General features: G+C 47.4%; 11 protein-coding genes, 1 long non-coding RNA gene, 1 other non-coding gene and 1 pseudogene across 112 annotated transcripts in view; 5 read left to right on the top strand and 9 right to left on the bottom strand.

The window, feature by feature from the left end:
• CKAP5 (cytoskeleton associated protein 5) overlaps positions 1–110,643 on the bottom strand; it is a 113,019-nt gene extending 2,376 nt beyond the window's left edge. The window contains exons 1-43 of one of the 3 annotated variants that reach the window (XM_089327065.1): positions 110,457–110,643; positions 85,769–85,882; positions 75,843–75,936; positions 70,605–70,798; positions 67,984–68,190; positions 62,647–62,818; positions 61,397–61,529; positions 60,712–60,812; positions 58,908–59,021; positions 54,786–54,890; positions 50,704–50,793; positions 50,424–50,588; positions 49,652–49,780; positions 47,791–47,973; positions 43,359–43,472; positions 42,958–43,068; positions 41,862–41,954; positions 38,164–38,349; positions 36,949–37,043; positions 32,887–32,944; positions 32,672–32,797; positions 31,589–31,728; positions 31,273–31,447; positions 30,209–30,322; positions 29,719–29,847; positions 26,243–26,437; positions 25,767–25,902; positions 24,112–24,200; positions 22,088–22,213; positions 20,843–20,992; positions 20,348–20,551; positions 20,060–20,195; positions 19,428–19,621; positions 16,943–17,115; positions 15,598–15,774; positions 15,255–15,375; positions 5,733–5,912; positions 4,347–4,534; positions 3,792–3,867; positions 2,657–2,845; positions 2,428–2,565; positions 1,482–1,565; positions 1,228–1,387 (exon numbers count right to left, since the gene is read on the bottom strand). In XM_089327065.1, the coding sequence (XP_089183191.1) occupies positions 1,228–1,387; positions 1,482–1,565; positions 2,428–2,565; positions 2,657–2,845; positions 3,792–3,867; positions 4,347–4,534; positions 5,733–5,912; positions 15,255–15,375; positions 15,598–15,774; positions 16,943–17,115; positions 19,428–19,621; positions 20,060–20,195; positions 20,348–20,551; positions 20,843–20,992; positions 22,088–22,213; positions 24,112–24,200; positions 25,767–25,902; positions 26,243–26,437; positions 29,719–29,847; positions 30,209–30,322; positions 31,273–31,447; positions 31,589–31,728; positions 32,672–32,797; positions 32,887–32,944; positions 36,949–37,043; positions 38,164–38,349; positions 41,862–41,954; positions 42,958–43,068; positions 43,359–43,472; positions 47,791–47,973; positions 49,652–49,780; positions 50,424–50,588; positions 50,704–50,793; positions 54,786–54,890; positions 58,908–59,021; positions 60,712–60,812; positions 61,397–61,529; positions 62,647–62,818; positions 67,984–68,190; positions 70,605–70,798; positions 75,843–75,899 (5,707 nt within the window). In that variant the 5' untranslated portion in view covers positions 75,900–75,936; positions 85,769–85,882; positions 110,457–110,643. Of the gene's footprint in view, positions 1–1,227; positions 1,388–1,481; positions 1,566–2,427; positions 2,566–2,656; positions 2,846–3,791; positions 3,868–4,346; positions 4,535–5,732; positions 5,913–15,254; positions 15,376–15,597; positions 15,775–16,942; positions 17,116–19,427; positions 19,622–20,059; positions 20,196–20,347; positions 20,552–20,842; positions 20,993–22,087; positions 22,214–24,111; positions 24,201–25,766; positions 25,903–26,242; positions 26,438–29,718; positions 29,848–30,208; positions 30,323–31,272; positions 31,448–31,588; positions 31,729–32,671; positions 32,798–32,886; positions 32,945–36,948; positions 37,044–38,163; positions 38,350–41,861; positions 41,955–42,957; positions 43,069–43,358; positions 43,473–47,790; positions 47,974–49,651; positions 49,781–50,423; positions 50,589–50,703; positions 50,794–54,785; positions 54,891–58,907; positions 59,022–60,711; positions 60,813–61,396; positions 61,530–62,646; positions 62,819–67,983; positions 68,191–70,604; positions 70,799–75,842; positions 75,937–85,768; positions 85,883–92,580; positions 92,720–110,456 lie in introns of those variants that run through there. The other 2 variants (XM_008270443.5, XM_002709083.5) reach the window with 2 other exon arrangements.
• On the bottom strand, positions 19,823–19,933 carry LOC127485272 (small nucleolar RNA SNORD67). Its single transcript, XR_007912392.1, has one exon. It is a non-coding gene; the product is annotated as a small nucleolar RNA SNORD67 (small nucleolar RNA).
• Positions 34,795–34,905, bottom strand: LOC127485369 (U2 spliceosomal RNA; annotated as a pseudogene).
• Positions 57,338–57,878, top strand: LOC100339454 (small ribosomal subunit protein eS27-like). Its single transcript, XM_002709484.6, has one exon. It carries the CDS (start codon positions 57,427–57,429, stop codon positions 57,679–57,681), a length of 255 nt encoding a protein of 84 aa, XP_002709530.1. The 5' UTR covers positions 57,338–57,426; the 3' UTR covers positions 57,682–57,878.
• A 7,489-nt stretch (positions 110,644–118,132) lies between the features above and the next one.
• On the bottom strand, positions 118,133–172,922 carry LRP4 (LDL receptor related protein 4). 6 transcript variants are annotated; one of them, XM_089327053.1, is made up of 39 exons: positions 172,596–172,922; positions 157,520–157,666; positions 156,178–156,294; positions 155,803–155,916; positions 155,388–155,504; positions 154,941–155,069; positions 154,607–154,726; positions 154,148–154,273; positions 153,449–153,574; positions 153,121–153,255; positions 152,614–152,739; positions 152,062–152,292; positions 149,913–150,069; positions 148,802–149,019; positions 148,482–148,658; positions 147,980–148,102; positions 143,819–144,027; positions 143,598–143,679; positions 142,452–142,557; positions 141,796–141,997; positions 140,337–140,526; positions 140,119–140,250; positions 138,199–138,339; positions 137,754–137,840; positions 137,476–137,647; positions 136,748–136,910; positions 136,408–136,633; positions 135,756–136,059; positions 134,607–134,825; positions 134,297–134,431; positions 133,084–133,192; positions 130,835–130,979; positions 130,493–130,606; positions 129,915–130,050; positions 126,389–126,456; positions 125,457–125,544; positions 122,980–123,121; positions 121,883–121,944; positions 118,133–120,663 (listed from the first exon to the last, which is right to left on the bottom strand). In XM_089327053.1, the coding sequence occupies exons 1-38, from the start codon at positions 172,645–172,647 to the stop codon at positions 121,900–121,902; spliced, it is 5,430 nt and encodes a 1,809-aa protein (XP_089183179.1). In that variant the 5' UTR covers positions 172,648–172,922; the 3' UTR covers positions 118,133–120,663; positions 121,883–121,899. The 6 variants fall into 6 exon arrangements, 5 of the variants coding, with proteins under 5 accessions (XP_089183179.1, XP_089183183.1, XP_069927104.1 ...); XM_089327057.1 differs by having other exon boundaries at positions 121,883–121,941; XM_070071003.2 differs by lacking the exon at positions 121,883–121,944.
• Positions 172,923–186,407: 13,485 nt separating this feature from the next.
• Positions 186,408–425,770, top strand: CSTPP1 (centriolar satellite-associated tubulin polyglutamylase complex regulator 1). 4 transcript variants are annotated; one of them, XM_089327042.1, is made up of 10 exons: positions 186,432–186,577; positions 228,060–228,162; positions 243,275–243,471; positions 288,679–288,809; positions 406,883–406,967; positions 419,705–419,790; positions 421,803–421,998; positions 423,014–423,123; positions 424,783–424,846; positions 425,099–425,770. In XM_089327042.1, exons 5-10 carry the CDS (start codon positions 406,894–406,896, stop codon positions 425,271–425,273), a joined length of 705 nt encoding a protein of 234 aa, XP_089183168.1. In that variant the 5' UTR covers positions 186,432–186,577; positions 228,060–228,162; positions 243,275–243,471; positions 288,679–288,809; positions 406,883–406,893; the 3' UTR covers positions 425,274–425,770. The 4 variants fall into 4 exon arrangements, with proteins under 4 accessions (XP_002708909.3, XP_089183164.1, XP_089183168.1 ...); XM_002708863.5 differs by lacking the exon at positions 243,275–243,471 and having other exon boundaries at positions 186,408–186,577; XM_089327038.1 differs by lacking the exons at positions 243,275–243,471; positions 288,679–288,809 and having other exon boundaries at positions 186,423–186,577.
• On the bottom strand, positions 406,917–416,912 carry LOC149128315 (uncharacterized). The gene is made up of 2 exons (XR_016229844.1): positions 416,783–416,912; positions 406,917–407,025 (listed from the first exon to the last, which is right to left on the bottom strand). It is a non-coding gene; the product is annotated as an uncharacterized LOC149128315 (long non-coding RNA).
• A 1,185-nt stretch (positions 425,771–426,955) lies between the features above and the next one.
• ARFGAP2 (ARF GTPase activating protein 2) lies at positions 426,956–438,144 on the bottom strand. 4 transcript variants are annotated; one of them, XM_017346373.4, is made up of 17 exons: positions 438,047–438,144; positions 437,768–437,886; positions 437,171–437,243; positions 436,538–436,691; positions 436,380–436,460; positions 435,573–435,654; positions 435,251–435,307; positions 434,691–434,732; positions 434,309–434,361; positions 433,713–433,849; positions 433,504–433,635; positions 430,090–430,218; positions 429,878–430,012; positions 428,909–429,035; positions 428,697–428,790; positions 428,477–428,595; positions 426,956–428,072 (listed from the first exon to the last, which is right to left on the bottom strand). In XM_017346373.4, exons 3-17 carry the CDS (start codon positions 437,179–437,181, stop codon positions 428,052–428,054), a joined length of 1,374 nt encoding a protein of 457 aa, XP_017201862.2. In that variant the 5' UTR covers positions 437,182–437,243; positions 437,768–437,886; positions 438,047–438,144; the 3' UTR covers positions 426,956–428,051. The 4 variants fall into 4 exon arrangements, with proteins under 4 accessions (XP_017201862.2, XP_002709132.2, XP_069926950.2 ...); XM_002709086.6 differs by having other exon boundaries at positions 436,538–436,669; XM_070070849.2 differs by lacking the exon at positions 434,691–434,732.
• A 743-nt stretch (positions 438,145–438,887) lies between these two features.
• On the bottom strand, positions 438,888–447,823 carry PACSIN3 (protein kinase C and casein kinase substrate in neurons 3). Of its 26 annotated transcripts, none has more exons than XM_070070890.2 (12): positions 447,579–447,823; positions 444,288–444,425; positions 443,835–443,898; positions 443,565–443,655; positions 443,287–443,443; positions 441,630–441,865; positions 441,369–441,524; positions 440,717–440,892; positions 440,449–440,569; positions 440,183–440,319; positions 439,668–439,789; positions 438,888–439,341 (listed from the first exon to the last, which is right to left on the bottom strand). In XM_070070890.2, the coding sequence occupies exons 4-12, from the start codon at positions 443,616–443,618 to the stop codon at positions 439,226–439,228; spliced, it is 1,275 nt and encodes a 424-aa protein (XP_069926991.1). In that variant the 5' UTR covers positions 443,619–443,655; positions 443,835–443,898; positions 444,288–444,425; positions 447,579–447,823; the 3' UTR covers positions 438,888–439,225. The 26 variants fall into 26 exon arrangements, with proteins under 26 accessions (XP_069926991.1, XP_089183116.1, XP_089183142.1 ...); XM_089326990.1 differs by having other exon boundaries at positions 443,835–444,118; positions 447,579–447,816; XM_089327016.1 differs by having other exon boundaries at positions 439,668–439,786; positions 447,579–447,816.
• A 16,352-nt stretch (positions 447,824–464,175) lies between these two features.
• On the top strand, positions 464,176–483,883 carry DDB2 (damage specific DNA binding protein 2). Its single transcript, XM_002709089.5, has 10 exons — positions 464,176–464,464; positions 465,593–465,729; positions 466,499–466,690; positions 479,607–479,752; positions 480,928–481,027; positions 481,116–481,293; positions 481,550–481,692; positions 482,874–483,038; positions 483,191–483,236; positions 483,525–483,883. The coding sequence occupies exons 1-10, from the start codon at positions 464,338–464,340 to the stop codon at positions 483,572–483,574; spliced, it is 1,284 nt and encodes a 427-aa protein (XP_002709135.3). The 5' UTR covers positions 464,176–464,337; the 3' UTR covers positions 483,575–483,883.
• Positions 483,884–483,965: 82 nt separating this feature from the next.
• On the bottom strand, positions 483,966–490,828 carry ACP2 (acid phosphatase 2, lysosomal). The gene is made up of 11 exons (XM_002709090.6): positions 490,701–490,828; positions 490,056–490,151; positions 489,652–489,738; positions 488,299–488,451; positions 488,093–488,191; positions 487,924–488,013; positions 487,363–487,495; positions 486,626–486,708; positions 486,421–486,527; positions 486,148–486,323; positions 483,966–484,792 (listed from the first exon to the last, which is right to left on the bottom strand). Exons 1-11 carry the CDS (start codon positions 490,812–490,814, stop codon positions 484,659–484,661), a joined length of 1,272 nt encoding a protein of 423 aa, XP_002709136.1. The 5' UTR covers positions 490,815–490,828; the 3' UTR covers positions 483,966–484,658.
• A 6,334-nt stretch (positions 490,829–497,162) lies between these two features.
• Positions 497,163–505,785, top strand: NR1H3 (nuclear receptor subfamily 1 group H member 3). 13 transcript variants are annotated; one of them, XM_089299117.1, is made up of 11 exons: positions 497,200–497,312; positions 497,846–497,974; positions 498,428–498,507; positions 498,994–499,182; positions 499,554–499,820; positions 500,020–500,228; positions 500,334–500,513; positions 500,681–500,780; positions 504,918–505,031; positions 505,227–505,321; positions 505,486–505,785. In XM_089299117.1, exons 3-11 carry the CDS (start codon positions 498,465–498,467, stop codon positions 505,630–505,632), a joined length of 1,344 nt encoding a protein of 447 aa, XP_089155243.1. In that variant the 5' UTR covers positions 497,200–497,312; positions 497,846–497,974; positions 498,428–498,464; the 3' UTR covers positions 505,633–505,785.
• Positions 505,786–506,768: 983 nt separating this feature from the next.
• MADD (MAP kinase activating death domain) lies at positions 506,769–551,166 on the top strand. 50 transcript variants are annotated; one of them, XM_089326842.1, is made up of 36 exons: positions 506,769–506,909; positions 510,255–510,400; positions 510,995–511,591; positions 512,000–512,303; positions 512,793–512,924; positions 513,611–513,724; positions 514,848–514,928; positions 517,073–517,251; positions 517,571–517,806; positions 517,975–518,131; positions 518,369–518,472; positions 518,566–518,756; positions 519,149–519,273; positions 519,653–519,792; positions 520,633–520,734; positions 522,012–522,071; positions 522,420–522,522; positions 522,868–523,054; positions 523,150–523,300; positions 523,593–523,799; positions 525,504–525,557; positions 526,529–526,629; positions 527,895–527,978; positions 528,288–528,446; positions 533,275–533,383; positions 533,654–533,716; positions 533,940–534,060; positions 534,154–534,259; positions 535,711–535,821; positions 538,237–538,344; positions 545,334–545,498; positions 545,739–545,811; positions 545,910–546,016; positions 548,094–548,163; positions 549,845–549,891; positions 550,176–551,166. In XM_089326842.1, exons 2-36 carry the CDS (start codon positions 510,339–510,341, stop codon positions 550,278–550,280), a joined length of 4,815 nt encoding a protein of 1,604 aa, XP_089182968.1. In that variant the 5' UTR covers positions 506,769–506,909; positions 510,255–510,338; the 3' UTR covers positions 550,281–551,166. The 50 variants fall into 50 exon arrangements, with proteins under 50 accessions (XP_089182968.1, XP_089182964.1, XP_089182972.1 ...); XM_089326838.1 differs by having other exon boundaries at positions 519,149–519,402; XM_051852906.3 differs by having other exon boundaries at positions 506,786–507,086; positions 527,895–527,966.
• Positions 551,167–552,073: 907 nt separating this feature from the next.
• On the bottom strand, positions 552,074–568,090 carry MYBPC3 (myosin binding protein C3). Its single transcript, XM_051853121.3, has 34 exons — positions 567,956–568,090; positions 566,643–566,909; positions 565,954–566,061; positions 565,770–565,877; positions 565,534–565,682; positions 565,158–565,275; positions 564,696–564,744; positions 564,488–564,517; positions 564,258–564,311; positions 563,521–563,541; positions 563,093–563,256; positions 562,068–562,200; positions 561,733–561,735; positions 561,498–561,622; positions 561,300–561,405; positions 561,029–561,195; positions 560,524–560,689; positions 559,784–559,890; positions 559,650–559,679; positions 558,976–559,115; positions 558,662–558,742; positions 557,979–558,138; positions 557,383–557,487; positions 557,081–557,269; positions 556,133–556,267; positions 555,873–556,040; positions 554,190–554,278; positions 553,813–554,005; positions 553,563–553,702; positions 553,273–553,432; positions 553,048–553,184; positions 552,615–552,801; positions 552,488–552,524; positions 552,074–552,370 (listed from the first exon to the last, which is right to left on the bottom strand). The coding sequence occupies exons 1-33, from the start codon at positions 567,978–567,980 to the stop codon at positions 552,514–552,516; spliced, it is 3,825 nt and encodes a 1,274-aa protein (XP_051709081.2). The 5' UTR covers positions 567,981–568,090; the 3' UTR covers positions 552,074–552,370; positions 552,488–552,513.
• Positions 568,091–568,713: the final 623 nt, after the last annotated feature.

The following is a 568,713-nucleotide window of genomic DNA, read 5'->3' as shown; positions in this document are numbered from 1 at the left end:
ACTGGAGTCTGGGACTCACAAAGGAACACGGTTCCATAGGCAGACACACACTTCAAGGCAAGAGTAGGTGTGCGTCCCTCAACTTGGACATAACCCCACGTGGGACAGTGCTGAGAGCTCTATTCTGTCCTGACGAGGGAACTGAGGAAGCTGGGTGTATCTTCTTGGCTTCAGGCTCACAACAGCTTTCTTCTATGACTGAAACCTCCTAAATCTTTCTTAGGATTCCAGATCCTGTGGGTAGTAAATCTCAGACAGTAGCTAGTTCACTGTGAGGACAGCAACATTTCAACTTCAACTTGGAGTAAGCATTCATTCATGTCATTTACAAATACTGAATACCTGTTATGTTCCAGGCAACAAACCAGACAAAAATCCTTTTGCTTTGTGCACGTGCAGACACACACCCACATACACATACACATACACATACACAGGCAGGGAGAGACACACTGAATAATTAACCTGGCCAGTGCCACATTGGATGGTATGTCAGAGGTGGCACATATTGCAGCAGGGTGAGGAGTATATCAGAGGTTTTAAATAAGATCTCATTGGAATGGTAAAGGAACAAGGATCTGAAAAGGAAAGGGGGCTGACTAACATGAGTGTTTTAGGAGAGTATTCTACATGTAAGAAACGGCCAGGACTGGAACCCAAGGAGCCTGTGTGTTCCAGAAACAGCAAGGGGGCTGGTGGCTGGCTTGGATGGAAGACCAGCTGGGGAGGGCATTAGGAGAGAGCTCCCAGAGTGTCAGGGCCATGCAATGCAGGACCTTTGTAAGGGCTTTTGCTGGGCACAAGTGAGTGTCTCTGGGGAATGGTGAAGTGTCATTCTGATACTAGGCATGGAGAAGAAATAGAGGTAAGGGCGAAGGCAGAGAGATCAGAGAGGAGAGGTGCTGTCATCCAGGTAAGAGATAACGATGCCCTGGAGCAAGGAGGTAGCAGGGAAAAGTGAGGACAGGGTACAGGGTAGTGGAGGTGGTGGTGATGTGGATCTGCATACAATCTGCAGGTATAGCCTAAAGGATTTCCTGAAGGAGAGGAAAAGAAGACTCAAAAGCTTTGGATCTGAGCAACTAGAAGGACAAACTGCCTTCCACCAAACAGGAAAAGAACACAAATGCACAGGCTTAGGGGATATCAGGAGCCTAGTTTTCAACATGCTGAGTTCAGGAATGAAGCTGATGAGCCCATTCCTGGAGCTGCTAAGGGAACCCATACCTGTTGAAGTGGGAATTCGGCCTTTGCCCTCCCTTTCCATCTCAATCACCCTGAGGCCTCTTTCAACATAGCTCTGGAAGAACTGTGAGGAGTTTTTCAGAAATGGTTCGATGTCGGCGTCTGAGTATTTCTTCTTATATTCATATAACTCTGCTAGGCCCTGGTGAACAAGAAAAAGGAAAAGGTGTGGGTAGATGCCAGTGCCCCCTTTTCATAAAGGAGACCCTCACTGAGGTTAGCCTTTTTATTCTCACCTCTTTAGTATTCTCTTTAGAGCCAATCTTCTTAAAAATCTCAGCTAAGAAATCATTCACTTTGGCCTTCGATGATTTTTCATCCTGAAAAATTAGAAGACACAAGGAAGAACTGGTTAGAGTTGTTAATAGGAACCAATGGCTAGATGGGAACAGGAAAAAATCTCTCAAGGTCTGGACCTTCCCGGTGTGTCTCTGTGGACAGCAGAAGCATCAACACTCTAGCACCTAAAGCAAAAAGTACAACACTGGCGCTCTGGTTACTGAATGCTTCCGCCTCAGGTTTTCTTTTTTTTTTTTTTTTTTTTTGACAGGCAGAGTGGACAGTGAGAGAGAGACAGAGAGAGAAAGGTCTTCCTTTGCCGCTGGTTCACCCTCCAATGGCCGCCGCTGCAGCCGGCGCACCGCGCTGATCCTGGCAGGAGCCAGGAGCCAGGTGCTTTTCCTGGTCTCCCATGGGGTGCAGGGCCCAAGCACCTGGGCCATCCTCCACTGCACTCCCTGGCCATAGCAGAGAGCTGGCCTGGAAGAGGGGCAACTGGGACAGAATCCGGCGCCCCAACCGGGACTAGAACCCGGTGTGCCGGCGCCGCAAGGTGGAGGATTAGCCTATTGAGCCACGGCGCCGGCTCCGCCTCAGGTTTTCACCTCAACTTGATGAAGGAGGAATTGGCCCATTCTCCTGAATTAAGCAAAGTTCACAGTGGATTTATCTGCTCACCAATGCCTTAGGCACAGACACAGAGATCTTTCTTGGAGGTCAAAATGCGCACAGATGTAACTCACATTGCAAAACTTCAAGATGGAAACGGTTACAGCACCACAGCATTAACCACTTCCTGGACCCTCCCCACAGGCCCTCAGAAGCCTCCAGGTGACCCGCACTTAGGCAAGATCACTTCCAGCACAGCCTCATTCCCTCCATCTTTCAAGTGAGGCCACTCACTATTCGAGATGCTCCCTTTTCTGTTTCCTTATCAGACTTGCTCCCAGTCTGGTCCATACTGTGCTTCATCATCCGGCAAAGGTGGGCCTCTAGCTCTGACTCATTCTTGTTGTCAATCATCGTTAGGTGGTCTAGGATCTGAGGCAGACACAAACACATTCAAATGGGAGCACTGCCATTTCCACGAAGTTCTCTAAGCCCCTGGAGAGCAGCTGAGCTTCACACTCACCTTGGGCCCTTTTAATTTGCATAAGGTATGCAGCAGGGTCTTTAGAGTCCTTATGGGAAATTCACTTTTGCATTGCTTTAGTTTCTCTTTGGGGAAGACTTTCATGAAAATGTGGATATCCAGAAGAATTCTGTCCAGATTAATGCTGTTGATGGTATCAGGCAATAATCGTACCATTCTCCAGAGACACTATTGAAAGAAAAAAGAAATCAAACTTAGAAAGAGTGACTGAAAATGAAGACAATATGCCACCATTCATCTCCCCCAAACTACAGGCTCACTTCTAAAGGGTGGTCAGGGATAATTCAAGTTCAGTGGCTAAAACTTGAAAAATTCTGATCATGCATCTCCATCCTCTTCCCACTCCCCAGAGTGTGGAGCAATGAGAATGCCGTGCCAAGATGGCACTGGCAAGCGAGTGTCAGTTACTCAGGAAATGGTGGCGGAACCCACCTAGCAAAGGAACCTGCCTGGCAACAGGCAGTGATTGGTTACAGCATAAACCGCCCCTTGACCAGATTGGCTGCCTCAGCTATATAAGCTGTTGTACCAACTGAAATAAACCAGTCTGCGAGCTGCTCGCCTCTAGCCCGCCTTCACCCGACTCCCGGTGTCTGCGTCATGACTCCACGCCTATTGTCCCCACTGCGCTTCTCCTCTCAGAATAAATCTACCTCAACAACCCAGCATCACTCAATAAGTTCTGGAAATTCTGTCTTGGGTTTCCTTGAGAGAAGAGTAGTTCATATTTGTTTTGCCAAATCTAATCCAAGGAAATTAAATATCTTACTACACTATAGATATGTTCATGTGGAGTCTTTGAAAGAGACCAAAATATTACAGAACTGTATGTATATTTTTTCCGAAAAAGAAATGATATCTGTCTCATCAGACTTCTTGGCTTTTGATTCCAGAATTGGTAAAATATTTATAAAACAGCTGTTTTTACTGTTTGAGGCCAAGAATTGTTCAGGCCTGATCTTGGGCTTCAAACTGGAGGAAGGGAAAATGAAGACCACAATTTTAATTTTTCAGATGAGTCTGTGTCTTAGCTCCAATCTCTCCCCACCCCTCCATATTTTAAAACAGTGATGGCATTTTTAAAAGAAAAGAGATCAAATTATGTCAACTTCACCTTCATAACAAGCTCTGAGAATTTTGGAGAACTGGCTGTTGCTAGTAGGCTGTCCTGGAGCAAAACAAGTAGGGCACTGGAAAAACAAAACCCAACATCACAGCATTATTAAATTTTAAACCTCCATGCCAACGTAATTGGAAAGGCAAATGTGAATATCCTCTTTCCATTTAAGATGTCGTGGGCTCAGGAATCATCTTTGTTTACTTGACATTCAGTTATTAAAATAAACATCACTTTAAGTTTTGTAAGATACCACTCTAGTTTTCACTGTCATTGGCAGGTGAGAAATAAATGTACCTGAAAATGCACAGGAAAGATGTAACTAAAGAACCTTAAGGTTTTATTCTGGAAAATTTGTGATATTGGCTTACTGACTTATTATCAGCTGTAGCTTCTGTCTTAGGCTGGACTACCTTTGGTCCACAAAGAAGTAAAGAGTAATAAATCAACATATGAGGCAAACCTAAAGTTACAAGTCATCTAGTGACTTTCTGGTTGTTACGTGTAGAGAAAAGGGAGGCTCTTCCAGTGTCTTCTGCAGAGTAGATATACCTCAGGATGTTGGTCTGGTCTGACTTCTCCAGAACCTTCACCACCAAGAGGTTCACAGAGCGGATCACCTGTTGTCCTTCCTCTAGATCTTCAATCCGGGAGTCTAGCATTAAGGTGATGAGGCCATGCATCAGGTCTTTCAGTACTCCCGTGGAGGCCTCGCGGGCCAGGCTCTCTATCTGAAACAGCTATCCAGTCATAGTTGTGTTAGGGAGGTATAAAACTTGACACATAGAACAAAGAAGACAAACATGGGTGGTATATTCCAGTAAACACTCAATTTATATTTTGTATTTTAAAATTCAGGGGCAGGTTAAAAAAAACGTGGCAGTGGATCAGACATTATTTGAGACACCCTCATCTGACACTGGAATGCCTGAGTTCAAGTCCCAGCTCTGCTTCTAATTCTAGCTTCTAGTTGATGCGTACTGTGGGAGGTTAGGTGATGGCTCAAGTCGTTGGGTCCCTGCCACCCATATGCGAGACCTGGATTGAGTTGCTGGCTCCCAGCTTTGGCCTGGACAAGACTCAGCTGTTGGAGGCATTTAGAGAGTGACCAGTGGATGGAATATCTTTCTGTGTCTGTCTCTCTGACTTTCAAATAAAAAACAAACCCACAAAACAAATTTTTGTCAGGACAAAAATCCAAATATTAAAAAAAAAATCAGAGAATTAAAAAAAAATCACTATCCCCCCAAAACTTCAATAATATCCCAAATTAATTCATATGCTTCCTTTTTATCATAAAAGTATTTTTAATGTGAACACACTTATCTTTGAAAAGCCAAACAAGGGACATCATGCCTGGTAAAGAAACTGATGGAATGGGGGCCACTGTGGTGGTGTAGCAGGTAAAGCCACTGCCTGCAGTGCTGGTATCACATATGGTGCCAGTTCAAGTCCTGGCTGCTCCATTTCCCATTCCCTGCTAATGTGCCTCGGAAAGCAGTGGAAGATGGCTCAAGTTCTTGGGCCCCTGTACCCATGTGGGAGACCCAGAAGAAACTCCTAGCTCTGGATCTGCCCAGCTCTGAACGTTGTGGTCATTTGGACAGAAGCACTCTCTCTCTCTCTCCCCCTTTCTCTCTGTGACTCTACCTTCAAATAGATAAATAAATCTTAAAAAAGAAAGAAAGAAAGAAAGAAACAAACAAACTGATGGGAAGCAGAATTCCAAGTAGTCTTTAAGCTCCTACTTTATATCCTAACAATAAGGTTAGATAGAGTGACGGCCAATATCCAATCTTAGTAGTCAGTGACTTGCTTTATGATATGTAAAATTCTACCAACACTGGACTCACTGGAACATCTGCATTCGACTCTGGCTTTAGAACTCAGCTGGGGTAAGAGTGAAGGGGAGCTCCAGCTTTGCAGAGGTGTCCTTACCGAAATCATGTTGCCAATGATACAGCTGTACAACTTGATGATCTCATCCTTCTCCAGCTTCTCATCTGCCATATGTGTGTTGTAGATGAGTCTTAGCTGCATGAATGTGGCTATCAGAAATTGATCAATATGGCCAGACATAGCTTCAGCTTTATCTTCCTGTCTCAGGACTTCATCAATCTGATAACACAAATTTCAAGATGTGATTTTCCAAGCTTCATACTTAGCAGCATTCTTTCTCCGTAGGAATACTTATTTACAAAGCATTTCCAATATCTCACTTTGAAAAACCTAGTCCCTTTTTATCCGAGAGCCTCTATCCTAGAGGCTCATTGTTCAGTTTATAACAGTTCAACGTATTGAAAAGGGTGCTTTTTAGATTCTTTTAGACAGGGCTAATATTAACTTACTAGATCAGAAAAGTAGGCTCAGTCTGAACTCAAAATTTAGGTTTCCTACATCTTGGTCCAGAGAAAGGTTCAGAACATTGGTTATCATTCATGGTAAAAATAGGTATCTCCTACTCACCAGTGTTAAAAATAGCTTAATTTTTGTAATCAAATTAACGCCTTGAGAAAACATGATTAATCTTCAGTGATCCTCCTTTTTAACAGGGCTGCCACACTGACCAACTCCAAGGGCACCATTTACATCAGGGGTGGGGAACATTTTTACTGCCAAAGGTTCTTTGAATATTTATAACATCATGTGCAGGCCACACAAACATATCAAGTTAAGAATTAGCCTGCTATAGATTTATTAAGTCTTGAGTCCCAACTGTGGTTGCTTTGGCAGGGCCAAACCAAATGATTTTGTAGGCTGAATGTTCCCCACCCCTGACTTAGATACATGACAAAGTGAATGATGCCCTCTGGTGTTGCTGCAGCCAGTGGTTCCAATTCATATATCTCCTTATACATGTATACCACCACATAAGCACACAGACCTTTATATAACTGGGACCATTTAACAATGGTGTTCTAACATGGATATCATTAAAACAAAAATAAAATACATACTTTTTGGGAGAGCTTACTTACTTCCCCTCTTTTTCCCAAGGTATTAATACTAACAACCTGGTATACTCCTTCATGTCCATAGAATCATAATGGGTACTTCAAAAAACTCAGGGAAACGCAATTAAATTTAATTTTGATGCAAAAACCCCTTTGAAATCCACATATAGAAGGGTTCTTCAAAAAGTTCATGGAAGAGATGGGCATCTGATGCATGGTTAAGCTGTGACTTAGGATGCTAGTATCCTATACTGGAATTCCTAGGTTCAAGTCCTAGTTCCACTTCTAGTTCCAGCTTCCTGCTAATGCACACCCTGAAAAGCAGTAGGTAATGGCCCAAGTCCTTAGGTTCCAGTCACTCACATGAAAAACCTAGATGGAGTACCAGGCTCTTGGCTTCAAGCTGGCACTGTTCCAGTTCTTGAGGAGATTTGGGAGTGAACCAGCAGACAGATCTGTCTTTCAAATAAATTAAAACACTTTTTTTTTTTTTTTAAAGATTCATGTATTTATTTGAAAGTCAGAGTTAGAGAGAGAGAAAAGGAGAGGCAAAGAGAGAGGCCTTCCGTTCACTGGTTCACTCTCCAATTAGCTGCAACGGCTGGAGCTGCACAGATCCAAAGCCAGGAGCCAGGAGCTTCTTCCAGGACTTCCCATGTGGGTGCAGGGGTCCAAGGACTTGGCCCATCTTCCACTGCCTTCCCAGGCCATAGCAGAGAGCTGGATTGGAAGTGGAGCAGCTGGGACTTGAACCAGTGCTCATATGGGATGCCAGCACTTCAGGTGGTGGCTTTACCTACTACGCCATAGTGCTGGCTCCTAAAACACTTTAATAATTAGAAAAAAATCACAAAAATGAATATTATACAAAAACTATGCTTGGATTTAATTTTTTGCACTGGGGTGGGTGTTTGGCATAGTGGTTAAGACACCACTTAGGAACTTGGTATCCCATAAATGAGTGCCTGGGTTTGAGTCATGACTCTTCCTATTCCAGCTTTTTGTTATTGTGCACCATGGGAGGCAGAGGTGATGACTCAAGTAGTACCTTGGCACCTGTGTGGAAAGACCCAGGCTGAGTCCACAGATCCTGGCTTCAACCTGGCCCACCACTGGCTATTGCGGGCATATAGGGAGTCAATCAGTGGATGACAGCCGTTGCAGCCAACTGGAGAGTGAACCAACGAACGGAAGGCCTCTCTCTCTCTTTGCCTCTCCTTTTCTCTCTCTCTAACTCTGACTTTCAAATAAATACATGAATCTTTTTTAAAAAAAAAAGTGTTTTAATTTATTTGAAAGTCAGAGATCTGTCTGCTGATTTACTCCCAAATCTCCTCAAGAACTGGAACAGCTATCTCTCTTTCAAACAAATTAGTTAAAAATTTTTTTCGCACCAAAATAAATTTATCTTTCAATCCTATTTTCCCATGACCTTTGTAAAATACCCTCATATGCAACTCCAACACTTCTATTAGGTCAAGGTTTGTGGCTTTATTTATTACACAAGAAGATTACATTATTTATACTTTTCTGTACCTTGCTTCTTAATTCAGAAAATTATGAAAATCCCTAAATTCAAAAGGAATAATTCTATTTTTAAAGGCTCCCTAAGTGACTTTGTTATGTTGTAAACAAACAAAACAAAGTCACTTAAGGTACAAAATATACTTAACCACTCCTCTACTGAATGAACATTCAGGGTTTCTAGTTTGGTTATTCTGTCCATTATAAATAATGTTACAGTAGATATCTTTTGTGTATATACCCTTAATGTGCTTGTGTCTTTATTTCTGCTAAAAGGAAGAGTCCTAAGAATATAATTCTTTAGCTTGTAAGATACAGTACTTTAAATTATGGTAGGATAGAGACTATCATATTGTTTTCCTTAAAAAGGCACCAGTGGGGCCAGCACTGTGGAATAGTAGGCTAAGCTTCCGCCTGCAGCACTAGCATCCCACATGGGTGCTGTCAGTTTGAGTCCCAGCTGCTCCTCTTCTGATCCAGCTCTCTGCCATGGCCTGGGAAAGCAGAAGATGGCCCACGTACTTGGGTCCCTGCATGTGCATGGGGAGACTTGGAAGAAGCTCCTGGGCTCCTGGCTTTGGATAGGCACAGCTACAGCTGTTGTGGTCATTTGGAGAGAGACCAGAAGATGGAAGATCTTTCTGTCTCTCCCTCTGTAACTCTACCTCTCAAATAAATAAATAAATTATTTTTATTTTTATAAATCTGATCTGGCTGGTCAGATTGACTTGACTTTTTTTTTTTTAAGGTTTTGATTTATTTATTTGAAAGGCAGAGTTTTATAGAGAGGCGGAGGAAGAGAGAGAGAGAGAGAAAATGATCTTCCATCCGCTGGTTAACTCTCCAAATGGCCGCAACAGCCAGAGCCGTGCCAATCCAAAACCAGGAGCGTGGAGCTACTTCTGGGTCTCCCACATGGGTACAGGGACCCAAGGACTTGAGCCATCTTCACTGCTTTCTCAGGCAACAGCAGGGAGCTGGATTGGAAATGGAGCAGCTGGGATTCGAACTGGCGCTCATATGGGATGCCAGCCCTGCTATACCACAGCTCCAGCCCCAATAAATAAAATCTTTTTTTAAAAAAAGTACCAGTAATTCACATTTATCTTTTTTGCTATTTAAAGGTTTTTATTTATTTATTTGACAGGTAGAGTTACAGAGAGAGAGAGAGAGAGAGAGAGAGAGAGAGAAGTCTTCCTTCCGTTGGTTCACTCTCCAAATGGCCGCAACGGCTGGAGCTGCGCTGATCCAAAGCCAGGAGCCAGGTGTTTCTTCCTGATCTCCCATGTGGGTGCAGGGGCCTAAGCACTTGGGCCATCATCTACTGTTTTCCCAGGCCACAGCAGAGAGCTGGACTGGAAGAGGAGCAGCTGGGACTAGAACCGGTGCCCATATGGGATGCCAGCGCTGCAAGCAGAGGATTAACCTAATGTGCCACTGCACTGGCTCCAGTAATTCACATTTCTGAATTTAATTAATGAATAATGTTTTTCTTTTTTTTTTTGAAGATTTATTTATTTATTTGAAAGAGTTACACAAAGAGAGGAGAGAGGTCTTCTTTTTAAATTTTTATTTATTTATTTTTGACAGGCAGAGTTAGACAGTGAGAGAGAGAGAGAGACAGAGAAAAGGGTCTTCCTTCCATTGGTTCACCCCCAAAATGGTTGCTATGGCTGGCGCGCTGCACCGATCTGAAGCCAGGAGCCAGGTGCTTCCTCCTGGTCTCCCATGCGGTTGCAGGGCCCAAGCACCTGGGCCATCCTCCACTGCCTTCCCGGGCCACAGCAAAGAGCTGGACTGGAAGAGGAGCAACCAGGACAGAATCTGGCACCCCAACCGGGACTAGAACCTGGGATGCCGGCACCGCAGGCAGAGGATTAGCCAAGAGAGCTGTGGTGCCGGCCTGAATAATGTTTTTCTAGCATTTTTATTAACAATGTCATAACCTTTTACTTTTTGAAACTCTGATGGTTTAAAGGTGATTCCTTGGGACTGGCACTGTGGTGCAGTGAGTTAAGCTGCCACCTGTGACACGGGCATCTCATGAGTGCCTGTCTGAGTCCTAGCTGCTTCATTTGCAAGCCAGCTCTCTGCTAATGTACCTGGGAAAGCAATTGGAGCTGTCCCAATTACTTGGGACCCTGCCACCCATGCAGGAGACCTGGATGTAGTTCCAGGTTCCTGGCTTCAGCCAGGCCCAGCCCCAGACGTTGTGGCCATTTGGGGAGTGAACCAGTGGATAGGAGATTGTTTTCTCTTTCTCTCTCTCAAACTCTGTTTATTATACCTATGAATCCTTTATTGGTCATATAGATTACAAATATCTCACACAATATATCATTTGTTTATTGACTCTGGTCTCTGACAGTAAGCCAGAGGCTTCCAAGTCTTAGAAGTGTATCCAGGGGCTGGCATTGTGGTGCAGCGGATTAAAGCCTCAGCCTGCAGTGCCGGCATCTCAAATAGGCGCTGGTTCTATTCCTGGCTGCTCCTCTTCCAATCCAGCTCTCTGCTATGGTCTGGGAAAGCAGCAGAAGATGGCCCAAGTCCTTGGGCCCCTGCACCCATGTGGGAGACCTGGAAGAAGCTCCTGGTTCCTGGCTTCAGACAGTCCCAACTTCAGCCGTTGCAGCCACTTGGGGAGTGAACCAGCAGATAGAAGGACCCTCCTCCACCCACTCTACCTCAGTCTCTGTAATTCTGCCTTTCAAATAAATAAATAATTATTTTTAAGATATAGCTTGAGATTCGCTACACACGTCAGACACTACCTGCCTGATTCAGCAGCTCCTCTGCTTAGAAAAAGCAGGTTGTGGGACTAAAGTTGAGAAAGAGAATAGGGACGCTGGACTCAAGTCTCTGTCTTCCAGAATCCCCTGAAGTTTTCTTCTAGTACCACAACTACTGGAGGGTATCAACCAACAGCAAAACATTGATCCGAATTACTGGTTCAGCCCTTCCAGTCTTGACCATGTAGCTGTTTAACAGCTTGCTCAAATTTAACAGACAGCAAAGACATTGTCTTAATGTCTAACTTCTCAAGACTGTTCTTTACCTCTACGTTTCTCCATCCACACACAAGCATCATGATTATTTAATTGCTCAAACAAAAAACCGAAGAGTTATTCTTGATTCCTTTCTTCCCTTACATTTCATGTCCAATCTCTTACCAAGTTCTCTAGACTATACATCTCCGAAAGATATCTTGAAACCATGCATTTTTCTTCCTTTCTACTATTATCATCATATGGCTACATGCTATTATCTTTTTTTTTAATTTTTTTTTTTTTTTTTTTTTGACAGCCAAAGTGGACAGTGCGAGAGAAAGGTCTTCCTTTTCCGTTGGTTCACCCTCCAATGGCTGCCGCGGCTGGCGCACCGCGTCTATCCAAAGCCAGGAGCCAGGTGCTTCTCCTGGTCTCCCATGGGGTGCAGGGCCCAAGCACTTGGGCCATCCTCCACTGCACTCCTGGGCCATAGCAGAGAGCTGGCCTGGAAGAGGGGCAACCGGGACAGAATCCGGCGCCCCGACCGGGACTAGAACCCGGTGTGCCGGTGCCGCAAGGCGGAGGATTAGCCTAGTGAGCCACGGCACCGGCCAATGCTATTATATTTCATTATGAATTTCTTTAGGTCTCCTCAAATTGATTCTTGCCCTGTCTTTAATCTGGTTTCTATGAAGTGTCCCGAGTATCTCTGCACCCATCCCTGCCATTGCAAAACCTATAGAAAAGTTCAAAGTTAAGGAACTTCTAAATCCTGAAACATTTAAGTTGTTAAGCCAATGCTCCATGACACTCAGATACTCTGGTGTGTTTTTCTTAATAACAAGGATAGTCCCCTTCCTAATCACAACACAGCCATCAAAATCAGGAAATTAACAGTGATGTTATTGCCATCTAATGCTCAAATCACTTTCCATTTTCTCCAGTTATCTCAACTACATGCATTATAGCAAAAGGCCAGTCCAGAATCACACACTGCTAGTTGTCATGTCTCATGTCTCTCCAGTCTAGAAGAGTGCCTGAATCTTTTCTTGACTTTGAAAGTTTATAAGATATCCCTCAATTTGCATGTATCTAATGTTTCTTTATTATTAGATTCAGGTTATGCATCACCAGACATCTCAGCCAAGTGATGCAGAATTGGATCCTATCACTCTGTCTTACTGTTAATGCTCACTTTCATCACCTGATTAGGGTGGTGAGCATCAGGCTTTTTCTGTGAAATTACTCTTGGTATTTTGTACTTTTTGCATATTTATACTTTGTATTGTATAGGGAGGTGCTATGAAACCATTTAAGGGGGCCAGCACTGTGGTGCAGTGGATAAACTCACCACCTACAGTGTTGGCATCCCATATGGGCGCCAGTTCGAGTCCTGGCTGCTCCACTTCCGCTCCAGCTCTCTGGAACTCTGGCTATTGGAGCCATCTGGGGAGTGAATCAGATCTCTCTCTCTGCCTCTCTGTAATGTTGCATTTCAGATAAATAAATAAATCCATTAAAAAAACATTTAAGGATATAATTTCTCTTCAAATTTTATAATTTATATATGCACATATATGCATATTTATATATGCATATATAATTTATATATGCATGGTTTATTAATTTTAAAAAAAATTTGGAAGTTACAGAGAGACGTATAGAGAGAGCTTCCATCAGCCAACGGGCTTAAATAGCCAGAGCCAGGAGCTTCTTTTGAATCTCCCATGTGGGTGCAGGGGCCCAAAGATTTAGGCCATCCTCTGTTGCTTTCCCAGGCACATTAGAACGGAGCTGGATCAGAAGTGGAGCCGCCAAGACTTGAACCGGCACCCATATGGGATGCCAGGGCTGGAGGCTGGGGCTTTAACCTGCTGCGCCACAGCGCCAGCCCCAAATTTTCTTGAATTCACCAATAAATTTACTGAATTTTCTTCAGTTTATTCGGTATTAACCCACTACTACCATTATTCATTCATATGCTCAAACTGTTGCCCATCTGAACACTGGAAATCTATTCCAGTTGGCCTGTGTTCCTCTGCTACACTTCCATCATGCTTTTGCTGTCTGGTTTCAGGATCATCTTGTACCTTCCCTGATTCAGCACTGCAATCAGCCACTTTTCCAAGGAACCCTCGTACCCTTTTATGGAAAACAGCAGGCAAGACCTGGCTGTGCTCATTGCTGTTATCAGGTCCTCTCAGTAAAGAGAGCTAGGGAATAATGTGAAGACACATCAGAAAGTTTGTCAAGGGGCTGGTGTTGTAGCATCCCATATCAGCAACAGTTCAAGTCCTGGCTGCTCCACTTCCAATCCAGCTTCTTGTTAATGCACCCGGGAAAGCAGTGGAAGATGGCCCAAGTCCCTGGGCCCCTGCACCCATGTGGAAGACCTGGCTGAAGCTCCTGGCTTTAGAGAAGCCCAGCCCCAGCTGTTGCAATCATTTGGGGGAGTAAACCAGCAGATGGAAGATCTCTTTCTCTATCTCTCCCTCTCTCTGTAACTGACTTTCAAACAAAATAAACAAATCTTAAAAAAAAAAATGTTCGTGGAAAAATGGAATGTAAAGGTGAATTTGTCAGGTACAAAAAACTTTTTAAAATTCATGCATGGTTTTTACATAATGACCCTTATATACATGGATTTCATTTTTTTTTGCACTGTTAATTCCATTTTCCATAAACTTTCTGAAGTACCTTTGTAACATACATTGTATACCTATATATGCATACTATGTACAAAATCTACACTTATACCCCATTTATATGTGTATATACACACATACATTTACATTGTTATTTATTTCTACATGAAAATCTGAGTTCTTATCAATTATCTTATCAAACGAATACAATTCTGTTACAAGAGTTCATTCTATTTTGCTTTCTTTTTTAACTTTCTTCCTCTAACAATGAGAAACTTTGTTCCCATTTTCCTTACTATATGCATTTATTTGTCCAATCTCTGTGTTTAACCAATGTCCCATCTCTGCTGCCAGCGTTTCCCTATGCCAATGTCCACTTTTCCTGTTTCAACTCTGACTCCTCATTTGGAGTCACCTTGCATGTCCCCATACTCTTAATACTTGGGGACACCTTCCTCATGTTGCTACGAATCCTCCCTCCATGGAAGGTAGGCTCACTGCACGGACATCCTCTTCATCCTGCTTGGGCTCTGACTCCCGACTCCATGTCGCATGTCGCGTTTTCTGTTTGAAGACTGTGACGTCCGGGGTCTGAGATCCGCACACGGGGCCACTGTGACTCCCCATTCCCAACCCCTTGCCATAGCTGTGGATGCCTACCTTACTCTGTCCCACCCAATGGTTTTAGGACTAGAGTGTTACAGAAGGGAAATAGAGGAAGTAAAGAATATATATGTATTTTTTAAATATGCAATTTCTCTGTTCAAAATTTTTTCATGGTTTCCAAACAACTTTACCCGGGGGTGTGATCCTGATACTGTCTGCCTCACAAACCTCATTGTGTACCACTATGCTCAAGACCCACGGGCCTTCCACTGTTCTCTTGAATGCAGCAAGCTCATTCCTTACCTAGGGCCTTTGTGTACCAGCTGTTCCCTGCTGGGAAAGTTTTTACTCCTTATCAGCACATTCTTGCTATTAAAATTTTTCCTAATTACTCAAAGTAAGTAACTACCTGGTTCTTTTCTTCTGTCACCCGTTTATACCGTATTTACAACTATCTCATTTTTTCTTATTTACTTAGGCCTCTGTCTGCTAAAACCCAAATCAGTTCCAAGAGAGTTGGTTCCTACTTATTAAATGCTAAATCTCTAGCCTCTGGTTACTGAGTGCTGTTATGGAATAGCAAAGGTCTATGATGACTGAGTGGCCTTTGCACTTCTTTCATCAGGGCAATACTGACTGTGAACTGCAACTCCTAATACATGACGTTGCCAGAGCGCAACTCATCACCCTCACAGGCTCTCTATCCCTCAGTGAAATTACTATCATGAGGAATGCTCCCATTACCTGTGTCAGAGCTTGGATACTTGTGTTGATGTCACCACTGGCTACTTGGGAAATAATGAAATTGATTGTGGATGCTGTATTACTGTGCATATCATCGAAGTGTGGAGAAACAGCCCGGATCCTAGACAGCACAGAAAAGAGAAAAATTCAATCTCTATTACAAGACACCCCAGTAAGCAGAATTATGCAATCCCCTACTAGACCCAGGTACAACACTGCTCTTCAGTCACATAATAATCAGTTCTAAAAAGTTGTAAATGTACACTACCACAGAGGGCTCTTTTCACATACGCATTCTGATGATCATGAATTACTTATACTTAAATAAAAAAGTATAACTTACTTGGGCTCAGGAATAAGGACTGGTTCAAAAATGTCATCCAGTTTGTGCTGGACAAGTTCTGGCATTTCACATCGGACTGTACCATTGTCATTCTCAATCTCATCTAGGTCCAGTTGGAATTCTCGGCGAACCATCTGATGAGCTGCGTCAGGATGCCCACTCATGCTTCGGGCTTGGCTATGGGAAGCAAAAAGAGGCTCCTGAACTAAAAGAGACTTTTTAACCAAAGGGCAGAGTAGCATTGCCAGTGGCCCCAAAGCTTCAAGACAGATGTTCAACTTCTGGTTTCAGCCCCCCTGAATGATTTAAGCCCTTGAGTCTAAGAAGTGCTTTTAATGGACAATGTCACTGGCTCATGAATATCTTACGAGAGCAGATAGTTCTAGCTTCTACTGATATTACCTGCCAAGTTATAGGTATTCTTTCTAGTTCATGAAAGACAATAAATCTTAACTTTCTATTCCAGGCAGGGCAAAAAATAAAAAAAAAATACTTAGATTGACTCAAATTTTTACTAATTATAAGGCAACAATATAAGATAAACTTAGAATTGTGGTATCTTTCCACCAAATTAACCAGGGTTTATGTCTTTGTAATCATTAGCATCACACCATGCAGTGTTCAGTATATTTGATACTTTGAGAAACAGGCACCACTTTTTTGATAAATTCACTACTGACCAATTAGGGTCAGCATACTTTTAAGAAATAGTGATACAAAGTTTCCAAATTTAAATAGGCTAAAATTACACTCATGTCACAACTCAAAATAGAGTTGCCTTGCTTAGAAGACAGTGTTTTGGGACCCCAAGCCAATTCCGGATTGCATGCATTTTATTTAGCCTTATCTCAAGACTATGAACCTGAGCACAACCAAATATAACACAAAGAAGAGAATGAATCAGTATTTTAGCCACATGACATTGTGTTACCATTTTTTGCTAAGAGGCCTGATTCATGGGATTCTTATGGACACCTGCTATTATTATAAACTCCAAGCCAGTCACCCTCCAGAGGGGATGAATCCAAGTCAGAAGTTAGAAAGATATAAGGGCCCTGCTAATGAGAAATTAGCAGGCAGTACTTACATCCTATAAGTGCGATACATAATTCTGTCCACGGAAAAGCAGTGAAAGAAGGCACAAGACCATTTAGAAGTGGTTTTGAGACAAAGACAGACAATGAAGACTGAAGAATTAAACATCTGGTTACAAGACATTAACTCAGACACTCTGTCATGCATGACGATGGCTACAAAAACTCAAGACTATGTTCCAAGACAAGCTCTGAGCACACAAGGCAGGGTCCACACAGAAGCTTTCAGACAACTTTCACCAGCTACATACTTGAGTTTGGAAGACATGTCCTCAGCTGGTCCCTTGCGTAGCATGTTGGCATTGGAGCTTACGCTCTGTGTGCGCTGCGGCTTCTCTTCCACCTGTTTTATCGGAGCAGCAGAAGGCCTCTTTGCTGACCGCTTAATCCTCTCCTCAAGCATGCTCATGTCCTTTTCAGAAAGCTGTAAGCAAGGGGCCAAATTTAACTTATCAGCATATCCATCTATCAAAACATGAGAATTAAAAAGCTAACTGGGGGGGGGGGGGCGTTCAAGATTTAGTATCTACTTTCAAATGGAAGCAAACAGAATCTACTGTTAGGTATCTTAAGTGATGACACTTAAAAATAACTACTATGGTGGACATTTGGCACAGCAGTTGAGATCCCTCTTGGAGCACCCACATTCCATATGGGAGTGCTTGAGTTTGAGTCCTGGCTCTGCTGCAGAGTGCAGCTTCCTGCTAATGTGCACCCTGGGCAGCAGCAGATGGTGACTCAAGTACTGGTGTCCCTTCTACCCATGTGGAAGACCTGGATTGGGTTCTGGGCCTCTGGCTTTGGACTAGCCCAGCCCCATTTGTTGCAAGTATGTGGGGTGTTAAACAGATGTCTCTCTGCCTTTTAATAAACAGTTTCAAATGAAAATAAATTAAAATTTAAAAATAAACTACTGTTAACACCTATTTAGCCAAATTAACAAGAGAACATATGAAAGGATATAAAAGGAAAAGCTATTAATAGCTACAAATCAAGCGTCAAAAATTAAGAGGCTTCCCCATTTTTGTTTTGTCATTAATAACTAGCTGAATGATTACACTTCATTTTGGGTCACCTGTAAAGTTTCCATTTGCTTTATCTTCTTCACTGTGCTACTAGTAGCATGGATTCAATTAGATAACAGAAACAAAAATATTTAAGCACAGTGTAAATATGTGGTGATATTTCGAGGTAAGTGGAGTGAAGGATAGAGGTACAACTACAATATTGACTGGTTCAAAGGAAGCCAGAGAGGCAGAGACTAACGTTCCAGGAAAAGTAGCTTACGGCTGCAGTTCAAATAAAAAAAAATTTTTTTAATTTATTGATTTAAAGGACAGAGAAACAAGGGGAGGGAGGACAGAGAGAGACAGCCCTCAGTTCACCGATTCACTCCCTTCAGGTCCTCAAAAGGGTCAAGCAGGAGAGCTGGGAGCTCTAACAAAGCTGGAAGCTGTTAACTCAATCCAGGTCTCCTACGTGGGAGGAATCCAATTACTTGGGCCAACTTTGCTTCCTCCCAGAGTCTCCATAAGCAGGAAGGAACTGGAGCTAGAGCCAGGTTTTGAATATGAGTACTATGGTTCGGAATTCAGATGTCTTTTTTTTTTCTTTTTAAGATTTATTTATTTGAAAGTCAGAGTCACAGAGAGAGAGGGAGAGACAGAGAGAAAGAGATCTTCTACCTACTGGTTCACTCCCTCAAGTAGCTGCAAAAGCCAGGGTTGAGCCAGGTGGAAGCCAGGAGCAGGAGCTTCATTTGGGTTTCCCATGTGGATGGCAGGGGTCCAAACATTTGGGCCATCTTCTCCTGCTTTTCCCAGGCCATTAACAGGGAGCTGGATCAGAAGTGGAGCATGGGGTGTGAAACAGCACCCAGACGGATGTTGGCATCAGAGGTAGCTGCTATATATCCATGCCACAATGCTGGCCCCCGAAATTCAGGTGTCTTAACCAGAATCTTAACCGCTAGGGCAAATGTCTGCTGTGCTCCAGATCGTCTTGCTCTAATAGGCACCAGTATTCATAGTGCACAAAAGAGTACTTGCTAACTGAAAATTAAACACATTAAAAATTACAGAGCTGGGGCCGGTGCTATGGCATAGCGGGGAAGGCCATCACCTGCAGTGCCAGCATCCCATATGGGTGCCGGTTTGAGTTCCGGCTACTCCACTTGCAGTCCAGCTCTCTGTTATGGCCTGGGAAGGCAACGGAGGATGGCCCAGGTCCTTGGGCCCCTGAGCCCACGTGGGAGATTCCAAGGAGGATCCTGGCTCCTGGCTTCAGATCGGCACAGCTCCGGCCATTGTGGCCATCTGGGGAGTGAACCAGCGGGTGGAAGATCTCTCTCTCTGCCTCTGCTTTTCTGTAACTCTGCCTTTCAAATAAATAATATATAAATCTTTAAAAAAATTTACAGAGCAGATTGCCAGGCAGAATTTAAACCCTAAACTAGCTCAGATTTCTTGATTCAAAAATAGCATTCATATCTAAAGCAAACTGCTATGAATAGAATGCCCGGAAAAGAAAATGTCATGTCCAGTAAACACAGCCTCCACGTCCAACAACAGGCAAAGACGCCCCAGAGTTCTGTCTGGACTTTACAATGCACTGCTGGGCTGAGTGTGCTATCAGAGGTTAAAATCTTAGTTGCAGTTGAGATGGCAGGAAAGCTGACACCTAAGAGATCTTGCAGTTCTTTTCACAACATGCTAAATGCTAAGAAAAATCACTCACATTTCCAATCAGTTTGAACACCTGATCCCCATGTACATTGTACACAGTTACAATGGTGTTGAGGGCAGCATTGCGTACAGCATTGTCACGGTCTCCTATGTGAATAGCTATCTCCTTTAAGGCTTTTCCTGGGGTTGGCTGGCAAACATTCATGCCATAGGACTCGACCAGACACCCCAGCTCTTCCAGGCACTCTGTTGGTGGAGAAAGGCTAGATTAATGAGACTCAACACACATTTGGCATAGAGGTTTATCCTTGCTAGATAGATTTCCTTTGGCCTGTATGAAGGACTAAAATCTTATTCTGGTTCAGTCTAAAATTTTCTCGTGTTTAATGCCAAAGCAACAAAACAATGGTGTTACAGTAAGTGCTGTCCCTGAAAGAAAGGAATGCCTGTGAGTCAGATGGCCCCTGTGCACTTGATTTTGTCACCAGGGTGGTACTGAGTGGTGCCTGTATCACCTGATACTATGGCTCCACCAGTGTGCAACTCATCACTCTCACAGTCTAAATCAGAAAGTTGGAATCCATTAAACAGACACCAAGGAGATGTCCCTGTTCATCTACAAACTATTTCTTCAGGGGTCACAGTGGCAAGGATTTGTGTCTCAATTTAAATTGTTTACTTTACCTGCTCTTTGCTTAGAGTTTTTGGATTTGGTTCCTTCCATGATGAAGGGGAACATCTTGCTGGCTGGGTAGACAAGGCACATCCGGTTCAGGATGGCACGAACATCTTTACGAATGACATCCTTTGGTTCTCCAACCTAACCAACAAGAAAAACAATGATTAAGTGAAGCCTTTTCTGAGTAGCAATGGTCTCTCCTAGGCATTACGACATCTTGAAAGGTGAGTATTAGGACAAGTAAGGTCAGCTGAAAGTTTAAGCAGTTCCCTGGAGTGAGAACAACAAATTACCTTGAGAATGAGATAGGGAATGAAGGAAGCGGCTTCATTCTCAGTCAGATGATATTCCTCCTCACTTAGCAGAGTGAAGAGCAATTTTAAATATTCTAGTGCTTTCATCAGGACGCTTGTATTGGTGTCAAAAAACCGTAGGGTAAGCCATTTCAAGATGAGATCCAGGCAACCAATGACACCTTCTTTTTCACTCTCCAAGTGCTTCAAAACAAAACAAAACTCCCACAAATAAGAGTGTATAAAAACATACGTTCCATCAGGCAAAGTACCTTTAAATTTTAATGCAGTGCAAAAAGAAAAGATTTTTTTAAGTCTCCAATTAAGAACTAAAAGATATAAACACAGTCTATCAAATAATTTAAGACAGCTGTAAAAACAGAGAACATGGTGTATTCTACAGCCTTTTCAAGTCATGCAAACTTCTTGTTATTTCATAGGCTCAGTATTTTCAGTTTTGCCTGAGATGTGTATATTTATCTAACACAGACTTACATCAACCATGACGGCCAGGGCTTTGTTATGATGCTGGAAGTCTGAGTGAAACATCTCATCTTGTAACCATTTAGCCACACAACTAGACATCTGAGTCTTTAGCTGCTCGATGTATTCGTCCCGAGGGGCAGTAAAATTCCACTTCAGCACCTGAAAAACAAAACAGCACACACAAAGTAAAAAGAGGTTATAATGTGTTCAATTGAAATGAGGTAAAGAATCTTATTTAGGGGCCGGCGCTGTGGTGTAGCGGGTAAGGCCGCTGCCTGCGGTGCCGGCATTCCATATGGGTGCCAGATCAAGTCCCGACTGCTCTACTTCTGATCCAGCTCTCTTCTACGGCCTGGGAGAGCAGTAGAAGATGGTCCAAGTCCTTGGGCCCCTGCACCCACGTGAGAGACCTGGAAGAAGCTCCTGGCTCCTGGCTTCGGATTGGCAAAGCTCCAGCTGTTGCGGTCATCTAGGGAGTGAACCAGCAGATGGAAGACCTCTCTCTCTCTAACTCTTTCAAATAAATAAATAAATCTTAAAAAAAAAAAAAAAAAAAGACACCATGTACCAAATGATTAGGGATCAGTGTCATGGTGAAGTGGGTAAGAGCTGCTGCCTACAACACTGGGATCCCATATGAACACCAGTTTGAGTCTTGGCTGCTCCATTTCCAATCCAGCTCCCTGCTAATGTGCCTGGGAAATCAGCAGAAGATGACCAAGCTCTTAGGCCCCTGTCACTCTTGTGGGAGACCCAGAAGAAACTGCTGGCTTTGAAACAGGCCAGCTCCAGCCACTGTGGCTATTTGGGGAGTGTACTGGTGGACAGAAGATAGATCTTTCTCTCCCTCTCTCTCTGACTCTTTCAAATAAATAAAAGCCTTTATTAAAAAAAAAAAATTAAAGAAGCCAGCCCATTACTTATGTTCAGTTGATTTAAAAAAAAAAAAATCAATGGATATCTTCATTCTTTGATTTAAAAAAATACAAAAATAAAACACCAAAAACTACTAAATACTTTTTTTTATTTAGATAAAAATTAAGCAAATAGTTCCATTCTGTAGTTTCTATAATAGGAAATTAATGCTTCCATAAAATAATCTTTTTATAAGCAAAAGATTCAGATAATTACTAGATATTTCACAATAATAAATATGAAATATTTCACAATTAAGATTTTCAAAAAGCAAAATTAACTTTGCTTAACAAAATGAAAACATGCAAAAACTCTTGAAAACCTGTATCCCTTCCTTACCTTCAATCCTTTTTCATCCTTCATCCTTTGCTCCTTTCCATTTGGAACAACAATAAAAATAGGCCCAGATTTGTCTTCATCTTCCTTTAGGCTGGTTTTGCTCGGTACTTTCTTTCCTTGTGCACTCTACAATCCCATTCAGAGAATACTGATTAGCTATATCATTTCTCCTGGGGAATATGCTACTGTTGCCACTGAAAGGGCACATTAGAAATTACCACCCTCTACATCATAGGCCACATGAAATAGCAGTCACAGAATTTGCATCTAATCATGTTTTTATACAGCTTTTCTAGAAATGTTTCTAATGTCATTCTTAAATAATTGTTGGATAGTTCTTGGACTGGCATGCAATATAGCTGGAAAAGCTGCTATTTTATAGCATTAGTCTGGATCACAGACTACTTTCTTTTCCTTGTTAAAGATTTATTCAGGGGGTTGGCATTGTGGCACAGCAGCTTAAACTGCAGCCTATGGTGCTGGCATCTCATTGGGCACCGGTTCGAGGCCTGACTGCTCCATTTCCAGTCCAGCTTTTTTCAACACTGTAACTTTCCATATTAGTGACATTTCAAATACCATTTACATATTAGCATTACTTAGCTGAGAAAGCTTTTCTGCTTCTCTCCAAATTTAAGTGTACCTCACAGCAGTACAATGGGATACCTTTTGAACCTGTTTCTTGAGAAAGGTGCTAGAAACAAAAATACTTAAGTAACTAAGTTTTAAAAAATAGCTGAAGACTTAGAATCTCTATCAGAAGGAAAGGAAATGTGAACAACAGCACCCTTGAAATAAAATTTGAATTTCATTATTGAATCACGGTTATTACAAATGCTGCAAGAGTTCACCATTTCTAGTTAGCTAGAATTTCTTTCTGGTTGGAACATTGAAGTCATTCAGTCAAAACAAATATGAGATCAGTTATGTGAAACTGCATTGTATATTGCAAAAGACTGGAAAATTTTTTGTAGCCAAAAATACTTCAGAGCACTTGTGATCAAAACACTAAAATAAGCACTTGTTAGAATTTGGAATGAGGACAGGGAAGATAGGAAAAGAGCAATGTATTGGATAGTTTAGAAGATAATTATCCACCAAAATGAATGCAATGAGGTAAAGGGAGCCCACCCTTTGATGGGGGTGCAATAACACATGCACTGGCTAACAAAAGTCCCTACTCCTCTATGTTTTCCTGAATTACATAGAATTAATCAAATAGTTTCCTCTATTTAGAGTTACTATTAATCATATAGTTATACAATTTTCCACTGAATATAGCAACCAACTCAGAATCTTGATTTCAGAACTTATGACAATCTGCTGTGCTTCCCCAAATTAAATTAAAAAATCACTCAGGGGGTTTTTAAAGTTGAGCATTTGAACACAATTCTTTAAATTATCCAGAAAATAAGTTGTGGACACCTTAGAAAGAGGATGGAACACTTTGAGGAAGGGATATTTCAATGAGTTACACCAAAATGCCTATTTGGACTTAAGAGATCAAGTTAGTCTTCATACTTGCAGCACAGTTCTGGTATACAACACTGGGATCCCATATGAACACCAGTCTGAGACATTGACAGGATTGGTAACGCATCAAAATAAATCCCACTGGTTTAGGGACAAAAGTTATTTCCTTGCAGACTAATCAGAACACCTTCTAGTAGGATGACTTAACTGTCAAATTTGAAGGAAGCTGATAACCTTCCTTTGCTCAAATCCAAGTCAGCATTAAGCATTTATTCTGCCATCCCTATATGCTTTCCTTCCCTTTTCACTACTGCAAATATTCCCCAGAGATAAGCGTGACAGGAACTAAAACAGTATTTCTTGAGAGCAGGATGTTTCTTTTGGGAATTTTTATAAATAAGCTGCAGAAACTTGATGAAACCTGATAATCTGACACTATCCAGAATGGTGATATTCTTTCATATATAATAGGATCTTTCCTAGTAGGAAGACTCAGCGTACAAAACACACCTACAAGCAAATGTACATCTATGTGTGCAGAGCTAACATACCTTTACTTTAGAGGAAACTCCTGGAGCTTTGGCCTTTTTGGGATCAGGCTTGGGTTCTACAGTGTTGGAAACAGCATCTTCAACAGGCGCTTCAAGAAAAAAAGGACGTGTTATAAATGTGAACTCTTACCTAACATCACTCTATTCTCTGGGTGGTTAAATATACAGATGATGAGAAAGCCTTTAGCCATATATGTATCAATTTCCAAAGTGTTTTCAGTCATATTTTTATTCCTTAATCTTTCTCTTCCAACCGGGTCTCAAACAGGTGCCCATATGGGATGCCGGCACTTCATGCCAGGGCGTTAACCTGCTGCACCACAGCACGACCCCTAAGTAAGTTTTAAAAAAAGCCTTTTTGCCAGGCTGATACTTCAAGGGTAGGGACTGTGACTTTTGATATTAAATATCTTCTATAAAATAGGATTCTGATAAAATTTTTAATTGAATATGTACTTTGATACCATGGACTTTTACACATGCAAAATTTCCAACTTTGTAATATCAATAGTTTCTATTCCACTAAAGAAGAATATTGTTTAAGAAAGAAGTCTGGAAATGAAGTGGTTATATGTTATACATTATGGACTTTTTTTTTTTTTTGACAGGCAGAGTTAGACAGTGAGAGAGAGAGAGACAGAGAGAAAGGTCTTCCTTCTGTTGGTTCACCCCCCAAAATGGCCGCTACAACTGGCACTGCACCGATCCTGAAGCCAGGAGCCAGGTGATTCCTCCTGGTCTCCCATGCGGGTGCAGGGCCCAAGCACTTGGACCATCCTTGGGGTGCCGGCGCAGCAGGCGGAGGATTAGCCTAGTGAGCCGTGGCACCGGCTTACATTATGGACTTTTAAGATTTATTTATTTATTTGAAAAGCAGAATTACAGAAAGAGGAAAGACAGAGAGAAATCATCCATTGACTGATTCACTCCCCAAATGGACAGCTAGGTCGACACTAGGAGCCTGGAACTCCATCCAGGTTTCTGCATGGGCAGCAAGGGTCCAAGTATTTGGCTCATCTTCCACAGAGCTCCCAGGGACATTAGCAGAGCACAGAATTGGAAGTGGAGCAGCCAGAACTTGAATGGGAGCTCAAGAGATGCTGGCATTGTGGTAGGCAGCTTACAACACTGCATTACAACACTGGCCCCATTATGGATGTTTAACATCAGAATGAAGAAATCAAGAATCTCTCCTAAAAGAAGATTAGTAAATTTTAGAAGGGATTAGCAGATGGCTGACTGCTATGGAAGGGAAACACACTCGCAACTAAGTGGAATTCTATGCTGGTTCAGGCACTGGCTATCTGACCTAATCTCTTTGGGTTTCCACAACCATTAACAAAGTGTATTAAGCTACATGTTCCCAGTTCCTCTAACTTCAATATACAGTGGCAGAATATAAGTTACGACACCTTAAAAAGAGGATGGAACACTTTGAGGAAGGGATATTTCAATGAGTTACACCAAAATGCCTGTTTGGACTTAAGAGATCAAGTTAGTCTTCATACTTGCAGCACAGATCTGATATAATTGCGTGAGAGAGGTGGTGGTGGGAGTGGGAGAGGCTTGGGCTGTGAGGAAATGTGATGAAAAAAGAAACACTGAATGCTGTGTCAGAGCTAACCTCAGGCTGTTTCTTCTTTAACCCTAGTTACCTGATGCAGGCTGGAATTTGGCTGGAGCTGACCCTCCCATTGGTTTGGATGTTGCTTTACCAGGTGCGGCAGGTTTGGCTGGCATGTTAGCTTTGGCTTTCTCTAGCATGGCCAATACCTGATCTTTAGAAGTTGGCTAGGGAGACAATATAACATAAATGAAAGGTCACATAAACGATGTTCTTAGTTATGATATACCAATGCAGACAGGCAGCAAATGGTACAAGTAAAGTAACACACATTATGATGTCACACTAAAATAGTTACAGTTCTAGAAGGTCAGTTTTCACTCCTGTGGAATCAGTAGATTCTTATAAGTTCTACACTGCTAGGTATTTAATTTTTGCTCTCATTAGGATTTCAAACTGATACTCATAGCAGTATCAATAGGAGGTAATATGATCTTCTGCTTACATAAATTCCTGTTCAATATTTTTCTAATGGCTTGGAATAGCAGCAGCAACAAGAAGTAATACCTTTAGTTTCCCAGTAGCCTTGGCCATTTTTTCATATCCTAAATGCATCATGAAGAATGGCAAAGCATCCTGGGCCTTCTTTCGCACATCTCCATTTCGATCTTCTAGGCAGGAGTAGAGTTGAGGAACACAAAGGATAAGGTCTGTGGGGGTGGAACGAAGAGTAGGCAGTTTCTCAGCCAGCCAGCCCAGAAGCTGCCAAAAGAAATAAAGTTACACACTTCAATTGGAAAACTGTTATTATTTATGGTTTGACTCAATGGTCTCATTAGTCCTGAACACTGTGAATTAGCTCTTATTTTATGATTTCCAATATGAAATAAGTACTTTTCATCGCTCAAGAACTATGCTACATATAAATAATATATGCAATGATGACAATTATCCTTAAGAACATGTTCTTTGAGCCATATGTAGGTGTTAATTACAAAGCACAAATACTTGGGAGTTCTTAAGGCTTTTTAAAGATGAATAACTGTTACTTAACTGCTTTTCATATTCTAAGAAATATTTAGTTGTAGAAGACTGAAAACAATCATTTGATCAGAAGGTGCCAAATTCCATCAGGATTTCTATTTTCTGTCTTACACTGAGTTTTTTCCTACAATTCTAAAATATTTCATATTTGATTTAACTGAAATTTTATTAATAATTGAGATTCATTGCAGTTATAAGAATATAGGGGCCGGTGCTCTGGCATAGTAGGCTAAGGCTCCGCCTTATGGTGCCAGCATCCCATATAGTCACCGGTTAGTGTCCTAGCTGCTCCTCTTCTGATCCAGCTCTCCGCCTATGGCCTGGAAAAGCAGTAGAAGATGACCCAAGGGCTTGGACCCCTGCACCCCTGCACCCCTGCACATGGGAGACCTAGAAGAAGCTCCTGGTTCCTGGCTTCAGATCAGCCCAGCTCCAGCCGTTGTGGCCATCTGGGGAATGAACCAGTGGGTGGAAGACCTCTCTCTCTGTCTCTTCCTTTCTCTCTGTAACTCTCAAATAAATAACACTTTGAAAAAAAAAAAAAAAAAAAAAAAGATGCCATGCATCTTTTACCCAGTTTCTTCTATCACTGGCACTCTACAAAACTATACTACAATATAACAGCCAGGATCCTGACATTGATAGAAACCACTGATTTTACTTCTGTTTCTTCAGTTTTACTTGCATTCATTTATATATATGCATTTAGTTTACCTTATCATGTGTATCTTAGTACACTTTCCCCCACAGTCAAGATTTTGAACAGTTCCATCATAAGGATTCCTCGTGTTGCTCTTTTATAATCACTTTTATAATGCTCTTCCTTTTCCAATTCCTTAAAACCTGGCAATTTCTAATCTGTACTTCATTTCATCTTAAATACTGATATAAATGGAATCACACAATATGTAACCATATGAAACTTTTATCATGCAGCATGATTCCAAATTGTTGCAAATATCAACAACTTGTTCCTTACTATTAAATAGTATTTCCATGTAAGGATGTATAAATTTGTTTAATTACTTGTTGAAGTTTATCTGAGCTGTTTCTGGTTTTTGGCCAATACGCAGTCAAATTCTCTACCCCTGAGCTATATCCCCATTTTTAGCTATTATAAATTAAGCTGTTATGAACATTTTTGTATAGATTTATTTGTGGACATTAATTTTCATCTTTTCTGGAATATATGCTCAACACAAAATTGACAGATCATATGTTAACTGCATGTATAGTTTGTACGTATGTGTGTATGTTTTAATTTGAAAGGCAGAACAATAGAGAGGGCCACAGAGATTTCCAATCTGTAGTTTTATTCCCAAATTCCCACAATAGCCAAGGCTGGGCCAGGCTGAAGCCAGGAGCTAGGAACTCCATCCAGGTCTCCCAATGTGTGTGGCAGGGACCCAGGTACTTGAGCTATCATATTCTGCCTCCTATGGTATGAGTTAACAGGAAGCTGCATCAGAAGTGGAGGTGGGACTTAAACTCTGTACTATCAATTTTTCTTTTTGGCTTGCGGTTTCAGTCTAAAAATTCCTTGCCAATCTTAAGGATTTTCTATATTATCTTTTAAAAGTTTTCATACTTTTATGTTTAAGTACATTGTTGTTTTCAGTTAATTTTTGTGTAAGATATAATGTTTACCTTAACTTTTTTGGTCATTTTTTTGTCTAGGGATGTCCAATCACTCAGAGTCATTTTATGAAACGTTACTCCTTCCTCCATGGAATTAATGCAATTTTGTCAAGAAGTTAGTTGATTTTATTAGTGTGGGCCTATATCTGTGTTTTCTCTTCTGTCCCACTGATCTTTATGTCTATCTCTACTCTTGTCTTCTTGTCCCCATTATCACAGTATCTTGGTTTTATTGGCATTTGGTTACAGTGCCTTTGTATATGGTGGAGTGAGTCCTCTCAGTTTTTACTTCTTTATCAAGACTATTTTAGCTATTCTAGGGGATACTTTCCCATATAAATTTTAGAATAAACTTGTGTTTATTTGTAAAAAACCTTGCTGAAATTTATAGGAATTTTATCTATAGATCAATATGGTGAGAACTGATATCTCTACTATATCGAGTCATCCAATCGGCAAGCACAGCATGTCCCTGCACTTACTTAGGGTCTTCTTTTAATTCTTCCATCAGCATACTCCAATTTTCAGAACTACATTCTGTCTTGGTTTTGTCAAGTATATATAAATGCCTAAGGATTTCATTTCATCTACAGCAACTATAAGTACTATTGTGTTTCAAATTTTGGTTTTTTCACATTCACTGTAATATAATATGAATGCTTTTTGTGTGATTGTATCTTCCTGAACTCACTGATTAGTTTTAGGAGTCTACCTGTAGATTTCTTAGGACTTTCTGTATAGGTAGTCTTGTTATCTACAATTAGAGACAACCCTGTTTATTCTTTTTCCAATCAATATGACTTATATTTTTCTTGTCTTATTGTGTAGAATTAAAACTATAGTGAGAATCTATATCATTGCCTTGTTCCAGATCTAAGAGGAAATTTCGGCAATCAGTCTTTAATCATTAAGTAGAGGTTTCTTGCAGATTATTAAGGTGAGCTGCTTTCATTCTATTATCAACTTTCTGATATGGGTGTTAAATTTTTGTTAAATGCTTTCTTTGCATCAATTGCTTTGATCATATGGCTTTTTTCCTTTATCCTTTTGCTACGATGGATTGTTGGATTTTTGATGTTGAATTCTATTTTTATATTCTGAATCAATCAGATCATCCTCCAATTTTGCCACTTAAGTTCAAGAAGGGACAATTTAAAGGCTAGTCCTTTAAAAAGTTTTATTATTAAAGAATCATGTGAAAGGGAAAAAAAGACACATGAATACAAAAGCTCCAGGAATATGCTTTCATTTTGTTAACTGTTTTATAATGAAACTCAGTATAAACATAAATGTTTATTATGCAGGTCCAAGTCCATATGGAAGTGAAATACATGAGTAAATGATCAACTTATGGCACTAACCTCTTGCCTCAAGAAAGGATTCTCCTTTTTGAGCTCTTCAGAAAGATCTTCTCCCTCCAACCATTCCTTCATGCCTGTCTGTTCTGCCCAAGCATTCACAGTCGCTAGGGCAGCAGCTCGAACATTGTTCTGAATGGAGAAGAGAAACAGACAAATAACAACTATAGCTTGGAGGTAGCAGGTGAAAAGCTGGTCAATTTATGAACAACAACAATGGAGGTCCATATGAACATTCTTGAAGCCACCTTTTCTAAAACAGAAACTAGTTCTAGAGATGTACTAAAACACTAGTAAAATAAAACTATAAAACTCTAAATTACAATGTTCATGAATATCTGCTAAAGAATAGAATTCTTTGTTTTAAGACCCCAGAAGATCCTTATCAAGTTTATAAAGGCTTCACATGTACTCTAAGAAAGAGGGTTATCCTTAGCCCCAGAATATGGTTGGCCTATTCCAGAAGGGAGCTGTGTTGAAGAGTTAGGTTTACCTTGCTGTCCCCAAGGACTGTGATGATAGGAATGCCTAAGTTCTTTACATGCTGCTTGATGTTTGGGCCCATGGCCACTGCCAACTGCTGGAGGATATTCAATGTCTGTTGCACCTGAGTGGAAAGAGCCAACATGTTATGTTCAAACCACAAGCAAGATGTACTCAAAGTTTTCTTTTTTAAGATTTATTTATTTTTTACTTGAGAGTCAGAGTTACACAGAGAGAGGAGAGGCAGAGAGAGAGAGAGAGAGAGAGGTCTTCCATCTGCTGGTCCACTCCCCAATTGGTCGCAACAGCCGGGACTGTGCCGATCAGAAGCCAGGAGCCAGGAGCCTCTTCCGGCTCTCCCATGTAGGTGCAGGGGCCCAAGGACTCGGGCCATCCGCTACTGCTATCCCAGGCCACAGTAGGGAGCTGGATCAGAAGTGGAGCAGCCGGGACTAGAACCGGTGCCCATATGGGATGTTGGCGCCTCAGGCCAGGGCGTTAACCCACTGCGCCACAGCACCGGCCCCAGTGCTCAAAGTTTTCTAAGTATATTGCTATATGGTCAATACAGTAGGAGATTTCTAGCCTACCTAAAGAGACTGGCAAGTTAGCTTGTTGTGACAGTGACACTATTTTAATTAGCTTATGAATAATTTTTAGGCAGTGGTCGCACCTTTTATCGTCACTTCATAAAACTGGATTATTAGAATTTTAGATAAAAGATTACGTTTCTCTATAATTTTAAAGTAAGGCAAATCCTATTTTAAGAAAATCCCGATATAAAAATCCAAATCTAAAAGTCAGAAATCAAGCAATTTATATATATTGCAAATAGTTTTATAAAAAACATTTAATACTGGATTCGTATAAAAAGCAAATTTTGAGATCCATGAAAATTAACAAATCTGCTCTCTACCAATATATTGAGACACACAAGAAATAAAGGAGCTATTTCTAGTTCACAACAAATTACAGTGATCACTTTTTTTTTGCTAGAGAAGGCTGCATTGAAAATGAAATTTCTGCAGCAGGGGGTGGGGAGGAAAAAGAAGAACAAACATCTGCTCTACTTACCAAGATTTTATTAGAATCATTGAGTCGACCCTTCAAGGCAGTTGGAAGTTCACCTATATTTGGTTGGATAAATTTTGCTTCATTGATAATACCTGCCACTTCATCTAGGCCTTCTTTCCTGATCTTCCAATTCTTGTCACCAATTTTAGACACCAACTCTGAAGTGATTTTATCACTGAAAAACAGAAGACAAAACCTTTAATTACAGACTCATAAAGGAATACTGATACATCTTCCCTTTATGGAATTAAAAAAGAAGGTACCATTAAGAAGTTAGTACAATGAATCAAATAAACCACATTAGACTGAAACCCACCTGATCTCCGTCCTTGGCAAAAGATCAACAACATCATTGGTTCCATCATCTGGTTCATCTGCATCTTCTCCTTCCTCTGCACCACTTGTGCTATGTTTGGATAGCCCTCTAGTCGGAGCTGGCAAGCTTTGTCCCTGCATCTGTGCACATGAATGAGCAAGGCAAATGAACTTGGAGGACATGAGAGCAAACAAATTAGAGAAGGTATCTATCTGTGCTAAACTTTCTCATTCCTTCACAAACACTTATTAACATAGTAGGTATTTTAATTCCTTTCTGGATTCTAATTTTGAGACTAGATGGCAAATGTTATTATTATTATTATTATTATTATTATTATTATTATTTTGACAGGCAGAGTGGACAGTGAGAGAGAGAGAGACAGAGAGAAAGGCCTTCCTTTTGCCGTTGGTTCACCCTCCAATGGCCGCCACGGCCGGCGTGCTGCGGCCAGCGCACTGCGCTGATCTGAAGCCAGGAGCCAGGTGCTTCTCCTGGTCTCCCATGCAGGTGCAGGGCCCAAGCACTTGGGCCATCCTCCACTGGATTCCCGGGCCATAGCAGAGAGCTGGACTGGAAGAGGAGCACTGGGACTAGAACCTATTGAGCCGTGGCGCAGGACCGGCAAATGTTATTTTTATACAAACCTATTGCTCTGACTCCTCAATCATAAAGCTGTCTTTTGACTTGTATGTCCAGGATAATACAGAGTAAGTCTGCTAACACTGAGCAATTTCAGGCAAGAAGTAAATTCAAGGAGGGTAAAAGTTACTTTTTTATTGTAAATATTTTTTGACTTGCATTTAATGTGCCTTTTGAACAGGCAATTCACATGGTTTGAAATTCCACAGATACACTTTTGTATCCTTTGATAAAAAGAGTAAAGTCTCACATGCCATACCATAGCTAACCAGTTTTCTTCCTCACAAAGTCATCAATTTCTTATGAATTCTTTCAGGAATATTTCATGCATACAAAAGCAAGTACATATCTATTCTTTAGTCCAAAGATTTTAAGGTTTAATTTTAACTAATACTAGATTTTGAAGTCCATCAATGATTCTATCATTTGTAGAATCTTTACCTTCTCAAATTCTGCATCTATCTGGGATAGGAGGGCAGGCTTCTCATCTTCAAAAAACATTCTCAAAGAAGGCCCAACATACAGATACATCACACCAAGTAGGGTGATGGCAGAAGTCCTCACAGCCTGTCAGACAGAACAAAAAGAACTTTCCAAATCAGAACAGAATCACAAATATGGCTATAGAGTTCCTATATATGCTGGTATGTACTCACTGGATTTGTTGCTGCAAGAGCTGTCTTCACATTGCTAATGAAAGCTTTCACATTCAACCTAGAATAAAAAACAGCATTTAGAATTAAAAACAAAGGAAACCCTCAAAATATAAAATATTCTATACAGAATCTTATCAATTCAAACTCTAGAAGTGGCTCCCTTTCAAAGAGTTGTTTTTTTTTTTTTAAAGATTTATTTATTTGAAAGACAGAGTTACACAGAAAGAGAAGGAGAGGCAGAGGCAGAGGCAGAGGTGGAGAGATTGGTCGTACAACAGTTGGAGCTGTGCCGATCTGAAGTCAGGAGCCAGGAGCTTCTTCTGGGTCTCCCACACGGGTGCAGGGGCCCAAGGACTTGGGCCATCTTCTACAGATTTCCCAGGCCATAGCAGAGAGTTGGATAGGAAGTAGAGCAGCTAGGACTTGAACTGGCGCTCATTTGGGATGCTGGCACTGCAGGCAAGTGGCTTTACCTGCTATGCCACAGAGATGGCCCCTTCAAAGAGTTCTCACCTATTCTCTTTCTACAGGTATGTTAAAGGGAGCTTAAGATATTATTTATATGCGGATTACCCCTATTATGCTTAATTAAGATTCCCAAACTCAGGTATGAATTCCAGATTCATATCCACAACTGCCTTGGTGACATTTTTATTTTGTATGTCTGGCAGACATCCTACTAACTCCTGGGGCCAGTGTTGTGGTATAATGAATTAAGTCACTGCTTGCAAAGCTGGCATCCCAAATGAGGGTGCCAGTTCCAGTTCCAGTTGCTCTGCTCCTGATCTAGCTCCCTAATACACTTAGGAAGGCAGTGGAAGACGGCCTAAGTGCTTGGGTCCCTGCCACCAAGACCCAGATAGAGTTCTGGGCTCCTGGCTTTGGCCTAGACCAGTCCCAGCTGTTGCAGCCATTTGGGGAATAAAGCAGTGTGTGGAAGATCTTTCTCTCTTTCTAACTTTAAAATAAATAGAAATCTTAAAAAAAAGACCCACAAATTCCTGAGTGTTCACACCTTCACCTCCAAACTTTGTCTTTTCTACCTCAGTTAATAGCAGTTATTCATCCAGTTGAACAGTCCATCCTTGACTCCTCAAAGTCATCCTTGATTTGTTTCTCTCATACCCAATATGCTGTTCATTCCCACTTTCAAAATATAGTTATGATTCGTAACACTTCCAATTCTAAAATCTATGTCCATGCCACTTTAATTTCTTGGCAGGATTATTCCAACAACCTACTAATTAGTTTCCCTGTCTTAAATTCTCACTGTTACCTCTGACTATAGTCGGAATGATCCTGCTATTCTGCTTAAAAATCCTTTAATGCTTTCCCAACTTACTCAAAATGTTGAAGTTGTACAAGACCCAGCCCTGTCATTTCTCTGATCTTATCTCACCTCTTACCACTTTGTACCCGCTCACATTTCAAATGGCTACCTCCTGAAGAGCAAGTACTCTTTGCCATTTAAAAATACAGCACACATGCTCTTGTCATAGGGCTTTTGTAGTTGCTGTTCACTTGGTCTACAATGCTCTTCTTCCAGATTATCCCAGTATATTCATGTCCTAGCCTCTGCTGAAAAGCCAGTTTTTCAGGACTGGGCAGGGAATTAGTGTGGGACAATGGGCCTGAGAGGTTTGCAGCAGTTTCCTTGGCACAGCCTTGCGATTCTAATTTCACACCCTTATAAGCCAACTCAGCACACCCACATTCCCATGATGCACCTGGACTCCTCCGTGAAGACGCCAGGATGAACGTGTATGTGGAGTCCCATGTGAATGCTGAGGTCCATGAAAATTTTCCCAGAGATCACCACATGCACTGAGTCCTGCCCAAATTCTACTCCATTTGTGTATTCAGGTAGGATACCACGCCCTACCCAAGAAAGCAGACAACCAAACTGGTGTTTGGTGCAATTCTCCTCATGAGGCTGCCCAGATTCACGTCTGAATGTGTGAATTAAACTGGTAAGAACAGATACTATACTTGATCTTAGCCAAAAGGCCAAGAAGCGATTATCTATCTTTTTAAATAAATCCTTCTTCCATTCTTGAATTTAATCTTTCTCTCTTATTTGAATTTTTCTCTCATTTGGAGAAACGAACTTGGATAAAACCAGCTGGGGGTCCCAGAGTTGTTGAATAAGTGAATAAAAAAAGAAAATACACAGAGTTCATGTGACATGTCAAGAGATTAAATTTCATAAAAAATTATGCAATTAAGAAGAAATTATGACAATACCTTCAACTAAGGAAGGACACCACAGATATTGACATAACACATCTTTGCTTTAATGATAACTTCTAGAGTAGTTTCTTCTTTAATCAGTAGAATCAGAACACTGTTTTGAACGCTATTAAGATGTCTGTTGTAAAAAGTAGTATGGCAGGGCCAACATGGTGGCGCAGATTAACGCCCTAGCCTGAAGCGCTGGCATCCCATATGAGCGCCGGATTGAGACCTGGCTGCTCCACTTCCCATCCAGCTGTCTGCTATGGCCTGGGAAAGCAGTAGAAGATGGCCCAAGTCCTTGGGCCCCTGCACCCGCGTGGCAGACCTGGAAGAAGCTCCTGGCTCCTGGCTTTGGATCAGCATAGCTCCGGCCGTTGCAGCCAATTGGGGAGTGAACCAGCTGATGGGAGACCCCCAAACCCCCACCTCTCCTCTCGCTGTGTAACTCTCAAAAAAAAAAAAAAAAAAAAAAAAAAAAAGCATGTCACAGAGAACAGCAAGATACTCAGCAAGTTAGTATTTTCTCTTGAAATCAGAAGTGATGGATTTAAATCTGGGCTCTGCCATTTTCCTACCTATGATATTGGCAGATTACTTCAGCTTTCTGTGCATTAGTTTGCTCATCTATAAAAGTGGGATAGGGCTGGCACCGTGGCTCACTTGGCTAATCCTCTACCTGTGGCGCCAGCAACCCATATGGGCGCCGGGTTCTAGTCCCGGTTGCTCCTCTTCCAGTCCAGCTCTCTGCTGTGGCCCGGAAGGGCAGCGGAGGATGGCCCAAGTGCTTGGGCTCCTGCACCCATGTGGGAGACCAGGAGATAGCACCTGGCTCCTGGCTACGGATAGGCGCAGCTCCAGTCGTGGCGGCCATTTGGGTGGTGAACCAACGGAAGGAAGACCTTTCTCTCTGTCTCTCTCTCTCTCTCTCACTGTCTATAACTCTACCTGTCAAAAAAATAAAATAAATGGGAATAAAATAATACTTCATATGGTTTTTATAAGGTTTAAATCAAAAGAATTAGTATTTGAAAAGTGCTTTGAATAATGAAAGCTCGGGGCCAGTGCTGTGGCATAGTGGGTAAAGCAGCTGCCTGCAGTGCCAGCATCCCATATGGGTGCTGGTTTCAGTTCCTGCTGCTCCACTTCCGATCCAGCTGCCTGCTAATGTGCCTGGGAAAGCGGGGGAGGATGGCCAAAGTCCCTGGGCCCCTACACCCAAGTGGGAGACCCAGAAGAAGCTCCTGGCTTCAGACTGGCCCAGCTCTGGCTGTTTCAGTCATTTGGGGAGTGAACCATTAGATGGCAAGATCTCTGTCTCTTCACTTCTCTGTAACTCTGCCTTTCCAATAAATTGTTTGAAAAGAGAGAGAGACTAACATAAGCTAAGCTCTGTAAAATTTTAATGCATAAAATAAGCAATTGTCTTCTATGTGCAAATTTGTTCGAGAAATAGTAGTACAACAAAGTTAGGTAAGCTCCTGTATTGCTTCTGAGAGCATTTAATTCCCCAAAATGTACTGTGGGTCTCTACAAATGTGATTATTTATAGTAATTCCCAAATGTATCTGACTAGAAATCTTTGGAACTGGCTTTTCTGTGGGACAACTATTAATAATTGAGGAAAGTTAATGCAGAGCACTTGCTTAGCAGATATTAAAATGCAGAAACACATGCCGGCACAGACTTTTGAGAGCAAAGGCTGCTTCCTTTTATACAGGTTAGACAACACAGTTCTAGCTCTTCAGACATAAGCAGAAGAGAGCATGACAAATACAATCACAATTAGAAACATCTGATTATTTTCCACTTGGTTTCATCCTGACTTACCCAGAAAAACCAAATTCTTTTATTGCATTTGACAGCCAATTCAGAGTTTCTGACTGATTCTTGGGATTCTTCTGTGAAAAAGCCATTGACATAACCTGGCATGGGGAAAAAAACAACTTATCAGTGTTTTCTCTCATATTTCTTACAGAAAAACAGCATGCCATTAAGGAAGATATGAGTTGAACATGATTTTCCAACGCTAAAACAACTCTAAGAATGTCTTGAAAGATTTAACATACATAAAGTGAAATAATAATAATAAAAGCATACTGGACTGTTAAAACTTATCATTAGTGATCAATTTGGATTATAATGTCTTAGGAAGGGGCCTGCGCCATGGCACAGTAGGTTAATCCTCTGCCTGTGGTGCCAGCATCCCATATGGTTCTAGTCCCGGATGCTCCATTTCCAATCCAGCTCTCTGCTATGGCCTGGGATAGCAGTAGAAGATGGTCCTAGTCCTTGGGCCCCTACACTCGTGTGGGAGACCCGCAGGAAGCTCCTGGCTCCTGTCTTCAGATCGGCGCAGCTCCGGCTGTTGCGGCCATTTGGGGAGCGAACCAACAGAAGGAAGACTTTTCTTTCTGTCACTCCCTCTCACTGTCTGTAACTCTCTCAAATAAATAAATAAAATCTTTAAAAAAATATTGTCTTAGAAAGAAATTGCTGTCATTTTCTACAGAATATTCTTGACTAAGATAAATTTTCATTATCAGGAAATAGTATATTATTAAAGGTAAAAAATGCAATATAAAAAATGGTCTTGGGGCAGGTGTTCGGCACAGTGGTTAAGATGCTGCTTGGGACACCTGCATCCCATGTTGGAGTGCCTGGTCTGGGCCCTGGCTCCTTCACTTCTGTTTCAGCTACCTACTAATGTATACCCTGGGAGGAGGAGATGAAAGCTTAGGACTATTTGGGACCTTACCACCAACATGGGAGATCTGGGTTGAGTTCCAGGCTCCTGGTTTTAGCCTGGCTCAGGCCTGGCTACTGTAGGCATTTGGAGAGTGAACCACAGTGGGAGAGCACTCTCCATCTGCCTCTGCCTTTCAAATAAAATTGGGGAAAAAACAAACACAAACCAAAAATACCACCAAAGAAATCAGTTTTACTCGAGAATGGTTTTATTCACAAACTAATCTACCAAGTTTAAATAAAAAATTTGTAGAAAAATTGGAAAAGCTTAGGGAAAGAGAGCTCTGTGTCACTAACCTGTTCAGCTGTCCATGGCAACATACAAGCCTCAGCTATTGCTGTCATAGCTTCTTTTGCATTGTTCCCACATTTCACATCTCCAATCTTGTCTACAAGGCCATCTAATACAATCTGAGCTGAAGTTTTAGAAAAATTTCCCTTCTGGGCAATCAAAGCAACTATGTGAAGCTTCATTTGCATCACCTGAACAAGGACAAATATTATAAACTGGTGAGTAAATAAAGACATTTATTTATTTACTTATATTAACAGCAGCCCAAAGATATAATACAGTAAGAAAGAGCTGATAACACATGCAAACTAGAATCAGAATGTTAAATAAAAAAGCAAAATAATTATCATCCTGTTTTCTATTAATGAAGCCAACTGATAGTGAAGAGAGGGGAAAACACCATACCACTTAATGTTTAAAAACATAAATAAGCAGGGCTCGTGTGTGGCAGCAGAGGTTAATCTGCTGTTTGACACTGGCATCCTATATCAGAGGGTTTGAGTCCTGGCTGCTCAGATTCTGATCCAGCTTCTCACTCATGCACTTGGGAAGGGAGCAGATGAATGCCCAGTTGCTTGGGCCCCTAACACCCGTACAGGAGACCAGGATGAAGTTCTAGGCTCCTGGCTTCAGCTTGGCCCAACCCTGGCCATTGCCAACCATTCAGTTGAACCAGTGAACAGAAGATCTCTCTTTCTGTCACTCTGCCTTTAAAATAAAAAATAATAAATCTGTTTTTTTTTAAAGTTCCAATCCAAAGCATTATCATTATTTGACTTGTCTTACACCTTCCTGAGAAAGCTTGATTTGAAGGATTTGCTTGTTATTTGACCTGATTCTGGCTAGCTCAGAGGAAAAGCACTATTACTAAGGAGTTTGTTGCAGACAATCACTGACATCTGTTTAACAACAGACAAAAGAGCTTGGTAACAAACTTTAAAGGAAGATCTAGGGAATAAAATATCCACAGATGACTTTGAAAGGCTCCCATATATTCCCAAGCATCTAGAAGGATGTGTGCATATTCAAGGCTGTGTGTAGGCCTAGGAAAGAACTGGAATGGTCCTGACCTCTTACTCTGGCTTACCATCACATCCTGTGTAAGCAAGAAGTGAAGACCAAGGTAAAGTTGTAAAGTGCTAGAGCATTGAAAACAAGCTTAACAGACATACACAGATAGCTCTGGCAAAGGGCGGAAGACATATTGGTTACAGTCATTGAAGAACATCTCTGCCCATTCACTAGCTAACTACTAAGCTACTGACCAGAGGCTCTGATGACTGCATCACAACTATAATGAGAGTATAGCTGATACTATCTAAGATGATTAGAAAAAAGATGAAAACTAAATATTGGCAAGGATGTAGAAAAACTTTCAGGGCTGTGAGACTAACTGCTGTGGCACAATAGGTTAAGCCACTGCCTGCAGTGCCAGCATCCCATATGGGCATCAGTTTGAGTCCCAGCTGCTCCATTTCCAATCCAGCTCCTTTCTAATGTGCCTGGGAAAACAGTGGAGGATGGCCCAAGTTCTTGGGCCCCTGCACCCACGAAGGATACACAGAAGAAGCTCCTGGCTTATAGTTTTGGCTTGGCCCATTTGGAGAGTGAACCAGCAGATAGAAGATATCTCTCGCTGTATCTCTGCCATACAATAAATACAAAAATCTTTAAAACTTTTTTTTTTCAAAAATCTTTACTCTCATACAAATATATTGCTAGTATGAATGTAAAATGCTGATGTCACTTCAAAAAACAGTTTGTCAGATCCTCAAAAAATTATCCCATGCAATTCTGTATATTCCCAAGAGAAATGAAAACACATGTTTACATAAAAACTTGTTCACAAATACTTACAGCAGCATTATTTACAATAACTAAAAAGTGGAAACAACCCAAATGCACAACTAATGAACAGAAAAATAAAGTGTGGTCTGTCAATACAGTGGAATATATTACTTGGCACAATAAATACTAAGAACTGATACATGGTACAATATGGTAGGTGAGCTTTGAAAACATGCTCAGTGGAAACCACACACAAAAACCCACATATTGTATGAATCCATTGTATAAAATGTCTAGGAGAGAGGAATCCATAAAGACAGAAAACACCGGTTTTAAGTCCTGGCTGTTTCACTTCCGATCCAGCTCTCTGCTATGGCCTGGGGTGGGCAGCAGAAGACGGCCCAACTCCTTGAGACCCTGCGCCTGTGTGGGAGATCTGGGGGAGGCTATTGGCTTCAGATTCACAGCTCTGGCTGCTGCGGTCAACTGGGGAGTGCACCAGCAGATGGAGGACCTCTTCCTTTCTCTCTCTCTGCCTCTCCTTCTCTGTGTAACTCTTTCAAAGGAATGAATAAATCTTTGAAAAAAAAATCACTATTTAGGCTAATAATGTAATAATGTTCAATTTCAGCTCTATTATCAATTACTGAGACTATAAAACTGACTAGGTGGCAATCTGTTGAAATCTTTACTTAGTAATACTAAGTTGATCTTCTGTATATAAAGATAATTAAAAATGAATTTTAATGAAGAATGGGATGGGAGAGAGAGCAGGAGATGGGATGGTTTGCAGGTGGGAGGGAGGTTATGGGGGGAAAAACCGCTATAATCCAAAAGTTGTACTTTCAAAATTTATATTTATTAAATAAAAGTTTTCTAAAAAAAAAACTGACTAGGTGGTAAATTTTCATTGGCAATTTAAAGACTACTCTTACTTTCCACTCAAATAAATAAGAAAGTTATCTCACTGTTTCCTATCTCACCCTTGATTATATAAATTCAGAATAGAGGGCTTTTAGGCCTAAATACTGAGGAAAAATGCATATAAATTATACAAGCTGCACATATATTTATAGGTAAACTCCTAATTACATAAAATTGTATTTTCTGTTTAATCAAAAGTGAACAAATTCCACTGTTCTTTCAAAATTGTATCTTTGTATTACTACACAGGATGATGTAGTAGAAATTATTTCAATAAAAGACATTGTATCTCCAACTGAGAAACACCTAGAGTGGTGGATATTTGGTTGAGCAGTTAGGCCACTAGGTAGGATGTCTACATTCCACACTGGCACTGAATGCCTAGGTTTAAAATGAGCTCTGGCTCCTGATTTCAGTTTCCTGCTAAAGTGAACCCTGGGAGGCAAGAGTGATGGCTCAAATAGTTATATTCCTGCCATCCGGTGAGGGACCTGGATTAAATTCCTGGCTCTTGGCTTTGTCCTATATGCCCACCCACCCCCACCCCTGCCTCAGACATTGTAGGTATTTGAGAGTGAATCAATAGATATGAACTTCCTGTCTCTCAAATAAATAAATTTTTAAAAAACAAAAACTCTGAAAATTGGGGCAAGCATTTAGCCTAGTGGTTATTTGCAGGTTAGGATGCCAGTGTCCTACAACAGTGTACTGGGAGATACCCAGCTTCCTAACGTGGATCCTGGGAGGCAGCAATGACGGGTCAAGTAGCTGGATTCCAACTATCCACATGAGAGATCTGGACTGAGTTTCCAGCTTCTGGCTTCAGCACAGGCCCAGTAAAAGTCCCTGTAGATTTTGAGGAATAAACTTACAAGTAAGAGCTCTGTTTCTGTTTACAGACATCTAGAGAGTGAATCAGTGAACAGAAGCTCTCTCTGTGCCTATCTGCCTCTCTTTCTTTCAAATAAACAAAAAAAAATTTTAAATGTACCTGAAAATTAGTTTCTTTCCATCCAGGTTTCTTGGCCAGCATCCTCACTAATGCCTGACATGGCATTTCAGTTCGGTCCATTAGTTCAACAGCCTTGAAGTGAAATAAGAGAATAAGAATTAAAATGTTAAAAATTAATTCCAAAGGAACAGTCAATACCCAAACCAAGTAAGTTGCTACTTTTTTTTTAAAAGGTAAGTAGTTACTTTTAAAGGAGGCGGACCAATAGAATTAAAGAAGGTTATAGAGAGAGTATATACAGTTTTTGTTATAATGATTTCTTAATCTAGATGCTTTGATAAAGGGCTGTTATATTAAAATCATTGAAAACTCTTATTTCACATTTCAGGAGTTCACAAATAATTTGCTCCAAGGAAAATAACAGTAACCACTTTCATTTGCATAGTATGTGGCAGGCAGAAACTGCTTATCCATAGGTGTATTCTTACTTGATTTTCCTAAAAACATAGTGAAGTACAGTAGGTTAGAAGTAGTGAAGTGTTACATTTCAAAGATGCACAAACTCAGGTCTAAAGCAAATGAGCAGCAGATATAGGACTGGAAGCCGCTGTCCTCAAGTCCCAGTGCTCTTTCATGTTCTCCACACGACTTTCTTATTAGAATCACATGGTCTATGCCAAAAGTAGCTACCACACACGCCATTTCAACAGATTTTCAAGTGTTTCTCAAACCAACAGGTAATGTTTGTTTTAACAAGGAATCACAACAAAGGGGGAAACACAGAAATAGATGAGGAGAGGTTTAAGTGGAAAGATTTGCTTGCTTAGTAAGTCTATGAGCAAGTATCATAATTTAAAAATTCATCTAAACTTTATAATTCAGAATAATAACCTAATTTTCTTGAATAACTACTAAGTTATGAGCTTATAAAAGCCACAGAATGTAGATGTTGAAAGACAACACCACGATACAGCTATACATGAAGAGAAAAACCCCTATGTCCTCTTCAGTTATCACTATGAAACAAGTTCACTGGTTACAAAACAGCAATTAGGACAAATCCTTCAACTGTCAACTACACTGCTTCCATATAATTGGGTTTTCTTTGCCATTCCACTCATCCCTGCACCCCTACCTTCTGGAACTCTTCCATACAGGCCAGCCTTTCCTTCCAGTTGCTGCTGTCTAGCAGCTGTATACAGGTAGGGGGAAGGACAGCTGAAGCTTTTTCTTCACATACTTCTACCTGTAAGATACAACAATACCCTAAAATTAGGAACTGCTCAAGAAAACAGATGGCAAGAATGTACAAATACCCCAACCAAAACCAAAGGAACACTCCCATAGGTATGTTATTGTGTATGAGACTTCTATGCATTTCCTACTGACCTAAAGGGGAAGCTTGTCTAAGGCAGTGTCACTAAGCCAAAAGAAACTGACTGCATGATACAGAACCCAGCAAAGACAGACCTGAAATCTCAAAGGTCTCAATTTCCCACCATTTCCCAAGTTTCAGACATAGCACGTAACACTGACCGAGAGCTCGGGCTCCACTATTTCTTTGGTCTCCAGTGCTTTCTTGTTCTTGGTTCCGGTGCTCCCTGTGCCTCCTGGTGCAGCTGGTTTCCCCTTCTTAGGTGGCCCACCAGCCTAAAAACAATTTTTAAAAACTTAAACAGCTTAAGGATTTAAAAAATTCTTAAACCTTTTTGGGTCTCTGATCCCCTTTGAACATTTGATTAAACTGAAGAACTAACCCAAAATAAACAGTTTTTCACGTCCATAGAATTTAGGTTTTAAGAGTGGACAGACCATTTGGAGATCATCCAGGGGTAATCTATAGAACCCATATTAAGAATCTCTAATCCAGAATAAGCTACAAGATCAAAGAAACAAAAATGATAGACTAGAATCACAGTGAAGGTACAGACTAAACTGAGAATGACATCCTAATGCCTTCAAATGTCTCAACCTTTCCTACATCAGTACAGAATCATAATACTTACTCAGTACCTAACCCTAAGTTATCCTGTTTTCAGGAGAATATTCAAGGGTACTTCAAAAGTTTGTTAAAAAAAAAAAAAAAAAACAACTGGAATTAAATGTTTATTTCAGTGCAAAAAATTTTGAAATCTATGTATGTGAGTAGAATTTGCAAGGAAAAGAGGGGCTGTTATAGCAACAGCAGTTACTTGTCCAGTTACGTTGAAAATAATCATCTAATTGAATCTTTCCTTTTCTCTTCTTTTTTCTTTTTTTTTTTTTTCCTGACAGGCAGAGTGGACAGTGAGAGAGAAAGGTCTTCCTTTTCCGTTGGGTCACCCTCCAATGGCTGCCGCGGCCGGCACACCACGCTGATCTGAAGCCAGGAGCCAGGTGCTTCTCCTGGTCTCCCATGCAGTGCAGGGCCCAAGCACTTGGGCCATCCTCCACTGCACTCCTGGGCCACAGCAGAGAGCTGGCCTGGAAGAGGGGCAACCGGGACAGAATCTGGCGCCCCGACTAGGACTAGAACCCGGTGTGCCGGCAGCACAGGCGGAGGATTAGCCTAGTGAGCTGCGGCGCCGGCCTCCTTTCATTTTCTAAAGATTTTATTTATTTATTTGAGAGGTAGAGTTACAGAGAGAGGGCTGGTCCACTCCGCAAATGGCTGCAATGGCCGGAGATGGGCTGATCCAAAGCCAGGATCCAGGAGCTTCTTCCAGGTCTCCCACGCAGGTACAGAGAGAGTATACAGAACTTAGGACATCTTCCACTGCTTTCCCAGGCTATAAGCAGAGAGCTGGATCTGGAGAGGAGCAGCCAGGACATGAACCGGCCCCTATACGGGACTCTGGCACCACAGGCCGAGGATCAGCCCACTATACCACAGTGCCGGCCATGAATCTTTCTTTTGTTTTAGTTTTTCAGGTGACTTCTGTTTTAAGTATATGGTCATATAACCTACAAAAATGACACTTTTGCCTCTCCTAAGTATTAATACCTCTCACTATATTCTTCTACCTAAGCACAGATCATTATAAAACAATTACAGTACCAGCAGCATTCTTTTTTTTTTTTTTAAAGATTCATTTATTTATTTTGAAAGTCAGAGTTACAGAGACAAAGGGAGAGACAGGTATCTTCTATCTGCTGGTTCATTCTCCAAATGGCCACCAATGGCCAGTGCTGGGCCAGGTTGAAGCCTCTGTCCCTCTCTAACTTTGCCTTTCAAAGAAATAAAATAAATCTGGGGAAAAAAAAAAAGGAATATTTTAGTACTTTCATTAAGTATGATGTGTGCTGGCTTTTGGTTTGCCAGACTATAGCAATCAAGGGAATACCTGTCTGAGACAATTTTTTCTTTTTCTTTTTTTTTTTTTTTAAGATTTATTTTATTTATTTGGAAGACAGAGTTACAGAGGAAGGTAGAGACTGAGAGAAAGGTCTTCCATCCACTGGCCCACTCCCCAGATGGCAGCAATAGCTGGAGCTGCACGAATCCGAATCCGAAGCCAGAAGCCAGGAGCCGGGAGCCAGGAGCTCCCTCTGGGTCTCCCACATTGATGCAGGTGCCCAAGGACTTGGGCAGTCCTCCACTGCTATCCCAGGCCATAGCAGAGAGCTGGATTGGAACAGGAGCAGCCAGGACTAGAACTGGCACCCACATGGGATGCCGGTGTTTCAGGCCAGGGCTATAACCCACTGTGCCACAGTGCTGGTCCCTATTTATTTTCAGTAAGCTAAATAATATTAATTGTATGTTATAGAACCCAGCAAAAAAAGAAATCAAATCTTGTAGGTCTCAACTTTCTATGGTTTAATGAGTTTGAGGCACAATATATAATGACCTGAGAACTATATGGTTAAAAATTTTTATCAAGAAGATATGTTGATGGGGCCTGCACTGTGGTACAGGGGGTTAAGCCATTGCCTGCAATAAGCTACTGCCTGCACCAATTGGACACCAGTTCAAGTCCTGGCTGCTCCACTTCCAATCCAGCTCTCTGCTAATGCACCTGGGAAAGCAGTGGAAGGTGGCACAAGTATTTGGGCCCCTGACATCCATGTCGGAGAACCAGATGTGTTCCAGGCTCCTGGCTTTGGCCTGACTCAGCCCTGGTTGTTGCTGTCATTTGGGGGGGTGAACCAGCAGATGAAAGATCTCTTTTTTTTCTCTCTCTGTCTCTCCCACTCTCTGTAACTTTATCTTTCAAATAAATAAATATTTTAAAAAAGAAGATATGTCAAGGGGCTGGCACTGTGGGGGCAGCATATTCAAGCTATTGCCTGCAATACCAGCATCCTATATGAGTGCCAATTTGAGTCCCAGCTGCTCCACTTCTTATCTAGTTCCCTGCTAATGTGTCTGGGAAGGCAGCAGAAGATGGCCCAGGTACATAGGCCCCTGCCACCCATATGGTAGATCCAGATGGAGTTCCAGCCTCCTAGTTTCAGCCCATTCCTGGCCATTGCAGCCATCTGGGAAGTGAATCAACAGATGGGACATTGATTTCTCTCTCTTTCTCTCTCACTCTCTATAACTCTGCCTTTCAAATATATAATCTCTTAAAAAAAAAAAAAAGACATGTTGAAATTCATTATATTCCCTTTCAATATCTGAAGTTAGATTTCTTTTTATCTATAAACTTAGAAATTATAATATTAATCTTGAACCATCCTGGCAACTCTGAAATAAAACTTTAGTTGGTCATACTTTTTATTGTACCAGTGCTAACATTGTATTAAAGTCTTCATTTAAGTTAATTTCATCCCAATTTTAAAAATTAACAAAGTACACAACATTATGGCAATGTACATCACTGCTTACATTGTTCCTTCTACCTATTTTGGGTATTTGTTAAGAAATGCCCAAAACCTAAAAAGAAAAGATGGGATGGGATGATAAAGGATCAAGTTATTCTTCAACATCCAGATCTGTTCTGAAACAAATGTTCCCTTGAATAAATTCCAAGATATTAAGGTGCCATTAGCAAAATTAATGGTTTTTAAATAAATGGAAATGTTTAATACCTGCCGCTTCATATCAGCAATATGGTTTTTGTTGGTTCATAGAAACAAGCCCACTAAGAGATCTGAATATTTTCTAACCCTAAAAATGGAAAATCCTGTACTCTTTGATTAACTAGAATACCTTTCTGGATCCTTCCCTGTGCAGACATTTTCTTATAGAGAGTAACTTCAATTAACATACTTCCTATTTATCTTTTTTAGCAGATGTATATTTTAATTGACTGATTTTTCATTCCATTCCTAGCTGGGTCACTGGGTTAGATGCTGATGCTTTCCCACTTACCTTTTCAAAACAGGAATAGAGAGCAATTGCCTGCTTACCTCCCCCACCCCCACCCCCACCCTTTTTTTTTTTTTAAAAAAAGAATTCCTCTTAATAAGAGAAGACCAGCTAGCTTGGACATGGAAGGGTTTAGAGAAACAAAAGGAAAATACATTGTAGTAAGAAAAATGGATAAGCCTTAAGGATCTAATACTAAGTGAAACAGGCCAGTCCCCAAAAGACAAATACCAATGATTCTACTTATATGTGGCACTTAAAGTAGTCAAATTCATAGAAACAGAAAGAAAAACAATGGTTACCAAGGGCTAGGGTAAGGAAAGAATAAGGGGCTACTGTTTAATGGGTACAGACTTTCAGCTATAGAACTAGATGGTAGTAATGGTTGTACATTATGAACATATTTAATAATACTCAACTATACACTTGAAAAAGGTTAAGACAGTAAATTTTATGTTTATGGGGGAAAAAAGCACTCCCATATCTTTATTTCTATTTTTGTATCTATTAAAGTTCACCAAATGTATTATTGGAATACTATGATGTCTTCATTAACAAAAGTTCTTCTGTATTTTCAATGTGATCAATTAATTCATTTCTCAAAGTCATAAATGGAAGCACCACCATGAGAGCCTGAGAACTTTACTAAATTCTAATTTCAAAATATCTATTAACCTTAGTAGCAGGTGCCTTTTTTAAGGGTCCTGGTTTGGGTGCTGAAATGTCCTTCATGTCCTTATCTCCTGCAGCCCCTGAAGCAGCAGCCCTTCCAGGTACAGGTTTGAATTCCTTCTTATCAGCTCCTGGTCCAGCTTTCTTACCATGTACCAGTTCTACTTTCTCTGAACATTCTTTGATCTACAGAATGAAAGAGAAGCAAACATTATTTAGCACAATTCTCAAACATAACCACTATATTACTACTTATTAAGTCATTTCAAAATCACAACTATACATGAGAATTCAGAGAGAAAAGTTTTCAATGAAGATAGATTATACACTTTCTTGGCAGTGGGTATATACTAATGTAATATTTTATTTCTTCAGAAATTAGGATTTTAATAACTTACAATAACATTTTTGATGGAAGACATTCTTAGACAGATAATTTCTAAGATATTAGAAACACTTTTCTTACAACACTGTTTTCACCTTTATAGATAGATTACTCAGTAACTTTCTGGTTATACTCTGAAAGACATTTCTAATAATATCACCACTATAGCCTAGGATGAAATTTAAATCTTCAGAAGCTATGTTTCCTAACTGTAGGACTGAATGACCAGTAGAGAATGAAATAAATCAAAACTGAAAAGAGAAAGTACTCAAAACTGATTCCAATTGTGTATGTGTATAAAATTTCTTTCTTTCTTTTTTTTTTTAAAGATTTATTTTATTTATTTGAAAGAGAGAGAGGTAGAGATTATTTGAAAGACAGAGTTACAGAGAAAGGCAAAGACAGAGAGAGAGGTCTTCTATCTGATGGTTCACTCCCTAGATGGCCACAACGGCCAGAGCTGTGGTGATCGGAAGCCAGGAGCCAGGAGCTTCCTCCGGGTCTCCCACACGGGTATAGGGGCACAAGGACTAGGGCCATCTTCTACTGCTATCCCAGGCTATAGCAGAGAGCTGGATTGGAAGTGGAGCAGCCAGGACTAGAACCGGTGCCCATATGGAATGTCAGCACTTTAGGCCAGGGCTTTAACCCATTGCACCACAACGCTGGCTCTCCTTTTTTTTTTAAGAGTTATCTTATGGGCCGGCGCCGTGGCTCAGCAGGGTAATCCTCCGCCTAGCGGCGCCGGCACACCGGGTTCTAGTCCCGGTTGCCCCTCTTCCAGGCCAGCTCTCTGCTATGGCCAGGGAGTGCAGTGGAGGATGGCCCAAGTGCTTGGACCCTGCACCCCATGGGAGACCAGGAGAAGCACCTGGCTCCTGCCTTCGGATAGGCGCAGTGCGCCGGCCGCAGCGGCCATTGGAGGGTGAACCAACGACAAAGGGAGACCTCTCTCTCTCTCTCTCACTGTCCACTCTGCCTGTCAAAAAAAAAAAAAAAAAAAAAGAGTTATTTATTTGAAAGACAAAGTTACAGAGAGATGTCTTCCATCCACTGGCTCAGTCCCCAGATGGCTGCAATGGCCAGAGCTGAGCTGATCTGAAGCAAGGAGCCAGGAGCTGCTTCTTGTCTCCTACGTGGGTGCAGGGGTTCAAGGATCTGGGTCATCTTTTACTGCTTTCATAGGCCATAGCAGAGAGGTGGACCAGAAGTAAAGCAGCCAGGACTCAAACCGGTGCTCACATGAGATGCTGGTGCTGCAGGCCAGGGCTTTAACCCGCTGCACCACAGCATAGGCCCCTAAAATTTCTTTTCTAATGTGAATGGCGATAAAAAACAACAACAAACAAACAAACAAAAAAAAAAAACACCTGAGAAATTCTGATCAAAAGGATACCAGTACTTTAATTACCCAGAGATGAAACCAGGCAAACAGACAGGACTGTTGTCCAGTTTTATCACAACCCATTACTAACCTACCTTATCCAGCTTGAGTTTGTCCACATCAGCTAAGAATGGGTTTACTGCTTTCTCACCAACCACCTTCAAAGCAGTTCCCAATGCTTCAAATGCAGCATCTCTGACTTCAGGAGCAGAATCGTTGATGTGCTATAGTCCAGAAATAAGCAAAAGGATCTGAACCTAAGGCATTTTAAGTATTCCTGATATTAATTGAGGTTCATCATTGTTGGATAAAGAATCTGCGGTTTACAATTTGCTGTAGCTAATTGTAGCTTTCCTTTGCCAGTTAACCGTCTTTCACAAATTCTTTTGGAGTTAAGGAAAGCTCTGGTTACCCATTTAACAAGTTAATATTTTCTTAAATAAAGTCAGGAACCACTGAATGCATTTCAGGTAATGACAGACCAAACATATAATAGCAGTCCTATAAAATTGTGTTTCCTAGTGATATTGTAGCCATTTTAATTTGTGTTAAGTACACTCTATGTTAAGCAACTTATGACTATACTACAAATCTGATGCTTATGCATGGCCAGATCCAGCTGAACACCAATATGTGGGCCATGTAAGAAACAACAGTTGGTGGAATCATGGAGCTAATTTGTGGTTCCGTCAGGAATAGGAACACAGACAATGATAAGAATTTGGATTCAATTTCCAAAGTCGCAGAGGTTCTGCTCCTCACCAGATCATAATCTAAATCTGAAGTAAAATAATCACCATACATCATTAGAAGAAAAAATAACTTGTTTCAGTATAAGATGTTTCCCCAATTTCACAGAGTCTATACCTTAAGAAGAGCAGCACAAAAGGGCTTCAGCAAGCTCTTTGGCAGTGTAGAAGCAGTGCAGTGACGGAAGCTTCTTGCAATAAAAAGAGATGTCTGCTGCTTGATAGTTGGATTTTTATTATCCATCACTGCTAAAACATCTTCACTGATGTTCTGTAGTGTGGTCTTCAGAAAGAAAATGTGGTCATTGAGATGAGTTTTTAATTCTGAAGAACAATCAAAATACCACACTGACAAAAGGTACATTAAATAAAACCACATGCTCACACCGTCAACTTACAGTAAGGAAGATTGCATCGATTGCCTCCTGCAAGGCTTGTACCACTTGAGGCTTCTTCTCCTTGAATTTCTCCAAAATGGTTGGCACAACCTATGAAAGAGAACAGTTGGACTAGTATTTGGCAATGGAAAGGAATGACCTTTAAAAACCATATGCTAAATGAAAGAAGTCAATCACAAATTTTATATGAAATGCCAAATCTATAGACATAGAAAGTACATTAGTGGTTACCAAAGCCTAGGGGTAGAAAAGAACGGGAGTGACTCCTAATAGGTGTGGGGTTTGAGATACAAAAAATGTTCTGGAATTAGCGGTGATAGTTACACAACCACTAAATAAATCACTCAATTATCTACTTAACAAAGACAAAATTTACTATATGGGTTATATCTTGGTAAAGCTATTATTTTAAAAATTATCTTGATTCTATCAAAGAAACAAACATCAAAAAAAAAAAAAAAAAAAGAACATTCAAGTTAAGTCTTCCATAAATAAATCTTTAATAAAAAAAAAAAATAGGCAGGGGGTGCTGGTGCTGTGGTTAGAGTCCCAGCTGCTCCCCTTCTGACTCAGCTCTCTATTATGGCCTAGGAAAGCACTGGGAGATGGCCCAAGTCCTTGGGCCCCTGCACCCACATGGGAGATTTGGAAGAAGCTTCTGGCTTCGGATCAGCCCAGCTTTGGCTGCTGCAGCCATTTGAGGAGTGAACCAGCAGATGGAAGACTTCTTTCTCTCTGCCTTCATTTCTCTCTGTAACTCTGCCTTTCAAATAATAAATTGACCTTACAAAAAAAAAAAAAAAAAAAAGAGTCTTTCACTGGGAGCAGGTATTTATTATAGTGGTTAAGGGCACCTGTATCCCACATCAGAATGCCTGGGTTTGATTCCTAGTTCTGGTTCCTGACTCCAACTTCTTGCGAATGCACAATGGGAAGCACTGAGGTGGTGGCTCAAGTAATTGGGTTCCTGTCATTCTCCTGGGGACATAGATTACATTCCCAACTCCTGGAACCAGCTCCAGCCTTTACAGGCATTTGGGGAGTGAATTAGTAGACAGGAGCTCTCTTTTTATCCACCTCCCACCCTAGGAAAAAAAAAAAAAGCTATTTCCTTTCTTGAAGGGCACAAAAATCTTATGTAGAGATAATCAAGAGCTCTCATTTTGTACCTCTGTGGCAGAGTTTCTGAATCTATTTTCTGCCTCTACCTAAAATACAACCATGTAACAATTTCTATCAGTAAAATCTCTCAGTAGACAAAATGATTCTTAATGAGGTGGACTCAGGCTAGGGAAACTGGTATAGCATATATTTCTTCCTACCACCCAAGATTCTGATAAACCTCACTGTACTGGGATGTCTCTTATTCTTTTACCACACCAATAAAAAAAGAAATTATAGCAATTTGGTTCAGAATTTACCTTCTTAGTGAAGTCCTGTTTATCAGTGAGGATAAAATTTTTAAAAACTTGTATTTTATCTTTTAAGCTATTACTAGTTCATTAAATGTTAATATAAATTATATATAGTGACTTCCTTTTTTTTTAAGATTTATTTATTTATTTGAAAGTCAGAGTTATCCAGAGAGAGAGAGAGAGAGAGAGAGAGAGAAAGAGAGAGAAAGAGGGAGGTCTTCCATCCGATGGTTTACTCCCCAACTGACTGCAACGGTTGGGGCGGTGCCGATCCAAAGCCAGGAGCCAGGAGCTATCCCCGGGTCTCCCATGTGGGTGCAGGGGTCCAAGGACTTGGGCCATCCTCCATTGCTTTCCCAGGCCACAGCAGAGAGCCGGATCAGAAGAGGAGCAGCCGGGTCTTGAACCGGTGCCCTCATGGGTTACCAGCGCTTTCAGGCCAGGGCGTTAACCCACTGTGTCACAGCACCAGCCCCTAAACTGATTTTCAAATACTGTGTGTCAGCAAAAATTGAAGACTCACTTTATAATACTAGGAGTTAGTCCTTTGAAAATCAGGATATTTTAATGGGTAGAAAGCTAAGATTCAGTTTCGTAAGTATTACCCAAAAGTTTATAAATAAAGAAAATAAAACCAAACATGCCAGCCACTAACATATTTGAACCACAGCACATGTTTTAAAGTTTTAAAGAAAGAAAAAAAGCCTCCAAACTACAGAGCACAACAAAGTGAAACAAAGCCAGAATCAGCACTCAAACTAGAGGACCAGATAATTATCCAACGATGAGTTAGTAAAACAAAATGGATTTTAAAAATTGCTTTCTACCTCGAAAAGCTATTTTTAAAAAATATTTCTTGGCCGGTACCGTGGCTCAATAGGCTAATCCTCTGCCTGCGGCGCCAGCACCCCAGGTTCTAGTCCCGGTCGGGGCGCCAGATTCTGTCCTGGTCACTCTTCTTCCAGTCCAGTTCTCTCTCTGCTGTGGCCTGGGAGTACAGTGGAGGATGGCTCAAGTCCTTGGGCCCTGCACCTGCATGGGAGACCAGGAGAAGCACCTGGCTCCTGGCTTCGGATCAGCGCAGTGCGCCGGTCGCACCACGCTGGCCGCAGTGGCCTTTGGGGGGTGAACCAACGGAAAAGGAAGACCTTTCTCTCTGTGTCTCTCACTGTCCACTCTGTCAAAAATAAAATTTTTTTTTCTTTATTTTTTCAAAGAGTTACAGAGAGAGGAAGAGACAGAGAGATAAAGAGCTTCCATGTGCTGTTTCATTCCCTTGATGGCAGCATCAGCCAGTGCTGGACCAGGCTGAAGCTGGGAGCCAGTAGCTCCATTCAGGTCTCCCATGTGGGTGGCAGGCATCCAAGCATTTGGGCCTTCTCTGGTCCCTTTCACAGGTCACGAACAGGGAGCTTTATTTGACATGGGGCAGCCAGGACTCAAACAGGCACCATTTAGGGGTACCAGTATTAAAGGCAGCAGCTTAACCGGTTTCGCTAGAACACTGGCCCCATGAAAAGCTATTTTTAATACAGTAGTATAAAATATCCTAATAAGTATCAAAAAATGAACCAAAAGCTAGTTAATACATTCATAGCATATACAATATGGATTTCATATTACTATTAAAAACCTGTAATTTTGTTCTAATTTATTATTTACTTGTCTAAATATTTTACAAGCCCATCTTTTTATTTCCCTTACAATAAGCCAATCATGATTTACTTATTTTTGATCATGTCTTTTTTTCATCTAAGTTCTCTAAAAGTATTTTTAATGCTGTAAGTAAGCAATTTCCAAATACCACAGCTCCAGTGAGGCTAGATATTAATTTCACAATATACACTGACACATGATTATGGATTATTAGAAACTCTTGAGTCATTCTAGGAAATCAAATGGCACAGTGTGTTAACGCCCTGGCTTGAAGCGCCGGCACCCCATATGGGCATCGGTTCTAGTGCTGGCTGCTCCTTTTCCGATCCAGCTCTCTGCTATGGCCTGGGAAAGCAGTGGAAGAAGGCCGAAGTCCTTGGGCTCCTGCACCCACGTGGGAGACCTGGAAGAAGCACCTGGCTCCTGGCTTTGGATTGGCACAGCTCTGGCCATTGCAGCCATTTTGGGGGGAGTGAACCAACAGATGGAAGACCCTCTCTCTCTGCCTTTCTATAAGTCTACCTTTAAAATACATAAATAAATCTTTAAAAAAAAACTTAACAAGAAATTCGCTTTACTTAAAATATAAAAATTTATTCCAAGGGGCTGGTACTGTGGTGTAGGTGGTTAAGCTGCCACCTGTGATACTGGCACCCCATATGAGTGCCAGCTAGAGACCCTGCTGCTCTACTTCCAATCTAGCTCTCTGCTAATGCACCTGGGAAAGCAGACATGATGGCACAAATACTTGGGCCCTTGCCTCCCAAATGAAGCTGCTGGTCCCTGGCTTCAGCCTGGACCAGTCCTGGCTATTGTGGTCATTTGGGGAGTGAATCAGTGGACAGAGGAGCTCTTTCTCTGTGTTTCTCTTTGTAACTCTGATTTCAAATACATACATCTTAAAAAAAAAAAAAAAAAAAAAAGCCAGAGAGTTTCTTTAAAGCATAAAGCAAACTAGTTTGCCATTTTTTATAATTTATTGATTTGCATACAAAAAGGAATGTTACTTACATGTCCTGCATATTGTCCAAATTTCTTCCTTAGCCCAACAGCCAGGCCTGTAAGACATTTTGCTGCCAAAGCTACCAACATGACATTGGTGTCCTTTCCTACAACCTACAAAAGGAGAGAAAAAAGAAAAACTGCCATGACTCTGTAGAAGAATGTTGAAAAATATGTTCTGTGTGGGTGCAAACTGATGAAATCTTTACTTAATATATATCAAATCGATCTTCTATATATAAAGATAATTGAAAATGAATCTTGATGTGAATGGAATGGGAGAGGGAGCAGGAGATGGGAGGGGTACAGGTGGGAAGGAAGTTATGGGGGGGAAAAAGCCACTGTAATCCATAAACTGTACTTTGGAAAATTATATTTACTAAATATAAGTTTAAAAATAGTAAAAAAAAAAAAGGATTTTGAACATAAAAAAAAATGTATTCTCGAACTCTTATGTTAATGGATGACCAATTCTGCTTCCGACAAAAGAGGAAAGATTTCTCTTCGATAATGGCAAATTTAGGAGCCTCCTTTCATTATGTTTAAATTCCTAATTTAAAGTTTTACCAATAAAACATACATAAAACCACAGCTTAAAATTGTTAGTTCTCCAGTAGTGGCAGTCTGGGCTGTCAGCATTGCACAACTGTAGAAGATTCTAACAACAGTAGAGAAGCTGGAGGTCTCATGATTTTGTTTTGGGGCAGGGAAACCAAAAGAGTATACTCTGAGATACCACAGAACAGCAGCTAGTATTAACACCCAAGGAGCACCAGTAGAAACTGCTGTAATTTGGATGGACAATCTATCTCTCATTCCCTCTCTCTAATTCAGACCTTCAAATAAATAAATTTTCAAAAGAAAGAAAACAAACTGCTGTAGGTGCTTTCGGGAAATCCATGGGGATTCTAAATTGCACATACAACTCCTCTGAGGGAGCTTGTGACCTCAGACATTTTAGTCATCGAGTGATGCATTCAGATCTGATTGCATTGAGAGTCTCTTAGCAGATTCTCTTCCACCACAGTTTACACTATGTCGTCCTATGATACAATCCATAAAGCCCAGCACTTCGCTACACTCATGGGTAGTAGAGGCATCTGTATCAATTAAGCAAGAAAGTAACTATTACTGGGCTCCTTCCTGGGGTAAGATGGTCTTGGAAAGTTGCACTGCTTATAAATTCCCCTAAACTGCTGTTTTTTCATTCTTTCCCCAGAAGTAACATCTACATTCTACTTTAAAATTTATCCAGTCCCTTAGTTCCATAAGCAGAAGCACCTTACACAACTCCTAATATGTAGCCCACAAGTAAGGTCTAGCTGGCACCTATTTACATTCCTTAAGTGCTGAGGAATAAGGATTAAGAGACTAACATTTATTAAAGACAAACTAAGCAACACTATTTTGCAGGTGCTTCATAACCATTTTTACATCTAGTTTTCACCCAAACCCTGTGAGATAGATACAATTATCATCTCAGTTTTAGTTTTGCAATTTCAAAAATTAGAGGTTAATATGGCCAAGGTCATGTAGCTAGCATATAGCAGGGCGTGATTCAAGTCCAGGATAGTTCTGACTCCAAAGCTTTTGCCCGCTGTACTAAAGGATATTCATCCTCTGAACCCATGGTATGATAAGCCCATTTTCCTGATGAGATCAGATACTTCATGAATATTTTGTTAAATCTGTAATTACTATAAGTCTATGGAGAAAACCAATTCCATTAAGTTGTACTGAACTTGTTAATAGCATTTGTAAACATTCTGGTTATTTTTACTTACCAGAATACTTGGATATAATTTAGATGCTAGACTTCATATTTGGCATCTAAAACTATACGGTATATTCTAGCAATGGTTATTAAAAACATGCCAGACTCTTTTCCAAGAAATTCTAGTTCAATGAATCTGGAATGGGATTTGGACATCAGTGTTTTTTTAAATACAGCTCAAAATGTGGTTTTTGTTATATGGCCCTAATTATAAGCTATCATTCCATCTCTTTCTTAGGAAGTTTCCTCTTCCTACTCACTCAGCAGTAACCAGTGGGAGCTAAATCTATAGACACTCATGATACTAAGGTAATGTTAATGAAGATTTTGTGAATCTATTATATCTAAAATGGCAAAGGCTGAATGAACTTATAGATGAGCAACAAATGAAATACCCTAACATAGTACCTGTGATCACATGCATTATCATATATCCTAGTTTGACTTAACAAGTTATATTAAACTGGGAAATCAGAACGGGAAAACAGAAAAATGCTATTTTTCAGAAAATAATGTATGTAAGGTACTTTATTCCAGATAAGAAAAAATTAATGACTTCTGTTTTCTCAGTGACTTCTATCTTAGACTGGGAAATAAAGTTTTAGATTATAACCTCAATTTATTCTAAACATTTGGAAATTTTCAATAATGAAAAGTACTATCTCTTCTCTCATAAATCAGGACCATAGCATTAAAATGCTATGTACTTTGAAGTAATTATCAGTTAGTATTTATCTTTAACTAGTATTAACAGTTAAAACACAAACACATTGTTGACAGGCAATAATCAGTTAAACCCACTGTGAATTATTATGTTCAGAAAACTAGGGGAGTAGCCAGAACCAGCGAGAGGCGCCGGGCTCGCGGACCGCCGACATGCCCTTGGCTAGAGATTTACTCCATCCCTCTTTGGAGGAGGAAAAGAAGAAACATAAGAAGAAACGGCTAGTTCAAAGTCCGAATTCTTATTTTATGGACGTAAAATGCCCAGGTTGCTACAAGATCACCACGGTTTTCAGCCATGCCCAAACAGTGGTTCTTTGTGTAGGCTGCTCCACAGTTTTGTGCCAGCCTACAGGAGGGAAGGCCCGACTCACAGAAGGCTGTTCCTTTAGAAGAAAGCAACACTAGTGACCCACACAAACTCCTGGATTTGTGTTCTCACAGAAAGCCTTATCATAAGTTCAGTGATTCTAGTGAATCTACTAAGATAATGTAATTTTGTTTGATTTTATAAGGTATACAAGCTTTCCCCTATTTTGATGTCAGTTTTTCAATAAAGTTTTGATTATGGGCAAAAAAAAAAAAAAAAAAAAAAAAAAAGAAAACTATGTTGACTGCAGGTAGTAATTAAAGAGGAAAAAGGCACAAAGACTAAAAGTGAAAAATGACTAACGCCATATAAGAAGTCTTAAGAATATGTAATAAAACATTCTGAAGCCCAAATCTTAATCTCAAGATAAAAAAAATAGTTATCAACCACTACCTATAAGGAATTAAAGTCAAACAAGTTACGGGTAAGAGGCATCTTACAAATAACCTATGAAAACAAGAAAACCCAAGACTATGTTAAGTGAGGTGCTAACTCAAAGACAGCTTTGGGATGGGCATTTAGCCTAGCAGTTAAGATGCCTGAGTCCAATATAAAGGTGACTGGGTTCTATTCCTGGCTCCTGGCCCAACTCCAGCTTCTGGGAGACAGCAGTCATGGCTCAAGTCATTACGTTCTTGACATCGAGGTGGGAGACCTGGTGTAGGGTCCTAGCTTCTGTGGGCCCAGAGGGCAATGAGTCAGCAATTCAGTCTCTTTCACACACACACACATAAACACACACTCCACCACCACCACTGCCACCAAGAAGATAGCTCAAGAAATAACTTCAGGAATATCCTAAGGAATTTCAAAATGAATAGTTTTTCATGACATTCATTAAGGAAGAAAATGGGAAATTAAAGGGAATTACTTGACTTAGACAACAGAAAGAAGAGATTATGATGGAGGGAGAAGGGATCTGCCTGTATCTTATTCTTCAACAGCATTCTTTTTCCATTTCCACATTTTTGATTTACTTCTGTGAAGTCAACCTAATACGGATATGAAGTTGGTTTATTTGTGTATAAACATAGATAGTATCAAATTTTAAAAACACATTTCAGGTTAATTTATACAACTGAAGTTAACTTCTCACTTTAACCACTAAATTAAATTTCTTTTTACTTTATTATGGCTTTTGATTGACTTCTCCCATTGCACTATGTGTAGGGAAAAGAAATTTCTACTGCTACCCAAACTGATAAAGAAAAATTCAATGGCCTGGACGGTTGTTAGCAATCAATGCTGAAAGTTTTCATTTTACCTTCTTTAATGCTTTTACTAGATCCGCATAATCGCCTGCTTCCAGTTTGGGGTTTTTCACTAGTACCTCTACAGCCTCCAGGGCTTCTTTTCTCTCTTGCCATTTTTTTGCCTCCTGTAAGACACAATCTGAGTTACTTGTAGAAGAGAACATAAGAGGACAGAGTAAAAATCTGTTTCTTGCACTCTACTAATTCAAAGATATAACATTTTTGTTTTCAGAAACTTTTTCTATTTCTAAAGCTAGTTTTAAAAATTGCAAAACTATGCAATTAGAATATTTTATTCACTAACACATGCAATTTTTTAAATATATAACATATTTTCATAAGATTTCCTAATCCTAATAGACTTTTCCACCTCATTTTCAAGGCAAATGTTTATTATGTAAGTGTCAAATGGAAAATAAGGATATAATGACACATTTTTAGTCCATTTCATAGTGGCACAATTACAGCAGATAAATTTCCCTACTAACAACATTGAAAAGACCAGAAAAGGACAATCACATAACCAGCAACCAAAATTCTAATCCTGGAGATTCGTTTTCTAGATTGTGAGTATAATATCCTTTTATTTGATGCTATAAAATACACTTCACTAGAGATCAAACAATCATTCAACAATTTGAACACCCACTATTTGAAAAAAAAGTGAGGATTACAAAAATGATGACAAACACCATTCTGGAGGAGATTAGAGTTCAATTCATCAAATATTTATTTGCTAATCAGAAATTAACAGGATACTCGAGTTGCTGATAGCAGAGCTGGATGATCTCTAATAAGTACCAGCTGTGACCACCATGAACACTACACAAGCTGCTCTGGTAAAGGGTAAGAAGCCTAACCTAGCTTAGACAGTCCCATGGAATTTCCCCTAAAAAGCTATCTTTAGGGAGACCTAGAGGATGAAGAGGTATCACTGAAGTAAATGAAGAGACAAGACTGTCATAGGCAGAAAGAACAGAACATGTTAAGGTACAGAATTTTTTTTAAAAGAATGTGGTACTTTTGCTACTGGGAGAAGTTCAGTATGGTTGGAGCATGGAGAGTGGGAGCAAATGAGATATGGCTAAAAGGTAACTGGGGGCTTCAAAGGTGCTATAGGTGGCCTCTGTGGCCACAGGATGATTTCAGACATCATATCAAAACCCATGGAAGCCAGGAAACAGTTAAGAGTTTTAATATGGGAAAGTTTACATTATCAAAAATGTTAATGACACTGTGAAACAGGATGGGAAGGAGGTAAGAGCAGACACAGAAGTCGTGTGAGAAGACTACTTACTGCAATACTGAGGCAAGGCATGATGGTGCTAGTAGGGATAAGAGCCTGTTTCTCAACTAGGGATGATTTTGACTTCTAGGGGATATTTAACAAAGATTAGAGACATGACTTAAGGGATGCCATTACTGATAGCCCGTGAGTGAAAGCCAGAAGAGATGCAGAATATTCTACCATATACAAGACAGTCAGAACAAAGAATTTTGGGGCAAAAAATGTCAATAGTGCCAAGGTCACGAAATCCTAGGGTAAAGTAGTGGCAATGGGGATGGAGAACAGGGGATGAATTTAAGAAATATTTAAAAGCAAACTAGAGAGAAAAGAAAAAGAAGTCAGAAATAGTGTTCTGGTTTTTGGTAAGACAAGTAAAAGGATACCATTAATAGGTATATATACAAAGTAGTATAGGAACAAAGAAGAAGCCACAAACTCTACTAGGAGGAGAGAGGGCATGCATTTTCTAGGATATTCAAATACTTATTTAGAATTAAACAAATAAAAGACATTTAACCATTACTCACTATTTTGTCATAAAAGTCTTTGGGAAGTTTGGAAAGAATTTCTACTGCTTCCAAAAGCTCATAAGCATCTATCTGTGGCACTTCATCACCATCATCACCACCTTCAAGGAGAAAAACAAAACGAAGCTAAGAATGAGTAGACTTTTTTTTTTTTTTAAAGATTTGTTTATTTGAAAGACAGAATTACAGAGAGAGGTAGAGACAGAGAGAGATCTTCTATCCGCCAGTCCACTCCCCAGATGGCCGTAATGGCTGGAGCTGCGCCAATCTGAAGCCAGAAGCTTCCTCCAGGTCTCCCATGAGGATACGGGGGGAAAGGACCTTTGCCATCTTCTACTGCTTTCCCAGGACATAACAGAGAGCTGGATCAGAAGTGGAGCAGCTGGGACTTGACCTGGCACCCATATGAGATGCCAGCACTGCAGGCGGCAGCTTTACCCACTATGCCACAGCACCAGCCCCATCCCCAGGTAGAATGGTTTTTACTTATTAAACAGTCATCAGTCCTTTCTGTATTAAAATTTTATAAAGGCTGTGAATGGACTGGATCAGAGTTATTAACCCTGTATCCAACCTATGTTTTATGAAAGGCAATCCTCCAAAATATGTTCAGTGAACATGTATACTTAAGGCAGTGCCGGTTCTTGCTAATTTTTATTGGAATCAAGGTCTAATGTTGGCTTACCTCCCTCAGCATCTCCACCAGCAGACTGCTGCTGTTCCAGTTTAGCTTCTAGTTCTTGCTGGGAACGCAAAAATCGACTGGGTTTGGGAGCACCTGTTGGCAGTTTGACCCATTCCTCTTCTAGTTCCTTCAACTGTAAATATCATAAAATATGTTTAAGATATATCTACATTCTGCCATTAGAGGACATATTTAATATTTATATTGACTGATACGTTAGGACACAATTTCTTATTTATGTGGCTTGAACAGAGCAGACAAGAAAAGATAAATTTAAATTGTATATATTTTGTAGCATAAGTGAAACTGACTTATTTTTACTATGCTAAAGATATATGTTTAAGTACTAAGAAAGAATAAAATCAACTTTTTAGGACATTCTCATTAGTTCACTAATTCAGATATATTTGCTTCATTGGGTAAGTTCAATTGGGTAAAACCAATTTTAATGAAAAGCCAGATAAAACGCATTTCATCCTGAACCCTAGAAGGTAGCAGTGATGGCTCAAGTGGTTGGGTCCCCTGCCATCCAAGTGGAAAAACTGGATTGACTTTCTGGCTCCTGTCTTTTGCCCCAGTTAGGGAACACTGAGGGTATTTGGGAAGTGAACCATGTAAATAAATGAATAAATTTAAAAAAAAAAAAACAAAATTCATTTCATTCAACAGATGTTAAGTCCTGCCATCCAAAAAAAATTATAAAGTGATTATTTATTTATTTATTTATTTGGATGTCAGCGTTGCAGAGAGGGAGAGAGATTTTCCATCCAATAGTTCACTCCCTAGATGGCCACAATGACCAGGGCTGAATCAGGGTGAAGCCAGGAGCTTCATTCAGGTCTCCCTGTGGGTGGCAGGGGCCAACACACTGGAGCCATCTTCCACTGCTTTTCCCAGGCTGTTAGCAAGGAGCTGGATCAGAAGTGGAGCAGCAGGGACATGAATCAGCAGCACCTGTATGGGATGTCAGTGATGCAAGCAGTGGCTTTACCTGCTACACTGGCCCTGACAAAGGGATCTTTTAAATTGCTATAGATTTAACACTAGTATGTTAGAATCATTGAATGCATAGTATTAATCTGAGAGGACGATGTGACAGCAGAGAAAGTTAGCTATGTTCAGAAAAATCAACTGATTTCAAAATTTCAAAGGAAAAAGTAACATGGAAGGACAGAATATCAATAACAATAGGAAAGAAGTATCTTCATATTAAACTTATGCAAAGCCAACCAGAAAACACTGTGCCTCACCTGGACAGAGTTTATGTTTTGTAATGGGGGCCTCAGAGCATCCCGAATCCATCTATAAATCTCCACAGCAATTAATTTGGCTTCATCTCGAACAGCCTTCTCTCGAGATTCAAAGAGTTTTGGCAACACTTTGATAACTGGCTTCAGCAAGATGATTTTGGAACCAAATTCACTACAAGCAAAATATTGGGGGGAAAATGGTCAACATGCAATGTGCTTGGGTAGAGGTAATTTTCATTCATTCAAACACATCTTCATACCCGTATATTAACAGAGTAATACAGGTTGTTTTCTTAAGGTAGCAAAAGAAAGTGAACTGGAACTCATAACCATGTATACATTTAGGTGTCATTCTCTTCAGAATATTCTTTAATGTCTGGGACCCAAAATAACACCATCACTTTAAAACAAACTTTCCAGGTAAAAGTTGAGGAGCAGCTCAGACCTATTAAGGATCAACACATGTAATATATTAAATATTTATGTGAATACATATGAAAGCTTAAAAATATGAGCAAATAAATTGGCTTATAAAAATTTAGATGAGAACTTTTAATAGCTCCTATAAATAAGGTGATTCAATGTATGAATCCTGGAAGTTAGGTGTTTCATTCCTGATTTTGCAGTTATCATACTATAACTCTGGGAAATTTAAATCTCTCCTTGCTTCAGTTCAACATGGGGAAAACATTTACATTCTTTTTTTTTTTTTTAAAGATTTTTTTTTTAATTTATTTGAAAGAGTTACATAGAGTGGCAAAGACAGAGAGAGAGAGACAGAGAAAGAAAGAAAGAGAGAGAGAGAGAGGTGTCTTCTACCGGCTGGTTCACTCCCCAAGTGGCTGCAATGGCCAGACCTGAGCTGATCCAAAGCCAGGATCCAAGAGCCTCTTCCGGGTCTCCTACGTGGGTGCAGGGGCCCAAGGACTTGGGCCATCCTATACTGCTTTCCCAGGCCACAGCAGAAAGCTGGATTGGAAGTGGAGCAGCTGGGACTAGAACTGGTGCCCATATGGAATGCTGGTGTTGCAATCTGGGGCTTTAACCCACTGTGCCACAGCGCTGGCCCCAACAGTTGCATTCTAACTTCATTTAAAGAGATAACTTTTTTATTCTTATATTTCTGTCACATATTGTATTTTCAAGTTCCCAACTGGCTAATTTTATCTTTCTGATACCACTGCTAATGTATCTGAACAACAAATTCTGGAGCAGGAAGGATTTGGTTATGAAAGAACAATGAAAATCTATGTTAGTAGTAGGACTTCAAATATGTCATTTACCTATTATCTAATGTGTACATTTGTCTACATTCACACAAATGCACAAAACGATTCAAAAATAAGCTCTACTTCAAGAGATTAAAGAAGACTGCTTATAGACTTTCCTAGAAAGTGATTTTTATAACACACCTGGCTTTGTGCTGTTAAAGTATAGATATCATAAAGTGAAAAACAGATCACTTCTAAGATTTCCTTTAAAATGCACTGTATTTTGGCCGGTGCCGCGGCTTACTAGGCTAATCCTCCGCCTAGCGGCACCAGCACACCGGGTTCTAGTCCCGGTCGGGGCGCCGGATTCTGTCCCGGTTGCCCCTCTTCCAGGCCAGCTCTCTGCTGTGGCCAGGGAGTGCAGTGGAGGATGGCCCAAGTACTTGGGCCCTGCACCCCATGGGAGACCAGGAGAAGTACCTGGCTCCTGCCATTGGATCAGCGCGGTGTGCCGGCTGCAGCGCGCCGACTGCAGCGGCCATTGGAGGGTGAACCAACGGCAAGGGAAGACCTTTCTCTCTCTCTCTCTCTCTCACTGTCCACTCTGCCTGTCAAAAAAATAATAATAAAAGAAAAAAATGCACTGTATTTTATTAGAAAGGGACATTTTAACTTGGCTCAGCTAACCTTTAAGACTGAAGGAAGGGGCTAGCACTGTGACTCCACAGGTTAACACTCTGGCCTGAAGTGCCGGCATCCCATATGGACACCGGTTCTGGTCCCAGCTGCTCCTCTTCCAATCCAGTTCTCTGCTATGGCTTGGGAAGGCAGTGGAGGATGGCCCAACTCCTTGGGCCCCTGTACCCACATGGGAGCCCCAGAGGACGCTCCTGGCTCCTAGCTTCAGATCGGTACAGCTCTGGCTGTTGCAGCCAATTGGGGAGTGAACCATCAGATGGAAGACCTCTCTCTTTGCCTCTCCTCTCTCTGTGTAACTCTGACTTTCAAAGAATAAATAAATCTTAAAAAAAAAAAAAAAAAAAACAAAAAAGACTAAAGGAAAAGGATGGCTCTGTGGTACAGTGGGTAAAGCCTCCACCTGTGACACTGGCATCGCATATGGGCATTAATTTGTGTCCCAGCTGCTCTACTTCCAATCCAGTTCTCAGCTAATGGCCTGAGAAAAGCAACAAAAGATGGCCCAAGTGTTTGGGGGCCCTGATACCCACGTGGTAGTCCCAGAAGAAGCTCCTGGCTCCTGGCTTTGGCCTGGCCCAGTCCTGGCTGTTGCGGCCATCTGGAGATTACAGGTAAAAAAAAAAAAAAAAAAAAAAAAACACAAAACAAAACAAAAAAAAAACTTGTGTGTATATGTGTGTTTGCATGTGTGTATATTAAAGATTTATTTATTTCTCTGAAAGGCAAAGTTACAGAGAGGCAGAGCCGAAAGAGAGAAGTCTTCGATCTGCTGGTTCACTCTCCAAAAGGCCTCAATGGCTGGACCTGCACCAATCCAAAACCAGGATCCAGTAGCTTCTTCCAGGTCTCCCGAGTGGGTACAGGACTTGGGCCATCTTCCACTGCTTTCCCAGGCCATAGCAGAGAAGTGGATTGGAAGTAGAGCAGCCGGGACTCGAATTGGTGCCCATATGGGATGCCAGCACTGCAGGCAGTGGCTTCACCCACTACACCACAGCAACGGCCCCTATATATATATTATATATATATATATATAATATATATATATATATATATATAAGATTTAATTATTTATTTGAAAGTCAGAGTTATACAGGGAAAAAGAGTCAGGGGGAGAAAAGGGGAGAGAGAGAGAGATTTTCTATCCACTGGTCGCTCGCCAAATGGCCACAATGGCTGGGGCTGGGCCAGGCTGAAGCCAGGAGTCAGGAGCTTCTTCATTTCCCAGGGCCCAAGCACTTGGGCCTTTATTCTCTATCCTCACAGCACATCAGCAGGGAGCTGGATCAGAAGCGGAACAGCCAGGTCTCAAATCGGCACCCATATGGGATGCCGGCATCACAAGCGGCAGCTTTAACTGCTACACCACAATGTCGGCCACAATATAACACATATCTTTATTAAAACATTACTAAAGGTGCCAGTATTGTGGTACAGATCAAGCCACTGCCTGTGATGTCAGCATTCCATATGAGCACCAGTTCGAGTCTTGGTTGCTCCATTTCTGATCCAACTCTCCACTTATATACCTGTGAAGGTTGAAGATAGCCCAAGTACTTGGACTCCTGCCACCCATAGAGGAAGACTCAGATGGAGTTCCAGACTCCTGGTTTCAGCCCAGCCCTGGTTGTTGTGGCCATCTAGGGACTGAACCAGCAGATGAAAAGACCTTTTTCTGTTTCTTTTTCTCTCTAACTCTGCCTTTCAAATAAATAAATACACAAATATTTTTTAAAAAGAGCTATTACTAAGGATAGAACAAGACTATTGATAACTATGTGAATTCACTAAATTTCTTTTCTTTTGTTAAAGATTTTACTTATTTATTCGAGAGACTGATTTACAGAGAGAGAGGTAGAGAGAAAGGTTTTCCATCTGCTGGTTCATTCCCCAAATGGCTACAACGTCCGGAGCTGGGTAGATCTGCACTTGATCTTAGCCAAAGGGCTGAGAAGCGATAGGGTAGATCTGAAGTTAGGAGCCAGGTGTTTCTTCTGAATGTCCCACATGGGTGCAGGGGCCCAAGGACTTGAACCATCACCTACTCCTTTCCCAGGCCATAGAAGAGGGCTGGATCATAAGAGCAGCCGGGACTTGAAATGGCACCCTTATGGGATGCAGGTGCCAAAGGTGGGGGAATAGCGTACTATGCCACAGTGCTGGCCCCCAATTCACTAAATTTCTAAGATGATGCAATGAGTGCACTACACATTGCTCATAGAAACACATGCCTGTAACGCCGTAATACACAGAAATAAGGAAAATTTTTATCACAAGAATCTAAATGAAAGTCAAATTTTATAAAAGAATATAATGAACCACATGAGAGACAAACTTCAAGAATTACCAAATTTTCACATAAAATAAACAAAAGAAACCAGCTTTCCCAAGATGTAGGTCACAGAGCAAATTACAGAGTTGAGCTGGGATGCTCTTCACTGTTGGGATTTCACTGGAGCTGCTTTCTGAAGTATCTCATGTGGATAGCAATGAGAACAGGATATCAGATTAGAGGGTCTGCCAAATCAGAACAAACTACTGATTTGTTTAATTCAGAGTTCCATAGCAAATTACAGGCACTTGTTCCTGAAAGAGATTCCATTCATGAAAAACTTCAACCCCTAACAACTCTTACATAAGAATAAGTTATTTTCTATTTGCTGTTGCTCTGCTGTTTAAAAGCATGTAGCATGTGCTTCTACTTTACTAAGAAGGCATCTAAAATAAAGGTTTTCTTAGGCAATAAACAATGCCTTTAGCCAACATTTTAAAGTATATAAATCTATGCTTGAGCATATCAAGAGAAAACTGCTTAAATACTCTGAGGAGTGTTTTTCTACCTACCAGCCAACACTTAATCTGAAAACACATTAGTAACATTCCTTGCTCATCTTAATTAGAAATGGATTTACATATATATATATATATATATATATATATATATATATATATATAAAGCAACATGGTGGAGCTAGTAAAGCCAGCGCTTGCAATGCCAACAGCTGGTATGGGTGCCAGCTTGAGTCCTGGCTGCTTCACTCAATCCAGCTTTCTGCTAATGGGCTGGGAAAGGCAACAGAGGATGGCCCAAGTGTTTGGGACCCTGCATCTACGTGAGAGACCTCAAAGAAGCTCCTGGCTCCCAACTTCGGATTGGTCCAGCTCCGGCTGTTGCAGTCATTTGGGGAGAGAACTAGCAGATAGAAGATATCTCTCTCTCTCTCTCTCTCTGTAACTCTTTCAAATAAATAAATTCTCATGACACACTTAAGGCTAAAATTACTCAAAACAAAGACCTTCTCTAGGTCACTGTCCTGGTTGTTGTGGCATGCCAAGTCATGTTCAACAGTTTTCATTCCTGTTAAAACCAGGAACCCAAACTCAATCAAAACACTCTAGTTAACTAAAACTAACAAAAGAGTCTTACCTTAAGGCTTTCCTCAGTGTCTCTATACAGGCCACTACAATCTTGGGGTTCTTATTGTCCAGGCCTTTTAAGAGCTCTTCTTGCACAGCCTCTGCTTTCTCAATTTCTATGTACATGAGACAAATCTCTATGCCGAGCTCCTTGGCTTTCGCCTTGGGCTGGTTGAACACTTTACTCACAACACCTGACACAACTTCTCCTGTGGTTCTGTAATATAAACAACCACCATCATACACAAAAACTATAGAAAGGGTTGGAGACAGGTCATGGAATGGAGTGTAGTAGTAATTTTATAATTGCTAACATATAAAGCAAATGAGTTTCTAATTTTAAAATCCATTTAAAAAATTTTTAAAAATTTGTGTATAGTATAAAAGTTTAAGACATGTCACACCTGACAAGGTTTGAGTTTATAAATGCGGAATTCAAATCAGCAAAAATCTTTTAAAATCTCATAATCCAAAAAAAGTTATTGTAAATTTTTTGATATCCATCCTTCTAGATGTTAAATAAGCATGCACCATGCACCACACACACACACACACAAACACACACACAGATAAATGTGTATAAATTACCAAAACAGAATTACAGAGTGCTTGCTTTTTGGAAAAAAAATTAAAGTCATTTTAAAAATTTCTTACGACAATTTCTTCAGAGAGAAAGGATATTTTTAATAACAAAAGATGGCTCTTGACTCCTTTACAAGTAAGTTAAGTACTTCAAATCACTTCTAAATTAAAGTCTGGATTACTGGGAATTACTATATTACTAAGGATTGAGTGGGTTACGATTACACATTACATTTGTCAAAAAAACATGTGCTGGCACTGTGGCTCACTAGGCTAATCCTCCGCCTGCAGCACTGGCACACCGGGTTGTAGTCCTGGTCGGGGCACCGGATTCTGTCCCAGGTGCCCCTCTTCCAGGCCAGCTCTCTGCTGTGCCCCGGGAGTGCAGTGGAAGATGGCCCAGGTCCTTGGGCCCTGCACTGCATGGGAAACCAGGAGAAGCACCTGGCTCCTGGCTTCGAATCAACGCGGTGCGCCGGCTGCAGCAGCCATTGGAGGGTGAACCATTGGTAAAGGAAGACCTTTCTCTCTGTCTCTCTCTCTCACTGTCCACTCTACCTGTCAGGAAAAAAAAAAAAAATTTCTGGTATCAGAAGAAAAATGAAATTAAAGAGTAATGGTTTCATTAATGGTGATTATGGTTAATCAAACTGTCAAATGATTAACTTTACTAGAATAATCTTAAGTAAGTTAAAGCACATATTTTTTATGCAATTAAGTCAATAATTTAACATTTCTGGTTGTTGTTTAGAAGGTTCCTTTCAATACAAAGACTAGAGTTAGAAAAACGAGGTTTATGAAGTTTAGGAGAGTGGGGTGGCTGATCCAAAGCTCAAGTCAAACAGGTCAGGAGTCACAGGATTTACTTAGGTAGCATTACCTCTTTCAAGATAAAAATGTCTAATAACTGAAAAATAATCTAATAACAGAAAACTGATCTCAAGATCATCTATCTAGGAACCTTTTTCCAAAAAAAAAAAAGTTTTGTAATGCTCAATGTCTTTATGAGATTCTTTGTATGTCTTTCTACTTTTTAAAAATAATTGTTAAAAATTTTAATTGACTGGGCTGGCGCCCTGGCTTACTTGGCTAATCCTCCACCTGTGGCGCCGGCACCCCGGGGTTCTAGTGTCCCAGTTGCTCCTCTTCCAGTCCAGCTCTCTGCTATAGCCTGGGAGGGCAGCAGAGGATGGCCCAAATACTTGGGTCCCTGCACCCGCACAGGAGATCAGGAGGAAGTACCCGGCTCCTGGCTTCGGATCGACGCAGCGCCGGCCATAGCGGGCATTGGGGGACTGAACCAACAGAAGGAAGACCTTTCTCTCTGTCTCTCACTGTCTATAACTCTCTCTCTGTCTCTCTCTCTCTGTAACTCTGCCTGGAAAAAAAAAATTTTTTTCAATTGACATAAAATTGTATATGTTTATGGGGTACCATGTAATGTTTCACATATATACATACATACATATATTGGATAATGTCCAATCAGGGTAAAACAACATCTATCTCCTCCAACATTTAACATTTCTGTATAATGAAAACACTGAAAATCCTTTTAATTTTTTAAAAAGAAATATACAGTACATCATTATCTATAATCACTCTACTGTGCAAAAGAACACCAGAACTTCTTACTCCTATCTAACTATATCAGTACCCATTAAACATTTCCCCATCTTTCCTGCCCTTGGTCAAATTCTGATAATTCCTTTGTCAACAACCTGATTTTCTTCTAAGAGTTATTAAAGGCTTTTCTTTTTGGTTTAGAATAATTCCCATACAAAAAGCTCAAAAGGAAAATCACTTGTTCATCAAACCTCAAGGTAAAAATTTAAGGTTTAATTTAATTTACCTATCTGTAGCAATCTCATGCACCACTTAGATTAGATTAGTAGAGACTCAATGAAGAATAAGTATCTATAAAAGCAAGAAGATTAATACATGTTGAAACTGCTAATAACAAAGGACAGCAAACTATAGGTATACATAATTTAGTATCTTTAGCATTAGATGGGTTTTTACCAGAATAGTTGGAAAAAAGTTACTTACTTTCCTGCTACATGGGCATTTTCAACATAAACAAGTGCAGCTTCTAATCCTTTCAATTGAACCACTGCATTGGAATCAGTGACAAATTTTTTAATCAGTCCTAAATATTTGGACCATTCTGGGCTTTTTTCATCTTTTATTTTCTGGAAGATCTTCAGGGCCTCTTCATATCCACTTAACCTTGCTTTCCATAGCTAAAAGAAAAGTAATATTTTGAAACAAAACAAAATTTAATGATATTATAATCTACTGTGATTTTGGGGTAGGTCAGTAAAATTAATATCCTATACCAACAAATATGAACAAAGAACTCCATGACTGAAATAAGAAAGTTTAAATAAACTTAGTTTTCTTTTTTTTTTTTTTTTTTTTTTTTTTTTTTTCTCTTTTTTTTTTTTTTTTTTTTTTTTGACAGGCAGAGTGGACAGTGAGAGAGAGAGACAGAGAGAAAGGTCTTCCTTTTTGCCGTTGGTTCACCCTCCAATGGCCGCCGCGGCCGGCGCGCTGCGGCCGGCGCACCGCGCTGATCCGATGGCAGGAGCCAGGAGCCAGGTGCTTATCCTGGTCTCCCATGGGGTGCAGGGCCCAAGCACCTGGGCCATCCTCCACTGCACTCCCTGGCCACAGCAGAGGGCTGGCCTGGAAGAGGGGCAACCGGGACAGAATCCGGCGCCCCGACCGGGACTAGAACCCGGTGTGCCGGCGCCGCTAGGCGGAGGATTAGCCTAGTGAGCCGCGGCGCCGGCCCTAAACTTAGTTTTCAAAAAAGATTATCCACTAAACTTCTTACAAACGTTTAATATTGATGACACTCTGGCAAGGTCATGTAAAATTTATAACAGGCCAGGACTGGCTGGCATTGTGGTAGAGTGAGTTAAACCATCACTTGTGACACCAGCAATCCAATTTGGAGTCCCAATTGGAGTAGTTATTGCTTTATGATACAGCATTAAAGATGTGACAACCTGGGGCTGACGCTGTGGCGCAGCGGGTTAACGCCCTGGCCTGAAATGCCGGCATCCCACATGGGCACCGGTTTAGTCCTGGCTGCTCCTCTTCCTATCTATCTCTCTGCTATGGGATAGCAGTAGAGGACGGCACCCACATAGGAGACCCAGAGGAAGCTCCTGGCTCTTGGCTTCGGATTGGCGCAGCTCTGGTGGTTGCGGCCATCTAGGGAGTGAACCATTGGATGGAAGACCTCTCTCTCTCTCTGTCTTTACCTCTCTATAACTCTTTCAAATAAATAAAATAAATCTTAAAAAAGGAAAAGAAAAGAAAATGCTTCTGTTATTTTTAAAAGATTTATTAATTTATTTGAAAGTTACACAGAGAGAGGAGAGGCAGAGAGAGAGAGAGGTCTTCCATCTGATGGTTCACTCCCCAGTTGGCCTCAACAGCCAGAGCTTCGCCAATCCGAAGCCAGGAGCTAGGAGCTTCCTCTGGGTCTTCCACGTGGGTGCAGGGGCCCAAGGACTTGGGCCATCTTCTACTGCTTTCCCAGGCCACAGCACAGAGCTGGATTGGAAGAGGAGTAGCTGGGTCTCGAACCAGCGCCCACATGGGTTGCCAGCGCTTCAGGCCAGAGCATTAACACATTGCTTCATAGTGCCGGCCCCACGCTTTTGTTTCTAAGAAAAGAAAGCTGTCTACCCCACTACATGATGCTTTTAGGCACTCATAAAGAAGGCATTACACATTCTGCAGAACTGGAGTAATTAGATCAAAAGAGTAGAATAAATTATAATCATAAATTGTTCATTTTTAATCATTTAATCCAGATTTGACGTGTCCATTTTCTAAGTTTCAAAAACAAATAAATGCTCAACAGACACAAATAGAAAAAAAAAAATCCGCCAGTGCCGCGGCTCACTAGGCTAATCCTCCGCCTTGCGGTGCCGGCACACTGGGTTCTAGTCCCGGTCGGGGCGCCGGATTCTGTCCCGGTTGCCCCTCTTCCAAGCCAGCTCTCTGCTGTGGCCAGGGAGTACAGTGGAGGGTGGCCCAGGTACTTGGGCCCTGCACCCCATGGGAGACCAGGAGAAGTACCTGGCTCCTGCCATCGGATCAGCACGGTGCGCGGGCCGCAGCGCGCCGGCCGCGGCGGCCATTGGAGGGTGAACCAACGGCAAAGGAAGACCTTTCTCTCTGTCTCTCTCTCTCACTGTCCACTCTGTCTGTCAAAAAGAAAATCCACCAAATCACACTAGATTAAAAATCTCTTAGCACATGGCAACCAAAAATTAGGAACTCTTCAAGCGATCCATCTATTCTGTCTTCCCCCTTCAGTGAAAAAGAAAGTTCTAAAAATCTCTCCCACATTTGTTTTGCTGCAGTTTAATATACACCAATAATTTCTATGCTAATTAAAAAAATCTAACTTGCTCACGGTTAATCTGATTTTATCTGAAGAGATAACATACTGATTATTGATATTCAGCTAATTTATTAATTAGGTTAAAAGAATGGTCCTGGGGAAGATACAGGACCTAGCCTCCAAATTTCTATCCTTCATAGGTACAAAGTAGAAAACCAAATCTGGGGGGCCAGGCCTGCGGCGTAGCAGGTAAGGCTGCCACCTACACTGCTGGCATCCCATATAGGCACTAGTTCGACTCCCAGCTGCTCCACTTCCTACCTGGCTCTCTGCCGTGGCCTGGGAAATCAGTAAAAGATGGCCCAAGTCCTGAGACCCCTGCACCCCTGTGGGAGACCCAGAAGAAGCTCCTGGCTCCTGGCTTTGGATCAGCACACCTCTGGCCGTTGCGGCCAATTGGGGAGTGAACCCGCGGATGGAAGACCTCTCTCTCTCTCTCTCTATCTCTCCATCTCTCTCTGTAACTGACTTTCAAATAAATAAATAATCTGAAAAAAAAATCAATCTGGAAAATACCATACTCAGTGAAATAAGCCAGTCACAAAGGGACAAATACTGAATGTTATCCCTGATCTGTGATAACTAATAGAGTACCTAAAAGGAAATCTGTAGAAGTGAAATTGACACTTTGAAAGCAGTAACTTGAATAGCCCTTGTCTTGATTGTCAAGGAACCTTTTTTTTCCCTTAATGGAGAATGGGACTGGGAATGGGAGAGGCAGGAGGAGGGTAGGAATATGAATGGGAGGGTGGGTATGATAGGAAGAATCACTCTAGTCCTAAAGTTGTACTCATGAAATTTGTACTCATTAAATGAACAGTTTCTTTTGGGGGAAAAAAAGGTATAAAACCATGTCAGTTAACCTAGCTTGCATTTTTAGCAATCAACAACCATTAACTTTGAATAGTGAAGATTCACAACAATCTTTTTTTTTTTTTTAAAGATTTATTTATTTATTTGAAAGACAGAGTTACAGAAAGAGGGAAAGAGAGAGATCTTCCACTAGCTGGTTCACTCCCTAAATGGCCGCAACAGCTGGCGCTGGGCTGATCCAAAGCCAGGAGCCAAGAGCTTCTTCCGGGTCTCCCATGTGGATGCAGGGGAACGAGCACTTGGGCCATACTTCACTGCTTTCCCAGGTGCATTAGCAGGGAGCTGGATCAGAAGTGGAGCAGCCAGAACATGAATCAGAGCCCACATGGGATGCTAGCACTGCAGGCTGGCATTATGGCATAGCGGGCATCTGCTGGCATCTCATATGGACGCCAGTTTGAGTCCCAGCTGCTCCACTTCCAATCCAGCTCCCTGCTGGGAACTCAGTGGAGGATGACCTAAGTGCTTAGGCACCCATGTGAAAGATCCGGATGAAGCTCCTGGCACCTGGTTTCGCCTGGCCCAGCCCCGTCCATTGTGGCCATCTGGGGTGTGATGCAGTGGATAGACGACCTATTTATCTCTGTGTAACTCAGACTTTTAAAATAAATAAATAAATCTTTAAAAATAAATACATAGGGAGGCTGGCGTCGTGGCTCAATAGGCTAATCCTCCACCTACGGTGACGGCACACCGGGTTCTAGTCCCGGTCGGGGCGCCAGATTCTGTCCAGGTCGCTCCTCTTCCAGGCCAGCTCTCTGCTGTGGCCAGGGAGTGCAGTGGAGGATGGCCCGAGTCCTTGGGCCCTGCACTCGCATGGGAGACCAGGAGAAGCACCTGGCTCCTAGCTTCGGATCAGCGCGGTGTGCTGGCCACAGCGGCCACTGGGTGGTGAACCAATGGAAAAGGAAGATCTTTCTCTCTGTCTCTCTCTCTCTCACTGTCCACTCTGCCTGTCAAAAAAATAAATAAATAAATAAAAAGCAAATAAATAAATACATAGGGGCTGGCACCATGGCAGAGCACGTAAAGCAACCGCCTGCAGAGCCAGCATCCCATATGGACACTGGTTTGAATCCCAGCTGCTCCATTTCTGATCCAGTACTCTGCTAAGGCCTGGGGAAGCGGCAGAAAATGGCCCAAGTCCTTGGACCCCTGTACCCGCATGGGAAGCCCTGAAGAAAGCTCCTAGCTCCTGGCTTCGGATCAGCGCAGCTCCGGCCGTTGTGGCCAATTAAGGAAGACCCCTCTCCCTCTCTCTGCCTCTCCTGCCTCTGTGTAACTCTGACTTCCAAATAAACAAACAGATCTTTAAAAAAAATAAATAAATGAATAAATAAAAGAACTGTGAAGAACACAAAATAGTTAATATGAGAACTTAAAGTGTAGAATAAATTTTACAAAAAAAAAAAGAGACTGAAATTGTAAAATCTCCTAACTGGTAGATATTTGTTTTAAAAATAATTAAAAATGCAAGAAATTTTTAAATAATTGGGGAAAAAAAGATAATTTTAAAAGACACCCAGTAAGTAAATAATGATATACTGGTAATTCTGGTGACTAGCTAGACTACAGACTACATAGATAAGTGAACTCAAAAAATACAGGGATTCTAAGTACAAGTTCAGAATATACCTCCAAATAAGAGTTTCTTTACAATGAAGTACTACTAAGCAATTAGCTAAGTATACTGACCTGTAGCAGGAGGTGATGGAATTAGGTAGGTAGTCACTTTTTATAGCTACAAATGGTTTTTCACATTACTAATACTCATTTATCTTCCTTCCCTGAATTCTTTTGAGATTCAGAATAACATTTAATTGAGCTAGAGCAACCCACCAATTTTCAATGACAAAAAACAACATTTAACAAAGCTTCAAAATCTGTTTTTGAAACTGCCAATATTTTCAATGCTCCTAAGTAAGAAGTATTAACTGATGATGAAACAAGCCAATGACATTGAAATTGGAGTTCCAGACAAGTCTCACCTTGTGTTCACATTTCTGATCAACTGGCAGTTTCAACCATTCACTGTCATCTCCCATTGTGCTTCCAGCTTCTCCTCAGAATTAAGAGTATTTCCTGGAGAGATAAAAGTAGACACTTATTAACTGTAGTAATCAAGCAGTTTTTTTTTTTCTAAGACGAAATGACTTTTTGAGATCATTTCATCAAGCACACGCCATTAAGAAATAAGCTTGTGGGTCACTGATCAGATGCTCATTTGACTCCATTAACAGAAGATTTTTAAAATATCTACAAATGAGGAGCTGGCGCCGTGGCACTAGCAACCCATATGGGCACTGGTTCTAGCCCCGGCTGCTCCTCTTCCAATCCAGCTCTCTGCTGTGGCCTGGGAAGGCAGTAGAAGATGGCCCAAGTCCTTGGGCCCCTGCACCCGCGTGGGAGACCCGGAGGAAGCTCCTGGCTCCTGGCTTTGGATTGGTGCAGCTCCAGCCGTTGCAGCCAACTGGGGAGTGAACCAACAGAAGGAAGACCTTTCTCTCGTCTCTCCCTCCCACTATCTGTAACTCTACCTCTCAAATAAATAAACAAAATCTTTAAAAAATTTTTTAAAATAAATATCTACAAATTAAATCTACAAGATAGATACAAGCAAAGGTTTTTTCAAAAGTTTCCAAGAAAGCCTGATTTTTAACTATTTACCTAAAATTCCTTATAGAGAGGCTGGCACTGTGGCATAGCAAGTAAAGCCATTGCCTGCAGTGCTAGTATCGCCTGTGGGTGCCAGTTTGAGTCCTGGATGCTCTACTCTGGATTGAGCTCCCTGCTAATGTGCCTGAAAAAGCAGAGGAAGATGTTCCAAGTCCTTGGGCTCCTGTACCCATGTGGGAGACCAGGAAGAAGATTCTGCTCCCGGCTTCAGATTGGCCCAGCTTGTGCTACTGCAGCCATTTGGGGAGTGAATCAGCAGATGGAAGATTTCTCCCTCCCTCCTTCCCTTCCTCCTTTCCTCTCTCTCACTCTCTGCCTCTTCATAACTCTGCCTTTCAAATAAAAAATAAGTCTTTTTTTTTAATTTATTTTATTTTTGACAGGCAGAGTGGACAGTGAGAGAGAGAGAGAGACAGAGAGAATTGTCTTCCTTTACCGTTGGTTCACCCTCCAAAGGCCGCCACGGCCGGCGCACTGTGCCAATCCGAAGCCAGGAGCCAAGTGCTTTTCCTGGTCTCCCATACGGGTGCAGGGCCCAAACGCTTGGGCCATCCTCCACTGCACTCCTGGGCCACAGCAGAGAGCTGGCCTGGAAGAAGGGCAATCGGGACAGAATCCGGCGGCCCCACAGGGACTAGAACCCGGTGTGCCAGCGCCGCAAGGCGGAGGATTAGCCCATTGAGCCACGGCGCCGGCCGAAAAATAAGTCTTAAAAAATTTCAACATCACCTAGCTTTCTACCTAATTCTAATAAATATGACCCTATATATGAAGTAGTGTTACAGCTGGAGGACAATGTCAGTTCTGGACAAAGAGGAATTTCCACACAGACAACAAGAGTGAGCAGAAGAGAAGGCTTTATTTAGAGCAGGGGCCCTTGAGGCCAGCGCTGTGGTGCAGTAGGTTAACACTCTGGTCTGAAGCATCCCATATGGGCACCGGTTCTAGTCCCGACTATTCCTCTTCTGATCTAGCTCTCTGCTATGGTCTGGGAATGCAGTAGAAGATGGCCCAAGTCTTTAGGCCAGTGCACCTGCATGGGAGACCCAGAGGAAGCTCCTGGCTCCTGGCTTTGCATCAGCGCAGCTCTGCCCGTTGCAACCCATTCCATTGCGGCCAATTGGGGAATGAACCATCGGATGGAAGACCTCTCTCTCACTCTCTCTCTGCCTCTCCTTTCTCTGTGTAACTCTTTCAAATAAATAAATAAGTGTTAAAAAAAAAAAAAAAGCAAGCAAGCAAGCAAGCAAGCAGGGGCCCTCAAGGGAGGAGTTGCCTGCACGGTTGGCAAAGCATAGCCTTTTTTTTTTTTTTTTTTTAAGATTTTTGTTTATTTATTTGAAAGAGTTACAGAGGCAGAGAGAGATCTTTCATGCTGGCCTACTCCCTAAATGGCGCCAATGGCCAGGGCTGGACCAAGCAGAAGCTGGGCGCCAGGAGCTTTGTCATGTCCCCCTTGTGAGTGGCAGGGACCCAAGCCTGGGCCATCTTATATGCTGCCTTCCCAGGCACACTAGAAGGGAGCTGGATATGAAGTGGAGCAGCAGGGACTAGAATCAGCGCCCACATGGGATGCTGGCACGGCAGGCAGCAGCCTAACCTGGTACACCACTTAGTGCAGGCTCTTTTATCACATAAAATGGTACCAAAAAAGATTGTGTTGTTTTTGATTGATTAAAGTATTCAAGCTATGTCTAAATACACACTTTTGATTGGTCTTCATAGGCAGGAATTATCAGTCACTCAGGAAGATAGGGATAGAAATTATTGTCTAATCAGCAAACAGTGGGTTTCATTGCTTATCATGGGGGTCTGGGAGCACTATATGTTCTATCTCTGATAGACATCTATGTGTTCCTGAAGCCAAGTGCATTTGAAGGCAGTTCTCAGGAATAAGCGTCTTAAAAGTGCCTTTCACCTTTTTTTTTACTGCAACAGGGAACTTACCTAACTGCCCATTAGCAAAACTAACTCTCAGAGTAATAAAAAACTCTAAATAAACGATTCCTTTATAAGTATTCTTTATATTTAAATCCTTTAATGAGTTTTACAGTTAACATTCCTTCAACAAATTTATGCTATACTCCTTTAGATAACATTATTTTCTGATTACAAAATAATCTGTTAATTGCAGAAAATCTAGTAACTTGAAAATAGATAAGGATGGGGTAGGAGTTTGGCCTAGTGGTTAAGATATCTCTGTTCCAGGTCTGGTGCTGTGGAGTAGTGGGTTAAGCCTCTGTCTGCAGTGCCAGCATCCCATATGGGCACAAGTTTGTGTCCCAGCTGCTCCTCTTCCAATCCAGCTCTCTGCTATGGCCTGGGAAAGCAGTAGAAGATGGCTCAAATCCTCAGGCTCCTGCACTCATGTGGGAAACCCAGAAGAAGCTCCTGCCTTCTGATGGGCTCAGCTCCATTTGGGGAGTGAACCAGCAGATGGAAGACATTTTTCTCTGTCTCTCCCTCTCTCTGTAACTCTGTCAAATAAATAAAATCTTCCAAAAAAAAAAAAAAAAAAAAAAAAAAAAAAAGGCTCTGTTCCATGTCTGAGTACCTGAGTTCAATTTGCTGTTCTGCTCCTGATTTCAGGTTCTTGATAATGAAGACCCAGGGAGGCAGTACATACGGCTCAATTAACTGGGCTCCTGGGGTTACTGTCACCCAATGTAGGAGACCTGGATTGAACTCCCAGCTTCCTACTTCAGCCTGACCCAGCTCTGGCCACTGTAAGCCTTGAGAGAATTAATCAGCGGATGGAAGCATGTTCTCTCTCTCAAAATACATACATACACATATACATAAAGTCCTCTTGTAGCTTTTTTATTACATTTTCCCAGATTTGAGAATGATGTTTAAAGACTACATAACACTCCATTTTATAAATGTATCATAATTATCAATCTTATTGACATTTTAATTGTTTCCAATTTTCAATATTATAAATAACAGAAGAGGTCTGCTTATCTCTCCATTCCTAGTCCTGGCATAACATAAATTATATTTTCAACAAGTATTTAATAGATGACTTTGATAGTGTCTATTATGAATCAGGCATTGTGCAAAGAACTTTTTTTAAAGATTTTTATTTATTTGAATGGCAGAGTTACAGACAGAGAAGGAGAGACAGAGATCTTCCATCTGCTGGTTCACTCCCCAAATGACTACAACAGCTGGGGCTGGGCCAGGCTGAAGCCAGGAGTCAGGAGTATCTTTCAGGTCTCCCACATGGGTGCAGGGGCCCAAGCACTTGAGCCATCTTCCATTGCCTTCCCTGGTGCATTAGCAGAGAGCTGCATTGAAGTGGGGCAGCTGGGTTCCGAACTGACACCCATATTGCTTAACCTACTACACCACAACACTGGCTGTGCAATGTACTTTGTAAACATGTTAACTCACTGTGTACTCATATCAAATATATAGGCTCCCTATTTTATATGCAAAGATTAAGTAATTTGCCAAAGAAGTAAAACTGGTAGGAAGTGAGATTACACTAAAATTCTAAGTCTATGCCTCTTCCTTTACACTTTATTGTCTCCCATCAAAATGAAGGAACTGTTCCATGGAATGTTTTATGTATGTATATTCAAAGACTAATGAATTATAAAATTAGAATTCAATGGTATTTTTCAGGATCCGCATGAAACAACAATCTATTTTGGAGTAGGGGTTAATCCTTAACAATCTGCAGAAACTCAAATAATCACATAGCAATAGTGAGAGCTAAAAAGTACAACAGTTTGGAAAACAGTATGGTATCTACACTGAGGATGCACATAACATGATACTCAGCAACTTCATTTCCAGAAATACATCCTAGAAACTGATGCCAATTGTGCCAGAAGACTACATAAAGATGTTCACAGTAATATTGCTCATGAGTTAAAACACTTCACACATTCATCAATAAGACAATGAATAAATAGTGATATGCTCACAGAATGTATTATTATTATTATTTTTTTTTTGATAGGCAGAGTGGACAGTGAGAGAGAGAGACAGAGAGAAAGGTCTTCCTTTGCCGTTGGTTCACCCTCCAATGGCCGCCGCTGCAGCCGGCGCACCGCGCTGATCCGATGGCAGGAGCCAGGATCCAGGTGCTTTTCCTGGTCTCCCATGGGGTGCAGGGCCCAAGCACTTGGGCCATCCTCCACTGCACTCCCTGGCCATAGCAGAGAGCTGGCCTGGAAGAGGGGCAACCAGGACAGAATCCGGCGCCCCGACCGGGACTAGAACCCGGTGTGCCGGCGCTGCAAGGTGGAGGATTAGCCTATTGAGCCACGGCGCCGGCTCAGAATGTATTATTAAACAGCAAAGAAAATGAATGACCTATGCCAAACTTTTAAACTCTGTAGTGAAAAGACCAGTCTTTTTTTTCTTATCAATTGCTCACTGGCATGTTTATTAAAATATAAAAAATTATTAAATCAATATATATTTAAAGTTCTGCAGATGAATGCAAAATGGTCCAGCTGCTGTAGAAGAAAAATTGGCAGTTCCATAAGAAGTTAAACATGGAATTATAATATGACCCCATAATTCTATTCCTAAGTATGTATCCACGAGAACAGAAAATAGGTACTCAAATGAGTACTTGTGCACATGTGTTTATAACAGCACTATTCACAATAGCCCCAAAAGAAACCAACTGTCTATCAGTAGATAAATAAATTGATATATATATACACACACACACACACACACACACGATGGGATACTCCCCTGCAATAAAAGGGAATTCTGATACATACTTCTATGTGGATGAACCTCAAAAACATCCTGGGGCCGGTGCTGTGGCACAATGGGTTAACGCCCTGGCCTGAAGCGCCAGCATCCCATATGGGCACCAGTTCTAGTCTTGGCTGCTCCACTTCCAATCCAGCTCTCTGCTATGACCTGGAAATGCAGTAGAAGATGGCCCAAGTCCTTATGCCCCTGAACCCACATGGGAGACCCAGAAGAAGCTCCTGGCTCCTGGCTTTGGATCAGCGCACAGCTTTGGCCATTGCAGTCAATTGGGGAGTGAATCATCAGATGGAAGACGTCTCTTTCTGCCTCTCTCTGTAACTCAGACTTTCAAATAAATAAATACATCTTAAAAAAAATTATGCTGAGTGAAAAAAGCCAAACACCAAAGGTCCCATATTGTATGACTCTATCTATAAGGGCTATCCAGAACGAGTAAGTCCATAGGAAAAAAAAAATGCATATAGGTAGCTGTCACGGGATACAGGGAGCAAAGAGTAGAGAAAAAAAAAATACTTAAAGGATAACAGAGTACTGGGTACCCTGCAATGATAGGAATGCTTTGGAACTAGATAGAGGAGGTACACAACACCATTCACTTTAAAATAATTAATTCCAGGGAGGGCACAAAATGGTTAAAAGACTTGCAATGGTTCATAAACTGTTTTCAGAGAAGCTCAGAAATGGAAATAAGTGTTCAGAAACTTTCATAGCATGGAGTAAGGTATAAAAATGCAGCAAGAAGAATAAAAGTATAGAATGAGGCTGGAAAATAGTAAAGGTCAGACCCTGTAAAGCCTTGTAAGCAATGTTAGGTAATTTGAATTTAAACCCAAAATCAAAAAGAGCCTTTGAAGGACTATAAATAGGAAAATAACATACGTTATCAACTTTGTGATTTTTCAAAGACCACATAATGTAAATGTAGAGAACAGCTGAGGTAAAAGCTGCTGCCTGGGATCTGGTATTCTGTATGGGGGCTGGTGCAGGTCCCAGCTGCTCCATTTCTGATCCAGCTCCCTACTAATGGCCTGGGAAAGGCAGTGGAAGATGGCCCAACTGCTTGGACTCCCACACCCCCGTGGGAGTCCTGGTTTTGGCCTTGTCCAGCCCTGGCCATTGGGGCCATCTAAGGAAGTGGACCAGCAGATGGAAGATGTCTCTGTCTGTCTCTCCTTCTTTGTAACTCTTTCAAATAAAAAGTAAACCTTAAAAAAAAAAAAAAAAATCCGCTTGAAAGGCAGTGTAAGGAAGAAAATCAGTTAGAAGGCAGTGAGGTTGGGCCGGTGCTGCGGCTCACTAGGCTAATTCTCTGCCTGCGGCGCCAGCATCCCAGGTTCTAGTCCCGGTTGGGGCGCTGGGTACTAGTCCCGGTTGCTCCTCTTCCAGTCCAGCTCTCTGCTGTGGCCCGGGAGGGCAGTGGAGGATGGCCCAAGTGCTTGGGTCCCTGCACCTGCATGGCAGACCAGGAGGAAGTACCCAGCTCCTGGCTCCGGATCGCCGCAGCGCCCATTAGGGGAGTGAACCAATGGAAGGAAGACCTTTCTCTCTTTCTCTCACTTCTGTCTCTCTCTCTCACTGACTATAACTCTCTCTCTGTCACTGTCTAACTCTGCCTGGCAAAAAAAAAAGGGGGGGGGGGCAGTGAAGTCTAAATAAAAGATGACAGTAACCTAGACCAAAGGGTAATAGCATTCTAATTGTCAAATAATGCCCTTATTGAGCAAATGTAAAGGGATGTAAGAGGAGGAAAGAGATGAAGTTTTGGACAAGCTAAGTGAGATGCATGCTCATCAAGTGTAGATGTGGGCACAGCAGTTACAGATTCAAATCTGGAGGGACCAGGGCCAGTGCTGTGGTGTAGTAGGCTTAGCCTCTGCCTGTGGTGCCAACGTCCCATATGAGCACTGTTTCAAGTCCTGGCTGCTCTTCTTCTGACCCTACTCTCTGCTACGGCCTGGGAAAGCAGTGAAAGATGGCCCAAGTACTTGGGTCCCTGTACCCATGTGTGAGACCCAGAGGAAGCTCCAGACTCCTGGCTTCAAATCAGCCCAGCTCCAGCCGTTGCAGCCATTTAGGGAGTGAACCAGTGGACAAAGACCTCTCTATAACTCTACTTCTCAAATAAATAAATAAAATCTTTAAAAAAAAAATCTGGAGGGACACAGGAGTAGGGTAGGAGGGGGAGAGAGAGACATCCAACTTGGAGATAAAAATTTTGAAGTTATCAGTAGATGGATGAAATCAAAACTAAAGGAGTGCATGACAGTACCGACAAAAAGTACATATTGAGAATGAAAGAATAGAGTTCAGATGAAAAAAGGATTTATATAGGACAGAAGATGAGCCATTCAGTTCAACATGCATATTGCCTTGTTCATACAAAATGATAAATAATGGTGTGCTAGGGAAGAAAAAATATACAATAATCCAAAAAGCAGTACTAGTCTTAACAAATTTGGGCTTTTATTTTTTTGTGTGTATGTTTAAAGATTTACTTATTTGTTTATTTATTTAAAAGGCAGAGTGATAGAGAGGGAGCCAGAGCTCCTCCATTCATTGGTTGGTTCACTCCCCAAATAGCTGCAAACAGCTGAGGCTGGTCCAAACAGAGGCCAGGAACCCAGAGCTCCGTCCAGCTGTCCCACAAAGACGGCAATGGCCCAAATCCTTGGGCCATCTTCCACTGCTTTCCCAGGCACATTATGTATGCATATTATAAAAAAATATATATATACATGGATTCCAATTTTTTTTTTTGCACAAAAATAAACTCATATTGAAAGAGTTACAGAGAAAAGAGAGAGAGAGAGAGAATCTTCTATCTGCTTTCACTCCCCAAATGACTGCCAAGGGCCAGGGCTGGGCCAGGCTAAAGCCAGGAGCCAGGAGTTTCTTCCAGGTCTCCCATGTGAGTTCAGGGACCCAAGTACTTGGGCCATATTCCGCTGCTTTCCCAAGCACATTAGCAGGGAGCTGGACTGGAAGTGGAGCAGTTGAGACTCAAACCAGCACCCACTTGGGATGCAGGTCCAGGCAGCGGCCTAACATATTATGCTATAACACCAGCCCCTGACCCTCAGTTCTTTAAGGGTAGAATAAATGGCTGGTATCACTGCTTACGGAAGTGTCTTGAGGTTGATGGAACTTATGTTGAGAAATAATACCTATATTTCTTATCTTTTAATCCTAGCTTTCCACACTCTTTTACAACAACAACAGTCTTTCACCTGGCTACTTCACTCCCCAAACACCCACAACAGCCTGGGCTGAGCCAAGGCACCCAGGATTCTATGTGGGTATCTCATGTTGGTGGCTGGGGCCCATGTACTTGAGTTACTATCTGCTGCCTTCCCAGGTACATCATCAGGAAGCTGGATCAGAAGCTGAGTAGCCAGGATTCAAACTGGCTCTCTGATATAGGATGTAGGCATCCCAAATAGAAGCTTACTTGCTGCACCAACACACCTACCTCTCCAGAAACATTCTGAAATTCCCTCTTAAAAATATAAAACTCAGGCTGGCGCCGCGGCTCAATAGGCTAATCCTCTACCTAGCGGCGCCGGCACACCGGGTTCTAGTCCCAGTCGGGGCGCCGGATTCTGTCCCGGTTGCCCCTCTTCCAGGCCAGCTCTCTGCTGTGGCCCGGGAAGGCAGTGGAGGATGGCCCAAGTGCTTGGGCCCTGCACCCCATGGGAGACCAGAAGCACCTGGCTCCTGCCTTCAGATCAGCGCAGTGCGCCAGCCGTGGCGGCCATTGGAGGGTGAACCAACGGCAAAAGGAAGACCTTTCTCTCTGTCTCTCTCTCTCTCTCACTATCCACTCTGCCTGTCAAAAAAAAAAAAAAAAAAAAAAAAAAAAAATATATATATATATATATATATATATATAAAAACTCAAAGACCAGGTACTTGGCATCTAGCAAGAGTTCAATTAATGTTGTCAATTTATTATCACTGTCAATATTCGGCATTCTCAATTGGAAAATATTTCATTTCTAAATTATAGTTGACTTGATTTTAACATTTTATAAAAGAGTAAACACAGGGGCTGGCGCTGTGGCACAGTGGGTTAACGCCCTGGCCTGAAGCACCGGCATCCCATACGGACGCTGGTTCAAGACCCAGCTGCTTCACTTCTGATCCAGCTCTCTGCTGTGGCCTGGGAAAGCAGTAGAAGATGGCCCAAGTCCTTGGGCTCCTGCACCCACATGGGAGATCCGGAAGAAGTTCCTGGCTCCTGGCTTCAGATCTGCACAGCTCCAGCAGTTGTGGCCATCTGGGGAGGGAACCATCGAATGGAAGACCTCACTCTCTTTCTCTCTGCCTCTCCTCTCTCTGTGTAACTCTGACTTTCAAATAATAAATAAAATAAATCATTTAAAAAAAGAGTAAATACAAATACCCAAAACTGAATTTAGTAGGAAAACATTTTACTTACAATAATTACTTGAAAACGATACACTCACAAAACAATTCAAAATTAAATACCTACCCTGGATCTCCAATGTTTGGGGATGCTCTGACTCTCAAAAATGATAACCAAAAAATATTTTGTTGTTTCTTTAATGTGCCCCTGTTCTGGTTTTAATTAAACTCCAGATCCACTCTACCAAAAAAAGAAAAAAAAGAAATCCCTGAAAGATAACAGGACACACAATTTACAGACATGATAATTTTATTATGGTCCTTTATTTTCTTTCCTTTAATTTATGCATTGGTCAAACAAAGAAATGGAACTATGGGGCCAGCGCTGTGGCACGGCAGGTAAAACTATCTGCAGTGCCAGCATCCCATATGGACACCAATTCAAGCCCGGTTGCTCCACTTCCAATCTCTGCTATGGCCTGGGAAAGCAGTAGAGGACAGCCCTGGTTCTTGGGCCCCTGCACCCACATAGACCAGAAGGAAGCTCCTGGCTCCTGGCTTCAGATCAGCACAGCTCCAGCACTTGTAGCCATGTGGGGAGTGAACCAGCGGATGAAGACCTCTCTCTCTCTGCCTCTCTGCCTTTCAAATGAATAAATACATCTTTAGAAAAAAAGAAGAAATGAACTATATCCCCCTCATTGGGAACCTCTTTGATCTAGTTAATACTTAAGAGAAAGGCTAAGTATATGGCTCTGACTTGTTTAAATAAAAATTAAAATAATTTATCCCTTATTCTGTACGAAGGATCTACAAAAAGTTTCTTTATTTTGTGCCACAGACTCCTGGTAAAGCTTATAGACACTTTCACAGAACATTTTAATGTATAAAATAAGTAACATCATAGGAAATTATTTTGAAATATACTTATGTAAATATTTTGAAATGTGAATAATATATCAATAGTATATGAATATTCTTCATTAATATACTAAATAAAATCCAACAGCAGGCTTAGTAACTAATGTAATTCTGAAGTTATATACACAAAAATATTTTGAGACATTATTTCTCATTTTCAGTTACATTTTATAATATAATATGAGTACTTTCAAAGAGTTTAAGGTACCAGTAACCTAAGGTCCCTCCTAATAGTAACAGTTAATACTGACTTTTTTTTTTTTTTTTTAAGATTTATTTGAGGCCAGCACCGCGGCTCACTAGGCTAATCCTCCACCTTGCGGCGCCGGCACACTGGGTTCTAGTCCTGGTCGGGGCGCCGGATTCTGTCCCGGTTGCCCCTCTTCCAGGCCAGCTCTCTGTTGTGGCCAGGGAGTGCAGTGGAGGATGGCCCAAGCACTTGGGCCCTGCACCCCATGGGAGACCAGGAGAAGTACCTGGCTTCTGCCATCGGATCAGCGCGGTGCGCCGGCCACGGCGTGCCGGCCGCGGCAGCCATTGGAGGGTGAACCAACGGCAAAGGAAGACCTTTCTCTCTGTCTCTCTCTCTCACTGTCCACTCTGCCTGTCAAAGAAAAAAAAAAAAAAAAGATTTATTTGAAAGGTAGAGTGACCTGGAGAAGGAGAGGTAGAAAGAGAAAGAAGAGAACTCTCAATGTGGTAACATTGTTAGCTTTAAAAAAAATATTTATTTACTTGAAAGGCAGAGTAACAGTCCATCCATCCACTGGTTCAATTCCCAAATGCCCGCAACAGAGAGGTCTGGGTCAGACCAAAGCCAAGAGCCACGGACTTCATTCTGGTCTCCCATAAGGGTAGTAGGAGCCTAAATATTTAGGCCATCATCCACTGCCTTCCCAGGTGAATGAGCAGGAAACTGGATCAGAAGTGGAGTAGTAGGACTCAGATACAGAATGCTGTCATCACCAAACCAGAGCTTTACCCACTGTGCCACAACACTGGCCCCTAACCCTTTATTTAAAGCACTTTGTATTTACAGGTATTTATGATAATCATTTTATTTGAGAATCTAGTAGGAAGACATTTAATCACTTACATGTATTTCTGACTATATATATGTACACACAGTTATATTATTTCAATCTAGTTTTTTTTCGGGGGGGGGGGCAAGGTGGTATTATTCTCAGCTATGGGGTTATTCTCTGCAAACCTAAGATTTTCTTGTGCAAGAACTTTGTCTTATTTATCTCAATCCTCACACAGTTTCAATTTTAAAAACTGGGATAAAGCAAGTATCATCATCCTCTTCTCACATAAGAATAAAAAAAAATTGCTTGCCCAAGGTCATTTAAGTAGGAGAAACTGGCCTAAATGAGGGTTCTTAGTTCCAAGTTTAGTTAGATTACTACACTATCTACATGTAGTTTCTAGATAAATATACACCAAAGAGTATTCATACTTTATAAATAGTAAGACATATTTTGGTGATTATCTAACTCAATGAAAATCTGAAGAGCAAATGAGAATATATGTGAAAGACAAATTTATTTGCACCAAAGGACTGAGGTAATTTAGAGAAGTTTAAAATAAATTTTAAAACTTAGTTGGCAATAGAGAAGCATCCTTAATCATCAGCTGCAAATAATCCAGCCCAACAACCCACTGGGACTTAAAATGATCACTGTTTAATTGTGACTTAGGGTTAGCCAGGCAGTCCAATTCCTCCCCTAGCCCCTAGCAACCCTTATTCCATGGAGAGTTGACTCTACCAGTTGAAAAGCGAAGTCTTTCTCTGAGTTAAGGAAAAACTAAAGAGTGGTAGATTATAATCTGTATGATTCATAGTAGTTTTAAATCTAAATGTAATTCTTTAAGTTTTTCCTTTGTCATGTAAGTGACCACTTGTGCTAAACTTTGCCTCTAAACGCAAATTTTAACTAACAAATATCACAAAAGAAGGTGAAGTCCTTGGAACTTTCAGAATACACTCAGGAAGTAATGAAGGACCTCAGAGGAAGTATAAAAGGGAATACATGTAGACTAGAACTTCAATTTCATAAAATGTAACAATAAAAAAGCCAAACATTCAAAATAGCCAAAAAGTGTAGGCAATCCAAATATTGGTGACAAATAAATAATACATAGTAAATCCATACAGTGCATTATTTAGCAATTTAAAGAGGGCAATGACATGGGTAAAGCCTGAAAACACTATGCTAAGTCAATGAAGCCATTAAAGGATATTTACATGATGACATTTTATGAACTGTCCAGAATAAATAAAGTACATCTGCCAGTTGCCCAGGAATGGGGAAGGGGGTGGCCAAGGGCTTCTTTTGGAAGCAATGGAAATGTTCTAAAATTGTAGTGATGGTTACAAAGCTCCATGAATATATTAAGGCCACTGAACTGCACACACTTTAACTGGGTAAACTGTATAGCAAGTAAACTATATATCTCACTAAAGTATTTTTAAAAAAACTAGGGGCCAGCACCGTGGCACAACAGATAGAGCCACCACCTACAGCACTAGCATATGGGCTCTGGTTCGAGTCTGGGCTGCTCCACTTCTGATCCAGCTCTCTGCTATCGTGCCTGGGAAAGCAAGAGAAGATGGCCCAAATGTTTGGGCCCCTGCATCCATGTGGGAGAACCAGAAAAAGATTCTGGCTCCTGGCTTAGGCCTGGTCCAGCCCTGGCTGTTGTCCCCATTTGGGGAATGAACCAGCAGATAGAAGACCTCTCTGTCTCTGCTTCTCTCTCTGTAACTCTAGCTCTCAAATATAAATAAATAAATCTTAACAAACAAAAACAAAGACGGGATTAACCACAAGACAGTGGGATGATAGTGAAAGCCTCATAGAAAAGGTGGCAGCTGAATTTATGAATAACAGGTGGGATTTTAAAAAAATAAAGATGAAAGAAGAGATATTCCAGACTGAGGAAATAAGACAACCTTAGAGGTAGGAAAGTACTGACCTTGCTTAGAGAACACTGAATGGCTCCCTTTATTGCAGAGTAAGACCAGAAATGTAGACTAAGGTCAGATCATTAAGATAATTTTTACTATTAAGCTAAACAGCAGTGGAAGCCAATGAATTGAAACAAGAAAATGAATGATCCTATCTGCCTTAGAAAGATAAAGCTATACAGAATGAATTGGAAAGGAGACATACAGAGAGTCATGATAGGAAATTATTGTAGTATTCCAGGAGTAAGATGAATAGGAGTGAAACTAGGAGTCTTCTTGAAGTAGGAATGGAAAGGATGAGTAAGTGAGACTCAGGGGAGTTATATTAAAGAGGTAGGAATGGGGCTGGTGCTGTGGTGCAGAGGGTTAATGCCTGGCCTGAAGCGCTGGCATCCCATATGGACGCTGGTTCCCCTCCTAGCTGCTCCACTTCTGATCTAGTTCTCTGCTGTGGCCTGGGAAAGCAGTAGAAGATGGCCCAAGTCCTTGGGCCCCTGCACCCATGTGGGAGACCTGGAAGAAGCTCCTCCTGGTTCCTGGCTTTGGATCGGCGCAGCTCCGGCCATTGCGGTCATCTGGGGAGTGAACCAACGGATGGAAGACCTCTCTCACCTCTACCTCTCTCTCCAACTCTTTCAAGTAAATAAAATAAATCTTTAAAAAATAAATAGATAAATAAATAAAGAGGTAGGATTAATAAATAAGCATTTGGAACTAAGAATGTAGGACTGTGGAAGAGTCTACTAGGAAGCAAGAGGCTTGATCCAAGAGACAGGAAAAATAAAGGTACCAATGACAAAAAAAAATGCTAGAAGTTCTGGGTTGTTTTGGGGGAGTAGAATAAAGGTTAGGAACATGATGAATCTGGTTTCAGACTCAAGAAATAGTATCTTCAAGTAGTTGGAAATGTAGCATTAGGGATGAACAAAGGAACTGCATTTTATAAACTTAAAGAAAATCAAGGTTTCATTAAATAACAGAGTTTGATGCCTTAAGGGGGACTAAGATTTCCAACAAGGCCAAGCATTAACAAAATTACTTTGAACTACATAATGGTTACTATATATATATATATATATGTATATGTATATGTATATTATATGTGTGTGTATATATATACACTATATAATGTTACTATGATTCATTTTATTTAGTTGCTACTACAAATATTTAGAAATTTCAAATTATTCATAGTTCTCAGGTTTTATCCCAATCTACAACAGAAACAAAGGCAAGAAGGTCAGGTAAAATAAAACTGTTCTACATAAGCATTATAATCTCACACTACCAATCTATCTAAAAATACCTTCCAACGAGCTCAAATATCATATAGTCCATATTGTTGCTGAAAATTATTTAGTTAAAATTGTTTATTTTTAGACCATGGTTAAGAAATGTTTTCAAGGTTATACTTAAAAGCAGAACGTTGAATAAATTTCTAAACTATCTAATTTTCCAGTCTGGCATCCAAATAAATAACAAATTTCTTACTAAAATGATTATGTACTATAATAAAATACAGACTTCAGAAATCTATGCATTTTTTCATTCAACAACCAATAAGAAGTTAGACACAGAGAGACTAAGTCATGAGTAACATTAGAATTAAGCCTAAAACTTATCTACTACTTCTCAGTCTACTACTCTTCTACCACCTAAGAGCCAAGTATAGTGTCCTTTCATTTTAAACTTACGCTGTAATTTGACAGTCTATAAGAATGAATACAAAGCTACTAAACAGATTGTTTTAGTCTCCTACTTGGAAGGAAGCATTGGCAGTACAACTAATTGTATGGCAAATTCCCAAGCTCCTGACCCAAAAAAGCTCTTCAATATCACAATACAAGAGATCTGGACTAGATTACCATTCCTGAACTCTGACTTCAGGCTAGAGAGATGCTACTGCAGGAGCTCAGTGAGTCTGAGAGGAGTTTATGGAAATTGCTGCCTACTCAAAAGGCAATCCCCTTTGAATGACCAACAAGGCCTGACAGGATTTTTTTTTTTTACAAAAGGCAATAATTACAAAACAAAGGTAAAATAAAATGCTTATACATGCCCAGAGATCTTCATTCAAACCATGCCCAGGAAGGACAACTGGATTAATGCATAACAATTATGTAATTGTTACAGATAATTTAAGATTTTTATTAACTTGACCACAGCCAGACAAAATCTCATCTCTAAGTAGCAGATAACAAAAATAAAAAACCTTTCCCTCTAATTACACACACACACACACACACACACACACACACACTGCCCTCAGGTATTCCCCATTAACAAGGATAAGTGTGATCCTTTTGCTGGTGTATGCATCATCGGGGGCCAGAAATTTGAACTGCTTGTTTTTCTAGCAGGGTATCTCAACAAACTCTAGTGTATTTGCTTTTCTAGTCCAGTAACAGTGGCCTCCCACAAATTCCTCCCGAGACAGAGGACTAAAGGGCTGTCTCTTTCCTATCTTGCTATTCTTATCAGCGGGAAAGAAGGTTAACTAGATTGTTCCCAACAGATGAGCATAGTCAATGTCTCCAAAGAGGAACTGAAGACAAACGTAGGCCTTTGGGAAGATGGAAAGCTAAATCCTTCTGTGAATGAGGTCAACTTTCAAAGTTATTGTTCAACTGTAGCAAGGTAGCTGAAAAACTAACGCTTACTCATCCCAAAGCTACCCAGGTCTCTAAATCCCAGGCTAAGGCACCAAGGCCCAGTGCACAGGATTCAGCTCCACCCATCCAGCTCAACTGGGTTATACTCTGGTAAAGGCAATCCTCTGCTCACCCCAAGTAGGTACCAGGCTGGGGCAAACCCTGGTTGTGAGCACTGCTCATTCGCTGCTTATCCAAACAAACACCCTAGGGCCGCTGGGCTGTCACCACCCCGAGGTAGAGCAGATGCCGGGGCTTTAGCTCACTGCAGCCGGCATTGTTTACGCTCTTTCACCGCCTTAGCCTCTGATAGGCCAAGAAAGTCCCCCATACTGTCCTCCAGACTTCCGGCACGGACTTGGGATCCTGGCCCCTCGCCCGCAGTTTGACACTTACGCTCCCCGAGCAGGGAGAGGTCGGGGCCCTAAGGTCCGAGCAGGATCGGCAGGAATACCGGGCAGGCGGGGGTGGTGGCATTGGTGCGGCCGAGCCGCTGGGAAACGCCTCCTCCGGGGGCGGAGTCCAGAACACCGCTGTTAGAGCGCCCGCCCCACCCCGAACCCCTCCCCGCACACACTGAAGACTTAAAGGGGCCGCAGCCTACTGTCACCCAGGGGTTTGCAGGCCTTAGGGAAATGCTTCCAGCCCACAAATTTTTTAAGCAAGAGGCAAATGAAGGACGACTAGAGAGAGATTCTACTTCAGCTGATGGGACCTCTTTTTTGGTGCTACCACGGTAATGTTTCAGAGACAAAGATGACCAGTTCCCACTATCACAACCTAATTCCTCCTCCAAGGTTGTAAAAAATTACTGCAGGAAACAGCCAAAGCACACACAGCCCCCATAATACAAACTGCTTATTTCATTCACTTCCCCTGACTTCGGCACTTCTTCACATGTCAACTCAAAAGCCCAGAAAAGAATTCCAGCAGCCTGCGATGCTTCACCTCACTCGTTCACAGATGTCCTTTACTGTACAACCCAAGGAATTCTTAGACAATGACACAAGATGAGTAGGAAGGCAATAGGAGGTGAAATAGAAAAATAACCACCCCCTGCTTCTAAGTAAAATGGGATCTTCAATATTGCATGCAAATACAATTGTGATATGTGGTCATTTAATTTCATATGAAGAGTTCTTGAGAAAACAGTAGTAGAAACTGCATTTATAAATCTCAGGGATTGGGGCCCGCGCCGCGGCTCAATAGGCTAATCCTCCACCTTGCGGTGCCGGCACACCGGGTTCTAGTCCTGGTCGGGGCACCGGATTCTGTCCCAGTTGCCCCTCTTCCAGGCCAGCTCTCTGCTGTGGCCAGGGAGTGCAGTGGAGGATGGCCCAAGTGCTTGGGCCCTGCACCCCATGGGCGAATGGGAGACCAGGATAAGTACCTGGCTCCTGCCATCAGATCAGCGCGGTGCGCCGACCACGGCAGCCATTGGAGGGTGAACCAACGGCAAAGGAAGACCTTTCTCTCTGTCTCTCTCTCACTGTCCACTCTGCCTGTCAAAAATAAATAAACAAACAAACAAACAAACAAACCTACCTCAGGGACTGGTCTCTAAGATTGGGAAAGGTTATCTATAAATTTTAATTTTTTTTCCACAGAGGGAGTAATCTCTGCATGATATCAACAGGAAAGATTGAGGTGCTTTAAAGCCAGCACACCTGTGTCTAATTTAGAGAAATAACTCACCTTCCTAAAGCCTTGGACCATCACCAGACCAAAACAGGAGTCAGCTTAGTGAGGGTAAAGACCATTTATGAGTAATCTAACACCTCCAATCCAAACAAGTGTTCAAGCAGAAACCTGGATTCCAAAGGACAGGCTTGAAAACTCTTACTAAGGGACAGACCTAAGGTTACCCATATTCTTGCTAGGCTGCTAAAGTAACAAAGACAAACTGATTAGGATTACAATATTCTGATTTTGAACTGTTAAAATAATTTCATTCGACAGAGAATTTAGCTGTGAAATGACACTTCTGAATTAGATAATTAAACTACTACAGCAAATACCCACCCCCACCTAACCCACTTTAAATGAAAAATTAAGTGTATAGTAATCTTCCCTTATTCATGGGAGATATGGTTACAAGACCCTCAGGGGATACTGAATTATATATTTATATACACATAAACTGTTTTTTCCTATACATACCAATGATAAAGTTCAATATATAAATTAGGTATAGTAAGAGATTAACAATAATAATGAAATTAGAAAAATCAGCAATACACTAAAATAAAAGTTATGTAAAATTTATGAATTATTTCTACAATTTTTTTAAGATTTATATATTTATTTGAAAGTCAGAGTTACAGATAGAGAGACGCAGCAGAGAGAGAGAGAGAGAGGTCTTCCATCTGCTGGTTCACTCTCCAATTGGCAACAACAGCCAGAGCTGTGCTGATCCAAAGCCAGGAGCTTCTTCTAGGTCTCCCACGCAGGTACAGGGGTCTACGGACTAGGGCCATCTTCTACTGCTTTCCCATGCCTTAGCAGAGAGCTGGATCAGAAGTGGAGCTGCCAGGACTCTAACCGGCACCCATATGGGATGCCGGCACTGCAGGCGGTGGCTTTTACCCACTATGCCACAGCACCAGCCCTACTACAATTCTCCATGTAATATTTTCAGACTATGGTCCCTCATGGGTAACTGAAACCTTGGCAATTAAAACTATGAATGGGTGGGGAGGAGGAACTATTGTATTAACATTGTTGAGAAACAGCTTGCCAGTACTTTCTCAACTTCCAAGTGGAGCAGCCGGGACTTGAACTAGCACCCATATGTGATGCCATTATTGTAGGTGGTGGCTTAACCCACTATGCCATGATGCTGGCCCTAGAAGCTACACTTTGTCTTAGACTATACACAAAAATTAACTCAACAGATTAAAAAAAAAACCTAATATAAGATCCAAAGGATAAAACTCCCAGAAGAAAACAGCTAGAAAAGCTTTATGATATCAAATTTGGCAATGAGTTTTTGGATATGACAACAAAAGCTAGGTAGTAAATGTAAAAAGACAAATGGGACTATATCAAACTTAAAAAATTTTGTCCAGGGAAATTTTTTGTCCAGGGGAGGGTATTATGGCACAATGGGTTAAAATGTCACTTGGGGGGACCCAGCGCCATGGCACAGTATGTTAATCCTCTGCCTGCATCGCCCGCATCCCATAGGGGCGCCGGTTCTAGTCCCAGCTGCTCCTTTTCCAATCCAGCTCTCTGTTGTAGTCTGGGAAAGCAGTAGAAGATGGCCCAAGTCTTTGGGCCCCTGCACCCACGTGGGAGACCAGGAAGAACCACCTGGCTACTGGCTTCAGATTGGCACAGCTCCAGTTGTTGCAGCCATTTGGGGAGTGAACCGACAGAAGAAAGACCTTTCTCTCTGTCTCCTCCTCTTACTGTCTGTAACTCTACCTCTAAAAAAAAAAAAAAAGTCACTTGGAGGCATCCACTCAGTACTGGTTCCTCCACTTCACACACCTGGGAGGGAGTCCCTGCCACCCACATAGGAGACCTGGATGGATGCCCATAACAGCTGGCATTTAGAAGTAAACCAGTAGATGGAAGATCTCTCTCTCTTACTCTGTCTCTCCCTCTCTGTCACTTTGTCTTTCAAATAAACAAAACTTGAGAAAAATTAATGGGCTGGGGCCAGCATTGTGGCATGGCAGGTTAACCACTGCCTGTGATGCAGGCATCCCATGTGGGTGCTAGTTCTAGTCCCAGCTGTTCCACTTCTGACCCAGGTCCCTGCTGGTGGCCTGGGAAACAATGGAATATGGCCTAAGTACCTGGGCTCCTGCCACCCATGTGGGAGACCGGAAAGGCTACTGGCTTCAGCCTGGCCCACCACTGGCCAATGCGGCCATCTGGGGAGTGAGCCAATGAAGATAAGATCTATTTCTGCGTCTCTCCCTCTTTCTAACTCTTTCAAAATAAATAAATATTTAAAATAAAATAATGGGCAAAGGATTTAAATAGATAATTTTCAAAAAAAAGATAAACAAATGATCAATAAGCATAAAAAAAAATCATCTATTATTTTTCACTTTATGTTTCTGTGTGGGAACAAACTGTTGAAATCCTTACTTAAGGTATACTAAGCTGATCTTCTGTATACTAAGATAATCGAAAATGAATCTTGATGTGAATGGAAGGGGAGAGGGAGTGGGAAAGGGGAGGGTGGTGGGTGGGAGGGACGGTATGGGGGGGAAAGCCATTGTAACCCATGAGACGTACTTTGGAAATTTATAAAAAAAAAAAAAAAAAAAAAATGATCAATAAGCATATAGAAAGACACTCAACATCACTAACAAGAGAACTACAGATCAAAATCACAATAAAACATCACCTCACAACCATTAGGATGGTTACTATAAACAGCAGCATATAACAAGCCTTGGTGAGGATGTAGAGAAATCGGAAACTTGGGGTCTGCTGATAAGATTGCAAAATGGTGTAACCATTAAAGAAAATAGTATAGAGGTTTCTCAGAAAATTAAAAATAGAACCACTATGATCCAACAATTCCACTTTCGGGTTTATTATAGTCAAGAGAATTGAGAACAGGGTTTCACAGGGTTACGTGCACACCCATGTTCATAGCAGCATCGTGATAGCCAAGAGATGAAAACAATCAAAATGTCCATTAATAAATGAATGGATAAGCAAAATGTAGTTTATTCATACAATGGAATACTATTCATGCTTAAGAGAAAAGGAAGTACTGTAACATGACAGAACATAGATGAACCTTGAGGACACTGAAAGTAATTCATATTTTCACTTGCTAAGGTTTCAGTTACCTATGAGGATCCATAATCTGAAACGTGTAAAATTGTAGAAATAGTTCATAATTTTTATTTTTTAAAGATTTATTTATTTATTTGAAAGTCAGAGTTACACAGAAAGAGAAGGAGAGGCAGAGAGAGAAGTCTTCCATCCGCTGGTTCACCCCCCAATAGGTTACAACAGCTGGAGCTGTGCCAATCTGAAGCCAGGAGCTTCTTCCAGATCTCCCACATGGGTGCAGGGGCCCAAGGACTTGGGCCATCTTCTGCTACTTTCCCAGGCCATAGCAGAGAGCTGGATCAGAAGTGGAGCAACTAAGACTCCAACCAGCACCCATATGGGATGCCATTACTGCAGGCGGCAGCTTTACCTGCTACTACACCACAGCACCGGCCCCCGTAAGTTTTAAATAGCTTTTATTATAGTATATTGCTAATTTTTCTGATTTTATTATTATTGTTAATCTTTTACTACATCTAACTTATAATCATTGGTATGTATAGGAAAAAACAGCGTGTGCACATATATATAATTCAGCATCCCCAGAAGGTCTTTGTACCATATTTCCCATGAATAAGGGAAGACTACTGTACACTTAACTCTGTTTTATTTTATTTATTTATTTGAAAGTCATAGTTACACAGAGAAGCAGCAGAGACAGAGAGAGAGAGAGAGGTGTCTTCCATTCACTGGTTCACTCCCCAGTTGGCCGCAATGGCAGGAGCTGCGCCGATCCAAAGCCAAGAGCCAGAAGCTTCTTCCGGGTCTCTCATGTGGGTGCATGGTCCCAAGGACTTGGGCCATCTTCTACTGCTTTCCCAGGCCATAGCAGAGAGCTGGATCAGAAGTGGAGCAACTGAGACTCCAACCAGCACCCATATGGGATGCTGGCACTGCAGGTGGTAGCTTTACCTGCTACTACACCACAGCACTGGCCCCTTAACTCTACATTTAAAGTGGTTAATATGGGAGTGGGCATTTGGTGTAACGCTTAAGATGTCACTTGGCACATCTGCATTCTAAACCAGAGTGCCTGGTTTCAAGTCCTGGTTCTGCTCCCTGATTCCAGCTTCCTGCTAATATGAATCCTGGGAGACAGTGGTGATGGATCAAGTAATTGGCTTCCTGCCACCCATGTGGGAAACTTGGATTGAGTTCCTGGTTCTGGGCTTGCCTGTCCCAGGCATTGTGGGCATTTGGGAGTGAACTAGTGGTTGGGAGCTTACTCCTACTCTACCTCTCAAATAAATTTCAAAAATTAAATTAAAAAACCCACATATATATATATGCATATATCTATAGATGCCTCTCAAATAAAATATCTATCTATGTATCTGTATCTATATAAAGAGATGCACTTGTTGGCTGTTAATCACTACCAAAAATATCAATTATTCTTATGGGCCCTAAATGCAATCACATAGTATATCCATTTAAGAGGGAGTCAGATGAGATACAACATGCAATGGAGAAGCCATATGAAGACAGATCAGAGAAAAATTAGAAGAATCTAGAGCAATGTGGCCACAAAGGATCACCAGCAACCACCAGAAGCTGGAAGAGGCAAGGGAAAGATTGTGGCCATGTTGATACTTCAATGTTAGCTCTATAAAAGTCATTTCAGATTTCTGACTTCCAGAACTGTGAGAAAATAAATTCTGTTCTTTTAAACCACCCAAATCTGGTGAGTTGAAACAACAGCCATCGAAAACTAATACCACACTGTACCTATTTGAATGCACATAAAAATCCTGTGGAAGAAATCAATCCATGGCTATTTCTGAGAAGTGTGTCTTAAGAGCTAGACAAAGAGTTTCTGCTTTTTACCTTATTAATACTCATCCATACCATCTGATTTTTTAAACGACTTTTTAAATAAAATATTTATTTATTTGAGAGGCAGAGTTTCAGAGAGAGAGAGAGAACAGGGAGAGGTCTTCCATCTGCTGGTTCACTCCCCAAATGGTCACAATGGCCAGAGCTGGACCAATCTGAAGCCAGGAGCTTCTTCTGGGTCTCCCACGTGGGTACAGGGGCCTAAGCATTTGGGCCATCTTTCTCTGCTTTTCCAGGCACATTAGCAAGGAGCTGGACGAGAAATGGAGCAGCTGGGACTCAAACCGGTGTCTATATGGGATGCTGGTGGCAGAAGCCACAGTGCCAGCCCCAAGAAAGATTTTTTTTTTTAAAGATTTATTTTATTTGAAAGGCAGAATTATAGAGAGAGAAGGAAAGACAGAGTGAGATCAATCTTTCACCCACTGGTTCACACCCCAAATGGCCCCAACAGCCAGGGCTGAGCCAGGCTGTAGCCAGAAGCTTCTTCCAGGTCTCCCATGTGGGTGCAGGGGCCCAAGGACTTGGGCCATCTTCCTCTGCCTTCTCAGGTTCATCAGCAGGGAGCTGGATCAGAAGTGGAGCAGCCTGTATAGGATGCCAGCATTGTAGGCAGTGGCTTTACTCACTATACCACAATGACAGCCTGATTTGATTTTTTTTTTTAAGCAAGCAGCCTCTATGTCTTACACATAAATGTTTTTAAAAGAGATGGAGAAAGAAATATCTTTCATCACCTGAATCACTCCCCAAATGGCTTCAACAGCTAGGACTGAACTCAACAGCCAAAACCAGGAGCCTGAAACTCCATCCAGTGGCAGGGGTCCAAATACTTTAGCCACTTTCTCCTGGTTTCCCAGGCACATTAGTAGGGGGCTGGATTGGAAGCAGAGCAGCCAGGACTCAAACCAGTGCTCATATGGGATACCAACATAGCAGGTGCCGGCTTAACCTGCTGTGCCACAATGCAGGCCCCTTAAAAATTTTAAAACTTTAAATTCCTGCCTGGATGGAGCCGGCACCATGGTGTAGATGGTAAAGCCACTGCCTGAGGCACCAGTATCCCATAGGGACACTGATTCAAGTCCCGGCTACTCCATTCTTGATCCAGCTCCCTGCTAATAGCCCGGGAAAGCAGCAGAGGATGGCCCAGGTGTTTGGGCCCCTGCACTCATGTGGGAGACCAGTAAGAAGTTCTTAGCTCCTGGCTTCAGATTGGCCCAATTCCGGCTACTGTGGCCATTTGGGAAGCGGACCAGAGAATAGAAGATATCTCTCTCGATATCTCTCTTTCTTTCTAACTCTGCCCTTCAAATAAATAAATATTAAAAAAAAAAAAATTCCAGCTTGGAGTCTTGAAGCTGGATCTGCCCATACTCTTCCCATAAACTATACTTCACTTTTCCCTATTAACATTTTTTCGAGCAGCATTATCTCCTTTAAAAGAAAGAACAAATTCATAGTCAGTACCCAGAATATAGCACAGTGCTTTATTATATATATATATTTTTAATTTGAGAGGTAGAGTTACAGAGAGAGAGAGAGAGAAACAGAGAGAAAGCCTTCCATCCACTGGTTCATTCTCCAAATGGGTCACAATGGTCGGAGAAGGGCTAGTCCAAAGCCAGGGGCTTCTTTTGGGTCTCTCATGCAAGTGCAAGGGCCCAAGCACTTAGGCCATCTTCTACTGCTTTTCCAGACCATAGCAGAGAGCTGGATGGAAGAGGAGCAGCTGGGACACATCCATATGTGCCACTGTGCCAACCCCAGTGCTTTGTATTCTAATACAAGCCTAAACAGGGGCTGACAAAAACCAGACCATACAAATCCAAATGCATATTTCAGTTTTCTGGTTCAAAAAAGGCCTAGGCCAGGTTAGAGTTCTTAGGATCAAGTAAGGTGAGTGTTTTCAGGCTGGAAAACAAATGCCTTCTTTGGGTGTACAAGCAATCTATTCCTTTTTCTGCTACAGAAAGCAGATTATTAGCTAAACAAGTAAGATGCCATTTGGTAATACTCAAGAAAACGGTTGACATTCTGTTTGGAGGAACCACTCACATCAAACACTGTTCAAAAATGGGGAAAGTGTTGTGGTGCAATAGGTTAAGCAATTAATTGGGGTGCCTGCATCCTATATCAGAGTGCCTGGGTTCAAGCCCTGCCTCCTCTTTTGATCCAGCTTCCAGCTAATGCACACCCTGGGAGGCAACAGAGGCTCAAGTAGTTGGGTCCCCTGCCACCCACATGGGAGACCAGATAGACTCCCTGGCTCCTAGCTTCAGTCAGTTCTTGGTTGTTGCAGGCATTTGGGGAGTGAACCAGAGAATGGCATATCTCTCTCCACCTCTGTTGTTCTTTCAGATAAAAAACAGAAGGCAATCCTCTAAAGCACAGAAGTATTTTTACTTGGTACTCACAGATTTCTTTTTTAAAACTATCTATTTATTTATTTAAAGATTTATTTATTTACTTGAAGGCAGAGTTACAGAGATGGGAGCTAGAAAAGAGAGAGGTCTTCTATCCAATGGTTCACTTCCCAAATGGTCACAATAGACCAGGCTGGGCCAAGCCAAAGCCAGGAGCTAGGGGCCAGGAGCCCCTTCTGGGCCTCCCACATGGGCACAGAGGCCCAAGCACTTGGACTATCCTCTGCTGCTTTCCCAGGAACATTAGCAGAGAGTGAACCAGAAGTGGGGCAGCCAGGGCTCAAGTCAGCACCCATATAGGATGTGGGTGCCATAGGCTGCAGTTTTGCCTACTACACCATATAGCCAGTTCCCCAAAAATATTTTTAAAAGATTTATTTGAAAGTCAGAGTTACAAAGATAGAGGGAGAAACAAAGAAAGAGCTTCCAATCACTGGTTTACTCTCTGTGTGGCCATGATGGCCAGAGCTGAGCCAGGCCAAAGCCAGGAGCCAGGGGCTTCTTCCTGGTCTCTCATGTGCATGCAGCGGCCCAAATACTAGGGCCATCTTTCATTACTTTTCCCAGACCATTAGCAAGGAGCAGCATTGAAAGTGGAACAGCAGCTGTACCCACTTCTCCATGGTGCCAGCCCCATCTAAGCCAGAATATAAAGTTTTAAAATTTTTAAGGAGCCAATATTGTGGCGCAGCAAGTTAAGCCACCACCTGCACGCATATGGGATGCTGGCACAGTGCCAGTCCCCTCAGAAATTTCTGATACAGGATTTGGTCTTTCCTCTCAAATGAAGCACACAAGCTGGTTTTAGATTAGAAGGTTTTCCAGAGATTCTTTTAAAAAAGGAATGTATCACATAAAAAAAGAGTCAAAAGTATACTATGGAATTATAATACTAATTAAATTCCTGTATAAAAATATATAACATGGAAACTTGACGCAATGACAGAAATAAGTGCTATAGAGGCTGGCACTGTGGCGCAATGGGTTAAGCTTCTGCCTGCAATGCTGCTAACCCATATGGGCACTGGTTTGAGCCTCCACTGCTCCACTTCTGATCCAGCTTCTTGTTAATGTGACTGGGAAAGCAGTGGAGGATAACCCAAGTCCCTAGGCCCCTATACCCACGTGGGAGACCTGGAAGAAGTTCCTCGCTCCCAGCTTTGGCTTTGCCCAGTCCTGGCCACTGCAGCCATTTGGGGAGTAAATCAGTGGATGGGAGATCTCTCTCTGTTTCTCCTTTTTTTTCTGTAACTCTGCTTTTCAAATAAATAAATATTTAAAGAAAGAAATAAGTGCTGCAAATAAAAAAAATTGCAGCAAAACTGATGAGGAAATGAATTGTTCTAGACAACCAAGTATGCCAGATCAGAGGTCTATCTCTGAAACATCAATTGTTTTAGGTAACTTTTTTTTTCATATAAATCTAAGAAAATATAGAATCCTCAAAGTCTTATTGAGCAAAGCATATGAAGAGTCATTTAAACTTCTCAGGATAATCCATCAGAACAATCAAACGCAGCAACATCTTCAAGACCTACTGCCACAAACGACGCACTCCTTGTGGGGAAACTAAATGGTGCCAATGTGACTTTTTTTGAGTTATAAAGCTTCATATTTTGCAGCTTCGCTTTCTTCATCTTTGTGATCAAGCTAAAAAAAAAAAAATTTTATTTTGACAGGCGGAGTTAGACAGTGAGAGAGAGAGACAGAAGAGAGAAAGGTCTTCCTTCCGTTGGTTCATCCCCCAAATGGACGCCACGGTCAACACACTGCACCAATCCGAAGCCAGGAGCCAGGTGCTTCTCCTGGTCTCCCATGGGGTGCAGGGCCCAAGCACTTGGGCCATCCTCCGGGCTGTGGTGTAGCTGGTAAAGCTACCGCCTGCAGTGCTGGCATCCTATATGGGTGCCGGTTTGAGTCCTGGCTGCTCCTCTTCTGAGCCAGCTCTCTGCTGTGGCCTGGAAAAGCAGTAGAAAATGGCCCTAGTCCTTGGGCCCCTGCACCCACGTGAGAGACCCAGAAGAAGCTCCAGGCTCCTGGCTTCGGATTGGCACGGCTCTGGCTGTTGCAGCCATCTGGGGAGTGAAGATGGAAGACCTCTCTCTCTGTCTCTACCTCTCTCTGTAACTCTGTCTTTCAAATAAATAAAATAAATCTTCAAAAAGAAAAAAGAATAAGAAGATGACCCAAGTTCTTGGGCCCCTGCACCCTCATGGGAGACCCAGAAGTAGCTCCTGGCTTCGGACTAACGCAGCTCCTGCTGTTGCAGCCATATGAGGAATGACCAGAGGATGGAAGACCTCCCTCCCTCCCTCTCTCTCTCTCTCTACATCTGCCTCTCTCTAACCCTGCCTTTCAAATAAATTTTTTAAAAAGAGAAAGAGGGTACTACATCATAGTAACCAGAAGTGTTAGCTTGGCCGGCGCCGCAGCTCAATAGGCTAATCCTCTGCCTGCGGCGCCGGCACACCGGGTTCTAGTCCCGGTAGGGGCAACGGATTCTGTCCCGGTTGCCCCTCTTCCAGACCAGCTCTCTGCTGTGGCCCGGGAGTGCAGTGGAGGATGGCCCAAGTGCTTGGGTCCTGTACCCCATGGGAGATCGGGAGAAGCATCTGGCTCCTGCCTTTGGATCAGAGCGGTGCGCCGGCCGCAGCGCACCAGCCGTGGCGGCCATTGGAGGGTGAACCAACGGCAAAGGAAGACCTTTCTGTCTCACTGTCTACTCTGTCAAAAAAAAAAAAAAAAAAAAAAGTGAACAGAATCTGCTTGACGGAAGTCAGTAAAATTGTGACTGTCTACTTGGGCTGCTGAAAAAAGACTCTTTTGGCTTATCTCCTGGCAGTAGTTGACTTTCAGATAAGTAAAATGCAGAAAAAAATCCACATTAAACAAATGAATTTGATCTCAAGCAATGCTTGAAATGACCCAGCTTTTTTTCTCATCTTTATAATAAGGGTCTAAAATTTTAATAGTATGTCACTCCTTTTCTGTCATTTTGCTTTTCAAATAAATAAGTAAAAAGAAAAAAGTGTTATAAAGGGGAAAATAGATCTCAGTGAAAAGCAAATTACAAAGAGGGCATTTGTTTATGATCTAAACTTCCTCTGAAAGTCTCAGCCCCTGTCTTACTCTGTCTCTTAGCCTCTCAAGTAAGGTTTAAAAAAAATTTTTTTTTTTAATTAATAAGAGGGTACACGTTTGGTGTGGTGGTTAAAATGTTACTTGAAGCACTTGAATTCCATATTTAAGTGTCTGGTTCAAGTCATGGTTCCTCCCCTTCTGATCCAGCTTCTTGCTAATGCACACTGTGGAAGGCAGCAGATGATGGCCCAAATACTTGGGTCCCTGTCACCTACTGGGAAACCTGGATTGAGTTCTGGACCCCTGGCTTCAGCCTGTCCCAGCACTGGCTGTTGCAGGGATTTGGGGAGTGAACCAGCTGAGGGAAGATCTTTCTGTGTGTTCTGTTTCTTTCTTTCTTTTTTTTTTTTTTTTTTTTTTGTCTCTCTCTCTTTAAATACAAATAAAAATTTTTAAATTAATAAAATAGAATTGGATTATAATCCAAAGTACAAAGCAAACACACAGAGGCTGGCGTGGTGGTACAGTGGATTAAGCCACCACCTGCAGTGCTGCCATCCCATATGGATGCCAGTTTGAGTCCCGGCTGCTCCACTTCCGATCTCGTTCCTTGCTAACACGCCTGGGGAAGTTGCAGAAGTGCTTGGACCCCTGCACCCATGTGCAAGACCCTGGATGAAGCTCCTGGCTCCTGGCTTCAGTCTGACCCAGCTCTGGCCATTATGGCCAGTTAGGGAATGAACCAACACATGGGAGATGGAAAACTTTCTCTGCCTCTGTGGTAATGCCACCTTTTTTTTTTTCTTTAAGATTTATTTTATTTTATTTGAAAGTCAGGACTCACACATTTTCTTTCTTTCTTTTTTTTTTTTTTTTTTTTTTTACAGGCAGAGTGGACAGTGAGAGAGACAGCGAGAAAGGTCTTCCTTTGCCGTTGGTTCACCCTCCAATGGCCGCCGAGGCCGGCGCGCTGTGGCCGGCACACCACGCTGATCCGATGGCAGGAGCCAGGTACTTATCCTGGTCTCCCATTCGCCCATGGGGTGCAGGGCCCAAGTGCTTGGGCCATCCTCCACTGCACTCCCTGGCCACAACAGAGAGCTGGCCTGGAAGAGGGGCAACCGGGACAGAATCCGGTGCTCGGACCAGGACTAGAACCCGGTGTGCCGGCGCCGCAAGGCGGAGGATTAGCCTAGCGAGCCGTGGCGCTGGCCAGGACTCACACATTTTCTACCCTCCTCCCTGCCCCAGGTATATTAAAGGGATAAAGGATTCAACTCAGCGCATTCCCCAATGACACAGGAGAACAATTTGTGCTACAAAATAAAGAAGCACTGGACTATAACCCAGACTATAATGTAAATATTGAATCCACAATGATATGAATACTTGACTAAACTAATAAATGGAGGAGAAACCAATCTCTCATGTACACAGATACACCACTCTAAAAAGATTCCCTTCTCCTTAAATGCAGACTGCTCATAGTGACTTCCATTCAAAGAGTACACTAGGCTGGCGCCGCGGCTCACTAGGCTAATCCTCCACCTAGCAGCGCCGGCACACCGGGTTCTAGTCCTGGTCGGGGCACCGGATTCTGTCCCGGTTGCCCCTCTTCCAGGCCAGCCCTCTGCTGTGGCCAGGGAGTGCAGTGGAGGATGGCCCAAGTACTTGGGCCCTGCACCCCATGGGAGACCAGGATAAGTACCTGGCTCCTGCCATCGGATCAGCGCGGTGCACCGGCCGCAGCGCGCCAGCCTCGGCGGCCATTGGAGGGTGAACCAACGGCAAAGGAAGACCTTTCTCTCTGTCTCTCTCTCACTGTCCACTCTGCCTGTCAAAAAAAAAAAAAAAAGAGTACACTAAGGGTACACTAAGGGAAGGGAAAAAAGTAACTTCACAGTGCAGAAAGCCCACAAACACTAGGAGGTATGTAATTAAGGTCAATATTAACTGGTATAATCATGGTGATAGTATGTACGCTTGAAATAATGATGAAAATGGCAATCTATTTCTACAGCCTTCCTAACAAAAACCATAACCCCAGTCTATCATGAAAAAAGTCAGACAAATTCCAACAGAAGGACATCTTGCAATGTACTTGACCTCAAAACTTCTCTAGGGGCCAGCGTTGTGGCACAACAGGTTGAGCCGTCGCCTGCATCCCTTATGAGCAGCCAACATGAGCCCCAGTTTGAGTCCAGGCTGCTCTGCTTCCAATCCAGCTAGGAAAGCATCAGAGGACAGCCTGAGGGCTTGGACCCCTGCCACCTATGTGGGAGACCCGGATGGACTGCCAGGCTCCTGGCTTCTGCTTGGCCTGGCCCTGGCTGCAGCAGACATTCCAGCAGGATGGAAGATCTCTGTCTTTCCCTCTCGCTAATTCTGCCTTTAAATGAATAAATCTTAAAAAAAAAAAAAAAAAACTTCTCTACATTTGAAGATTTTTTTAAAAACTGAGAAATAAAAGTAGGAGGAGAGACAGATCTACCTTCCTACCCAGGTGATACAAACATAAATCTGTAACTTTTGTAATTATTTTAATTGAAGACTTCTCAAAGTAGTCTGTTGAAATACTACTCACATACAAAGATCCAGAAAGACAGTCAAATGGCTGGCTTTATACTGATTTTATCACTTTATCTTACAGAGAAGACTATGCCAGTTTCGGCCAATTTTGTTCAACAACTATTGTTGTTTTGATTTTTTTTTGTGCCACCTACTTTGTTCCAAAGGTCTTTTTGAGATACCTCACAGGAAGAAAAAAAATGCTCTTCTATCATCTCTGTGAGGAAATCAGAAAATAAAGAGCAAACAATAATAAACAACCAAAATATAACAATAAATACTACGCAGTAACTAAAGGAAAGTGAAGTAAAAGTGACTAACAGAGCTACTCTAACTGGGAGCTTAGAAAAAGATGACATTTGAATTGAGACCTGAAAGGAGCCCATCAGACAGGCCTAAAGTAGGGGTAGTACAGGATGGGAAGTTTCAGAGAACAGCAAGTGCCAAGGAAACAAGGAGCAAGTTTATTGTGCTGGAGGTGTAGGAAGCAGACAGGGTAACTGCCCCGAGGAATGAACTAATATACTCTGAACTCCAGAGGTAATGAGACTCATTTAAAAACCTTAAACCTCTCCAACACTGGAAGAATTCAGCATCACAATCAGATTAAGATCTCAATTTTGGGCAGGCAGGCTAATCATCTGCCTTGCGGCACCGGCACACGGGGTTCTAGTCCCGGTCGGAGTACCAGATTCTGTCCCGGTTGCCCCTCTTCCAGGCCAGCTCTCTGCTGTGGCCCGGGAGTGCAGTGGAGGATGACCCAGGTCCTTGGGCCAATGCACCCGCATGGGAGACCAGGAGAAGCACCTGGCTCCTGGCCTCAGGTCAGCGCAGTGCGCCGGCCGCAGCGCGCCGGCCTCGGCGGCCATTGGAGGGTGAAGCAACGGCAAAAGGAAGACCTTTCTCTCTGTCTCTCTCTCTCACTGTCCACTCTGCCTGTCAAAAAAAAAAAAAAATCTCAATTTTATGCTTGTCCTTAACCCCTCCCCCACTATTACAACTGTCTATCTCCCATATGGTAAACATTGTATTTTGAACCATCCCATCTTCCCTCTGAACACGATTGTCATTCATATTTCATCAAATCTATGGTAGAACTATTAAAAAAAAAAGGTGTGTGGGAGGTAATTCTATCCTGAGATTACAACTGATTTCTTAACGTATTCCATTATTTCATATAGCCCATCATATTCAAAGGTTAAAAGCAAAGGTCCTGGAGACAGAGTAACTTGAGTTCAAATTCAGGTTCTGTCACTTATATGACTGAGCAATTTGCATAACCTTTCTAAGTCTCAATTTCCTCATCTATAAAACACTGTGAAGGGCCAGCGCCACGGCTCACTAGGCTAATCCTCCGCCTTGCGGCACCAGCACACCGGGTTCTAGTCCCGGTCGGGGCACTGGATTCTGTCCCGGTTGCCCCTCTTCCAGGCCAGCTCTCTGCTGTGGCCCGGGAGTGCAGTGGAGGATGGCCCAAGTGCTTGGGCCCTGCACCCCATGGGAGACCAGGAGAAGTACCTGGCTTCTGCCTTTGGATCAGCGCGGTGCGCCGGCCACAGCGCACCAGCCGCGGTGGCCATTGGAGGGTGAACCAACGGCAAAGGAAGACCCTTCTCTCTGTCTCTCTCTCTCACTGTCCACTTTGCCTATCAAAAAAAACACAAAAAACAAAAAAAAAAAAACCACCACTGTGAGGATTAAAAATGATAAAAATGATAAAATGTGGCATCTAGTGAGTATTCAATAAATGTCAGCAAACATATTTGAACACTTATTTTGTTGAAGGACCAGAGCTGGGCCAGAGGGATTATAAAAACAACAATTTGCTTCAGTAAACTGTTTGAGAGATAAAAGTGTCAAACTACCTTAGGTCAGGAGTTTGTCTTTTTCTGGTTCAGCAGTGTATTCTCTGAATGTAAAACAATGCTTAACACATAATACAGTAAGTAAGTTTACTTATTGTTTGCAGTAAACAGTAAGTTTAATACAGTAAGCATCAACCTGAATATCTGAGATCCATTAATTCAAAGCTCAAGAAAAATCTAGCTTTACTTCATTATAAAGTTTTCATTCTCCATCAAGATTTTTAACACTATCCTAAGACACTGTTAAAGATGTTTATTATTTTTAACTGCTTCCAAAAACTTAGAACAATGTTCATAATATTAAGGTACTCCAATTTATTGCAATTAAAACTCTGCTGTTAAAATTGAACTTGTCAAAAGCTGTATCTATCTGTGATGGAATTAGCACACACTACCATTCATAATTCAAAGCTGATGAGCACAACTCAGGGAGTAAAGTATAAGGCATACTGCTACGAAACATCGTTGCTTGCCATTGCCTTCGTGAAGTCTTTAAAAATCCATGTAAACCTTTTTCTCAAGTTTACCAAGGATTAATTTACACTGACAAAATAAATTTATTTCATTTCACCTTCATATCAAAAAAATTTAAAACATCACTATAATTTTTAAGATTAAGTTCATTTCAGTCACTTAAAAAAAAAAGTCCAAATCTTTTACGACTTCTTAAAGTTTCAAAAGATTGTTAGCTTAATTTGTTGGCTCTCCAGGTCAAAGAAGGACTTTTCACGGTGACGAAAATGGAGAAAGGAGGAGCTCACCTTACTAAAAATGAGTTTTCAATTACTATAATTACGCATAATATAAGACAGGCAGCATTTCTGGGCCAAGATTTGATGCCTTGGCTCCCACGAGAATTAAATCAGAGCCATGCACAAATGTGGGGCAAGTTCTGCAAAAAAAGAAAAAAAAAAACCACTTCACCCGCTATGGACTGTGAATGAAAAACTCATTGTTGAGATGCATCACCACGAACCCATTTTCTGACACACAGCCACACAGCAGCCAGTCTGGCAACACCGCTTCCAACATTTCCTACCCAACAACCCAAAGGGGACGCATGGAAATCCTGGCCCGACAATGACCACGGTTGTAGATGGATACAAGCTATCTGCACGGCCGGCTGAGTGCCGAGAGCGAAAAAGAAAGAAATCTAGTTTGCCGAGCCCCCGCCTTCAAGCAGCAGGGCGGCCTGCCTCACCTACCGGTCCCCAAAACCTTCCGAGCTCAAAGACACCCGCACTCGACCGACATCTTCCGAGACAGAAAGCCAGGCGGAGCGGTGATGGGCTGGAATCGCCTACACCGCAGCACGCCGGTAGGCACACAGGTGTGCAGGCAAGGCCCCTGGCACCGCTGGTCCCCGCCAGGCTCCGAGGCCGCCAGGCCCCTCACGGCCGCCGGCAGCCCCCACGGGGTCCTAGCCACTCATTCATTCATTCGTGTGACAATTACGAGAGCGGCGTTCTACAGGGCCCCCGCCCCAGCACACCTCAGCCGCCAGGCGCGGCCCTGCGCCGCCCGCGAACCCGGGACACGGTCGCCCGCGCCCAGCCGCGGCGCTCTGCGAGCACCCGGAACCCTGCCCCGGCCCTCGCTGCCACGCGCGAGCGCCCACGCCCCTCACCCCCACCCCGCCCCGCCATCCGCGGGGTCTCCTGGCCTCCGCCCCGCTTCGCCGCCTCACACCTACCGGGTTCGTGAGGCAGTGGAGGCGCGCGTCCAGAAGCCCCCAGCGAAGGAGTCAGAAACCCCACTTCGCGCGCGCGCGACGCCCGAATGCCGGGGCCTAAGCGAGCGGGTCAGACCCACGGCCCCCTCACTTCCGCCGGGTCAAAACCGAGCGGCCTGCTCTAAGCCGTTTGAAAACGCTTGGCCGCGCACACCCCGCAGTGTCCTGGCCGTTTATTGGTCCGCGGTGGGCCGCCCATCGCTCTCTTATTGGTCCATTTGAAAGAACTGTGGGCACGCGCCACCCGCAGCCTTAAGGGGGCCGCGCGCAGCCGGTTGTCCCTGAGGACCCTGCACCGGGGGGCTCCTGTTGGGATCTGGTAGCTCCCGCGAAAGCTGCGGTCGACCCCGGGAAGAGGAGCGGGAAGCGTGTATGCAGCTGTGCGTCCCCGGCCATCAGTCTGTTTGCTTTGTCTAACTGCAGATGTGTAAGCTGCTGTCAACGCCTGACAGTATCTTGAGCCCTTTCATTCACCCACATACTGATTGTGAGGGAAGCCAGAGGGCTGCTGGGATGCGAATGGAGAAGCCAGCACTCCGCATTCCAGCCGCGAGCCTGCTCGGAACACATCCCTCCCCTCAGTGCGTCTTCTGCAGTTTGGTTTCCTCATCTGTGCAACGGAATAACGCAGGTTCCTTTACCAGCGGAATGTGAGGATTTTCCGTAACACATTACATGTCTGGGAAAGGCTCTTAGGAACTGTAATTGGTTTCTGCAAATGCTTCATACTACTTTTATTTAAATGACAGGCTTATGACCCTCAAATTCTGGTTTAGCCCTTCCTGGTCTCCCATGCGGGTGCAGGGCCCAAGCACCTGGGCCATCCTCCACTGCACTCCCGGGCCACAGCAGAGAGCTGGCCTGGAAGAGGGGCAACCGGGACAGAATCCGGCGCCCCGACCAGGACTAGAACCCGGTGTGCCCGCGGCTCTGCAGGCGGAGGATTAGCCTAGTGAGCCCCGGCGCCGGCCCTCCTTGGACTTTTCTATGAATAAAATCAGGTCCTTATTTTCAAGGAATTTATGATCGGTAGTGGTCAGAGGAATAAAACATATAGACCAGTCACTATATGAAATGGGAACTATACGAATGGAAAGCTACAGATGAATAGTGAAGAGAAAACTGATAGGGGACAACCTGGGAGGGGGGGATTTTTAATGTGGAATTTAAAGGACAAGTAGATTACCCATAAAGGACAAGTAGATTACCCAAAGACTAAAAGATGGACGTAAATAAAATTTTTTTGAAGATTTACTTACTTATTTGAAAGTCAGAGTTACACAGAGGAGAGGCAGAGAGGGAGACAGAGGTCTTCTATCTGCTGGTTCACTCCCCAATTGGCCGCAAGGGCCAGAGCTGCGCCAATCAGGAGCCAGGAGCCAGGAGCTTCTTCCAGGTCTCCCACACAGATGCAGGGGCCCAAGGACTTGGGCCATCTTCTACTGCTTTCCCAGGCCATAGCAGAGAACTGGATTGGAAGTGGAGCAGCTGGGTCTTGCACCAGCGTCCATATGAGATGCTGGCGCTTCAGGCCAGGACGTTAACCTGCTGCGCCACACGCCGGCCCCAGTAAAATTATTTTTTAATCTATCAAGTTGGTAAAGATGAAAAAGATAGTCAAAATTTGGAGGAAAAAATGCCATCCTCGTTGCTAAGAATATAATTGGTGTAAACTTTTAGGACAGTTTGACAGTTCCTAGAATGTCAACATACGTAATCTCTGGCCCAGTGATGCCACTATTAGGAATTTATCCTACAGATATATAGAGTTACACAAAGAAAAATATACAAGGATGTTTACTGCAGCATCGCTTAAGACAGCAAATAAAACCAAGGAAATTACATGTCCATCAATAGGGAACCTTTTTTTTTCCATTTTTTATTTGAAGGGCAGAGAAATAGGGATCTACTACCCACTGGTTCACTCTCTATATACCCACAACAGCTGGGGCTGTGCCATGTGGAAGCCAGGAGACCAGAACTCAATCTTGATTGTGGGCGGCAGGGATTCAAGTACTTGAGCCATCATTTGCTGCCTCCCAGGGTGTGCATTAGCAGGAAGCTGGAATAGGAAGTGGAGCTGAGACTGAAACTCAGGCACTCAGATGTGGAATGCTGGTGTTCCAAGCATTTATGCCATTAACATTTTTCCCCCATTGGAGCAGGGAGAATGTCTTATAGTAGAAAAATACCAGCAAGGACACAGAGACAAGAAAGTACATTGTGTGGGGGGCCAGTGCCGTGGCTCACTTGGTTAATCCTCCACCTGCGGCGCCGGCATCCCATATGGGTACCAGGTTCTAGTGCCGGTTGCTCCTCTTCCAGTCCAGCTCTCTGCTGTGGCCCGGGAGGGCAGCGGAGGATGGCCCAAGTGGTTGGGCCCCTGCACCCGCATGGGAGACCAGGAAGAAGCACCTGGCTCCTCCCTTCGGATCGGCGTAGCTCCGGCCGTAGCGGCCATTTGGGGGAAGACCTTTCTCTCTGTCTCTTTCTCTCACTGTCTAACTCTGTCAAATAAATAAAAATAAAAAAAGAAAGTACATTGTGTGTAAGGGATTGAACATGTGCCTTTGATTTTAGGACAGGGTTCATTTTGGGAAATAGAACACAAGATTAACAGAGAAGGTTAGGAGCAATTCTTAGAAAGTCTCTCTCTTTTTTTAAAATATTGATTTATTTATTTGAAAAACAGAGTTAAGAGTGGGAGAGTCAGAGACAGAGAAGTCTTCCATCTGCTGGTTCACTCCCCAGATGGCCACTATGGCCAGGGCTGGACTGGGCCAGACTGAAGTCAGGAGTCTGGAGCTTCTTCCAGGTCTCCCATATAGGTTCAGGGGCCCAAGTACCATCTTCTGCTGCTTTCCCAGGTGCATTAGCAGGGAGCTGGATCAGAAGTGGGGCAGCCAGGACTTGAATGGGAGCCCATATGGGATGCCAGCACTGTGGGTAGGGGCTTAACCCACTTGAGGCCACAGCCCCGGCCCCTCTTGGAGTCTTGAATACCAGGGCAAGGAATTGGTAATCTATAAGTAGATAATGGGGAGCTATCAAATATTTCTGAGCCAGAGAGTAAGAAAATCAGAATTGCACTTTAGGAAAATCAATAAGCTTGGTTGTCGAACATGGGTTAGATTGGGAGACCAGTTTGGGGTCTGATATGAAGGAACTGCAATGGAAAGAATGAGAAGAGATTCCAGAAAGAGAGATGGATCCAAGAGAGACAGAAAGATTTGGCAACCAACTATGTTACATGTGGCAGCAAGGGTGGGTCCCCTTCAGGGAGATGAAGCAAAGATTTGAGACTAGGGACTCAGAGAGCAGTGATTGCCCAAATGGAAATACAACGTCGGGTGAAGTTTGCCTTAAGGGGAAGGTGAGCTTATTTTTGGACATGTTTACTCTAGGTACCAATGAAACACTCGAGTGGAATCATCTAAGTAGGCCTTGATACTAAAGGATGGAGGCTGGGAAAATAGATTTAGACTCCAGTGATGTAGGTATGGAAGTCAGTGCCCTAGAATGGCTGAGTCCACAGAGGCTCCCTTTCTGGGCAGGGGCTGAAGTGATAGGCGATGGGGACAGGTATGAAGGGAAAGGACAGGCATCAGTCAAAGCAAAATACTCACAGTAACCTTTGAGAAATGGGTGGGGGGTGTACAGCAATAGTCTTCTGTTATCTGTCAATGACAGCTTAAAATTACTGGAAATAAAGTAATGAAAATTATATTTAAGGAAAAGGTGATAGTAACCTGGAATTCGCTCAATAAAGGATCTGTACAGGGGAATGGTGGTTAAAATGGCTGTGTCCTATATCAGAGTACTTGGGTTCAATATTTCGCTTGGGCTCCTGACTCCATCTTCTTGCTACTTCAGTCCTAGGGAGCAACAGGGATGGCTCAGGTAACTGGGTTCCTGTCACTCATGGAGGAGACAGAGTTCTTGGTTCCCAGCTGCAGCCTGGTCTAGCCCAAGCCGTTGCTGGCATTTGGGGAGTGAACCAGCTGATGGGAGCTCTCTCTCAAATAAATAATACTTTCAAAATAAAAAAAGGAATGCGTGCAGTGTGGGACCTGGAATAGTTTCAGAACAAGATGGCAAAGCCCCTTTTTGTCTTTAATGATTTAAGTACAGTCCTACTAGAAGGTGGCTATTAGATATCAATTTCCAGCCATTCAACAAATATTTATTAAGCACCTAGCATGTGGAGCAACTGTTTTGAGCACAAAGTAGTCCCCTCCCCTCAAAAGTTCTCTTTCTTCATGGAGCTCACATTATAGTGAGGAAACACAGAAAATCCACATATAAATAAACTCTAAAGCATGCTATTGAGTAATGTGCATAGTGAGAAAAGAGAAAAAGAATAAAACAGGGTAAAAGGGAAGTAGAGTTGTAGGTTGGAAAAGGGAAGTAGAGTTGGAAAAATGATAATTTTTAAAAGGGTGGCCAGAGCAGGTTTCATTTAGATTACATTTGAGCCAAGACTTGAGGAAAGCAAAAAAGTTAGCTAGGAATATATTTAGGGGAAGAGAGGGCCAGGCTGAGAGAACAGCTACACAAAGCCCCAGTGTCAGGAACATGCCCGACAGGTTTGAGGAACAGGGAGGCCAGTGTACCTGGAGCAGAGGAGTAGGCAGAGTGGGACAGTAAGAGATGAAATCTGACAGATAATGAAGGACAGAAGGGCAGATCCTAAGGGACCAATTAGAAACCTGAAACAGTACCTCGCCCATGGTGGGTGCTCAATAAATGTTTGTCATCTTCTGCAACCCAAGACTATCATCGAATAGCACTTTACCTGTGCATTTATTAGCTTTATGTGTGCCTTGCTTATTGCAAGGGCCTCTCAAGGGTTCTTCTCCATAAGGAGTATATTCACAGGACAGTGCTACCCCGTGGACATCAGATATCGAGGTGAACACTGTATTCTTGCAACCAGAAGCAGGGAACAAATGTCAGACATTGTGGCTGCTAACTGTGCTAGGCATTTGTGAGAAGCCTGCTAATATTGGGACAGTACTCCTTCTACTGTAATCACAAGCTGCATTCTGCCTACCAAGGGCCATGGATCCATATTTCCAGCCTAAGATGAGCAGCTTCAATGATTAAGTCCTTGTAACTTTCAGTCCAGGTGCCCCTGCATTATTACCTGGAGAAAGCAGTGGTGCCATTAATACAAATCTCAAATAGTTATAGATTATAATGCCTTACTTAGCCCCCAAGATTACAAGGCCTATCCTAGCTTGCATTCGGTTGCATTTAATAGGTTCTGGTTGAACAAAGGAATAAGTAACCTTTTTCTTTTCTCATTGCCCATTTTTCCACTTGGCATAGCCCCCAAATGCAGGCTGTCCAAGGACGTTGACCACAGAAGCATCAGCCCCACCACGGAGGAAGGTGAATGGGAGAGATAGGGACCCCATTAACTGGCTATCAACATGCTTTTAAGAGCTGAAGAGAAAACCACAGGGAAGGGCAGGATATGTACAAGTTCCTTACTCTGTTTCTCGTAAAATGACATAAGCCAACTGTGCAGCCTGGGACTAACTTAGCCCTTGGGTTTAAACTCAGACCCTTAATTAGGCTGTCGGATCTGTTTTTTTGTTTTGTTTTTCAATAGAGTAGCTTGCTTGCCCACGTGCTCTCTCTCTAATGCTTATTTATTTTCAACTACTTGAAAAGCAGAGAGAAAATGTCTTCCATCTGCTGGTTCATTCTCCAAAATACCCACAACAGCCAAGGCTGGGCCAGGCAGAAGCCAGGAGACTGGAGTTCCATCCAGGTTTCCCAAATGTGTGGCAGGAGCCCAAGCACTTGTGCCAACACCCACTGTCTCCCAGGACACATTAGCAGGAAGCTGGGGCGGACACAGAGTGGCTGGGACTTGAACCATGGATGCAGGTGTCCAAGCAGAGGCCTAACCTGCTGTACCCCTTGATCTGTCTTAACGTCATGTCAAGGAGTCCAAATTTGTGAGTTGGATACTTGACAGGAAATATCTGTTTCCTGTGCTGAGCTCTGCTGGCTTCTGCCAGCTGGTTAATGTGAAAATGATCTGGAGAAAAAATAAATGGGTGAATGAGGGAATGTTTCAAAACAAAGACTGCCTAAAACACTCCAAACACACATATCCTATCAAGTGGATCAGTTGAGTCATCTTTACATATGAAGAAAAGACATAGGCCATTTCTTAAGTCATAAAAGGACTCAATCACATTTTTCATTATGCTCATCAATCAGGGCACCAAAGCTTGCTGGCTACCCTTGAATGTCAGCGCATTACACTTGGAGCTTTAAGCACCTTCCACTCGTGTAGATGTTTCCTCGACGTTGCTAGGCATCATTGCCTTTGTGTTCTTCATGTTTCAGTTTGGTGAAAGCTTCAATTCCTGTTTTTCTGGGGGTGCCAAAGGTCTTTTCTTCTTAGGTTCCAATTTCTTTGTACAATTGAAGGGCAGTGGCTATTTTGAATGCCATTAGTTTGACGGTATGTCTTGTTTGTTAGAATTTGACCCATTTTCTGCCTACTTATGAGTTTCAGGTTTTATATCCAGAGAGCCAGAAAGGGAAATTTCAACCCCTCGTTCATCCCCAAGATGACTTTTTTTCTTGGGTGGGGGTATGCATTTCCCCAAAAGAGAATAGTGGGCATGAGAGGGACGGTTGTCCTCGAGCTGTTCCATTGCTTTTGTCCTAGCACACCGACCCCCTCACCACAGTTGGGCAAATTATACACTGCGGTTGATACTCACATAGTTTATCACTTAAACACAAGATGCTTCAGGTTTTTGGCTTTTGTGTGTGTGGAGGGATAGTAGTGATGTTACCAGACTCCCAGAGCTGTGTCTTTCCTGTTTAGGCATGGGCAGATGGGTGGTGTCCATAGGAGGAGATGAATGAATGGGAACAGACAGTGATGGTTTACAAAAATCAACTATTGAGACTTGGCATCAACTTCTATATCACGTATTGAAACTAGCATGATTCCCTGTTTTCCTTGAGGAATAGCATGTCTATAGCACTGGAGAAGGGATCCCCCCGCCCCCAACTCCCATTCCAGTCTTGAGATGTAGTGGATGAGCTATGAGAGGACAGCTTTTTAAAATAAATGCAATCTTAGTGATCATTTGATCTACTCTCAGAGTAACTATGAAAGCTGACAAAGACCAAACAGAGCTGGTGACAGATTTGGGAGTGGAATCAGCCCTCCTTGTCACCATCTTTCAGCACATTGCTGCAAAGCAAACTCAATTTCTGTGACACGAAAGTCCTCAAAGACTGGAAGATACATGGTATAAGTGCCATGGCATTGCCATCCGGGCTCCAAAGGAGATGACACTTCCCCCAGTGAGGGTACACTGGACCTCAAGCAGACATTGCCAACCAGAGTCGGTCTTCAAGATGAAACCCGTCAACCCTCCTCCAGAGGATATGAGGGTTTTCCAAGTCAATGAACTCTGGTCTCGAGTTGTCCTCTCAGGATGAGCTGAAACTTCCACAGGAACCTCACAGCCTTCATGGCTCTTCAGAGTCCCCACACCCTTGGGGACTCAGAGGTGATAGCTGCAAGCAGGTTTTACACAGCATGGGTCTGCCATTCAGCAGGTGCAGGATTAGTTATGACTCCAAGCCAGGCGAGGTGATTAAGAAAAGCTAAATTTATATTAAATTATCATAAAGTCCTAAAATACTGAACATAGTGGTTAAATAACTCCAGAAAGTCCAATCTCTCCAGTGAGTAACGTTAAAACCATTACACATGAGCGCAGGAGAATCACTTCCATTAGTTTAGGATAGAGAGATTTTGCTTTTTACAGAGTAAATCAGTGCTCAAATAGATATTTCCTCAAATATGTCCTTTCTACATTCTGAACAGCCCAAGTGCAATAAGATCTTTCCCCCTCTCTCATTAAGAAAATGTCACTTTTCTACTTTCTCCTCCGTCCCAATGGCAAATCTGAGGACTCAAAGTGCTCCTTCTTTTACTGCCTCATCAAGTGTGAAATGTCCCCTTTCCCCTTGGAAGTGGCACCTTACCTTTCTCACTTTGTGCGCTGGAGAAATCTTCTTGGCCTAGCCTAGCTCTAAGGGTAGGCCCCAAGCTGGAGCCTTCTACTGAGCAGGGCTCAGGGCTTGGCATCTCTCTCGCCATTTTAGAACTGACTGGCAAACATCGGCTCTTGTCCCTTTTCACTCACATGGTTGGAGTTGATTTCTCAATACCAATAACCACAGGAGATCTTTCAACTTAAGAAACTTCCTTTAGAAGCCCTCCCCTCCATTCTCAGCCCCTGTCACTCTCCTGCTAATTAAAATTAAATCCTGGAGAGAATTAATTCCTGGAAAGAATTCCTGCCCTGGGCTGGAAAAGGTGGTTTCTTCCATGTTTCTTTTTAACCTTTCAACTCCTCGCCTACCCCTTTGCATCTTCATTTAGCCCTTCTCACCACGAGACTTTGGATATTGCTGGTGCCACAAGGCTAGGTCAAAAAAAGCCAACTAACCCCCCCACACCCCCTTTCCCAATATTAGAGAAAAAAAAAAAAAAGCTAGGGAGAACTTTTAGGGCAGAAAAAAAAATCTCAATTTCCCTGACACATGCCTTGGTGTGAATGGACACGAGCCAGGTAATTGCATCTCAGCGTGGGAAGTCGGTCACTTTGCTGAGAAGACAGCTGGAATAGGAGCTTCAGCCCAGAGCCACAGGCTGGCTGTCCACTGACTTAGATCCCTGAGCACTCAATAAGGAACAAAGGAGGTTCAACCTCATGGATACCTCTCTTTACACCCGGGTGTCCCAAGTCTTTAATTGCTCTTCCTGATCATTGATGAAAACCTCTGGTCCTTTTCTGAAAGATCGTTTTGGGGGCTCTTCTGTCAGAACCCCAGAGAATGGGGGAGAGAGTGGCAGAATATTAAAGCTCACGGGGGATGCTGTATGGCTGAGGCAGAGCTTTGCTTAGACATTTAAGACTCAGACCCCAAAGGCCAACATTCGCCCAAGCCACCGCCTCACAGCCTGCTTACTTAGAGGGAAAGACTCAGGAAGGTCCTGGCCAGTGGTGCCTCCAGGAGGGAATTCCTATCAGCCTGTAGCTGTGTATTAGGGGCCCCAGACCTCTGAGGATAGACAACAGCTCCAAGTATTCTCCAACAGTTTCTGCCACACTCACATCTCACCAGTATCTACAGCTGATGAAACACTGACTCCTAGGACAAGAATAGCATCCACTGCCAGCAATGGACAGGACACTGAGGCCCAACTGCCCCCAAAAGCTTTTCCCTGTCACCAATATACTTGAGGCTGTGGGTTTCCCAGATGCCCAGACCGGCTGGGTTGACTCTTCCTTCTTCTCTCAGCCTCTACCTTTCACCCTCCTCTTTACCCATGACCCCGTCCCAGCCCCTGGTGGGCGAGTTCTCCTGGAGAAGCTGTCATGCCAGCTGCGATGGGGGAGGGTGCAGTCTTGCGCCGTCATCTACATCAGTGCTGTGGGGCAGGCAGTGAGGGCACCAAGGGTAGGGGAGGTGGAGCTCTACACTGATGAGGAATCATTACTGAGCCGTTTCAGGGGGCCCAGGACCGAGTACAGCAGTGAGGTTCATGGTAAAATCCAGGTCTATCTCTTGACATGTGCCATCATTTCTTGTGCCCAGGTAGTTATGGACTCAGGTGCCAAACAGCTCCCAGGGAAGACTTGGGAGCAATTATGGGGTGGGAGGAGGAGGAGGAGGAGGATGAGCACATAGGAAGGGGGCCTGCTGTACAAATGAGCACAAGGACCATTAAGTTCATAAAGGAGAAGGAACAGGCAGGCAGGGGAGAGAGCATGGGCATTTAGACCTGGCTCTCTGAGGAGAGCTTGCGTTCATGTTTCCAGCCCGTGTCTGGCAGAGAGCCCCGTCTTTCTGGAGTGGCTGCAGTGTGGACACTGCTACACTCAGACTGCTCCTCCTGCAGCAGCTGCTCTGTTTCCGTGTCATCCAGAGAGCCAGAGCTGGCCTGGATGGACACCGTGTCTGTCTTCATGCACACGTGATCCCGGAGAAGGCCCCCCCGGGAGCTGCGCAGCTGCTTGAGGTCATCCCACTCAGCATCGTCCCCCGACAGGAGACAGATTCCCTCTACGATCTTGATCTTCTCCTTGGTGTAGTTATGGTCAGGCCCTCCCTAGGGTGAGAGTGGGGAGACATGGTCAGTCGGTCGGCTTTCTACAAAGGATCTCATGGTGAACTAAAAAAGGAAGTAGGTGAGGTAAGCATGGGTGTGAAGAGTACAAAGATCCCACAAACAGATGGGGAAACTTGGACAGAATAAATCTCAAATAGGAGGCCTAGCATAAAAGGAGAGGAGCAGCTATGGTGAATACTTTGATTATCATACAGGAAGGGGAGAAAACCATGGCTTCCAGTCCTGCATCAGCTACATATTGGCTATGTCATCTTGGGTTAATTACTTAATGTCTTTAAAACTCAGTCTGCGTATCTGCAGTGTGGGGAGAATCACAGTTTCCACACTTCCCAATCAACTGTGGTCAGGGTTTAACAAGGTGATACGTGGAATGCAATTGTTAGGATACCTGGCATAAAACGCACCAAAATTTGTTAGCTATTGTTACATTGTTATTGCGGCTTATTAATGGGACTTCAAGCTGACATAAATAACCAAAAGCAAATGACGAAAGTAATTAAATGCGCATCTGTTCAGGATTTTAAACTACTATTTGTGCTAGTTCTTAACTATTTTTTCTTTCTAATTCTGTTAAGGTGAGAACTTGGGAACTAAGAAGGGCTCTAGAAACATCTTCTTATTTGGGTTCTAAATGTCAATCTAGTGGGGTTCCATAACCCATAACCTTTTGGGGGAGGTCCTTCTGGCTCTGCTCTCTCGAGCCCTGAGACCGTTCCCAAACAACCTGGGATTGTTCCAAGCACAGCCTTGAGTTTTGCACAGGCCTCCCCTTTATGGGTTCCTCAATGGCAGCTAACATGCTGCCACTCTCAGAGGAAAGCGCATCCTAGCTTGGAATCTGTCCCTGGGCCAGCATTCCTGCCAAGAGCCCTGCAACTGCTGTTCTCTGTTATTAATTCCAATTCAACATTAAGCAGGATACCGTGCTTGGGGCTCTGATGATTACAAAATATAAAACATGATCCCTGCGCTCGGAAAGCAACATCTCCCTTGATCGTGCAGAGAGACGGAGCACACAAGCACACACAGAGATGCCCATTCGTCAAGCACACCCTCCAGGCTGAGATTAGGGTCAGGTAAGATGCAGGCCATGCAGTCTTTATCAGGGCCACGCTGGGTAAGTCAGGAGGAGGTGGGGGATGCAGCACTAGCAATCTGGGGGACACCACTCCGTCTACAAACACACAGCAACAGGTACCTGAAATCAAGAGGAAATCAGAAGAGAAAGGGTGAAAGACTATCAGGGGGGTGCAAGAGCTGCTGAGGAAGAAGCAGACAACAGGAGAGAGCGGTCACCCAGTTTTCCCTTCTCATCTATGGCCCTCATCGTGGTTCTTTTCTGGGGTCGCAGACACTCCAGGATCCCAGAATCTGCCAAGTCTTTCTCTTGAAGACACTGAGGTGGGGGTCTACCATTCCTAGAACTCCCAGCTATCCCTGCAGCTTCTGTTGGACTGTAGTGGAAGCTTTTTTAACAAGGGAATTCATGGATCCAGAGAGGACATCCTTAATTATGTAAAGTGTAATCATTATGCAGGAGAGCCCTGCAGTTCTGCAGCCAGGTTCTGACTGAACTCACAGGGCACAGAAACATACTGACTCTAGGGTCTTCAGAAGGAATAACTCACGATGAAAGATTTCAAGGTTTTTTAAAAAAAATACAAGGGTTCTATCAGACTAGGAAAATCTGAAACCTAAGGCTACTGATGGCTTATAGGAAATGAGACTATTTTTCATGCCTAAATACTCAGCAAATAATTTTCTACTGAAGTGACAAAGGAGTTCACACAAAAAAATACATAAACCTTCATAATTCTAGAGAATTCTCTTACATCTGTGCTAAGAGGAAGGACAGCAAAAATCTAGCCATTCCCAGAAATAAGTGCCACCAGCTTGGGTGAGAGGCTAGTAAAGGGGTGCCCGGAAGTTCTTGGATTTTGTGAGTGCTGTTTAGGAAAACCCCCTTGTTTCAAAGGGGCACAGCCTCACAGCCAGGGAAGGACAATTCCAGGAGGGAAAGAATCCATGAGCCTGGAAAAGTATCTCCTGGCAAGGAGACGCACACTCCCTGCTTTCAGATCTAACTCTTCTGCTGCTGATTTCTCACCTCACTCTACTAGGGCCCCTCAAAGACTCTAGATCTCTCCACATTCCGTTCTTCTGCTCACTCTAACTTCCAAAACGGCAGATGAGACTACTCCGTAGCCTCTACTGATCTCCCTAGGCAACCAAAGCATAATCCCTCCTTCTTCCCCCCACCAAAAGATAAACCCCCAAAAACATTTAAAATTTTACCTCTTTCTTATAGCACAGTTGATTGTACATGGCCGGCTTCGGGACCGCTTCAATTTTCACTTCTTGAGTAGAAGTTCGGTATGAGGGGTTGCTGTAGGTCAGGTTCCCCATTCCAGGATCAGTGAACTTGGATTTTTTGTGTCTTTAGAGGAAAAGTGATGAGAAATTAGTTTCAGTCTTTAAAGGGATAACACCTGTCCCAATGATCCTTGCTTCCTGGTACTCACATCTGTCTAAATCCCCTCCCCTTGAGTGTGGGCTGCACCTGATGATTCGCTTCTAATGAAAAGAGTACACAAAGACAGTGGCACTAGATTGACAAGGAAACTGGATTCTGCCTTTGCTTGCTCTTCCTTACCCCCCCTTAAATATTTATGGTTTTTTTTTTTTCATTTTATTCAAAAGGCAGTGAGAGAGAGACTGAGAGTTAGATTTTTCATCCTTTGGTTCACTCCCCAAATGCCCACAATAGCTAGGGCTAGACCAGGTTGAAACCAGGAGCCCATACCCAACCTAGGTCTCCCATATGAGCAGCAGAAACCCAGGTACTTGAGCCATCCCCCGAGGCCTCTCAAGAAGCTGGATTGGAATCAGGGCTGGGGCTTGAACCAAGCACTCTGAATGGGATGTGGGTATCCCAAGTGGTGTCTTTTTTTTTTTTATTTTTATTTTTTTATTTTTATTTTTATTTTTTTTTTTTTATTTTTTTGATAGGCAGAGTGGACAGTGAGAGAGAGAGACAGAGAGAGAAAGGTCTTCCTTTGCCGTTGGTTCACCCTCCAATGGCCGCCGCTGCAGCCGGCGCACCGCGCTGATCCGATGGCAGGAGCCAGGATCCAGGTGCTTTTCCTGGTCTCCCATGGGGTGCAGGGCCCAAGCACCTGGGCCATCCTCCACTGCACTCCCTGGCCATAGCAGAGAGCTGGCCTGGAAGAGGGGCAACCGGGACAGAATCCGGTGCCCCGACCGGGACTAGAACCCGGTGTGCCGGCGCCGCAAGGTGGAGGATTAGCCTATTGAGCCACGGCGCCGGCTTCCAAGTGGTGTCTTGACCACTACACCAAATGTTTCCCTTTTGCTCTTGCTCTGGGGCAAGCAAGCTGCCATGGTGTAAGGCGAGGAATCAGTGAGGGAGGCCTCGATACCACAGTCTAAATCCTGCCAACATTAGGTGAGTGTGCTAAGAAAGGACTCCTTCTCCAGTCAAGTCTTGATAGGAGAGCACACCCGAGCCTGTGAGAGACCTTAAGGGAGAAGGACTCAGCTATGCTGCATCCAAATTTGTGACCCACAAAAACTGAAATAATAAGTGACTGTCATTTAAGTTGCTAAGTGTTAGGGTAATTTGTGATGACAGCTGATACACTAAGTTTTAGGGACAAGACAGATCTGTTTCAACCCCACCTCTGTTACTTGGAATGTTTGTAGACATAATCTAAACTCTCTGAGCCCCAGCTCCTCACCTGTTAAGTGAGGAATAATAATGCCTATGTTACAAGTTGTAGTGACGTGGATATCCATTTAGTGGTACCTGTTACTATTATTATTATTTTATTAATTATGAGCAGCAGCAAAAATTCAGGCAGTTTTTCTATAAGCTGTGTTAAAGCATTTAGGGAAAACTATAAAGAAAGAAGGACTAAAAAGAAGATTTTAAGTTGAAAAGAACACATCTCTTTGCCAGAATGGTTGATATTAAGCAATGATACAACAACCAGTATTGCAGTAAGTGGCTATGCTTGTGTAAAAGGAAAATCGTTTCCAGTGTCAATGGTTGGAGATAGTGTGGGGCAGTGGAAAAAGCCAGGATGCTAGAGGAGGTCCCAGCTGTGTCTCTCACTGTGTGCCCTTGGGTAACATCCTCTGCACCCTTGGTATCCCAGTCTATAAAGAAAACCCTAAGGGTTGCTTAGGCTGTGACTGCAGAAGAAGAGAAGCACTTGAGTTTTCATTATCCTTTTGCTGCTCTGACCAGGGACCTAATCTTGAAACAAGGCTGGTCAGGGGCCGGTGCTGTGGTGCAACGGGTAAAGCCACTGCCTGCAGTGCCAGCACCCCATATGGGCACTGGTTTGAGTCTTGGCTGCTCCACTTCCAATCCAGCTCTCTGCTATGGCCTCAGAAAGCAATAGAAGATGGCCCAAGTGTTTGGGCTCCTGCACCTGCATGGGAGACCTGGAAGAAGCTCCTGGCTCCTCATTTCAGATCTGCTCAGCTCCAGCTTGTTGCAGCCATTTGGAGAGTGAACCAGCAGATGGAGGATCTCTCTCTCTCTCTCTCTCTCTCTCTCTGCATCTGCCTCTCTGTAACCCTGTCTTTCAAATAAATAAATCTTAAAAAAAAAAAAAAAAAAAAGAAGGAAAGAAAGAAACAAGGCTGGTAGAGGTCAATTCCTTGAGCCATGGAGCTTCAGGAGATCCCACGTGTGCTACTGAGGACCAACGAGCATGTGGCCTCTGCAGCAAGGCTGACGTTACCTGTACAGCATCAAAGCTGCGATCACCACCAAAATCAGCAGAATGCTGAGCAGTCCACCGATGGCGTAGCTGATATGAAGTCCTTCCCCTAGGAGGAACAGACAGAGGCTAGGCAGGGACCACGAGTAACCTCCTGGCTGGTCTGGTTTGTGAAGGGCAGGAAGAGGAGGGGTTCCTTTGGTGGATGGTGAGTCCCACACCATCGAGGCTGGCTAGGGACCTCCTATTCAGAGGAGAGGCCACAGGAAGTGGGGCAAGGAGGCTGAGAAGAAGCCCATCACTCTGCCAGTATCTCCAGCGCCGCGTTCACCACTTACTAGCCACGAGATTTAAGAAGAGATGCTTCACTTCTAAGCCTCCATTTTCTCATTAGTTACATGTAAAGACTAAATCATTCATAAGGCTGACAGAAGTCCCCATTATCTGCAGTTTCAGTTACCCATGGCCAACCTTGGCCTGAAAATATTACTATAGTGCAGTGAGGAATTAATTTATTTTGAGAGAGACCACATAACTTTTGATGTAGCTTATTGCTATAGTTGTTCCATTTTGTTATTAGTAATTGCTGTTGACATCTTACTCTGCCTAATTTATAAATTAAATTTATGTGTGCATAGCAAAAAATAGTATATAAGTATAGGGTTCAGTACAATCCATAGTTTCAGGTATCCCCTGGGGGGCTAGGAGTGGATAAGGGGAGGCACTGCTATACTTAAATACACACATCCATGGCGTCTACCATTGCTTATCAAATGCCAGGCATATGGAAAGCCCACCATAAGTGGCGAAGGCTATTATGATTATTTCTATGCATTTAATCTAAGAAAAGAGGTCATCCGTCCCAACACACGCTCATGCAGGTCATAAAACATACCAGTGGAGACTTAGATTCCTTACATCTTCCTTTCCACAGACAGACACTCGGGGCTTACCTGGAACAGCAGGTATGGCCTCATTGGAATGCGCACAGAGGCCCAGCTGGGCATCCCTTTCAGAGCATCTGCGGAGCATAAAGAACTGAATGTAAGGCCACCTGTATCCAGGAATGCTCTCGCCCTCCCCCAGGAGAGGAGGAAAGGCCTGGGGAGGACAAGGAGAAAAGTCTGTAAGTGGGGCTTTAAGATGGGGCCTATCAGGAGCATGGAGATGGTAAGAACAGGAAATAGAGAAATCATTGTGAATCTCTGTTTTCAAGCTTCTATCCCACATTTAAATGTGTTTTCAATGTGAATCTTTAAAAATGAGGGGCAGGCATTGTAGTGCAGTAGGTTAAGCCACTGCTTGGGATGCCTGTATCCCCTTTCAGACTGCTGGTTTAATTTAGCTGCTCTGCTTCCCACTTAGCTTCCTGCTAATGCACCCCAGGAGACAAATGAAGCCTCAACTGCTTAGGCCCCAGCCACCCACATGAGAGACCCAGATGGAGTTCTAGGATTCTGAACTTTGTCTGGCCCAGTCCTGGTCTTGTAGACATTTGGGGGAGTGAACCAACAGATTGAAGATCTCTCTCTCTCTGTCTCTGTCTCTGTCTCTCTGTTGTTCTGCCTTTCAAGTAGATGAAAAATAAACATTTTAAAAATAATAAGGTCTTTAGCCAAAATGAGAAGCAGGTTTGGGAGTGAGCTGGAAGTATACAGAAAGAACGCTAAATATATCAAAAATAGGCTTTCTTAAAATACCAGGCTGAGTCAGATGAAGCCACTAGTCACAAGGTCTAAATAACACAAGGTCAAAAATAAATAAATAAATAAAAACTCTTTTTCTTCCCTTTATTCTTTCACAAGGGAATATGTAAGGCATCCAGAGGCATTTCTCAAATGACTAACATGAAATGCTCAGAAGGTAACTTCTTTGTGGCACATTATGAGTAAGCAATTAAAGACATCTCCTAAAAGGCCGGAGGAAAGCTACTTGAAAGAGTATTTGAGGGACTGGTGCTGTGGCATAGCGGGTAGGGCTGCCGGCAGTGCCAGAATCCCATGTGGGCACCCGTTCAAGTCCTGGCTGCTTCACTTCCGATCCAGCTCTCTGCTATGGCCTGGGAAAGCAGTAGAAGATGGGCCAAGTCCTTGGGCCCCTTCACCCATGTGGGAGACCTGGAAGAAGCTCCTGGCTCCTGGCTTTGGATTGCCTCAGCTCCAGCCGTTGCAGCCAGTTGGGGAGTAAACCAGCGGATGGAAGACCTCTCTCTCTGCCTCTGCCTCTCTATAACTCTACCTTTCAACTAAATAAATAAATCTTAAAAAATCAGTACCTGACACCAAGATGCCCTGCACTGTCTAACAGAACTCTGACAGTAAGAAAAGTGCCAAGGATGAGCCAAAAGCTGTCTAAATAAGCCTTAAGAAAATCGGAGACTAGTCATGATTGGCAGTACTTAAACATTAGTGAGAAAGGTACATGTGTATACCTGGCTCTTTGCTTCTCTTTACAGACTGTACAGAAAGACAGAATGGGGCATGCAGCCCATGAATCTGATCCTCTGCAAATCTGATAGCTTAAGGAGCATGGAATCTAGAGCTCTTCCTTAGGATTATTGCTTCTGCTTTCAGAATCGAAATGAAGTACACCTTGCAGGCTACAGCTAATATTAAAAAATAGACTACTGCAGTGGAAAAAGCCTCTAATTAGAAAAGTATCTGAGAAGGCAGCCATAAAAATATGCAATAATTAGAGGTAAGTATATGAGTGACCATTTCTACCTTATTCCTATCTCTATTTCCAGGTTTGTTTGTTTTCTTTAAGATTCATTTATTTATTTGAAAGGCAGAGTTACAGAGAAAGAGAGAGTGAGAGACACCTTCCATCTACTCATTCACTCCCCAGTGGCTGCAATGGATGGGGCTGGGCCAGACCAGGCCTGGAACGTCACCTGGCTCTCTCTCATGGGTATCAGGGGCCCAAGCACTTGACCATTCTGTGCTGTTTTCCCACTCATATTAGCAGGGAACTGGATTGGAAGTGGAGCAGCTGCGACTTGAACTGGTGTTCATATGGGATGCCAGCACTGCTGGCTGTGGCTTAACCCACTGGACCAACATTGGTCTTTTTCTTTTCTTTTTTTTTTTTTTTTTAAGATTTATTCATTTATTTGAAAAGCATATTCTCTGAAATAAGAATGTGATTTAATGATTACTAGCATCTCAGAATTGATATTGGGCATGTTTTCAGTTTACCTCTTAAACCAGGATGCATTTTAAAATTAACAGTGTGTTTAATTTAATGAAATATAATATTTTATACTTGATTTGAGAATTGTTTGTAGTTATGCTCACTTATATAATAATGGTATATGTGTGTACCTGTGTGAGTTTGGGTCATCATAAGCTAAAGTCTCATACCTCACCCCTTACAGAAAGCTTTTTTTGTTGTTTAAAAAGAAGATTTATTCATCTATTTGAAAGGAAGAGTCACAGAGAGGCAGAAGCAAAGGCAGAGAGAGAGAGAGAAGTCTTCCATCCGCTGGCCCACTCCCCAAATGGCTGCAATGGCCGGAGCTGTGCTGATCCAAAACCAGGAGCCAGGAGCCAGGAGCCTCCTCTGAGTCTCCCACATGGGTGTGGGGGCCCAAGGACTTGGGCCATCTTCTACTGCTTTCCCAGGCCACAGCAGAGAGCTGGATCAGAAGTAGCTGGGACCTGAACCAGCACCCACATGATATGCTGGCACGATAGGCAGTGGTTTTACCCTCTAAGCCACAGCGCTGGCCCCCAGAAACCTTTGTTTTTCAAGTCATAAAGCTACAATCCAGTGACTACTATAAGACAAGACTATAGACTTGTCTATATAAGACTGTATAACACAAACTGTGACACAAGGGGCCGGTGCTGTGGTGTAGAGGGTAAAGCTGCTGCCTGTAGTGCTGGCATCCTATATGGGTGCATGTTTGAGTCCCAGATGCTCTACTTCCAATCCAGCTCTCTGCTATGGCCTGGGATAGCAGTAGAAGATGGCCCAAGTCCTTGGGCCCCCACACCCACATGGGAGACCCAGAGGAGGCTCCTGGCTCCTGGCTTCAGATTGGTGCAGCTCTGGTCGTTGCGGCCAACTGGGGAGTGAACCAGCGGATGGAAGACCTCTCTCTCTGTGTAACTCTGACTTTCAAATAAATAAATAAAACTTAAAAAAAAAAAAAAAAAAAAAAAAAAAAAAAAAACCTGTGACAGAAGAATGAGTGTCACAGAGAGAGGGGAAGAATGCCATGGAAGAGACTCTCCCTGGGTGATTTCTCTTTAAAGCTGTTCTTAAAGCTTCTTGCCTTTAGAGCTAAAAATAGAATCCCTTGTGATAATCTACAAATTTCAGTGTCACCTCCCTCCCTAAATAGCAGGTACTAGTGGCTAATGATGTCATCTCCCTCCCATCTGCCAGGATTATCAAGCTGTGACCATGGTCTTCTCCTGGTGGGGACGGTGATGTGAATCAAAAGGCACTTAACCCTGTACTGACCCTACCTACCTTCCTTCAGCCTCCTCCAGAGATGTGCGGGTCCGGGCAGTAGAAGAATGCAAGATGGAAGGCGTTGTGTTGGGTAGCACAGGGCTCTTTTCACTGAAGCTGGTGGCTCTAGGGGCTGGTGGCACCAGGCCAGGTACTGGAGAGAAAAGATGATTGGAGTGGGTCACTGGATCCCAAAACCTCTACATATGACCCCAGCATAGCAGCTTGAGAACTGGGCAAAACAATCTGTGGCTGCCCCAATTCCAAGTACCCTCATTACAGGCTCTTTTTAGTATGGCACATAAAAAGGATTTGGATTTAATAGTAACAGCTCTAGATGGGCTAGCTGGCCCACAGTGGTCAGGAAGACAGAGTTATGCGCAGGCCACTGATGATTCCCACAGCAGGGTTCTGAGAGCCAGGAGACTTGAATTCTGTCCCAGAAGTCAGAAAACCAAAACATTCCTCCCAGTCGCTCTGCCATAAAACCTCTGAAGCAGAACGTCACCCCTGAGGGCAAAATTGAGGCTACAGATCCCCACCCACCTAGCCTTCCAAGGGCTCTACTGTCCGAGGGGTCATTCAGTCCAACTCACCAAGGGAGCAGGGCCGCCCATCAGGCTCATCAGGACAGGCACACACGAAGTCTGAGGCTCTGGCAAAGCAGAGGTGGGTGCAGCCACCATTGTTCACCCCACAGGCATTGGTCCCTGGAAGAAAAGCAGATGAATGTCTGATCTGAGACAGAATCTGGTCCCCAGTGTAATACTTCTCAAAAAAAAGAGGAAGTCTAGGGCTACCCCATTCCCAGGGACCAGGGGGCAGGGAGGTCTAACCACAAAGAGATGAAAAGGCCTAACAGCATCATGTGAACCAAATGGCTCTCCTTGTGCCCTAACTGTCTTGGTCACTAACAGTCTCTGTACCCAGAAGCTCACCAGTCTGCCGTTGAGGGGAGACCACGATGATATCCATGAGTCCTTCCACATTTGCCAACACTGTCTCCTTGCTGCGGCCTGAGTACTTGTCAACACGCTGGATTGACTTGGTCTGCCAGTCTGTCCAGTAGATCCATCTGTCCTGCTGCTCAGTAGAGGAACCCAAAAAAGAGTAAACACCCAGCAGTCAGACCCTGTACAGTGTCTGTGCCTCGGTGTGGGCTGTTCTCTGCTGAAATGCCCTCTTCTTTTTCTTATCCATCATATCAACTTCTCTGCACCCCCTGATAGGACCTTGTCCAGAAACTCTCCCCAGATCCAGAGAGTTCACCATTCTCTCCTGATGCTTTCTGTACCTTGTAGCCATTTTACAGGAGAGTTTTGACATTCTACAGTAACTTGTTTACATGTTTGTCTGTCTTGCCAGATTAGGTTCAAGAATGAGGGCCAGTGTTGTGGTATAGGAGGTAAAGCCACTGCCTGGGATGCCAACATCCCTTATGGGTGCTGGTTTGTGTCCCAACTGCTGTACTTCCCATCCAGCTCCCTGCTAATGGCCTGAGAAAAGCAGCGGAAGATGGCCCAAGTGTTTGGGGCCCTGCCACCCAAGTGGGAGACCCAGATGAAGCTCCAGGATCCAGCCTGGCCCAGGGCTGGCTGTTGTGGCCATCTGGGGAGTGAACAAGTAGATGGAAGATCTCGCTGTTGTTTCTTGCTTTTCCTGTAATTCTGACTTTCAAAACAAATAATCTTTTTAAAAAATAATAAACTCAAAGACAAGAATGTGTTTCATTCATCTCTGAATTTGTAGCATCTCACACTCAGTAGGTTGACTGAGTGGTTCCAAACCTAGCAAATCTGAGGTTCTTCCAGGTCCCTGACCTTTCGGGTCCTCTATTCTGGGGCTTGGCCCAAATCATCCACTTACTTCTTTGGACAGTTTCCTTCCAATACAATGATCATGAAATTCTCAACTGGGGTGGGGAGGGACAGTGAAAGGGTTTCCCTCCCATCCTAGGGTATGATATCAGCAGCTCTGGAGGAAACTTGCAGACTGACCACTGTTCAGTCCTAGCCTGCAGTTTCACAGTTGGAATATGAAAAAGAAGAAGCCTGTCATTGAGTAAAGCCAGATGATATCTTTTTTGGCTGGTTGGGTACAAGTGAATGATGCTTGTCAAAAAAGGACAAAGATTTTTAAATGATTAATCATCCCTGTTTTGGGGCCCCAGCTTAGTAGAAGTTAGTAGAAGTGCTTTTTCCTCCCCTCAAATTATTTTAACAATGTCAGAACTCCCCAAAATGACAGCTGGCTATAATGTAAATGGTTTCTAATAACATGCCTTTAGTGTTTAGCATGTGTCAGGTACTATACTGATGCTTGCTCAGGTTCAGTTTCTTCTTCCAAGTTACACAGTTTCTTTCGTAATATAGACAGGTACCTGGCTCACTGCAGTACTCAGAACTCTGGCTCTCAGCCACTGCACCTACTGGCATGAAATGAGCCCCTTGAGCTCTGATGCAGGAACCGTGCACAGCATTAAAATCAACTGGGGTGCTTAGAAAAATGAATATTCTGGGGGCTGGTGCAATGGCTTAGCGGGTAAAGCTGCCGCCTGCAGTGCCAGCATCCCATATGGGCGCTGGTTCAAGTCCCAGCTGCTTCACTTCTGATCCAGCTCTCTGCTGTGGCCTGGGAAAGCACGGAAGATGGCGTAAGTCCTTGGGCTCCTGCACCCATGTTGGAGACCCGGAAGAAGCTCCTGGCTCCTGGCTTCTGATTGGCGCAGCTCCAGCCACTGTGGCCATCTGGGGAGTGAACCAGCAGATGGAAGACCTCTCTGTCTCTCTGCCTCTTCTTCTCTCTCTGTGTAACTCTGACTTTCAAATAAATAAATAAATCTTAAAAAAGGGAGAGTATTAAAAACTTAAAAAAAATTAAAAAAAGAAAAATGCATGTTCTGGGCTTTGCCCTCATGAAGTACGTTCTCTATCACCAGGACCCAGGAACCCACACTTGAACAAGCTCCACTGCTGACTGTGTACACTGTTATTCCGTGTTGGAGCACAGAAGTGGTGGGTCAAGAATAGCAGGGAGCTTGGTGGCGAGGCTTTAGGGAACAGGAAAAAACCCTAGAACGAGCTTTTACAGCATACCTCTTCCCTGACAACAACTACAGCAGAGGTTGAGAGCCCCAAGGAAGCACCCACGTCAAGGAGGTTTAGTTACCTCTCTCCTGAGCCAGTACCTGTGTGAGGGCAAAGGGGTGGGACACATGGCTGACCAGGACCTGCCGCAGCTTCCCATTAAGGTCAGCGCTCTCAATCCGGTCCAGATGTGCATCTACCCAGTAGATCCTGTCAAGAAATGGAGAGAAGGGAAGCTGCTCAAAACACCGGCCAGGGAACCCAGCTCTTGCCCTTAAGGAGCAATGTGTCCCCTCCTGAGCTTAACCGGCAGGTGCTCTGAGCAGTCAAGATGCACCTGTGATGAGAGGGCATTCTAAGCCCCAAAGCTCAGTTATGATCCTAAGCAAGGAAGCCAGGGTTGTTGTGGGAGGGGCAGAAAAGGACCCACCACCCAGTCTCATCTTCAACTTGATCACTCTCTGACTCCCACCCAAGAATTTCAGCCCCGATTTTTCCAAGTGGCCTTAAGAAGTGACCTCAGTCTACACGGACCTCACTGAGGTTGACAAAAGAGCACATTCTGCCACCATGCCATGTGACTTTGATTCCTTTATTTTCTTCTGTGGGCAGAAAGGGGAACAGACTGCTTCCACACCCCTTTTGCCCTCTTCTCCAATCCTCTAATTTTTTTTAGTCTAAGACTAGGAGCTGCAAATTCCAGTGTCTGAAGGGATAAGCCAAGTAACAAACATAAGCATCAGCTCTGAGTGGATGGGAGGGAGTGGAGCATGGTCCAGCCAGGAGACGTGTTCTGCAAAATGTCCTCCCATTAAAAACAGGGACACATGTAAGCCAAGCAGACAAAACCCAGGGAAGGGGGCATGCGCATGTGGCCTGGCAGTTAAACTGACAGGATCCCTGTGTCCCCCACAGAAATGCCTGGGTCTGATATGCAGCTCCTGTTCTTGCTTCCTACTAATCTGAGGCTCCAGGAATTACATTCCTGACACTGACACGGGAGACCTGGATTGCATTCCTGGCTCCTGGCTTTGGTCTGGCCCAACCCTAGCCATTGCAGGCATTTGGGGGGGGAGTGAACCAGTGTCTGGGGAAGCTCTCTCTCTCTTAAATTTAAATAAAATAAAAGCCCATCTAGTGTGGAAGGCTGGATTCCACAGCCACTGCTCTGACACGCTGCCTTCTCTTTCTCACTGTTTTTGCTTCCCACCTATCAGGGAGCTTTCTATCTTTTCCTTTCCCCTACTTCAATCTCCAACAGCCTCCCTTCTGCCCACCCAGTGTCTAGGGGGCTGTCTGGGCCAAGATTCCTACCTGCGGGTATCATAGTCCAGGGTAAGGCCATTAGGCCAACCCAGGTCTGTGTTGATGAGGACCTTCCGCTCAGAGCCATCCAGGTGTGCCCGTTCAATCTTGGCAATGTGGCCCCAGTCTGTCCAGAAGAGGTACCTGGGACATAACAGGGCCACCATCACCAAGGCATGGAGAAATGGCACTCAGAGGTTGAGAGAAGACAGGGGCACAGCATATGACAATACCATTATCATGCAAGCACCCCTGCCAAGGGCTTTTCTTCCACTGACCCTTCTTGCCTGTATCTTTTTTCTGCTGGCCATCAACTTACCCCTTCCGGGGGAAGACGGCAATGGCCCGGGGCTCATCCAGGCTGTTGTTGATCAGCACTTTGCGGCAGGAACCATCCAGCCTTGAGGCCTCAATGGTATTTCGACCGGTGTCTGTCCAATACAAGTTCCTGGCCACCCAGTCCACTGCCAGCCCATCAGTGGTCTTCAGCCCACGCCCAATCACTGTCTCCATGTTGCTGCCATTCAGGTCTGCTCGCCTTGGGGAGAACCCAGGGTTGGATGAGTGACCAGGTTGTAATCAGGAATACACTGAAACTCTTGTCATCCATGTTCCCCTTCTGGACCTTACGCTCCAGAGAGAAAGAAACCAAGTATCTAATAGTAGCTTCTCCAGCACCCAGCACAATAAGTGCTCAGTTAAACTTCTGTAGAATGAACGAATGAATGAATGAATGAACGAACTGTTAGGAGTGTTTCCAGCTAACTGGAAATAGCAAGGGGTTTGAGCCCATGTCTTGCCAGAAGACAGGTTAATCATTTCTCATATATTCAAAGGAGACAAGGAGTGGTGATTATAAGAAAGGCAGATTTTCAAAACCTAGATGTGCATTTTTACAGCAGACTTAGAACAGAGAACTCAGCCTTAGGTTGGGGAGCATGTTATCGTCACCTGGGGGGCTTCTCCAGATGGCACATGCCCACCTGCTCCCAGCCTGTGACTCTAACACACCCCTCAGGGAGAGCCAGGAGGAATGTCCCCTATTCTTCCACCTGAGGATCTCTGCCATGGGAAACCATACTCACCTGTGGCAGGATATCAAAACAGCTTTGTAAACCACCATAAGCCTTGGCATTTGCCTAGGGCTCCTGTACTAGCTATAGCCTACTAACCTGTGAGTCCTAGGGGATTCTTGGAGCTCCCTCATGGCCCCATGGCAGGTGTGCAAGGCTCTAGGTCCTGGCCTGACTCTGTTTTACATACTAGCCTGGCATATAATTTTTAAACAAACAAAACAAAAACCTGGAACTCAGCTCTAAGTGGTAATAGCACAAAATGAACAAGTCAGAATTAGAATCCACTATCCAAATGACCAAATCAGTCTGTTTGAGGAACACAGAACGGACCCCTGCCCAGGAAGGAGGAGAAGTGCGTCTGTGTCCTCTGGAGGACTGAGCCCTACTCATACCTGATGACATCCAGGAACACATCTGTGTAATAGACCTTTCCATCCACACTGTCATAGTCCAGGGAGATGACATTGTTGAGCTCAGGGACAGGGACATGCACGTCTGTGTGGTCGCTGGTGTCCAGTGAGATACGCCGGATGGAGCCACGGCTGGAGAAGAGCAGGTAAGTCTCAGGAGAGGGGTCACAGGACTTCCCATCTCCCTTCAGCTGGATGCCAGTGGGGCAGGCGCAGGAGAAGCCCGAAGGCCGAGGCAAGCAGAGGTGGGAGCAGCCGCCGTTTCTCGAGCCGCACTTGTTAAAACCTGGTGATGGAAGACAGAAGCACAAGCTTTCGCACCCAGCGTGGAATTCTGTCGGAACGTCACAAAGGTCCTACTTTCTCATGCTGGCTCCTTGCTGTTCTAAGTGACAGAATTCAGTGTTGGGCAGCAGTGAGGCAGAGGGAGTGCCTCCAGGAGTCCTTTGAAGGTGATGGCATCGGGCAGTGTTATCCAAGCCACACTGGGGGAGTGCAGCCCGATCCTGGAAGGGGGCCTAGGTGGGTGGCTGTCTCTCTGACTGCAAAGGAGTTCTGTGCACTAGATATCTCTATGTGCAGACAGCCCCAGGAAGCCAGAGGCTCTGACTCATGGCCCCAGAGGTCTTCTCACCCAGTGGCTGTGCCCGGTCCACAGCCTGGATGTCCATGAGGCCTGGCAGGTTGGACCTCACCAGGATGACATTGCTGCCAGTGCCCTTGTCAGCACGATGGATGCTACGGGTCTGCCAGTCAGTCCAGTAGATGTAGGAGTCAAGCAGGGTCAGGCCATACGGGTGCTGCACTGGTGACACCAGTGTGTGCCGATTGGCACCATTTAGGTCAGCAGCCTCAATTCGCTACAGAGAAGGAGAGGAGGAGGCGGTAGCTGACTGAGAGCCCTCAATGGAGCTCCTGGTCAGCCTCTCCCATTTTCCCAGGTTTCTAGGAGGTGGCAGGCACAGAGCTCTCACCTCAGTGTGAGCGTCTGCCCACAGCAGTTGGGAACTGGTCTTGTCCACTGTCAGTCCATTGGGCCATCCTAGGTTGTTGTTGATGAGCACGGTGCGGTCTGAGCCATCCATTCCAGACCGCTCTAACTTGGCATTCTCCCCCCAGTCTGTCCAGTACATGAACCTGAGCGAGGAAGAATATTAACTGATTATACCAGCAGCCACCATATACCAGGAGCACTTACACTATGCCACACACTTTGCAAAGTACTTCACGTGCATTCTATCACTTAATCCTCACAGGGACCACAAAGTATGCATTTTCTCTGTCACCTCCCTTTTACAGGTAAGGACACTGAAAGGTGGAATACAAGATCCAAAGTGATGCAGTCAATACAAAGAATTTGAATTCTGCTTTTCTGACTCCAAGGCTTATGCTTTTATTTATTTATTTATTTTTGACTATTTTCTTTCTTTTTTTTTTTTTTTTACTTTTTTTCTCCCCCTCCAAAGAAACCTTTTATTTAAGGAATACAGACTACATGCATTTCATAAGTATAACTTTAGGAATCTAGTGACAAAGGCTTATGCTTTTAATCTCCACACCATACACTAGGGAATGGAACAGCTCCAGGGAGGTGGGTTATAGTGACCTTCACGGTTCAGTGTTCCTGTGATGCATGCTCGCTCTCCATTCACCCCATCCACAGCCCCAGCCTGCTCCCCAGAGTGACAGAGCCACCTCTCACCCCATCTCGTGGTATAGTACAATGGCCCGGGGACTGTCAAGGTTCTGCCACACCAACACTTTCCGCATGGACCCATCCAGGTTGCCCACTTCAATCCGGTTTGTTCCCGTGTCTGTCCAATACACCTTCCGGCCAATGGCATCCACCGCGAGCCCATCTGTAGTCTGTAGCCCTGCAGGAGGTCAAAAGAGCACGTTGGCTCCTGATTTAACACAGATGGGCTATTTCCCTAGCTCTGCTCCCAGACAGGTGATCAGTGAGCTGGGAGGAAGGCCCACCTGTGGTGATGATGTCCTCGTGCTGTGAGCCATCCAGGCTGGCACGGCTGATCCTGTGCAGCGTGCTGTCAGACCAGTACACTTTTCCTGGAGAGGGAAGGCTTCACTCAGCTGGGCCCTCACTCCCACAGTGGACACACACAGCTGATTCATGCCCAGAGACATGAGCCTTACCCTGAGAGAGCCCATAATGCTTAGCAGAGAAAAGCAAGAAAGATGTAGAAATAACATAGCAGGGCAGCTCTTGAAAGGAATTGAGAGAGAAGGGCCCCAAGCCATACCCTTGTACTCAATGAAAGTGCTGTAGAGATAAAAACAGGGGCCAGGCCAGAGGAATGGGAGTCCCCAGACTCTTAGCAGGAGGCAAAAGGGATGGGAAGAGAAGGCCACAGCAGGTGACCTCAGGCAGACAGAGAGCCAGGTGGGAGGGGAGGACCACACAGACCTTCCTGGGGGTCCACTCCAATGGCAATGGTGTTCTTCATGGTCATGTTGATGGGTACCACCACATCAGCAAAATAAGGGATGTCCAGGGAGACCATGCGTATGTCTATCCTCCTGGCGAAGATGAGGAAACTGTTCATGCCTGCCCAGGTAGGGAGAAAAGGAGGGAGGACAATCACACTAGCACAGCCACCAGGAGGATTTGGAGTCAGGCAAACCGAGGCTCCTGTCCTGATCCTGCTAGTTTCCAGCAGCGTGAGCCTAGCCAAGTTATTCAAACTATTCAAGCCTCAGTTTCCTCACTTATAAAGTGGGGGTGGCCATAGGGATTAAAAGAAGTCATGTAGCTGGCGCTGCAGCTCACTAGGCTAATCCTCTGCCTGCAGCACTGGCACCCCGGGTTCTAGTCCCAGTTGGAGCACCGGATTCTGTCCCGGTTGCTCCTCTTCCAGTCCAGCTCTCTGTTGTGGCCCAGGAGTGCAGTGGAGGATGGCCCAAGTGTTTGGGCCCTGCACCCACATGGGAGACCAGGAGGAAGCACCTGGCTCCTGACTTCGGATTGGTGCAGCGTGCCGGCCGCAGTGCGCTGGCCATAGCGGCCATTTGGGGGGGTGAACCAATGGAAAAGGAAGAACTTTCTCTCTGTCTCTCTCTCTCTGTCTAACTCTGCCTGTGGGGGGGTGGGGGAGTCATGTACATAAAACACTTAGCCTTAGGTCACATTCATAAATTATACCTAATTAATTAATTATTAATTAATATTACAGAAGTGGCTCTCTCTTTAAAAAGAACTTATTTATTTATTTGAAAGGCAAAGCAATAGAGAAGGAAAGAGAGACAGAGAGAAAGACTAATCTTCCATCTGTTGGTTCATTCCCCAAAGGCTGTAATAGCCAGATCAGGGCCAGGCTGAAGCCAGGAGCCAGGAACTCCATCCTGGATTTCCACATGGTGGTAGGGGCCTAAGTACTTACAACATCTTCTGCTGCCTCTCAGGCACATTAGTAGGAAACTGGATTAGAAGTAGAGGCAGGGGGCTGGCACTGTGGCATAAGCGGGTAAAGCCGCTGCCTGCTGTGCCGGCATCTCATTTGGGTGCCGGTTCAAGTCTTGGCTGCTCTACTTCCAATCCAGCTCTCTGCTATGGCCTGGGAAAGCAGTAGAAGATGGCCCAAGTCTCTGGGCCCCTGCACCCATGTGGGAGACCCGGAAGAAGCTACTGCTTCCTGGCTTCAGATCAGCGCAGCTCGAGCCATCTGTGAAGTGAACCAGTGGAAGGAAGACCTCTCTCTCTCTCTCTCTCTCTCTCTCTCTCTCTCTCTGCCTCTCCTCTTTCTGTGTAACTTTGACTTTCAGGTAAATAAATAAATCTTAAAAAAAAAAAAAAAAAGAAGAAGAAGAGGCAGGAGTTGATTCCAGTATAGGGGGTGAGAGTCCCAAGCTTACCTCACTGTACCACAAAGCCCCATCCCAAGGGGAAACTTGATTTCCAACATCTGGGTAGCCAGGTCCTCCCTCTGGGACCCTCCAAGGTCATCACATAGGTTGTGCACTCACAAAAGTGGAACTTTTAAGGGGAGCAGGTACCATTACATTGTACATACATAGTTTTATACTTAGTAGACCAATTTTGAGCAGATGATAGAAAGTGTTTTGTTCTAACCAAATCAGTATATGATGATAATTTTCTAGTAATTGAAAGTAAAGTATCCTGAGAAAGGAGCATCTTTTTCTCATATGCATGAAGGCACCACAAAAGTCAGGTCCTGTCCAGCTCCCCTGGATCTCTTCCCCTTTCCTAAACACCTAGAAGCAGCAGGGCTCCTGGATTCTCAGACCATACTGGCACCCACCTGCAGAGAAGGAAGACAGCTCTGCCATCTACAGAGGCTTTACCCAGATCCGTGATGCTTCAACTAACCTGGTGAACAGGTCTTGCCATCAGGAAGCAGGTTGATGCCTGTGGGACAAGTACAGCTAAAGCCATTTGGATTTGGGGACCGAAGACACAGGTGGCTGCAGCCACCGTTCTCCACAGCGCACGGTGTAGACACTAGGAAGGAAGAGCTGGGGGTCAGTGGGAAGGGCCACCACATAGGAAGGCCAAGGAGGATCTGGTGCAGGCCGTGGGCTGCTCACCTGGAGGCCGCCGGCGATGGAAAACGTGGATGTCCATCAGGTTCTCCAAGTTCTCCTGCAGGGTCTCCCTGTCTAGTCCTGTCAGCCGGTCAGCACTTTGTATACTCTTGGTCTGCCAGTCTGTCCAATAGATGCGCTCTCCATAGAGGGTCAGTCCAAATGGATGGGGGAGCTGGCTTCCGATCAGCACCTGTCAGGCCCCAGCAGGGTCCAACAGTACAGAGCAGTGGTCATGGTTTGGCGTGGAGTCAGCATGCGGCTCTGCCAGCACCACCTACTGTGTGACCTTGAGCAAGAACTAGTTACAATATCTAAGCTTTAGTCTACCAGTCTGTGAGTGTTTGGCTCCAAGTGTCAAGCAATGATTGTAAAAGATCATGTGTTACTTACAGAAGCTCAAAATATGTCTGCACAAATTACTTTTTTATTATAAAAGGAAAAATAGCAACTTTCCAGTAGACATCACCATTACCGTGCAATCAAAGTATATGTCACAAAGGGACAATCCAAAATTTTGTCTACTGATGAGATGCACTGAGAATCCAAACCATGACTTCATTTAATGTGGTACTTCTGCCCCAAATGCATAATTGGAATCAAGTCACAAGGAAACACCAGACAAAACCAAATGGAAGCATATTCTATAAAATACCTGGCCTTTAGTCTTTAAAAATACAAAAATCAAGAGAGATATTGAAAGGCTGACATAGTATTTAAAGAGATGAATGTGAAGACAAGATTACTAAACACAATAGGTGATCCTGGATTGTATCCTAGACTACAAGAAAATAAAAAGAAAGAAAAAAAGCTTTTGAGGACATTGTCAGGGCAATTGGTAGTGAAATGGAATACAGACTGTTGATTGGACAGTGATATATCAATGCTAAGTTCACTGATTTTGATAATTCTATAGAGGTTATTTAAGATGGTATCTTTATTCTTAGAAAATATGTGCTGGAATATTTTGGAGTCAAGGGCAGAATGTCTCCAATTTACTCTCAGATGGTTCAGAAAAATACCAGTGTGTGTGTGTGTGTGTGTGTGAGTGTGTGTATGTGTGCATATGGAGAATGAGAAAAATGGTAAAGCAGATGGGGCAAAATGTTGGTTATTTTGATCTTTTTACTATTCTTGCAACCTTTTGCAGGTTTGAAATTACACCAAAATAAACAATAACAAGAATTAGAGAGTGAGAGCTTGCTGATGGCCCCAGGTGTAACTGGTCATTAGTATCAGTTGCGATGGTTAATAGGCAAAGTCTGTGCATTTATACCCCCGTTGCACTATGCACACAAATGCCTAGTTTGCTCCAGAGGGTGGCCACAGACTCAGAGAAACAGCCTATGCTCCTTGCCTGCCCTGTAACCCCTGGGTCCCTCCAGCTAGGGTTGGCAGCCAGGCAGGGGTGCTGTCCTGGAGACTTCAGGACTGTGGGAAGATGCCTTAGTGGCACACTTACCTTCCTCTTGCTGCCATCTAGTCCAGCAAATTCAATGGTCTTCATGCCGGCATCAGCCCAGTACAGCCGCTGAGACCCATAGTCAATGGCTAATCCATTAGGCCAAGTCAGATTAGAAGAGATGATGACCTGGCGGCCCGAGGCATCCATGCCAGCTCGTTCAATCTTGGGGCTTGCACCCCAGTCAGTCCAGTACATGTACCTGGGTGAAGACAAGGGAGGTTTTGCAATCTTCCAGTTAACACCCCGTGGAGATTCAGGGTCTCTGCCTGCAGTAGCTGCCCCAGCCTCTGGCCTCAGTGCTAAGTCCAGCCTTGGGCTCACAGCTGTACCTGAAGGCTTCATCTCTTCTGTCAGTATCAGAAGTTACCCCCAGGGTCTTGAGAAAGACAGAGGCCATGGCTCAAGGAGTAGACAACAAATAAGAACTAACTTGAAAGAAGGGAAGTGAGAAAAAGGAATAAGAAAACATTTACAAGTGTTCCTGATCCACAGAGGAGACAAGGTTGTCACTACCCTTATGGATTCTACAGCGGCTCTTGCTTCCTTGGAGTGCGAGTGCGTGTAAGATCTGGCCACTCTCCATAATCTCCAGACTCCCTCTGGGACTGGGTCCTGGGGGTGGGTGGAGCCTGGTCCACAGGGGCAGCACTCACCCGCCCATGGGTTCCACCACAATGTCCCTAGGACGATCAAGGTTCTCCCAGATGAGTACTGTCCTCATGCTGCCATCTGTGTTGGCCACTTCAATCCGGTCTGTACCTAGCAAGAAATAAGGGACAAAGACATTAACTCCTGTCTTCTCTATTCATCCTTACACCTTCCACGACCAGCACAGAGTCTGGTATGCAGTAGGTACTCAATAAATATTTTGTGGGACAGGCATTGTGGTATAGCAGGTTAGGCTACTGCTTCAGATACCAGTATCAGTGCCAGTTCACATCCTGGCTACTCCACTTCCAATCCAGCTTTCTGCTAATGTGCCTAAGAAAAAAGCAGAAGATGGCCCTAGTGCTTGGGTCCCTGCCGCCCATGTGGGAGACCTGGACGCAGTTCCAGGCTCCTGGCTTCAGTCTAGTCCAGCCCTGGCTACTGTGGGCATTTGGGGAATGAACCAACAGATGGGAGATATCTCTGCCTGTCATCTGTCTTTTAAATAAATAAGTAAATCCTCAAAAAAATATTTCATGATAGATGTGCAATGGATATTTAGTGAATTAAATGCAAGAAGAAAATTCAAGGAAGTGGTCAGTTCTATTTTGGGGGAGAAAATGCTTTCTCCAGTCTAGTTAACCAACTCTATCCCTTAATTTAAGGCACTGCTTCTCAAACGTCAGTTGCATAGGAATCAGAACTTGTTAAAAAACAGATTCCTGAACCTAAGGTCTTCAAAGATTCTTTGAGTCTGGGGTAGGGCCCAAAAATTTGCATTTCTAACAACTGCTGCTGTTGGTGGTCCAGGGACCACATTTTGAGAATTGGTTTAAAGCGTTCCCACTACCTCCCATATCCACCTGGCTAAAAAAAAAAAAAAAAAAAAAAAAATTATGTTTCCCCCAGTCAATGATGAAAGGAAATCATGGGGCATAGGTTCCTTATCTAAACTACACTAAAACATTCCCAAACATCAGCTACGTATCAGAAGCAGCTGCCATGATTTGAGCACTCAGACCACAATGTGAGTTTCTCATGCTGACGCATGGGATATATGGTGGAGGAACACTGAGCCCCTTCTACTTGAGGCCAGGGTTTTGAGTAAGGAGGATCCCAAAGAGCCAAGCCCTACCTCCCGCTGCACATACCTGCGTCTGTCCAGTACAGTTTGTTGGTGACCCAATCAATGGCCAGGCCAGCAGGGCTCTCCAAACTGGTATCCACTACCACCTGGGCAGGATATAAAGTTGTATTACCAACTACACTTCCACCCTAGCTTTGGAGCCCAGACTCCACCAGTTCTCAAGATTGGCAAAAGTATGCGAAGCCCTTACCCTGGAGAGGGTGGATTCCAGCCCTCCCTACCTACCTCCTGTCCTGTTCCATCCCACTTGGCCCTGCTGATGGTGTCAGTGCTGACATCTGTCCAGTACACGTGGTCATCCCGGGAGTCCCAGTCAAGGGCCACAGCACTGCGCACGTCAGCCAGTGGGATGACATCGTCGGACAGGTCCTCTGTGTCAAAGCTGATCCGACGGATGTCCATCCTTCGGGCAAAAAGCAGGAACTTGTCAAGACCTGATCAAAGGCCGAAAGGGGTCTTCTTTTAATGCTCTAAATCCAGTAACAGTGACAGACACAGACGCTCACCTGCGTGACATCTGGTTCAATCACGCTTCCTGGGATCTCGTGCCCTTTGCCCCTGCTCTTCACACCTCAGGCCCCCTGTGAGCACTGAGCAGGCCATCTTGGCCAAATCAGACTTGAGGTTCACATGGAAATGGATCCTACCCCGGCCTACAGTGGAACCTGTTTAAGTGTCTGTCGGCTTTATCTCAACTTTTCTGTTTCTTCCACTGGCCTGAGAGATCCCTACCAGGACCACCCCCTGCTTCTCTGACTTCTATGCCTGCTTCCAAGCTCCTGCTGCTCCATCCCATGAATTCTTCCTCTCACTCTTCTCTTTGTAGCTTTAGCCAATGGTGACAATTCACTGATGCTTTTTCTTACCCTTTGTAGTACATGTTATTCTTTTTTTTTTTTTTTTTTTTTTGACAGGCAGAGTGGACAGTGAAAGAGAGAGAGAGAGACAGAGAGAAAGGTCTTCCTTTTACTGTTGGTTCACCCTCCAATGGCCGCTGCAGCTGGCACGCTGTGGCCAGCACACCGCACTGATCCGAAGCCAGGAGCCAGGTGCTTCTCCTGGTCTCCCATGTGGGTGCAGGGCCCAAGCACTTGGACCATCCTCCACTGCCCTCCCGGGCCACAGCAGAGAGCTGGACTGAAAGAGGGGCAACCAGGACAGAATCCGGCGCCCCGACCGGGACTAGAACCCGGGGTGCTGGTGCCGCAGGCGGAGGATTAGCCTATTGAGCCGCGGCGCCGGCCACATGTTATTCTTAATCCCATTTTCTAGTTGAGGACCACTGGGGCTAACAGAGGTCAGGTAACCCACCCAGGATCCCACGGCTGCATAGCGACCGGAGCTGGGCTTCTGGTCTGACTCAGAGAGGGAGCATGTGGCATCTTTGCAGCCAGCTCTCCTCCCCTCCCCCCCGCTGCCCTGTGTTGGCCTGTCTGAACACTCTCCCAGTACACTCATCCCCTGGTCTGCACAGAATTGGTTCCAGAACCCCTTTTGGATACCAAAATCTGCAGACATCCAAGCTCCTTGTGTAATATGACACGGTATTTGCATTTAGCCTGTATTTATCCTCCTGTATACTTTAAATCATCTCTGGATGATATACAATAACTATTACAGTATAAATACTCAGCCGCTTAAGCTGCTCCTTGTGACGCCAGCATCCTATTTTGGAGTGCCAGTTTGAGTCCTGACTGCTCTGCTTCCAGTTCAGCTTCTTGCTAATGCGCCTGGGAAGGCAGAGGAGGAAGATGGCCCCAAGTACTTGGGTCCCTGCCACCCATGTGGGAGACCTGGATAGAGTTCCTGCTGCTGGCTTTAGCCTGGCCCAGTCTTGGCTGTTGTGGTCATTCGGGGAGTGAACCATGAGATGGAAGATCTATCCCCTCACCCCCTACCCCGTGTCTCCCTCACTCTGTGTCACTCTGCTTTTCAAATAAATAAATAAATAAATATTTTTTAAAAAGTTATTATCCCAGATTGTTCAGAAATAATGACAAGAAAAATAAAGTCTGTTACATGTTCTGTACAGATGCGACTATCATAGGCCTAACTATGTAGTCCATGACCTGCAGGTGGTTGAATCACTGATGGGGAGCCCTCAGATACAAAGGGTCAATTGTATACTTTTCTACTCATGGAGGCACTTCCTGCCTAACATTCCCAGTTGTCCTCTAAGCTCTGAGAACCCTAAGACAATAGAGGAGCTGGCACAAAAGAATACAAGGGGAAAACGCAGAGCACGAAACTAGGTTATCAAGCAACGTGTGCACGAATGAAACCTCTGAATGTTTTCCCAGATGGCCCTCTCTGGAAAGGACCCAGATTCCAGGAGAGTTTGATTTTAGCCAGCTTGAGAGGGTCAGTGCGGTACACAATGGCAAATAAGAACAGCTACTACAGGGGCCAGCGCTGTGGCATAGTGGGTAAAGCTGCTGCCTGCAGTGCTAGCATCCCATATAGGCGCTGGTTCGAGTTCTGGGTGCTCCATTTCTGATCCAGCTCCCTGCTAATGGCCTGGGAAAGCAGCAGAGGATGGCCCAAGTCTTTGGACCCCTGCACCCACATGGGAGACCTGGAAGAAGCTCCTGGCTCCTGGCTTCAAATCAGCCCAGCTCCAGCCATTGCGGCCATTTGGGCGAGTGAACCTGCAGACAGAAGATCCCTCTCTCTCTCTCTGTTACTCTGCCTTTCAAATAAATAAATTAATCTAAAAAAAAAAAAAAGAATAGCTACTAGAAGCTGGCATTATGATATATCATTTAAAGCAGCTGCCTGTAAAGGTGGCATCTCATACAGGCAGCAGTTCAAGTCCCCAGATGCTCCACTTCTGATCCAGCTCCCTGTTAATGTCCTGGGAAAAGCAGTGGAAGATGGCCCAAATATTTGGGCCCCTATCACCCATGTGGGAGACCCAGATGAAGCTTCTGGCTCCTGGCTTTAGCCTGGCTAAGCCCTGACCATTGAGGATACTTAGGGGGTGAACTAGCAGATGAAAGACCTCTCTCTCTCTCTGTAACTCTTTCAAATAAATAAATAAACATTTTTTAAAAATAAAGAAAAAAATGCCAAAAGGAAAAAAGAACAGCTGCAAATATGTGAGGAGTAATCCCAGGCCCCTCACTAGCCATGCAGGTGCTTGGATCATTCCTCTTTGGACTATTCTATAAAAAGTCATCTCTGGGGGCCAGCATTGTAGCATAAAAGGTTAAGCTGCCACCTTCAATGCCGGCACACCTTATGAGTACCGGTTCAAGTCCCAGATGCTCCATTTCTGATCTAGTTCTCTGCTAATGCCCTAGGAAATAGCAGAAAATGGTCCAAGTGCTTGGGCCCCTGTACCTAAGTGGGAGACCCAGAAGAAGTTCCTGGCCCCTGGCTTCAGTTTGGCCCAGTTCTGGCCATTGTAGCCATTTGGGGAGTGAACCAGTAGATGGATGATCTCTCTCTAGCTCTCCTTCTCTCTGTAACCCTGCCTTTCAAATAAATAAAATGAATCCTTAAAAAGTAAATAAAAAAAATAAAAGGGGCCCGGCACCGTTGCTCACTTGGCTAATCCTCTGCCTGCAGCGCCAGCATCCCATATGGGCACCGGGTTCTAGTCCCGGTCATTCCTCTTCCAGTCCAGTTTTCTGCTGTGGCCTGGGAAGGCAGTGGAGGATGGCCCAGGTGCTTGGACCCCTGCACCCGCATGGGAGACCAGGAGGAAGCACCTGGCTCCTGGCTTCAGATAGGCACAGCACCAGCCGTGGTGGCCATTTGGGGAGTAAACCAATGGAAGGAAGATCTTTCTCTCTCTCACTGTTTGTAATTCTACCTGTCAAATAAATAAATAAATCTAAAAAAATTTTTAAAAATAAAATTAAAAAAAGGCCCCAATGCTCTGAGTTATCCAGGAACACCCTGCAAGGCAATAACCCTGCAGAGCTCACGGGAAGCCAGAGTGGCAGTTCCAGGAGAGACCAGGGCATCCCCTCATCTTTCACTTGTTGGGCACATACTGATCCAGGGCCCGTGCTCACGGAACAGTATCAGAGATCCTAATTCTGCTTCCCTGGTGGAAGGGCTGAAAGCAAGCTGAGGGTAAAGGTAAGGAGGTAGGAATTCATTCCTCTGATTTCGACAAGAGCCTGGGCCCCTCTTGCTGCCTGTATGTAGGTAAGCCAGGCTATCCGGTGGAACGATACCAAGCCTGGTTGTGGGTGTTCAACCTCAGCTGGGTGGTGTTAAGGAGCCTCCAGCAGCAACGCTGGGAATCGAGTCCTCAGCTTGCATACGGGCCCCTCAGCCTCTCAAGCTCTTCCCATCCCTCCAGCTCCGACCCCTGTTCCTTCCACCCATCCTCACGAGGCACCTCCATGAGGCTGACGTCCCAGGCCCACTTACTCTGGGCACAGGCGTGGCTGCTGATCTTGCGGAAGCCAGTGGGGCAGGCACAGGTGTAGTTCTGGCCACTGGGCAGACACAGGTGAGTGCAGCCTCCGTTGTTTTCCCCACAGCGGTTTTTCCCTGCTCAAAGAGCCCAGAGCAAGAAGGTCAGGTAAGACCCTAGGTTGACAGAGGCAGCCCCAGGGCTAACAATAGGGGTTTAGCTGAGCTCCCCAAAGGGAGAACCCATATCTTATTATCTTTGCATCTACCCCGGCTGCTGGCGCAGTGAGTACCTGACACATAGGAGACGCCCTGTAAATGTTTGCATGAAGTAAACCAATGAGACTTTTGGGATTCTTGATGCTGCACCACCCTAAATGTCCAGCAGGGGGAGGAATTAGCCTAAGTGATTGCCAGCCCTGCTCTTCCCGGCCAAGAAGAAATGGCAACTGTCAGGCCCCAGGAAGGCTCCCAGATCCAGGAAGCTATTCCGGCTCACCTGACGGCAGTTTTTTACCTGCAGGCTGGCGCTGGGGGTGCAAGGTGTGAATGTCCATGGGGAAGTGGAGTTTGTTTCGAATGATTTCCTGGTTCTTCCCAGTAAATTTGTTGGCACTGTTGATGCTCTTGGTGTGCCAGTCTGTCCAGTACAGGCTGTCTTCAAACACCGTGATGGCAAAGGGATGCGGGAGGCCTGGGGAAAGACCAAGAAGGTATCAGCCCAGACGTGGCCTGCCACGGCCCCTGGGCCTAGGCTGGGCAACGACTCAGATCTCACGGGGGCAAGGGTTGGGGGAGGAGGGTAAGAGAGGAAGGTCAGCAGAGCAGGGCCTTCACCTTGGCTGATGACAGCCTTGCGGTGACTCCCATCCAGATTGGCCCTCTCGATGACGTGGTGCTTGGCATCCACCCAGTACATCCGGCGCCCGGCATAGTCGATGGTGAGGCCATTGGGCCAGAAGAGATGGGTATCGGCGATGATGCGGCGTCCAGAGCCGTCCATGCTGGAAGCCTCAATGCGGGGCGTGTTGCCCCAGTCTGTCCAGTAAATGGTACTAGGACAAGAGAAGTGGAAATTGAAGGATGGACAGGAGACGATGGGTAGGTAACTGGGACTGTAATCAGGTAAGGGGCTTTTATCTGTTCAAGCCAGGGGACTCTAACTGTTTGGTCCACAGAGTGCTTTTGAATGCTTCAATTTTAAATGTCTTTTACACAGGGCATTTATTCATATAACAAAAAATTTTTTTCTATGGGAAATAACACTTTTTTATATGGGAAGAACACTTTCTTATGCACTAGCAAAAAGTAAACAGAACTCTCAACCCCCCTGGAATGGACAATAGTAGCATAGTACTCGGACAGGTACTATCTTCCTCACAATGTCTTCCAGTGCCTTTTGTATTTTTTACACACACATTTTTAAAATAGTTGGCACACAACCACAGGATCTTAGAAGACACCCCCTAAACTGACTCCACAGAATTTAAAAAAAAACCACAGCCTAAGAACTTCCATCTCAGGAGATTTTTTATTTAGTCCAGTCTTTTCTATTAATTTTTAAATCAAAAATTAATAAGATACAGAAATTAACACTAATCCTTATTAAACGTACGAGCTAATAATAAAAATACTAAACAGCTACAACTTATCTACTGCCACTTAAAAAAAACCTCATCTCATTAATCTTCACACAACTATGAGGTAGACTTTTTTTTTTCAATCACCAGTTTAGAAACGAGCAAATGAGGACAGAGATTAACCAGCCCAAGAAGGCACAGCCAGTTACTGCAGGGCCAGGCCCCAGATCACGTGGGTCAGGCTACAGCGTTGGTGTTGTTCACCCCACACTATGAGGACGTCCCCATGAAGTCTGGCCTTGGTGGCCTGGGAATCGTCCCTGGAGGTTGCAAGGGAGATTCGGGAGCTTGAGATACAACTCACTCACCCCTCCATGGGGTGTAAGGCAATGGCCCGAGGCTTCTCGAGGTTCTGCCACAGCAGCACCTTCCTGTGGGCCCCATCCAGGTTGGCCACCTCGATCCGTGACGTCCCCGAGTCGGTCCAGTAGAGTTTGTCGTGAACCCAATCCACAGCCAGGCCTCCTGCGGGGAAGAGGCAGCAGCCAAGCAGGAGGGATTAGCCTGAGTTCCTCTGTGCCATGCTAAAGCAGAAGCCCTTACACGAAGCAGTCTGTTGGGCCAGGCACTATTGGAACCATTTTGTATACATTCGCTCATTTCATTGTCATAACTCTGTGACAGCCACATGCCATGATCCCCACAAAGAAGAGGAAACTGGGGTACGGAAAAGGCAAGCAACTGTCCAAGGGCTGTTTCCTCCTCACTGCCCCACAAGTCCCACTTCCTGATTCCTGGTTCCGTAAGCCACACCCAGGGTCCCCACCACCACCACACTGACTCAAGGGGTTGCCAACTGCCACACAGGGTTTTCCAGAGGCAGCTCAGAAGTTCCACAAGGATTTGAGCCAAATGTGTGCCAGACCAAATTCTAGCCCATTTCACCAGCTTACAGAACAGCCTGAGATGGTCAAGTGAGCTACAGCGATCTTCTACATCTAGATGCACTTATCTGAATCAATCCAAATACTCTTAATAGCAAGTAATCATCAACACAAAACTCAGAAATAAACTGGCTGCTAAGGCTCACGGAGCACTAGAACTGCGATCCATCAACCTCTGATTCCATTATGACATTCGCCACAATGATCTCATTATTCTCACTGATTGCGCTCAATAACAAGCAAATGTTGTATCTGAACATATAAAGTTAATATGAGGGTACTTCAGAAGGCTTGTGGAAGATGGAATAAAAAGATTAAGTTTATTTTGGTGCACAATAATGTTTATACAGATATGGGGAGGGTCTTCAAAAATTTCATGGATAGTGCATGGTATAAAAACCAAATACTAAAAAAAAAAAGCAAAAACAAAAACAAAAACCATATACTAGTTAAGATGCCTTCTGATCCTGCATCAGTGTTTCTGGGTTTCATTCCTAATTCCAGCTTCTTGCCAAGGCAGACCCTGGGAGGCCACCCATGAGTCCTGGATTGAGTTCCTGGCTCTTGGCTTTGGCACAGCCCACCCTCCTATGTCACTGCAGGGGTTTGGGGAATGAACCAGCAGATGGGAGCTCTGTCTGTCTCTCCTTCTCAGAAAAAAAATTAAAAAAAATTGATGAAATTTGAAAACTGTGCATGGATTTCTTTTTTTAAATAAAATGTCTTTTTTTAAAAAATTATTTATTTGAAAGAATGAGAGAGAGAGAAAGATTGAGACTGATCTTCTATCCTCTGATTCACTCCCTAGATGGCCACAACATCCAGGAGTGGACCAGGCTGAAGCCAGGAGCCTGAAAGTCCATTTGGGTCTCCCACATGGGTGGCTGGGGCCCAAGAAGCTGGGCCACCTTCTGCTGCTTTCCCAGGCCCATTAGCAGGGAGCTGGATTAGAAGCAGAGCGGCCAGAGTTTGAACTGGCACTCACTCCAACATGGGATGCCACCACTACACATAGTAGCTTAACCTGCTGTGCAACACCGGCCCCTGTGCATGGATTTCAATATCTTGCTACACCAAACTTATCTTTTAATTCCATTTTCCCATTAATTCTTTTGTTTTTCCAGTTTATTTGAGAGACCGGGGTTGGGGGTGGGTGGGTAAAGAACACCCATCTGCTAATTCGCTCCCCTAATTCCCAGAGCCAGGGACTCAACCCTGATCTTCCACATGCATGGCAGGAACCCAGTTACTTGAGCTGCGGCTGCTGCCTCCTGGGTCTGCATTAGTAGGAAGCTGGAGTCAGAAGCCAGAGCTGGGTATCTAACTCAGGCATTCAGATAGGAGAGGCAGGCATCGCAACTGATACCTTAACCTGAACCATTAGATTAAATATCCACCCCCTCCATGAAGTACCCTCATATACACTAGCAAAGCTTTGATATATTAGAATTCCATTTAAGACTTCACTGGAAGAAAAAGATATTCTGCTTCCTAGGGTTTGCAAACCCCTTGCCTGCCTGCCTGCCTGCCTTCCACTGCGGCCCTGCCCCTTCCCCTGGGGCCTTGTCCCTACCTGGGCTCTCCAGCCCAGTAGACACAACCTCCTCCACATTGCTGCCGTTGAGGTTGGCACGGAGGATCCGGTCCAGGGTGACATCCGACCAGAAGACGAGCTCACGCCGGTGATGGAAATCAAGGGCGATGGCATTCTCCAGGTTGTTGAGCAGCAGGGTGTACTCGGAGCGGTGCGGCAGCACCTGCCGGATGTCGATGCGATTGGCAAACAGTAGCACAGGCTCCGGCCCTGGGACACAGCATAAAAACCAGGTCCCCACTGGGCTTCAGCGCTGTCCCTGATCCATACTCATCTCGGCACACACCCCCAGGTCCTCAGCTGACAGATGCTCCCCCAAGCGGTCAGTCTTGGTACTGCAGGAGTGGAAACCTCCAAACTAGACTCCCTCCATCCCACTCCTGTAAGGGGTTTCCTTGGGGCCCAGGATGAACTCAGCACTTCATTTTACTCTGATGGAAACTGCACTACCTGCCAGCTAATTCCTGAGCTCCGGATCACCTGGCGTTTCTCCACGCTCAGCCCGCTCCCCACCCGGCCAGCACCCCTTACCCAGCGCCTTGCAGCTGCGCCGGTCGGGCCGTAGCTCATAGCCAGCTTCACACCAGCACTGGAAAGCCCCTTCACTGTTGGTGCAGCCCTGGCTGCAATACCCCTCTTCGGCACATTCATTCACATCTGCAAACACGGGGCAGGGTCAGGAGAACTCCGTTCCACCACCCTCCCACCCCAATTCCCAGGCCAACTGGACTGGCTGCTTCCTGCCCTCATGCCCACCTACTTTCTAGGCTGGTGGGAAGGCCAGGAAACAAGGGGTTAAGGCTCTCTGGGGCCATGCACACTGAGCTGGGCTGGGATCCCAACTCTGCTGCTGCCTAGCTGTGTGGCTTTTGGTAAGTTACTGAGCCTCCCTGAGCCGTGGGCAGGATGATGCCACTTCTTAGGGTTATCGGGATAATGGGCTGGGGCCACGTCCATCCTGACCCGCAGGAAACACAGCTGCCTGTCTGCTGCCCTTGCCTACGGCCTGACCCTGCTGTAAGCCAGGCCCCAGCTCACCGTGGCACGTGCGCCCATCCTCCATGAGCCTGTAGCCTGTGTGGCAGGTACACTGCACTGTTCCCCGCACCATCTGGCACTTCTGGGCGCAGCCGCCGTTGTTAACAGTGCAGCTCTCCTCACCAGTCCGGGGCCCTGTGCCAGCCAAGGCAGAGAGTTGGGAGTCGAGCCCAGAATCCTCCCCCAGACAGCCAACTTGGCATTCCACCTGGCCCACGGAGCACAGCTCCCAAAGCTCCGAGAGTCCCCAGGGAGGATTCCCTTTGAGCCTTCTGGGTGGGGTTCAACCACAAGCCACGTGGCAGGTCCGCCCGCTGGGGACACTCACGGCAGCTCTGCTGTGGGCTTTCGTCGCTGTTGTCACCGCAGTCATTGACCCCGTTGCACAGCTTCCTCTGCCCAATGCAGCGCCCGTTCCAACACAGGAACTGGTCCGAGGCACACTGGGGGCTTCCTAGAAAGAGAGGGAGAGGGAGAGGGAGAGGGAGGGAGGGAGGGAGAGTCAGGTCACAGCGGGGCAGGGCTTGGGTCAACAAAAGGATGGAGCCTGTCATTTTCTAGGGCGAGCTGGAGACAGATGAGACAAGGTGGGAGGGTCGGGGTCCAAGGCAGGAAACAGCTCAGACAGGGCTGGCTGATGTCTGCATTCGTGCTCTCCCCTGGGCACCACAAGGCAAGGGACGGGATGTGGGACACAATCAATGTATCTCTGTAAGGCTGGTATGGTGTGGGCATGGGCTGTCAGCTCCCGAGAGGTAGGCTCTGGCTGTGTGTGGGCTGGGATGTGAGCGGCATTCGTAACTCATAGCCCTGATACCATGTTTCAGGCCCCCGGGGCCCCAGGTCAGTGATGCACCTGAGTTTGACCCTGGTCACTGGGAAGGGCAGGAAAATCCATAGCATGGGAAAATCTAAACATAGCACCTCCAGGGCAAACTGGTAGGGCAGCGGTCACACCCTCTTTCCACCCGTGGCCCCCACTCCAACTAGAGGCTAAGGGGTCTGGGGGAATCCCGGGAGACTCCACCTGTGTTCTCACAGTTCTCTTCATCACTGTTGTCTGCACAGTCGACCTCCCCATCACAGCGCCATGACAGGCGGATGCAGCGGCCTGACCGACAGCGGAACTGTTCTGCCGTGCACACCGAGGTGGCTGGGCAAAGCAAAGGCCTAGTGAAAGGCTGGCCTCGCTCGGCCTCAAACTCTGCCCTGCCACCCGAAACTGGAGCTTATGTCAGCACCCATGCCACCCTTCTCAATACCAGTGTGAGCTGGTCTATGGGGCATCCTTGTGGGAATCAGGCCTCAAGGCTCTTTACTGCCATCCTCGGGAAAAGGCCATGATGAGGCTGTATCTACTATATGACTGGTATCCGACTGGATATTGCGCCTCTGTGCAGTGTCCAACCCACACAACGGTGCATGGTGGTCCTGTCCAACAACCCCACTCCCTAGTTGCAGCCTTCGGTGCTGTCCCCCCACTCACTGCAGTTGCGCTCATCAGACTGGTCGTCGCAGTCCGCGTCACCATCACAGCGCCAGCCCATGTTGAGGCACAGGCCACTGTCACACATGAACTCCCCAGAGCGGCAGGGCTGGTGGGAGGCTGGGGAAACACAAGTTTTACGTCTCTAGCCAGTCTGTGCACTCAGTGTTCCATGGAAGACGAGAAAGCCCAGCCCCAGCACGCTGGCTCCGTCCAAGGAGGCCCAGGGAACCCAGGAACTGCCCCCGCCCCGAGCTCCCACCCACCTGTGCCTCGCCTCCCAGGGGTTCCTCCTGGCCTGGCCTCCCCTCCTCCCAGCTGCTGGGGCACTCACAGCAGTCAGACTCGTCCGACCAGTCTCCACAGTCGTCATCACCGTCACAGTGGTAGATGTCGAGGATACAGCGGCCGTAGGCGCACTGGAACTCCTCCAGGTTACAGGGGGGCGCTGGCACTGCCGAGGCTGGAAGGAAGGCAGAGGTGAGGAGAGGCGGTCACTCGGGCCGGGGCGCAGAGGCCCTGACTCCCCCGATGGGCAAGATGCTCAGGTAGGAGCCTTCCTGAGGTGAGACGTCACCAGGTTCCATCAGAGATTCCCAGAGCCAGGCGGATCCACCCCATGTGGGCAACTGCTTCCATCCTAACGTAGGCCAAGGAGGGGCTGCTCCCTGAGAACCCACCCACTGGCCCCTGTACAGACACTGCTCAGCCTTGCCCTGAGCCATGGGACCGAGCCCTCTGCCCGCACCCAGCCCGACAGCCTGAGGGCGGGGGCACTCACGGCAGTTCTCCTCGTCGGAGCCATCTTTGCAGTCTGTGTCTCCATCGCAGTACCAGTGCTCAGCTATGCAGCTGCCATCGCTGCAGCGGAACTCCTTGTCGGAGCACTTGCGCATGTCTGGGGGATGCAATGGGACAGCCCTCCTGAGGGGGTCCCAGAGGCAACCGTCTCCCCATCGCCCCTGACACCCAGCTCCACTTGGCCCTTGGGGTGCTGACCCAGCCCCTGGAAGACACCCAGCTTCAGTGCAGGCTCTCCCAGGAAAGCCAGGGTTCCCAGGATGTCCCCCCCCAGCTCCAGATCCCTGGTTCAGTTTCAAGGCCTGGCAGGGCTTGGGGCCATTGCTGCTCCCTCCTGCCATGGCCAGACCTCCCACCAGCCACCTTGCCTGCCTCCTTGCAGCCCATTCACTCACCACACTGCTCATCGCTGTTGTCACCACAGTCATTGTCACCATCGCAGTGCCACAGGCTCCGGATGCAGTAGCCATTCTGGCAAGGGAACTCGTCCTCCTCACACTCGCGGGGGGCTGTGGGCACAGAGCAGTCGGGCTGATACAGGCAGGGCGCCCGGTGCCCGGGAGCCCAATGTAAACCCTTCCAGAGTAGCCAAGCAGCCCCAGTGCTGCCTGTGGGCTCCAAAGGAGCCAGCAAGCTCCTGGGAAAGCACAGGACCAGGAGCCGAAACCCAAAGGCTCCCAGGGCACCATTTCCTCACGGAAAATCCTTTCCTGACAGAGCCTGATGGAGCGTTGTCAGACCCCCCCCGCCCCTCCCCCACCAACACTCACGACAGTCCTGCTCGTCCGAGTCGTCCTCACAGTCGTTGTCCCCGTCGCACACCCAGGAGCGCCGGATGCACTTGCCGTTGTCACAGTGAAAGTCAAGAGGGGAGCAGGTGGGCAGCACTGAGTCCCGGTGAGAGAAGGGGACAGGGAGTCAATCTGGCAAACTTCTCCAGGCAGCCTACACCCAGCCGGAAGTCCTTTCCCACTACCGCCTGCTCCACACTCCCCTCTCTGTCTTACGCTCTCCCCTCACTGACTCCTACGCCTGCCCCAGTGCACAGAGAAGCTCAGCAGAACCTATAACCTAACAAGAATCTCAGCAGAGCATGGCACTGAGGGACTCCCAGGGCCAGCGAGGAAGAGCAATGTCAAGAACACCAAGAAAGCAGCCAGAAAAACAGGAGCAAGAGAGAGGAGGACTCTCTCTCCTCTTCTCCCACGGATGTGATGACTGACACATCTGGGCTCGAACTCATTACTTTTCACACCAGACAAGCCATTTGCCCTTTCCGAGCTGTAGTTTCTTTGACTGTACAATGGGGATAATTATTCTTGGCTCAGAGAAGGCCTAGGGAAGAGCTGCATGAAAGTGAAGCATTTGTCATCATCACAATTAGCCGAACAGGTGAGGGCTAATGAGGCCCAGGGAGGAGCTCCGTTCTCACTAGAGAGGCTGCGGGTCGGAGACCTCACCCCAACACCCAGACCAGTGGCTCGCCAGTGCTATTTTTATGTACCCAGGCCAGGACATCATGGCCTCTGCGCATGGGTTAGGGAGAAGGGGATATGTAAACAGAATGTAAGACTTCTTATGAAGCTTATGTTATTTTACAAAAGTGTGTTAGACTGCAGAGCAAAATAAGGAACACAGAAGTAATCCGCACCCGTGTTTAGTATCTACATCTTTTAAATGCACAAATATTCAGTCCACACATGCATATTTACATAAACATGGAAAGATCTAGTTAAACAGACCATCTGCTATTTCAAAGGGGTTTTCTTCTACACTTTTTCCAGAGTTTGTTTCACTGGACAGATGAGGGGTCTTTGGTAAAGTTCAAGGAAAATGAATGTTATGAAGAAACTATGTGTGCATTTCAACAGTCTTCCTATGGCAAAATAAACATCTTTTAATGCCACGTTCCATGAACTTTTTGAAGTGCCCAGTAGAAATACAGAGGGCTGGAGCCGTGAACACTGTGGAGCAGTCACCTGTCTGCCGACCATCGTCACCCTTGAAAGAGCTCAATTCTCCAAGTCTGGCACAGTTGATGCACAGAGCACTCCATCAGCACCAGCCTTGCCCCTCCTCCACCACTTCCCATCACCCCTGGGAGGTACTTACTACATCCATCCTCATCGCTGTGGTCCCCACAGTCATTGTCTCCGTCGCACTGCCACTGGGCGGGGATGCAGGTACACTCGCCAAGGGCACTCACGGCACACGTGAAGTGGCTCCGGCCACAAGCACATTCAGGGCTGCTGGCCAGGCCTGGGCAGAGGGAAGAGAAACCGGAGAGGACTTAGCTTCTGCTCAACCAAAGCCTATTCTAGGGAAAGGTGGAGGAGTCTAGTCCAGGGGTTCTGTCACCTAGAGACCCACGAAGAAAATGTGGATGACGTAATTGGGCCTCCTCCCTTCTCCAGGGCATAAACGGTCCAGAAGACTCGATTGGCCATTGGCTCACAAACATCCAGGGACCTGGCCTATGATGGGGCTTTTTTTTTTTTTTTCAAAGTATTTGCAAAGGCCCAGGGGCCGAGCATGCCACCCAGGGGGTTGATGCTCCTGCAGAAGGTGAGCTGGGCACAGAAGGGGTAATGTGGAGAGGCGACCATAACCTGTCCAGAGCGATGCTGAGACAAGGATGCTTTTGCCTCTGGACTAGACCTTGGCAAGTTGACCAGGGAGAGTAAGAAGAGTGGAATTGAAATGCGGGTGCTTTTTAGGATGAGGAATCCACAGAGGGGAAGAGGAAGCAGCAGGTGCTGCTCTGAGTCCCTCAGAGCAGGAAGAATGAGGCTGGCGGAGGCGGGACCAGGCCCCCTCAGGGCAGAGTCCCTGGGACCAGCCCCAGCCCAGAGGAAGGATGGCAGATGAAGCCCCTCCCCCAGCCTCAGCAGCACGCAGCCGGGTTCCCCTATTGAGCATTAAGCTATCTGCCTGGCCAAGTCCCATGACCGGCTGTTGTGCCCCCTCCCCAGCATGCCCAGCAGGATGCCCTGGGATGGCGTGTGAATGGCTCGGTGCCCTTGCTCCAGCCTCAGCTGGAACAAAGGGTTCTGCCAGGGTCACCCTCCCCCTTCGCAGCGTTCATCTAACCCGCTGGGCTGCTTGCAGCTGGGGAAGGAGGGGGCCACCACTCATTGCTCCTCTCTCCCCCTTGCTTTCTTCTCTTCTTCCTCCCCTCACTGGGCTCTGCCCTCAGACTGGGCTGGACGGAGAAGGAGTCTGCTCTACATCGTCACCCCACTTCCTTCGCCCCGCCCAGCTTCTCCCTCTTGGCCCATCTTCCTGATGTGCATCCTCACCTCATGTTGTACTTACTTGGCCTAGCCTAGAGCTCGGGGCTGGAGTGGAAGGGTGTGCTGCTAAGCCCTGCAAAAGCGAGGAGTCCCTTCCCTCTCCACTTCAACCCCAAGGGTTAAGTGTGAGCATAAGGTAGAGCTTCTTTCTTTTTTTTCCTCTCTTTTTGACAGGCAGAGTTAGACAATGAGAGAGAGAGAGACAGAGAAAAAGGTCTTCCTTTTTCCATTGGTTCACCCCCAAGTGGCCGCTACAGCCAGTGCTGATCCGATGGCAGGAGCCAGGTGCTTCCTCCTGGTCTCCCATGGGGTGCAGGGCCCAAGGACCTGGGCCATCCTCCACTGCACTCCCGGGCCACAGCAGAGAGCTGGACTGGAAGAGGAGCAACTGGGACAGAATCCAGCGCCCCAACCGGGACTAGAACCCAGGGTGCCAGCGCCGCAGGTGGAGGATTAGCCTAGTGAGCCGTGGCACTGGCCAAGGTAGAGCTTTCTTAACCTGCAACAATGGAAGAACGGAGGCATGGCCTTTGTGACCTGTGGACCTCTGATGCTAGAGGCAAGAAGGCACATTTCTGCAGTAAAGACCACTGATTCCCACCTGGCTCTCTCGCCTGCAGTGCAGCCCTCCCCCTCCACGTGCTAAGGGAAGCAGCTGCCCTAAGGATGCGCTGCAGAAGCCAAGGGGAGGCCATCTTCCTATGCCTCACAGTCCAAGCCCAGTGCTCCTGCCTCTCCAAGTCTCTCTGCAAATGTAGGACAGAGGATTATTCCCCAGGGGACCGCTGAAGACTTGCCGGCCCCGGCTCCAGTCCCAGCGCCAGCACCATCCTCTCTGGCCTGTTCTGAAGTCCCTGAGAAGGGGTGAGGGCCTCTCTAACTCTGGCCTGGACTCCAGAGTCTGAGACACTCTGGTAGTATGACCAGCTCATCACGGCAACTCTGGCTGCACTCAGCGGCACAGAATGTCCCCTGTGACAAGGCCCTCCAGGGCCCAGACCCCCTTCGTGGTGAAAAGGAGAGAGAAGGTAATCAGTGGGTCTGAGCTACAGATGCCTGCCTGCCCCAGGGGAATCTGGCAATGTCTGGAGACATTTTTGGGTGCCATGACTGGCAATGCCGCTGGCAGTTAGTAGGTAGAAGCAGGGATGCTGCTCAACACAGCACAGGAACCACAACAAAGAACCGCCTGCCTCACGATGTCCACAGAGGTTGAGAAATGCTTCCAGCCCCATTCAGGAGGCCATGAAGATGCACCAGGGCGGCATCCATGGCCCAAGGGGTGACAAGAACAGAGAGGAGAAAGGGGGACTGAAGACAAGGGAGCAGAGAAAGCACTGGTCCTGGAGCAGACAGACCTGAGTTCCACCCACCAGCTGTGAGACCTCGTGCAAGTCACTGAGCTCCCTGCACTCCGATTTCCCCATTCACACACACACACACACACACACACAAAGACTACAAAATAAAGAAGAAAATAGAGATGATGACACTAACCTTATGCCTTGGCACACTGAAGATGCAAAATAAATGGAGAGTGAGAGTGTGGGGAAATGAGGGCTACATTTTTTTTCAAAAACGTTGCTTTTAAGAATCTGAGCATCTGGGCCGGCGCTGTAGTGCAGCAAGTAAAGCCGCTGCCTGCAGTCCTGGCATCCCATATGGGCGCCGGTTTGAGTCCTGGCTGCTCCACTTCTGATCCAGCTCTCTGCTGTGGCCTGGGACAGCAATAAAAGATGGCCCAAGTCCTTGAGCCCCTGCAGCCACGTGGGAGACCTGGAAGAAGCTCCTGGCTCTTGCCTTCAAATTGGCACAGCTCCGGCCATTGTGGCCATCTGGGGGGTGAACCAGCAGATGGAAGATCTCTCTCTGTCTCTCTCTACCTTTCCTTCTCTCTGTGTGTAACTCTGACCTTCAAGGAAATAAATAAATCCTAAAAAAAAATAATCTGAGCATCAAGATGGGGAGAGCAAGAAGAGCAGGATCTGGGGCAAATGAAAAGGAACAGAGGGCTGGCACCATGGCTCACTTGGCTAATCCTCTGCCTGCAGTGCCAGCACCCTGGGTTCTAGTCCCGGTTGGGGTGCCAGATTCTGTCCCGGTTGCTCCTCTTCCAGTCCAGCTCTCTGCTGTGGTCCGGGAAGGCAGTGGAGGATGGCCCAAGTGCTTGGGCACTGCACCTGCATGGGAGACCAGGAGGAAGCACCTGGCTCCTGGCTTTGGATCAGTGCAGCATACCAGCCATGGCAACCATTTGGGGGATGAACCAACGGAAGGAAGAGCTTTCTCTCTCTCTCTCTCACTGTCCACTCTGCCTGTCGAAAAAAAAAAAAAAAAAGAAAAGAAAAGAAAAGAAAAGAAAAGAAAAGGAACGGAGAAGGCAGAGGAGCCCGCCCCACCCTGCCCTTGGCCCAGTGCTAACAGGAGTCCTGAGTTCCCAGGGCAGACTTCAGGAACAAAGCATTCCATGGAGTGCATGGAGTGGGCATCGAGTTAGTCTGAGGCGGCTGGGGAGTCAGGACTTCCTGCAGGTCAGAGCAACATCTAAACACCAGTGCGGTGCTGAAGGTCAAGCAGCCACCGGTCAGGCAGCTCCTTGACTCGGGCATTCATACAGGAAACAGACGCATTATTCTCCAACAAGCCAGCTCCTTTGGACAATGACTGCCTCTCAGGAATCCCCAGCGGTGGAATTCTGCTTTTCTACTCAAATCCTGCCTCTGATCATAAAGGGCAGCTTTTTAACCCTTTTTAAGGAAAAGAATGATGAGTAAAGAAACAAATGACTGTGGGCGGCAGGACACAGCCTTCACTTTAAGAAGTGCTGAGTTATAGCACTCAGGCTTTGTTTCTGGCCTCTAAAGCTGTTTACAGCCACACTGCAAGTTCCCTGGACACCCAGGGACCTCGGATCTAACCATTTTCCACTGCTTTCCCAGGCGCATTAGCGGGGAGCTGGATCAGAAGTAGAGGAGGTAGGACTTGAACCAGTGCCCATCTAGGAATGCCGGTCCAGCAGGTGGTGGCTTAACCCACTAAGCCATAGCACCAGGCTCCCAAGTTCTTTTATAAGTGCCCTTCATATGCTCTATCACTGAAGCTTCCAACAAGCCTTGGAGGTGATTGAGGCGCTGTTATTATCATCACCATTTTATAGTCCAAGCCAGTGAAACACAGAAGTCTACAGACAAGTCACATGGGAACCAAGGGTTGGGGCCAGCATTCACACCCAGGTAGGTGACGGTAGTGCTACTTTGCAAGTCTCCAAAAACCCCAAGATCAGAAAGAAAAAATTTCTAATTTCTAAGTCCTTCTTTTTTTTTTTTTTTTTTTTTTTTTTTTTTTTTTTACAGGCAGAGTGGACAGTGAGAGAGAGACAGAGAGAGAAAGGTCTTCCTTTTGCCGTTGGTTCACCCTCCAATGGCCGCCGCTGCAGCCGGCGCACCGCGCTGATTCTGGCAGGAGCCAGGAGCCAGGTGCTTTTCCTGGTCTCCCATGGGGTGCAGGGCCCAAGCACCTGGGCCATCCTCCACTGCACTCCCGGGCCATAGCAGAGAGCTGGCCTGGAAGAGGGGCAACCGGGACAGAATCCGGCGCCCCAACCGGGACTAGAACCCGGTGTGCCGGCGCCGCAAGGTCTAAGTCCTTCTTTATGCATTCTCCATTAGCAAATACGCAGCGAGTTTATGAGTCCCAGATGCCCCCTTCTGGTTACTACTAAGGTAAAGACCAACCTCCCTTGCCTACTGGTAAAGGAGAGAATCAGGAAAAGGTTGGAATCCCAGTCCTCGGGAAGCAGTGTCTCAGCACTGATCCAGGAAGGAACAGGTCTTCTGACATGAAATTCTATTCTTCAGTTCCTCTTTACAGTCTGCATGTTATGTTTGTAGATTATTTTGTAGGCACTCTCGCTCTGCTCTCGCTCAGAGCAGTCACATGGTGCCCATTTGGCATGTGCAGTCACCTGCTTTGGCCAAGATCATGTGGGAAGTAGGAGAGCCAGGGTGGCAGCCCCACTCTGACTCTCAGACTGGTCCTCTTCTCTTAGTGTGATCCCAGAGTCTGCACTTTCAATAAGCTTTCCAGGGGACACTGAGGCACTCTTAAGGGTCTAGAGGCACCGCTGTCTCCTACTGCATAGAATGCTCCACTGCAGGTGGACCACACCTGTCACATGGAGGCACCTGAAAGAACAGTGAGTGCGCGCAGCTACAGAGCAGCTTTTTCCAGTTGAACCAGAGATGAGAAGGCTTAAGAAGCGCCCTGTTGAGTGTTCTGGAGTATGACGGCTACCCCTCACAGAAGGGATTAGGGTTACAATGGGAAAGAGAGGAATCATCATTCACAAAAATGATGGACATTTTTCTTCTAACCTGCCCAAGCCCTTCTCTCTCCTCCTGTCCACTGGTGGCAATAAACATTTTCTAATGGGGCTAAGTCATTTGAAATAAATATAAACTACATCCAGGCCAACTGAGGGACACAGCATTGACTTCAACTCCTCGAGCAGCTCTTCGCAAGCACCTCTCACCGAAAGGGATGCTCCAGTATCAAGACAAAACTGAAAGATGGCATGGAGCCACGGGGGACAGACCTAACCTCATGCAAGAGACTCTCAGACTCTGGAGAGACCTATAGATGGCACCTGCCTAAACGACATTAGCACTGATAGAAAAAAGGGTAAGTGCCAAGTAGGTGGCTACAGGAGGGCAGGAAGTGGGCCATTTTCCTGAGGCTGTCCCACCTGGACCCACCCCACCCTGGCTGAGCTGGAAGCCCCTGCTCTTCGCCAGAGAGGTCCTTCCGTGTTGCTCTCTTCCTTGACTATAGCTCTCTGGCAGTTGGAACTGTGAGAGACATAGTTTGTATTTGTACTCAGTGCACAGAGTTCAATGCTTGGTATGCAGTAGATGGTCAATATAGTTTGTTAAATGAATGAATGAGTGATACCTTCCTCTAGATGCCTCTGGAGTCCATGGAAGAGAGAGGCCCAGAGTAATAGAAATAAAAGTCGTTACTTCCTACCTAACCCAGCACTCAAGAGATCAGGAATCTTCCCTTCCAGGCAGTGTCCTGGTCCTACCCTTGTCCTGAAAGAGGCCTTTTCATCTGCCGTTTTCCCAGGCAGTGAGAATGACAAGCCATGACTCGACTTATTTTTGTTCCATGGTCCCTTTTATTCCCCGATCCCTCCCTGGAGGCTAGCCTTACTCAGCTGGTGTGCCTGGTAAAGTCCTCTCCTCTGTGGGCCTCTCCAAGGGGGACATCAGACACTGGTCCCAGCAAATGCAGTCCTCTACTGTCCTCTTAAACATAGAAGGGAAGTTCTTAATGGTCAGCCTGGAGGGTTAGGAGCCAGAAGAGCATGATGTTAAGAACATGGAACAGAACTTCCCAGGATGTCAATTCTGGCTCTGCTAGTTCCCAGCTATTTGACCCTGGGCAGTTATTTAATCTCTTTATATCTTAGTTTCTCATGAGGAAAAATTGTATAATAGGAGTCTCTACCTCAGATGGATGTTATGACAATTAAATTAGCTAAATCATGGGGCTAGTTTTTAGCCTGGTGGTTAACATGCTCATGTCCCACACTAAAGAACCAGCTTCTGATTCCAGCTTCCTGATAATGTGAATCCTGGGAGGTGACAGTGAGGGCTCAAACAATCACGCTCCTGACATCCATGTGGGAGACCTACACTGAATTCTGGCTCCTGACTTTGGCCTGATCCAGTCCTGGCTGTTGCAGGGATTTAAGGAGTGAACCAGCAGATGGGAGCACTCACACATGCTCACATTCTCTCTCTCATATAAATACATACATTTTAAAATAGCTAATTCATAAAATATTAGCATAATTCCTGGCACATGCTAAGGGCTCAATAAGTGACAGCTCAGGGACTGATACTGTAGCACAAGGGGTTAAGCTGCCCTCACTGGCATCCCCTCTTGGAGCACTGGTTCAAATCCTGGCTACTCCACCTCTGATCCAGCTCCCTGCTAATGCACCTGGGAAAGCAGCAGAAGATGGTCTAAATGCTTGGGCCCCTGCCACCCATGTGGGACAGCCTGATGGAGCTCCTGGCTCTTGGCTTTGGTTTGGCGCAAACCTGGTCATTTCAGATAGATAGATAGATAGATATAGATCTCTCTCTCTCTCTCTCTCTCTCTCTCTCTCTCTCTTTCTCTCTCTCCTTCCTCTATGTCACTCTGCCTTTCAAATAAATAAATCTTTTAAAATAATTTTAAATACATGATGGTTCTTGTTATTACTATTAGAGATCTGACTCACTCCAGAACTGTCTTATCCAGTCGCCCTGTGATTAAGAACTACTTTAGGGCCTGAGATGTCTGCAACCCTTTCTGTGTGCCAAGCAGTGACGCTGTTGGCATGAAGAAGTGGAAAAGAGTAAGTACTACGGCCAGTCCTGCTTCACGGCCTTTCTCTGGAGGAGTGAGGCACATGGTATCCTTTATCCTTGCCTAACTTACCATCAACTAATTCCTAGGAGGCGAGTGTAGGAGAGAAAATTCAGAACCTTAAGCACAGAGTAATGTGGAAAAATATTCATTTCCTCTTTTGTAAAATGGGAGCAATAATAGTATCTGTTTCATAGGGTTGCTGGCAGGTTTAAATGGAGAATACGTATGAAGTTCGTAGTGTGAGGCTCTTGTATTGTTGTTGTTACTAACCCCATTATCTTCATGCAGACGTGTCCCCTCTCTCAACCCAGTGATATAGCTTTGATATCAAGCTGTCTCTATGCAGGTTCTCAACATTTTATTTACCCTACCCAGAAGCTGACAATGCACAAATCCAAGGGGACTTGAACACGGCTGCGCACTGTGAAGGGTTGCTCAAAATACTGGGCATTTAGCCTAGTAGTTAAAGCCCTGGCTGGGATGTCTACATCCCATATCTAAGCGCCTGAGTTTCAGTTCTAGCACTGCTCCCAATTCCAGTTTCCTGCTAATGCCAACCCTGTGAGGCAGCAGGTGATGGCTTGAGTCCTTGCCACCCTGTGGGAGTTCCTGGCTCCTGGTTTTGGCCAGTTCAGCCCAGGCCTGCAATTCGGGAGTGAACCAATAAATGACAGTTCTCTCTCTCTCTCTCTCTCTGCCTCTCAAAAAAAGAAATAATAATAATAAATTTCAAAACAATTTATTGCTTTCTTCTGCAGTTTATCTCAAAACACAAGGTCCACACAGTAAGACACCTGGCTTCAGGGTGCAACAAATCACATTTTCTAGAAGCCTTTTAAAGCCTCCCTCAATCAAAAAGCACTTAGAGAGTAATTTCTTATATACTGGGATTCACTGAGATGTCTACAAAGAGAAGAGGTCAATGTAAAATAGAGATTTTTTCCGCAGCCTTCAGCTTCTGTGATGGCCTCTATTTAAAATATTCTGCTCTGGGCCGGCGCCGCGGCTCACTAGGCTAATCCTCCGCCTAGCGGCACCGGCACACCAGGTTCTAGTCCCGGTCGGGGCGCCGGATTCTGTCCCGGTTGCCCCCTTCAAGGCCAGCCCTCTGCTGTGGCCAGGGAGTGCAGTGGAGGATGGCCCAGGTGCTTGGGCCCTGCACCCCATGGGAGACCAGGAAAAGCACCTGGCTCCTGGCTCCTGCCATCGGATCAGCGCGGTGCGCCGGCCGCAGCGTGCCGGCCGCGGCGGCCATTGGAGGGTGAATCAACGGCAAAGGAAGACCTTTCTCTCTGTCTCTCTCTCTCACTGTCCACTCTGTCTGTCCAAAAAAAAAAAAAAAGAAAAGAAAAAAAAAATCTGCTCTGAAAGGTAGTATGAGTTGGATGTTTAACAGAATGGGCTCTGAGTTCAAATCTTGGCTCAGTTAATTACTAGCTGTGAGATCACAAAGCCTCGGTGTGCTCTAAGCCTCAGTTTCCCACCTGTAAGAGAGGCATCTAACAGTGCTTATCTCATAAGGATATTTTGAGGAGTAAATGTAGTAATACACTCTGACTGCTTATCCTAATGCCAGGGGTACAGAAAGCTCTTCAAAAGGTTATCTACCCAGAAGTATATTTGTACTTAGCAGACCACATGTCTCAGTTTGTGGTACAAAAATGGTCACCAAAGATCATCCTTAAAAGAACAGAAATTCTCATATGAGAGAAATACAGTTCTGAGCCACTCACTTGTACTGCTTTTCTGAGCCCTGTAGTTGAATCTTCTTTTTGAAACTGCCTGGAGGCTGGCGCCAAGGCTCACTTTGCTAATCCTCTGCCTGCGGCGCTGGCATCCCATATGGGCACCAGTTCTGTCCTGGTTGCTCCTCTTCCAGTCCAGCTCTCTGCTGTGGCCCAGGAAGGCAGTGGAGGATGGCCCAAGTGCTTGGGCCCTGCACCCACATGGGAGACCAGGAGGAAGCACCTGGCTCCTGGCTTCGGATTGGTACAGCGCACCGGCCACAGAGCACTGGCTGTAGCGGCCATTTGAAGGGTGAACCAACGGAAAAAGGAAGACCTTTCTCTCTGTCTCTCTCTCTCTCATTGTCTAACTCTGCCTGTCAAAAAAAAAAAAAAAAAAAAAAGAAAGAAAGAAACAAACAAACAAACAAACTGCCTGGGGTGGGGAGAGTGGAGAGACAAGCAGGGAACTTCCCTTTCTTACAAGCTAGGCTTGTGGATAGCATAACCTGGCATCTCCGTTTGGTCTCTAGACCGCTAGGGTTAACCTCAAGGAGAAGTTGTCTCCTGTCCTCATCTGTGTCTGCAAAGGTGGTGGCAGCCCAGTTCCTAAGGCTGGGGCCATGGGAGGGGAATCTAGTGCACTTCCTCCAACTCTCAACCCCACAGGCCTGACAGGAAGTGGAGCTGCTGAGCTTGGAGAGGTCACTGGAGCACTTACAGCCTCTTTCTTTCACGTGCTAATCAGGTGTCAGTCTCAATACCCTACCCTATGCTTGCCTGACCCTATACCCAAACAGAGGAGGGTCCCTCTTCCCCCAAGACTCTGCCTGGAACCAGGAGCTTCCCTGCTCGCTCCAGAAAACCTCTGGTGATAAATTATGCAGCAGCACCTTTGTGTCGCCGCCTCTCAGCCAGATGGGAGGTTTGCTCCCAGTCTTTTGTTTCCGGCTTGGCTCGGCTTGGCTCGAAGCTCTGATCCTCGACTCTGCACAGAGGTGAGGGGGAGCTCCCGTAGGCCAAGTCAGGGCTTGCAGCAAGCCTCAGCCAGGCCTTCCCCAGCTGAATCTCAGGTGGTGCCCCTCCCTCCTCGTGCTCACCTGCGTGATAGCGGAGCTCTGAAAGTCCCTGTCTGCACTGGGAGCAGGGCCATCCGGGGCATCTGGGCGTGCTGACAGTCAAGCCACTCATCTGTGTGCACTGATGAGAATGCCTACGTGCGGCTACAGAATGAAGTCTGCTCAGATGGGCGTGAGAGGTGCCCAGAGGCACCTAGGATGTTTCCTTCTTGCTAAATCAAAAATGCAGAGTAGAAAATGGAGTCAGATGACCGCCAGAGCATCAGCTCTTTCTGAAAAGGCTGCTCTTGGTTTCGGTCAGCTTTCCGAAGCTCCCAGAAACATCACATCACTGGCACTAACTTAAAAGGAAGAAACAAAGAGACCACAGGGGTCAAACTTTGGGGTGGAGGAGCTGGGGGCCGGGGGTGAGTCTGGGGTTAAAGATCTGCGTCAATGATCCCCGCACACTGACAGGACTCCTAATTGAAGACGGTAGTCTTGAAGGAAGGAGGTTTTGAAGCAGCCCAGCCCCCAAATTGGGGCAATTACTACCTTATGAGCTCTGGGGCCTGACTCCCTTCCCAGGCCGGTGGGAGGGACAGCTTGGAATTCTAAACTGTTCCAGCTTCCAGAGACCTCAGCTAGCACTTCTCAGCCCGGGGTCACAGCAACCTGAGGGTGAGAGGTTGCCAGGCTGCACCCCTGACCACCTGACAGGGAAGCTCTGGGAGCAAATTCCACGTCCCCGGATCACTAAGTCAGAGTAGATTCCCCAAGACCCACGCTACAGCTTAATAGACCTCCTTCCAGAAGTGTGGACACGAAGGGCCTATGCTTAGGTTTTATTCAGTTTTCAAGAAGGGGCAAGATCTTTAAAAGAGAAAATACAGAAAACCAGCTGCAGAGAATGAAGGACCAAGCCTGCTTTAGCACAATCATTTCTTTAGTACAATTATTTCTTCCCTGGATTCCCATATTCCAAAGGCAAGAACCATCTCCAATCCACTTATGCAACCTCACTAACAGTCCAGACCTATAGCAACACAGTAGTTGTCAGGTTCTGTGCCGAACAGTTTCAACGTACTATTACCTCATTGAATTTTTCCATATTCTCACGTGATAATTTACCAGTTTTGCCCTCTTCCTACCCCACTCCCATTTTCAGGAAAGAATATTGAACTCCAGGGGGAGAGTAAGCGTTTTGCACAGGGTCACCAAGAACTCATTGCCAATGTCAAGGTTCAAGCTCAGGTCTGCTTGTCCTTTTTCTTCACTGAGCTATGTGTGCAGTGGTTAGACTTGTGCTGGACAAATGTGTGTGCTGAATGGATGAACAAATGAATGGGTGTGGAGCCCAGTTTGGGGAATGCTCCTGAATGTACTAGGGAGAGAGAACCTGACAGTGCCAGCTCTAAGTTGGAGGGAGAGTGCAGGCACAGGCAGTCATCAGAGCTATTTATAGGTCCAAACTCCAGGCTCTGCAAGCCAACCAGTCAGCCCTGAGTCTTCTGAAGGACACTGAGTCTCACCAGGCTGAGAAGAGGAGAAGGGTTTCCACTGCCAGAGATGAGACGGTAATCCAGACAGTCTGGGGTCCAGATGCCCCATGCCCAGGCAACTGTGACAAAAGTCCTGGCTAAGATGTGTCAAGGAATGTAGAGAAGACTAACAGACTTAGCCAGCCAAGACCATGGAAGTGTCTCATAATTATGTGATATGCCCAGTCTTAAAAAGACAAGAGTACTTCTTAAAGTAGTTGCCGAAACTCTGTTCCTATTTAGGAACCCCCTGCTACTGACTCTGTCTTTAACAGAAGAGCAACATAAACAACCCCTCCCATTTTCCTTCTTCTTAGGGATGAAGACTGACAGTGCATCAGTAGAAAGTGAACAAAGAGCTATTAAACACCCTGTCCTCTGTGACCTTCCACGTTCTGCGCGGGCCCAGAAGATGGACTTGCCCGATGTGCTCTGTATCAGACATGGCCAGACTCAGTTCCCTTGCACCTGTCATTCATAATACCATGTGCTAGTCCCAAAGATGTCATCTGATATTCAACAGGGGACAGAAGAGGAAGTCCAAAACCAGTGACAAGCCAAGCATCTTTCACAAGTCCAACAGACCAGGGACAAGGTCACTCAAGCACCATAACAACCATGGCCATGACAACCATGACAACAACAAGATGGAAAGAAGACTGTTTTCAGCTGAACTCTTTCACACTCCTCCTGAGAAACAATTCTATCTCCCTCCACACTCCTGGAGAGAATCTTCAGCTTTTCACTTACATGGAAGTGACCTCCAGGATATACAAGGTCAACCTCAGGATAAAAATACCCATGGCTATTGCCAACAATTAGTTTTCCTTCCAAAGTCTTTGAGGCTGGGGTGTTATAAAGCCTGAAGCCCATCCTGTAGGCTCTAGGAAAAGCCCAAGTTCCAGCCGTATCCGCTTAAGCACCTTAAACTTTATTGACTTTCGGCTGTCAGGTTAGGTCTGCCTTACTCATCGACCACCTCATGTCACCTCTCCGAGCCCCTGGAATTTAGTGTCAAGGACCCTGGCAGTGGTATTTTCGGTTGTGCTGCTTCCTAGCTCTGCTAGTCTCACTGGTGAATTGTGAGTCTGTCCTGTCCAGGCCTCCAAGATGGCCCAGCATCCGGCCAGGTGAAGTGCAGATCTTCCTGCCACCACCTTACACATGTACACAAAAGAAGTCTTCTTTGATTTAGAAGTGTCTACTAAAGTTTTTTTTTTTCCCTTAAAAAGGAACCCAAAGGGGCTACGAAGGACCCTCCCATTCTTTCTGTGAAACAGGATATATATGCAATTCTCCACCCCCATCCTCCCTGTGGACATAATGTGTACAGTTCTGACAGTTCTGGGGCACTCTACTCCCTGGCCAGTCTCATCCTGAACCTTCCATCTCCCCTGTTCCCCAGGGGAGAAGGCGACAATCTCCACTTGGGCTTTGTAGGTGTCCGGTTTAGGCCTTTTTCTTTCTTTCTTTCCTCCTTTTTTTTTTTTTTTTCAGAGCCTTGCTATTTCCCTTGATCTTTTTCAAAACTTCCTCCAGGGGGCCGAGAGGGAAGTTCCATCCCCTTTCCTTGCAGCCAGAAGGGGGAAACCCCCAAAAAGCATGGCTGTCCCTTTAAGGGGCCCATGTGGTGGGAAGAACAGCTACATTCCTACCCCAGTAGGGCCGCTGTCCCGACACGCCAAAGAGGCTACAAATAACCTTCTAGGAGAGAGCCGGGGAGGGGGAGACAAGATGCAAGGCGAACCTGGGTCGGCCAGGCCACTACTCCTCTGAGAAAGAGCTCAGTCGGCGCTGGAGGACATGGAAAAAGCCATTTAAAACCCACGGGGGAGTTTAAATAACAGGCACGAGAACTCTTTTGGATTTGGGAGGCAAACCGATCTTTACAACAAGTGCCCTGATCACCTCCAAGTCCTGCCACGCAAGTTCAGAAACCTGCTCCATTTCCACGCGAGCTCCCCTACCTTAAAGAAAGAGCCAGCCGGTGCAAGGCCAGGGTCTATGGACCACCCCCACTCCCCCATCGTGAAGCCCACCCCCCTCACCCCGACTTGGAGGAGCACTGGAAGATCCGGATCTCCACAAACGCCCCCCCTCCCCAGGTTGAATAGCGGTGGGTGAATAGGGTTGGGGTTCAAAGATCAAAGTGTTTGATCTCCGGGCACAAACTAGAGGCAGCTGCTCAATCACGGGGTGCACCCACGGTCTTAAGCGGCTGCGGGCACGCAGATTCCACTGGGGCCCTAATCAGACACAACAGTTGCGTTCGGGCACCAAACACGTTATTAATAAGGAGCAGATGAAGCAGCAGTCGGGCTGCCATCCGCTCAACTCCCCCCGAGGGCCGAGGCCCCGCCGCGCGGGCGGGGAGGCTGCCTGCCGAGAGCCGGCGGCACCCCTGCCTCCAACCCCGGCCAGGACGGATCTGCCGGAGCCTTCCAGCAGTTTCTTCCCAAAGTCCCTCCTCAGCCTCTTTTTTAACAACCATGTCCCCCCCGCCCTCCCCCCTTACCCCGGGGAGGATCCAGGACAGGAAGCTGATTGGCCGCAGCCAAGAGAGGGAACCCAAAACACTACCGAGGGGAGATGCTGCGAGCTAGCAGCGCCCAAAGACCCTCGGCGGGAGCCAGGTCTGGAATCGGAGGATTGTTCCCTAGTGGAGGAATCCCTGGTGCTCCAGCCCCCAGATCCCACTGGGACCTCTCTCCGCTGTCCACCAGAGACCCCCCCAGCCAGAGCAAGGAAGGCTATTTACAACTCACGGGGTAGGCGACCATCCTCCCGCGCCTCCCTTTCTTCGCACACGTTCAGCCACATCAAGGACACAGAGACCCTGTCTTAACCTTAAAGGAAGGCAGCTCCCAACTCTTCAAAGAGCAGCGAGGGAAAGCGAGCGCACGCCTCGGATCTTACCCCACCCCGGGCCAGACCCCAGCTTGGGGCAGTTCCTCCACCACTGCCCCCTCTCGGACTGAGGCGCTGGGGGAGCTCCTGGTCGCCTCCTGGGCACGCAGCCGCGGGGCTGCTGCTTGGAGTAGGGGCGAGGGGTCTGAGGCCCCACACCGCGCCGTCCGGCTCCAGGGAGGTGAGTCGAGCAGCGGCCGGACCCAGGGACAAACTTTCCCGGCGGGCCGGTCGGCGCCGCTTACCGTGTGCGCAGAGCAGGGCGCCAAGCAGCAGCGCGCCCCACAGCCGCCTCATGGTGCCGCGGCCGCCGCCGGCGCTCCCTGCCGGCCGGGGGTCCCGCCGGCTCCCGCGGGGCGGTGCGGCCGAGGGAGTCAGCGAAGGGTCCCTGGCGAGGGGAAGCGTCCCGAGTCCACGGCGGCCGGTGCGCCCCGCCAGTCGCCCTCCGGCCGCTGCTGCCTCCAGTGCTGCCAGAGCCGAAGCCGCCCCGCCAGGGGACCGGGAGGGGGGTGTCCCGGGCCCGGCCGCCCCGCCCCCCGGCGCCGCAGCCCCCGCCGCCGCCACCGCGCCGGGGCCCGCCCCCAGCGCTGGCCCGGCCCCTTCCCGCCCTCGGCCCCCGCCCCCCAGCCCGCGGACCCCACCCGCCGGCGCCTCCCGCGCGGGCCGCGCTCCTCGGGCCGCCCCCACATTCCTAGCCCGGGAGAGAGCCCCCCTCCCAGTCCCCATTACTACTACTCCAGTGTCCCTAAGTTTAAAAAAAAAGTATCCCAGCGGCAGCTCTGGGACCCGCTCTCTCTCCGCTAAGGGAGGAGCGCCCCAGCTGACCCGAGTCTCCTGGACGTGACCCCGGGCCCCCTGCCGGCCCCGAGTCTAGAATTCATTGATGTCTCAGAACACGCAACGCTCGCTAATGCATAATCCGCTCGGTCTTTATCGACATCAAACGAGGGCCATCGGGGGCCGGGCGTGCTGCACCTCCACCAGCACTCTCACTGTCAAAATTCCTTTTCAGAGGTTTTCCTCTTGCGCCCCCTGCCCCCGCCGCGGTCTGGGCAGCGTTGTTCAGGGGCTAAGTAACTGCACGACCCTCCCCCGTTTCATTTACTCATTTCCTGAGGTGGCTGTCTGGGCCCTGTCGCCCCGGCTCGGACGCCCAGCGCTGGCCCCGACAGACGGCGCTCCTGCTGGCGGCCAGTGTAAATCAGCCGTGTTAGTCTCTTCACCTTCTTTGACTTTCTGACCCTGACGGGGCAGGGAGGGGGTGAGGCGCTCCCCGAAAGACCCCGGCCTCCGTCTGAGGGGCCCGCCCGCCATGTTTAACTTTTGGGTCAACTCCTCTCTGCTCTTTGCTTTGTGGCTTATTCTTCTCCTGGGTGTTGTACTGATACTCTGAGTTAATCTTGCCGCCTTCCCACTTTTTTCAGTTTGATGTATTATTATTATTTTGTAACTATTAATTTGTCCAAGTGCCCAGTTTTTTTGGGCGAAGCGTATCACTTTTCCCTCCAAGCTGATAGGCTTGCATTTCCTGGCTTTGGATAATCCGTGGGTTTCATGAAATTTCTTTCTTCTCATCAGGAAGACCCACATGCCCCGTGTTAGCTGAGGGGAAAGTAATTGGGTCTAGCGCAAAGTGGATATTAGAGGAGATTTCTCCAAATGAATAGGCTGCCATGTCTTTCTTTCCCATTTTTTCCAGGCTTTCCCTTCAAATTACCACCTTTGACCAAAACTGACCCTAACTGGACTTTGCAACAGCACCAGTAGAGAACCGTTAACTCTTTCTTGTGCAGGACTTCTCCAAACTATTTTGCCTGAAGTTTTTACCCAGATGCAATGTGGTTGAACTCGCATCTCCATGGTAACTAATACAGAGGCATTCCTCTGGCTGTGTAGTTCCTCTTGCCGACTGAAGGCGGCAGTAGAGTCAGGTCAGGTTTCCACTGTCTCAGCGCTGGAGTGGACCTTCCTGGCCTACATAAATCGCCTTAGTCTAAAACCCAAGGAGAAAAAAGTGACAAGCAAGGCATGATCTCTAAGCCCCACTCCCCGCCTTGCTAATGCACTCTTGGTTGTTCTCAGGGTTTCCATATGTGTTGCTTAAAAAGACTTGCCTTTCAACCTGTGCTTCTAAAGACTGTATTTTCTTTCCCAAAAGAAAACTAGAGACATGTGGTATAATGAATACATTTGTCCCCAAAAATCCAGGACAGGCAGTCCCCATGCTTGCAATGTCAGGGATTAAGAATTTATAAACAGTTTCCACTCTGTATGCAAAGGACAGGTTCCTTTCCAGAGGCATGATTTGTGTTGTTTTTCTGGGATTGCAAAGAAAGGAGGAGGCTGGCTGTCCCTGTCTGACTCAGGCTAGACAGACTGTGTTTTCGATGTGCATCCCAAGTCCTTCTTCATGGTTCAACCCAGTTCTGGTGCACAGAGCCATGCCTGGCTGCCGTGAGTCACTGGGAATATCAATGGATGGAAACCAACTTCCAGCACACTCTCTGCCTGGGTCACCCCCTAGGGTGAGTGGAGTCTTGGCTGTCAGAAACTGCTCTTGTGCCAGGAGGACTAAGCCATATTTATTTTTACCAGGCCTCTCAGACTTTCTTGTTTGGAGTGAGAGATCCTGAAAAGCATGCCAGAATGGGCTGTTTGTCTCTTTTATTGTCCCCCGGGACAAGCCCCTAGAAAAGTTGTAAGGGATTGCCAATTCCAGAGGGGGTCTCGGAGGCGTTGGTTCCCCCAGAAACACCACCTTTTCCTTCTTTCTTCTCGGGCAGTCCGGGGAGCTGAATTTCCAAGATCAGAATATTGCTCTGAATTAGACCATCACTAATGGCCTTTTCCAAGGAAACACACAGCAAGTGCTGCGGAAACAAGATAGAAATGGGCACGAGGCTGATCCAACTGGGTTGGTAGAATTCTCTTAAAACCCAGGCATCATTCACAACCTGCATTTCTAAATGTGGCTCCTCTAAGAGAGAAAAACCGCCCAGCAGTTGCACACTTTCAAACAGTGGTTCTCAACCAGAGGTGATTTTACAGGCAGAGCGCCATCCTGGAGACAGTTTTGGGAGTTGGTGCTCCTGGCATCCGAGGTGTAGAGGCCAAGGATGCCGCTTAACATTGGACAATGAGCGGCACATCCCCACGCAAGGACAGGGGACGGTGTTACGGCGCAGCCGGTTCAGGTGCCACTTGCAATGTCAACATCCTCTATTGGAGTGCTGCTTCCAGTCCCAGCTGCTGCACTTGCTATGGGAAGATAGTGGAAGATGACCCAAATACTTAGGCCTCTGCCGCCCATGTGGGAGACCAGGATGGAGTTCCTGGTTCCTGGCTTCAGCTTGGCCCAGATCTGGCTGTTGTGGCCATTTGGGAAGTGAACCAATGAATGTGAGATCTCTCTCTCTCCCTGTCACTCTGCTTTTCAAATTAATAAATTAAATTAAAAAAAAAAGAATTATCCGACCCAAAATGTTAATATTGCTGCGGTTGAGAAACTCTGCTTTAAAGATTAAAAACATAAGTCTACAAAAAATTGCTCTATTGTCTCTCTGGTCATTTTCTTGTTGAAGGCAATGTAAAAGGGGCAGAGTCCTTTAAGTCTTAGAAGGGAAAGCAGAGAGCACAGCTAAAGACGCTAAAGGCTGAGTCCTACTCCTGTCTACCTTAGGGTGTCCTATTTCCAATGTTCATTCACTCAGGAACTACTTGTTTTTTTTTGTTGTTTTTTTTTTTTTTGTTTTTTTTTTTTTAAGATTTATTTATTTATTTGAAAGTCAGAGTTACACAGAGAGAGAAGGAGAGCCAGAGAGAGGGAGAGAGGTCTTCCATCCACTGGTTCACTCCCCAGATGGCCGCAACAGCTAAAGCCAGCAGCCAGGAGCTTCCTCTGGGTCTCCCACATGGGTGCAGGGGCACAAGGACTTGGGTCATCTTCTTCTGCTTTCTCAGGCCATAGCAGAGAGCTGGATTGGAAGTGGAGCAGCCAGGACACGAACCGGCGGTTTTACCTGCTACACAACAGTGTTGCAGGAACTACTTATTAAGGATGTATTATGTGCCAGACATTTGGGGGCAGTGTTGAAAAAGTAGACTGGATGTCTGGAGCTTACAGAATGGTGGTTTCCCGGGCTGAAAGTATGCAGAGGAACTGAGATGATGAGCCCACCGATGAATTTTTTTTTTTTGACAGGCAGAATGGACAGTGAGAGAGAGAGAGACAGAGAGAAAGGTCTTCCTTTGCCATCGGTTCACCTTCCAATGGCCACCACGTCCAGTGTGCTGCGGCTGGTGCACCGCGCTGATCTGATGGCAGGACCCAGTTACTTATCCTGGTCTCCCATGGGGTGCAGGGCCCAAGGACTTGGACCATCCTCCACTGCACTCCATGGCCACAGCAGAGAGCTGGCCTGGAAGAGGGGCAACTGGGACAGAATCCGGCACCCCGACTGGGACTAGAACCCGGTGTGCCAGCACCGCAAGGCGGAAGAGTAGCCTAGTGAGCCGCAGCGCCGGCTACAAATGAATTTAAAGCTATAAATAATAGCGACTTGTAAGGAAAGGTACAGGGTTCCATGAAAAGAGGGACTTGGGTTAGATTTCAGGGTTTAAGGAAGCTGTGTTGGAGGCCCTGACACTTAAACTGAGTAAGAGTGGGCAGGCTAAGAGTGGATAAAGAAGGCCTCTCAAGCCAAAGAATAGTATGTGCAAAGGCCCTGAGCCAAGAAAGAATCCATAGGATTTATATAAAAATATCACTAACTTTTAGCAGTGAATGTCTTTTACCATGGTTCAGGGAGCTGCTATTGGAGACTGAAACAGTGAAAGCCTCAGGGTGGAGGGCTTATAATCTTATTTGCATTTCTGTGATTTTTTTAATTGCAAGCCCTCCACGCCACCATTTCTGTTGCCAACATTTTTCTTTTTCCAGCTCAGCAATGGTCCTCAAGTCAGGATCTGGGGTATGTGGCTGATTCAGTTCCTTGGCCTAACTTGGGGCACACCCTGAAAGGTGGGGCTTTCTAGTATATTTGCTAATCTCCTAGAACCTTGACATTCACACACCTGGCACAGATTACTAGAGCATTTGCAGCAAAAAGCTCCATATATCATGATTATTTTAGTAGCAAAGATAAATTTAGAATGGTAGATAAACAAATGGATCAATGAATAAATATTCATTTACAAATGAATATGAATCAGACATCTAAGTTGATGGTCTCTATTTCCATGCTTGCCCCTTTATAAATTTGTTCTCTACACAGCAACCAGAATGACTTCTTAAAACGCATAAATTAGATTCTGTCATTCCTGGGCTTCAGACTTTCCAATGGCTTCCTGTTGTACTTAGATTAAAATCCTTACTCCTTCCATGGCCTTCAAAATTCATGGTCTGATCTTGGCCTACTTCTTTGACCACTGTTCACGTCACTCATTCTGTTCTAGCTCCATTGGCTTTCTTTCAGCTCTGCAACCTATCAGTTCCGTCATACAATTTTTACAGGTTCTGTCTCCTCAACCCAGCATGCTGTTTCCCTAGAGCCTCCCACTGGCTACTCTCAGGTCAGTGTCATGACCTCAGAGAAGCCTCACCAGTTCACCCTAAAGTTGCCTTGTTCTTGCTCAGTATCTCCAGCCTATTTTATTTTCTCCATAGCACTTGCCGCTCCTTAAAATTATCTTGTTTGTTGTTACATCATTTTCGTCTATCTCCCTACTATGAGATAATAAGTCCCCCCCCCCTTTTTTTTGACAGGCAGAGTGGACAGTGAGAGAGAGAGAGAGAAAGGTCTTCCTTTTCTGTTGATTCACCCCCCAATGGCTGCTGCGGCCGGTGCTCTGTGCCGATCCGAAGCAAGGAGCCAGGTGCTTCCTCCTGGTCTCCCACGTGGGTGCAGGTGCCCAAGCACTTGGGGCATCCTCCACTGCCTTCCGGGGCCACAGCAGAGAGCTGGACTGGAAGAGGAGCAACCGGGACAGAATCCGGCGCCCCAACCAGGACTAGAACCCGGGGTGCCGGCGCCTCAGGCAGAGGATTAGCCTAGTGAGCTGTGGCGGGGGTCTCCCATGTGTTTTATTCCCTGGTACATAAGAAGAGTGCCCAACACCTAACTCTTGATGTAATTCGTTAAGTGGATGAAAATGAGACAGTCTTCTAGGGCGGGGGGAATACCATGTTGGGTAAGCTAGGGCCCCTAACTTTAGAAGCATAGTGTATCGTGGAGAGGAAGGCTTGAAAAGCAGTGAGAAGGGCTATGGAAACAGAAGAGAGGACCCTTAAGTTTGGGGTAGTTGTACGTGCAAGGTGGGGAAATTATCACTGTGTAGAGAAACGAGAAAATAGGGCAGAGGCAGAGATACTCCAGATGAAAGGAACCCATGAAGGCATAATGTCTTCACAGTGGCCACCATGGAAAGAGAACAGCCTGTAGTTGCCCGTGGCTAGAACATAAGGTGATTAAGGAAGGCAGGAAGGGGTCTCTTAATTACCAGCTACTGCTGAAAATTGTTTCTGAATTAAATGCCCTTTAAATATTTTATATCTGTTTCTTCAATGAATATTCGCTTTCTAAAAAAAAAAAAACAAGAGAGGAGTTGTACTATTTTTTTAAGTCATTGTTCTGTTCTTGCAATAATTCTGACTCTAGACAATCAAAACAAGAATTTTCCACAGAGAGGGATGGCCTAGTAATAAGGTAGCATCTGGTTTTCTTTAACTGATATCTAAAATTTTACTCTCCTGAGAAAACTTTACTATTTAAATATCCTTCAGAAAACATTTGCGAAATAATTGCAATACCAGAAAAGAGTTTAAATCCCATCTAGTCTAAGTTTATCTCTTATGATACCTGAAATGAGTATGTCTTGGAAAGCAGTTACCCTCCAATGTTCCCTTAAAGCAACAGGACCATGAAGTGCAAGACTGTAGTTTCTTTGAGGGGAGATTCTCATCCGTGGACTTTTCTATGCCCTCTTTGAAGCTATGTGCGTATTCATGTTTTTTTTGGTAAGTTCTTTAAGTTCACCTTCGCCAATAAATAGTTTTAAAAAGGACCTTTATCTTACATTTACTCATTTCAAGCTTAAACCCACACATCCTGACTTTCAACAAATATTAAATCTTGGGGCCAGCACTGTGGCGTACCGGGTTAAGCCGCCGCCTGCCATGCTGGCATCCCATATGGGTGCCGGTTCGATACCCAGCTGCTCCACTTCCAATTCAGCTCCCTGCTATGGCATGGGAGAGCAGTAGAAGATGGCCCAAGTCTTTGAGCTACTGCACCCATCTGGGAGATCCGGAAGAATCTCCTGGCTCCTGGCTTTGGATCAGCGCAGCTCCGGCCGTTGCGGCCAGTTGGGGAGTGAACTAGCGGACAGAAGACCCCTCTCTCTCTGCCTCTCCTCTCTCTGTGTAACTCTGACTTCCAAATAAATAAATATTTTTAAAAAGTCTTTTTGGGCAGTGGAAAGTTTTTATTTTTTATTTTTTTTTAACAGGCAGAGTGGACAGTGAGAGAGAGAGACAGAGAGAAAGGTCTTCCTTTGCCGTTGGTTCACCCTCCAATGGCCGCCGCTGATCCGATGGCAGGAGCCAGGTGCTTTTCCTGGTCTCCCATGGGGTGCAGGGCCCAAGCACCTGGGCCATCCTCCACTGCACGCCCTGGCCACAGCATAGAGCTGGCCTGGAAGAGGGGCAACCGGGACAGAATCCGGCGCCCCAACCGGGACTAGAACCTGGTGTGCCGGCGCCGCTAGGCGGAGGATTAGCCTCGTGAGCCGCGGCGCTGGCCGTGGAAAGTTTATAACAGCAAATAAGATATGCTCCCTGGCCTTGAACAATGCTTAGTCACTATTACTAGTCTGAAGCAAAACTATGGAGGTTGACTTGGGAGGCGAAAAATAATGGACACAGAGATAAGTCTTTTTAGAACAACAACCACCAAAAAAATTTAAAAATTAAAAAAAATTTAAAAAAAAATCAAAAGCCTGGAACTCAATTTGGGTCTTCTATATGGCTGGCAGGGACCCAGGTACTTGGGCTCTCACCTGTTGCTTCCTAGGGTACAAATTAGCAGGAAGCTGGAACTGGAAGAAGAAGCACTCTGATATGGGGTTGCAGGCATCTTAAGTGGCATCTTAAGCAATGTACCGAATGCCTACCCCATGCCTATGCTTTCTGATAGATTTTTTAAAAAGATTTATTTATTTGAAAGAGTTACACAGAGAGAGAAGGAGAGGCAGAAAGAGAGAGAGATCTTCCATCTGCTGGTTCACTCCCCAGTTGGCCCCAAAGGCTGGAGTTGCACCAATCTGTAGCTAGGAGCCAGGAGCCTCCTCCAGGTCTCCCACATGGGTGCAAGGGCCTGAGCACTTGGGCCATCCTCCTCTGCTCAAGATACTAAACACTACTCCAGACCATAGCAGAGAGCTGGATTGGAAGTGGAGCAGCCGGGCCTCAAATCGGCACCCACATGATATGCTGGCACTGCAGGCCTCACCTGCTACGCCACAGTGCTGGCCCCTCTGTAAGATTTTTGGTGCCTTGAATTTTCTGGAATTTTTATTTAAGAAATTTGTTTTATGGATTGGATGCTATTCATTTTCTAGACTTAATCTAGGAAGGAACAAATTCACTTAACAGGCATCTCTTCTGCCTTCTGCCAAGTACCTCCAAGAAACTGAAAGATGAAAACTTGCTCTGCCCTCAGGGGCTCACAATTTAAGAGTTCAAAGAATTAAAGAAATGCTTATAAAATATATATTCTATAAAAGAGGATGGCACAACTAATTTTCATGGGCTACCAAGAAGAATCGGACAATCTTCCCCCCTTTTAAGCACTATAAAAGTGTAATTCCCTTCTCTTTTTGCAACATTCAAAAATATAAAATAATGTACAAGTCCATAATTGCCTTTGATCCCCGGTTCAGTTTTGTTTTCAACTTTTATTTATTCAAGATGCAGAGAGACGGCGTCGGGGAGGCAGCTGGGGAAAGAGAGAGAGAGAACCATTCACCGACTCAATCCTCAAATGCCTCCAATATGAAGGAGGCACTCAATCTGAGATTCTCACCTGCGTGGCAGGAGCGTAACTACCTTCATAGCTGACTCTCAGGGTCTTCATTAGCAGGAATTTGGGATTAGGAGCTAGAGTCAGGGATCAAACCCAGGCACTCCAATTCAGGACACAGGCATCTTAACCACCAGGGCCAGTGTCTGGCCCTCCAGTTCAATTTAAGCCATGTCCGCTTAACTGCTTTCTTATAATGCACTAGTTATTCCTAATTGCCCAAGAGTTTGTGAACGTTTTTCTTTGTAACTTCTTCCAAAGCCCTGGCCTGTTGATTTCTAGCAGTTCAAAATGACTTTCTTTCTGTAAATAGCATTTTTTATTTAAACATGTTAATCCCAGTCAGTGGCATCGCACTTAGTTTCTGTTTTGCTCTTGCGAAAGATAAGTCTTCTAAGAAAGCCTAGTAGCTCAGCATGAATTTCATGACCTGCATTTTTTAGTAGCTACTTCGCCTTTAGCATCGTTTCTGCTTGATGAGTTGATAAAAGCTTGTCCTAGTTTCTTGAACCTGTTTTGTAGCAATAATTCAGCCTGCATTTATTCTTTCTTTATTGTTTCCTTGAGGTTTAAAACTATTCAGTACATTCATCTTTGCTTTTCTGTAGTCTTCAATTCCAGGGAGGATTCCCCCCCCCTCCCCCAATCAATCTCTTTAATAGGTCCTCTGCAAAGCCAGAGAGGTCTATTAGTTTTCTTTTTATAAAATCAGACATTATGGGGACGATGTTGTGATGTAGTGGGTAAAGCCTTTGCTTTCGACACTGGCATCCCATATGGGTACTAGTTCGTGTCCTGACTCCTCCACTTCCAGTCCAGCTCCCTGCTAATGGCCTGGGGAAAGCAGCAGAAGATGGCCCAAGTGTTTGGGCTCCTGCCACCCATGTGGGAGACCTGAATGAAGCTTCTGGCTTCTGGCTTCAGCCTGGCCCAGCCCAGGCCATTGCAGCCATCTGGGGAGTAAACCAGTGGCTGGAAGGTCTCTCTCGGTCTCTCTCTCTCTCTCGCTCTCTCTGCAACTCTAACTTTAAAATAAATAAATAAACCTTCGGGGCCGGCGCTGTGGTTCACTTGGCTAATCCTCTGCCTGCAGCGCCGGCATCCCAAATGGGTGCCGGGTTCTAGTCGCGGCTGCTCCTCTTCCAGTCCAGCTCTCTGCTGTGGCCCCAGAAGGCAGTGGAGGATGCCCCAAGTGCTTGGGCACCTGCACCCACGTGGGAGACCAGGAGGAAGCACCTGGCTCCTGGTTTTAGAGTGGCGCAGCAAGCTGGCCGTAGCGGCCATTGGGGGGTGAACCAATGGAAGTAAGACCTCTCTCTCACTAACTCTGTCAAAAAAAAAAAAAAAAAAAAAAACTTAAAAAAATCAGGCATTATAATCTGACAATGGCTCAACAGATCATTTTCTTCTTTTTTTTTAGTTTTATATTCCATTCCTTATGTTGCAGTACTGCCTTTACCATTCTCATCTAGTTTTGGTCAATTTCCTATCATTCACCTCTTTTCAGGATTGTGGGGTTAGTATTTAATGTACTGGCTTATCTGAGTGATCATTTGTGTAGGTTAATGCTTTAGGAATATGTTAATATGATTTAAGAATCCAAAAAATCCTTTTAAATCTAAGGCTGATTTTTTTAATTATCATTCAACAGGGTCCCAAAAATTACACTTGATTTTAGCAACTCTTGCATATTTCCATTCTTCTTCAATCTGATGTGTGTTTCACTGAAAAAAATTCCTCTATAACCAATGCACTGCCAAAATCTACCATGTAATCCATGACAGAAATCTAAAAAATAAATAAATAAATAAATAACCTAGGATTTTTCCTACCACTCATTTATTGTTTGTCTTCAGATTATAAAACACGCCCATTACAGAAAATTTTAAAAATACAGAAAAATATAGAGAAGAAAAACGTGAACAATCAGCAATTCTACCACCAGGAGAAAGCTTCCTGTTATTTTTACGAAACTCCAAATTTTATGGAAGCCTTAGTATAGCAACCTCTCACCCCTTTCTAAGTTTGTCCTCAGTAGACAGATCAGGACTTTGAGAGAAAAAGACTGACTTTAAATACAAGGGTCCTTAACAGTTTTTATGGAGGGGATGGAACCATAGGAAAAACCTACAAATTGCTCCAGAGATGACATCTTGTTCTTATTTAGCTTTCTTTGAGTCATTAACAGTCGGGCGCCACTGGTGCTGAAACTTATCATTATTATAACCGCAAATGGGTTAATGCCCAAACAAAGCTATATTCTTGGGGCCAATTCCCAGCGCCACTACACAGACCCCAGTAGCAGTACCCTGCAAGTTCCAGGATAATGCTCCACAAATAAGAGGATGTCAAATGTTCGGCCTGGGCTCAAAATTCTCTTCTTTTATCTGAGGTCTTTGAGTTGCTAGCAGGGCAGAGCAGAAGGAAAAATAAATAAATAAAAACGAAGCCAACAAACCCTAAAAACAGAGGCTGTGTGTTTTAGTGGTCAGACCACTAGCCTGGATGCTCAGATCACTGAGACCTGCTCCAGCTCTCCCACTGACTGGATGGATGATGATACACAAATTACTTTAAAAAAAAGTTTTATTATTTATATGAAAGGCAGAGTGGCAAAGAGAGCGATATCTTCCATCCACTGGCTAACTCCCTAATTGCCTACAACAGCCAGAGCTGGGCCAGGCAAAGTCAGGAACCCAGTACTCCATCTGGGCACCCCGCCTGCGTGGCAGGGACCCAAGTTCTTGGGCCATCATCTGCTGCTTTCCTGGATTCATTTGCAAGAAGATGGACTGTAAGCAGAGTAGCCAGGACCTGAACCAGCTCTTTGACTTGGGGTGCAGTAGTTCCAAGAGGTGGCCCAACCCATGCCACCATGATGCCTGCCCTCACAAGTCACTTTTGTAATTTGTGCCTCATGTTTCCTATTTAGAGAAAGGATACTAGCCTCCGGAATAGCGAGAAAATAAATTTCTGTTGTTTCAACCAAAAGAGAGAGAGAGAGAAGTGCCTCAGAAAGGTTTAATAAGGACAAATGAAATTATCAGCAAATAGCTTCAGGTCGCTTGGGAATAAAGTAAAATTATCATCCTTAATAATTACTATCTATTCCTACATTAATAATATAGTAATAAGCCACAGGTATGAAGCCCTCAAGCTGCCTGGGGGAAGCAGGGGAGGAAGAAGGCGAATATTTTTATCAACCGTGCAGGCCTTCACATCAAATGCCAAATCAGTAAGTTTATTGCCTTAAGATACTAAGTTCATTACCTCAAGATACTAAACACTACTCCGAATCTGGCTCTCTTTACCCTTACCACATCCAAACTCAATGACTCACAGGGGCCTAGAATTGAGACACATCTACAATTTCCAGGGAAAGGGAGAATTAGGAGGTTTGAGGCTCCTTGCAGGGGGGAGCTAAGAATAGCCCCCTGGGAGCACAGAGAGAACTTCCTCTTACCTTTTCCTCTCAGTGTAGGTGGTCTGTTGGCTTCCCAGCCATTCCTTTGATGGCATGATTTTTGTTTTCTTTCTTTTTCACAAAACCTCACCTTGTAGGCGGGGGAGGGCACTAACTAAAAAAAGTGAGGACAGAGTGGCTTTTTCGGCAAGGCTGGAACTGTGACAAGTGCCACAGACTTCTGACCTGCTGTTAGAAGGGGAGTGGAGCAAACTGAGAAACATCTGGGAAGTCGAAAACCAGTGAATACTTTCTCATTCTAAAGGAAATTTTTTTTTAAAGCAATGGGGAAGCTGCCACCTGCCACATGCGTCCTGTATCAGATCACCAGCTGGAGTCCCAGCTGCTCCACTTCAGATCCAGCTCCCTGCTAATGCACTTGGAAAGAAGCAGATGATGGCCCAAGTACTTGGGTTCCTGCCATCAAGACTTGGACGGAACTCCAGGCTCCTGGTTTGGCCTGGCCCAGCCCTGGATATTATGGCCATTTGGGGAGTGAACCGGTGGATAGAAGATCTCTCTTTCTCTCTGCCTTTCAAAAAAGTAAAATAAAATCTTAAAAAACAAAATAAACAAGCAAAACCACATCCACACAAAGCAGTTTGGGGGCTGGCACAGTGGTGCAGTGGATTAAATCACTTGTGACATCAACATCCCATATGAGTGCCGGTTCCAGTTGTGGCTGTACTATTTCCAATCCAGCTCCCTACTAATGCCCCTGGGAAAGCAGTAGAAGATGGTCCAAGTGCTTGGGCCCCTGCTTGTGAGACCTGGAGGAATCTCTTGGCTCCTGGCTTCGTTCTGATCCAGCCCTGGCCATTACAGCCATTTAGGGAGTAAACCAGTGGATAGAAGATGTCTCTGTGTCTCTCCCTCTCTGTAATTCTGCCTTTCGAACAGATCAATAAATCATTTTTAAAAATAGCAGTTGGGTGTCTTTTGGGGAAAAATCTAATAAATATCCCAGTTTATGCACCTCTCTCCACAGGAAATGAAGTATCTTGGAAGGAAAAAGACACTTGGAAAAGGTATCAACTAGTAAGGGAGAGGAGAAAGAAGGGCTTAGGAAATTTGAGAGAAATGTCAATTACTTTAGGACTAAGAAAGCACCTTTTGGTATCCAGCACTATCGTGGACAGAAGACACTCCCCAACCTCCAGAAGCAGCCAAAACACACGCACGTGAAAGCGCTTTGTAGCAATTTAAGATAGTAAAGAGATTAGGTAATGGGATACTAAGTATTTATGGAAGTTCATGGGTGGCAGCTATTATGGTGAGTTAAGATAACAGCTGTACAAAGCAGGAATAGTTATGAAATTCAGAAATTACAGATATGGACAGCTGACAGTAATTCTTCGACACCAGAAAATATGACGGATTCAAAAGAATTCTCCATCTCAGATTCCTTTTAAACCAAGTCCTCAAGAATAGGAGCCCAGAAAAACCGCAACAGCCGCGAAGCGACTGCTCCCGGAACTTGTGTGGCCAGTTCGGAGTTTCCATACGGAGACCGTTTGCGTGACACCCTCTCCGCCTTTCACCTTTCCTCCTGCCGCGTGGGTGCCATGGCAACGGAGGGAGCCGGCGACCTGGGTTCCGGAAGCCGGGTAGCTGGAGCTTTGAAGATACCCGGGTCTAAAGATGCTGAGTCCGGAGCGCCTAGCCCTACCGGACTACGAGTATCTGGGTAGGAGCTTCCTTCAGCCTGGGGGAAGGAGAGAAGTGAAGACGACTTTAGGCCATGTCTGGGAGGAGGCGGGGGCGGGGTCTGGAATGGGCCGGGTAGCGAGGGATGGGGAGGGGCGGAGAGGCGGGGGTTCTAGGGCTGAACGCCTAAGACCCTACAGAGGAAAAATAGCATCTGGAGAGTAAAGACTGCAAAGTGTCTGGGCTGGAGCTCAGGCAATGCGGATAGTACTCAAAGGAGGACAGGTTGGGGTTCAGAATTTGGGGCCTTATTGGAGCTGAGAATTTGAGGCCCTGTTGGTTATGCTGGTAGTGGATTAAGGACCCTTGGAACCTGAAGTGGCGATTCAGTCATTGGATGAATGATCATTTTACCGTGACAGCACCCGCTCTCATTTTGAGCTTTCCTTTCCCGTTAGGCACCGTGCTAAACATTTTACCTGCATTGTTCATGTCATTGGAGGGGGTTCCAAGAAAGGCAAAACCCGAAGGGGAAGGGGCCGGTGGTTATTGGGGTGTATTGGCACAATTTTGGGGAAAAAAAAAAACTTACCAGCTTGACATTCAGTTACAAGGCAGGGGACAAAACCTACTAAAAGACCTGATTTGCAATCTTATTTGCCCTGTCTGGCATGCTCATAGAAGGGTGGCATAGGTAACTTGTTTTCACAATAAAGTGAGCACCTGAGCTCTTGACTCAGCTCAGTATGGCTGTAACCATAGCACTGCACTATATTGAGTACTGGCAGCACCTAAGGCATTTCCTGGGTGACGGAAGGCACGCACACAAACACACATTTTAAAATTTATAGACCGGTTTTTTTTTTTTTTTTGACAGGCAGAGTGGACAGTGAGAGAGAGAGAGACAGAGAGAAAGGTCTTCCTTTTGCCGTTGGTTCACCCTCTAATGGCCCCCCGCGGCCGGCGCGCTGCGGCCGGCACATCGCGCTGATCCGAAGGCAGGAGCCAGGTACTTCTCCTGGTCTCCCATGGGGTGCAGGGCCCAAGGACTTGGGTCATCCTTCACTGCACGCCCTGGCCACAGCAGAGAGCTGGCCTGAAAGAGGGGCAACCGGGACAGAATCCGGCGCCCCAACTGGGACTAGAACCCGGTGTGCCGGCGCCGCAAGGCGGAGGATTAGCCTAGTGAGCCGCGGCGCCGGCCTTATAGACCGATTTATTTAGAGGATTTTTAAGTTTACAGAAAATTGAGCAGATAGTGGAGTGTTCCCAAATATCCTCTTTCCCTATTCAGTGTCCTCTACATTGGACGTGTTGCAGTAGTGTGCTGTATTTGTTACCATTAATGAGCCACAGTCAACACGTTATTGTTAACTAAAGTCCTTAGATGACATGAGGGCTCAGCCTTTGTGCTGTACAGTTCTATGGGTTTTGACACTTGCACGTGACTCCACTGAGTGTCACACAGTGATGCAGGCAATAGTTTCAGTGCCCTCAAGTCTTCTGTGCCCCACCCTTTCATCCCTCACTGATCTCACTTTCTCTAAGGTTTTGCCTTTGACAGAATATCATATAGTTGAATTTATACATGGTGGAACCTTTTCAAATTGGTTTCTTTTCACTTAGCAATAGGCATTTAAGGTTCCTCCCTGTCATTTTGTGGCTTGGTAGCTCATTTCTTTATATCACTGAACAATATTCCATAGTGTGGATGGTCCATGTATAATTTTTAAATGATAAGCAATTCTGGTTTACATTTTTGACTTGATAATATGAAAACCTGATTAAAAAATGAAGCCTTCTCCCACTCCTTCGCCTGTCTGCCTGTTTCCCACCCTGCCTCAGCAACCCCCCACCAAAGGTAACTGGTTCCCTATGTATCCTCCGGAGGTGTACATAATATACAGAAGAGAGTAGACAGTGAATAATTTTTCACTTAATATGTCTCAGAGTAATTTCTGTATCAGTAGAGTGCTTCTTTACTCTTTCTAAAATTTAACTTTTGGCTACATGGTATTTAAGTAATTTATTTAGCCAGTCCCATATTGGTAGACAAAACGCTGTAATAAATAACCTGCAATTTTGTTCCTTTGCCAGCGTATCTACAAGGATAAATTCTACAAAGTGGAATTGATGGGTCAAAGGCATATGCATTTGAAATATTGATTTATATTGCCCAATTACCCTTCATAGGGTTGTACATTTTACAGTGCCACCAGCATTGTAAGAGAATGACTATCCCCACTGTCTTGCCAACAGAATAGATCAGACATTTGGATTTTTTCAGTCTGTTGTGTGACAAATAGTCTCACTGTAGATTTAGTGTGCATTTCTTTTATGATGTTGATTTTTAACGAAGTTTAAGGGCTGATTGGTCTATATATGCTCTATCTCTTTCTCTCTGTCTCTCAGATGATCACATCCATCAATTATCCAAAACAAGATGATAATTTTATATTCAATGAATAATAATTTTTTAAAGATTTATTTATTTATTTGAAAGAATTACACAGAGAGAGGAGAGGCAGAGAGAGAGAGAGGTGTTCCATTCTCTGGTTCACTCCCCAGTTGGCCGCAATGGCCAAAGCTGCGTGCTGATCCAAAGCCAGGAGCCAGGAGCTTCTTCTGGGTCTTCCCATGAGCGTGCAGGGGCCCAAGGAATTGGGCCATCTTCTACTGCTTTCCCAGGCCACAGCAGAGAGCAGGATCGGAAGTGAAGCAAGCGGGACTTGTTCCAGCACCTACATGGGATGCCGGCACTGCAGGTGGCAGGTTACACCACAGCGCTGGCCCCAGTAATTTTAGTGTCTAGCAATTCCTAGATTTTTGCTAACAATTTTACATATTTTATGTCATTTATCCAGTACTCAATGAACTTATGAAATATTTTTACAATATTTATTTATTTATTTGACAGGCAGAGTGACAGAAAGAAAAGGAAGAAAGAAAAGGAATGAAAGCAGGAAGAGAGAGAGAGAGAGACGGGGTCTGACGCTGTGGCGTAGCAGGCTAAGCCTCTGCCTGCAGTGCTCACATCCCATGTGGGCGTTGGTTTGTGTCCCAGCTGCTCCTTTTCTGATCCAGCTTTCTGCTATGGCCTGGGAAAGCAGTAATTGATAGCTCAAGTGCTTGGGCCCCTGCACCCATGTAGAAGACCAGAGGAAGCTTCTGGCTCCTGGCTTCAGATCAGCCTGGCTCCAGCTGTTGTGGTAAACCAGCGAATGGAAGACCATTCTCTCTGTCTCTCCCCCTCTCTGTCTGTAACTCTACCTCTCAAATAAATATATAAAATCTTTTAAAAGAAGGAAAGGAAGAGACAGACAGATCTTCCATCTGCTGGTTCACCTCCCGAATGACTGCAATGGCCAAGGCTGGTCCAGGCCAAAGTCAGAACTCCATCCAGGTCTCCTGTGTGGGTTGCAGGGACCCAAATACTTTGGTCTTCTGCTGCTTTCCCAGGCAAATTAGCAGGGGACTAGATCAGAAGCAGAGCGGCTAGAACTTGAACTGGCCTTCTGATATGGAATGCTGGTGTCCCAAATGGCTGCTTAACCTTCTGTGCCACCATGCTGGCCCCAAACTTCTGAAATATTTGAAGAGCTTAGTTTATTGTTCAGTTCCTTGGGTGGTTGCTGTTTGAACTGGCATATTTGGTGTACTGGTGCTTCAGTGAGTAGAGGCTGGTGGTCCCTTTTCAGGAAGACTGGTTCAGTGACCGTGTTGACAGTGAGCTGACAAAGTCTCTGGTTGGTTGGAAAAGCTTCAGTGCTGGTGCAGTCCAGTCACCCACCTGCTCTCTGAATTCCAGACAATTGCTCCTTCAGTTCTGTTGCTTATTTATTTAAGTGTCATAAGTCCCTAGTCTAGCCACCATCTGGACGTTCCTACTGCTCTAAACAGGGCCTTATTACTCCGTGACTTCCTCATGGCTCATCAAACTGTACAGTTCTGCTGAAATACATGCACTTTTAGGTGAGGATCACCCTGCCTGTTGCTGTGCGGTTTCTCTTAGAAGCATGCTGTTTTGAAGCGTTTACTCTCCATCGTTTAAAACCATTCCCTCCAGGTTGTATTACTAATATATGTCCTGATTTAAATTTTTAAATACCTGTGGGGTTTTTTTGTTTGTTTTTGTTTTGTCTCATGTTTACAAATTAAAAAGTCCCTTTCGGGGCTGGCACTGTGGCACAGCAGGTTAAAGCCACAGCCTGCAGTGCCAGCATCCCATATGGGCGCCTGTTCCAGTCCTGGCTCCTCCACTTCTGATCCAGCTCCGGGTTAAGGTGCCTGGGAAAGCAGCGGTGGAAGGCCCAAGCTCTTGGCCCCTGTACTCATCTGGAAGAAGCTCCTGGCTTCAGCCTGTTCCCAACCCTGGTCCTTGTGGCCACTTGGGAAATGAACCAGCAGATGGAAGATCTCTCCCTCTGTATCTGTAACTCTGACTTTCAAATAAATAAATAAATCTTTAAAAAAAAAAGTTCTTTTCATATGTAGGCCTAGAGAAGAAAATACATACAGAGAAAAGAGAAAGGGAAGCCCTATGCATAAAGGGAAACAGAAAAACTAAAACTGAATATGGCTTGGTAAGTCTATCTAGAGACCTCTTTTTAGGAATATGGTGTAATTTACAGGGACACCTATTTGGTGAATATCTGTTGATATCTGTTTCTGCCTGCCAGCTAGATAGCATATTTGCCTTTTTGACGATTAGGGAAGAAAATAATCTTTCATCATGTTGAGAACTGATCCTTTCCCCTACTGACTTTGTGGAATAGGAACCTGTAATCATGGCCTGGCATGGCTCAGGATCTTAGGATCATCATTACAGAATGCCTCAGTGATGTTCACGCCTACAGTCATCAGAATGTAGCGATAGACGTTGTATTAATGCCCAGGCCTGAAGAGGGAGAGGAAAATCTGGTAAGGAGATGAAATACGTGCAGAGTCCTTTATATAAGACCCGTGGAAGATTTCTAGCCTTGTAAAAGCTACTTATTGGAAGCTTCTGCCAGAGGCTGAGGTGTGTCTGTGTGTCTGGGAGGGTGTGGAGAGCGCTCAGAGCCGAAGGGCAGCCTGTTCTGATCCCAGGTTTGCAAAACACAGCGCCTACGTGAAGACCTGAGACTAAGCGTGAGGGTGTGATGTTTATTTTTTGCTCCACCTAATTTGGTGAAGTGCATACTTTCCCTCATACTCTTCTGTTACCTTGGAACCTGCTTATTTTCACTAAGGTTGATAATAAGTTGACAAGATAGATAACACTAGGAAATCAGAGATGGTCTTTCTCCTTTGGGGGCTATGCATTTAGAGAAATCACAGTAAATTGGATAGTTTTTGTTTTAAAACTATAGTTTTGGAACTCTTCCTGTATGCCTGGCACTATGCATTATCTCGTTTTAGTCTGCAGCCACCATTGCTATATGAGCTCCAGTTAGTGGTTATTAATATCATCTCATTTTACAAATATGGAAACTGAGGCTTAGAAGGGCTGAATGATTTATACAAAGTCACATAAGAAATGATCCATGGAAAAGCAAGGATTTAAACCCAAGTTTGTCAGATTCCCTAGCCTGCCCCCCCCCCCCCCAAAAGGGTAAAAACAAACAATCGTTAACTCAAAGGGCAGTCACCCTTGCTTCCTTGTTAAGGATAGACCTCTCAAACAGCTCATTAACTACAAAGAAATTTCCTGAGATCAGACATTTAATCTTCCTCATTATTTTATACCCTCTTTTTACAATGTAGACACTTCAGACATATATATGTGTTAAATGGAATATGAATATTCTGACCTTAGGGTATCCCGAATGTGAGTAGCTAACAACTTATTATGTTCCAGGTGCCATTGTAAGTGCTGTACATATATTAATGCAAATGAAGATAGTCCCAGTTGTTATCTCCATTACACAGATGAGAAAACTGTAGCACAAAGATGCTAAATACTGGTTAGTAGTAGAGCAAGAATTCTAATCCAGCCATCTGGGGACAGAGATTGGCGCGGTGGTTAAGATGCTGCTTGGGATACTCACATCCCATATCAGAGTGCCTGAATTCAATTCCCAGCTCTGTCCCTGATTCCGGCTCCCTATACTGATGCACACCTGTAAGACAGCAGAGGATGCATCAAGTAGTTGGGTCCCTGCCACCTATGTGGGAGATCTGGATTGAGTTCTGGGCTGCTGGCTTTGACCTGGCCCAGCCCCGGCTGTTGTGGGCATTTGGGGAGTGAACCAGCAGGTGGAAGGTCTTTCTTTCTCTGTGTCTCTGCCTTTCAAATAAACTAAAAAAAAAAAAAAAAAAAAAAACCAAAAACCTAACACAGTAGTCTGATTCTAGTCTATCTGGCTAAATTCTATGCTGTAAAAACCTTGAACAACTCCAGAAATGGGCCTCAAGCTATTGCAGCCCTCTATGTGGATCCTAGAGTAAGTTCAGGTGACCCCCAAAGGCTTCATTTAACATTTCTGCCATGAGAGGGCATCCTAGGAATCAGGATGGGTTAGGGAGTGGTAACATTCTAGTTCCTCTTGCCATTGGACTCATCTCTTAGAAGCAAGCAATGAGAAAGGTAACTTCTAAACCATTTGGGGAGAGTTTTATTGACAATAATGGGGTAGCTGTGTGACCCTGAAGAAGTTACTTAACCTCTCTGAGCCTTAGTTTTTACTCTGCAAAATGTGGAGAATAATAGTATTTACCTCCTACATGTAAGCATTTAGAGCAGTGCCTGGCAGCCACATTGTGTCTACATCTTGAAAAAAGGGTATGAAAAGATGAGTAAGATACCATCCTATTAGAGCACCAGTGTAGGTGCTCGGTAAGTGTTGGCTGCTGTTATTGTTACTATATTTGTAAACAAATATGTCATACATCTGTGGCAAACACCCTTCTCAAGAGCTATTCCTGGTTAAGAACTGGGTAGGACAGACCCACTTTTCTCTCCTCTCCTCTCTTCTCCTCTCCCCTCTCCCCTCCCCTCCCCTCCCCTCCCCTCCCCTCCCCTCCCCTCCCCTCTCCTCTCCTCTCCGACAGGCAGAGTTAGACAGTGAGAGAGAGAGAGAGAGAGAAAGGTCTTCCTTTTTTTCCCGTTGGTTCATCCCCCAATGGCCGCTGCGGCCGGTGCACTGTGCTGATCCGAAGCCAGGAGCCAGGTGCTTCTCCTGGTCTCCCATGCGGGTGCAGGGCCCAAGCACTTGGGCCATCCTCCACTGCCTTCCCGGGCCACAGCAGAGAGCTGGACTGGAAGAGGAGCAACCGGCACAGAATCCGGCGCCCCGACCAGGACTAGAATGCGGGGTGCTGGCGCCGCAGGCGGAAGATTAGCCTATTGAGCTGTGACACTGGCCCACTTTTTTATTTCTTAAGTTAAAAGATTATTTAAAAGACAGAGCTCCCATGTACTGGTTCACTCCCCAGGTACCTACAATGACCAGGACTGGGTTGAGCTAAAGCCAGGAATTCAATCCAGGTCTCCCATGTGGGTGGCAAGGGCCCAACTACATGAGCCATCACCTGCTACCTTCTAGGTTCAGCAGGAAGCTGGGATTAGGAGCAGAGCCAGGAATTGACCCAGGCACTCTGATAGGGAATGTGAGTGTCTTTACTGGTGACTTCAGTGAAAGGTCCGACGCTCACCTCCAGATCCGCTTCTATGAGATCTGTGACTCCTCTGGCAGGTGACTGGCTTGAAGATTCCCACTGCACTGCTGTCTGAATCCCTCCTTCCCCTTTCTTGCCTTCCCAGGATCTCACCTGCATTGTGGTCTTTCAACTCCCACAGGCTCCTCCCCTGTTTCCATCAAGGGCATTCCCCCTACTATGTCTGTTACGTGTCTGATCCTGTTTCAGTATCTGCTTCTCAGAGACGCCATCTAAAAGTCGCTGATAGAGTCTCTTCCAGCCATGAGGTTCATACAGTTTCTTTAAACCTTGGCAGAGGTTCTGACACAGGACTCTTGCTGTGGGAAGGACTCTTCCAGAGAATATTTTTTGTAATTGTTGATACCATAGTGCATGATATTTACTTGTCTGAGTGCCAGACACATTTTTTCCCCTTTTGGGTGTATCCTGATAAGGAAACTTATTTTTGCTTGAATATAATTGCGAACCTTCCAAACCAATCCTATGCTACTTAAAATTTTAAGCATGAATCCTGTTAAGACCTTAAAGCACCTGATATTGCAAAAAAGAAATAAAATATTATAGATGTTAGACTGACTTCCTAAATTTTTGGCAGTTAGGTTTATAATATACAAAACTGGTCACTTAGAGCAAGGTTTGGCCTAGAAGTTAAGATACCAGGTAAGGTGTCCACCACACATATTGGAGTACCTGGGTTCGATACCCAGCATCAGCTCTCAACTCCAGCTTCCTGCTAACGCAGATCCTGGGAGGCAGCAATGATGGCTCAAGTACTTGTGTTCTTGAGATCCCATGTGGGAGACACTGGCTTCCACCCACCCAGTCCCAGTCATTTTGGGCTTTGGGGGAGTGAACCAGTAGTTGGGAGCTCTGTCTATTTCTGCTGTTGAAATAAATAAATGCTAATCCAACTGGTCACTTTAAAATACTTAGGAATAGGTTCATGAGATCATCTCTTCTTCACCCCATTGTTATTTTCCTTCCTTTCAGAACACTTCGCTATATAAAGCTAGGCATGCATATAAAGTATTCTTTATCACAGGTAATTTAGCCACAGAGGGAAGTGGGACATATCACATGAAGTGGCGGTGTCAAAAGTGCCATTACAGAGGGGGTGACCTCTGTGGTTCTGGAGCCAGCTGCTGTCTTGGCTCTCCATAGCGTCTCAGTTATGGTGGGGGCAGCAGTTCCCTTGGTGGCTTTTGAGTTATTCATGGAAGTTCGGCCTAGCCTCCCTTTCTTCCACCTTTCTAAGGACTCTATAAGCTGTTTAGTAAGTATGAGAATATCCTTTTATTGGAAAAAGAAAGAGCAAGTGAGTTCCAAGACATGTTGTTTCTGACCTTAGCCCACTTGCAAAATATTCCCCAAAATAAATTTCAGGGTGATTTCAGTGTTAATCTTAAGATTTTAAAATAGCTCTTTAAATTTTTGGCCTTGTTTATTTTTGTTTATTCAAATAATCTCAAAATCTTTCCTCCAAATGCTGCCCAAATGTTAGGAATCACTTTTATTTGCACAAATACAATCTTTGCTAAGTGAGTAATTCTAGGAGGCTGAGTAGGCAATTTGAGTTTTAGAAATTAATGAAAGTAGATCGCAAAAGACATGATCCATTAATTAACTGTAGTTCCTCATTCTGTTTATATCCTCATCATACTTATCACACTTAGCTTGTTTTTTCTACTTGTCTACTTGGCTATTGGCTATTTTTTACTAGCATGTAAGCCATGAGGGTGGGCTTCTCTCTCAGTACCTCCAATATGAAGCACAGTGCTTGGTCCGAATAAAGTGCTCAGCTGAGTGAGTAGTCTATTTGAAATAGCGGAATACATTTTAAAATAAATGGTTCACAGGAATCCAGTTCAACAAATGGTTATCGAATTCCTTGCCATTTGAGAGACACTGTGTTTTTCTCTCCACTTCCAAGGATGAAAAAAAGGGTAACGGATTAAACCTGCCCTGGATCTTTTTTATTTTAAACCCTGATTATGCCTATGGTTGATTTTTTTGGTTGATAGTTTTTATGTTTTAGTTAAAACATTAGTCTAGTTTTTAAATTGATATTTTAAGAAGGAAGGCCATTTTATATAATTTGGGGGCATCTCCATGAGATCCTGTGTTTTAGTTGGGCAGAGTGAGTGAGATGCTTTGATTAAGAGTGGAATTACCCTTGTAAATTCATCTCTGGCTCCTCTTTCTGTGTGGGGATCACCCTTGCACTACTTCCTTAAGCAGCCTTAGGAAATAGCTCATTCTATGATTGGAATTTCAAGTCAAAACACATTTAACTGAGCAGAATTTTAATGATTTATCAAAGAGAGGAGGGATTTTCCCAAACACATCTGAACTTACCAAATTACTGATCCCATTAGCTATGTTTTTTCTTAAGCACCTTTCTTTAAACAAAGCAATTACTGCTGAAATCATCAAATGTATTTTTCATAAAAGCGTTTGACTAAGTTTTGTTTGATTAGCAGGAACCTAGTAAAAGTAAATATTGTTTGAAAAGGCACTTTCAGAGTCCTTTCTTTTTCTTCATTGAATTAGCTTTTTAAAAGCACTATTCTTTGGAGAGAGTGAGCCTTTTTTTCCAGCTGTCCTATTGTGTAGCTCAAGGTCTTGTTAATACTATTATCTGGCCCCCAGATTACAGGTAATTGTGATAAAACACAAGATTCAGTTTCTGTAATCTCACACAGAAATCTGCTTGTGCCCCAGGACTTCATATCAGGTGTTTGTTATATTTAGACTTCTCTCACCTGGGATAACCTCACTGGCCCTGTAGACAGAGGCATCTGGCAGGGATAGGGCTACATTAGGACCCATTGTCTTCCCTTTTTTTTTTTTTTAATTCATGTGGCAGGACTCCTCCTGTGGCCAGCTTACATGCAACGTGCTCTAAATGGGAAAATTATATATTTCAAAATAGGCACGTTTGAAACAATAACACTTTTGAACGCGAAATGTACCAAAGGCCACATGTCTTTGGCTTTGCTTGTCAAATGGAGAGGCTGCCAGAACCGCTCGGCTCCATGGTTCTCATGCCCCAAAATCCTGCAAATTGACACATAAGTAGGCAACACACAAAGAAGTTCCGACCATGAGAAAGTGAGTTTGGGCGCTTGGGCTGGCCTCCTTTCTCTCTGTGTGAAGTTCTTTCCAGCTTTGCTTCTTCTGTCCCATCTTAGTTTTTCAAAAAGGAGAGATTAAATGTGTCTGGTATTTCAGCATGTTAACTGCATGGGCAACATGAGGCTAGCACTCAGGCCACTGTTCAGCCTGTCATATGGAAGGAATCGCCTTTCAGGGGAGATTATAATTGTGTATGTAGCCACACAAATGCACATTCTGCCTGGAGGAAAATGCACAGAAGAGGCGGCCTTATGCTGCCACTCAGGACGCTTTGTGGAAAGCTGCATAAGAAGCCCTTACATGGCACAGTCACCTCTTTTGGGCTTAATGAGTCATCTTTTTGTGTGATAGCTACTTAAGAAAAAAAAGAGGGGGAAGAAACATGCTCTTCCTCAAGTGAGTTGCTTTCATTGGCCCTACAGCTTTGTCTGAGTTTTGTGCATTCCTGATGACATCATGTACAATGGTAGTGCACAGAGAGTGAGCAAAAAATAATTTCGCTTTTGAGCATCAAGACAAAACTAAGTCCAATTTAGAGAAATGGTAACAGTAAGCTTTTCTTTTTTTTTAAGATTTATTTATTTATTTGAGAGGTAGTGTTACAGATAGTGGAGGGAAAGGGAGAGACAGAGAGGTCTTCCATCCACTGGTTCACTCCCCAAATGACCGCAACAGCTGGAGCTGCACCAGTCTGAAGCCAGGAACCAGGGGCTTCTTCTGGGTCTCCCACACGGGTGCAAGGGCCCAAGCACTTGGGCCATCTTCTACTGCTTTCCCAGGCCACAGCAGAGAGATGAATTGCAAGTGGAGCAGCCAGGACTTGAAACCAGCACCCATATGGGATGCTGGCACTGCAGGCGGCAGCTTTAACCTCTATGCCACAGCGCCGGCCCCACAATAAGCTTTAAAAACTGTGAACATATGAGCTTAACAACAAGCATAACTCCAGTCCTTTTCGGAATGGGAAGCAAAACTAGAAGCTCCATACTCGTGAATTATTTGGTGTTCATACTTCAGTCCATGGTCTAGTGTTCATGGTTAAAGTGAAGGCTGCCATGGAAGTCATTAAGCTCCTTGAGCATTGCATCTATAAAAACGTGAAAGGTAATTGCCACCTACTTCACAAGAACTTTTGATTGAGAAGATAAACAAATGGAGTTCTTTATAGGGAAGATGTTTTGTAAATAGAAAATACTCTTATTATTCTCCTTGATCAAATTTCCCCAGCAAATGGGAGTTGATAAAAACTACCTCACAGAGGGTTGAGAGGATGAATTAATTAATGTAATGAGACCTAAAATTTATTTCCTCTCTTGATAGTCTATAAACCATCAAGCCTGCTGTTTAGACAGATGATTACCTTGTAAAACCTCATATGTGTAGTCAATCTTGCCTCTTCAAGAGTTGGCATGGGAGAGAATGGTGAATTTATAAGTAAAAAAGAATAGGTTAAATCTTCAGGGCGAACGGCCCTGCCATTCTCTTTTTCTCTTCAAGGTTATGCTTACAAGTAGCCTTTGCAGTCTTGCTAATCTTTGTTGCCATGTCTGGACAAAGGGACTGTTTTGACCTTTGCTCTTTCAGTAAATATTTATTTTTTGATTTCTAATTTCTAAAGGAGAAATCAATTTACAAGGAAAAGAAGTAATAGATTTGCCTCACTCACATTGTGAGCTTTTTCTTGTCTTTCTTAAAAGTATGGTGAGAGGAAATATTGTTGAAGGACTTGACATTAGGCTCCCTGACTCTGGAAAGTTCTCAGACTCAGCCAAGTAAGAAAAACAGCTTTGGCTATTATCTTTAGAGAAAAAGGGATGCTATAAAAATTACATTTTTAATTAAAATTATTAATGACATATCTTCTTCCATGATCGTATTCTCATAGGTATTAGGCAGAAAAACCTGAGAAGACACCTCAGGTAATTTTACAAGTTCAGAATTTCATCTTTTGTTTCCAGTTATATTTATTTATTTCTTAAGATTTTATTTATTTATTTGAGAGGTAGAATTACAGACAGTGAGAGGGAGAGACAGAGAGAGGTCTTCTTTCCGTTGGTTCATTCCCCAATTGGCTGCAATGGCCAGAGCTGTGCCGATCCGAAGCCAGGAGCCAGGAGCTTCTTCCTGGTTTCCCACATGGGTGCAGGGGCCCAAGGACTTGGGCCATCTCCCACTTCTTTCCCAGGCCATAGCAGAGAGCTGGATTGGAAGAGGAGCAACTGGGACTAGAACCGGTGCCTATATGGGATGCGGATACCGCAGGCGCAGGATTAACCTACTGCGCTATGGTGCCGGCCCCTCCAGTTATATTTAAAACTAATATTTGGGTGATTTCATTTATATTGGGAGATATAAAGGGAGGAAAGCTTATTTCATTTAAATTCTGCATTCTTAGGCATCGATCATGTCTCCTACATCTTAAAAAAAAAAAACAAACAACAGATAATATTTCAGCTTCTAAGTAATACAACTGCCCCAGTACTGTTTTAAGCAGAAAATGGGTTCAAATAGATGTTCTCAGTATGCTAGCACCCTTCTCATAGCCAAGAGGACAGGAGACAGACAGCAATCTCATTCAGTCCTTACAACCCCTCTGTAAGGCAGACACCAGACTGATCCCTGTGTTCCTGGAAAAAAACTGAGATTTAGGCTATGTAACTTGTTCAAGGTAGTGTGAGTTCCAGTGTCTTTTTTTTTTTCTCTCTCTCTCTTCTTTAAAATTTATTTGCTTGAAAGGCAGAGTGACAGAGAAGGAGAGAGAAAGAAGTCAGAAGCCAGGAACTCCATCGAAGTTTCCCACATTGGTGACAGGAACCCAAGTACCTGGACCATCATCTGCTGCCTCCTAGGTGTGTTAGCAGGAAGCTGAGTTGGAGCAGCTGGGTCTTGAATCAGGCCCTGCATCCCGGGATGCAGGCTTCGCAAACAGCGACTTAACCCACTGTCCTTGTACCGCAGTGCTTGTCCCCCACATTCAGTGTTTTTGATGCTGCCACTCAGTTTCAGTTGAATTTGACTTTCTAGCTATTAATTATGAAAACTTCCACCTATATTCACAACTTCCCTCTCTCCAGACTAATGTTTCCTACTGGGTCAGTAAGCTGTTGAGGTCTTACTGAAGTTTTGTACTTCAGAAGGTTTTCTGCCCCTGCTCCCATGCTCTCTCAGGGTGTTAGGTGTTAGGCTAACAGCTGAGCTGCTAGTATAAAAAGATCCACGGGGCTGGCACTGTGGCGCAGTAGGTTGATCTTCTGCCTGCGGTGCCAGCATCCCATATGGGCGCCGGTTCTGGTTCTGGCTGCTTCTCTTCTGGTCCAGCTCTCTGCTGTGGCCTGGGAAAGCAGAGGAGGATGTCACAGGTGCTTGGGCCCCTCTGCACCCTGGTGGGAGACCCGGAGGAAACTCCTGGCTTTTGTTTTCAGATTGGCTTAGCTCCGGCTGTTGTGGCCATTTGGGGAGTGGACCAGTGGATGGAAGACCTTTCTCTCTGTCTCTTCCTTTCACTCCTCTGTAACTCTATCTCTCAGGTGAATAAATAAAGTCTTTTTAAAAAAAATCCACACCCTTCTCATTTTCACCCCCCTAACCCAGTGTAGTGGGTCTTATAGAAAAACAAAACAAAAAACACTCTCACATAAATCTAGGATGTGGAAGGCAAGCTCTGCACTAGTCATTGTAGGATTTCAGGCCAGCAGGGCAGTCATGCCACTGGAAACACATTGTTTACAAGGATGCCTAACTTGTAGCTATTTCTAGAAAGAGAAAAGAGGAAGATGTGAGTCTAGGACAAGGACCTTCTAGGCAGGTAAAGCCAAAGTTGCAAACATCCCTTGTGCTCTCATTACATAGGTGATAACTTCTTTTTTTAAAAGGTTTATTTTGTTTATTTGAAAGGCAGAGTTAGAGAGAGAGAGAAAGAGAGAGAGAGAGAAAGAGAAATAGAGATATCTTCCATCTACTGGTTCACTCCCCAAATGCCCACAAGGGCCAGAGCTGGGCCAGACCGAAGCCAAGAGCCAGGAGCTTCTTCTGGGTCTCCCACATGGGTGCAGGGGCCCAAGCACTTGGGCCATCCTCCACTGCTTTCTCAGGCTTAAGCAGGGAGCTGGATTGGAAGTGGAGCAGCTGGGACTGTAACAGGTGCCTGCAGGGTATGCCAGCATTGCAAGTGGTAGCTTTAGTACTATGCTGTTGCAGCTTTACTACTATGCTACAATGCTGGCCCCCATAGGTATTGCCCTGCGGTAGTGCCTCCCAGTGTGCGCTTCCCCAAGGGAGAGTGGGGCCTTCCTGGCACCCATCCCACCTGGGCTTGTGTGTCAGGCATCGATTGACTCTTGCAGGAGGGTCCTCAAGGTTTTTCCCTAGCAAATATGCTAATGTAGATCCTAATGTCTGGGTTGGGAGAAGGGAGAAAGGTTACTGCTCTGTGGCAGCTAGAACTTAGTGAAAAGCCCCTGCTGGCTGCAGATGGGGCTTGGGATTGATGTCCTCCTGGACAGTTCAGTGCTAGAAGAATAGGAACATGGGTTTAGGGGGTGCCAACAAGAGCCTGTGGTGCCTAGTATATGAGTACATACTAGAGATGTCTCTCCTATTCAGGTAGCTGCTTGCCCTTATTCATAGGTGAAGCAGAAGGGTACCAGAGGTATTTGACCTTTTCTTCCTTAACTCTACCTCTTCAAGTACAAAGACATTTCATTCCTGGTCCTTGTTCTCCCCTCTTCTGCTTCCTGCTCTCGGTGAGCTCTGTTACTTCCTGTATAATATATATGTATATTATATATGTATGTATATGTATATATTTCTTTTTCTTGACTCTGTGTTGCCTGTTACTTCTCTGTGTCTCTTTCTGTCTTTCGAAAATGCTCATGACTAATGGGAATAGCCCATTTCCATTTAATGAGCTGTTCACTTTAGTGAGGATGTGGGATTTTAGGGTTTTTAGTTCTTCATCATTGTGTTTGTTGTTGGGCTTTGAGGGGTAATTTTGCTGACAATTTTCTTTTTCTGTTGGGGTTTGGGAACCATTGTAGGGACCTGAATCTTGTCTCCAGAGAGCTAGTTTCACAGTATTGAATTTCTCTACCTAAACTGATTGATTGATAAGAGATTTCATAGGAGAACAAGGAAAAGGCAGAGCACAGAAACGAGGGCAAGAGGGCGTTTCAAGATGGAGGCAGTGCTCAGTGCTCAGTGCCATCAGATGCCTCAGCGAGGTCAAGGAAGATAAGGGCCACCAAGGAGATTATTAGTGGCGGTAAGTGAGGTTTCTGTGGAGTAGAGTGGCAGGATGCCTGAAGAATAAATGGAAACGGTGAGAGAGTTGACACTAGGCTATATATTTTTTTAATATTTATTTTTTATTTATTCGAAGGGCAGAGTTACACAGAAAAAGGGGTCCTCTATCTGCTGGATCACTCCCCAGATGGCCACATAGCCAGGGCTGGACCAGGCCAAAGCCAGGAGCCAGGGGCCAGGGGCCAGGGGCTTCATCTGGCTCTCCCAGATGGGAACAGGGGCCCAAGCACTTGAGCCATTTTCCAGGTGCATTAGCAGGGAGCTGGATCAGAAGCAAAGCAGCCAGGTCTCAAACCAGCGCCCATGTAGGATGCTGGCGTTGCAGGTGGTGGCTTAACCTGGTACACTACAACGTTGGCCCCTAGATTTGTGGGAAGACAGATGATAACAAGAGGAGGGGAGGGAGAGTTTGTTGTTTTTGTGTTCAGATGTAAGACATTTGAATGAAAATGGGAGTTACTATATTGTATAGAAGGACAGAGAAGACCGAAGAGAAGGAAAAGATGAAAGATGACTGGTGGAGCCCATTTTTTATGAGGTGGGAAGAAATTCTGGGGTCAAAGGCAGAAGTACAAGGCTATTTAGAGAGTAGGAGTCAGGGCCACATTTATCCATTAGGCACTTGAAGCATAGAGCCTAACCTACAAACTGTTGGGAGATCTTTGAAAGTATTTGAGACCTAAAAAAGTTTGTCCACCTCAAAATATGGGGAAATGCTTGAATATCTATAAAACACAATGTCATTTTCCTTGTTACATTTATTTTGACAAATGTCTTACTATGTTTGAAAGTAGTTTATAGGAAGATTTTTCTCAAATAGGAATAATTCCCAAGTGAGAAGTCAGATCATAAGATGGTCTCAAAAGGGCTCTTCAAGGAATAATTATATTTGAACAACAGAGGTTGAAAGCAAGGATGATGAAAGACACAGTTAAACTTAGAAATAGAGCTAAAAGTTGATGTTAATTGATCTCTGTCTTTCTAAATGATGTTTATTTATTTGAGAGGAAGAGGGAGAGCAATCTTGTTTGTTCATTCTTCAAATATCTGCAATGGCCAGGGCTAGGCTGGGGCTGGAGCCAGGAGCTGGGAATGCAATCCAGGTCTTTCATGTGGGTGGTTGGCAGTAACCCAAATACTTGGGCCATTATCATTGCCTCTCAGGGTATGCATTAGCAGGAAGCTGGGTCAAAGCCAGAACTAGGTATTGAACCCAGATACTCTGACATGGGGTGCAAGGATCTTAATCAGTGTCTTAATTGCTAGTTTAAATGCTCACCTCTGAGCATACTTTTTTTTTTTAATATTTATTTATTTGAAAGGCAGAGTTACAGACAAGGATAGAGACACAGAGAGAGGGGTCTTCCATCCTATGGTTCACTCCCCAAATGGCCACAATGGCTGGAGGTGGGCGAATCCGAAGCCAGGAACCAGCAGCTTTTTCTGAATTTTCCATGTGGGTGGGTGCAGGGGCCCAAGCACTCGAACCATCCTCCATTACTTTTCCAGGCCAAAAGCAGAGAGCTGGATTGGAAGAGGAGCAGCTGGGACTCAAACCAGCGCCTGCATGGAATGCTAGCACTGTAGGCAGAGGCTTAACCTACTATGCCATAGTGCTGACCCCCCCCCCCCCCCGGGTATTCTAAAATAATATACTTGTACTGTGCTCGTCTTGATTTTTCAGTTTGGAAAATAATCTAATGATTTCCTCTTATGAGGAGGAGGAGGAATGGGTCACTTTATAGTCCCTAAGCTTTCCTTCATTAAAGTCTTCCAGTAAAATTATAATTTTGGAAAAACATTATTCTATGTTTATTATGACTGTGGACATGTTTATGTCAATGTATACACATAAGAGGTTGAGCACCTACAGTAAAAATGTTTCAGGTTTTGGAGCACTTCATATTTCAGATTTTTAGATTAGGTATGCCCAAATGGTAAAGTCTATGCAAATATTCCAAAATGGAAGAAACTCTGAAATGTGAAACACTTCTGGTCCCAAGCATTTCAGATTATAGATACTCAGCCTGTGTGTGTATGTGTGTATAATATAGTATACTGTGATTACATTTCTCATTTTTACTTTTTTTCTTATTCCTGGAATTAATAACTGTGTTATCTTTTGTACTTGGTTTTATATGAATTTGTCTTTAATTCATCCTAACTTTCCTGCCAAAATATCAGTCTCCTTTCAGTTTATGCAAACAGATATTATCTGTTTAAATTTTTTTTCCTTCACGAAAAGAAATTATATTCAAGTACTTTTCTAGAGTAGTCTTTCATCTGTTTCTTCTCTCCAGTCTGGCCTGATCAATGTCTAAATCCTTTATCCTTATCATAGGTATTACTTGTCTTGCTCAAGTTAGATTCAAAGTTCCCTAAATATCATGTCTTCCTTTTTCCTTATCTACTCTCCATCTTTTGGTTAGATTGCCTCTCCAGCAATTTTCTGAGAAAGGTTGCATGCAAAGTAAAATTCTGGGGACCCTTGTGCCTCTGAAAATGTCTTTATAGTATCCTACATTTGATTGATAGTTTAGGTAGGTATAAAATTCTATGTTGGAAATAATTTTCCCTTAGAATTTGTTTTAAGATTTATTTACTGGGACCAGCGGTGCTGTGGCCTAGTGGGTTAAGCTGTCACCTGCAATGCCAGTATCCCATAAAGGTGCTGGTTCAATCCTAGCTGCTCCACTTTGATCCAGCTCTCTGCTGATGTGCTTCGGAAAGCAATGGAGGATGGCCCAAGGACCCCTGTACCCTCATGGGAGACCTGGAAGAAGCTTCTGGCTCCTGGCTTCAGCCTGGCCCAGCCTTGGCCTTTGTTGCCATTTGGGGAATGAACCAGCAGATGGAAGACTTCTCTCTCTCTCTACCTCTGCCTCTCCCTCACTATAATTCTGCCTTTCAACTAAATAAATAAATCTTTAAAAAGATGATTTATTTCTTTCTTTATTTGAAAGGAAGAGTGACAGGGGTTAGAGAGAGAGAGAGAGAGAGAGAGAGCACGCACTTCTATCTACTGGTTCACTCTCCAAATGCCAGACAGGTCTGGGCCAGGCTGAAGCCAGGAGCCAGGAAGTCCATCTGGGTTTCCCAAATGGGCGGTAATAGCCCGATACTTGGGCCGTCTTACACTGCTTTCCCCAGGTCCATTAGCAGGGGTCTGGATTGGAAGCAGAGCAGCCAAATAGGCACTCAGATATGGGATACTGTTATCGCAAATGGTGGCTTAACCATTGAGTCACAACACAGGCCCCTCCCTTGGAATTTTTAATGCTTTTCTCCATTGTCTTGTAGCTGTTGAGAAATCTAATGCCATTCTTCTGTGTGATATTTCACGTAGATGTGCATGGGTTTCGATCTTTATTATTCATTATTTGAAACTCTTTCAATGTGAAATTTGTTATCTTTCATCTCTGAGAGATTTTCTTGAATTATATGATAATGTCTCAACTCAGTTTTCTCTGTTCTGTCCCTGGAATATTTATTACTTAGACATTAGACTTTATAATGACTTCATGCTCTAAGTGTCTTATCTTCTCAGATTTTTTGTTACTGTATAAAATATCCTGTGATGATCTTCATTTTTCTTAAGATTGATTTATTTATTTGAAAGAGTTATAGGGAGAGAAGAAGAGACAGAGAGAGAAATCTTCTGACCACTGATTCACTCCCTGGATGGCCATAATGGCCAGCACTGGGTCAGGCCAAAGCTGGGAGCCAGGAGTTTCTTCTGAGTCTCCTACATGAGTAACAGGAGCCCAACCACTTGGGCCATCGTCCGCTGATTTCCCAGGCCATTAACAGGAAGCTGGATCAGAAGTGTAACAGCTGGGACATGAACCAGTGCCCACATGGGATGCTTGTGTTGCTACGCCACAACGCCGGACCCACTGTGAAGATCTTTACTCTTTTTGTTTTCTTCTATAGAATAATAAAACAAACCTATTAGGGTTCTCTGGAGAAAAATAACCCATAAGATATACAAAGATATACCTAAGTATATGCAGATTTATTATGGGAATTGGCTTACAAGATTATGGAGGCTGAGAGGTCCCACCATCTGCTGTCTGCCGATGTAAAACCAGGAAAGCTGATGGTATAATTCAGTCTGAGTCCATAGGCCTGAGAAGGGGGCAGGAGAGGGGGACACTACTCAAAGTGCCAGAGTTGGAAAGCTCAGGAATCAGGAGCTTCAGTGTTTAAGAGCTAGAAGAGCCCTGCCTTTTTGTTCTGTTTGGGCCCTCGTGGATTGGATGATGCATACCTACATCAGTGAAGGGGAATCTTCTTTACTCAGTCTACAGATTCAAATGCTAATCCAGTCCAGAAACAGAAATAAACAGAAATTATGTGGGTTTTTATAGGATTTATTTACTTATTTGAAAGGCAGAGTTACAGAGAGAGAGACAGAGAGAACAAGATCTTCCATCTGGTGGTTCACTCCCCAAATGGCCATAATGGCTGGAGCTGGGCTGATCTGAATCCAGGAGCCAAGAGCTTCTTCCGAGTCTTCCATGTTTCCATGTGGGTGCAGGGGCCCAAGTATTTGGGCGATTTTCCTCTGATTTCCCAGGTGCATCAACAGGGAGCTGGATCAAAAGTAGAGCAGCTGGGACTTGAACTGGTGCCCATATGGTATGCTGGAACTGTGGGAAGTGGCTTTACCCGCTACACCACAGCACTGCCCCTCTGTTGTTATTTTTTATGTGTTTTCAGATAGAAACTTTCCTCAAGTTTTTGGAGTTTCTTGGATATCTGTTCAAGTGCTGAGTAAGGGACAGTCTTACAGAGTGATATATACATTTGTATGTAATCTCTGTGTTTTTAATAGAGTACCTCTGTTTGCTTATTTTTTTTTTATAAATTTATTTATGTTTATTTGAGAGAGAGAGAGAGAGAGAGAAAATCTACCACTGGTTTACTCCTCAAATACCCATAACATTTAGGGTGGGTCAGGCTGAAGCTAAGAGTCTGGAACTCCATCCAGGCCTCCCGTGTGGGTGGCAGGAACTCAAGTACTTGAGCCATCACCTGCTGCTTCCCAGAGTGCACATTAGCTGGAAGCAGAGCTAGGACTTGAACCAGGCATTGTGTTATAGGATGCAGCCATCTTAACCACTTTGCCAAATGCCTGCTTTGAGCACCTGTTTTCAACTGTTCTTGGTTTTCCCAAGTTCAATGTTCAATAGAGAATAAACCTTTAATGATAAACCTAGTTGGAGGAAGAAAAGTAACTTTACTACACAAATTGGGAAGAGGACATAGAAATGTAGTGACTTCTAAAGACTTTTTAAAAAAGTTAATTTATTTGAAAAGCTGAGTGACAGAGAGAAAGAGATCGTCTATCCTCTAGTTCACTCTCTGACAACAGCCAGGTCTGAGTCAGGCTGAATCCAAGAGCCTGGAACTCCTCTGGATCTCCCACGTGGGTGGCATGGGGCCCAAGACCTTAGGCCATCTTCTATTGCCTTCCCAACGACTTTAGCGGGAAGCTGGATCAGAAGTGGAGTAGCCAAGACTTGAACGAGCCGCTCTGATTTATGGGATGCCAGCGCCTCAGGCAGCACCTCAATCCGCTGCACTACATCAGCCCCTTATGTGGACTTTATAGTCTCTTTCCAAGAGCAAACATTTAAAATTTTGATAAAGTAGTTTATCAAGTTATTTATTTACTAGTTTATGCTTTTTATGTTTTATTTATGAAATATTTGCTTAGCCCAGGTCACTAAGATTATATCCTGTATTTTTTTTTTTTTTTTGGAATTTTGCTTTTAGCTCTAATGTTTAAGTCTCTGGTCCATGAATTAATTTTTTTTTCATGGTGTGATATAAAGGTCAAGCTTCTTTGTGTACGTGTAGAGGTATGAACATCTAATTATTCATGCACCATTTGTTTGAAAGATTATCTTATCTCTATTAAGTTGCCTTGTAACTTTTGTTAAAAATGAATTGGCTGGTGCTGTGGAGGGGTAGGGGAAGCCTCCACCTGCGGTGCCAGCATCCCATATGGGTGCCAGTTCTAGTCCCAGCTGTTCCTCTTCTAATCCAACTCTCTGCTAAGGCCTGGGGCAACAGTAGAAGATGGCCCAAGTGCTTGGGCCCTTATGCCCAGCTCTGACCATTGCGGCCATTTGGGGAGTTGGACCAGCGGATGGAAGACCTTTCTCCATGTCTCTCCCACTCTGTCTGTAACTCTTATCTCTCAGATAAACAAATAAAATAGCATTTGTTACAGTTTTAAAAAAAAGAAAATGTAGGCCGTCACTGTGGCATAGTGGGTTAGGCTTCCTCCTGCAGTGCCAGCATCCCATATGGGCCCCGGTTTGAGACCCGGCTGCTCCATTTCTAATCTAGCTCTCTGCTGTGGCCTGGGAAAGCAGTAGAAGATGGCCCAAGTCCTTGGACCCCTGCACCCACTTGGGAGACCCAGAGGAAGCTCCTGGCTCCTGGCTTCGGATTGCCATAGCCCTGGCCATTGTGGCCATTTGGGGAATGAACCAGTGGATGGAAGACCTTTCTTTTTGCCTCCCTCTCTCGCTCTGTAACTCTACCTCTCAAATTTTTTCTCTCTCTCTGTCTCTGCCTCTCAAAAAAATAAAAACTATTAAAAAATTAAAAGCCAAGAAAAATATTAGGGTGATGTTTCTTGAAAAGCAATAACACAATAAAGAACTATTTCTAACCCTCTAAAACCATTTAGAACCACTGTTAGTCTTTATGATATCAGATATTCCTGTCTTGTAATAAGATATGAAAACTTTTAAGATGAATAAAGGTCCCTATGGCTCCCTCAGCAGCTTTGAGTGGCTCTGTCCCACCAGTCTCCCTTTGTTGATATCTAGTTTTGTTTCGTTTTATTTTTATTTTTTCTGCCTTTATGTCTAAGAATACAAGAGCCTCAAAGCCCTTCCTCTCCCATATTTGCCAGTGGCATGTTGTGTATTGTGTGATTTTTGTTGTTGTTGTTGTTTTGTTCTGATTAATGTATTGGTTGGTGCAGGCTGTGGGAGAGTGAACCAGCAGATGGGATATCTTTCTTTGTCTCTCAAATACATATATAAATACATATATAAATAAAAGATTTTGGAAAATAAGTATATCTTTTGATCCTAGAGCCCTATTCTGGGAATATAGTCTACGAAAGTTACTCAGAAGAGAAAAGGAAAGTTGAATATCTTTTCATCTGATTATTGTTTGTAACCCTTGACTATTTTACTGCTCCACTGTGGTCTTTTTACTTTTATTTGTTGAATTCTGCTTTTAAAGAAAAATTTAATTTTTATTTATTTATTTTTATTTATTTGAGAGGTAGAATTACAAACAGAGAGAGGGAAAGGTCTTCCATCCACTGGTTCACCCCCTAAATGGCTGCAACAGCTGGAGCTGGCCCAGTCCGAAACCAGGAGCCAGGAGCTTTTTTTTTTTTTTTTTTTTTTTGACAGGCAGAGTGGACCGTGAGAAAGGTCTTCCTTTTGCCGTTGGTTCACCCACCCTCCAATGGCCGCCGCGGCCGGCGCACTGCGCTGATCCGATGGCAGGAGCCAGGAGCCAGGTGCTTTTCCTGGTCTCCCATGGGGTGCAGGGCCCAAGCACCTGGGCCATCCTCCACTGCACTCCCTGGCCACAGCAGAGGGCTGGCCTGGAAGAGGGGCAACCAGGACAGAATCCGGCGCCCCGACCGGGACTGGAACCCGGTGTGCCGGCGCCGCAAGGCGGAGGATTAGCCTAGTGAGCCGCAGCGCCAGCCAAGAGCCAGGAGCTTCTTCTGGGTCTCCCACTCGGGTACAGGGGCCCAAGCACTTGGGCCATTTTCTACTGCTTTCCCAGGTCATAACAGAGAGCTGGATAGGAAGTGGAGCAGCCGGGACGTGAACTGGCGCCCATCTGGGACACCAGCACCACAGGAAGAGGCTTAGCTTTCTAAGCCACAGTGCTGGCCCCTATTTGTTGAACTCTTTAGTACAGCCATTAATTCTCTAAATATTAATGTAAATTAAAAATATGCTATCTCAAAAAAATAAAATATTAAGTTGAAAAAACAGGGAAGAAATTGTGCAAAAATGTTTACAGTCACATTATTATACCTTTTTAAAAAGACTCATTTATTTATTTGAAACTCATAGTTTCACAGAGAGAGGAAGAGACAGAGGAGAAAGAGAGAGAGAGGGAGAGAGAGGGAGAGAAAGAGAGAGGTCTTCCATCTGCTGGTTCACTACCCAGATGACCACAATGGCTGGGGCTGGGCAGCCTGAAGCCAGGAGTCAGGAGCTTTTTGCAGATCTCCCACATGGGTGCAGGGACTCAAGTGCTTGGGCCGTCTTCCACTGCTTTTCCAGGCACATTAGCAGGGAGCTGGATGCAAAGTGGAGCAGTCGCGTCTTGAACTGGCACCCATATGACATCTCAAGCCATGGCTTTACCTGCTATGCCACAACACCAGAGCACCATTATTTTTAATAAAGAACTGGAAATAATAAAAAAATTCTGTATTTAAGAAATATTTTAAAGTCAAATAATAGTAATGATCTTAAAATTAATTTTATTTTTGAATTTTATTTTTTAATCTCAAGAAAATGAAACTAAAAGGAAGTTCCTTCGTCTCTCCTGCCCCTTTGGCATCATGCAAATCCTTCTCCTTAGCTTAACATTCTCCTTAAGCCAGATCCATTAACAAGGCTTTCTACTGGGTCATTTTGTTTTAGAAAACCAAAGTATAAATTCAGAAAAATAGAAGAGAATATAGTAATTCCATACTCCATATCTATTTATAGTAAAGATTATAGAAGCTTCCAAACTGTCTTGGAGAGTAAAATATCTTTCTCTCCCATGATCTGGTGACAAAATTAAGTGAGGGTCAATGGAAATAATTTGAGAGTTTGTTCATATGCAGAATTCTTTGTGAAAGTGAAAGATACCTTGCCCCCAAAGAGTCATAAGTAGTACCAGGATTAGAAGCCAGGTTTTAGGGCCCATGCTATGGCATAGCGGATAGGGCCACTGCCTGCAGTGCTGGCATCCCATATGGGTGCCGGGTCATGTCCATGCTGCTTCATTTCTGATCCAGCTCTGCTATGGCCTGGGAAAGCAGTAGAAAATGGTTCAAGTCCTTGGGCCCCTGCACACACATGGGAAACCTGGAGGAAGCTACAGGCTCCAGCTTCTTATTGGCCCAGCTCCAGCTGTTGCTGTCATCTGGGGAGTGAACCAGATGGAGTCAACCAGCGGATGGAAGAACTCTCGCTCTCTGCTTCTGCTTCTGTAACTCTGCCTTTCAAATGAATAAATACATCATTAAAAAAGAAAGAAAGAAACCAGGTCTCATACAGTGAGTCCTCCCTACTGGGGCTATTGAGCCTAGGTGCCCGTCTGTGGGACAGTGCAGGGCTGGGCTCAATTCTCTGCTTAAAAGCTGCACTGAAATTCAGCTTACCTTTCTTTGATGAATTGAGTTACTTGAGCAATAAACGTTTTCTGAACATAGGAAGCAGTTGCAGAAGTGTCTTATGCCTAGACTGTGACCTAGGTTGTCCAAAGAGAAGAGGATACTTAAGAGAAATTGTACTCACCCTTTGCCACCTTGTGCTTCATGTGCTTCCCCTCACTTCTTCATTTCCCTCTCGAGTTCAAAATGCAGGATCTGAGAAGGAAATAGAGCTGTCATCAGTTCTAAAATTAAACAGAATGTTTCCTCAGTTAGTAAATGGAAAAATTAATTTTAAAAAGCTTTTATGTAAGTTCTGTAAAGTACTAAGACATTGATTTGTGGTCTGTTTTGCAATTCGGGTATTTAAATTTATATTCATTAATTATCACTAATTATAATCATTTGAAACTTTCTAAATTTCTCTAAGATTTATTCTAATTATGTGATTCAGTGAAAATATTTATACTCATGAAATTAAGGTTCAAATTTTTGCCCTACCACTTCTAAACTGTGTCATCTTGGGTGATTTCTTCATTTTAAAATGGAGGTAATAAGCCCAGCATTAGCTAACTCCTAGGTTGATTGTAAGGTTCCATGAGATAATGTGTATAAAAGTATAGTAAGCTTTCATGAGCAGGACAAATATTAGTGCTTAAGTTATGAGAGTCATTACTTTGTTTACAGATTGTAGGCATTAAAGATGGCAGTGCATCTGTCAGACTCTAAGGAGTGTCTGGGAAAGCTCTGTCATATGCTCGTATGCACTAACTTAGATTGATGAGTAGGCCAAGAAGCTTTCTTATTGGTCAGTTGCCAGCTACATTAGTTTGATCCCTTTGTTTATGCTTTCTGGAAAATATAGATGCTTTCTGTTAGTACTAGGTTTGTCTGCACACAATAGGGAAACTTAAAGTAAGAAGGTGGAAGATTATTTCTCTGGAGCAGGGCAGTCCAGCTGGTTTGGTGCTCTCCAGGGGATCATCAGGGACTCAGGCTTCTGTTTTTCTGTGCCGACACCCTAACTGTAGATGCGTTCTTTACCTCATGATCTGTGAGTACTGAAGGAACTCCCTTAGTCCCTGGAGTATAAATGTGGGACATCTCTCAGCTGAATCAGTGCCTTTAAATACTTTGTAGAAGATCCCCAAAATATATATTTTTATATTTTATACCTTAATCACATGAGTAAAGCCTGGCTACAAGAGAATCTGAGAATGATGATATTTTTGCCAGTGGCCACAAGCCCAGGTACGTATGTGCATGTGGGGAATATATGTTGCGGTGGGGTTTGCATAGGGGAGCAGTGTTTATAAAAGAAACATCCATGTATCTGTACAGAATGCTGCAGCAGAGACTGCTACTTGACAGCTCCACCAGCCTTTACCTCCTTAGAAACATACTCCAGTTTTACCTGAAGAGCAAAGAGACCTGGGTGGGGTCTAAAAATCCTGGGAATATATTTTTAAACTTAACAATACTTGTATAAAGAAATATTTATAATGGCAAAACAAAGCATGTTACTAAATACTGAAAAATATAGTAAGTAAATAAAAAAAAGGAAAGAAAAATCCCTAGAAAATATAAGGGTTTATTGATCTATTTTAAACCCTCTTATGAATACATGTCTTTTGCTCCTTTTACTTTAGTTTTTCTCATCAGTGAGGAAATTAGAATGTTCATTTGTTACATGATTTGTTTTGCTTGCTTTGTATAAAGAAAAATTTGGGTATTGTGATTATAGATGAAAATTTGGAAAGCAAGGGCTATGTTTGAGCAAGTCCAAGAACTTTGCATCACTGAATCAAGAGAGGCAAAACGAAGAGATGCTTCAGTTTCTTTATCTGTAAAATGATTTTTTTAAGTTCTATTTCTTAAGCTGTTCTCATTGAAGAGTGATGGTGAGACTAGAAATGAAGGTGCAGTAAACTTCCCATTTAAGTGCAGTAGGCCCGTCTTTACCCATAGGTTCCAAGACCCCCAGCAGATGCCTGAAAGAGCTGTTAGTCCCAAACCCTATACCTTTCATGTGCTGTTCACTGCAGGGAACTAGGACTGTGGAAAGTGGAGATAAAGGGAATGACTGTGCAAGCCAGGGAAGCCAGGGGACAAAATCTGTTGGGGTGGGGGGCCGTAAGTGACTTCAAGTTCTGATGAAGAATTATGTGTTCAGTGGAAGTTGAGAAGGACCAGGGATTTTCAGGTCAGGAAGCTTAATGGGTCATCATTGTGTTGGTTGCAGAGTTTAGGGAAAGTGGTAAAAAAGAAAATGGCCCATTTGCTCCTAGGAAGAGAAATGGAGATTCTGGGATTATTTTTTAAGATGTAAGCCATGAACCCTCAGGAGCTATAGATGAGCTGCAGGAGAGTTCTTAAATGCTGTAAAATTGCAAGCAATGTATTAAATTATATCTATTGCTCTGTGAGAAAGCATCTGCAGCCTTAATCAGATTATTATAACCTAACCATAAAAAGCACTCACTCTTCAAAATGAATGATAAAGACTCCGAATGATTCAAAATGGGGGAAGAGAGACACCAGTGGTCTTGCAGCAGGTGAATATGGTCTTTGTGATATGACCATAGAAAGCTAGATTTCAAGCACAGAAATAAAGAGTGAGAAAATTTTGTAGAATGGAAGGGAATTTGCTGTCATATAGTTTTGGTCTTGGCTTGCCATTAGCTGTGTGATCTTCGGCAAGTTAAATAACCTCCTCAGGCCTCAATTTCCTCAAATATAAAATGGGGATAATAAGTATTTACTTTAAATGGTGGTTGTGTAGATCAAATGAGACAGTGTAGGTTGAGCACATAGTACAGCGATTGGCACATGGAGGGTGTTTGGTAACCCTTTCCCTGACAAGTGTTTTGGTCATTTTAAAGCCCTTACTATATATTTCCTTTAGGGCTGGTCCTCAGCGAGTCCTCCTGCAGGGATCTGTTCAGTGATGCTCACACTCAAGAAGACCATGTCTTATCAAGTGGTTAGTTTAAGGACTCTTTCCCATGCAGATTTGCAATCTGGGTGTGTAAAAATCACACACTGCACTTGTTGCCTGGCAGCACGTGTCCCTGAGTGGTAGTACATGGCTTGCATTGTAATGTCATCAGTGCTGGGGCTAGCTGGCTGGACATGTACTGCCACATGGCCTAGGGACTCCATTCCTCAACAGAATAGCAGCCAGAACTAGGGTTAACAGAAAATGACAAACCAGGCATGGATGAGGGAGGCGCCAGCAGAGCAGCGGGATGTCCTTTGATTTGCTTCTGTTATTTGCATGTCTTTCTTGTGATGTCTGTGAAATGTTCAGAATGACAAAGTTTTTAAAAGACCTGCTGACTCCGCCTGGAAAATGTGAAAAACCTCCCGTTCAGAGACCTATTATGTCCAGCTAGCCTGCATTTTCTATATCTTTTTCTTCATTTTTTATTAATGCAAACATTTGCATGAAGACAGAACCTTTGTTTCTTAAAGAGTTCATCTGCTCCCGCTGCTTACTGGCCCTGCCGCGCAGCAGCACAACAGAACCTTTGTTACGCTGTCAGCAAAGCTGTTTATGAACGGTGGCTTACTGAGGACTGCTTCCTGTGCTCTGTGCTTCCATTTTGTCCAAAGAGAAAAAAAGAAAATCGTTCTTAGGACTGAAAAGAATTTGGGCTTTCTTTTATTCAAGTCCTGAGTGTTGAAATGACAAGTAGCCCCCAAATTTGTGATGAACTGGTAATTGCATCGAGCGCATTTTTTGCTTTACCTTGAACATAATGAGGCTCTTAGTAACAATAGAGGGAACAAGTGCCTTCTCACTGGAATAGAGAGAAGGAACAGTAAAAAGGCAGCAGGATGAGTGGTTGAGAACAGGACAAAAGGGGCTTCCTGTAAGAACCCTAATATTCTAACAGAATGTGTTTTGGTACTTAGTGTTTCCCACCTGGGAGGCACAGTCCTGAAATGGCCCAGTTGAATAAAGAATCCCACCACAGTTTATAAATAGTGGACACAGTTTATGTATTCATTCAGTAAATATTTGAATGACTACAATGTGAAAGACACTGAATGGTCCTGAGTGTTAAAAGGGGATGACAGAGAATGAGTTGTGATACCTCTCTGTCTTTAAGGAGCAGAATGTCTAGCAGAGAACTCTACATCCAGGTAGAAAGCGCTATTGGAAATTTTAAAAATACATATTTAGGGAGTTAGGGAAAAGGAGAGATTGTTTCTGGCTGGGAGAGAATCAGGGAAAGCTTCAAGAAGTTGGACCTGGCAGGAAAGGAAGAATTGGATATTGCAACATTCCTACAAGTAATGAGTCAAAAATTACATTGGTCTGGTAAAATAGATCCAGAGTATATTTTTATATTTTTATTGGGTACTTTGGTTGTATTTTTTTTACCATTAATTTAGACAATATGTTGTTAGCATGACTTTTCTGTGTAATATAAACTGGGGCCTCCTCAGTTGCCCATACTATATATACCTGCCAGTCATTCACCCCATATGGTTTTTGCACACTTTGGCCTAGGCCTCCAGGGCATCTATAAATATCTACAATAGCATCCTTTACTTTCATAACAAAAATAGAAACTCGAAGGGATTATTGAGCATTATTACAGCCCCATCCCATAAACAGGGCGTAGACATAGTTCTTAGTGGGGATTTGACATGTGAGACTCTCGTTTGATAAAGAATCCCCATCTTCATACAGAGGCAGAGAGGATCAGGAATCCTAAGCCATGAGTTTTCAGCTACCTTAAATTAGAACTCTTCCATATCATCTTGTCATTAGAAAAAAATGAGATCCTGTTACTGTTATCTCAGTTGCAGTGAATGCCAACTAATTTTTGAGATATTTTTGAACAGAAAGTGTCAAAGAAATAAGTCACTGCATTAATATTGTGTATATTCATAGTTAAATTGCATGTTTCCAATTTAATAATAATCAGTACTTTCAATAATTTGTAAATACATGGTTTTCCCCCAAAGGGAACTTCTTTTGATGACTATGTAGCACAATTCATGTTCACCCTGAAACTGTGCTACTTCCTACCTGGCATGACATTATAAGTGGTACATGATTTACTCCACGTTTGTCAGTTTGCAAGTGTTTTTTAAACTCATGGTGCTTTCTGGAAAATAGTCTCATGCATGTTTACAGAGTTGATGTGATAACCATACTGCTCTATGAGTAACTATCTTATTTTTGCAAAGTTATTGTCAAAACAGTAACTTTTTGATTCTTAATGTGTCCCTTAGATTGTAACTGGGGAACTTAAATGCTACTCTAGATTTTTCTAGTGTTCTATGTTAAAGCTGAGAGCTTTAAGTTTGAAGTTCTATGAAAGCCTCCTTAAAAAAAAAAAAAAAATCCTAGTTTCTGGCACTTGTTATTCCAGGACTCCAGACTACTAATTCTGTATTGTGAGATTTAGGCTGTAAAAACTGAGACAGTAAGATTTAAACACCTTGCCTTGACATCCCCAAAACATAAAAAAGCCACCAGTTTTAGGAAGGAAAATGGAGGAGGTGAGGATTAATAGTTGACCAGAGACTATTTGAATGCGAAGGCACTCAGCTTTGCACAGCTATTAGCTGTTACAATGCTTCTTTTGGTTGAGGGAAGTAAACTCTAGTTTTTTATCCTCTACTTTACATAAAGATCTTTAGCTACCTCTTGTTTGCTGGCTGTCACAGGTGATGTTAGCATATGTGTTTGTTTTGCCTTTGTTTGCCTCTGGGTTGTCTTTTAGTATTTGACTTTGGCTGTATAGGAGCATTTAGGTGAATTGGATACACAAATGCAATGTATTAATTTTATCTGTGGTATAATTAACTATTAATGTAAAAGATTTTTCCTTAAGTTGTAAATTCGTCCCTCAGAAAATCCCATCTGATACGGGTCATACTGAATGGCTCTGACAGCGTGGCGGCATCCTGAAGTTCAGACCAAAGGCCAGAGTTCAAGGCTTTTTTCTGCTGTTAACCAGCCCTTTAACCTTAGGCAAATTATATTTCCAAGTCTTTTTTTTTTAAGCTATAAAATGAGGATAAAATAAAAGAATATAACTTGTAGGATTGTTGTGAGGAGTAATGAATTACTACTCATAAAGTACTTAGAATGGTATCATACACATTCAGCTTAATAAAAGTTGGCTGTCTGGGATGGGTTTCCAGTGATTAAGACTCAACCTGGGAAGGCCTGAGGTTGGAGTCCTGGCTCCACTTCCACTTCCAGCTTCCTGCTAATGCGCACCCTGGGAATAAGCAGATGATGGTTTCAGTAGGTGTGCCCCTGCCACCCATGTAAGAGACCCATTATTGAGTTCCTGGGCTTGTCTAGGCCCTGCTGTTGAGGGCATTTGGGGAGACAACCAGCTGATGGAAGAGCTCACTCTCTCTCTCAATTTCTGCTTGCTCTGTTTCTCTCTCTTAATATGCTTAAAATAATAAGAAAAAGTCAGCTGCCATTATTTATCTATTAATTTATTTGAAAGGCAGAGTTACAGAGAGGCGGGTGGGGGGGATGTCTTCCATCTGCTGGTCTACTCCCCAGATGGCTGCTGATCCAAAGCCAAGTGCCCAGAGCTTCTTCCTGGTCTCCCACGTGGGTGCAGGGACCCAAGGACTTGAGCCATCTTCCACTGCCTTCCCAGGCTATAGCAGAGAGCTGGATCAGAAGTGGAGCACCGGCACTTGAAGCAGCACTTATGGGATACCAGCACTGCAGGCAGCAGCTTTACCTGCTATGCCACAGTGCCAGCCGTTGGTCAATACTTTCACTTTATTTTTCTCTACTGTATGTTTTAAACTTCTTTTTAAAAATTGTTTTATTTCTTTTCATTTTATTTGAAAGGCAGAGAGAAAGAGAGAGGAAGAATTAGAGACAGAAGAAAGGAGACTTTCCATCTACTGGTTCACTCCCCAAATGCCTGCAATTGCCAGGACTGTACCAGATCAAAGCCAGGAGCACAGAACTCTGTCTTCCAAATGGGTAGCAGAAACTCAAGTACTTGAGCCATCACCTGCTGCCTCAAATTGTATGCATTAGCAGGAAACTATATCAGAAGTGGAGTAGCTTGGATTTGAACCAGGCAGTTCAGAAATGGGATGCTGGTGTTCCAAGCAGCAACTTACTTGATGCACCAAATACTCACCCTTAAGTTTTATTTTTTGTTATACTCAATATGTTAATCATAAAATCAAGATTATGATAAGGAACTAGGGATTATCTTAAACTAAACATTATACCAGAAGAAAATATAAGATAATAAGTTTACACACTTAGAGTAGAGAAGGATTTTATGAACAGGACACACACACGAAGCCACAAATAAACATTTTGGAATATATTTACAAATTCTATATAATGAAAGATACCACAAATAAAAGAAAAGCTATAAGGTTGATATATATGTATTCGTGACATATATAGATTTGGAAAATTTGATAAACCATGAAGAAAAAAAGACAACCAGCAAGGAAAATTGGCAAAGGATGCCAGAGTGTTATTCACAGAAGAAGAAATATACATAGACTGAAAATATGCATAACTTTCTTTGTAATCAAGGAAAATAAAATTAAAACAACAGACAGAAGCTGTTTTAAAACTATTAAATTGACAAAATTACAGTTTTACACCAAGGATAATGAAATCAATCTCTTGGCTAGAAGTAGTATAAATTGGAATAACCACTTTGTAAAAGCGATTGTTTATCTCTAGTAAATGTGAAGATGTATACATTCTAAGACATGCCCAGTGGATTTCGAGATGTCTACCTTGGGAAAAACACCTGCATATAAACACAAGCAAGCAGGTATAAGAATGTTCAACCTAGCAGAGTTTGTTAATAGTGGAAACATGGGAATAGCTTAAATATTTATCAGTAAATATTTACCATCAGAAAAATAGCAAAAGGGTGGGTTGGTTCTATGTTGTTTCATAAAAGATCTTTAGACATCGTTGTATGAAAAAAAAAAGCAAGGTACAGGGGCCAGCGCCGTGGCTCACTTGGTTAATCCTCCGCTTGCGGCGCCAGCATCCCATTTGGGCACTGGGTTCTAGTCCCGGTTGCTCCTCTTTCAGTCCAGCTCTCCTCTGTGGCCCGGGAGGGTAGTGGAGGATGGCCCAAGTGCTTGATGCCTGTACCCACATGGGAGACCAGGAGGAAGCACTTCACTCCTGGCTTCAGATCAGCACAGTGCGCCGGCTGTAGTGGCCATTTTGGGGGTGAACCAACAGAAGGAAGACCTTTCTCTCTGTCTCTCACTGTCTGTCAAAAAAATAAAAAAAAATAGCAAATTTTAAAAAATAAAAAGCAAGGTACAGAAAAGTGTATGTCATTTACTTAAAAACAGAAAGCTCATAAACTGTGTATCTTTATATTTTTTAAAATATACATCTCAAACTGATAACAGTTGGAACCTGAGATTGGTCTTTAGCCTTTTCTGTATGCTTGAATCTTTAAAAAAGCATTATGTTTGGGCCGGCGCCTTGGCTCACTAGGCTAATCCTCCACCTTGCGGCACCGGCACACCGGGTTCTAGTCCCGGTCGGGGCGCCGGATTCTGTCCCAGTTGCCCCTCTTCCAGGCCAGCTCTCTGCTGTGGCCCGGGAGTGCAGTGGAGGATGGCCCAAGTGCTTGGGCCCTGCACCCCATGGGAGACCAGGATAAGCACCTGGCTCCTGGCTTCGGATCAGTGTGGTGCGCCGGACGCAGCGGCCATTGGAGGGTGAACCAACGGGAAAGGAAGACCTTTCTCTCTGTCTCTCTCTCTCTCACTGTCCACTCTGCCTGTCAAAAAAAATTAAAAAAAAAAAAGCATTATGTTTGTAATTAGAAATGGACATTCTTTATAATTTAAAGAACATTCCAATAATTTCCCTAACTTACCAATTTAAACTTCCTTTGTAGTATTAACAGGGAAAAGTTCATAATTTCTAGATAATACAGTGTCAGGTAGGACATACTGTAGATTTTTGAATTTTTCTTGTTTTGTTTTTCTTTCAGTTTTGATTGAGAAGTTGTGAGATCTGATGAAGTCAAATCTAAGTTTGAATACTAGCTCAGCCATTTGTTTAGACTTTGGGCAGCTTCCTGAACCTCTCTGAGCTTCAAAAAAGGCTATTAATCTACTTCATTGGGTTGTATAAGAATTAAATGTGCTAGTTCTTTTTCATTTCCCCATCCCTTTTGGTCAAGGGAAATTGATCTACTGTGGTCTAAGATCAAAGATGGTTTTGTATGGATGATAAAATTTTTCACCTGAACACAGTGTCTTTGGACCAAGACAAACCAGTAATGATGGAGGTTGTAAATAATTAATTTTAGAAGTCTAGTAACTTTTTAAACTGTTAAGCTGTCTATTTGTACCTCACAAGATCAAATACTAGATCATAGTAGTGATTTATAAGTGATATTGAACTTGAAATTTCTAAGCAAGTTTATATGACCGGTTGTTGGTTAAGAATCTTACTCATCTCAGAGAACAGTTTGAATTTAGTTCAACAAACATTTGTGCCAACCAGCATCTGAATCTCAAGAGGCCTCAAAGACTAAACTATGTCTCAAAAGGACTCTGGTAAGGGAGGAAAAAGTCAGGTTTAAAGTTATGTATATGTATATACTCTGTTTTTTCCTTACACTAGTATTGTTCTTGTGTATGTCTATTAAAACTACATAGTAACTCATGAGTATTTTTCTGATGAGATTTGTTTGTTTTCTTTTTGAATTTAAAATTCAGAATTATATATAGAGAGGGAGAGACAGAGCGAGAAAAAGATCTTCAATCAGTTGATTCAGTCCCCACATGGCTACCATGGCCAGGCCAAAGCCAGGAGCCAGGAGCTTCATCCAGGTCTCCCACATGGGTGGCAGGGGCCCAAGCACTTGGGCCATCTTCCGCTGCTTTTCCCAGGTCATCAGCAGGGAGCTGGATCAGAACCAGAGCAGCTAGGACACAAACCAGTGCCCATATGGGATGCTGGCATCACAGGCTAGGCTTAACACTGTGTGCCACAATGTCAGCCCCTATTCTTTATACTGAGACTCTGTATTGAATAGTAATTTTTATAAAATGTTTAACTGATGTAGGTGGAAATTCTAGATGCCTCAAGCAAAAATTTTCAAATGAGACCCCTTATCATTTAATTATGAAAAAAAAAAAAACAGCTAATACTTTGATGGTACTTATGCTTGGGAAGAGAGTAAAAAGAAATAGTTTTGGACTTTCCCCATATAAATTAGGGCCTCCTGAGTCATTAGTAGTTAATAATGGAAGGCTTCACACAAGTTTAAAGCCTGTAGCTAAAATGAGTGTATGATTATATATATTACAGGCATAGAGTTTTATAAAGCCCAAGAACCTTTGAATGTAATCTGTAAATATTCTTGGTTGGTTGAGCAGAACTTTAAATAAATGGATAGAGGCTAGTATGCATTTGAGCATATGTTCCAAACATCCTGCTAAGGTTATTACAGAGGCAGAGTCACAGACAGAGGGAGAAACAGAGAGAGAGGTCTTCCTTCCACTGGTTCACTCCCCAAATGGCTGCAATGGATCTGGCGGGGCAGATCGGAAGCCAGAAGCCAGAGCTTCCTCCTGATCTCCCACGGTGTAGGAGCCTGAGCACCTGGGCCATCTTCTAGTGTTTTCTAAGGATGTAGTTTATTATCAGACATACTGTTCTTTTTTTTTTGTTTTTTTTTTTTTTTTGACAGGCAGAGTTAGAGACAGAGAGACAGAGAGAAAGGTCTTCCTTTGCTGTTGGTTCACCCTCCAATGGCCGCTGCGGCCGGCGCGCTGCGGCCAGCACACAGCGCTGATCCGAAGCCAGGAGCCAGGTGCTTCCTCCTGGTCTCCCATGGGGTGCAGGACCCAAGCACTTGGGCCATCCTCCACTGCCCTCCCGGGCCACAGCAGAGAGCTGGACTGGAAGAGGAGCAACCAGGACAGAATCCGGCACCCCGACCGGGACTAGAACCCAGTGTGCCGGCGCCGCAGGCAGAGGATTAACCTCGTGAGCCATGGCGCCGGCCAGACATACCATTCTTAATATCAAAGCAGGAGTAACTGAGGATGAGTCAACAGAACCAAGGTTTTGATTCACAGTTGCTTTCACTTGCTGAATGCATGTGAGGATCATGCATTGTATACTTAGTTGTCCCTTAAATTGTTCAGTATAGCATGACAAAGTTATAAATGCTTATCTCAGACATCTGAGCAAGACATGGACAGTTTGAGGAAAAATACAGCCTTATTGGTACACATTAGAAAACTTAATCCTGATCTTGTTGTGGAAGTCACACAAAGCAAAAAGGAAAAGCCAGACTTAAGTGCTTTTCCTTTTCCAAGAGGGCAGCTAAGGTGCTCACATATCTTTGCCCTCTGGGGGTGCAGGTGTGCTGTTTTTATTCTTTAATAGTTCACATAAATTAAAGCCTATTCCTTTGCATTTAAAAAATAATATAAAATGACACTCTCCAGGTTTTATTGCCAGCCAAAAGCTTTGAACTTCTGTCTCATTAAAGTTTGATAAACTGTAAGGATTTTCCAGGGTTGGGTGGTACACTTAACCACAGAGAGAACATGGGACTGATAAAGAGCTGCAGGTGAAGGAAACCACCAAGGAGCAGCAATTAGAGCTTCCAACTTGGCTGTGGGTTGTGTGAAATTCTCTGCAGGGGGACCTTTTCCCTATCTGCCCGGGGGCCTTTGTGCTCCTTCCCTCCACCTACAGATTAAAAAGAGCACGGGGAGTTTTCTGTTTCCTCTTTGTGAACTAGGAGGAATGGGTAGGGTGAATACTTTGTGGTGGGATGGTTCTTTGTTTGGAAAAAAATAAAAACCTTTGAAATTTGGGGACATGTTATAACTTCACACAAATGCTGACAGGTATGCAGGTGGAGATAGGAGAGAGAGGCAAATTCACAGGGACACAGATGGACTTCATCTCTCAGGTCATTTTACTTTCAATATGCACTGCTGCCTTTGTGCTGGGGTAACATGAAGATTAATTTTTGCACCTGTAAGTGATTTTTAAAAATTTTTTATTTTATTTGAACAAAATACAGAGAGAGGTAGAGTCAGAGAGAGAGAGAGAGGTCCTCTATTCTGCTGGTTCACTCCCCCAAATGACTGCAACAGTCAGAGCTGAGCTGATCCGAAGCCAGGAGCCAGGAGTTTCTTCCAGGTCTCCCACATGAGTGCAGGGACCCAAGGACTTGGGCCATCTTCTACTGCTTTCCCAGGCCATAGTAGAGAGCTGGATCCGAAGAGGAGCAGCCAGGACTCAAACCAGCGCCCATATGGGATGCCAGCGCTGCAGGCGGCTCCCCTATAAATGATTATAATGTGTTAATGATGAGGTTGTAGGCCGGCGCAGTGGCTCACTAGGCTAATCCCCTGCCTGCGGCGCCGGCACCACGGGTTCTAGTCCCGGTTGGGGTGCCGGATTCTGTCCTGGTTGCTCCTCTTCCTGTCCATCTCTCTGCAGTGGCCTGGGAGTGCAGTGGAGGATGGCCCAAGTGCTTGGGCCCTGCACCCCATGGGAGACCAGGAGAAGCACCCGGCCGCGGCGGACATTGGAGGGTGAACCAACGGCAAAGGAAGACCTTTCTCTCTGTCTCTCTCTCACTGTCCACTCTGCCTGTCAAAAAAAAAAGCATGAGTTTTAGTATTAAACAAAACTTGGTTTATATGTTGGCTTCCCTGATTACTAGCTGTGTAATCTTGAGCAAATTAATTCTGTAAATCTCAGCTTTGCCATTTATAAAGCAGAAACATAAAATGATCTATCATAGGATTTTTGTGAGGATTAAATAATGTGTGTGAAACAGTTAGTGAGTACCTGACTCTTAGGTAGTTAATTGTGTACATGCTCAGAAATGGTGTTAGTGTTTATAATAATAAACTAAATGTGATTGGCAGATAAACAGATATGGTTCTCTCTCTGGTGCAATGTCTCTTTTTCAAAAAATCACTCTAGGAGGACAAAAGCGCTTTGATATTAATGGCTCTGAAAACATTTCTCCTGTAAAGTGCTTTCACATTGACTTTTTTAATCCCTGGAGCAAGAGAGTAAAAGCAGCAGGATTTGCTTCTAAGTAGAGCTCTTTCATTTCTATCATCAAAAAGAAAAAAATCCTGTACTAGCCTTAGGTAGAGGTAAGTCATAAAAGGCCAGGAAGGAATCTTTTTGTAAGATGAGGTTAAGCGGGTGGAAGAAAGGAAGGGGAATACAGTGGAGAAAATAGAGTTGATGTTAATGTTAGTATGGCCATTTTCCCCTCCCCATTTGATATGTACTTACTTAAACTGATTGTTGTCTTGAAAACAATTAATGCCAGAAATTAGCATGTTATCTCAGCTTCACTCTCAGTTTTGGCCATTTCTTAAAAAAAAACAATTTTCTAGCCAGATGCACTGTTGAGTTAATGAAGCACTGATTTCGTTTTTGTTTTCACATCTTTTTTGCAGGGAGGAGTGGGTAACTTCCAGTGGTTGGCAGTCGTTAGCTTTGGGAAGCACTCACACAGATAGAACAAGTCATGGAATGTAAACATGGCCTTCTCCTGGGCTTTAGGCTGGTGCAAAGGTGCTCAGATCTTGGATCACTGCAGCCCGTGTTGTCAAATGAAGACTCTTGAATTCAGCTCGGTAGATAAACTTATTTCTTTTATGAACTTCACTAAACTACCAGGACTTCAGGAATAGTTTTTTGAAGCACCCATTTTTAGCTAATTCCTCCATATTTTGCTTAGGAATTAAACTGTGAAAGAGGCAATTGTCCACCTTGGCACCAACTTTGTGGAATTGGTTTCTAGTAAACCGTTCGTTACTTTTGGGTTTTTTGTTCTCACTGCCCCCAGAAGAAAGCAGTGTTCTGATTTTTTGGATGGTGAAAGGGAATGTGAATTGGACCCTTGTGTGTAAGATGTACTGGGACACAACTGTCATATCTGAAAATAAAATTAGGAAAGGAAAGAAGCATTTGTTGAATACCTGATGTGTAAGACGTTCTGGCCTGTGTTGCGTAACTAACTCTTTGAGATGAAGTTTTAAGAAAATATATTAGGTGGGGCCACTGCCTGCTGTGCCAGCATCCCATGTGGGCATGGGTTCAAGTCCCGGCTGCTCCACTTCCAGTCCAGCTCTGTGCTATGGCTTGGGAGGGCAGTGGAAGATGGTCCAAGTCCTTGAGCTCCTGTGTCCACGCGGGAGACCCAGAGGGAGCTCCTGGTTCCTGGCTTCGGCCTGGCTGAGCCCCAGCTATTGTGGCCATTTCGGGAATGAATCAGCCTCCTCTCCTTCTCTGTCACTGTAACTCTGCCTTTCAAATAAATAAATAAAATAAATCTTTAAAAATACAAAAAGAAAATGTTAGCAAGAATGCACTGTGTGCTGGCACTGTGATATTTTGCATACATTATCTTATTTAATTCTCATAACCTTGTAGAGTAGATAAGGTAGGATTATCATCCACATTTTAAAATGAGAAAATAGGCTTGGAGAGTAATTTGCTCAATGTCACTGTGGGAAGTTATAGGACTGAGAATTTAACTCATATCTCTCTATTCTCAAAGCCCAGGTTCTTAACCAGTGAGCTTTAACTTCAGGGTACGTAAGAAGCTCCAGGGGCAGGTCTTGTGGTACAATGGTTAAGACACTGCCTGGGATGCCCGTACCTATATCAGGATGGCTGGGTTTGAGTCTTGGTTTCACTTCCAATCCAGCTTCCTGCTTATGCAAGACCCTGCAAGGCAGCAGATGATGGCTCAAGTGCTTAGGTCCCTGCTACCATGTGGGAGACCCAGATGGAGTTCCCAACTCCTGGCTCTGTCTCCTTGCCTATCATATAAGTAAAAATACACTTAAAAAAAAAAAAAAAAAGCAGCAGCAGCAGGGATACTTGTAAAATTACTAGGCTCCAGTTAGAATTTTTTTTTTTTTTTTTTTTGACAGGCAGAGTTAGTGAGAGAGAGAGAGACAGAGAGAAAGGTCTTCCTTCCATTGGTTTACCCTCCAAATGGCCACTACGACTGGCGCTACACCGATCTGAAGCCAGGAGCCAGGTGCTTCCTCCTGGTCTCCCATGTGGGTGCAGGGCCCAAGCACTTGGACCATCCTCCACTGCCTTCCCGGGCCACAGCAGAGAGTGCAGTTAGAAATTTAAGGTTCCTAAATTTGAGGTGGTATAGATTATAAATCTGCATTTTAACAGGGTATATGCAAAGTATTTCAGACCAAGTGGTTGATTGACCATACTTTGAGAAATAAGTAGAGTTGTTTATTGCTCTCCACACAGGATACAGAAGAAAACAGGTGCAGATTAATGAGCTGGCCAAGATTAAGCTACCAAAGACAGAGCTATGATTCAAACCCAGGTCTAACTCTAATACTTATATTTTTTATTAGAAGCCCATGAGTAATTCATGCATCTTTCATTCATAACAACTGAAGAAAGCATGAGAGCCAATAAATTGAGCCACACAGATTTAATGATCTTGTTATTTATCCAGGTTAATAACTTACATATATACCAATATTGAGATTGTTATAGTCTTTGAACTTTTTCAGTTACTTTTTTTGTGATTTAAAGAACTGAGTTTTCTTTCTAATCAGATTATCCCTGCTTCAGGGGTGGACCCCCTGACTCCCTGGGGATAAGTATCTTGGACATGCAGACATGGGAAAAGCTAGAAGGAGATGTAAAGAAAAGAGCTGTCAGGAGTGTCTGCTAAATGGTGCTGAAGTGCCTCTTCAGAGCACCCTCAGCATTGGAACCACGACTGAGGGTGAAAGCTGAAACCAGTCAGATGGCAGTAGGTCGCGTTCTACAGCAAATCCCATTCTACCCTTTGAGGGCCAGCAAGTTTGCTTAGCTTAGCCTGTTCCAGTCCACTGGAATTTCTAGGACAGAGCCAACACCTTCATTGATTTATATGGCCTCCTACTGGGATGGGAGAACTTTGTTTTCTTCTTTTTCCTTTTTAATCTCTCTTTGTCTCTTCCTTTTTGTTTGCAGCACAGCGACATGTCCTTACGTACATGGAGGATGCAGTGTGCCAGCTACTAGAGAACAGGGAAGATATTAGCCAATATGGCATTGCGAGGTTCTTCACTGAATAGTAAGTACATGAATGCCTTGATAACAGGGTGAGCCAAGAGGAGGCTTTTGGAAGCAGGCGAGGGTACATGAAGAATAGAGCAGGAAATGCTGATTATGTTGTGGCAGGGAATGCTTAGTTTGGGTAGGTTGGTTGAGGGCTGCCCACACATGTTTTGGAGCATGCCTTTGGTACAGCTTGTTTTGTCCAATGATATGTCTTGTGAATGATTGTGATTATAGCAGCTTAACAACTGCTTGTTTGATCTATCACATCTGGTTCTTTAGATTCCTTTTAAAATTTTAAACTTCCTCCTTTATTCAAAATAGTCACTCTCGTTTCTTTTAGTTGGTGTTCATTTAGCCGGTGTTTTTCATGGCTGACTTTTCTCATGGAGTTGTGCAGGATGATATTCCTCTGCATTTTTCTTTCTATCTATCACTTAATGATTTAAGAGTGTTTCCAGGAGGTTGTCTTTTTTATTATTATTATTATTTTTTGACAGGCAGAGTTAGACAGTCACAGAGACAGAAAGGTCTTTCTTCCATTGGTTCACCCCCCAAATGGCTGCTAAAGCCAGAGTGCTGTGCCGATCTGAAGCCAGAAGCCAGTGCTTCTTCCTGGTCTTCCATGTGGGTGCAGTGCCCAAGCACTTGGGCCATCTTCCACTGCCTTCCTGGGCCACAGCAGAGAGCTGGACTGGAAGAGGAGCAATCGGGACAGAATCCGGTACCCCAACTAGGACTAGAACCCGGGGTGCCGGCACCTTAGGCAGAGGATTAGCCTAGTGAGCCGTGGTGCTGGCCTCCAGGAGGTTGTCTTTAGTAGGTTATACTTTTGAAAGATTATGCCTCTTTGTAAAGTATGTTTGGGTGCAATATATAAAAGTAAAAGTGATTATTACTTTTAGAATATCAGTAAATTTTTTTTACACTGAATGAGATAATCACTTTAAAATACCTTCAAATTCATGAAAGGATTATTAAAAATATGAAGCTTTGTTTTCTTTTTTTTTTTTTTTTTTTTTTAATCTTTTATTTAATGAATATAAATTTCCAAAGTACGACTCATGTGTTACAATGGCTTCCCCCCCATACCGTCCCTCCCACCCACAACCCTCCCCTTTCCCACTCCCTCTCCCCTTCCATTCACATCAAGATTCATTTTCGATTATCTTAATATACAGAAGATCAGCTTAGTATACCTTAAGTAAGGATTTCAACAGTTTGCTCCCACACAGAAACATAAAGTGAAAAATAATAGATGATTTTTTTTAAATGATGATGAAATCAGATCAGACCTATTGTCATGTTTAATCCCAGTGAGAGTCAAGTTGGGAATTGATAATTTCTTTCTTTTTTTTTTTTTTTTTTTACAGAAGATCAGTTTAGTGTACATTAAGTAAAGATTTCAGTCGTTTGCACCCCCATAGAAACACAAAGTGAAATATACTGTTTGAGTACTCGTTATAGCATTAAGCCTCAGTGTACAGCACGTTAAGGACAGAGATCCTACATGAGGAGTAAGTGCACAGTGACTCCTGTTGTTGACTTTACCAATTGACACTCCTGTTTATGGCATCAGTAATCTCCCTATGCACCCGTTATGAGTTTCCAAGGCTATGGAAGCCCCTTGAGTTCTCCGACTCTTATCTTGTTTAGACACGGTCATAGTCAAAGTGGAGGTTCTCTCCTCCCTTCAGAGAAAGGCACCTCCCTCTTTGAAGACCTGTTCTTTCCACTGGGATCTCACTCACAGAGATCTTTTTGCCAGAGTGTCTTGGCTTTCCATGCCTGAAATACTCTCATGGGCTTTTCAGCCAGATCCGAGTGCCTTTAGGGCTGATTCTGAGGCCAGAGTGTGAAGCTTTGTTTTCATTAACAGTGTGCCATCACATATTTATACAGTCATTTGGATTCTCTTCCCTTTTTTTCTGATTTATTGGGAATACTCAAAGAATCAAGAATCACTTCCTACAGATTTCCTTCAAGGTGTATCACGAACTCATGTCCATCATCTTTGAACTACATAGACACTTTTTTCCCTTTCTGTCCTCCCAAGGCTCCGTGGAGATTATACCTCTATACTAATGGCCAAAATTTGGGTAGCTATTAGGGGAATACTTGACCCTCCCTTTGCTGAACTACAGTTCTTGTAAATAAAATGTAGATTTCTTATGGATCGGAAGGATGACTGGGAAAAGCAAGTTTTCCGGGAGAAGGACTGGTTTCTTCTCCCAGTCTTCTAAGGGAGAATGATTAGAGAGAGAAATATTGCTTGTTCTTGTGGAACGGGCTGGAACCATCGAGGGGGCTGCGAGTGGAGACTGAGATTGAATAGGCTTGCTTGCGTTTGCAGACCTGACAAGCCCAGGGGTCGAGTTTCTAGGCCGTTTAATCTGCACCAGCGCTGCTGAGGCTCCTGCCAAGTGAAATACAACTCCTCTGGGGGTAATGCTGCTTCCTGGATTTCCCCACCAATCTCCTTTATAAGTCTTCTCCTTATTTCACTGGTTCTCTGAGGATAGGCATCATTTCTACCTTACTTTTGTATTCTCTGTACTTAGCACGATGTTTAGGTAAATATTTGTTAAATCTATAGCTGCATCCATATTTTAAGTTATTGTATACCATCTACTCTTATTCTTGATCTGGTTAGGAGGAGGACTGTTTTCTTGTTCTTCCTTCTCTTTGTTGAATCTTTTTGGTAGAACTCTATATCTGTTATTTAAGAAGCTGTATACTATGTGTCTCACACTCCAAGAGTGAACCCTGGTGGTCTCTGTAACTGATACTGAACGCTAGAGAGTCAATAGTAAGGGTTATAGCTCTTTCAGAATGCTGTTAACGATAGGTAGCTTCTATCCATTAATATACTGTTGAAAAAACATCTTAAGATTTTTCCATAGTGCTGATAGAAATCTAGTTGCCAAGTAAGCTGTTTTTGTCCCTAGGAAACTAAAACTTACAAAATATATATAAGAGTGGCACATACTTGACACGTCTATAACTCTAAGACATCAGATTGGCCTGAAGTGGGTTATTTCGAGAAGCAAAAAGAGAAGCAGCATCAAAGTTCCAAAAACTTTAAAAAAAAAAGACTTGCAAGTTGTAGCTACATGACATTGGGAAGTCATCCAAAAAGTAGACAAGGCAACCTGACTAATTTAAGCTCCTGATTTTACTTTGATTGTGAATTTGATTTCTTTCAGATCTCAGTTTTCACTCATTCATAGAAGCAAAATGAAGTAAAAAAGGAGGAAGAAGAATTTTTATCCTTATAAGTTTTCCCTGTATAACCTTGGGCAAATTTCTGAAATATAGGCCTCAATTGCCTCTTCTATGAAATGGGTTTAATGAAGCCCTTACCTGCTAATAAAAATAGCATAATATGGGTAATTATATATTATAATAGGCAGTTTTCATTAAACTTGTACTTTGTCTTAACCACTATCCTTCTTTGAGGTAGGTACTATTTTTTATTTATTTTTTTTTGGACAGGCAGAGTTAGAAAGTGAGTGAGAGAGACAGAGAGAAAGGTCTTCCTTTCGTTGGTTCACCCCCCAAATGGCCGCTACAGCCGGCGCTGCACCAGTCCGTAGCCAGGAGCCAGGTGCTTCCTCCTGGTCTCCCATGCAGGTGCAGGGCCCAAACACCTGGGCCATCCTCCACTGCCTTTCCGGGCCACAGCAGAGAGCTGGACTGGAAGAGGAGCAACCAGGACAGAATCCGGTGCCCCAACTGGGACTAGAACCTGGGGTGCCGGCGCCGCAGGTGGAGGATTAGCCAAGTGAGCCACGGCGCCGGCCTGAGGTAGGTACTATTAATATCTCTATTTTACAGATGAGGAAATTGAGACTCTTCAGTTAAAGGCTCACAAGCTAATAAGGGCCAGAGTCAGGAATCAAGCCTCCTCTGCAGTATTCAAAGCCACTGTTCTTTATTTCTGGTTCTAAAGGCACTTAACTGTCTAAAGTTTCTGGAGCCCTGACCAGAAAAACTTTTTGAGATCTCTTCTAGGTATAATTTCTGCAATTCTTGATTTTCCCTTATGAACTATACTTTGCAAACTTATCAGCTTTGTCTGGTGACCTCAGTTCATTGCCAATTATATGCTTTGTGTTATTGTTTTGAGGAATATAATTGTTGCTGGCTCTAAACAGCAGGAAGCATGATTTAAAAAAAATGTCCAGGTAAAGTTGCAGACTCTGATGTGTCCTGGCTCAAGCTCCCCATTTCAAGGAAATAAATAAAAATTTTAAAATAAATAAATAAAATATGTTGTGTGTGTACTTCCATCTCACTATTTCAACTTTATACCTTTAACTATGGGTGATGTAAATCTAAACAATAATAAAGTACTCTTCAGAATTGTTTTTGGAAGGTTTTCCTGCCAAAGGCCTTTCTTTTGTGGGTGTGCTTGCCCTCTCTGCTGTCGCCCGTTGGTTGTGGATGTTTTCCCACAAGTCCATGATTGTTCTACCAAATCTAGATAAATTGTAAAACACCAGTGGTTAAGCCTTCTTGTGTGTGCATCTGCAAGGCTGTGAGCTCTGTAGATCAGATTCCTCGGGACACTAAATCCCGGAGGGTTTTCCTTTATGTTGTACGTAACCTGTACCGCTGAATGTTGTCCTTCAATGATTGCAAGGTAAGAGGAATTAATATTTAGAGGTTAGCACCTCTAAACAGACCAAGAGTCAGCGCCAGGTCAGGACTTCTGAAGAAGTACATCCAAGAAAAAGAGGCAGAGTAGCTGACACTTAGAAACCACAGCAGAGGGTGACCAGGTTCTTGTGGTAAAGATAAACTGAAAAATATGGCTTTATAAGACATTGAAAAATAATGATGAGAGAAAAATTGGCTGAAATCTGAGAATTCCTATCAGAATTGGGAACTGTTCTTCACAGGCTAAATTGATAGTTACACCCCTGTGGCATCAGGGAGCTTGACGTCCATTTCCTAATATAGAAAAGAATGGTACTCTGTGGTCTTGGCTGGTGGGCCCAGAAGGGCTCTTTCCTATGATCAAGTGTCCTGTTTTTGTTTTTATAAATGATTATTTTAGTTCCTTGGTAGTTTACATGATGACTGTTTTGTTTGTAAGGGAAATAAATATGCAGATTACCTTCATTGATAGGAATTTATTTTGAGGATAAGAACACGAAACAGCATTCCTTCGTGGATTCATTTATTCACTAATTATTTTTGAGTACCTACTATCCATGTGCCTGTGTGTACTTGTATCAGGCAGTGGGACTGTATTAGTAAGCAAGAGAAATGACCTTATGGAAATAATGTTTTAATGAGGGATATAGTCAATAAACAAGCATACAGATAATGATGAGAATTGCTAATAGGTAATAAGTACTGCTACTAGGGGCCAGCATTTTGGTGCTGTATAGTAATCTGTGGTTTGCCAGGCATCCCTTATCCAAGTGCTAGTTCAAGCCCCGGTAATCTGCCTGCAATCCAGCTCCTTGCTAATGCACCTGGGAAAGCAGTGGAAGATGGCCCAAGTGCTTGGGCCCCTGCACCCATGTGGGAGACCCAGATGGAGTTCCTGGCTTCTGGCTTTGGCCTGGCCCAGCCCTGGCGGTTGCAGTCATTTGGAGAGTAAACTAGTGAATGGAAATATTTCTCTCTTTTTATCCCTTCTTCTCTCTTTGTCTTTTTTTTTTTTTTTGACAGACAGAGTGGACAGTGAGAGAGAGAGACAGAGAGAAAGGTCTTCCTTTTGCCGTTGGTTCACCCTCCAATGGCCGCTGCAGCCGGCGCACTGTGGCCTGCGCACCGCGCCGATCCGAAGGCAGGAACCAGGTGCTCCTCCTGGTCTCCCATGGGGTGCAGGGCCCAAGCACTTGGGCCATCCTCCACTGCACTCCCGGGCCACAGCAGAGAGCTGGCCTGGAAGAGGGGCAACCGGGACAGGATCCGGCGCCCTGACCGGGACTAGAACCCGGTGTGCCGGCGCCGCAGCTCACTAGGCTAATCCTCCGCCTTGCGGCGCCTTTAAATAAATAAATCTTTAAAAAATTTTGAGACAAAAAAAGATGTATCAACCTTAAAATATGGGCAAATGCTTAATTATCTATAAAACATGTCACTTTCACTGTTAAATTTATATTGACAAATGTATTATTTACTATGTAGTATAAGTACAGTGGTAGAAGCTTTATTTGTCAGTTTTTAGAAAAGGACAATTAGTAATTTCATTTTGATCTCTATTAATCATTAGAATTCAGTTGGGAAGTTACATACCTTTTTAATAAAATGTTTCAGCATCACATTCATTTGTTTTAATTAGAGTAAATCCCTGAAATGTGAACTTCCTGAATTCAACTCTTGTTGAAGAAAAGGAGTTTCTCATACTGTATGTTCCTGAGTCACTTAAAAACCTAGAATATAACTCTTATGAAAACAGCCCATGGTTATAAAACATGTAGTATTTCTTCTCTTTTTTTAAAATCAGGTACTCTTAAGTGCTAAGAAAAGATGACCCACTTCTTTCGTACATAATCTGGATCAGGGTATAAACTTTCAGTCCTAGAATTGGCAGATTTTCTAGGATTATCCACCATCTAGCATTTTAAGTAATGTTTTGGGTTCTTCTTGTGTCTATGGTAACGGAGGAGCAGAGAGTTGGGGCAACAAGAAACACATCAGAACAAATGAGGGCTTCACTGCTTCCCAGGCTCATCGCTTCCGTGCGAGACGGTCTGAGACTTCTCTGCCCTTCCTACTCCGTGGTTCTCCCACTTACTGTTGTTAAATTGAGCCAAAATATGGTGTAGTAAGGTAATGGTGACTAATCCTATTATAATTTTCTAAAAAGGGGGTAATGCTTCCTGTATGCACCCCACTACCACCTTTTTTCCATAGTTCAATCTTAGCTGGAGTTGACACATTGTAACAGAAAATTACACATTTCTCATTGTCAGCATTTGGATTCTCAGACTCAGATAATTGCCAGGAATAGATTTTTGCCTTCAGTTAAAGCAGTCTTGTCCTCATTATTACTGGCCCAGACACTCCTGTTAAGCCATCGTTGATGAAATCTGCAGAGAATTTTGGTTCTTTTCTGTATTACCAGAGGTATGCTATAGCAGAAGGACTCTTGGGAGCCACAGCAATGAGTTAAGAGTCACCAAAATTTATTTTGTAACTTGAAAATCCAGGGTCACTGAGGATACAAGAAGCTGCCTATTTGTGTAGAATCCATCTCTCTTCAGTCCCTTCATGTTATAGGTACAGGAAATCATCCAGCAGCACTTGACCTGGTAACTGAGGAAGCGATTTCACAGCCCACTGGTCCCCTGATTCATTTAGAAATCAGAGTCAAAGGTTATAGAAGTAATAATTGGGCCCAGATTCTGCCTGTCAGGAAACCTTATTTCGTCACCCCCTCCCATCTACAAGTCAAATGTAGCTGTTGTTAAAGCATTCAGTAAGAGGAAATGAAGGAACTCCGTCCTTGGCTGAAATATTCTCAAGATCCAGTAATATTATTTCTGTTTTCATGGGAGCTGCTTTTGCAGCTAGCTAATATCAAACTTGTTGTAATTCTGCACACTGAAACATCTCCCATTGGAGAAATAACTTGATTTATTCCAATCTATAAATAATGTGAAGAATCTTTCCTTGTCCAAATTCTGATATTCCTTCTCATTCCACCGCTCTGATAATTCCCTGAGTACTCCTCTGGCAGTCAAGTGGACACACACAAATCTGAATTAACAAATTGTTGTGTGATTATTAATGCACAATAGCTCATCAAAAGTTAAGAAACTTTACTTCACCAATAACATGACAATTTAAAATGTTCAGAGCTTTTAATTTCTTCCATAATTTCCTCAGAAGGCCTGTGGTACTGGCAGTGCAGGCCTGGCACAAGAACAGGAAAAAATGATACAATCTGGCACCTTTAACTAGAAGGTCTTTAGTGAATGGGGAAGGGGTGGAGGGGACACAGGGGAAGGAGGAAGGACGGTTAGGATTTTGGCAGCCACACAAAGGTTCTTCTTCCCTGAGAAAAGTGGAATGAGAGTCAAATGAAGCCTCTCTCTGCTGTTGTGATTTGCTAAGATGGTTGTCTGCCTCTTAGCTCCCAGTCCTATGGCAGGTGCGTCCTTTCAGTCAATGACTTCCCCACAAAACAGATTATTTATCAGGATCTTTCAAGAGGGGTCATATTCAACCAATTTCCTGTCTGAAGCTGTAACTGTCTTTTCTTCAACTGTCAGATGTGGTGCTGACTCACACAACAGAAACTGTCTAATCAGAAAATGACATGAACCTGTAAATTTATTTTAGAACACATTAGTTCCAGGATTACTAAGTTCTGGGGCTGCAGCAATATAATACTATGATGAGAAAAGTTTGGGAAAAGCATTGTTTCCTGGATGACCGTAGAAGCAGCTTTGAATCCCATCCCTTTGTCATTAAGTAACATCAACAGTAAATGTCCTTGTTAAGATCCTTGTGTTAACTTTTCCAGGTCCAGGCCTAGATCTTTACTAGGGGTGATAAAACCTGTCTCATATAGTTGTTATTCAAATTAAACAAAATGACATGCATGAAATTTCTTGAAACAGTTCATGGAGCAGGGCCAATGTTGTGCATTGTAGGTGAAGCTGCCACCTGTGATGCTGGCATCCCATATGGGCACTGGTTTACATCCCAGCTGCTCCACTTCTGATCCAGCTCCTGCTATTGAACTGGCGAAAGCAGCAGAAGATGACCAACTGTTTGGGGCCCTGCCACCCAAATGGGAGACCCAGAAGAAGCTCCTGGCTCCCAGCTTCAGCCTGGTCCAGCACTGACCATTGTGGCCATCTGAAAAATGAACCAGTGGATGGAAAATCTCTCTCTCTCTCTCTCTCTCTCTCTCCCTCTAACTCTGACTTTCAAATAAATAAATTAATTAATTTAAAAAAGAAGTTCGCAGAAGGGTCCAAAGTTGCGGCACAGTGTATTAAGCTGCCACTTGTGAATCCTGCATTCCCATATCAGAAATCTGGTTCTGAGTTCCGCCCACTCCACTTCCAATCCAGCTTCCTGCTAATAAGTCAAAGAAGGTAGCAGAAGATGGCCCAGGTACTTGGGCCCCTGCTACCCATGTGGGAGACTAAGGTGGAGTTCCTGGCTCCTGGCTTCAGCCTGGCCCAAACCAGCTGTTGCAGCCACCTGAGGAGTGAACCAACAGATGAAAGATCTCTTTTTCTGTCCCTCTCTTTTTCTCTGTCACTCTGCCTTTCAAATTAAATGAATAAATAAATAGATCTTTTTTTTAAGTTCACAGAAAATGGAATTAAAAGATAAGTTTGGTGCAAGAAATTTTGAAATCCATGCATACCAGATATCTTCAAAAAGTTCATAAAAATGTGTATTATGAAAAAACTGTGTCCAGATTTAACTTTCTGTGTCATTTCTCTTTTGTCCTAATTTTATGGATTTTTTTTTCTTCTCTCTGTGGATCTGTTGGAAAGCAGTAGTCTTCTTTTTAAATAGATCAGAATTGAAGATCTTGAAGACATTTTAATCTCTCTGATTTTCTGTAAGTCTTCTTTCTTCCCCTGCACTTTGTGTACTTTTTTGGAGACTAAGCCATTCATGCGTCCCTGCGTAAATAGCAGCCATTTAGTGCCCGCCACTTCACTTACCATATTGTTCATTCAGACAGTAGCCTAAGGAAGCTTTCTTCACCTGTAAGCCGTTTTCTCGCTTTCTGTCTGTGCCCTCTTTCCTCTGTCGCCCACGATCAAACATTCAGGGCGTCCTGGGAGAGCTGAATCGATCAAGGCTGCCCAGCTCTGGTCGTTCCTGCTCTACGCTGAAGCAGGACCGGGATGTGTGTGGGCTAATGAAAAGCAGACGTTCTCTGCGGAGGTCACGGCTCCTCACACTGGCAGGCTGCTCCAGGAAGCTGTTTATCTGTGCTTGCTGAGCCAAGCTGCGTCCTCTGAGCAGCTGGAACGTGTGGAGAAACCACAGAGCACAAAGAGAGAACGGTACACATGCAGTTCCATGCAGGGAGAGTGTGTTCACGCCACGCTGCAGTTCACATGTGGGGGAGAGTTGTTCATCTGCACACCCTCATACTCCACCTTCCGTGCAGTGTGTGACCCCTCAGGGGAGCTGAACCAAGAGAACTGCACTGCTGTGTCCAAGTTGCCCTGAGCATCAACTAACGTGCCACGAGAGAGAAGAGATACTATGGAAAACTTGATATGTAAACCACCTTTTCATGGCAGAGTTTCTGGAGACAGAATTGATGTTTAGCATCTTAAAAGATACACGCCTGGTCTCTAAAGCAGCCCAGACACTCTGTGTTTTGCATGTTTTTGCCAATGTTTTTCTTCATCCCTTTTTCAGAGATTGAGGGCTGCAACAGAGCTTCACGTGTACTCTGCATCAGTTGGAATGTAAGGGTAACTTGCCTGCAGTGCTGACATCCCATATGGGTGCTGGTTCGAGTCTCAACTGCTCCACTTCTGATCCAGCTCTCTGCTATGGCCTAGGAAAGCAGTAGAAGATGGGCAGGTACAGGGGCCCAAGGACTTGTGCCGTCCTCTATTGCTTTCCCAGGCCATAGCAGAGAGCTGGATTGGAAGTGGAGCAGCTGGGACTTGGAACTGATGCCCATATGGGATGCTGGCGCCACAGGTGGAGGATTAACCTACTGCGCCACAGCGTCGGACCTGCCTTCATTTTTGAAGTGCAGTTTTTTTTATGGTATAAATTCTAGGCTTATTCTTCCATTATCTCTTGGCTTTTACTGTTTCTGCTGAGAAGTCAGCGTAGTCTTACTCTTGCTTATTTGGAAATGATCTGTCCTTTATATCTGGCTATGTTTTGGATATTCTTCCTTGGTCTTTGATTTGGGGAGATTTAGTTTAGGTTTGCTTTTCCTTATATTTAAACTATTTGATGTAATTATTTTTTAGAGATTTATTTATTTATTTGAAAGAGTTCCACAGAGAGAGGAGAGGCAGAGAGAGAGAGAGAGAGAGAGGTCTTCCATCCGATGGTTCACTCCCCAAGTGGCCGCAACGGCCTGAGCTGCACCGATTTGAAGCCAGGAGCCAGGAGCTTCTTCTGGGTCTCCTGCACGGGTGCAGGGGCCCAAGTCTTCTACTGCTTTCCCAGGCCACAGCAGAGAGCTGGATTGGAAGAGGAGTAGCCGGGACTAGAACCAGTGCCCATATGGGATGCTGGTGCTTTAGGCCAGGGCGTTAACCCACTGTGCCACAGAGCCAGCCCCAGACTATTTGATATTTTTAAAATGCTTCTTGAACCTGTATTGCTATCTTTTATCAGTCTGGAGATATTTTCAATTATTAGCTCTTCAGATTTGCTTCTGTTCTATTCTCTATCTTTATTCTTTTTGAGATTCCCATAAGGTTAGACGTTTTCATAATTTCCTTATCTTTTATGGACTTTTTAAATGTTTTTTCCATCATTTTGTCTTTTATATCTCATTTTGTATACTTTATTCTGATCTGTTTTCTAGTTCATTCTCTTTTCCCTTATGTCTAATTTGCTGTTAAACCCATCTACTGAGTTCTTAATTCTGTCATATTTTTTAGTTACCAAATTTCCATTTAGTTCTTTCCATTTTAGTTCATTGCTAAATCTTGTCTTTCATTGGCTTGAACACTTTTTTTTTTTTAACTTTTCTTTAATGAATGTAAATTTCCAAAGTACAGCTTATGGATTACAATGGCTTCCCCTCCCCCCCATAACTTCCCTCCACCCACAACTCTCCCCTCTCCCGCTCCCTCTCCCTTTCCATTCAGATCAAGATTCATTTTCAATTATCTTTATATACAGAAGATCAATTTAGCATATATTAAGTAAAGCTTTCAACAGTTTGCAACCACACAGAAACACAAACTGAAAAATACTGTTTGAGTACTAGTTATAGCATTAAATCACAATGTACAGCACATTAAGGACAAAGATCCTACATGAGGAGTAAGTGCACAGTGACTCCTGTTGTTGACTTAACAAATTGACACTCTTGTTTATGGCGTCAGTAATCACCCTAGGCTCTTGTCATGAATTGCCAAGGCTATGGAGGCCTTTTAAGTTCGCCGATTCTGATCATATTTAGAAAAGATTATAGTCAAAATGGAAGTTCTCTCCTTTCAGAGAAAGGTACCTCCTTCTTTGATGACCTGCTCTTTCCACTGGGCTCTCACTCACAGAGATCTTTCATTTAGGTCATTTTTTTTCCCACAGTGTCTTGGCTTTCCATGCCTGAAATATTCTCATGGGCTTTTCAGCCGGATCTGAATGCCTTAAGGGCTGATTCTGAGGCCAGAGTGCTGTTTAGGACATCTGCCATTCTATGAGTCTGCTGTGTATTCCGCTTCCAATGTTGGATCATTCTCTCCCTTTTTTTATTCTATCAGTTAGTATTAGCAGACACTAGTCTTGTTTATGTGATCCCTTTGACTCTTAGTCCTATCATTATGATCAATTGTGAATAGAAATTGATCACTGGGACTAGTGAGATGGCATTGGTACATGCCACCTTGATGGGATTGAATTGGAATCTCCTGGTATGTTTCTAACTCTACCATTTGGGGCAAGTCCCATTGAACATGTCCCAAATTGTACATCTCTTCCCTCTCTTATTCCCACTCTTATATTTAACAGAGGTCACTTTTCAGTTAAGTTTCAACACTTAAGAATAATTGTGGGGAGCAATCCGGACTAGACTGAGTTACTCGAATTAAGACTTATTCTATGCATCTGCTCTCCCACAATATGGCGCTGGGAGAGAAGTAAACAGCTTCCGCACAGCTGCCTCCAGTTCAGCCAATAAACTGTAGGACTTGCTCCTGATTGGAGGAGAGCAGCGTACTCGGCGTGTGGGCAGCCGAGTTGGGATTGGCGGAGGAGGACTATAAAGGAGGAGAGAGACGGCATGCACCAGGAACATCTAAGGGGAACATCTAGCTGAAGGAACACCCGTGCAGCCCCCGAGAAAGCCGGCCGGCGGTGTGCCGCTCCCCTGCGGAAGTGGGGAATGTGGCCAGGGGGAACTGCCCTTCCACGGAGGTGGAAGGGATAGTAGCCAACCCGGGAAGGACCAGCAGCAAACCCGGGGAGGGCCGAGCAGACGAAAGAACAGCGCAGGGTCCTGTGTCGTTCCTCCACGAAGAGGGGGAGCGACAATAATTGTGTATTAATTACAAAATGGCTTGAACACTGTTAAACATGATTATTACAAAGTCCGTAATTTATATCTGGATTTTCTGTGGGTCTGTTTCTGCTGTTTGTTCTATCAATTTTTTACTCCATTATCTTATCTTGTGTTAAGCTATTTTTCCTCTAGTTGAATGTAGTACATTGTATATGAGAAATTACAGAGATAATGTGAAATCTTTCTTCAGAGGAGTTTTATGTTTGCTTCTGGCATATGGACTGGGCACGAGCAATCCTGGACTACCTCAGAACTATTGGGTTGAAATGACTTGAAGCTAGCCTTAAGTGTAAAGATGGGCTGATTTCCAGGCATAGCTCTTCAGGGTATGGAAAGAGCCTAGGAGTTTACTGGAGTCCCTGTTCCCGGTCCAGATGAGTGCTGCGCGCCAGAAAAGTCATTTGAAATCTCAGGTACTTAACATTAACTCTAAAGTGTTAATTATGCAGTGTATCAACTGTACCTTCCAGAACTGGCTGAGGACCCTAGAACCATTATTGAGAATATCTTATTTTTGAAGTGCTGATAAATGTAAATGGTATGGTGAGGTAATCTGGTGCAGTTAGAATGTGATATGAAAATATCTGAGATTTCTGTTATTGACAAAATCACAGGTGTTGCTAATTCTATGTCTAATTAATAATGAAAGGAAATTCTAAATTTCAGTCAGAGGTTAGTCAAAATGAAGATACAAAATTTTTCACATCTAAGTGTGTGGATTCCTTGAGTCCATTCCATGGAACTCTTGTTATGTGAGCAAAGTGTTTAGAACCTGTAGCCATGAGGAAAAGTGGCACCAAGTGCCCAGCTTGCTTCTCTGGGTTTTATTCTTCCATTATGTGGCTTGTCATTCTTCATTTCCTTTGGTGGCTGTCTTTTGACTTCAGACGTAGGCCTTTCATAATTCATTCCGTTTTTCTCATCCAGAAGGGTTTGTCTGGATAACCTAGTCTACCTTTTTTGAGAGAGGAACTCTTGCGAACTTGCATTTTGTCTCCCTCTCTCTGTAACTGTGCCTTTCATATGAACAAAATAAAACTTTAATAAAGAAAAAAGAAAACAAACAAAAAGACATAGCAATTAAAATAGGGCATTAGAAGTACTGGGTCAGTGAATAAACTAGTATAGAAGTAATCAGTTGTATAGTCAGGAAATGACTCACAAAGGAGTGACATTTAACTTAGGCCTGGAAGAATGTGTAGATGGTTCCCAGGGAAAGGAGAATGGAAGCAAAGGGAGAGAGACCAACATGGGAAAGGAATGGAGATGGAAATGTGGACGCTAAGCTTGATGTGATGGGAACATAATGAAGAACATGAGGGGAGGGGATCGAGAGCATGGTGGAAAATAAAATTCAGCCAAAGAATGGTACTGGACTTTCCTTAAGAATCTCACAAATTCTGCATCAGTGAGTTTTTGGCTAAAGCAACAGGAACTGACTCTGGCCACCTGAAGCAAAAAGAAGACATTCATGGAAAAATGTGTGCATTGCAGTAACTGTTTGCAGTTCAGACTGTTGTGAGAACTTTGCCTAGTTTGCTGGTGCTCAGCCTCCAGAACTCTCTTGATTCCTGTCTGTTTTCTAAGTCTGGTCCTTCAGCCACCTGTGGATTTTATGAGCTACCAGTTCTCTTCTAGTAAGGCCCCGTTTTGCTTGGTATAGTCAGATTTTGTTTCTCTGTTGCTTGCAACCAAGAAGCTTGGCTGCCCTTTTTTTTTTTTTTTTTTTTTTTTTTTTTTTTTTTTTTTTGGTACCTTGATGGCTCACTTAGGACTACAGCAGTTACCATCTGACACTGCATTCTCATGAATTTTCTGTGGTAATGACTTTCTATAGGGGAAAATGAAGAGGGATGATTGGGCCGTTACTCTTATTTGCAAGTAATATTGAGATTTTGTTTGCTGTTTAACACCATCCCAGGTAAATGTTTCTTCCTCTCCTGTGTGTCAGTGTGATCCCTAGGAAACTATCGAACATTGCCGACAAAGACGTATTGCTAGAGTATCGGAAGTTCCCTGAGAGGATCTTGTTCCTCCAGCCACACTGCACCCCCGCCCACTAACCATCCACTCCCTGCATCAGATTCTGCCTATTGCCTATTCAGCAGCCACTTGAGTGTGAGTAAAGTTTTCTTCACAGCAGAGGGGGAGGGAAGAGAGAGGATGGTTAACGGGTATAAAGTGCAGTTAGACAGGGGGAGTAGTTCCCATATTCTGTAGCATAGTCGGGTAACTATGGCCAACAACAGTTAACTGTGGATTTCTCAAAATAGCTAGTACAGAGAATTTTGAATGTTTAAAAAAAAAATAAGTGATAGATATACCAGCTATCCTGATCTGATTATTATACATTGTGTATGTATACCGAAATATCACACTGTACCCATAATTGTGTATAATTATTGTTTCAATTAAAATTTTAAAATTCCAATATTTCCTAATATGTTCTGGAAATATTTGATAAAGGAATAAACATATTTTTTATTTTTACTTATTTATGTTCATTTTCTTTGAAAAGCAGAGAGAGAGTGAGCAGGTGAGACAGAGAAAGCTATCTTCTATCCACTGATTAACTCCCCACATGCTGCCAGAAACCTGGGCTGGGTGAAGTGGAGGCCAGGACCCCAGAACTCAGTCTAGCTCTCCCACATGGGTGGCAAGGACCCACGTACTTGAGCCATCACCTGCTGCCTTTTAGGCACATTAGCAGGAAGCTAGAGTGAGAGGCAGAGCAGGGACTTGGAAACCAGGCACTCTAGTATGTAATGTGAGTTTTTTTTTTTTTTTAAAGATTACTTATTTGAAAGAGTTACACAGAGAGAGAAGAGGCAGAGAAAGAGAGAGAGAGGTCTTCCATCTGCTGGTTCACTCCCCAGTTGGCTCTAACGGCTGGAGCTGCACCGAACTGAAGCGAGGAGTCAGGAGATTCTTCTGGATCTCCCACACAGGTGCAGGGGCCCAAGGACTTGGGCCATCCTCTACTGTTTTCCAGGCCATAGCAGAGAACTGGATTGGAAGTGGAGCAGCTGGGACATGAACCGGCACCCATATGGGATACTGGCACTGTAGGCGGCAACTTTACCCGTTATGCCACAGTGCTGGGATGTGAGCTTTTAACTGCTGTGCCAAACACCTACTTCTATAACTAATTTTTGAATGGTGACAGAAGTGGAATTCAAGCCTATTTTAGGGATTTGAAACATTTATGATCCATGGTTTTTCTTAGAATAGACATTTGTCTTCCCAGCCATTTCTATCAAAAAAACCTATGAACGATCCATTTATAATACATTGTTATTACATTTTTCATATGAATCTGAAAAATGTGCCAGTTGGTAGAAATTGCAGAGAAGCAGCATCTGACATTGACAGATTAAGGCAAATGGAGGCAAGATAAGAATTTGGGTGTAGACATCAATGGATAGGAATTTGCAAGTTTTGACTTCTGACTTGCCCGTGTTGTTTCGGTAGGCTGGGTTAAGAATGAGGCAGTGAGTTTTTAGGTGTGGACACAGTTTTTTTTTTTTTAAATTTAATGAGCATAAATTTCCAAAGTACAGCTTATGGATTGCAATAGCTTCCTCCCCCCCATAATTTCCCTCCCACCCACAACGCTCCCCTCTCCCACTCCCTCTCTCCTTCCCTTCACATCAAGATTAATTTTCAATTATCTTTATATACAGAAGATCAATTTAGCGTATATTAAGTAAAGATTTCCACATTTTGCTCCCACATAGAAACACAAAGTGTAAAATACTATTTGAGTACTAGTTATAGCATTAAGTAAACACCTAAGAGTAATTGTGTATTAATTACAGAGTTCAACCAATAGTTTTAAGTAGAATATATGCAACTTTTGTATTGTTGTGGCTTGGACACAGTTTTAAAGACACATTTCTACCATTGAGCTTCTCGAGATTGATAAAGAGAAGAATGGAGAATAGTTTTTCTATACCATGTATTCATCCTCTTCATACTTTATCTTTTTTTCCCTCTTAGGATTGTGGATTTGCTTGTCTTCTATGGCTTTTTAGGACTATCTTCATTGTGCAGTCAGATTATTTCCATGTTTAATGTCCTAATTAGTTGGTTTTCTGACCTCTTTTCTTTTTCGTAATACCCTTTTAGATGTCTGAATTCTTTTAATCACAGGACATATTAGACAATCTTTCAAAAATAAAGATTGGTGTGAATATGGTGTAGTCCGGGTGGTATATGTGCATTAATCACCATATGTTTTACAAATGTTTGAGGGTCTACTGTATCCAAGACAGGTAATAAGTAAGTAAATAAATTAGTAGGCAATTTCAAATAGTGAAAAATTCTGTTAAAAAAAATAAGGGGAGGCCGGCGCTGTGGCACAGCGGATTAACACCTGGCCTGAAGCACTGGCATCCCATATGGGCGCCGGTTCGAAACCCGGCTGCTCCACTTCTGATCCAGCTCTCTGCTATGGCCTGGGAAAGCAGTAGAAGATGGCCCAAGTCCTTGGGCTCCTGCACCCACGTGGGAGACCTGGAAGAAGCTCCTGGCTCCTGGCTTTGGATCGGCGCGGCTCTGGCCGTTGCAGCCAATTGGAGAGTGAACCATCGGATGGAAGACCTCTCTCTCTCTTTCTGCCTCTCCTCTTTCTGTGTAACTCTGACTTTCAAATAAATAAATAAATCTTAAAAAAAAAATCTTTAAAAAAAGAAAGGGAGGGGTCTGGCATTTTGGCACAGTGGGTTAAGTCACCACTTGAGACGCCTACATCCCAGTATCAGAATGCCAATTTGAGTCTTAGTTACTCTGCTTCTGATCAAGCTTCCCACAGTGTGCGTCCTGGGAGGCAATAGATGATGGCTTGGTATAACAGTACAGAAGGGATGGGATTGGAATGCTGAGTGACTGGGAAGTAGAAAGCTGCTTTTGTTAGGAGAAGGCTCAATGAGGCCTTCTGTTGCTATTGATATTTTAAAAGAGGCAGTCCTTTAAAATGTATATTCTTAAGGTAATGAAGAAAGATGAGGAAGAGGGAAGAAATGTTACAACCTGCCGCAGTAGAGGGAGTTTGGACTTGTACTTTATTTGCTTTGCAAATAATTTGTGAGCACTGATTTCAATTTCAAGTGTTTGATGATGGCAAGAATAGGCTGACGGATATGACTGAGTTCACTGTGGAACTACCCATTTCTTCAGAATTATGCCACTAAGTCTTCTCCAAGGCCACTTCTGTAAAGATCAGAATAGATACTGTCATGGATTTTATAGGATCTGGAAACTGTCTTGTCTTGTCTTACTTTATAGGAATAAAAGGGGAAAGGAGTGTTCTTGATGCCACTAAGGTCAGGTATCCTTGGGTCTAATGTTAAAGTTCAAATAAAAATTTCAGAAAAGGCCCTTTTATCCTTCATTACCTAGAAAATGTTTGGCTTTCTTGCTGTATTGGTGCCATTAGGACAGAATGGTAATCATTATTGTGTTTATTTTAATTTTTTATTTCATATTGATTTTTCAAAAAGATTTATTTATTTGTTTCAAAAGCTGAGTTACGAAGAGTGAGGGAGAGACTGAGAGAGAGATCTTCCATCTGCTGGTTCACTCCCCAGATGGCCCCATCAGCCAGGGCTGAGCCAGGCTGAGCCAGGCTGAAGCCAGGAGCCTAGGTACTTGGGCCATCTTCCACTGCTTTCCCATGCATAGTGGTACAGTGGGTAAAGCCACCCTCTGTAGTGCCGGCATCCCATATGGGCACCAGTTCAAGTTCCAGATGCTCCACTCAATCTAGCTCCCTACTAGTGGCCTGAGAAAAGCAGCGGAAAATGGCCTAAATGTTTGGGGCCCTGTCATGCATATGGGAGACTTGGATGAAGTGCCTGGTTCCTGGCTTTGTCCTGGCCCAGTGCTGGCCATTGTAGCCATCTGGGGCTTGAACAAGCAGATGGAAGATATCTCTCTCTCTCTATGTAATTCTGACTTTCGAAATAAATAAATAAATATTTTTTAAAATTAATGAATTGAGTATACCCATTTAAATCCATTAATAATTATATACACCATTTTTACTCATTGGGTGAGTAAAATGTGGGTTGGGTATTCTATGGGAAAATCAGAGTACTATTTCCAGAAGAATAGAAACTAGATGTAGGAGACAGACAAAAATGGTAGTTTACATACCAGAACAAACTTATTCTACAATGATTGTGGACATGCTGTATGCCAGACACCAGGCTAGTGGAGGATAGAAGATGAGTAAGACAATTGAACTTGAGGAATTGATGTAACTTACATACTCAAAGAGAAAGTCAGACACAGGAATAACTAAGATGGTAAGCTTTATGGGAGAGGAGTACTTCAGACGATCCTTAAGAGATGAACAGTAAAGAATGCAATGAGCAGAGAGGACATCTCTGCCTAAGGGAACAGCGTGCGTAGGGACACAGAGGCTTGAAGTATTTAGGAAGTGGCAAAGGGTCTGTGGCAGGTAGTAGAGCTCAGGAACTTGTGAAAGTAAGGGGACCTGCACTGGGGCATAGCAGGTAAAGCTACTGCCTGTGGGACCATCATCCCACATGGGTGCTGGTTCGAGTCCTGGCTGCTCCACTTCCTATCCAGCTCCCCACTAATGCACCTGGAAAAACAGCAGAGGATGGCCCGAGTTCTTGGGTTCCTGCACCCATGTGGGAGACTGTGGGGAGCAACTCGGACTAGACTGTTACTGGAATTAAGACTTATTCTATGCATCTGCTCTCCCACAATATGGCGCTGAGAAGGGAGTAACAACTTCTACGCAGCTGCCTCTCACCAACTTGAGTGATGACCTGCAGGAGCTGATCCTGCTCCTGATTGGAGGAGAGCAGCGTACTTGGCGTGTGGGTAGCAGAGTTGGGATTGGTGGAAGAGGACTATAAAGGAGGAGAGAGACAACATGCACCAGGAAGATCTATCTGAAGGAACACCTGAGCAGCCCCCGAGAGAGCCGGCCGGCGGTGTGCCGCTCCCCCGCGGAAGTGGGGAAAGTGGCAGGGGGAACCGCCCTTCCACAGAGGTGGAAGGTCGGTAGCCAACCCGGGAAGAACCAGCAGCAAACCCGGGGAGGGCTGAGCAGACAAAAGAACAGCACAGGGTCCTGTGTCGTTCCTCCACGAAGAGGGGGAGCGACATAATGGTGCCGTGACTCGGATATGAAGCCTAGGCAGGGTTTAGTGTCGTTCCTCCACGAAGAGGGGGAGCGACATAATGGTGCCATGACTCGGATAGGAAACCTAGGAGGGAAGAAACGGGAAGAAGTGGGAAAATACCGGAGAGAGAGACTAGCAAAGAGCCTAGGGAAAAGCCGGACGGAAAAGGTGCCGGAAGAAGCTATTGAAAGCCTAGGCATAGACTCGGATATGGACTGTGGGAAAGAAGTTAGGATTGAAAGCTAGGATTGAAAGTGAAAGTGAAACCAAGAAGAAACTTAGACTCGGATGCGGACTATGGCGGGGAAGCTGGGAGAAATCTCTAAGGTCAAAAGTGAAAGTGAAACCTAGAAGAAACTTAGACTTGGAGACGGACTGTGGGGAGAAGCCAGGAGAAATGAGAGGGGAATATTGTTGGAAGAAAACTTAGGGAAACATACCGGGTAGAGAAAAATGTTAGGGAAAATGAAGCCGTGGGGGCAGGCTGAGGCGGAGACGTAAGCTAGCTTGGGATTCGTCAAGTCAGCCCAGGGAGCAAAAGGCGAAAAGCTAAAACCAGAGGCGGAGACGTAAGCCAGGTTGGAATCCGTCAGATTAGCCCGGGGAGCAAAAGACGGGAAGCCAAACCGGGAGCAGAGACGTAAGCTATAGGTTGCATTTCATCAGGTTAGCCCGGGGAACTTAGACTGAAAACCGAGAAGCGGAAACGTAAGCTAGGCTGTGTGATTCACGGAAGCCGCTGCGCGCAGAGAGAGCGCGCGGGGCGCGAGTAGGAAACGCGGGGCTAGCGCGAAGGCCGTGGTGCAGGCGCAAAGGGCGTGGAGACAGCGAAGCTGGGAAGCCGCGCAGAGCCGGGAAGCCGCGGCGGGGCGAGGCGCCGAGAAGCAGCCTCAGGGCGGGCGGCGGGAAGCCACGGGGATAAGAGAAACGGAAGTTTAGAAGTAAAATGAGAGAAATAGGAATGCTGGCAGATAGAAGTAAAATAGGAGAGATAGGAATGCCCGGAGGTAGAGAAATAGAGAAAAATAAGGCCTCCCCACAACATGGCAATGAGAGAGCTTGGATTCGGTCTGCCTGATTAGTAAGACGATAAGCACCTGTGGGCGGCTGCAGGTCACCGAAGACAGGCACGTTATCAACATCAATACGTCTCCCCACAATACGGCAATGAGAAGGCTCGGATTCAGTTTGCCTGATTGATAGGGCTTGTAAGCACCTGCAGGCAGTTCTAGCAGAGCAGAGCATGCGCTGCAGGGCACCGAACACAGGCACGCATCAGCGCCTAAAAACCTCCTTACAACATGGCGAAGAGAGGACCCGGATTCGGTTTGCCTGATTGGTAGGGCTTGTAAGCACCTGTGGGCAACTCTAGCAAGCAGAGCAGAGTGTGTGCCGCGGGGCACCGAAGACAGGCACGTATCAACGCCAAAAAATAAAAAGAAAGGGGGAATTGTGGGGAGCAACTTGGACTAGACTGTTACTGGAATTAAGACTTATTCTATGCATCTGCTCTCCCACAATATGGCACTGAGAAGGGAGTAACAACTTCTACGCAGCTGCCTCTCGCCAACTTGAGTGATGACCTGCAGGAGCTGATCCTGCTCCTGATTGGAGGAGAGCAGCGTACTCGGCATGTGGGTAGCAGTAGTGGAAGAGGACTATAAAGGAGGAGAGAGACAACATGCACCAGGAAGATCTATCTGAAGGAACACCTGAGCAGCCCCCGAGAGAGCCGGCCGGCGGTGTGCCGCTCCCCCGCGGAAGTGGGGAAAGTGGCAGGGGAACCGCCCTTCCACGGAGGTGGAAGGGACGGTAGCCAACCCGGGAAGAACCAGCAGCAAACCCGGGGAGGGCCGAGCAGACAAAAGAACAGCACAGGGTCCTGTGTCATTCCTCTGCGAAGAGGGGGAGCGACAGGAGACCCAGAATAAGCTCCTGGCTTCTGGCTTCAGATTGGCACAGCTCCAGCCATTGCAGCCATTTGGGGAATGAACCAAGGGATGGAAAGCTCACTCTCTCTCTCTCTCTCTCTCTCTCTCTCTGTAACTCTTCCTTTCAGATAAATAAATAAATCTTTAAAAAAAATAAAGGTACTTTGGTCACAGTAGTTTCCTACCCTGACAATTGGTAGGATGCTGATGCTCTTGACTGAGATAATTCAGTTCAGGAAATATTTTGCAAATGCCCTTATATGCCTGGGTTTATAACAGAGGCTGGGGAGGCCATGATGGATAAGCCATGTCCCCCTACCTTGAGGATGCTCACAGCCAAGTAAACTAACAATTAAATTGTGGTTTGTGCCAAATAGAGAGCCAAGGTACTAAGAATGTCCAGAAGAATATCTTTTTTTTTTTTAAGATTTATTTACTTATTTGAGAGGTAGAGTTACAGACAGAGGGAGAGACAGAGAAAAAGATCTTCCCATCCACTGGTTCACTCCCCAAATGGCCCCAACAGTCAAAGCTGGGTCAATCTGAAGCCAGGAGCCAGGAGTTTCTAGGTCTCCCATGTGGGTTCAGGGACCCAAGCACTTGGACCATCCTCTACTGCTTCCCCAGGCCACAGCAGAGAGCTGGATTGGAAGAGGAGCAGCTGGGACTTGAATCGGTGCCCATATAGGATGTAGTCTCTGCAGGCAGTAGCTTTACCTGCTGAGTCACAATGCCAGCCTTTCAGAAGAATATTTTAACAAAACTTGAAGTGTTGGCTGAGTATTCTTTTCCTGATTCATTTATTTATTAGAAGATAAGTGTTGATTTTTGATGCTTATTGATTCATTTGTTTTCATTTACTTGAAAGGCAGAGTGACAAAGAGAGAAAGAAATGCCCAGAGAGAAATAGCTCATCTGTGCATCTGGTGGGTCACTCCCCAAATGCCTGCAACAACCAGGGCTGGGCAAGGCTGAAGCCAGGTGCCCAAAATTCCATGGGGGTCTCCCACATGGGTAGCAGGGGCTCAAGTACATGAGCCATCACCTGCTGCAGAACACATTAGCAGGAAACTGAATCAGAAGTAGAGTAACCAGCACCAACCAGACACTCTGATACGGTATGCACGCATCCCAAGCAGTGGCTAAAGCTGCTGTACCACAACACCTGCCCCTATGTATTCTTTTGAAAATCAGAGTTGTATGTGCGTGTAGTCTAAATGATAATGAAGTTCTCTAAGAACTGTCAGGAAAAAAAGCATTCCTCCACCTCTCAGTCAACGTTTGCATTCATTTCTAAATCTCTGAGTACTTGCTTCTGTTGTGAACTTTGTGCTTCTTCAACTTTAAACATTACCTATTGACTCCCCACTGTGTAAGATGAAAATCTAATTCCCTTTAACATACCTCACTACAGGTACATACTTTCACTCACCTCCCAACATACTTATGTCATGATTTTGGTTATGTCAGTATGCAATATCTGTATTTTATAGCTATATAAACACTATTGACACCTAAGTCATGTATACCTCTTTTACTCCTGAGATTGCTTTCTTTCCTTGTTTAATTTCCTATGATCTTATCCCAGTTATCTCCAAACTCTACCCAGTTCAGTGACCCTCCCGTTAGTAATGTGCCGATTGTTTTCCAGTTGTCCGTGAAGAGCCACTCTCCACGTTACTCTGGAGGGCTGACTTTACGTGGACTTTCATCTGTAGCTTCCCTTGATGTGTGGCTTTGGGATGAAGACAGTGGGAGGAGGTATTGGCAGGAGACTGAAGGTCGTGAGGAAAGTGTGATTGGACTATGATTTCACTTGCTTCTCTCCATGCCCAGTCTGTATTGAACCTGGCTCTGTCTCTGTGCTAAAGATCACAGCTCATGTTCAGTGGTCCCTAGTTTTTGCAGATTAAAGAAATCATTTCATCCATTTGTTTCTTCAGGCTATAGGTAATAACAGATGCTAATCACTGCTACTGTTGCTAGCCCTGGGATTCCACACTTTTCCTTAACCCTGTCTACACTTTTGTAAATATTCTCTTTTCAAATATTTCCTGTCATCCTTTTTTCAGTATATTACAGTATGTATTAACTGCCAGGAATCTGACTGAAGCAAGTACATTAATACTAATATGAGAGTGATTAATTAATATTCATTCTCAATTTTATCTGTTGAAGAAGTCTCTTCCAGAGCCTTCTGTCCTGTTTTATCTGTATCTTAAATCTCTATGCCTGTTACACAGCTGTTAACCAGGAATTGCCAAAAATTTACCTCTAACCTTGGGATTTCCTGTCCTTTTTCTTCTTTTCTGATGTGTCGTTTTAGAATAGGACCCCATGTTCTCTGACACTCCTGCCTTAGGGAGATGGGGCCTCTGTCCTCTTCCTTTGAGTATGAGTATGAGGGAAGTGTAGTAAGATACTTCAAGCAGCTGGTGCCGTGGCTCACTAGGCTAATCCTCCGCCTGCGGCGCTGGCACACCGAGTTCTAGTCCCATTCGGGGCGCCGGATTCTGTCCCGGTTGCCCCTCTTCCAGGCCAGCTCTCTGCTATGGCCCAGGAGTGCAGTGGAGGATGGCCCAAGTGCTTGGGCCCTGCTCCCGCATGGGAGACCAGGATAAGCACCTGGCTCCTGGCTTCAGATCAGTATGATGCGCTGGCCACAGCGCGCTGGCCACGGTGGCCATTGGAGGGTGAACCAACGGCAAAAGGAAGACCTTTCTCTCTGTCTCTCTCTCATTGTCCACTCTGCCTGTCAAAAAAAAAAAAAAAGAGAGACTTCAAGCTAGGTCACCAAAGGCCATGTCGATTCTGTCTGGATCTCACTCACTCTTCAGCTATTCCTTCTCAAACCACTACTGCATTGCCATGCTGTGAGAAGCTCAGCAATGAGTCTGGCCTTCTGTTCATCCCAGGGTAGGTGGCAGACATGTGAGTGCAGAAGTGTTCAGATGCTTCTCTTCTCCAACCATTTGAGTCACTCCCGGTTGTTTAACTCTTCCCCATGGAGGTCCCAGATACAATGGAATATGTATAATTCCTGGCCTACTGAATTTATAAGCATAATAGAAGTGTTGTTTTTAATGCCGCTAAGTTTGGTGTGGTTTGTTATTCAGCGACAGATGAGTGGGACACAATTTGTGGGAGTGAAGTGCCTCAGTAGAGAGATCAGGAATTAGGCAGAAACCACTGAAGAGACTGTCAGCTGAAGTCTGATGGGCCTCAAGCAGGCTGTCAATGACGCTGTAAAGGAGAGCGAGGAAGGGGGCGTGCGCTGTGGTATAGTAGGCTAAGCCTCCTCCTGGTGGTGCCAGCATCCCCTATGGGTGCCAGTTCAAGTCCTGGCTGCTCCCCTTCCTCTCCAGCTCTCTGCTTATGGCCTGGGAAGGCAGTGAAAGATGGCCCAAATGCTTGGGCCCCTGCACTCACATGGGAGACCTGGAAGAAGACCTGGCTCCTGGCTTCGGATCAGCCCAGCTCGGACCATTGAGGCCATTTGGGAAGTGAACCATTGGATGGAAGAACCTTTCTCTCTGTTTATCCCTCTCTCTGTCTGTAACTCTGTCTCAAATAAATAAATAGAATCTTAAAAAATTGAGTGAGGAGAATGGTACAGGAAGCTGTACATATGAGAGCTCTTTTTAAGTAATGACAGAAAGTTTGGCCACATAATTTCTTTGGTAATGTGGAAATTAGGAAATGCAGTGAGTTAGCTGTGGAGATTTAAGGGCTGCCTGTCTTTTTCTAACTACCATAGTAAAACGTGGAAGGGAGGTGCCTGAAGAATGAACTCTTTTCAAGTAGATTATAGAGGAAATACAGAGCTCAGAACATCTTAAAGTTAGAAAGAGCCTCAGGGCAAAAATCAAATCCTGATTGCTGTCAGGAAAATGTGTTCTTCGGGTGAAGTGCAGTCCTTTGTTCAGACCTCAGAACGAGTTCCGGTGGGACCTCACAGACCCTTTCAGATCCACAGGAGCCCTAGCCACAATCTGAATGGCCTTACTGGGAGCCCAAGAGAGAGACGGGCCTGCCTCAGAGGGATTTGTGGGTATGTCTTTGTCTGATGGAGCAACAGAAAACCATAAGATTTTTAAGAAAATGTTAGTGGTTGGGACAAGTATTTGGTGCATAGGTTAGGATGCCACTTGGAGCACCCACATCCCATGTTAGATTACCTTGGTTCAAGTCTTGGCTCTGCTTCTGGTTCAAGCTCCCTGCTAATACACAACCTCGGGGACAGCAGGTGGTGGCTCAAGTAGTTGGGTGCCTACCACCCACATGGGAGACCCAGATTGTGCTTTTGGCTCCCAGTTTTGGCCTGCCCTAGCCTTGCTTATGGGAACATTTGGGGAGTAAACCAGCAGATAGAAGATCTGCCTCTGTTTCTGGCTGTCTCTCTCCCTCCCTCCTTCCCTTTAAAGTAAATGAAAAAAATTAATACTTTTTTTTTCTTTTGGAAATAAGCAGAATGAGAAAATCACTCTGTCTCATATCATAGTGCCTGGGATTGAGTACTGGCTCCTTTGCCCCCTGCTAATAAGTACCCGGGAGGCAGCAAATGTTGGCTTAAGTACTTGGATTCCTGTTGCGCACATGGGAGACCGGGCCTGAATTCTCCTCGTTCCTGGCTTTAGCTTGGCCCACCCCGCTATGTGTGGTGGGGAGCATTTGAGAAGTGAACTAGGGAGAGGAAAGATCTCTTTGTCTGTCTGTCCTGACTGCTCTGTCACTCTACCTTCAAATACACAAATCCTTTTAAGAAATCACCTTTAATAAATAAGCAAAATACGGCAGCTTTCCCCTCTTGATTCATTCCTAGTGTCCTGAGGCTCTACAGTGAGGCTTTGCGTCTACGCCATTCGTTGTGCTGGGTTTCCAGGGGTCCTTTCAGCCCAGGAACTAACATCTTCACGTTCCCAGGAATTGTCTTGAAGATTTTTCCCCTCCTCCACCTTCTCTGTTCTTTCTAGAAACAGATAATATGTGTTTTTTATTATTTAAAGGCTGAACTTCCTCGGCTGATCCTTCAGTTTTAAAAGTTTCTCTATTAAAAAAAAAAAAAAACCTTTTTGTCTTTACTTTCTGGGAAGTTTCTTCTGTCTTATATTTCTCTTTTTTTCTTTTTCTTTTTTTAAAGATTTATCTATTTATTTGAAAGGAAGAGTTACAGAGAGGCAGAGGCAGAAGCAGAGAGAGAGAGGTCTTCCATCCACTGGTTCACTCCCCAAATGGCCACAATGGCCGGAGCTGCGCTGATCCAAAGCCAGGAGCCAGGAGCCAGGAGCTTCTTCTGGGTCTCCCACATGGGCGCAGGGGTCCAAGGTCTTGTGCCTTCTACTGCCTTTCCCAGGTCATAACAGAGAGCTGGATCGGAAGTAGAGCAGCTGGGACTCGAACTGGTGCCCATATGGGATACCAGCAGTGCAGGCAGTGGCTTTATCTGCTATGCCAGAGCACTGGGACCTCTATTTTATATTTCAACCTCTATTAAGTTTTTATTTTCTGATGTTTCAATTTTCAAGTTTTTCCTTTTTTTAAAGTAATATATTATTTTTTATATTTTTTTCTCTGAAGCCAGTACTGATAATATTTTTTTTATTTTTTAAGATTTATTTATTTCTTTGAAAGGCAGAGTTACAGAGAGGCAAAGGCAGAGAGAGGGAGGTCTTCCATCCACTGGTTCACTCACCAGATGGCTGCAATGGCCAGAGCTGCGCCGATCTGAAGCCAGGAGCCAGCAACTTCTTCCCGTCTCCTGCGCTGGTGCAGGGGCCCAAGGACTTGGGCCATCTTCTGCTGCTTTCCCAGGCCATAGCAGAGAGCTGGATCGGAAGAGGAGCAGCCAGGACTAGAACCAGTGTCCATATGGGATGCTGGCGCTTCAGGCCAGGGCGTTAACCCGCTGTGCCACAGCGCCAGCCCCTAATATTTTCTTGTGATAGAAGTTTTTTTGCTTGCATAGTCTCTAATTCCTTTAACCTATTTCATTTATTTGTTTCTTTGTTTTGGCTTCTATTTTCCTCAGATATCTGGTGCTGTTAGCATTCTGCTTGTAAGTAAGAATAATGCACTAAAAAGTGGATTGGAAGGCCGGCGCCACGGCTCACTAGGCTAATCCTCCGCCTTGCGGCGCCGGCACACCGGGTTCTAGTCCCGGTCGGGGCGCCGGATTCTGTCCCGGTTGCCCCTCTTCCAGGCCAGCTCTCTGCTGTGGCTCAGGAGTGCAGTGGAGGATGGCCCAAGTGCTTGGGCCCTGCACCCCATGGGAGACCAGGAGAAGCACCTGGCTCCTGCCTTTGGATCAGCACGATGCGCCAGCCGTAGCGCGCCGGTCACGGTGGCCATTGGAGGGTGAACCAACGGCAAAGGAAGACCTTTCTCTCTGTCTCTCTCTCACTGTCCACTCTGCCTGTCAAAAAAAAAAAAAAAAGTGGATTGGAAACTGATCATGTGTGAGGCATGTTGACGATGGATTTCACTGAAGAGCTATCTGACAGGGTTATTTCATTCAACAGCCCTCCAGTGTCAGAATCTTTAGGTCAGACTCCCCAAAGAAAACTTTTCTGTCAGTATTTGGGGACTCGAAAAGGGAGGAAAGCTCAGAGATCTAGTTCTCTATCCATAAGTTTTGATGTAATGCCGATGTTTTCAGTAGATATCTTGATCTCAGTAGAGTCTGCTACCCCTCAGTCAAGATGCTCTGTTTTCACTTTATCAGTAGCTAAGTCTCCAGGCATCCACCACAGATGTCGAGAGGGCAACCCCCTCGCTGTGTAAAGTTGGAATGAGATCTTGGAGTCTTTCAACTGATTCCCCCAGTTTTATTCCGCTCTTTACCTGTACTTTGAATGCGTGCCTCCAGTCCCTTTTTGAGAGTTCATTACATACATTAGGTTTCTTCTTGCAGTTCCCTACTGTTGGTTAGGATTTGAATTTCTTGGGCCATTTCAGTTATCATTCATCCATGTGTTTTCTATCATTAAAAACAGTGGTGTTGGCCGGTGCTGCGGCTCAGTAGGCTAATCCTCCGCTTTGCGGTGCAGGCACACCGGGTTCTAGTCCTGGTGGGGGCACCGGATTCTGTCCCCATTGCCCCTCTTCCAGGCCAGCTCTCTGCTGTGGCCAGGGAGTGCAGTAGGGGATGGCCCAAGTGCTTGGGCCCTGCACCCCATGGGAGACCAGGATAAGCACCTGGCTCCTGCCTTCGGATAGGCGCGGTGCGCCGGCCTCAGCGCTCAGGCCACGGTGGCCTTTGGGGGGTGAACCAACAGCAAAGGAAGACCTTTCTCTCTCTCTCTCTCTCTGTCCACTCTGCCTGTCAAAAAACAAACAAACAAACAAACAAACAAAAAAAAAAACCAGTGGTGTTACTTTTAATCTTTGTGTTCTCTTTGTCCTGTGTTTTGTTTTTTAAATTTATTTAACAACTTTATTATCAGTCTCAAACTTACTGAAAAGTTGTAAGAACAGTACAAAGAACTTTTTGTTACAGAAAGTACTCTATATCTTGGAAGAGGTAAAACTAGAGATAAGGAGACTAGAAGTTATGTCTTTTTTTCCCCCTAATTATAAAAATAATGTAATGGCACAGGAAACCCCAGCATTATGGAACTATACAATATAGAAAGTGCCAGTGCTTTATAATTACATCTCCTATTATCAACATTCGGTACACATTTTTTTAGTTGGAAAAAAACCTGTTTTAGGAATAGGTGTTTAGCCTAATGATTAAATTATGGGTTAGGGTGCCCACATCCCACGTTGGAGTACCAGATTTTGATACCTGACTCACACTTCCTGCCAGTGCAGCTGTGATAGCTCAAGTAACTGGATTCCTGTCACCATGATGGGACACCTGAATTGAGTTCCTGGCTCCCAGTTACGGCCTGGCCCATTGTGGGTATTTGGGGAGTGAACCAACAGATGGGAGCTTTCTCTCTGTCAATCTCTCTGCCTCCCAAATAAATAAATGATTTAAAAGTCCATGTTCAAAAAGAGAAACATGCTAATAACAATTTCAAAATATGTGAAGCAAAAGACTCGTAACTGGGGGTCGGTGTTTTGGTGCAGTAGGTTAAGCCACTGCCTGCAACACTGGCGTCTCATAGGTGTGCTGGTTTGAGTCCCAGCTGCTCCACCTGCATTCCAGCTCCCTGCTGATGTACCTGACAGAGCAGTGGAAGGTGGCCCAAGTACTTGGGCCCCTGCTACCCACATGGCAGAGCTGGATAGAGTTCCTGGCTCCTGGATTCAGCCTGATTGTTGTGGCCTTTTGGAGAGTGAACCAGTGGATGGAAGATCTCTCTCTCTCTCTCCCCCTCCCTCCCTCCCTTCCCCCCCACCCCCTCCCTCCTTCCCTCCCTCCTTCACTCCCTCTCACCCTCTCTCTAATTCTGCCTTTCAATTAAATAGATCTTTTTAAAGAAAACTCATAACTGGCCGGCGCTGCAGCTCAACAGGCTAATCCTCCGCCTAGCAGCACCGGCACACCAGGTTCTAGTCCTGGCCGGGGCACCGGATTCTGTCCCAGTTGCCCCTCTTCCAGGCCAGCTCTCTGCTATGGCCCAGGAGTGCAGTGGAGGATGGCCCAAGTCCTTGGGCCCTGCACCCCATGGGAGACCAGGAGAAGCACCTGGCTCCTGCCATCGGATCAGCGCAGTGCGCCGGCCGCGGCGGCCATTGGAGGGTGAACCAATGGCAAAGGAAGACCTGTCTCTCTCTCTCACTGTCCACTCTGCCTGTCAAAAACAAAACAAAACAAAACAAAAACAAAAACAAACAAACAAAAAAAACAACCCTCATAACTGCAAAGAGAAGTAGATAAATCCACAATTATAGATGGAGACTTCAAACTCCCCTCTCAATAACTGTTAGAACAAAAAGACAGAAAAATCAGTAATAACTGAGAAGACGTGAACAGCAACATCAACAGACTTGATCCACTTGGCTTTTGTAGAACACAATGCAACAACAGCAAAATATACTTTTTTTCCAAATATGTACGGTATGTTTTTTATGAAAGAGCATATTCTGGACCATAGAAGAAACTGAAATGGAGTGCACATTGTGGCCCAGCAAGTTAGGGTACCACTTGGGATGCTGTATCTCACATCAGAGTGCCGGTTTGATTTCTGACTACTCCACTTCTGATCCAGCTTTCTGCTAATGAGATTCTAAGAGGCAGCAGGTGATGGCCCAAGCACTCAGGCCCCACCATCCACATAAGAGATCCAGATGGAGTTCTGGGCTCCTGCCTTCAGCCTGGCCCAGTCCTGGCCACTGTGGGCCTTTGAGGAGTGAGCCAGCAGATGAAAGATCTCTCTCCATCTCACCTGCCCTCCCTCTTCACCCCCAGTCTTTCTGCCTTTCAACAGAAAAAAAAGGTTCAAACAAAACAAATTCATGCTATTTTCCTCCACCCAAAACCATGGCAACCACTGATTTGTTCTCTATCACTATTGTTTTGTTTTTGCAAAAATGTCATATGAATGGAATCATACAGGATATAGCCTTTTTTTTAAAAAAAAAAAAAAAGAAGAAGAAGATTTATTTATTTATTTGAAAGGCAGAGTTACAGAGAGGCAGAGGCAAAGAGAGACAAAGAGAAAGTGAACCATTTGCTGGTTCACTCCCCAAATGGTCGCAACAGCTGGAGCTGGGCCAATCCAGAGCCAGGAGCTTCCTCTGGGTCTCCCAGGCGGGCGCAGGGGCCCAAGGAGTTGGGCCATCTTCTACTATTTTCCCAGGCCATAGCAAAGAGCTGGATCAGATGTGGAGCATCCAGGACTAGAACTGGTGCCTATATAGGATGCTGGCACTGCAGGCAGAGGCTTTACCCGCTACACCATAGGGCCGGCCCCAGTATATAACCTGTTGAGAGTGTTTTATTGTTTGTTTTCACTCAATGTAATGCCTTTGAGATTCATCCATGTTGTTGTTATTGCTGATATTTTGTTATATGTGCCACCATTTTTGTATCCATTACCCTAGGAGGGCAATTTGGGTATCCACAATTTGGTAATTATGAATAGAGCTGCTATTAACATTCATGTACATCTTTTATGTGAACATAAGTGTGTTTTTTTTTTTTTAAGGATTTACTTGAAATGTAATTACAGAGAGAAAGGGAGAAACAGATCTTATATCTGCTGGTTCACTCTCCAAATGGCCACAATGGCCAGGCCTGGGCCAGGCCATAGCCAGGAGCCTGGAAACTCCATCCAGGTCTACCTCATGGGTGGCAGGAGCCCAAGAACCTGGGTCATCTCCCACTGCCTTCCAAGGCACACTAGCAGGAAACTGGGTTGGAAGTAGAGCAGCCAGGGCTCCAATTGCTGCTCACATGGGATGCTAGTTTCACAGGCGGCAGCTTAACCCAGTGTGTTACAACACTGGCCCCAAGCTTCCAGTTTTCTAAATCATATGCCCAAGAGGAAGATTGCTCAGTCTCCTGGTATGTATATGTTTAACTGTTTTTTATTTGACAGAGTTAGACAGTGAGAAAGAGAGAGAGAAAGGTCTTCCTTCCGTTGTTTCACCCCCCAAATGGCCGCCACGGCCGGAGATATGCTGATCGGAAGCCAGGAGCCAGGTGCTTCTCCCTGGTCTCCCATATGGGTGCAGGCACCCAAGCACTTGGGCCATCCTCCACTGCCTTCCTGGGCCACGGCAGAGAGCTGGAGTTGTCCCAAACACCAAAAATGAAAACAGACAAACAAAATTTTATACTATGTGTGCTAATTTTGACTTCTACAGGTTTTATCACAATATGCCGAGGAATGAACTTGGGAATAAGTATGGTGTTTGAAGCTTTTCCCTCCATTGCTCCTCCTTTTCTCTGTGATGACCCCATTTGAAATGAAATAAAACCTACATACTGAAGAGTAGTTTAGAAATACAATGTATAATGGAAATAATTATCTCTATCCTTTTTTTGTAAAAATAATATATTTATTTTAGAGTCCTCAACTTAGTGGTTTAAGCAAAAACCTATTTTTTCTTAGGAATCTAGATCCTCTCTTTCATCAGGAAAACCCTTTAATTTGCTAAATATCAGTTTTGTAGTCTGTTGACAACTCAATGGAACAAGCAAGTGTTGGAGATCCCTGGTGTTTTTTTCTTTGGATGCAAACTCCATCAAGTGAGCTCATTAATTGCAGTATGGGAACTGGAGAGCTGTTCATTTGGCAGCTGACGAAGAATATTTAAGGAAAGAAAAATATCTTTGTGATATTTTTATTTAGGAATTTGGGGATACAGAATTTAGTTATAAACAACTAGATTTATGTGTTTACATACCTTGAAGCGCTCTTAAATCATTCTTTATTTCGTAACACACTAACAAGATCTTAGAGATAGCTAAAACAGTGGTTGGTTGAGAAATTCTGTTGTGGATTGAAAATCCTCCAGAAGAATCACCTACTAATAGGCAGATTGTTTGGGGTGACAGATAAGCAAACATGGGTTAGCTAATAGAAGAAATCCTGTGTCCTGTGGTTATGTCTTTCAATTTGAAGGGGGCTCTAGCTTCCAGGCTACAGGTTCAATGAGGTGTAAAGTCTCATTTGTGCAGGTTGATTTTTTTTTTAATCTCACTCAAGAGATAGCAAGAACATTTAGTAGGACTACATGATGTTCATCAGGACTTTAGGATGTTGCCGTAAAGTTTCAAATTAAGACTCCTGCATCAGAGTGGCTGGGTTCAACTCTCCACTCTAGCTTCTGACTCCAGCTTCCTGCCAGTGAGCACCTTGGGCAGCAGTGGTGATGGCTCAAGTAGCTGGGTTCCTATAACCCACATGGGAGACCTAAATGCTGTTCCTGACTCTTGGCTTCAACCTCCTCCCAGGCTCCCCACATGCTCCCACTCCTGCTGTCATGGACAGTTGATGAGTGACCCAGCAGATGAGAGCACTGTTTCTCTCTGCCTCTCAAATTAAATTAAAAAAAAAAAAAGTACTGGAGAGGGCATCTCTCATCATCTTATTCTTTTTTTAAAAAAAGTAATAATAAGTCAGAAAGGATTACTTTTGCCAGTTGTGTCATTTCTGTTAAGAGTTTGTTACTTTGCTTACTAGGTTTTGTTCTTGTTAGAGAAAGTACCCACAATATTGGTTCTAGCCACATCTTTGTCAGATTGGCCCTAAAATATCCTGGGGACCAAAGAGCACCTGGCCATCCTGAAAGCCTGCATCCTGTGATTGATGCTTGTCTCTGCAGGCTCCCGAAGCTCTCCTCCTTTCTCTCTGAAGCACCTTCAAGCATTTCTGCATGGCTACTCACTGTCTTCTATTATACTTCCTCCTCCTGCCCTGACTGAATACTGCATTTCCCAGCTCACAACTCTAAGAAGGAGCTTTATTTCAGAGTAGAAAGGGGCCCCCATATGTGGCCTATTATATCCATATCAACTTGCTTACCCTTTTCAAACAGCTATTGTCTTTTAATAGGGTCCTGCCTGGCAGGGGGAGTCCTTAATTCCTGCCATGTAAGAATGGGCAGCTTGAGTTACAGCGAGCTGCAGTTCGGTGCTCTGATCAAAAGGCCTCTGTTGTTTTTAGGGTTTTTTTTTCCCCTCCCTCCCTCTCTCTCTTTCTATATCCTGGGCTAATAATTCAGCACAGCGAGGTCATTACAGGCTTTGAATTGGGAGCTGAGAGTGTTAAATTACTGACCTAGAATAAAAGAGATCTGGGGGGCTCTCGAGAAAGATAAAGGGATTCCGGCTAGTAAAGTGCAAGCCCAGCAACCTCACTCCTTAACAATATTATTTTTTTAATCCTCTCTGTCTCCACAAGTCTTTTCTGGAACGAGGAAAGAGCTGCCAGAGAAATTAGGTTAGGAGCTCAATGACATCTTCTGAGGGTTGTGGCCCAGGTGGCGCTCAGGGGCACCTGTGTCGCGGTCCTTTTTGTCTCCCCACATTTTCAGTATTTTCTCTCTTCCACCTGGCTTCCTGTCTTATCATTTTCTGCTGCTATAGCAGAATACCACAGACTGGGTGAACTGTGAACGAGAGAAGTCTGTGAGGCTTTGGTCCTGGAGGCTGTGCAGGCCAAGCGTGAGGGGCCACATCTCCTGAAAGCCTTCTTGCCCTGTCATAACGTGGCCAGAAGCATCACACGGGAAGAGAACATACCAGAGAGAAGGAAAGGGCCCAGACTCCCTCCTTTTACAACTAACGGTGGCCTTAATCCGCTCATGAGGGTGGAATCCTCGTGACCTAATCACCCTTAAAGGCCCAGTGGCAGTTCCTTAGAATGTCTTGGAGGGCACATTCCAACCACAGCACTTCCTCAGCCACGCATTTCGCTCATGTATCACATAAGTCAAATACTTTTATAATATTTCAGCTGAAAAGTGATATCCCACAAAGGGATTTCAGACATGAGAAAAACATCCCACTAACGTCAGAGCAGATCTTGTGGCACAGTTGGTAAGCCATTGGTTGGGACACCCACATCCCATATCAGAGTGCCAGTTCAAATCGTGGCTACTCCACTTCTGAGCCAGCCCCCTGCTAATGCGACTGGGAAATAGCACATGACAACTCAAATACTTGAGTCCCTGCCACCCACGTGGGAAACCCAGATGGATTTTCTGGTTCCTGGCTTTGGCCTTGCCCAGCCCTAGCTGTTGTGGCCATTTGTGGAGAAAACAGGAGATGAAAGATCTCTCCCTGCCGTGGCTGCCCGACCCCCCCACCCCAACTTCTGTCTCTGTCTCTCTGCCTTTCAAATAAATAAATCTTTAAAAACTAGTAGCATCTCATTAAAAGCTACCTCCATTCCATTTATATTTTGTAATATATATAAACATATATATATATATAATTTTGTAAATAACAGTTCTCCCATACAAGGAAAAAAACAAGGAAAAAATTGTCCCATTGTGAATGAACTTGATACTCCACTCTATTCTATATTGGCTCTTCTGAAGAAAATCATTTCCATTTCCTCAAACTTTGCCAAAATTATTATGTCTCTTATATCCTTTTTTACAGTTACCTATTAAAGCCAGGCACTATTCATATCCTTTGGAAAATATTGACTTCCTGAGACTAATATTTTTGAAAAAGACCCTGAAATTAATCTTCACAGATTTTTCTGCACAGCAAAGTTATAGTAATATTACTGATCCCTGAATGTGCCAGTCATTATACAACATGCATTATTGCTATCATTATACAACATACATTATTACTATCATTATGCAACATACACTATTGCTATCATTGTACAACATTATACATTATCATTAAACAACATACATTATCATTAAACAACATACATTACTATCATTATTTGTTTATTTTTGCTGTTTTTGTGTTTACTGACGCCCCGGGCTCGGGCCTCGACCGCGTGCTTCCGCGGAGGGTACCATGGCTCCTCCCGCTGCTGCTCCGCGGGCTGCAGGTTGTCCTCACGCCTGTTGAGCCGGCGGCGCATGGCGCGTGTCTTCCTCCAGGGGCTTGTACTTCTTGCCCTTGTCGAATTTCCTGAGGTTTTCTTTCTGGGGCTGGTTAATGATGGTGAGAACACGGGCGATGGATTTGCGGACAACTCGGATCTCCTTCAGGTCGTCCAGCTGTTTCAGCGGCTCCTCCTGCTTGCCAGAGTTCCGGTGCTTTGATCTTGGCCATGCCTGCACAAGCCCTGTCCAGGCCGCTGCTCCGAGGGAAAGAGGAAGAGAGAAGGGCCGACCTTCGCAACTACACAACATACATTATTAACACAGTTAATCTTTCTTTTTTTAAAAAGATTTTTTTAATTTATTTATTTTGAAAGGTAGATTTACAGACAGAGAGAGGGAGAGACAGAGAAAGGTCTTCTGTCCACTGGTTCACTCCCCAAATGGCCTCAGCGGCTGGAGCTGAGCTGATCCGAAGCCAGGAGCCAGGAGCTTCTTCCAGGCCTCCCATGCAGGTGCAGGGGCCCAAGGACCTGGGCCATCTTTTACTGCTTTCCCAGGCCACAGCAAAGAGCTGGATCAGAAATGGAGCAGCTGGGTCTTGAACCAGCGCCCATATAGGATGCCGGCACTGCAGGCGGCAGCTTTACCCACTGTACCGCAGCGCTGGCCCCCGACATAGTTAATCTGTACCTTATGTAGTAAGGATTGCTCTTATCACCATTTTACAGTTTAAAAAAATAATCAAGGCACACAATGGTTACATGCTTGGCCCAAAGTCATACAGCTCAGACATGGTAAGATTTGCCCAACTTCAGTGCGTCTCCAACTTTAATAAATATGCATGTGAATCTTGTTAACATGCAAAATTGAATTTAGTATGTCTGGGATGGAGCCCGAGATTCTGATTTCTTATAGACTTCTAAGTGATACCAATGCTGCTGTCCTTGGTGGACACTTTCAGTAGCAAAAATGTAGTCATTTTTTCTTCAGAATTTTTCTCAAAAATGTTTTGTCTATAACTTCTAGTTTCTCATTACATCAGGACATTTTATATTTGAATATACATACTAAATACTTGACGCCAGTATCCTTTTGTAATTCTCATGGCAAAATAGATATAACATAAAATTTACCATTGAAACCATTTTTATATGTATGGTTCTGTGGCATTAAATGCATTCACATTGTTCTGCAGCCATCGTCACCATCTGTTTCCAGAACTTTTTCATCTTCTCAAACAGAATTTCTGCACAGATTGAACACGAACTCCCCATTCCTTCCTACCCCTTTGCTCCTGGCATCCACCGTGGCACTTCTTTCTCGATGAATTTGACTGTTCCAGATTCTTCATGTCAGTGGAATCATACAGTATTTATGCTTTGTGACTGACTTATTTCACTTAGCATTATGTCCTCAAGGTTAAGCCATGTTGGAGCGTGTATCAGAATTTCCTTTCTTTTAGAGGCAAATAATATTCCATGATTTTTATACTTATATATATATTCACGTACATATTTCATATTTTGTTTCTCCAGTCTTCCATCCATGTACACTAGGGCTTTTTCCACCTTTTGGCTATTGTGAATAAGACTGCTGTGAACACATGTGTACAGATATCTGTGGGAGTCTCTACTTTCATTTCTTTTGACAGTATACCTAGAAGCAGAATTATTGAGTTATATCATAATTCAACCAATATATAGCCTATTTGTGACCCTCTCCCCTTTAAACATTCCTTAATTAAAATAAGTCTGGTTTTTTTTTTGAAGATTTATTTATTTTACTTGAAAGTCACAGTTACACAGAGAGAGGAGAGGCAGAGAGAGAGAGAGAGAGGGAGAGAGAGAAGGAGAAAGAGAAAGGTCTTCCATCCACTGGTTCACTCCCCAAATGGCCGCAATGGCCAGAGCTGAGCCAATTTGAAGCCAGGAGCCAGCAGGCCCCTCCGGGCCTCCCACATGGGTGCAAGGGCCCATGCACTTGGGCCATCGTCTACTGCTTTCCCAGGTCAAGGCAGAGTTGGATCGGAAGTGGAGCAGCTGGGACATGAACGGGTGCACATATGGGATGCCAGCACTGCAGGTGGTGGCTTCACCGCTATGCCACATCTCCAGCCCCATAAATTAAGTCTTTAATGATTTGGCAGGAAAAGTGCTTTCTCAGAATGAATTTCATTAAGAAATTCTATAGCTGCTTTGTGTTTCAATCACAAAAGAATTTATATACATATATATGTATATAGAAGATTTATGTATTTGAAAGGCAGAAATACAGAGACAAAGAGAGAGAGAGGAAGAGACAGAGAGAAAGAGGTTTTCCTTCTGCTGGTTCACTCCCCTAATTGCTGCAAAGGCCAGGCTGAAGCAAGGAGCCAGGAGCTTCATCCAGGTCTCCCACGTGGATGCAAGGGTCCAAACACTGGGGCCCCAGATTATATTTTTACTGATGCACTTTCATTTTATTTAAAAATGGAGAGACAGACAGAGATATTCAGTTCACTGGTTCACTCCCCAAATGCCTGTCACAGCTGGGACTGGATCAGGCCAAAGCAAGGAGCTCAGAACTCAATCTGGGCCTCCCGCCTGGGTGGTGGGAACCTACCTACTTGAACCATCAATTGCTGCCTCCCAGGTTGCACATCAACAGGAAGTTGAAATCAGAAGCTGAGCCAGCACTGGAACCCAGGCACTATATATGGGATGTGGATATCCCAAACAGCATCCTTTTTTTTTTTTTAAACAGGCAGAGTGGACAGTGAGAGAGAGAGACAGAGAGAAAGGTCTTCCTTTTTCTGTTGGTTCACCCCCCAATGGCCTCTGCGGCCGGCGCACCACGCTGATTTGAAGCCAGGAGCCAGGTGCTTCTCCTGGTCTCCCATGCGAGTGCAGGGCCCAAGCACTCAGGCCATCCTCCACTGCATTCCCGGGCCACAGCAGAGAGCTGGACTGGAAGAGGAGCCACCGGGACAGAATCCAGTGCCCCAGTTGGGACTAGAACCCGGTGTGCCGGCGCCGCAGGTGGAGGATTAGCCAAGTGAGTCGCAGCGCCGGCCCCAAACGGTATCTTAACCGCACCACCAAATACTTGCTCCCCAAAAGGATTTTGAGAAATGCCCTTTGGTCCTTCGAAGATCATTAGTTAGTTAAATGTCACCAAATAGAGAATTAGAGGATGCTCGTGTTTTTACATAAATTAATACTAAGAAAGATGACACCGCAGGGAAAATTTGTATGGATGAATTCAAAACTTCACATGATAAACTTGTATTCAGGGAACAGGTGAGCCCCTTGTTAAATTTATGTTCTTCCTTTACAATTTCCTGGAGCACCTCTTCCAGGATCTTCAGAAATTTTTGTATCACCTCTTTCTGTCTGGTCTTTTTTTTTTTTTTTTCTTTTTAAAAATTTATTTGTTTATTTGAAATTCAGAGTTACACAGAGAGGAGAGGCAGAGAGAGAGTCTTCCATCTGCTGGTTCGCTCCCCAATTGGCCTTAATGGCCAGAGCTGTGCTGATCTAAAGCCAGGAGCCAGGAGCTTCTTCTGGGTCTCCCACGTGGGTCCAGGGGCCCAAGGGCTTGGACCATCCTCCATTGCTTTCCTAGGCCATAGGAGAGAGCTGGATCAGAAGTGGAGCAGCCAAGACTTGAACCAGCACCCATATGGGATGCCGGCACAGCAGATGATAGCTTTACCCACTATGCCACAGCGCCGGCCCCCATTTATTTTCTAAAAAGATCAACTTGGGAGAGAAGATAACAAAAAGAATGTTACTATAGGATCAGTGGTAGTGAAGTAACACAGCACAGTTGAAATGTTAACCCGGAAGGGGAGAATGGGATCTGCCGCAGCAAGTCTGACAGAAGTGGCTTTAAAGGAGCAAACATTGGATCCCAAACCCTCTTCAATTTTATATCTTAAATTGTGATCAAGTCCAGGAAGATGTGGCCAGTTACTGATGCATGTATATTAGAGTTTTTGTCAACCCCCACTTACATATAATCTCGAATGAGAACGAAGGATGATGGTTTGATAATTACTGCTCGACCTTGAAATAAGAGAGTTGATAAATTTAGTTTTCTAGCTCTGGAATGAGCAGTAATGATAATGAGGAAGGGGTTTGTAACATTTAAGGGGCCCATGAAAATTGTGTTGGGTTTTCGATGAAATCTGCAGGTGATACTAACTGGAACATTTTCTCGATGTCTGTGAGAATAAAAGGATGACATAAAAGGACCTGAAAGCCATGGTTGCAGACAAAAAGAAAGAATAAAAATTGCCATAAGATGTTGTCTAATGCAGTATAAAAGCACAAAAAATGCAGTGGGTGGCCAAACCAGGAAAGAAATTAGTGCTGAGTTGAGAAAGATAAAAAGGCAAGCAGACAAGAAATCAAATGAAAATATATGTGATCTGTTAGTAAAACACAGAAGTTCTTTTGAGGTCTGGGATCAGCAGATAACTGAGGGGAGCCTTACCTGCAACACTAAATTCAGCTGCAGTAGCAAAAGAAAATAGTACAGACAGGGTGAGCCAGTTGACAAAAGAGATAATGGAGGTTGAAAGAGCTGGAGAGAAAATGACAGATGGGAGGTTTAGAGATCACATAAGAGAGAAAGTGAGATGTAACATGTAGTAAAAGGTGAAATGTAACAGAAGTATTGTAACCTTCTAAAGAAAAGCAGTCTTTGTCCAGAAACTTTTCCAATAAAGCCAGGGATGTTTCCCCAGAGAAAGCATGAAAACACCATTACTCTGGATTTCAAGGGAAATTAGGCAAGCTCCTGGAAGCTGTGTTATCAAGAGCTCTGCTTAGGGGCTTTATAGCAATGAGACAAACTAGAAACTTATGGTCACTGTTATTTTTAAAAATGTTTTATTAAAAATAGCTTATGATAACATTACAAATATTTGGAAGACAGGACAAAATCAGTAACAAGCAAACAACTAATGCAATGAATAAATACAATGCATATATTTTAGATTTGTCATCATTTTCTGTATGTAGACTGCCTTTTAGTCAAAATCTTGAGTAAAAGTAGCTCTGCTACTGAGGATTACTTAGGTAGGAAAAAGCTGTTTGTGTGGATGCCTGCGCTTGTGGCATTAGAGTAAGCTGGTAAGCTGATTGTGCTTCTTTACTGTTGCAGAAATTATGAATCCCATCCACCACACAGGCAGCTCCGTCCTCACGCGTTGATTCACCCTAGACAGTGACTGAAGATTGATTAGTCCCTGTTGGAATTCTTCCTAAATTGGGTTTTTTTTCAGATGCCAAAGATCATGAATATTCACTTCTAATTGAGCCAGTACTGACAAGGAAAGATGAAGATGATAAGCATGCACCTGCAGTGTGGCAGATCTCTGTTTCTCTACCACTTCCATTTTTTTCTTTGCAGCCTACAGAGAACCTGCAGTCAATGGGCCCAGCATTTTGATGCCTCTCTATGGGGAAAAGCTCATTACAAATACACTATTTTTAAAATTGCACTTTGTCAAGTTTCTTCATGAATATAGGATATATTTTACTCACTTTCTCCTGTAGTGGGCACATTATGTGTTTGAATAATACATTGAGAGATAACAACAGCCCAGTGGAGAAGAAGTTCTTAGACGTGCTGCAGTAAATTTTCGTGTAGAAACTTCTTCATAGCTATATGTGAGAAAGAAGTTAATGTGAAGCAACTTGTTTGAGTGTGTTAGCGAAACCGCAGCTGGGTTCTGCAACACGGATCATGCTCGTGCTCCACTGATTACCCTAACTTAGCAATGCCAAATTCTGTAACAGAAGCTCAGCGGAAAGAAAGCAGCTAAGGGCTTTAGGCTTCATCTGAATTTCACAAGGAAGAACAGAACAAATCCAGGGACCTTGTTAATTCAAGGGATCAAATCATGGCACAGGAGTAGATGTATATTTAGGGTTTGGTGACTTTTGGCAGAATAAAACTCCAGTTTGCCAACTTGTTAGCAGAAAATTGCCACAGATATTTTCTCCCTCTCCATTCCTCATATGGCATGTTTTCTTTCCCTTCTGCTGATGGAAGCAACAAAAGGTTAATCATGATTATTCCCGAGATATTTAGGGTCTTTGATTGATATTCCATGTTTCCATTCCCTTGATGTGGCCAGTTTGGACTCTGTTGTTGGGTGTGATCCATTTTGTGTTTTGCTTTTTGGAGTAGATCTGTTTAGGATTCCTTGTAGAAAAAGTTCATTTCAAGACAGCAGAAGACAATCCCAATTCTAATAGAACAGGAGAGGACACACTAATGACCTGTCCAGTTTTAGAAAGAAAAAAGGAGATAAGAGAACGGCCTACAAAGATCTTGAACTGCTACAATCCCAAACTGTCAAGGCCATGTGGCCATTTCCAGTTTGAGGAGCAAGGAGTACCTAAAGGGCATAAAGTATTGCAAGACTTTTGAGATTTTGCCTTTTGGCACTTCTGGAATAAGTTGTACTATTTTTTTTTTAAGATTTATTTTATTTATTTTGAAGGACAGAGTTACAGAGAGAGGTAGAGAGAAAGGTCAGTCTTCCATCCACTGGTTCACTCCCCAAATGGCCGCAATGGCCAGGACTGTGCCAGGCCAAAGCCAGGAGCTTCTTCTGAGTCTCCCACAAAGGTGCAGTGGCCCAAAGAGTTGGGCCAACTTCCACTGCTTTCCCAGACACATTAGTAGGGAGCTAGATCAGAAGTGGAAACAACCAGGACTAGAACCGGCACCCATATGGGATGCTGGCGCTGCAGGCTGGGGCTTTAACCCTCTATACCACAGCACCATCCCCAAGCTGAACTATTTTAATTTGGTATTTTTGCCCTTATCTTTTCACCTCTATATGTGATAGGTGATTAGCTATTTATCTGGATCTAATGAGGTTGCATTTATAGTTAATTATTTTCTTCGTGATTTTTGAACTACTGCTAGTCACTTCACCAAAATAATTGAAATAAATTCTGGTCTTTGGCTTTTTAATATCCAAAATTAAGACATCTATGTGTATTTGACATCATAAGCTAATTCTTAAAAGAATCCTGTATGACTTTTTCTGTATAAAAAGCCTTTGTTAGCAGCTGAGAAAATGAAATTATATCAAAGACTCAATAGCTTAACATGTTTACAAATGTCTGATTATAAAATCATTAATTTGTAGGAAAAATATATTTATATATATTTATATTAACACATGTCTGTGGGGTGTAGTGTAACATTTCAATACATGTATACAATGTGTAATGATCAGATCAGAGTAATCATAATATCCATCACTTCAGACATATATCATTTTGTTGTGTTGGGAACACTGAAAAAAATAATTTTTAACACTATTTCACCTGCATTCTCTTGATACAATCCTGGTGAAAATTACCTTAAAGTTAATTAAATATTAAGTTAATAAAATGGGGAAATTCTGGAATTTAAAATTTTTTAATTAAAATCAATTTGGGATGTTCTCTTTTATTATTCATTCAAAATACAGAGAGACAGAGAGGACAGACCGACAGAGTGCCCATCTGTTACTTCATGCCTGCAAAGGCTGTGTTTGGGGCCAGCCAAAGCAGGAGTTAGGAACTCAGTTTAGGTCTCCCATGAGGGAGGCAGGGGCCCACATACTAGGGCCATCACCTGCTGTCTCCCAGGGTGTTCATTAGCACAAAGCTGGAATCAGGAACTGGGCCTGGATCTGAGACCCAGGTACTGTAGTGTGGGACATGGGCGTCTTCACCAGTGTCTTAACCACTACACCGAATATCTGCCCTAATCAGAGACCACTTCATTTTGATAAGTTCATTTAAACTTTGTAAGGTAAAAAATACATAATTAACAAAGAAATTTTAATTTTGGTATCTCTGGTTCTCTTGTAGCCAGAAGATTCCTAGAGAGATTTCCTGAACTTCTTATTCATGACAGCTTAAAAAGAAACAATCAGTTCCCTATGAATTGTTCAAAAGAATGTCTGTATTAAGCTACCTTTTGTATGAGAGAGAAGGGGAAATAAAAGTATATCCATGTATCCACTCCTAACTGCTGGTTTGAGGCCCAGGAGCTTGTTCTGTCCATGGCAGAGAATGTGGCTGTTGAAGGAGCAGAGAAGGCAATTTTGGCGTAGTTCATTGGAAACAGTGAAGAGACAAATTCCTACCCTGATGGACCAGGTGGGCGTCTCAGTGAGGGACTGAGAGTCCATCTGCATTCAAAGTGGGGTTTTTATGAACGTGAGGATGGGTCCCCCATTTCTTTCCCCTCCTCCATTTTCTGGAAATGTCTAGGTGGGGGATTTTTGGATATGGAATTCCCCTAAACCAACCCCTCCAGACCATACTGGCCATCAGGTTTCTTGTCCATTGGAGAAGCAAATGACTCCTTCAGTCCAGTAGGGCCAGCTGTCTCACCCCCTCAGGTCAATGAATTCCTTTTGATAAAGGACAGGCAAGGACTTCCTGGGCTAAGGGAGAAGACAAGAGGCTGGTTCCCACTTCCGGGACTTCTTTCCTCATTCTGTTGCACATAAATTTATGTTCTTTAAAACTTGTATTTTCTTTGAGTCCTCTTACACACATGGGCTGATAGCTACCTCGCTGCCTTAACATACTCATTTAAGAAAAATAAAGTAGGGACACAGGAAGATTAAACCAGAGATCAGTGAGATTACCTATAGAGTGTTAGCGGAATGGAGTGAAAGATAAAAGTGGGGCCGGCACCGTGGCTCACTAGGCTAATCCTCCGCCTGCGCGCCGGCACCTCGGGTTCAGCACCTTGGGTTCTAGTCCCAGTTGGGGCGCCAGTTCTGTCCTGGTTGCTCCTCTTCCAGTCCAGCTCTCTGTTGTGGCCTAGGAGTGCAGTGGAGGATGGCCCAAGTCCGTGGGCCCTGCACTCACATGGGAGACCAGGAGAAGCACCTGGCTCCTAGCTTCGGATCGGTGCAGTGTGGAACCAATGGAAGGAAGACCTTTCTCTTTCTCTCTCTCTCACTGTCTAACTCTGCCTGTCCAAAAATAAATAAATAAATAAATAAAATGAAAGTGGAGTAAGAAGAAAAGTCACTTATCTGCACTTGTTTTGATACAATGGAATGTTGTTCATCTATTATAATTGGATAGCCCTCAAAATTACTTTAACACTGTATACTGTGATCTGTGGATTAATGAATAAGTTCAAGTAGTATTATTGATATTGATATTAATGGTATTGATGCCAGTAGTCCTCTAGTCATAAAGGAAATAGTGTTACTCTGATAGTTAAGTATTATAGTAATAAGTTAAGTAGACGATAAGTAGTTATGTTAAGCTAAGTAGTTACATTAAGCTAAGTAGCTAAGTTAACTAGTTAAGTCATGATTAAGTAGTGGTGTTAAGTTTATTGATAAGTGTATTAAATAGATGGATAAGTATATTGATACTGATAAGTGTATTGACCCCAATGAGCATGCTGATGAGTAGTATGATAAAAAACCCCTGGTGTGTAAGCAATAAAATCTCTCATTGGGAAGACAGTCTTGTGTCCTGGTGTTCTTTTCTTCCCATGACTGACAAGTCATACGTCGCACTTGATATTGTCGAGCCGCGTGATAGTAGGCGCTCGCGACAGAGACCCAGAAGAAACTCCTGGCTTCGGCCTAGCCCAGCCCTAGCTGATGTGGCCATCTAGAAAGTGAATCAGCAAATGGAAGATATCCCTCTCTCTCTGTAACTCTGACTTTCTAAATAAATACATCTTTTAAAAAAAAGTTTTAAAAAAGAAGAATGTAATGGTATTATTTGCATCAGAATGGTTGCAATTGGAGGACATCATGTTGAATGAAATAAGACAAATTCAGCATGTTCTCCCTTATAAGTGGGAGCTAAAATTTGGGGAACGAAAAAACCTCAGAAAACAAAAACAAAAAAAAGAAATGCTTGTGTATCAGTTTTACTGCAAATAGTGTTTTGTCAAACTTTGTTTTGAGTCTTTGTCAGGCAGATTGTTAGGAGCTACACGATACTGCAGTTGAAGTTTACTGCATATAAGTGAAGTTGACATCCTTTCATTTGATTGTTGTTCATGGCCCTCATCCATGTTCCTGCTGAACCATGGTCTTTCTGCTTTCTGTTTGTTGAATTCTTTATTTAGTGGAGTGTTAAGCCTTTGACTATAATGGAAAATGAAAATATGTTATCTCAAAACTTAAAAAAAAACTTTATGGGGGGCCAGTGCTGTGGCACAAAGGGTTAACGCCTTGGCCTGAAGCACTGGCATCCCGTGTGGGTGCTGGTTCAAGACCCAGCCACTCCACTTCCGATCTAGCTCTCTGCTATGGCCTGGGAAAGCAGTAGAAGATGGCCCAAGTCCTTGGGCCCCTGCACCCGCGTGGAAGACCCAGAAGAAGCTCCTGGCTCCTGGCTTCAGATTGGCACAGTTCTGGCCGTTGCGGCCAATTGGGGAGTGAACCGAAGGATGGAAGACCTCTCTCTCTTTCTCTCTGCCTCTCCTCTCTCTGTGTAACTCTGACTTTCCAATAAATAAATAAATCTTTAAAAAAATAACTTTTTTTGTAGAGGTCTTGCTTTTGGAACTGTTATTAGCTTCATATATACAAGTATTTAAAAATATATAAGGAGGTTTCAAAAAGTCCATGGAAAATTGAATTAAAAGATAATGTGGATTTAAAAAAAAAAAATTTACTTGTTTCTTTGAAAGGTGGAGAGAGAGAAAGAGACAGCCTCCATCTACTGGTTCACTCTTTTATTGACTGCAACAGCCAGGACTAAGCCAGGCCAAAACCAGAGCCATAAACTCCATCTGGGTCTCCCACGTGGGTGCCAGGGAACCAAGTACTTAAGCCATCTTCTACTTTCTCAGGCACATTTGGCAGGGAGCTGGATCAGAAGACAAACAACTGGATTTGAACCTGTGCTCATGGGGGATACTGGTGTGGCAGGCAACAGTTTAATAGACTTAATCTGCTGCACCACAATGCAAGCCTTGACTTTGCATGAAGTTTTTGAAGCTTGAAAATGGAATACAAACAAAAACAAATTGTACTTGAAACGAATAACATAATTCTACTGAAGAAGGTGGGGAGACTAAGGACCTCTTGAACGCAATATTTGGACTTTATGCTTCCAGGCTAAAAGTAATTCTAAATATATATTAAATTGTAGTTAGTAGGCTTCTTTTTCATGGAGGAATGGGTTAGCCATTTCTGAACATTTTAGGATTCAGCAAATAAAAAAATATAAAAGTACTTCAAAAAGTTCATGCAGGAACCAGTGTTGTGGTGCTGTGGGTTAACCGTTGCCTGTGAAGCCAGCATCCATACAAAGCTGCTCCGCTTCCCATCCTGCTCCCTGCTAATGCACCAGGACAGCAGCAGAAGATGGCTCAAGCGCTTGTGCTCCCTGCCACCCATGTGGGAGACCCAGGTGGCGTTCCTGCTCCTGGCTTTGACCTGGCTCAGTCATGGCCGTTGCAGCCATTGGGAATTGAACCAGTGGGTGGAATATCTCTTTTTCTATCACTTCCTTTCTTTGTCACTCTACCTTTCAAATAGATAAAAATAATTTTTTTAAAGTTCATGGTAAATGGAATTAAAAGATGTTTATTTTGATGCAAAGAAAATTGGAATCTGTTTTTCCATAATACATTTTTTCTGTGAACTTTTTAAAGACTCTGCATTTGTCTGTGTCTGTGTGTGAGAGAAGGAAAAAGCATGTGAGAGCAAATTTACCAAAATATTCATATTTGAATTAGCTAACTGATGGGTATTTAGGAGTTCATTGTACTGTTCTTATAACTTTTCGACAGCTTTGAAATTACAACATAATTTTTGAAAGTTAAGATCTTCAAGGGAAAACAACAACTTGATGAAATTTGCTCAGGTTTGAATACTGTTTTTAGAGAAATCTTTAAGGCAGACTTATGGTGTACTTCTGTATGGCCTTGAAGAGATTTTTAAGAACTTTTTTTGTTTTATTTTAGAGGAAAGGTTGATATTATTAAAGGGCTTTTTGTCTAGTTAAATATAGTAGTAAATATAAATTTAGCATGAACATGCATTTTTTGGCTTTTTTACGTAGTACTCTTGCTTTGACTTTCTGGTCATCATGGTTTGCAGTATTTATGATTTGGGCTTCTTGTTCATTCCAAACGTGGTAATGTTACATAAAATTTTATTTTATTTTTAAAGATTTATTTATTTATTTGAAAGGAAGAGTTACACAGAGAGGAGAGGCAGAGAGAGAGAGACAGAGTGAGAGAGAGAGAGAGAGAGAGAGAGAAAGAATGTTCCATTCGCTGGTTCACTCCCCAGATGGCCGCAACAGCCAGAATTGTGCTGATCCGAAGCCAGAAGCTTCTTCTGGGTCTTCCACACGGGTGCAGGGGCCCAAGGACTTGGGCCATCTTCTACTGCTTTCTCAGGCCATAGCAGAGAGCTGGATAGGAAGTAGAGCAGCCGGGACTCGAACCAGCATTTTTTTTTTTTTTAAAGATTTGTTTATTTATTTGAAAGGCAGAGTTGCAGAGGCAGAGAAAGAGAGAAAGTTTTCCATCCGCTGGTTCACTCCCCAGATGGCAGCAATGGCTAGAGCTGGGCCGATCTGAAGCCAGGAGCCAGGAGCTTCTTCTGGGTCTCTCATGTGGGTACAGGGGCTCAAGGTCTTGGGCCGTCTTCTACTGCTTTCCCAGGCCACAGCAGAGAGCTGGATCGGAAGTAGAACAGCCAGGACTCTATCCAGCACCCAAATGGGATTCGGCGTTGCAGGCAGTAGCTTTACCCACCACGCCACATCACTGGCCCCAGTACATAAAATTTTCTAGAGAGAAAATGTAAAGAATGCAGTCATGTGGAAGGACAGTTTATCTGTGCACCAGGAACTTAAACAAAACCACAATGCAGTAAATGGACTGGAACCATAAGCCTCCTGAGCTATGGGTTCTGAAGCAGGCGTAAGTGATTGAGAGTTCATTTCTCATGGAAAGGTGGGGACTAAAAGTGTCAGACACAAGGCAGGGGACTGGAACGAGCATCTTCCACCTCTACCTCTTGAAACCAGACTCAACAAAAGTTTGACTGCTACCTGGGAAATGACTTACATAGAGCGAAGGGCGACAGAGAGCAGCTAGCCTTGCAGTCCAAGCCACTCGGGGTTCACGATGGTCTCTTTGGTAGCCCCTATGGAGAGCCAGTGGCTCCGATCAGGAATGTGTCTTCAGTCACCCAGTGCAAGACCTGGTTCTAGACTAGGGTTTGTCCCCAGGACAGAGTGAATGCCTCCCACTTAAGAAGAGTCTCTAGGGACTGGTGCTTTGGCACAGCAGGTTAAGTTATGACACTGGCATCCCATATCGGTGGACTGGCCCACACCGGGCTGTTGACTGGGGAGTGAACCATCAGGTGGAAGATCTCTCTTTCTGTCTCCCTCTTTCTCTGTCACTCTACCTTTCAAATGAGTAATAAATAAATCCTTTATTAAAAAAAAAAAAACTCTACAGTGTAATCCTAACATATATAAGGAAAATGAATGGTAAGAGAGATAACCCATAAACATAACATACTACAGAGTAAGTAAAACTATACTGAACTATTTTAAGTTGGCTTTGAAATAAAGAAATGAATGGTAGTTAGTCAAAAAGAACAGAAAATTGGGAAACAAAAACAGGTAAAATGAAGCTGAAACCATATATATTCTTTAAAAAAACTAATTAAAAGTTCTGGAAATAGAGTTATTGAAATTTAAAAAAACACATAAACTTCAGAGTAGAAATAATAGAATAGAGGCCGGCACCACGGCTCACTAGGCTAATCCTCCACTTTGCGGCGCCGGCACACCGGGTTCTAGTCCCGGTCGGGGCACCGGATTCTGTCCCAGTTGCCCCTCTTCCAGGCCAGCTCTCTGCTGTGGCCAGGGAGTGCAGTGGAGGATGGCCCAAGTACTTGGGCCCTGCATCCTATGGGAGACCAGGATAAGTACCTGGCTCCTGCCATCGGATCAGCGCGGTGCGCCGGCCGCAGCACACCAGCCGCGCCGGCCATTGGAGGGTGAACCAACGGCAAAGGAAGACCTTTCTCTCTGTCTCTCTCTCTCACTGTCCACTCTGCCTGTCAAAAAAAAAAAAATAATAGAATAGAGAATTAATAATTTGAATGCTAATACCAAGTATAATACAAAGAGATTAAGAACTGAAAATAGGTAAGAAGCATTGAAAGGCTACAGTTCATTCTACTGGAAGACTAAAGAAAATTATACAGGGAGTAGCAAAGAAGCAGTGTTTTAAAAGATACTGGCTGGGAATTTTCTAGCATTTAGAAAAAGCAGAAGTCTAGATTAAAGTGCTGAGCAAGATAAATAAAAATAAACCTACATGGTTTGTCAACTCTGAAAGACATTAACGATAAAGAAAATAGCTTATACAATGGTAAGAGCAGTTAACTCCAAAGGAACGGCAGGAGTTTGACAGTCGTCTTCTTGGTAACACTAAGTGCCAGGTGGTAGAGGAGTATGAGGGTGCTTTAAAAAGTTCATGGAAATGGACTTAAAAGATAAATTTATTTCAGTGCAACAAAATCTTTAACTCCACTCGTAGATTTTTCACAGTGTGTGCTTTCCATGAATTTTTGAAGGCTCTCCGTATCTTCAGGGTGCTGGGGGAAGGTAAGTGACAGCCCAGAATTCCCCACCTAGTTAAACCATCACTCCACAAGGTAAAATAAAGATATTACCAGGCAGACAGAAACAGAAAGAATTCAGCACTCATAGACTTCTGCTGAAAGAATTACAGGTTTGTGACTTTCAGAAATTCAGAATTCGTAATTCCAGTACTTTAAAACCTGACTTGTCATTTGGTAAGTTTTTAGCAAACTCTTTTGAAGACAGACTTGACCTTGTGAGGCTGTTTTGGTCTTTTTCTCACTGTGAATATATGTATGTTTCACTATGGAAATTTTAATATTCCTGACTCCATAGGATGCTTCACGGTCCTACTGGAGATGTTATATCATATCTGGTTTGTGCTACGTAGTGGATGTATAAAATAAAAAAAAAATTGTCATCCCAAGGCAGGGAGGTCCAAAGGATTTCATATAACTGACTGTGTATCTTTGTTTTTCTTTTCTTTTAAAGATTTCTTTATTTATTTGAAAGGCAGAGATAGAGAAGGTAAGAGAGAGAAGGTGAGAGAGAGAAAGTGAGATCTTTCATTGGCTGAATCAATCCCTAAGTGGCTGCAATGGCTAAGGCTGGGCCAGGTCAAAGCCAGAGCCAGGAGCTTCCTCTCAGCCTCCTACATGGGTGGCAGAGGTCCAAGAACTTGCGCCATCCTCTGCTGCCTGTCGCTCCTCCGCGGGCTTGCGGGAGAACGACACCGGACCGGACGCTGTTGTTTAAACAAGTGACTCTGCGTTGTGTGCTCAAGTTTGCTCCTGTGCTAACCACATTCTAACCGCATTCCACTTGGTGTGTGTCCGCATTCTTGTTATTCTCTCGGCGGCGCATGGTGTGAGATGTCTGCGGCGCATAAGCGAAACCCCCGCCCCCCCCCGCGCCGCTTCTGTCTCGCCTTTATAGTCCTCTCCCACCGATCTGTGCTCTGCTGCCCACGTGCTGAGCACGCTGTTCTCCTCCAATCAGAGGTTGGATCAGGAATCAGCTAATTAACGAAGCAGCTGTGTAAGATTTGTTTACTCCCTCTCAGTGCCATATGGTGGGAGATCAGGCGCATAGAGCTAGTCTCAATAGTCTCAGTAGTCTAGTCTAGTCTCGATAGTCTCAGTACTTATTTTGCCATGTTGTGGGAGACGGGCCCTGCTCCCCACAGGGCCCTGCTGCCCACACTGCCTTCCCAGGTGCATGAACAGGGAGCTGGATTGGAAATGGAGCAGCCAGGACATGAACCGATGCCCATATGGGTGCCTCCACTGCGTGTGGCGGATTAACCTTCCCATAGCACTGGACCCTGTGCACTAGCAAGAAGATAAATGAACCAAGAAGTAACAGCAAGAAATAGTAGTGAGCATGAAAAATTGGTTTGATATATTGGTAAATTTAATAACTGTTGATGTTTAAAAGTAGTATTTTTTACATTTAAAAAGGTAGAAGGGGTAGAAATTAGTTTAGCAAGTAAGACTGTCCCATAGTAGAGTACCTGGGTTTGACACCCAGCTCCAGCTCCTGAATCCAGCTTCCTGCTAATGCAGACCCTGGGAGGCATTAATGATGGCTCAAGTAATTAGGTTCTTGCTGTCAGTGTGGGATACGTGGGTTGAGGTCCCAGCTCCTGGCTTTGCTCTGGCCAGCCCCAACCATTACAAGCATATAGGGAGTGAACCAACAGATGGGAGCTCTCACTCCCTCTCTCTCTCTATCTCACTCTCCTTCTGTTTCTGTCTCTCAATTAAAAATAAAAGCCTAAAAAATAAAAGACACCCTAATTGGGAAGTAAAAGGTAATACTATTCCTATTCACAGGTGATGTGATCCTATGTATGGAAAAATCTTAAAGAATCCACAAAAACACTTTTAGAGCTAATAAATTAATTCAGCAAAAGTTGCAGGATACAAATTCAACAAAAATCTGTTGTATTTCTGTACATGAGCAGTGAGCAATCTGAAAATGAAATTAAGAAAGCAATTCCGTTTACAAGAGCATCAAAGAATTACACACTTAGGAATAAATCTAACCAAGGAGGTGTCAGACTTGCACACTGAAAACTGTAAAATATTGCTGAATGAAATGGAAGAAAACCTAAATAAATGAAAAGGTTTCCTATGTACATGGAGAGGAAGATATAACACTGCCAAGATGTCAGTACTACCCAAAACAATCTACTGATGCAACAGTATCTCTTTGAAAATTCCAGTAGCCTTTTTCTCAGAAATGGAAAAGGCATTTCTCAAACTTATATGGAATTGTAAGGGACCCTGAATAGCAAGGACAATCTTGAAAATGAGGAATATAAAGTTGGAGGAATCAAACTTCCTGACTCTGAAACTCACTACAAAGCCACAGTAATCAAAACAGTAAGGTATTGTATAATGATAGACATGTAGACCACTAGAATACAAGTAGATGATGGAGCCCAGATATAAGATATAAATCATTATGTATATGATCAATTGATTTCCAGCAAGGGTGCCATTCAATTTTTTTTCCTATAAATAGTCTTGGGAAGCTGGATATCCACAGGCGAAGGAATGATGTTGGACCTTTACCTAACACTTTATACAAAAATTAACCTCAAGTGGCTCAAAGACCTAAACTAAGAGCTAAAACTATAAACTTCTTAGAGGAAAATATAGATGGAAATCTTCTTGACATTGTATTTGGCAATGATTTTTTAAAATTTTATTTATTATTTGAAAGAGTTAAACAGAGAAGGAGAGCCAGAGAGAGAGAGAAAGGTCTTCCATCCGCTGGTTCACTCCCCACATGGCTGCAATGGCTGAAGCTGGGCTGATCTACAAGGGCCCAAGGGCTTGGACTATCTTTTTTTTTTTTTTTTTTTTTTTTTGACAGGTAATGTTATAGACAGTGAGAGAGAGAGACTGGGAGAAAGGTCTTCCTTCCATTGGTTCACTCCCCAAATGGCTGCTATGGCCAGCGCTGTGCCAGTCCTAAGCTAGGAACCAGGTGCTTCTTCCTGGTCTCCCATGCGGGTGCAGGGGCCCAAGCACCTGGGCCATCCTCCACTGCCCTCCCGGGCCACAGCAGAGAGCTGGACTGGAAGAGGAGCAACTGGGACTAGAACCCGGTGCCCATATAGGATGCCAGTGCCACAGGTGGAGGATTAGCCAAGTGAGCCACGGCGCTGGGGCTTGGGCCATCTTATTGCTTTCCCAGGCCATAGCAGAGAGCTGGATTGAAAGTGGAGCAACCAGGACATGAACTGGCGCCCATATGAGATGCCGGCACTGCAGGCAACAGCTTTACCTGCTCTGCCACAGCTCTGGCCCCAGCAATGATTTCTTGAATATGATGAACAAGCAACAAAAATATGGATGAATTAGATTTAATGAATTTTTGTGCACCAAAGGATATTATCAGAACAAAAAGGCAACCTATATGATAGGAGAAAATATTTGTAAGTCATATCTAATAAGAAATTAATATCCAGAATATGTAAAGAATTCCTACAACTCAACAAAATAACCCAATTTTTAAAATAAGTAAAAGGCTTGAATAGACATTTCTCCAGAGAAGATATAAAAATGGCCAATATGCACATTAGAAAATACTCAACATCATTAGTAATTAGGGAAATTCAAACCAAAACCACAATGTGATACCACTTGGAGGTTTGTTATCAAAAGAAAGAAAGAAGGTGGGGGAGAGGGAGAGAGAGAAAGAAAAGAAGGATGTAGAGAAATTGGAACCTTCATGCATTGCTGGAGAGAATAGAAAATGGTACAGCTGCTCTGGAAAAGTAGTTTCTCAAGAGGTGCTACGTGGATACCATATGACCCAGCAAGTGCACTCCTGGGTGGATTTCCAAAAAAAAAGGAAAGCAGAGGTTAGAATAGATACTTGTACCGCCGCCTCATAGCAGCGTTATTCTCAGTGGCCTGAAAGTGGAAGTAACTCAAATGGATGGACAAACAGTGGTGTATCCATATGATGGGATATAACTTAGCCTGGTATACCACAGCATGAATAGCTACTGAAAACATTATCTTCTGTGAAATAAGCAAGACACAACTGGACAAAATATATGATTCCATCTGTACGAGGTGCCTAGAACAGGCAGATTTATAGAGACAGGAGGTGGAACAGAGGCTTGAAAGTCCTGGGGTAAAGAGCGGGTAAAGCCGCAGCCAGCAGTGCCAGCATCCCCTGTGGGCTCCGGTTTGAGTCCCAGCTGCTCCACTTCCAATCTAGCTCCTTGTTAATGTGCCTGGGAAAGCAGTGGAAGGCGGCACAAGTACTTGGCCCCTGTGCCCATGTGGGAGACCCAGAAGAAGCTGCCAGCTCCTGGCTTCGGATCGGCCCAGCTCCAGCCATTGCGGCCATTTGGGGAGTGAATCAGCGGTTGAAAGACCTCTCTCTCTCCCTGCTTCTGTCTCTGTAACTCTGCCTTTCAAATAAATAAATAAATCTTTAAAAAGAAAAAAAAAAAAAAGAAAGTCCTAGGAGAGGATGGAAAGGGATGCATATTGTTTAATGGGTATAACCTTTTGTTGGGGATGATGAAAACATTTTGGGTATAGATAGTGGTGATGGTTGCATAGCATTATGAATTTAATGAATTCATCTAATGCCAGTAAGTGGTACACTTAACAAATGGTAAAAATGATTTTAAAATTATATCTATTTTACTACGTTAAAAAGCTTTCCAATTAAAAAAGTGAAAGTTCTAAAAAATAGTATCAGGAGATGAGAATAGTATATCTAAGTTATTTAAAGTATGTTTTGGTCCTTGTTTTGTTTTAGCAAGTGATTAAGATAAGTACATTTGTATCTATGTTAACATTTTAAGAAGAATATAAAAACATTATAGATTCTGTCAACTGCTTCCAAACTACCAGAAAGAGTAGAAAGGAGTTTTTTTTTTTTCTTTCTTTTTTTTTTTTTTTTTTTAATTTTTTTGACAGGCAGAGTGGACAGTCAGAGAGAGAGAGACAGAGAGAGAAAGGTCTTCCTTTGCCGTTGGTTCACCCTCCAATGGTCGCCGCTGCAGCCGGCGCACCGCGCTGATCCGATGGCAGGAGCCAGGATCCAGGTGCTTTTCCTGGTCTCCCATGGGGTGCAGGGCCCAAGCACCTGGGCCATCCTCCACTGCACTCCCTGGCCATAGCAGAGAGCTGGCCTGGAAGAGGGGCAACCGGGACAGAATCCGGTGCCCCGACCGGGACTAGAACCCGGTGTGCCGGCGCCGCAAGGTGGAGGATTAGCCTATTGAGCCACGGCGCCGGCAGTTTTTTTTTTTCTAAAAAATAACAACACAACAGAAGTCAGGAAAAGAAGAGAAAAGGACAAAGAAGAGCTCATGAAAAGGACAAAATAAGATGTGCGAAATGAGTCAAATATATTTAAAAGTCACTTATTAATATACAGAGACTGTAAGATTAGGTAGAAAAACAAAAGGCAGCTGTATACTAGTTGTTAGAGATCTACATAGAACAAAATGATCCAGAAAAGTAGAAATTGAGGTCATAGGAAAAGGTGTGGTAGGAAAATGCTAACCAAAACAAAGCCAGCAAGCATTTGGCCTAGTGGCTAAGATACCTGGAACCTACATCAGAGTTCCTGGATTTGATTGCTGGCTCCAGCTTCTACTCTAGAATACAGACCCTGGGAATACAGACCCTTGGGAGGCAACTTGAGGACTCCAGTGACTGGGTTTCTGCCCCCCATGTGGGAGACCTGGATTGAGATCTGAGCTCCCAGCTTCAGCCCAGTGCAGTCCTGACCATTTGGGATATTTGAAGAGTGAACCAGAGGATGGGAACACATTCTCTCTTTCTGTGTGTGTGTGTGTGTGTGTGTGTGTGTGTGTGTATCTTTCTGACTCTTTCTCCCTCTCAAATAAATACATTTTTAAAAAAGCAATATTGGCAATTTTTAAAAGATTGTATTTATGTATTTGACAGGTACAGTTACAGACAGTGAGAGGGAGAGACAGAGAGAGAGAGGTCTTTCATCCGCTGGTTCACTCCCCAAATGGCCGCAATGGCCAGAGCTGAGCTGATCCAAAGCCAGGAGCCAGGAGCCTCCTCCAGATCTCCCACAAGGGTACAGGGGCCCAAGCACTTGTGCCATCTTCTACTGCTTTCCCAGGCCATAGCAGAGAGCCAGATTAGAAAGGAGCAGCCAGGACTGGAACTGGTACCCATATGGGAAGCCAGCGCTGTAGGTGGAGGATTAACCTACTGTGCCACAGCACTGGCCCTGGAAAATTTTTTTTTAAATTGTTTTACTGATTTGAAACACAAACAGAGATCTCCCATACCCTGGTTTATTCCTCAAAAGCAAACATTAGCCAGGTCTGGGCCAGGCTGAAGCTCAGAATTCAATCCAAGTCTCCCACATGGGTGACAGGGACCCAAGTACTTGAGCCATTCCCAGATGTGCATTAGTAGGAAGCTGGAATCAGAAGCAGAGCCAGGATCAACCCCAGGCGCTCTGCTATGAGATACCGGTGTCCCAGGCAGCGTCTTCACTGCTGCAGCAGATGCCTGCCCCAGTATTGCACTGCTTTACTGCAAGGAATCAAACCAAAGGCCTGCACCATTTAAGCATTTATAAAATACAGACTTTGAATATTTCCAGCGTAGCTAACTGCAAGGATACATCCTGCCTGTTACTTCCCTATTTTTTTTCTTATCTTTTCAAATTAACCATCACATTTATGGAAGAGCTATAAGTTAGATAATACAAAGGAACTTCAAAAAGTTAATGGAAAATGGAACTGAAAAAAGTACTTCTTGGTGCAAAAAAATTAAAATCCAGGAATATTTTTAAAGTATTTATTTTTTATTTTATTTGAAAGGCAGAGAGTGATCTTCCATCTGCTGTTTCACTCCCCAAATGCCTGTAATAGCTGAGGCCAGGCCAAAGCTGAGAGCCTTGAACTTAGTCTGGATCTCCCATGTGGGTGCCAGGCACCCAGATACTTGAGCCATCACCTGCTGCTGCCCAGGTGCAGATCAGCAAGAAGCTGAATGGAAAATCAATCTAGGACTTGAGCCCAGGGACTTCAATATGGGACAGAAACACCCAAGCAGCCCTAACTGCTGTACCTAATGCCTGACTCATAGTTTTTGATAATACATATTTTCTATGAATTCTTTGAAGATCCCTCATATGGAAGAGACAGATGAGTATAACCTAATTGCTTACTCCACAGAATTGCATTCTAGTAGGGAAAAGAAGTCTAGTAACTTTAAAACAGGGGCCAGCACTGTGGCGTAGTAGGTTAACATCCACCTGCAGTGCTGGCATCCCATATGGGCGCCAGTTCAAGTCCCTGCTGCCCTGCTTCTGATCCAGCTCCCTGCTATGGCCTGGGAAAGCAGAGGAAAACAGCCCAAGTGCTTAGGACTCTGTACCCGCATGGGAGACCCAGGAAAGTTTCTGGCTCCTAGCTTCAGCTCAGCCCAGCTCTGGCCATTGTGACCATTTGAGGAGTGAACCAATGGATGGAAGACCTCTTTCTCTATCTTTCTCTCTCTCTCTGTCTGTAAGTCTGCCTCTCAAGTAAATAAATAAATCTAAAAAAAAAAAAAAAAGGCAAAACTTTAAAACAAAGCAATAGGTACCACTAGCAACAATGTAAGATAGGATAGGGATCGGGCATGGAGAATAGAATCAAGAAAGACTTTACACAAAATGTGACATTTGAGGTAGTCTTTAAAAACTATGCTAAAGTTATAACTTGACAATTATTAGTTCCTTTACAGCTTAGACCATGACCTAGTCATCAACGTTTTCAACTTAGTATACAAAGCACACTTTAGGACTACTTCTTTGCTGGAGAGCTTCATAAATTTAGACTACAGTGTTATCATTTCAGACTTCATTTGCTGGCAATGTAGCCTACCCCATTTGCCTGTAACAGCTCATTTGCTGTATTTTTCATTTTCCTTTGCACAAGACAATAATGGCACTGCCTTAAACTGCATGGTTGGATTCACATTTTCATTGCTTTTAGAAATTCTTTCTTCTAACATAATCTTTTGCCATATATTGTCTTTATACTTCTTTGTAGTGTCTTAAAAGTAGATTTCTATAACTAGTTTTACTTCCAGGAGGGAAGAAAAGTATATAATTTTCTCTTATGCAGTGCTACTAATAGTAACAGCAATAGGCTAATTCTATCCTAAATGATAACATACGCTATGTTAAAGATAGGTAAAATAGTTTTCCCTCAAGTTGCTCTGGGAGAAGACAATGGACTAGATGGCTCCTAAAATTTTTCCTTTTTAGTTCAGAAATTCAGAAAATTGTTTTCCCTTTAAACAGTCAATAAATTAAAACTGGCATTTGGAATTACCACTGTTCCCTCCTCTGCTTGCCATCTTCAGCTTCATGTCTGCCCTTCCATAAAGATTAACATGCTTTCCATTCATAACTTACTGGTCAGGGAATTTAGGAATTTACTGAAACCTGAAGGCTGCCCTTGGTAGCGATGATTACTGGATAACTGCCTATTCTTTGGTGGAATTTCCATTTTTAGGTTACACCAGGCTCTGCAGCCTGTATTTCTTTGGCAGGAGAACCCAAAGACAGTTGAGTATATTTTTTCTGTTTCCTGGCCCAGCTTGAACCATGATTCTTAGGCCCTGGAACTTTGCTTCATACTCTCCTTTAGGGACCACTTCTACCCTTGTTCTTATTTGCCATTGGTGTTCTGATTAGAACCTTTTATATTCTTTGGCCCATGGGGTTCATTATCAGGGAGGTATACAACACCCCTGCCCAACCTGAACAGGCGGTCAGTGATGCCTCCTCTCAGCAGTTGGTATAGATCAAGGGTAGCACAGAAAGAATGTCTTTAAGGAAACATAATTCCAAATGTATATGGGAAAAGATAGGTGTGCCAGTAACATCCAGTTAAAGACTGAAAGAGTTCTCCCTCGATGAGATACTCCAGCGACTGATTACAACTTCCTCAGCGGGAGAGGAGAGCACTCAGAGGAGCCGCCAAGGGTCTTCAGAGGGATATGCTATGTAAAGAGGCTGCCCCACGGAAGAACCTGGTCTAACCTGTAGTGCAGAGGTTTCAAGGGAGGGGAAAAAGTTTCCTCCTCTTCTTGGTAGTGTTTCTGTCTGGTGTTCAGTTCTTCCTTCTCATGCCTTCCCCTGGGGTTCTGTCTGATGGTGATTTCTTGGCTTTTCTCTTTGTAGTTTTAACAGTGTATGCCAGGGAACGCACATCCTCTTCCGGGAATTCAGCTTCATCCAAGCCACCCCCCACAACAGGGCATCGTTTCTGCGGGCCTTCTGGAGATGCTTCCGAACTGTGGGCAAAAACGGTGGTAAGTCTTCCCAAGTTCCTGTATTTTTCAACCTGCCTTCTTTGCTTCTTTTTCTTTCTTTTAAAGAGTCTTTTTTTTTGTTGTTGTTGTTCCTGTTAATACGGTTCGAATCATTCTAGGCTTTTGGAATACCTTCCTTTGCAGAGGTTATCTGTCTTGTGTATGAGATATTACTGCCCCTACCATCATCATGAATGTTAAGAGCCAGGTGTAGCTTTGAGCACTTTACGTGTAGTAACTCGTTTTGTCTTCATAGTAGCCCTCTGTGGGTACCATATTCCTCATTTTGTGACTGATGAAACTGAGGATCAGAAGGGTTAAGTAACTTGGTAAGGTTATGTAGTACATGCTGGGCCCAGATTTATACGCAGGCAGTCTGGCTCCAGAGCACTTGCTCTTGACAAATATTAACATACCACGCAGCTGGGGCTGACGTTGTGACAGTGGTATAAGCCACCGCCTGCAATTTCAGTATCTCGTATGTGCACTGGTTTGAGTCCCAGATGTTCCATGTCTGATCCAACTCCTTGCTGATGTGCCTGGGGAAGCAATGGAAGATGGTCCAAGTCTTTGGGCTCCTGCCAACCATGTGGAAGACCTGGATGGAGTTACAGGCTCCTGGCTTCAGCCTGGCCGAGCCCAGGCCATTGTAGCCATCTAGGGAGTGAACCAGCAGATAGAAGATTCTCTCTGTCTCTCCCTCTCTCTGTGTCACTCTGCATTTCAAATAAATAAACCCAACTTTAAAAAATAAATAAAAGAGCTGGCGCCGCGGCTCACTAGGCTAGTCCTCCACCTAGCGGCGCCGGCACACCGGGTTCTAGTCCCGGTTGGGGCACCGGATTCTGTCCCGGTTGCCCCTCTTCCAGGCCAGCTCTCTGCTGTGGCTCAGGAGTGCAGTGGAGGATGGCCCAGGTGCTTGGGCCCTGCACCCCATGGGAGACCAGGAAAAGCACCTGGCTCCTGGCTCCTGCCATCGGATCAGCGCGGTGCGCCAGCCGCAGCGCGCCGGCCGCGGCGGCCATTGGAGGGTGAACCAACGGCAAAGGAAGACCTTTCTCTCTGTCTCTCTCTCTCACTGTCCACTCTGCCTGTCAAAAAAAAAAAAAATAAAAATAAATAAATAAATAAATAAAAGAAAATACCATTCAGTAAATATAAGGAATAATCTGAACACAACATAACTCATTTTATTATACTTTATTGCATTTCATGATTACCAGTTTTTACAAATGAAAGGTTTGTGGCAACCCTAATTGAGCACGTTAATGAACACCATTTTCCCAAGAGTATGTACTTAGTTCATATCTCTGTGTCACATTTTGGTAATTCTCAACAATATTTTAAACATTTTCACTATTATTATAACTGCTGTAGTGATCTATGCTCAGTGATCTTTGATGTTACTGTTGTAATTGTTTTGGGGTACCCACATTAAAACAATGAACTTAATAAATTTTGGTTGTGTACTAACTACTCCACCAATCACTGTTCCTCCACCTCTCTCTCTCTCTTCGTGGGTCTCCCTATCCCCTGAGAAAGGACAACATTGAAATCAGGCCTATGAATAACTGTACAATGGCCTATACATGTTTGAGTGAAAGTGAGTGGTATGTATCTCAACTGAAATCAAAAGCAGAAAATGATTAAGATTCTTGAAGAAGGCATGTTGAAAGCTGACACAGGCCAAAAACTAGGCTTTCTTGCACAAAACAGCTTAGCCAAGTTATGAATGCAAAGGAAAAGTTCTTGAAGGAGATATAAAGTGCCACTTCAGTGAACACACAAATGATAAAAAAAAAAAAAGGCAAAACAGCTTTATTGGTGGTATAGAGAAAAATTTTAGTGGTCTGTATGGAAGATAAACCAGCTAGAACAATTCCCTTAAGCCAGAGCCTAATCCATAGCAAGGCCCAAACTCTTTCCAGGTCCAAAAAGGCTGAAAGAGATGGGGAAAGCTGCAGAAGACAAGTTCAAATCTAACAAAGGATAGTCCATGTTGCCATAATGTAAAGGTGAAACAAGAAGTGTTGCTGTAGAATCTATGGCGAGTTATCCAGAAGATCCAACTAAGATAAGTGGCTGCACTATTCAGCAGATTATCAATGTAGACCAAACACACTTACATTGGAAGAAGATGCCATCTAAGATGTTCATAACTAGAGAAGAGAAGTCAATGTTGGGGCTTCAAAGGACAGAATGTGGGGATAATGCAGGTCCCAGCCAATGTTTGATTACTGTGCCGAATATGTCAGGGCCTTTAAGAGTCACACCAAATCGCCAGCGCCGTGGCTCACTAGGCTAATCCTCTGCCTTGCGGCACTGGCACACTGGGTTCTAGTCCCTGTCGGGGCACCGGATTCTGTCCCGGTTGCCCCTCTTCCAGGTCAGCTCTTTGCTGTGGCCAGGGAGTGCAGTGGAGGATGGCCGAAGTACTTGGGCCCTGCACCCCATGGGAGACCAGGAGAAGCACCTGGCTCCTGCCATCGGATCAGCGTGGTGTGCCGGCCGCAGCACGCTGGCCGTGGTGGCCATTGGAGGGTGAACCAACGGCAAAAGGAAGACCTTTCTCTCTGTCTCTCTCTCACTGTCCACTCTGCCTGTCAAAAAATTAAAAAATTAAAAAAAAAAAGAGTTACACCAAATCTACTCTGCCTGTGCTCTGTAAATGGAATAACAAAGCCTGGATGACAGCACATCTGTTGACAACATGGCTTACTGAATATTTTAAGCTTACTGTTGAGACCTACTGCTCCAAGAAAAAGATTTCTTTCAAAATATTAATGCTCATTGACAGTGCACCTGGTCACCCAAGAGCGCTCAAAAAGATTTACAAGATTAATGTGGTTTTCTTGCCTGCTAACACAACATCCATTCTTCAGCCCATGGATGAAGGAGTACTTTTTATTTTCAAGTTTTGTTATTTAAGAAATACAGTTTGTAAGACCATAGCTGCCATAAATAGTGATTTCTCTGATGGATCTGGGCAAAGTACATTGAAAACCTTCTGGAAAGGATTCGCCATTCTAAATGCCATTAAGAACATTTGTGACTCATGGAAAGAGATCAAAAAATGTCAACATTATCAAGGATTTGGAAAAAGTTGATTCCAGCCCTCCTGGATGACTTTGAAAGGCTCAAAACTTCAGTGCAGGAATTAACTGCAAATGTGGTGGGAATAATAGCAAGAGGCCTAAAAATAGAGGTGGAGGCTGAAATGTGGCTATATTGCTGAAATCTCATGACAAAGCTGATATATGAGGAGCTTAGCAATTGGTGCCTACTTCAAGAAACCGGAAGGCACCAAATAAATGAATTATCAATGCAATAATTCATCAGAAATTGCTACAAAGAGCTGTATGCCAACAAATCGGGAAACCTAGAAGAAATGGGTAGATTCCTGAACACATACAACCTACCTAAATTGAGCCATGAAGAAGACATAGAAAACCTAAACAGACCCATAACCAAGATGGAAATTTAATCTGTAATAAAGACCCTCCCAGCAAAGAAAAGTCCAGGAGATGGCTTCACTGCTGAATTCTGCCAGACATTTAAAGAAGAACTAACTCAAATTCTTCTCAGGCTATTAAAAACAATTGAAAGAGAGGGAATCTTCCCAAACTCCTTCTATGAAGTCAGCATCACCTTAATTCATAAACCAGAAAATGATACAACAGAGAAAGAGAACTACAGACCAATTTCCTTGATGAACATAGACACAAAATTCCTCAACAAAATAATAGCCAATCAAATCTAACAACACATCAGAAAGATCATTCACCTGGACCAAGTGGGATTTATTCCTGATATGCAAGGATGGTTCACCATTTGCAAATCAATGTGATACATCATATTAACAAACTGAGGAATAAAAACCATAGGAGTATTTCAATAATGCAGAAAAAGCATTTGATAAAATACAATACCCTTTCATGATGAAAACTCTAAGCAAACTGAGTATAGAAGGAACATTCTTCAACACAATCATGGCAATTTATGACAAACCCACAGCTAGTGTCCTATTGAATGGGGGAAAGTGGGAGGAATTTCCACTGAAATCCAGAACCCCAGAACCAGATAAGGATACCCACTCTTCACCATAGCTATTCAATGTAGTCCTAGAAGCCAGAGCCATTAGGCAAGAAAAAGAAATCAAAGGGATACAAATTGTGGAAGAGGAAGTCAAACTATTTCTATTTGCAGTTGACATGATTCTATATATAGGGGATCCAAAAGACTCTACTAAGAGACTGTTGGAACTTATAGAAGAGTTTGGTAAAGTGTCAGGATTTAAAATCAACACACAAAAATCAACAGCCTTTGCATACACAGACAATGCCACGACTGATAAAGAACTTTATATATATATATATATAATACACATTTACATGAACTTTTTCTTTATTTGAAAGGCAGAGATACAGAGAAGCAGAGGCAGAGGGTGAGAGAGGGATCTTCCATCTGCTGGTTCACTCCCCAGATGGCTGCAATGGCCGGAGCTGGGCAGATCCAAAGCCAGGAGCCAGGAGTTTTTTCTGGGTCTCCCCCATTGGTACAGGTGCCCAAGGACTTGGGCCACCTTCTGCTGCTTTCCCAGTTCATAGCAGAGAGCTGGATCAAAGTGGAGCACCCAGGACTCAAACAAGTGCCCATATGGGATGCCGGCTCTGCAGGTGGTGGCTTTTACCTACTACACTATAGCACCAGCCCTGAGAAAGAACTTCTAAGATCAATCACATTCATATTAGCTACAAAAAAATCAAACACCTTTGAATAAATTTAACCAAAGATGTCAAAGCCTCTATGATGAGAATTACAAAACATTAAAGAGAGAAATAGAAGAAAACACAAAAAATGGAAAATTTTTCCATAATCATGAATTGGAAGAATCAATATCATCAAAATGTCCATACTACTGAAAGCAATTTACAGATTCAGTGTGATACCAATCAAAATACCAAGGACATTCTTTTCAGATATAGAAAAAATTATACTGAAATTCTTATGGAAACACAAGAGATCCCGAATAACTAAAGCAGTCTTATACAACAAAAACAAAACCAGAGGCATCACAATACCAGATTTCAAGATGTATTACAGGTCAGTAATAATCAAAACAGCTTGATACTGGTACAAAAACAGATGGATAGACCAATGAAACAGAATAGAAATGCCAGAAATAAACTCATGTGTCTTCAGCCAACTTATCTTTGACAAAGGAGCTAAATTCAATCCCTGGAGCAAGGACAGTCTCTTCCACAAATGGTGCTGGGAAAATGGGATCTCCACGAGCAGAAGTATGAAGCAAGACTTTCACCTTACACCTCAAAATTGATTAAAGACCTAAATCTATAACCTGATACCATCAGATTATTAGAGAACACTGGGGAAACCCTGCAAGACATTAGCATAGGCAAAGAGTTTTTGAAAAAGACCAGAGGCACAGGCAACCAAAACCAAAATCAACAGATGGGATTACATCAAATTGAGAAGCTTCTGTACTGCAAAAGAAACACTCAGCAAAGTGAAGAGGCAACTGACAGAATGGGAAAACTTATTTGCAAATTATGCAACTGATAAAGGATGAATAACCAGAATATATAAAGATCAAGAAACTCAATGACAATGAAACAATCAACCCAGTTAAGAAATGGGCAAAGGGCTTAAACAGGCATTTTTCAAAAGAGGAAATCCAAATGGCCAACAGACACAAGAATTGTTCAGGATCACTAGCTATCAGGGAAATGAAAATCAAAACCACAATGAGGTTTCACCTCATCCCAGTTAGAATGACTTTCATACAGAAATCAAAACAAATGCTGGCAAGGATGTGGGGAAAAAGTTACTCCAATCCACTGTTGGTGGGAATGTAAACTGGTACAGCCACTGTGGAAGACAATAAGGAGATAACTCAGAAATCTGAATATAGACCTACCATACAACCCAGCCATCACTCCTGGGTATTTACCCAAGGAAAACTAAATCAGCATATGAAAGAGTTATCTGTATTCCCCCCCCTCTGCCCCATGTTTATTGCAGCTCAATTCACAATAGCTAAGTTATGGAATCAACCCAAATGCCTGACCACTGAAAACTGGATAAATAAAGTATGAGATATATACACCATGGAATTCTACACAGTGTTAAAAAATGAAATCCTGTCATTGCAACAAAATGGATGAAACTAGAAAACATCATACTTAGTGAAATAAGCCAGTCCCAAAAGGACAAATACAATAAGCTCTCCCTGATCTGTGGTAACTACTAGAGCACCTAAAAGGTAATCTATAGAAGTGAAATTAATACTTTGAGATGCGATGACATTGAACAGCTCTTGTCTCTGCTGTTGAAGAACAGTTTTCTTTTTCATATAATTTGTTGAACTCTTTTCTTAGAATAGAGTTAATCATATGTATATAAAGTTCATTGAAAATAGATCTTAGTAAAAAGATAAGAATGGGAATAGGAGAGGCAGGAGGAAGAGGGATAGGAGTGTGGGTGAGAGGGCGGGTATGATCGGAAGAATCACTATATTCTTAAAGTTGTATTCATGAAATGCATGAAGTTTGCATTCCTTAAATAAAAGCTATCTGGGGAAAAATATTTAGTTGATAAAGCAGTGGCCAACTTTGAGAGGACTGACTCCAGTTGTGAAAGAAGTTCTACTGTGAATAAAATGTTATCGAGCAGCATCACATGCTACAGAGAAATTGCTCATGAAAGAATCAGTTGAAATAGCAAACTTCTTTGTGTTGTAGTTTAGAAATGTAGATGGCCACAGCCATCCCAGCGTTCTGCAGCCACCACCTTAATCAAGCCAGCAGCCATCAACACAGGCAAAACCCTGCACCAGCAAAAAGATAGTGACTCACCAAACGCTCAGATGATTATTGGCATTTTTTTTGCAATAAAGTACTTTCCCATTAAACTTTGTTTCAAAGAGTCTCAAAATACTATGACAGGGCAGGCTTTTGGCACAGTAGTTAAGCAGTCATTTGGAACACCTTCAGCCCTCATTGGAGGGCTAGTTCTAGTCCCAGCTCTGCTTTCAATTCCAGCTTCATTGTAATGCACATCTTGGGAGGCAACAGTTTATGGCACAAGTACTTGGGTTCCTGACAACCAGATCGGAAACCCAGATTGAGTTCCAGGCTCCCAGTTGTGGTCTGGCCTCGCCCCAGCTATCGTGGGCATTGGGGAGTAAACCAGTAGCAGGAGATCTATGTTTATTTGTCTTTGTGTGTGTGTGTTTGTGTGTGTGTGTATCTCTCTCTATTTCTCTTTCTTCAAAAAGCCTCTTTTTTAAAAATTAAAATTCTGTGACAGATTCTTGACAGTTTTTTTTTTCATTAAGAAGTATTGATTTTGGGGGTGATGTTTAGCCTATTGGTTAAGATGCCATTTGGGATGCCCATATCCTATATTGAACTGAGATCAATACCTGGCTCTGCTCCTGATTTCACTTTCATGCTAATGTAGACCCTGGGAGGCCACAGTGATGGCTCAAGTAGTTGGGTTCCTGCCACGCACATGAGACACCTGGATTACATTCCTGACTCCTGGTTTTGGCCCCAGCCATTTTGTTAATATTTGTGTAGTGAACCAGCAGTCTGTTTATCTTTCTTATTTGCCTCTCTGCCTCTCAAATAATTTTCTAAAGTTTCTTTTCAGATCACATTAAAGTCCTTGAGAAAAAAACCATGCACTAGAAAATGCAAGTCATTTTTATATTTGAATACTATTGGTTTGGCATCTTAGGATTATATCCCTTGGCCAGTGCCGCGGCACACTAGGCTAATCCTCCGCCTTGTGGCGTCAGCACACCGGGTTCTAGTCCCGGTCGAGGCACCAGATTCTGTCCCGATTGCCTCTCTTCCAGGCCAGCTCTCTGCTGTGGCCAGGGAGTGCAGTGGAGGATGGCCCAAGTGCTTGGGCCCTGCACCCCATGGAGACCAGGGGAAGTACCTGACTCCTGCCATCGGATCAGCGCAGTGCGCCAGCCGCAGCGTGCCGGCCGTGGCGGCCATTGGAGGGTGAACCAACGGCAAAGGAAGACCTTTCTCTCTGTCTCTCTCTCTCACTGTCCACTCTGCCTGTCAAAAATAAAAATAAAAAAAATAAAAAATAAAAAGGGTTATATCCCAAGGAAGATAGTAAGAAAGACACAGTTTAAAAATTTCTTTATTGGGGCTGACGCCATGGCTCACTTGGTTAGTCCTCCACCTGCGGCACCAGCATCCCATGTGTGTGCCGGGTTCAAGTCCTAGTTGCTCCTCTTCCAGTCCAGCTCTCTGCTGTGGCCCAGGAGGGCAGTGGAGGATGGCCCAAGTGCTTGGGCCCTGCACCCCATGGGAGACCAGGAAGAAGCACCTGGCTCCTGGCTTCGGATTGGTGCAGTGCCGGCTGTAGCGGCCATTTAGGGGGTGAACCAACGGAAGGAACACCTTTCTCTCTGTCTCTCTCTCTCACTCTCTATAACTCTACCTGTCAAATAAATTATTATTATTATTTTTGACAGGCAGAGTGGACAGTGAGAGAGAGAGACAGAGAGAAAGGTCTTCCTTTGCCGTTGGTTCACCCTCCAATGGCCGCCGCGGCCGGCGCGCTGCAGCAGGCGCACCGCGCTGATCCGATGGCAGGAGCCAGGAGCCAGGTGCTTTTCCTGGTCTCCCATGGGGTGCAGGGCCCAAGCACCTGGGCCATCCTCCACTGCACTCCCTGGCCACAGCAGAGAGCTGGCCTGGAAGAGGGGCAACCGGGACAGAATCCGGCACCCCGACCGGGACTAGAACCCGGTGTGCCGGCGCCGCTAGGCGGAGGATTAGCCTAGTGAGCCGCGGCGCCGGCCGAAATAAATTTTTAAAAATGTCTTTATTGAGACCTTGTTGATGAGGCAAAGGGAGTTTCCTTTAAAAAAATAGCAGTAGGGGGGCAAGCATTTGGTTGACTGGTGAGGAACATGCTGCTTGGGATACCTGCGTTCCATATCAGAGTGCCGGAGTTAAGTCCCAGCTCTGCTTCCTATTCCAGGTCCCTGTTAGTGCATACCCTGGGAAGCAGCAATGATGCCTCAAGGGCTTGAGCCCGTGCCACCCACATCGGAGACCCAGATTGAGTTCCTGGCTCCTGACTTCAGCCTGGTCCAGTCCTGGCTGTTGTGGGCATTTGGGGACTGAACTAGCAGCTGGGATGTATGTCTCTGTCTGTGTCTGTCTCTTCAAAAAATTACATTATGTTCTTAGATTCAGAGTATTAAAAGAGATTAAATTGCTCCAAATTTCAGATATAGATCTCTACATCAAAATCTTTCGTGTTTGTTTTCACAGACCTATTCTTATTCCCACCTTTGTATTATATACTTTTTATTTATTTTTTATTTTTGACAGGCAGAGTGGAAAGTAAGAGAGAGAGAGACAGAGAGAAAGGTCTTCCTTTGCCGTTGGTTCACCCTCCAATGGCCGCCGCGGCTGGCGCGCTGCGGCTGGCGCACCACGCTGATCCGAAGCCAGGAGCCAGGTGCTTCTCCTGGTCTCCCATGCGGGTGCAGGGCCCAAGGACTTGGGCCATCCTCCACTGTACTCCTGGGCCATAGCAGAGAGCTGGTCTGGAAGAGGGGCAACCAGGACTAGAACCCCGTGTGCCGGTGCCGCGGGTGGAGGATTAGCCTATTGAGCTGCGGCGCCGGCCTATATGTTTTTCAAAATGAATACTGAATTGCTTTAAGACATTAGCTGTAGTGATCCTAAGTTAAAGAAGGCCTGAGGGGCTGGCATTGTGGCGCAGCAGGTAAAGCCTCCACCTGCAGTGCCAGCATTACATATGGGCAGCAGTTGGTGTCCCAGCTGCTCTACTTCCAATCTCGCTTCCTGCAAATGGGCTGAGAAAGCAGAGGAGGATGGCCCAGGTGCTTGGACCCCTGCACCAATGGGGGAGACCCAGAAGAAGTCCCTGGCTCCTGACCTCGGCCTTGCTCAGCCCTAGCCATTGCAGCCACTGGAGAGTGAACTGGCAGGTGGAAGGTCTGTCTCTCTCTCTTTTTCTCTCTCTCTATGACTCTGCATTTCAAATAAATAAAATAAATCTTTTAAAAAAGAAGAAGAAGGCCTAAACCATTTCCTCACTCATTCAGCTAATATTTCTGGTGGATTTGCCGCATGCTTGTGTGCGGTGCTGAGGTGGTAGTGAGCTGGTACAGTGCACGGGCCCTCATCATGGCTGCTCTGCTTTGTCATGTATAGCAGCTGAACCTGTTTTTGAAAGCTCCTTCTAGCCAGTGTCTTTTTTTTTTTTTTTTTTTTTTAAGAAGGTTTATCCTTGTGGCTTTTGAGGTTAAATTCCAAGATTGGCTCTTTTTTTGTTTGTTTGTTTTAAGATTTATTTATTTCAAACGTGAAGTTGCAAAGAGGCAGAAAGAGATCTGTCCTCTGGTTCACTCCCTAAATGGCTGCAATGGGCAAGGCTGAACTGATCTGAAGCCAGGAGCCAGGAGCTTTTTCCGGGTCTCCCATGCGGGTACAGGGGCCCAAGGGGGCCATTTTCTACTGCTTTCCCAGCCCATAGCAGAGAGCTAGATCAGAAGTGGAGCAGACGGGACTCGACCAAGCACCCATATGAGATGCCAGCCCTATAGGTGGCAGCTTTACCAACTACACCACAGTGCCAGTCCCACTACCCAGTATCTTATCAGATCATTTAAACTGTCCTATGAAACAGGTATGGTAGGGGCTGACGCTGTGGTGTAGCAGATAAAGCTGCTGCCTGCAGGGCTGGCATCCCATATGGGCACTGGTTCGAGACCCAGCTACTCCACTTCTGATCCAGCTCTGTTCTATGGCCTGGGAAAGCAGTAGAGGATGACGCAAGTCCTTGGGCCCCTGCATCGCTGTGGGAGACCCAGAGGAAGCTCCTGGCTTCAGATCAGCACAGCTCCAGCCATTGCACCCATCTGGGGAGTGAACCAGCGGATGGAAGACCTCTCCCTCTCTCTCCTCTCTCTCTCTCTTTCTCTTTCTGCATATGTAACTTTGCCTTTTAAATAAATCTTAAAAGAAGAAGAAATAGGTATGGTAGATATTATTGTTCCCATTTTATAAATAATGTAAATATGTGATTTATAGAAGTATTGCATAATAGGTTAGTAGCAAAGCTGCAAAGAGAACCCAAATTTATTGATCTGCTGATGTGCTATTTCTACATCAATCACTACCTCTTTGACATAACTATGTAGATCATCCATGTCTGTTACACTATTGTGCAAGTACTTAGTGCTCTGGAAATACCATCATTTCCTTTACAGAATAATGTACTAGTAGGCAAAAATCAATGTGGACTCAACTTTAAGTAAACTAGCTCAGAAAGATGATCACATTGGTCTCTACATAAGTAGAATTGAGGGTATAAGTGTGTAGGTGAAGTGTGTACTGCTTGCTCAGAATCTGTCTTTTCTAATTCTTTTCCAGTTTCTTAGTCAGAAAATATTTATTAAATACATGTTATACTGAAGAGCGGTGCATACAGCCAGAGCTGGGTTCTGTGAGATAGCATATGGAGATAACTATGGAAAACAGTCTCAGATAGTCTTTTTTCCTGACTTAGAAGTGGGGCCTCTTCAAGAATTTATTTACTATCACAAGGGAATCATAATACAGCATTTCGACTCTAAGCAGATGTGGGTTTCTTTATCTTTCTAAGAGCAGCTGCCAGTGATTCATCCAGCTGCTACAGGAAAGCAGCTCCAAGTTCCTGATTCTCCTGTGCCGTAAACAAGACCTGGATTTTATGCTGGCTATGGATTGTTATGTTCTTAATCACACAGCCTCTGATTTCTTAAAGATCAAATGCAACATTTATGTCTATGTGACCCTCAAATATTCGCTTTCATAATTTTAATATATTCCTGGTTTTCCCAGGAAACCTCAGAGCACCCTCAGTCCGGAATGTGTCAGTCCCCACTTTTAGTCCCGAGTGAGTGAACATTCTTGGAGGCAAGGTTTGAAAGGAAAGGATTTATTAAGCCCCATTTTTCCCCACTAGAATGCCAAGTACCTACCCAGTGGAGCTGCTACTATATTGCTCTTCTGCATGTAATTTCCTTAGAACATCATGGACACATGTTAGCATTATCAAGAGGAAACCAGCTCTCCTGGGAGACAGCAAAGGAGGAACAAAGTTCCAGCAAAATCTGTCTACAAACGAAGCCACCTGTGGAAAACTGAGGACCTGGTCCCTTCTGCAAGAAATGGCTTATTCTAGTTTTTAGAAAATACAGGGATGCAGTATCCTTTCTGCATGAGCTGAGTACTGAATGATGTGAGTTTTTCCTCTGTCTGAATTTCAGACAATCTCTTGAAGACTGTATCGAACCTCTTGCTATCCAGTTAACTTTAGACTCTTAGAATTAAAAAGATCTATTCAAATGTAAAAAGCCTAGGAAATTCAGCTTCTCACTTTGGTATTGTTTTCAATGTAGAAAGATTAATCTGAATTTTCCAAGTCTGGCAAAGATCGAAATTCCACTTAAGTAACTCTTTCCTTCTATTTAGGGCCACTACTTAAAAGATCTTATGGCCATAGTTTATTTTCAATTAGAATTCAGTTTTGGCCTTTGTCTTTACTAATGAACACATTCATACATTTCATTTAGTAAAATTATGATAAGTACTTCTTCTTCTACTCACGAGGACGCACCTACTAAGAAAACTATCCTCTTGCCACAAGCAACTAGAAAAATCAGACAGTGAACAACTTGCCATGTGACTGTGTGACCTGAGAGGCAATTTCCAAGCAGCGGTACAGGGAGGGGTGTTGCCAAAAGGCCTGGCAGTCTTTTTGAGTTGGGGAGGCAGAGACTGAGGTTTAGGGAGGTGGAGGTGACCAGAATTTGCAGCCCAGAATCTCAGAGGACAGAGTTGCTCAGTACGTCCAGAGAGCTGCAGGGGAGTCTGTGAATCCTGGGTGGACAAACCCACATGTGTGGGTTGAAGAAGAGCCATCCAGACAATTCCTGGAGGAATAGGGCTAGGGAAATTTCATACTTCTACCACTCAAGTGATAGAAAGACCTCAAATTACACTGGGCATTGGATAGAATCCTCAGTAGCCTAAAATCAGAGAAAGAATTGAACCAAGCTGCAGGTAATTTACTGTATAGACAGTCCCCTTTTATGATGGTAACACTTAAGGATTTTTTTGAACTATCATTGGTACAAAACTAATATACATTGAATAGAAACTGTACTTCAAATTTTCAGTGTTGATCTTTTTCCAAGCTTGTGGTATGTGGTAAGATACTCTCTCGTAATGCTGGCCGGTGGTAGCAAGCCGTGCTATTATAAAGGTTAAAAAAAAAGTGATGCTCTACACTGTGTATTGAACTGTGTCACTAGGTGTATTAAGTGCATTTTCAACTTAATAAAATTTTCAACTTATGATGGGTTTATTGGAACAAAAACCCACAGTAAGTCAAGATATATCTGTGTACCAGACAAAAACCCAACAAATGATGAGGATGTTGGAAATAACTAAGAGGACCCTAAAACAGTTATTTTAAGTCATGTAAGTATGTTTGAGTATGTAAAGGAAAGCATGAATGTAAGTAGGAGAAAAATGTAGTCTCTATAAATGTAGTGTCTAGAATTTCTAGACAAGGAAAATGTAATATCTATACTGAAAGTAATTATAGCAACAAATAACATTTAAATGCTTCTGTATACATTGTCTCATCTATCTTTGCAGTAATCTTATGTTTGGGGCCAGCATTGTAGTACAACGGGTTAAGCCACCACCAATCATGATGGCATCCATGGTTCATGTCCCAGCTACTCCACTTCCAATCCAGCTCCCTACTAATGCACCTGAGGAAGCACAGAGGATGGCCTAAGTACAAAAGCTCCTGGATCCTGGCTTCAGCCTGGCCGGGCCCTGGCTGTTGTGGCCATTTGAGGGGTGAACCAATGGATAGAAGATCTCTCTCTGCCTTGCTCTCTGTAACTCTGCCTTTCAAGAAATAAATCTTTAAAAGATAATAATAATCTTATGTTCTAGGTAGATACTACTATTGTCTCTATGGCACAAAAAATAAAAATTGAGATTTTAAAAGCTAAATAACTGGCTCTAGGTCACATACTTAGTAAAAGAAAAAGCTGGTGTAGAAGTGAGAATTCACTTCCTTCCTTTTTGTTTTTTAATTTTGTGACTGCAGGGTGCATTATTGTTTCATTGTTTTCTCTATCAACATCATGTAAGATACCAGAAATAGAAGTGAATGTGTGACAACACTTGCCCTCATACTCTAAGAAAAGCTCATATTCTAAGAAAAGATGCAAGAGTGGTCCAGAGGTACTTTTCAAAAAGTTTAAGTGATTCGAGTCCTGTGTAGGATTTAGTAATTCATAGCACAAGGGAGGAAATATTTCTTGTTGTAGAAGTAGGGGAAGACTGTAAAGTAGCAGAGACCATGGAGTAGTAGAGAGCTGTCAGGTACATAAGGAATACATTCTAAAAGAGAAAACGGGATTTTGGAAAGCATGATGACATGAAAAAATATGTTGCCTTTGGAAAATTCTAAGAAGTTTGTGCTGCTTCATAACACATAAAAAATAAATGCCATCACATTCAACAGGAAATAATGTTGAATGTTTATTGTGTGCCAGTCACTGAACAAAATGTTTTACATATGTTTATTAGTTTTTAAAATTTTTATTTACTTGAGAAGCAGAGAGACAGAAAGAGACAGAGAGATGCCATCCACTGATTCACTGCCCAAATGCCTGCAACATCTGGGACTGGGCCGGCTGAAGCCAGGAGCCAGGAATTCAATCTGGGTCTGCCATGTGGATGACAGGGATCCAACCACTTGACCCATTACTTGCTGACTCCACAGATGTGCATTAGTAGGAAGCTGTAATCGGGGCAGAACCACGACTCAAAGCCAGGCACTCTGATGCGAGATACAGGCGTCACTAGCAGCATCTTAACAACTAGACCAAATGCGCGACCCTGTAAGTAAATTTAATCCACACTAGTATATGAGTTGGTATAATTATTATCCTGTTTTATATGTTAAGAAAAGCAAGGAATCAGAGAATTGATTTTCACAAGACCACAGAGCTTATAAGTAACATAGCTCATATTCAAATCTGTCTTCACAAAATTTAGATATCATTTTAAATAATTTTTAAAATTTTAACTTATACATAAAAATTATACACATTTTGGGGGGTACCCTTATGATGATGCAATACGTGTGTACATTGTGTAATGTTCAGATCACAGTAAAATACATCTGTATTCTCAAATATTTGACATTTCTTTTTCTTAAATTTTGTTTATTCATTTTTTTATTTGAAAGGTAGAGAGGCTGGTTCTCTTCCTGGCCAAAACCAGGAGCCCAGAACTCCATCTGGGTCCTTTATGTGGGTGATGAGGACTCAAGTATTTGAGCCATCACTGCTGCCTACCAGGGTGCGCACATTAGCAGGGAGCTGGGTCAGAAATAGGGTAGCTGGGAATTAAACCAGGACTCCAGTATGGGATGCAGCCATCCCAAACCGTGACCTAAACTATTGCACCAAACGCCTTCTCCTTAACATTGCTTTATGGTGAAAACATTCAAAATCTTTTTTTAAAAGAGATTTTACTTATTTATTTGACAGGTAGAGTTACAGACTGAGAGAGGGATACACAGAGAGAAAGATCTTCCATCCGCTGGTTCATTCCCCAAATGGCCACAATGGCCAGAGCTGGCCAATCCATAGCCAGGAGCCAGGAGCTTCTTCTGGGTCTCCCATGCGGGTGTAGGGGCCCAAAGATTTGTGCCATCTTCTACTGCTTTCCCAGGCCACAGCAGAGAGCTGGGCTAGAAGAGGAGCAGCAGGGACTAGAACCAGCACCCATATGGGATGCTGGTATTGCAGATGGAGGATTAACCTACTGCACCACAGCACCAACCCCACCACATTTGCTTTATCCAGATGATAAAGAAATTCTTTATCAAATGATGGACATCTGGGTTGATTCCATATCTTAGCTATTGTGAATTGAGCTGCAGCTTGTGTAGTATATATATATTTTTTTTTTTTTTTTGACAGGCAGAGTGGACAGTGAGAGAGAGAGACAGAGAGAAAGGTCTTCCTTTGCCGTTGGTTCACCCTCCAATGGCCGCCGCGGCCGGCGCGCTGCGGCCGGCGCACCGCGCTGATCCGATGGCAGGAGCCAGGAGCCAGGTGCTTTTCCTGGTCTCCCATGGGGTGCAGGGCCCAAGCACCTGGGCCATCCTCCACTGCACTCCCTGGCCACAGCAGAGGGCTGGCCTGGAAGAGGGGCAACCGGGACAGAATCCGGCGCCCCGACCGGGACTAGAACCCGGTGTGCCGGCGCCGCTAGGCGGAGGATTAGCCTACTGAGCCGCGGCGCCGGCGCGTGTAGTATATTTTAAAGTCAGGTGGTATAATGTCTCCTGCTTTGTTTTTTTTTTTTTTAATTTTTACTAATATAAAGAGAACAGATTTCATGTAGTTCATAGGTACACAATTCTAAAAAGATAACCATGCTTCCCTCCCTCCCCTCCTTTAATCCCCCTCCATCCATCCTTCCTTTTTTTTTAATTTTTGCAAAAACATAACTTCAATCTACTCTGTAATCACAGGTTTAATGTACCACTAACCATAATATTCAACAAATAAAAAGTAAAAAGACCACAGTTCTACAGGAGTATAAACAAGGGCTAAAAACTACAATTATATTATAAGATGTCCATTTCATTCCTGTATTTCTTTGTATTCTATATTAACTACCACCTATCAGAGAAAATATATGATATGTCATTTTGGCACTGGCTTATTTCATTAAGCATAATGATTTCTGGTTGCATTCAGTTTGTGCAAAAGACAGGATTTCATTATTTTTATGGCTGAATAATATTCCATAGTGTTATGCCACATTTTCTTTTTTAAAAAAAGATTTATTTATTTATTTGAAAGAGTTACACACACACACACAAGCACACACACAAAGAGAGAGAGAGAAAGAGAGAGAGAGAGAGAGAGAGAGGTCTTCCATCGGATGGTACACTCCCCAATTGGCTGCAACAGCCAGAGCTGTGCCAATCTGAAGCCAGAAGCCAGGAGCTTCTTCCAGGTCTCCCACATGGGTGCAGGGGCCCAAGGACTTGGGCCATCTTCTGCTTTCCCAGGCCATAGCAGAGAGCTGGATTGGAAGTGGAGCAGCTGGGTCTCAAACTGGCACCCATATGGAATACCGCCACTTCAGGACAGGGTGTTAACCCACTGTGCCACAGTGCTGGCCCCAGTACCACATTTTCTTTATCCAGTCATCAGTTGCTGGACATCTGGATTGATTCCATCTTAGCTATTATGAGTTGAGCTGCAATAAACATGAGGATAAAAATAATTCTCATAAGCTGATTTAATTTCATTTGGGTAAATTCCAAGGAGTGGGATGGAATGTATTCTTAGATTTCTGAAGAATCTCCATACTGTCTTCCATAATGGCTATATTCATTTACATTCCCACCAACAGTGTATTAGGATATCTTTTATCCCTACATCCTCACCAGCATTTATTATTTTTTTGAGTTTTGGATGATAGCCATTCTAACTGGGGTGAGGTGACACCTCATTTTGGTTTTTATTTGCTTTTCTCTGATGGCTAGTGATCTTGAGCATTTTTTCTTGTGTCTATTCACCATTTGTGTTTCATCCTTTGAAAAATGCCTGTTCATGTCCTTTGCCCATTTCTTTACTGGATAGTTTGTTTTGCTGTTGTTGAGTTTCTTGAGCTCTTTGTAGATCCTCAGCATGAATCTTTTATCAGTTGTGTAGTTTGCAAATATTTTCTTCCATTCTGTCGGTTGCCTCTCCACTTTGTTGAGTGTTTCCTTTGTAGTGCAGATGCTTCTTAGCTTGCTGTAATCCCATTTGTCTATTTTTGCTTTTATTACCCATGCTTCTGAGGTCTTTTCCAAGAAGTCTTTGCCTATGCCAATGTCTTACAGAGTCTCCCTGATGTTTTCCACTAGTAATTTAATGGTATCAGGTTGTAGATTTAGATCTTCTTCCATTGTGAGTTTATGTTTGTGTAAGATGTAGGTAGGGGTCTTGTTTCACAATGAAAAGTCATCATGTGAAGTCTCTGACCTGTGATCTTGTCCCCTTCCTTGGGGTCTGTTTGAGCTGCATGCATAGATCTGGTTTTCCCATCACCATTTGTTGAAGAGACTATCCTTTCTCCAGGGATTGATTTTAGCTCATTTATCAAAGATTGGTTGGTTTTAGCTGTATAGATTAATTTCTGGGGTTTCTATTTTGTTCCATTGGTCTACATCTCTATTTTTGTGCCAGTACAAGGCTGTTTTCTTTCTGCTCAAGATTGCTTTGGCTATTTGGGGTCTTTTGTGGTTCCATACAAATTTTAGTAATGTTTTTTTCTAGATCTTTGAAAAATGTTATTGATATTTTCATAGGGATTACATTTGAATCTGTAAATTCCTTTGGGTAATAATTTAACAATATTGATTTTTATCAATCCATGAACATGGATGTCTTTCCATTTATTTGTGTACCCTTTGTTTTACTGTAGAGGTCTTTTACCTCTTTAATTAAATTTATTTCTAGGTATTTTATTATTGTGTTAACTGTTGGAGATGGGATTGTTTTCCTACTTTCTTTTTCAGATAATTCACTATTGACATATAATAATGCTACTGATATTTGTACATTGACTTTGTATCCTGCAACTTTGCTGAATTTATTAGTTCTATTAGTTTTTGTGTAGTCTCTGGAATTTTCTGTATGTAAGATTATATAATCTACAAACAGTGAAAGTTTGACTTTCTCCTTTCCAATTGGGATACCCTTTCTTTCTTTCTTGTGTGATTGCTCTAGCTAGTACTTCCGGTACGATGTTGGATAAAAGTAGTAAAGTGAGTATTCTTGTCTTGTTCCAAATCTGCAAAAGAAAGCCTCTAGTTTTCCAACATTCAGTATGATGTTAGCTCTTGGCTTGTTGTATATGGCCTTTTTTATGTTGAGGTATGTTCTTTCTGTACCTAATTTGTTCACAGTATTTATCATGAAGGGATGTTGGATTTTACCAAAACAAAGTCCATATTCTTAACAATTCTGCAGGATTTCCTGAATACAAGCTACCCAGATTACAAAGGACTTTTTATGTCCTAAAAAGAAGTTTATGCTTTTCCTTGAAGTTAGATCCTTAACAATTTGTGTGGCATTTTCACATGCGACACTGATGAAAGTGAAAACAGAATGCAAGCAGGTAAGACTGAAGACAAAGGTCAGTTAGGAGACTATTATAGTAGAACAAAAGGTAACCATGGAAATGAAGAACTATTTTAGGAGCTAGTTTGACGTGATTTATTCATTGATTGGGTGTGGGAGAGAAAGTCAAAAATGAATACCAGAATCTAAAATATTGCCAATTAATCTTTTCCATTCTCCCCCACCCCCACCCTGTATTTTATGTATCACTCCAAATTCACTGTAGTTCTATCTTAATAGTCCAGGATATTCATTCATTCAGCAAACATATATGTGCCCGTTGCTGGTGATAAAACAGTGTTTTGGATCCAGCTTCCTGCTAATGTATACCATGGGAGGCAGCAGGTGGCGACTCAAGTTGTTGGGTCCCTGCCACCCAACAACTAGGAGGAGCTCTAGGCTCCTGGCTTTAGCCTGGCCCAGCCCTGGCTGTCGTGGGCTTTCGGAGAGTGAATTTGCGTAGAAAGATTTCTCTCACTCTCACTCTGCCTTCCAAACAAATTGATGAATTTTAAACATCGTAAACCCCTCTCTGTGCTCTCCACTGCTGTGGTTGCCGTGGTGGATGATCTTCACCTGCTCCACCATCACTTCAGTGCTCCTCGTTAGCTACCAGAAACCTGATACTAGACAGTATTCAACTTCTAAATCTGAAGTTCCTGTTTCCTGTGTCCTGTTTGATTTTTTGACTTGTTAGTTCCCGACTGCCCTTCCCTTTTTCATTTTTATGTCCTTCAAAAGCTTTTCTCTGAAGAGGGTATTGACGCTGTGTGCCCCTTAAAGCTTCCACCTTTCTACTTCCAGTAACTTGCATCTTTCTCTCCATTTAATTTTGCCCGTGTCAGTTCTTTGGGGCTATAACACATGGCACACGAGCACTCCTGGAATGCCTTTTTTTTTTTTTTTTTTTTTGACAGGCAGAGTGGACAGTGAGAGAGAGAGAGACAGAGAGAAAGGTGTTCCTTTGCCATTGGTTCACCCTCCAATGGCCGCCTCAGCCGGCGCGCTGTGGCCGGCACACCACGCTGATCTGAAGGCAGGAGCCAGGTGCTTCTCCTGGTCTCCCATGGGGTGCAGGGCCCAAGCACTTGGGCCATCCTCCACTGCACTCCCTGGCCACAGCAGAGAGCTGGCCTGGAAGAGGGGCAACCGGGACAGAATCCGGCGCCCCGACAGGGACTGGAACCCTGTGTGCCAGCACCGTAGGCGGAGGATTAGCCTATTGAGCCGTGGCGCTGGCCCCTGGAATGCTTTTGTCACCATCTCCTCTCCCACCCAAACCTCCTCACCCCCCACCCCTAAACATAATACGTGTAGGTTGCTCACCTCTGTTATCCTTTAAGTCTCAGCTCAAAGCTCAGCGCCTCTCCAAAGGGGCCTTTCTGTGACTCCCTTCCTCATTTGAATTAGGTCCTTCCATTATTCCTTTTCAAATCATCCCATAATACTTGGCCATATCATTAATGACAGTTTCTTTTTTTTTTTTTCCAGCTACTTTGTTTTTTTTTAACTTTTATTTAATGAATATAAATTTCCAAAGTACGGTGTCCCTAGCATTCAATGTAGGTAAATGATTTCTTTTTTGTTATTTAATGTGAAGGCTCAGCATTTCCCAATCATTATACAGAGGGTAAATTATTGAATGAATTATATTGTCATCTTTGTTCAAGGGTAGGATTTGTTTTAAAAATATGCTTCATACTAACTTTGCTATATTGAATAGGAGCCTTGATTTAAAATAATAACAACCACTTAATAAACACCTTCCTGTTTAAAAGGCCCCACAAAAAACCCATCAGTTGGTACAGGCATTTGGCCTAGTGGTTAGGACTGAAGGAGCTGTATCCCATTCCCAGATAGTTTCTGACTCCAGCTTCCTGCTGATGCACACTCTAGGCAGCCATAGTTATAGCTAAAATAATTGGGTTCCTACAGTCTGTGTAGGAGAGCTGGATTGCATTCCCTGCTCCCAGTTTCAGTTCTGCCCAAACCCAGCCATTATGGGCATTTGGATTTTACCCAGTGGGTAGGAGCACTCTGTCTGGCTGCCTCTCAAATAAGTAAATATTTTTTAAAAAATCAGTTCAGGAGCTGGCATTGTGGCACAGCGGGTTAAGCTGCCACCTGCAATGATGGCAGCAGCCCATATGAGCACAGGTTTGAGTCTCAGCTGCTCTGCTTCCCCTCCAGCTGCCTGCTAGTGAGCCTGGGAAGGCAGCAGAAGGTGGCCCAGGTGCTTGGGCCCCTGCCATCCATGTTGGAGATCTGGGTGGATTACCAGGCTCCTGGCTTCAGCTTGGCCCAGCCTTGGCTGTTGCGAGCACTTTGGGGGTGAACCTGAACCTGAAGATGGAAGATCTCTCTCTGTCTCTCTCTCGGTCTCTGTCTCTTTCTCTCTCTCTCTCTCTTTGTGTCTATCTCTCCCTCTCTCTCTTTCTCTGTAACTCTGCATTTCAAATACATTAAATAAATCTATAGGGGGGGGCAGGCACCGTGGCTCACTTGTTTAATCCTCCGCCTGCGGCACCAGCATCCCATGTGGGCGCCGGATTCAGTCCCGGTTGCTCCTCTTCCAGTCCAGCTCTCTGCTGTGGCCTGGGAAGGCAGTGGAGGATGGCCCAGGTGCTTGGGTTCCTGCACCCGCATGGGAGACCAGGAAGAAGCACCTGGCTCCTGGCTTCGGATCGGCTCAGTGCCAGCCATAGCAGCCATTTGGGGGGTGAACCAACGGAAGGAAGACCTTTCTCTCTGTCTCTCTCTCTTACTATCTAACTCTACCTGTCAAATAAGTAAAATAAATAAATCTTTTAAAAAATAAATCAAATGTATACTATATTAAATAACACCTAATTAAAACAATATTCAAAAGAAAACACAAAAGCAAAACGTTTTGCACACCACTGTCTTGAAGTATTTCCCATATGTTTTCTTCTTGCAATTTCATGGATTCAGGTCTTACATTTAGGTCTTTGATCCATCTTGAGTTGATTTTTGTATACGGTGAGAGGTAGGCAACCTCTGGAGTCTTGGATAAGACTCTAAAATGTAGGCAAGAAAAATAAAACTAGACAAATGGGATTATATCAAATTCAGAAACTTCTGCACAAAAAAAGGAAAATCATCAGAATGAAGGACATTTAACAAAATAGGAAAAAATATTTGCAAGCTACTTATCTGATAGAAGGTTAATATTCAGAATGTATAAGAACTGGGTGGGGGACGGGGGGCAGCAGTGTGGCGCAGTGGGTTAACTTCCTGGCCTGAAGCGCTGGCATCCCATATGGGCGCCAGTTCGAGACCCGGCTGCTCCACTTCCGATCCAGCTCTCTGCTATGGCCTGGGAAAGCAGTAGGAGATGGCACAGGTCCTTGGGTCCCTGCACCCATGTGGGAAACCCAGAAGAAGCTCCTGGCTCCTGGCTTCGGATTTGTACAACTCTGGCCATTGCGGCCAATTGGGGAGTGAACCATTGGATGGAAGACCTCTCTCTCTGCCTCTCCTCTGTGTAACTCTGACTTTCAAATGAATAAATATTTTAAAAATAAATAAATAACTGGGGTTGGAGCTATAACATAGCAGGTGGGGCCACCAGCGGCAGTGCTGGCATCACATTTGGGCACTGGTTCAAGTCCCGGCTGCTCTCCTTCTGATCCAGCTCTCTGCTTTGGCCTGGGAAGGCAGTAGAGGATGGCGCAGGTCCTTGGGCCCCAGCACCTGCATGGGAGACCCGGAAGAGACTCCTGGCTCCTGGCTTTGGATCGGCACAGCTCCGGCCATTTCGGCCATCTGGAGAGTGAACCAGCCCAATGGAAGACACACACACACACACACACACACACACCTGCCTCTGCCTCTCTGTAGCTCTGTCTTTTGAGTGGATGAATAAATCTTTTAAAAAAAGAATATATAAGAACTCAAAAAACTCAATAACAAAAAACCAAATAATCAGTTAAGAAATGGGCAAAGGATCTGAACAGAGATTTCTGAAAAGAAATATGACCAACAAATATATGAAAAATTGTTCAATGTCACTAGCCTCAGGAAATGTGAATCAAAACTACAATGAGATATCACCTCACTCCAGTTAGAATAGCTATTATTGAAAAGACAAAAAGTAATGAATATTAGAAGGGATGTAGAGAGGCTGGCACTGTGGCACAGCAGGTTAAAGCCCTGGCCTGAAGTGCCAGTATCCCACATGGGCGCTGGTTCTAGTCTCGGCTGTTCCTCTTCCGATCTGGCTCTCTACTATGGCCAGGGAAAGCAGTAGAAGTGCTTGGACCCCTGCACCCATGTGGGAGACCTGGAAGAAGCTTCTGGCTCCTGGCTTCGGATCGGCTCAGCTCCGGCCGTTGCAGCCATCTGGGGAGTGAACGAGCAAATGGAAGACCTCTCTCTCTGTCTCTACATCTCTCTGTAACTCTGTCTTTCAAATAAATAAATAAATCTTAAAAAAAAAAAAAAGAAGAGATGTGGAGAAAGGAACTCTTATACTCGGTTGGTGGGAATGTGAGTTAGTAAAGCCACCATGGAAAACAATATGGGGATTCCTTAAAAACTAGAATTATAACTGCCATATAATCCAGTAACTCCAGTACTACGCATATATACAAAAGACATGAAATCATTTTATCAAAGGGATAACCTGCTTCACCACATTTATTGATGCACTATTCACAATAGTCAAGATATGAAATTAATCAAAGTGTCCATCAGCAGATGAATAAAGAACATGTGGCATATATACATCATGGAACATTATTCAGCTATATAAAAGAATAAAATCTTGTCGTTCACAGTAAAATGAATAGAACTGGAGGTTAAGCGAAGTAAGTAGACATAGAAAGAGACCACATGTTCTCCCTCAAATGTGGAAGCCAACAAAACTCAATCTGAACATACAGTAGTGATTACTGGAAGCTGAGAGCAGCAGTGGAAATAGAGTTTGAATTGTGTGTATGAAATCAGAGTTAAGGGGCCAGCATGTGACAGCAGGTTAAGCCACCACCTGCAGTGCCAGCATCCCATATAGACTCCGGTTCAAGTCTCAGATGCTCCATTCCTAACCCAGCTCTCTGGTAATGTCCCTGGGAAAGCAGTGGAAGATAGCCCACATGCTTGGGCCCCTGCCACCCACACAGGGGACTCACATGGAATTCTAGGCTCCTGGCTTTGGCCTGGCCCAGCCCTGGACATTGTAGCCACTTGTAGAGTGAAGCAATGGATGGACAACCTGTCTCTCCATTTCTCTTTGTATTCTGCCTGTAAAAATAAATAAAATATTTTTTAAAAATCAAAGTTATAACAAAGGAGTAAGTTCCTAGTGTTGCACAGCATAGTGGGATGATTATAGTTCATAATAAACTATTATATAATGAACAAGTAGAAGAAAGGAGCTCCAAGGCACCAATGATCATGTCAAAGAAGGGAAAACATTGGGCCGGCATCCTGATCTGGTGGTGGGTAAAGCCATCACTTGCAAAGCTGGCATCTCATATGGGCACCAGTTCCTGTCCTGGCTGCTCTGCTTCCATCCTGTTCCCAGCTAATGGCCTGGGAAAAGCAGTAGAAAATATCCCAAGGATTTGGGCCCCTGCCACCCTTGTTGGAGACCCAGAAGAAGCTCCTGGTTCCTGGTCTGGGGCTGGCCCAGTCTCAGCAGTTGTGGCCATTTGAGGAGTGAACCAGTGGATGGAAGATCTTTGTCTCTCTCTCTCTCTCTCTCTCTCTGTAACTGACTTTCAAATAAATGAAAAAAATCTTAAAAAAAAGAAAAAATTGATTATCATGACTTGATCAGTGCACATTGTATACAAGTATTGAAATGTTGCACTGCATCCTGAAAGTAGTGACAAAATTATTGCAAAGAACTTTTTTTAAAAGAATTTAAAATTTATATCTAGTTTCTGCTGGTACTTTGCTAGGATTCAGAAGATTTATATCGTGCTCTGTGTGCAAAATTTAAACATTGGTGAGCAGTACCCCGATCCCGTCTTCTGTATTCGAGGGTCAGCCTTCACTCTATGCAAGACATCACAACCCAGTGTTTGGCTGACTGTAAGTGTCTTGGCTTGCAGATGTGTTTTCTTTGACTTGCTGTGTTAAAAATACTGTTTTAAAATTAGATGCCAACATTTCATGTAAAAAAATCTCAAATCCAGTTTCACTGGAGGAATGGAAAATCCTCGCAACACCATGCCCGCGTTCCTGCAGGGGACAGCTCGTCAGCACAGAGGTGCAGCTGCTGCCTTCTCATAGGGCCTGTGGCCTCGGATTTACCACCGTCCCCAGCTGCCTGCTTCACCTGCTTGCGTTTCCTGCCTGGCCTCTGTAGGCATTTGAGTTTGCTGTCGTTGCCAGAGCTTCTGAGCCGTTTATAATCACTAAAAGGTAGAGTTACACTCTCAATTCAGAACATGGGGATCAGCAGCTTATTCCTCAGCTGGATTCTCTTTCTCCTTGTTATCATATCTCATAAACTTTTAGAATTAAAGGGGATCTTACCAATCATTTCATCTTGAAATTGGTCTTTTTAATGTATATTTTTATGGTAACATGCAAATGACAACATTTACCATTTTAACAATTTTTATGAAGATTTTTATTTATATATTTGAGAGACAGAGTTACAGACAGAGAGAGGGAGAGACAGAGAGAAAGGTCTTCCATCTACTGGTTCACTCCTCAAATGGCCAAAACTGCCAGGACAGGGCCAGGCTCAAGCGAGGAGCCCGGAGCTTCTTCTGGGTCTCCCACGTGGGTGCAGGGGCCCTAGCACTTAGGCCATCTTCTGCTGCTTTCCCAGGTCATAAGCAGAGAGCTGGATCGGAAGAAGAGCAGCTGGTTCACAAACCAGCTCCTGTATAGGATGTCAGCTCTGCAGGCAGAGGCTTAGCCTATTATGCCACAGCGCCAGCCCCCATTTTAACAACTTTTTAAATGGAGAAATCTTTTTATGATGATAAAATATACATAATATAAAACTTACCACTTTAATAAATGTACAGTTGTGTGGAATTAAGTGTTGTGCAACCATCACCGTCATCCATCCAACTTCAGACCTCTTTTCATCTTGCAAAACTGAAACTCTGGACCCATAAACAATGACCTCCCCCCAGCTTCCCCTTCTTCCCAGTCCCTGGAAACCACCTTTCTACTTCTGTCTCTGGGTTTTTTAGATACACTTAAAAGTACATCCTATAAGTGGATTGTATAATATCGGTCATTTTGTGACTGGCTTATTTCACTTAGCATGATGTTTTCCAAAGTTCATCTATGTCATAAAATGTATCAGATTTCATTTCTTTTTCTGGCTGAATAATATTCCACTGTGTGTAGACAACCCATTTTATTATCATCTGTTGAACACTTGAGTTGCTTCCACATTTTGGCTGTTGTGAATAATGCTGCTAGGAACATAGGTGAACAGATAACCTTATGAGTCCCTGCTTTCAATTCTTTTCAGCATATAACCAGAAGTACAATTGCTAGGTCCTATGGAAATTCAGATTCGTCTAGTTTTTTTTAGTAGCAACGATACTTTTCTCCAGAGTGGCTATACCATTTTACATTCCCACCAGCAATGTAAGAATTTCTTCACATCTTCTCCAATGCTTATTTTCTGTTTTTGTTTGTTTGTTTGTTTGTTTTTTAATAGCCATCCTAGTGAACATGAAGTGATATCTCATTGTGGCTTTTATTTGGATTTTCCTATGACTAATGATGTTGAGGTGTTTTTTTTTTTTTTTTTTCATGTGCTTATTGACAGTTTGTGTATCTTCTTTGGAGACGTATGTATTCAAGTCCTTTGACCATTTTTGAATTGTACTATTTGTGGATTTTTGTTGAATTGCAGGAGTTCCGTATGTATTTTCAATGGGAGTTCCTTACCAGATACATGATTTACAAATATTTTCTTTCATGGTAGTTTCCTTTGCTGCACAAAAGTTTTGAATTTTCTTGGAAGTCCAGTGTTCCTATATTTTTGACCCTTGTGCTTTTGATGTTGTATTCAAGAAATCATTGCCAAGTGCAATGTCATGAAGACTTTCCCCTATGTTTCCTTCTGGGATTTCTATAATTTTAACTGTTAATTTAGGTCTTTGATCCACTTTTATTTCATCTTTGTATGTGTTAGTTAAGGGTCCAACTTCATTCCTTTGCCTGTGGATGTCAGTTATCCCAGCATTATTTGTTGAAAACTGCTCCTTTCCCATTGAATAGTACCTTTTGTTTGAACTCAATCCAGTTCTCCCTTGTGGGTGGCAGGAATGGAAGTACTTGAGCCATTGTCTGCTACCTCCTGAGGTACACATGAGCAGGAAGCTAGAATCTAAAGCAGAGCCAGGACTCAAACCCAGGTACTCCAGTGTGGGGTGTGGGCCTTCCAAGCAGCATGTTAACCACTGTACCAAGCACCCACCCCTTTCCCTGGCTTTCTGTGTATGTGAACATGTCATCGTGAACAGAGGGAATGTTATTTCTTTCTTCTAATTTGAAGGCCTTTATTTGTTTTTCTTGTGTAACTTTTCTGGCTAGAGATTCCTGTACTATACTGAAGAGAAATGACAAAAATAGGCTTCCTTGTCTTACAATTGAATTACAATTCATCCAGATAAGTAGCTGCAAGAACTAAGAATTTTGTTTTTTAGCATTTGACTTTGTCTAGTCCTTTTTTAAAATTTGTTTATACTTATCTAAATGTAAAAAAGGAGTGACAAAACATTTTTTCATCAAGGCTGGGTTGTTCACATTCCTAATTAATAAGTAATCATTTTGGAGAACTCAACAAATTATTTCCTGAGCTACTTAGAAGTTTTATTGTATGGAGAATAATGTATCCTATAACATCATATTTAAGGTTTTCACTGCTGTTAATTTTTTAACATAGATTTATTATGTGAAAGGCAGAGTTACACAGAAAGGGCAAGACAGAGAGAGATGAAGAGAGAGAGAGAAAGAAATTTTCCACCTACTGGTTCATTCCCCAAATGCCTGCAATGACTGGGGCTGGGCCAGGTGGAAGGCAGGAGCCAGAAGCCTAGAACTGCATCCCTGTCTCTCACTTGGGTGTCAGGGTCCCAGGGACTTGAGTCACTGCTCTCCCAGGAGTATTAGCAGGGAGCTGGATTAGAAGTGGAGCAGCTTAACCTGCTGTGTAAGACTTAATCCACTGTGCCACAAAGACAGCCCCCACTGCTAGTATTTTTTTAAAGAGAGATCAGAGACCTGCTTTGGCCTAGTAGTTAAGATGCCTTTGTCCCATTTTGGAATGCCTGGGCTCAGTACGCAGCTCTGTCCTGACTCCAGCTTCCTGCTAATGCAGGAAAGGCACCATGGCTCACATAGGTTCTTGCCACCCATGTGGGAAATCTGGATTGAATTCTCAGTTTCTAGCTTCGACCCCAGGAGAACCACTGTGGGTTCTCTCTGTATGCCTCTCAGATAAACAAATTTAAAAGTTTCTAGAAATAAAAAGCTCAGATACCTCAAAAGTTGCCATGCACGACTACATTGTGTCCCCCAAATCCGTGTGTTGAGGCTGGGATCTCCAGTGTGACCGTATGTGGAGATAGAGCCTGTAAGGATGTAATTAAGGTTAAATGAGGTCACAGAGTGTGGCATTGATTGGATAGGTTTAGTGCCCTCCCTTCGCGCCACCCCCCTTCCCTTTCCACATGAGGGAATAGTGAGAAGGCAGCTATTGGCAAAGCGTGGGAAGAACCCTTAGCAGACAGCTCCCCGGCTAGCACCTGGATCTTGGACCTGTAGCTGTGGTCTAAGCCATGCAATCTAGAGTGCTCCGTACTGGCAGCCCAAGCAGGTTCAACACAAACTAATTTCATTTTGCATGTTAAGTCCAAATCTTGTTTTGATTCATCACTAACATTTTATCTGAGGTCTAGCCATTTATTTAAAATTAGTAAGATTCCCAAGTTGATAAACTTATATTTTTATGGATTTACTTTAAGATAAAAATAACAGTCATTTCTTGTTTTATATGACTATTGTTCTGGCACCTGCCTTATGTCACTCAGGAAACTTTAGTACATAAGAATAAATCCTCATGCAAATCTGTCTGCAAATAACTCTGAAAGGACTGCAGCTTATAGGCCTCATCCTAATAAAATTAACAGCCTGTATCAATTTGTGTAACGTTATCCAAACATTATGTTTTGAAAACTGCTTGGGTAATTTAACTGCTCCTACTGTGTCTACATATTACTTTTAACTCGTGTTTTATATGATCCTCTACTACTTAAATTTTTTCTGCCATTGCTTTTCCAGCCATAGTACAAATATGACTATATTTTTAGCACTTTGTATCTTAACTCTCAGAGACTTTTTTAAAAGATTTATTTATTAATTTGAAAGGCAGAGTTACAGAGAAGCAGAGAAAGCAAGCAGTCCATCCGCTGATTCACTCCCCACATGGCTGCAACGACTGGAGCTGCGCCAATCCAAAGCCAGGAGCCAGGAGTTTCCTCCGTGTCTGCCACATGGGTGCAGGGACCCAAGCACTTGATCCATCTTCTACTGTTTTCCCAGGCCATAGCGTAGAGCTGAATCGCAAGTGGAGCAACCAGGACTCAAATCAGCGCCCATATGGGATGCTGGCACTGCAGGCAGCTGCTTTATCCGCTACGCCATAGTGCTGGCCCACAGAGACTTTCAATTTTTTTTAATAATTGTTGAGAATTTTATAAAACATTGTCTGCTTTGTATGTGCTTCCATAAGTAGATCGTACAGAAACAAGTAAAAAGAGAGCTCGGCAACATCTGTACACCCTTCTGATTAAATAGGAAGGGTTTTATAAGGTAACCTCAGCCTTTAGGCCAGTATAGTCCTGTATTAAAAAGACAAGGCCAGAGCAGATAAAAACTCCCTAATCAGTGATACATCTATGACTTCAAGTATATATATTTGTGCAGCAGGAAAAAGTTCCATAAATCATATTAAAATTTACTATGCAGGGGGCCAGCACTGTGGCACAGTGGGTCAAGGCCCCAGCCTGTAGTGCCGGCATCCCATATGGGCGCCGGTTCTAGTCCCAGCTGCTCCACTTCCGATCTCACTCTCAGCTATGGCCTGGGAAAGCAGTAGAAGATGGCCCAAGTGCTTGGGCTCCTGCACCTGCGTGGGAGACCCAGAAGAAGCTCCTGGCTCCTGGCTTCGGATCAGCTCAGCTCTGCCCGTTGTGGTCATTTGGGGAGTGAACCAACAGACCTCTCTCTCTGGCTCGACCTCTCTCTCTGTAACTCTGTCTTTCAAATAAATAAAATCCTATAAAAATAATTTACTGTGAATCTGGGGCCTGCATTGTGGTATAGTGGGTAAAGCTGCTGCCTGCGATGCCAGCATCCCATGTGGGCAGCAGGTCAAGTCCTGGCTGCTCCACTTCTAATCCAGCTCTCTGCCAGTGTGCCTGGGAAAAGCAGCGGGGGATGGCCAGTACTTGGGTACCTGCCACCCAAGTGGGAGACCCAGATGAAGCTTTTTTCAGCCATAAGGGGAGTGAACCAGCAGAAGGAATATCATTCTCTGGCTCTGCCTTTCTCTCTATGACTCTGATGTTCAAATAAATAAATAAATCGTTTTAAAAAATGTACTATGAAGTATGTACGAGGTCTTCAACAAATTCATGGAAATTTGTGTTATGAAAAAAACCATGTATAAGTCTCAAAAATCTTTTATGAAAATAAGCTTATCTCTTATTCGTTTTCCATGAACTTTTTGAGATATCCTTGTAAGAATGCATTGTAGGTGTTTGTGACTTGGTATCTTCTTTCATGATTCTACAGAAGCAAAGGTAGCTACAAGTTCTTTAAGTTCCATTTTACCTATCTCCAACAGAAAAAAAGTTATTTCACCTTATTTACGATTAAAAAATTATGATTGTTATTACAGAGGGAGGTACAGTACTTACTCTAGGACATAATTCATGCTTTGAAGGACATAATAAACAAATTTTAGAATTTCTTTGAAAATACAACCAAGGATTGTTTACAAGTTGGGCTAAAGTGAGATTTTTAACACGTAGTGTTATTAAGTCCATTCTCTAAAGTAGGTCTACCAGAAATGCAATGACTCCTCTGACTTCTGAAACCTCTCGCTCTCATAGTTCTGTTAGAAACAAAGTGAATGATAAAATTAAAGTTTATACACTGTGAATCAAAATAAAACCACCTTAAGTTCAAGATGTCAATTTAATAAACCATACTCAAATCTGGTTGTTTTAGTGGGTTTTAAGCTGGAAGTATATAAAAGCAAGTATAAATAGTGTTGAAAATTTAATCTTTTCCAGTTTTGTTTTGCTTGGCATAATCTGTTCATCATTTCCACTGCCACCACCTGATACTAATTTAGAACCCCAATTAGACACTTGGGAGGAGCTGTCAAAAAGACAGATTCCTTGATCCCATCTCAGACCTACTCAGTCAGAGCCAGCAGGCAGAGGACATGGGAAATTTTTTTTTTTTCTAACAAGCATTTCCTGTGATTCTTATGATCACTCAAGTTTGGGAAATTTTGAGTAACTTCTTAACTGTTTTCTCTTCACTCCAGTCCTCCTTGCTCTACTTAAGTGGTTTCAACTCTGGTAGCATGTTAGGATCATTTACAGAGCTTTAAAAAAAATACAAATCTACACCTCTGACCAATTTAGTCAGAATCTGTCTGGTTGGGGCCTAGGCATTTTAAATGTTCTGCACTTAATTCTGATACACACTGAAGCTTGCTAATTACTGCAAGTCCTTTTATAGGGGTCATTCATTAAAGCACAGCCCTGGTCTTGTCACCCTTAGTGCATCCAGTGGTTCTACTCTGCCTAATAAGGAAATATGAATTCTGTGACTTTACGTTCTAGGTCACTCATGATCCAGGCTCAGCCTTTCCAATCACTACTCTCCTACTCATAGGCTATGCTCTGTTTTTTTAAGATTTTTTGTTTGTTTGTTTATTTGAAATGTGGTGTTACAGAGAGAGAGGAAGAGAGACAGTGGGGGATAGAGAGGGAGAAAGAGAATGAATCTTTCATCCGCTGGCTTACTCCCCAGATGGCCAAAAAAGCCAGGACTAGGCCAAGCCAAAGCCAGGAGCCAGGAACTTCATCTGCGTCTCCCATGTGGATGCGGGGGCCCAAGCACTTAGGCTATCTTCTGCTGCTTTCCCAGGTGCATTAGCAGGGTCAGAAGTGGAAGAGACGAGCCTCAAACTGTTGCCCATATGGATGCCAACAGTGCAGGCAGAAGTTTGACCTGCTACAGCACAATGCTGGCCCCAGGCTACACTCTTTGCCACACAAAAGCATCACTTTCCCCAAGCACTCCTGCTTTCCCTTTGTATACCTTTGTTTTTGCTTTTCCTTCTGTATGGGACTTTCTCCCATGTCTATCTATCACAGTCCTGCCCATCCTCATATAGACTGAGCTCAAGTAATATATCTTCTAAAAGTCTTTTAGATTTCTGCTTCCTCCCATCCTTGTTCTCCCCTACCTCCATTCAAAAGTGGTTCCTCTTGGGGTATTTGTTCTATCTTTAGCTGTTGGTAAAATGTCTTGGGGTGAGGGGGAGACACACAGCATAGTGGCACAGCAGGTTAAGCCACTGCTTGTAATGCCAGCCATCCCATATCAGAGAAATGGTATAAGTCTTGGATGCTCCATTTCCAATCCATCTCCCTGCCAGTGCACATCCTTGGAGGCAACAAATGATGGCTCAAGTACTTGAGCCTTTTCTAGCCATGTCGGAGACTATGATAGAATTCTTGGCTCCTGGCTTCGGCCTGGCTCAGACCCAGCATTGTGGCCATTTGGGGAGTGAACCAGCAGGTGGGAAATCTCAGTATCTCTTCTTGTCTCTGCCATTCAGCCTTTCAAATGAATAAATCTTTTTCAAAATGTCATCGAGGGTTAGGAATAAATAGGTTTTATATCTTTTTTTTTTTTTTTGACAGGCAGAGTGGACAGTGAGAGAGAGACAGAGAGAAAGGTCTTCCTTTGCCGTTGGTTCACCCTCCAATGGCCACCGCGGCCAGCGCGCTGCAGCCGGTGCACCGCACTGATCCGATGACAGGAGCCAGGTGCTTCTCCTGGTCTCCCATGAGGTGCAGGGCCCAACCACCTGGGCAATCCTCTACTGCACTCCCTGGCCACAGCAGAGAGCTGGCCTGGAAGAGGGGCAACCAGGACAGAATCCAGCGCCCCAACCGGGACTAGAACCCGGTGTGCCAGCGCCGCAAGGTGGAGGATTAGCCTAGTGAGCCGCGGCGCCAGCCGGTTTTATATCTTTCATACCTCCCCATCTAGACTGTAAATTTGTAATAGTGAGCATCTGTTTACTAATGTGAACAGTGCTAAAGAGTAGGACTTTGGAGTCAAGTGGCCCTGGGTTCAGATGTCCTTTTTATTGGATATACTGTGTGACCATGATCAAGTTCATCTTTTCAAGGCTTAGTTTTCTCATCTGTTAAACAGCGATTGTACTACTTCAGTGTTATAAAAAATGAAGTTGGATAGCTGACTAAAGCCTTCAGCGCTTCTGGCACATAATAACTGCTCCGTTAAGTCAGCTGCTTTTGTCATTGAGACAGTTAAGAGCAGCTCCCTTGGGGGTAGGGACTACATATTTGATTTTGGAATCCCTATTCTGTGCCTTAGTACTGTGGACGCTCAGTAAACGCTTGGTGAATAGCTGAGTGAGTGCCTGCTGTCCACTCCCAGGCAGTTCAGTCAGTCTTGGAAGAAGCAGTTCAGATTTCAATTCAACTGTCAGATACTGACAGAAAGTGGTGTTTCTACTAGAAATTTTTAAAATTATGTTTAAAAGGCCAAATCCCCAGTTTAGCCGTAAGACAGCTGCTCTTGTTTTGCTGCCAGGAAGTAGGGAAAACCCTCCATAGCTCCAGGAACCATTTGCTGTTTGTTTGTTCATCGTATGATAAACATGCCGTGACTTGGGGAGAGCACACACTTCGCCTGCAGGCGAGCTTGGGTTTGGGACGTTGCATGTAGCAGCAACGAGGAAAAAATCCCCCGCTCTGTGGGAGAGATTCCTGCAGGGACTCAGCTAAACTCATTTGCAGTTCTGCTGAGTTATTTACTAAAATGAAGCCATGGGGTGTGGCTGGTCTGAGATTCCTCCTGGAAGTCACTTCAAGAATCTCCTTCATTTCCTCGCCCTTCATCTTTGTTCTCTGGTTTTGCTGCAAGGGTGCAGTCAGTCGCACCCAGCTGGCTGCCGATCCTAGCACACTGAATTCTTTGAAGCCAGCTGTTGCAGCCAAGGATTCTTTCCCTGTTCTCTCCCCCTTGCCCTGCTCTAAAATATAGCTCTGGAAATGCTCATCTGGCATGGAGATTGAGGAGGAACTTAATGGGTTACAAAATGCTTTTCTAGATACAGGACCTATAGAGCTTTCGATTGCCATTCCTCAAACCCAGCGTGATGGACCTTACATGAACAAATTATGTGACGTAGGCTACGTCGTTGCCAGCATCATTTAGACAAGAGGCTGCCCAAGTAGGACGAAACTGGTGCAAGAAAGTGCTCCTTACCACCTCTGGCACTTGCAGGAGGAATGTTAGCCTACATTAGCTGACTGAGCCTTCAAGAAAGATGTGAAAAAAACCTACAAAGATTAACGGATTGTCTACAAAAATATTTACAGCTGGCGCTGCGGCTCAATAGGCTAATCCTCCACCTGCGGCACCAGCTCCCCGGGTTCTAGTCCCGGTCGGGGCGCCGGATTCTGTCCCGGTTGCCCCTCTTCCAGGCCAGCTCTCTGCTGTGGCCCGGGAGTGCAGTGGAGGATGGCCCAAGTGCTTGGGCCCTGCACCCCATGGGAGACCAGGAGAAGCACCTGGCTCCTGGCTTCAGATCAGCGCGGTGCGCTGGTTGCAGCAGCTGGGTGGTGGTGGTGGGGGGGATCAACGGCAAAAGGAAGACCTTTCTCTCTGTCTCTCTCTCTCACTGTCCACTCTGCCTGTCAAAAAAAAAGTCTTTACTGCATGACTGTGCGGCGACTGAGGTGTGAACTAGTGAATGGAGGACCTCTCTCTGTCTCTGTCACTCTGCCTTTCAAATAAATTAATTAATCTTTTAAAAAAGAAGAGTTTAACTATGTTATAATTACAGCAGGTCTGATTAGCAAGAATCAATAGTTCAGAACCTTACTTGTGCTTCCATTAGTGGACAGTGAGAGAGAGACAAAGGTCTTCTTTAACCATTGGTTCACCCTCCAATGGCCGCCGCGGCCGGCGCACCGCGCTGATCCGAAGCCAGGAGCCAGGTGCTTCTCCTGGTCTCCCATGGGGAGCAGGGCCCAAGGACTTGGGCCATCCTCCACTGCACTCCTGGGCCACAGCAGAAAGCTGGCCTGGAAGGGGGGCAACCGGGACAGAATCTGGCGCCCCAACCGGGACTAGAACCCGGTGTGCCGGTGGCGCCAAAGGCGGAGGATTAGCCTATTGAGCCACGGCGCCGGCTCCAAGGAAGTCTTTAAAATTAAATTCAAAAAGCAGTGATTGACAGGGTCTAGGTGGACACTGAACAGCTGTATCTGCATGATGGTATACTATTTATATGAAATTTATATTCTGTGTATGTTTATATACGTATAAAAATGTTTGGAGGGGCTGGCATTGTATCCCACTTGCAGTGCCAACATCCCATATCAGAGCACAAATTCTAGTCCCAAATGCTCTACTTCCAATCCAGCTCCCTGTTAACGGGTCTGAGGAGGCAGAGGAAGATGGCCCTCATTTTGGGATCTCTGCCATCCACACAGGAGACTACAGTGGAGTCCTGGGCTCCTGGCTTCAGCCTGACCCAGCCCATCCGTTTGGGGAGTGAACCAGTAGGTCTCTCTCTCTCTACCCTGCACCTCCATCACTCAGCCTTTCAAGTAAATAAATAAAACTTCTTAAAATAGACCCTAGGTCGGCGCCGCGGCTCAATAGGCTAATCCTCCACCTAGCAGCGCCCGTACACCGGGTTCTAGTCCCAGTCGGGGCGCCAGATTCTGTCCCGGTTGCCCCTCTTCCAGGCCAGCTCTCTGCTGTGGCCAGGGAGTGCAGTGGAGGATGGCCCAAGTGCTTGGGCCCTGTACCCCATGGGAGACCAGGATAAGTACCTGGCTTCTGCCTTTGGATCAGCGCAGTGCGCCGGCCGCAGCGCGCTGGCTGCAGCGACCATTGAAGGGTGAACCAACGGCAAAGGAAGAGCTTTCTCTCTGTCTCTCTCTCTCACTGTCCACTCTGCCTGTCAAAAAAAAAAAAAAAAAAAAAAAAAAAAAAAAAAAACACAGACCCCAGGCAAATAACTATTTTATTATTATTCTGAATATTGACTCTCAAGTAATATAAAAACTGTATATATATACATATGTGTGTGTGCATGTGTGTTTTGAACATTTCATTATTTTAGTGTATTGAGAATGAAAGACTTCAGTACGTGTGCTCTGTAATTCTGTCATCTCTGTCCACAAGTGTGGTCTGAAGTCAACCAGCAACTTTTTGTATAGTCTTTTATTTTGTGGCTAATAGGAGGGAACTTCAAAAAACTCATGGGCGGGGGCAGAAGGAGGGGTGGCACTGTGGCACAGCGAGTTAAGCTGCTGCCTGGGATGCCAGCATCCCATATGGGTGCTGGTTTCAGTCCCAGCTGCTCCATTTCTGATCCAGCTCCATGCTAATGTGGCCGGGAAAGCAGCAGAGGATGGTCAAAGTGCTTGGGACCCTGCACCCACATGGGAGACCTGGAAGAAGCTCTCCTGGCTCCTGACTTCAGCCTGGCTCTGCCCTGACCATTCTGGCTATTTGCAGAGTTAACCACCAGGTGGAAGATCCCTCTCTCTCTCCTTGTCTGTCCCTCTCTTTCTCTGTAACTCTAGCTTTCAAATAAATAAATCTTAAAAATAAAAACTCATCAGAAAATGAAATGAAATTATATTTATTTGAATTTTTATTATGTATTTTTTAAAGAACTCGAACAAGTGCCCATATGGGATGCCAGCACTGCAGGCGGTGGCTTTACTCACTACGCACAGCACTGGCCCCTATTTTATTTATTTTAAAGGCAGATAAACATGGAGCTGGTACTTTCGCTCAGCAGGTTAAAGCCATGACCTGCAGCACTGGCATCCCATGTGGGGGCTGGTTCAAGTCCCAACTACTCCAGCTCCCTGCTAATGCATCTGGTAAAGCAGCAGAGGATGGCCCACTTGGGAGACCCAGAAGAAGCTCCTGGCTCCTGGCTTCAGCTTGGCCCAGCCCCAGTCATTGTAGCCATTTGAGGAGTGAGCCAGTGAATGGAAGATCTCTCACTATCTCTCCTTTTGACAGGCACAGTTAGACAGTGAGAGAGAGAGAGACAGAGAGAAAGGTCTTCCTTTGCCATTGGTTCACCCTCCAATGTCCACCGTGGCCGGCGCACCGCACTGATCTGAAGCCAGGAGCCAGGTGCTTCTCCTGGTCTCCCATGGGGTGCAGGGCCCAAGCACCTGGGCCATCCTCCACTGCACTCCCGGGCCACAGCAGAGAGCTGGCCTGGAAGAGGGGCAACCGGGACAGAATCCGGCGCCCCGACTGGGACTAGAACCCGGTGTGCCGGCGCCGCAGGCGGAGGATTAGCCAATTGAGCCACGGCGCCAGCCACAAATAAATCTTAAAAAAAAAAAAAAGGCAGAGAAACAGACACTGAGAATTTCTATTAGATGGTTTACTCAGGAGTCAAAAACTGAATATAGCTCTTTCGTGTGGGTGGCAGAGACCCAACCATTTGAGCCGTCACCTGCCACCTCTCAGGCTCTGCATTAGCAGGAAGCTGGAATCAGGAACAGAGCCAGGACTCAAACGTAGGCGCTCCGCTACGAATGCAGGCATCCCAAGTGGTGTCAACCACATGCCAAACATCCACCCCATTTTTTTAATTTCAGCTTTCTAAATAAACTTATATTCTAATTCCATTTTTTCCATTAACTTTTTTTTTCTGTCTGAAAGGCAGAGAAACAGAGGAAAAGAGAGAGCTTTCCTATCCACTGGTTCTCAAATTTTGACAGGCAGAGTGGACCATTGGAGGGTGAACCAACAACAAAAGGAAGACCTTTCTCTCTGTTCTCTCTCTCTCTCACTGTCCACTCTGCCTGTCAAAAAAGAAAGAAAGAAAGAAAGAAAGAAAGAAAGAAAGAAAGAAAGAAAGAAAGAAAGAAAGAAAGAAAGAAAGAAAGAGAGAGAGAAAGAGAAATATCAAGGCAAATACATGTGTTTATTTGCTCTCTATGTAGAAGACACTAAAATTATAATAAAGAGGGGGATAGGGATACAGACAAAAAAAAAAAAAAAAGAAAACAAGAGAGGAGATGACAGCAAATACATGTCAGCCAAATTTTAGAAAGTGAACAGATGGGCAAGTAGAAACTGATTTCACAGAGAAAGCTGATGACTGCTTGCAAAAGGTAAAGGTATGTGTTTGTGTCACCGAGTTCTAAAATGGTTTAAGAACTGGAGGAGTCAGGCATTCTGAAAGAGGAGCTAAAAACAGGAGGATTCGTTGAGTCTTTATAAAGAGCTGATAGACCCCCACATCCTCTTCTCCCACTTCAGTCATCGAGATCACGACCCTCCTCTATCTCGGTAGAAGATTAATTAAACTGAAAGAGCTCTGGACTCAGAAAAACCAGGCACAGAGAAGAGATTAGACGCCCTATTGAAAACAAGGGGAGGGCCTGGCGCCCTCTGTCTGCAGTGCTGGCATCCCATATGGGTGCCGGTTCTAGTCCTGGCTGCTCCACTTCCAGGCCAGCTCTCTGCTATGGCCTAGGGAAGCAGTGGAAGATGGCCCAAGTCCTTGGGCTCCTGCACCCATGTGGAAGACCAGGAAGAAGCTCCTGGCTCCTGGCTTCGGATCAGCACAGCTCTGGCCGTTGCGGCCATTTGGGGCGTGAACCAGCGGAAGGAAGACCTTTCTGTCTGTCCCTCTCACTGTCTGTAACTCTAACTCTCAAATAAAATAAATAAAATCTTTTTAAAAATATTTATTTTAAAAAAGAGAAAACAAGGGAATGAACCAGTAGTCATTGGTTGACACTCCTACACCAGCTGCTTTCCCTTGCTTAGCTCTCCGAATTCTGGCTGCCAAATGGATAGTCCCCAGACAAGAGTCTGTAATATTTTTTGAAGAAACAAGTAGCCCTGGAGAAAATCCCTACAAATATGACATGTAGGAGTTGCACAATGAAATGACCAGGTCTCCTCCCATTCATTGTACAACAAATCTCAGAGTAAAGTTTCAGCCAGAGAACCAGCTTTTTAGTACCTCACTCTAAGTGTGAACGGACGTATTCAAGGATTGCCAGAAAATTGGGAGAGATCGCTAATGTCATAGCCAGGAGCCAAGACCAAACAAAAAGGGAGGTGAGGGAGGAATTCAGAAGAGACAGTGACAATAAAAGAAAAGAACATTTAGAAAACTGAGATCGGCGTTGTGGTACAACAGGGTAAGCCACCACTTGCCAAGCTGGCATCCTGTATAGAGCACTGGTTCAAGTCCCAGTTACTCTGCGTGCAGTCTGGCTCCCATACAATGCACCTGGGAAAGTAGTGCAAGATGGCTGAAGTACTTGGGACCCCGCCACCCACCAAACCTAGATGAAGTTCCTGAATTCTGGCTTCAGCCTGGCCCAGCCTGGCTGTTGTAGCCATTTGAGAGTGAACTAGTAAATGGAAAATCACTTTCTCTCTCTAACTTTCAAATAAATAAATTTTTAAAAGAAAAATAAAGAAGAAAACTTTTCATTACTATTCTCAGGGATGAAAGAGAATGTATCAGATCCATTAAATGAGAATAAACCACAATTAAAAAAAAAAGAGTGAGAATTCTTGGAAATTAAAAGTTATAATTGGGGGCCGGCACCGTGGCTCACTTGGTTAATCCTCCACCTGCAGCGCCAGCATCCCATATGGGCGCCAGGTTCTAGTCCCGGTTGCTCCAGTCTAGCTCTCTGCTGTGGCCTGGGAGGGCAGCGAAGGATGGCCCAGGTGCTTGGGCCCCTGCATCCGCATGGGAGACCAGGAGGAAGCACCCAGCTCCTGGCTTCAGACCAGTGCAGGGCCAGCTGTGGCGGCCATTTGGGGAGTGAACCAACGGAAGGAAGACCTTTCTCTCTGTCTCTCCCTCTCATTGTCTATGACTCTACCTGTTTTTTAAAAAAAAAGTTATAATAGAAGCAAGAAAAAATTCAGTAGACAGGCTGAGAGATAAAGTTGAGGAAATTGGCCCCAAAATGCAAAGAAATAGAATATAGGAGGAAATAAAATACAAGAAAATTAAGAGACCCTGTCCAGGAGTAGGAGATCTGGAAAAAACAGTTCTAGAAACAGAGAACAGAGACTGTAATGCTATCAAACTTCTCAACAGCGATATTGGAAGCAAAAAGACATTGAAGCAGTGCTTTCATAATTCCAAAGGAGAATTATTTCCAACCTAGAATTTTGAACCAAACCAAAATATCAATCAACTATGAGAATAAGAATTTTTAGATGGGCAAGATTTTATAAATTTTAATCCCCTCACAGCCTTTCTCATTCAACTGCTCTAGGGTATGTTTTATTTAAAAAGTGGGAATAGGGACAGGCATTTGGCCTCACAGTTAAAGACACTCACATCCTATACCAAATTGCCGAGGTTCAATACCCTGCTCCAACCCCTGACTCCTGCTACTGCAAAGCCTGGAAAGTAGTGGGGTTGGCTCCATGTCACCCAGGTGAGGGACCCAGGATGAATTCCCAGCTCCCAACTTTGGCCTGGCCCACCGCTGGCCAGCAAGGGCATTTAGTGAGTGAACCAGCAGATGGGAACTCTTCCTCTACCAGTCCCTCTCTGTCTCTCTGCCTCTCAAATAAGTAAATAAAGCCTTTTTTTAAATGGGAATAAAGCTAGGAAGATAAAAAATTCTGAGATATAAATACAAGGGATCAGACCAAGGAGAGAAGTAAAGAAAATTCCTAGAATGCCCGTGGAGGGTAGGCCCAGAACAGCAGTTTCAGGAGAGCTAGAAACAACCCGTGTAGATCGAAGCAGCCAGACGGAAGGCTTCAGGGAGAACGTCTTTGGGTAAATTAAAACATAGAACAGATAGGTCATCTGTTAGGTGCGACTGCATTAGTTGGAGAATTAGGAGCTAATACTTCAGTGGAAAGAGAGGTCCTCCAAGGCGGTGATCATGCAGTAATGACAGAGAGGGGGATGTTAATTTCCCTGACTTGATCAGCACACATTATATACATGACTGAAATGTCACACTATACCCCATCACATGTACAATTACTGCTAATCAACATTTTAATGTTTTTTAAAGTATGTAAATTTAAAATATTTGAGAGCAAATATTATTAAAAAAAAAAAGATACTTCAGTTGAAGAAGTAGTGATTATTACTTAGAAATGCCAGGCAAACCAATAAAGAGGTAACTATTCAAGAAAAACAAGATTGTATAAGGAGGAAAATAGTAATATACCTCGTGGCTTGGATATGAATGATATTTGCATAATCATAAGTATGTAAATTTGAAATTTTTAAAATATTAATAAACATTTGACAGAGTTACAGAGAGGGAGAGAGAGAGAGATCCTCCATCTGCTGGTTCACTCCACAGAAGGCTGCAATGGCCAGTGGAGGACCAGGCTGAAGCCAAGAGCCAGGAGCTTCTTCCAGGTCTCCCACATAGGTGATAGGGGCCCAAACACTTAGGCCATCTTCCATTGCTTTCCCGGGCCATTGGCAGGGAGCTGGATCAGAAGGGGAGCAGCCAAGACACAAACTGGTGCCCATATGGGCATCTCAGGCGGCGGCTGAACCTGCTATGCCACAATGCCAGCCCCAAATACTGAATATATGTAAGGCAAAATTGGTACAATAATGAAATTGGGGGGGGGGTGTTGGAAAATTAATGTGTCATCTTTTTAAAATTTTTTAACTTGTTTTGTTTGAGAAGCTTTGCTCCAAAATGCCCACAACAACTGGGGCTGGGCTAAGCCAGGGTAAATCCAGCCCTGTACAAAACCAGAAGCTGCGAATTCAGTCAAGGTTTCTCATGTTGGTGGCAGGGACCCAACTATTTGAGTCATCACCTGCTGCCTTCCAGGGTGCACCTTAGCTGGAAGCTGGATTTGGGAGACAGAGCTGGGACTTGAACCCAGGCACTCCAATGTGGGATGCTGGCATCCCAAATGCTAGATCAGACTCTCACCTCTGTCCCCTGTCACTAAGAGTCAAAAGGTATGTTTGTGCCTGTCTCTCTGCCTCTCAAACCAATAGAAAAATATTCTCTCTCTCTCTGTCTCTCTCTCTCTCTTCCTCCTTCCCCCTCCCTCCCCTCAAATAAATAAAACTTTATTTAAAAATAATAAGAACAAATACATAAAAATGGCAAAGTGAAAAATAGAAGACTCTGAGTTTGTTCAGTGGGTTTGGTTAAAAGTGTTGCTGTAGTAGTTTGGTTTAGGATAAGGTGAGTTTGAGAAGCCAGTGAGCATTTCAAGTGATTTTGTCCAGCAGGGGTTGAAGACTGATACAGAAATACAGGAGGTGGTTAAATCATGTGGATGGATGAGAGGGATACAAGTGTAGCAAAAGAGAGGCTAGAACTGGGGAATGCTTATACTCCAAGGGTAGGAGAAGGCAGAAGAATCAAGAAAGACGCAATCAGAACGTAGGAAAAGGGAGAGCATAGTGTGGCGTTACAGAAGCCCAGGAGCCAGTGTCAAGGAGAGGATGGGCAGCAGCATCAGAAGTTGCAGGCGGGGTACAAAGGAACAAAGTCCTTTGAGTATGTGGTGATTGGGAAATCACCCACAAAGCTCAGAAGAAGAGTTCTAGTTGAATGGTGGACGCAATATTGAAGGAGTTACTGAGTACAGGAATGGATGGTAACAGAGAGGAGGTTATGGGGTCAACGCTGTAGCACAGCAGGTTAAAGCCCCAGCCTGCAGCACTGGCATCCCATACGGGCGTTGGTTTGAGTCCTGGCTGCTCCACTTCTGATCCAGCTCTCTGCTGTGGTCTGGGAAGATGGCCCAAGTCCTTGGTCCCCTGCACCCGTGTGGGAGACCCAGAGGGAGCTCCTGGCTCCTGGCTTCAGATTGGCTCAGCTCTGGCCATTGTGGTCATTTGGGGAGTGAACCAACAGATGGATGACCTTTCTCTCTCTCTCTCTCTCTCTCTGGTTCTACCTCTCTCTGTAACTCTGTCTTTCAAATAAATAAAATAAATCTTAAAAAAAAAAGAAGAAGAAGAAGAGGTTGTGAATAAAGCACACACTTATGAGGAATTTGATTTCAAAAAAGGGAGAAGAAAGTAGGTTTATGAAAGTTTTTTAGGTTAGGAACCACTTAAATGTGTGTGGAGAGATAGCAAGGAGTTAATGGAGAATACACAGAGATTCAGTGTAAAGGGGATAAAGGGTGGAGCAAGGGCCTAAAGAAACTGAGACAACATGGACTGCAGAATGTATGCAAGAAAAGGGAAAGAGGCCGGCGCCGCGGCTCACTTGGCTAATCCTCCGCCTGAGGCCCCAGTACCCTGGGTTCTAGTCCCGGTTGGGGCGCCGGATTCTGTCCCGGTTGCCCCTCTTCCAGTCTAGCTCTCTGCTGTGGCCTGGAAAGGCTGTGGAGGATGGCCCAAGTGCTTTGGCCCTGCACCTGCATGGGAGACCAGGAGAAGCACCTGGCTCCTGGCTTCAGATCGGCGCAGCCCTGGCCGTAGCGGCCATTTGGGGGGTGAACCAACAGAAAAAGGAAGACCTTTCTCTCTGTCTCTCTCTCTCTCTCACTGTCTAACTCTACCTGTCAAAAAAAAAAAAAAAGGAAAGAGTTCTTTCTTTGAGAATAGGAAGGAAGAGGGGAGGAGAAGTGAAGATGCAGACAAACAGTAAAGTTTAGAGAAAGGATTCTGAAAGTCTTAAGAAATCAGATGGCTTTGATCTTCTCAGTGAAAGAAGTTATCTGCTGAAAGTTGGAGTTGAGGCATAATGTTAGTTTAGAAATTGGAGAATGGAAAATATCTACAGCAGCTGCTATAAGGAATGTGACACAAAGTTAAAGGAGTTGACTAAAAGGGTTACCCAGTAGCCATGAGTACCCAGTTAAAGTTAGATGGTATGAATTTGTAATAAACCAATCAGTACAGTTTCTGGACTTCTTCCAAGAATGATATATCTCTAAAAGTTATATATTAATTATCTTGGCTAGGGTAGCGTTTCCTTGGAGTGTCTTAAGAGACATTGCAGGGTTCAAAAACTTTATAAAATGCTTGCTCCAGAAGAGTTAGTCCTCAGAAGTACCAGAGAGCAGGTTTCTTTTGGGATACTTCAATCCGGGTCATTCAGAGGTCTTGTGGGAAGAATCACGGGCAACGAAAAAGAAATATACTTCAGAGACTTAAGAGAAGCAAAGCGATTTGGTATCAGGAAGATCTATAGCTGCATGGATATCTAGACACAAATCTCAGGGTGGGAGTGTGTTGGAAAGCATCTGGATTCAGATAAAAGAAGAGCAGAAGAGAAGTGACATCATTGTGGGATTACACTGCAGGCTGCCTCGCCAGATGGAAGAAATAGATAAAGCATTCCTGATGCAGATCACAAAACTGGCTTGAGTCAGGAGAACATGGTGATAGGGATTTCAAGCATCAAGACATAAGCTCAAAGCCATGTTCAGCCAAAAATGCAATATACTTGATTAATTCCTTTTTTCCCTGTTTAGGTGAGTTTTTTATCATCAAAGAAACATTTGCTTACTGTAGAAATGTAGTAGTAGAGAAAAGTGTAATGAAACACAAAAACAACTGCTCATAAAACCACCCACCACCCACAGCACTCAGCTTAAAATATTTACTGATTATTTCTAGTGGTTTTATGCAGTGTTATCTTTACATAGTAGAAATTAGTCTGAATATATATTTGTATAACCTGTGCTTTTTGATGCTGTTGTTTTTAATATAGAGGTCTTTCCTGGGGTGGACATTTGGCCTAGCTGTTAAGATGATGGTTGGGATACCCACATCCAGTTTCAGAGTGCCTGGGTTTGATTCCCGGCTCCACCACCAATTCCAGCTTCCTGCTGATGCATACTCTAGGAGACAGCAGGTGATAGTTCAAGTAGTTGGTTCCTTTCTGCCCATGTGGAAGACTTAGACTTAGGTTGAAGTCCTGGCTTCAGACCAGTGTAGTCCTGATCATTGTAGGCATTTGGGGTAGTGACCTAATGGATGAGAGATCTCTCAATGTCTCTCTCTCTCTCTCTCTCACTCTCAAGTAAAAAAAAAATCATTTTCTCATGTAACTCATCTTCATGTATGTTTAAAATTCTTTTTTAAACTCTAAGTCTTTGATTTGCCTTCATATTATCTTCATCTTTCAGAAGGAAGAAATATGAGACAGGAATTCTAGATATAAAAAAAATGTCACTATTTGCTACCACTATTTACATTTTTCTGAAGATTCCAATCAATGCTATTCAGCAATAGAAAGAAGTAAGAGGCAAAAAATTTTAAAGCAAAGCAAAAATCACATTATTGTAGGCATTATGCAGGTAAAGCTGGCATCCCACATGGGCACTGGTTCAAGTCCCAGCTACTCCACTTAGGATCCAGCTCCCTGTAATGCACCTGGGGAAGCAGTGGAATATGGCCAGGTGCTTGGGCCCCTGCACCCATGTGGGAGACCCAGAAAAAGCTCCTGGCCCAGCGCTAAGCCTTGCAGCCATTTGCTGAGTGACTAAACAGATGTAAGTCCTATCTCTCTTTCTCTCTCTCTCTCTCTAACTCTGCCTTTCAGACAAATAAATTAATCTTTAAAAAAATAAAAGGAAGACTCAAAGTTATAAAGTGGTCACAGCTCCCCTATTTAACCTATAAATTAACATGATCTCAGTTAAAAAATATCAGCAAGACTTTATTTTTGCTTGCTTATTTTGTTGAAACAGGAAGTTGCTGGCATTGCGATATAGCAGGTTAAGCTGTCACCTGTGATTCTGGCATCCCACATAGGTGACAGTCCGTGTCCTGGCTGCTCCACTTCAGATCCAGTGCCCTGCTAATGTGCCTGGAAAAACTGCAGAAGACGACCCAAGGGCCAGGACACCTGCATCCTCAGGGGAGAACTGGACAAAGCTCCTGGCTGTTGGCTTCAGCCTGCCCTAGCCCTGTCTGTTGCTGCCATTTGGGGAGTGAACCAGTGGATGGAGGCTCTTTCTCTCTTTCTCTGTCTCTCCCTCTTTATCTCTGTAACTCTGATTTTCAAAAAAAAAAAAAAAATGAAAGACAAAAAAAAGGAAGAAGAGGCAAGTTAATTGTAAAGCTCATAGAGAAAAACCAAGTAGACTAGAATAACAAGAAATATCCTGAGGAAGAAAAAAGAAATCATGAAGCTACTAGCCCTGTCAAAATTAGGATATACTATGAAGCTATAATAATTCCACTAATAACTAGTAACATAAAGCAGTGTGTGCCAGGCCATGGTCAGAGCACTTTCGAGGTAAGTGTTTATTGAATCCTCACAACCACCCCTGAGATTAACTTGCCCAACTCAAATTTGCCAGTAAATTTGGAATCAGGCGCTAGCTCCAGAGAACATGCTGCCCGTGACCGTCATCTGCCTCACCTGCACAGTTGTCAGCCATACGGAGTAGGTGGTAGAAACCAGTGGGCCAGAATCAAAGCCTGGGAGTTGACTCAGATATGAAAATGAAATTGCTCTGTTTGGGAGGGCATCATAACCAATGAGCACAACTGGTAGCCACATTTTAAACAATAAAGCTGGCTTTCCTCCTCACACCTTACATGAGAATGAATTCCAGATGGATCAAAACTTTCAACGTAAGTATTGAAAATATAAACGTACTCAATGAAACCACAGGAATATGCTTTTATAATCTTACAGAAATGAAGGCAGTTGTTAGTACATCTAACAAAAAACCTGGCGTCCATAAAGAAAGCAGATTGATATATTTCATCAGAAAAATGAAAAAAAAATCTGTTTAACAAAAGAAATTCTATAAATAAGAACAGAAGATTGCAACTTGTATCAGATGAAGAGCTAATTTCCTAAAAACCAATAATAAAAATGTTAAAAATTCAGTAGAAAATTAAAGAATGGAAATGAACAGAAAATTCATACTAAGGGATTATATAAGTGATTCTCCTAAAATTATTTTTAATAACTTAATTGAGGTATAATTCACATGCCATACAATTTACCTAAAGTGTGCAATTCAGAGATTTCTGATGTAATTCACAAAATTATGAAACCATCACCACAATAAATTTTTTTAAACATTTATTTATTTGAAAGGCAGAGTGGCAGAAAGAGGGAGAGACAGAGAGAGAAAGATCTTCCATCCACTGGTTCACTCCCCAAATGGCCATAATAGCTGGAGTTGGGCCATGACAAAGCCAGGAGTCTAGAACTCCATCTGGTTCTTCCACACAGGTGGCAGGGGCCCACGTACTTGGGCCACCTTCTACTGATTTCTCAGGTGCATTTAGGGAGCTGAATCAGAAGCAAAGCAGCTAGGACTGGAACTGACCCTCCAGTATGGGATGCTGATGTTGAAGGCACTGTCCTAACCCACCATGCCATAATGCTGGTCCCACCACAGTTTTTTTTCTTTTAAGGTTTATTTTATTTATTTAAAAGGCACAGTTACAGAGAGTCAGAGGCAGAGAGTGAGACAGGTCTTCCATCCACCGGTTCACTACCCAAATGGTCACAATGGGTGGAGCTTAGCCAATCCAAAGCCAAGAGCCAGGAGCTTTTTCCAGATCTCCCATGTGGGTGCAGGGGCCCAAGCACTTGAGCCATCTTCTACTGCTTTCCCAGGCCACAGCAGAGAGCTGGATCAGAAGTAGAGCAGCTGGAACTGGAACTGGCGCCCATGTGGGATGCTGGCACTGTGGGTGGCAGCTTTACCTGCTACGCCATAGCGCCAGCCCCCACCAGAGTTTTAAAGCTTTCTTGTCAACTACTCCCTTGAAAATGAAAACTCATATTATTAATAACTCCCCTTTTCTCACTATCCACGACTCCCTGCCCTAGGAAACCACTAATCTATTCTCTATCTCTGTGGATAATGCCTGTTCTGGACATTTCATACATATGGAATCCATACAATATATGGACTTCTGTGTCTGGTTTCTTCCACTTAATGTTTTCAAGATTTATCCATGTAGTAACATATATCATCACTTTATTCCTTTTCATGGCCAAAAAATATTCCATTGTATGATTATACCACATTTTGTTTATCCATTTTGCCATTGATAAATATTGGCTTTTTTCCACTTTTTGGCTATTATGAATAATGCTATTATAGACATTTGTGTGCTAGTTTTGTGTAAACATATATTTTCATTCCTTTCAGGTGTGGGTCTTGGAGTGGGTCAGATGGGTCTATGTTTAACAGAATTACCAAACTCTTTTCCAAAGTGATTGCTCCATTTACTTTCCCAGCAGCAGTGTATGAGGGCTACAATTTCCCTACATTCCTGCTGACACTTATATAACCTTTTTTATTATAGCCCTCCTAGTAGGTGTGAAATGATATCTTATTTTGCTTTTGATTTGTATTTCTTTGGTGACTAATGAGGTTGAGCATCTTTTCATGGACATATTGGCCATTGGAATACTTCTTTTGGAGAAATGTGCATGCACATTGTGATATATATCAACACTTTGTTCCTTTTTATTATTGAGTTATATTTCATTGTATGAATATGGCAATTTTTTGTTCAACTTGCAATGTTCAACTTGAACTTTTTGTTCAACTTGAGTTTTGTACAGTGTGGGTTGATTATGTGAGTAAAGCTTGTGGGAACACTGGCCTGTGAAGTCTTTCTGTGAGCATGTGTATTAATTTCTCTAGGTTAAATACCTAAGGATAAGCTTTTACCTTCCTACCAGCAGCGTGAGAGAATTCCAGTTGTTACACAGCCTTCTCAACTTTCGGTATTGTCAGCCTTTTTCATGTTAGCCACTGCAGTGGGTGTGGTTTTGCTTCGTATTTCCCTGATGACTATTGCTGTTGAACACTTTATCGCTTATTGCTCACTGGTATAGCTTCCTTTATGAATGGCCTCTTCACATCTTTTCCCCAAGTTTTGGTAGGTTATTTGTCTTTTTATTATTGAGTTGTAGGAATTCTTTACATATTCTGATTGCAAGTCAGATATGCATATTGCAAATATTTTCTCCCATCTGTGACTTCTTTATTTGTTTCCTTAACAGCGTCTTTTATTGGGCATTTTTTTAAAAGTCCATTTTAGCAGTTTTTGTTTCATGGTTAGTGACTTCTGGGTCCAATCTAAAAACTATTTTCATACCCTGTTTGTGACTCCATTGCCTTGTGTTTTCTTCTAAAAGAACTAGAATCTTAGCTTTTATGTTAAGGTCTGTAATCCATTTTGGATTATTTTTTGTAAGTGGTTTGAAATCAGAGTCAGAGTTCTTTTCCTCTCTCTAAGCCAACTATTTGGATAGCCAGTTATTAAAGCTCTGTTTGTTGAAAAGATTTTCTTCTCCCACTTAATTGTGTTGGTTCCTTTGTAAAAAAAAATTAATTGACCATATGCGGTAACTTGAAAAAGTTCATGGAAAATCCATATTACAAAAAATGCATGGGTTTCAAACTTTTGTTTGTGCCAGAGTAATCTTGTTTTTAAATTCTAGTTTTTCCATGAACTTTTTGAAGTTCCCTTGTATATGTATATGTGTGTTTCTGGGGTCTCTCTTCTGTTCCATTGATCTAGGATGTTATACACCCATCAACTTTTTCAGGATTGTTTTAGTAATTGAAAATTCCTTGTATTTCCATATAATGTTAGAGCAAACCTGTCTGTTTCTACAAAAGAGCCTAAGAAGAATTTGATTGAAATTATGAAGAATCTGTAGATCAATTGGTAAAGAACTATGATCTTTATAATACTGAGCCTTCTATACCATAAATATAGTGTGTTTTTCTTCAGGTCTTTATTAATTTCTAACAGCTATGCTTTATAGCATTTAGTGTACATATCTTAAATACTTTTTAAAATTTTTATTTATATAAAGAATAAATTTTATGTAGCTTATATGTAGTTTTAAGAACATAATGATATTTCCCTTGCTACCCTCTCTCCCATCCTTCCTCCCATCCTAAATCCCCCTCTTTCCTTCTTTTCTTATTTTGTTTTTAATTTTTGTGGTAACATACTTTCAATTTATTTCATAACCAGAAGCTTAATCCTCCACTAAATAAAGAATTCAACAAGTAGTAAGTAGAAAAACTGCTGTTCCTCTGGAGTATAGACAAGGGCTATAAACAAAATCAAATCTCACAATGTCAGTATATACAGCACATTTTTTTGTATTCTGTATATTAGTTACCACAAATCAGGGATAGCATATGATATTTGTCTTTTGGGGACTGGCTTATTTCACTAAGCGTAACAGTTTCCAATTACATCCATTTGGTTGAAAAGATAAGATTTTATTCTTTTTATGGTTGAGTAATATTCCATCATGTATATACCACAATTTCTTTATCCAGTCATCAGTTGATAGAAATCTGGGTTGATTTCATAGCTTAGATATTATGAATTGAGCTGCTATGAACATGAGAGTACATATAACTCTTTCATGTGCTGATTTCATTTCCTTTGGGTAAGTTCCCAGGAGCAGGATGGCTGGGTCACATGGTAGATCTGTTTTCAGGTTTCTGAGGAATCTCCATACTGTCTTCCATAATGGTTGTACTGGTTTACATTGCCACCAACATTGTATTAGGATACATTTTTCCCCACATCCTCACTAGCATTTGTTATTTTTTTTTGGATGATAGCCATTCTAACTGGAGTGATTTTATTTGCATTTCTATGATGGCTGGTGATCTTGAACATCTTTTCATGTGTCTGTTGGCCATTTGTTTCATCCTTTGAAAAATGCCTGTTTATATCCTTAGCCCATTTTTTTGACAGGCAGAGTGGACAGTGAGAGAGAGAGACAGAGAGAAAGGTCTTCCTTTGCCGTTGGTTCACCCTCTAATGGCCGCCACGCCCAGCGTGCTGCAGCCAGTGCACCGCGCTGATCCGATGGCAGGAGCCAGGTGCTTCTCCTGGTCTCCCATGGGGTGCAGGGCCCAAGCACTTGGGCCATCCTCCACTGCACTCCTGGGCCACAGCAGAGAGCTGGCCTGGAAGAGGGGCAACCGGGACAGAATCCGGCGCCCCGACCGGGACTAGAACCCGGTGTGCTGGTGCCGCAAGGCAGAGGATTAGCCTAGTGAGCTGCGGCACCGGCCCCTTAGCCCATTTTTAACTAGATGATTTGTTTTGTTGTTGTTGAGTTTCTTATATATTCTGGATATTAATCTTTTATCAGACGTATAGTTTGTAAATATTTCTCCATTCTGTCAGTTGCCGCTTTGTTGAGTGTTTTCTTTGCTGTGCAGAAGCTTCTTAGCTTGATGTAATCACATTTATCTATTTTTGCCTTTATTGACTGTGCTTCTGCAGTCTTACCCAAGAAGTCTTTGCCTATGCCAGTGTCTTGCAGTATTTCTACTATATTTTCCTCTAGTAATTTGATAGTTTCAAATCTTAAGTTTAGATCCCTTATCCATTATAAGTAGATTTTTATATAGGGTATAAGTTAGGGGTCTTCTTTTATACTTCTGCATGAAGACATCCAGTTTTCCCAATACCATTCATTGAAGAGACTATATTTTCTACAGGGTGTAATTTTAACTCATTGTCAAAAATTGGTTTCTGGGGTATCTGATTTGCTCCATGGTCCACATGTCTATTATTATGCTAGTACCAGGCTGTTTTGATTATAAGTGTCCTGTAATATCTCTTTTTTTAAAGAGATATTCAAGAAACTCCACAACATCAAAACAAACAACCCACTTAAGAGATGGGCTAAGGACCTCAATAGACATTTTTCAAAAGAGGAAATCCAAAAGGCCAACAGGCACATGAAAAAATGTTCAAGATCACTAGCAATCAGGGAAATGCAAATCAAAACCACAATGAGGTTTCACCTCACCCCAGTTAGAATGGCTCACATTCAGAAATCTACCAACAATAGATGCTGGAGAGGATGTGGGGAAAAAGGGACACTAACCCACTGTTGGTGGGAATGCAAATTGGTTAAGCCACTATGGAAGTCAGTCTGGAGATTCCTCAGAAACCTGAAGATAACCCTACCATTCAACCCAGCCATCCCGCTCCTTGGATTTTACCCAAAGGAAATGAAATTGGCAAACAAACAAGCTGTCTGCACATTAATGTTTATTGCAGCTCAATTCACAATAGCTAAGACCTGGAACCAACCCAAATGCCCATCAACAGTAGACTGGATAAAGAAATTATGGGACATGTACTCTATAGAATACTATACAGCAGTCAAAAACAATGAAACCCCGGTCATTTGCAACAAGGTAGAGGAATTTGGAAAACATCATGCTGAGTGAATTAAGCCAGTCCCAAAGGGACAAATATCATATGTTCTCCCTGATCAGCGACAACTAACTGAGCACCAAAGGGGAAACTTGTTGAAGTGAAATGGACACTAAGAGAAACAGTGACTTGATCAGCTCTTGTCCTGACGGTTGATGTACAATGTAATACTTTATCCATTTTAGTATTTTTTTTTGTTCTAGTACCATTGGTTGAACTCTGTAATTAACACACAATTATTCTTAGGTGTTTAATTTTAACTGAAAAGTGATCCCTGTTAGGAATTTGGAAAACATTATGCTGAGTGAAATAAGCCAATCCCAAAGGGACAAATACCACTTGTTCTCCTTGATAGGTGACAACTAACTGAGCACCAAAAAGGAAACCTGTTAAAGTGAAATGAACACTATGAGAAACGGTGACTTGATCAGCCCTCACCCTGACTGTTGATGAGCAACTTAATATGTTATCCCTCTTAGTATTTTTTTTGTTTGTTCTACTTAATACTTTTGGTTGAATACTGTAATCAATACACAATTCCTCTTAAGTGCTGAAACTTAACTGAAAAGTGATCACTGTTAAATATAAGAGTGGGAATAAGAGAGGGAAGAGATGTGCAATTCGGGACATGCTCAAGCTGACTTACCTCAAACGGTAGAGTTAGAAACATACCAGGGGATTCCAATTCAATCCCATCGAGGTGGCATGTACCAATGCCATCTCACTAGTCCCAGCGATCAATTTCTGTTCACAAGTGATCATAATGATAGGACTAAGAACCAAAGGGATCACATAAACAAGACTAGTGTCTGCAAATACTAGCTGATAGAATAAAAAAGGGAGAGAATGATCCAACATGGGAAGTGAGATACACAGCAGACCCATAGAATGGCAGATGTCCTAAATAGCACTCTGGGCTCAGAATCAGCCCTTAAGGCATGTGGATCCGGCTGAAAAGCCCATGAGAGTTTTTCAGGCATGGAAAGCCAAGACACTCTGGGGAAAAAAAAAAAAACTAAATGAAAGATCTCTGTGAGTGAGATCCCAGTGGAAAGAACAGGTCATCAAAGAAGGAGGTACCTTTCTCTGAAGGGAGGAGAGAACTTCCACTTTGACCATAGCCTTGTCTAAATATGATCAGAGTCAGTGAACTCAGGGGGCTTCCATAGCCTTGGCAGCTCATGACAAGAGCGTAGGGTGATTAATGATGCCATAAACAAGAGAGTCAATTTGTTAAGTCAACAACAGGAGTCACTGTGCACTTACTCCTCATGTAGGATCTTTGTCCTTAGTGTGCTGTACATTGAGATTTAATGCTATAACTAGTACTCAAACAGTATTTTTCACTTTATGTTTCTGTGAGGAAGCAAACTGTTGAAATCTTTACTTAATGTATGCTAAACTGATCTTCTGTATATAAAGAGAATTGAAAATGAATCTAGATGTGAATGGAAGGGGAGAGGGAGTGGGAAAGGGGAGGGTTGCGGGTGGGAGGGACGTTATGGGGGGGAAGCCATTGTAATCCATAAGCTGTACTTTGGAAATTTATATTCATTAAATAAAAATTTAAAAAAAAGAAAAAAGAAAAAAAATTATTTATCCAGTCATCAGTTGAAAGGCAGAATTACACAGAGAGAGGCAGAGACAGAGGGAGAGGGGTCTTCCATCCACTGTTTCACTCCCCAGCAGCCACAATGACCAGAGCTGGTCCAGTCCAAAGCCAGGAGCCGGGAGATTCTTCTGAGTCTCCCACGTGGGTACAGAAGCCCAAGCACTTGGGTTATCTTCTGCTATTTTCCCAGGTGCACAAACAGGGAATTAGATAAAAAATCAAGCAGCAGGGACTCAAACTGGTGTCCATATGGGATGCTGGTGCTGCAGGCAGTGGCTCTACCACTATACCACAGCACCAACCTCCCTGTGTATGTCTTGAAATCTGGCATTGTGATGCCTCCAGCTTTATTTATATTGTTTAAAATTGCTTTAGTTATCTGGAGTCTCTTGTGATTCCACGTGAGTTTTAAGATAAGTTTTTTCTAGATCTCAGAAGAACATCTTTGGTATTTTGATTGGGATTGCAATGAATCTGTAAATTTCTTTGGAGAGTATGGACATTTGAATGATATTAATTTTTTCAATCTATGAACATGGAAGATTTTTACTTTTTTGTGTGTCTTCTATTTCTTTCTTTAATGTTTTGTGTAATTTTCATTATAGAGATCTTTTACATCCTTGGTTAAATTTATCTCAAGATATTTAAATTTTTTGTAGCTATTGTAAATGGGACTGAACTTACAAGTTCTTTCTCAGGCATAGCATTGTTTGTGTATACAAATGCTATTGATTTTTTGTGTGTTGATTTTATATCCTGCAACTTTGTCAAGTTCTCTTAGGAGTTTCAATAATCTGTTAGTGGAATCTTTTAGTTCTCCCTATGTCATCTACAAACAGGGATAATTTTACTTCCTCCTTTCCCATTTGTATTCCTTGGATTTATTTTTATTTTCTAATTCTTTTGGCTAAAACTTCCAGAACTATATTGAATAGCAATGGTGAAAGGAACATCCTTGTCTGGTTCTGGTTCTTAGTGGAAATTCTTTTAGCTGTTCCCATTCAATATGATGCTGGCTGTGGGTTTGTCACAATTGCCTTGATTGTGTTAAGGTATGTTCTTTCTAAACCCAATTTGCTTAAGGTTTTTATCATAAAAGGGTGATGTATTTTATCAAATGCATTTTCTGCATCTGTTGAGATAATAATTTGACTTTAATTCAATGTGTTAATGTATCACATTTTTGATATGTATATGTTGAACTATCCCTGCATATCAGGGACAAGTCACACTTGGTCCGGGTGAATGTTCTTTCTGATGTGTTGGTGGACTTTATTAGCTAGTATTTTATTGAAGATTTTTGCTTCTATATTCATCAGGGATTTTGATCTATAGTTCTTTTTTGTTGTATCTTTTTCTGATTTTGGAATTAAGGTAATGCTGGCCTCATAGAAGGAGTTTGGGAGGATTTCCTCCCTTTCGATTATTTTTGAATAGTTTAAGAATTGCGGGGTGGGGCAGCACTATAGCATAGTGGGTGCAGCCGCCACCTACAGTGCCAGCATCCCATATGGGCACCAGTTTGAGTCCCAGCTGCTCCACTTCCAATCCAGCTCACTGCAATTGCCTGGGAAAGCAGTGAAAGATGGCCCAAGTCCGTGAACCCCTGCACTTGTGTGAGAGACCCAGAAGAAGCTCCTCGCTCCTAGCTTTGGAGTGGCCCAGCTCTGGCCATTTGGGGAGTGAACCAGTGAATGGAAGACTTCTCTCTGTCTCTGCCTCTGCCTCTCTGTACAACTCTGCCTTTCAAATAAATAAATAAATGTTTTTTTAAAAAAAGAAGGAGAAGAAGAAGAAGAATTGGGATTAATTCTTCTTTAAAAGTTTGGTAGTATTCAACAGTCAGTGAGGCCAGCATTGTGGCACAACAGGTTCAGCCACCACCTGCAATGTTAGCATCCCTTTAGTTTGAGTCCTGGCTGCTCCACTTCCAATCTAGCTCCTTGCTAATGTGCCTGGAAAAGCAATGGAAGATGGCCCAAGTCCTTGGGCTCCTGCTCCCATGTAAAAATCCCAGATGAAGCTCCTGGCTTTTGGCTTTGGCCAGGCCCAGCCCCAGCTGTTGCAGCCATTTGGGGAGTGAACAGCGGATAAAAGATTCTCTCTCTCTCTCTCTCTCTCTCTTTCTCTCTTTACCTCTCTCTCTCTCTGTAATAAATAAAAAGTAAATCTTTCAAATAAGTAAAAAGTAAATCTTTACATAACAACAAAAGAATTCAGCAGTGAAGCCATTCAGTCCTGGGCTTTTCTTTGTTGGGAGGATCTTTGTTACTGATTCAGTCCACATCTTGGTTATTCAATCTATGTCTTCATGACTCAATTTTGGTAAATTTTGTGTGTCCATAAATCTATCAGTTTCTCCTAGATTTTCCAAGTTGTTGACATATAGCTGTTTGTAGTAATTCTAGATGATTCTTTTTTTTTGGACAGGCAGAGTGGACAGTGAGAGAGAGAGACAGAGAGAAAGGTCTTCCTTTGCCGTTGGTTCACCCTCCAATAGCCGCCGCGGCCAGCGTGCTGCGGCCGGCGCACCGTGCTGATCCGGTGGCAGGAGCCAGGAGCCAGGTGCTTTTCCTGGTCTCCCATGGGGTGCAGGGCCCAAGCACCTGGGCCATCCTCCACTGCACTCCCTGGCCACAGCAGAGAGCTGGCCTGGAAGAGGGGCAACCAGGACAGAATCTGGCGCCCCAACCGGGACTAGAACCCAGTGTGGCCGGCGCCGCTAGGTGGAGGATTAGCCTAGTGAGCCACGGCGCCGGCCCTAGATGATTCTTTTTTATTTATATGGTATCTGTTGTAACTTCTCCTTTTTCATCTCTGATTTTATTAATTTGTGTCTTCTACTGTGTTTTAATTAGTTGGGCCAGTAGTTTAGCAATTTTGTTTACTTTTTCAAAAAACCAGCTCCTCATTTCACTGATTTTTTAATGAAGATTTATTTATTTATTTGAGAGGGAGAAACAGAGAGGTCTTCCATCTGCTGGTTCACTACCCAGCTGGCTGCAATGGCCGGAGCTGGGCCAACCCAAAGCCAGGATCCAGGAATTTCCTCCGGGTCCGCCACACAAGTTTAGGAGCCCACGGACTTGGGCCATCTTCTACAGTTTTCTGAGACCATAGCAGAGAGCTGGATCAGAAGTGGAGCAGCTGGGACTCAAACTGGCACCCATATGGAACACCAGCACCGCAGACGACAACCCGCTACACCACAGCGCCAGCCCCTTCACTGATTTTTTGTATCTTTTTTAGGTTTCAATTTTGTTTATTTCTTCCCTAATTTTTATTATTTCTTTACTCCTGCTAATTTTCAGTTTCATTTGTTCTTGTCTTTCTAGATCTTTGAGATGCATTGTTAGAAAATTTGATGCCTTTCCAATTTCTTGATGTAGGAGCTAATAGCTATAAAAATTCCTCTTAACACTGCTTTTTCTGTATCCCATAAATTTTGATATGTTGTGTTGTCCTCATTCGTTTCTAGGATTTTTTAAAATTTTCCTTCTGATTTCTTCTGTGACTCCCTGTTCTTTAGGGAGCGTGTTATTCACTCTCCATGTGTTCACATATTTTCTAGAGTTTCTTTTTTTTTTTTTTTTTTGACAGGCAGAGTGGACAGTGAGAGAGAGAGACAGAGAGAAAGGTCTTCCTTTGCCGTTGGTTCACCCTCCAATGGCTGCCGCGGCCGGCATGCTGCAGCCGGCGCACCGCACTGATCCAAAGCCAGGAGCCAGGTACTTCTCCTGGTCTCCCATGGGGTGCAAGGCCCAAGTGCTTGGGCCATCCTCCACTGCACTCCCTGGCCAAGTTAATTTCCAGCTTCATTGCACTGTGATCAGAAAAGACACATGGTACAATTTCATTTCTTTTGAATTTGTTGAGACTTGTTTTATGGCTTAGCATATAGTCAATCCTAGAGAAAGTTCCACATACTAATGAAAAGAATGTGTGTTCTGCGGCCGTGGGATGTTCTGTAGGTATCATTTGGATCCATTTGGTCCATTAGCTCTATGGTTTCTTTGTTGATTTTTTTGACTAATTAATCTGTCCATTGATGAAAGTGAGTATTGAAATCTTCCGTTATTATTGAATTGGAGCCTATGTCTCCCTTTAGATCCGTTAACATCTGTTTTAGTCAGGTGCCCTAGCATTGGTTGCATATACATTTACTATAGTCGCATATTCCTGTTTGAATTGATCCCTTAATCATTATATAATGTCTTTCTTTGTATCTCTTAATAGTTTTTGTCTTGCCATCTGTTTTGTCTTGTATTAGGGTAGCTACTCCTGCTTGTTTTTTATTTCCATTAGCATGGAATATCTTTTTCAATCCTTTCACTCTCAGCCTGTGTGTGTCTTTGTCAATGAGGTGTGATTCTTGTTGGCAGAAGATATATGTATCTTATTTTTAATCCATCTAACCAGTCTGTATTTTTTTTAAGATTTTTATTTATTTATTTGACAGGTAGAGTTACAGACAGTGAGAGAAAGAGACAGAGAGAAAGGTATTCCTTCTGTTGGTTCACTCCCCAAATGGCTGCAATGGCCGGTGCGCAGCACTGATCCAAAGCCAGGAGCCAGGTGCTTCCTCCCTCCCACGTGGGTTCAGGGGCCCAAGCACTTGGGCCATCCTCCACTGCCTTCCCAGGCCACAGCAGAGAGCTGGACTGGAAGAGGAGCAACTGGACTAGAACCAGAGCCCATATGGGATGCCGGCACCACAGGTGGAAGATTAACCTAGTGCACCACAGCACGGGCCCCCAGTCTGTATTTTTAATTAGAGAATTTAGACCATTTATAGTCAAAGTTAGTATTGATAAGTAATGACTTTTTTCTGCCATTTTCCATAAATATTCCTATTTTTTGTTTTGGATTTCCTTTGTACTTTTACTAGATTTTCTGCCTTCACATTCTTTCATGAGGTTGACTATCTTTGTTTCTATGTGTAGCACATCCTTAAAGATCATTTGTAAGGCTGGACAAGTGATGACAAATTCTTTCAATTTCTGTTTGTTTTGGGAAGTTTTTGTTTCTTTTGTTTTTTTTTTTTTTTATTTTTGACAGGCAGAGTGGACAGTGAGAGAGAGACAGAGAGAAAGGTCTTCCTTTGCCGTTGGTTCACCCTCCAATGGCTGCCGCTGCAGCTGGTGCACCGCGCTGATCCAATGGCAGGAGCCAGGATCCAGGTGCTTTTCCTGGTCTCCCATGGGGTGCAGGGCCCTAGCACCTGGGCCATCCTCCACTGCACTCTCTGGCCATAGCAGAGAGCTGGCCTGGAAGAGGGGCAACCAGGACAGAATCCGGCGCCCCGACCGGGACTAGAACCCGGTGTGCTGGCGCCGCAAGGTGGAGGATTAGCCTATTGAGCCACGGCGCTGGCCATGTTTTGGGAAGTTTTAATTTCACCTTCACTTACAAATGAGAGTTTCACTGGGTACAGAATTCTGGATTGCTGCCCATGTAGGAGACCCTGATACATTTCCTGGCTCCTGGTGTAGGCCTGATCCAGACCTGGCTGTTGTGGCCATTTGGGAAGTATGGTAATAGACAGACAGTCTCTTCTATACACACAAACCATGTCATATGCGACAGCTTTCTTCATTACTTTCCAATATCTGTAGAAATATCTCTTACTTTCCTTTCTTTATTGGACCTGCATTACAGTGTCCTGTAGAAGCAGTGATTACAGAGATTATTCCATGTTTGCAGTCGTGACCTGAAAGTTTTCAGTCCTTCAAATTAAGCTGTGTTTTTCGTGGGTGCCCTTTATTAAGTTGAGAAAGTCTATGTTTATCCTTAGTTTGCTGAGAATTTTTATTGTGAAGCTATCATCTATTGAGATGATTATATAATTTTTTCTTCTTTTTGCTGTAATGTGAGTAAATCCACCTTTGTCGTGATTGATAATCCTTCTTATACACTGACAGATTCCTTTACTAATATTTTGTTAGTTGCTTTTGCATCTATCTGCATGATATGTTTTATGCTGCAATTTTATTATCTTTTAATATCATTGTCTTACTTGAGTGTCAGAATTATACTGTCCTCAAAATCTGTTGGTCAGTGTTTCTCATTTCTGAAGGAGTTTATGTAAGGTTGTTAATATATTTTTAATATCTCTTTTTCTATGAAGAATTTTATGAACTTTTAAGTTAGGCTTTATATGCTTCTGTTTATTTTTTCCTTATAGTTGTCACACATAGTTATTTGCTTAAATTCTATCTTCTTAGGATATGAGCTCTATGAAATCATTTCTTTGTCTTGCTTACCTGTGTTCCTAATATCTAACCAAGTGCCTGTTTCAAAGGTGCATAAATGAATAGTTATGAAATTGTGCTAAACTAAAGGGGAGGCTGGCGCCGTGGCTCAATAGGCTAATCCTCCGCCTGCGGCGCCGGCACACCAGGTTCTAGTCCCGGTCGGGGCGCCGGATTCTGTCCCGGTTGCCCCTCTTCCGGGCCAGCTTTCTGTTGTGGCCCGGGAGTGCAGTGGAGGATGGCCCAGGTCCTTGGGTCCTGCACCCACATGGGAGACCAGGAGAAGCACCTGGCTCCTGGCTTTGGATCAGCGCGTTGCGCCGGCTGCAGCACACCAGCCGCGGCAGCCATTGGCCATTGGAGGGTGAACCAATGGCAAAAAGGAAGACCTTTCTCTCTGTCTCTCTCTCCCACTGTCTACTCTGTCAAAAAAAAAAAAAAAAAAAAAAAAAACTAAAGGGGGGAAATAAGAGACTAGGAAAACTGAGAGTTGCAAAAAAATATTTAAAACAGTATAAAATGTCTTCCTTTTGAGAAAGTCACACTTGGAGCAAAAAGAACAATGAGTCCTAGGTGGGTGGTGTAATATAAATGAATTAAAGAAAGAAAATTACGCATAACCCATATTTTGGTTTAGTTTTTGCTGTCAAAGAGAAGGCTTTATGGACTAAAAAAGGTAGAATAAATGCTGGCTCCAGGGAACTAAGAGTGTAAGAGATCACCATACTGCTTTAAATGAGCCCAAATTCCTTGACCTAATTCACATTCGAGGTACTGAGGACTAGTGGATGAGCTGGCTGAACCACTGCTGGCAGACCTTGACAAAGTGCACATGGGGAGGGTAAAAGGGAGAATGGTAGCAGGAAGTGGATGGAGAAGTTTCAGAAGACAGGGCAAGCAGCTAATATTCAGAAGGTCACATCCGCAGACTGAAGGCCTGTGACCTTGACGCCCATCCTAGGTAATGTTCTTCAACTGTGATTAGCAGGAATAAATTATAAATACTTGGAGAAGGAAGTGTGATCAGTGTAAGCTTGTCAGAATTTACAGAGGATGACGGGGAAGGAGGAGGAAGAGGGGATAGGAGAGAGAGGGAAAAGAGAGTAGGAGAAGGAAAAGAAAAAGAACCTGAGCCCAGGCTCGGGTGGAAAAAAGAAAAAAAAAAACTGGGTTTGAGGGGTGGGCATTCAGCCTGGCCTAGCAATTAAATCCCTGGTTGGGTTGCCAGCATCTCCTACTGGAGGGCCTAGGTTCAAGTCCTGGCTTTGCTCCCAATTCAAGCTTCCTGCTAACGTGTACCCTCGGAGGCAGAAGGTAACGTCTCAGGTGGTGGGGTCCCTGCCACCATGCGGGAGATGATTGAGTTCCCAGCTTCGGCCTCGTCCAGCCCCAGCCATTACAGGCATTTGGGGAGTGCACCAACCAGATGGGGCCCCCTTTCTCCTCTCTCTGTCTTTCTCCCTCTCTTGACTCTCTAATACCATAAAATTTTTGGAAAAAAATTATTTTTAAAGGTGACCTTTGAGGCAGGCATTGTGGTGCAGCAGGTTAAGCCATTGCTTTGATGCCATCATCCTGTGTAGTGCCTGCTTCAGATCCCTGTGACCCTGCTCCCAGTCCAGCTTCCTGCTAGTGTGCCTGGAAAGGTAGCAGGTGATGGCCCAGTTATTCGGGTCTCTGTCACCAACTTGGGAGACTTAGACGAATCTCCTGGCTTCAGCCTAGCCCAGCCCTGGCTATTGTAGACATTTGGGGAGTAAACTTAGATGCAAAGTATGTATCTTTTTCTCTGTTTCTCCCTCTCTCTCTGTCATTCTACGTTTCAAATAAATAGTGAATCTTTTTTTAAAAAGCCCTAATTTTAGCCTCAATTCTTAATCAAATGACATTGGGCAAGTTATTAATCTCTATAAACAAGATTTCCTTATTTGTAAACTGTTTCCTTATTGGTAAAATAGAAATAACAAAAGAACGTACTTCATGGCATAGTCCTGAGGATTAAAAAGAATAATGTTTGTAAAGGGTTTACTTACCAAAATCCCTGATGCCTGTGAAGGAAGTGAGAACGAGGGAGATGAGGCAGGCAGGAGAAAACCAGTCAGTGTCAATTTACTCCCTTTTTTGGAGATCATGAAGCTGATAAACTGGGGGAAGTCTGTGCTTAAGATACCTGTATTTAGTATGTTGGGTTTCAGCAAGACCTGACAATATCTCTATGATATGCTTATTAACAAGCAGAAGGATATGGCTGGTGATGTATAAATGGTTGAACGGTCATATCCAAAGTGTGCCAATCAATGGTTTATGTCATGCAGAAGGTCCCTAGAGTTGTAATTCTGGACTATGTCCTTAGCCAACATTTTTTTCTTTTTTTTTAAGATTTTTTATTTATTTATTTGAGAGGTAGAGTTACAGAAAGTGAAAGGGAGAGACAGAGAGAAAGGTCTTCCATCCATTGGTTCACTCCCCAAATGGCCACAACGGCCAGAGCTGTGCTGATCTGAAGCCAACGGCCAGGTGTTTTTTCCTGTCTCCCATGTGGGTGCAGGGACCCAAGCACTTGGGCCATCCTCTACTGCTTTCCCAGGCCGTAGCAGAGAGCTGGATTGGAAGAGGAGCAACCGGGACTAGAACCAGTGCCCATATGCGAGGCCGTCACTGCAGGCGGAAGATTAACTTACTGCGCCGCGGCACCGGCCCTTTTGTTTTCAATCCATATTTTGCAAAAGAGCATTGATGAAAGGCTAATTAAATTTGGGGATGTTGAGCCAAAGGGTTAAGCTGCTATGTGCAACACTGCATCCCATGTAGGCACCAGTTTCAGTCCTCGTGGCTCTACTTCCTATCCAACTCCTTGCTAATGCACCTAGGAAAGCAGTGGAAGGTGGCACAATTATTCGGACCCCTGCACTCACGTGAGAGACCTGGTTGGATTTCCTGGCTCCTGGCTTCAGCTTGGCCCAGCCCTGTGAAAAATGAACCAATCAATGAATGCAAGATTCTCTCTCTCTCTCTCTCTCTCACCCTCCCTCCCTCTCCCTCTCTCTGACTGCCTTTCAAGTAAGTAAATGATTTTATTTTTTAAATTGGAAGATGCTAGCTAATGAGCTAGCTAAAAGAAATGTAATCTGAAAAGAAATAGTATAGGGACCAGTGTTGTGGTACAGTAGGTTAAGCTTCTGCCAGTGGCGCTGGCATCCCATATAACATAGGTTCAAGTCCCAACTGTTCCACTTCCAACCCAGCTCCTGCTAATGTGCCTAGGGAATCAATGAAAGATTGCCCAAGCCCTTGGGCCTCTGCGTCCACGTGGAAGTCTCGGATGGAGTTCCAGGCTCCTAGCTTCAGCTTGGTGCAGCCCTGGCTCTTATAGCCATTTGGGGAATAAACAAGCAGGTGGAAGATCTTTCTCTTGCTCTCTCTCACTCTCCCTCTCGTTCTTGGTCTCCCCCTCCCTCTCTCTTTAACTCTGCCTTTCAAATAAATAATAAAATTAATTTTAAAAAAGAAATAATGTAACAGAGCAAAAGCTAGGGTCTTGGTATCATGGGTCCACCACCCACCACCACACGTTAGATCCGAGCCTTCCTCTCCTCATCTGCAGGTAAGCCATTTCTTCCGTGGTGGTTGTGAGAATGAAACAGACAGCGTATGTTTATTGGTTACCCATTGTTGTTTTGTTTTATTTACCTATTGTTGTTGTATAAATTACTCCTGAGATCTTAAAACAACAAGCATTTACTATTCCACACAGTTTCCGAGGGTGGGGAAACCAGGGGCAGCTTCCTTGGGTGGTTTTGGCCCAGGGTCTCTCACTGGACTGAAGTTAAGATTTTGGTTGAGACCGAAGTGAAGTACTGGCTTGAATGGAGTTGGAGGATCCGCCTCTAGGCTCTTTCATATGCTGTTGGCAGGAAGCCTCAGATCTTCACCACACGGTCCTGTGATACAGTCGTTGGCTTCCCCGGAGCAAGTGATCAGAGAGAACCAGCAGGAAGCCACAGTCCCTTTGTGACCGGGTCTCTGATGTGGCATGCTGTCACTTTGTTTCATTCTGTTCATTAGAGGAAAGGCACTGAGTTTAGTTCAGATTTAAGGAGGGAAGGAATTAGGATCCATATCTTGAAGGAAGAAGAGTTTCCAAAGCATTCAGTAGAGTGCCCAGCACACAGTAGATTCTCCATAAATGATAGTTTCTGCACTATCATTAATATACACCTAATACAGATGGTCCTTAATATGATGTCAGTATTGGTAGGACAAGAAAAACAAAAATCATTAACTTCCTGGAAAATACAGATAGAGGCACTGCATATCACTATTTTCATCAAATCTGTTTTGCGCAATAAAGTGAATGGATTATTTTTCTACTGCAGATACAGCAGTGTTTCATTACAAAACTTTTAGTAATTCTTAGTAGATATACTTAAAATGTATAGTCTATAAATACAAGTGACATCAATAATTTTTTCTTAAAGAATTATGTATTTTACTTGAAAGGCAGAGTTACAGAGACAGAGAGATCATCCATTCGCTGGTTCATTCCTCAGACAACCACAATGGCCTGAACTAGGCCAGACTGAAACCGGAGCCAGGAGCTTCTGGGTCTTCCATGTGGGTGCAGGAAGGCCATCCTCCTCTGCTTTCACAGGCGCATTAGCAAGGAGCTGGATCGGAAGTGGAGCAGCTGGGACTCAACCAGCACTCATATAAGATGCCAACACGGCAGGCAGAGGCTTTACCTGCCGTGCCACAGTGCCAGCGCCAGCGTCAACAATTTGAACAATAATACAAAACTGTCCTCTTTAACTGACTTTTATTAATATATTTAAACATGAGCATTGTTCATCTGAGAACCCATGAAAGCTTAACTTTGCATCACTCTAGTCTTTCTGAGTATCCTTCTCTCCTTTCCATTTAAAAGGTGCCACAGTACACAGGGTTGTCTGCAACAAAGATAGAGAAGGTTGGATAGTTTACATACCTTTCCTGAGGGCAAGGGGTAATTTTGGAGAAAAGTAAACTAACAAACAAAAAAAGTATTTTATCAACAAAAGGCTCAATTAAGTGGGGAAGTTGATGCTGACAGTAAAAATCCCGAAGCCTGTGGCGAAAATCACGGAGTCATCTGGATTTCCTCCATCTATGTGTGCGTTTGTATTCATTTGGGCACACTGTCCATCACTAGCCTCGAGGCTTGGCCAGCAGCCACTGTAAACAAAAACAGACGCACCTCCACCACAGGTGGCCACTGTGGTGAGATAAGCTCATTCCATTGAAAGTATTGTCACACCTTAAACTGGTTAATTCATTGGTGTTTTGATTTGTGTTAAATGTTAGATCCTCAGGCTAGCGTTTGACATGGTTGGACTCTCCTTAGCAGTCAAACTTCTGTGACTGTCATCAATTTGAAAGTAAGTCAAAACGGTCTCTGAGGAGCCCCTATTGACAGAGTGTGTATGCACTGGCGGCGAGGCAGGAATCTAAGAATTTCACAGGGAGCCTCCTGGCTGATGGCTGTATAAATCACGGTAGTGATCAGGCCAACAGTGGCAGGTTAGAAGTAGTAAGGGGTCTGAAGTGTCGCCAGCCTTTGCCACACACCAACAGGTGTGATACACACTAACAAAAAAGGGAGTTACTGGAGATCCAAACAGTGAAGAGCAAATGTGTATTTAGAAAGCAAACTATTTTAAGGTCGTTTGCTGTGTAGAGAATAAATGGTTTTATGAATCTTTTTCTTTCTTGTTATGGTCCAAGACAATAAGGAATATTTATAATGTCAAACCAAAGTTGATAAGCAAAAGGTACCTTATGTTCACTGTCATCTGTTAAATTAAGCCAAGGAATTTTGTGATAAAGTTTAGAGATACTTCTACCAAATATGCTTAAAATGAAAAAAAAAAAAAAATAGGGGCTGGCATTGTAGTGCAGCAGGTTAAACCACCACCTGCAATGCCAGCATCCCATATGAACATTGGTTGGGTCCCAGCTGCTCTGCTTCTGATCCAGCTCCCTGCTAATGCACCTGGGAAAGCAGCGGAAGACGGCCCAAGCACTTGAGTTCCTGCCACCCAAGGGGAGACCCAGATGGAGTTACAGCCTCCTGGCTCCAGCCTGGCCCAGCCCCAGCCATTGTGGCCTTTTGAGGCGTGACCCAGTGGGTAGAAGATCTCTTTCTCTCCATCTCTCCCTCTATTCGTCTTTCAAATAAATAAAGTAAACCTTAAAGAACAAGTCTTGGCTCTGAAGCTTTACTTAGTGACTTGCATGGTGTGCACGTAGAAGGGGGCCACAGCGGCCCCTGGAACTCTGTGTCCTGATTCAGCACCACGGGGCTGCATGGCCTGTCCTGTGAATAATATCAGCATCATAGCTGTCATTTAATGAGCACCTAACGGTCAGGCGCTGTGTTAAGGTTTACGTGCATTAGCATATTGAACCCTCTTATCTCCATGTTAAAGATGAGGAAATGGAGGCATAGGGGCTACATAATTTGCCTGACGCTGTCCGTGTAGTAAGTGGCGGCGCCCAGAATGCAGCTCAGCCGGGTTTGCTCTCCCAGCCTAGAGGTTTGTGGCGAAGAGGAAAACGCTTTCTGCTGAGGGACATCATTACTGTGCCTTCCCACACGCTTTCAAAGAATGACTGAGAATTTCTTCCTTTATTTCTCACGTATTCCTGTGACCTTTTGTTTTCTCTGAATAATGGCCAAGTGGTTAGCCAGTCCTAATCCAGGATTATCCTGTGGACCCTAAATGTAATCACAATTGTCCTTTACTAGAGGGACTCCGGGAGAGTTGATGACAGGAGAGGGCGAAGGCCACGTGCCCATCAGGAGGGCTGGGGGTAGTGTGATGTGGGATCACAAAGCCCAGAACCAGGACTGCCTGCATGAGCAGGAAAAAGGACAGAGGATTTCCCCCAGAACCTCCAGAGGAACCTACTCGCTGGTACTTTGATTCCAGCCCCACAAGATTCATGTGGGACTTCTGGCCTCCAGAACTCTGTTGTGTTAGGCCCCACATTGGTGGTAGTTTATTGTAACAGCCATAGGAATCCAACACTCACACACACACACACACACACACGCCCATATTGCTTGCTTCTGGGCTTAGTTGCTTCATACCTTCCCCTTATATTTTTTTATGCATTTGTAACTGTTTTGTTACTTCCTGAATCCCACTGTAAAGTATGTGAATAACATATATGTAAAAACGTTGTCTCAGATAAAGTTATTTTTTACTTTGAGAGAATATCCTATCCTGTGGCTATTTCACGTCCCAGCCTTTCCTATGGCTGAAAAAGAAAAGGGTAAGGGAAGGGACCAATGTTGCTGAGTGTACAATGAAAGGAAATCTTTTCAAGGTGAGTAATCCACAAACTTCTAGAAAAATGCCCAGAGTAACAAGAGTTAAGCTAACTATGCGTGAGTCATATCTCTGACTGGAGTGTAACAGGCTTCCTCCACTCCCATCACTAGTTAGTAATTTTTCAGATCTATAAAAAAAGGTATGAGACTGGTATAAAAATACTTGCCCTTCACCTAGATTCATCAAATGCTAACATTTTGCTAGAGCTGTGAAAGCTGTGTGTATGATGAATAGATACAGAAATATACATAGATAATAGTACACTTGAAACCAAACTGCAGGGATCTGACAACTTAACTCCTACATCCTCATCTCCTAAGAGCAAGGACATTCTCCTGTTTTTCCTACATAACACCAATGTCATGGTCGCATGTAAGGATATTGACACTAATAGTCTAAAAGCACCTAACATTGTGTGCAATTGACAGTTTCTGTGTATGTGCCCCAAATATCTTTAATAGCTGTTTGCTTTCTGACCCAGGATCTAGAAGACTTATGCATTGTACTCGGGAATGTCTCTTTAGTTTCTTTTAATCTGGAACAGTCCCACTGTTATTTGTTTTTCATCATATTGACTTCTTTATCTTATGTTTTGCCTGACTCTCCTGCAGGAGAATGTAAATTTCGCTGGGTCAGGAGTTTTGGTCTCTTGTTTATTACTGTATTCCTAGCATTGAGAATGTGCTTGGCACATAGTAGAAGTTAGCAAATATTCGTTGGATGAATAGATGAGTGAGTGAATGCCTAAGTGATGCCAGTATAATGAGCACCATGAAAGGTGATTTGGGGGATGCCAGCAGAGCTGAGTCTAATCTGTTGTCTATGTGTACCTCTTACCTCTTGATACAGGCTGAACACATGGCTCATTTTACACATCAAGTGGGAAAATGTGTATGTAATAAATAAAATTGAGATAAAAATGCACAACTGAAAAAACTGGCTAAGAAAAGGAGGCATGGACCGGCGCCGTGGCTCACTAGGCTAATCCTCCACCTTGCGGCGCCGGCACACCGGGTTCTAGTCCCAGTCAGGGCGCCGGATTCTGTCCCGGTTGCCCTCTTCCAGGCCAGCTCTCTGCTGTCGCCAGGGAAGTGCAGTGGAGGATGGCCCAAGTGCTTGGACCCTGCACCCCACGGGAGACCAGGATAAGTACCTGGCTCCTGCCATTGGATCAGCGCGGTGCGCCGGCCGTGGCGGCCATTGGAGGGTGAACCAACGGCAAAGGAAGACCTTTCTCTCTGTCTCTCTCTCACACTGTCCACTCTGCCTGTCAAAAAATAAAAAAAAATAAAAAAAATAAAAAAAAAAAAGAGGCATGATAGTACGCACCTTAATAGCAAAACTCTTGATGAGCCAAACCGAGCACTGGGCAACAGCGATGTGACTAGCAAGAAACTTTAGACCAAAGACAAGAACAGAGGCCATAATGAGGAAGATGATTGTCTTGCCCTTTTTATTGGCTGTTTCGGTAATTGTGGTAATTTTGAGTGCCTGCTGTGTGCCAGACATTGTTTTGGTGCTATCCATATAGAACAGAACAAGACACAACGGCTTCGGGCGTGCAGTCCCTGAGGACCAAACAGTACCTGTGACAAGTGTGTCACTGGGTGCTGTGCTTTCACAAGGGAGGCAGCGTAGCACAATGGTGAAGAGCAGTGGCTTCTGCAAGGTGGCTCCAGAGAAGTCCTTCATCTCCGGGAGCCTGAGCTCCTCGGCAGTGAGATGGGGACAGAGAACAGCGCGCGCTCCGTGAACTGCAGAGGGACTCGAGGGAGGAAACGCGTGGAGACTGCCTCACATGGTTTCGCCTGGCATTTGTTGGTTTCCTATAAATGTTGTTATTTTCGTCATTTTTAACACCTACTAGTAAAGGGACTTAAAACCAAATACTGAAGAACAGTTAAAGGAGCCAGCAATGTTAAACTCAAAGAAAAGAAAATGAGAAACATGATTACTGGTTTCAAATAATGATGCAGCATGTGACCAGGGCTTGCTCATTCCATGTAGCCCCAGAAAATAGAATTAGTTCCAGTGGGCGGCAGTCACCAGGAAGGCAGATTGCACAATGTAAGAAGAGATTTTCTTAGCAATTAGAATTGACTGTAAATGAAGAGCGGCTTGGGGAGCAATGGATTTTCTGTCATTAGAAGTAATAAAGCAGATCCTAGACATGTGCCGTCCAGTATGGTGGCTGCTAACCTCATGTAGCTATTGAAATCACAATTAAACATAAAAGTTCTGTGAGAGTACTTCAGGAACTTCATGTGAAAGTGAAATTAAAAGATAAGTTCAGGGGTGGGCATTTAGCCTAGTGGTTGATGCCCACCTCCCACATTGGACTGCCTGGGTCTGATGCCTGGTTCCAGCAGGGGCTGCTTCCAGACCCTAGGAAGCAGAGTGACAGCTGCAGCAGTCAAGTTCCTGTCACCCATGCGGATGACCTCAGCTGAGTCCCTGGCTCCCAGGTTCAGCCCCAGAGCAGCATGCATTCGAGGCTTGAACCAGTAGATAGGCGCTTTCTGTCTTTCTCTCTTTATCCCTCTCTGTCTTGGTGCTTATCCGAAAAGAAAAAAGTGTTAATCATTGCTAATAAAAAAAAGTTAAAAGGTAAGTTATTTTGTTGTAAAAAAAAATTGAAATCTAGGCAGTTTTTCCTGAAATTAAAAAAAATATATATTTATTTGAGAGACAGACAAAGACATCCTCCATCCACCAGTTGACTTCCCAGATGCCAACAACAGCTGAGTCTGGGCCAGACGGAAGCCAGGAGCCCAGAACTGAGCAGAGCCCCTCACGTGGGTGCAAGGACCATCACCTGCCGCCTCCGAGGGAGTGCATCAGCAGGAGGCCAGACTGCATGCAGAACCAGGGCTCGAATCCGGGTATTCCAATGTGGGACACAGGCTGTGTTTTAATCACTTCACCAATTGCTTGTCTCTATGGTTTGTTTCATAGTACACATATTCCATGAACTTTTTGAAGACCCTCTGTAGAATAGTGGTTACCAAGAATGGGGGAAAGGAAAAATGGGGAGTTGTAGAATGTGTGTAAATAGACAAGATGGATTAATTCTAGAGGTCCGCTCTACAGCATAGTGCCTGTAGTCTACAGTACTCTGTTAGGCACTTAATGAGGGTAGATTTCATGGTAAGTATTCTACCATGCAAGCTTAGAAGACTCAAGGACACTTTTGGGGGGAATGAGTGTGTCTATAATCTTGATCATGGTGATGGTTTCATACGTGCGTGCATGTATCCAAATTCATCAAATTGTACAAATTAAATACATGCAGTGTTGGTGTGTCAGTTATATCTCAGTAAAGCTGAGTTGCTCCTTCATCATGTTAGCCACATTTCAAGTGTTCTGAAGCCACCTATGGCTCATGGCTACCTCCATATTGGACAGTGCAGAAAAACAACCATTCCAACCACAGAAAATTCTGTTGGACAGTGCTGTCCTAGTGGTCACTGGACAAAGACATTAAGGAGAAAATTCAGGAACAAAATTAGAAAGATCAGGTGGACTAGGGTGACTTCTATAGTTCATTCTAAAACTGAGTTTTAGGGGCCGGCGCCATGGTGCAGTCGGTTAATCCTCTGCCTGCAGTGCCGGCATCCCATGTGGGCACCAGTTCGAGTCTTGGCTGCTCCTCTTCAATGCAGCTCTCTGCTGTGGCCTGGGAAAGCAGTAGAAGATGGCCCGTCCTTTGGCCCCTGCACCCACGTGGGAGACTGGGAAGAAGCACCTGGCTCCTGGCTTTGGATCAGCACAGCTCTGGCTGTTGCGGCCATTTGGGGAGTGAACCAACGGATGGAAGACCTTTCTCTCCGTCTCTCCCTCTCACTGTCTGTAACTTTACCTCTCAAATAAATAAATAAAATCTTTTTTAAAAAAACTGGGTTTTATAGCTTCTGGAAAGACATCTTTTTCAACCATGTATTAGTGTAGAAAGAGTCACAGTTTTTAAGCTGAAGGGTAATACTCACAGAAATAAAGATGTTTACCATTTGGAGATGTTTTGTTGATTGGACTTAAAAATTGCTTCTTGCCAGCTCATCACTCTACTTAGAGGAATAAATGTTTGGGGGACAGGCCTGGCAATGGCAGGACCAGACAGTGCAGTAACCATTGCTTCTCTTTCCTCAACTTTTCCATGATTTGTTTAGTTCAGCCTGAAGAGCCTTTTGTGACACTTAAAAATCCCTGGGCGGGAAGAGGGGACTGAGAGGGCCAGTCATTCAAAGGCCAGGAGGGGTGAGTCTCGTGTCAGGATTTCTTCTGTGAACCCCAGTTTCTGCAGGTTTCCTTTTCCCTTTGCGCTCCAGTCAGAAGGAAAAATACTCACATGGTTATTAGAAATACTGGAGCAGTAAATTGTTTGAAGGACATGAAACACCCTTTCTTCTCTCCCTTCAAAGCCTTAAATGATACTCGTTTCATTGAAGCTTCCCCATCATTAAAAGCAGCCCTGTCCGGGTGATGTAATATGTGCTTTGGCTTCCAACTGAAAGAAAAAAGTCTCAAACAAACTAATCTTTGAGTCATGCAAAATTTTTTCTTTTTTAATTTTAATGTTCTTGAGCATTCTGGCACCCTTTTACCAAAACCTGCCGTATGCAAAATCCCGTATCTTCTTTGAGCCAAAAATGAAGCCTGGTGTCACCTTCAACAGGTACAAATCCTTAGCCCTTTTCAAATATGTTATTTGCCTATTTTCTTTGGTACAAAGCAGTTCCTAAGGAGTCGTGTCCCAGAGAAACAAAATATAACACAGTAGAAGAGCAGTAGTTCTATGGACAACAGCACCTTCGCAAACCTAAATTTTTTGCATCTTTGTGGCTTCTGTTTAGAGTTACTATAGACTGGAAGCCAAGCTGTTTTCAATTTGACCCTTGGTTAAGATACAAACTACACAACAACAGAGGGTACCTTATTTCCTGTAATTCACGGAGAGAGAGACAAGAATGGACCAGACTAAGGAAAAACCGAATACCTGGTCTGAGGTGTGGCCAGAGAATCTGTAGCTTTAATAAGTGCCCCCATGTGCTAGTTCCTAAGCCTAGAAACTACCTTGGCCACATTATTTTATAAACACTTGCAGAGCACTCTTTCTGGATAATTTTTAAAATAAAACGGGTAACTTTTTTGTTGTGGTAACGTTGATATGTATGCAACATAAAATTTACCATTTTAACTAATTTTAATATAGAATTCTGTGGCTTTAAGTGTACAACCATCACTGGCCATTTGTAGAGTTTTTTCATCATCCCAAACGGCAACTCTGTATCCATGAGACAATAACTCTCCATTCCCTCCTCCTCCCCCTCCCAGGCCCTGGTAACTTCTATTCTACTTCCTGTCTGTATCAGTTTGCCTCCTATAGATACCTCATATTACTGAATAGGTAATAGATTTTTTATAAGATTTATTTTACTTATTTGAAAGACTTACAGAGAGAGGTAGAAACAGAGAGAGAGAGAGAGACCTTCTACCTGTTGGTTCTCTTCCCAAATGGCTGCAACAGCTGGAGCTGAGCCAATCCGAAGCCAGGAACTTCTTCTGGGTTTCCCACATGGGAAAACTGGGGCTTTAACCCACTGTGCCATTGTGCCGGCCTCCAGATAATTGATTTCTTTTTGACAGGCAGAGTTATACAGTGAGAGAGAGATAGGCGCAGCGCACCAGCCGCAGCGGTCATTGGAGGGTAAACCAACGGCAAAGGAAGACCTTTCTTTCTGTCTCTCTCTCTCACTGTCCACTCTGCCTGTCAAAAAATTTTAAAAAAAAATGTATTCATTAAAAGTGGTTACTGGGGACGGCGCTGTGGCATAGCGCGTAAAGCCACTGCCTGCAGCCGGCATCCTATATGAGCGCTGGTTTGAGTCTCAGCTGCTCCTCTTCCAATCCAGCTCCCTGCTGTGGCCTGGGAAAGCAGTAGAAGATGGCCCAAGTGCTTGGGCCCCTGCACCCATGTGGGAGACCTGGAAGAAGCTCCTGGCTCCTGGCTTTGGATTGGTGCAGCTCTAGCCATTACGGCTAATTAGATAGTGAACCAGCAGATGGAAGGTCTCTCTCTCTCTCTCCCTCTCTCCCTCTCTCCCTCTCTCCCTCTCTCCCTCTCCCTCTCTCTCCCCACCTCTCCTTCTCCCTCTGTGTAACTCTGACTTTCAAATAAATAATCTTTTAAAAAATGGGCCGGCGCCGCAGCTCAATAGGCTAATCCTCCACCTGCGGCGCGGCACACTGGGTTATAGTCCCAGTCGGGGCTCCGGATTCTGTCCCGGTTGCCCCTCTCCAGGCCAGCTCTCTGCTGTGGCCCGGGAGTGCAGTGGAGGATGGCCCAGGTCCTTGGGTCCTGCACCCCATGGGAGACCAGGAGAAGCACCTGGCTGCTGGCTTCGGATCAGCGCGTTGCGCCGGCTGCAGCATGCCAGCCGTGGCAGCCATCGGAGGGTGAACCAATGGCAAAGGAAGACCTTTCTCTCTGTCTCTCTCTCTCACTGTCCACTCTGCCTGTCAAAAAAAAAAAAAAAAAGGTTACTAACTACTTGGTGATTTTAAATTCGATTTTCTCATAAAAATTAATAGCATGTTTTTTAAAAAATCCCTTCTTGATTATATTATTCTCAGGTGTTTTCATAATATTAGCAGCCACCAGAAAAAGCAAATAAATTATTATCAAAATAGTCCTAAAGTTCAAAAGCAGATGAATGGTCACTTTTTAATTTCTTTTATAAAAAGCATCAACTTCAAACAAATTTGAAGTTTCACATCTTCTATCCACAAAATGTAGTGCTTGGTTATAGCCCTTCTGGTTCCTTCTGGGTATCCCAATGAAACAAGGAACTTCTTCAGTGTCCGCACGGCTTCTGCTGTGAGGAGAAAGGCCCTCCTCTTGTCTCCGGCAGGATTGCAGATCCCTGTGCCAGAGGCCCAGGAAAGCACCAGGCACAGGGAATGCCGAGCAAAGGACATGCCAGTTCTGCTTATTATAAACCGTCTTCCTTCCACCTCTAAGGCCGGCTCTGACATGCTTGCGCCACCTTCACTGCCTGGCTCTCTGGAGTCTGATCTATTAGTAATACACTATGGCAGCCTGTGGTTGTACATTTTGTGCAATACTGTGGAACAGAACTACTACCTGTTACTTAAACCTCTAATTGTAAAATTGTGGGGGTTTTTTGTAGGATTTATTTGAAAGAGAAATAAGAGAGAGAGAGAGAGAGAGAGAGAGAGAGAGAGAGAGATCTTTCATCTGCTGGTCTACTTCTCAAATGGCCACAACACCCAAGGCTAGGCCAGGCCAAAGCCAGGATCCTGGAGCTTCCATCCTGGTCTCCCCTGTGGGTAAGTGCCCAAGTACTTGAGCCATCATCTGTCGCTTCCCAGGTTCATTAACAGGAAGCTAGATTGCAAGTAGAGTAGCAGGACTTGAACCAGCAGTCCCATATAGGATGCAGGTGCCCCAAGTGAGGCTTAGCCTGCTGTACCACAGTGCCCATCCCTGTAAACATTTGTTTTTTATATATCTTTGCCCCTGAGGTTGGACTTCAGTTTGATGATAAGCCACTGGACCAACTGGTCTTCCTACTCATTCCTGGGTTTCATTTAAAATAAATATATTCAGGTTTCTAACTCAAGTGTCTAAGGGTTTTCTGATAACCTGGATCCATCACTGTTTGAAGTTGACCCCTTGAGTTTATAACCCTATGTGTCACAGATTTGTAACTTTGAGGCAATCATTTATCTTGGATACTTAACTCTCTAAACTGTTCACTGAGCATAAAAGCAGGATAATAATACCACTGGGAACACAGGCTAGGCGGTCTGTTTCCCTTCTTCTCTCTGGCAGCGAAGATGCTTTCTTATTCTTCCTTCTGAATATTCCTCTGTGGTCTCTGGCCCAAATGAAGAAGTGCTCTCCGTGGCAGCAGCTTCCATGGCTGCCAAGAGGAACTTTGCCGCGCTGCCTTTGAAGTGGTGGAACAAAGCCCGTCCCAGTGCCGCGAGGATCTGGCACCCTGGAGACTCCTCAGGGCCCCTCCCACACCCTCCCCGGGAAGTTCTCTCCCTAAAGTTGTATTCAGGCTGAACACCCCTATGCAGAGAACACAGCTTTCCTGTAAAAACCTTGGTTTTCCTCCCAAAGCTGTAGGGAAGGTGGTGAGGGCCTTGCTCACAAGTGTTTTGAGCGCTGCAGATAAACATGTTTGATAACTACAGTCTTGCTTCTGTTGCCTTAGTGTACTCCTGGTTGGGGAATGTTTTCTTTGGTCACCTGCCAATGACAAGGATTAGCCTTTTCCTGAATTTAGGATTGTTTCTTTAACCTGTTATATCGGTAGAACAAGATTGGAAAATACTGCTAAATGTAGCAAATCGATACTGGAGGATGGTGACCCACTTCTTACTACCCTTTGCTGTTCGCTGACAGCCTACAGCCTCTGCGTGAGTGGGCTTGGTGGGCTGACCTCTGCTTGTCTACTTCAAGCTATGCTTTCAGTTTACCTCTCTTGCCTTAATATCCTAGACTTTAGAGGATTCTCCCAACCCCATGCTATGTTATAGCATCTAGTAGGAAATATTCCTTTGCATTTAAAGGCCTCTTCTGTAACAAGTTACTGTTTAGTTTCTGCACTTTGCCCCTTCCAGTTTCTATTTTAGTCCAGAATGGTTATAATTTCATTTTCTTTGAGGCAAGGTATGAATTTTTTTTGCTTTCCCTCAGATTTATTCCATGTTTGCAGCACAAGAAGTCACTGGCATACCATCCGTGTATCAGAAGCTAGTTGAGCTAAGTATATCTACTTTGATATTCCCCGTAATGTGTTTGCAATGTGTTTAGATTATGCTGGGGGTCTATCTCTTGGCTCAGGGCATTCTGAATTAAAGTTGAAGCCTTTAACCCATCGTTAGCGTTAGTTCTCTCCATCTCTTCTGACGAAAAGGAAATGAACTTCTATGGTAGTGTGAAGAACTTGTCATGTGAGTGCAGTTCATTAGAGAAGCGATTATTCTCACTGGGGTCCTGGGCAGTACTTCAGAATATCCTTCCTTGAAGCTCTTTGTTTCTGTTTTTGGTAGAACAGGTTCTTGTTAAGAGAAGTCGATTATGTACAGATCTCCTCGAAGGCAGGGGATGACAAGTTATCTCTTGAAGTCACTCTTTAGAACAAACAAGCTACATTTTATTCCAAGGGAATTTTAACGCTGATCTAATTGAGAGAAACAGAACAGCCTGAAGCTAGTTTACAGAGAAGAATCCTTTTTAGATAGTGTTTGCTATTTGGCTTGCCAACCTCTAATTCCCAGTCACTTATGGTGAGTTTCAAGTATGGATAGTTGTGTGATGTGGTCAGTTTCCATGACTGCTAAATAAAATATGAATTTCTCCTGTTACTTGAAGGCTGTCTGTGGGAGGTCTTGATCCGGGTCTGCACATCACAGTTTAGTGGCTCTCAGCCGAACCCTGCAAACATCGTGTCGCTCAGCTAGGGAAAGAAAACCGCTCGCCTCCCCCTCAGTCCGGTGTGTCGTGCTCTGCCTGCAGCCATTCGCTTGTGAACAGTGACCTTCAGGACACAGCCTGAGTTCTTTTCCTCTCTCAGTCAATTCCTAGAGACCGCGGGCACCTTCTTTTGCTTTTCTCCTGTCAAGTGGAGAGAAGGGGCTGGCACAAGTGGCACAATTTTTACGCACTTCTCTCCAGCTGAGTACTCTGATCCTGCGTTAAAATAGGAGCCAGAAGACAGACAGTCTAGAAATCCTCAGAGCGACCGCGTATGACAGAGAAGATATTTATGTGAAGAAACATAAGTCCCCAGGACCTAAATTAAGCTGCCTAATCTCTCAGTGTCACCGCGGCCCTGCTTGTAAAAGGGAAACAGCCATAGCGAGGCTGCCTTCCTCTGGAGTCCGGGATAAACTTATTGGAATAATGAACTTAATTCTACTCTTACAGGGAACATGTTGTTGGCTTTTAGGAGAATGAACTGTTTGGGGTTCCCCGAGGGGCCTGACAATCTGGTACCTCTTCCAACATTCAAATAGGAGATTTGTCAAAAGCTAAACCACTGCCAAAAAGTAAGCCGTTCACTCTGTACGTAGATCAGGTCCGGGGGGAGGGGGAGGAGTTTTGAGCTCTTCCTTGGAAGAACTGTCAGTAACTAGTCACAAAGATGTCCATTTTTCTTTCTTTCTTTAAAAATATCTGAACAAGAGTGTAATTGTGTTTAATGGTTTACTTTGGGAAAACATTAGGTTCAGTGCTGAAACACATTAAATCAGATGATATCCGTCATGAAAAAGCCTCTAGAACACGCGTTCTTACTGCACTTGATCTTAGCCAAAAGGCCGAGAAGCGATAGAACACGCATTCTTAATGGAAGCAATATTGCCTCAAGGGGGAAAAACTGGTTCTTTAGGAAGAAAAAAAAATCAGGTGTCACAGTAGTTTGTGGCCCTCTGGTACCAAGACAAGAAACACAGCATATCTGTGTTATTAAAATTGGTGGGGATGGTGAGGTGGACAGCTCTGAAAAAATTTTCGAAAAGGGTGGAGGTAGTAAAGCAACAGGATTAGGGGCCAGCACTGTGGCGTAGTGGGTAAAGCCACCGCCTGCAGTGCCGGCATCCCATATGGGCACCGGTTCAAGTCCTGGCTGCTCCACTTCCGATCCAGCTCTCTGCTATGGTCTGGGAAAGCAGTAGAAGATGGCCCAAGTCCTTGGGCCCCTGTACCCAAGTGGGAGACCCGGAAGAAGCTCCTGGCCCCTGGCTCCTGGCTTTGGATTGGCGCAGCTCCGGCCATTGTGGCCATCTGCGGAGTGAACCAGCAAATGGAAGACCTCTCTCTCTCTGCCTCTGTGTAACTCTGCCTTTCAAATAAGTACATAAATCTTTAAAACACACACACACACACACACACACTGCTGTAGTCCAGAATGTCAAGAGTGCACACGCAGCTTTAGTTCCTCTCGCGGTGCGGTGGACCCTCATCGTGGCCAGGCTGCAGACCGGCAGGGTCAGCGCAGATCGGTGTTGATTAATCCCTCAGCCCAGGAGGGAGGGAGTGCACAGAAAACTTGAAAGAAGATGCAGTTCATACCCTACGGGGCAAGGATTTCAGACAAACAACTCAAACATGAAGTCCACCCGCTAGAACCAATACTCTGTACTTACATAAAGGGTGTTAAATCTTTAAGGTAAGATTTCTTTCTTCTCCTGCCTCTTTAGCCTTACAAAAAGGAACATCAAGGATAGGAATGATCTTCAAAGTACTTCATAAGAAAGCCAGATTGGGAGGAGGAGAGGGTGTGGTCCCCGAAGGCAGAAAGGGAATAATTGTCTAAATAATATAAAGTTCTAAGCATTCATTGAAGAAAAGAAAATTGGTAGGAATTGACATTTGATATTTAAGAAGTTTTAAGTTGGCTGTTTCTGCTAATGTTACTTAGCATTCACATATGCAAAGATTTTCCTTTCTGTCCTTCTAGTATGTCTCACATTGTTCTTTCATACACTGAAAATGGACGGAGCAACCCAAAGTTGACCTGCTGTGCACTGTGAAATCTGCAGGAGGTCTGTGTTCTGTTAGGCTTAGCCCTGAAACAGAAGAATATTCATATTTAAGGAGATATCTTTCAAAGCAGAGTTTTGCCCCAGCAGTTAAGACACTGCTTCAGGGGCCAGCTGGGCTGCAGTGGGGTAAGCTGCCACCTGCAACACCTGCATCCCATGTGGGCACCAGTTCGATTCCCAGCTGCTCCACTTCCAGTCCAACTCTCTGATAATGTGCCTGGGAAAGCAGCAGGGGATGGCCCAAACACTTGGGCCCCTGCACCCACGTGGGAGACCCAGTGAGGCTCCTGGTTCCTGGCTTCAGCCTGGCCAAGCCCCAGCTATTGTGGCCATTTGGGGAGAAAACCAGTGGATGGGAGGTCTTTCTCTTCCCCCAGCCCTCTCTCTCTGTAACTCTGCCTTTCAAATAAATAGTTAGGTCCATACCACCCATGTGGGAGACCCAAACTGAGTTCTGGTTCCCCTGGCCTTGGCCTGACCCAGCCCTGCCTGGCTGTTTTAGGCAATTTAGAGAGTGAACACATGGATAGGAAATCTCTCTCTCTCTCTCTCTCTGACTTTCACACACACATATATATATTTCCTCAATCTCTGAACTTACCTTACTTAATCATCCTATTCTGAATATACATAACCATAACTTGGAGGAAAGAGAAACAGAGATCATTTCTCCTGCATATCCATTTCAAAGTGATACTTGGGACAGTGAATTCTCTTTCTCCAAGCAAGCATTTATTTGACAAGCATCAGTCGCTGCGGGTCTTTAACTGCCTTATGGAAATCCACCCCAGTTCCCTGCCTATTGATTTCTTAAGATCATAGAAGAAGAAAATGGAAAAAATCCTGGAGGCCACAAGCGCCCTGATACTCATCTCCGCCTGGCAACGCAGTTCCAAACCCTAACTTACTGTCCTTTTCCTGGTTCCTGAGATCTCCACCCTTCAGCTTCTCTTTGTCACCCGTTGGGTGGGTGGAACCAAGCCTCAGGCACACCGTGGCCCCAGCAGCTGGGCTCCTCGCTCCCCCATCACATTGCAGACATTCTTTTCACATCATTTTGTCCTCTGTGCTGCATTCCCTCCGCTTGGCTTCGTTCCCTCTGTGCAAACTTCTGTTTCAAGGGACAGAAGTTTGCCAAGGAGATGTTGGCAGAGAGGGTCCAGTTCTCTCCTTTCTATCTGAAGAGCCCAGTGTCACTCATTAGCATATGAGAAGAATGGTTGTAAATAAACATCAAATGAGGTTAACGAGCTGCAGCTCATCAATATTAATGAAGTCCACCTCACAGCCCTGGAGGAGGTAGCAGTGGCTCTAATCACAAGAAGCAGTTTCATAAAACCCGAGTTCCAGGGCAGGAAGGGTTAGGTTCAGCCTGTTGGAATGTTTGTCATTTCATGACCCTAGGAATGCTGCAGAGAAAGGCTGTCAGATACCAGATCTGCGCTTGCAAGCCCCTCTTGTATTCAGATTACATCTGTTTGTCTCAACAGGTGGAAGCCTACAGAAAGCAGGCTCTATGTGCTAAGCCAGAACCAGGGGCGGGACGACTCCAGGTCATTCTGCAGTTCCCAAGTCAAAAAATGCGATCTCAAGAGTGCCAGGATTTGCTGTCTCATTGCCCTTGCAGAGTAGCTCATGGAACCCAAACTGTTGTCCCCAGTTTACTGAGGGAAGAACTGGGTACCTTCTAAGCCCGACATGATAGAGTGAGCGCATGTGCCAGCCCACGAGTAAGGGCCCTCTAAGCACTCTGCTTTAGTCATGTGGCCACACTGAGAGGATTCAGAGTAATGAGCACAGCTATCATGTGTTGAAGCCCTACTGTGTCGCAGGCATTGTCCTCAACATTTTGGATATATAACATATATAATCCTCACATCAGTCCGCTGAGGGTATTCCCATTTCACAGATGAGGAAGTTGAAGCTCACAGATTCTGTGCAACATACCTAAGATCAGCCATCTAACGAGTGGCAGAAGGAGAACTCAGATCTAGATCTGTTTGACCACAAAACCCATGTTCTGAGTCGCTACAGTCTATGGCATGTCCAACTCAGAAAGTACATGAACTGTGACATGCTCCCTCTCTTACGCAAGATGCATGCCCTTCTCCAGTCCAAGAAACCAAGTGCAAAGTAGTTTTCTGAAAATGGAATCAGAAGACTTTAGAATTATTTTTTTAAGTCAAGACACCTCTTTGAAATTATTTTTAGAAAGGGAACTTCCATTAAATGTGTTTTATATAAATTTGGGGTCAGAGAGATATGTGCATTGAGAGAGTGTCTGTGTGTGCGTGCTGAGTGGCAGTGATACCAATTTATCCAGCTTGCCACACCAGTTCCTTTTATGATTCAGCACACACCTTGCATGAGGTCAGTGACCGTAGAACACAGAGAGGCCGCCTGGCTCCCATGGCTGATTAGAGCCTCTGATCCCAGCCTCAGTTACGCTGTTTCTACAACTGAGCCTCCGGTTTATTACTTCAAGTTCACGTATCAGCTTCTTTATCAGTGATTTCTTTGGGGGTAGGACGTGTAGCCTGATGTTTCATCAGATGACTGGTCTCGCAAAAGCTGTGCTGACTGTTGTTAAAGACACTCACAGTAAACGGGGCGGAGGGTGAAACAGCCACTTCTCTGTCCTCTACTTTCCTCCTTGAAAACGCAGAGACCTTACTTGGTAGTTCTTACTTAGGCAAAGCGCCCAGGAATGTTTCCACAGAATGGCACCCAAAGCCCACCCATGCAGGAGCCCTTCCTGCCACCAAGGTAACCAAGCCTAGGAAGCAATTGAAACTGGGCCTTCCTTTCCCAGGCCTGTGGCTGTCAACTTGGCTCAGAAAGAGGCAGACTGATGACTTTTTCTTCTCACCCAGTCACACTACCACACAGTTCTCGTTTGAGCCTGGTCACATGGCTGTGCCTTCTTATGGCCAAACAAGGATACGCTGTTTCCATTCTTTGCACCCTGGGTTTGGCCTGGGCATCCTTAGATGAAACCTCAGGACCCCCCCAACCTTGATGCTTTTCCAGGGACAAATTGCATGCAGTGGTGGAAGGAGGAGCCAAGCTGTGCAGTGGAGCAGCGGATGGGGTGCAGTCGGGAGGTTTGCAAGAGCCAAGGGGTTAGTTCATTGCTGCTTTGTATATTCAGGCACACCAGAAAACTCAGATTAATAGGCTGTTTATTCTTCAGCATGTTCCTTGAATCAAAGGTCTGGATGGTATTATTCAAGAGTGTTTGTGCGAGCGCCCTGGAACACTCCTCCTGGGCTCCGCTCACTGGAGAGGAACGATTGGGCTCTTTCATTTCCTGGGCAGCATCCCTCTCGCTCACTGTAGTATAAAGGTCTGCAGAAGCTTTGTTCGAAGCAGCATCCTTTGTTCTGTCTGTATGAGGTCCTGTTACCTACAGCACTTTGGTCTGTTGGCATCGAATTATTTAATGTTCTTGTCATGGAGCTACCTGAACTTAATGAATGCAGGCCTCTCGCTTTCAGGGAGTTGTATTTTGTTTTTTTCTTTTCTCTTCTTTCCTTTTCTTTTCTTCCCCTCCCCCCTTTCTTTTTTTCTTTCTTTTTTTTTTTTTTCTCTATTTAGCACCAGTTCCCTGTTTGGGCAGTATTTCCAATTTTTCTTTCATAGTTGTTGAGAGGAATTTTTGCAGGTGGGAAGGAAGCATCCACCTGAACCCTATGTGGGGTGGCAAATGAGTATTTATCCTTCTTTCTTTTAGAAGATTCTCTTGAAATGGAATGACGTTTCTCCAGACCTTCGAATTGAAGTGTATTGAGTTATGAAAGCATTCCGGCCACCATCTCCACCTGCTGCTGTACAGATTTGTATTGGAGAAGAAAATTAGGAGGGAAACTGCTTCTCCACAGTCCCCTCCCGGTCCCCTCTCTGCAGCAGGATGCCTGCACCTCCATGGCCTGAAAAACGCCTTATTTTAGCTACCAAAATTCTTCTTTTTTGCATTTCTATTTATTTATCTTAATTTTATTTAAAAGGAATAGAGGCAGAGAAAGAGAAAGAGATCTTCCATCCATGGATTCATTCCCTACAAATACCCACAACAGCTAGGGCTGGGCCAGGCCAAAGCCAGAAGCGCAGAAATCGATCGAAGTCTCCCACATGGGTGGCAGGGACCCAAATGGTTGCGCCATCATTCACTGGGTTCCCAGGGTATGTTAGCAGGAAGCTGGATCAGAAACAGAATATCTAGGACTCAAACAAGGCCCTCCAATATGAGATGCAGGTACCCGAAGCCGTGTTAACCACTGCCTCACGCCACCCCTCAGGCCTTCCAAACTTGCACATGCACACACATGCACACACATAACATAGTCAGACCTCTCGGGCGTCCACTTAGCAGAGACATCCAGTAAATTGCACAGGTGCTCAAAGTTCACTTGTCACTAGAGACCATGCAAACAGCACAATATAGGCTCTCATTCATATCAACCAAACCCAGTACAAATAATAGGCAATAGAATCTGGCACAACCCTTAGTAGCCACAGCCAAGGGCCGGACAATGAAATAGGGTCACTTATCTGCACTTGAACTCTAGAAGCAGTGTGGCACCCTGGAGCACACAGGTCACCAGGAAGGCGCACCTTCGAGCAAGGGCAGTCTTCCCAGCCAGATGACACTGTCCCCTCAGCTCCCGCCCAGACCCACACAGCTGTTTGGATGGAGACCGCTGCCATATATACACTGAGACTAAGATATATATACACACCCTGGCGTTCGGCCTGATTCCTTCCGTGAAGTCCATCTGTTTATCCAGTTCCAAATCCCAGAAGGCAGTCACCAAAAAGTAAATAGTGAGAAGGGACAGCGTTTTTTTTCCTTCTTTCTTGATAAACATGTTCCAATGAACAAAACAGATTGTGCAAACACATTCCATCTAGTAAATCTTACCTCCCAGCTGTGTGAGAAGGGCTTGGAGGGGAGGCTGGGGAGAGAAGGAGGGTCTCCCCTCGAGCAGGAGAATGAGAAAGCTCAGAACGCCACGGGCCAGGGACACTCAGTCCTGTCCGCTGCTTGCGGGATGGGACTTTGATCCTCTCCCTCGTCCCAACCTCTCATCCCAGTCTGAGTCTCACCAACGATACAGACCTGGCAGCCAGCGCCAGTTCCCATGGCTGCACAGCTGGCCTGTCTTAGCGTCCTCTTCAGAGGACATGCGTGTCCGTCTGCCCACACCCTCCTCCCCTCCCACTGACCCCACTTGCAGCCCCTGGAGCTGCGGTGCCCCTCTGGGTTCAGACAATGGAGTGTTGCCCTCAGCACGCATCCGCCCTGTCTGCTTCTTGTCCATGCCTTTGGCTAGGAAAATGGGAGGCTGCGTTCAGATCAGGAACTTGGATTCCCAAGACCAGGGAACAAGCCCGAGAAACTGACCTTTTGCCGCAGAGGCGGCTGGATGTTTATGTGTGTCTGTTGGATGTCGAATTGGCTCACTGAACCATTCAGGAGTTGTTTGGAAGAATGTCCCCCTCACTCCTCATTTGCGGGTCAGATGCTTTGGATAATCCAGTGGAATTCTCTCTGCTTCGCTGCGGGTTGCTGCCAGACACAGAATGTTAAATCCTATCAGTCGGTGACTTGAAATGATGATGTGTGAAGCAGTGCTACGATTTGCGCATCCTGCACTCGCTCGCTCGCTCGGCCTGCTCTGCCAGCTCGCCATGGCGGTGCAGTGTGGCAAAACGGGGGAAGGCACAGTTTCTGCCGCCCTGGCCTTCCCTGTACTGAGAACAGTGTACCTGCCGCTGTCCCCACCTCCCCCCATGGCAGTATACATGAGTGTCTCCAGGAATCCGTATGCTTTGGAATTCTGTCTCGTTGGGTCAGTATCCTCCCAGGCCTAACAGACTGCAACATGCCAGACACAGAGAACTAGCATTTGTGTGCAGAATCGGGAAATGCGTCTGGTTCCCATCTCCCTCCTTCCCCCGGATCCCATGCTGGCTCCTCTCTGCTTCGTTCTCAGCTCAGATGACATTCTCCAGGAGGTTAGCCTTGATCACCCCATCGGATGTGTCCTGTCCTCAGCCTCTGTCTATCTCACCACTCTGTTTCACTTCTGTCATCACCTTGACCACTTCCCAAAGGTAATTTACTTATTTGCTTGTTGTCTTTCTCCCTCCCCCAACACACACACACACACACACACACACACACACACAGAATGTAAGTACTATGAAAATGGGGATTTGGGTCTGTCAGTGCTCTTTCCCAAGAACCTAGACTGTCCGCAGTACACAGTTGACACTTAATATTTATTGACTAAGTGACTAGGTAAGAATGGAGCACTAGGCCGGCACCATGGCTCACTTGGCTAATCCAACGCCTGCGGTGCCGACACCCAGGTTCTAGTCCCAGTTGGGGTGCCAGGTACTAGTCCTAGTTGCTCCTCTTCCAGTCCAGCTCTCTGCTGTGGCCCGGGAGTGCAGTGGAGGATGGCCCAAGTGCGTGGGTCCCTGCACTTGCATGGGAGACCAAGAGGAAGCACCCTGCTCCTGGCTAAGCAGCAGAAGATGGCCCAAGTCCTTGGGCCCCTGCACCCATGTGGGAGACCTGGAAGAAACTCCTGGCTCCTGGCTTTGGATCGGTGCAGCGCCGGCCGTGGCGGCCATTAGGGGAGTGAACCAACAGAAGGAAGACCTTTCTCTCTGTCTCTCTCACTGACTATAACTCTCTGTCTCTCTCACTGTCTAACTCTGCCTGTCAAAAAAAAAAAAAAAAAAAAAAGAATGGAGCACTTAAGAACTCCCAAAGCAAATTATACGTGGTTACCATCAGGAAATCATAGAGGCAGACAAATTGTTTGCAGAATGGAATGAATACAAACCTTCTTATATTGATTTTTTTAAAGATTTATTTTATTTATTTGAAAGACAGAGTTACAGAGAGAGGTAGAGACAGAGAGAGGTCTTCTATCTGCTGGTTCACTCCCGAGATGGCCGCAATGGCCAGAGCTGCGCCGATACGAAGCCAGGAGCCAGGAGTTTCTTCCGGGTCTCCCACATGGGTGCAGGGGCCCAAGGACTTGGGCCATCTTCCACTGCTTTCCCAGGCCATAGCTAAGAGTGGGATCGGAAGTGGAGCAGCTGGGTCTTGAACCGGCGCCCATATGGGATGCCTGCACTTCAGGCCAGGGCGTTAACCCACTGCGCCACAGTGCTGGCCCCTATATTGATTTTTAATAATGGTTTTAATTTCAAATCAAATGTGTTGGGTGGAAGACCACATACATTGTGCCACACTTAATTTCTTCTGAACTGTTCCCTGCTGAGTAGGTTAGGCTGGAGTCAGAGAGACCAAGTCCTGCAGACCTCCTTGTCACAAGCACCCGTAACTGAGGTCACAGAGGATGCAGTGCCTGGCTCTGCCTTCCCTAGGCAGAAGAAACTGGCTCAACAAAGCAAAGCAATTTATTAATTTATTAATTTTTTTTAATTTGAGAGACAGAAATTCTCCCATCTACTGGTTCACTCTCCAGATGTGCAATGGTCAGGGGCCAACACCAGAAGCCAGTAACTCAATCCAGGCCTCCCCCTGTGGGTGGCAGGAACTCAACTACTAGAGCCCTCACCACTGCCTCCCAGGGTCCGCATCAGCAGGAGTCAGGAGCTAGAGCCAGTCACTGACATGGGATACAGGCACCCCATCAGTGTCTTAACCACAAGCCAAATGCCTTCAGTTAAAACGGACAGCCCTGCCTGGGTATCTCCACCCTCTGCTGCCCTCTCGCCTGCCTCCCGTTCTCTCATTCCAGCAGGTGGGGTGTGACCTGACTGAATGGCCCAGTGTGAGCCGGTCTGACCGAAGAACACTTCCTTTTATCCTGGCAGACAGAAGGCACACGTCTCCCAGAAGTCCTTCACCCCGACAAGCAGTGTGAGCTGCTCACAAGTTACCCTTTGTCTTGTTTGGGCAAGATCAGTGCCCAGTGTCAAGGGAGAGAGATTAAAGATTAAAGAACCTCCACAGGAAAAGGAGAGGGCTTTTGCCTGGGTCTCTTAATTTGTTTTTTCCCACACAAGTGCATTCATGTTGCTGGGCTCCCTGGCTTACTTGCCGGCGGTTTGTAGTCATTATTATCATGACTTTGTGGTCTCGGTGATGGCAGGATGGGTTTCAACTGCTGTAGGTGACGCCTCCACGCTCCGCTGCTTTTTGTCTTATGCTGCTAAGAACTCTTCTGTTCATTGCAGCCTTTAAACCCAAGTCCACCCCACTCCCTCCCTGTCTTTTATTGATGCTGTGTTGACTTTGCATGCCTCTGTTAGTTCAGTTTTTGGAGCACCTGCAGAGAATTAACTCTCTCTCCTTGCTGCTGGGGATCACCCAGGCCTTTGATCTTCGAGTTCTGTACTTTGGGAAATGTCGAAGGACTGTAACCCCACCTAAGTACATAAAAGGTGCTGTAGTGTCTGTAGCCTGACCTTCCATACTAGCTCTCTGTAGGGACCAGAAGGTATTCGTGTCAACATCGATATAGATACCATGTACATGGTAAATGTTTACTACTACCGTACTGTGTTCTAAGCACCTAATATCTCATTTAATTTAATGTGAAAACTGGCCCCAGTTGTTTCTCTTTTTTTTCCCCAAAGAAATCTTTTATTTAATGAGTACAAATTTCATAAATACAGCTTTAGGAATATAGTGATTCTTCCCATCATACCCACCCTCCCACCCCAGCTACTCTTCCTCTCCCATTCCCAGGCCCATTCTCCACTAAGGGAAAAAAAAAAAAAAAAAAAAAAAAAAAAGCCGTTCCTCAACAGTCAAGACAAAGGCTGCTCAAGTCATTCCTTCTCAAAGTGTCACTTTCGGCTGGCGCTGAGGCTCACTAGGCTAATCCTCCACCTAGCGGCGCCGGCACACCAGGTTCTAGTCCTGGTTGGGGCGCCGGATTCTTTCCCAGTTGCCCCTCTTCCAGGCCAGCTCTCTGCTGTGGCCCGGGAGTGCAGTGGAGGATGGCCCAAGTGCTTGGGCCCTGCACCCCATGGGAGACCAGGAGAAGCACCTGGCTCCTGCCTGTGGATCAGTGCGGTGCGCCGGCTGCAGCAGTCATTGGAGGTTGAAGCAATGGCAAAAGGAAGAGCTTTCTCTCTGTCTCTCTCTCTCACTATCCACTCTGCCTGTCAAAAAAAAAAAAAGTGTCACTTTCAGTTCCATAGATTTCCTTTTAGGTGCTCTTTTAGTTACCACAGATCAGGGAGAATATATCGTATTTGTCCCTTTGGGACTGGCTTATTTCACTAAACAATGATGTTTTCCAGAATCATCCATTTTATTGCAAATGACTGTATTTCATTTTTTTTACCACTGTGTAATATTCCATAGAGTACATATCCCATAATTTCTTTATCTAGTCTTCAGTTGATGGGCATTTAGGTTGATTCTATGTCTTAGCTATTGTAAATTGAACTGCAGTAAACATAGGGGTGCAGATAACTCTTATTTGCTGATTTCATTTCCCTTGGGTAAATTCCCAGGTGTGGGATGGCTGGGTCATATGGTAGGTCTATATTCAGATTTATGAGGTCTCTCCAAACTGATTTCTATAGTGGTTTTACCAGTTTACATTCCCACCAACAGTGGATTAGGGGACCTTTTTCCCCACATCCTTGCCTGCATTTGTTGTTTGTTGATTTCTGTATGAAAGGCATTCTAAGGGGGGTGAGGTGAAACCTCATTGTACTTTTGATTTGCATTTTCCTGACAGCTAATGATCCTGAGTGTTTTTTCATGTATGTGTCTGTTGGCCATTTGGATTTCCTCTTTTGAAAATGTCTGTGTAAGTCCTTTGCCCGTTTCTTAACTGGGTTATTGTTTTGTTGTTGTAGAGTTCTTGATCTCTTTATATATTCTGGTTATTAATCCTTTATAAGTTGCATGGTTTGCAAATAATTTCTCCCATTCTGTTGGCTGCCTCTTCACTTTCCTGAGTGTTTCTTTTGCAGCACGGAAGCTTCTCAATTTGATGTAATCCCATCTGTTGATTTTGGCTTTGATTGTCTGTGCCTCTGGGGTCTTTTCCAAGAACTCTGCCTGTGCCAATGTCTTGCAGGGTTTCCTCAATGTTCTCTAGTAATTTGATGGTGTCAGGTCATAGATTAAATCTTTAATCAATTTTGAATGGATTTTCATGTAAAGTATAAGGTAGGGGTCCTGGCTTCATACATCTGCATGTGGAAATCCAGTTTTCCCAGCACCATTTGTTGAAGAGACTGTCCTTGCTCCAGGAATTGGTTTTAGCTCCTTGGTCAAATATAAGTTGGTTGTAGAAGCTTGGATTGATTTCTGGCATTTCTATTCTGTTCCACTGATCTATCCATCTGTTTTTATGCCAGGACCAGGCTGTTTTGATTATAGCTGCCTTGTAGTATTTCTTGAAATCTGGTATTGTGATACCTCTGGCTTTGTTGTTTTTATTGTATAAGATTGCTTTAGCTGTTCGAGGTCTCCTGTGTTTCCATATGAATTTCAGCATCATTTTTTTCTAGATCTGAGAAGAATGTCTTTGGTATTTTGATTGGTATCACATTGAATCTGTAAATTGCTTTCAGAAGAATGGACATTTAGATGATATTGATTCTTCCAATCCATGAACGTTGAAGATTTTTCCTTTTTTTTTTTTTATCTTCTTCTATTTCTTTCTTAAATGTTTTGTAATTTTCTTTTTTTTTTATTTCTTTTTTTGACAGGCAGAGTGGACAGTGAGAGAGAGAGACAGAGAGAAAGCTCTTCCTTTGCCGTTGGTTCACCCTCCAATGGCCGCCAAGGCTGGCATGCTGCGGCCGGCGCACCGCACTGCCGATGGCAGGAGCTAGGTACTTATCCTGGTATCCCATGGGGTGCAGGGCCCAAGTACTTGGGCCATCCTCCACTGCACTCCCTGGCCACAGCAGAGAGCTGGCCTGGAAGAGGGGCAACCAGGACAGAATCCGGCACCCCGACCGGGACTAGAACCCAGTGTGCCGGCGCCACAAGGTGGAGGATTAGCCTAGTGAGCCACGGCGCTGGCCTGTAATTTTCATCATAGAGATCTTTGACATCCTTGGTTAAATTTATTCCAAGGTATTTGGCTTTTTTTTTTTTAATAGCTATTATGAATGGGATCCATATGATCTATCTTAGCAGTTCTTTTACAGCTGCGGCATTGTCTGTGTATTCAAAGGCTGTTGATTTTGTGTATTGATTTTATATCCTGCTTCTTTACCAAACTATTGTGAGTTCCATTAGTCTCTTGGTGGAGTCTTTTGGATACCCTATATATAGAATCATGTCATCTGCACATAGGGATAGTTTGACTTTCTCATTCCCAGTTTGACTCCCTTTTATTTCTTTTTCTTGTCTAATAGCTCTGGCTAAAACTTACAGGACTATATTGACTAGCAATGGCAAGAGTGGACATCCTTGTCTCATTCCGGATCTCAGTGGGAATGCTTCCAACTTTTCCCCATTCAATAAGATGCTGGCCATGGATTTGTCATAAATTGCCTTGATTGTATTGAGGAATGTTCCTTCTATACCCATTTGCTTAGAGTTTTCATCATGAAAGGATGTTATATTTTATCAAATGCTTTCTCTGCATCTATTTGTGTCTGTGTTCGTCAGGGAAATTAGTCTCTGTTGTATCTTTTTCAGGTTTAGGAATTAAGGTGATGCTAGCTCCATATAAAGAATTGTTTTCAATAGCTTTCAATTGAGTAACTTGAGAAGAAGTGGGGTTAGTTCTTTTTTAATGTCTGGTAGAATTCAGCAGTGAAGCCATCCAGTCCTGGGCTTTTCTTTGTTGGGAAGGTCTTTATTACTGATTCAGTTTTCATCTTGGTAATGGGTCTGTTTGGGTTTTCTGTGTCTTCATGGCTCAGTTTAGGTAGGGTGTATGTGTCCAGGAATCTATCCATTTCTCCTAGGTGTCCCAGCTTTTTAGCATACAGCTCTTTGTAGTAACTTCTGATGGTTATTTTTATTTCTATGGTGTCTGTTGTTATATTTCCTTTTTCATCTCTAATTTTATTAATATGGGTCTTCTCTCTCCTTTTTTCAGTTTGTTGGGCCAATGTTGTGTCAATTTTTTTATATTTTCTTTTTTTTATGTTTTGACAGGCAGAGTTAGACAGTGAGAGAGAGAGAGAGTTATAGACAGTGAGAGAGACAGAGAGAAACGTCTTCCTTCTGTTGGTTCACTCCTCTAATGGCCGCTATGGCCGGCGCTGCGCCAATCCAAAGCCAGGAGCCAGGTGCTTCTTCCCAGTCTCCCACGCAGGTGCTGGGACCTAAGCTCTTGGGCCATCCTCCACTGCCCTCCCAGGCCACAGCAGAGAGCTGGACTGGAAGAGGAGCAACCGGGACTAGAACCTGGCACCCCAACCAGGACTAGAACCCAGGGTGCCAGTGCCGCAGGTGGAGAATTAGCCAAGTGAGCCATGGTGCTGGCCAATTTTGTTTGTTTTTTCAAAAAAAACAATTCTTCATTTTGCTGATCTTTTATATTTTTTGCTTTAATTTCTTTTATTTCTTCTCTAACTTTAATTATCTCTTTTCTCCTACTGGTTTGGGTTTGATTTGCTGCTGTTTTTCTAGGACCTTGAGATGCATTGATAGCTCATTTATTTGGTGCCTTTCCAGTTTCTTGAAGTAGGCACCAATTGCAATAAACTTTCCTCTTAACACTGCTTTTGCTGTACCCCATAAGTTTTGATATGTTGTGTTGCTGTCTTCATTTGTTTCCAGAAAAATTTTGATTTCTCTTTTGATTTCTTCTGTGACACACTGTTCATTCAGGAGCATGTTGTTCAGTCTTCCTGTGTTTGCATATGCTCTAGAGTTTCCTGAGTTGCTGATTTCCAGCTTCATTGCATTGTGGTCCAAGAAGATGCATGGTATGATTTCGATTTTTTTGAATTTACTGAGACTTATTTTATGGCCTAGCATGTGGTCAATCCCAGAGAAGATTCCATGCACAGGTGAGAAGAATGTATATTCTGCAACTGTAGGTTTAAAAGTTCTGTAGATATCTGTTAGATCCATTTGGTCTATAGTGTTGATTAACTCTTTGTTTCCTCCTGATTTTCTGTCTGGTTGATCTGTCCATTTCTGATAGGCGGGTATTGAAATCCCCCACTACTATTCTATTTGAGTCTAGTCTCCCTTTAGGTCCCTTAACATTTCTTTTAAATAGCTAGATGCCCTGTAATTAGGTGCATATACATTATGATAGTCACATCTTCCTGTTGAATTGATCCCTTTATCATTACATAGTGTCCTTCTTTGTCTCTTTTAACAGTTTTTGTGTTAAAGTCTGTTTTGTCTGATATTAGGATGGCTACACCAGATCCTGTTTGGTTTCTGTTGGCACAGAATATCTTTTTCCACCCTTTCACTTTCAGTCTGTGTGCATCTTTGTTGGTGAGATGTGTTTCTTGTAGGCAGCAAATAGATGGGTTTTGTTTTTTAATCCATTCAGCAGTCTGTGTCTTTTAACTGGAGAGTTAAGTCCATTTACATTCAAGGTGACTATTGATAAGTAACCACTTTGCCCTGTTATTTTTCCATAAGTATTCTTATTTTTTACTTTGGATTTTCCTTGTACTTTTACTGAGAGCTTTCTTTCCTTTACCTTCTTCTGTAGTAATGACCATGTTTCTGTGTTTCTATGTGCAGCACATCCTTAAGCATCTTCCACAGGGCTGGACAGGTGGTGACAAATTCTTCCAGTTTCTATTTGTCATTGAAGGTCTTTATTTCACCTTTGTTCATAAATGAGATATTTGCAGGGTATATTATTCTGCGTTGACAGTTTTTTCCTCTTAAGGCTTGGACTGTATCTCGCCATTCTCTCCTACCCTGTAGGGTTTCTGATGAGAAGTCCACTCTGAGTCAAATTAGAGATCCTCTGAAAGTAATGTGGCATTTTTCTCTTTATGTTTTACCGTGGAGAGTTTGACTACAATGTGCCATGGTGAAGATCTTTTCTGGTCGTGCCTATCAGGAATTCTATGTGTTTCCTGTACTTGGATGCCCCTTTCTTTCTCCAAACTGAGGAAATTTTCTGTTATTATTTCACTAAAAAGGCCTTATAATCTTTTCTTTCCACACTTTCAGGAACTCCTAGAACACGTATGTTGGATTGTTTGATAGTATCCTGTAGATTCCCAACAGTGTTTTTCAGTTTTCTAATTTCTTCTTCTTGTATTTGGTTTGACTGTATAATTTCCTGTGCTTTGTCTTCTAAGTCAGATATTCTTTCTTATGCTTCACCAATTCTGTTCTTAAGGCTCTCCACTGAATTTTTTATTTATTCTATTAAATTCTTAATTTCCAAGATTTCATTTTGATTTCTCTTTAAGATCTCAATTTCGTAGGAGAAATTTTCTTTTATATCATGTATGGATTTCATTAGTTCATGCATTTGCTTTTGATTACTTCTAAGTAATCCTATGATCAATTTTTTGAATTCCATCTCTGGCATTTCTTCAATCTCATCATCTTCACAATCTAGTATTAGAGTGTTGTGTTCTTTTGGGAATGTCATGTCGTCTTCCTTGTTCTTTTTTGGACTGGTGCATTTGTGGGGATACTCATTGATTTCTTCTTTGATTTTTCACTGTGATGGCTTTTATCTTTGGACTATGTCTGATTGGATTAGTGGAGTGTCTGCTTTCAGGGAATGCCTAGAGGCGTGTGGTGGAAGTGGCCAGGGAACTCTGTTTAGTGCTCTAGGGTGAAGGGCATGTCTGAGGTGACACACCCAGGTTTGTTGTAGTAAATCTTTTTTTGTTGTTATTTTTTTAATATGAGGGGAGGTTTCTTGTCTGTTGGTACAGACTCAGCTGAGCTCCTCTCCTCAAAGGAGACCAATGCCTTGGCTCTAGCTGCAGTGAGAATATTATTTGTCTACTCTGCCACAAGGACCACACAAAGGATCTGTGCAGTCCTCAGTATAAGCTCAGATTTCCCAGCAGTTACCTCACCAGGTAACCAGGGAGCCCTGAGCGTGTGGAGCCTCCCCAGTGACTGCCCAATGTCCCAGCCACACCCTGAGTCCTCCCACGCAGCCTCAGTGTTCTCACTGTCCCAGCACACAAGCCTCCCACAGTCATGAGCACCCAGGTCCCTGTCTGTTCTCCGCTTGGCTGGTTGCTGGGCACATACATGAGCTGGCGCAGCTGTTACGTATGTCCAAAATGGCACCTGCTCTCTGTCAGCTTGTTACAGGACGAATCACCTGCTCTCTGTCAGCTTGTTACAGGACACCTCTGCAGGATGATCAGGGAGAGAGAAAACATGCCCCCCCTTTGTTTTTTCTCCTCTAGTTTGGTGGGTACACTCTCCCCCATGGGGCTCCAAGCCGCATTCCCTCTAGGCTCTTCCTGCAGCTTTTTCGCCAGCGACTTGGGCTGCTGCAGTCCGGTCTCGCTCTCCAACGCTGGTGTGGAGGCTCTCGGCTGGTAGGGTCCTAAGTTGCACGTCTTTGCTCTCCATGTAGGTCCACTGTGTCCCTCCGATTTGTGTAGAGTTTCCTCTGCTGTTTTCTCCCTAACTCCTCCCTGAGACTGCACCCCCAGGTGCTTCTCTATGATCAGTCTTATTCCTTTCCCCTCTTGCCTTGGACCCAGCCACGTTGGTTTCCTGCCGCTCCTCTGGAGAGCTTTGCAGCAGCCGTTCCTCCCCCACCTGGAAGGCCCCTCCCTCAGACGTCAGCATCAGTCACTCCTCAACTCTCACACTTGTGCTTGGGTGTTACCTTCTCCATGACCACTTCACACATCTCGCCTGACTTGCTCTATTCTGTCTGCCTTTATACTCACTACTAACGTATTACATTGTTTACTTCCTCATTTACTGTTTCCCCCACAACAAGCTAAGCTCCATGGGGACAAAAAGCTTATCCATTTTGTTCCCTAATGTATTGTAAGCATCTAAAAAATGTCTAGCGCACAGCAGAAGCGCCATACTGTCTGTCAAATGAGTGAACTTGCTCAGAAACCTTGTGTGGTAGGTGCTCTGTTATCCCCTGTTTAAAAGATGATAAACTTGAAGCTCAAGAACTGTAACTCCAGGCTGGTGCTGTGGTGAAGTAGGTTAAGCCTCTGCTTGTGGTGCCAGCATCCCATATGGGCACTGGCTCTAGTCCCGGCTGCTCCTCTTCCAATCCAGCTCTCTGCTGTGGCCTGGGAAAGCAGTAGAGGATGGCCCATGTGCTTGGAATCCATGTAGGAGACCTGGAAGAAGCTCCTATCTTCAGAGAGGCCCAACTCCAGCCGTTGCAGCCATTTAGGGAGTGAACCATCAGATGGAAGACCTTTCTGTCTGTAACTCTATCTCAAAGAAATAAATAAAATCTTAAACAAAAACAAACAAACAAAAAAACTGTAACTCATTTGCCCCAGATCATTTATCCAGAAGCAGTGAAGCTTGGATATAAACTCAGGATTGACTCCAAACAACGCGCTTTTGACCACAAGGTCACTCCTAAGAGTCATTGGAATTATTTGTTTAAAAATAGACTCCCACACCCTGAGCTCAAGGATTCTGACTCTGAACCAGAGATTTGGAATAGAGATGATTCATGATTCGTATTGTTAAGAGCTTGCTGTCTACATAGGCATAGAGAAAAAAAAATTTCATTGAACAGTTTTTAGCAAGTGGTTTTTTGAAGGCCTGTTCATTCTTTCCAACTCAGTTTCCTCGTCTGTGAAATGGAGATGATACTCACTTACTTATCTGAGAGCAAAAGGCCAGATCTGTGACCCCATGATTGATTCCACGGCTTTATTAAGCTGTCAAATCACACAATGGACTGACTCCAGTGCTGAGAACAGTGATAAGGTGGGAATGGGGCACACTGACAAATCAATCAGTAATTCAGCCATCAATAAACAGTGGAACACTTGAAAGCACACGCCTTGGATTCCAGTGGACCCGTCATTCCGAGCCTGAATGTGCTATGTGCTAGTTACGTAACCACCGCGCAAAGCCCCTCACCTGCCTGTGTCTGCGAGTGGGATGAAGACGACACTTCCGTTTTGGGATTCTTGTGAGAGATTAGGTGACCAGAATGATGCACAGCAGTTAGGTGGCTCCCGACAGATAACTAAGGTGAGGCAGTGTAGAGCAGTGATAAAGCGGTTCAGACAGCAAACAGAGAAACTCAGAAGAGTTTCACAGTTTAACAGCTCACTGTTTATATTATGAAGCTTGGGAGCCCATGTTTTGTTATTTCTTATATAAATTACATGGAAATACTTTCAGAACACATTTAAATGTACATATAATGGCCCCCCATGCCTTTTTGTTTTGTTTTGTTTTGTTATTTGACAGGTAGAGTTATAGACAGTGAGAGAGAGACAGAGAGAAAGGTCTTCCTTCCATTGGTTCACTCTCCAAATGGCCGCTACGGCTGGTGCTGCGCCAATCCGAAGCCAGGAGCCAGGTGCTTCCTCCTGGTCTCCCATGTGTGTGCAGGGGCCCAAGCACCTGGGCCATCCTCCACTGCCCTCCCGGGCCACAGCAGAGAGCTGGACTGGAAGAGGAGCAGCCAGGACTAGAACCTGGCACCCCTATGAGATGCCGGTGCTGCAGGCAGAGGATTAACCAAGTGAGCCATGGCACTGTCTCCCCCCATGCCTTCTTAAAAAAATTTATTTACTTGTTGAAAGGCAGAGTGACAGAAAGAAAGAGACAGAGAGAAATTATTCTTCCATCTGCTTATTCACTCCACAAACGGCCTCAACAGCCAGGGCTGTGCCAGGCCAAAGCCAGGAGCCTGGAACTCCATCTGGGTCTCCCAGGTGGGGGGCACTTGTGCCATCATCCGCTGCCTTCCCAGGCACATTTGCAGGGGCTGGACAGGAAGCAGACATAGCCAGGACTCAAATGTGGGATGCTGGCATGGCAAGCAGTGGCCAGCCCCTGTCTTCTTCTAGCTGGAACTTATCTTCACATCTAAGCATCACCTTTATAGTCATTAATCATTTTACTCTGCTGGAAAAAACTTGCCTTCAGAACCCCCTGAAGAGTGTACCTTACATGCATCCAGATGGCTTTTTTTTAATTTTTTTATTTTTATTTTTTTGACAGGCAGAGTGGACAGTGAGAGAGAGAGACAGAGAGAAAGGTCTTCCTTTTGCCGTTGGTTCACCCTCCAATGGCCGCCGCGGCCGGCGCACTGCGGCCGGCGCACCGCGCTGATCCGATGGCAGGAGCCAGGAGCCAGGTGCTTTTCCTGGTCTCCCATGGGGTGCAGGGCCCAAGCACCTGGGCCATCCTCCACTGCACTCCCTGGCCACAGCAGAGAGCTGGCCTGGAAGAGGGGCAACCGGGACAGAATCCGGTGCCCTGACTGGGACTAGAACCTGGTGTGCCAGTGCCGCTAGGCGGAGGATTAGCCTATTGAGCCGCGGCGCCGGCCCCAGATGGCTTTTTAAAAACTTCTTTTCCTGCTGCTCTGTTCGCTCGTGTTGCCACTGCCTCATTGCTCTCTGCTGTCCTCCACCTGCCTTTCGTGGTTCATCTTCCTCTCCTGATTTACCTTGTCTGTGCTGAGAAACCAGATGACCAAACTTGTTAAAAGTGAGTGAAATCAGAGTGTGTTTCCGGAGTCTTTAAGTTAGTCACAGAAGCTTACGTGTTTGAACTTGGTGAAATCTCTTTTGCCCACTTAGAGTCTCATTGGCGTTAGATATTTGAGACTGCTGGTGTTAATTTTTTATAAATGTTAGCTTATTCTTGCAGGTGCATTCACAAATATGAATCCAATGGCTTCTTAATGATGTAGGCAGCTTAGGATCCCCCCGTTTTTCTGAGTCTTTTTTTTTTTTTTTTGACAGGCAGAGTGGACAGTGAGAGAGAGAGACAGAGAGAAAGGTCTTCCTTTGCTGTTGGTTCACCCTCCAATGGCCGCTGTGGCCAGCGCTTTGCGGCCAGCGCACCGCGCTGATCCGAAGGCAGGAGCCAGGTGCTTCTCCTGGTCTCCCATGGGGTGCAGGGCCCAAGCACCTGGGCCATCCTCCACTGCACTCCCGGGCCACAGCAGAGAGCTGGCCTGGAAGAGGGGCAACCGGGACAGAATCCGGCACCCCGACTGGGACTAGAACCCGGTGTGCCGGCGCCGCAAGGTGGAGGATTAGCCTAGTGAGCCACGGCGCCAGCCTGAGTCTTTTTTTTTTTTTTTAATTTATTTATTTATTTGAAAGTCAGAGTTACACAGAGAGAGGAGAGAGAGAGGTCTTCCATCCTCTGGTTCACTCCCCAATTGGCCACAATGGCCGGAGCTAAGCCCATTTGAAGCCAGGAGCCAGGAGCTTCTTCTGGGTCTTCCACGCGGGTGCAGGGGCCCAAGGACTTGGGCCATCTTCTACTGCTTTCCCAGGCCATAGCAGAGAGCTGGATTGGAAGTGGAGCAGCCGGGACTTGAACCGGCGCCCATGTGGGATGCCGGCACTGCTGGTGGCGACTTTACCTGCTACACCACAGCACCACCTCCACCCCCGCCCCTCGTGTTAGTTAATTTTTAAATGGACTCCTTATTACTGTCTAGGATATAGACACCTGGAAAACAAAACATTTTCATTGTTCTCAACATTGGAAGTTAGTCCTTTTTGTGACTTCATAACTTAAAGGAATCTTGGGAGCCCACAGAATCATAGATCTGGCCTTTTGCTCTCAAGTAATAATTTTTATCAGGGCTGGTGCTGTGGCAAAATGGGTAAAGCTGCTGCCTGCAATGCCAGCATCCCATATGGATACTGGTGTGAGTCCCAGCTGCTCCACTTCCAATCCAGCTCCCTGCTAATGTGCCTGGGAAGGCAGCAGAAGGTGGTCCAAGTCCTTGGGCCCGTGCACCCACATGGGAGGCCTGGAAGAAACTCCTGGCGCCTGGCTTCAGATTGGCCCAGTTGCAGCCATTTTGGCCATTTGGGGAGTGAACCAGCTGATGGAAGATCTCTGCCTCTCCTCTCCATCTTTAATTCTGCCTCTCAAATAAATAAATAAATCTTTAGAAAGAGCATTTTTTATCCCCATTGTACAGATGAAGAAGCCAAGGCCTAAAGGGTAGTAGCTTGCTCAAGTGAGGTAGTGCAGAGCCCCAGCAGGTGCCGCACCCCTGAGACAGTTTATGCTTTTGCTTCCCTTTTGCTCTGTGGCACTTTTCCCAGGAGGAAACAATCATCCTGGACTCCAGAAGGTAGGAATCCATTCATGATCAGGAAATGATTAATGATTAGGAAAATGCAGTCTCTGGGGCGTGTTGTAGCTATTCCGTTGCCTGCCCTGGCTTTGATGGGTGTCCCCCCCCCCGCCGCGTCTGGTCCCTCACTGTAGGGTGTGTCACCTTTCTGGGCCATCAGTGAGCCTGAAGGTCTCCACAAGGGAGGACCAAGGGGCATTTTAATAAAATCCAAAAGCATAAAGGATGATAATAAAAGGCTATCAGCTTAATCAGTCCGTGATTTTCATCATGGCCAAAGCGAGATACAGGAAGAGAGCTGTGTGACATTCCGGTGACAGTGGGGACAGACGGAGCCCTGAGAATGAGGGAGCGGGACATAGATTGCTGAAGGAAGGGGGCGGAGCTGACAGTCTCTCCACGTGGGTTCCTCCCTTCCTTTATCCTTCTGTGCAAGATACCACACACCACCCAGATTTAATCATCACTGTGAGTTTGACAGCTGCCATTCTTTCTTCTCCCTGTGCACACTTATATTTCTTCTCCCCTCTTGTAAAGCAAAGAGGGTGCTGGGCACTTGACCTCGTGGGTAAGAGGGTGCCTGGGACGTCCTGGTCCCACCTCGGAGTCCCTGTGTGCGATGCGTGGCTCTGCTCCTGATTCCAGCTTCCTGCCAGCGTACACCTTTGAGGGCACAGGTGATGGCGCAAGCAGTTGGGTCCCTGCCCCCAGTCGGGAGACCAGGACTGAGTTCCCTGCTTCTCCCGGCCCAGCCCCGCTCATTGTGAGCATCCGAGGAGCGAGTCAGTGAATGAGAACGCTCTTTGTGTGTCTGTCTCTCTCTCTCTTCTGTCCTTCTGCCTTTCAAATAAATAAAACATTTCCAAAACAGCAAAGATGAGACCATACTGAATATTTTTTATTATTATTTTTTTTTGACAGAGTGGACAGTGAGAGACAGAGAGAAAGGTCTTCCTTTTGCCCCTTGGTTCACCCTCCAATGGCCACCGCGGCCGGTGCACTGCAGCCGGTGCACCGCGCTGATCCGAAGGCAGGAGCCAGGTGCTTCTCCTGGTCTCCCATGGGGTGCAGGGCCCAAGCACCTGGGCCATCCTCCACTGCACTCCCTGGCCACAGCAGAGAGCTGGCCTGGAAGAGGGGCAACCGGGACAGAATCCGGCGCCCCGACCGGAACTAGAACCCGGTGTGCTGGCGCCGCAAGGCGGAGGATTAGCCTAGTGAGCCGCGGCACCGGTCATACTGGATATTACCATTTGTATTTTGCTCCGTCCCGTTAACATGAGGCTATCCAGCTTATTTTCGTCTAAGTCCATTTGGTCAGATGAATTGAATCATTGCCGCGAATGCTCCCAGAGAGGAGTTGTTCACCTGGAACTGCAAGTTCAGCTGGCCACCGTGGCCAGGCAGCAACCCCGGTGTGCCCCGTGGTGCGTCGGCGAGGGCCCCCGCTCCGGCCGAGCCAGGCCGCGCAGGGATCCCTCTCCTGATTTTCTCAAAAAGTGGCATCTGAAATCGAGCTTGTGTTCTTGGAAATATCCTGACTTTTTTAATGTGTTAGCTCACAATGTTAAAAACAGTTCAGTTCAGGCCAAACAAAACCTGCCTGCCAGCCACGTTCTCCTCCAAACAGTGAGTATGAAGAGGTTCACGAGCATTGACGCCCGCCTCCTCACAGCGGTCTTTCTGCTGAAGAACCACAGGAACTTCTTCTGGATCTCTGTGTGGGCGAGGGAACCCAAGTGCGGGGCCAATCATCTGCTGCCTTCCTGGATTTAGTAAACAGAACCTGGGTCAGAGATGGTGTCGCTGGGACTCAAACTGGCACTCCAGTTCGGGATATGAACATCTCAAGTGGCAGCTTAACCTGCTACGTGACGACACCTACCCCCATTTCTTTTTTTCTTTTTCTTTTTTTTTTTTTTTTTGAAAGATTTATTTATTTGAAAGGGAGAGTTACAGAGAGGCAGAGAGAGAGAGAGAGAGGTCTTCCATCCGCTGGTTCACTTCCCAGATGGCCACAACGGCCGGAGCTGCGCCGATCCGAAGCCAGGAGACAGGAGCTTCTTCCAGGTCTCCCAGGCAGGTGCAGGGGCCCAAGCACTTGGGCCATGTTCTACTGCTTTTCCAGGCCATAGCAGAGAGCTGGATCGAAGTGGAGCAGCCAGGATTCGAACCGGTGCCCATATGAGATGACTGCACTGCAGGCAGAGGCTTTAATCCACTGTGCCTAGCACTGCTCCCCCCAATTTCTTTTGAAAGAAGGCATTTCTCTAAAATATTTTTTCTCTAGATTATTTAATCCATACTACTTGTTATGAACCCTGGACTTATTTTCTTCTACTATTTTACAAATTTACTCTGAATTTTCACCATATTTTGAACAGCAGCATTTGTTGTAGTTGATGATTCGTGGTTTATTAAACACATGATTTTATTTTAAACATTATTACAGCTTTATGTTTACTGTTCTTACTCATCACTTGAATAATGGTCTTAAAATACAGAACTTCATGAATCCACTGCAGCACTATACTTAAAAAAAAAAAAAAAAAAGAAAGAACTATGGGGGCCGGCACTGTGACGCAGCGGGTTAACACCCTGGCCTGAAGTGCCAGCATCCCATATGGGCACCGGTTCTAGTCCCAGTTGCTCCTCTTCCGAACCAGCTCTCTGCTATGGCCTGGGAAAGCAGTAGAAGATGGCCCAAGTCCTTGGGCTCCTGCACCTGTGTAGGAGACCCAGAAGAAGCTCCTGGCTCCTGGCTTCGGATCGGTGCAGCTCCGGCCTTTGCGGCCAACTGGGGACTGAACCACCGGATGGAAGACCTCTCTCTGCCTCTCCTCTCTCTATGTAACTCTGACTTTCAAATAAATAAATAAATATTTAAAAAAAAAGAAAGAACTAGCAATGGGGACAGGCATTGAGCCTAGCAGGTAAGACTCCCACTGCCCACATCTGAGTACCCGGGTTCGATTCCTAGCTCCAACTGCTGACTCCCAGCTTCCTGCCAACGCAGAGCAGGAGTGACGGCTCAGGTAGGTGGTCCCTGCCACCCATGTAGGAGACCTGGACTGAGTTCCTAGCTCTTGCTTCAGCCAAGTGCAAACCATGGCAGGCATTTGGAGAGTGAATTAGCAGAGGGGAACTCTCTTCCCCTTCCCCCTCCCTCTTGGGAAAAAGGAAGAAGGGAAGGCAGGCAGGCAGGAAGGAACCAGCAATGAGGAAGAGTCAACACCCTGCCCTCTTGGAGATTACATTCTAGGAGGGAAGCAAGTAATGGCGTTGAAAAGTGCACACTAGATCATACGTAAGAAAAACCAAGCAGAAAAACGAGACAGAGAGTGATAGAAGGAGAGCTGCTGTTTAAACAGTATGGCCAGGGCAGGCCTTTCTGGTAAGATGGCATTCAAGCCGAGACCTGAGGAGTAACGCTGGGCAGAGGAGAGAGCACACACAGAGCCTGGGACAAGAGTGTGTTTGCCGTAGGAAGCAATGGCAGAGCTAGCGTGCCTGGAATATTCTGAGCAAAGGCGGGTGGGAGATGACAACAAGAGCCCCTTTTATGTAGAAGGTGGGAGAAAGCAATTTAAAACATTCCACAGGTGAGAAAACAGGGCTCACCGCAATTTGCCAACCCACAGAGCTAGGAAGGTGTACAGATGTGTGGAACCCAGGCCTGTCCGGTGTTCTTGGCGACCACATCAGGCTGCACTGGAAAGCAGTAAACTGGGTTTCACGGCCTTTCCACTCTTCTAGCAGTTACGTGCTGCATGGGTTCCAACTATCTCCCACCCAGTGTTTGTGTCACTGTTCCCACCATAGGACTGCCAGAGAGAGAATACTAGAATCTTAGACCCAAGAAGAACCTGAGGACTAAAAGGTTTATTTTATTTTTTAATAAATGTATTTATTTGAAAAACTTACAGAGGAGAGGCAGAAGCAGAGATACAGAGAGAGATCTGTCCACTGGTTCACTCCCCTAATGGCTATAATGGCCTGGGCTGGGCCAGGCCAAAGCCAGGAGCCAGGAGCTTCCTCTGGGTCTCCCACATGGGTACAGGGGCCCAAGCACTTGCTTGGGCACTTGGGCTGCTTTCCCAGGCACATTAGCAGAGAGCTGGATTGGAAATGGAGCAGCTGGGACTCGACCCAGCATCCCTGTGAGATTCAGGCGCTGTCTGTAGGCGGTAGTTTACCTGCTATGCCACAGTGCCGGCCCCTGGTTTGCACATTTATTTTCAAGGCAGTTCTTTTTTTTTTTTTTTTTTTTTTTTTTTTAATTTTTGACAGGCAGAGTGGACAGTGAGAGAGAGAGACAGAGAGAGAAAGGTCTTCCTTTGCCGTTGGTTCACCCTCCAATGGCCGCCGCTGCAGCCGGCGCACCGCGCTGATCCGATGGCAGGAGCCAGGAGCCAGGTGCTTTTCCTGGTCTCCCATGGGGTGCAGGGCCCAAGCACCGGGGCCATCCTCCACTGCACTCCCTGGCCATAGCAGAGAGCTGGCCTGGAAGAGGGGCAACCGGGACAGAATCCGGCGCCCCGACCGGGACTAGAACCCGGTGTGCCGGCGCCGCAAGGTGGAGGATTAGCCTATTGAGCCACGGCGCCGGCTTTCAAGGCAGTTCTTAATGGTCTTGCTTTTTAAAAACCTTTTGATATCCTCTCACTGCTCATATTTTTACTTCTGTTTTATTAACTTTTTTATGATTTATCTATTTATTTGAAAGACAGAGTTACAGAGAGGGAAAAGCAGAGACAGAGGCAAAGAAGCCTTCCATTTGCTGGTTCACTACCCAAATGGCGAAAACAGCTGGGGCTGGGCCAGGCTGAAGCCAGGAGCCAGGAGTTTCATCCGGGTCTCCCATGTGGGTGCAGGGGCCCAAACACTTGGGCCATCTTCCACTGCTTTCCCAAGCACATTAGCAGAGAGTTGGATCAGAAGTGGAGCAGCCGGGAATCACACCAATTTTCTTAATTTTTAAAATGCTATACGTGGAGGCCAGTGCTGTGGTGTAGCAGATAAAGCCACCACCTACAGTGCCGGCATCCCATATAGGCACCGGTTCAAGTCCCGGCTGCTCCACTTTCAATCCAGCTTTCTGCTATGGCCTGAGAAAGCAGTAAAGGATGGCCCAAGTCTTTGAGACCCTGCACCCACGTGGGAGACCCTGAAGGAGCTCCTGGCTCCTGGCACAGCTCCAGCCATTGCGACCTTCTGGGAAGTGAACCAGTAGATGAAAGACCTCTCTCTCTCTCTCTCTCTTTCTATCTCCCTCTCCCTTTCCCTCTCCCCTCTTCTCTCTCCTCCCTCTCTGTCTCTCTTAGGTGCAGGGGCCCAAGGACTTACACCATCTTCCACTGCTTTTTAAGGCCATAGCAGAGAGCTGGATCAGAAGTAGAGCAGCCGGGACTTGAACCAGTGCCCATATGGGATGCCAGCACTGCAGGTGGCGGCCTTACCTGCTATGCCACAGCGCCAGCCCCAGTAAATAAATCTTAAAAAAAAAAAATGTTATACATGAACATGACAAATTTCAACAGGTCAGGAGGGTTCACAGTCTGATTTACTTCAAGATGTACTTAGTCTGGGGCTGGCGCTGCGGTCTGGCTGGTAAAGCCACCGCCTGCAACACCAGCATCCCACGGGGCACCCGTTTCAGTCCCGGCTGCTGTCCTTCCCGTCATGAGGGAGCCCGTAAACGAGCCCAGACTCCAGTGAGTGAGATCAGACTTCGTCTCTTAGAATCCTGTGCATAAAGAAACTGAGTGGGTGGGTTCATCCTTTGATGCCACTTTGAGTGTTTTTTAATCTGGTGTCCCTACTTTTTTTTTCTTTTTAAAGATTTAATTATTTATTTGAAAGGCGGATTTAGAGAGAGGGAGATTCAGAGAGAGAGAGAGAGAGAAATCTTCCATCCACTGATTCACTCCCTAAATGGCTGCAACGACCAGAGCTGGGCCAATCCAAAGCCAGGAGCCAGGAGCTTCTTCCAAGTCTCCCACGTGGGTGCAGGGGCCCAAGCATTTGGACCGTCTCCTGCTGCTTTTTCAGGCACATCAGCAGGGAGCTGGATCGGAAGTGGGGCAGCCGGGACTCAAGCCGGCACCCAGATGGGATGCTGGCGCCACAGAAGGCAGCGTAACCCACTGCACCACAGTGCCAGCCCCCTGCCTCTACTTTCTGTGCCTGCCAGTGCCAGTGAAAGGTAAGGTCTAGGGTTCAGAAAACCTAACTATGGTGTCATTTCCCAGGATGGGGGGGGGGGGGTACTGTCATTTGATTCACATTTTTATTAAAATAAGCTGAGTGATTCACTCACATTACAGGCAAAGGAGCCTTTACCAGGAAACTGAACTGAAAACAAAACTGATGGCTTAAAGGAACAGCAACTGCTAACATCAATTTCCTTTCCCATGCAGTTCCCAAAAATCCAGACACTGCCCCTCCTGTAGCTGTCTTCCTCTTACCCACACATATACGTATAATTAGAGATATGGTACATTGCACTTGCCCACAAGAGCCCGGAAATGGCAGGAAGCACAAAGGTGGATCCATCTGAAAAGCCGCGTGTGTTTGTATCCGTCCTGCCTTCTTTCTGGCTCCCACTCTTTCTGTTTCTTGAGCTATTTTTTAGTCGATGGGTAGCCATGAATCCAGCATCATCAGTGGACGTGAGCAGACTCTGAGAGAGAACAGGCTGTGGTCTTTATAAGCCCGCCCACACGCTGGCAACAGCCTTCCCAACCTCGCACGCCCACCAACAACCAGAGAACTTAGATGGTTGTTTCTTTATTTTTAGTCTGTCTTGGTTCAACTTTCCCTCAGCAATTAAGCCCGCTAGCCACTGCTTCTGTTTATTTAGAAAAGAAAGAAAATGCATTTTAAGCAAATCAAATGCATGACCTCTTCCACTTATTTGTTCTCTGGTGGCCTCGGAGAGTGGGGAGCTCAGAGAAGTGATCACTCTATTAGCTTTTGTTTTCCTAAGTCCGCCTCAAGCAGCGTTTCTAACAGCTTATCAGATTCTGACCCAAGCATCAGCTTGATTTCAATTGGAAAAGAGAGAAGTTGGAAGTATTTTTATAAACATAAATTAAATATGCTTTTCTCTTGTTAGTCTGTGTCTAATTCTGTTCAAATGGCAAATATAGGCCCGTAAATACTTAAAATGTTTCATTTTATCTTCCCTCCTCTTTTCTTACTGACATTTGCTGCAAATCACTTCGGATAAGGCATGTCAATTTGTCTGGGGTCAGCAAGGACACCTAGAGCCAGCCTAGCAGAGAAAAATCATAGAGATGGAACAGGTGGCGTTATATTTAAATATTAGCAGTAATACCAGGGTGCTTGAAAGTCTGTGGGAAAATGGGATTGAGAGAAAGGTTTATTTGGGCACAAAAAAATTTGAAATCCACGCACTTTTTTTTTTCCACAATAAACATTTTCTGTGAACTTTTTGAAGACGCCGGGTTCGAAGGATTTCAGAACTGTAGGGATTCACTGTGCTAGGACTGGGAAGAGCGAAGAGCAGCCTGAGTAACCAGCAAAGACTGGCAGAAGGGGAAGGTCATCCTACAAGACCAGCCTGTCCCCTGCAAAGAGGACTGTGCTGGGAGGAGAAGGCTTGATTGGATCCGGCGCGTTTACTTGGTGATGCTGCTACTATGATCCTCTCCCTGCCCCACAGGCTTCTTATGGGGATCAGAAGCGATATGCCAGTGAAAATGGCTTGCGTGATTATGCAGTCTGAGCCATCCACTCTGCTAAGAGTGAGACTGGAGAGCCAGGGGCAGGCGGGGCTCAGCTAGCAAGGACGGTGGTGTGCACCTGCCTGCAGCCAGGATGTCTGTTATTCACTCAGCAATAAAGAACAAAGGCACGCTGTAATAATCGCGAGATAAGGAGTAAGTCCGTTTCAGCCACCCACTGGCTTGAGCGGCAGAACTTTGGTGAATTGGGCCTTTTGTTCAGCAGGTGCCGCCCCACCTGTGCACCCCGAGAGCAGGGACTGTTTATTGCCTGCCTGCCTTCTGCCGTGTACCGCACCTTGATTGTCCATCAGCCTTTTGTAATCATCTCTTTTAATCTTCTCAAAAGCTCTCCATGAGCAGTAATAGTGTTATCACTGTTCACTCTTTGATTGTCACTAATAGCACTATTATTATTGTTATCCCCTCTCATTTCTAATGGGCGTGGCCTATGTAAATTAGCTCAAGAACCTGGATTTGGACCTGGCATGGCGGATTCGGAAGCTTGCACTCTTACCCAGCGCACCCTGAGAGATAGATCCTTAGGGGTTAGGGCCCTGGGGTTTTTTTTGTTTGTTTGTTTGTTTGTTTTGTTTTTAGATTTATTTATTTATTTGAAAGTCAGAGTTACACAGAGAGAGGAGAGGCAGAGAGAAAGGTCGTTCATCCGCTGGTTTACTCCCCAACTGGCTGCGGCAGCTGGAGCTGCGCCAATCCAAAGCCAGGAGCCAGGAGCTTCCTCCACATGGGTGCAGGGGCCCAAGGTCTTGGGCCATCCTCCACTGCTTACCCAGGCCATTAGCCGGGAGCTGTATCAGAAGTGGAGCAACTGGAACCCGAACTGGCACCCACATGGAACGCTGGTGTCACATAGCTTACCCGCTATGCCACAATGCCAGCCCCGTAAACTTATCTTTTAATTTCATCTTTCACAAACTTTTTGAAGTCCCCTCATACTAAGGTTCCTTATAAGATTTCCATTCAAAAATAGGTTTGTCGAGGCATTCTATTCATTTGTTTATTTGAGAGACAGACATAGAGAGTGCCCACCTGCTGGTTTACTCCGTAAGAGCCCACGACAGCCAAGGCTGGGCCAGGCCAAAGCCAGGAGCCAGAAACTCCATCCAGGTCTCCCACGTGGGTGGCAGTGGCCCAGCTGCTTCAGCCATCATTGACTGTCACAAAGTGTGCGTTAGGAAGCTGGAATCAGGAACAGACCTGGGACTCCAGCTCAGGCCCTCCAACATGGGATGTGGGCATACCCACCCTGAGATTTCCACGTTTCAAAGTGTGCATCTCTTAAAATTTTGTCTTTAACTCCCATGTACTACAACTTCTTAATTTTATTTATTTAGTTATTTTTTAAAGTTTTTTTTATTATTTATTTGAAAGGCAGAGTTACAGAGATAGGAAGAAAGAGATCTTCCATCCACTGGTTCACTCCCCAGATGGCAGCAACGGCTAAGGCTGAGCCAGGCCATAGTCAGGATTGAGGAGCTTCTTCCTGGCCCCCCACATGGGTGCAGAGGCCCAAGGGCTTGGGCCATCCACTGCTTCCCAGGCACATATGCAAGGAGCTGATAGGAAGTGAAGCAGCCGGGGGTCTCAAACAGGCGCCCACGTGGGGTGCAGTGTCACAGGCAGCAGCTTCACCGGCTACACCACAGCACCAGCCCCCAGTATGCTCCTCTTCCAAAGGCCGAGTGAGATATTCCAGAGAGATCCACGGGGAGGGCAGGAGACTGAAGTTCATGTCCTACTTGAGCTCTGCGCCTATCTCTGCTCACTTCTGACCGGAGCAGGTTGCAGGAGTTTGCCACAGCACCTGCAGCAGAACTCTACCTTGGCTCTGAGGTGTCTGTTTCCAAGGGTGCACCCTATCCCCTGACTTCAAACAAAACAGGGAGCAGCACACCCCCACCCCCACCCCTTGTGGAGCTGCAGGAGCGTGTGAGTGGTGGTGCCAATGCTAGGCTGGGTAACTTGCTGGAACCTCTGGGAGCGTGTGATGCCAAAACCCAGCTCCACATTTCAGTGTCCAAAGCTGCCCCCGTTTCCTAAGCGGATAAGAGCCCATGATGCCAGAATAACCAGCCCCGTTGCCACTGGACAAAGGCGTTCTCTTCTCTGCCACTGCTGCCTCCATCCCCAATGCTGTAAGTCGCCCATCCTAGGCATGGGCACCCTGTTGTGTTTCATGTCGTCAAAGCTTCGTAGGACAGTGACCTCCTCGAGGATGAAGCCTTGCCTTGGTCCTCCAATTCAGTGGCCCCACTGTGTTGGGCAGAGCCAGACTCACTCAGACAAGGAGTTCGTATCGCAGCAGACCAGGCTCCAGTTCAGGCCCCACAGGTGACTGGGGATGGCTGTGTTCAGCCTAAAACCCTGCCCAGTGCCATCCTGTGTCATAGATGATCCTGGAGGGGGATCTTCAGAAATGCCCCCCTTTCTTTAAATTCCTGTCTGGTACAAATAGCTCCGGGAGTTGGTTTTGTTCATTATAAACATTCCCAGGAAATGGTTACTATGTCTGACTGAATACTTTGCTTAAGGGGGCCATTGCTGGGGTGTAGCAGGTAAACCGCTGTCTGCAGTGCTGACATCCCATATGGGCGCCGGTTCGAGTCCCAGCTGCTCCACTTCTGATCCGGTTCTTTGCTGTAGCCTGGGAAAGCAGTAGATGATGGATGGCCCAAGTACTTGGGCCCCTGCACCCTCCTGGGAGACCTAGAAGAAGCTCCTGGCTCCTGGCTTCGGATTGGCACAGCTCCACCCATTGTGACCATTTGAGGAGTGAACCAGTGGATGGAAGATCTATCTTTCTTTCTTTCTTTCTTTCTTTCTTTCTTTCTTTCTTTCTTTCTTTCTTTTTCTTTCTCTCTCTCTCACTCTCTCTCCTCCTGTGCCTCTGTAACTCTGCCTTTCACATAAATAAGTAAATCTTAAAAAAATACTTTTTTTTTAATTTGACAGAGTTAGACAGTGAGAGAAAGAGACAGAGAGAAAGGTCTTCCTTCCGTTGGATCACTCCCCAAATGGCCGCCACGGCCGGTGCTGCGCCGATCCTAAGCCAGCAGTCAGGTGGCTTGGGCCATCCTCCACTGCCTTCCCAGGCCACAGCAGAGAGCTGGACTGGAAAAGGAGCATCTGGGACTAAACCCGGCACCCATATGGGATGCCAGCGCCACAGACGGAGGATTAACCAAGTGAGCCACAGCGCCGGCCCAAAAAAATACTTTGCCTAGAACATACAAGGATACTTCAAAAAGTTGGTGGAAAATGTGCATTATCTTTTACTTCCAGTTTTCCACCGACTTTTGGAAGTACCCTCATACACACTGGCCAGATGGGAACAGGCTAAATACTTTTCTCACTAGGTGTTGGGCTACGTCATGGCCAAATACAAACCAGAAGTCTGGCTTTCTGCCCCATTCACACACACACCAGAGACGCTCTGGGAGGAAGAAGTTGGCACAGGGCGGTGCTGATAATGACCCAAGTACTTTACCCAACAAGGGTCACTGGAAGCCATTGCTTCTCACTTTCTTAGATCATTTCCCTCTCTGAGTACTAATCACCATTTCCTGCTGTTTACAGTGGAAAACAATAGCCGTGCCAAAGAAGACGGCAGACAACACAGCCTGCCCGACAGGCACGCAGGCCTAGGAAGCTCGCAACCTTCCCGGGCCCGGGTGCCCGTGCCACGCAGGAAGTGAAACTGTCAGATGTCTGGCCTCCTTCCTCCTCCCTTTCTCCCATGCCCTCCCACTCCCCTCTGGGCCTCTCCTGGAAGAGTGGCAGGGAGAAGTATTTACTCAGCTGCGGCCTGGGAACAGAGCCTCCGTGCCCTGAGGATAGGAAGGGGTGGTGTGGTCGTGGCCGAGCTATCCCTGTCCTTCCGAGCATCTCCTGGCAAAGCAGCCCGGGAGGGTGAGTGTCCTTTTAGCATGAGCCTTCACCAGCCTGCACAAAAGAACATCAAAACAATCACAACTGAAAATTGGAGAGTCCACTCCTGGCCTGCGGTATTCGCTGGCCTCTGTGGTAGTTCCTGTCGAGCTCCTGCAGCCAACCAGCCCGAGGCTGCTCAGTCCTCTGGGTCGCCCGTGGCTTGGTGGCATCTCATTATCTGCAGTTCTTGCCCAGCGCCAGCGCTCCCAGCCAACACGGTGAATTCAGACTAAGCCCCAACTCCTCCCCCATACTCTGAGCGCTAAGAAGGCTCTATATGGGCTTGGGGGATGGCTGTGCGGGACAAATATGGCCCCAGTGGCTTCCAGCTGGCAGTCCCCTGCTGGTCTTCTTTCGTGACACCACCGTGACCCTGGCAAAGGCGCCAAGTCCCAGGAAGAGCAGCAGCCTGTGGGTCTCCTGCCGCCACAGCTCTAAGCGGGTGGTGGGGACCACGTGGCCGACTGCCAGGAGGAGGTGGGAGGGATTCAGCTGCCCCCACGGAGCTTCAGAGGCAGCGATTGCCAGCGAGAAGGCGGGCCAGGTGTAGAAAAGAGAACGAGTTGGCTCTTGAGTAGACTGGGGTCCAAGGAGTTCTGAATTTTCCCAGCTAAAATAACCTCAGCCACCGCTCTCTAGGGTTAAAGTGGGGTTAACCAAGAAAAGGAGGATTTTGAGTCGAGGAGCTGCTTACCCTGGGAAGTGACAGGCTTTCACCCCAGAGCTGTCATGGAGAGGCAGTGAGTCTGTGTGAACCCAGCCCTAGGCTGCCCCTGGTTCTCATAGCGGAACTGGAACCTGGCTGAGCTGAGCCCTGGGGCACTGGGGGAGGAGGTGCGAGGAGTCAGCAGGCCCCTGACCTGGCCTGAGGGACTCTTCTTGTAGAGGGTTGGTGAGCTCCCACGTGGGACATCTTCTGTTTCCAGCACTCTCGCAGTCCCCTTGAGCTCCCCGCTGCAGACCCGCCTCCGCCTGAAGATGTCGCCTCTCCATCCCCGCGTCCGCACAGCGGCCGGCCGTCCTGCGTCACGTGTTTTTAGTCATTCATTCCTTCGGCTTCTGCAGATGCTGCGGTGCGCCAGGCACGGTACTGGGTGCCTTGTGAACGGCTAAAGGTTCCTTAATTTGAGGACGGCAGATTTTTGTCAGTTACCAAGTAGGAAATAATGCTACTGTTGACTGAGCATTTCGCTAATCTTTCTTTTCAGAAAAGTGTCTTGGATACAGATCACCTTGTTCGGGCTTTTTCTAATTCCGTTAGGTAGGTACTGTGGTTATACACATGTCTAAGGCAAGGAAGCCAAGACTCCGGGAATTTGTAGAACTTGCCCCGGCCATGGCGGGGGGAAGGAGTGGGACCAGGCTTCTGAAGCCAGGTCATCGATGGCAAAGCTGAGCTCCGCACCAACACAGCTGCCCTGCCCTGTGCCACGGGGCCTCCCCAGGGACCGGTCTGTTTACCTTAGATACGGCCTGGCAGTCACCTATCGTCAGAGGTTGTCCACGCACCAGCTGGATCCCACCTGCTAGGGTGAGACTTGCAGGATCGTTGGAGCCAGGTAGGCTGAGGGCTGAAGCTCTACCTGTTTCCCTGAGAAAGCAGGTGACCTCTCTGAGCCCTGGATGTCATGGTTCCGGGATAATAACAGCGCCTGTGAGGGGCCAGACTCTTCTAAATCCTTTCCGTTAATTCACAGCAACTCGACGTACGTGCTGTCATTTTATAGATGTGGAAACTGAGGCATGGGGCGCTTAAAGGGGAAGTAATTTGAAGTCAGTGCCAAAGGCAGGGCTTTGCACCCAGGCAGTCTAACTCCGGTTCACGCTGTCAGCCACAGCGCCGTGCCGCGCTGCCTCTGGGGAAGACAGGATCCAGGACGTGAAAACTGCTGGGGCAGAGCCAGGCACACCGCTGGCGGGACTGCGACAGGCTGAGAAAAAACAATGTTTAACAGTTCTGGCCACCCACACAAAGAGAAGCTCCAATTTGTGGAGAGGGTTCTGATTTTGATCTTCTACCAAAGCCTGCTTATGTCTTTGCCTTTGAACTTTCAGGAGCTGTTGGCTGGAGCTTTCCTAATTGGGTGGGTGGGGGTCCTTTAGAGAAGGCGTCTGTTGGTACATACCGCTCACCTTCTCTGCACCTGCCAGGCTGCAGAGCGGCTGGCAGGTGGGTGGGGATGGGAGATGGCTGGGTAGCCAGCAGTACAGGTGCACTGGTCCTCCCCCAACCCGCGGCCCCCAGCCCAGCTCAAGCTGCCGCCTGGAGCTTCCGTCTTTCCTGTTGACAGTAATTAGAACCTTTCAGACTCAATTTTGTGCACAGGAAAAAAAAAATCCCAATTCACTTGAATTGTCTCCTTGATCCAGTTCACCTGGAACTAGTTAGCTCCCGATGTCTGTGTGGAGGGGAAAGCGAGCCCTGTGCGCCACACGTTATGGCTGAGATCAAGGTGCTGAAAAGGTTAGCTGGGTAAGCGTCGGAACCCGGGTTAGGATGCCGGTTCTACTTCTTCAGCATGCACACTCTGGGGCTGTTGGAGCCCCTGGAGTGGGGATGACAATCGTGAAAGACGGAAGAGGCAAAACCGCAGGAGAGCGGCGCCTGGCCCTCAGTGAGTGCTCGGTAAACCTTGGCTGTCCACGTTAGCGTATGGAGCCTCTCCAGGCCTCAGCGCGCCTTCTCTCCTGCCCAGCGCAGGACCTCACCCTGGAAAAGCAGGTCTCCTTCCTGCCCCGACCCCATGACCCCGCGGCGCTCCCAAGTGCTCCTCTGGGAAATGAGACAGGGACTGAGGGAGTCCGCTTCACCAGGCTTACTCACCGCGAGGTTAAGTGCTGTGCATGAAAGCTCAATGACCATTCACTCTCCTCACTGCTATGCCTGGAGCACAAAAGGCTGCAGCGGGGGGCGGGGGGGGGGGTCTTGGAGAGCACTCTGGGAGCCAGGGGCCCCGTGAAGGCAGGAGCGTGGGGGTGATGAAGGCTGAGCGTGGGCCTGGGAGCCGCTTGGTCACTGCTGTGCTGTGCCTGGAAGAGAGCGGGCACGTGGTAAGGCTCAGCAAAGGAACGCGACAGAAGAGTGTTCACAGCCAAGTTTGACTCGGACAACTGGACAGAGAACTGCCAGGCAGGCCCTTGTCGGTGTTTAAGCACCCAAACTCTCTTTGCGTGCCGCCAGGATCCAAACACAAGACAGCTTGCGCTGTGTGCCATCGCTAAGTTCTAGACACTCCGTGAAGTACTTTATAGACCTTCGTCTTTTTCACACTTGACCTCCATCCTGAACAGCAGGTGTCCTGGTCCTCACTCTACAGATGAGAAACTGAGACTTAGGGAAGTGAAGAGTTTGCCCAAGGTCACAGACCCGAGAGCTTAGAGAGCTGGGACTTGAGCCCCAGCTTGTAGGGCGGAAAGGAGACAGCTCACTTGCGTTCATCAGTGTTCTGGTGGTGGGTTTTATTTTTAATTTTCATGTACTGGGTGGGTGGGGGCTATATGGAGGCCACTTGACCCACCCCATATTGGAGTACCTGGGTTTGAGTGCTGACTCCACTCCCAATTCCAGCTTTCTGCTCATGCACACCCTGGGAGGTGGCAGGTGATGGTTCAAGCCGTTGGGTTTCTGCCACCCATGTGGGAGACCAGGATGGAGTTCCCAGCTGCCAGCTGTGGGCTGGCCCGGGCTTGACCACTGCAGGCATTTGGAGAGTGAGTCAGCAGATGGAAGATCTTTCTCTCTATCTTCTGTCTCTGTCTCTCTCTGTCTTTCAAATAAATGAATGGAATTTGAAAAAAAAAAAAAAAAACTATCATACCTATGGAAGACAGAGAGAGCTCCTATCTGCTGGTTCACACGGAGCTGCCCACAACAGCCAAGGCTGGGCCAGACCAAAACCAGGAGCTGGGAACTAAATCTGGGATTCCCATGTGGGTGGCAGGAACCTAATTACTTGAGCCGTCACCTGCTGCCTCCCAGGGTGCGCATTAGCAGAAAGCCAGAGCTGGGAAAGAGACCCAGGCACTCTGATGTGGGATGCAGGCCTCTTCCACGGCATCTTAACTGCTAGGCCAAACGCCCACCCCAGTGTTCTGGTTTGGAAACAAGTCTTATCACTCACCATCCCCTCCCCCACCCCTCCCCCCCACGCCACCCACTGTGCAGCCACCAAGGAGGGGCTGTAAGTGGCAGGATGCCTTTCCCTTGAAATCCTCTGGCCTTGATCTTATCTGGCCACTACCTTAGCGCATTTGAACTGTTCTCCTCTCCTCCACAGTTAAAAGTTGTTTATCTGTTCGTCATTTCATTCATCTCTTTGTCTGACTACCTTCCTCACCTAACATGTGAGGGAGCCAAGTCCCATCCCAGAAGGAGAGCAGAATTCTGTTGTTAGTATTTGTGTGTGTGTTTATTTTTGTGGGTTTTTTTTTTCTGTTAGTATTTTTAAGAGTGTTTTGTTGCACTAAAGAAGTACAAAACATGTTTTGTAAATCGTTCTTCTGTCTTTGGGAAGCAAATGTTTGAAGGTTTGAAGCAGGTGAGCTAGAAAAACATCCAAAACCTGGGCCGGCGCCGCGGCTCACTAGGCTAATCCTCCGCCTAGTGGCGCCGGCACACCAGGTTCTAGTCCCGGTCGGGGCGCCGGATTCTGTCCCGGTTGCCCCTCTTCCAGGCCAGCCCTCTGCTGTGGCCAGGGAGTGCAGTGGAGGATGGCCCAGGTGCTTGGGCCCTGCACCCCATGGGAGACCAGGATAAGTACCTGGCTCCTGCCATCGGATCAGCGCGGTGCGCCGGCCGCAGCGCGCCGGCCGCGGCGGCCATTGGAGGGTGAACCAACGGCAAAGGAAGACCTTTCTCTCTGTCTCTCTCTCTCACTGTCCACTCTGCCTGTCAAAAATAAAAAAAGAAAATAAAGAAAAACATCCAAAACCTGAAGAGGACGCAGGCCCTGGAAAGCAGAGCCGGAGCCAGAGTCCTGCCGCTGTCTTCCCTTATGGGGGGGGGGGGGGAGTTACCTAACTCTTTCTCAGTCCCCCCACCCCTGCAACTGCTCATTTCCCTTAACCCTGTTCATCTTCCCAAGGATATTTTGTAGGTGAATGGTGGTGATCCACGTGAATTCCTGTGAGGCGATTTACCCTCCTTCCCCCCACCCCCAGAGTGGTATCAAATATGCCCACCAAAGTTTAGCCTAGAAAAGCAGCAGGGATCCAAAGATAGAACTTTCCTTCATGCGCTCCCTGCCTGCCAAAAAACACTCGTGTTCCTCGGGCGGAAGTTCCGGAGTGAGAATGAAATGAGAACAGGTCGCATTCGCTGGCTCCTCTCCCTACCCTTTGCCTCTCCTGTTCCTTACCCCCAACGCCATTACTCCCTCCCGTGAGGAACAAGGTCTCCTGCCAGGCTGCGCCCGAGGTCAGGCAGGCGAGGAGAGGAAAGCGCACGCCCCACTGTGGCCAAAGCCAAGGCCACAAAAGCCATGCTGATCCTTTGACCTGCATTGACCCGAGTCTGTTCCTTTGGTGTCCCTGACTTGGGCAGTGTGGTTAGTCTCACTCTCTGCCCCCACCTTGAATTGAGCTGTGATGAAAAAGTAGTAGGAACCCAGGCCTGTCCCTGGAGGTTTGGGGTTTCTGTCTTGGAGAAGCATCAACCAAGCTAGCAGGGGCAGAAGATCTGGATTCCTGCGGCTTGGGCTAACTTAGGTCCAAAGAAACCAAGGGCCTGTGATCATCGTCTTCATTCCCCAGATGTCGCCACGGCCTCTGGATCCCCTTTCCTCACTCGTCCTCCTGGTCAGATGGCTCTCTTTCACCATTGGCATGTCCTTCCGTCGGTGAAACGCTTGCCACGTGGGAATACGTGCAGGTGGCTTCTTCCAGCTGATCTGATACCTGCTGGCTTTGTACTCCGGTGACCAAGCGCTTAGGCATCAGTGTATCCCTTCTCTCAGGGTCCTGTAAGCCTCACTGGGATTTGTCTCTCTGGTGTTTCTGTTTCTGTGTATCAGGGATCATTTTCTTGTATTGCCTTGACTGCGTATCTTAGACCTTTGTCTTGGCTGCCTGTAGTCGGGTGGCCAGATTTGTGTGCAGGCATCCAAAAGCAGCCAGCCGGCTGCAGTCCTGGCTGATGGAGTAGTAAGGTTTGTGGGTTTCCCTGCTCTCCTCTTCTCCCTAGTGCCGCTTCCAGACGTCCAGCGGATGGTCTTGGGGCACGCAGTGGTGATGCTCCCGGGCCAGAGACTTCGGACGCCTTAACCAGCTTCGAAATGCCTCGTTCTTCTCGGTTTTTGTATACAGAGAAAACCGACCTGAGAAGGCCGTTCAAGGTGCCGCTTGTTTCCTCCCACCACCTGACCATTTATTTCTCCAACCAGTGGGGCTCCGTTGGCCAAACACTGCGGCTGGGTGCCTCCCTTCCAGGGGAAGCTTTGTGGAAGCTTTGACCTTAAAATCCCAGCCCCGGAGGTGAGCGGCTAGCGCACACCCTTGACACTGGTTCGTGACGTAACACGCAGAGACCGGATGTGCTCCTCTCCCTCCCCTCTGCAGATCTGCTGACCATGAAGGAGTACCACTGTCTGCTGCAGTTGCTGTGCCCGGACTTCCCACTGGAGCTTACTCAGAAGGCAGCCAGGTACGTCTGCTGGGTCGGAGTCCACCGCGGCTCTCTGGCCAGCACTCCTTGGAGAAACCTGGAATGTGCACAGGTGGGAAGAAGTTGGAATGTGGAGGGGGTCCAGTTGGGACGTTCCCCCAAACCTAGCGCTTTCTGCATGTTCAAAGGGAAGTCAGGTGATCATCTGTGGCTCCTGTAGGGAGCCTCAGGGTCTGAAGATGGAGCTGCAAGGTGCAGAGGCAGACGCCAAAAAAAAAAAAATCCCACCCGCACAACCCAACCCAAAAACACACCCGGAAACCACACCCTAGAGGACATTCAGAGAAAAGAGGGGCAAGACTTGGCTTGCAGTGAGATTGGGGACGCGGGTGGCACGGAGTGACAGCCCAGCGGAGGGAAGGGCACACTGCATCCCACATGCTGAGAGGGTCTTCAACAGGGCCCAGACCAGGGCGTGGCAGGAGCACTTAGACGCTGAGTGCCTGTGTTTGGTTCACCGTCATTCACACTTCTAAGGAAACGAGGCAGTTGGACTGTGCCTCAGTTTACTTTCACTGTAATACACCACCCGAGCTGGAGCTGCAGAGGAAGTATAACGGAAGTCTTGTTTTCTGGAAAAGCCCGGATTTACAGAAACACACGGAATGCGTTGACTTGCATTGTCCCACTTGAATGCATTCACCTTGAATACCCACTTGAATGTATTCACTTAATCCTGTGAAAGCTTCGGGGCGGTTAAGAAGCCTGCATCCCACAACAGAGCGCCGGGCCGGGGCCTCCCAGTGCCGGCTTCCTGCTAATGCATCCCTCGGGAGGCAGTGGTGTTGGTTGGTCCAAGTGTCTGGGTCCCTGCCACCCATGTGGGGGACCTGGATGGAGTTCCTGGCCCAGTCCACAACGCCAGCCACTGCAGGCATTTGGGAGTGAACCAGCTCGCTTGCTCTCTCTTTAAAAAAATTAAGATATCTTAAGTAAAAATCTTACTTCCCATTTTCCTGAAGAGGAAACGGAGGCTGGAAGAGCCGTGTCACCAGCGCACTGATTGATAGCTTGTGAGCGGCAGAGCCTGGGTCCGCCTGGGTCCGCCTGGGTCCAGACACCGGGCTCCCAGTCTCCTCCGGCTCGTGGCTCCCTGAGTCACAGCATCATTGCTGCCTGGTGTTCTGACCCACAGCAACCGGGCTGCACCACAGGTCACCTCGCCCCTCCCGGAACGAGCCAGCTGAGTCCTCTGCTGACTTGGAAAGTGGGAAATCGCCACCACCTGCCACAGACACAGCCCCATACCGGGGCAGGATGTTCCGCAGCTCACAGCTCAGGAACTCATTTTGCTGGTCACGTGCGAAGCCTGTTTGGCGATCGCACACCTAAAATCGTGTAGGGTTTCTTCCCCTCATTGTGTACTGGATACGTAACTTTCCCAATAATAGTTGACCACTGGTAAAAGCTGCAGCTTTCGCTTTAATATTTTCATTTATCTCCAATGCAAAAGAGATTAAGACTTTTTTTTTCATAGCTACATAAAAAGCATAGGAGAGTCTCCCTTACTTAAAAACAGCCAACTGCACTCAGCTTCAAGTCAGCTTGGTGGTTCCCCTTTGGGTTGAGATCTTTTAAGAAAGATGCGGCCCCAAAATTTTTGGGGGGACAGCATTCTTAAACCCTGGCCTGCAGAGGCAGGTGTTTGGCACAGCGATTGGGACGCCACTTGGAATGTCACATCCCACATGGAAGTACCTGAGTCCGAGTCCCAGCCCCACCTCCAATTCCGGCTTCCTGCTGATGCGCACCCTGGGAGGTGGCAGGGGGTGGCTCAGGTACCTGGCTCCCTGTCACCCATGTGGGAGACCTGGGTTAAGTTACTGGCTCCCAGGCACATTCAGGGAGTGAACCAGTAGAAGGGATCTCTCTCCCTCGCTCCCTCTCTGTCCCTCTCAAATAAAACATATTTTTAAAAGACTGTACTTAACAATAAAGGGGCCGGCACTGTGGCACAGAAGGTTAAGCCTCCACCTGCAGTGCCGGCGTCCCTTATGAGCACCAGTCCAAGTCCCAGCTGCTCCACTTCCAATCCATCTCTCTGCTAATGCTCCTGGGAAAGCAGCAGAGGATGCCCCTAGTCCTTGAGCCCCTGTAGCCAGGTAGGAGACCCAGATAAAGCTGCTGGCTCCTAGCTTTGGTCTGGCCGAGCAAAATCAGCAGATGAAAGATCCTCTCTGTCTCTTCCCCCCTCCCACCCCCGTCTCTCCTTCACTCTTTATCTCTGCCTTTCAAATAAATATTTAAAAAAGAGTAAAAGTCAGCTATGACTCTAACTGGAGAATTCCTAAAGAAAGAAAAGGAGCCATGAGTGTGTGCGCCCAGGGGGCAGGCAGGACCTGCCCCAGTCTCGTTTGCTCCTGGGTCACTGCACTCAGTGCGGTACTAGGTACCTGTGTGCATAAATGGGTGAGAATGGAAGATTGTGTGAATGAACTACGAGTGAATGCTCCTGTCTGGCATCTCACGTGGTTCTAACAATAGTCCAGAGGTTATGCGTCAACTCTACAAGATCCGCATCTTAGCCTATATGCATCAGTTCTTCTTTTTTAAAAAATTATTTATTTATTTATTTATTTGAAAGGCAGAGTTAGAGAGAGAGAGAGAAGGAAAGACAGAGAGAGAGGTCTTCCATCTGCTGGTTTACTCCAAGTGGCCGAGGCAGCCGGGGCTGGGCCAAGTCGAAGCCAGGAGCCAGGAGCTTTCGTCCGTCTCCCAAGCGGAACGCAACATAAACAGCAGAAGGGCCTAGGCTGAATCCAGTGTGGTGGCTGCAGAGTTGGGGGTGAGTTCCACATGCGGAGAAGTTTGGCTTCTCCCCACACAGAAGCACCAAGCCTCCATGTCAAGCCCACATCCTCAGCGCCGTTCTTCCCCGCTGCTCCCAGCTGGTGTGTGCTGGTAGAGAACGCGCGGAGGTCCCAGGAGGTGCCCGCAGTTGTCGAAGCTCCTCTCATTTTGTCCTGAAGGCCAGGGCCCCGCTTGCCCACACACATGCCCCGGCATCTGACCAGAAGCACAAATGGCTGCGGTTAAGCCTCTGGGGCAGTTGCATTTTCCGCAGAGCGCGGCCCCCTGCCTTCTCTCTGCTGGGCTTACTTCACTCAGGGCCCTGAGGTCTGGGGACAGGCTGCAGCAGGAGGCTCAGCCTGCGATGATGTGTGTGTGGAAGAATGTAACCCACAGGCAGCTGTGGGGCAGAGCCCGTGCAGGGCCGTGGCGTCTCCACGCACGCCTGCCTTCCACACTGCACGCATCACGGCCAGGCCCTGCGGCAGCAGGTGTGAGCTGAAACGCAGGAGAAGAGAAAGCAGACTCCTGACAGCCCAGCCGGAGTCCCTCCTCCCCACTCACTCGTGCAGCAGTGGGAACAGGCAAGCACATTTACCGCAGTGAAGTGATTACCGTAGCCTTTCTCTATGCCCTGCGCGTTGGAAGGCGCTCCTGATGGTTGGTGGAACCCAACTGGAGTCAGACTTCTCACGTTCAAGTTCTGGTTCCCACAGCTTACTAGCTTGAGCCTTTGGGAAACTAGCTTTTACAAGTCTCGCTTTCCTTATTTATAAAATGGGAACAGGAGTTGTAGTGATTAAAGGACAAGTATACTGGGGTGGACATTGGCCTAGTACTTAAGACACCTCTTGCAATGCCCACATGCCACATGGGAGTGCCTGAGCTCAAGTCCTAGCTCCACCTCCAGTTCCAGCTTCCTGCCAGTGCACACCCTGAGAGGTAACAGGTGATGGCTCAAGTACTTGGGTCCCTACCACCCATGTGGGAGACCTGGATTGAGTTCCCACCTCCTGGCTTCAGCCTGCCCCAGTCCTGGCTGTTACAGGCATTAGGGAGTGAATCGGTGATAGAAGATCTCTCTGTATCTCTCTTCCCCTCCCTCCCTTTGTCTTTTTTTTTTTTTTTTTTAATGTTTTGACAGGCAGAGTGGACAGTGAGAGAGAGAGAGAGAGAAAGGTCTTCCTTTTTGCCGTTGGTTCACCCTCCAATGGCCGCCACGCTGATCCGATGGCAGGAGCCAGGTGCTTCTCCTGGTCTCCCATGCGGGTGCAGGGCCCAAGGACCTGGGCCATCCTCCACTGCACTCCTGGGCCACAGCAGAGAGCTGGCCTGGAAGAGGGGCAACTGGGACAGAATCCGGCGCCCCAACTGGGACTAGAACCCGGTGTGCTGGCGCCGCTAGGTGGAGGATTAGCCTATTGAGCTGCGGCGCCGGCCCCTCCCTCTGTCTTTAAAACAAAATGAAAGGGGCTGATGCTGTGGCATAGCAGGTAAAGCCACCACCTGCAGTGCCAGCATCCCATAAGGGCAGCAGTTCAAGTCCCGGCTGCTCCACTTCCAATCCGGCTCTCTTCTATGGCCTGGGAAAGCAGAAAATGGCCCAAGTCTTTGGGCCCCTGCACCCATGTAGGAGACCAGGAGGAAGCTCCTGGCTCCTGGCTTCAGATGGGTGCAGCTCTGGGCATTGCAGCCAATTGGTGAGTGAACCAACAGATGGAAGACCTCTCTCTCTCTGCCTCTCCTTCTCTCTCTAACTCTGACTTTCAAATGAATAAATCTTTTTAAAAAATGAAACTAGATAAATGTAAAATTATTTTAATGTTCATGGAAGATGGAATTAAAACATAAATATTTTAAGACATTTATTTATTAGAAAAGCAGAGAAAAAGGGAGAGAGGAGTCTTCCATCCTCTGGTTCCCTCCCCAGATGCCTACAATAGTCGGGGCAGGGCCAGGTCTACACCAAGAGAGGACCTGGACCCCATCCTGATCTCCACACAGGTGGCAGGGGCCCAAGTATTTGGGCCGTCTTCTGTTGTCTCCCAGCAGCATCAGCAGGGAGCTGGATCAGAAGCGGAGCAGCTGGGACTCCAAGCTGGCACTCTGATGTGGGATGTGGTGTCACAAGAAGTGGCTTAACCCGCTGTACCACAATGCCAGCCCTGAGATAAATTGATTTTGGTGCAGAAAATATTTTGAAATCCATGCATGGAATTATCAGAAAGTTCACGGAAAAACGCATATTATGGAAAAACTACAAAGATTTCCATTTCTGGCACCAAAATAAACTTCCCTCTTAATTCCATTTCACACAGACTTTTCAGAGTAACCTCATAAATCAACTAGAAAGCAAGAACGCCCTGATTGCAGGCAGCGTCAGACGTAACCACCGGCCCATCAGGGAATTCAGAGTGGAGACGCTGCATTCAACAAAAGCAAAGTTGCAAAGCGAATCCAGACTGGAAGAGGATATTGGTTACGTATTCACTTCCAGAATTCCAGAAAATGTTTAGCCTCAGGAAATTTTTATAAAGAATTCCTACAAATCAAATCGATGAACAGCAGTGCAAAGAGTCCAAAGAAAATCAGCAAAATTTTGAAAAGAGAAAAATAGTCCAACGATAGGAGCAAGCAAGCGCAGGAGAACATTAACGAGTAGGCATTCGGGCATGTGTTCATGCCTAAGCTCTCCAGGAGCCAGGAAGCCCCTGTTCAGTTGAGATCACATTCACACCTATCAAATTGGCAAAAGTTGAAAAGTCCAGTAATTCAGGTTATCGGTGAGGATGTCAACAGTCAACAGCAAGGCGCAGTGCAGGCAAATCCCAAACAGGCATCGACGCCATGGCTGTCCCTGGGACAGCCCGCCAGCCCCTCTGCAGAGGGCGAGGGTGAAGCCTGGTGTCTTCGCAGCCAGCTGGCTTGGGCGGTGTCACACCGTACCAAGCTCTTACCAGCCGACTCAAGGCTGGCGGAGTGGCAAGGTCTGTGAGCCTCTGGTGTCTGTGATGTTATTCTCTGTGATCCTCTGAGGTCTTAAATGCTTCCTTTAAGCCCCAGAGGGTGGCAGGGATTGAGGTATAGAGCGTGAGAGGGAGAGCGAGCCACCGGACTGGGACCGCGAGGGCTTGGGAGGAGCCAGTGGGCCTCGCGTCCAAGGGGCCTGGAGGCAGAGGGCGGAGAGGAGTGCTTTCCAGGCCATAAGCAGGGCTTGGGGCTCTGCGCCTGAGGTCTCTCGCCCCCACTCTTGGGCTTCAAGCTGTCCACGAGGAAGAAGCCCCCGCCCTCGTGGGGGCAGCTGCTACCAACTGGTGACCCACGCCAAGAGGGGCGCAGGGCCAGAGGCACCTGCAGGAAGGTTCTGGTGCCAGTCGGGAGCACAGAGCCCGTATGTGCCTACCGGCCAGTCCAGAAGCTATGACTCCAATCAGAGAGGCCTGCCCCCGACTTACAGCTCATACCTTTGGGCAAGTTTCTTTTCAAAAAAGATGTACTTATTTATTTGAAAGCCAGAGTTACTGAGAGAGAAGGAGAAATATTCCATCTGCTGGTTCACTCCACAAACTGGCCAGGAGCTTCAGCCAAGTCTCCCACATGGGCGGCAGGGGCCCAGGCCCTTGGGCCATCTTCCTCTGCTTTCCCAGGCACATTAGCAGGGAGCTGGATCGAAGCGGAGCAGCCAGGGCTTGAACTGGCGCCCACATGGGATGCAGCGCCGGCTTAACCCGCTGTGCCCCAGTGCCGGCCCTTGGTCGGGTTTCGTAACCCCATGAACGTGGTGCTCTCAGTAGACACAGGCTTTCCTTACAGGATTGAGATGTGAGGGCAGTGAGCTCAGGGTGCCCTGTGACGGCGGCCACTCTGCTGCTGCTCGTCACTCTTGGGTGGCTTCTCTGGCACTGCCAGCTGGGGGGGGGGGGATGTGGGGGAGGCAGGCTGGAGCCGGGAGAGAGCCAGGGCCTCAGGCAGCCCTCAGGACACGTCCCAGGAACCCTCCACGCCTGCCTTGTTCCTCCACCTGGGGGAAGTCACTGGGAGGGATTTCTTTCTTTCTTTCTTTCTTTCTTTCTTTTTTTTTTTTTTGAAGATTTATTTATTTTACTTGAAAGTCAGAGTTACACAGAGAGAGGAGAGGCAGAAAGAGAGAGAGAGGTCTTCCATCCACTGGTTCACTCCCCAGTTGGCTGCAACGGCCGGAGCTGTGCTGATCCAAAGCCAGGAGCTTCCTCTGGGTCTCCTACATGGGTGCAGGGGCCCAAGGGCTTGGGCCATCTTCTGCTGCTTTCCCAGTCCACAGCAGAGAACTGGATAGGAAGTGGAGCAGCCGGGACTCGAACCAGCGCCCAGATGGGATGCCAGCACTGCAGGAGGCGGCCTTACCCACTGCGCCACAGCGCCAGCCCCTGGGACGGATTTCATAGCTGTTCCCGCTGCTGGCTGTGCTGCTAGCCCAGAGCCCACAGAGGCGCCCTGGGGAGGCAAACAGCAGGGGGCACACGGGCCATGTGGGCCCCTCCCCCCCACCCCCGCTGAGAAGTCCAGTCATGGAAGGTGGCTCCTCTCCCTGGCCTGGCTGCGCGCTGTGCACTCGAAACCAAACAGCTGGCTTCCGCCTGGGAGCCCCTGCCTGCCCGGGCACTGGCAGCACGCACTTCCTCTGAGCTCTATTTTTATTTGCGATTCTGGGCTTTGCCGCACCTTACAAAACCAGATAGAAAACGCTGAGTGATGGCAACTGAATTTTTGAAGCGGAATGCTTCACCTTATCAATTCCACACGGGAATCCTGGGAAACGGGATTGTCTCTTCATAAAGGAGGAAACCGGCTCAAGGGAAAAGCAAACTGGCCGGTGAGAGGCGGAACTGGACCCCAGGGCCTTTGGACCCAGAACTGCAGCTGGTGCCACTGAGGAGGCAGTGGGTTCCGCCTGGAAGCTCCTGCTTCCCTGGCACCCACCGTGCCCCCGCCAGCCCATCCCAGCTGTTGGAAGTCAGCGGAGAGGGAGGGAGCGGCCAGCCCCCTGGGATTAGCTCGGCCCTTGCCAAGCGCTCTTTCCGCATCCCAGTTGCCCGCCCTGGACTCCACCCGCCACATGGCCCTGCTCGGAGCCAGCCTGAACCCGAGTGCCTTTATCTCGCCCCTCTCTGTCTCTCCCTGAGGCCTGGCCTGCAAGGATCCCTCCATGATCCAATAGATTTGTGCAGACTTCGGTTGGCAGCAGCTCCCTGCTGGCTCCACTTCAAAGCAGGGGCGGCCAAGGCTCCTCCAGGTGTCAGAAGCAGCTGGCACGTTAGCAAAAGGCCTCTGGCAGGAAGGGCTGTTGAGCCAACTGCCACGGACCGGAAAACAGCACATGTGGATGACCTCGGCTGCGGGAGCGTGCTTCCTGAGCCCCCTGGGGGTGCTGACAGTGTGAATTCAGAGTGAGCCATGGGCTGTGCGGACTGAGGGCCTGCGGCCTGGGCTTGTGCCTGTCACCTGGGCTTCCTGCCTGCCTTTTCCCACGGTTCTGCGGCGCTTCCAAGGCAGGATGTTGGTGTTGGAGATCTCCAGGGCCGGCGTCTGGAGGCGGAGGGGACCGCGGCTCGCGTTTGCAGAGGCACCTTCCTGGAGAGTCAAAATCCTCCCGCAGCCCCAGCCCGCCCCGCAGCGCAGCCAAGCCCGTGCCAGCAGGAGAAGCTGGCAGTTCTGTCCGTCCCCTGGCAGAGCCGGGAGCAGCCCCGCGTGACCCGTGAGCCTTCAGCTTCTCGAAGCTCCCCGGCGTCAAGCAGCTCACTGCTTCGCAGATCGGCTGGGAAACCAGTCGGTGCCCGTGGCCCCGCCCCCAGGGGCCACAGGAGCCAGATGCAGCCCGGCTCTCTCGGGGTGTGGACTCCCCGCGCCCTGCCTCTAGTTCCTCCCTCTGACACGGGCTTTCCAGGCGTCCCCTAGCGGGGGAAGAGCGGGGCCCGTGGCGCCCCTCTCACTTTCCATGCATTCCTTCGTTCAACAACTGTTTCCTGAGCGCCTGCTCTATGGGCGCCATGCTGGAGCCAGAGGTGTCACCTCGTGGACCTTACGTTCCGGAGGCGCAGTGAACAGTGTGAGCAGGTGGCAGGAACGGGAACGGAACTGGCCCGCAGCAGCGAGGCCACCGCCGTCTGGGCCGGAGGAGGCCCTTCCCCTTTGGCTTCCCCAGGAGGAGTTGAGCAGGCTGCAGCCCGAAGAATGAGTCGGCATCCGGAGCACTGCAGGGAGGGGGCGGGCTGGCTGGTTCCAGAGAGGGAGGCTGCCGGTGGCCTCTGGGGCCGGGGGAGGCAGAGGTCTGATGGAGGAGGCGCGAGAGCCCGGGTAGGAATGAGAAACTCAGGAGGCGAGCGTTTGGCCTAGGGGTTAACATGCCGTGTTCGGCATCAGAGTGCCTGCCTTGGATGCCTGGTTTGGACTCCACACTCCAGCTTCCTGCCAGTGCAGACCCAGGGAGGCAGCAGCCATGACTCAAGTGATTGGTTCCTGCCATCCGCGTGGGAGGCGTGATTGAGTCCCTGTTGAAGACATCTGGGGAGCAAACCAGCGGATGGAAGCTCTGGCTCCCTGGCTCCCTGCCTCTCAAAAAAAGGGGAGCTGGGGCAGCGCTGTGTTGCAGCAGATTAAGCCGCCATCTGCAACGGGGCATCCCATGTGAGCTCCAGTGAGTCCCGGCTGCTCCACTTCCCGTCCAGCTCCCTGCTAACGCGCCTGGGAAAGCAGCGGAAGATGGCCCAAGTGCTTGGGCCCCTGCACCCCCGTGGGGGACCAGAATGGAGTTCCAGGCTCCTGGCTTCTGCCTGGCGCAGCCTTGGCTGTTGCAGCCATTTGCGGAGTGAACCAGTGCTGGGAAGCGTCTCTCCCTCTCCCTCTCTCCCCATTTCAAATACGTAAATCTTAAAAGAAAGGAAAATGGGGGACTCTAAAGGGCGATGGGAAGCCCATGGAGGGTTCTAAACACAATAATAGGTGGTCAAATTCACATGGAAACAAACCTTTGACCACTGTGGACGGGCCTTAAGGAGGCGGCGGGCGCGGGAAGGCGGCTCCGGGAGTGCTGAGGCGCAGGCGGATTGGAGAGAAGTTTCGGCGGCAGGCTGAGAGGCCCTGGTGATTGGCTGGCGGGGCGGGCGGAGGCGGGAGTTTGCGGGACGCCTCCCGGGCACCGGCCTGAGCCGGAGTCGGTGGCGGTGCTGAGAACCAAAGCTGGACGCCCACCAGCTGCGTAGCCGCGGGTCCCACCGCTGCGGGCGGGTGGGCGAGAACACCCCTCGCCCCTGGACTGCGTTCTCCTGGCGTCCGCCGCGCGTCCCTGCCCCCTCCCCCGCACTGCCCCGCTGGGCGCCGGCCGGGTGCACCTGCGGGCGCTGGGGGCTGACCGGGAGTGTGCGTCCCAGTGGGCGTTACCGTGGAGGTAACTTCTGGGGTTGGCAGTTTCACGGTGTTTTCATTTCCTCACGGCGTAAAGGAGTGAGAGTACACAGGCGACGGAGGGCGCGGCCCTGCGCTGGCGCCGTGGGCTCATGAGGAACCGGGGAAGCCGCGGGTCCTCCAGGTGGTTTCAGGTTGGGGCGTCCCAGCCCGGCGCCCTTCTGTGGGGCCTGAGGCTGTTTGCCGACCTGGGAGTGGGGCCGGAAGGCGAGGTCACCGGTTTCTCTCCGCCAGGACCCTTTCCCTCCCGCTGAGCCTGGGGAGGACCTCCCTCTAGTCTGAGTGTCTTTGCTGAGCGTCTCCTCTCCCTGCGCCCATGCTGCCCTTGTGCCCTTGCCCTTCCTTCTCCCTCGCCATCCAGGTGTCAGAAGTTGGGCTTTGTGCCTTCTCTCATCCTTCGCCTGCCTCAAATGATAAGAAATGGGGGTACCCATAGCCCAGGACCCTGAATTTAGCCTCAGAAGCCACTGATGAAGCGACCAAAAGCGCCCTCCTGCGGCCATTGGCAGCATCGCGTCAGCTCACACTCTAGCCCTACCATTTCTCTACCTGGGATTTTTTTTTTTTTTCTCCCTTAAGATTTGAGTGACAAGAAGAGAGAGAGAAATCTTCCATCTGCTGGTTCACTCTCCAATGCCTGCAACAGCCAGGCTGGTCCAGCCAAAGGCAGGAGCCCAGCGCTCCATCCATGCCCATGTGTGTGCGTGGGCCCAAGCACTGGGCCATCTGCTTTCCCAGGCTGCATTGGCAGGAAGCTGGATCAGAAGTGGAGCAGCAGGGACTTGAACTGGTTTTCTGATAGGGGATGCTGGTGTCGTGAGCGAGGGCTTAACCCACTGTGCCACAACACCAGCCCCCGGCTGGGATTGTATGCAGAACTGCTGGAGCAGTCGAGGCAGTTTGCTTTCGCCTGGAGACACATGAGAGACAGTTACCAGTGAGCAGCTATCAGTGACAACAAAAAGACAAATTACCTGTGGAAACTAAGAAGTAAAACGCTGGTGTTTCTATTCTATATCTTTATTTTTTACCCTAAATATTTCTTTGGGGGACAGGGAAAAGCAGAGAGACAGACATCAGAGAGAGAGAGAGCTCCCATATGCCTGCAACAGCCAAGACTGGGCCAGGCTAAAGCCAGGAGCCTGGAGCTCCATCCGGGTTTCCCACAGGTGTGGCAGGGACCCCAGCACTTGTGCCATCACCTGCCGCCTCCCGAGGGTGTACGTTAGCACGAAGCTGGGTCAGAGGCAGGGGAACCAGGACTTGAACCAGGCGCTCCGATAGGGGATGCAAGCGGCCCAAGCGGCGTCAGTCCCTGTGCCCAGCGCCCAGCTCTGTCTGTATTTTAAACGCAGCACTGGGGGCTGACGCAAAGCACGTGGGCTCCTCTCGAGACAGACTCGTCCCCTGCAGACTGGAAGTGCTGTGAGACCTCCCCGGTAGGGCTGCGGCGGGATACCGTCTAGTACAGCACCCGCCGGGCAGGCACCTGCTCGAGAACTTCCCACCGCTCCCACTGCTGTCTGCGGAGGAACCGCCCCCTGTCTTCGGGGACACCGCACTCTCTCCGCGGCGCCCCCCCCCCCCGGGAAGAGAGCAGCGCCGGCTCTCTCTGGCACTCAGCCACTTGCCACTTTGGGGACCCTTCGAGATAGGGAGGTGGGGATGTAGAAAAATCAGAGTTTAAACAGCCGGAAAGGTGAAGCGAGCAGGCGCAGCCCGGGAGGGCCTGGGTCTGGCCCCGGGCCTGGCTCATGGACACAGCCCAGCAAGGGCTCTTTTCCGTCCCTTCCTGGCCCCCCTCGGATGAGGCCCTGAGCCCAGTGAGCGCGGCCCCGCTCTGAGCCCTTCACCAGCCAAATGGTTTTCCTGTGGGGTGGGTGCCCGGTGGGAGGGGGTAGAAACAGGAAAACCCGGGAGGGGGCCAACCCGTGACAGTGACAGTGGCCGCGGTGCCGCAGGGTGTGCGTGTCCTTCGACCCCTCGGATGCGGAGTCGCCAGCAGCCTCTCCCCATCTGCCATCTTTGTCCCGGGGTGGCGGGGCCTGCAGCAGGCCTGGCCGCTTGGTAGCTTACTGGACCCCAGTGCCACTTGCCAAGATCCCTTTGAACGTCTTGGCTGTTCTTTTAGCCTTTTCTGATCAGCTGTATTTATGCTGAACGGAGCGGTCCTCACTGCAGACTGAAAGGGTTCACTGGTGAAGTTGATGAAAAGAAATCTTGGCTGCAGTACAGTCGCCCCTCTGCTCGCCGCCCCCGCCCCGTGCCCCAGCCACTGGCTGGAGCCACTGAGGCTGCCCCGCGAGCCTGCGCGGTGCCGGTCGGCGGCCCAGCGCGGTGGACGCCGCGGTGAGGTGACTGGGAGGAGCTTGCTTCGGGAGCCCTGTTCCAAAGGCTGGCTGCCCAAGCCAGGGACGGAGGCCCAGGAGCAGCACGGAACAGGACCTCTCCCTCTCTCTCTCTCTCTCCCTCTCCCCCCACCCCAGGATTGTGCTCATGGACGACGCCATGGACTGCCTGATGTCTTTTTCAGATTTCCTCTTTGCCTTCCAGATCCAATTTTACTACTCAGGTGAGCGTGGTCCAGGGCCCCACGTGGCTGCGCTCCCCACCTGCCCCTCCCATCTGTGTACCTGGCACACACTTTCTTTGTGGGGGGAGGTGCTTCACCCCGGTCATTACCAGGACGTCCAGTGCTCACCCGCACTCACAGGACTCAGGGTGCACAGCCCACTTCCCAGCCTCCTGGAGCCGCAGAAAACCACACAGCTTCCAGGCGGCAGCGCAAGCCCGTCTCGGAGGCAGTGCCGGCCACAGCAGCCTCGACATGTCCGCCCGAGGCACAGCACCAAGGACTCGAAGCCTCCCAGCACCCTGAGAGCTAGGTCCTCCGAGAGACAAGCGTGTGGGCAGGCACTGGCCTGGCGGTGAAGGCTGCCGCATCCCACGCTGGGTGCCTGGCTTTAATATCTGGCTCCAGCTCCCTGGTTCCGCAGTCCCTGGGAGGCAGCGCTGATGGTGAAGTAGCTGAGTTCCTGCCACCCAAGGAAGAGGCCTGGGTTATGCTTTGCAGCTGCAGCCCAGCCCCAGCCGTTGCAGGAACTGGGAAGTGAGCTAGCATATGCGGGCTCTGTCTATCCGTCTCTCTCTCTCTCTCTCTCTCTCTCTCTCTCTCCCTGACGCCTCTCAAATAAATAAAAAATCAAAGGAGGAGTGGGCAGCTTACACGAGGAAGTAGCCAGGGTCACCCAGCTCATGAGTGCAGAGCCCAGGCCTGAAGCAAAGGCCGCCTCCCACGCCTGCGTTCTAGCCTGGCCACGCCGTCACTGCCCTTGATCCACAGCCTCCTCCCGTGGCCTGTGGTCAGCACGCGCCAGTCCTCTCACTCCCACCCTGCCCCCGCTTCCCTCCAGCGCACCCTTGCATCCCTCTGGAATCAGGTGGAATCAACATAGACAAATCATTACGGGGTTTCCCGGCCCACACCCAAGCGACATCACACAGAATGCTGGCTTTAGAAACAGCTGACTGTCCATAAAGAGACGCGCTTACACGGACCCTTGCAGTAACGAGAAGGCTGTCCTTGGAAGCCGGCGGCGGCCTTCCTGCCAGCCCTGGCCTCCCTTCCATGCCGCGTTCGGCCTTGGCGGCCGCCCCAGGGCTATCCAGGCAGGGGCTCTTAGTGGCGGCTGCAGGCGTCCTGCCTCCCCCCCGAAGCTCCCACGCACTTGGGAAGGAACCGCAGGCCCACGGCACTCCCGGAAGACATGCAGCGCCCTGGCCGGGACCGGCAGCACTCGGCCCAGCGTGTGGTGGCCCTGAGTCACTGGTGACCAGCGACAGAGCTTTGGGAACAATGCCGCGTTTCCTAAACCGGCAGCGTGCAGGCTTTCCCAGCTCCTCACTGCTGCTGCGAGGCAGGTGGGCCCTGGGTGGGCTCACCGGTGGGAGCACGCCCAGACCTGACCCCGCCCCTGCACAAGGAGAGTAAGCACGCAGAAAGCCCCTCGCTGGCTGAGCGCTGCAGACAAGCACGAGGCGCAGGGGAACACGCCATGGAGGCTGGCACCCGGTCTCGGGGCTCTGCCCATGGCGTGGGACTTCCAGCTGAGACGCTTCCCAGCGTCCTCTCAGGAGTGAGGGGGGTCTGCTCTCGGGACCCACGCACTGAGTGTTGAGACCGCTGTGGAGCTAAGCCACGCCACACGGAAGGGAGGGGCGGGCGTTTGGCCCAGTGCTCAAGATGCTGTTTTGGCCACCCACACCCCGGCTCCGAGTCCTGGGTTCAGGTCCCAGCTCTGCCTGTGATTCCAGCTTCCTGCACACGGGCACCCTGGGAAGCAGCGGGAGGGGCCCAAATAGCTGAGGCTCTGCATCCACATGGGAGACCCAGAGGGAGTTCCTGGCTCCCCGCCGTCAGTGAACCACAAGAGGGCGCTCCCCTCCCCACCCCCCCAGCCCCCACACCCCCGCCCGCCTGCCCTTCACATAAATACATGAATTGTCGTTTCAAGGGCGAGGGGCAGTGAAGGCAGGAGAGGCGTCCTCCCTGGCTGAGCTGTGCCCCTCCCCTCGTGGCACCAGAGTTCCTGGACAGCGTGGCCGCTATCTATCAGGACCTGCTGTCGGGCAAGAGCCCCAACACGGTCATCGTGCCGACGTCGTCCAGCGGGCAGCACCGCCAGCGCCCGGCCCTGGGTGAGGCCAGCATGTTGGAGGGAGTGGAGGCGTCGCTCTTCTGCCAGTGCCTGGAAAACCTGTGTGACCGGCACAAGTACAGGTGAGAAATGGGCACACAGACCCCACCTCGGCCCCAGGGCTCACGGGCCCTGAGCCTGGGAACAGGTGGAATGTGAAACGGGACAGGGCCCCTTGCTGCTCGCCAGGGCGCTGACTCCAGCTCCCCGGGGGGCTCCCACAGAAAGGCCTGCTCCCACCTGGCCCAACATGTGGCACGGCAGGTTAAGGCACCGCTTGTGTTGCTGGCATCCCACGCTGGAGCGCCGGTTCAAGTCCTGGCTGCCCTACTTCTGATCCAGCTCCCTGCTAATACACCTGGGACAGTAGCAGAGGATGGCCCAAGACCTTGGGCCCTGCACCCACATGGGAGACCCAGATGAGGCTCCTGGCTCCTGGCTTCGGCCTGGCCCAGCCCTGGCTGTTTGGACCGTTGTGGGAGTGAACCAGTGGATGGAAGACCTCTCTCCGTCCCTCTGCCTGTGAAATAACTATTTTTTTTTTTTTTACAGGCAGAGTGGACAGTGAGAGAGAGAGACACAGAGAAAGGTCTTCCTTTGCTGTTGGTTCACCCTCCAATGGCCGCGCTGATCTGAAGGCAGGAGCCAGGTGCTTCTCCTGGTCTCCCATGGGGTGCAGGGCCCAAGCACTTGGGCCATCCTCCACTGCACTCCCGGGCCACAACAGAGAGCTGGCCTGGAAGAGGGGCAACCGGGACAGAATCCGGCGCCCCGACTGGGACTAGAACCCGGTGTGCCGGCACCACTAGGCGGAGGATTAGCCTAGTGAGCCGCGGTGCCGGCCCTAATAACTATTTTTAAACATTCCTGTAGCAAGGGAGAGCTCAGCAGTCCGCTGTGGCATGAAGTCACCTTAGGGACAGGACAGCCAGCTGTTCGGGACGCACCCCCAGGAGGTGTCACCTGGAGGGAGCAGAGCTGCCTGCAGCCAAAGCCTTGCTCCCGCGGTGGCTCGTGGGCCTGGAATCCTGCCAGGCCTGAAGGGCTGGAGGAAGCCGACCCTGGTCTCTGACTCTGCCTCCTGCATTCCCCTTTCAGCTGCCCGCCCCCAGCTCTTGTCAAAGAGATCCTGAGCAGCGTGCAGAGACTGACTTTCTATGGATTCCTTGTGGCCCTCTCAAAGCATCATGGGATCAACCAAGCCCTAGGTAAGCCAGAGCCCCGCCCGGCCCCACCATCCCTGGGTCCGGCAGGTGGCCCCGTGGCCCTGAGTCCTAGGGAGCGGAGCCCCGTTGGGCCTCACATTCCCATGGTAAAGGACAGCGCTCCCGGCCGCTGCGCGCTGCCCGGACATGAAGCGGGCCTGGACATGAAGCGGGCCTGGACATGAAGCGTGGGGCGCGGCCTGCCTGCGGGGCAGGCACAGGGCTATTCACCCGTGGCTCCACAGATGACATAGCAAAGAGCCCTGGATCCCATTTACAAACAGGGCAGAGGTGTGTCTGGGGAGGAACACCGACTAACCTGAAAGGGAACAAAAAGGCGGGAGCCTGCGCTGGCCCAGTTTCGGCTGTCTGTCCTGGTCCCACGGGTTGGCTTTCCCCACCCTGCCCCGCCCCCAGCCGCTGCTCTCCAGGGGAAAAGCCACGGTCTGCCGGTCTGCCCGACTGTCCCGGCTGCTTCTCTGTCTGTCCCCAGGGGAGCTTCTGGGGTGCTTGGGGCCCTGGGTGCTGAGTCTCAGAGGAGGCTGGCCTTTTCCTTGGGCCAGCTCTGGGAGGAGCGCCCACAGGTCTTCAGGGCTACCCTCAGGGGCACAGCCAGCCACATGGTGCTCCGCACTTGCATGGTCTAGGGACCCCTCAAGCAAGGGAGGCTGGTAGCCAAGGTCACCGGCTAGGCTTGGACGTCAGGGGTCAGGAGGAAGGGGGTGGGGCGGGAGAGGGTCTGCAGGGGGTGCGCGCCCACACTCCCAGGCAGCGGCCCCTCCCTTCCTTTCCAAGCTTACGGCTGCTACCCGGGAAGAGCTGACTAGCAGCTGGGGCACAGCTGGGGCTAACCTCATCCCCTCTCGGCCTCTCCAGGCCTTTTAAAGACACTCATTCAGTAGCCCGTCCCAAGCACTCACGCCTGGCGTGGGAGACACGCGGTCTCTGCCCTCACCTGCAGCTCTGGCGCATGGGATGGCGATCTGGGCACGCGCTGGTTGAAGCCCCTTGTGGAAGGGGGCACCTTGCTCCCTTAGCCCCCAAGGCAGCCAGGAAAATGGGAGGGTTCCATGGAAGCCAGTTTGAAAACCACTAACATAGCACAAAAGGGGCCTGGTGGCATCCCCTGGAGATGTGGAGAGGCTGGAGACCGGCACTGTGGAGGCCGTGCCTCGCCTCCACTCGGCTTGGAGTTAAGTCCAGATGGGACAGCGCCCCTCCTGGCCACCTCTGGCCATGCCACGCGGGCTTCGGCCTTGAGACCCAGCCTCCTCTTCTCACCTCTGAGACGCAGGGCCCCCGCCCGTCCCCCAGGAGCAGGAGCAGCCGTTGCTGTCTCTAAGAGGGCGCCACCCCAACTGGGGCACACACACTTGGATCACCTCTGGCCTGTGGGGCTTGGGGCCTCCAGAACCAGCAACAGTTCACACCCCAAGACATTTCAGAAGGGGACGCCCTGTTTGCTTGGAAATGTTTTCCCCGTTGCCTCTGCCTCCAGTGAGGGAGGCTGGGCAGCAGGGCCCACGACAGGTCCCCGGGGACCCAGGACTTCCTGCCCATGGCTGTTCTCTGACCCAGGAGCAGCCCTCCCCAGGGTCAGCAGAGTAGGCAGAGGTGGAAGGAAGCTGGGATTGAGTTTTGTGCCCCACAATTATCTCCTAGGAGCTTTGCCTGACAAAGGAGATCTGATGCACGACCCAGCCATGGATGAGGAGCTGGAACGGCTGTAAGTGTCAAGTGGGGAGGTGCTGCCCCCTTGTGGATGGACGCGGCTGTGCCCGCCATGGGTCACAGCGTAGGGTCGGTAACGCCCTGCGCCAGTCAGGGAAGGGTTTGGGGGTCAGCAGAAGCCTGAGGTGGCCTCACGAGTTCTGTGGGCTAAGCCCTTGGGTTCGTCCAGGAGCAGGAGTGCGCGTGGAGGTCGTGGTCTCTGGGCAGACGGAGCCTTGCTGCCCTCCGGGCTTTTTCGCTCTTTCAGGCTGGTTCAGGTCCCAGGCCTGGTCAACTCGGTCACTGCCACGCCTGAGGCCAGCTGCCTGCCTTCCCGGACCCCTTCCCGGGTTGGCTCCCCCTGGAGGCCCCTCCATCACTCCCGCAAAGTGGATGCCGAGAGTGATGGCTCCACGGAAGAGACAGACGAGTCCGAGACTTGAGGAGTCCAACAGGCCCTGCCTGCACCCTCTACCTTGCCCCGCCCAGCCCTGCTACTCCCACCCACCTGCCTGGCCCGCACCCTGCCGCCCTCTGCTGGCGAAACGGCTGAATAACAGCCCAGCGAACCACACACCCGGTTCTTCAGCCAAGTCTATCCCTGGGGGCCGTCAGCCTTTGGACTTCAGTCCGGCCCCAAGCGGGCAGGCTGGGCTGAGGCCACCTGACTGCTGGCTCAGGACTCTTGTGGAAAGTCCTCCTAACCCCACGAGCAAGGGTGGTCCCTGCCCACCTCCCTCCCCCAGCCCCACTAAGCACTGCAGGACGTGCACTAGGGGCGCATGACCACTGTGGCCTTCTACTGGGAAAACAGCCATGGCCATGGTAGGAAGGAGGCCAAGACAACAGTGCCACATTTCCACTTCCAACACCTGCTTTAGTCTGCTCTGTGACGAACAGTCAAATATGTGAAATGAATAAAGCCCCTTGTGTCTGTTAAGCGAGGAGTCTAAAGCCACAGCTGAGGGTGAAGGGAAGGGGACGAATGTGTGGACTTGGCTTTTCTGGAGCACGTGGGTGGGGCAACAGCCCCTCAAGCCCAGACGGCTGCCTCAGCTGCGGAGCACAGGGTCACCTGCAGCCCAGAGTGCCCTGGCAACGGGCTGCTACTCCCAGCTGGAGGGGGCCTTCGGGAACCTGGCTTGGGGGGTTCAAGGCCAGGGTCCTGTCAATTTCAAGACCGGCACAAAGGCCAGCCCTGAAATCTTCTAGCCAGGGCTTAGTCAAACACCAGCCAAGCGCCTGCCAGGGTCAGGCAGTGGGGGGGCCCCTGTGTACCAAACACAGGCCCAAGAGGCACAGGCTAGCAGCCAACACTGAAGAGAGGCAAGGACAGGGTCAGCTTCAGCTTCCTCAAATCGGGGGTGGGGGTGCCCTCCGGAAGCAGAACCCACCCAGGGGCTGCTGCTGACACCACTGCAGGGTCTCTGCCCAGGCTGTGCTGGATAATTACAGGCGTCAGCTCCCAAAACCTGCAGCTCGGAGCCACGACCGCCTGCCCCCACGGCCCAACAGCGTCTCAAGGCCTGGCGTGCGTCAGAATCCCACCCTGCCTGCCCACTGTCTGAGCCCTACTGGCAGCTCTGCAGGCTGCCTCCATCCCAGCTCAGGACAGGGCCCGAATCCGCGGTCACCGACACTGCAGCCGAGTCCAAAGCTCAAGCCCTCCCGTTAGAAGCGCTGGCTGAGCCTGTGGCTCCCCTGCCCGTCCTGCTCGGGCAGTGGTTTCTAGGTGTGCCCTCGGGCTTCCTACGGTGAGAGAGGCCCTAGGAGCCCCTGGAAGGGAGGGCATGGCTATGCCAGGGCCTTCCAGCAGTCTGAGCACCTGGGACGCCCACCGCGCTATCCGGCCACGGGCGCTGGTGTAGTGCAGGGCCGCGGAGGCTGTCTGCCCGCCCACAGGCGGACAGCGCGGCGGGCGAGTTGACGCCAGCTAACGCCAGCTCTTTCCTCCGCGTGCAACAGGGTGCTGAGGTCGAGGCTGCTCTGGAGCTCGCGGCAGCACAGGGCCAAGGAGCCGGAGGCCCTGGAGAGAGAGCCCTCGGCACCGGCACCGCCGCCCCACCTCGCTGGGTGGGAGCCCCGAGAGTGAGGCGGGGCCGCGAGGACACTACTCACACAGAGCGGCAGGGCCCCAGCCCCGTGGGGGCTTTATTTTGACACCACTTTGTTTCAATACAAACAGTCCAGAAAGAGTCACGTTGCTCCGGGCGAGCGCGGAGGGAGTGGTCTGTGTTGCTTGGAGCCCAACCTGCAGCCCGGAGGTGGCGGAGGGGCCCAGACTGCCAGCATGGCAGGGGAGGGTGGCACCAAAGATGACACAGTGCGTGGCCCGGCCGCCAGAGAGGCCTGCGTGCAGCCCCTCGAGCGCTCAGCGGCAGGCCAGGCCGGTCCCTCTGAGCCTGCTTCTCTCCCTCATGTCTTCTGCTTCCTTGGCCGGCGTGAGGCTCACAGCATCCAGAGTCAGGACACAGGCCAGATGGGACCCATGCGGCCACGGGCCAGGGGAAGGGCCAAACGTCTCAGGAAACGGAGGGCCCACAGCCCACAGCAGATGGTGTGCCAGGCCTGAGAGGCCCAGAAAGTTCTCCAAGCAATTACAGTCACAGGGGAGGAGGGGGAAGGGGACATGGGATCACTCAGGCCTGGTCCCAGATGAAACCTTTAGGTACCAGGTGAAGGTTCTAGCCCTTAGTAAGGCCCAGACCAAGGTCCTTCCTCTCCCCTGCCCTCCTGATACCCAGAAGAGGCACCGGCAGCAGCAGCAGCAGCAGAGGCAGCAGCAAGCCCAGAACCCCTCCCTGGAGGGCTCTCGGCAGCTCCCCTCTTGCTGGGCCTCTCCCTGGTGCCAGAGGCAGAGGCCCGAGCCCTCAGACCACCTAGAAGGATCCTGGAGCCAGCAAAGGTGAACACTTTTCCCTTGCCCTGCGTGGGGAAAGGCTGGGCCTCCCACCCCGAGCGAAATCCCTCCAGTGTGCAGGACAAGTGAGCAGCAGCTCTGGGGGCAGGACTGGAAGGACACTGCACAGAGGAGAGGCTGAGGGCACACAGGGGAGGGGCTCAATCCACAGGAGTCCCCCCACCAGGGTCCTCCAGGGCCGCCCCCCTGCACAGCACACACTTAGGTAACCAAGCCACCCAGCTTCCACAGGAGGCACCCATGCCCTGAGAACCATGGGTTTCTTGCTGCTGTCCCCAGCGATGCCTGAGCCATGGGGCTATCAGTAGGAACCGTAGCGATCCTGGGGGCGGGGGAAGAAAAAGAGAGCATCTAACCACAGGCACTTCCCAGCCCGCACGCCGCTGCCCCTGACACACAGCCGGCAGCTGGCCCAGGCACTGCCCCTCCATGATGAGAACTGGGGTGTGGGCACATGGGGGAGGCCCTGCCTGATCTCACCATAAGCTGCAGAGGGAAAGGAAAGACCATGGAGGCAAGATGGGGACAACCAGTACAGACGTGCCATGATCTCAGAGGCCAGCCCCAGTACACAGCAAAAAAGGAAGTTGCCCCTCCAAGAGAACAGTCTGTCTGTCTCTCCCTCTTAGCCGAGGGCTGCCCGAGGGCAGTGTCAGAACGTGGGTAGGAAGCAAACCTCCAAGCCCTCTCCTTCACCCCCGCCCAGGGCAAGCAGCCCAGCCTCACCTGCAAAGAATTCATCACGCCATTGGCCAGCACAGCCATCTTCCCAGCCACAGACTTGACACCCTGCTTAAACTGGGCGATGTCCGCCGAGGGGAGCACATTGCCCAGAGACACGCTTCCTGAACAAGCCAGGGGTGGGAGTGAGCCAGAGCCCTGCAGGAAGCCCCCCCAGGGCACAGGCCCGGCCTCGTCTGCTGCCCCCCCGCCCCATCGAGCCTACCTGCTCCATGGGCTCCATCCATGTCCCCAAAGAGGTCTGAAGAGCTGATGGCGCTGCTGCCCGCGAGCTGCTGCAGCCGAGACCTGGCTTCATACTGTGTTCAAGGAAAGGCGAGGCCTGGGCTCCTTTGGCCAACGACCCAACAACTCCTGCAGGCCAAGCCACCCGGGTGCTAAAGCCCCAAGCTGCCTCAGGGCAGACAACCCACTTACCTCAACGTCCACCTCCCGCCCAAAGAACATGTCAGATGAGATGGCTTTTGCACCTGCAAACTTCTGGCGTGCTTCGCTGGACTCGAGGCCCGAGCTCCGGCTCTCCACGTCCCTCCGGTTTGTGGCTCTGAGGGGTGGATGTGGAACATCTCTGACCCCTCCCATCGCCATCACCAGGAAGCAGAGGACAGGGGCCGAGAAAGTGCCGCTGGCCTGCGGAGGTGGCTCTCCACGCTGCCTGTGCTCTGGGCCCCAGGCGCCCTCCCCACTGGCGGCACACGGGCCTGAAGCCAAGGCAGACAGCTCAAGTGGCTGCATCAGGCAGGGTGCCAGCAGGATTGGGAAGGCCTAAGCAGGACCAACTCAACAGCTTCATCACGTCCAGGAGGCAGTCGTCACTGCCGCGCCCCCAGTCCTGGTCACGACTCGCCGGGTCCCAGCGGCCGCACATGTCAGTTCCCCAGGCTGCGCACCTGCCCTGCCGCCCTAGCGCCTTCCTCAGCGTGGCTCAACGGTGACCTGCTCTAGCACTGATCCCTCCTGAGTCCCTACAGAGACCATGCCAAGTAGTGCTGTCCCCCTTCTGCAAATGGATGACGTGGGGACAACACAGCAACTAAACACTGCCCTGGTTAGCATGGAACAGGGCGTCAAAGTTAACTAAGAAAGCTGGGAGCCAGATACACGACCCTCGGGGGAGGTCAGGATGCCAGGGAGGGCCCTCCTGCCAGAGGAGCTGATCCCAACCAGAGAGGCTGCCAGGCCTCTGGGTGATAAAGGCCGGCTCACGGGAAAGCCGGATGCCGCACTTCCACTGGGCCGGCGGCTATTCCGTGGACTTTCAGGGAAGCATGGTAGACACCCAGCACCTCAGCTGCACGGCCACACAGCGAGTGGCCGCACACTGGACGGCAGACACACGTTTCCAGCGCCAGTTTTACTGCACGGCACTGCCCTAGGCCACTCTACCTTTCCGAAATGGGCCGGATGCTCGAGATGGTCACTTCTGGCTCCTTCTCCTCTACCCTGTCCATGCCCCAAGTGGTATCCGTATCCCAGCGGGAACCAAAACTTTCCCCCAAGGAAAAGGGGTTGTCCTTGTACCTATGGAGACAACAGAAGGCTCAGACCAGCCTACCGAGGACCGCGGTAGCCAAGTCTCCACCCAGCAGCAGCCTTACTTTGGGGGTCCAGAGGCGAACGTCCCAACGTCGTCAAACAGGTCCAGTTGCGAGCGGGAGGACTTGGCGGTCACTGGGGTCTCCTGCTCGATCACCTGCATCTCGGACAGCACCGAGTGCGACACAGAGCTGCAGAGGCAGAGCCAGGCATGAAGCTGTGGCCCAGCCGCAGCCTGCCGCCCTTCCTGTGAGCTGGGTGGAGCCAGACCCCGCGAGGTGACCTGGGCAGCACACCCGGAGCTGTCCACACACCAGTTTGCTTTTCTCAGAGCACACTTTCCCCCGTCAGTTAGTGCCCACGGAAGTACTCTGTGTCCTTGAAAGCAAAGCCAGACTTGCCGCACCCCGAGTCAGGCACACAGAAAGGAACGGGACGCAGACGGCCACGGGACCAGGGAAATGGGCCTGACAGTGTCAAAGGGTGAATCCTTAGTTACCCTACCCACCCCCACGGCGGTTTTTTTTTTTTAAGCATTTGAAAACCCAGAGCCTGGCCTTGTGCACCAACACCTAGGTCAGCCCTTGGTCTCCAGCGGACAGGGCTGAGGCTGGGCAGGCAGCACCTACTCCTACTCCCACGCCTGCCGTCCTGTCATGCCTCCGAGCTCCTCAGAGTGTTCATCTGCTTCAAATAAGTTCAGTAGAAACAGGGACTGCTTCTAGTTGGAAGAATCCCTAATAGTGTTTTGCAACTGAGCTTGATCGGATGGTCTGGGCTTAAGTAGCACGTTTGGTGCATTGGTTAAGATACTGCCTGGGGCCGGCGCCGCAGCTCACTAGGCTAATCCTCCACCTGCGGCGCTGGCACCCCAGGTTCTAGTCCCGGTTGGGGCGCTGAATTCTGTCCCGGTTGCTCCTCTTCCAGTCCAGCTCTCTGCTGTGGCCCGGGGAAGGCAGTGGAGGATGGCCCAAGTGCTTGGGCCCTGCACCCACATGGGAGACCAGGAGAAGCACCTGGCTCCTGGCTTCGGATCAGCGCAGCGCACCGGCCGTAGCAGCCATTTGGGGGGTGAACCAACGGAAAAGGAAGACCTTTCTCTCTGTCTCTTAACTCTGCCTTGTCAAAAAAAAAAAAAAAAAGACACTGCCTGGGACACCCACACCCCACATCAGAATCTAGGTACAAGTCCCAGTTCTGGTTTTTTTTTTTTTTAAAGATTTATTTATTTGGAAAGCAGAGTTAGAGGAAGAGACAGAGACCTTCCATCCGCTGCTTCATTCCCCAAGTGGCCACAAAGGCCAGGGCTGGACCAGGCCGAAGTCAGGAGCCTGGAACTCCATTTGGGTCTCTCACATGGGTGGCAGGAAGGCAAGCAGTCTGACCATCTTCTGCTACTCAGCCCAACCCTGGTTCAGAGCTAGCCACTGCGGGCATTTGGGGAGTGACCCAGCAGATGGAAGGTCTGTCTCTCTCTCTTTCAAATAGAGTGAAAATAGATTTTTTGAAAAATCTTTAAAAAGAAAATTAAAAGGGGTTGGCACTGTAGTGCAGCAGGTGGATCCCATGTGGGTGCTCATTCGCGTCCCGGCTGTTCCACTTCCGATCCGGCTCCCTGCTAATGGCCTGGGGAGGCAGAAGATGGTCCAAGTCCTTGGGCCCCTGCACCCATGTGGGAGACCTGGAAGAGGCTCCTGGTTCCCTGGCTTCAGACCAGCCCAGCTCTAGCCATTTCGGCCATTTGAGGAGTGAACTGGCGGATGGAGGCTCTCTCTCTCCCTCTCTCTGTGGCTCTACCTTGCAAATAAATAATTTTTTAAAGAGATTCTGCCTCACTGCAAAAAAGAAAAAAGAAACCAGCTGAATAATTACTCACAGGCCCTTTACCCCAGTAATTCCTGTGTGACCAAAACAGGGCAGGGGAGGGGCCCTGAAGTCTTTCTGGGATTAACATTTTATGTTTCACTGATCAACTGTGGGTGATGTTAGCAGCGCACAGAGTGAAGGGGAGAACCAACAACTGGCACATGTTCTGAAAGGTTAAAAATACTCACCCTTCTCTGCCTCCAGAGAAGACTAAAAGTAAGAATCTGAAATCAAAGAGCTCTGTGTTCAAACATCCAGCTCTAATCACTAGATTTGGGGGCTTCAGGCAAGTTGCTTAATTGCTGCCTATCAACTTTCTCATTTAAGAAAGGGGCCAACCATGCCTGCCGCATAGCCTGCCAGGCTGGCGCACGCCAGACCTCACGACGTCCAGCTCCCATCTCCTCGGCAGCCGTGGCTCCATGTAGCACAAACTCACTCCAGCCAGGATGCTGCACCTGGCACGTGAGGTATTCCAACCTTTTGTTTTTTAAAGATTTATTTACTTGAAAGGCAGAGTTAGAGTTAGAGAGAGAGAGAGAGAATATCAATCTTCCATCTGCTGGTTCACTCCCCAAATGGCCACAATGGCCGGGCCCAGCAGGCCAAACCCACGAGCCAGGAGCTTAACCCGGGTCTCCCACAAGGGTGCAGTGGCCCAAGTACTTGAGCCATCTTCCACTGCTTTCCCAGGCCATTAGCAGGCAGCTGGACCGGAGGTGGAGCAGCCGGGACACAAGCCAGCACCCATATGGGATGCTGGCATCACAGGCAGCAGTTTAACCCACTACACCATGATGCTGGTCCCTGGATATCCCAAATTTTAGGACATCAAAAAGTTTATTATTGAAATCTGTAGATGTTAACTCACAGTGCACCACAAACCGAACGTACTGAGAGCTGGTTTATAGCCCTGTCTCCCCTGTGTTAGAAAAGTAGAGCAGGCGCGGCCCCTCGGTGCAGGGCGTGCTTATCCGTGCCACTCAGGACGCCCGCATGCCAGAGTCCTGGCTCTGCACACCCTGGGAACCAGCAGGTGATGCCCAGGCACCCGAGTCCCTGCCACCCACGACTGCATTCCCAGCTCCTGGCTTCGGCCTGGCCCCAGCAACTGTGGGCATCTGGGGAGTAAACCAGTGGGAGCCCGGATGAGAACTCTCTCCACCTCTCAAATAAATAAAATTAATTTTTAAAAAAGGGAAAATGAAAACCACAGCAACACAAACCCAGCGGTGGCTCTGAAAGACCAAGGATGACGCAACCCAAGGGAACCTGAAATGGGGGTGGTGGGTATTGGGGCATTACAGTGTCTGCAAGCACAAACCGTTATTTGGTGGCAGGGGTTAGGGATGCTGAAAGCCCTAATTCGCAAGGATGCCTTGAAAAATAGGGAAGGGCCCCATGACTCGAAGCATCCCCACGAGGACAGGCACCGAATCCTGCAGAGCCTCGTGCTGGCTGCGGTGACAGAAGGCAAAGTTGTCCCGTCCACCTCAGACAGCATGAAGCCCAGAACCCCGAGCTTCGGGAGGCTACAGGAGAACGACAGTGGCCTCTGCCAGCCCCCGCCGGCCCCGTGCGGCCCCTGCCGGCCGCGGGCCGCGCCTCACCTCCGGCTCACCAAGCCCATGCCCAGCCGCTCCGCCTGCTCTCGCTTCTTCCCCTCCAGATTCTGGAGCTGCTTCTCCTCCTTCTTCCGATCAAGCTGGAGCTCCTGGTAGGCCAGACGCATGGAGGCGACCCTGGACGGAAGAGCCCCGTCAGAGCCCAGCGTCCGCCCCGTGGCCCCCGGCCCGAGCCCGGGGCCTGCAGCGCTCACATGGACTCCTCGGCCTGCTTCTTCGCATCCGCCACCTGCTGCTCACGGAGCTTCTCTGCCACCTGGGCCTGCCGCTCGATCTCGCTGAAGCTCTGGCTGCTCACCTTCTGGGCGCCCAGGCCTTTCTTAGCACCCAGCTGAGGAGAAAATCACGTGACACGGGCTTTGCCAACCACCATGCCCCAGCCTCATCCAGACCCAGGCACCTGAGTCACACCCACGAGGAAACCTCCTTAAAGCTTAGGGCAAAACATTGCAGTCCAGGCAGCACGATCAAGGGAAAACGGTGGTTCTGCTGGAGCTGGACAGGAAGTGGCTCCTGCTACCCCGCAGAGGCCTCTGGGCATGAGGACAGCGGCAGGGCTGACTCGGCGAGTGCCAGGCACTCTGCTGTGCGCTAGACGTGCTCAGCCTCAGCGGCGCCTCCCGGGAGCCCCGTGAAGACAGACATCTTTAGGTGTCACCCAGGTGAGGCTGGGAGAAGCTAAACAGCCTCGCTAACATCACACGGCCAGTAAGGGAGTAGAGTAAAACATGAACCCAGCGGTCTGACCCCAGCTCCAAACCGCTTCACCGCACTGCCTCTCCCCACCTACCCCTTTCTTAGCTGCTGCTGGCTTCTTCTTCCCAATGATGGAGCTTTTCAGTTCTGTGTGAGAAAGCAGGTGGGCATGAGTGAGGACAAAAGAACGCCCGGCAGCAGCTCAGTCCACGCCAACAGCTTCAAAGCAAGAACCTCTAAAGAGAATGCTTCGAGCAGGGGAAGGCAAAGCCGTCACCACCAGGCCCAACCACCGGCATCCGAGCCAAACACAGACGCAGTTAGGGGCGGCTCCTGGCTCCCAGCACGTTAAAACAACCCAAGTCTCTGACCAAAACGAAGGCTGTTAGGTGGGAGCAGATGCCAAACACGACACTCAGCTCCTAGGGCAAGGAGCCGGCATGCAAGCGGCCATGCTCCCGGCCACTGCTGGTTACCTCTGGCAGGAAGGGCCCCCTTAGCTGACAGATACATGGACTCTGGGGGAGAAACAGACCTGTGGCTAACAAGGGGCCCCCACAGACCTCACGGTTCCCAGGCCAAGGCTCCAGACCAAGCTACAGCATTCTGTAGTCACCCTGACAGCCGCTTTGCTGCCCTCCCAACCCTCAAAGTCAACAGAGCAAACTGAGGTCAGCAGATGGATTGCGTACCCTGATCCAAGTTCAAGGGACACTTAGAAAACAGCTGAAGGCCAGGCCAGCGCCGCCTCCAGCCAGCAGCAGGTCAGGGCTGTCCCACATGCCATGCAATGGCAGACGAGCTGGCTCTGCCTCCGACCCCAGGGACAGGTGTCTGGGCTCACGCTGGCCCAGGCCCTGCACACTGGCCCACCCTGGCTCCACAGCCCACGCTGCCTCCGTGACTTGGATCACAGCCGCCCCCCAGTGAAGTTCGGTGCTCCGTCTCCTGGGGCCTCAGTCCACGGGACCAGGCAGCAGCAGATCTGAAAAGAATGCCTGACGCCCGCCCTGGGCCCACCAGCTGGGACACTTACCCAGAGGTGCCTTGGGCGAGGTGCCAAGCAGGTCTGTGTTGGGGCCGTGCTCCGGCTCTGTGGACGCAACAGGAGTTAGTGTGAGGTTCGTAGCTTCCCACAAGCTCCCCTTGAAGGAAGCAACTGGCCCAAGGGTCACTGATTCTCCTCCGCCTCCCAGAAGGGAAAAGGCATGCCCGTTACTTCCTCCAAGGGCTGAAATGATCCCAGCCCACCCAAGGACGTGGAAGACTCCCCCCACAAGCCTGGGCCACGTGTCCCCACCCCAGCCCCAAGTCCTTCTCTGGCCCAGGGCACGAGGCTGGCATCCGGGTGAACTCACGGGCCAGGCCACTGCTCTCTGCGGACGGGGCTGGCTGCTGGGTCCCTGCAGGCTCAGTGGCTGGCACATCCCAGGCAGGGGGCTGGAAAGGAGGCCACAGCAGAAGCCTCAGTGAGTCACGCCCGCTAGCAAAGAGCACCAAGAACCTCCAAGCACCCTGCTGGCACAGAGCCCTTGACCGGGCACACGAGGAGACTGGGAGTCAGCAGTAAAATCAGAGCAGCCGTTTGCTACAGAAGAAAAGGCAGGAAACGAAGCGGCTCCCCCGCCTTTCATGTTCGCTTAGAGCCGGAGCCCACTGCCCTGACAGCCTAGCGACCACCGAGACTTCCGTGCAAGGCACACAGTTACGGACACTTAACGATCACAACACGCCCTACAAGGCAGATCCTTCTCCACGTGAGACACTGGTGGGCAGTTCAGCGACGTGGCCGCTGTCACAGACGTGCTAAGTAGAGAAGCAGAGACTCAAGACTGGGAGTCTGACTTCAGCATCCGGCGCCAGCAGCGGGGAACCTGCCTCGCTCGGGCAGATCACAGGCGAGGGAACCCTTCCGCTGCCCCCAGCCACAGCCCCAGGGGAGGAACCCAGGGAGTTACGGAGGGCCCCTGACACCTCCAGTGCCTGCAAGAAGCTTCTCTCCTAGCACCCCAGTTCATGGGGGTCCATTTCTAAGGAGGGCTGGGCAGCCCCAGTCAGAGGAGGAAACGCCTGGATCTACCCAGCAGGCAGAAGCCACCACACTAACCGTGCCCACAAGCACAGAAGGCCTTGGCACCCGGGGGGACCCTCCCGTGGGCGCTCACCTGAGTGTGCTCCGTGAAGAAATCCGAGTCCTTCTTCTCTGGGGAGTGGCCAGGAGCACTGCTCACGTTGTCTATCCAGAGCTGGAGGGGCAAAGGCACCCGTGAGGCCACAGCTCCCGACGCTCGGCCCGCTCCCCCAGCCCCCGGCAGGCACTCACGTCAGTGCCATGCCGGGCCAGCGCCGCACTCCCCAGCTGCCGGATCTTCTCCCGGTACATCTGGGCTGCTCGGCTGTTGTATTTGCTGTTGGCATCACTGGCTGTGCAGCCGTGCTGGCGGAAAAAGGCTGTCTGGGGAGCGAAAGAGAGCACACTACGGGTGATTCTCACCAGAGCACAAGGTATGGGTAGGAAGCACCCGCTGGTAACAGCCCCGCTGTCACGTACAGAGCGTGTGACACTAGCCATTTTATAAAGGTCAGGTCCCCCAGAAATGCCTGCAGAACACATCCGCAGCCTCCACCCTCCGGGAGGGCCAGACGGAGCCCAGCCCTCGCTCAACCCTGCCAAGGGCAGCCGCCATGCCCATTCTACTGCTCCTACTCCCAGGCAGGCCCACAAGCCCGCTGCCACTGGGGAGGGAGGCCCCAACCCTCTCAACCTTTCCCCAAGACCACTCGTCCTATTTAGTTTGAACGTTAAGGTCTGTGCCGACTTCCACGTTTAGAACCAACAATGTCTGGCGGTGGTAAAGACCAGAGAACCCTAAGAGGGGAAACCGAGGGCTTCCTGGAAGCCACGGCAGCCACCGCGCAGGCAGGAGGAGGGGAGGGGAGGGAGGAGGAGCTTTACCGCGTTGGCATTCCCGCCGACCTGCATACACCTCAGCTGGAACCAGCTCCAGTTGGAATCCAGCTCTGTGGACCTGTGAGCAAGGGCCGCACGTCACCCACCAGCAACGCCAGCACCCGCCCACACCTGTCCTGTGGCCCTGGGCGGCCGGAGCAAACATCAGTGAGTCCCCACCCCACGTCCTCCACTCGGCCCCGGCCATGAAAGCTTGGCTCTCCATTCATCTCTTCCACAGGGTACTAATTATTCCCCCAGATCCAAAAGGAGGTCGCATTCCCCGGCAAACAAGCTTGGACTTGACTTCCCCTTAGGGACAGTCACCAGTCTCAGCAGCAACAAGGTCAATGCAGCCAACGCTCCCCCACCCCATACACCCCAAACTAGGCTCCCAAGTTTTGACCATCGAAAAAGGAGTCCCGACCAAGCCGCGGAGACCGGCTGCCGCTGCGGCAAGGGGCTCCCCCCGGCAGGGTCCTCCCGCGGGGTGCGGGAGGGTTTCCAAACACGGGACTGCGAGCGGTGCCAGTCCAGGCTGCCACCCGCCCCTGCTGACCACTCCGCCGCAGCGGAAGCAGAGCAAGCGCGCGGAGACCCCACCTGATGAAGCTGAGATGGACGCCCAGGGAGCGGTGGACCCCGCAGCAGTCAATGCACAAGAAAACACCATACGTGATGCTGGCCCAGCTCGGATTCTTGGCGCCGCAGTCGAAACAGGCCTGGGTACATTAGGCAATGAGCGATCGGTCAAAGGCCAGGAACTGAGGCCAGACGCTGACACCCCAGAAAAACAGCCCACCTCCGCCCCCCTCGGCCTCCCTCAGGCCCTCGGGGGGACAGGAGAACCCCTCTCGGCCCGCGCGACTTGCGGTCAGGAACCTTGTTGGTGGGAATTGCGCGAAGCCTCTTAAAAAGAGTCTGGATTTCGGTCTTGCTCGGTTCCGCCGCCATTTTCTCTCCTTCCCAGACACGACCGCGATCGACGGGTCCCGCAGCGGGCCAATCCGCGCCGGGGAAGGCGGACTAGACAGCTGGCCTCAGAGGCTCGCCGGCCAACTGCGGGGCGGGGCGACTTGGGCCCTGTCTCGACCAATGAGCAGCCGGCGGTACTAGAGCAGAGACGTCAGCAGCCTCGGCTGCGCAATAGCCGCGAGAGTAGACACGGTGCCGCGCCGGGCCAATCCGCAGCCGGGGCAGGGCGACGGCTCGCCGGCGCGCCCAAATCTCCTCGCGAGCGCGGGCCGGACGCGCATGCGCCGAAAGGCGGGGTCGCTTCTGGAGCTACGCCGGCAACTAGAGACCGGGAGCTAGGGCCCCGGCTTTGACACGCTACCGATTGATGAGTAATGATTAACAACCCTCTCAAGCACTCCTTGTCCCTCCGGTTTGGACGAGAACACACTGGCCAGGCTCCCGCCCAGCCTTGAGCCGAACCCGATTCACACCAAGCTTGATCGCCAGTCCCTTCCAATCCCGGTTAAGGTCCTGAAGTTCCAAGACTGGTGCCAAGGGACAAGCACGCGTCCACCCCCGGCCCCACGACATCCGCCCGGCCCACGGCCCACCCCTCAGTGCCTCCTTCCAGGCGCCCTCTGGAGGCCTAGCAAGGGTAGGGTGTTCAAAAAAAAAAAAAAAAAAAACGCACACACACTTGTCAATTTTTTGGTTTTTGGTTTTGTTTTTTGTTTTTTTGTCAAATGTAATACACACTAGAACAAGCCACATAAGAGGATGCTGCTAGGCCCAGAACTACACTCAGCCCAAGCTCTCCCAAGGATTCCAAAACCAAGGCCAAGAACTGGGTCCCCAGCTCCTAGGGAGGCCTAGGCATCCAGAAACCCTTCCATGGCCTATGATCTCCCTTCTTAGCCTCAGGCTGGACTCAGCTGGCCTTTCCCCACAGGGCCCGCCCCTTCCTGGGTCCTGGGACTTCCTCCCTCCTCAGGGGACAGGGCTCCGCAGGGCACAATGGTTCAGGGCCCCAGGTCTAGCTGTCCAGGGAGCAGCTGGGCTCCGACCCAGGGTTGGAGAGACTTTGCAGAAGGGCTGTCAGGGCACTCAGGCGCCCACGCACTCCACGTAATTGGCAGGATACAGGCCAATGCGGCCGCTCTGCAGCTGGCCCTGGCACCAGCCCTGCTCATCCTCCTCACTCATCTTCAGCAGCTCCTCCCCTGGGAAAAGGGACGTTGGTCACTGCCAACTGCCTTGGCCCAGCGCCTGTTCCTGCTACAGCCGGGTCAAGGACTGAGGGGGATGTGGCAAGATGACAGCACAGCAGAGAGAAGAGACACGGCCAGGCAGAGCGAGGTGGACGCCAGCAAGCCATCCCAGCCCAGGCCCCAAAGGCAGCACCCAGGCCCCAGCTGGCTAGGCCTGGGACGGTTAAGAGTTTGGCTTTGGTTAGAGGGTCACTGGCTTCCCTTTATCCACAGCCCTCCTCAGGCAGGTAGGGCAAGGACTGAAGCCGGGAAAGGAACAAGAAAGGGGCCCAGGGTACCTGCTCGGAAGCTCAGCTCGTCTGCTTCCTGGCCAGCATAGTCATACAACGCCCGCACCCGCACGCCGGTGGCAGCTTTCCGGGGACTGTCCTCGTCTGACCACTCCTCATCCTGCCCACTGCTGGAGAGAGAGGTCAGAAAGACACAGCTCAGGGCACCAGGAGGGCTCGCCCGGGACTCGGGGCAAAGGGCTTACCTCTTAGAAGGACCCTGGGAGAGGCAGGTGGGGAGGAGCCGGGACCTCAGTCCCAGCTCTGCCACCCAGGTGCCGTTCCTGCCGCACAGAACTGATGCGAGGCATCAGAGGCAGGAGTAAGCAGAGACACGGGGAACGCCCAGCAAACCTAAACCACCGTGAAAACTGGGGTTGTCGCACTGCTGAGTCAGCCCAGGCTCTAGCACCAATTTTCAACCCACTTCGAGTGCAAAGGGAAAGAGCAGAATGAAGAAGGCGGGTGGGGGGCAGACAGGGGCCAGACTGTGTCTCTGCCTCAGCCGGGTCCCTGGCTCTCACCCCGGAGACCCCAGGGACTGGGGTGGGGGTGCGGTGCCGTCTCTTGTGGGCACGATGCTGGTCAGGGTAACCTCGTCAGGGCTGCGACCACCCTTCTCCTTCCGGCTGATCGCCCTCTGTGTGTCCAATGACCACTCCTACGGGGGCGGAGGGGAGGGGACAGTGCTTAGAGTCAGGCTAGGCTGTGGCTGTGGTGGCAGCCGGGGAGTGCCCAGACCACTTTCACCCCACTTCCACCCAAGTCCCAGCCAGCCCGGAGCACGCACCTCAAACTGTGGCCAGTTCATGGCCATGCCCGGCCCATGGGTGCTGCGCCACCAGCGCAGATCCTCCTCATCACTGGCAGCCTCGATGCCCTGGTGCAGGTCGCGGTGGAGTTCATGGAACCTGTGGCCCGAGGTCCACCCTCAAGTTCAGAAGTCCTGGGCCCCGCTACTCACACCCCACCCCCCAACTCCCGCTCAGCTTGGCCAGAGCGCAAAGCAGGTAGAGGGCACCCAGGACCATCACCCACACCCCGCCTGCAGGCCATACTTCTCACTGCTGGAGAGGTCGAGGTGCTGGTGCAAGGTGAGCAGCGTATCCTTGAAGAAGAGGAGCCGCTGGCGCTCGGCGGCCTGGCAGCTCTCGAAGGCTTGCTCCATGTCCTCCATGTAGCGCGGGGTATAGCGATTCAGCTCTGCCAGCGTCTGCTCGTACTGCGTTTTCATCTGCACGGGAGGATAAGGGACCAGGTGAGGACCAGGCCTTCTTCCACCCAGAACTCCGCCCGTATTATTGGCTGGGCACTGCCATGGCCGGATTCTGGGGCCATCAGTCCTGAGACCTGGCTCCTGCCCTCAGACACCCCAGCAGCTAGAAGAGATGAGGTCAGCGTCCAGAAAGGAGTGGGAGAAATCAGAAGGGGCTTCCTGGAGGAGGTAGAAAAGGCAGAGCAGCGGGAGGGCTGGTCACAGCAGGTGTCCTGGGCTCAGCAAGGAGCCAGGGGCTCTCCCCAGCTGCTGATGTCATCCCAGGGCCTCGAATCCCATTCCTTTCTCTGGGTCAAACGTCACCTACTCTCAGGTGCTCCTTTAAATGATGATGGGGAGCGAGGGCGAGAGCAAGAGGAGTGGAGGCACCGGAACGGCACACGGCAGCGAGAGTTACTGGGCAGGCCTCGCCCTTGGCCGCCCAGGGCCTGTACCTTCTCGGCCTCCTTGGTACAGCGCTCCACCCGCTCCTGCAGCTTGCGCAGCTGCTCCTGAGAGACGGCGCTGTCCGCCTTGGCGTGGCTCTCGCGAGTCTGGGCCGTCTTCTCATCCTTCCGGGCCGCGTGGTAGTTCTTCTTCGAAGCCTCAACCTGGCATGCACGGGGACAACTCTGGACCCTGGACGCCGCGCCGCGCCCCCCTCCTCCCCAGGTGCATCTCTGCCTCCAACACCCGCTCACCGCACCCAGGCTCACCTCCTTGAGCCTCTTCAGCCAGGGCTTCTGGGCCTTGCGGAAGCCGTCCTCGGCAGCCCGGCTCTCACGGAAGCCGCCCAGCACGGGCCGGTGGAAGGCGCCCCGCTGCCAGGAGCGCACCCGCTCGCTGTCCTGGCCCTGCAACTTCTCCCGCACCTCCAGGTGCAGCGCGCTCAGCCGCTCAGCCGCCGTGAAGAAGGCGTGCCAGGCCTTCTCCAGGGTGCCGTACTGGGGGCCTGCGAGGAGGCACGGGGCTTGGGGTCAGGCCAGGGGCACCACTCAGAATGACCCCACCCCTCTCACTGGTGTTACCCTGGGTACCAGGCACAGAGGCATGGCGGGGTGCAGAGATGAACAGCACTGCTGCGGGCCCTCGACATGCGACATCTTGCCGAATCCTTGCCCGCACCACCACCATGAAGACAGTGCCATTATCACCACTGAACAGGCGAAAACGTGGAGGCCCCACAGGGCCAGCATTGTGGTACAGCAGGTTAAGCCACTGGTTGCAACACTGGCATGCCTTGTCGGGGTGCCGGTTCCAGTCCCAGCTGCTCCACTTTCAATACAACTCCCTGCTAACACACCTGGGAAGGCAGCAGAGGATGGCCCAAGTACTTGGGCCCTTGCCACCCATGTGGGAAACCTGGATGGAGTTCCTGGCACCTGGCTTTGGACTGGCCCAAGCCAGCCATTGTAGCCATTCGGGGAGTGAACCAGCAGATGGAAGATCTCTCCCTCCATCACTCTGCCTTTCAAATAAATAAATGAATATATATGTGTATGAGAGAGAGAGAGAGAGAGAGAGAGAGAGAGAGAGAATAACAATGGGGCCCTCAGAGGTCAAGTTAACTTGCCCAAAGCATGACAGCTACAAGTAACGTTGAAGTTCAAAACCAGGTCTTTTGCCTCAGAGGGAAGAACCAGCGTCCACGAGACAGCCAGCTGTGTGGAAAGATCTCACGCCCCCGGTCAGAAGGCCTGGGCTCAACCTCCTGCTCCTCCCAGCTGTGTGATCTCAAGCAAGTCCCTTAGCCTCTCTGAACTTCCAGTTTCTCTTCTAGGAAGCAGAGCAGAGCAGGACCACCCTATTCAATGAGCTGTTAGAAATATCAAAATGATGGAGCAGGCATTCGGCTCAGCAGTTCAGCCGCTGCTTGGGGTGCCCACATCCTCTATCGGGTGCCTGGGTCTGGGTCCTGGCTCTGCTGCAGATCCCAGCTTCCTGCTAAGCAGACGTTGGCTCAAGTGCATGGGTCTCTGCCAACCACAACCATATGGAAGACCCGGATGGAGTCTGTGGCTTCTGGCTTCAGCCAGCCCTGACTACTGCAGTCAAGCAGGGAGTGACCCAACAGATGGAATACCTCTGTGTCTCTCTGCCTTCCAAATAAAATAAAAATGAATAAAGATGGTGAAAAAAAAAGAATTGGGAAATTTTCTTTTTTTAAAGAAATCTTAAAGTGACCCATGACCACCGTGTGCAGACTCCGATAGCCCAACTATGAGGATAACCAGTTGGATCTTCCCTAAGGGATAGGCAGACGTGCGTGGACAGAGATGTCTCGGACTTTCCATAAGATGTACAAAGAGCAACTGCCCGATGGCCCCACCCCCAGCAGCCCCCCCCCCCCCCGCTGGGCCTGAGCGTGCTCACCCTTTTCCACAGCGCCCCTCCACTTGCGGGCCCAGTCGGCCAGCTGCTGGGCATAGGCCTTCTCGATGCGGGCGCGCTCCTGGAAGCAGCTGACCAGGTCCCCGCACAGCCGGTGCCCGTCCTCCACCCGCTGCACCGTGCGCCTGTAGTTGCCAGCCTGGGGCGCACATGGGAAAGGCGCGTCACCAGGGAGAGCGCTTCACAGGCTGCAGCTGACGGCCGGGCCCCTCCCTGATGGGCAGCTGTGCCGGCCCCAAACCCCAGCCCCAGCGGCTCACCTCCCAGAAACTGCCCCCTAAGGCCTCCCCTCCAGCGTCCTCTTCTGATGCCATCGTGTCCCTGCAGCACGGAATGGTGGCGGATGTGAGGCTGTAGGGGACAGAGGCGTAAGCACGGAAGCTGGACCGACGCTTTGGGGGCTGGGAAAAGACCCTCTCCTGTCCCTGGGCCTTGTCCCACTGCCAGCTGCACCACATACGGAGCTGACAGAGCTAGGAGTCAGCAGGCAGGGCTGGAAGTTTTGCCATCCGCCCCCCTCCCTGGCCTACCTGGGCTCTAGCGGTCACTGCAGGGACCAGGTAGCCAAGTCTCCAAGCTGCCCGGTGACTCTGCCTTGAAGTGAACAAGAACACAGCAGGGGGTGTAAGGGGGGGCCTCGAGTGTCCAGGGCGGCACCCAGCTCCCCGATATAGCAACTGCTGTCAGAAGCGCCAGATTCCAAGTCGGGGAATGCCAGGCGGGTCACACGATCCAGCAGGGATTAGGTGGCAGGCGGGAGTGGGTGGTGGGCAGAGGGCCCACTCCCTTGCTGCCAGGGCCCCTGTGGCTTTTCCTTAAACGATAAGGGGACCTGTTACAAACCAGGCCGAGTCAGTCGGAGGGTACCCAACCACACCCAGCAGCTCCCTGTGTTAGGGAGAGCACAAAGGCCACCCGAAGGCCTATCTCAGCCAGATGCTGGGACAGATGCACCTGCCTGTCCCCTCTGAAGGCAGCCTCACCTGGTCGGCTTCCGTGCCAGGGGTGCTGTTAGACTCAAGTCAGAAATGAAGGGCCACACGTGGGGCCTGGCGGTCCCGAGGAGACACTCATCCACCTGCACGACGTCCACGGAGAGCTGCCCTCAACAAGCCCACAGTCTGGGGCGGCGAGGGGGAGCCACACAGGCAATCAGCCAATCAGAGCGATCTCCAGAACCCGCAGAAGAGGACGAGGCAAATCCCAACCCCGAGGGGCCACCACCGCAGGGACTGGCGGACACAGTGGCACGCAGCCACTCCCCTCCTGAGCCTCTGGGCAGGGTCTCAGCTGTCCCAGCACCGACTGACTCACAGCCCCTAGAAGGAAATCGCTTCCTTCTCCCGGGCTGGCCCAAGGGACACAGGCAGGCCCAGGAGGCCAGAGTACAGCGCTCACTCCAGATGGATGACCCTCTACTCATCCTTCAAAACTCAAACCTGGGCCTCTCCCCACCCCCGCTCCTAGTCACTCTCCCCGTTCCTGCACCCTCAGGGCTCCCACAGCTGCTGTGCCCCCTCCATCAGGGCCTATATCTCCATGGGCTGTGACACATCTGTCACCAGGCATTGACTGAGGCTTCTGGGCTGTTGATGCACAGTTCCCCAGGCGCTGGCGTCCAGCATACTTCTGTTACATAAGAAAGGGAACGAGGCCCACCTGAAGACCAAGAAGCTGGGCTATGGCAGCTGGGAGAAGGCTTGACCTGAGTGGCTTCCCTCTCCATGACCAGGAGAGAGTGTGCAGGCTCCCCTGGGGATTCCCAGAGGTGCAGGCAAGGGAAGTGCCTGGGTGGGCACACAGCAGCTAGTCCACTGGGGACCTGGCCTGCTCTTTGCCAAGTTCATCCCAGGCCCCCACAAAGAACTTGCCCACCAGATGGAGGGCGAGCTGCAGCTCTAAATCACAGGGCCTCTGGAGCTGCCCCAGGCAGGCATCGGGGGCCTGGGGCCCCCTGCCTACTCCAGCCTCCATGCTCCCTGCTCTCTGGAGAGCTGTCCCTCACCCCTTCCCTCTCTCTGGCCTCAGAACAGAGCGCGCTGTGTGTGCAGGGCTGGCACGGCTCCCTCCCGGCCTCCCAGAGCAAACACCAGCCCAAGCCCCAGGCACAGCCAGGCCCCTGCAGGCAGCCTCTGGCTTGATCTAGCTGTGGGGGTGGGCACCCAGGGCCTCCTGACCTCTGCAAGGACCCAAATCCAGCCCCCAGAACACAGGGGACCACAGGCTAAAGCTCAGAAGGCTGTTAGCACCATCATCCTAGCCAAGGGCACCCGCAGGGCCTGCAGAAGTTTTGGTGTTGAGCAGGATCTCCTCACAGCTGCCTGGCCAGGGCAGGGAGACCCTGCAGGAGGGTCGAGAACTCATCCTTCCCCCACCCCCACCCTTCAAAGCAGCTGGGGCATGCACCGGGGAGGGGTCACAGCCACCCTACCCTGCCCATCCCGGTGTGCGTGCTGCGCCGCGGGGCGGCTTCCCCCAGCAGCCCCAGGTTTTGAAGGCACGCACAGCAGGAAGCAGCCGGCCGGTCCAGAGGGGCCGGCACGAGCAGCCCGGGCGGCAGAGCGTGGGGGAGGAGGCAGGCCGGGGAGGGGCGCAACAAAGGGACACTTTGGGAAACCCGACCTGCCGGCCAGCCGAGCTGCCTGCTCCCTGGTGACGCACTCCGCACCCGGAGCCTCCACACCAAATCCCTGAGCCCAGGGTCTGCCCGTCTTGGCCTCAACCCTGTGGCCAGCGGCCCTCAGCAAGGCCCCCTTGCCGGCCCCGCGCTGCCGGACGCGGAGCCCGCGGAGCCCGCGGAGCCCATGCGGAGCGGCCGGGCCGGGTCTCGCCATGGAAGACTCCAGGGCTTCTTGGCCAAAGTTGCCGGACTTGGTCTTGGAGGGGGTGGGGCCAGCCGGTGCCCGCGGAGGGGAGGGGGCGACCCTGCCTGGGCGGGTCCAGCCGTGGACTGCAGACGGTGGCCCCGAGCAGCAGCCCCAGGAGTTTGTGCTCCTTGCTGAGGGTGAAAGGTCGTCGGGGAGCGAGCCCCCTTCTGGGGCCTCAGGGCCGGCGCGGGGCGCTTGAACTGGGGCCCTTGGGGAGCCCCAGGACAAGGTTTGGTCCGACGCCCCCGGACCCCGCCGACCCGAGGGTGAGAGACCGCGGAGCTCGCGGCGCCGCACAGGAGATTCCCGCTCGCCTGGGCGGCTGCCGGCCCCGTACGTCCTCTCTCTGAGCGGGGCGGCAGGGGGCTGCCGGGGCGGGAGTCGGTCCCATTGCAAACTTCAGGAGTCCAGGGAGGAGAAGGCGGGCTCGAGGCACTGCCCCCGCCGCCGCGGACCCGCTTGTCCCTCCCCGACCACTCACCGCGTCCTCCCTGGGGCCCTCGGCGGGTGGGGGTCCGGCCACGCTCCGGCCCGAGTCCTGCCACTCCTGGGCCTTGGCCGCGGCCGCCTCCCGGAGCGCGCCCGGCCCTCCCCCGGGAAGCCCGGCCCCCGGCCCCGCCCTCTCCTCACCACCCCGGCCCCAGCCCCACCGGCCGGCCGCGCGGCTGTGGGGGCGGCCGGCATCGCGGCGACCGGCGGTTCCCGGGGCGCGGGCCGTGGGGTCTCCGCTCCGGTACCTGGAGCGCCAGACCGATCCCCCGGGGTGGCGCCGCGAGGTTGCAGGGAGTCCGATTTTGGCTTTGCCACTCCCCGACCTTTGCAGAGCCTGGGAGAACTGGTGGGAGCGAAAGAGAACGGGGCCTGGGGGCGACACTGCCCACTGCCTTGAGTTCTTGGCTGAGCACAACTTTCCTAGGAATTGGCTTGGGCAGGCGCACCATCACTCGCCTTGTAGGCATTAGGGTTCCCATTGCACAGATGCACAAACTAAGGCTCAGAGACCATCAACCGCTTGCCAAAGGTATCTCGTCCGGCAGGGCTGCAGGCTCGGAAACCGATCCCTGTCGGAGCCCAGCCGCTGCCTGCAAATCTTGGGGCGTTTTCGAAGACCTGGGACAAACACGCGGCGGCGGCGGCGGGGGAGGGGTGGGAGACAAAAATGCGTAAGCTCCTCCCTGCGTATTCGAATTCCCAGGTTTTGTACCACAATTCATTCTTAAATCCCTTCGCCCCTGCACCCCCTTTTTCAATCTGGCAAATTTTTCCAGGTCGCCACAATGCCACCCCACCCTAAATAAATCCCTCCTCCCTTCCCTCCCCACACCCCCCCCCCCCAGGGATTTTTCGGAGCCTGCCTGCCTGTTATTTATATCCACTGGAGCGGTCCAAGAATGTTCCGAGACTGACCTAATCGCCACCTGCTCGGCCACCCCGCCCCTCCCGCTCCCTCCTGGGCCCGGTGACCCAGCGGCCATGCCTTGCTCCGGGCAGGAGAGGCTCCGGGCAGGGAGAGAGGCGCCGGAGGGTGGGACGCGCCGAGCGCTTCAAGGGTCCAGGTTCGCTCCACGCTGCTAACCCCAGGCACTTGGAGGAACGCGCCCCAGAGGGCCGGCACGCCGCGCCCTGGGAAGGCGCGGGGCCGCCCAGTTCCCTGCCCCGCACGTCCGCCTCCTCCCCACCCCCACTCCCAGAGGACCGAGTACGTGCGCGCGGATTTTTGAAATAGCGATTTCTGTTTCCAAAGCCGGGAGAAATCAGTGATGCGGTCTTGATGCTTATGAATCCGCTAGCCGAACGGGAATGGGGTCTGAAGAGAAGGAGTTGGGGTCCTCCCGGGAGGTTGAGGGGGGTGATCCTGAGGATTGCTGCGAGGACTCCTTGGAGCAGGGAGAAACTGCCTCCCCCAGGGGCTGGCGGGGCGCCCCGGAGGAGCGGCTCGGCTGGACACGCTGGCCGCGCGTCCTAGTGGGTCTGAAACCTGAGGCTGTGGCTTGGAAACCAGTTTCAACACCCACTCTCTCTTGGGGCCTGGACAAGTCCCTTCTCTCCTTCTGTTTCTACCTCTATAAAACACGACAGGTGACCCGCCTGAACTTCCACCGGGCGATCGCCCTGGCTAATTAATGATTGTAAAACAACTGGGAGTAAGAGGTACTGGGGAAATGCCTAATGACAGCCATAGCGGTTTGTATTATTTAAAATCAGTTAACATCCCACCTAGTGCCTGGGGGCCCTTAGGCATCTAGGCAAAGTGTGAAAACACAAGAATGAAATTAATTACCGGAGCCGCCTATTAAAACCTCATTAAAAATCGAGTTGGCAGCCAGGCTCTGGGATCTGGGGAAACCAGGCCATCGAGAGACTTGGAAAACAGGGCTGTTCATCAGACCACAAGGAGAAGGGGACTTGGAGCGGAAAACTTCTGGCTTCCCTCCGGTCCAGATCTGGAAGCAGAACAGCAGAAATTTGCAGCTGATCTTAATTGCCACCAAGATGGGGGGGGGGGGCTGGGAATCAACCAAATCCCAGAGCAGAGTGGGCTGCTTCCAAGGGGCAAGGAGTCAGCTGTGCCCTTGGAAAGCCAGCTGCCAGCCAGTACTGCCCACAGGGCTCAGGCCCATCCTTCGCGGCCAGAGCGCCTGCCACTCACGCTGCTGCATCTGAACATAGCTCAGGGTCCCAGGGCTAGATGAAGGCAGAAACCTATGGAGGCAGCTTGGCTCAGGCAGCGCATGGATCCACAGCCAAATACCAGACACTCAGACTCGCCTTGAGTTTCTGGAATGTCCTCGCCACTGTGCCTTCATTTATTTGTTTATTCAATCATTCATCTGACCAAGAAAACATTTGAATTTTCGCTCTATGCTGAGTCCTATGCTGGGGGTTGGAGATCCAAAGATTCATAAGCAGAGCCCCAAGTGTACAACAGTGAAGCAATGTAGATGTGAGGTACAGTGGGGAAACAGAGGCACAGGATACCTCCCTTCCCAAGGACAAGACACTTGGTTGGGCTTGATGAGTAGGAATTAGTCATGTGAGAGGCATTCTGGGCGGGTGCATGAGGGTGTGCCAAGCCCTGGAGGCATTAGCCTATGACTTTGTCACTCCGCAATTCCACTTCTTGGTATCTACCCTAGACAAACATGTGGACAGGGACAGCAAGACATTCAAGGATATCTTCAGAAAACCGGAAACAAATAACCCCTACAAGAATGATGGTTGACTGACCTAACCATTTGTTCATGCCACGTATTACTCTTCAACAACTCAAGAGTAAGGTAGAGAGATGGAGTTACATACAAGGACCTCCAAGACACTGTCGAGTGCAGAAAGCAAAGTGCACAACACACAAAATAGTCAGAGAGGGTAACACACCACTGATTTGGGAGTTACCTCTAGGGATAGGTCGAGAATTTGGAAGGGAGGTTTTTGTAATGTTAGAAAATTCACAATGAGAATGTGCCCAGGTGTAACTTGGGTCATTAAAATAAAGAATTGAGGTGAGAGGTCTATGAGTCTTTGTGTCTGCCCAATAGAATTTTTTTAAAATTTTTTTTATTTTTTTGACAGGCAGAGTGGACAGTGAGAGAGACAGAAAAGTCTTCCTTTTTGCCGTTGGTTCACCCTCCAATGGCCGCCGCGGCCGGAGCGCTGTGGCCTGCGCACTGTGCTGATCCGAAGCCAGGAGCCAGGTGCTTCTCCTGGTCTCCCATGGGGTGCAGGGCCCAAGCACCTGGGCCATCCTCCACTGCACTCGCTGGCCACAGCAGAGAGCTGGCCTGGAAGAGGGGCAACTGGGACAGAATCTGGCACCCCAACCGGGACTAGAACCCGGTTGCCGGCGCCGCAAGGCGGAGGATTAGCCTAGTGAGCCACGGCGCCGACCGGCAATAGAATTTTTTGCAATGTTAGAAATGTTCAGTAACTGAGCTGTCTACCATAGCCATGAGAGCAAGTGTGACAAGAAGTCAATGTTTCATTTCATTTTATACTTTTTTAAAAGAATTATTTTATTTATTTGAAAGATAGTTATGAAAGAGGTAGAGCCAGAGAGAGGTCTTCCATTCCACTGGTTCACTCCCCAAATGAGCGCAACAGCCAAAGCTGTGCCGATCCGAAGCCAGGAACCAGGAGTTTCTTCTGGTTCTCCCATATGGGTGCAGAGGCCCAAGCACCCGGGCCATCTTCTACTGCTTTCCCAGGCCATCGCAGAGAGCCGGATCAGAAGAGGAGCAGCCAGGACTCAAACTGGTGCCCATATGGGATGCTGGCACTGCAGGCTGGGGCTTTAACCCATTGCACCACAGTGCCAGCCCTAACACTGAAAAAAAATTTACTCATTTATTTGAGAAGCAGAGTCACAGAGAGAGGGAGAGACAGAGAGGTCCTCCACCTGCTGGTTCACTCCCCAAATGGTCACAACAGCCAGAGCTAGGCCAATCTGAAGCCAGGAGCCAGGAGCTTCCTCTAGGTCTCCCACGCAGGTGCAGGGGCCCAAGCACTTGGACCACCTTCCATTGCCTTCCCAAGCCATAAGCAGAGAGCTGGATTACAAGAGGAGCAGCCAAGACTCGAACTGGCACCGCAGGCAGAAACTTAACCTATTATACCTCAGAGCCAGCCAGCCTCATTTTAAACTTTTTAAATTAATTAAAATGTGGCTGGACAGTGCAGGTCTAGAAGATCTAGAATAATGAGTTCATGATGCAGTGGCGACAGCTGGGAGATGACGTCAGAAAGATAGATTGGGATTGGATGGTGAAGATTCGCAAGATAGGCTAAGGAATTTGGGCTTTCTCCTCTAGGCCATGGGAAGTGTGCAAGGGAATAACTGGACCAGAGTTACCTTCCTACAAGAGAACTCTAATCTGAGTTCACTACCACCTGCAGATCCCGCCTCCCGTTTCCGCTATTGCAGACTCGGCTCAGTGTTGATAGCTCAAGTGGTTGAGTTCCTGCCACCAGTGAAGGAGAACTGGATTGAGCTCCTAGCTTCCAGCTTCAGCCCAGCCCTGGCTACTGTGGACATTTGGAGAGTGAAGCAGCAGACGGGAGCTCTCTCTGTGTGTCTCTCTGCTTCTCAAATTAATTCATTAATTTCAAAGATAACCCCTGGCAGCCCTGTTGGAGGGAGGCCCCTGAAGGCTGCCTTGCCTCTCAGGTTTCTCTCTGGCCTCTGGACATTGCCCCTGCATTCCTGACAGGCAGCTGAGTAAAGCATTCTGATTTAAGTGCTGTGTTTGAAGATCTCAGGCTACTCCAGGTGGGAAAACTGGTCCCTGCTATGGAGAGGGGTTAGCCTCAGTGGGGGAGAGATCCACAAACAGATACAACATAGAAAAAGTGCTGTGGGGGTGCAGGGGACAGCAGCTGATGGTGCTACAGTGAAAATGCTTACTAGTTTCTGGGTGCAGCCTATAGAGAAAGCTTCACCAAGGTCAGGAATTTGCCCAGGGCAGATTCTTTGGAAAGTACCCCGGAGTTGGCGGGAGGCCCCAGGAGTTGCACTTCATGGTCCAGGTCTCAGCTGGGTAAGCCCTTCTGCCCAAGGAGCCTGCCAGAGACCGGTCCGGTTGTTCCCTGAAGTCCACTGTGCAGGGAGGAGGGGCTTTCCTGCTGGTGCAGGATAAACCCTAGTGAAAGATCTTTCACTGAGCTGGTTTTTAGGGAGCACCACTGTGTGCTATATATACACCATGCTGCAGGCTCAGTCCTCAATTTGAAGAAAGGAGGCAAGATCCTTGGAGTTCCAGCTGTGCCTGCTTCCTTTCCAATCCAGCTCCCTACTTACACACCTGGAAAAGCGGTGGCCCCTGCCACCCACCTGGGTGAAATTCCAGGCTCCTGGCATCAGCATGGCCCAGCCCTGGTCACTGCAGCCATGTAGGGAGTGAACCAGTGAATGAAAGATTTCTCTTTCTGGGGTCGGCATTGTGGAGTAGCAGGGTAAGCCTCCACCTGCATTGCTGGCAACCCGTATGGGTACCGGTTCCAGTCCTGACTGCTCCATTTCTGATCCAGCTCCCTGATAATGCACCTGGGAAAGCAGTGGATGATGGCCCAAGTCTTTAGGCCCTTGCCACGTACAAGGCAGACCCTAGGATAAGCTCCTGGTTCCTGGCTGTAGATCGGCCCGGCTCTGGCCATTGCGGCCATTTTGGGAGTAAACCAGTGGATGGAAGACCTCTCTGTCTGTCTGTCTGTCATTTTGTAACTCTGCTTTTCAAATTAATAAATCTTTAAAAGGAAAAGAAAAGAAATGCATCAACACAACACCGGCCCCATGCCTTTCCCAGAAATAAAAAAATAAATCTAGGGAGGCCAGTGTTGTGGCACAGCGGGTTAAAGGCCTGGCCTAAAGCACTGGCATCCCATATGGGCGCCGGTTTGAGACCCGGCTGCTCCACTTCCGACCCAGCTCTCTGTTATGGCCTGGGAAAGCAGTAGAAGATGGCCCGAGTCCTTGGGCCCCTGCACCCACGTGGGAGACCCGGAAGAAGCTCCTGGCTCCTGGCTTTGGATTGGCACAGCTCCGGCCATTGCAGCCATCTGGGGAGTGAACCATCAAATGGAAGACCTCTCTCTCTGTCTCTCTTCTCTCTGTGTAACTCTTTCAAGTAAGTAAATAAATCTTTAAAAATATAAAAAAAGAGAAAAAATAAATCTGGGGCCAGTGCTATGGCATAGTGGGCTAAGCCTCCGCCTGCAGCACCAGTATCCCATATAGACACCGGCTCATAGCCTGGCTGCTCCTCTTCCAATCCAGCTCTTTGCTATGGCCTTGGAAAGCAGTAGAAGATGGCCCAAGTGTTTGGGCCCCTGCACTTGCCTGGGAGACCTGGAAGAAGCTACTGACTCCAGGTTTCGGATCAGCTCAGTTTTGGCCCTTGTGGTCGTTTGAGGAGTGAACCAGCAGATGGAAGACCTCTCTCTGTCTGTAACTCTAAAACAAACAAACAAAACAAACTTAAAAAAAAACTCTTAAAAAAAAAAAAAACTCTGACTTCATGGAATTTTCCACTAGAACCAAATGAAGTTTGAAATACAAAAGGACACTTTAAAAGCTTCCTGTGTGGAGGAGGGTGTCATCCTGTGTTAGAGTGCCTGGGTTCCAGTCTTGACTCGGCTCTCCATTCCTGCTTCCTGCTAAAGCACATCCTGAAAGACAGTAGACGACGGCTCAAGTACTCGAGTCTCTGCAACCCACGTGGAGATCCAGGCTGAGTTCCAGCCTCCTGACTTCAGTGTAGCCAGCCCTGGCTGTTGAGGGCATCTGGGGAGTGAACCAGCCAATGGAAGCTCTCTCTTTGTCTGTCTGCTACACGTGCTCTCTCTCTCTCTCTCTTTCTTCCAAATAAAAATATCTTTTTTTTAAGTTGTTGAAAAATGAAATTAAAATGTTTATTTTGGTGCAAAAAACATTGAAATCCATGCATAGAAGGGTCTTCAAGAAATTCATGGGAAATAGGTATTATGAAAAAACTATGCAGGGGCCAGCGCTGTGGCGCAGCTGAGTAAAGCCCTGGCCTAAAGCACCGGCATCCCATATGGGCGCCGGTTTGAGACCCGGCTGCTCCTTTTCCAATCCAGCTCTCTGCTATGGCCTGGGAAAGCAGCTGAAGATGGCCCAAGTCCTTGGGCCCCTGCTCCTGCATGGGAGACCCGGAAGAGGCTCCTGGCTCCTGGCTTCGGATCGGCACAGCTCTGGCCGTTGCGGCCAACTGGGAGCAAACCAGTAGATGGAAGATCTCTCTCTCTCTCTCTGCTTCTCCTCTCTCTGTATAACTCTTTCAAATAAAAAAAAAAAAAGAAAAAGAAAAAGTATGCACAGCTTAAAAAATTGTTTGCACCAGAATAAGCTTAGTTTTTAATTTCGTTTTCCAAGAACTGTCTGAAATCCTCTCATAAAACTACAAACTGTGGTGAGTGTGTAAAAGCAGAGAGAAGGGTACTGTGGGAGACTAATGGGGCACCATCGTTTCCATGACTTCTGGAAGTTTCAGTCTCTCCACCTAAAAAAAAAACCCACAAGACAAATGGGAGTTAGTGGGGTCAAGAGGGCACCGGTGGAAGAGCGCCTCCTGGTGGAAGGACTGAGGGCTGACGTGTGCAAAGCTCTGGAATGGGAGCTTGACCTTCTCGAAGGACGGGTGGAGCAGGTAGGACTTGGAGAGCAAGAGGGTGAGAGGCCCGGGAGGGGGTGAGGGAGAGAGGCCAGCAGCCCCTGCACTCTGCCAGGCTGTGTGAGGGTGGGGAGGACAGAAGCAGTAGAGTGAAGTCAACAGCCTTGTTGGATGTTATGTGACACATGAATTCTATGCAGCAAAGAATCAGCAAATGGTGGCTGGCGTGGCCCACAAGCTAAAAATGGCTTTTACATATACATAATACATATTTTTAAACATTTATTTATTTATTTATTTGAACGGCAGTTACAGAGAGGCAGAGACACAAACAGAGAGAAGTCTTCCATCTGATGGTTCACTCTCCAAATGGCCACAACAGCTGGAGCTGGGCCAATCCGAAGCCAGGAGCTTTTTCTGGGTCTCCCACTTGGGTGCAGGAGCCCAAACACTTGGGCCATCTTCCACTGCTTTCCCAAGCCATAGCAGAGAGCTGGATCAGAAGTGGAGCAGCCAGGACTCGAACCAGCACCCATATGGGATGCCAGCACTGCAGGTGGCCGTTTTACCTGCTATGCCACGCTGCTGGCCCCTGGCTTTTACATGTCTAAATTAAAGAAAATCAAAAGAATAACATTTTATAGAGTACTCACGTTTCAGTGCCCATAAATAAAGTTTGATAGGAACACAGCCAGGGTAGTAAGCTGTTTCTGGCTGTTTTCACAGTACAATGGCAAGGTTGAGTAATTGCAACAGAGATTGCATGCCTGCAGAGCCTAACATATTTATTATCTGCCCCTGTACACAAAAACCAAATGGGCCAATAGATCAGAGAGAGACAAAAAGCAAGGAGGCCAGGGTGAGTGTTTGGCCTTGTTATTAAGGCATGTCCTGGGGGCCAGGGCTGTGGCGCAGCGCTGGCATCACATATGCGTTCTGGTTCGAGTCCCAGCTGCTCCACTTCCAATCCAGCTCCCTGCTAATGAGCCTGGCAAAACAGCAGAAGATGGCCCAAGTCCTTGGGCCCCTGCACGCACATGGGAGACCCAGAGCAAGCTCCTGGCTCTGGCTGTTACGGCCATTTGGGGATTTAACCAGCAGATGGAAGACCTCTCTCTCTCTCTCTCTCTCTCTCTCTCTCTCTCTCCCTCTAACTCTGTCTTTCAAATAAATAAAATAAATAAATAAATAAAAAAGACTTTGGTTCACACCTGCTATTGCCTCCCAAGGCGGCTTCCTACTAACGCAGCCCCTGGGAGGTAGCAGTGATGGTTCAAGCAGCCAGGTTCCTGCCTTCCACGGGAGAGACACAAATTGAGTTCCCAGCTCCCAGCTTCCACTTAGCCTAGCCCCAGCTGTGGTCAGCATTGATCTGGGGTGGGGAATGGGAGTGATCTTTCTGTCAGACTCATTCATCCAGGGCAAAATGATGGGGGCTTATTCTAGAGTGGGAGCCTTGGAACTGTGAGAAGTGCATGGATTGAAGCAGTATTTTGAGAGAAAGAATTCCAAGAACTTGCTGATGGTTTGAAGGTGGATGGCAAGGGATGCATTTCAAAGTGATTCCCAACCTGTAAACTTGGATTGGATCCTGGACAAGACAGGACATCAGAGGGGCACTTGGCAAAACTTGGATAAGGCTTGTAGATCAAATAATAGTGTTCTTCGTGTCAACTTCCTCATCTTGATAAGTGTATTGTGGTCACATAGGATGTTACCTTTGGGGAATTATAGAAGAGCATATTGGGGGCCAGCACTGTGGCACAATGGGTTAAGCCGGTGCCTACAGAATGAGCATCCCATATCAGCTTCGGTTCGAATCCCAGCACTCCACTTCTGATCCAGGTCCCTGATGGTGCACCTGGGAAAGCAGTGGAGGATGGTCCAGGTGCTTGGGCCCCTGCATCCATGTGGGAGATGTGGGTGAAGCTCCTGGTTCCTGTCTGGCCCAGCTCTGGCTGTCATGGCCATTTGGAGAATGAACCAGCTGATGGAAGATCTCTCTCTCTCTCTTCCCCTCTCTCTAGGTAACTCTGCCTTCTCAAATAAATAAATCTTTAACAACAACAACAACAAAGAGCATATTTACATACTTTTCTTCCTAAGATCAAAATTCTTTGTAATCTGGGTCTTCCATGTGAGTATTGGAGCCATCACCTGCTTCCCAGGGAGTGTAAAAGCAGAAAGCTGGAATTGTGAGTGGAGCCAAGACTTGAACCCAGGAATTCCAATATGGGATACAGGTGTCCCAAGTGGTGTCTTTTTTTTTTTTTTTAAGATTTATTTATTTATTTGAAAGGCAGAGCTACAGAGAGGCAGAGAGAGAGAGAGAGAGAGAGAGAGAGAGAGGTCTTCCATCTGCTGGTTCACTCCCCAGATGGCCACAATGGCCGGAGCTGAGCCGATCTGAAGCCAGGAGCCAGGAGCTTCTTCCAGGTCTCCCACTGATTTCCCAGGCCACAACAGACAGCTGGATTGGAAATGAAGCAGCCAGGACTCGAACCAGCACTGGGATGCAGGCACTGCAGGTGGCGGTTTTACCGGCTATGCTACAGCGCTGGCCTTCCAAGTGGTATCTTAACTGCTGTGCCAAACACTTGCCCCTCTGTTGGATTACGAGCCTATAGGGGGCTGGTGCTGTGGCATAGTGGGCTAAGGCACAGGCATTCCATATGGGCGCCAGTTCATGTCCTGACTGCTCTACTTCCAATCTAGCTCTCTGTTATGGCCTGGGAGAGCAGTAGAAGATGGCCCAGGTGCTTGGGCCTCTGCACTCATGTGGGAGAGCCCAAAGAAATTCCTGGCTTTGGATCAGCTCAGCTCTGGCCATTGGGGCCATCTGGGGACTGAACCAGCAGATGGAAGACCTCTCTCTCTTTCTGTCTGTAACTCTACCTCTCAAAAAAAAAATAAAATAAAATAAAAAAGCCTATGGGGATGATTCAGGATTGCCTCATTTTTAAATCCTTACATTGAAGAAGACCCTTTTTCCAAATAAGACACCATTCACAGATTCTGGGGACCATCAGTCGACCACCACACTGCGCAGGGGGAAGCCCCAGCTGCCAGCCTGGGAAATCTCATAAAATGCTGCTTGAACTTGCAAAGCAACTGCGCCTCTTTGAGGCAGGGATCAACAGGCTAAAGGATGCCAACATAAACGTGGCTTGGTCTACTAGGCTGCCTATAACCGTGACAAGACTTTCAGATTCTGGGGTCTTCTGACACAGGGGACAGTTGAGCGTAAAGGGATGAGTATAACAAATGTGTCTGGAGTCCTTTGGAGGAAGTGCAGGATTTGTACCAAGACACCACCCCTCCAAGCTCTGGGCTTCCCTAGTGAGAACCGCACTTCCCTAGGCAGCTTGCGCCTTCCTCTGCACAAAGCTTAGCTGCGGCTCCTTAAGCAGGTTTTGTCCCAAGTTACAGTGTCGTAGGAGGGACAGGCACCAAAGCGGGCCATTGAAAGGAGAGGGGGAAAAGAGGAACGTAAAGGAATGTAAATGCAGCCCCATGGTGGTGACTCATCCACCCCGAGGGAGCCAGCTTGGCTGTAACACAGGATCACTTTTATTTCTGCCACTTGAGTTTTGCAGTCCTTGGAAGAGACCTTAGGCGTCAGAAGAGTGAGTAGAAGGCGCTGCCAGGACTCCAACCCCTGGTTTCGGATTCTCTGCTCTTTCTACAATGGCTGGGTGACTGGCAAAGATTCCTGAGAACGGCACAGCACTTCCGCACCTTGGTTGGACCTTATCTGTCAATCACATCGTGCCAGGAGATTATATAACAACTTGCATTTGTAGCACACTTTACAGCTTGCAATTTTTAGCACGTATGTTATTTCAGCAGTCTGGTGATTACTGTGCAAATCAGGCTGCCCAGAGAGACTCCCTGGCATCCTGAACCTGCAGTGTATTGATTAAGTAAGTCCTGGGGCCTCAACCCCAGGGGAAGCTCAGAAAGGGGGGTGTGGGTTTGTTGGCTGTTGTTCTTCATTCAGTTATTGCAGAAGCAGGGAGAGAAATACGACAGAGGACTCCCATCCACTGGTTCACTCCCCAGATGTAGACGAGAACCGGGACTGAGCCAGGAACTCCATCAAGGTCTCCCATGTGGGTGGCGGGGACACAATTCCTTGAAGAGTCACTGCTGCCCGTTGGGATGCACATTGGCAGGACCCTGGAGTTGGGAGTAAGGCTGGGGCTCCAACCCAGGTCTTCTGCTATGGGATGTGGGCATTCCAATTCCAACTGCCATCTCGACAGGGCGGCCCAAGTGCACCGTCACACACCTACCCACAGCTTTTTAATTTTGTATTTAATAGCTGTCTGCACTTCCCAAGTTACCCAAAATTATGTTTTGGAAAATAGATGCTGTTTCCAGAGGGTGGGAGTCATGCCTTCACTGGCATTACTGTGAATTTATTCTTACTTGGGCATTGAACTATGTACGGGAGATGGGGCAGACGCCAGCCGACAAGAACTGCAGCTGCCTCCGTGCAGTCTGTTCCTAGTGCTCTCGGAGAAGGAGCTGTCAGCTCCCTGCAAGCTCGGCAGAGTCCCTGAGGCTGTCATTTGCAAACCACTGCATGCAGAACTGTGTGTGGGAAGCCTGCACACATCATCTGTGTGGATTACGGACGGTTTTGCAGACTCAGCAAAATGTCTGGATTCGTAGACAGCTTGAGCAGAATCAGAGTCATGTATCAGCCCGCAGCAGGAAAATGATTCCCATTAGACACAAACCTCCCACAGGGAGGCTAGAGTTGAATGCTGGCTTCTGCCGCTTTTATAACAAGTCACAAAATCATGGATTCCGAAACCCTGGGAGGAATCCAAGGGACCACCTAGCATCTCCCTTTTGTTTTATGATGAGGAAATGAAAACACAGAAATATGAAATGATGAACCCAAACTCGCATAGCCGGGGGTTAAGCAGTTAAGTTCCCACTTGGTTCAGAGAGCCTGGGTTCAAGTTCCAGCTCTACTTCCAATTCCGCTTCTTGGTAATGTACACCCTGGGGGTCAGCAGGTAACGGCTCAAGGACTTGGGTCCCTGACACCCACATAGGAATCTAGATTGAGTTCTGGGCTCCTGGCTTGGACCTGGTCCAGCCCTGGCTGCTGCAGGCATTTGGGAAGTGAAGCAGCAGATGGAATCTCTCTGCTTTTCAAATAATAATAATTTTTTAAAAATCATATAGCCTAAAGATTTCTTTTTAAAAATATTTATTTATTTATTTGGAAGTCAGAGTTACACAGAGAAAGAAGAGGCAGAGAGAGAGAGAGAGAGAGAGAGGTCTTCCATCTGCTGGTTCACTCCCAAATTGGCTGCAATGGCTGGAGCTGGGCCAATCCAAAGCCAGGAGCCAGGAGCTTCTTCTGCGTCTCCCACATGGGTGCAGGAGCCCAAGGACTTGGGCCATCTTCTACTGTTCTCCCAGACCATAGCACCAGCCCCTATTATCTATTCTTAAAAACACTTCAGGGACTGCTGCTGTTGTGTAGAGAGCAAAGCTGCCACCTGCAGCACTGGCATCCCATTTGGGCACCGGTTCGAGTCCCAGCTGCTCCACTTCCGATCCAGCTCCCTGCTATGGCCTAGGAAAGGAATAGAGGATGGCATAAGTCCTTGGGTCTCTGCACCCATGTGGGAGACCCAGAAGAAGCTCCTGGCTCCTGGCTTCGGATCAACCCAGCTCTGGCCATTGCAGCCAGTTTAGGAGTGAATCAGCAGATGGAAGACATCTCTCTCTCTGTCTCTGCTTCTCTGTAACTCTTTCAAATAAATCTAAAAATACCCTCAATAAAGGCATATATTGTTTTGCAGATCAAAGAGACTGGCATGACTTAGGGCAATGCTCATGGTCGGCCCTGCCCCCAGTTTGAACACGAGACTTTCATTTGCTATCATCAGTAGCTTTTGAATGGGTGCCTTGTGATGCCTTGTGTCTGGTATCACAGATAGGACCCAAACATCTGTAAACAAAGTTCCAGGGTGTGCAACCAGAGCAATGCTGTGCCATCCACCTCATTATCAGAGCGACAGTGTCACAATATAGGTATTAAAGTTCCTGTCCAGCTCATCAGGTGGCAATCAAGCCCCTAAGCTGTTTTGTTGGAAAGCAAGGGGAGCCAGAGCAAAACCTGGGTAATGGATGCCCCAAAGCACCGAAACCAAGTACTTCACTAGCATGGGCAAGAGGGGTGTGCACTGTGCTCTCTCACGCTTCTTTCTCCTCACCATGGAAAACCTTCCCAATCCTAAAAACTGGATTCTGGGAAAACCTGGCATTAAGCAGGTTGCTCATAAATCCATTGCATTAGTCAGCTTTTTGTAATCACAGCGAAATACCTAAGACAAGCTACCTGTGAAGGAAGGTGGTTTGTTTGGGCTCCACGATTCCAAGATCAGACAGCCTCATTGGTCAGCACCCGATGATGGCATTCTCACGGGCAGGGTCAAGGCAGTGCAAGCACCACACGGCAAGCGGGAGCATGAGTGTCCACGGCTCTCCTTAGAAAGCCACCAGGAGTCGATCACGAGAGCACCAGCCCAGCAACCGAATCCAGTCTCATCACTTCCCAAAGGTTCCAGCTCTAAACACCAAAGTCGCGCTAGGTTTCCACCCTCTTCATACCCTTAGCAGAAGAGTTTGGAGACCAAGATTTTTTTTTTTTTTTTTTTGACAGGCAGAGTGGACAGTGAGAGAGAGAGACAGAGAGAAAGGTCTTCCTTTGCCATTGGTTCACCCTCCAATGGCCGCTGCTGCAGCCGGCGCACCGCGCTGATCCGATGGCAGGAGCCAGGAGCCAGGTGCTTTTCCTGGTCTCCCATGGGGTGCAGGGAGCACCTGGGCCATCCTCCACTGCACTCCCTGGCCACAGCAGAGAGCTGGCCTGGAAGAGGGGCAACCGGGACAGAATCCAGCGCCCCAACCGGGACTAGAACCCGGTGTGCCGGCGCCGCTAGGCGGAGGATTAGCCTAGTGAGCCGCGGCGCCGGCCCCATCTGCTGTTTCCCTCCCTAAATGGCTACAACAGCTGGAGGTGGGCTGGTCCAAAGCCAGGAGCTTCTTCTGTGTCTCCCACATGGTGCAGGGTCCCAAGGACTTGGGCCATCCCCCACTGCTTTCTGAGGCACTCAGCAGGGAGCTGGATTGGAAGTGGAGCTGTTGGGACTTGCGCCAGTGCCCAAATCGTAAGCCAGTTCCACAAGTGGCAGCTTTTACCCACCAAGCCATGGTGCCCGCCCCTCAGTGGGGTCCTGATCATTGCACCAGTGCCCATCCCAGCATTTTCTGTTCCTGCTACCCATAATGCCCTTTCCCTCCCCATCACTCAATATCTTAAGATTCAGTTTAAGTGTCACCTTTGGGAAGACTTTGTTGACACTGGCCCCTCTTTTCCACACACGAACTGACTCAGGATCCCTTTTCTGTGAGCCTGCCATGCATCCCCCAACCCCATGTTTCCCCTCTCACTCACTAAGCTTATTATACTCCATTGTAGTAGAAATTTGGTTTATTGGGGCTGGCGCTGTGGCACAGCGGGTTAACACCCTGGCCTGAAGCGCCGGCATTCCATATGGGCACCGGTTCAAGACTCAGTTGCTCTTCTTCCGATCCAGCTCTCTGCTATGGCCTGGGAAAGCAGCAGAAGATGGCCCAAGTCCTTGGGCCCCGGCACCCACGTGGGAGACCCAGAAGAAGCTCCTGGCTCCTGGCTTTGGATCGGCACAGCTCCAGCCGTTGCCGTCATCTGGGGAGTGAATCATCGGATGCAAGACCTCTCTCTCTCTCTCTGCCTCTCCTCTCTCTGTGTAACTCTTTCAAATAAATAAATAAATTTTTTAAAAAAAATTGGTTTATTGCTCTTTCCAATGGAGACTGTATCTTCTGGAGGAATGGCGAGACATCTCTGTAACAGGATTTTAGAGAGGACTTACAGGATTTGACTTGCGTTGGATGATCTCAGGAAGAGTTTACCTACGTGGGGCTCTGCTCTGGGTTGCAGGCTGTCAGGAAGTGGGGATAATTGTTTCATTGACTATTGAATGGGTTCAGAACATGCCTCCTCAAAATATACCCCTTTGGCATATTATTATTTGTTTGTATTAATTTGAAAAGCAGAGATTAAAAAAAAGAAAAAAGGGCTGGTGCCATGGGTCACTTGGTTAATCCTCCGCCTGTGGTGCCGGCATCCCATATAGGTGCCGGATTCTAGTCCCAGTTGCTCCTCTTCCAGTCCAGCTCTCTGCTGTGGCCCAGGAGGGCAGTGGAGGATGGCCCAAGTGTTTGGGCTCCTGCACCCGCATGGGAGACCAGGAGGAAGCACCTGGCTCTTGGCTTTGGATGGGCACAGTGCTGGCTGTCGTGGCCATTTGGAGAGTGAACCAATGGAAGGAAGACCTTTCTCTCTGTCTCTCTCTCTTATTGTCTATAACTCTACCTGTAAAATAAAAAAAATAAAAAAAGTAGATAAACAAGGGACGATAGAGATGCTGAGGGATACCCCAGGATACCGGGAAATCCCAAAGCACTGGTTTGAGCAGTGCTCCCTAGCTCCGCCCATAAATGCAAATCATCTAGCTGGGAGAACCTGTTAGTCATGGGAAAAACTCATGCTAGCTAAGAAGGTCCTGCAGTTACAAGTATGCTTCTTACCTTGCCGTCCGTGTTGCATAATACAGGTCTAGCTGTCCTGCTTGCCTGCTGCTCCAGTAGTCAGTTTCCACTAGTCCTGGCTGCCTGCTGCTCCTTTGAAATATATTTGATAAGTCTAACCCTGCTCCCTCTATCTGATTGTTCTATTGAATTCTTTTGCTTTCTGGGACACCAGCCTCAATCAGTGACAAGAAAAAATGCTTCCAACTATTTGGCTCAAGCCAGGAACCAGAAACCCCGTCCAGGTCTCCCACACGAGTGGCAAGGACCCACCTGCCTGACCTGCTGCTTCGTGGTGTGCGTTAGGAGGAAGCTGCAATCCAAGCAAAGCCAGGACTTGAACTCAGGCTTTTAGATAGGGGATATGTGTCTCAAGTGGTGTCTTAACCAGCACGTCAAACCCCCGCCCAGCATACTGAGTATTTTGAGCCGACAGCACCTGAACAAACAGCAGTGCAGGAAAGCCTCCTTCCCCTTTCTGCCTAACAGGAGGTCATAACATTTCCCATGAGGAACCAGGAAGAGAGAACAGTCTCACCACCAGGGACTGGGAGTCCACACTGAAAGGGACCTGGCCAAGCTAATCTTGCACTAGTCCCACCCACGTTTTTCTAGTTACTGCCTCACAGTTCACCGCCCCTAGCTCGAGCCTCGGTCACATCTCCACAGCTGAGTGTCCTCTGTGTAAGAAGAGACATGGCACAAGCCTTGGGCCTGACGGCCTCTTTGGGTCTTCATTTTCCTTTTAAAGTCTCCCAGGTACGTGCAAAAACATGAAATAGAAGGTCTGTGCGCTCTCCCGTTAATCCGTGCCACGTTGGTTTAAATCTTGGGCCCCAGCGACGCCGGCAGCGAGTCCTCCCCTACAGCATCCTGATCAGCCTTATCCCTAGACGGGGCGGGTAGCAAGCAGCAAGGCTGAAGGTGTGGCTGGCTCAGCGGCCGCCGTTACTTTCCGTATTGGCCGAAACAGGGAGAGTTCTGGTCACTTTTGTGTTTTGGATCGTGTCCGTGTTACTATCTGTGTTCAGACATGAGCGGTTATGCAACGCGCGGCGCATCACAGAGGAGACATCCCAATCTCCAAGAAGAAAAAAAGAAAAACCCAGACGCCTGCCGGAGAGCGGAAGCTCCGCCCTTCACGCTCTTCCAATCGCCGCGCACGTCCCGCCTTCCCGGAAGGGGCGTGTCCCTCTGAGAGGGGCGGAGCCAGAGTCAGAACCAAACAAGCTCCGGGCATGTTTGGCGGGAAGTTGGCTTAGTTGGGCTACCTGTAGCCGCGGGGGTTTCGGGCTCCCCTCTTTGCCTCTCCCGGCAGAGGCTTTTCAGTCCTCCCTCCGGGATCCCTGCATAGGACGCCCTTTCGCACGGGCGGCGCGATGGCTCCCAAGAAACGCCCAGAAGCCCAGAAGCCCCTCGAGGTTGTGCTGCGCCCCCGGAGCAAGAGGAACCGAAGTCCCCGAGACCCAGAGCCCGAGGCCAAGAAGCTGAACGTCACGGGCTGCGGTACTGCCTGTGCTTGCGGCTTTAATGCTTCCGCCATTCGGGGGGCCCAGGCCGGAGTGGGGGATGGCTCCGGGGTTCCTGGGGCAACCCCAGGGATCGGTGCCTCAGGCTGTGCTTTTTGCCTGCAGGCCCTTTGGCGCCGGGGAGCTGAGGTTTAAAGAGCCTCCCTCCTTGCCAGGAGGAGGAAACAGATGAGCCCCCCTTCCAGTCCTTGTCTGTCTGAGGCGTTTTACACCCTGAAGGCTGCCTAAGTAATCTACCTCTCCTGGCGCGGCGGGTGTCTAGTTCTGTGGCCTTGGTTTTAGCTGGGACAGCCTCCTGTTGCCTTCCTTAGAAAGCTCCATCTCTGAGGTTTCCTGGGGTTTGAACTTGGGGCTGTAAGGGGTAATGGGGGAACCCAAGACTGGGGCAGGGGGTTGCGGATAACGTGGTTTTTGTCCTTGAGAAGAAACAAGAGGTTGTCAAAAAGACCCATAGAGACTGAATCTGCAGATACAGTTAGATAATCATCTAGAGTCGTCTACTTCCTGTTCTAAGTTGATGTCACCTCTACACTATTTTAATCCAGCATTTAAAGTGACATCTTTTTGGAGACAATCACTTGCATTCTGCTGTCCAAAAACCATTTTTGTTGTGTGTTATATGTGATTTTGTTTTATTTTATTCTGGGGAGAGTCAGAGAGCTCCCAGCCACTGGTTCACTCCCCAAATCCCTGCAACAGCTGGAGCTGGGCCAGGCCAAAAGCAGGAGCCAGGAACCCCCCATCTGGGTCTCCCAAGTGGATGGCAGGGACCCCACTACTTTGCAGTTTTAAAATTGGCACCCAACCCCATCTACACTGGGAGGAGTTCTACAGTGCACTTTATTCCTGTGTGTTTCTTTGCCTCAACCCTCAGGAATCTTGCAAGATCATACTTAGTTCTACTTCAGAATTAACGGTTTTGGGGAAGGGACTGAGTCCTACTATTTCTTGTGCCGGGTGAAGTAGATAAACAGACCATGGGAAAGCCCGGAGGTGATGAGACCGGGTGGCTCTAGTGACTGCTACAACAGGACCGCCTGAGATTTTACCAGAAAAGCCTTTCCTGAGACTGGAGGGGAAAGTATGTCTCTGCTCTTCTTGGCAGCTCCTGGCAGAAGATCTGACTCAGACTGCCTCCCGGCGGGGTTGCCCGGCCTGCAGGACCCGCAGCCCTGCAGCAGCCTTGTCAGGGCCTTGCACCAGCACAGGCTGGGCAGAACCGCCTGGCCATCGCTGCAACAGGTGGGTGTTTCCCGGCTGGTGTGCTCCAGGGTTTGCATGGTATTTTGTTTTGTTTTTTGGATGCTTCCAGAATTGGTTTTTGTCAAAGTGGTCAGATCACCTCCCCGCCCCCCCCACCCGTGGTGGTGACGGGCCCGCTGGGAGCTCAGCTAGATAGAAAAGTCTTAGATTATAAAGGTCCCAGTGGAATGCACCTCTGCCCCTTTGCTTTCCAAGAGTAGGTCACGTATGTTGCAAATATTTTCATGTACAGGGCCAGGCAGTTACTTTTCCTTTGGGGGTGGGGGGGGATTGGGCCCTCAGGCTCATCTGTGAAGGCAGAGATTGGCACTTTACCAGTTTGCCTGGGACTTGGTGTGTGTGCGTGTGTATGTGTGTGTGGGGGGGGAGGTTGTGTTTAAGATTTGTTTATTTATTTGAAAGACAGAGTTACAGGAAGAGAGAGAGAGAGAGAGAGGGCCTGCATCTGCTGGCTCACTTCCCAAATGGCTGCACAGTCAGGCCTGGGCCGGACTGAAGCCAGGAGCTTCTTCCCTGTCTCTGACATAGGTGGCCGGGGCACAGGCATTTGGACCATCCACTGCTGACTTCCCAGACACAGTAGCAGGGGTCTGGATCGAAAGTGGAGCAGCCAGGACATGAACCAGCACCCATATGGGTTGGCGGCATTGCTGGGGGTAGCTTAAACCGCTACAAGACTTGGTAGTTTGGTTGCATAACCCCAGGACTTGGGTTTTAATTCAGCTTGATTCTTTTCTCTCTGCGGCAGGGTCTCCAGCAGTCCTTTTTGCACTCTCTGGCTTCTTACCGGATATTCCAAAAGGCTGCCCCATTTGATAGGAGGGCTACCTCCTTGGCCTGGCACCCGACTCACCCCAGCACCCTGGCAGTGGGTTCCAAAGGGGGAGACATCATGCTGTGGAACTTTAGGGTAAAGGACAGACCCACCTTCATCAAAGGGGTAAGCTTTCTCCTTGCTAAAGACGGGTTTGTTACAGGAATGAAAGGAATGTTGGCATCACCCAGTAAAGAGATGATTGGGGTTGAACGTTACTGGGCATTGTCAAACGCAAATGTGTACATGGTGTGGCACTCAAATATTAGTTGAATGCCTGCCCTTGAAATATTAAAAGGTATAGACTATTGCTCACCCATAGAATCTGACCTCTTTTCTTCACTTCTGTGGTTTAACCACACCATCTATTTCTATCCCTGAAAGGTGGGGGGGCGGGGGGCGGATTCTCTGCACTTGCTGTTTCCTGTGGCGTGCCCTTGCTCTCGGTCTCTTCATGGCTGACTCCTCATCATTCAGGTACCTGCTTAGCGCACTTCAAGGGGGCTTTCACTCACCGTCCAACTCATTAAGTAGCCCCTCCCCCCAGTCCTTCCCAGGATCCTCACTGCTTCATCTTTCCCCCAAAACGTCCGTCACTGTCTGAATTATTTCACTTATTCGTAATGTCTTTGTTGCATGAGGGCTGGGGGACCTTGTCTTTCTGGCTCACCGCCGTGTCCTCAGTGCCTAAAATCATGCTTTGGATTTGTTGAATGAATGAGGGGCTTGAAGTATAACTGGATGGAGGGGGTGGATATGTGCAAGATAACAAACAATTAGATGCTAAGCGCTACAGAACGCCCTTTGGATTAGAGTTGATGGAGAAGGCTTCAGGGATGAGTGAGGAGTGAAGCGCCATGCTGAGATAAGCGGGGAGGAGGGCAGGCAGAGTTTGGCATACAGCTTTTTGATGGCATCTAGTGGTTACTGTCAGTTGCTGAAGGGTGAGTATGTTGGCCTCTCCAGGATTGTTTAGCTTGCCCAGCTGATGTGAGATGTGACACTCTGGGGTTTCAAGCAGGAGTCACAAGCTCATAGGCCTCAAGAAGCCAAACAGAAAAGAAAAAAAGTGAATGATGGGTGAGTGTGGTGGTAGGGGGGGTGGTACACTGGAGGTGGTCGCCGTGCAGGAATGTGGATCCTATGATAGTAGATATTCTTCAAATAAAGTCTGAAATCCTGTTTTTTTTTTTTATGAAATATCCTGATTTTTTTTTAACTTTTATTTAATGAATATAAATTTCCAAAGTACGATTTATGGATTACAATGGCTTCCCCCACATACCGTCCTTCCCACCCACTACCCTCCCCTTTCCCACTCCCTCTCCCCTTCCATTCACATCAAGATTCATTTTTGATTATCTTAATATACAGAAGATCAGCTTAGTATACATTTAGTAAGGATTTCAACAGTTTGCTCCCACACAGAAACATAAAGTGAAAAATAATAGATGATTTTTTTTAAATGATGATGAAATCAGATCAGACCTATTGTCATGTTTAATCCCAGTGAGAGTCAAGTTGGGAGTTGATTTTTTTTTTTTTTTTTTTTTTTTTTTTTTTTTTTTACAGAGGATCAGTTTAGTATACATTAAGTAAAGATTTCAACAGTTTGCACCCCCATAGAAACACAAAGTGAAATATATTGTTTGAGTACTCGTTATAGCATTAAATCTCAATACACAGCATATTAAGGACAGAGATCCTACATGAGGAGTAAGTGCACAGTGACTCCTGTTGTTGACTTTACCAATTGACACTCCTGTCTATGGCATCCGTAGTCTCCCTATGCTCCAGTCATGAGTTTCCAAGGCTATGGAAGCCCTCTGAGTTCTCCGATTCTTATCTCGTTTAGACAAGGTCATAGTCAAAGTGGAGGTTCTCTCCTCCCTTCAGAGAAAGGTACCTCCTTCTTTGAAGACCTGTTCTTTCCACTGGGATCTCACTCGCAGAGATCTTTTGCCAGAGTGTCTTGGCTTTCCATGCCTGAAATACTCTCATGGGCTTTTCAGCCAGATCCGAATGCCTTTAGGGCTGATTCTGAGGCCAGAGTGCTATTTAGGACATCTGCCATTCTATGAGTCTGCTGAGTATCTCACTTCCCATGTTGGATCACTCTCCCCTTTATTTATTCTATCGGTTAGTGTTAGCAGGTACTAGACTTGTTTATGTGCTCCCTTTGACTCTTAGTCCTTTCATTATGATCAATTGTGAACTGAAATTGATGTAAATAGGATAAAATTTACCATCTGAACCAGTTTTAAGTGTGCACTTCAGTGGCATTCAGTGAATTGTATAACTAGTCCTCAGAACTTCAGGATGTTGAGACCGAATGCAATTAAACCCACGTCTGCCTCGGCTCGCCATTGTCCAGCTGTGGTTTAGAGGTGGGGGAGATGAGCCAGAGCCCAGGAGAAGGTCTCTTAAGTGGAGGGGTGTGGAGAGCGGCCCATCAGAAAATGCCGGGTATGGCAGGCTTGGGTGGCTGGGATTCAGGGTTGTGAGATTGGTGTTGAAGAAACAAGGGCCAGAAGCCAGAAGAAAGGCAGCCAGGGAGGTGCCGTGTGCAGAGCTAATGAGGCAGGTGCCCTCCGGAGGGCAGCTTTAGAGGGAGGGCAGAATCCAGAGCTCATGCAGGAAGAGATTTATTTTTACCCAGGTTTGAGGACGTGGAGATAGAAGTGTAGCCGAAGCCTGGAGTGGCAAGAAGTGTAAGATGTCCTGGGAAAACGCCTCCTGGTTGAAAGGGGGTGACAGCTGCTCTGAACTTGGGCCAGGCAGAGCCTGCTTTTGTTCTGCATCACCGTGTACGACAAAGCGCTTGTCCCTCAGGTGTTCTCACACGGGGATGGACCTGGATGCGGGTGTTTGAACTTTGTGACGTGGCAGGGAGCTGGGCTGGAGCAGAGGAAGGGTGTCCTGGTTCCGAGGAGCACTGTTCTGAGCTCCCAGGGGCTGACAGCGGAAAGTTGGTTTCCAGCCAGTTACCGAAGGAGCAGCTGTGCTACCTTGTGTCACTTCTGTTGTCATCCTGACCCTGGCTCTGCTCTTTACGTCTGTCAGGTTCTTGGCAAAGGAACATGTATTGTATGTATTTTCAAAATGAAGACAGCTTTATTTTATTCTTATTATAAAGACAGTCTGTGCACATCATAAAAATTCAAGCCATACAGAGAGAAGTGTAAAGAAAATAAAGATGATCCACATTTCCCATTTTTAGCATCTTAGGTACATGCATGCACTATTGCATGTGCTCATACTTCCGTTTTGCTATTACCGAATGTATCCTACCCTAGAATCTGTGGGGTTTATTTTTTATATCAGATGTTCTGTGATACCAGAGAATGAGCATTTTTAAAAATCATGTAATTTTTTTTTTTTTGGTAATTCCTTTGGTTTTGATATCATGGTAATACTCACCTCATAAAATAAGTTGGGACGTGCTTCCTTCTGTTTTCTGGGAAGAATTTGGTTGGTATTCTTCTTTACATTTCTGTAAAAACTGGGTCTGGCATTGTGGTGTGATGGGTAAAGCCACTGTCTGCAATGCTGGCATCCCATGTGAGTGCCAATTCAAGTCTCAGCTACTCCACTTCGGATTCAGCTCCCTGCTAATGTGCCTGCGACAGCAGCAGAAGATGGCCCAAGTGCTTGAAAACCCCACACCCACAAGGGAGACCAAGATAAAGCTCCTGGCTCCTGGCTCCGGACTTTGGCCTGGCCTAGCCCTAGCTGTTACAGCCATTTAGGAAGTGAACCAAATGGTTCGTTCTCTCTCTCTCTCTCTCTCTCTCTCTCTCCTTCTCTCTCCTTCTCTCTTCCTCCCTCCTTCCCTCCCTCCCTATTTCTCTCTTTATAACTTTGCCTTTCAAATAAATCTTTTTTTTTTTTTTTTGGACAGGCAGAGTGGACAGTGAGAGAGAGAGAGAGACAGAAAGGTCTTCCTTTGCCGTTGGTTCACCCTCCAATGGCCGCCGCGGCCGGCGCGCTGCGGCCGGCACACCGCACTAATCCGATGGCAGGAGCCAGGTACTTATCCTGCAGGAGCCAGGTACTTCTCCTGGTCTCCCATGGGGTGCAGGGCCCAAGCACTTGGGCCATCCTCCACTGCACTCCCTGGCCACAGCAGAGAGCTGGCCTGGAAGAGGGGCAACCGGGACAGAATCCGGTGCCCCGACTGGGACTAGAACCCAGTGTGCCGGCGCCGCAAGGCGGAGGATTAGCCTAGTGAGCCGCGGCGCCGGCCCTCAAATAAATCTTTAAAAAATATTTATTTATTTATTTGAAAGGCAGAGTGGCACAGAGAGAGAGAGAGAGTGAGAGAGAGAGATCATTCACCTGCTGGTTCACTCTCCAAATGGTTGCAACAGCCAAGGCTGGGCCAGGCTAAAGCTGGGAGATAGGAACCCAACCACCTGGGCCATCATCCACTGCCTCCCAGGCAAATTAGCAGGAAACTGGATCAGAAGTGGAGTTGGGGAAGTGGTGGTGTTGTGGTGGTACAGTAGGTTAAACTACTGCTTGTGACACCAGCATCCTATATCAGAGCACTGGTTCCAGTTCTGGCTACTCCACTTTTTATCCAGTTTTCTGCTAATGTCCCTGGAAAGGCAGTGGAAGATGGCTCAAGTGCTTGGGCCCTTGCTACCCATGTAGGAGACCAGGATGGAGTTCCTGGCTCCTGGCTTTGGCCTGGCCCAGACCTAGCTCTTCTTGGGGAGTGAACCAGTGGTGGAAGATTCTCTGTCTCTCCCTCTCACTGTTACTTTGCCTTTCGAATAGATAAATAAATAAATCTTTAAAAAAAAAAAAAAAGGAACATGAATAGCGAGTAGCCAGGACCCTAACCAGTCCTATGATAAGGGATGTAGGTGTCCCAGTTGATCTGCTGTGCTACAATGCCCACCCTTCTTCTTTAAAATGTTTTTGTAGAATTCACTAGCAAAGCTATTTGAGCCTGGAGTCCCCCCCCCCCCCTTTTTTTTTTGACAGGCAGAGTGGACAGTGAGAGAGAGAGAGAGAGAGAGAAAGGTCTTCCTTCTCCATAGGTTAACCCCCTAATGGCCGCTGCGGCCAGTGTGCTGCGGCTGGCGCACCTCGCTTATCCGAAGCCAGGAACCAGGTGCCTCTCCCAGTCTCCCATGTAGGTGCAGGGCCCAAGCACCTGGGCCATCCTCCGCTGCACTCCCGGGCCACAGCAGAGAGCTGGACTGGAAGAGAAGCAACCGGGACAGAACCCGGCACCCCAACCGGGACTAGAACCCCGTGTGCTGGCGCCACAGGCGGAGGATTAGCGCATGGAGCCGGGGCACCGGCCTCTTTCTTTCTTAAATTATATCTTTAGGTAGAATGACATAGAGGGAACTGAGCGTATTTTAACATTTATGTGTATATGACTATGAGGCCATCACAATTAAAATAATAAGTAGGGGGTAGGTGTCTGGCCTAGGAGCTGAGATGCTTGTGTCCCGTGTTGGAGTATGTGGATTCAGTTCCTGGCTCTGGCTCCTGTTTCCAGCTTCCTGCCAATTCAGACCTTGGGAGGCAGCCGGTGAGGGCTAAAGCGGTTGAATCCCTGCCACTCCCATAGTAGACCTGGATTGAGTTCCTGGCTTCAGGCTGCTCCAGGCCTTGCCTTTGTGTGCCTCTGGGAGTGGGCCACAGGTGAGAGCTCATATCTTTTCTGTCTCTCTGCCTCTCAAATTGAGTTGAAAAATAAAATTATGAACATGTCCATGACCCCTAAAAGCTTCTTCGTGCCCCTTGGTAATCCATCCCTCTCTGCCATCTGTTTTTCCCTGGAAACTGCTCATCCGTTTTCTATCCCTGTGGATTAATTTGCATTTTATAGAATTTTATATGAGTGGAAGGCGTACCTACTTTTTTGGATCTAGCTTCTCTCCCTCTATATGAGATTGATCTACATTTGTGTGCATACCAGTAGTTTTTCTTTCTCAATAGTGTTGCATTCGGTTGATACACTACCATTCATCCTTTGCCTGCTGAAGAACATTTGGATTTTTTCCAGTGTTTTAACTGCTACAAATAAAGCTGCTATGTACATTCATATACAAGTATTTGTATGTTTATATGTTTGCATTTTGGGAGGTAAATAACTGGAAGTAGAATGACTGGTTATAGGGTAAGAATCTATAAGCAATATCTTTTAAATGAGAAAAATACTTGTATTTACTCACTTACTGCCATTGCCAATGCTTTTCATTCTTTTATGTAATCCAGATTTCCTTTTGCTAACAATTTCCTTCTGCCTGAAAAATTCCTTTAACATTTTTTCCTTTTTTTTTAAGATTTTTTTTTTTTTTTTTTTTGACAGGCAGAGTGGACAGTGAGAGAGAGAGACAGAGAGAGACAGAGAGAGAAAGGTCTTCCTTTGCCGTTGGTTCACCCTCCAATGGCCGCCGCTGCAGCCGGCGCACCGCGCTGATCCGATGGCAGGAGCCAGGAGCCAGGTGCTTTTCCTGGTCTCCCATGGGGTGCAGGGCCCAAGCACCTGGGCCATCCTCCACTGCACTCCCTGGCCACAGCAGAGAGCTGGCCTGGAAGAGGGGCAACCGGGACAGAATCCGGCGCCCCAACCGGGACTAGAACCTGGTGTGCCGGCGCCGCAAGGTGGAGGATTAGACTATTGAGCCACGGCGCCAGCTTAAGATTTATTTATTTATTTGAAAGGCGGAATGATAGAGAGATAGCTCTTCAGTCCAGTAACTCACTCCCCAGATGCCCATAACAGCCAGGGTGAGGCCAGGCCAAAGCCAAAGCCAGGAACCCTATCTGGATCTCCCACATTGGTAGTAGGAGCCCAACTACTTGGGCCATAATCTGCTATCTCCCAGGCACAATCACACGAAGCTATATTGGTAGCATGGAATAGCCAGGACTTAAACTGGCACCATCGTATGGGATGCGGGTATCCCAAATAGTGGGGTATCCCAAAATGGGGGGAGGGCGGGGATGGAGACTTTTAACATTTCTTACAATGCAGGTTGGTTATTGATTAATTTTTTTCAAGATTTTATTTTATTTATTTGAAAGGCAAAGTTAGAGGGAAAGGAGGATACAGAGAGAGAGAGAGAGAGAGAGAGAGAGAGAGATCTTCCATCTGCTAGTTCACTCCCCAAATGACTGCAATATGGGGGGCTGGGCCAGGCCAGAGATAGGAGTCAGGAGCTTCATCCTGGTTTTCCACATGGCTGCAAGGGCCCAAGGACTTTAGCCATCTACCACTGCTTTCCCAGGTGTGTTAGCAGGGAGCTGGTTTGGAAGTAGAGCAGCCAGGACACAAACTAGCATACATATGGAATGCCAGCATCGCAGGCAGTGGATTAACCTGTTACGCTACAATGCTGGCCCTGAATTCTTTCTATTTTTGTTTGCCTGAAAAAGCATTTTGGGGGAAGATAATTTTTTGCTGGTTTCATGGTGTGTGTGTGTTTTTTTTTTTTTTTTACGATTTTTTTTTTTATTTATTTGAAAGACAGAATTACAGAGAGAGGTAGAGACAGAGAGAGAGGTCTTCTATGCGCTGGTTCAGTACCCAGATGACCACAATGGCTGGAACTGCACTGATCCGAAGCCAGGAGCCAGGAGCTTCTTCCAGCTCTCCCACATGGGTGCAGGGGCCCAAAGACTTGGGCCATCTTCTACTGCTTTCCCAGGCCATAGCAGAGAGCTGGATTGGAAGAGGAGCATCTAGAACTAGAACCGGTGCCCACATGGGATGCCAGCACTTCAGGCTAGGACGTTAACCCACTGCACCACAGCACCAGCCCCAGTTTTTTTGTTTTTTAAAGATTTGTTTATTTTATTTGAAAGGCAGAGTTATAGAGACAGAAAGAGGGAGAGAAAGAGAGAGAGAGGTCTTCCATCTGCTGGTTTACTTCCCAAATCAATACAATGGCCAGAGCTGGACCTGTGTGAAGCGGAGCCAGGAGCTTCCTCCAGGTCTCCCACATGGGTGCAGGGGCCCAAGCATCTTCCACTACTTTCTCAGACACATTATCAGGGAGCTGGATCAGAAATGAGGCAGCTGGGACTCAACTGGTGTCCATATGGGATGCAGGCACCGCAGGCAGTGGCTTTACCTGCCCTGCCACAGCACCAGCCCTGGGCTCATGGTTTTTTAAAAATTAATTATTTGTAATGTATTTCTTAATTGACTAATTATTACATGTATTTATCATGTACATGTTCAGTTTCTTTCTTTCAGCACTTTAAAGATGATTTCTTACAAGAAATCTGCTATCATCCTTATGTTCTATGTGATTTTTTTTCTTGGATGCTTTAAAAATGATTATTTAGTGCCTTGATGTGGCATTCTGTATATTTCTTCTGAGTCATTGAGCTTTGATCTCCGAGTTTATAGTTGTCATCAAATTTGGAAGTTTTTAGGTTATTACTTCTGCATTTGTCCTCCTCTCCCCCTCATCTTCAGGGATGTATATATATACGTATATGTATGTATATGTTAGGCTGCTAGATGTTGCCATATAGATCACTGGCACACTGGTAATTTTTTTCCTCTGCCTCCTTTATTCTTCTTGTGTAGTTTTTTTTTTATTAAGTACATTTTTGGCCATTTTCTTTTCATATATGTACATATTATTCAAGAGGCAGAGAGATAGATGGAGATAGAAAGATAGAAAGATCCTATTAGCTGGTTCATTCCCCAAATGACTGCAGTGGCCAGGGCCATAGCCTGGGACTGGAAATGCTACCCAGGTCTCCCATGTGGGTGACTGAAACCCAACCACTTGAGCCATCTCATGTTGTATAATTTCTATTGCTGTATCTTCAAGTTCATTGATCCTCTTTAAAAAAAAATTAGTTATTTGAGAGGCAAAATGAGAGAGAGGAAGAGACAGGTATCTTCCATCCATTGGTTTGCTCCCCGGATGTCCACAACAGCCAGGACTGAGCCAAGGACTCCATCTAGGTCTCCCACCTGGGTGGCAGGGGCCCAGGTGCTCAGGCTGTGTGGTCTTGTTCTTGATCATAGAATTTTTTTTAAGATCTATTTTATTTATTTGAAAGACAGAGTTACAGAGAGAGGTAGAGACAGAGAGGTCTTCCACCCGCTGGTTCACTCTCCAGATGGCTGCAGCGTTCAGAGCTGAGCTGATCTGAAGTCAGGAGCCAGGAACTTCTTCTGAGTCTCCCACATGGGTGCAGGGACCATCTTCTACTGCTTTCCCAGGCCATAGCAGTGAGCTAGATTGGAAGAGAAGCAGCCGGGACTAGAACCGGTGCCCATATGCCCACTGTGCCGCAGCGCTGGCCCCATAGAACGTTTTTACTACATAAGACTTTTGCTACTGCTTATTATGGTAAAGTGGACATAACAGAATTCATCATGAAAATCATTTCTAAGTGTACAACTGTACAACTGTACAGTGGTATTTCGTACATCCCTGTTGTATGCCACTATTGTCACTGTTTCCAGGTTTCTCATCATCTCAAACAGAAACTGCCTATTATAAACAAAAACTGGCCCGGCGCTGTGGCATAGAAGGTTAAGTCTCCGCCTCTGGCACTGGCATCCCATATGGGCTCCAGTTCAAGTCCTGGCTTCTCCGCTTCCAGTCCACCTCCCTGCTAATGCACATGGGAAAGAAGTGGAGGAGGCCCAAGAATTTGGGTCCCTGAACCCACTTGGTTCAGAAAAAGCTCCTGGCTCCTGGCTTCAGCCTCGCCCAGCCTTGGCAGTTGCAGCCATCTGGGAAGGGAACCAGCAGATGGAAGATCCTTGTCTTTCTGTCTCTCCCTTTCATTCTGTAACTCTTTCAAAGAAAGAAATAAATACTTTTTAAAAAATATTCTCTATCAGGTTAAATAAATTCCGTTTTTATTCCTAGTTTGCCAAAAGTTCTCACAAGTGATAACTGAATTGCATCACCTTTTTTTGCATCTATTGAGGTCATATGCTTTTTTCCTGTTTGTTCTATTAATGTGGTCGACTGCACTGAATTTTTTTTTCGTGGCTCATTAGTTACATTCCATTTTTTCATTACAGTTTTTTCATTTTTACTTTTACAATTATATCGTTAGTGGCCGATGCCGCGGCTCAATAGGCTAATCCTCCACCTAGTGGCGCCGGCACACTGGGTTCTAGTCCCGGTCGGGGCAGCGGATTCTTTCCCGGTTGCCCCTCTTCCAGGCCAGCTCACTGCTGTGGCCCGGGAAGGCAGTGGAAGATGGCCCAAGTGCTTGGGCCCTGCACCCCATGGGAGACCAGGAGAAGCACCTGGCTCCTGGCTTCGGATCAGCGCGGTGCGCCGGCCACAGCATGCCAGCCGTGGCGGCCATTGGAGGGTGAACCAACGGCAAAAGGAAGACCTTTCTCTCTGTCTCTCTCTCTCTCTCACTATCCACTCTGCCTGTCCAAAAAAAAAAAAAAAAAAAAAAAAATTATATCTTTAGCAACTGATACTGCCTTTTTTAAAAAAAAAAGTTATGATAGCAAACAATATAACATTTACCGTCTTATGTATCTTCCATCCACTGGTTACTATATTACCTATTTTTAAGTGCAGTTTGGTAATTACTTATTTTATTTGAAAAGTGGAGCTACAGAGAGAGAGAGGGAGAGAGAGACACACACACAGATCTTCCATCCACTGGTTTGCTTTCCAGACGTCGACATGAGCTGGGGCTTGAGCAGGCCAGGTTGGGAGCCAGGGACACAATCCAGGTCTCCCATGTGGTGGCAGGAGCCCAGTTATTTGAGCCATCACCACTGTCTCCCAGTGTCCATATTAGGAAGCCGGAATCAGGAGCTGGGAGCCTGGAATTAAAGCCAGGCACTGCAGAGTGGAAATGCAGGCATCTCGGCTGTCATGTTACCCTCTGGGCTGAGGATCATTTTATTTGTGAGCTTTAGGAGATCTTTTATATGTTCAGAATATTACCTCTGAATCAAATATACAATTCTCGAGCCTTTTTTAGTTTCCCCCCTTCCATTCTGGATCTTTTCCATTGATGCCTGATTGATTTTTCCTATTTAACCAAACCTGGCATTATTGGAATGAACCCACTTGGTCATAGTGTGTTTATCCTTTTTAAATGTCACTGGATTGAATTTGCTGATATTTTATATAGGACATCTGTATTCTCTTCATATGTAAGAGTGGCCAGTACTTTGATATGTCCTTGTCAGATCTGGGTAACAAGGTTATACTGACATCATACACTTGGGAATTATGCCCTGTTTTCTAGTCTGTGGAGAGTTTAAGAGTGGTATCTCGGGGCCAGCGATGTGGCACAGCGTGTTAAAGCCGCCGCCTGCAGTGCCGGCATCCCATATGGGTGCTGGTTCAAGTTCCAGCTGCTCCTCTTCCAATCCAGCTCTTTGCTATGGCCTGGGAATGCAGTACAAGATGGCCCAAGTCCTTGGGCCCCTGTACCCACGTGGGAGACCCAGAGAAGGCTCCTGGTTCCTGGCTTCGGATCAGCGCAGCTCCAGCTGTTGTGGCCATCTGGGGAGTGAACCAGCGGATGGAAGACCTCTCTCTCTGTCTCTACCTCTCTCTGTAACTCTTTCAAATAAATAAAATAAATCTTAAAAAAAAAAAAAAAAAAAAAACTCGTTAAAAAAAAAAAGAGTGGTATCTCTTCCTCTTTTTCATCTTCTTCCTCCTCCCTTTCCTTCCTGAACAGTCGAAACCAGAAGTCATTAAATGGTAGACTCAAGCAGGACCAGTATTTACATAGTGGGGAGGCCTCGGTGGTCTGGTGGCAGCCGAGACGGACATCAGTGCGGGTGGTGGCAGGTGGCAGCTCAGCAAAGATTCAGGGCTCCCAGACTGGGTGACGGGTAGAGGGAAGGTAGTGGTGGACCGGCATGGAGTAGTGGAGGCTGATCCAGCGGCGAGAACAGATTGTCTTACGAGCAGCAAGGCTTGGTAGGCTGTGAGCACTGATGCCGATGGTGTTAGAGGGATGGAACCTGTTGACGTGGTTGTTGGATAGGAGACCTTGCCCAGGTCTATGAGGCCAGGGTAGCATAAAGAGGAGTGAAGGAGCTCTGAGAGAGTGAAGTGTTTAACAAAACAGTGTGTGGGATATAATAAGTACTTACTGTGGCCCAGCCATTGGTAGTGTGGTTGTTTTCGTCTTCCTTGTCTGCAAAAGCAGGAAGGGGGACGGATCTGACTCTTGCCCTCCTTATCCTGCCGCCAGTGCGAGCTGAAGCTCTTCCAGAAAGAGCGCGTGGGAGCGGCACCCTGGCACAGCCGTGCCGCACTGCGCTGCCTCAGCAACCAGTGCCAGGGGCTCCGAGGCCGCACACTATGCACGCATTTCTTTCTTTCTTTATTTTCTTCAGATTTTATTTTTTATTTATTTGAAAGGCAGAGTTAGAGAGAGAGGAGAGAGAGATCTCCCATTTGCTGGCTCCCTCCCCAAATGGCCACGATGGCCAGGGCTGGGCCAGGTGGAAGCCAGGAGCCAGTAGCTTCTCCCAGGTGTCCACATGGGTGCAGGGGCCCAGGCACTTGGGCCATCCTCTGCCGCTTCCCTGGGCGCATTAGCAGGGAGCTGGATCAGAAATAGAGCAGCCGGGTCTCAAACTGGCGTCCAGATGGGATGCCAGTGTTGCAGGCAGAGGCTCACTGTGCTATGCCACAACACCGACCCTGGGACTTATCTCTGTGATATTCTGTGCAGGCAGCTCTAGTGTTGGGGAACAGATTAGTGGGTGCCAGAGGTTTCGGGGTGAGGGGGAGAGTGTGACTACAGTGGGAAAGCAGAGCACTAGGGAGTTTTGGGGGTGATAGTGTGTTCTACATCCTGATTTTGGTGTTGGTTATTCAAATCTGTACATGGGTTAAAATTCATAGACCTGTATACCAAAAGTAGTCAGATTTATTGTGTGTGAATTTTAAAAAGCACACTGTGGAGACAGCACCTTGGGGTCTGGGTGTCGGGACCGACTGGCGTTTGTGTCAAAGCACAGTCCACGTGCCCAGGCCTGGTTCCTCGCTTCCGGCCCCTCATCACTCACTGGCTTTTTCCTTCCTCGTGTTAGATTGGAGCTGGAGGGAGCATCACTGGGCTGAAGTTTAACCTTCTCAATACCAACCAGTTTTTCGCCTCCTCAATGGAGGGAACAACTAGGCTGCAAGACTTTACAGGCAACACCCTCCGAGTTTTTACCAGCTCAGACACCTGCAAGTGAGTAGCCGAACTAGCATGGCAAGGGCTTCCAGCTCCAGGTGTAGTCCTGGCGAGAGCATCCTGACCCCGCTTCTGTTACCTGCACCTGGCCAGGAGGAACGAGAAGGCGTTCGCCACTTTCCACCCCTCCTTCCCTTTCTCAAACTCTGGCTACTCTGACTGCCGTCCAGGTGGGCTCCTGCTTTGGGAAGGTGTTCTGGAGCCTCGGCTCTTCTCGGCTTTTCTCTAAGTCACACCTGTGTTAGGCTCGACCTTGGCTGTCACGAGACAAGTCAACGTGGTGGTGGCCCAGGGTGGAGCAGGCACTTAGGACTTCAGACGCAATTCCTTCTGTTCGTTGGCGGGTGAGGAACTCACCAGTTCCTTGGTGGAAGCTTCAATGGATCCAGTAGTGTCCAAAAAGTGCTCCGGGCTCCCCAAGAGCAAGGGGCTGGAGGAATTAAAAATGCAGGTCCCTCCGCGTTCTAGCCAGAGACCCAAGTCTAGCTGCTCCCTAAGGAGTTAAGTGAGGGGCGGGGTCTGACAGCTAGCACTGGGTTTCCTGGGCTGCCCCACAGGGACAGGTGACTGGCTAGACTCAGCTCCATGTTAGTCTTCCACAAGAAACCCTCTCGCTTAAAGATCCTGAAGGGGAACGACCAAAAGGCAGACTAGCGTGGCTCTGAGGGTTCAGGGGAACAGATGTGCATCTGGGCTGCAGGTCGTGTGTGCTTTACCCTAACTGCTCAGAAGGGGGCAGACATTTCTTTCCGGCCAGCTCTGAGGAGCACAGCTGGGCAGTTTCTGCTTGGCGTGTCTTCTCCTTTAGCCCCAAGCTGGAGAGGGAAGGCAGAGAAAGGAGACTGAGGTTCTACCAGCTGTGGGGCCCAGCTAGCCAGGAGGCTTGCCTTAGGGCCCGAGGTCTCACTGCGTCTGGGACTCTCCCTGGCTCAGGACGCTAGGCCCGGCAGAGACTGGACACATTTTGGAGCCCCCCTCACCCTCATTCCCTCTGTTTGGCTGGTAGACAAGACTGAGTGTTCTTCCTGGGAATCCATGGTAAGACAGATACTTCATTCATTCAACAAATATTTATTGAGCGCCTGCCGTGGGTTAGGCCCAGGAGCTGCAGCAGTGAGTTAAAGGACCTCTCTCTGGCCCCAGGAATCTCACAGTACAGTCTCTCCTTCCAGCGTGTGGTTTTGCAGCCTGGACGTGTCTGCCAGAAGCCGAGTGGTGGTCACAGGAGACAACATGGGGCACGTGTTTCTGCTGAACATGGACGGTAAAGAGGTGCGTGCTCTGAGCCCTGGGCGCGCCTTCACTCCCCTCCCCCCACCTCAGTTCTCTGTCCCCAGCTGAGCCGGGCTCTCCTCTGCAGCTCTGGAATCTCCGAATGCACAAAAAGAAAGTGACCCATGTGGCTCTGAACCCGAGCTGCGATTGGTTACTGGCCACAGCCTCCGTAGACCAAACAGTGAAAATCTGGGACCTGCGCCAGGTTAGAGGGAAAGCCAGCTTCCTCTGCTCGCTGCCACACAAGCATCCTGTCAACTCAGGTGTGAACCCCACCTGTCTCAACACTCCGGGGCCTCCTGGGAAGTGTGGAAGCCGCTAGGCCGACCCTTTCTCCCCAGTGTCTCAGATCTCCTGTGGGCTACTGAGTTTCTAGAATTCTTCTGCTCACAGCCCTGGTTCACCTCTGCCCTTTCCCCCCATCTCAGAGGTGTCAGAGGGAGGGTGCCCCCGCGAGAAGCGGCCCGACGGGGGTGGGGCTTCCGGTTTCTGCAGCTTAGGTGCTTGTCACTTCGCCAGCCTGCTTCAGTCCTGACGGAGCCCGGCTCCTGACCACGGATCAGAAGAATGAGCTCCGGATTTACTCTGCCTCCCAGTGGGACTGCCCCGTGGGCCTCATCCCGCATCCTCACCGGCACTTCCAGCACCTCACTCCCATCAAGGTGAGTGACGGAGTGACGAGAACGCGCAGAGGGAGCGGAGAGCGTGGGGACGGACCAGGTCTGCCCAAGGTGGGGAGGGGGCAGGCGTGAGAGCCTGCAGCTCCAGACCTCTTCTTGCCCCAGCAGACAGTCTCTCAGCCTTTCGGCGCTCTCTGTTCCTTTTATGCCACGTTTGCAAGTCCAGTTGGTGGGCCGTCTTTTGTCTCTGAGAAGCTGTCTCCCTCAGGAGTTTCAGCCCAGCCCTGACCTGTGAGCATGTGCAGAATGCTGAGCTTCTGCCCTGCCCTCTCGGTTTCAGTTAGCCGTGTGTGTGGGTCCACAAACTAACCTTCACCTTCTTAGTTTGTCTTGCAGGTTTAGGTGGCTTCTAATAATAGAAATAAGTCCCTTCCTTTCCCATTTTGGATCTCCGTTTCCTCATCTGTAAAAAGGGAATAATAGTATCTAACTGATAGGGTTGTTGTGAGGATGAATCAGTGTACTTAAAGCACTTGGCACCATGCCTAGCACCGGGTGAGTACTCAGAAAATGATGACCGCTTAGTACCGCACGTACCTCAAATCATATCCAAGCACCTACTAAGGAATCCCAAGAATCCTTCCCCAGCTGGTGTTCTTGTTAATCCATCTGTCCTGATCTGCCGCCTCGTATCCAGCCAGGCCAACCCGCCGTCTGTGATTAGTGGTACCATTTCTTCCTTCCTGCTAACCACATCTTTGCTCCTTCAAAACTTCCTTGAGAAATTGTATCAGGAAAATCCCATCCAATTTGTGATTTCCAGATGAGTGGGGTAGGCTGAGCTACTGGAGTTCCTTTCCTTTTTCAGTCTTGAGTGATTTTACACACAGCTCCTGATTATCCACGCTGACGGAGGGGTGGCAGTGGGGTTACTTCAGATTTCTGTCCTAAGTAGTTCTGATTACCACAGGCCGTTCGCTTTGTTGTAGGCCTACCTGTTAACGCCTAGGCCAGGTTGATGTTGAAAGCGGCAGGAAGTGCAGGAGAGAAGGCCTCAAGGTGTCCAGGGGCCAGGGAGGCCAGTGGGGGATTAGAAGTCTGCAGTTGCACGTGGGTCACAGCGCCTTTGTTGCGGTGTTGGCTTGTTAGCAGCAAAGAATGGTTTTGATGTCCCTCGAGGGCGTTCTGTGTTTATTCCCCTGACTAGCCTCTCCGTCTTACAGGCAAGCTGGCACCCTCGGTACAACCTCATTGTCGTGGGTCGGTACCCAGATCCTAATTTCAAAAGTTGCGCTCCCTACGAACTAAGGACGATTGACATGTTTGATGGAGGCTCAGGGAAGATGATGTGTCAGCTCTATGACCCAGAATCTTCTGGGATCGTTTCGGTGAGACTCGGGCCCTCCAATACTGATGGGAGGAAGCAAGCATTCGATCTACCTCATTACTGACCCCAGTGACCCGGAGTTAGTCCTCTGTGCCCCGCCCTGTGCCTCCTGATTCCTTCACCCTGCTCATGCTGATACTCTTGTCTTTGCAGCTTAACGAGTTCAATCCCATGGGGGACACACTGGCCTCCACAATGGGTAAGTAGAAGCAGGACAGACCAGCCACGCCCGACCCTCCCTGCTCCGCCAGGTTCGGTGCAGAATAACCAGCTGGGCCCTGTCCATTTACCCCAGGGCTGCAGCCAGCACAGACCATTGGGAGACAGTCTCTTTGGCCTAGGCCTCCCTCCCTCTTGTTTTGTCTTGGTCATGGTAGTGCCTGGATGCTGTCCTGTCCCCTAGTATTTACTCACTGGACCCTAGGTTCTCAGGGCCAGCCCCAAGCCCTCAGAGATGGATAACGGAAGGCATTCTCACTTCTCTTAGGTTATCACATTCTCGTTTGGAGCCAGGAAGAAGCTGGGGCACGGAAATGAGTGATGTTAAAGGTGTGGGGCAAGCATCCGCTTGGAGCCTACAAACGGGGACAAGCCTGGCGGGAAGAGGCGGCACTTTGTCAAAGGGCCAAAAGGATCCGAATCTGCGGGTTGGGGCAGGGGCACTGTGGGACTGGCACACAGGCATGTTACTGTACTTGGAGAGCTGGTGACCCAGCCCTCCGAGGGGCTCTGTCTGGCCGGAGCCCAGCGACCTTTCTCCTCTCTGGTGTGTGGCGGGTGAGTGATCAGGGAGTGCTGTTTGATTTGTGCTCACCGTTGGCAGCCAATAAAACCATTCCCACCTGAGCTGTCGAGGAAATCTTCCAGCACTGACCTGGTCAGAGGGCTCCTGGGGTCCAGGAATGAAGAAAAGGCACAGAACCAGCGCTCAAAGTCCACAGCTTTCATTCTCCGGGAGCTGCCTCCGCGGGTCCAGCTCGCAGCCTGCACTCACCTCAGGCCCCTGGAAACCCCAGCCCAGCTGAGGGAGAACACTTCTTGATTCTGACGGTCCACTGCCCACCCACCGCCCGCACCCTCCCAAGTACAGTCCCAGCATCCTTTGATCTGCTTGCGCTCAAGGGTACCAGGAACACTGTCTGACTAATGGTGGCTTCAGCCCGACAAAGGGAAACCTGTTTAGGTCAGCTGCTTCCTTGGTAGCTGATGAGTGTACCCCCAGCACTGAGAGGCAAGACTGTCCTCTGAGCCATCTGCCAAAGATTCCAGGCTGGAGGGGAGCGAGCGGGGCAGATCAAGCACCAACTCCTTCCGGTTTTTATCCCAGGCCCTGCGTGAAACCTTAGTAGTTGTCTATGTCTCAGGTCCTTAGGAAGTACAGAAGAGGCAGGTCCTGCTTGGAGAAAGCCAATGTCCAGCACAGCATTTGGTAAACATCAGGCGTGTGAGTGCTGAGTGACAGATGCCATGGCTGAGCCAAGCTCCACTTGCTCATCTGGGCTGGGGTGATCACAGGGAGTTCCGACCCAGTCTCCTGTCCATGGGCCGGGGAGCAGCAAAGTCAGGAGCAAGGGCCAGCCCACCTCCCCTAGGAGGCGGAGGGAAGGGGGCTGAGTGGTTGTCAGGCATGGTCCTCCCCATCGGCGACGTGGTGGTAGCCAGGAGGCTGGGCCTGCATCCGGAAGAGGACAGTGAGGAGCAGCACTATGAGAAGGAAGAGGATGGAGCCACACACAGCCAAGGCCACGATCACCTCTGGGCAAGGGGGAGGAAAGAAAAGTCAAGTCAGTGTGCATCCAGCAAAGATGTAAGCACCTGCCACAGGCCAGGCACGTATTCAGATACACAGGAGACGCATGGGCCGAGGTGGCCGGGACAGTCCCTCTGCCCTCATGGAGTTCACATTCTAGGAGAGGAGATCTAATAAAGAAGCGATGATAGGAACGGTAGGTTAGGGACAGATGCCAGAAGGGAGAACACAGTAAGGCAGGTCAGTCAGCGAAGGCATGGCTGAGGAAGTGAGGATTTGAACAGACCCAGAGTCAGTGCCTGGGACACACAACAGAGGTGACCTGGGGCAAGGACAGGAAGCAACCACAAGAGGCTCTGACCTAGGATCAGCAAGCCAGGGAGGGGGCTGAGAACCCAGTGAGTAGGGCCTGGAAGGCCAGGATAAAGACCTTGGGTTTTACTCCCTACACATCTGGAAGACCTGAAGGAGGACAGGGACGTCAGCTGACTTAGAGACAACAGGAAGCTTTTCAGTCCTGGCAGGAGCATGGAGTAAGGGGTCCGAGCTACCAGTGGGTTGGTGTGGGGTGTGGGAAGGGTATTCACGGGAACTCCTAGGTTCTGCCATGCAACAAGGAGACTGATGTGGCAGTCACTAAAATGAGGAAGCCTGGAGGAAGAGCAGGTTTTGGGGGAAAAGCATTTCATTTTAGACAGCTGGCTCTGAGGTGTCTTGTTTGACAACATAAAGACCTCAAGCTGGCGGCAGGATCTACATGTAGCTTGGGGGGGACGTCATGAGTCTGCAAGTCAGAACACAAGATGAACTCGGCATGGTGGTGGTGCACAAAGCAGAGGCCCAAGACATCAGCCAGGTTCGAAGCCTGGGCCAGCACTCGTTTAGTGGGGGAAGGAAATCACTAAGGAAACTGCCTGGGAGTTAGGATAAAAACTGGGGGAGCCAAGAAAGCATTTAAGGCCAGAGTGACCAATTACGGAATGCTGCTGGAAAAGAAGCTAAGAATTGGTCACCTTGACAAGAGTGGTTTCAACGCAAGGGACAAACAGTGGTAGCTGATGAAAGATGGCAGGGGTCTGTCTGTTAGCTTTTGATCTGGGGGTGACCCCATAGAGGAGACACAGGCATCAGAAGTCCCTGTGGAAGGGAGAGAGACATGGAGTCTAAGTGGAGAGGTTGCCCCAAGTGGTGGCGTATCCCTACTGCTAGAGATGGGAGAACGAGAGGGCTCATATACGGCCTCACCTTGGGCTGGGAGGGGGAGGGAGGTGCCTGTGGTCGCCTGCTGCTCTCGCGCTCTGTGGGTGGGAGCTGAAGCTGGCCTGTGCCACAGCTAGTGTCGAGGCGGGCAGGGGCTCACCTGTATCTGCAGTCTGGCCTGCCAGCTGGCACTCCTGCTGCCAATCCTTGGGCACAATAGGCTCTGTGAGACGAAGGAAGTCCTGCAGGGGGCAGCGGTGAGGGCACCCCGGCAGGATCAGCGGCCAGGGGGCCTTGTTACTCTCATTCCGGAAGTACATCTCCACGGAGAAGTTCCTGAGGGCCGACAGGAGGCGACAGGGGCCTGTGACCGAGTCCTCGGCTGCCCTCAGTCACCAGGCAGGGGCACCTCCAGGCGACAGATTGCACTCACCCATTATCTTCCTGGTACAGTTCAAACATGTGACAGGAGGCGTAGGGAGCCTGTTTACCATTGTAGACATCCAGTGCCATCTGCAGGGCGACCAGTGTGGTGTCGTGCTGCAAGACAGAGGGGCTGCCCATCAGCACGGCCCCCCAGGACCCCTGGAAACCACACAGAAATCCAGCTCCCTGCTTGCTAGCACCCCGGAGCTTACCGCAGAGTAAACCAGCAGCTTAGGGAGTTGAGACGTGGTTGCCATTAGCGTCAGGTTCTTCCGTATCTGAGCCAGCAGGACTCCTGAGGGACAAAAGTCCCCAGCGTCAGTGGCTACAGCGTCACCGAGTCCTCACCAGGCTATCTGCGCCCCTCACCCTCTGCCAGTCCTGGTTCTGGCATCCACATAGAATTCTGAGCCCATGGGGACCATGCAGGAACTCTACACAAAGCCCCCTACTCTCTAGGAACTTCCATACTTCCAGGAGGAAGCAAGATAAAATAAGGGATCTCTATAAACACAGGCGTAGAAACACGCACATTTATTAACGAGCCATGAGGCCCTGCCCATATTTGAAGAATTACTCCAGTTTGGAAGCAATGTAATTTTTAAGCTTGCTTCAGAACGGTGGCTGTGTGCCAAGGTCACTGTCTAAGCAGACTCTGGGAGCTGCAGCTCAAGGGCCCCTGGGCGCCCAGACAGGTAATGGCCCCTGTGTGGCTCTCAGCCTGCTCTCAGGGTGGCCCTCGGTGTTCTCTGGAGGGTGGTCCTCACTTAGGAGACAGGACGGCTCTGATGGGAGAAACCTCGGATTCTGAATGGCAGAAAAGCAGAATGCAAGCCTGACTGGCCAAGGGCGAGGCATCAGGAGAAGTGGGGAGATGTAAGAAGCCCCCATAGCAGATTTTCCACGCCGGAGGTCCCAAGGGGTGTGACATGCTGCTCTCGCCACTCACCGCCCTGAAGCCTGGCCTTCTCCGCCTGCTCGTAGATCCCGAAGAGGAAGCGGAAGCTGAAGTCCTTTAGGCGGCTCAGGCGCTGCATGGTTTGGGGTGAGGCCCAGGGCGGCAGGAGCAGCCCGTGTGTTTGCTGTGTATCGCAGCAGCGGGCAGGTTAGCTCCCCAGGCCTAGGCCTGAGCCTCTCCTGGGGGCAGCTCTCTTCCCCCGGAGGGGAGGTGCCTGTGTGTGTGAGGCAGGGGGAGGAGAAGTGAGGTGGGGGCTGGGGCCGCTGCACGTGGCGGCCACTGTGGGGCTGCAGGGCCCAGGACAGGAAGCTCAGGCTGAAAAGGGGCACTCAGCAGAAAGGGTGGAGGGTGTGAACTGCTGACGGCCCAGAAAGCATTTCCCACTCAGGGGTCTGTTCTCACCCGCCAGGAAGTCCCCGTGTTTCACAAGCAGCGGCCTGGCTGGGCCTCAGTGGGAGTGGCAGGGTCCGGGCATGGGGTTCCACCGTCCCAGCCACCTGGGCTGCTGAGGGGCAGACAAGAGTCCCCACGCCCGGCACCCCAGCGGCTCACCTCACAGAAGAGCGTGTCGTAGACGTTCCAGACGGTCTCCAGCGTCACGTCCGTCAGCCCTGTCTCGTTGGCCACCATGTCCAGAAATTGCTACGGAACGTGGAGCCGGGGGTCAGCCCCGTCCTGGGGGAAAGGGCGGTCGGAGGGCCCCCACCTCAGCCCCACTCACTGCATTCTGGACGCTCTCGCTCTGGTACTCGGGTGTCTGGCGGGTTTCATTCTGTAGCTGCTCATAGCGGGGACAGGGGCCCAGTGGGAACTTCAGCAGCTGTAGGCCACAGAGGGGAAACAGGCAGAGAGGGAGTCCGGGGTCAGCAGGCCCACGGCCAGTGAAACGGTCCTGCCCCTCTCCAGGGGAGGGCTGGCCAGTCTTACCCTGTCCTCGGCGATGGGCACTGTGTGAACAGGGATCGGCTGCCATGAGATGTTGGGGTTGAAGCGCTGCACCCCGGTGGGCGGGAACAGCCCCGCCAGGTTGGCCTCTGCACTCATGAGAGTCCGGTCAAAGTCTGTGCTTCGCACATACACCTGCAAGAATGGCGACGTGAGACTCACCCGCGTGGGGCCCCATGGGGAGGACCTGCACCTGCCAGCTGCCCAGCAAATGGAAACCCCATCATGCATCTGGCCTTCCACATCTCTCAAGGCCCTGTCACCACTCTCAGGAACACACCCCGTGGGAACGAATCAAGTTCAAATGCCCCTTCTTCCTGGTCTAAAGTGCTTAGTCAGGAAGGCTCTCTGGCCTGTCCATCTGATTTCAAAACATCCAGACCAGGATCCCTGAGGGCAGGAACTGCATCCAATCACTCCCCACACCCCCTTCCATAAACTGGCTTAGAGACCAGTGAGAAAAACACAAGATAAGGAACAGAGAGAGTTGTTTGTGAAGAGGGAGGAGGAAACTGGGGCTCAAGATAGGGCTGGGGCTCAAGCTGGAGGCTTTTGCCAGCTGTGGCTGAGTGGTGGCCAGAGGAACAGCCCCTCCTGTCCCCGGGCTGGGGAAGGACCTGAGAGCCTTTATCTTGGCCCAGGCTGGCTTATCACATCACACTCTACACTCCTCTCTTTGATTTGCAGTTTCTGAAAGGCAGAGAGACAGAGGTCTTCCATCCGGTGGTTCACTCCCCAAATGCCCACAACAGCCAGGGCTGGGAACTCAGTCCAGGTCTTCCATCTGGATGGCAGGGACCCAAGCACTTGGGCCATCGTCTGCTGCCTTCCAGGGTGTGTGTGAGCAGACAGGTGGATCAGAAGCAGAGCCATGGCTCACACCCAGGCACTCCAATATGAGACGCAGGTGTCCAAAGCAGCGCCTTAACCACTGCACCAAATACCTGCCCTGCTCCACTACATTCTAAGCTCCACGAAGGCAGAGCTCCTATCTGTGTGGGGTCTGTACCACTGTGCTAGCCCAGTACTTGGCCCTTAATATTGTCAGTCCTCAACATGTCTTAGCTGCAAAGCCTGTTGTTCTGAATCAGAAACTATGCCAGGCCTTCCTGAACTCAGTGTGGACACTTGATCAGCTTTGCCTCTTCCCAGCCAAACAGGAGCAACTAGGCCTCTGGGAATGTGTTCTAGACAGTTATCAGCTGTTATGTCCTATGGGTGTAACCATAAACACGGGAGGGAGGTCAGAGTGTCGGCCTCACCCTTACGCTCCCTGAGGGCAGAGGTCGAGGACAACAGATCCCAATCCCCTTGCTCTTGAGCTCCCAGCCGTACCTCTTGCCGGTGGTAGGAAGTGTTCAAAAATCCGTGGTATCGCTGCCGCAGAGCCTGGCCCAGCTCCCAGTGTTGCAGCATCCCCTCCTGTGGGCAGACCCAAGGGTTAGAGGGCCCAGGGGGGAAGGGATGGCCCGCAAGTCCCGCGGAGTTTGGGGCGCTGCTTTCCAGGTTTCTGCCCAGCTGGAAGTGGGGGTGGGTTATCTGCTCCCTGAAGTCTTGTATCAAGTGGCCGGTGTGCACGGTGGAGTCCTAGTCACACAGTAATGGAAGGTGTGGAAATCTGCTCAAAGTCAGCGCCCAGGTGGGAAGCAGCACTGTAGGGGCCCCCGAGTTCCTGTAACCTGTTCCAGAGGTCACTCGTTCTACAGGTCATCTAAAGGGAGGGCTGGCTCCTGACCTACCTTGGTTAGTTGCCCAAAGCCCTGGGGCCATTCCTCTTCCTGATATGGGTCCTTGGGATATGTCTTCACTGGTGACCGGTCTCCGTGTCTGTACAGCTGACCAGAGAAAAAGACTTGACTTGATGGGAACACAGAGCCCACCTCTGCCCAATCCTGGGCAAGGAAGTCTCATCTCTCTGGGAAGCCTTAACACTCCCCACTGCCAGAGAGCCCAGTTCAGGAGTCAGTAACTTCCTCCAGGTTCCAGAGGTTCTAACTTGGCCAAGCCATACCACCAGAAACCACAGGCAAAGCCCAAGGCACAGGTGGAAAGGGAAAACAAACCAAAGCGATGCATGGTGTGGGGAAGCTGGGGTAAAAAAGGACACCAACAGCACGTCTTTGTGGTTGGTCTCTCAGCCACTCAACTACACCTCTGTCCCAGGGCAGACTCGACCTACCCTAAATACACAGGTCCTTCCCGGGACGCTCTGCCTCGCAAATAACCCAGGGCTCCTAAATCCTCCAGGCCAGTTGTCCTCTCGTAAACCAGCTCCCCGTCCTGGAGACCCTCGACCCCCAGCACAAGCTCTGCCCCTCCCTCCACCAGCAGGCCTTTGCCTTTCCAGCTGCGGCGAACCCTTTGGTGACTCTGTCTCTCATTACCAAAGTAACGAAGCGCAGACTCCGGCCCTGAGCAGGTGGCATCACAATCAGGTTCACGCCCAGAAGGACCTGGAGAAGAACCGCTCGGCTGCCGCCGAACGGTCTGCCCGCCATCACCGCTGTAGTCTGCAGCAAAGAGACCGGAACCCTCTGGATGACACCTGCAGCAGCCGCCCGGACGCACCCGTAAGGGCACACGCCGGAAGTGCGCTCGTCGCCATCTTGCTAAGGGAGGGGCAGGGATAGTAGGGGAGTGAAACACCGGGGAGGGGGTGCTTGGAGGAGGCTCGCGATTTGGATTAGGCGGAGGAGCGTGGGAATGTAGCCTGGCCTCGCGTGGCGGAAAGGGTTTGAAGATTTCTTTTTGGTAAAGGCGGTCACGAGGTCGGGTCTGCCTCTGCCCGTACTGAAGTAGCGATCGCACTGGGCGGCCGCACAGCCGAGGGAGCGAGCGCCCTCTTGGGGGTGCTGCTGGATCCAACCCCAGTGTCCGCGGGTACAGAATTGGGGCGAGGGGCGGGGACGTGCGGGGCGCCCCTCTCCACGCCCCTGCCTTCGGGAGGAGTTTGAGCCTTGGCCCCGGCCCTCGTCGCCGGCAGAGATCTTCTCTGGGGTGCAGGGCACAACGTGTCAACAGCCCTCTGGACCGTCTGTGGCCTTGAGGTTGGTTGCCATCTAGCCTGCTAGTTCCCCGAGCAAAGCTTCAGCAGCGCTCGCACTTGAGTCGTTTCCCTCCTCCCGTGCACTTGGCGAGTTTTTGTTAAGAGTCGGACGTCATACCTCTTCCCAAAGGAGTTGGGTTGGACAGGATGTTCAGACTTTCCTGACCCAAGGCACTGAATCCCCAGGGGAGGAGGGGAGGAATCTCCGCCCATTGGGGAGATGTTTGGTTTTTTTTTTTTTTTTTTTTTTTTTTTTTGCGGATAAAGTGAGAGTAGGTGGGATTTCTGCAGACGAAGAGGCCCTCTTGGTTTGGGCTGTTAGGATTCAGGTGCTATCAGTTTGGTCTCAGGACTTTGTGACTCAGCCCGGAGTGACGTATTTTAAGGAGGTCAGAGCACAGGCCCTTGAGATGCTTTAATTCAGATCTGCCCACGGGAAGCCAATCAGCACAGATCATCGGGAACCAAAATTGATGAGCATTGCCTGTTGTTATCTTGCCCTAGAACTCCAAATTCAGTTGTTTGTGTTTATCTGTCTCAGGATCTGAACTTGCTCCCAAAGTTGTCATGGAGGGGGCTGGGGAATGCATGGAAGAAGAGCTGAAGACAGGATCGACAAGTTGTTTTTAACTGTTGTATGTGGCCGCAGCCCCTCGATGAATCAGGCGAAAATTTAGCCAGCCCCCTCTCCTACAGAAAAATGTCCACACAGACAAACACACATGCTTCGGAATTTACAGTCTAGGGAGCTTCCTGAAGACCCTCGTAGGTTTCACAGAGCAGCATCTTTTGAATCCCTAACCTAACCTAGTCTTACTTTACATAGTAGGAAACAAATCCAGAGGAGGTGGTTTTCCCCAGCTTGCAGATTTCAGGAGAATGGAGTGAAACTCAAGTCCTGTTTCCCAGTTAAACAGTCGTTATAATAATGGGCTGTTTCTTGCTGGCTATTCAAACTGCATTTCTAAACTATATTTGGTGGCCCCAAAATACCTTCAATGAAGAGATTTCTACAAAAAAAAAAAAAAAAAAAGATTGCTGTGAAAGGAAACCTCTTCACTGTACTGAGATTGAACAGGAGCCTGGCTAACTGGCAAAATACTGCGTGTTAGCAGACTTTCGGGGAGTGTTTTGTATCAGGGTGCCCCTCACCCTCTTCATCAACTGGCCAGGCGATTGTGCTTTCAGAATACAGAGCTCAGGCTCACCAAATTGTAGCAAGGAGAACAAAACTCTCTTAAATCATCTTTTGTTTTTCTTCCCACTTGCTCAAGTATGTCTACATCTTTTTGTGGCTGCAAGTATCCCGTGTAGGAGGGATTGATGAAGCAGATATTTCAATATTTATGGTGAGAATCATTCCAGGAAGGACAGGGATTATGATAGGGCTTGGTAGCCAGGGAGCTGTCCCTTACCCTCACCTCTGCATATTGTCTAGCAAATAATTCTGTGAGCCGCACACCTTGGTTCCTGATGGCAGATGCAGAGAACTATAGATGGCGAGAGAGGTGGAGCCAGGGGCCATATTCCATACCAAAGAAATCGGCATCTCTGATAGTGGGCTAGGTTTGGGCAAAAACAAACCCCAATCCAGGTGCCGTGACCCTTTTCCCCATCTGGGGTGGAAGTTTTGTGTAATGAGTGAGGGCTGTGGGGGAGTGGGAGTTGTTTGTTTTTTGTTTTAGTTTGAGCTTGAGTTTTTGAATGCCTGTATTCACGTTTAATATTTACCCCTGGCTGCCAAGTAACTCCTAGGGGTTATTGTGAGGATAAGTGAAATAATACATGCAAAAATAAATATGTGTAGAGAGCCTGAATAAACGTTACTTTTCTTCTTTCTTGTCTGCCTCTGTTTCACGTCTGAACTCAGGCCTGGAAAGCAGGAGTTCCTGGATTCTTTATCTTGTGCCTGGGAGGTTGGGCGGAAGTCACTTGCAGGTACCCAGTCGTCTGCAAGATGATCCCCACACTTCCCACCTTCCCAGAATGGTGAAGGTCGGGGCAGGAAGCACTCGCCCAGTTGGTCCCAGGAATCCTTACCGTGTGCCTGCTTCCTACATCGGAATGAGTATTTTGGGGAGAGTTATCCGGAAGCTTTCTTGGCTGGTGAATGCTCCTACTTCTGCCTCAGGGTTTTCTTTTCTTTATTCCTTTTTAAAAGTTTATTTGAAAGAGTTACAGGGAGATAAGTAGAGACACAGAGAGATCTTCCATCTGCTGGCTCACTCCCCAAGTGGCCACACCAGCCAGGTTTGAGCCAGGCCAAAGACAGGAGCCCAGAGCTGCTGCTTCTGGGTCTCCCACATGGGTGGCAGGGGCCAAGCACTTGGGCCATTTTCCGCTGCTTTGCCCAGTCCATTAGCAGGGAGCTGGATTGGAAGTGGAGCAGCCATATGTGATGCTGACATTGCAGGCACTGGCTTTACCTGCTATGCCACGATGCACGCCCCTGCTTCAGGGTTTTCCCTGCTAGAAGCTTCTAGAAGGTCTGGGATTCAGGAAACGTGAGTGTGGTGTGTACGGGGGGAGGAAGTGGTGTTGTGGCACAGAGAGTGGAGTTGTGGCTTGGGACATCCGTGTTGCATATCACAGTGCTTGAGTCCCAGCTCCTCTGCTTCTGACCCAGCTTCCTGTAAGCAGCAGATGATGGCTCAGGTGCCTGGGCTCCTACTGCCTGCATGGGAGACCTGGATAAAGCTCCAGGCTCTTGGCTTGGACTTGGTACAGCGCCAGCATGTGCAGTCATAGGCAGAGTGAACCAACAGATGGTCTGTCTGTCTGTCTCTCTCTCTCTTGCTCTGCCTTTCAAGTAGATAGAAACATTACAAAAAAGAAAAATGGGTTGGCATTGTGGCTCAGCAGGTTAAGCTGCCATCTGCAGTGCCAGCATCCCATGTGAGTGCCACTTCAAGTCCTGGTTGCTACTCTTCTGCTGATCCAACTTCCTGTTGATGCACCTGGGAAAGCAACAGAAAATGGCCCAAGTCCTTGGGTTCCTGCACCCACGTGGGAGGCCCAGATGGAGTTTCTGGCTCCTGGCTTCAACCTGGTCCTGCCCCAGCTATTGCCACCATTTGGGAATTGAACTAGTGGATGGAACATATCTTTCTCTGTTTCCATCTCTGCTTCTCTGTAACTCTGCCTTCCCAATAAAAAAATAAATCTTTTTTAAAAAATGTCATTTTGAAAGCAGGCATTTAGACTGGTGGTTAAGTTGCCCTCATTCCGTGTCAGAGTGCCTGAATTCAATACCTGGCTCCGACTCCTGATTCCAACTTCCTGGAAACGGGCACACTGGGAAGCAGCAGTGGTGGCTCAGGTAGTTGGGTGCCTGCTGCCCACACTGGGGACCTGGATTGAGTGGACCCCAGCTTCAGCTCAACTCAGCCATTGCAGCCACTTGGGGAATGAGTGTGTGGATGGGAGCGCTGTCTCTGTGCTTCTCAAATAAGTAAAGAAATAAAGTTTTTTATGTGACTTGGGAGATCCCTGAGAGTATTCTCAGGGATGTTACCTTGGATGTTGAGCCCAGGAGACAAGGAAATGTGCACACGCCTGGGAGGCTTTGGGCCTCACACTGTGCCCGCTGGTGGGAACTGTGCCATGGGGCAGGGAATGGCAAAGTAGGACATGTGATTCCAGCTGCGGGTCACCTGACTGCTTGCCCTGGCTTGCGGCAGAAGCCCCAGCGGTTGTGCTCCGGAAACTTTGTGGAAATACCACCACCAAGTTTTGGTCTTCCCCCTTTTACTCTCCCTTCCCCTCTGGAGGGTTCTAGAAGCCACTAGAACCTGAAGGGGGGCAGTTCTGGCAATGAGGTGCTGGTGATAACTTCTCCCTGCAGGAGACAAGGCTAACCACCCCACCCCACCCCCAGCCTGGGGGAGCTGAGGCCCTGACCTATTAATTCAGCACATGGCTCTTGCCTGTGCCAAAGCCTCCAGATGGGGCTGTGTGTGGTCTTGGGAAGCCACCTGGGAGGAGACTGTCCTGTGACAAGAGGAGTTGAGGGGTGGAGGGGTGAGTGAGGCTTTTCCTAGGGCACACACCAATGCTACATCCCCAGTTCCTTGAAACCAAGTCTCAGAGATGTCTGCCTTGCCACGCTGTGGTGGTGGAGCTTTGGCAGTGCGGGAGGGGGAGGGTGTGGGTCAGTGCTGTGGCTGCTGGCAGGGAACAGTCCAGTGGCTGGAGTCTCTAAGCTTCTACTTTCTCTGGGCTGCGGGGGCCTTGTGAAAATCGGAGAAAGGAATACGGGTGAGAAGAATGGGGAGCCTTGTGCTCATGACTCAGATGCCCAGACCAGGGTGGGGACCGTGTGAGGTATGACCTTGTGACGAGAGGGAACAAGAGCAAACGCTGGAGGCAGAAGTTTGTGATGGGAGTGCCCGAGGGGCTTTTCTGATCTGTGAAAAACGAATGCATGGGCAGATTTTGCAACACCGCCCGGGCTGCCGTCCTCCCAAGTCTGCACCCCAACACCATGGTTCCCCCTGCCCCACCCTGCGCTTCCTCCCATCTCTCCCCCGGCTCCTTCAGCCCTCCCTGGCTTTCTGTCCCACCCCCACCTCCACGTCCACACTTCTCCCATTCCCTCTGTTCTGCTCTTCCCTGGTGCCCCGTTCATCTCCGTTTTGGTCCCTCTGGCTGCCTGCCCTGGCCCCCTGCCCTTTTATGCTTTAATGCGGGGCCCATGGGAACTGGAGTTCACATCAAAACAGGAAGAGCCCGTGAGCAGGAAACTGGGAATGGGGCAGGGGGTGAATGACCAGCAGTAACCCCAGCTCCTGCCTCTGCAGTGCTCTGCCTCTCCTGCACCCCACCAGCCCCCGCCTCTTCCGTCTCAGTGCCTCACTGCTCCCCCAGGCCTGAGGGGCACAGGGACTGGAGTGAGGACATCTGGATTCGGAACCCGGCTCGGCCACTCACTGTGTGGTCCTGGAAAAGGCACTCACTGGAGCTCCAGTGTTCTCTGCAATGGAGAGTGGGTTATTTACCCTCTCCCTTCCCTTGTGGGGAGGCCCTAAGAGCTCTGATTTGTAGATGGAAACAAGCAAGCACCCAGAGGTTAGCAAAACACACATTCAAGGTGGCGGGAACAGTCCTAGCCCAGAGGATTGGGTGGGTAAGGATACTGTTTCTTGAGCACTTACTATGTGACACATGTGCTGTGATAGGTTCAATTCTCACAACAGCACTATGATGCAAAACCCATTATCTCTGTTTTAAAAGCTAGGGAAACAAAAGTTCAGCAGCATTAAGTAACTCGCTGGTGCTAACAAGTATGGGATAGAAGAGGATCCTATTTTTGTTTACTTATACATCCTACAAACAGGAAACCCTGTTGCCTCCTCTTTGCAAAGCCCAGTCCCAGGGTTGTTGGGGAGATAAAATTGATGAACTGTGGTGTCTCCTTTCAAGGATGGCTTTCCTGTCCCAGACAGGGCAGGACGGCTGGGGCCCCAGCACATGCTAGAGGGAGCGTGCCTGCCTGCCTTCGGAAGGGCTGTCGCCCAGCCAGGCAACCTGCATACCTTCCATGGGCCATCCCTGGGTTGGCAGCCATCTGCTACCCCAACCCCCGTCCCAAGCCTGCCATGGCTCAGAGCGGACTTCCCACCGCCCTCTCTCCCGGCCTCGGTTCTCTGTGGACCCACACACAGAGACTCCCTGGAAGCCTCAGCACCTGCCTCTCTGCACCCCTGGAATTTTCCCAGCTTGGCAGAGGCCCTTGGCTCGTGGGGAGAGCTTCTTGGCCCCTTCCCAGAGCAGGGGAGGAGGACGGAGGCTGGGAACGCAGGCTGGGGCTCGGTGTCGCAATTCCGGGCCGTGCCGGGACCTTTGCTCCGCGAAGTGTCTATGGAGGGGAGGGAACGCTGACTCTGGAGGCTGCCGGGATTGGGGTGGGGGGTGCCTGGGAAGCAGTCCTTGAGCGCAAAGAGCCACTGGGGTGAGGAGAGCAAAGGGACAGACGTGGACCTGGGCCGGTGTGCAGGGCCATGCGGCTGCCTGGGCTGGGGGTAGGGGGCAGCGGCGGCACGGGGCGGAGGGGCGGCCGGCCGGGGAGGAGTCAGCCCGGTGGGAAAGCTGCCCTGTGGGCGGGGGCCGAGGAGACCAGGGCTGCGGTCGGCCCCCAGACTGTCAGGCAGGAAGGAGGTGGCTCGACCCCTGGGCAGTCCCTCCCCTCCGCCTTTCCCCACGCTACTACTTCCCCGGGGCTCCAGGTCCCTCCCGCGCGCGGCTCAGGCGCCGGGGCTGGCCGCTGTAGCCTCTGGACTGGGGACTGCACCAGCCTCCCCTAACAGCAAGGGGGCTCCAGAGACTGCGCAGCCCGGAAGTCTGGTGGCCGGGGGCTTCGGTGGGTCTGCTCGCCGGCACTGGCCCTGGCTCTGCGTGGGGGCTGTGGGGCGGGGGGTGGGGTGGGGAGGCGGGGCTGGGGGAGGGGGCTGGGCAAGTCCTAAGGACCTTCGACGGGGGTCGCAGGAGAAGCGAGGGATGCTGGTGATGGAAGCCCGGGGCAGGGACCGGACTCTGTTTAGGTCCCAGGGTGACTCCTGAGAACTCTGGAAGAGCAGGTCCGGCCTGTGAATTAGGGAGACCTGGAGGCAGGAGGTTTGTGCTGGGACTCTGCAAAGTGGCGGGAGGGGGGTTGGGCAAGCCTCCGGCCAGTTTCCTCTGACAGGAGCAGGACAGATGTGCCCAGGTGTTCCCCGCCGCCCGGAGGGAGGCTCTGGGGGAGAAAGGTGGCTGAGAGCTCAGATTTTAGAATCGGCAAGACCAGGGTTGGATGGAATCCTGGCTCTATCACTGCCTAACTGTGTGGCCATCGGCAACTTAATCTCTGTGAACCTCAGTTTCCTCGTCTGTTAAATGGGTTTGAGTCCTCCTAACCTTGTAGAGCTATCATGCAGAAGGCATGTAAAGCCTCAGCGCAGGTTAATTAGTACACGGCAAGTAAGCTTCAGCTGGTGGTACTGCTACCTGGCAGGACCAGGAGAAGAGAAGGGAGCTGAGGCGTGAACGGAGCCCGGTTCTGGAAGAGTGTAACCTGGGTCGTTCCTGCAGGACGGTGCCTTGGTAATGTCCAGGGCGCCAGGAAGAGATGTCCCTGTGGCTGGAGGCCCCTGTGCCTGATGTTTCTCCTGGTAAGCGTCCTCATTCCAGCCCTCTCCCCCGAGCCCGGGCTCTGGCTCCTCCCCTCCCTCAGGAATCAGTGGTCTTCATCACCTGCATTCTGCCTTCCTCCCGAGAGTAGCCAGAGCTTGCCTCTGCCTGCCTCTGGCTCCTGGCCCTTGCACGCACTGCCCAGTGCTCCCCAGTCTGGGCCCGCTGCTGGGAGAGAGCTGGCATGGCTGGTGCTCACCCCGCTCTGGAGCCGGGGAGCTCGACATGGATGCGCACCCGCGTCCCAGGGGCAAAAAGGTTAACATCTTCATTTAAGTTAGCCTGAGGTGCAGGCGACTCCAAGCGACCGTTCCGAGAGCCGGCAGAAGCCCTGGGGTCTCAAAGCCTCAGCTGGGACTTGGCTGCCCTCTAAGGGTGGAAATAAGGTTGCAGTTTCCCAGCCGGGATGCTGGGGAAGTAGAGGCGGCCCCGGGGCCCGAGACCCACTTGTGCCTTTCCGGGCTTAGACTCTGCCGTGGAGCTGTGGGAGCCACGTGCACAAGATGCAAGCAGCCAGGCGCAAGCAGCCAGCAGCTGTACCCTCAAGGACGAAGCCAGGACACCCCAATCTGCTGGCAGTGCCTTGGGGGCGGGGCTGGAGGCAGCAGAGCCCACAGCCCTGCTCCCCAGGGTGGAGGCCCCCGCAGAGCCCACAGGTGAGCAGCTGCTGCATTGTTTTGAGGGGGTAGGGACTCCCTGGAGCTGGGAGGGGTATCTTGAAATAATCTCCTTAAGCCCAAAGACTGGAGTCAACTGGACCTGTGTGATCTGAGTTTTGTCCATAGCTTGGACCTTTCTGTGCCTCCTTCTCTTTATTTGCAAAGTAGAAATAATGATGATCGTTGACATAAGGATCGAGGCTTATAAAGAGTTTGCACAGTACCCAGGACGTGGTGGCCTTGGGCGAACCAGATCCGATCTTATCACTGAGACCGGAGTCTGTATAACGGAGGGAATGCAGGTCGCCGCGTGCCCAGGGCAGAGGCCGAATTCAGGGAGAACATCACGGCTCTTCCCTGTTGTCCAGAGCTCCGTCCGCAAAAGCGGAAGAAGGGGCCAGCCCCGAAGATGCTGGGGAACGAGCTGTGCAGCGTGTGTGGGGACAAGGCCTCCGGCTTCCACTACAACGTGCTGAGCTGCGAGGGCTGCAAAGGCTTCTTCCGCCGAAGCGTCATCAAGGGCGCGCGTTACGTGTGCCACAGCGGCGGCCACTGCCCCATGGACACCTACATGCGGCGCAAGTGCCAGGAGTGTCGGCTCCGCAAGTGTCGCCAGGCTGGCATGCGAGAGGAGTGTGAGTGTCTGGGCGGGGCGCCGGGGGAGAGGGCAGACACGGGCCGGAGCCCACAGGGCCCAGCTGTCTCCTCGAGTGTGGATTAGGTTGCCTTGACGCTACACTGCCTGCTCGCCTGCAGGCTGCAGCCACACACACACCCAGCCCTGCCGTCGCCCCCTCTTTGCCCGTCCTCATGTCCGTCCGGCCCCGTCCTTAGGTGTCCTGTCGGAAGAGCAGATCCGCCTAAAGAAACTGAAGCGACAGGAGGAGGAGCAGGCGCAGGCCGCGGCCGGGCCCCCTCGTGCCCCTTCCCCTCCACAGGCCCTGCCCCAGCTCAGCCCAGAGCAGCTGGGCATGATCGAGAAGCTGGTGGCCGCCCAGCAGCAGTGTAACCAGCGCTCCTTTTCTGACCAGCTTCGAGTCACGGTACCTGGCGGGCTTGGGGCGAGGCGGCTGTGCCCAGCGCACCTGTTGGGGTCTTGATGGCCCACTCACAGTGGCTTGCCTCGTCCCGCCTTGCCTCTTGGATAGCCTTGGCCCATGGCCCCGGATCCCCACAGCCGGGAGGCCCGCCAGCAGCGCTTTGCCCACTTCACCGAGCTGGCCATCGTGTCCGTGCAGGAGATCGTGGATTTTGCCAAACAGCTGCCCGGCTTCCTGCAGCTCAGCCGGGAGGACCAAATCGCCCTGCTGAAGACCTCTGCGATTGAGGTGACTGGAAAGGGACCGTGGCAGGGACCTCAGACACGAGGCTGAGGGTAGTGAAGCCCCGCCCCGGGGCAGTGGGGACGGGTGAGGGATCGAACCTTCGCTCCAGGGGGCTGTGTGCCAAGGCGGGCCCCTCCGGTCCCTGTTTGAGGTCCACTGCTTGCATATAGGTGATGCTGCTGGAGACGTCTCGCAGGTACAACCCTGGGAGTGAGAGCATCACCTTCCTCAAGGATTTCAGCTACAACCGGGAGGACTTTGCCAAAGCAGGTGAGAAGTGAGGCCACAGCGGGAGTGCACTGCATGGACAGGTGCTTCTGGTCATCGGTCTGGGTCCATACTGGCTCCGGAGCCACAGGCGCCCGGGGCGTGGGATTGTAAAAGGGAAGCTCCTCTTGTTTTTCCAAGAGAAGAAACTGCTGTGCTGACAGCCCACTCACAGCTGCTCCGGACAGACCCTGGCTTGTGTTGCCTGGAGCCGAGGGGCTTCACACTGGGTTCCAAGGCTCCTGAAGTGTCACTTTAAAGAAGCAGGGAGGCACCGGCACAGCATTGTCCCCCATCTTTAGCAACACAAGAGGCTCTGTTTAAGTCTGCATTATACACTATGCTCCTGGGTAGCATTTTGCTAGGAGCAGCCTTGAAAACACACCATGTTAGGAATACTAACAGCAAAAATGAACAAATCCTTCTCATATATGCTCTTTAAGATCACGTGGGCTGTTGCTTCTTTCCTTAATTTTTCGTTGTTAATTTATTTATTAGATACACACACACACACACACACACAGAGCTCCCATCCACTGCTTCACTCCTCACTCCTGCCTGCAACAGCCAGGGTTGGGCCAGGTTGAAGCCGGGAGCGAGGATCTCAATCCAGGTGTCCCCCATGGGTGGCGGGGACTCAAGTACTTGAGTCATCGTCTGCTGCCTCCCAGGTGCATTGGCATTAGCAGGACGCTGCAATTGGGAGCAGAGCTGGGACCCTAACTCCGGCAGCCCCTTGTGGAATGTGGGCATCCCAACCTGTATCTTAGCTGCTTTGCCAAACGCCTGCCCTCCTCCTTCTCTTTTTCAATTGCTCTGTCTGATGAGCCCAGGCGGGACTGCTCGCAGGCTGAGTGAACACTTGGGTCCCTGTCTTGTATCTGGAGTATTTTCTCTAAGTACTAGTTCACCTCACTGCCTGCTTGTGCATTATCTCTCTCTCTTTCTCTCTCTCTCTCTCTCTCTCTCTCTCTCTCTCTCATGCTTGCAAGGGGGCCAAGCAGAGGGAGTTTGCTCATCTTTCCTCATTGCTCGTGTTTGTGTTATGGGTGCAGAGCTGGGAAAAGGCGGAAGGCTGAGGGAGTTTTGGAGGAACTGGAGCTGAGGCCAAACAGGAGAGTGAGCCGCTTAACGGCGCAGGGAGTGAGACCGTACAATACAGATGCTGTGACTCTGTTCTCAGAGCTGCTAGATCCTGGTTTGCAGGGTAGAGCTCATAAAGCCTGCCCTGGTTTCTGGTGACTCAGCCCCCCTCCTGTCCCACTGCAGGCCACGCAGGGAGCTCTCTAGGAAGGCCTCCCTTCACGTAGGGCATGGCCAGGCTGTGTTGCCACCTCTGGCCTTCTGTGGGGCCTGACGTGCAGCCCGACTGCAGAGGCTCCCAACAGGGCTGTCTGATGGCTTGACCTAATTTAAGGCCAGCTCTGCCTTGCTTCTCTACCAAACCACCATTTCCCCAAATAGCTATCATCTCTGATCTCAACCATGACCTTCTCCTCCTCCTTTCTGAACCCTTTCCGCTTCTGATATCTCTGCACTCCTTCCGCTGTCGTGGACTTGTGTTATCTAAATCTGCACCTATTTATAGATGTATTTATATAAGCACTTTGGATGCCGTCACGTTTGCCTTTCAGTTCTCATTTCACCAGTGTGGTCTTGGGAAGAAGGAAGAGGGGCTGCACTTTGTCAGGTCTCCTTCCTCTGTATCTACTCTCTTGTGCGGCCCCCGGGGGAGTGCCCAATGACATGAGCTCATCACGTTAGCAGACGCAGGTGCACAACCGCATTCTAGAATCTCCTCGTAATCTCTGTAGAAAGGAGCTGTTTGGCACACTTCGGGGGGCTCACAGCTTTACTAAGAAATACTTTCTCAAATGGGACTTGCCCAGTACATGGATCGACAGGCACAACACATTAGGGTGAAAGTTCACAAAGTGACTGATCAAGAAGCCTCAGATGGAAAAGTGTAACAGATGGTTGCTAAAAGAAATCTGAGAAAGCTTAGAGAACAGTGTGGGGTGCAGTGACTGTGAGCGTGGGAGAAGTGTTTGCCAGGTGGCGTGGCTTTAGGTAGTGGGTTGGTGCACTTTAGTCTTCTTTGGTTGTTGTTGTTTTTAAGATTTTTTTTTATTTGGAAGGCAGAGTTACAGCGAAAGAGGGAAAGAGAGAGAGAGAGAGGAAGGGAAGGAGGGAGGGAGAGGGAGAGAGGGAGAAAGAGGGAGAGAGAGAGATCTTTCATGCACGGGTTCACTCCCTAAAGCCAGGAGCCAGGAACTCCATCCTGGTCTCCCACCTGGGTAGAAGGGGCCCAAGCACTTAGGCCATCTTCTGCTGCTTTCCCAGGTGCATTAGCAGAGAGCTGGAAGGGAAGTGGAATAGTCAGCTTATGGCCTGGGAAAGCAGTGGAATATGGCCTGAGTGCTTGGGCTCCTGCATGTGGGAGACCTGGAAGAAGCTCCTGGCTTTGGATCAGCCCAGCTCAGGCCGTTGCGGCCATTTGGAGAGTGAACTAGCAGATGGAAGACCTTTCTCCTTTCTCTCTTTCTCTCTCTCTGTAACTCTGCCTCTCAAATAAATTTTTAAAATCATTAAAAAAAAAAAAAGAAAATAAATGGAACAGCCAGGACTCGAACCCGTGCCCCTATGGGATGTGGGGGTCACATGCTGCAGCTTAACCAGCTGCACCGCAATGGTGGCCCCATACATCAGTCTTCTCAGCAAGAAGACTGGTTCCACTTTATTTTTTTTTTATTTTAATTTTTTTTTTTTGAAGACAGACAGAGGCTCCTATCATTGATTCACTCCCCAAAAGCCTTCAACAGTCAGGGCTGGGCCAGGCCAAGGCCAAGAGACAGGAACTCCATCTGGGTCTCCCAGGCAGGTGCCACTTGAGTCATTAGCTGCCGCCTCTCAGGGCGTGCATTAGCTGGAAGCTGAACTCAGAGCAGGGGGCAGGACTTGAATGCAGGCATTCCAATATGGGGTGCCGGTGTCCTACGTAGCCATGCCAGACACCCACCTCTGGGTCTGTTCTTTATCAATTTTTATTATGTAGTCAACAAATACTTATACAGTAGTTACCATTTATGCTATATACTTAACAGGTCTTTATGAGATAGGTACTTTTATTATGTCCATTTCACAGTCAAGAAACCAAGGCCTGGAGAATTTAATAAACTTACGATCACACAGCCTAGTAAATGGCAGAGCCAGGACTCAAACCCAGGCACCCTGGCACCAGAGTCCACACCCTTAATCACTCTGCCATGTTCCCTCTGGGATGCAGTGTGTGAAATGTATCTCTAGTGTTCAAATAAGTAAGGGCAGTTATCAGGGAAAAAGCCTTCTTTAGAAGTGTCTATTTCTAGAAATATGGAGCCTTCAGAAATTCTAATAACAGAATTATTATTATTATTTTTTAAAGATTTATTTATTTATTTTGAAAGGCAGAGTTACAGAGAGCCAGAGGCAGAGAGAGAGAGAGATAAGTTTTATTTATTTATTTATTTATTTATTATTTTTTTTTTTTTTGACAGGCAGAGTGGACAGTGAGAGAGAGAGAGACAGAGAGAAAGGTCTTCCTTTTGCCGTTGGTTCACCCTCCAATGGCCGCCGCCGCCAGCGTGCTGCAGGCAGCGCACTGCGCTGATCCGATGGCAGGAGCCAGGTACTTCTCCTGGTCTCCCATGGGGTGCAGGGCCCAAGCACTTGGGCCATCCTCCACTGCACTCCCTGGCCACAGCAGAGAGCTGGCCTGGAAGAGGGGCAACCGGGACAGAATCCGGCACCCCGACCGGGACTAGAACCCGGTGTGCCGGCGCCGCAAGGCGGAGGATTAGCCTAGTGAGCCGCGGCGCCAGCCGTATTATTATTATTATTAATGTAGTTCAGCACCTGCGTGCCAGACAGGGCAGAGTGCTCTGCACACTCTATCATTTAACCATCGCAGGTCTTATGAGAGGTTCTGAGAGGATGCCCATTTCACAAGTGAGCTTAGAGGCTAAGAAACGTGCCTGAAGTTACGTAGACTGCAGCCTTCCTAGTGAGTATCTGGTAGTGCCCTAAGTTGAGGAGTTGCAGGGGAGAAGGAAATTCCTGCCGCTCCTGCCACGTGCCTCAGTCTCCCTCCTTCCACGCCAGGGCTGCAGGTGGAGTTCATCAACCCCATCTTCGAGTTCTCCAGAGCCATGAATGAGCTGCAGCTCAATGACGCCGAGTTCGCCTTGCTCATTGCCATCAGCATCTTCTCTGCAGGTGCGGAGGAGGGGACGGAGGGAACCCGAGAGGGCCGTAGGCCCCACAGGGCGGGAATCCCAGAAGTGGAGGTCCTGGCTATGCTCTTTTGGGATGGAAGAGGTTGGGTGGGGCATGTCCCTATTCTGGGCATTGTGATTTGGGGTACGAAGACCCTGGCCAGACCCGCTCCTCCATTCTGTTGGTGACCTATAGACCGGCCCAACGTGCAGGACCAGCTCCAGGTAGAGAGGCTGCAACACACATATGTGGAGGCCCTGCATGCCTACGTCTCCATCCACCACCCCCATGTGAGTCTCCCCTCCTTCCCTTTCTCTTCAAGAATCCCTCTCTGACCACGTGGTGCACAGCAGTCCTCTACTTCTCCTGCAACTCCCCTCCCCTCGGCCCCTCTTTCCCCTGGGGAGAGGCAAGGGCTGTACTTGTTCCTGTCCCCTCCCCCCCAACCCCCCAGGACCGGCTGATGTTCCCTCGGATGCTGATGAAATTGGTGAGCCTCCGGACACTGAGCAGCGTCCACTCGGAGCAAGTGTTTGCACTGCGCCTGCAGGACAAAAAGCTGCCCCCTCTGCTGTCTGAGATCTGGGATGTACACGAATGACTGTCCTTGCCCGGTACCTTCCGTCTTCTGGCCCCAAAGCTGAGGCCCCCCAGGCTGCCTCCTATAGAGGGGGAGCAGACTGACAAGGGCAAACATTCCTGGGAGCTGGGCGAAGGAGAGCTTCACATGGCATTAAAGGAGAGTCAAAGCGTTCGGAGTTTTGTGGCTGCTGGACAGAGGGGGGACTACTAAAGCCCGGCTCCATCCAAAGACCCAAGCAGACGCATGGCCCCGGGGAGGCCACCTTGCACAAGGCTCTCCAGGGCCCCGCCCAGCCTGCCTCCCGTGGCTTCCTGCCTTCCCCCACAGGGCCCCAAGAGAAATTCTCCACTGTCACTCTGTGGCTTGGCCATAAATATCTCGGGCTGCCTCCCTGATAAGTCTGGCACTGTTTGAACAGAAGGCCAAAACGAATACAGAATGAGAGGAAAACGAGTGTCCGGCTTGGGAGAGGGCTCTGCACAGGGAGGGAAGCCCTGTCCTGTAGGCGCCGTCTCCGGACCCAGAGCAGGGAGACGATGGGTCGGTCGGTGCGCTGCGAAGGCACCAGGTTCTCTTTTCTGCTGGTTCTCAGAACTGTCGCCTCAGCCTTAAACCTCACGCGTCTGTAGATGATGCCTGAGTGTTCTCGGTGCCATCTGAGAGGGCACAACCTGAAAGACCCAGGGCCCGGTATTCTGTCGGTTTGATCCCCATTCTGTGATACAAGAGAAGTCCCCTGAGGTCACGGGAGGGTGCCCTGCCGTGGGTTCGACCTCTCAGAGGAACTGGACTCCATTTCCCAGCGGGCACCGCGGCACCATTCACGCCCCCTTCCCTTGGAGCGCTCCCGGTGTAGGTGATACCGCACAGCCCCAAGTGCCGCCCCCCCGCCGCACCGGAATTGGTAGGCTCCGCCGCCCCGGTAGCGGGCTTACGAGCGCCGAAGGCCGGGCGATGCCAAACGGCGTGCGGGGGGGGAGGCTGAAGAATTGGAGGGGTGGTTAGAAAGCCTCAGGGGCAGGTTATCTCGAAAAGTCACTTTCAGATTAATTAACCTTTCGTCAAAATGGACTCTATGGCCATGTCGAATTAAAATGTATTTGAGCAACCTAAAGAAAATATAATCCTTTGGGTCCTCCCCCTTGGCACGCAGCGGCGCTGGGTTGGCCCTGCGCGCCCCAACCCGTTCCCACTCCCACAAGGATAGGTGTGTGCGTAGCCGCCCGTCTCCCGAGGTCTGCTCCACCCTTCAGCGCTCGGCTTTGGTGCAGCTCTGTCCCCCGCGGGACTGAATGGTACGGCTCAGGCCCCTCGGCTTCCCCCTCCCGCACCCGGCCCGAGTGGTACGCGCCCCCCGGTGCAGACGCGGAACTGGCGCCCGCTCGGAGCCGCGCGGCGCGGCGCCGAGGAGCGACTGACGCTGGCCGCCGGGGAGGTCCGGTCTGCGTGGCTGGTCCCCCGAGGCTCGGGAGGTAGGGGTCCCCGGACGGATATTTGGGCAACTGGGGACTTCTGGGGGGAGGAGGGTCATCGGGCTCCCTGAGGAATGGTCTCTGAGGAGGCCCTGCGGGAGCGCGAGGGGGAGTGGCGGCGTCTGGGGAGGGAGTGGGGCGGGGGTCTGAGGCAGAAGGGGGCGCGGCCAGAGGTGCGGACGCTCGGGGCAGCGGCTGTGGGCTCCGGGCTCCCGGCTCCATTCCTGCCGGGCCGGCGGCGCTGGTTCCGGGGCGGGGGCGGGGAACTGTCCAGCAGGTGAGGGGGCGGGCAGAGCTGTCCAGCCCCGGGGCTGGAGCCCGCACGAGCGCCTTGGCGTGTATGCTTGTGCGCGCGCGTGTGTGGGAGCGTGCGTGCCCCTTGTTTTTGGTTAGGATTTGGGGGGAAAAAAAAACCACGTTTGGTTCTTCAAAAGCACATTTTTGTTGTTGTTTTTAAATGTGATGTTTCAAAATTGACTTTCTGTGGATTGGAGACGACATTCACTCCCCCACCCCATCCTCCGGCATCTGTACATTCTTTCTCTTTCTTCCCCAACCCTGACTGTTGCCTGCCTCGTTGCTCAAGTTCTCCCCCAGCGCTGGACCAGTGTGTGTGCGATGAGCTTGCAAGGTCACTGCCTGGGGAGGGGGAGGAGAGGCGGGGAGCCTTCTGTCCTGCTCGCGTCAGCAGAGATGTCATATCGCTCTCGGGTTCCTGTGGTTTTACTATGAGATCCTGCCCAAAACGAGAGACTGGTCCAGAGGGGGTGGTTAGCATGGCTGCCGTAGGCCGAAAAGGCACCCATAACGTAAAGGTCTGGGGATGCCACGGCTGCTTCTAGATGGAGTGCATGGCGATGTGGACGTAAAAGCAGAATGGTATGGGGTTTGAGCTTTTTGCCTTTGCAGGGTATCCGGGTAGGAACCAGGGGGCTCTGTGACAGTGCGGTTGGGGCAGGAGGCAGAATCTGGTCGGTTAGGAAGGCAGAGCGTGAGTTATAGGTGGTGGTAGAGGGTTTAGAGTCTTTGTGGGGAGCGGAGAGAGGCAAGAAGAAGAAGAAAAGCCGGGGTGGTCTCTGCAGTCAGAATGACCAGGCAGTGCTATTGGTGGGATAAGGATGGCCAAAAATCCACCAGTCCTGGCTGGCATGGTCAGGATCTCAGGGTCCTCGTGGCTCTGGCAAGGAGATGGGGACGGCAGAGCATGCAAGTGACTTTAGTAGTGTCAGGTAGCTCTCGGTGGAGAAGGCCCGGGGTCCCCCCAAGGCTGGAGAGACCTGATGCCTACTGGGACCTGTGTTCGTGGGAGATGCTTCAGGCCTGATCTTGGAGGTTCTGGGCCGGAAAGGGCACCTGGTTGTCTTTGTAGAGCTGGATTTCTGGGTTCCGCCTGGAGTGCTGGTCCTGTAAATTGTTTTACTTTCAAATACTTGGGCTCTCACTGTAGACATCTGCATCATTCCTTAGAGAAAGAGGTGTGCTTCTACCCGTATCCCATTTCATCCATTTCGCGTCTGCTTTTTCTCTCCCCTTTGCATTCTGCTTCGGAGCAGCTGAGCGCCGCTCTGTAGTGGTCCTCCCCTTTCTAGTAGGCTCCTGGCTCTGCAGCAGCTGGGAGAGCCAAGGGGCTTGTTGGGCTCACTCAGCTGTGCCGTGCCTGGAAATGGGTATATAGCACACTTGGGAACTTGGTGGTGCAGATATATCTCTGACAAAAGCCAGAATTAGGACCAAGTGCAAACTAAAGACAGATGGGGGAGAAGCTGACCCAATTCTTGGCAAGTGCCATCAGTGGGAGAGGTGTCTCCAGGTTCAAGGAGAGTGAACTGTTGCGGGCTCCCGCCGGCTCTGGAGTAGCAGCTGCTAGCACTCTGCGGTCACCAACCAGGGGAGGGGCTGAAGCTCTGCTATAAATAGTGCTAAGAGCCAGAGTCGCTATGGAGACAAAACTGAATCCTATTACCTGCAGGTCCTCTATGGGGAGCAAGGGGAAAGAAGGAGCAGCATTTTGAGGACTCAGAGGTGTTGCAAATAGGTCTTGTTTATGATTAGGCAGGGGAGGGAAAAAAATAGAACTTCTATCATTATCTAAATCAAATAGGACCTTAAGCATACAGGGAGTATGTGTGTCCATGTGAATGGGAGTGCACACAGCTGCTGCTGAGGGAGTGGTGTGTATGTGTGTGTGTCAGTGTGTCGTCGTGCAGTGAGATTCTCTGTGTGTACAATGAACAGTGTTATCGTGTGGCCACGTGCGAAGCACAGAGGTAGAATCCTGGAGCACTGGAAATAGCTTTGTAGTAGAGCGAAACATTTTATTTAGAGAAGGATATGGAGACCCAACAGGAAATAAGTGATAATTAACACCATAGAAACTGTTCCTAATTTTAGGACTACAGATTAGAAATTCTCTGAACACTTACTCCCTGACCTTGCAGAAAGTCTAATTCATAATCTCTGAGATATCGTAGGACAGGGCCCCACTGGTATGTATTATACTCCCAGTTCCAGTCCTAAGACCAGAATACAGGAGCCTGTGATCCAGCATCAAGGGTAGAACTAGCAGCAGTAACCACTTGAACCCTTTTCTTGCTTGCAGGAGGAGACAAGTGGTTCAGATGAGGCCGCGGGGGCATGGGCATTGATTATTTGCAGTCACATAAGGGAGGATACCCAGCTGTTGTTATTGTCTGAGGGCAGTTAACTGGACTATCTATATAGTAGTTTCACATCAAGCTGAATGCAGATTGTTCAAACAGAATAATTAGGTTTCCATCTAGACCTAGAAGTGCAGATTAGTGCTGAACAGAGTCTGGTTGGATCCTGATCCACCCTGGGGCAGTCCTGAAAGTGACTTAATTTTCGTTAATGGCTGATTCCAGATTAGACCACCTCCATCTGTTTTTCAGAAACAGCCCCAGGGGCTAGGCTGGAAGTGAGTCAGGGAGGCAAGCCATTATTTAGCCTACTTTTTGACATTTGACTCCAGGAGCTCCTAAGCCTAGACACCAGACTAGTAGTGTCAAGTTCACCCATCTTTAATACTAAATAAAATGGAAGGCCTCTGACCAGTGCCCTTAGAACTGGGATAAAGTTGGTGAGGGATGAGTCTCAGGCACAGCAATGCATCTTATCAGCACTTTTTTCCTATGAAACTTGTATTTTCAGACAATATCAGAATTCCTCCTGGGAACGCTGACTCCTTGCCCGGTGCCCTGAAGTGTCTCTGAGATGAACTGATGAATCGGAAACATGGTGCAAAAGAAGAAATTCTGTCCTCGGTTACTTGACTATTTAGTGATCGTAGGGGCCAGGTAACCAAAGAGAGACTGGTTTTTGTCTTGTATGGGATAGCTACCAAGGCTTCAGTCACTTCCTTTGCTTGTTTCCATGTTGCTTTGTATATTTCATTCTTCCCCTTTTATTTTACCCTGATTGTAGCACTGATGCTCATAGGGAAAACACACGGTCAGGTGGATGGAGAGCGTTGGTCTGGACAGAGACAAAGCAAGCCTATGCCCTTAGCTAACATCCTTGAACTTGAGCACATCTACTCTTTATACCCCAGTTTTCTTGTTTTATAAAAAGGAGTACAACTGTGCTTCTTCACCTGTGGGTCCGTGTACTGCTTTGATAATTCATTAGCTAGTCCACCTTGAAATGTAGTAACCAGCCTAAGAGGATAGAGTTTTCCCAAGAAGAATATTTCTAGGGTAGGTATCTTCATGACAGTGCTGACTATCAGCCCACATGCCGAACGTGGCAGGTAGCACCTGTGTTTCCCGAGGTCCTGCAGTCAGGTTACTTTCCCCAAGCTAGCATTTTGAACTTCGTTTATCGACTGTGGTTATGATCTGATGGAGTGTGCCATCCCTTCAGGCTGCTGAGTTTGTCCTTGTGTTCCTCAGACACCCGAGCAGTGACAGTGTGGCCCAGACTCCTGAACTGCTGCGGCGATACCCGTTAGAGGATCATGCCGAGTTTCCCCTGCCCCCGGATGTGGTGTTCTTCTGCCAGCCGGAGGGCTGCCTGAGTGTGCGGCAGCGGCGCATGAGCCTCCGGGATGATACCTCTTTTGTGTTTACCCTCACTGACAAGGACACTGGAGTCACACGTTATGGCATCTGCGTTAACTTCTACCGCTCCTTCCAAAAGCGAATGCCCAAGGAAAAGGGAGAAGGTGGAACAGGGTCCCGTGGGAAGGAGGGAACCCGCGCCACCTGTGTCTCCGAAGAGGCTGGCACCGAGAGCTCAGAGAGCGGCTCGTCCCTGCAGCCCCCCAGCGCTGACTCCACCCCTGACGTGAACCAGTCTCCTCGGGGCAAACGCCGGGCCAAGGCAGGGAGCCGGTCCCGCAACAGCACCCTGACGTCCCTGTGTGTGCTCAGCCACTACCCTTTCTTCTCCACCTTCCGAGAGTGTCTGTACACCCTCAAGCGTCTGGTGGACTGCTGCAGCGAACGCTTGCTGGGCAAGAAGCTGGGCCTTCCTCGGGGTGTGCAGAGGTACGGCCTGCTGCCGGCCCTCGGGGGAAAGGGAAGCCATTCCCAGATTAGGTGTAATCGCCCCGTGAGGGACTCGATTTCCTGTACAGCGTGAGGTCCCTTAGTCCAACTTAAGCATGTTAAATTGGTCCTTACCAAGCAAGTCTGCTGCAGAGTTGAACCTCCTACCATATGTGCTGGGGTTTGATATTTTACAGTGTGCAGGACTGTAAGTCCTGCCGCGTGTGTTAGTTTTTAATTTGTTCTCGCCCTTCTACCTACTCTCTGGTTTCCTCTGAGCTCGAAGAGTGGGCCTTCCTGGTGTCAGTCTTCCAGCTGTCACCGCGATGCTCTCTCTGGTTACCCTGGGTTGCGCTGGGACTGACCGCCTGGGGCTCACGTGTCCGCTTCCTGCCGTCTGCTCCTCAGGGACACCATGTGGCGCATCTTCACCGGCTCACTGTTGGTGGAGGAGAAGTCGAGTGCACTTCTGCATGACCTTCGGGAGATTGAGGCCTGGATCTATCGATTGCTGCGTTCCCCCGTACCTGTCTCTGGGCAGAAGCGAGTCGACATTGAGGTCCTGCCCCAGGAGCTCCAGTCAGCTCTGACCTTTGCTCTCCCAGACCCCTCTCGATTCACCCTAGTGGATTTCCCACTGCACCTTCCCTTGGAACTTCTGGGTGTGGACGCCTGTCTTCAGGTGCTGACGTGCATCCTGTTAGAGCACAAGGTGAGGGCCAGCTTCATAGAGGATAAGGCTTTGAGATACGACTGAGGCTAGACCACGAGCTCTTTGAGGACAGGACCGCAGCCTTTCCTCTTCTGGCTCCAGGAGGTAATCTGATGCCAGGTATAGAGCAGGTGCCTGGTGGATGTGAATTGTGCTGGGATCACGTGGGATGTACTCAGAGAGCCTCCCACTGGTTGAGTTATCTTTTATTGTACGGACCTAATTATTTGGAAATATCAGTAGCAGTGGTCCTGGGATGCAGAGTGCAAGAACTGGGGCGGTAAGGGAGTGATTCGAGGGAAGGGTTATCCAGTGCTTGGGTTGGAATGTGGCAGGCCTGGTGGGGCACGGAGCAGTGGTCACTGTGGAAGCTAAGCTCAAGTGACTGGCGTGGTTAAACAGAAGTTACATGTCTTGTTGGAAGAAGCTGTTTTCTTATAACCCTTACTTGGTGCTACTGAGTGATCCTTTTGCCATGGCTCCTGGCAGGTGGTGCTACAGTCCCGAGACTACAATGCACTCTCCATGTCTGTGATGGCGTTTGTCGCAATGATATACCCCCTGGAGTATATGTTTCCTGTCATCCCACTGCTTCCCACCTGCATGGCATCGGCAGAGCAGGTGAGTCTCAGGGTGTCTTCTGTCACTTCTGTCTTCTTGAGAGAGGAGTCTCAGTGCTCAGAGAAGTTGTGAGTTAGTATTGGTATTTAGACATCTCTTTCTCATAACTTGTTAGTCTGTAAAATCTGACTAATTTGAACTGATCTGGTGGTAAAACCTATACTTTGTGTTTGTCACAGTTAATGTTAATTATTCTAGGCTTATGGCTACAATGCTGCAGTCATACAGGGTCAACATTGTGGTGCAGTGGGTTAAGCCACTGCTTGTGATGCTGGCATCCCCTGTTGGAGTGCTGGCTGCTCCACTTGCAGTCTCCAGCTTCCTGCTAATGTGCCTGCCACTCGTGTGGAAGACCTGGATGGAGTTCCTAACTCATGGCTTCTGCCTGGCTGTTAGGGCCATCTGGGGAGTGAACTAGCAGATGGAAGATCCCTCTCCCTCTCCCTATGTTATCTCTCTGTCTTTTAAATAATAAAAAAGAAAGAAATTTTTGAAAATATATACAGAAAATGCACTGGTAACCTTTATGAAATCTAAAAAATTTCTGGATTTTGACATGCATTTATCCTATGGGTTTTTGGAAAAGGGATTGTATATCTGCATTTCCTTATCTAGAAAAATCCTGACTTGATAATTCTCACAGTAGTCTTTGTCTTTATTTCTTATCCTTTGTGTTACTTCCATAGCTGCTGTTGGCTCCAACCCCATACATTATCGGAGTCCCTGCCAGCTTCTTCCTTTACAAACTGGACTTCAAAATGCCTGATGATGTGTGGCTGGTGGATCTGGACAGCAATCGGGTAAGGCATTAGAGGGCCTAGGATAGGACTGTGTTCTAGACCTGTTCTTTTGGTATCTGTTTTTCTAGATGATCCCCAGGAAGGTCCTACATAGGTGGATAATTTCTGTCGTGAGGCTTATTGAAACCAATTTTTTTCTAAATGCTGCTTTTACTTTATTAGCTAAACAAGCCCTTGGTTAATAAGAAGAAGTGTTCCCTGCATATTCTCCAAGAGCAGTAGGGCTGTTGCAGGACTGGTGTAGATCTCTAATGGCTTTCTGGGACGTAGTTTCCAGTAAGAAGCTGTCTTTTAGTGCAGACTTTAAAATTATATTAATATTGTGCAGTGTGAGTACATTCAGACTTTTATAGGAAGCTATGGTGTGTGTTCATTATAAAACTTGATCAGAAAAAAAAAATAAAGAAGAAAGTGAAAAACCATAATCTTAATCCCATTATCAAGATCACAAAGAGGCAGGTGTTGTGGTGCGATGGGCTAAGCCACCACTTGCAACAATGGCATCCCATTATCAGAATGTTGATTTGAATCCCAGCTGTACCTCTCCTGATCCAGCTCACTGCTAATGCACTGGAAAGCAACAGATGACAGCTGAAGAACTTTGGTTCCTCTCACCCACACGGGTGTGTGTGTATGTGCATAAATCTTACACGTACAGGTATGTGATCTGTGTATTCACAGATTGTATATACATCTTCCTGTTTTTTTTTTTTTTTTAATATTTACTTTTATTTGAAAGGCAGAGTTACAGAGAGGCAGAGGCAGAGAGAGAGAGGAAGGTCTTCCATCTGCTGGTTCACTCCCCAAATGACCTTAATGGCCGGAGCTGGGCCAATCCGAAGCCAGAAGCCAGGGGCTTCTTCCAGGTCTTGCACATGGGTACAGGGGCCCAAGCACTTGGGTCATCTTCTACTGCTCTCCTAGGCCATAGCAGAGAGCTGGATCAGAAATGGAGCAGCTGGGACTTGAACTGGTGCCCGTATGGGATGCCGGCACTGCAGGCAGCAGCTCTACCTGCTATGCCACAGCACTGGCCCTCTCCCCGTTCTTATTTACTCTCTGTAAGTGAAATTCCAGAGCAGTTAATTTTGATGTCATGCCTTTTACTTTTTCTTGGATGCAGGTGATTGCCCCCACCAATGCAGAAGTGCTGCCTATTCTGCCAGAACCGGAATCATTAGAGCTGAAGAAACATTTAAAGCAGGTGGGTGAAGAACGATGGAAAGAAGGAGGGTAATAGATGCTATAGGGTTGATGAAGGAAGACAGCCATTCTAAGAGCCATTTTCCTTTTAAACTTTTAGTGTAGTGGATTTTCTTTACCTCCAATGGGCTTAAGAAGGGGTGTATCCCATTTTGTAGAGTCCTTCTGATTCATTGTAGGCCCTGTCACTCTCCCATGCTGGTGATGCTGTATAAAACAGCTGTCCACTTTCCCTTTGTCACATCTGTCATTCTTTACTGCCTTGGAGTGCTCTCAGCCTTATAAGTCAGGTGTTAGCAGTTTGGACAATTTGATCCGTGTTATCTTCTTGAATTGAATTACACCTTTATTATCTTCTTGAATTATCTTCTCTAGGTCCCTGTAGAATCCCTTTTTGAGTAATTCCTTACATCCCTATTTCATTGGTTTATTTTCTTCTTCTGCCTGCCAAACACAGTACCTGAAGGTAAAACTTGACAAGGCTCCATTCCTTTCCCCTGCTGTATGTGTTTTGTGAGACCACCAGATGGCACTGGATTTATTTTTAAGAATCCATGCTCTCATTTGGAGGGTCTTTAGAAATCTTTTTCTGTGTCCTGTAAGTACATAGTAGTCCCTCTAGTTGATACCTGGATTTAAATGGGTCAGTTTGTATCATCCCTCTCACTTTCTTCATCCCTGCTGATGTAATATGATATCTTGGTGCTGCAGAATCTGGTGAGGATCGCAAGCTCTGAAAGTTCCTCTAGCTGTCTTCACTTGCTGTGTTTTCATATTTTTTAAAGATTTATTTGAAAGGCAGAGCTACAGAGAGGCAGAGGCGACGGGGAGGGGCCTTCCATCCACTGGTTCACTCCCCAGATGGCTGCAATGGCCAGAGCTGCACCGATCCGAAACCAGGAGGTTCCTCTGGGTCTCCCACTGGGTACAGGGGCCCAAGCACTTGGGCTATCTTCTGCTACTTTCCCAGGCCACAGCAGAGAGCTGGACTGGAAGTGGAGTAGCTGGGACTCAAACTGGCACCCACAAGGGATGCTGGCACTGCAGACTGGGACTTTAACCTACTGTACCACAGTGCTGGCCCTGTGTGTTTTCATTCTTGATGACTGGTTAATTATGACTAATAAGTTGAGAAGGTTGATATATAGAATTGCACTTTAAATGCATGTAGGAGCTAAGATCCTTGGGCTTACTGAATCTGTACTTTGACCCTTGCTACTCAAAATGTGGTCCAAGGACTAGCAGCAGCACTAGTGTTATGTGGGCTTTTTAAAAGTGTCAAATTGGGTGTGCTTGTGGGGCAGTGGTTAAGACATTGTTTGGGATGCCCGCATGCCATATCAGGGTTCCTAGGTTGAACTTGGGCTCCAGTTCCAATTCCTGCTTCCTGCTAATGTGCATCCTGCGAGGAAGCATGTGGTGGCTCATGTACTTGGGTCCCTGTCATCTACGTGGAAGACCTGGGTTGAGTTCTGGGCTCCTGGCTTTAGTCTGGCCCTACAGTGGCTGTTGCAGGCATTTAGGGAGTGAACCAGCAAATGGAAAAATCTTTCTCTCTCTTTCTGTGTCTGCCATTCAAATAGAAAATATGAAAATGGAAAAAAAAAAAAGCCTCTAGGGCCTGGCATTGTGGCATAGTGGTAAAACCCCCGCCTGTGATGTCTGCACCCCATATGGGTGCCAGTTCAAGCTCCCTCATGGAGCCCCTTAGACGCTGATTTAGATTGTAAGCATTGAATATAGGAAGCTCTCATTCTTTACATCCTTCCAAGAAACTGTTTGTACCTTTCAGTTGTTTATATTTCCACGTATATTTCAATCTGGAAAAACACGTCATGACTAAAATACATTTGGAAGCTATTGTCCTGAACTTCAGATTTAATCAAGTTGCTGGGATCTAGGGTGGCTAGAGATGGATAACTGCATAATTCAGACAGCTTTCTAAAGGCTGAAATAGTTGAGTCCTTATTTCAAAAATGAAGGCTCTGAAATAGGTGGGCCACAGTTCACGTATTCGTATAGTCCTTGGTTGCAGAACTAATCAGCGAGAGTGTGTGATGTGGAAGACTTAGAGAAGAGTCTTTCCTAGGAGACTGGCTAGCTAGCCAGGAGTCTGCCTTAGATGAGGGATTTCTTCCTCCACAGGCCCTCGCCAGCATGAGTCTGAACACTCAGCCCATCCTCAATCTGGAGAAATTTCACGAGGGCCAGGAGATCCCACTTCTCCTGGGAAAGCCTTCTAATGACCTGCAGTCCACCCCTTCCACTGAATTCAACCCACTCATCTATGGCAATGACGTGGATTCTGTGGATGTTGCAACCAGGTGAGACCAAGCGGGTTGTCCAGTCATGGGTTCTAAGTTGCTCTCTTTCTCTCAGCGACCTTGGGATGGAGTACTTTCCTGAGCCAGAGTTTATCTGTATATAAAATGTGGATGATATTACAGTGTGTTTTCCACTTTAGTAAAAAGCGAAGAGGAGAAATCACTGAGGGACTGGTGATTCTTTAAGATAACTCTCCCCTTGATACTGGAAGCCTGTTAAATGATGGCTTTGCCAAGTGGCCCGAGACCTTGGATCATGGAAACCCTGGCTGTACGGGGCACGGGTCTGGCGTTAGCTCACCGTCCGCTTCTTCTCCAGAGTGGCCATGGTGCGTTTCTTCAACTCCGCCAACGTGCTGCAGGGCTTTCAGATGCACACGCGGACTCTGCGTCTCTTCCCTCGGCCAGTGGTAGCTTTTCAGGCTGGCTCCTTTCTAGCCTCGCGGCCCCGGCAGACTCCTTTTGCTGAGAAGTTGGCCAGGACTCAGGCTGTGGAGTACTTTGGAGAATGGATCCTTAACCCCACCAACTATGCCTTTCAGCGAATTCACAACAGTGAGTCCACCCAGCCTCTGCCTTTGTCCTCCTGACAGTTCTCCCTTTGCTTGTTTCTTTGCTAGTCTTTGCCCCACCCCTTCCATGCTTGTTCTGCGTTAGACTTTTCCCTGCCTTTATGTTATGTAGTGCTTGTTGCTAACTCTGTTGTTTCTCCTCTTTGGGTAGATATGTTTGATCCCGCCCTGATTGGTGACAAGCCCAAGTGGTATGCTCATCAGCTGCAGCCCATCCACTACCGAGTCTACGATAGCAACTCCCAGCTGGCCGAGGCGCTGAGTGTGCCGCCCGAGCGTGACTCCGACTCTGACCCTACTGATGACAGGCGAGCAGGCCCCTCTCACTAGCCCTTCCCTAGCAAGATCTCAGGGGATTTAGATGTCAGTCTTTGAAGCCTTGAGTTGTATTTTAGTTGATTGGTTTTCTTGGCTTCTTTATTTTATCTGTTCTCTACCCTTGAGCTAAGAGTGCTCCTCTTTTATTTTTCCTAGTGCTGATTGCACTGTTTTTCCCTGCCCCTTCCTTCTGGTCTTTTTTTTTTTTTATGCTCTTCACTCTGCAGCGGCAGCGATAGTATGGATTATGATGACTCAAGCTCTTCTTACTCCTCCCTTGGTGACTTTGTCAGTGAAATGATGAAATGTGACATCAACGGTGACACTCCCAGTAAGTGGGCTTGGGGAGATTGGCCAGCCCTGGGCTGGGGTTGGGGTTCTGGAATGGGGTGTCTGTACCTGCTTCCCTCGGTTTGTTTCCCAGATGTGGACCCTCTGACACATGCAGCACTGGGGGACGCCAGTGAGGTAGAGATTGATGAGCTCCAGAGCCAGAAGGAAGCAGAGGAGCCTGGCCTGGACAGCGAGAACCCTCAGGAAAACCCCCCAGTGCGCTCCAGCGCCAGCACTACTGCCAGCAGTAGCCCCAGCACTGTCCTCCATGGAGCTAACGCTGTACGTGAGGCCACGGAGCGGTGGGTGAGCGGGATCCCTTGCTGGGGATGTGGGCCTCATCTCTGTTAGGAAGGCTGCACTGCAGTGTTCATTTGCCTTTTTCCTCAAAATCTTCTTATCTTCTCCATAGACCGTTAGGGTGAGGGTTTTGGACTCAGAGCCTAAATGATGCAGTATTGATCCCAGAAGGTCACAGCATTGTTCGGGGTATAGCTGAGATCCCCCTTTCATAGCCTGTGGGGACAGAGAACAGGGATACTACAGATACTTTCCCACACATTCCTTTGGCCATCAATCTGCTAGACCTGCACGGACCTGGCCCTGCCTAACTGAGATACAGGGAAGTATCACTGGGCACCAGGTGATCACCTTTTATTTATTGTGTCCCTTAGGAAGCTGCTGACTCTGCAGAGATGGATGATACGGCAGCAGGAGGCATCTCCAAGCCTCCCCCTACTGTGCCTCCTGGCATCGGCAAATCGAACGTGGACAGGCGTCAGGCAGAAATCGGAGAGGGGTCAGTGCGCCGGCGAACCTATGACAATCCATACTTCGAGCCCCAATATGGCTTTCCCCCTGAGGAAGATGATGATGAGCAGGGGGAAAGTTATACTCCCCGATTCAGCCAGCATGTCAGTGGCAATCGGTGAGAGCCTGGGATCCCCGCTAGTGGGGTGACTGAAGGACTTTACTGCAGTGGACCCTGGGCAAGGGTTAATCAGAAAGTCTGAGAAGTCTGCTCGCCCTCGCGGTCCTGCTGCTCACTGAGGGTGGTACTCTGCTGTTGGGATTTAGGAGTCATGGGAAGGGAGTGGTGACTGCAGCGTAGCGAAGGCCCACACTCCCAAGGTCAGGTACCCCTACCTGGGGCTCACAGGTGCCACTGTGCGTTCAAGGGCTCAAAAGCTGCTGCGGCCCAACAGCTTGAAACTGGCAAGTGACTCCGATGCAGAATCAGACTCCCGCGCGAGCTCTCCCAACTCCACCGTCTCTAACAACAGCACCGAGGGCTTCGGGGGCATCGTGTCATTTGCCAGTAAGTGTCTTCAGCGTTCTCATTTCCCTGTTCTGTTTTCTCCCACAGTGGGGCCTGACCAAGGCACACACTGCTTAGAGTTTGCAGTGGAGGGCTGGCTTGGCATGATCAAACCCTGATTCCAGTCATTTAGGTGATACTGAATGGAGTGTTTTCAGAGGAGGTCAGTAAGGACAGGGACGGGTTAGTTGTTTTCATTATACGTGGATGTTTCAGACTTCCCAGGGAGGATAGCTGAATGGTCAACTGAAAAGTATGCATTAAATCCAAAAGTCACACACACACACACACACACACACCCCGCATATGTACTTTGTAGAAATATTCTGGTCAAAGTTGATATGAGTATGTATCTTATATCTTTGCTTGATGAGGGTTTTTTTCATCAACATGCTTTGACATCTGTATGAGATTGGTTTTTGTGCTTAGAGAATATTTCAAGCAATGAGTGGCAAGCATGAGTTAAAAATTAAAGATGGACCTTTGTTGGGTCTAGGGTCACGATAGGGGATAATTGTGATTGTGAATTTTTTCAGAAGCCAGGGAGGGACAATGTCAGCTTCATGCCAGAAGCATACAAACTATCAGTTTTCATACTGTGTTCTCAGTAGATGAATGAAATGGATATTGTGGGAAGTGCCTGAATAAAGTCAATGGCAGTGATAGCTTTGTTTACCCCAAGTTAGGCTTGATCTTTGCTGAGGTGGAGCAGAGACTGATCTACTGAATTGGAATTCTGTTTGAAACGAAGGGAGGGGAAGAGGAGCATACAGTCAGTGGAGCACAGTGTTTTAGTTGTTTGTCCTGCTGACTCACTGGTTTTTCACCTCTCTTTGATAGGCAGCCTGTATAGGAACCATAGCACAAGCTTCAGTCTTTCAAACCTCACGCTCCCCACCAAAGGGGCCCGAGAGAAGACCACGCCCTTTCCCAGTCTGAAAGGTAACTAGAGCCTGCCTTCTGCCAAACCAGATTTCTCTGGGAGGTGTTTCAGGCCTGTGGGTGCTTGTCAGGAGCCTGGTGTGTGATGAGTCATTTGATCATGGGGCTTTCACTGCACATCATGGGCTCTCGATGGCTGTCAGATAGAAACCCTCTTTGTAGCTAGAGGAGGTCCTGTTGTATTGTTTAGAGTAATGGCAACTGTGTTATCGCTGCTGCTTCTGGGGCCCTTGTTAGTGGTACACAGTTAACACAGGGATCTTCGGCTGCTCCCAGTCACCTGCCAGGTCCTGCTTGCGTGGATTTAGAACAGAATCCATCCCAAGGAGCCATCCCCCACAGAGTGGTTGTGGAGAGCTGGCAATGTTGATAGGAGCCTTTCTGTGACTTCATGTCCACACAGGCTGTGAGTGGGCCAGGTAATATTTACTGGCTTCTAGGGGCAATGGTCCCAGAGGCAACTAAGACCTTGTTTGAATTTTATTGTGATCTTGTGAGTTTGAGAGGCTTTTCTAAATTTAATTTGACTTTGGTTTGTTTTCTCTGAATATTGTACTGAAATATTGAGTTATGGTAGGAAGTACAGTGACAAGTGCTGTACTCTAACTTGCCTCTCATTCCCAGTGATCAAAAATATCAGGAGTCCATGAAATATTCTTTGGTGGGGATGGGAACATAGGGTTTGATGGGCCAAAGGACATCAGAGCTGGTAGTATAGGAAACTCATTAGCACCGCCGCGTTGAATCCAGAGGGGCTGGGTAGATCGGGGATGGAAAGGTAAATGTCTGGCTTTGATTCGATATATTTGAAGAGAAGAGCAACTGAAGCTCTTTCATTGCATGCTGATGCTTCATTTCATTTGCTGCACTTAACCCTCTCACCCACTCCCCATCTTCATACCCCACCCCCGCTTCCCATGACAGCATCTGCAAAATGGGTCTCTTCCCTAAGCATACCTGCAGGCCCTCTGGACCCCTGTGCTAGATGTTTCATGAAAACTGGTGATCCCCGTGTCATGCATGTGCCTGTGTAGGCTCCTGTATCATTTACCCTGCCTCTGGCTCTGAGATGCCACTGCTTTAAGGATGATCTTTCTTGGAGCCTTGGGTGCCTCCTGGTCACTTGGTTGCCAGCTCTGCGGTGCCCAAGAACCAAGGTTACGTGCGCTGTTCAAGCTCTGGGAGAATGCTCAGATTATCTGACTTACTGCTCCATATACGGGTGTAGGGGTTGCGGTATCGTGGTGCACCTACTAATTGTGTATTTTGTGTCCCAGTATTTGGGCTAAATACTCTAATGGAGATTGTTACTGAAGCCGGCCCCGGGAGTGGTGAAGGTGGGTCTTGCCTGTGAGCTGTGCATGATCTTTTTTTTCCTAGCATCTTCATGCCTGCCTGAGGGCCATCCTCCTCAGGGAGCAAGCAGCTTCACATGAGTGACCTGCCTTGCCCCGTCCCCGAGACGCCCGTGCCTGCCCATGGGGCGTGCTGCTGGTGCATGTGGAGTGGCCTGAGTCTCCATTCCCACCTCCTCCACATTGCCATGGCTGGTTTCTACCTGTGTGTGATGCCCTGGTGCCACCCTCCCCCAGCCCTTCTGGGGAATGGGCGTGGAACATGGCTAATTAACACGAGTTCCTGGACTAGAATTGTGATGGCTCTCCTTCCTACCTTTCCTGCTGTAGGAAACAGGAGAGCTTTGGTGGATCAGAAGTCGTCTGTCATTAAACACAGCCCTACAGTGAAGCGAGAACCTCCATCACCCCAGGGTCGATCCAGCAATTCTAGGTAATAAATGGCACGTCCGTTTTAAAAGGTTGCGGCTAGAGGTCACGATTCCTGTGCAGAACTTGAGGGGTGCTCAGGAGTGGGAGAGAAGCCCGCAAAATGGTAGATGACAGCAGTTCTGGCCAGCACTTCCGTTCTGACGCAATCCCCTGCAACAGTGATGGTTTACAGTGTTGAGGAGGGGGAGACAGCAATGCTGGGGACCTGGGCAGACCAAGTTACCTGAAGGGGGTGCAAAGGCGGTGGACTTGGGCATTTGGAGGCTTGGCTTGGGAAACCCCTCAGTCTGTGCAAGTGGGGGATGCTCTGCTGAGCAACTCCCGATCACACGTGTGTGGCCCACAGTGAGAACCAGCAGTTCCTGAAGGAGGTTGTGCACAGCGTGCTGGATGGCCAGGGCGTCGGCTGGCTCAACATGAAGAAAGTGCGCCGGCTGCTGGAGAGCGAGCAGCTCCGAGCCTTCGTCCTGAGCAGGCTGAGCCGCACAGCCCAGGCGGAGGACGACGCCCGGCAGGACGTCATCCCGGATGTGGTCGGTATCCGAGCTGAGGCAGCGGGATCCACCGGGCGAGGGGTGTGCACTCCACAAGCAGTGTTACCAACTCTGTCGCTGGGTTCCCATTGCAGGAGATCAGTCGCAAGGTGTATAAGGGAATGTTAGACCTGCTCAAGTGCACAGTCCTCAGTCTGGAACAGTCCTATGCCCATGCGGGTCTGGGTGGCATGGCCAGCATCTTCGGGCTTCTGGAGATAGCCCAGACCCACTACTACAGTAAAGGTAGGGGTCACACCCGCCTGGCGTCATCCCATGCACAGCTCTCCCAGTTGTCTCCGAAAGAGGAAACGTACTTGCCCCACAGCAGGTGTTCCTGTGCCACGCTTCCCATAGGCTTTGGGATTTTATTTTCCAGTGCATGTTTATCAGTGGGTATTCTTCTGTCATAAAAAGTAGAATGATAGCTTTTCTTTCCTTGCACTTCTTCTGTTCCACTTTGTCCTACTGCATTTCCTTCCTTGGTTACCATTTACTACCTCTTTTGACCTCTTTCTGTATTCAATCTTTTCCTCAGAACCAGACAAGCGGAAGAGAAGTCCAACAGAGAGTGTAAATACCCCAGCTGGAAAGGACCCTGGTCTGGCTGGGCGGGGGGACCCAAAGGCTATGGCCCAGCTGAGAGTTCCCCAGCTGGGACCTCGGGCACCAAGTGCTCCAGGAAAGGGTCTTAAGGAACTGGACACCAGGAGTTTAAAGGAAGAGAATTTTGTAGCATCTATTGGTACGTATCACCGTGTTTGGTGTGGGGAGGGATCCTGGCTTCTTAAGTATCCCTCCCTCCTTTCGGTTCATTCAGAATCCCGCCTTTCTCTTCCCCATGCTTTGCTTTCTTGAGAGGGAGATAGGCCTGTGTCCATTTCTTCTCTATCCCTTGTGCTTTATCCATGGCCACCTCCACCTGCATCCTAGAGGAAGGATGGACGTTTGTGTAGAGGGCCCAGTGAGGCTTAGTGCAGGAAGTCTGAGCTGTACTCCTGGTCTCTCATTTCTTTACATCTGAAGTTCTTCACGTAGTGGAGAGGCCACACGAGTTCCTAAGAAGATAAAAGGAAGTTTACAGATGCATCTTTGGCCTGTGACAGTGTGGTTATCTGGGTCTCTGAAGCCAGTTTCCCCCATTACACTGCCCTGGAATTTGCTTCTCTGGGTGCATCTGACAACCCTGCTCCCCTAGGTTCTGGACCTCAGACTTGGCTCTCTCTAAACCTTCCTCACGGGACTTGGCTAAAAGCTTGGTTATATTTGGTGTTTCTCCATTCTCACTAAGGTGGTGCCTTGGTGAGCTCTCTGGGTGTCACTTCTGTTCGGCTCACTCCCTGCATGACCTGAGAATTCCAGGTCATAGCTTTCTTTTTCTGATTTTAGGGCCCTGGGCACTATGATTCCAGCTGATGCCTTTGTCACAACCATTAAAATTGCCTCATGTTCCCATATGTGGTAATTAGGAACCAGTTTCCTTTATGGAGGAACTACACTTGACTAGCCACTATAATGCTGCCCTAGAGGCAATCAACCCTGACTCGCTCCTGTCTCAAGTGATGTTCTAGAAAAAGTACCGTGACCTGCCAGTCTGGTGATCCAGCGTTTTAGTTCTGTATCTGTCCCTAGCTAGAACACAACTCTAGGCAAACCACTTCCTGCTTCAGGGTCTCTGTCTCTTTCCTTATCTGGGAAATGAAGAGATCACACTGTGGAGTTTCTTCCAGGCAGAGAATTGCCGCGGTTGGCATTCCCTTAGTTTCCCCTACAGGATGCTAGCCTTGACCATTTTATGTTCTCTGTCAACTTCACTGGAAGTGTTTTTCCAGGTGACTTGCTAAGATTGGGTCTCTTGCTGGGGCAGGCACTGGTTCTGAGGGAGAGTTGGTTTTGGGGGAGCACCAGGAGGGATGCTGAAACCTCCCTGTTAGTTGGCTTCTCTCCTGTACAGTGAATCGAGTGCATTGGCGCTCATGCTTCTGGAATGCTTTGGCCGCTTGACGATCACCTGTCGTACGTGGAATCTAAAAGTTGCCGTTCCCCAGCTCATTTGGCAGGGGGTGTCTGGTGTGGTGGAAGTTTTTTTAAAAACGATCCTAGTTTCATGACTGTGGGCAAGCGCTGCAGTCTCTTTGGGATCAGTTTCATCATACCACGGAGAAGGCGCTTCACTCCGGCCTTCTGGCTCAGACAGTCTGCAGGGTTTTCACTGCCATGTTGGGGCTAGGGGTTAGAAGTCTGGAGCCTTTAGTTCATGAGGTTAGGGAAAAGCACTGGATCTCTTGATTTCCCCCTCCTGCCCCAGAGGAAGATGTTTTGGATCTCTTGATGGGTGATCCCATGCCTGAGACTGAACCAACCCCGGGTGGGTGGGTATCCATTCCGTCTGTCTGACCAGCCTCTGACTCTCTGTCTTTCTCTCCTGCTTGCGTTGCATCTGGGGTAGAATTGTGGAACAAGCACCAGGAAGTGAAAAAGCAAAAAGCTTTGGAAAAACAGAGTAAGGAACAAATGCCCCTTCCTGTTCCCAAGTCTCCCATACCTGCCAACTCCCCGGGCCCAGATGGGGCAGGCTCCCTTTGTCAGCCCCACCCCAAATTTGCTCTTGAGGGATATTTGGACTGAAAGCAGGTAGGTGGTGAGTGAGTCCTAGGCGTGTGGCTTGTAGGCTGCTTCTTGCCCCTCCACTCGTAGCAGTCAGGCTGCAAACAGGGTGTCCATGGAGTAAGACCCCCTTAGAACTTGGTTCTCTATTGCTGCAGAGTTGGTGGGGAGAATGTTTGCCCATGTCAGTGACCTCATTGGCTGATACCTCCCTCACCCGTTGGAAGGCCTGTGGGCACAGTTGGCAGAGATGGTTGCTGTCCCTCTGTGTTGAGTCTGTAGCTGCCCAACTCTCTGGTGGCTTGCCTAGGCACGCTTTCTTGCTTTCTGTCATTCTGTCCTTCTGCCATATCATTATGGGTGGGTGGGTGGCACTGGGGGTGGCTTTTATCTCAAAAGTAGATGTTGGGTGGGGGTAGGCAGTGCCCACTAAAACAGCAGGTGTTTCTTTATCTCGCTGGGCCTAACCTTTTCCTGGCCCCTTTAGATGCTTGGGAAGCAGTGAGTGACCCAGGGATCCTCGAGTGGTCTCTTGCTCCAGTTACACTCTGACTCTGAGTGCCGTGGAATGTGGTTTAGACCTTTGTGGGGATGGGGTTTTCTGTTTCGGGCAAGTTGCTCAGAAGGTTCTCATGTTAAGAAGATGGCTGAGAACTCCTTGAGACCAGGTCTAATTTGTCCGACTTGGTTCTTAAGGCATCTGGGGACATCTTCTTCCAGTGGATCCCATGGAGTGGGGGCAGTCCCTGGAAAGGTGACTGGGATGTGCTGAGCAGGCCTGGGGCCAGGCCGTGCTGCTGTCCCACTCCCTTTGCCAGCCTGCCCTTGCTTCTGCATACCAAGTAACAGAAGTCTTCCCCTACTCAGGGCCAGAAGTAATCAAACCTGTCTTTGACCTTGGTGAGACAGAGGAGAAAAAGTCCCAGATCAGCGCAGACAGCGGTGTGAGCCTGACATCTGGTTCCCAGGTTTGTGACAGTCTTGTTGAGAATTGTGAGGATCAAGTCTGCTGTCTCAGAAAACTGCTTTTAAAAAAAGATTTATTTATTTATTTGAAGGCAGAGTTAGAGAGACAGAGAGCAAGAACTTCCATCTGCTGGTTCACTCCCCCAAATGACCACAGTGGCCAGAGCTGGGGTGATCCAAAGCCAGGAGCTCGGAGCTTCTTCCAGGTCTCCCACATGGTTGCAGAGGCCCAAGCACTTGGACTATCTTCTGCTGCTTTCCCATGTTCATTAGCAGGGAGCTGGATCGGAAGTGGAGCAGCCAGGACTTGAACTAGCACCCATATGGGATGCTAGTGCCGCAAGTGACATCTTTACCTACTACACCAAAGCACCAGCCCCTCAGAAAATTACTTTAAAAAAAAAAAAAGATTTATTTATTTATTTGAAAGAGTTACACAGAGAGGAGAGGCAGAGACAGAGACAGAGAGAGAGAGAGGTCTTCCATCTGCTGGTTCACTCCCCAGACGGCCGCAACGACTGGAGCTGCACCGATCCGAAGCCAGCAGCCAGGAGCTTCTTCTGGGTCTCCCACATGGGTGCAGGAGCCCAAGGACTTGGGCCATCTTCCTCTGCTTTCCCAGGCCACAGCAGAGAGATGGATCAGAAGAGGAGCAGCTGGGACTAGAACCAGCTCCCATATGGGATTCCGGCGCTTCAGGCCAGGGCATTAACCCGCTGCGCCACAGCACCGGCCCCAGAAAATTACTTTAAATTAAAAAAAAAAAAAAAAAAAAAAAAAACTTGAAACAATGTAAATACCTGATAGTAAGGGAATGATTAAATAAATATGATTGATCCATGTTGAGTCCAATATTGGACTCCATTAAGGATTGCATAGTCAAAGATTTAGTGACATGAGGAAATGTTTATCAAGCTACAAGTATAGTATGATTCCAGTTTTATTTTTTAACTATATTAGGGGAAGTCTGAGAAGGAATATATTAAAAACAGGAGTTAAGTGGGTGGTAGATTTAGGGCTTTATACTATTTCCTTATTCTTTCATGTGTTTTTGATAATTAGAATGTATTTCTTGAATGTATATTATTATTTTCTATTTTGTTTGTCATACTTATTTTACATTTAGGGGAAAAAAAGCTATTCATGGCCTCCATAGGGACGATAACTGAAAGGTGGGATGGGGAGAAAGAGGAAGGTAGAGTGTTTGAGGGACTGTGCCCAGATGGGACCCATCCCCGAACGTGTGTGTTCCTGTGTCTCGTTTCAGAGGACAGATCAAGACTCAGTCGTCGGTGTGAGTCCAGCTGTTATGATCCGCAGCTCCAGTCAGGATTCTGAAGTTAGCACCGTGGTAGGGGAACACCACACTAGCTTCTTGGCGGGTGCGGGTGGATTTCCCCTTTGCAAAAGGGGGCTCCTTTCTCTCTGGAGGCTGTTCTCAGTCTCAGGTCAGCATGGTTCTCATGGTGGAAATGTGCACCTGTTGTCATAGGTGTGTGTACGCGGGATTTCACCCAGGGCTTCTCCTCATCTTTTAAAAAGAAGGTACTTTGAGAAGCTGTCTGGCACACCTTTGAAGTGGTAGCGGAGAGCTCTAACAGCTGGGCATTTCGGGGCGCTTCCCTGGGGAGCACCCCTCACTGCCTTCTTTCCTTTCCAGGTGAGCAATAGTTCTGGGGAGACCCTTGGAGCGGACAGTGACCTGAGCAGCAATGCAGGGGATGGACCAGGTGGCGAGGGCAGCAGCCACTTGGCAAGCTCGCGGGGCACTTTGTCTGATAGTGAGATCGAGACCAACTCCGCCACAAGCGCCATCTTTGTAAGCTTTTTTTTTTTTTTTTTTTTTTTTTTTTAACAAAAGAAGACTTTTTTTTTTTAACAGGGGAAGGAAGTGGGTTAAAAAAGAAAAGATGAAACATTTGCGGGCTCGTCCTGCAAGGCCCGCCCTGTCGGGGTGGTGGGGCAATGGTGTTCTTCGATAGGAGCACCAGAGACCGTTTCAGTGAACATGTCCGCTTATTAACAAGCAAGCATAAGCTTCTAAGGGGCAGGCAGAAGGGGCTAATTCAGGGCAGCACTAATTCTATAGGAGAAAGCTGATATTGGCTCCACTATGCTTCTCCAGTCAGCTCAAAGCTCACATAGCCTGGCCTACTTAGCCTTCCAGGTGGTCCTGATGGATCTGGGCCATACCCGGGAGCTGTTTACCTAATTGGCAATTACAGGGCCTTTCAGCAGGAATTGGGAGTGGGGCTCCTGCCGCCTGCCAGCAGTCAGGTCATAAGGTCCGTCCTGGGAGGCATGGTGTGTGCCATGCCCTCTTAACCTGCTGCATGGGCTCGGCAGGCAGTCTCCTGGCCAGGCACAGGGTCACCCCCAAACATTAAGATAATAAGAAGGGAAAGATGAAGCAAGGAACAGCTAATCCCCACATATTTGGCTTTCAGGAAAATGTTTCTTAAGAGTCACTCGACTTGGTGAACTGGGTATTTTAGAACCCTGTCTGGAATCATTAATGAGTTAGGTACCTGCCCAGTTGGGTAAGGGCTGTGAATGCTGTGTGGTAATACAGCTGTGTTTAAAACGGACAGAGATACCTTTGTAGCAGTGTCAGAACAATTACAGCTCTCATTTTGTGTCAGTCCACTTATGTCTATAGGCTACTCCAGCTGTTGTTGTTTTTTAATATAGTGTTACTGTCCTTAGAAGGACTCTTTTTTTTTTTTTTTTAAGATTTATTTATTTGAAAGGCACAGTTCCAAAGAGAGAGGGAGAAAGAAATAGAGAGGAGAGAGAGAGGTCTTCTATCCGCTGGTTCACTCCCCAAATTCCCACAACAGGCCCGAGCTGAGCCAGTCTGAAGCCAGGAACCAGGAGCTTCTTCTGGGTCTCCCACATGGGTTCAGGGACTCAAGAGCTTTGGGCGTCTTCTGCTGCTTCCCAAGGCACATTAGTAGGGAGTTGGATCAGAAGTGGAGCAGCCAGGACTCAAATTGCTGCCCATAGGGGATGCTGGTGTCGCAGGTGGTGTCTTTGCCCACTATGCCATAACGCTGGGCTCAGCTAGTCTAGTTTTTTTTTTTTTTTTTTTTTTTGACAGGCAGAGTGGACAGTGAGAGAGAGAGACAGAGAGAGAAAGGTCTTCCTTTGCCGTTGGTTCACCCTCCAATGGCCGCCGCTGCAGCCGGCGCACCGCGCTGATCCGATGGCAGGAGCCAGGATCCAGGTGCTTCTCCTGGTCTCCCATGGGGTGCAGGGCCCAAGCACCTGGGCCATCCTCCACTGCACTCCTGGGCCACAGCAGAGAGCTGGCCTGGAAGAGGGGCAACCGGGACAGAATCCAGCGCCCCGACCGGGACTAGAACCCGGTGTGCCGGCGCCGCAAGGTGGAGGATTAGCCTATTGAGCCACGGCGCCGGCCTAGCTAGTCTAGTTTTATTTTGGTTACTGCTCTATTTGTATAGAGCCTCAAAATAATATTTCATTTCAGTGTATTTCTAACAGTTGTTTGAAATTTTCATTCACTGATAAATATCTATAGAGTTACTAAAAGTGCCGGATTCTGTACTGAAGAAACTGGTGAATAAGGCATGATTTCCACTCTCGAGAAGTTTGCAATCCAGCATACAGTATGTTATTATGAATAGTACCTTCTGAGAGGTGAGGGGAATGAAACTTTAGAAAAAAATAGACTTGGGCTGTGCTGTGGCATAACAGGTAAAGTGTCCACCTGCGGTGCTGGCATCCTGTATGGGTGCCGGTTTGAGTCCCAGCTGCTCCACGTCCAATCCCGCTCCCTGCTAACATGCATGGGAAATCAGCAGAAGATGACTCCTATGCTTGGGTCCCTACACCCACGTGGGAGACCCAGATGAAGCTCCTGGATCCTGGTTTTGTTTGAATCAGCCCAGTTCTGGCCATTTGGGGAGTGAACCAGTGGACTGAAGATCTCTCTCTGCTTCCTGTAACTCTGCCTTTCTCTCTTTCTTTTTTTTTTTTTTTTTTTAATTTATTTTTATTTGTTTGAAAGAGTTAGAGAGAGAGGTAGCAACACAGAAAGAGAGGTCTTCCATCTGCTGGTTCACTCCCCAAGTGGCTGCAACAGCTGGAGCTGAGCCGATCCAGAGCCAAGAGCCTCTGTAGGGTCTCCCATGCAGGTGCAGGGGCCCAAACACTTGGGCCATCTTCCACTGCTTTCCCAGGCCATAGCAGAGAGCTAGATCAGAAGGGGAGCAGCCAGGACTAGAACCGGCACCCATCTGGGATGCAGGCGCTTCAGGCCGGGGCTTTAACCCACTGTGCCACAGCGCTGGCCCCAACTCTGCCTTTCACATAAATAAATAAATCTTAGAAAAAAAAAAAAAACAGATTTGTCCTAGGTCACACCATAAGCTTTTGATCAGCTGGAATGAAACAAATGTTGTTTAGTCCTTGCCTGAGACACACCACTTTGCAGTGCATGTGTGCCTCCTAAGACACTGCTGGACACAATCCATTGCCACGTTACACTTTATTAAACAGAGATGAGGACAGCTGTTCTGTGTAAGAGTTCTTAAGAGTCCTTGTCTTTGTAGGGAGAATAGAAGATGCAATGTAGGTGAAATCAATTATGGTTCCCATTCCAGAGCTCGGTGTGTTCCTAATAGAGCCAGTGGCCTCCCAGACTGAAGGCTGGGAACAGGATTGGGTGCCATCAGGCTGCTCTGATGGCCTCGCCTCTCCCTCTGACTTTATTTTTTTTTAAAAGAAGGGAAGACATATTTATTTATTTTTAATTAATTAATTTATTTGAGAGGTAGAGTTACAGACACTGAGAGGGGGAGACAGAGAAAAAGGTTTTCCTTCTGCTGGTTCATTCCTCAAATGGCTGCAATGGACAGAACTGCACCAATCTGAAGCCAGGAGCTTCTTCCTGGTCTCCACACAAGTGCAGGGGCCCAAGCACTTGGGCCATCTTCTGCTGCTTTCCCAGGCCATAGCAGAGAGCTGGATTGGAAGAGGAGCATCTAGAACTAGAACCGGTGCCCATATGGGATGCCGGTGCTGCAGGCAGAGGATTAACCTACTGCGCCACAGTGCTGGCCCCTCTCTCTGACTTTAAGCAGTTGTTCATGTGTTTAAAATCCTTCTACGGTCCTGTCATTCTGGATAATGAGCCAGAATTGTTGATCAATGGAGCTATTCAGCTGTGTGCCATCTCGCCTGTTATCTTCCTGGGACAAATTCTTGCTTGCTTTCTGCTGATGGACAAGGATTCCTGGTATGATTGAGTTGCTAGGAGCAGTTACCTAAATTTCTTAACTCAAAACAGCTGTCTTAACAAGAAAAATATATATATGTTTTTATATATAAAATCAGTGAGGTCCATTGGACAAAGTACTAGGCTGTGAACTGGGAGACTGCTACTTCGTTAACACTAATTAGGTATTGCCTAACCACCTATGATCAGCTGTTTGTTCTGTTCAGTGTATTATTGAAATGGCATGATTTTACCTACCTCTTACCTAGTTGAAAATCCTTTTTTGATGAGTAGAAAGTTTATTATTACAGAAGTGGCAGACAGTGATATTTCTCAAGGGCAATAAGAGATGGTAGGAAAGAGGAAATTAACATACACCCATTACCAAGCCAACTCCAGATACTGTTAAGTGCTTTATGTATATGCATTTCAAATTTAATTATTGCAGTAGTCTTAGGAGATAAATACTATAACCTTCATTTTACAGATTAGGAAAAGGAAGCTCAGAGAAGCTAAGATTTGTTCCTAAGGTCACACGGCTAATAAGAGGCAAGGATCTGGCTGGCGCCGCGGCTCACTAGGCCAATCCTCCGCCTAGCGGCGCCAGCACACCGGGTTCTAGTCCAGGCGGGGCGCCGGATTCTGTCCTGGTTGTCCCTCTTCCAGGCCAGCTCTCTGCTGTGGCCAGGGAGTGCAGTGGAGGATGGCCCAAGTGCTTGGGCCCTGCACCCCATGGGAGACCAGGATAAGTACCTGGCTCCTGCCATTGGATCAGCGCTGTGCGCCAGCTGCAGCGCGCCAGCCGCGGCGGCCATTGGAGGGTGAACCAATGGCAAAGGAAGACCTTTCTCTCTGTCTCTCTCTCTCTCTCACTGTCCACTCTGCCTGTCAAAAAAAGAAAAAAAAAAGCAAGGATCTGAACCTTGGTCAAACTGACTTCAACCCTGTATCCTTTCTAGTGTCATGCTGATACCAGAGAATTAGCCTGATTTTTTTGCTTTAAGATTTATGTTACTTGAAAGACACAGAGAGAAAAATCAATCTTCCATTTGATGGTCCACTCCCCAAATGTCTGCAACAGCTGGAGCTGGGCCAGACTGAAGCCAGGAGCTTGGAACTCCCTCTGTGTCTCCCATGTGTATGGTGGGAGCCTAAGTACTTGGGAAGTCTTTCCCAGGTGCATTAGCAGGCAGCTGGATTAAAAGTGGAGCAGCTGGGACTCAAACCCATACCCATGTGGGATGCCGGTGCTGCACAGGATTAACAGATTGAGATTTGGTTGAATCCTAGAAGCAAGCAAATTAGCAGAAGCAAGGGTGTATGGGGTATATATGTGTGAGCCTCTCACTAAGGTTTGGTTGACTTTGCTCCTGTTCCTGACAGCTGACTGATCACCTCTTCTCTCCAGGGCAAAGCCCATAGCTTGAAGCCGGGGGTGAAGGAGAAGCTGGTGGGCAGCCCAGTTCGCTGTTCTGAAGATGTCAGCCAGCGAGTGTATCTTTATGAGGGACTCCTAGGTAAGAAGCAGACTGGGAAGGCCCCTTCCACTGAGAAAGCTGGGCTCAGTCAGGGGAGAGAGCAGCACTGCCAAGTAACTGGCTTTTCTGCTGATGGCAGTACTGATGCTAGATGTGTCTTGGAATCTGAAGCAAGTGATTTCCTGGGTCTGGACCAAGCAGGGGGAAAACGAGTTGAGACTGTGGTATTAGTATTAATCAACAGCCTCTGTCTGTCTGCCTTTCTTTCCTTTCCTGCTACCATGGTCCTTCCTGATCACAAATTGGCAGGAAGAGACAAAGGATCAATGTGGGACCAGTTAGAGGACGCTGCTATGGAGACCTTTTCTATAAGTAACCACCTTTCTTTGTGTGCTGTGTTCATCCCTCCTCCTTGGGAGGGACTGGGCCTCACTTGGAGGCATGTGGGGCTGGAATGTTAGAACCGGGGTGGAGAGGTTTGTGTCTGTCTGGTCCTGGAATGTGTAACGACTCCATTCTGGTGTTTACTCTTTGTTTGACAGTTGTGTTCTTTAAATGCTAAGTAAGTCTCTTAAGAAACCTTTATTCTGTGTAGGCAAAGAGCGTTCTACTTTATGGGACCAAATGCAGTTCTGGGAAGATGCATTCTTAGATGCCGTGATGTTGGAGAGAGAAGGGATGGGTATGGACCAGGGTCCCCAGGAAATGATCGACAGGTATGGGGCTTAGGAAACCCTTGGGAATATGAAAACTTAGCCTTCTCTCCGTTAGTTCTGCGGTCTCCCAGCTGACGCTGGTCTTCTACTTAGGTACCTGTCCCTGGGAGAACATGACCGGAAGCGCCTGGAGGATGATGAAGATCGCTTGCTGGCCACACTGTTGCACAACCTCATCTCCTACATGCTGCTGATGAAGGTACTGACAGCTTTGCTTACATCCTGCACTACTGATGCTGGACAGGCAAGGCTTGTTGCTGTCACTTAAATTCTGGGGTGAGTTAGGAAGCTGTCAGAGCAGCTTCCCAGGGCTCTGTGCCTGATTGAAGGCCCAGAGCCTCTCCCCCAGCTCACATGTGACCCCTGTATTGAAGCTGCCAGGCTGAGTTGTGTCCTTAACCAATGAGTCCATTCTCTTTGTTTACTTTGAATGTACTTGGACTCCTGCTAAGTAGTTTACGATGCCAGTAAAGCTCCTCACAGATAGAATTAATTTGTTTATGGTAGTTGTTTCTAAAACCTTACGAAGGATGCTCAGAATTCATTTCTCAGCACTAGTCCTTTATCATAGTGAATTTTCCATTGCTAGAAAAAGAGCTGCCCATTAACACTGTAGTGGTGGGGCCGGTGCTGTGGCGTAGCAGGTTAAGCTGCTGCCTGCTGTGCCGGCATCCCATTTGGGTGCCAGTTTGAGACCCGGCTGCTCCACTTCTGATCCAGCTCTCTGCTATGGCCTGGGAAAGCAGGAGAAAATGGCCCAAGCCCTTGGGCCCCTGCACCACATGGGAGACCCAGAAGAAGCTCCTGGCTCCTGGTTTCAGATCAGCTCAGCTATGGCTGTTGAGGCCAATTGGGGAGTGAACCAGCAGATGGAAGACCTCTCTCTCTCTCTCTCTCTCTCTCTCTCTCTCTCCTTCTGTCTCTGTGTAACTCTTGACTTTCAAATAAATAAATAAGTCTTTAAAAAAAAAAAAAAAAACCAATGTAGTGGTAGGTTCTAGTTTGATTTGGTTGTGCTTGGTTTCCACAGCCGTGGAAGAAGTACATTACCAAGTAAACAGTGATGCTGTGAAAGGGAAACCTAAGTTTGAGGCTGGGTGGAAGAGAGTCATTCTGAGAATGAGCCCTGGGTTTCTCCTGTTCTTGCTGCCTCCCTAGATGTGCAGGGATCAGGTGAGCAAACGTGAAGGACGCTCTCCAGGCCAGACCCTCTTGGTTCATTCCACTGGTGAATTCCAGGAGTATTAGTTGACTCTGGTTGAGAAAGGACAATTCCCTCCTGTGGAGGGAATTTCGGCTACAACTGAGTCCCAGGGTCACCACTCTGAGTCACTGTTTCTGATTTATACTCTGAGGATCCCTAAGGGTTTAGGAACCAATGTTTCAGTCTTGGTTGGGCATAAAGAGGCAGTGTCTCCTTGCAGAGCCCTTTCAAGAGCAACTTTCTGCAGGAGCCAACCAGAGGCAGAGCCAGGGTTCTTCCCGGCACGTGGGCAGGGCGCAGGGTTGAGAGTGCACTCCCGTGTGCAGTGACGGGTTTTGTCACAATATCACTTCTCTCAGACAGGAGGACACCTTTACATTCTCTGCTCTTCTCCTCAGTGCGAGAAGAGCAGACCCCTTACTAAGATTCCTGTTTTGGCTTTCCAGGTGAATAAGAATGACATCCGGAAGAAGGTGAGGCGCTTAATGGGGAAGTCCCATATTGGGCTTGTGTACAGCCAGCAAATCAATGAGGTGCTGGATCAGCTGGCGAACCTGGTAAGCACAGCTTGGCCATCCCCTGGGCTCCCCTTTCCCTGGCTGGGCCTTCCAGTGTGATACGGAGGCTTCCCCATGGGTTGTTTCTTGCCTGTGTCTCTGTATAGTCCAGTTTGCCCCCAGCATGGGACGTGGGGTAGTGGTTTTTGACTCTAGATGAAGCTTACAGCCCTCTTTTTGGAAATGGAATTCTGTATACTAAAACTTGCCTGGTATAGCCGTTGCAATGTGTGGTTTGTGGGCCTCTGAGACTCTAAAAGGTAGAGTGTGTTTGGCATCATAATACTAAAATGTTATGTGCCTTTTTCTCCAGTTGACATTTGCACTGATGCTATACAAGCAGTGGTGGGTGAGACTGCTGGCACCTTAACAGACGAGGGCAGGGCCCCAAACAGACCGCGAGCCGTCTTTGTCCTCACCTACAGTGTCAGTTTGAAAAGAGCCGGTGTCTTGGTGAAGCAGTGAAAACCACTACTTTCGTTACATCTTGCTGACAGATTACGTATCTTTATATTCTGTGTGACGACTGGGACGTATACATAAAGCATTTCTGCTGCCAACCGAGTGTGGTGGTGGTTTTAAGGAAAAGCAATTTGCAACAGTTTGAGTTGCAAGGTGAACTAGGCCCTGTGTTCCTGGGACATCGTTTTTGCTCAGAAGGAGGGCTTAACACACTCTGGCTGTTCAGAGCTGAGCATTTGGTGGACGTTTTCTCCAAAATTAATAAAAAGGGCCTGTTGTTTCAAAGAAAACAGTGATAGCACGTGTTGCCAATGATACAATTCAAATTTTTTTAAGTGAAGGTAAAAATTTTGGAAGAATTTTGAGCTTGAGGCTTTCCAACATTTTAAGACTTTTCTAAGGAGATGTGTAGTAATATTAGTGAATCTGATTTTTTTATATTGTGTAATAAAACATGCCAACATTTGGAAGAGCTGCATAATTTAGTGAACCAGGACACCCCACATCCAGTGTGAGATGTTACAGATTCAAGTGTGGATAAAGGTGCCCTCAAAATGGAAGGCAGATAGACGGATTTTAATGTAATAGTGTAAAGTGTTCAGTGCTGTGTTTCCAGATTACACATTGCAGCTAACTTTTGCACACTGATTTTTCCTAAGTCCTGTACAGTGCCAAAGAAGAATATGTGCATTAAAATCTTTTTCCCTGGGGCCAGTGCTGTAGCATAGAAGGTTAAACTGCTACATCCTATGCAGGTACTGGTTCATGTCCTAGCTGCTCCGCTTCCGATCTAGCTCCCTGCTAATGAGCCTAAGAGAGCAGCGGAGGATGGCCCATATTCTCCTCTCTGCTTCTCCATCCAATCTGTGCTTTGATTGATGCAGATGAAGAAAATTTGACCTCACTTTCGCTGTATTTGAAAAAGGTAAAAAGATTTTTTTAAAAAAGATTATTTATTTGAAATGCAGAGCTACAGAGAAAGAGAAGGAGAGGCAGAGAGAGAGAGAAGTCTTCCATTTGCTGGTTCACTCCCCAGTTGGCTGCAATGGCTGGAGCTGTGCCAATCCAAAGCCAAGAGCCAGGAGCTTCCTCCGGGTCTCCCATGTGGGTGCAGGGGCCCAAAGACTTGGGCCATCTTCTACTGCCTTCTCAGACCATAGCAGAGAGCTGGATCAGAAGTAGAGCAGGGGCCAGCACTGTGGTGTAGCAGGTTAAAGCCATGGCCTGAAGTGCCAGCATCCCATATGGGCCCCAGTTTGAGACCCGGCTGCTTCACTTCCGATCAGCTCTCTGCTATGGCCTGGGAAAGCAGTAGAAGATGGTCCAAGTCCTTGGGACCCTGCACCTGCGTGGGAGACATGGAAGAAGCTCCTGGCTTCAGATCGGCTCTGTTCTGTCCATTGTGGCCAATTGGGGAGTGAACCATCAGATGGAAGACCTCTCTCTCTCTCTCTCTCTCTGCCTCTCCTCTCTCTGTAACTCTGACTTTCAAATAAATAAATCTTAAAAAAAGAAGTGGAGCAGCCAGGACTCGAACCAGTGCCCATAGGGATGCCAGCACTGCAGGCGGTGGCTTTACCTACTATGCCACCATGCCAGCCCCTAAAAAACAAGATTGTTTTACAAATGATATGTAGATTAGCATGCCATGTGTTTTTATTAATGAATTATAGTTATTGTTAATAAATTAATAATTATTTAAAAATTTCTCGGTTTTAATTTTTGATATGCTATCTATAAATATAACTCATATGAACGAAAGTTCTTTGGGATCTTCAGTAATTTTTAAGAGCTGTAGGCATCCTGAGATGAAAAATTGTGAGAATACTTCCCTGGTGGTCGGTGGTCAGCAGAGGAGACTGTGCTGGAAAAGCTGCTCAGTGAGGGAGTCTTGGCCCAGAGCCCTCTGTGAGAGGGATGTGGGAGTGTCCTGAAAAGTCTCTCCTTCCTCAGAATGGACGTGATCTCTCTATCCGGTCCAGTGGCAGCCGGCACATGAAGAAGCAGACGTTTGTGGTACACGCAGGGACAGACACAAATGGAGACATCTTTTTCATGGAGGTAGGTACTGGTTAGGGGCTCAGAGGAATATTTGTGAATCACAGAGAACTAAAAAGTGGTGCCAGAATAGTTTTCCCATTTGTCTCATTTATCTTTTTGATCCATCTATCGTTAAATTGTCAGGTATTTCACAAGTAATCAAATCAATGTTCTGATTCTTTTATTCTTCCATTTTTAACCTCTCTATTGGCTAGGTGATAATGTCATGTTAGCTGTAAATTGGAACAGTATAAGATAGTATATGTCAGGAGGGCTTGTGCTCGTTCTCGTCTCCTTCCATCAATTTCCCACTCACTGCTTCATAGTCCTATAGATAACCAGTTTTTGGTTTCTTCTGTTTATGTATGTATGTATATATCTATGTATGTGTGTATTTATTCATTTATTTATGAGACAGAAAGCTTCCATCTACTGATTCACTCCCCAGTGGCCAGCAAAGGCTGGAACTGGGCTGGGCTGACTCCAGGTCTCCCATGTGGAGGGCAGGAGTCCAGTTATTTGACTTTGGCTGCCTCCTAGGATGTATATTAGCAGGAAGTTAGAATCTGGAGCAGAACTAGGACTTGAACCCAGGCACTCTGGGATGGGTTGTAAATGTCCCAACCGCAGCCTAACTGCTAGGCCAAATGCTGGCATCAGTAGCCAGTTGTATTGGTTTCCTTTTTATCTTCCAGCGGATTTTTATGCAAACAATAAAATACAAATATATGAATATAAAGTCTTCATTTTCTCTTTTCTTATAAAAGGTGGCACATTGTATCTACTGACCCGTATGTTGTTTTTTTCATTAAACTCATCCTGGTGATGTTCTGTTTCAGTACAACAGAAAGCTCTCTGTAGGACCACCTGCATTCCCTGCTCTGACTGTGCCAGTCAGCACATATGGATCCTTGGGTGCTTTCCAGTATTTTGCTGTTGCTAGTTTTTGTACAGGTGTCTGTGAGAAACCCCTGATGAGGGATTGCTAGGTCACAGGGACAGTACATTTGTAACTTTGGTCAGTAAGGCTCCTTAGTATCCCTTAACGTACGCCATTCCCCCTTTGCCAGTTACTCTGTTGAACAAATTGGATCACTTACCTGTGGAGTACCTCACATTCTAGGTTCTTTGTGAATTGAACCTCCTAGGTGTCACTAACATGCTTCTCACTTGTATTTCTTATAAACGAATAGCTCAGTCTAGAGGTCTAATCAGTGTTTTGGCAACAATACTTCACAGGTGGTGCTGTGTTCTTCCAGTTGTCTTGTATGGTCGTTTCTCTCCTGATAGTCAGTGGGTTCACATGGAAACAGCCAGATGTGGCCACTGTAAACTTTCTCATTTGTCTTCTGATTTTGCCTGTGATATTTTTTGCTATGCAGAAATTTTTTTCTTTTTTTATGTAATTTGTTTAAATGTATTTTGAAAGGTAGAGAGTCAGAGATCTCCTATCTGCCAGTTAACTCCTTAAATGCCTGTAACAGCTGGGGCTGAACCAGGCCAAAGCTGGGAGCCTAGAACTCAATCCAGATCTCCCATGTGGGTGACAGGCACCTAACTACTAAAGCCATGACCTACTGCCTTCCAGGGTGTACATTAGAAAAGTAAAATCAGGAGCAGAGCTAGGACTGGAACCTAGGCACTCCAGTATGGGATGGAGGCATCCCAAATGATGTCTTTGTGTGTGTGTGTGTGTGTGTGCTTAATTTTTTAAAAAAGATTTATTTATTTACTTGAAAGTCAGAATTACAGAGAGAGGAGAGACAGAGACAGAGAGAGAGAGAGAGGAAGGGAGAGAGAGAGAGGTCTTCCATCTGCTTGTTCACTCCCCAAATGGGCGGAACTGTGTCGATCCAAAGCCAGGAGCCAAGAGCTTCTGGGTTTCCCATGTGGGTGGCAGGGGCCCAAGCACTTGGACCATCTTAGCTGCTTCCCAGGCACATTAGCAAGAGCTGGATCAGAAGTAGAGCATCCAGGACTCGTACCAGTGACCATATGAGATGCCAGCACTGCAGACTGCAGCCTAAACTGCTGCTCTGCAGCCTCAGTGCCCCCCCCCCCATGATGTCAGCTGCTGTGTCAAACGCGTGCCCCAGAAATCTTTTGCTTTCAGGTAAAAGTAGTTAATTAGTTATTCCTTTTATGACTTTTGGATTTTAAGTCCTACTTAGAAAAAAAGCTTTTCTTACTCCAGGATTATAAAGGCATTTGTCCATGTTTTCTCATTTCTGTGTTTTAACCAAAGTAGATCTTTTCCAAGTAATTTTAGAGGTTAGGGACAACTCCTACTTAAAGTAGTAATACTAAATAACACTGTAGGTTATCTCTTCAGCTTTGGTTTAATTGAGTTTATTTTATTTTATTTTATTTTTTTTTGAAGATTTATTTATTTGAAAGGTAAAGTTACGGAGAGTCAGAGGCAGAGAAAGAAGTCTTCCATCTGTTGGATTAATCCCCAAATGGCCACAACAGCCAGAGCTGGGCCAATCAGGAGCCAGGAACTTCTTCCTGGTCTCCCACAAGGGTACAGAGGCCCGAGGACTTGGCCATCTTCTATTGCTTTCCTAGGTCATAGCAGAGAGCTGGATGGGAAGTGGAGCAGCACCCATATGATAGGAATGCTGGCACTGCAGGTGGTGGCTTTACCCACTAAGCCACAGTGCCGGCCCCCTGAGTTTAATTTTCACACTCACGGTTTTTTGACCAAGTGGTTCAGCAACCACAGCCTGGGGGCTCGGGTTACTCTGAAGCAGAAACAAATGTGCCAGGGTAGTTGAGAAGGCAGGCATTTGCAGGTCACCTTTTTGAGGGACTGGGATTTGGCCAGGTGTTTCTGAGAGCTGATCACTAACTAGGACACCTGTGCCCTATAGAGGTGGCAGGTGATCCTCGCCCTTTCTGGCTCCTTTTGAAAACTAAGCCTCTCCAGAAGATCCCTTGAAACACAGGACTCAGCATCGCCACTGTACATGCAGCCTTGGGCTGAGCCTCTGGAGTGTGGAATTGGCTCCTTTACCCTCACAGCGCCTGTTCTTAAAGTATTGCCACACCGTGCAACAGTGCCCCCACCACTGCGTCATCTGTGGCCACTCAGGCTGTCTGATCTCGCCTTTCTCAGAGCTCAGCCTGAGATCTGATCTGTTAGCAATTTGAGAAGGCTTTTTATGGATGTTTTTTACTTTATTTATTTTTTTTTAGTTATAAAAGTAAAATAATATATGTTGAAATTTTTTCTTTTTTAATAGAAAGCTTTTATTTAATAAATATAAATTTCATAAGTACAGCTTTCGGATTGTAGCAGTTCTTTCTCCCATACCCTTCCTCCCACCCCCAAACCATTCCACTCCTACTCCTTCTTCCCTCCCATTCTTAAGATTTGTTTTTAATTATCTTTATATACAGAAGATCAACTCTATACTAAGTAAAGATTTCAACAATTTGCACCCCACTAAGACACCCAAAGTATAAAGTACTGTTTGAGGACTCGTTTTACTGTTAATTCTCATAGTACAACAATAAGGACACATTAAGGTCCTACATGGGGAGCAAGTGCGCAATGACTCCTGTTGTTGATTTAACAATTCACACTCTTATTTATGATGTCAGTGATCACCTGAGGATCTTGTCATAAGCTGCCAAGGCTATGGAAGCCTCTTGAGTCCACAAACTCCAACATTATTTAGACAAGGCCATAATCAAAGTGGAAGTTCTCTCCTCCCTTCAGAGAAAGGTACCTCCTACTTTGATGGCCCTTTCTTGCCACCAGGATCTCACACACAGAGATCTTTCATGTAGGTCATTTTTTTGCCACAGTGTCTTGGCTTTCCATGCTTGAAAAACTCTCATGGGCTTTTTAGCCAGATCCAACTGTCTTAAGGGCTGATTCTGAGGCCAGAGTGCTGTTTAAGGCATTTGTCATTCTATGAGTCTGCTGTGTATCCTGCTTCCCATGTCGGATCATTCTCTCCTTTTTAATTCTATCTATTGTTATTACCAAACACTTGGTCTTATTTATGTGATCTCTTTGACACTTAATCCTATCTTTATGATCAGTTATGAACTTAAACTGATCACTTTAACTAGTAAGATGGTATTGGTACCTGTCAACTTAATGGGATTTGGAGTCCCATGGCAAGTTTTTAGCTTTACCCTTAGGGGTAAGTCCGAGGGGATGTGTGCCGAATTGTATATCTCCTCCCTCTTTTATTCTTACTCTTATTTTTAACAGGGATCAATTTTCAATTGGATTTAAACACCTAAGAATAATTCTGTGTTAAGAGTTCAACTAATGGTATTAAAGTAAAACAATATATGTTGTAAATTTTTCAAAATGTATAAAGTAAGTAAGGTAAACATTTCCTCCACTTCATCCCAGTTCCACTCCCCAAAGGTAATTACTGTTGAGAGTTTGGTTTTATCCGTTCAGATTAAAACAATAACAACAAAGCCTATTTGTGTAAATATATTTTGTATATATGGAATTTTGTTTTAGGATTTATATTTATATTTAGGATTTTTTTTTTTAAAGATTTATTTATTTATTTGAAAGTCAGAGTTATACAGAGACAGAAGGAGAGGCAGAGACACAGAGAGAGGTCTTCCATCTGCTGGTTCACTCCCCAATTGGCCACAATGGCTGAAGTTGCTCCAATCCAAAGCCAGGAGCCAGGAGCTTCTTCCCGGTCTCCCACGTTAGTGCAGGGGCCCAAGGACTTGGGCCATCTTCTTCTGCTTTCCCAGGCCACATCAGAGAGCTGGACCAGAAGTGGAGCAGCTGCGACTTGGTCCAGTGCCCATGTGGAATGCCAGCACTGCAGGTGGCAGCTTTACCTGCTAGGCCACAGTGCCGACCCCTATAACTTTTTTTTAAAAAAACTTAATGTATCATGGACATCTTTCCATGTTTTAAAGTTTTTGCATAGTCATTAGGTATTATCCTATTTACTTAGTGCCTCCCACTGGATTCTGTAGGACATATTCCTGGACATGGAGTTTCCAGATAAAGCTTATATACATTTAAAATTTGGATACATTCTGCCTCATTGCCAGCCAAAAGACTGTATCAGTGTGTAATTTGACCAGCAGCACAGGAAAGCCACATTATTACCATCATTTCTCTGGCCCAGAAATCATGGGGCCTTAAATATGCACCCCACCTTTACATGATGTTCTTAAAGGCTTGTGGAAGGTGGGGTGGTATTGTCCACTTTCCACATGACGGGATCCACAGAGTCAGGCTGGGCTAGGACCCGAGCTTCCTAATCTTACTGCTGCTGCTTTGCTGAACTCCAGCCAGATGTCATCAACCTCATAGTCGTATGCATTCCTTATTCATTCACCTGATACTTATGGAGCCGTACTATATGCTTGGCCCACTCTTGGGTTGTGGGGATTATAGCAGTGAATCAGACTGACATGGTTTCTGTTGCTCTTTCAGAGTGGATAAGCCATCGGGGAATTCAGATAATCAAAGAGTGTCTTAAAATGTGATGGACATCGTCGGGGCCGGGAGTTAGGGAAATACAGACCAGGGGCCTGGGAGTCATGGACAGCTCCTCGGAAGAAGTGACCTTTGAGCTTAGAATTGAAGGAGAAGTAAGAGGTGGAGTAGGCAAAGAAAGTGGCCCGGGGGTACCTGAGGACTCAGTGAGGATGTGGTTGAGGGCAAAGGGAAGCCGTGTGAGTGGCAGACATCAGGTAGGTAGGGGATGTCAAAGAAAGATCTGTCCAGAAAGAGAAGTGGAGTTCGGATGTGGACAGGGTGAGTATGAGAAGCTGCTCCGCATGAGAGGCCCCCTGTGGAGAAAGAATTAAGAATATTAACATGGTAATAATAGTCACTCTTGTATTTCTTCTGTCACGATGTTTTGTTACAGCTGCTAACCATCTGTGCTTCCTACGGGTTTTTTTGTGCATTAACTCATTGTGTCTTCACAACTACCCCACAAAGTTAGCTCCATCTTACACATGAGGGAATCTAGACACAGAGTAACTTGTTCATGGCACACAGCCAAGTAATGGCTGAACGCGAAGTGTAACGCAGGCAGTCTGACTCCCACTGTGTGCACTAGCACGAAACTGGATCAGAAACAGAGCCCAGAACTTGAACCCAGGCACTCCAGTAGAGGATGTCGAGACCACCACCAGGCCACACGCCTGCATCCTGTTTTGAATAGTTTTTGTGCAGTAAGCATTGTTCATGTGTCACTTATGTTATTAATTTATGAAAATACTTTTGTAGGAATAGGAATAGAGAGCTGGTGTTGTGGCTCAGTGGGTGAAGCCACCGCCTGCAATGCCAGCGTCCCAAATGGGCGCCGATTCAAGTCCCGGCCGCTCCACTTCCAATCCAGCTCCCTGCTAGTGGCCTAGAAAGAGCAATGGAGGATGGCCCAAATGCTTGGGCCCCTGCTGCCCATGTGAGAAACCTGAAGAAGCTTCTGGCTCCTGGCTTCTGCCTGGCCCAGCCCCAGCCACTGTGGCCATCTGGGTGCACCAGCACATGGAAGATCTCCATCTCTCTGTCTCTCCCTCTCTGTAACTCTGACTTTCAAATAAATAGATAAATCGTAAAGTAAAATAAAATAAAACAGGGAAGAATTAGGATTAGAAAATGCGTTGGTTCAGTCTGCCATCATCCCCTGCCTTTGTCTTTCTGAAGCAGAAAGGGGCTGACTCCTAAGGCTGTGTGGGGGAAGCATGTGATACCCTGTGAACACTTGAAATCTGTAGGACGTGGGAGATGTGGCAGAGAGAACAGACTGGAGGAGTAAGGCTCTGTGTACACAGGCTCCATCCAATGCCTTCATTTCTTTCAACAACGCTAGCAGACAGGATGGCCAGTCATTCTGTGTTTGTGTCTCCACAGAGGGAGGCTATGAGTATAGGGCAGAAAACCTGGCGGTGTGGTTGCCTGACTCCTGCCCTGTGGGAAGCAGTGGAGTGTGGCCAGGGATGGGCGAGGCTCTCCAGAGACCAGCGCCACTGAACTGCTCTGTGCACTTGCCCAGGTGTGTGATGACTGCGTGGTGCTGCGTAGCAACATCGGGACCGTCTATGAGCGCTGGTGGTACGAGAAGCTCATCAACATGACCTACTGTCCTAAGACCAAGGTGTTGTGCTTGTGGCGGCGAAATGGCTCTGAGACCCAGCTCAACAAGTTCTACACTAAGAAGGTACCCAGGATCCCTGTTTGTGTTGGGGGTGGGGTAGCCATTGAAGGCCAACAACGAGTATCCCGCTGAGAAGTTAAAGTTCCAGAATCCACATCTGGAGCCACCCTTTGTCCCCCATCTGTTGTGTGGGACACCCGAGGGTGTCTCTGAGACCTGGCCCTGGCCCGGCATTCCTCAGCTGGCAGAGGGCGGGAGCCCTGCAAGGCTTGTGTGACAGCGGCTGTCTCCCCTGTGCCGCAGTGCCGCGAGCTGTACTACTGCGTGAAGGACAGCATGGAGCGTGCTGCCGCCCGACAGCAGAGCATCAAGCCGGGTGAGAGGCGAGAGGGTGCTTTCCCCGGTCCTGAGTGTCAGGCCTGGCGAGGAGGTCGGGGCTGGGGCTGCCCACTCATACCCCCTCCCTCACCACAGGGCCTGAACTAGGTGGCGAGTTCCCTGTGCAGGACATGAAAACTGGTGAGGGTGGCTTGCTGCAGGTCACTCTGGAAGGGATCAATCTCAAGTTCATGCACAACCAGGTAGGTGGAGGTGGCAGCACAAGGCTGCCTGGCCCTGCTGTTCCATCTGAAGTAGGGATCGCTGTCCAGGTCCCCAGTGCCTTCCCAGTGAGCATGAGAGAGGGCCGCTGGGAGAACTGGAGCAGCCGGACCCAAGAGAGAGCGGGGGGGGGGGGCACAGTGACATTGGTGACCCCCAGGAGCCTGTGGCGGGAGGCTGAGAGGGACAGTGAGGCTGGGGCCAGGCTACCCGGCCGCTGCACTGGCACAGTGTGAGTGGGAGCGTCTCACGCGGCCCTTCTGCGCAGCACCGCTGCCTCCCTTTCTTCCCAGGGTGTGCTTTGCTTGGTGGTTGTGCTTTGAGAGTCGAACTGGCTGAGCTCCTCCAGTAGTTCTGGTGTGCGAGGAGCGCGTGCGTGCGTGCGTGTGTGCGTGCGAGCGACTCGTCTCTGTCCTCTCTGAAGCGTGTGTTTATTTGCCACTTCCTTCTCCCGCTGATTCTTCCTGTTCTCTCCCTTCCGTTGTGTCCCCGCTCTGTCCCCCGCTCCACAGGCCCTGTGCCCCTTCTTCCGGTGGGGGAGCACTTCAGGATCATCCTTCCCTTGTGGTGACGCCACCATAGGAGCTGACTTTGTTTTTCTCTTGGTCTTTTAATACAGTGTTACTTTTTCTCTCAGTGGACATTGCTTAAGCTAATTCCTTTCTGAGGCCAGCGCGTCATCCCAGGTCCGTTCCCAGCTCTGACTTCACACAAGTGCCTTCCTTCCCATTCCCTGGCCTGACATGCCAGTTCCTCTCCGTGAGGCCCCGGGCCCGCACCACAGTCCCTGAGCACAGGCAGCCGATCCTCAGCAGGGGGTGACGTGGGACTCTGGGGCTGGCTTCCTTGGCTTGCCGTGGGAGTTCTCCCTTGAGAATTCTGGCTGGGCAGCGTGGTGTAACAAGAAACAGCTGCCCTCGCTTCCCGGCAGCCCCTCACTGTTTCAGTCTGGGGCTTAGGAGGGCAGCAAACCCCTAGAGACCTTGGGGTGAGCCCGAAGAGTTTTGCCTAAGTGCTTTTCTAGGCCACAAAGGTGCCGGCACTTCTTGGGGCGTGGGTCTCTGGCCACGTTTTAGTGCTGTGGCCTCCCTTTCTGAGGATGAGATCTTGTTAAATGACACAGGGGCCCTGCCGAATTCCTTGTTCTGCCCTTGGGGCACCATGTTGTCAGACAGCGAGAAGTAAAGGGGTGCCACTCAGTAGTTGAGGGCGTGGGCCCCAGCTAGAGAGCTTTCTTGGGGGGAGTAAGTGCTGACTTCCCAGTCTGGTAATGAGACGGTGGCCTGCTGTCTGCGGCTGCCACACAGCAGTCAGTTGGAGTGGGGGAACGCGCCAGACCCCCTCCTGCGGAGTTGATACGGCGTGGAGCCACAGATGGGCCAAAGACAGAGCTGGAGCCAGGATGGGCTTGGATTCGAAGCCCAGTCGCATTATTCACGGACAGATACACTCGCTGACCTGCACAGTCCTCATCACTCAGCTAGGGGTAGAGCTGTAGACTGTACCGCTGAGGCGTAAGGATTATAGAGCTCCCAGGAGGCGAGTGGCAGCTGTTAGTGTGATCGGCACATACTGCTGGGAGATCCGGATCCTGTTTCGAGGGAGACTCCAACACCTCCCAGCCCAAGAACAGCCCCGGGGAGCTTTGCGCCCGTGCCAGCCCCTCTGCGCCGGAGGAGGATGCATGGAAGGGTCGAGACTTGACGGGCTGAGGGGAAACCGGGGCACTGTGTCCTATGAGCACTGCCCGGGCAGAGGGCACGGGCGGGCAGCCCAGGCCGGCAGAGGGGCCTTTGGGTTGGGCTTGACCGTTAAAACTAACGCCTTCATTTCTCTCCCATGCTTTCTCCTCCGGCCAGGAGCGGAAGGTACACGCCCTTTCTGCTGTCTTTGCTTCTTAGCGCTTTTGAGTTGTGTGTGTGTGTGAGTTCTGTCCTCCCTTTGGGAAGCAGGTTTTCTGTGTGGGAGCGGGGCTGTGTAGCCGGGAGAGTGGGCTCTGTGGGGCAGGCAGGGGCGGAGCCTCCGGGCCTCACCCCACCCTCCCTCCCTCTCTTGCAGGTTTTCATAGAGCTGAATCACATTAAAAAGTGCAATACAGTTCGAGGCGTCTTTGTCCTGGAGGAATTTGGTAATTACACTATTTTGCTCTTAGGTCTGGACTCCCATGGCAGTCACTCAAACCTCGGCGCTCCAGAGGAGGCACGAGGGGCAGGGAGAAGAAGCGCCTCCGCAGAGCGGTCAGGAGAGCAGGAGTGACAGGGAGGAAGGGGAGCCCCAGATGAGCAGGGAAGGAGAGGGCGAGGGCCGGCAGTGGCTGCAGAAGAGCCAGTGTGAGACGCCCCGAAGAGGCTCAGGGAAGTAGCGCCACCTTCCCTGGCCTGGCCAGACGGGCCGGGCGTCAGCAAGACCTGGGCTGGAGCAGGCTGGCGATGCCCAAGCTCTGCTGTGTCCGCGTTGCCTGCTGCCATCTCTCCAGCAGCCCAGCTCTGCTCTCCACCTGGCCTCTGTGCTAGAGGAGGGGCGTGGGGCATCGCAGGCAGCGTGCTCGAGGGGCAGGGAAGCCCGGTGGGCCTCAGGGGCAGAAGCGCAGTTGGAGCGGGGAGCCGGGAGCCGGCCGTCCCTGTCAGTGCTAAGGAGTGGTGTAGAGGGGTCTCACCCTGGGGCTTTGAGTTCCTGCTGTGTTTGTGCTTCATTCTTTTGTGCCCCTCATCGCTGCTATGAAAACCTTCGTTCTCCAGCAGGTAAAGTGACCGCGGCTCGGCTCGTGCTGCCTCTCCCCAGGCCCTGCCTTGGGCCCTGCCGTGGGTGGGCGGGCTCCCTTTCACCACACCAGCTGCTCACATGGCCACCTCGTCGTCTCCTCTCTCCCCACCCTCTTCCTTCCCGACTTCCCTCCACTCTCGCACCGGCTCCCGGAGCCCAGTCCTCTCTCCCTCCTGCGCTCCCTTCTCTCTTCTGCCCGAGAGATGTTTGGGAGAATCTTCCAGCTCGCTCGGCCTTTGACAAGGTTATGACGTGCTAACCCCAAGTTCCCCGAATTCTACTCTCAGGGTCAGGAGAAGGCGTGGCCAACTCACCCCACTTTTTTTCTGGCTCCCAGGGGGATGCCACACCCCTCTGCTCCCAATCTCAAGGGACCATGATGATGATGGCTGAGCCTGGGCGCCCTGCTCCCTCCTCTGGCCAAGCAGAACCCCTGCATGGCTGGGGCAGGGGTGACTCGGTCTTGCATTCTGGGCTGTGGACATGTGTGTATCTGCCTGCCGCTCCCCGGGTGCTGTCCCCGCCTGTCTCTCCTGCTCGATGTGTCTGCTGCCGAGCCCTCTGACGCTCTCCCTCACACAGGCAGGCCTGGGCTTCTCCTGCCACTCAGGGAAGTTCACTTGCAGTCTCATGGGACACTCTGGGTAGGGGCTGGGAACAAAGGGAACTTTGGGGCTGGTGATAGGCGTGAGTTCCCGGGCATTTGGGCAAGGTGAGGCACAGGCTGGAGACAACGCTCCTCTCCCGGCTCACATCTGCCAGTCCCCAGGGCCCTGGACAGAGCGGTGACCAGGCGGGGCCTTTCAGAACCACGGGCTCCAGAGGTCTAGCCCAGCTGTCTGGGGGCAGTGTCGTCTCCTCCGGCAGGGTCTGGACAGAAGTCTCGGGTGGCCGCAGGCCTGTCCCAGCCTAAGCTGCTGGCAGCCACTGCGAGAGGCTGCAGAGGGAAGGGGACCCTGGTGCCAGGCACTGCCGCCTGAGGGAGCATGGCACTGTCGCTCTTAGTTTTGAACTTTCTGTTTTGTCTCTTGCCCGTCCGGTTTTAGTTCCTGAAATTAAAGAAGTGGTGAGCCACAAGTACAAGACACCAATGGTGAGTGTGCCACCCGGCCCCGACACGCCAGGGCTGCGCAGGGCTCCCTGGGGACCTCTGCGCAGGAGGGGGGTGGGCGTCTGTGGGCACCTCGGCCAGGTGCCTGCAACACAGCCGAGGCCGAACCAGTCTTCAGCCCTGGGAGCAGGCACATGTGCACTAATCCCCTCTCCCGCGCCTTGTGCTCCGTGTCAGGGCAGGAGTCACCGGCTTGGCACACCCTCCACATGTGCAGGCACGGGAATCTCTGTGTGACTGACCTATCTGGTTTTCTCTCCCTCTAGGCCCACGAGATCTGCTACTCTGTGTTGTGTCTCTTCTCGTACGTGGCTGCAGCGCGCAGCAGTGAGGAAGGTCTCAGAACCCCCCCACGGCCTGTCTCGAGCTGATGGAGGGGGCGGAGCGGCCGCCCAACCCAGGGAACGCCCGTGCGTCTTGCTGTCCCCGCGTGTGCAGTGCTGCTGTGATGAGACGTGGATGGTGTGTGTGTGTTCTGCGCAAGCCGAGGCTTAGTTGGGTCCCAGTTATACGTCTCTGAGTGTCTTTGAGCGTTTGTCACAGGGCTAAGATAGCCCCTGCCACCTCCCCCTCTACTCCCAGAAGGTGAGCCTACTGTCCCCGCAAGGCCCCAAGAGTGAGTGTGTGGGTGGGTGTGTGTTGGGCCAGTGCAAGCCCACCATTGCGTGTCCTTGAGATGTTTGTGTCGTGGTTTCTCGTCCTTGTCGTCGGCATCCTGACCCCCCCAGTGCAGGAGCCCGCTCTCCATTGGTGACCCAGCACGACTGAGCGCCTGGAGCAGGTCCGCTCTGCGGGCGGTGAGGGAGACTTGAGCCTGCCCCGCCAGGCCAGGGGTGGGCAGGGAAAGGAAGGGAGGAGTTTGGGGCAGCTGGGAGTGAGCTGCGACCTCCCTGCCTCCTCTTGCCTCTCCCCAGTGGTGGCTCCTCCGTGGCCCAGCGCTGTGGGGGCAGCACCTGGGGACAGCCCTGGGACTTCCCTACAGGGCGCTCCCTAGCCTTCCACATGAGAGGACGGAGTGGTTGGGACTAGTAGTGACCCAGGGACCACTGCTGCACTGCCCAAGAACCAGGGCGGGATGGGGAGTGGCCGGGTCCCGTCCGCACGCCTGTTCTTGCAGGCAGCGTCTCCTGGCACCGGGTGCCAGAAGGGAAAGATGGCCTGGGGAGCAGGGGAGGGGCTGTAAATATCCCTGCTCTACGTTATTTATAGAAAATGTACAGCTCTGTGATTATGAAATAAATGTCCTAACTCCCCCTGGCCGCCTGGCTACCCTGTGGTCAACGAGATCTCTCAGCCCCGGCCTGGGCTTGGGCGGGAAGGGAGGGAGATGAGGTCCTCCCCGTCCAGGCTGTGGCACGCGAAGGCCCAGCTCCTGGCTGCCACTTCTGGGGCTCCCAGAGAGAGGCTGCAGCAGGGAGCTTTCCTTCCCCAGGGCTGCGCTGCTGGGAATAGCCGAGCCAGGCAGCCCCCGCCTCTCTTCCCCTCACAGATAGGACCTGGGCATGGACGGTGCAGCCAGCCCCACTGCAGGGCCTGAAGCTGGGCGCTGGGCTCTGGGCCAGGAGTGCCTTATGTTGAGCAGAACTCAAAGGAGCAGGCTGCATGGACTTCCTATGCCATGAAAAGACCCGGCACTCCGCAGGCAGGAAGCGGCTACTGTGAGGGCACCTCTAGGGCCTCCCAGCTTCCTCCTGAAAGTCATGACCACATTTAGGCTCCCCGTGGGGGCAGTAAGAACAGAGTAGGGCCCTGGCCTTGGGCCTCATGCCCCCTGTGGCCGGACAGGACTGCCCTCTGCTACCTGAAATCCGGGTGTGAGTGGGCGCTGGACTTGCTGGTCGCTGGGACCCCAGCAGCCTGATGCAGCTGTACCCTGGCACCTGTGGACACAGCCCACCCCCACCTGCCGAGACCGTGGGTCACTAGCACGGGATCCTGGGAGTCCTGGGACCCGAGCAGGAGAGCAGGGGGACGTGGCTTGCTGCTGCCCAGCATCCCTCCACGCCAGCTCCTCTGCTTCCTCATCTGAAGCGGGGATGAGGTTCTGGTGCTGAATTCTCAGCTCAGAGCTCCACTCTGGCCGCGTTTAATCACCCGGGAAATAGCATCTGTGACAGTCAAGTGAATGTCCCCCTGCCCACGGCGCAGGAAAGGTGAGTTCTGTGAGTGCACTCATCTTTTATTGAGATGTGACGGCCAGAGGGCCTGTCCCCAACCAGCATCGTCTAAGCCCACCCACTTTTTGCCCCGAGGTTCCGAGAGCTTCCCATGGAAGCGCCCCAGTTCTGTTTTTGTAGAGCCCACTCCTGGCTGCTGTGCTGCCCCCCCACCTCACAGCCCAGGATACACCTGTGTACATGTGTGCATGCACACTCGGGCACACACACACATCCAGGGGCAGGAGGATGGCTTCTCCAGCTTCTCCAGCCTTCCGGCAGGTAGGGCTGGCGTCCAGCTGTGCCTGTAATGGACTCCATCGTGAGTGACCTGAGGCCTATATACACACACACACACACACACACATACACACATACACCCCTAGACTAGTAGCCCAAGGCTTGCACCCTGGTGTCCATACCTGGCCATCCCTGGGAGCCAGCCTGGTCACTGAGGCACTGCAGGAGAGAAGGCCATGCCATATGTGTCTCCCAGCTCTCCAGAAGCCAGGACCCACCCAGCCGTGACACAGGCAGCAGGCTCCTCACCTCGCACCTCGAGGCGGCACTCACACTGGGCCTCGCCCTGTAAGTTGGTGGCCCTGCACACGTAGATGCCTCCGTCGAAGGGGCAGGGCTTCCTGATCTCCAGGGTCAGCACCCCCTGCTTGCTGAACATGCGGAAGCGGGCATCTTGCCCCAGGTCCAGGCCATTCTTGAACCAGGAAATCTTGGGCTACAAGTGAGGTCAATGGAGGGAGATCATCACAGGCTGAGGGGGCTGGTGTGAACCCCGGGGGAGACATTTCTGGGGGCACACATGTTGAGTCCCAAACTGCCCCAGGCTGGGCGAACACAGCTAACAGTGAGTGCCAAGGCCCTGGGCAAGCAGAGGGCCCTCCAGACACCCAGAGGTGGGGGAGACGGGGCCCGTGAGTCCTGCCCCTAGGGTCGGCCAGGACCAGGGCCCCAGGTGCCCTACCTTGGGGCTGCCCCTGACGGAGCAGCAGAGGATGGTGGTGTAGCCAGCGATAATTGTGCGGTTCGTCAAGGGGTGGGTGAAGCTTGGGGCCTCCGAGAAGTCCAGGGCCTTGTAGCTGGGTGGCTCATATGTGATACCTGTTGGTGACAGACTTGGTGTCAAGAAAACCAAGCTAGGCCACGGTCCCTGCACCGGCTCCCCTGTGTGGGAGTGAGGATGAGGCACCTGGTCTGGGGATGAAGACGGGCTCCTTGGTGGTGGCGGCTGTGTCACTGGGACCCACTGCATTATGGCTGAAGACCCGGAAGTAGTAGCCATTGCCAATGATGAGCTCTGACACCACGCAGTGGGTGCGGCGGTAATGCTCCAAGACGGTGAACCACTCCTGGGGCACACGAGGCAAGGGGCACCTCTGGGGGCAGCGCTCCCTTGGCTACTCCCGGAGCCTCCGTCCATACTGTGGAGGTCACCAGATCAGCAGAGGGAGAAGGGGTGGGGCAGGACCCCAGGCTCACCTGAGTCTTCTTGTCAGCTTTCTGCACCGTGTAACCCCAGATCTCTGTGTTGCCGTCGTCTTTGGGTGGCTTCCACTCCAGAGCCACGTTGAAACCCCAAGCTTCCACGACCCGGATATCCTGGGGGGGACTTGGCTTGTCTGCCAGAGGAGATCCGGTCACCTCCCCTGCTTCTAGCCAGGACCTGGCCCGCCCCCTTCCCCAGGCAGCTCAGCTCAGTGAGCGTGTAGGGAGGCCCACGGGCACACACCCACAATCTGCAGGACCAGCGTAGCCTTGTCCTCCATGTTCTCGATGCGCACCGCCACCTGGTAGGTGCCCGAGTGGTCACGGCGGGCGGCACGGATGAACAGGATGGTGTCCGTGGGGCTGTTGCGGATGTTCACCTCGCTGGCCAGGGGCTGCCCTTCCTTGGTCCAGGTCACCTGAGGTCGAGGCTTGCCCTGTGGGCAGGGACAGCTCAACCCTGGGCCTGGCTCCCACAGAGGACCAGTCACTGCCCCAACCTCACGTGTGTGCCAGTGGTGGGGTGGGGTGGGTTCTGAGAAACAGCCCCCTGCTGGCCGTGCCCGCATGAGCCACAACGGTGGTCTCCCTCCTGGGGACAGAGCAGGGGGTCAGCCCTACCTGGAAGGGAATGAGGAGGTTCACGGGCTCCCCAACCTTCTTCTGGATGGTCTGGCGCAGGTGCCTGGGCAGCTGAAGCCGTGGTCGCTCTGTGGGTTTAGAGGGGACGGCTGAGCTGGCGCCCACTCCGGTCCCAGTCCTGAGGAACTGCACAGATCCATCACTTTAAAGATTGGTTTATTCTTTTGAAAGGGAGGCAGAGGGAGAGAGAGGTCTTTCATCTGCTGATTCTCTCCAAGTGGCCACAATGGCCAGGGATAGGCCAGACCAAAGCCAGAAGCCAAGAGCTTCATCTGGGTCTAAGGGACTCAAGGGTCCTCCAGGGATTAAGCACTTGGACCATCTTCTACTGCTTTCCCAGGCGCATTAGCTGGGAGCTGGATCAGAAGGGGGGTGGGGGCTGGTGCTGTGGCGCAGAGGGTTAATGCCCCAGCCTGCAGCCCTGGCATTCCATATGGGTGCCAGTTCATGTCCCAGCTGCTCTACTTTCTATCCAGCTCTCTGCTATGGCCTGGGAAAGCAATAGAAGAAGGTCCAACTCCTTGGGCTCCTGCATCCATGTGGGAGACCTGGAAGAAGCTCCTGGCTCCTGGCTTTGGATCAGCACAGCTCTAGCTGTTGCAGTCATTTGGGGAGTGAGCCAGTGGAATGGAAGACCTCTCTCTCTGGCTCTAACTCTCTGTAACTCTTTCAAATAAATAAAATATTAAAAAAAAAAAAAAAGTGGAGCAGGGGCCAGCACTGTGGCATAGCGGGTTAAGCTGTCGCCTGAAGCGCCGGCATCCCATATGGGTGCCAGTTAGGCTCCCTGCTGCTCCACTTCCAATCCAGCTCTCTGCTATGGCCTGGGAAGGCAGTAGAAGATGGCCCAAGTCCTTGGGCCCCTGTACCCATGTGGGAGACCCGGAAGAGGCTCCTGGCTTTGGATCGGCGCAGCTTCAGCCGTTGCAGCCACTTGGGGAGTGAACCAGTGTATGGAAGACACCCCCACCCTGGTAACTCAAATAAATAAACAAATCTTAAAAAAAAAAAAAAAAGACTTGAACCGGTGCCCATACAGGATGCCGGCACTGCAGGCAGTGGCTTGACCTGCTATGGCCCCTCAGCCTCTTGAGACAGGGCCCAGAGAGTTGCAGCTAAGAAAAGAGTCACATGCTGGGCCCTGCCCCTCCTCTGGCCTCCCTGTAACCCACAGCAACCCAGACTCCCCAGCCTCAAGTGCCTTACCGAGCGCCTGCTTCCAGCTGAGCCTTGCAAGAGGCAGGGATCAGAGAGGCTGAGCAATTCATTTGAGGCCACACAGCCAGAAAGCCATGGACCAGACAGATCTAGGCTTCTAGAGCCTACACCCCGTGCTGTTTCCTCCCCTTTCTTCCAGTTTTTAGGACCACTATTTACATGATGGAGCAGAACAGAAGGGGGTCCCAGACGGCCCAGGCTGACCCCCACTGGCCTCAGCGCTCAGTCCCCAGGGCATAGACTGTTGTGGCTGAGGGACTGTCAGAGCCCGGAAATAACGGCCTAGACTCCCTGTTCTTCAACAGGGAGGCTGACATGAAAAAAACAAGCGAGCCCCCCCGGTGCTGTTGCCCTGAGCCTAGGAGGTGGCTGAGACCCCAGCCCCCCAACCCCACCCCGCCCAGACTATATCACGGGCCTCATAACGGCACACGGGGCACTCACGCAGTATCTCCTGCACCGTCACAGGCTCCTTGGTGGTGACGGGGGCTCCAGGCCCTGCCACGTTGTATGCGCGCACACGGAAGAGCAGCCGGGCCCCCGTGGGCAGGTCCTTCACCAGCATGGTCGTACGCTCCGTCAGCCCCTGCAGGGCGGCCACCCACTCGGAGCCTGGGCATGGGGACGGGGCGGGGTCAGTACGGACAGCCCAGCTCTGCTGCCCACCCTCTGCCGGCTGGCGGGGGCCCAGGGCCGGCACTCACAGCCCTCCCAGCAGTACTCCACGCTGTAGCCGTCCAGGCCGCCCGCTCCCACGCGCTCCGGTGGCCGCCACCGCAGGGAGACCGTGGTGTCAGAGACGTCCTCCACAGCCAGGTGCGTAGGTTCGCTGGGGGGGCCTGGGCGGAGGGAGGTGGGAGAGAGGGGTCCCTGTGAGTGAGCCTGCACCAGCCGGCCCAGACCCTCCCCTGCCTGCCCGGCTCAGAGGGCATCCCCACGCCACAGTTACAGGATCTGAATGGGAACGGAGGCCGGAGCACAGCTGCCGCCAAGAATAAGGAAACGCTACGTAACTGGGTGAGGGGACCGGGAGCAGAGCAAAGCAGAGGCGGTCCCTGAGAGACCTGGACCCTTCTCCCACTGGGACCTCCCCAGGCCTGCTGTCTCCCACGCTGGCCCATGGGAGCCTGCCCCCCGCCGCAGCCAGCCTCGCCTCCCACACCCTGGAGGCCAGGTGTCCTGAGGGCACCCCCACGGCCTCGGCCTTCTCCCCTGAGACACCATTGTCTGATGAAGAAACAGAGCCTTGAGGGAGACAGAGGACGCCCTGGGGGCCGTGGAGCTGGCTCTGCAAACCACACCTCCCGTGGGTTCTTCCCACAGACGCCTCCAACAAACCCCAAGTTGAAGGGGGTGGAAACCAGGGAACAGCTAATGTTTAGTGAGCATGCACTATATGCCGGGCGCCTTGCCTGCCTTATCTAAACTGCATTAGCCCCATTTCACAGAATTGGAGAGTGAGGCTGGAAAACTGAACACGGGGTCCAGCTGGGTCTCAGCTGGTCACTTAACTTTTCCAAGACTCAGTTTCCTCATCTGTAAAACGGGGCGGCTCATCCCCTACTGAGCCTTAGCAGTGACTCCCGCGCACAGAGCAGCTACAGACATCGCTGGGGCCCCGCGGCCAGAAGGGGACGCCCAGGCCGGCTCACCGATGGGCATGAAGGGCTGAGAGGCAGGGCTGGGCCTGGACATGCCCACGGCGTTCACCGCATAGACCCGCATCTCGTAGGCCACGCCCTCGATCATGCGCCGCGCCTCGTGGCTCAGCCCCGGCAGCAGGTCGAAGTTCAGCCGCATCCACCGGTAGCTTTTCTTCTTCTTGCGCTCCAGGATGTAGCCTGGCAGGCGGAGGGTGGAGGCCGGAGTTCTGATCCCTCCCCAGCAGCCCCAGTGGCTGCCCTCACCCCTAGCCCCACTGCCCCGCCGTGGTCCCCAGCGTCCTGGCGCTCACCCAGGACTGGCTGCCCGCCGTCGTAGGCCGGCGGCTCCCACTGTACAGTGCAGGAGTCTTCGCCCACATTGCTGATGTTGGGGGCGGCAGGGGCGTCTGGCACATCTGGAGGGCAAAGACAGGACCCCGTCGGCCTTGCCCAGCTCAGGGTCTGGGACAACCTGCTGGTCCCTCCAGCAATGCCCTGGCCAAGAGGCGAGGCACCCTTCCTAGAGTGTACTACTGGGCGTGTCACTGGCCTGGGACCCGCCCATTCTCCACCCACTCCCTCTCGGCCCTTTCACAGCTCTGTGGCTCGTTGCACGGTCAGCTATGCCTAGCATGCCTACCCCAGACTCCCACAGGCACAAGAGACAGCTCTGAGCTCAGCGCTCTGCCCGGCCCTCGGAGCCGGCTCGGGTGCAGCGGACTCCTGGGGAATCTGCGAGGTGCGCCTGCCTCCGTCTCCCCGCGGGAACAGGGCTCCGAGCAGCCAGAGACACCTCCCCACGCACGGCCGTGGCCGCTGCCCCTCGGAGGGTGTGCCTCGGGCCCTCTGTTGAGTGGCCCTGGCGCTGCCCCTGTGCTTTCTCTGGCCTGGACCCAAGCAGCCTCACCGATGACCTTGACTGTGAGGTTGACCTGGTCCTCGCCCACAGGGTTCTTCACGGTCACGACGTAGACGCCCTCATCTTCCTTCTCGGCCCCCTCGACCGTGAAGACGCTGCGGTCCTTGGAGGTCTCCACTCGCACCCGGCCTTCGGTCTCACACAGAAGCTGCGGGGGACGGGGAGTTGGGTCTGAGCCCAGAGGGGAGGGGAGCCCAGCGCAGGGGCCACGGTGGCGAGGTGGGGTGGGGGAAGGGGAAGGACACAGCTGGAGGGGACCTGCACCATGCAAGCACCAAGCCCAAAAGCCTTTCGTGAACCGTGGGCCCCAGGGCAAGGGCTCAGGCTCTGCCTTCGCCGTGGGTCCCAGCCAGGTCACCAAGCCTGTCCGTGCCTCGCATCCCCTCCCCCACGGCTGTTGTGAGGATCCCGCCAGCCCCCAGGTGGGCAGGCCTGCAGAAGAACCAGACTGGAGAAGTGGACCCGGGTGAGCGGGCTCTGCTTAGAGGAGAGCCAGGGACCCCACTCCTCGCTGGGAAGCAGCCCAAAGTCAAGGCTAGCTCGAGGGGGCAGGGATCCAAGGAGTGGCCCCATCACCAGGGGTGTGAGGGGCCTTTCCACAGTGGGCCCTGCCTGGGCAGGTGCACGAGCCGTGGAGAGAGAGCGATGAGGGACAAACACGCCTGGCTCACCTTCTTGTCAAACACCCACTCGTCACTGTCACCTGCATCCTCTGGGGCATCGGGGGCCGGCCCGGCGGGGGCCTTCTTCCCCTGGGAACAGAGCACGCGGAAAGGAGGGGGAGAGGGGCTGACTCAGCCTGGAGGGGCCCCTCTGTCTCCTCCCACCTTCTCAGCAGCTGCCCACCGTGACCGGCCCCCAACAGGCAGCCAGGTGTGGGACACGAGCATGTGCCGCGGGGTGGGGTGTGGAGCAGATCCAAACACTCATCTGGTCCCTTGTGCCCATTTCACGGTCAGAGAAATTGAGGAAGGAGCCAGGGTACCTGTGTGATTGTCTTCTGCCAGATGACAGTAGGAGCAGGGTCCCCAGAGATAGGGACATCCAGGCGTAGCTTGTTCCCAGCGACAACCACGATGGTGTCTGGTGTGCGGCCCGGGCAGTCCAGGTGGATCTTGGGAGGTTCTGGAGGAGGGGAATGGCAGGGGTCAGAGAGGGGAGGGGCCAGGCCCATGGAAGAAGGGGGAGCTGGGAGGAGCACAGGTCTCTGGGGCAGCGGCCACTGGTTGTTGGTCTTTCACCAACCCACTTGAGCTCTAGAACATTCCGTCACCGGAAGCCCTGGGTTAAACCAAGTTAAGCTTCTTGACCGTGGCCTTCTCAGAACCCCTAACCCGTGAGGCTCAGTGCTCCCTGCGTCAACACGAACTTCCCAAACTGTTCACCACGGAACCCTCCGGAAGTGGAGCACAGTATTGAGTGGGCCCGGTTTGGGACGGTACCTCCCAAGGGTCCGATGGTAAAAGCTCACGTCAGGGGCTCCATCTGGCATCTCTACGCGTCGGCTTCATCCACACCCCCATTTTAGAGATGGGGAAACTGAGACTCAGAGAGATTCTAAGTGGTCCAGGGTCGTGAGTGCCAGGGCTGGGATGGGGGTGGGGTGGGGTGCAAGGAGGTGGGCAGGAGCCCAAGCAGGACACAGGGACCCCAACTCACCCTGCCTGGGCACGAAATCAATCTTGACCTCTGCAAGAGAAAGAGTAGCAGGTGGTTCAGCAGCAGCAAAGGCCGGGGTGGGGGTGCTCCAGGCCCTGCCGCCCCCACCCCTCCCCCAGCTGGCACCAGCTCACCCATGAAGTGGAGCTTGGCGGACAGGTTACAGGCAAAGCCCTCGGGCACAAAGCTGTAGTCGGCTTCGTCCGCGGGCGTGACGTCGTCGATGGTCAGTTTGTGAACCCTGCAATGCATCAGCGCCTCAGGGGACCACACTGGACCATGCGTCCCCACTCTCCAGCCTCGCTGGACGCCCCACCCAGGGGCTCCAGGGCGCCTTGGCGTCGTCCGAGCTCTTGGGTGTGTGTGCTGGTTTTGTGTGCTTTCCCTATTTCTGAATCGTCCAGCTCCCCGGCATGTGTCCCGAGGTAGGCAGTGTAGACGTGATTTCTACACCAAAATGTCTCCTTGGCTGGGTCCTTGAAGACCGGGCAGGCTTGGGTCTCACTAATCCCCGTGAACCTGGGCCCGGCACGGCTGGGCTCAGATGCTCCGGGGGTGAGCAAAAGGGCGGGGAGCGGGCGAGGGCGCTGGCCAGAGCCGGCCTCCTCCTCCATGGCCTCCCGCCCCGCCAGGGTCCCGAGCTGGGGAGGGGTGGGGCTGCGGACCCTGTCTGCTTCCCTGATGCTTCTGTCTGTCTCTCTCCCTTCTCCATCCGTGGCCTCTCCTCCGTGTGTTCCTCTCTCTCCACCCTCGTCTCCACCACTTGATCGCTCTTTGTCTCCTTCTCCCTCTCAGTCCCCACCTCCGTGTGTCGGTCTCGGAGCCTCGGTCTCGTTCCCGACGACGGGGTCTGTGGCTCCATCGGCACACTCACCGCCCGATGTGGGACACCTTGATGCGGCTGTCCGGCACCAGCTCCTTCCCGTTCTTGAGCCAGACGCCTCGCACGTTCTCGTCCGAGACCTCGCACTTGAACACGGCCTGGTCCTTGGCGCCCACGGCCAGGTCCGCGATGCTCTGATACACCTCCAGCTTCTTCTCTGGGGGCGGAGTGGAGGTGAGGGGTGGGGGTGGGGGCGTGGACCCCTGTGAGGACGTGCGGGCACGTGGGCACCGATGTGGGCACGTCTGGGTATGTGTGGTCAGCTTGGGAAAACATGCATGAGTATGCGTGTAACACACATGTGTACCCGTGATGGTGCAGTGCACACTGGGAAATCCAAATGTTCCAGGGATGACACAGACCAGGCCCATGCAACCCTCCAGACACCCCCTGGAGGTGGCTACTCCAGCACCCCCATTTTACAGAAGAGAAAGGTGAGGCCCAGGGTGTGAAAGCGACCTGCCCACGGCCTCACAGGCCCGGACCCTGGGCTCACCCTGCACGATGAGCTCCGCCAGCGCCTGACCCCCGCTGGTGCGCAGCGCGTAGTGTCCCGCGTCCTCCAGCGTGGCCTCGTTGATGATCAGGTGGTGCTTGCGCCCGTCTTTCTTGAACCGGTATTTGAAGGTCTCCTCCCGGGTCAGCTCTACCCCGTCCTTCAGCCTGGCGAGTTCATGAGGGTGGGGAGGTGGCAGGGGCTGTGGCCTCCACTGCACAGCTGGGCCTGGCCCCCCGCCCGGCCCCATGCACGTGCCCCTGCCACTCACCACTTGACCTGGGCCCCCTCCTCTGACACTTCGCACTCAAACTCCACCCGCTGGCCCACCATCACCTGCTGGTCCTCCAGGGGCCGCGTGATCAGCACAGGGGGCTCTGTCCCGGCAGTGGGAGCGAGCGTGAGGGCTGGGCCCTCTGCGGCCACCTCCTCCCCTCCCCGGGACCCCGTCCCGGGGCCCCAGGCTCACCTTTGACAAACAGTTCAGTGCTGCACTTCTCACCGCCCACCACACACTGGTAGGCGGCATCGTCCGCCAGGGAGCACTGGCTGATGGTCAGGGTGCGCTTGGCGCCCACCGACTCGAAGATGTACCTGGGCGGGGTGGGGGGTGACAGGAAGAAGCAGCAGAGCCATGGGTGCACCCCCCAGGCTCAGGTACCCCACTGCAACCCCCGCCCCAGGCTATCCAGGAGGGGACCTACTTGCTGTGGGATGGAAGAGGCCATTGGAGCATTCCGGACGGCAGCAGGGAGAGGGAGAGAAAAAGGCAGAGTCAGGAAGACGGGAAACGCGGCTAGAGAGAAAAGGGGACAGAGACAGAGGCCGGCCCTCCCCACGGCCCCCAGCCCCGGGACCCGGGGCCACCCTCACACACCTGCCGCCCTCCCCACGGCCCCCAGCCCCGGGACCCGGGGCCACCCTCACACACCTGCCGCCCTCCCCATGGCCCCCACCCCCGGGACCCGGGGCCACCCTCACACACCTGCCGCCCTCCCCATGGCCCCCACCCCCGGGACCCGGGGCCACCCTCACACACCTGCCACTCATCTGAATCTCCTGCCCGTTCTTCAGCCATTTGACCTCGGCATCAGGGTCGGCCAGCTCCACGGTCAGCCGGATCTTGTGGCCCTTGCTCACCTGGTAGGCTGGCTCCAGCTTCTTCTGAAAGGCTAAGCACCACGCCTCAGCCCTGGGCTCCTCCCTGCCCACACCTGCTCCCCTGCGGCCTGGCCATGGTGCTGTGGCCAGGCCTGGGTCCTCCACGCAGCCCTGTGGGCCTTGCTGCCTCCGCCTCACCCTGTCTGGGTCTCCTCTGTGATTCTGTGTCTTTTTCTCTGGTACCTCCTTGTCTGTCTGTCTGTCTGTCCGTCTGTCTGTCTGTCTCTCTGCTTTCCTGTCTTCCTTGGGGCTCCCTTCTCCTGCACGGTTAGGTTAGGTGCTTCCTGGGAGTGAGATAAGTGTCCCTTCCCTCCCTCTTTGCTCTGTTTCGACAATAACCCTATTTTTGCTCTCGGGCCACCCCCCCGCCCCCCGCCAGGCTCTTCACTCCTGCAGTCTCACTCCCCTCGTGCCTTGAGGCCCTTATGACAGTCCCCATGCCACAGGGGACAGGCTCAAACAGGCACCGTGACTGCCCAAGGCCACCAGCCCTGCAGCCGCCAGGGAGCGGGGACCAAGGTGCAGGGTAGAGAGGGAACCCCACACCTTCAAGCACTCTGGCCGCGCCAGGAGCCAGCTTCAAGGGGGCAGGGAGCCAGCGCCTGGGTGTGCCACGCGGGGCCCGTTCCTTCACAAAGCTCTCCCTGCCTCAGTTTCCCCATCCGTAGAATGGAAGTGACAATCATTCTGGCCTCATAATACTATCATGAGGACGACACGCCTGGCTCAGCAAGGAGCTATTACTGCTACTAGGGCTCCTACGACCGGAGGGCACCTGCTGTGCGCCAGGCAGCGCCTAAGCAGGCAAGGCCACTGCTGTCCCCGGCTCCCAGCTGCTGGATGGGGAAGGTCTAGCCTGGGCCCTCCTCCTCCTCCTCCTCCGGGTAGGGCGGAGGGGCTAACCTGTGCTCTTCCTCTCGTCCTGCCTCATGCCCTTGAGCCGGCGCAGCATGCCTCGCAGGTCGGTGACGCCGTGCTGGAAGGCGATGCGCTCGTACTCGGAGGGCGGCGCCTGCCGCAGGATCTCCCACACGTCCTCCTCCGCGGGCGCCTCCAGCTTCGAGTCCCTGCGGCCCGCGGTCGGTGTGCAGGGCTCAGGGGGCGCGCTGTGGCTGGGGGCCAGGCTGCAGTCCCCCCATTCCCTGGGGCGGGGCTTCCCCAGGGGCCCAGGACCAGGCAGCTGTCACTGCCCCTATCCCCTGTCCCTTGACTTCCAGTGGATTCTGGACCAGGTCTAGAGGCCAGGGGGGCTCGGGAGGGGCCGGGGCTGGGGCGGGGTTTCTGGCCGAAGTAGGGGGTGGCCAGGGCACTGGGCAGTGCTGGGCACTCACCGCGGGGTCCGGAAGCTGCTGCTCCAGGTGGGGCAGAAAGAGCAGAGGGCACAGCAGAGGTCAGCGCTCCCTCCCCTGGGGCATGGCCTCCCAGCCTGGGCCTCCACCTCCTCCCACTTCCCCGCCCTCCTCCGCACCTGCCCCTCACATCCCAGGCGACTCCTGTGTGGGTGTGCCCCCCCCCCAGTCTGAGCCTCTGGCAGGGATGCGCCTTAGACCCCACAAGCGTCAGCTCTGCACCGTCCCCGCCCTGCTGCCCCCAAGCCCCCAAGCCCAGGTCTTACTCTCTGGGTGGCAGCAGCGCAACCGCAGCAGAGGGCGGCGGGAGGGAGAGGAGTGGGAAGGAGAGGACAGACAGAGAATACGGGTCAGCCCGGCTGGGCTCGGTGGGCAGCACCTGCAGCCCTGGGGCCTCCCCCATGTCCTCTGGGTCCAGCATGGAGAGAGGCAGCTGCTGCGGACCCCGCTGGGCGTGGGGGCTGTGCATGGCCCATGGCAGTGTGGGGCCCATGGAAGTGACAATCATTCTGGCCTCATAATACTATCATGAGGACGACATGCCTGGCTCAGCAAGGAGCTATTACTGCTACTAGGGCTCCTACGACCGGAGGGCACCTGCTGTGCGCCAGGCAGCGCCTAAGCAGGCAAGGCCACTGCTGTCCCCGGTTCCCAACTCTTGCGCTCCCTCCTGGTCCCTCCCAGGAGGACCTGGCCGCGTGTTGTTGCGGGGATCTCACCTCTTCTTCAGCAGCGAGCTAAAGTCCAGGATGCCTGCATCCTCATGGCCGTCACTGTGCAGAGGGAACAGCAGTGAGGCTGCGGGGGAGGGGACTGGCAGCAGGTTGGGGACAGGACAGGTGGGGTGGAGGGGGAGGGGAGGGAGGGACACCCGGCAGCCCCAGCTCCTGGCCCATCTCAGAACCCCCAGGGTCTGTGAACAGGACAGGGAGGGGCTGGGGAAGGCTACCTGGTTCGCCGACCACCTGCAGCCAGGCTCCTGTGGGGTTGAATTCAGAATCCTCACCGGCCCAGCGGGGCTGGCTCCCCCCACCTCCATAGACCAGCCCTGCCCGCCCCCGCTTCCCCACCACATTGCCTGGGCTCTGCCTCCTGTGTGCCCCTGGCCCTGACCCCAACTGGCCCGAGACTCGAGTACTGCTCTGCCCCCAACTCACGTGCGACGGAAAGCAGAACGGAGGTCCAGGTCTCCCTGGCCAATGGCCTCTGGGTTCGAAGAGAGAAGGGAGGGGGCTTCAGAGCAGCCCGGGGAGAGCCGCAGTGGGCTCTGGGAGTGTCTGCAGGCCCACCCATCCGTGACCCCCATCTGCCCCGGACCTGCCTTCCAGGGCTGCCGGAAACAGGAGCAGCTTATGGTCCCCACTCCATTATGGGCGTGGGGGGTGGGCTCCCTCTCGTCTCCAGCTCCCTCTCACCAGTCTCTGTGCTACATTTGGCCTCTGACCAAAGTCCCCAGCCCAGTCCTGGGGGCCTCTGTGGATTTCTCTGTGGGAGCAGCAGTGGGGCTCCTGGTGAGCACCCATGTCCCCCCGCCCCTAGTGTTGGGAAGTGGAGACAGGCTCAGGGCACTGGGACCCGCAGGGAGCCTGGGCCCAGGAGAGTTACCACGGCCCCCTCACCGTGTACGGTGAGGTTGAAGTTGCAGCTGTCAAATTTGTCCTTGGTGGACACCTCGCAGCGGTAGCCACCGGCGAAGGCCACCTGGGCGTCAGTGATGTGCAGCTCAAATAGGTAGACCTGTGGGGATGAGGTATCAGCGGACACGGCCCCTAGCAGAGTCTGGGAGTGGCCAATGCCCCACCCGCCTTCGTCCTGTCTCAAGGCCCGTGACTGCCATCTGCTGGTGCATGATTGTAATCGCACCCTAGTGTGTGATGGCATCTATTTAAGAAGCACTTTGTGCAGTGCACAGCCTGCACACCTGAGCGGATCGGCTCTGCCTACAACACTGGAGGCCCCTGTGTGCCCCAGACCCCCATGCCTTGCAGGCCCCACCTTGCTGGTCCGGTCGTAGCTGTCGTGCAGCTGCAGGTGTTGGCCCACCTTGCTGCTCAGGTCCACCCACTTGCCCTTGAACCACTTGACCACGGGTGGCTTCAGGAGGCTGGCCCCGGCCACGCGGGCCGAGAAGGTGATGCTGCCACCTGCAGGAGAGGGGCAGCAAGCTGGGCTCGAGGGTGCCCTGCCGCCTGCCTCCCCACCCCACCCTCTGCACAGCAACCCACACTCACCCACGGTCACTTCGCCGTCCTGCGGCCGCATCACAAAGAGCCCAATAGCGTCATCAGGGGCCCCAGGGCACCCAGGGGCAGGGCCGGCGGCAGCTGCTGAGTTTGACCCTATGAGCAAAGGCCTTTGAGACCCACCCAGGGTCACCCCTGTACCCGCCAGCCCTGACCTGCCCAGCCCTCTCACCTTCGAGACTTGGGGCACTGCCTTCCAGCTCGGGCGCTGGGGCCAGGGCTACTCCGGGGGCTCCAGGGGTCTCAGCAGGTGCAGGGGCTGGCACGGGCTCTGCCTTCTCTGGAGGGGCCAGGCGGGAAGTCATGGCAGAGCTTCCAATCCGAGACCCTCCCCTCCGCCCTCTCTCTCCCAAGTATGACTCTTGAGCACGCCTCTGGTTCAATGAGGATGTCCAGAGCGCTCTGGCCCTGTCCGCACACTCTGGCCCGGGGCCCCTGAGCTGTGGCTCATGCTGAGCAGGGGCCCGGCCTGCACTGCTCCCTCTCAGCCTCTCCTCCTGGCTCTGCATCCCTGCTCTGCTCTCAACAGCTCTGCGGTTCAGCCCTGCTCACTTCCCCCAGGCTGCCCTGGGCTCCCTCCTCACCCACACTCTGAGGGCTCCCTTGGGAGAACAGCTGGCCCATCTCATGGCCATCTGTGTGTGGGGCTGCCCTGGGAGGCCTTGTCCATCTCTGAACTCCCCCCAGCTGCCCATCGGTCGGCTCAAGCAGGAAGGTCTTGCTGTAGAACCAGGGAGGGGTCTCTGGGCAAGGCCATGTGACAGCGCCTCCTGTACCTTGGGGGGGCCGGGTAGGCAGCGGCAGGATCGCCTCTGCCCCAAGAACTGCAAACCCCAAAAATCGGGCTGACCTGAGTCTTACCTGCCTCTATGACCTTGAGGTCAAACTTGACTTTGGAGGAGCCAGCGATGACCGCATAGGAGCCTTGGTCAGCAGGGCATGCGTCCCGCACCGTCAGCGTGTGACGTGTGCCCTCGGCCACCAGGCCATACTTGTCACTGGCACTGAGGTCACTGCCTCCCCGCTGCCAGCGCACCTTCAGCCCGGCCCGCTCGGTCTCAGCTTCGAACACGGCGGCGCTGCCTGCGGCCACTTCCGCCGAGCGCGGCTTCTTGCTGAAGGCTGAGGCTAGAGAGCCAGATGGAGGCTGCAGGGGCCCCTGCGGCTTGTGCACCTGCCCCTGCTCCTCTCTTATTAAGTCCTTCCACACAGCACCTCTGACTTCTCCAGCAGCTCCAGGAGGTAGGTGGGTGCCCTTATTACGTCCATTTCCCAGATGAGGACACTGAGGCTCAGACAGGTTGAGTGGTTTGTCCAGGATCTCGCAGCCAGTAGGCAGGGGAGCCAAGGCTGTGGTCCTAACCTCCACACCAGACTTTGCTAGGTGTGCTCCCTAAATACTCTGCTCTCCCTGCCTGGGCACACGGCTGCTCAGCCCAGCCCCCACCCCCATCCCCCCACCGTCTGGGGCCCTTGACAAGGGGCAGGTGCTCTGCTTACGTGGAATGTGGCTAAATTTGTCCTCCAAGGGACAACTGAGATAAAGCGGGCCTGGGAGGTGGCTGGGGGTGGGGGGCTGGGGGCCTGCCCAGGACAGCCTTGGTTAGGGCCGGGCTCAGGCCCTAGCCACTGCTCTGTGGTCTCTCTGCCCTTGGCCCGGCCTCAGGAGCCACTTGTATGTTTTCTCCCTGAGAAGAGGGACTGCATCACTCGCAGCGTGGGCCAGGCCTGGCGTGGGGGCCACGCAGGTGCAGGCTAAGGAGGTGGATTGGCTATCAGCTGGCAGAGCCGAGCCCAGCCCTCCCGCGTGGATGGGGAGACAGGCACAAGGCGGGTGGGGCTGGTCCAAGGGCATGCATTGAGCCTGGCTCACGTCTGGGCTGAGCTTGGTCCCCCTGTGCTCTGGGACCGGGATGCGGGCTGGCAACCCCCTGCCTGGGTTCTCGCCTCGCTCTGGGGCCCTGATCCTGGGTTCACCTTCTCTGTCTTCAGAGGACTGGAGCATAGAAATGGAGACTTAGAATGGGACCTGGGGGGACCCCTACCGTGCCCTGGAGCTCCGAGACCTCATCCTCATTAACCCCTCAAGAACTCCCTCCCAGTCCTGCCCCCCGATTGCAGTCACCCCCTGCCCCCAGCCCCCCACTCAGACCCAGCCCCAGGCTGGGAGCTACCTGGTTTCTTCCCCGGCTCCGGCATCGTGAGAGAAGTCACACCAGGCACCACGCAGGCACGGGCCACCCAGAGACGGACTGAGTGGGGTCCTGGCCTCCCCACTATATATGGGGGCCTCCCCCTCCCTGGCTTTGCTTATCTGCCTCTTTCCCAGGCACCTGCTAAATTTAGACAAATTCCAGAGAGCTGATGTCTGCTTGGGGAGAAGGTAGGGCCACACTGTTCCTGGCTGGCTCCTGTCCCTTCCCCGCCCCTAACACACCACCGTGGCTCCTGCCCCTCCAAGTCCGGTGACCTTCAGGGTACCCCAAGCCCTGTCTGCATCCTTTTTTGTTAAGATTTATTTATGTGAAAGGAAGGGAGGAGGAGGGAGGGAAGGAGGGAGAGCGAGAGCGAGCGAGGTCTTCCATCCGCTGGTTCACTCCCCAAATGACCACAACAGCTGGGGCTGGGCCCGGCTGGAGCCAGGAGTCAGGAACTCCATCGGGGTCTCTCACATGGGTGCAGGGGCCCAAGTACTCGGGTAACTTCCACGGCCCTCCCAGATGCATTAGCCGGGGGCTGGATCAGAAGTGGGAGGCTGACACTGAAAGTGGCCGCAATGCCAGCCCCCGTCCGCACCTCCCTCTGGCTGCCAAGCGTGCCTGGTCCGTGGCCTTGAGGATCATGGGTCAGAAGCATGCTTGCCAGGCGTGGGTTGTGCCACAGACCCCAAGTTCAGAATTGCCTTCTCCTCAACCTTGAAGCACATCGGGGG

Source organism: Oryctolagus cuniculus, chromosome 1 (genome assembly GCF_051225735.1).
Source record: "Oryctolagus cuniculus isolate XC-2025 breed Fujian yellow rabbit chromosome 1, ASM5122573v1, whole genome shotgun sequence".
Lineage (NCBI taxonomy): Eukaryota > Metazoa > Chordata > Mammalia > Lagomorpha > Leporidae > Oryctolagus > Oryctolagus cuniculus.
The sequence above is the reverse complement of the archived record's forward strand: the minus strand, read 5'-3'. Positions and strand labels throughout refer to the sequence as shown.

Bases quoted from the DNA above. Each gene is read 5' to 3' on its own strand.
- LOC100339454 (XM_002709484.6), top strand. From the start codon at position 57,427: ATGCCCTTGGCTAGAGATTTACTCCATCCCTCTTTGGAGGAGGAAAAG.
- LRP4 (XM_070071003.2), bottom strand. From the start codon at position 172,647: ATGAGGCGGCTGTGGGGCGCGCTGCTGCTTGGCGCCCTGCTCTGCGCA. The intron at 136,060-136,407 runs GTGAGAAGACCT...TTCCATCACCAG, and splicing joins GGACCGGGCACAGCCACTGG to GTTTTAACAAGTGCGGCTCG. The intron at 134,432-134,606 runs GTAAGTTGATGG...GTTATGTCCCAG, and splicing joins GCCGTCTTCCCCCGGAAGGG to GTACCTCTTCTGGACAGACT.
- CSTPP1 (XM_002708863.5), top strand. From the start codon at position 186,532: ATGCTGAGTCCGGAGCGCCTAGCCCTACCGGACTACGAGTATCTGG. The intron at 186,578-228,059 runs GTAGGAGCTTCC...TTTTGTTTGCAG, and splicing joins ACCGGACTACGAGTATCTGG to CACAGCGACATGTCCTTACG. The intron at 228,163-288,678 runs GTAAGTACATGA...TTCTCTTTGTAG, and splicing joins GCGAGGTTCTTCACTGAATA to TTTTAACAGTGTATGCCAGG.
- ARFGAP2 (XM_002709086.6), bottom strand. From the start codon at position 438,118: ATGGCGGCGGAACCGAGCAAGACCGAAATCCAGACTCTTTTTAAGAGG. The intron at 436,670-437,170 runs GTAAAGCTCCTC...TTCGCTCCCCAG, and splicing joins TCGGCGGGAATGCCAACGCG to ACAGCCTTTTTCCGCCAGCA. The intron at 436,461-436,537 runs GTGAGTGCCTGC...TTGCCCCTCCAG, and splicing joins TGGCCCGGCATGGCACTGAC to CTCTGGATAGACAACGTGAG.
- PACSIN3 (XM_070070890.2), bottom strand. From the start codon at position 443,618: ATGGCATCAGAAGAGGACGCTGGAGGGGAGGCCTTAGGGGGCAGTTTC. The intron at 440,320-440,448 runs GTGCGTGCTCCG...CCGCCCCCGTAG, and splicing joins TGAACTGGCCACAGTTTGAG to GAGTGGTCATTGGACACACA. The intron at 439,790-440,182 runs GTGAGAGCCAGG...CTCTCTCTCCAG, and splicing joins CAGTCCCTGGGGTCTCCGGG to CAGTGGGCAGGATGAGGAGT.
- DDB2 (XM_002709089.5), top strand. From the start codon at position 464,338: ATGGCTCCCAAGAAACGCCCAGAAGCCCAGAAGCCCCTCGAGGTTGTG. The intron at 466,691-479,606 runs GTAAGCTTTCTC...TCCTCGTGTTAG, and splicing joins GACCCACCTTCATCAAAGGG to ATTGGAGCTGGAGGGAGCAT. The intron at 481,028-481,115 runs GTGCGTGCTCTG...TCTCCTCTGCAG, and splicing joins TGAACATGGACGGTAAAGAG to CTCTGGAATCTCCGAATGCA.
- ACP2 (XM_002709090.6), bottom strand. From the start codon at position 490,814: ATGGCGGGCAGACCGTTCGGCGGCAGCCGAGCGGTTCTTCTCCAGGTC. The intron at 487,496-487,923 runs GTGAGCCGCTGG...TGCGATACACAG, and splicing joins ACGACACGCTCTTCTGTGAG to CAAACACACGGGCTGCTCCT. The intron at 486,528-486,625 runs GTAAGCTCCGGG...TCTGTCTTGCAG, and splicing joins AGCTGCTGGTTTACTCTGCG to CACGACACCACACTGGTCGC.
- NR1H3 (XM_008268606.5), top strand. From the start codon at position 498,465: ATGTCCCTGTGGCTGGAGGCCCCTGTGCCTGATGTTTCTCCTG. The intron at 498,508-498,993 runs GTAAGCGTCCTC...TTCCGGGCTTAG, and splicing joins TGTGCCTGATGTTTCTCCTG to ACTCTGCCGTGGAGCTGTGG. The intron at 505,032-505,226 runs GTGCGGAGGAGG...GGTGACCTATAG, and splicing joins CATCAGCATCTTCTCTGCAG to ACCGGCCCAACGTGCAGGAC.
- MADD (XM_089326838.1), top strand. From the start codon at position 510,339: ATGGTGCAAAAGAAGAAATTCTGTCCTCGGTTACTTGACTATTTAGTG. The intron at 523,301-523,592 runs GTAGGGGTCACA...TCTTTTCCTCAG, and splicing joins GACCCACTACTACAGTAAAG to AACCAGACAAGCGGAAGAGA. The intron at 533,717-533,939 runs GTAACCACCTTT...TATTCTGTGTAG, and splicing joins TATGGAGACCTTTTCTATAA to GCAAAGAGCGTTCTACTTTA.
- MYBPC3 (XM_051853121.3), bottom strand. From the start codon at position 567,980: ATGCCGGAGCCGGGGAAGAAACCAG. The intron at 564,745-565,157 runs GTGAGGGGGCCG...CTTCGAACCCAG, and splicing joins CTTCAACCTCACCGTACACG to AGGCCATTGGCCAGGGAGAC. The intron at 558,743-558,975 runs GTACCCTGGCTC...CTCTGTTCCCAG, and splicing joins GGCAGAAGACAATCACACAG to GGGAAGAAGGCCCCCGCCGG.